General features: G+C 43.9%; 10 protein-coding genes across 24 annotated transcripts; 5 read left to right on the top strand and 5 right to left on the bottom strand.

The window, feature by feature from the left end:
- Positions 1-51,854: 51,854 nt before the first annotated feature.
- Positions 51,855-67,504, bottom strand: MREG (melanoregulin). The gene is made up of 5 exons (XM_062002689.1): positions 67,413-67,504; positions 62,989-63,148; positions 55,198-55,288; positions 53,459-53,622; positions 51,855-53,108 (listed from the first exon to the last, which is right to left on the bottom strand). Exons 1-5 carry the CDS (start codon positions 67,502-67,504, stop codon positions 52,974-52,976), a joined length of 642 nt encoding a protein of 213 aa, XP_061858673.1. The 3' UTR covers positions 51,855-52,973.
- A 7,843-nt stretch (positions 67,505-75,347) lies between these two features.
- On the top strand, positions 75,348-79,940 carry LOC104560724 (putative methyltransferase DDB_G0268948). Its single transcript, XM_062002538.1, has 7 exons — positions 75,348-75,406; positions 76,301-76,429; positions 76,707-76,867; positions 77,129-77,342; positions 78,015-78,115; positions 78,838-78,975; positions 79,512-79,940. Exons 2-7 carry the CDS (start codon positions 76,319-76,321, stop codon positions 79,600-79,602), a joined length of 816 nt encoding a protein of 271 aa, XP_061858522.1. The 5' UTR covers positions 75,348-75,406; positions 76,301-76,318; the 3' UTR covers positions 79,603-79,940.
- A 5,572-nt stretch (positions 79,941-85,512) lies between these two features.
- Positions 85,513-86,711, top strand: LOC104560717 (interferon lambda-3-like). Its single transcript, XM_010206140.2, has 5 exons — positions 85,513-85,674; positions 85,962-86,039; positions 86,185-86,328; positions 86,423-86,503; positions 86,616-86,711. Exons 1-5 carry the CDS (start codon positions 85,513-85,515, stop codon positions 86,709-86,711), a joined length of 561 nt encoding a protein of 186 aa, XP_010204442.2.
- Positions 86,712-93,915: 7,204 nt separating this feature from the next.
- Positions 93,916-178,719, top strand: UBE2F (ubiquitin conjugating enzyme E2 F (putative)). 5 transcript variants are annotated; one of them, XM_062002684.1, is made up of 10 exons: positions 93,917-94,051; positions 96,867-97,000; positions 106,917-106,946; positions 109,485-109,550; positions 116,888-116,955; positions 126,803-126,873; positions 132,658-132,715; positions 146,734-146,766; positions 148,592-148,654; positions 178,237-178,719. In XM_062002684.1, the coding sequence occupies exons 2-10, from the start codon at positions 96,883-96,885 to the stop codon at positions 178,285-178,287; spliced, it is 558 nt and encodes a 185-aa protein (XP_061858668.1). In that variant the 5' UTR covers positions 93,917-94,051; positions 96,867-96,882; the 3' UTR covers positions 178,288-178,719. The 5 variants fall into 5 exon arrangements, with proteins under 5 accessions (XP_061858671.1, XP_061858672.1, XP_061858668.1 ...); XM_062002686.1 differs by lacking the exon at positions 178,237-178,719 and adding an exon at positions 159,582-159,608; XM_062002685.1 differs by lacking the exon at positions 178,237-178,719 and adding an exon at positions 158,403-158,499.
- A 1,966-nt stretch (positions 178,720-180,685) lies between these two features.
- LOC104552611 (RNA-binding protein 44) lies at positions 180,686-229,816 on the bottom strand. Its single transcript, XM_062001954.1, is given in 18 exon segments — positions 180,686-181,576; positions 194,322-194,460; positions 213,043-213,303; positions 221,068-221,192; positions 221,309-221,454; positions 222,230-222,620; positions 222,913-222,986; positions 223,087-223,154; positions 223,798-223,929; positions 224,233-224,337; positions 224,630-224,700; positions 225,638-225,663; positions 225,757-225,931; positions 226,853-227,029; positions 228,147-228,205; positions 228,329-228,875; positions 228,877-228,938; positions 228,941-229,816. Coding segments are annotated over 18 exon segments (3,690 nt in total). The 3' UTR covers positions 180,686-181,320.
- Positions 229,817-233,185: 3,369 nt separating this feature from the next.
- On the bottom strand, positions 233,186-351,009 carry LRRFIP1 (LRR binding FLII interacting protein 1). 7 transcript variants are annotated; one of them, XM_062002253.1, is made up of 13 exons: positions 350,865-351,009; positions 298,998-299,084; positions 257,690-257,722; positions 256,762-256,887; positions 255,570-255,641; positions 253,304-253,474; positions 251,401-251,493; positions 248,960-249,101; positions 239,178-239,224; positions 238,479-238,596; positions 237,966-238,045; positions 237,375-237,479; positions 233,186-236,041 (listed from the first exon to the last, which is right to left on the bottom strand). In XM_062002253.1, the coding sequence occupies exons 1-13, from the start codon at positions 350,952-350,954 to the stop codon at positions 235,931-235,933; spliced, it is 1,275 nt and encodes a 424-aa protein (XP_061858237.1). In that variant the 5' UTR covers positions 350,955-351,009; the 3' UTR covers positions 233,186-235,930. The 7 variants fall into 7 exon arrangements, with proteins under 7 accessions (XP_061858237.1, XP_061858238.1, XP_061858232.1 ...); XM_062002254.1 differs by lacking the exons at positions 255,570-255,641; positions 350,865-351,009 and adding an exon at positions 307,015-307,335; XM_062002248.1 differs by lacking the exons at positions 233,186-236,041; positions 237,375-237,479; positions 237,966-238,045; positions 238,479-238,596; positions 239,178-239,224 and adding an exon at positions 243,789-247,277.
- Positions 351,010-367,391: 16,382 nt separating this feature from the next.
- Positions 367,392-377,177, top strand: RAB17 (RAB17, member RAS oncogene family). Of its 2 annotated transcripts, none has more exons than XM_010210372.2 (6): positions 367,392-367,536; positions 372,944-373,103; positions 374,452-374,603; positions 375,047-375,172; positions 375,372-375,465; positions 375,951-377,177. In XM_010210372.2, the coding sequence occupies exons 2-6, from the start codon at positions 372,947-372,949 to the stop codon at positions 376,061-376,063; spliced, it is 642 nt and encodes a 213-aa protein (XP_010208674.2). In that variant the 5' UTR covers positions 367,392-367,536; positions 372,944-372,946; the 3' UTR covers positions 376,064-377,177. The 2 variants fall into 2 exon arrangements, with proteins under 2 accessions (XP_010208674.2, XP_061858488.1); XM_062002504.1 differs by lacking the exon at positions 367,392-367,536 and adding an exon at positions 372,044-372,113.
- Positions 377,178-377,847: 670 nt separating this feature from the next.
- PRLH (prolactin releasing hormone) lies at positions 377,848-378,399 on the bottom strand. The gene is made up of 2 exons (XM_062001953.1): positions 378,300-378,399; positions 377,848-378,017 (listed from the first exon to the last, which is right to left on the bottom strand). Exons 1-2 carry the CDS (start codon positions 378,397-378,399, stop codon positions 377,848-377,850), a joined length of 270 nt encoding a protein of 89 aa, XP_061857937.1.
- Positions 378,400-380,912: 2,513 nt separating this feature from the next.
- On the bottom strand, positions 380,913-410,471 carry MLPH (melanophilin). Of its 3 annotated transcripts, none has more exons than XM_062002275.1 (16): positions 410,198-410,471; positions 406,107-406,328; positions 405,517-405,653; positions 403,990-404,028; positions 402,786-402,877; positions 401,691-401,819; positions 399,451-399,643; positions 398,355-398,515; positions 391,934-392,125; positions 388,862-389,056; positions 386,631-386,786; positions 386,434-386,526; positions 385,038-385,103; positions 384,824-384,881; positions 383,318-383,415; positions 380,913-382,926 (listed from the first exon to the last, which is right to left on the bottom strand). In XM_062002275.1, exons 1-16 carry the CDS (start codon positions 410,305-410,307, stop codon positions 382,900-382,902), a joined length of 1,968 nt encoding a protein of 655 aa, XP_061858259.1. In that variant the 5' UTR covers positions 410,308-410,471; the 3' UTR covers positions 380,913-382,899. The 3 variants fall into 3 exon arrangements, with proteins under 3 accessions (XP_061858259.1, XP_061858260.1, XP_061858261.1); XM_062002276.1 differs by having other exon boundaries at positions 405,544-405,653; XM_062002277.1 differs by lacking the exon at positions 388,862-389,056.
- A 32,834-nt stretch (positions 410,472-443,305) lies between these two features.
- On the top strand, positions 443,306-503,073 carry COL6A3 (collagen type VI alpha 3 chain). Of its 2 annotated transcripts, XM_062002667.1 has the most exons (46): positions 443,306-443,393; positions 444,299-444,916; positions 448,865-449,467; positions 453,422-454,024; positions 456,784-457,383; positions 458,639-459,222; positions 462,042-462,654; positions 463,457-463,459; positions 463,779-464,378; positions 466,074-466,676; positions 467,364-467,963; positions 469,622-469,968; positions 470,454-470,532; positions 470,862-471,007; positions 472,290-472,382; positions 472,619-472,672; positions 473,649-473,720; positions 474,611-474,637; positions 474,754-474,798; positions 474,894-474,947; positions 475,130-475,192; positions 475,557-475,622; positions 476,122-476,175; positions 476,794-476,829; positions 477,386-477,448; positions 477,752-477,814; positions 478,531-478,593; positions 479,201-479,263; positions 480,017-480,067; positions 480,659-480,694; positions 480,800-480,862; positions 480,996-481,058; positions 481,720-481,752; positions 481,861-481,897; positions 482,005-482,016; positions 482,178-482,671; positions 483,309-483,408; positions 483,908-484,606; positions 485,822-485,930; positions 486,653-487,416; positions 488,656-488,916; positions 490,734-490,808; positions 493,711-493,890; positions 494,001-494,054; positions 501,932-502,102; positions 502,312-503,073. In XM_062002667.1, the coding sequence occupies exons 1-46, from the start codon at positions 443,306-443,308 to the stop codon at positions 502,350-502,352; spliced, it is 10,146 nt and encodes a 3,381-aa protein (XP_061858651.1). In that variant the 3' UTR covers positions 502,353-503,073. The 2 variants fall into 2 exon arrangements, with proteins under 2 accessions (XP_061858651.1, XP_061858652.1); XM_062002668.1 differs by lacking the exons at positions 463,457-463,459; positions 493,711-493,890; positions 494,001-494,054 and having other exon boundaries at positions 458,639-459,205; positions 462,034-462,654; positions 467,361-467,963; positions 486,653-486,877; positions 487,358-487,416.
- The last annotated feature ends 73,643 nt before the right edge of the window (positions 503,074-576,716 follow it).

The following is a 576,716-nucleotide window of genomic DNA, read 5'->3' as shown; positions in this document are numbered from 1 at the left end:
CCCTCCATGAGAGAGGGTTGTATGCTGAGTTCAGATTCAGACAATCCATTACCAGACTCCTCTGGAACAAGCTTGAAGCAACAGAGCTGTAGGAGAGGGAAGACTGTTTCCAGCTAAAAATACGATTACAGAAATTGTGCTATGGTGAGAAACATCTCCAGCATATGCAGGTCCCTCCATGTTCTTTTCCCTTTGAAATGGAAGTTGTCTCCTTGCCTGAAGACGCAGGAGTTCTGTCTTCACCTACCTCACCCCGATCCTCAGCTTCAGAGATGTGGCCAACGCAGCTGGGCAATAGGCTTTGCAGACTGATGAGAGGCAACATCAGCCTCAGCCAGGAGGAATGGGAGGACTGGGTAACTCTCCTATCACCTGCTTTTTACTTCTCTGTGATAGGTAGGATATGAGAGGAGAAGCTGATGACAGTTCAGGCCTTTTACCTCACTATAGTTCACACTCTTTCCTGCAGGCCATGTGTAACCTTAGTTTCAATGTTTGTGTGCTCTTGGGACCCAGGAGATGCAGATTTCCTTATCAATCCTACACCTGGCCCACATTGTAAGAAGTAATTTCACAGCTGCCTGCCTTACTTTCCCCCACATAGTGGATTTTTCAGGATTAGTTGGCTCGTGCCTGTTTCTCCCTCTTTTCTAAGAGATGGGGAACATGTGGTCTATCCAGGGACTAAGTTACCTGTAAAGGAGATCAAAGAAAGGTCCTGGTAACAAAATCAGATTCCTGGTTAGTATCTCTGACCTGTCCCATTTCTGGGACTGCAGTTCATTTCTGTTTGTCATTCTGGGCAAGTGTCAACAATTTTGGCAGTTTTGGCCACAGGAGTCTCTGATTTAGAGCTGTTTGCAAGAAAAGAAGATCTGAGTGTATTTTTGCCTTTCCATGACTAAATGCTGCCGTAAGTCCCAGAAACACTTTTCCAATGTTAATAATATTCTGTGGCTTCTATCCTTAGGAGTATATGTAAAATCTTGGTTTTCATAAGGTGGGTAACAAACTTGAAAATTGTATCCTATTCTGATTTCTCGTTTAGCCCTCCTCCCAGTTAGCATCAGAACTGTTCCCCCTGCTCCTGAACATTAAATCCAACAGCTTAGACTTGTTAAAAACTCTAGCTTTAGCTTCCTGTTTAAACCTGTAATTCTAGATCCTCAGTGGGTATAAATAGAAACAAACACACAACACAGTTATGCTGACTGACATTAACTGGGAATAAGGCCCAAACATTTATTCCTTCTCTTCACCTCTGCTGTCTGTTTTTTGATGCACACACTAACACATACCCACAGGCATGCTTGTGCACATTCTTGTACTGGGAAGGTTTTTGGAACTTCATCTGCTGCAAAACCTATAGCTTTCTTTCTACTGTGTAAATTTTTCTGTTGGTTTATTTGTTAAATACATGAAATAAAATGGTCTAACAGGAACTTTGTGCAGACTGTTGATGGCACTTTTGCATGACAATCTGAAAGAATAGGAAAGTCTGCAAATTAATGTGGTGACCCACCAGAAGAACTGGGAGTTAATCATTCTTTCTCTATGATTTAATGTATACAGTGTTTGGAGGAGAAGACTTATCCTGATTTTGTTTTTCCATACTTTTGTTTAAAGAAGCATAATTACAACCCAGCAAACACTTCTGGAGTTAAAGGGGAAATCATCCCCCAGAGTCTGTCCAGAATGACTCAGCTCTGTGTTGGGGATCTGCAGTGCAGAAATTAGGATATGAGTGTGTTTCTCAGCCATTTCTTGAGGGATAGCTGCTTCCCACACAGCCCCGCGGGTCCTTGCTCAGAGCTGGCATATCTCCATCCTGGACAAGGGCCATGCTCAACCCTCGGGGATGGGTGGGAGAAACAGAAGTCTGCTGGAGCCCTGTACATGCTCACGTGTCAGTACACATCCATTCCAGCACAGGAAGATCTGTTTTTCTTGCATAGTGAGTGAGGGACATATGATCTGGCATCAGCCATCACAAGATCAGCAGGACATGTTGGCCCCATGTTCATAGGGTACCATCCCAAAGTCTCATTGTTGAACTCCTGAAACTGGAGCTGCTGGCCATGAGAAATCTGTCTGTAGGCAGTAGACGTTGCCTGTTATGTGCTCTCTTTGCCTTCTCCCTCTTGAGCTCTGTTCTTGGCAGCCCTCTGCAGCAGCTGGTCACTGCAGCTTATACATGCACAAAGGAGCTGGTCGAAAACGGTCAAGGTTTTTCTTTCCCCTCCCCCCTGAAAAAATAGATTTTAGACAAACTGCTTCTCCCAGAGAAATTTCCTTTTGCATGGACATTCCTGGAGGAGGAGGGGATGCTCAAAATGCTGAATTCCCTGTGGAGAATGCAAACATCTGATGATGCTTAAATAGAGATTAAAAAAAACCCCAAACTCTTCCATGTTCTCTGGACTTAATTGTTTGAATTAGTTTTCTCAGAGCAATAATGATTATTAACTTATGTAGTTTCCATGGCTGATCTGTCCTTTTCTAAGGGCCTGCTCTGCACTGGCTGCTCAGAGTATGAATTCCCCATGCTGTCATCCCTGCCCCTTTCCAAGACTTAAAACCTTCTTAGGGAAGAGCGTCTGAGAGGACTGTCCCCATCAGGCTGGATTTATAGGAAGCAGGCAAGCAAGGAGGGGAAATATTTTCACATTCTTTTGAAACACATTGGAAAATATCCCTAGGAAAGAAAAGTGCTTATGCAGCTTTAGTTACTGTACATGTGCTTTGGATTGTGTGAAATCCTATCTGCTTTTTCTCAGCAGAGTCCTGATCCCCACATGAGAGAGGCAGACAGACAGGCAGGCTGGCAGGCTCAGCAACGGTGACTTGCTGCAGAGACCCTTCAAGATTCCGCAGACAAGCCCTGAGAAATGCCCACATTTGTTGGTCCAGGTGGGTGGGAGGAGGAGGAGATATTCCTCCTTGGGCTCAGGCCCAAAGAACTTGTGAAAACAAAATACTCGGGGCATAGCGTCTTTGCGAAAAGATGGTAACGGTTTCAAAATGCCTCAGACTTTTCCTCAGCAGATGAGTTTTAAGAGTTAGAGGGTTTGTTCCCCTACTCCACATTTTGACACTGCTCATGCAACTGGATGCTCCCTGCCCATCACATTACATGTAGGGATTTCTACCTCAAGGCAGAGCCCTTAACAGCACACACGTGCAGGAAGGCACCAAAGGACTAATCAAATACTCAGAGTTCAGTCTCAGTAGTCTCAAGTCTCCAGTATTGCTCTGTTCTACATGTTGAAGGTCTCACCTCCTGTCCAGAAGTTTTTGAGACTAAGTGCTCAGACAGCTTTGTTTGCCTTTCCTGGAAATCAGGAGATTTCCTCCTCTTTTGTGCATACGTGTGCCTCAAAAAAGAGTCTGCAGAAAGAAGTGACTGTGGGCATTTGTGTATGCCCACACTACCAGTAGCCACACTAACACTCTAAGTGCCAGAAAAAATGACACCTTTTAGCTGCTCCTGGTAGGATCCAAGGGCAAAGACACCTGTGAGAAGACAGAAAACTCCCTTATGCTGTAATAGAAATGTGGTGCTGGCAAGAGCAGGGAGCATCTTTCAGGAGACGACTAGGCTAGTACTGTAGTTTCTCCATTGCTGCTGCCCATGGAAATGTATGTCCCTGCAGGGGCTCGGCACATATGTGAGGAGGAGGAGATTGCTCCCTGAGAGGGGGTAAGGCAGGAGAAGCATTGGGAATGGAAATACCACAAATCTGAATCTGTTTAGAGTTACAGCCCAGCAGTGCTGCTAGCAGCTGCTGCTTTTCAGACTGGATCCTCAGCCTAAACAGATATCTCGAGCACCTCTGGACTCATCTTGGCTGAAAGCTAGGCAGGGTCTGGTACAACAGCAACTTGGGGACAGCCTCCAGTCTCCTGAATCAGCATTTTGAAGGCTAGATATGCTGAGTTACCCGCCCTCCTTCCCCCAAGGCATGTGTGTTATATATACAGATATAAAATACACATATAGCTATGTGTTAGTACACACACTCCTGCCTCTGTGAAATGTCAGCCAAAAAAATAATTCAAAAGCTGCTCAGCCTGGTTCAAATGCTGCTAGGCTTCAGAAATTACACCCCCCTCCAGGAACGGGTAAGAACTGACACAAAGCAGCAATAACCAAAAATTTTCCAGCTGTTGTGTCTGGCCTTTTGAAAACAGGAATTCCTTGGTACAGAGCCTGAAACCTTACTCTTCCATTCGGCATCAGCTGAGGGCACTAGCATTAAAAGGATGTATGAGAAAGGATTTATTGTCAGCAAGGTGCTTGTAGCAACCACGTTCTATTTTTCAAAATCTGAGACAGATTTTAGGAGGATGGGGAGTAACCATTGCTAGGTCTGTTACTCCTCCCAAGACTGTCTGCACAGAGAGCCACTTGCAAGAAACACATTATACTCCAGAGTCCAATGGCTCTACAGTATTATCAGAGACAGCTCATAGCTCTTTGTGGTTTAGTCAAGTTGGCTGCAGTCAGAGCTAAAGAAACATGGAGCAGAACAGGATCATCTCAGAAGACCACCATGAGACAACAAGGTATGATGTCCTGCATGGCCTATTTTAACAGAGTTTTTTATAAGGATGTCGATTCTCAAGGGCTGGTGAAACAACAGCCACAGATGACAGCAGGAATTCAGGACTGGAATGGGAAGCAGGTTTCAACAAGACCTAGATCAAGAGTGGAAGCCGTTTTTCATTTTAACTTCCTGATCCACAAGACACAAGGCAGGTAGCATTCTCATGAAAGCATCCTGGCCAGGGCCATAGGAGATGTCTGGCTGGATGAAGGGGCTTTAAAATGCTCCAATGAGTCTCAGTCTGCCTTCCATAGGTTTTTGGTACATGACTTAATGAGCTGAAGCTTCAAGTAAAACACTCAAAAGCACAAGATACTATTGCAGGGGTTGATTAAATTGTGTATCTCACTCTAAGAACTTTGAAACCCACAGCCTTTAAAACAGCACGTTTCCTTCAGCTTAAACACTACTGCAGCTATTCCCAGGGTAGTCAAAACTTAGAGTTTTTTGACTTAGAACTTTTCCCTTCGTGGCTTGTGACATTGTCTCTAGCTCAAAAGGTCATTGGTAATGTGTCATCAGTTGCATGAAGGATGTGGCACAGATTTATACTAAACTGTAATCTCTCTCTGACAAAATCATGAGCTGTAGAGCTTTGTGCTTTCCTCCTTTCAGCTTCTCCCCAGGCCATCCACATCTTCGCTTCATCTGAAATACAAACATACAGCTTTTTCAGTGTAGACTCCTATTGTTCACAGAGTGCTTTGATGGTAGAAATCAAACTTTGTACTTGCAGTGCTTAACTGAGTACCAATGCAAACTCTGGTTCATAGCAGTATATATAGCTGTGTTCTGTGTGTTAATAATGCTGAGTGCGTAATCATACCACTAAAGTCAGATCCTTTCAGTCAGAATTACACATACAAGGCTGAATTTGGGGATCTGGGCATTGTGATAAAATTTTTAATAATGAGAATCTCAAACTGTTGGAAATCACACTGACATTTCTTCTACAAAGAGTTACTTTTAAAGGTTTCTTTCAATATATATACATATATATGAAGAAAAATCTGGTGCAAAGCACTTAGAGTTGATGAGCTTTTTAGTATTAGTGTAAAAAATGGCCTAGATGGAAATCTGAAAAAGACAAGTCACAATCTGTCTCGTAGCTTGAACAACAGTTAGTTTGGGTTTTTGGTAACAAATGTTGTAAATACAAAATCCTGGAAGAGAGACTTGAAAAGTACCTGATGCTTGTTTTAACTGTAAGAAACCTTTTTTTCTGAGGTGAAGAGTATTTGCAGCTCCTGTTGATTCCACGAGGACACTAACTCCAGGATTTGAACAACATACATGATGGAAACAGTCAAATGTGAATCACTCATGACAAAAGTCAGCACTAAGAAAATGATCTCATATTTGTTTATGTCCCTAGCCAAAATTGTGCTCATTTCCTCTATGAAAGGTAATAAATTGCCTCAGCTACAATCTTCAGCTTTTAAACAACAATCCCTATGGCATTGCTTATAATGTAAAGAGGTCACAAATTCTGGCAGCACAGTGGGCAGAAAGGGCTGCCACGATGGCTCCTACACTCCTCCTGTTCAGTGCCACCCAAGGTGGAGGCTCAGGATCACTAGTCTATGCCTTCTTACGTCTCAGGAGATAATGTTTTTCTGTGCCATGGTTCTCAAACTTCCAGACCTTGCAACTACCTCATTGGCCAGCCCTCCAGCCCTTCAGTTTTGCTCTTACAGTATGGGAGATGAAGACCTTAAGTCTTTGTTACATCAGTGACAAAGTTGACCTATAAGCAAAAAAAAAAAGAGCTAACTCATTATTAGCAGCAAAAATTTACTCTTTTAGCACAAGCTATTAGTAAGTCCATTGAATAAATTGAGTGACTTAAACAAAGCTTAAAATCATCTTCATAATTTATCATCATTTTGTTTCTGACCATTTGTAATTCATACCTATAGCATGTGTACAACGTCCAATACTCATTTCTTGCTCGGTCATCCAGGATTTCATCGTGGAGCTGGGAATAAAGATTCACTAGTATATTCAATTCCAAGAGTCACTGGGTTATATTTTGGAGTTTATCAGTATTTCCAGTAAGTGATAAGGCCATGTTAAGTGGAGACACAGCTGGTAATATGGTAATTTTAGTTATATTCCATGATGTCTTCTTTAAAGGAATTTTTTTCTTTTCCAGTCTAAGTAGTATTACTGTGTTATTTTTGTAATGTAGTCGTGTGGATTCTAAGCAAAGGCCCACAGACCCTATAGGCTGGGCCCCAAAGCTGATCCAGAGGTTGCAGATTCAAGAGCCCTCCCACCAGCTGATACAAGATTTCATGTTCCATTGTCACACAGCTTGACACGTTAAATGTGTACCCCATTATGTGATGGGCCCTGTTCCTGCTTAGTAGTTCTTCACACACAAAAATGAGAACAGATTTCGGAACTGCTTACTTGCTACGTTCTTGTTCTCAGAGGAGTATGACTTTGTCAAAATTTTACAAAGAATTAACCCTAAGGCATGGCCTTGGAGAAAAAATTGTTTAATTGGTTCAGAAAGACTTAAAACCTACTCCCGTAGCAATTGAAGGAGGTTTTGCAATTGTTTTACAAAGTTGGAAGAGATTCAGGACCCCCAGTGATGGCTGCCTTGGATGTGGGAGTTATGATTATAGTTTCTATTGCCATTCCTTGGGTCACAGCTTGCTCCAGGTGTATAAAATTCAAAAAAATCACGGTTTTAGTGTATGAAATAGAGACAGGATTGGGGACAGGATAGAGAGATTGGATGCGGATGCCAGGTTCAGTTTTGGCCAGTAGGGTGAAAGGGATACACGGTACCTTTCATTTTCCCCACTGTAGAGCTAATCTGTAATTCTGAAAAGATCTTCCCTCTACAAAATAACTTGTTTTTACTACAGAAAGACCTCTTCATGGTGGTACCAGTGACAGTTATGTTGGTGTCAACCCAACCGAGACAGACATTCTTTCCTCTCGAGCTGGTGGCGTGGCAGAAGAACATTTCCAGGGGAGTGTACAATATCAACAGTCACTTATAAACAAGGATTTGTCACAGAGAAGCAGAATCTGTCTCTGCATATCTCCAGAAAGCTAAGACACCCATCTGTACAATGTACTTTTGTACACCTGTTCATATGCGTGTTTCACTAGAAATATTCAGTAAACAGTGTCCAATGATGTGAGAGTTCAAAGGAAGTTTTAATAAACCACCGGGGCTGGAGCTGGCTGATTTGGAAAGCTGGCACTATGAAATTTGTAAGATTATTCCCACTCCCTATACAAATTAGAGTTCTTTGTGTGTAGAGTGAATATTTGTGTACAAAAAAAAGAGATGTTTGTAATTTAAGGAGTCCAAGGGAGAATTTTTTTTTATTAAGAATTCATGAAACAAAGGACAGCAATGAAAACCAGGAATTGTCCCTAAATCCCCGACTCCCTTAAAACCTGCTTTTTATGGGTGCACTCGGACAAGGCCAACCCCATGACAGAGAAGAGGTGTAAGGAGAGGCCATATCAGTGGCATGTGCACCTCCAATCAGGCAGAAAAGATTCCACAGTTCATTTGAAGGCCTGACCCGGGGCTGGGTTTCCTTCCTGATTTCAGAGTGGAAGTACTGGGCCATGAGACGGAGCACAAGGGCTGGGGAAGGGAGTTTAAGAGTGTTGTAAAGGTGTGTAGCTTCTCACTTTCAGAAGGTTTTAGGCATCAAAGCTTTTGTCCATTTCTGTCTTAAGAGGTGATTATCTCACTGCCCTTAACATAATCACCTTCTTCAAACACTGCATTTCAGTGTGGAAACCACAGTAGAAGTGGAAACCACCCTATCTTATCTGTGGATATATTGAGAACTTGCTGTAATGATTGAACCCAGGTCTCCCAAACTCCAGGCTCCAGCTCACACTACCAGACACCTCCTGCCCTCTTCCTCCACAGCTGCTGATCCGGAAAAAGCTGTGATCATAATCTGGTGCTAAATCTCTTTAAATCAAATAGCTTTGCTCTTAATAAAATAATCCTATAGAATGACTTGGCTCTCAGCTGAGAGCAGGAGGAAGATCTGGGCAGTGTATTACAGTCAGGGCACAGCACCAGGGAATTAAGTTTTATTATGTGTGCTGTGGCAAGGGAGTGCGCGCAGAAAAGCTCAGGGCAGAACATAAATGTTTTTGTGCATCAGCACTTCTGCCCAGCAGCACAGAGTAAGGGACAAAAAGAGTCCCTTTGAGACCCGCTTGTCTTCCACATGGCAGCATGTTAATAATACTGTGGATTAGCAATCTGAAATTCAAAAATATTATCTAATTTTTTTTTCCCAGCTCTAGAAATCTGGTAAAGGTAATGAAAGTCTGAAGCCATGGCTTTGATTCCCTTCTAATTTAAAGATTAGATATCAGACAATAAGATGTGGTTTCTGTTCTTTAGCTGTACTGTAAATATTTTTCCATTTCCTCTGGCCAAATCTGGAAAAAAAAATCCCTGGAGTTGTGACCCAAAGCAAAATCTCCAGCCACTGACAAGTTGCTGGCATACTTCTTTGCCTCAGGGAAACTCTGTTAGTTTGGTGAATTCCCATATTTTATTTTAGGATATCATAATCCAATAGCCAGAGGACCTGCCTCTGAGGATCTTTTGTGAATATTTGTGATTTTCAGAACAATACCTTCTCTGTTAACAACAGTGCTTACTGAACCTGCAGTTAGCTTGCATCCGTGTTTGTGAAGTACTTTGCTGCACATGGCCAAAAGAAGGTGGAGAAATAGCAGATTGGTAGTTGACAGTAAAAAATTTTTCCTGAGAGGCTTTTTGGGAAAAAATGAGGAGATGCATTCAATATGTGAAGGTCTCTGCCAGCTAGAGACATTCATATTTTAGACATAATGCAGATATCCAATAATGCAAAATACAACTCTCCTTCGCTCTACAGCTGCAACTGACACATTCATTATTTGAGCTCCAGGAACAAGGGGTTTGTGGTTCAGACCTACTCGTTTAACACTTCTCAGGCTCTATGTGAGCTTGAACTTTCAATTCATTCAACATATTGATGGTAAACATTGTTGAAGCCACCAGGTCTCTCTCTCTTCAATAGATTTCCTATCAAAACTATTTATTTTACAGAATCTCCCTGTTCCCAAACAAATTGTTATTTAAAATTGCTGGAAAACATTTGGCTAGGCTTGATCAAAACTGGACCTCAGCTCACCCACAAGGTTCATGAACCTTCACAGCTCTCTAGGTGAACTTGGCCTGACTTTCCCATGTATAACCAAATCCCGGTGCAAGTCAGCCTCAGTCGGTTTCATATTTCACTACAGACATTCTTTTACAGCTCAAGTTTTAAAGACCTGAGCGTGGGACACATATAGGGCCCCCATAAACACAGGCAATAGCCATGCTAATAGCTGTTCATCTCATTTGTCGTATCTCATGCTGAAATGTATTTCCCTGTAGCAAAATCCTGGAGTATCTGTGATGTGAATTAGTAGCACAGCAGAAATAGAAGAGGAAAGTTTACTGTTCATATGTTAAAATAATTCCACCAGTTTGATTTACTCCAAACCTCTGTTCGGTCTAAGGCATTGTAAGTTTGCAGAACTACCTAAAATGTTGAGGTAGGCAATGCAGTTTGTTCTGAAATGACCACAAAAGGGCAAAGACATTGACTGCAATTGTACTCTATAATACATAGTATATGAAGTCTGCCAAAAAGTCTGAATTAGACAATTCTCTCATGCTGTTTCCTTATATGAGCCCAAAGAGGCGGTGCTTCATGTCAAGAAGCATGAGTCAATCCTCAGAGGAGGATGCTCAAATGGAAAACAGATCGAAGGAGGGCTCTGTAGGCTGTGCTGCTGCAGGTCTTGTCCCTTGAAGTGAAAAGCAGAGAAAGGGAGGAAAAATGGGATCGGTAACAAATGATGTGATGGCAGAGTGTCAATCACAGTGGAATTTCATCCTGGCCTGGTATTAGAGCAGCACTGGGAGTACTGCTCCAGCAAAGGCTGCGTCAGCACTTTGTTTAGTTTAAACACCGATTTATTATCTGCCCTTTGGGCTGAGGCTGATTTTTCTAGGAGTTAACTTGGCAATAGTTCTCTTTATGTATTTTCAGCTAGTGTGTAGTTCAAGAGTTGTTTAATTTCTCACTCCTGCAACCTCAGTCCCCCCTTATCCTAGCACAGCACAATTTTCTTGGAGTGACTGGGGCGGTAAGCCTAAAGTCCAGGCTCTACAGCAAAGACAAGGGTTTGTGCTGAGTTTCCCCTTCCTCAGAAAACACTTGCACCCTGTGTCTGTCCTTGACCTCAAAGTCTTTTGGTAGTTGATAGAACTGGTGGATATTTTGGGGCAGTTTCCAGCTAGTTTGAATATGAACATTGTGTGTGCCAAAGGCAGTGATTTACCATTGCAAACAGTGGAATTGTCCTACCTAATTAGTTACTGCCTGTCAGAAAAGCTGGAATAAATATGTCTTCTTCATCCAATTTTGTTGAGAAGCAAAATCCAATAATTTTAAATCCTTCTCTTTGAAATGGGACATGAATGCAGTCAGCTTGCCTGGTGGGTGATGGCTTATTAACCCACTGTAACTTGATCAGACCAAGCCAAGAGAGTAAACAGCAATAAATTGCTAGAATGAGATGCTGTTCTCCCAGAAGCTCAAGTGTTGCCTAGATAGCAAACTGCGGCACCACTTGCTGTGGTGTGAAGCCTCTTGCTTAAATCAGTCTCTGTGCCTCAGTTTTGACGCATGATAAATATGTCACCAGTTCTTAAAATATCTCCCAGGACCTATATACCTGGAAGCTTGAATTCTATGTCAGACAAACTGGCAGAAATTTTAGAATTAGTAGGCACTTGGATAGAACTGATAGATCAAGGAGAAGTTAGTGCAGCATCTGTAGGGAGAAATCACACTTCACAAATCTATTCCAACTATTTGAAGTGTCAAACAACCCATTGCTATGGCTGAGCTGGCTGACAGCGTCAGAGGCTTTTAAAAAGGCCTCTCACTGGGAGGGAAAGAATTCATCATCTACAAACTTGTAAAAATAGCAAACAAAGGAGAGGACAAAATCTTCAGATTTTACAGTGAAGTGTTTTGCAAACATTCAGGAGTGTGTCGGGAAAAGTGATGATGTTTGCTAATAATATGTAATTATTTAGAGCTAAAGTTGACGGCAAAGAGATGCAGAAGGATCTCCTGACACTGAGGGGGTTTTCAGTAAAATAACAGATGAGATCTGATTTTGCCAAATGCAAGGTAAAGCACACAGCAGAAAGGGATCCCAGCCACAAGCAACCCAGTTATCACTGCTCCAGAAAATTTACTATGGATTGACCTTAACAAACATCAGCTTAGTGTTCACTGAAGACCAAAAGGTAAGACTTACTGCAGACAAATAGCAAACAACACAGAAAACACTCTGATTATAGAAATCCCTGGTGCTGGGATTCTGTGTGCAGTTCTATTCATCTTGTCTCATGGAGACAAGTCGAAAGACATGAAGGAAGAGAACAACTAAAGGAATCAGCGCCTTGAAGGGATATGAGACAGGGCTTTCAATCACACACGATGTGGAGAATATAACAGAGAAACTCCTGATAAGGGACTGAAAATGTAAGATTTGGCACAGAGTAAGTCAGATTCAGGGAGGAGGAGTCCATCCATGCAGCTGGCACCCCCTGCCCAACTGGTGGCTGTGAGGAGGAGGGCACATGAAGGGAAGAATCCCTGCAGGCTCCCCTCCTGCTGCCCTCTCTCTCTAGCTATGATCAGCATACTAGGTTGGATAGGCCTTTGATTTGACTGCAAAAAGAGCTGTTTCTATGCTGCTTTCTGCCCTATGCTGTATCTTTAGCTGCCATTAGGGTCTGTTCACAGTCTTTCTAGTTGAAGACCTTATGCAGCTGGCCTGCTGCAGAAGCTTGCCATGACCATCCCTAAAGAAAAGCCTCCATTTTCAAGCACAGATTTCTCTTGGTCCTTCTCAGTCAAAGGCATATGTGTTGGTGAAGTCTCTTTATTTAAAGTACTTAAGCTGAAGGGCTATGGTTGCACTGAAATGCTTTTGGGGATCAACAAACAACTTCTGCCTAAAGGAAGGTGGTTAGAAGTTGAGGACATTGGTGTGGTTTTATGAACAGCTAGAGGATGGAAAAGTCTTCCCAGGAGCAACCGAATGAACCTGCACTGGTTTATAAAACCTCTTCCATCTCTTGGCTGGAAGCTCCCATTCTGGTAAGGAAGTTTTGGGTTTATTAGAATCTGTGCCCAATCAGTCCTGATTTTGATTTACAACACAAAAATACATTCAAGTGGGGTAAGGTTTCTACTCTTGTTCTTAATCGCAACTGCTTAAACTCTAGTAGCAGATTCTGGTGGGAAACTTTTCTTGTGAAGTCCAAAAATCTGGTGGCAAATGAGCCCACGCTACGGACTGAGGGTGGTTGTTTTTAGAGCAATAAATGAAACATCTCTTGTGACCAATCTCACTGTGAAAGTCCATTACAGCAAACAGTAGATCTTCAAAGGAGATTTGGTCAGATAAAAGAATGTTTGATGATGAGGAAAAAATTTTGGGATGTAAGGGGAGTGGAAACACTAATGAAACACAGCACTAGAGGAGAGGGCTATCTTTCTGCTAGGATTTGAGCTATTTTTATACTGTGTCACCCACACCAATGTTCAGAGCAGCTCAGTTGTGTCCTTCCATACCTCCAAAGTCTGTCACATAGTATTTTACAGAAATTTTCTAGTTGTTTGTAACAGAGGAGTTCAGCTTTTCCAAATAAAAACATACAAAACTTAATCATAAATGCCAAGTTAATGAAATACCAAGTTAAATGGCCAGGAGTGAGGGGCCTAGTTTCCAGAAAGCAAGTACTTCAGGGCTGCAAAGGAAGGACACTCAAATCATGAGCTAAGCTGGAGCACTGAAGCCGCACACAGGAAGATATCCAGTGACTGTTGGCGAACAGCTTGTCTTGGTCACTGACCAGGATGATTACATGTTAAAGTTATTGCACTTCCCAGATATCCACCACGCACTTCGAGTCAGCGGCCAAAATCAATTAGGAGCAATCACATCACACCACAGAAGGCAAATACACTGTCAATCCTTCATTGAGCAACAGGACTGCTTATTAGCTTATTGAGAATGTGATAGGAACAGTAACGGGTGAATAGTTCCTGACAGATTATTTATGCGTCGGATTTCCTCCCATTCAGTCTGTCGGCAAACTGACCTTTACTTTTCCCAATACATTCATAACTCAGAACTACTTGGTAACTAATTTTGGTGGCACGGCTCATTTGAGAACATTCCATTTCAGCCTTCTGATAACTGAAAAGTGGGCTAGTTTTGGGCTGGTTTTTCAATGCCTTTATTCTTTCAATCCAAAGGTGTCAAAGGTGCCTGTACCATGCTGGAGATCTTTTACAGAGGCCTATGTCACCACAGAGATGTTTTATGGAAGAAATATGGTGAAATACAGAGGGATCCAGCAGCCAGGTGCTAGGAGCAGAACCTTTCCACTGCCTTCTTTAGAACTCAGTGCTTTTTTCCCTAAACCTAATATTCACAGCCACATGCAAAGCCTGATGACATCCCTGAGTGCCTTCCCACAGTTCCTTATAGGTTTTGGGTCAGCGCTGGATCTCCTTGCTCCTCTGTCTATGATATCACAGCCTGCTTTCATACAAATAAGTGGTGAGGTCACACATTCAAGTGCCTGGGTCTGAAAGCACTGAGGTCAAAAGTCATTTCAGTCAGGGGAAATAGAGCAGAAAAGTATTTGGCCCTCCTCAGACACAAACGAGAAGAGAGGATGAGCTGGGCAGGAGCCCACATGTGCTTGAACAGAAACAGTCTGATGTTTCACAGACACGGGGAAGAACGCTTCGGGAGATGCAAGGCGCAGCACAGCCTGCCTGAACTGTTACAGCTCTTGCTTCAGAATAAAAGCCCAACTCTCCCAAGAAAGCCATGTGTTCACACAGAAGGGACAGGGTAACAAATCACTTCTCCTAAAGCCTGCCGATGTTATCAAGCCTTGAGCATGAAACAGTCTTCCTCGGCCTGTGCAGCTGGGACCTGCAGCTCTGAGAAGTAACAAGCTGGTTGCTGACAGTTAGGAAAAGACAGCTCAGAGGTGTTCCCAGCACAGGCAATGCTGGCAGCTTCTGTTGGCGGTCTAGGGAAATTACTGACTAGACACAAACACTTCGGCATTTTCTAGAGTGTCACAGTTTGGGGTCATCTTGCTGAAAGTCCGATTGCATTTGAAGAGCTCTAATTATCCTATCCAGTGACATGAAGGACCAACAGACTGTCTGCAGCATGTAGAAAGTTCAAGGTCACTCTGACCCAAGCTCTAAATGAGACTGCCCAAAATATGTCTATTCATGTGGGCAACGTGTTTGTGATTGCCCCAGTCCATCCCTGAAGGCAAGTAGGGGCCTGAGAGGCAGATGGCACAAATGCAAGACCGCTGAGACATTTTCTCAGCTAGCTTGAGAAAAGTGCTTTTGCACTTTGGGCTGAAGAGCAGGAATCTGGCTGAGGATACCTACCCTGGCTGCTAAATGAGTAGTTTATTCAGCTACATTAGGTCCAATTCTCCTGAATATCTCTGCTCCACCACCCAATTAGGCAGCTCTTCTTGTACAGTGAGATCTGCACTCTGATCCTTGGATCCTGCCTGTTCCCAAGAGCAGAGGGAGGAAATAACTGTCCCCAGTGACACAGTCATTAACAATGGCACAGATATCACTGGGGCACTCTAGGAGCTAAAATTTGTAACAGTTATTTATCATTTCACGATATTGGTTTTCCTTCTGTTCTGCTGGGGCTCAGCAGGTGATACGCGGGTATTGCAGCTTGTTTTTTTCCCTGCCATCCTTCTTACAGGGCCTTTCCAGCCGAAGTCTTTAGTCTGGCAGTGAGTTGCTGGTGACCAAGTGACAAATGAGGCTGCTCACAAGGTCATGTGACAGAGAACTGGAAACTATAATGTTACTTGGAGCTAAAAAAATGCAATTTTGGTAGGCTACATGAGAGTTCCAGAATGTTTGGAGGACTAAGGGTCTTGGAGCACCTGGAACTGACCCCCGAGAAGGCTTCAGTGGCAAGTCTGAGGCACGCAGACACATATGACTGATTGTGGGGTTTGCTTGTGTCTCTTTCAGTCTCCATGATAAAATAAGTTGGTATGTGGCATTGTATGGGGCGGCTTTTACATGTCCTCCATGCAGAGGTGGCCAAACATGGACATAAAGGTGGCGTGTGAGTGGCAATGGAGTACCCACCCAAAATGGGCTGCTGTGGTAGATGTTAATAACAGCCAGCCATCAGGAGGTGGGAACATTTTCAGAAAGGGAAAGTTTTCAACAGGATTTAAGGGCAAATAAAAGGAGACCTTTAGAACTCCCAAATCCTACAAAGCTGTAACTTCAGTGAGAAAGAAAAGTGAGTTCACCTTTATTGCAGTGACAAATCAGATATAAGGAGATGCAAGAGGTTGCTCATACTGGCAAGCCTTTCAAGGGTGTGTAGATTGGCCAAGCTCTCTTTAAAAAATAAAAGGCATCACAGCTGTTTTTACAGGGAGTTTGTCAGGAAGTAATGAGACTTTACTGCTTGATTGATAAAACACACACAGGCTTGGAGTAAAGAAATTTCATCTGTTGTGGTCTTCAGGGCATCACTGTGCTCTGTAATATTAAAAAATAAAACCCAAAAATCACTCTCTGCTGACTCATACTCTGTTCTCTGGAAACTGTAGCCCTCTTGGCAATCCCCTTCCTTCCCACCCTCCACCCCTGGCATTTTTTACCTTGACAGTAGTTTTCCAATTTTTTTATTCTTCCCCTTTTTTAAAAACTCAAACTGCATCCAAAAGAGTATAGCTTGTTGAAGGCAGTGTTTTATCTCCCTTAATCTTATTGGGAACAGATGGAAGGTTATGGAAAAGCATGATAGTGTGGCTGGGAAAAAAATGCTACAGTATCTATAGCTGCCTACATACTGTTGTCTTGCACACATCTAGCCATGTGTGAGGCAGATCTGAATGTCTTTCCCCAAATTACTCCTTGAAAAGAGAGTGAGAATCGTGAACATTTCTAAACTACTTCTGTTTCAAAGCTTTCTGTAAAACAACAGAATTTAAAACGTTCATCACTGCTTTTCCTAAACAATACTATTTTGGAGTGTGTTTTCCTATTGAGCTGATATTTCCACTTGGGAAATGTTTATAAGATGAAGGCTAATCTGTTCTAACAGTTGACAAATCAAGACCTCTGATATTTTTCCCTTTTAAAAGATTTTTTTTCCAGAGTTCTTCTCAATGTGAGCTAACGGGGAAAGTGTTTTGAGCACCCTTGAAACATGGATTGCTCAGGGCAGAAAAGAGTTTCAGAACCAAGCTGTATTTACAGTATCCTCATATCCATCATCTCTTTTCAGCCTGGCCTTCAATATCTCTTCTAGTTGTTGCCAAAATAGCAAACCCCTCAGCAGCCAGGAATTCCCAGTCTGACTTGATAGCCTTGAGCATCCACGCTGAGAAGAAGCAGGGTGGGTAAGTGGAGGTGTGGAGGGCCTTAAACATGTAACATTATTAATGTTTGGGGGAACATTTAAAAAAACCCACAACTTTTGAAAAACCCTGAAACTGAGAAAACCAAAATAATGTTTAACTTACCCTTATAATTTTACTGTGATTACTTTACTCTTTCTGAGATTCCTCTTAGTCACTATCTAGCTGCTGCTTAGCATCTGATACTTATGACAGCTTAAAGTTGAACTCTCACCTTTAAAACCCCCTTTTCAGGTCATTGTTGTTGTCACTGTGATTAGTATTATAACAGCAATTATTATTTTCATAATCAGAATAACAGACCATCTGGATAATTTGGACTTCTGCAAATGCAGTGACTATTTCAGATAGCCAAGTTGAAAGCATAATGTGTACTGGGGTTTAGAAGAGGAGGATATAACCCTCTCAGGAATAGCAGGTTAAATGTGAATAGGTGTTGGCCATACAGTTACTAAGCTTTTCTCTTTCTCCTTTTCTTTGCTAGCTCAAAGGTGTGTAACTACTGGAGATTCTGAGGGGTTTTTGTTTTAAATGAAGAAAAGCTTTAACTTCAGTGTTCAGAGAAAGTAATGACAAATGCTAAAGTAAATTAGATATTTATATAAGCCTGGAGCTGCCAATGGAAGTCCTTCACGTATTTTCTTCTGATAATGGCTAGACTATGTTAATCCAGTAACAAGCCTGTTTAACTCAAACTTCTGCTTGTTCACTTGACTGTTGTGAGTTTCTTCTGTTAGAAGTCTGGTAAGTCCTTGAATTTAGCTGAAAGAAGGAAAGTGATGCTGTACATAGCATTCTGGGGAGTCAAATACTAGCACATCTACTGAGAAGCCCATTGCAAATATTCACACATGCTCTTTGGTGCTGTAATTTTCCCCTATTTCTTTCCTGAAATAATCCTTTCATTAGGACCTGGAAAGTATAGGATATATAGGGAGTAGTTGTATTTCTGGTGGGATGCTCGGTTGTGGCAAACTGGAATGAACCACCGGCATTAACACACTTTGCCCAAATGAGTTGGGATTTGGATTTTAGTGACAAACCTAAAGTTTGGCATAAGAATCCCAGCACTGGAGAGTGGCAAGGACCTGCAGATCTGTTAATGTGGGGAAGAGGCTATGCTTGTGTCATTACAGGTCAAGGTCCCCGGTGGATTCCGGCAAAATGGATCAAGCCACATCAACCGAAAGGACTTAATGACTGTAAGACCAATGGAAAAAACAATCTTGAGGAAAGAACCAAGTGATCCACCCTCAATCCATCACCCTATTAAAACGTAAATCCTGTCAACTGTGACACCATGTGTGCTGCTGTAAATTCCTCCAGCAATCTGTATCGCATTAAAAGAATTGAAGAACTTAACAAGATGGCCAATGGAAACGTGAAAGCAAAAATGGTGTGTTTGCTACGGCTGAAGAGATACTTCCATCTTACAGATAATGCTCACAGATAAGCATGCTAAAGAAGTTGAAGAAAAGTCCGAAACTACATTCAGGAAACAGAAATATCAGTGGAGTTACAGACAACTCATCCCTTCCTGCCAGTGTGCGTCCCTCCTAGCAACACTTATCAGATTATGTTTATTTTGAGTTTGGATATTTGGATATGGATATTTGTATTATATTGGTCAGCGATGTGGCTGTTATTGACCTTTTGTTGTAAACTCATGGCCATGGGTAAAAATATTTATGTTTTCGTACCTTTAATTTTGAAATGTGATGCTAAAGGCTGGCTGGTCCAAAAAAGAAAAAGGGGGGAATTGTAGGCACAAATGTGGCTTGGACCAGCCAGCTTGAATAAAGACGGTAGGGACAAGTTAATGCAGCTGGCAAGCTACTTCCAATTATCAGAAACAGGTGCTGCAAGTTAATCAATTGGGCCCTGGGTGAGCACATGGGCAGAAGCAGCATATAAGGAAGTGGCTAGCAAAGGGAGGGTGGTTTTGAGTCAACTGTGTTGCCTGTATGTGTCTGCATGTGCATTACCTATCTTCTCTACATCTTTGAATGAATATTGCTTGTACCACTACAACGCTCGGTATTGACTAATTTGCCTCAACTGAAGTAATGAGGGTGAGTGGGGTGAGTTTAGGGCTTTGGGGGTGATGCTGTTGGGAGAGTTTTTTAACTTTTTTTCTGCAGTGATTGAGATTTGTGATGCCGTGGGCCTATTTGGCTTCTGTTTCTGCTTAGCTTGGTGACTAAATTCACAGCCTAATAGAAAGAAAGAAAATCAGCAAGAAGCAATCAATTGAAGCTGTATTTTCTACCTTGTCTCAGGTTTCTGATAGAAATTTAAAAGGAAAACAAAGTGGGCTAGAATGGCAGCTTACAACCAATCATCCATAAACTAATCAGCAGAGTTTTTTCAGTTCATAGTGAGATTTAGATAGTTGAGATTCTGGCCCCAGATCTCTAATTTCTAGAGCAGCATTCATCTCTTGCAGCATTCATCTTGCCTTGGAAATGACACACTTGGTTAGTTTAAGATGTTACTGTGTTTTCAGCCAAGGAGCAGCCATATGAGCTTGGGCTGTCTCTGTACAAAACAGGTGGCTTCTTACAATCATTCTAAGGGAAGCCAGCTTTATGGGAGACTGAACCAGACTGACAGAGAGTAGAAATATCTCTAAATCTCTCTCCCCCCTTCAGAGACTGCCTTTTTAGGCTAGTCTCTACTGGATACAGAAGAGCGATAGGTCTGCGAGATCACCATCTGTTCCTCCAAAACTTGGGTGTACCAAGCCCAAGTGTGGGACTGCATGATGCACTGCTATCACAGCCTCTTTTCCATGACCTGAAGTATTTGCTGTTGTCTGTGTCTCCTCCCTTGTGCTGGGACATATTTGAGAGCAGTCACCATATTTTTTTGTGCTGTTTCATACAATACTTGGCAAAGAGCAAAGAAGGGTGCCTTGGCTCTCTATCAAGCCTCCTAAGTGCTACAATAATACTAACCCTATAATAAATCTAAAATTTTTACTATTGTCTGACAGTCCACAGCTTATTTTGGCTCTGGGAATTTGTGAATTTGGGCAAAAAATGTAAAATCTTCTCGATATGGAGCAAATGAGAGCACCCAGCTTCAGTCTGTTTAGCAAGACACAACTATGAATCATGGCTCCTTGGTGAGAAGAACACAGGATTTCCTGGAAACAAATCCAGGCCTTGACAGAGCTGTTTGATCTTCAACTGATGTTTTGTTTTTGTTTTCTAAGCAGCAATAACATCATTTTAAGCTATAAACAGACTGTTTTCCCTCATCCTTGAAGTGAGTCATTAATTAGTTAATAGCATGAATTCATTATTGCCTGTGCATAATTAAAGGGGCCGTATTTGTTTTATCTATTATGTTCTTTTTAGTAGTGCATTTGTATTAATAGTCTCTCCATATCCAGCTCTTGTCTCCCTCAGGCTCAGCTCTCCCTAAAGACTGGTACAACACCTGGCCCTAGGATGTAATGAAATGCAACCATCAAGCTTACCTAGGGATGAGATACACAAAATAATTACTCCTGTATGACAAAGAGCAGCCCAGAGGGATGGGTTCACAGAAGGGTGCCTTGTGTTTACTTGAAGGTTGGATCCCTGCCTGCCCTGCTCACCATGAGCCATGCCGTGATTTTGGGATGGGGATTTCAATGCTGTTTATGGCCTGAAACTTTTGACAATTACTTCATCTTATTCAGTGGCTAAAGAAATGATTTGTCCAATTAATTACCAAGAAGATCTTGTTGACGGGACTGTGAATAGTTTATTGTGAAAAGCTTATGTGCATATTTCAAGCCACTAAAAGAGGACATGACACTTCGTATGTCCTCAAATAAAATAGACCTCATTCTTTGATGGAGATACTTCTGGTAAACAGGGAAGAAACAAAAGCCAAGCCAGCCTGGGAGTGCCAGTCCTCTTTCTGGGAAGCCAATTTAGTGCTTAGCTTGGGTTCCTTATGTTTGACTCTTGCCTCTTCCTGTGATGACCTGTGTCCTGGTGACTCGTGCTCTGATTCAGGTGTCAATATTCATCCTAACCTTCAGCAACCTGGTAGTAGCAATAAATGAGACATGATGCAAAGACAGCTTCCAGAAGCTTCTCTGCCAAATTCCTTCACCAAAATTGTAATGATGATGACCTGTGCTAAAGTAGTTTATGTGAAAACCTATTCCAGGCTTTACAGCATCTCTTAGTAGCTTATACATCACACTTCTAGCACAGCACATTAAAAATACTTTATTCCCCCTCACTCAATCTGAATGGAAGCATAATAAATTCAAAAGTGAAAAAAAAAAAATCTGTTGCTTTCCTTTATTGAAGGAATTAAACTGCCCTGATTATTCCAGATTTCTCTGTATTTTGGGGACAAATGTTTGTCATTCTTGTGAAACTCTTGCCAGTCTGGGTCATTAATGGATGTAACACGTTCAGTCTGACCAGAAGAGCAGACCAGCCCAGGAAAGTTCAAACAGTTACTTTAAAATATGTGACTTTATGGATTTTCATCAAATCCCTGTTGTTCTTTCATTATGCTCTTACCCCTGCTATGTGAGACTGATTCAGTTCCCACCAAAGTCTTCCAAAGTTAGCTTTGGTAGGTAGGCAGGCAAATCCAGGTCAAGCATGGCCCTGTCCTGGCAGAAACATTAACCACTGCTCTGTCATGTGGCCATGAAACAAGGGGCTAATGCTGCCTTATGCTACATTTCCTAGGGAAACATGCATGTCCCATACCCTAACAGCAGGAGGAGCCAGAGATTTAGCACCATGTAGCCTGTACATCCAGTATTTTATCCTGTGACCACTCCGTGGGGATAGCAGCATCCCTGCTGGGTGACATTAAAACCCATAGTGCTACTAATCTTAGCTGCACATGAGTGACAGGCTTTGGCATATTTCTCTGCCTGTCTATGAGTAGCATTGTAAAATACACGTTATGAATTATAAGCTGACCACAGATGAGGCTACCTTGCAGCCCCTGAGCTTGGTTCATGCTCTGAAGTAAGAAATCCATAACCTCTTAAAATACTGTGTAGCAGTGCTGGGTGCCCTCACTTTTCACAGCAGCCCATAGTTGAAATCTCACAAGTGCTTGACCATAGGTGATACCCTGCAGCAATAGTTCCACTGGTAAGGAAAGCATTTCTGGTATTCAAGAGTGATGTGCTCTTTTTGTGTTTGTACTGGCTTTTTGTTTCAGCCCTTGCCAACTTGTTAATGTAACACAAGAAGAACCCTTTCCCTTAAGACCCTCCACAAGATGTTCCATAAGATGTTCAGGCTGAGAAATACTTAACAAATACTTTCTTGTTTCCTTTCTTTGGTTTAACCACTTATCTTCCTCTCTCCTGTTCTCCTTGATGTGGAACTATGTGGGGCTCTTTCCAGGCTTTAGCCTCTATTTTTCAGACCTACTTAATCCTGTGGTACTTGAAGATTCATCAGACCATAGAAACTTGTCAGAAAATCTTGCCCTTGCTCGGGGCTTGCATATTTTGGTGTCACATGTGTGCTTTGCTCTTCATCTTGCATCATGCAGTGCTCCTGTGGCCATGACAAGGTTTAGGTCTAGGGGTTCACATGCAGCTGTACTATGGCTAGCTGAATAGGGATTGGGGGATAGGTGCTACTTCTGGTAGTGTGGAGGGATGGTAGCTTGAGGGCAGTGAAGAAGAGAAAGTACAATGGTGAGGAAGGGTGGGATCCTGACTCACAACTGTAGTTTCTTTCAGAGTCCTGCTCCAAGCATCACTGGCTCCTCTTGTCTGTCCTGCACCTCTGTCACCCCTTATTTTGTTTTTGCTATACTGAAAAATGTGGTGGGTGTTTTGTTTTGTGACGAGTGTTTGTAGGAGTGTGTGTTATATTGTTTTTTTCCTCTCTACATGAGCAAGTGTGACCTGACTTTTGTGGTGTCAGAGATAGGCTAAACCAGAGCTCCCTTCTCCCTTGCTGTCAGTCCCTGAAGGATTTCTTATGCCCTAGTGTGCTGCATGTCAGACTCATCCCATGCAAACAGGAAAAAACTTTCCTTCCTTCCTGCCTCTAGCATGTCATCCTGTGGCCATTTATGACCACAGATCTTTTGATGGTTTGCTAAATGTTGTGTACACCCCACACTACTAGCCAGCCAAGACATACATCTGAAATTTGCCTGCACAGATGTCCACTGGATCTTTTTTATTGTAGGGTTTTTTAAATAGTTCTTTTATATACACTCCAAGAATTGATGAGCTGAAAGAAGTGAGACATGGCTGGTTGTCACCAGGTATGATTTGTGTGGTCCTTGCTGTGACTGCAGGGAGCTCGAGGAGTGAAGTCCTCCCTCCCCCATACCTCCCACTGAAAGTTCCAGCCATTGCACTGGGAATCAGCCCTACAGAGATGGATGAGATCAGCAGTAGGGCTGCCCTGGGACAGTGCCTGGTAAGGCTGTGGAGTGCTGAGAGGTGGCTGGGACCAGAGGAAGTTTGGGTTAGTGGGGAGTGAGCAGGGCAGAAGTTCAAGCAGATTTGAGACTCTGCCAAATACTAGCAATGGAGATCTTGCTGATAGGTGGCTATCAGCCCATCCTACACCAGGTCAGCTTCCCTGCAGGTGTGAGTCCTCCTTCCTGCTGGTGGCCCCAGGCACACTCTGCTCCCAAGAGATTTGACACAGCTTGGCCCTTTAGACAAGATTACACCAGCACCAGCTGATGTCATGATCTCATTCCCAAATGCTTTCCCACATGCTTGAGATGTGTTTAGCAGGTAAGGGAGAGCTGGCAACTGTCACAATTTGCAAAACAAAAAGACTCCTCTGTGTAGCTCCTTCTAGTTTGTTTGACTGGGAGCTCCCAGTGGGCTTAGCAAGCTGTATCAGCATCTCTGTGTCTTTGTCCTGGCTTTAAACTCACCCTGTCAAACCTCAATGCTGGCTTCCCTTACCTGACTGTGGGAATCATTCTAGCTAAAAGGATTGAAAAGCAATATGATGAGCTTCTACAGCCCTAGAGGTTCAAGAGCCGCTGACTCTCCTCTGTGAGTATGATGGAAGAGTATTTGGGGGAACTATGTGTCTGAGGGGATTTTCTTGCTGTTTTTTCACAGATGTCTTTAAAGATGTATGGAATCACTGGAGCAGAGGCTGTGACCTATCTGTTCTCTGAAACAGGTATGTGTATTGCCAGGAGTCAACATGGGCTCGACCTCCGATTATTAGCCCTTGAAAAAAAGACAATTCCTGGGAGCTGCACAGCAGATACTAATAACTTTTCTTAGCTGCAGCTTCTTCGTCCTACCCCTCACACCTTCTCTTTTCTCCGGAGAAACCAATCTGAAGCCAAGAACCAGCAGTGAATAATAATAAAACCATCCAAGCAGCATGATGTGTGTTCCCTGCTGTGCCAGAGGCCCTGATCATAGGAGTCTCTTGGTCCCGGCTGAAGGCTATGCAGTGGTCTCTGTGTGATCAACTAAAACAACAGTCATTGGAGCCACTGCTTGCTACTGTGTAGTTTGATCTGATGAGAGCAGATCCCATATTCCTCAGTCAAGAGGACATAGAATCATAGAATGGTAGGGTTGGAAGGGATCTTTAGAGATCATCTAGTCCAACCCCCCAGCTAAAGCAGGTCAACCAGGTTGCATAGGAACGTGTCCAGGCGGGTCTTGAAGACCTCCAAGGAAGGAGACTCCACACCCTCCCTGGGCAGCCTGTGCCAGGGTTCCCTCACCTGAACAGTGAAATAGTTTGGTTTTATATTTAAATGGAACTTTTTGTGTTCCAGCTTCATCCCATTACCCCTTGTCCTGTTGCTGGATACAACAGAAAAAAGGGATGTCCCAACCTCCTGACATCCACCCTTTAGATATTTATAAATGTTAATAAGATCTCCCCTCAGTCTCCTCTTCTCCAGACTAAACAGCCCCAGTTCCTGCAGCCTTTCCTCATGTGAAAGATGTTCCAGTCCCCTTCACTTCACTTCCCACATCACTTCAAATAACCAGACACAGGACAACACCACCCTCTGCAGCCACACAGTCCCAGCTAAACCTCTTGTGGAATAACTACTAGAAGTGACTTATTAACACTTACTGAAACTAAAGTTACATCCACATTTTAGAAGAAGATATAGTGTTACAGAAAGTTTCAGGGGGGAATCATAGAATCACATGACATACATATTCTCACCTACCCCCTTGTCTCCAATGCAAGCTTCCCAATAGCTTATGTGGGACATATGGAGTTTTATTGGGAGTCCCAGGCAATATTCAGGGCTTCATGCTGACCCAAGTATTGACTGATAGCACAGAGGAAATGGGCTCAAGTTGCACCAGGGGAGGTTTAGATTGGGAATTAGGGAGAACTTTTTCCCTCAGAGGGTTGTTAGACACTCGCATAGGCTGCCCAGGGAAATGGTGGAGTTTCCATTCCAGGAGCTACTGAAAAGCCATGTAGATGAGATGCTGAGGGATATGGTTTAGTGCTGGGCTTGGCAATGTTAAGTTAGTCATTGGACTTAATCATCTTAAAGGTCTTTTCCAACCAAAACCATTCTATGATTCTATCAATGCTGCTGTCCCTCATGGGCAGCACTAATCCAGTCAGCTGCAACCTGCTGCAGTCTTCTCCAGCAGTGGGTGAGGGGTGCATGCTAGTGGGACTTGGGCCTGTTCTCTCAGTTGGCTGAGAACCTCTCCTGTTCATCACCGTGGAAAAAAATGTGGCTTGCTTCCTGAAAGCAGTATTTCACTGTTCTCTAGGGAAAGCTGAGTGTGAAGGACTGTCGCCAAGTGTGAGTGCTGGTATTACCACCCTTTTCCTCCTATTGAGGAATGTGACTGTGAACGGGGCTTGAGTTTGGACAAAGATGTAAGGATGGGCCTTATTCTCATGTTCTGCTGAACTGGTCCAGTGTGTGGCTGGAGAGGGGATATGGATTTATCCATCTAGTTGTCAAAAGTAATTGCCTCAGTCCACCTTCAAAAGCAATGCTTTGCTTCCTTGAAGTTCACTGGTCTTAGCTGAGCATAGCTGAAGGCAAATGAGCAACTGCTGGGCCGATGTTGCATCTGTTTCTAATAATGTTGTCTCAGAGAACCCCCTTCTAAGTGACTCTGATCCACGCACACACACTAAGCTAAAGGAACAACCATTTAGGAGACACTGACCATGTTTGGTGCTGGCTCCCCTATAGACACTCATAATTTAAGAGGCACTGGAGACAAGAGTCATGCATTTCAGTCTATAGCCAATAGGTGAGACCTTATGTTTCCTCATGTGCTACTGCAGTACGTAAGAACAAATTAAGAAATAGCTTATTAAATCCGTCTTAAAAACTTCTTTTAATGTTAAATCCTTTGTAGGAACCTAGAAATATTCATGCAGTATTTCTAGGCCTGAGAGAAATTCACACGAGGAGATCATGCTGGATTTTTTTTCTTATCACAGACTTCCTGGGTAAACCTGCTCAATTTTGCTTCCTCTATGTCGTGGTTTAGGCCCATCTAGGAACAAAGGACCATGATCAGCCATAAGTATCAAGGGCTTTTGGAATCCCCTAAGGACAGAGAGGGCTGAGTTGCCACTTATGGTCCCAGGCAACACTGACAGAACTACTCAACTTGGGGAAGAAAATAGAAATTAATCCACCAACAACCAAAAACATAAAACCCCAAAACATAACAAGCAGAAAACAACACAGAGTGGCACAATGATGAAGAGCAAAACAAACACTTTAAGATCACCTTACCCTCTTCCCAGGCTCAGAGCCTTGATCCCAGTGACTTTACCTCCTCCTCCCCTGAGGAGCTCAGGTGTGCAGGGAAGTTTCAATCAGTCCTATTTCAATGGCTTCTGTCATATTTCACCTCAGAGCAGCCATGCTCCTTGCCAGTCCTCCCTGCTTCAGCTTGGAGTCACTCACAGGCTGGGCAGCCTGCATGAGCTGCAGCTCCTCTGTACCTCCTGTGTGGGTCTCCGTAGCCTGCAGACACTCTAGCACAGCCTGCACCCTGGCCACCTCCTCATACAGTCTCCTGCCCATCCGGGCACACTCACCCGCAGCTACTGGTGGCTCTCAGTCCTGCCATTGCCCTCCATGGGTTGCAGGGGTATAGCTGTGCTCTCACCATGGGTTGCAGAGGGGTCGCCGGTCTGGTGCTCCTCCTTCCTTCCCCCTTCTCTGACTTTGGGGTCTGAATGGTTGCCTTCATGTTGTACCACTCCTCCACCTCCTCCCAAGCACTTCAAATTCCTGTCCTTAAATAGTGATGGCAGAGGCACCAGATTGGCCCAGCCAGGCTGGAGGTGGGTACACCTCAGAGTCAGGGGATGTTTCGAGAACTTACAGGGACCACCACTGTAGCCCCCCCCCACCCCCCCCCCCACCCCCTGTTACCAAGCAAAAAGCAGCTCCACACAAACCCATGACACAATATAAAATATGAGGAATTATATAAGCTCTGTAGTCCTGTGGAGACTATTGTAATGCTACTGGTAATGTAGGGCTGTGGCGATAAGATGCTGCTTATGGTGACAGGTCTCTAGTCAAAGAAGATTGTTCCAGTCTGCCCCAAGTAGAACCAGAAGTGCATGGACCTAGGAAGCAGGGCATGACTGGCTGCCACACTTGTAGGGGCTTCAGATTCAGTGTGAGATTCATCTGACAAAATTCACACAAGGCATGTGCTCCACAGCTTCTAGGCAGCTCCTAGCAAGGAAGTAAAACAAGGATAAGGAGCCTTTCTGGATGAGGGAGGTTAGATTTAAAACCACCATTTATTTCTGCCACTGGTTCAGTGTGGATCTGACAGAGGGCTCTTCTTACATCCTCCAAAGCCTGGGTACTTTCTTCTTCCTCACCTTTGATCCTCAGTTCTGATGAAGGAGTCATCAGGTACTCTAATGTGAACCAATAAGCAGTTAGTATCTATTTGATACTGACTTTTCAGGCTTCAGTGAGACTGGACAAGCAAACAAAAATGTCATGAGAATCACAAGACCTGAGGCTGAAAATACTGTATCACAGAACAGTGTTTCTATTGTGAGTGCAACCACAAAACAAGAAGAAACGCATCTCATGACAATTAGCTATGTGGGTGTTCTTGTTTTTAAACACAGATTTCCATATGCAAGAGATGTGGGCAGCTCCCACTTCATTTATCTTTGCTAATAAGTTCGTGTACAAACAACGTAAATTCCAAATATATTATTTCAGAGTGAGAAAGTGAATGGGATAGCATAATACAGAGCTCCTTAAAGCTAGATTAAATAACCCTAAAGCTTTCAGAGGCACATTCTGCACTGAGGTAAATTAATGGGATTGCTCCTGGCTCTGGCTTTCTGTGTGTTGATTTAACCAGGGCGTTCTCAACAGAGCTGTGCCGGTTTCTATAGTATCTTGGTTTACCCTCTTTTTCTTTCAGATTCCTTAAAGAAAGTAAATCTCCTGTATATCTAGATGAGAACAATAAACAGCACCTCTGATTTGTGGAGAGATAATGTGTTATGGCATCCTTTAACATATTGGATGGGGGTGGAATATAGAACAAAAAGCAAAAAAATGGAAGACAGGCTCTGAATTATGCTTTCTGTGTCTAACAATCTCATTCAGTCTTGCAAGATGTTCAAGGGCATACCTAGGTAAGGGAAGTTGGAAGAACAGCTATGCTTCTGGAAGAAGAGGTGTAGCAACTTGTGTCTTGCCAGCACACCTAGGTACTTTTCGGGACAGTAGAAGCTGGCAATATTTGCTCTGTTTCTGTCTTTTTGGAAGACAGAAAACCAAGGTGCAAACAGTAAGTTCCCCTATGGAGGGTAGTGGAAGTCTTCTACAGGGCATATCTAGCTACAGCCAGGATTCCCAATTCTCTTTGCAAAACTAAGGGATTTTGTAGAAGGAAACAATATAAGGTCTCCTTTTCCGCCGTGCTTTTCTAACAATTGGGTAAGAGGTCCAAAGTGAGAAGTCTTATCACAAGTTACTGTTCTTGGCTGATTCCCATGTTCCGTTTCCAGCACGCAGCTCTTGCTTTGTGTTTTTTCTCCTGTATCTATGCTATGCAGATGACGTTATTTGTGATTAAATGAGAGAATACAAGGAAAAACTTAGTCAGCAGAGTAGGAAATCATCTGTCTCCTCCTCGATGCCAGGCAGGCCATAGCGAGATTTTGGATCACATTATTTCAAGGTTGAAACTGACTTCCAACAACACCCACTCTCAATATTAATCCAGTGCTGACTATTTCTAGGACCAGATGTAGTGGGGAAAATGGGCTGAAGAGCTGCTCAACACCACCTCAGACATTCATGTCATGGGTATAGGACTCATTGACATGGCACAAAACAAAAAGCGTCTCCCCAGTTGCATGTTCTCTTCCCCAGCATCTTTCTCTGAAACAAGAGAAACCTGAATTAGAACACTGGTTTAAAGAAGTCTTTTCCAAAGCATGATGGAAAGTCAGAGGGATATCCGGGGGAGGAAAGGAAGATCCTGGGTATGCTGGATCCTTCAGGGTGCCAAATTTAATATCACAATAGACTGCTGGCAAGAAGTCTGCTTTCTCTATAGGAGGTTCCCTGTCTGTCTATGAATATGGGGACTGTCTCTCTGCCTTCTGGCTTTTTCTACCTACTTCTCCAGCGTGCTCAACGTTATACCTCAGCCTTCTTCATGCTCCCTAGATTGTCTAGCCACAGCTCTGATTCCTGCTCATGGCACTCCTGGGAAGGATTGATTCTTATTGTTTCCCTTCCATTCACAATATCAGTGCCTGAGAGAGGACAATTTCAGGTTAAAGGGGAGAGAGAATGCCATTAGGCCTCCTTGAACTGAATGATTGTGATGTCCAGCTGCCCTGCTAGGTAGCTCAGCCAAAGAGTGAAGAGAGTTGTTATAAGGGCAGGAAGGAGACCTGTCAAGTAGTTTTCTGTCATTTTAAAGGCAGGCATAATACAGAGTTAAAGGACTGGCTCTTGAGTTCTTTGGAGTAATAAGGGAGACCTCTACTAATGGTGGATGCAGGTCTCCGTGTGTTCAGGCAACAACCACAATCATAGGCAGAAGTGAATGTAGTGAAGGTTTAAGGAAAGCAGAGTGCAAGAGTCAGAAACTTAAGGCTTTTCCCCTGCTTTCAAAGCTAAAATTAAGCCAAGTGATACATTTTTTCCACTTTTTTTTTTAACGTATCTTTTTCTCATAGCTTCATTTCCTGAAAAGATTCCATTTCTCAAGGTCATCCTAAGGCTGTGAATCCTTGTGATATTGCTTTTCCAATGGCATCCCTGGTCTGGTGGGCCTGCATCTGAAAATTGTTAGGGAAACTAAGAAACAGTGATAGCTTGTTCCAGCACCAAGACGTGCTTTTCTTATTATTGCCAATGTCTCCAGCTACCTCCTTCTGTATTTTAGGACTTGCAGACTAGCATGTTGCTTCTGATTCTCAACTGAAGATGGAGATTTGACTTCACATTTCAAGGTTCAGAAGTTAGTACTGAGACACCATGACCATACCTGATATCCCAGGGTCTGTAGAGCATCCAGCAGGATGGCATTCACTCTCTGATTGAGGACTACTTGGATAACTCGAGCCACTGGAAGCTGAGTGTGTAGTTTCTCTAACTCATTTAGGAGGCTGGAACTGCCTTTTGCACTCCCTCCAGAGTGTCAGAAATTGGTGTGCCTGCCTTAAAGGACCCTGAGCTAAATTAGTCCTTCACTGTGGAGAAGAGCTGAATGGTTTCTTTGTAGTCAGGTCACTGTTAAGCTCAATTTTAGGTTCTCTTTTGCTCCTTACTGACCCTCTTCTCCTTATTATTCTCCCTTGCTCTCTAAATCAAATGAGTTCAAACAAAGACTAAAGCCACAAACTGCAGCAGGGGTGAAAGCTGAGAGCCCGAGTCCAGCTGCCATGGAAGAAATCAATTGGCCTTTGTACTCTTGAGATAAATAGCACAGGAGGATAAGGGTTTGTGGCTGAAGTTTGTAAGTGCACAAATGTTATCTGCTTAGAGAAAAGTAAACATTTGATCAATCACACTGGATGGAAACTTTGGGGATGGGAAATATATACACAATCTTGAATTTGTGCTGTCATTGTCCAGATGTGGTCAGGTATGTCTCTTTGGCTTCAGCTGGTGTATGAAGCGTCTAGTCAGCAGGATGCCTCTTCGAGAGAAGGGGTAAGAAATGCAGCACTAAAAAAATAAAACAGTCACACTTTCTCCAAAGGAAAAGCCTCCAGCTTCTGCTTACATAGAGATCTGGCCATAAGTAGGCATCAGTATGTAAGTCTATGGGGAGAAGGTAGAAGGAAAGGGAAGTTTATAAGGTAAATCCTGCTTGCTGCAACGCTTCTATGGGCTGGAAGCACTCATGATCAACCCCAAAGATTGTTTGCAGTAGGAAGCACATTTTGAAAGATACACAGAATTGCAAAGCAAGAGAAATTTCTTGTTTGTTCTGTGTTTTGCTGCCAGAAAACAAGACAAGGTTGCTCCTTGCACTTAATTTCCTAAAGTCATTTCTGTAATGACTGCTTTATTAGAAAGGAAATGGACATTTATGGGAAGGGAATAAAAATTCAGCCTGATTGTCCTTGTTTACCAAATGTAGGGATATCTCCTGCGGCTCAGAGCAAAGGTTCATTTTTCCCATCACCCTTCCTCCAAAAATGACTACTATTGGGTGCAGAAGGGAAGAATGCAAGAATACAGAGCAAAGTGTCCAAGGACTTACCCACCAGTTTGGCCTGGGAACCTCTGAAGCCTGAAGCTATGACTACATTGTTGGTCCTGTTTAGTCTTTCACATATTCTGAGATGACTACCAGATACTAAATTTTAGTATGTTCCTTTTCTGCTTAACAGCATTTTACATATCAGAAATTCTTTCAATATCCCTCTTTTGCAAGGTTAAATATGTTTAGATATCAATAACACTGAAGTTAATTCATTGTCTATTTTCTCCACAACTTCCTAACAAGAAATATGGACTTTTATTGTTATAGTAGATCTTAGACGGCCAGATCACTCAGTGTTTTAAATTAGGGTGTTCCATTCAGAATTTTGAGTCATTCCTTGCTTTTATCAACAAACCATCTGAGAATCAGCTCATGCAACAAACTCATACATGTGGGTATAAACCCACACAGGATAAAAACAGCCTTTTGCACCTCTTGGTGTGTATGTCCCTGCCTTCCTTCAGCCTGGTGAAAACCAAAATTTAACCAAATGCTGTCTTGCCAATCACAAATAGAGACTGGGAACAGAGCTCTAATGTCAACAGATGCCTCCTGAGACCCAGTAACTCTTAAGCCTCCAAATATGTCAGTCGAACGGTGAGAAGAGCAAAGTTAGGATTGGGTTGGCTAGTGGCTCAGCTTGAGAAAGCATCACCAACATCCTCCATGGGTGTTAAATTCAAAGTATGTTCTGCAGAGGAGTGGAAGAAGTGTCGGGGAATTGCAGTCATCAGCCTCCTGCGTAGCTGAAGTAGGAGTCCAGGAAGTGTCTCTCAAGTGTGGAGATAAACCACATCCAGGGAATATTGCAAAACATGCCTGGGGAATATGCCTGTTGTACTTGTGACAGATGATAGAAACTTAAATCTCTCCATCTGTCTAATTCCTGCAATTTAGTGAAAATGGCTCCTGAGCTGATTCCAGATAGGCAAATAGATGCACTTTAGTCCCCATTGCTGCTTCAGGAGTTAACCTATACAGTCCTCAAGAAGTATCTATGTCTGAGGTGGTTTTCACCAAGTTTGTATTTCCTTGACATATTTTCCATGCCAGGTCTCCTCCGTGCCAGACTTTGTCCTGCACATCTCTCCTTCAACTGCGACAGCATCTCTTGCATCTCTCCCATTCCCATCTGCAAAGCCATGGACTCTCTAGTCTCCCGCTGGCTGGCTGACCTCTCCCGAGCAGCAGCTAGACATTTTTTCAGCCTCTGCTCCACTAGCATGTGAACTCCTGTCCCCAGATAAGCCTAGGGATACGTTTTGTTCCCATGAGCTTGATGTACCAGATATCTACTCATGAACAATTGCAGGCAATGCTCCTTCTCCAACATTTGTAATAAGCCTGATTTCAAGGATATTTTTCTGCTCTCTTCTACCAAAGCAGTACCAGATCAGACTTTCTCAGACTGAGGTCTAAGTAAATAAAGGTTATCTTTTAGCTCACACTTCAGACTGATGAGTAATATTTCATGGTGCTTGCTACAGGACCCCAAAGAGTTAAGCTGTTGCTTTGGCTAAAACTCATCCAGGAGAAGTGCAATAAATTTAATTCTGCTATATCTGGATTCTGTGATAAGTCTAAAGGCATGAGGTATTGTACTGTGCAGCCACTCAGTGCTCATCCAGACTGATGTCTGCCTTACAATTTGAATTGTTTGCAGTAAGTACAAACATATGCACTGCATTTTCTTACATCTTATTCCAATATTTATATGATTTTTAAAAAATAAACTTCCCCATTTTCTTCCCTCTTCTGCCATCCTGGGAGTCTGGTGCTCTTCTATTTTTGTAACAGCTGTGTTTTGGGGGATTGCAAAGCCCTTTTTATGCTTTATCAAGGTTCATTGCAGCCCATCAGGCCTGTTCTTGCAGAGCAGCTTTATCTCACACCCTGAAGCAGGCAGCGGCAAGACTCTCCCTGCAAAAGGAGCGGGGATTCAGACTGAAAGATGCTCTGTTCCTTTGAACACATGTCCCTTTGCAATTCTAAAAGAGGAGGCCAGCAGGATACAACATTTGCTCTCTGTCAGTGTCCCCAGCTCTTGCCAGTCATGTGCTTGAGGACCTTGAAATAAACTGAAGAGATGAAAAAAGTTAGTAAAACCCTAGCTATCATAATTGTCGATTCAAAGCCTGAAAATAAAACACTACTGCCTGACAAACTGAGGTCAAAAGAAGTCAAGTATTAGTACTTGGTAAACCACTTGCCTCATTTCTCAAAGTTTGCTTCAGGATTACTTGTATTGCTTTGAAGCTGGCAAAAAGGTGGGTAGTAAAATAGCAAGTCCTGGTTTGTGCTTCAGGTGCGCAATCATACTCTGAGACAGGCTGTCAGCCTTGGGGTGAGAGTGAGCTGTCCTGAAAATTGAAAGTATTCATATGAGCAGCAGAAGTGGTTGAGTGGCTGAGGAGAGATGTCCTCTTTTAAGTCCTAAATTGTGGATTTATGGGAACTGAACCACTGGGATTGCCAGTTAAGATGCCTGTTCACTTCCTTCCTGCTCTCTCATTCTCCCTCAAATGTTATGGTGGTGAATATAAGATGAAGGGACCGCTGCTGTGGGGAATGTTGATGCCTGTTCAGAACATAAAATTCACTTGAATAGCCATGCTCTGGAACCAAGGGACACTTTGAGAGGAGCAAGGTGGCAATCTGGGCAAGCATGTACCAGTGTCCACGTGTGCCTGTGCACGTGTGGCTGGGGACAAGGGCTGTTGTGGGGCTGCTGTTTGGTTTTGTCTTTTTTTTTTTCTTTAATAAGTCAAATAAACATTGTGGTTCTACTCTTTGATGGGCTGAAGAACAAGAGAGCCTATTTTTCCCAGACATTTTTTTCTGGGAATCTGTGCTCTCTCCCCAGAGCATAGAATAAACAAACTACAAATTTTGAGTTTAAAAATCAAAATAAATAACTATTATTCTGCCTTCCCCCCTGCCTCCTTCCCTTCCCACCATCCCCCCAGCTGCCTTCCCTCAACCAGAGCATCCCTTGGGAACTCTACCATCCCAGTTGTGCTTGCAGTCCTGACATAAAATATCTCACCATCTCCTCCTGCTGAGGCACAAGGGCATCACTTGCTATGTCTTTGCCTAGGGCTTGTCTAGGGCCCAGGGAATCAGTCTCAAATCAGCCAAATGCTGGTGTGTGGCTACAAGGGCCAATGCAGCCTATGGATAACCAACACAGTGGTCTGAGGTGGGACTGTAGCTTGGGTCAGACCTGCTGGCTTTAGCCTCCATCACAAGCAAGCCACAACTGTCTGTTTGGAAAACATGAGACTGATGCAGGTGGATGATTTTCCTCTTGATTCTCAGGAGATTTCCTGGACTTGTTAAATGTTACCAGTACTGCATTGAGGCAACTTGCAGAGGTTGCAAGGTAACTGGTAGAGTTGATGTCCATGTCTGACAGTTGCCAGTATCTGAGAAAGAGTGAGATGTCACTAATTTGGGGATTGTTTGCTGTCATGATAACAGATTTTAGCTGTTGATCTGTGGCACAGGGACAAGCAAACTCTCTGGGTGTCACTGGGGAAGAATGGGTTTTGAACTCCGGTTTATGCTTAAATATGATCCCATAAGTTCACCCTGTGAAAGCTTTATTTTGTCAGGGTTTCACATCAGTGGCTGTTTTTATATCATGCCTGAGGTCTTCTCAGGCCTCAGAAACTTGGATAGGACTGGTATTCATGTACTGTTGTGACCAGTGGTTAAAATGGAAGGAGCAGAAAATGAGGGTGTCTCTGGTGTGGCAGAGAGCGGGGAAACACATTTATCAAAAGAAAAAAACCTACCCCAAACTACCAAGACTTGCCTATTAGGAGAGAAGAAAAGGTAGCAGGATCTTCAGAGTCCCTGGCAGTGCTAGTATGGCATAGCAATGTCTAGATACAACAATCATAAATTGATATGAAAACTGGTGACAGCTTTTCACCAAATGCTGCAATTAGCAATAATTTTTTAAAAATGGAGTAGAGCACTTGACTGGGTGTAATCTGTCAAGGCAATTTGGGGTGGGAGCAAAGCTTTGCTAATTCACACGTTGTAGGGCAGCTCAGATCCTGTTGGTTATTGCTGGGTACTGGATACATCAATCAGACTTTGATGGCTGATTTAAACACATTGTCAAAGCTAAGACACGAGGTAGTAGCTGTAACAATTTGCTGAAAGTGTGTGCCAATGCCAAGCCTAATTACAATTAGAGCACTTTTACTGAGGCCCTCCTATGAATAAAACAGTCAATGGAGCATGTCCCAAAATGTGGGCCGTGGCTGCAGCAACTGCCAGAGATGAAACAGCAGCTAGGAAATAGGTGGTCGCCTTTAATTGCTGCAGCGTTACAGCTTCCCAAGGCTGTGGGCACAAGTGATGGTAAAAAAATCATGCATTTCTTCTGCACCTTCTGCTTCTCAGGTGTCTCCAAGCACAGCAAGTGGGTCCAGCAAGTCTGGCTCTGCAGCCCTGCATTGTTTGGGGTTTTACAGGGAAGGAGTATTTATTTGCAGTGAGAAAATCAGTCAGTGCTCCTTGCCTCATCCTGGAAAGAGTGAGCTGCTGCCAGAACTGTTGGTAGTTATGCTTCTCTTGAAAGTGTAAATAGCTACAAGAGGCTCTGAGGGCAAGGAGAGGAACTGAATGATGAAGGCAGATGATCCCAAAACAGGGAGAAAGTAGAGAAATGCTGGGAATGCTCAGATACAAGCACTACCCTGACCCCTGCTCTGCTCTGGCCAGAAGCTCTGCAGGAATCCTGGGAGAGGATCATGCTCCTGTCGTGCAGGAAATGGAGCTTGAGCCCTTATCACAGCTGCTACTTTGTAGCAGCTGCTACTTCACAGCTGCTCTATCTCTTTAGGAGAGGCACCATGGCATCTCCCCTGAGGTGTCTGGCAGTTCAGGGCTTTTTGTTATCTCATGAAGGACCCCATTTTGCTCCAAGATGATAATGGGCTCTGATTCCCAAACTCCTTTCCACATAGGGATTCCTTCCCCAAGAACAAGTAGTTTGGTAAGTAAAGATTGCACTGGTTCTATTTAAAAAGAAATCCTAAGAAGGAGAGACTAAGGCCCCTCACCCCTACTAGGTGCAAATCAATAACAACAAAAAAAGTAAACTTATTTTTAAAAATCCAGGAAGAAAGCTTCCATGGGCAATCTTGAAGAGCAAGAATAGGAAAGTATTGCTTAATGTGTAACCAAAATCATCCTTGATGCAACTTAAGCCTGTTACTACTTCTGTCCACCACAACTGCTGAGAAAGGATGAATCCATTCCTCCTTGTCCTGTATGTATTTGAAAGCCAGAACCATCTGTCTTCTAGACTAAACAACCCTCATTCTTTCACTCTTTCCTCATAAATTGTGTCTTCTGGACCTTCTTGCTGTTCCCTTTTGGACTTCTTCCAGTTAATTCACATCTCCGAGAGCTCAGTGCCTGGGACCAGTCAACATATTCCCAGCTTCCTCTTTGATGTGAGATCCCAGCCTGCATTTGTGAATCTGTTGGCAAAAAGTGAAGGCCTGGGGTTAACCAAGGTGAGTGTGGGGGCAGTGGTATGGAGACTTGTCTCTTGGAAAAGGAAAGTGTGAAGAAAGGGTGTGTGAGCAATTGCTCGTGTGTTATTCATAAGACAGCACCAGGTCTGGAGATGTTGATTGCTGATAGTGAGAGAAGTCCCAGGATGAGGGTGCTGCACACCCCATAGCAATGCAAACCAGCCACTTGATCAGTGTTGCATGTGTGCTGACATCCCTGTCTTACTAACACACAATTTCTGCTTTGTAACAGCCTGTGCCCAATGTGTGTCACCTTTCCAGGTCTATTTTATTGCTGATTCCAGGAGCATGACTGAAAATAAAATGTTGGCTATTCCTAGCCTTTAATTATGTTTTCCATGTATGAATACATACTTAACTGCACTCTTGAGAAGAGCCTGGCTTCAGTGAGATCAGCTTAACAAAGGATTGAAAATTTACAAAGTCAGGAATTGCAGGGGTTTTAGAGGCCACGCAGGTTTCATCTTCCCACAGGTATATTCTCCTCTCCACTACAGAGTGGTTAGGACAGGCCTGGAACTAAACACCAAAACAATGGGATAAATGATGTTTGTAGGAACCGCTGGACTTGTGCATGAGATAACAGTAGATATTATGAGATACAGAGATATTATGGGATACTGGGCCAAGATATTTGCCTGTTGCTGATTCACAGCTTGCAAAGATCTGAGTAGCGGGGGAACAGCCCAGCATGGCACAGCAAAGGCGTGGCCAGCTCTCCCACTGTCCTTGCTCTGGGGGCCTGTATCCCACACAGCAGCTCTCCAACAGCAATAGCTGTTGCCTCTTGCAGCACAAGGCTGGCTTGGTTAAGTGCTTTGAGGGGAAAAAAAACCCAAACCACCAACAAAAGAGTAAGCCTTTTCCTCATTGCTAACAATTTGGTTTAGTCCATAGCTTTACTCCTAGAAATCTTAATTTTAAAATGTTCTCTTGTTTATTTTAGGAGAATTATATTTACCGAAAGATAAGTATTAAAAAGCAGAGCAGGGGGGAGATGTCTGTGTTTGGTACTTTTTGTTTCCCTTTTGTGCAAAACACTAGTTCAGTGGAGATAGAAAAGGTACCATTTTGAATCCCTAGCATAGGATATAAGACACTTCTAGAGCTGGGTATGAGATAAGGTTCCTCAACCCTGTCAATCCCATTTAGAGATGAGACAGTTATGCTCAAACAGATACTTCTTACTCACAGCCTCGTTCATTTGCCCAGCCTCTTCAGGCAGGGCAGTGGCCAAGTAGCTGCACTGGGGAGCACTCAGGGTGAGTTAATAGCCCTACACCTCACCTCCATTAGCCCCAGACAGTGTTTTGGTTTGGCAGAACCATCAAATAGCACCCCCTGCCCATGAGATACACAGGGTTTTGTCCCATTTTGACTGGCGCTGGGCTTTTGTCACTGCAGCATCCTTCAGGTCTGGGCAAAGCCCTGGGTGTTTTTGCCTGGATTTGCCAGGCTCTCATTATTGACTCTTGTCAATAATCAAGGAAGACTGCAGATAGGACTTGTTTATGTGGATATACCTAGCTGTCTGTTATGCAAAGTCCCCAAAGGGCAAACAGAGGAGAACAGGGCTGTTTCAGAAAGCTCTGAAATAAAAGCAGGATGGCCACAAGGTGTGTTGAGCGAATGCTTTGCATAGTTGTGCTGTCAGCAAACACAGGGAGCCAGAGGGCAAGGGAACCAGCAGCTAGCACAGCTTCTTTCTTAGCTCCTATTTGCCTTTGGGTTTGTTATCTTGGACATAAAGAGGTCTGTAAGCCAGGGATTTGGGCAGTTAACCTCAAATAAACCCTAAAAGACCTGCTTCAGTGAAGTGTAACAGTGTCTGTTGAATTTAATGGAGCTGGGCTTGCTCTCACCAAGGGTGATTTGGACTCTGAAAGCTTGCTGTTTCCTGGAAGCTAATGGCATTTTTGGGGCATCTCTTTTGCTTCGTGTGCAACTTTGCTGCCTTTTTACCTTGGCTTTATGTCTGGGTCCTCTGCTCAACTCAGTATGTGTACATGTGTGTGAGAGAACAGCCAGCAGTGAAAGGATGCACTGCTGTAAAGACAGACACTTGGTTTTGCTGTGAAATATCCTTTATACTCAGACAGACAGCAAATATTTGACACTGAGCAAGAAAATCAGGTACGCTGTTTGACAAAGCGAATTGCTGCGGAAAGCGGTGTCATGACTCACCAGCAGATCATTTCACAGCCTCACCCGGCCCCCTCGTCTTAAAATACTATTCAGGATCAAAGTATCCTGCAGGCAGGCAGTTTTATTTCTTTAAACAAAACCAAATCATGCTTTATAAGGTCAGTAAGCTCCCAAAGAGTGACTTGGTGGAATACAGCTGCAGATGGATAGCTATGGCATGAAACAAAACTGTTTGGAGAGGCCATCAGCAGCTGACATCGTATGCAGGGAGAGCTGGGGGCAGGAGCTCCCCATTTTTACTTTTATAGGTTGATGATTGACTGATGGGGTAAAAGGAGACTCACGTCAATTAGAAGGGCTGGCCTTGGCACTTGGCAGGTTGGGTGGCATGGATCATTTCCAGCTCTACTTCTTGATTTCTTAGGGACTTTTTGGGTGTTCAGGTGCAGGCTGGAAAATCAGCCCTATCATGGACTGTTGGAAAGAGAGACAGGAATTGTAGTTAAATATAGGCTTTGAGCAAGCAAAAAGTTATCCAAATGTGTCTGTTCTCTTGCTCTATGTAATTACTAGCAATTGAAAGATCACTGAAATAAAATACAGATCCAGCAATTTGGAAGCCCTGGAAGATAAAAGCCTGACTGCATCTGTTGTATCTCCTAAAAACATCAAGCTGTTTGACATAGTTCCCAGGGCTTGGGACTTCTGATGCAACCCAACTGAACAGAGGAAATAAAGCATTCCCCCCATTCAGAGTGACTTCTGGACAAAGACCAAAGTGGCTCCATGTCCTATTGGAAAAGATTGGCCGAACGCAGGCAGGGGCAAAAAGAATTCAACTCCTATTGAAACACTGTTTTTAATAGGATCGGATCCGATCTGGGAATTCAAAAGGCTGTTTCCCAGTCTCTGCTTGTCCCTTATGTCAAGCGGGATTTCTTAGTCATTTATTAATTTACTTATAAAGATGAAGCACTCCATGTTTACGGCTCTCCCGGTGACTTCAGTAAGTCTGGGCTGACATTTCTGTATGATCACAGTGTAATTTAACATACCTCAGCCCTGGTCTCTGGTGTCACACTCATTTGCACTGCTTTACAGCAGTGTAACACAGTTTCGCTACACCACCCTGCCCCTAAAGGTCCTACGGAAATACACTGGGCCCCATGCCCCAGAACCCTCAACGGTGCCTGAAGACCAGGAGTGTGAAACAGATGTCCTTCCTTTGTGTCTCCTGGTAGCCCTTCACAAATCCAACAAAAAGCCTCTAGCTCCTTTTTCAAACCACGTATTAGCGTAGCATTTCTAAAGACAGGTGTGTAAGATCCCAAGCGGTTATTCCTTTTCAAGCAGAGTTTCTGCCTGTGGGTTTGAGTGGGTGAAGACAAGGCTTACACTGTTGCTGATGGGGATCTGTGCATGCAGGGTCTGATGGAGGGCACAGCAAAGCCCTCTGCAACACACACTATTTACTCTGAGCCTCTGCTGGCTTTCTGTTTGTTATTGCTGGGGAAAGCAAGAAGTGCTAATGGCTGTACTGATTGAGGAAGTCTGAGAGCTCTGATACATTTCAGACAGAGCACACAAGCCAGAGTGGTTTCTCTTTCCTGGCCTGCCAAGGAGAGGGCAGGATGTTTATGTGCTGCTCAGCTAAAGGTAGCCACAGCCTGAAAGCCTCTTACTCAATTTTGCCTGCTAATTGGGATTTCTTATTGGCATGTGCAGTATCAGGGGATCCAGCTGAAGCCTGATGTCCCTAAACAAACCCTGCCCTCAAAGCCCAGCTTGCAACATCCTCAGAGAGGTTTCTGGCTTGACGTCATCCTGCCCAGAGTTTCTTTCAAACAGTCCCTTGTTAACCCAGGAACAGGGTGCATTGCTTGGCCACACGTTCACAGCCCCTATCAATGCTCAGGGGCCAAACAGCAAGGGGATTTACAAGACACGGAGACCAGAGCCCAGAGGAAAATATTGGGTAATCGCAGAAGTGGCCTGAAGGAGCCAGTTGGGCTGTTTATCTCACTGCCAGCCTCCCCTGGGGAGGCAGCTGCACCGTGTCACCTCCGTCACACAAATCCCTGCCCAGCCTCATTCATAAAATCCCACAAAAGCCCCATATTTGTGAAAGGAGTCCTGCCCAGGCCAGGCAATCATGCTTATCAGTGTGGGGCTGTGCCCAGCGTGCAAGCACAGAGAGCTCCTTTATCACCCCCTGCTCAGATCCAGGCCAGCCTAGTGGGGAAGTGCCTTCCTCTCTCCCCACAGCGTGCATGTACAGTTTGGCAGCAGCAGGGTGAGGCCCGCCAGAAAGGCTATTTGCAGGAGGCAAACACCAGCCACTAGCCAGCAGGACCAAAATCCCCCACTACCAACACCTCAAGGAAGGAAGGAGTAAGGAAGTGTTGTTGAGGAGCTGGGAAGCTGAATCAGCTCTGTGGGTGATGGAGGAGGGAGGGCTAAATAGGTACTTTTTTGCGTGTGTTGCTTTTTTTAATCCCATAACATGGGGGGCTGGAGGTCATTGCTGCTGCAGGTCAGACCCCCAGGTGATGTAAATCAGTGTGCCCTGCCATGTTGGTTCTCAATTTGGATTAAAAGCATGGCTGCCACCTGCCTGCTTTGTTAACTGCATTAGTCATTACAAGTAGTTGCTCTTTTATGGCTTTGGTGTCTGGTTTTCCAACATAATTCTTCCTTTCCCTGTCTCAGACTCTGTTGAGTCTGGCCCCTCGCTCTCTGTAATTGAAATATGAGCGTTTCTGTGCATCAGACAGACTCAAGCTTTCTTTCTGGGTTTTTTTCTTTAAAAAAAAAAAAAACCTCTAATTTCTTTCATGGTGGCCCACGGGAGTATGGCTGTAACTTTAAATACCTTCCAGCACCACCAACTGAAATGAGGTTTGGGAACAGAGAGAATTAAAATATGCTTCAAAGGAGTACACAAGAGGAATACAAATAGGAACAGATAACCTGAATTTAATCTTTTATAGGGTCTTTAATAGAAAATAAAATCAGTGCAGGAGGGGCTAGTGCCTGTAAGGGTAGAGGGAGAGACCTGCCTGTTACCTCCTCCTCTTCCCAAACTCTTCTATGGAAAGACTGTTGTGCTCCAAGGTGGGCAAATGTAGGGTACTGGGCGATTTTTCAGCTCATCCATCCAACTGTGTTGCCTAAATGCTTACCTCTGCCTGATAAGGAAGCCTTCTTTCCTCTCAGAGCATACGTGTGATCCTAAAGAAGACTATAACTAAATAAAAAGATCAATTGAAATGGTAGAAACGGGTGGCATCCACTGATATTCTCCAGCCCCACATGCTCTGGTCAAGCAAAGCATCAACTTGCACAATGCAAAGCAAGCTAAAAGTACATGCATCCTGTGAAAACATCACATCTGCCTTTTCCTAGGGTGGAAAATCATTCCAAAAAATGTAACAAGTGCTGTAAATTCAAACTGAAAAGTGAATAGCCAGGAAAGCACGTATTTGCTTCTGTCTCCTTGTTTACTGAAAACTTCGATCCGAGAGTCAGAGCAAATGCCCTTCACTTCTCACTGTCACAAATCAGGAATCAGCACAGTCAACAGGTCATAAGCTCTCAGGGGGAACCATTGCCCTGTCTCAGGATGAAATCAGTTCTGCATCTTCCAAAAGACACAAATCATTCAAAGGTAGTCAGGGATGAAATAAATTGTATGAATACAGTGTTTGGGGCCAGGTCCTGAGACACCTGGAATAGGCAGAGCTGTGATTTATGTGAATGTACCTCCAGGACATGTACTCCTCCCCTTGTGCATGGGTTGGAGAGTTGATCTCACCCAGGAGATTTTGCCAAAGCCATCAAGAGAGGGCTGTGTCTTGAGCAACAACCATCCCCACTGCAGGATGGGAAGGAGTCTGATGGAGTGGCACCCTGGAACCCTGTTGCATGAAGGTTAGGGTATCCTCACACCCTGTTGCTGCTCTCCAAGCTTAGAAGCTACAGAAGCATTTTGAGAGTACTGCCTGCCATGAGTAATAGTGCTCTGTTGGCCCAGGGAATGCAGGCTGACATGCCACTGAACCCAGGAAGAGAATTGGTTGAGAAAGGAATCTAAGTGAAAAATAGTGTTTGGTGCACTTAAGCAAAAAGATCAACTGCTTCCATCAGGTGTGTTTACAACTTAGTCACAGATATCCGTGCTGACCTCTTCTTTACCCACAAATCGCTGTTGACTGCACGTAACACCCCAATTACAAGCAAGAATGTAAGATTAAATGGATGTATTCTGTCCTTTTGAGTGCTTGGAGGAGATTGCCTGGCACGAATAGTTCTCATAGTTGCACCTTAGGAAAGCCAAACCCAGAGTTGAACTGTTAATGACAGCAGGATCACTGCCGTCCCTCTCTGTCTCTCTCACCTTCATTTTTTGGCTCCTTGAAGACTTTCTTTTTATCCAGTGCTAGTTCATCCAATGCAAGCAGTCTTTAATGTAAAAGAAATTGAAAAAATGGAGAATAACATCTCCAAAAAAAGCAGCAAGCACAGGAATGCAAAGCTGGGTGATGTGCCTTCTCCTCTTCTGGATGATCCTTCTTTACTGTTGATGGATGTGTTTATTTTTACCTAGAAACTGCATGGTGACTACCAGCCCTCCCAGGTTTAAGCCTCGAGCTTTCTCCACTGAAGTCAACAGCTGTGTTTGTATGAACCATTAAAAGAGGAAAGAGTTTTATTATCTCTAGCAAGTCTTTCTGCTTAGTGCATTGGGTGGGAGACTCAGTCTCAGGCTGGCAGTTATGTCTGTACCACATATTTCACAGTATAGGTGTAGGTCTGCTGACTGTCAGTTCACATAGTTTCATGGTTATATCTTGCTCTAAATATAGGAAAAGCCTGCTAATAGCTGACATCAGGTGGTCCTGTTCCCAGTCATCCCCCTACCACCTCATTAGCTTCCAAAATGTGCAGGTTTACAATAATAAAAACTAGGAAATAGGGAGGTGGGAAGGGTAAGGCTTAAAGGTAGAAAACATGTAATGGCAAACCGAAGACAAAACCAGAATGACAAAATGAAGGGAAAGAATTTGAAAAAGGGCAATGGGTTTAAAAACAAGCCCTAGAATTTATAATTAGTAATGTAAATTGTCACTGTTAAGACAAATAAGGGCTGTGGAGGAAAGAAATGGCTGCTTTCATCCTGCAGATACTCTGCAGTAGTGTGCAGCATGTGCATTGCTGTTAAAATTCTTGAGACCTTCAATAACACACACACATAATTTAAAGAGAAATGAACATTAGCAATTGCTATTTATGAGTATGGGAGCAAAAGCTACACTGAGCTTACCTTTAAACACTCTGCCTGTCCATCGTTTGTCTGACAGGGTTTATATTGCCTTGCTTGTCCCATTGCCCATACAGCCTTGTGAAGCAGTTTCCAGTGTGCCTCTTCTGTACAAGGAGTAAGTCCTAGTGAGAGAATGTTGCATTTGTGACTGTGTTTGACCTCTGAAATGTGTCTGGGCTGAACTGAGCTTATAGGAGACATCAAGACTTCAGAGGAGTTGACTTGAGTCTTACTTTCTCCTGGTGTACAAGAGGTATGCATATACATTCATTTAATCAGAGCTGCCCTGATGGAGATCTGGCTTCAGCTTTATCCAGTATCCAATGTGCCCATCAGCAGGATGTCACTAAGGAACTCAGCATGGAAATGGTGTTCAGGTCTAGTATGACTCCTCAGATATTTAAGCAAGAGGTAGATTACCTGTTGTAACAGAAGTAACTGTTGAGCTTTTTTCACCATTCCCACTATGTTTGCCTGTACTTGGGGAAGCTCCTTCTCTGCAAAGCTAAATTAGAGCATAAGCCACTTGGATACTTTGTGCATCCTGTAATTCCCCTCTTTGATCATAGACTTCAGAGAAGTGACACAAACTACATGATTACCCAAAGTTGGGTAATTTCTGTGCTGCATCTTGTCCAACGAGGTAGAAATGAATACTGAAAATCCTCTTCATACAATTGGGCAAGCAACACTGTAAAAGTGTGTGTCTCATTAGTTCAGGATCAGTTGCTATATGTTAACTGTCTCCCTGTTCAGCAGATCTGCCAGTTCATAAACATTCATGGAAGCGAAAGGCTGCATCTGCCTTTAATTGGGACAGATACACTGCAGACAAGCCAAATTCCTAGGCATGCCTGCTCATGTCCTTTGCAGAGCTATAGACTCTATGGGTGATCTCACTTATTGTGGTGATCTCACTTAAACATAGTCAAAATGATTAAAAGATGCCCTTCCCGTATGTTTTGAAACATAATTTCCACTTGAAAAATAATCTACCAGTGACTGCCATGCAGCACACTGTGTTAGCAGATCTCAAAGCAGTTCACAACAAAGAGTTAAGTATTAGGCAGGGTTAGGATTTAAAACAAAACAAAACTAACCGATTTTCTGTCTGGAAATGCTGATGTGTCAGAATTGAAACTATTTGTGGGAATAGGTATTCCCCTGAATTAAAGCCTGTTTTAGCACTGCTTTAAAAGGCTCTGCTGTGATCTAAATTTTAAGTTTTATTTTCTGGATAGAAACAATGCTTTACTTGGCTTATACTAAAAAGCTGGAGAGCATTAAAAAAAAATCAAAATTGAAGCAAAACATCTTGAAATTATTACAGCAGAGTCTTCTGGATAAAGCTTTTTGAATAAGAGATACAAAGTTTTGCTTGAAGACAGATGCAGAAATATCCAGACCTTGATAATATCTCCAGCAGGAAGATCATTTTGCCATCAGATCTATTAGGTACGACCTCCCCACCCTGAACTTGGATGATCTGAAGGACAGACAGAGATGGGGCACGTCTGGGAATGGAAACTGAGCTCTCTATCACCCAGATAACACCCTTCCCTTCCCTCCCTTCCCCTTCATCCCCAAATGGCTGACTGGGAACCGCTGGCTCCGTGGATGCCGCTGGCTCCCTGATAGCCATATCGCCCTGCTGGGTATGTCCCAGGTGGGGTGAATCACCCTGCATGGCTCCAGGCTCCCCACAGTCCTCTATCTGTCTCCTTCACCTATGGAGAAATGGAAATGCACGTTTAAAGCTGACTCTGCTCACCTGAGTTAGAGGTATCAAAGGAGTATTTCAGAGTGATTAATTAACTCCAAATCTGCCCTCCAGATAAGTTTCACTAATCTTCTATTGCACTTTTTTAATTAAAAAAAGTTTAATTTATTTTCTTTGTACCAATCACTTCTACCTCTACAACTCCCAGAAAGGAGGCTGTGGTGAGGTGGTGGTCAGGCTCTTCTCCCAGGTTCCAAGCAACAGGACAAGAAGAAAAGGCCTTGAGATGCACCAGGGGAGGTTTAGGTTGGAATATTAGGAAAAATTCTTCCCCAAAAAGGGTTGTCAAGCCCTGGCATAGGCTGCCCAGGGAAGTGGTGGAGTCCTCATCCCTGAAGGGATTCAAAAGCCATGTAGCTATGATGCTGAGGGTCAAGGTTTAGTGGCAGGCATGGAAATGCTGAGTTAATGGTTTGACTCAATGATCTTAAAGGTCTTTTCCATCCTCAACAGTTCTGTGATTATTTAGCTAGGAGAAATATTGTGCATGCCAATAATTCCGTACAGATTGTTTGTGCCATTTTTAAAAAGGGGAGACATTATTCTGAGCAAGAAGAAGGCTGGCTGAGATGACTTCCTGAGATCTCCTGCAACCTGGATTTTCCCTGTGATACCTTGGGCATGAGAAATGATTTGGGCTTTATTTTCCTCCTTCAGGCAAGTACAGGCAGATCCTCTCATCACTTGTGGAAATCTTTTCAGAAACAATACTTATTTTTGAGTGATGCAGAAGAGGAATAGATGGGCAGCTGGCAGAAGTTTTGTTTTTTACTTCGTTGGTGTCTGGACTTGCCATGGTGTTTGTGTCTCCAGGGTCTGACTCAAACCCAGTTCAAGCCAATGGAAAGAATCCCAGCAGCCTGATATAAAGTTGCCAGTCTTGAAAGGACAAACTTTTGGTAACACATCATTTCATAAATATCTCTTCTTTCTAATCTGCCAGTGAGCTATCATCAAACTGGGTTTGTAACGATGATTCTTCAGGCATATACAAACACATTTCATCCTGCTGGTGCTACCCAGATGATGCACTCTGCAGCAACATCACAACATATTTTGGCACCGACACTGTACTCATTGCACACAACCTTCTTCATCTGCCAAATACTCTTTCTTTCCCTTGGGCAGTGGCTGGGTTGTGCCTTTTTGCCTTCATTTGCTGCCCTCTTGTCTTTGCTTTGATATGGCTCTACCTCTTGGGCTGCCTAAATCTGTTAATTTTACTGCTGCTGAGATCCTATGATGCCAAGGGTTCCCACAGTCACCATGGCATCTTCCTTTCCTAATCCAAGGAAGACAAAATAGTCACCCAGCTTGAAAAATGACTGTTCTCCTTAAAGGGTGAGGATAAGGTTTGTGGGGAGAGGTGCTACATTTCATTAGATCAACTGACAGAAAAACACAAGACAAGCTTTTGGCTATGCAAGTCTTTTCTTAGAGAGTTTAGGAGCAGTCAGTGAGCAGATTTCTCCGTGGTCTCCCTTGTGCCAGGGCAGCTCCCCTATGGATATGTCCGCAAGGTCTGCAATTTCTAAGCCAAAGAAATGTTTCTGATAATCTGTAACTTGCTTAACAAGGACTCCCCATGCAATAATTGTTGCTTGTCTTCAAATAAATGCTTTTTGAGAGCTATTTTGTGGTAAGTCACCCAACATTACTGAGCCTCATTAGATTAGAAAAGTATACACTTTCCCTCCAGGAAGAATATGTAAGTGTTGCAATTTCTAACATTAGAAATTATTGAAACTGAGTGGTTTGAAATTGTAAGTTTTCCTATAGCTGAAATTTAAAAGATGACAATTTTCTTTCCCTTGTCCATTCTCATTAGTTGCCAGATCTTACGATGTGTTTTGCATCCCTAGCATGCAAAATGGAAAGACAGGCTCCTTTAAGGCCGCTGCCTCCCACCCATCTCCTCCTCCTGCTGCTGCTCCAGCCTTTACCAAAACCCTGTACTGCCACCTTCTGCCCGTCTTGCAGTCCACAGCTGAACTTCCATCGTGATCTCTCCTCACGTCGCCAAGTTCATGATGTTACGTGCTAGGAAAGCTTGGAATACAAAGAGGAAGCCATGTGTGCACATGCACAGTCAAGATGGTCTGTAAATTGATTTTTGTTTCTAGCAGACATCTATTACAGATGGTAATTGCACTCTACCTAACTCGTTTCTTTAATTTAGAGGGAGAGAAACCTACAGTATTGCTCCCTGTGATGCAAAAAAAAAAGAAGCTAAAATACTTTGTTCAGCCACTGTTAAGCCAACATACTGGCCAACAGTTAGACACGAGTGTTCTTCCAGGTTTACTCCACAGCCTGACTGATCAACGTCTGGAATAACAAGACAGGTGCTGGTGGAAGATCACCAGTTGATATAAATCAGGATTTCTCCCTTTAGATTAGCTACCCTGGCTCATACCCAGTGGTTATCTCTTTCAAGTTATCACACAAGCTGTGCCAGTTGTGTCTGCTTCTACTGTGGTCTAACAAACGGAAAACTAAGCAGCACGGGTCTATAGCTTATGGATGGAAGAAAAAGGTCCCCCGTTTTTTTCTCCTTTCCAGTTGAAACTTTAGTTAAATAAGTCAAGTTGGCGGGGGGGGAGGTATCTGAAAGCCAAGCAAACATAGGTGTACTTTAAACCCTCCCACACTGCTCATTTTAAAGAATTCTTGGTGTTTTTCCTTTCCGGATGGAGGAAGGGGTGCCAAAGCCACCTTCTGTCCAGCCCGTGACAGAGAGGCGGGCTCGCCGCTGCCTCCTGCAACGCCCCGCACCCATCGTTCTATAGCTAACCCCCGACCTTTAGCGGAGAACCAGCTCCTGCACGCTTGAGAGGCTCGATGCGAGCAAGAAAAGGTCTGGAAAAAAACGGCTTGCGTTGTGAGGAGGCTTTGCCGGCGCTGGCTGCAGCGCGGCCGAGGGAACAGTGGCACCTGCTGTCGGCCGGGCTGTCTGACAGCCACAGCTCCCCCGGCGGCTGCTGGCAGCCTGCGCTGCTCCAGCGCGGGGTTTGCGCTGCAGCTTTTGGATGCAGCTGTCTACCGGAATCTGAGACCTGGAGGACGTCAAAAGCATCTCTGCGAGCATCCAGGCGTGATACAAGTCGTAGGGGAGACTCAAGCCCATCTGAATGGCAGCTAGAGGTGCAGATGATGCAGCAAACGAGAAACTCCAACTTGCCTCAGGTGAAGAAGATAATCATTCTGTTTGGGGGATGAAATAAGAGCACAAGTCTTATGAGGAGCAGCTGAGGGAATTGGGATGGTTTAGTCGGGAAAAGAGAAGGCTGAGAAGAGACATGGTCACTCTACAAGTACCAGAAAGGAGGTTGTAGTGAGGTGGGGGTCAGTCTCTTCTCCCAAGTAATGAGTGACAGGACAAGTGGAAATGGCCTCAAGATGGGTGAGGGGAGGTTTAGCTTTGACATTAGGAAGAACCTTTTCCCTGAGAGGGTTGTTAGACACTGGCACAGGCTGCCCAGCCAAGTGGGAAGTCCCCATCCCTGGAGATATTTAAAAGAGATATAGATAAGGCACTGAGGAGCATGGTTTAGCGATGGGCTTGGCAATGTGAGGTTAGTGGTTGGACATGATGATCTTAAAGGTCTTTTCCAATCAAAACGGTTCCATGATTCTATTAATTTCCCCCACTCAGGACAGCAGCAGCTGTGATGCAGCATCACTAGGGAGCCTCTGACTTTGGATGATGTTTGAGGATTATAGATTTTATTAAATCTTTATTCCATCTTTCTTGAGAGACAGGGATTTGCTGCCTAATGAGGTGCCCTGGTCCGTTTTGTGAGGCAGCTAGTCTGTTCAGAGGCCTAAGACACTGAGCTGCCACAGCTCCACGGTGGGATGTTCAACTGTGTGACTCTGACTTTGTTGTACCATCTGACTAAACCTCAGCTTAATCTTGCTGTATGCAAGTGCTGCCCTTGCCAGTTACAGTGATTTTAACTTTCCCAAAATCTAGAATGAGTTTCACTGGGAGATGTTTATTTGTACCTCTTTCCTCATCTTTATTCTCACAGTTTCATAGACCTGAGTAACTTTCTGCATTAGAGCCAAAAGAAATCTTTTAAACTGGGCAGTGTCTGAACCTTATGGTGAGTGTATGCCATCTCTGTATTCCAGGTGGAGAGTCCTCTACTGCTCGTCCCTCAGATGTAGTCAAAGACTTGCTCAGAGACAAACTAAGCTGTGCTTCCTTTTGGCAGGAGAGAAAGCCCAAATCTAAGCAAACCAAAAGTTTAAGATGTGTGTCTCCCTGATAATTACTATGCAAATTAGAAAAGGCAAATTGCTCTTTGCAGTTTGCTAAATGAAATATAGTTTATTGTTCTTCTACCTCAAGTGAGTGGTTCCTCACTTAACTCCAGCTCCTCCCTGTGGCTATGCTCAGAAACTCTGCACTTCCCCTGCACAGGGCCTTCCTCTGGTGTCTAAATTCACTCAGAGATCCTAATTATTGTCTCTTTTAGGCAGTTTCTATCCTATCAAGTTACAAGTGACAGCAAGAGATGGTTGTTCAAAGGTACTGCTTAACATTGACTTTCATTGCCAAAACAAGCAGCACCACAGCTAACAAAGAGATGTCTCCTCACCCATGAGATTTTGGAACTCAGCAGGTGGTTTTATGTTACACATATAAAGTGCAAACATCCCAAGGGCTGACTTTTGGGTGGTGTCACATACTTTGGCATAGTGCTCCTTGGTCTGACGGTTCTCTCTGTGCTGCAACAGTTTGTTCAAACCAAACCCTGGAGTTGCCATGCACTGAACTTTATTTTCTATAAAAATATGGGAGGTTTTCCAACGTGCAGCTGAACATCTGCTAAAAAAAAATAAAATCAACGGGAACTGGGCACCTAAGTGCAAATCCCACTGAGATTAAATTCAATCCTCATCATCACAGACTTTGGTCTTAGGCCGGTAAACAATCTTATTCTTGCAAGCCAACAGGCAACAGGTGAGTGTGTAAAGGACAAGTCACAGAGGTGTATGCTCTACAAATACCCCAGCCCTTTTTCTATCAGCAGTCAAACGTTGTCTGAAGAGGGTTAGAGAGAGTAAGAAACATTATTTTTGTAATGTGTTTTGTTTATTAAACTCAGTTTTCACTGATAGCCAGAATTGACAAAAATATTTCCCATGAAGACTGACAAACAACTCATAAATACAGATATTTCAAACACTGTAGGTATAAACAAATAAGAGCTCTGCTATTTTGGGAGGTCTTGTGTAACCAACATCTTCAATTGGTCAACTAGCAGCACATATTAATCAGCGAAGAACTTACACTTGTTTTCAAATGATCCAGTCCAGTGTTTTTAAATTATTGCTCATTATCAGACAAAACTACAGGATATAAAAGATGTTCATTAAAAGTCCTCATTAACAGCAGGGATGGTATATATCGACAGGATATGCAGCTTTACAGCAGTAGAGCTTATGCAATTAAGACTTTCAGAAATTAAGATGTTGGGCAACCGATCTGAGGATATGACAGGAGACTAATTCACAGCAGTTCTGAACTTGGCACTTTCCTAAAATCTACCTTTCTTTAAGATGTCAGGCTGAGTACTCCCCAACACAAACACCTCCAAACAACTAATGGCTGAGGACAGAGCACCCAACCACAACGCTGCTCAGAGGCTTTGCTGCCCGCCATTAACTCCTGTCCTGGTTATGTGCTGCTCCATCCTCTTTGCCAAATCCCCTGGAACCTGCTCAGCGGGGCTGACACGTGCTGGGGATGAAGAAGAGGACCAGTGCACAGAGAAACATCACAGAGTTGTAGATGACTGAGGTATTTTTCCTTCCTCGCTGGCTGCTCCAGCTAGCAGGGGTGAGGGAAGTTGGGGGGGTACCAGCGGAAGGTGGAAATGTGGATCTCCTCACAGCGCTTGTAACTAGATGCATCTCAACTTTTGCAGCTACTGGTAGCAACACCTTGCATGTGGGTTCCCCTGTGCCTATTGCATGTGCTACTGAGCTAGTGATCTCTCACCAGCACTACACTAGGGCAGTTCTCACTCCCTTCCTCTTGGGAGCACCTTAGGGTCAGCACCCGCCTCCTCGTGCCCTCCCAGCGGGGCATGGCTCGCTGACCTCCTCGCTCTGCCCTGGCCGGCCCACTCGCTTCTCTGCAGGAGAACAAGGAGCAGCACTACAGGTGCTAACCCCTTGGCAGAGGAGCCCGATGCCAGAGGGAAAAAGACCCGCTGTCCACTTTATACCAGTGAGGCACGTTCCTCAGGGCATCGCGACAGAGATGTGCTGTGCGGCCTTCTGGTTGTCATCCACCCGTTCCACACTGGGTCTCTTTGGATACACCACACTGGCCATCTTGAAGAACTCGTCCGCAGCATCCAGAGCTATGAGCCGATCCTGCCAAAGCAACAGAGTTCTGTTATCACTACAGGCTGCTTCAGGCAGCTCCCTGGTCAAGGCCCCCCCTCCACAGCCGCTTTCAGGTTAAACAAGGCATTAGGTCTAATCTTTTCTCACTTTATTAACAGGCTATTGCACTAGATTAAATGAACTTGGGGCAGGGGGGCATATTTACGGTGCTGCAGTAGTCATGTCAACCTACAAGTGTAACACCTGATGAGGACACCCTAAATGCCACTATGTATCTGAGCATCCTGCAGTACAGTTCACCTACCTGCCTCCTCTCATGTCAGTTCACTTGCAGAGGTGGGGGCAGCAGGCAGGAAGGCATGCTTGAAGTTACTCACCACCACAAAGAGGTAGCGCTCAGAAAGCTCCCAGCTTGTTGGGAAGATGTTTGTCTCTTCAGAGAGCTTTAACAAGATGTCCCGGGCTTTGCTCATGTTCTGAGAGTCACTGATGATGCTGAGTTTGGTCACTGACAAAAGGGAGTCCACTTCCTTCTGGAAACCTGGAAAGAGATATGTTACAAGTCAAACGTGTGAACAGGGTCATCCCTAAGCCTCCTAGGCTCTTGCAAGGTTCCTTATTCCTCCTCCACCTTGGGCTGCTGCATTTCCCCCAGGCAGGCTCCACGTCTGCACCTGAGGCAGGTATGAGCTTGCTGGTGCAGAATAAAAAACTGTAAATCCATTCAGAGCAAGCTTATTGCTGCTTTACCAGGGAAGGTGTATGAGCATCCACATCCAGGGTGCTGATTCAGCTCTTGCATGTTCCTGATAATGCCAGAGCTTTCAGAGCTGGTAGGGCTCCTGAGCACCTCAGTGACTACACCTATATGTTGTTGGGAGGTAACCAATAAAAACCTTGTGGCAGTAATGACTGCATGGGTAATTGTTCCTATAGCAATTAGCATCTCATATAGCAAGGGTATCAAGGGAATAAAAGAGAAAGGAGAATGAACATAGGGATCTTTACATGTTACAGCTCCCATGAACCTTTCCTTCCTGGTTGCTGGTGGTGATGCATCTTACCCAAAAACTCTTAGAGATGAAAGAGCGGTGGTCTTATGATTAAAGTAGAGGTCTAGATAACCAAAGATAGCAGGTTTCACATGTGGTCACACAACTAGCTTTGCAAAGGCCAAACAATCCCTGGCCTTCGGTTTACCCACCCTTCACAAAACAGCTCTGGAACTGTTGGGGACATGAGGGAGACGTGGGAAAGCCTTTGTCAGCATGCAATAACAGATGTAAGGATGGTAAGTGTTCCCTCCATGTTTGGTATGCACAGGCTGTGCAAGCACCTGGGTGAAGATGAAGGCTGATACCTAGGTATGAATTTACAATGTTCCTCCCACCCAGATGCCTGAACGGCAAGTAGGGCAGGAGTGGCTGAGATACCCATCTCCTTTGCTCCCAGTAATAACATCCTTGAAGAGCCCAACAAGTGCACTCAAATCACAGATCCTCCTCTCATCAGCTGCCAACCACCTCCAGAGCATGACACAAGGCACCGAGCTGGTGTGCCAACACAGCAGATCTCCTTGGCCCCTGTCACATGTTGTGTGCAGTACAACTGGGAAAACCAGGTCACACCTCCACTGCCTTCTCCAGAGGAGCAGTGGCTGAGAACACAGGGCTGATGGGTGCAGTTCAGCTTGCAGGCTAGGAAATAGCAGGTGTAGGAGGGCCACTGTGGAGCAACTTAGTACAGGGAAAGAATATTTCAAGTTCACTTTGCAGCAAACAAAATAGGTGGTTTAGCTCTGATCAGATGGCATGGGCTAAGGAAGGAAAACAGATATATGTGTTCAAATCTGATAGGAATACTCATTTCTCTCTGCTTCTCTTGTTTAGAAATACTCAGGGTGAACTCTGAGATATGCCTGCTAAGTCTCCACAAAGGAAGCTTGAAATGGATGACTCTGTATGCTGTTGTATGTGGGCTACCTGATGGCATTGTTCCACGACCTTGATTCATTTTTTTCCATTTCTTTTCTACCAGTCTGATTTTGAAGAGCTATTCTCACCCTGAACCATCATTTGAGACCACAGAAATTACATCCTTTCATCCTCTAGCTTACCTAAATCCTCCAGAATGTGTTTCCACCTGCTTCTTACTTCTTTTCGGGTTTGCCGTAGGGTATAAATATCATAGTTGAGCTTTTGCCATTCCTGCAAAACAAAAGGATAATAGAAACACAGTCATTTGCATACAGGGAGGTCTCTGCTGCTTTTTGAACTGTTGATGTTGGCACCGGTAGGAAGGTCAGTGACCAGGCTGCCATTGCCCCTGGAAGAAATTACACTGACCAGCATTGAATATTTTAGCTTTGCATTCGGTACAGCATCTCTGTATCTTCTTTGCACCTACAAAACAGGTTTCCAGCTACCTTGAAATGGGATTACAGAATTTAGTTTAGGTGTTGCTGATGAACAAAGCGGTCTCCTCAGTCAGACAGAGAGAATATGATTCCATCTCTGTGCCAGAAATGAACTTCCAAATGTAGATCATCTGAGAGACCTTGGTCTCTTTGGTCCAAAGCCTTTTACCCCAAATCTTGACAGCCCAGCTAATATCAAAAGCTGAGGTTGTGAACATGCCTCATTTGAGCTTTAGAAACCATGACCACATATTAATAATTAGCTTCTCTGAACTATTGCAACACCTCATTTTCACACTATTGCAGCTAAACTGGCATGGCACATTTCCTTACAGCTGCTGATAGGCCATGGGAAAGTAAAAGTTTGGAAAAAACGTCACTGGTCTCAGTACATTCACACATACAGTGGCTTCTCCAAACTGCTCAGCCCTCTCTGGCATTTAACAAGAGTGGGAAGAATTTCAAAGGCACTGGAAAACAAGAAAAAGAGATTTTTTTTTCTAAAGGCTGGTGAACCTTGTTTTAAATAGCAGAGAAGAGGTGTGCACATGGATAGTTGAGGGATGAGCTGGAGTAGTGGCTGCCCCTTGCTCCAGTTAATGCCTCACTCTACAGCTTAAATCCTTGCACTTGACCTCAAGCTCTATATCTGCATAATGGGATGCAGGTTTTGAGGTTATTTATTAAAGTTATACCAGCACAATTGTATGCATTCCCATTGGAATGCATGTACTCAGCAAGAAAACCAGGAGTACCTTTCCTAGCTGAGTTTAATCAATGAACACACTGCAAAGGATGCATTTACAGAAGCACCCACAGAGCGGTCAAAACATCACTCATACGGTTTCCCTGCACTAACAACCTTAATTAAGCACGTTTCTCAGCAACAGATTACAAGAGATGGACTCTTGTACAATAAACAAGTGATAATCTGTGCTATCTCCCTGGGACTTTCCTACATGACACTCTGGGTTTAGGGGGGTTAAACCATTCCCAGGAAGGTTGTCTGTGTGCTAGAAATCCCACTAGTTTTCTGATCCCTGGTGCATTAAAGAATTTACTCAATTCAATAAAGAGCTGGAGATTTCTTAGCAACACGCCACGACTGCAAAGGATGAAATGATATGACTGTTTTCTTCTTGTTCAGTGATAGCTGTAGGAAGCCCTCGGAGATTACGCTTTGGAAGAAGCCAGCAGCAGGGTGGCACTGGTAATTCAGGTCAGGAGGGCAGGGGAAGGTCTCCCAGAGAGCAAAATCCCCTTCATTTTTAGTTTTGTCCTGCTGCTTATGAGTTAGCTTTGCCCATCAGAGGCACATCTCTCTCTTGGATGGTACTTGAAAACAGCTTTACCGTTTGCACTGGAGGGCACCTGGCTGCCGGCACAAGGCTTCAAAACACACTTTGCAAGAGAAAGGAAGCAGGAACAAGACTCTCCTCTCTTGTGACACCGTCTGGTAGCTAGAAACTGAGCTTCTCTCAGAGGGTTGTATTGTATCAAAGCTTTATGGGAAATTTATTGCAAACTTGTTAGTTTTTAAAAAGAGACTAAAAGTCTGCATGATGCCTTGCTGCCTGCTGGCAGGGATCCCTCAGAAACATTTCAGCCCAACCCTGACCCCGTGATTTAAGCAGAAAGGAAAACAATCCAGTCTGGGCACTTGGTGGGGAAATAAATGGCTGCCCTCCTGCAGAGATAAACGAGTGCCTTGACAAAAGCAATTGATCAAGAGGCTGCTGTGATACCAGGTGTGCTTCACGCTGCTGAATTATCTAGCCAGGGGGGTGGGAATGATGCTCCTATCCTCAAAACGTGCCTTGCTGGCACTGAGCAGCAGCCTTCAGGGCTGCAGGGATTTACTCACATGGTAGCCAAGCCAGACCCCTAGGTAAGCTAAACAGGGAGCAGTGCTTAGTATGCAGGGAGGCTGCTCCTGATTTCCCTTGGATTAACAGCAGCGTGATTTTCCCTTGTCTATTTTTGTTCTAAAAGAATCTAGGTTATGGCTTTCTTGTATGTCATAGTTACTGAGTTGTGTTAAGGAAGAAAATATGGTCCATACTTAGCCCCAGAGGACCTCTAACACTGTCCTGTTGATGAATAATTTGAGGAGTGTGCAAAGGCGCAGCTTTGGTACAGAAAATGATGCTTAACAGTGATGCCTGGGGTGGACCTCTGGTTTCAGTGGGATTTATTTTTGCCTGAGCATGGAGCTGGGTGTGTTTTTTATATTTCTGTAGAGAAGGATGTTGCATATGGTGCCAGCCATTGTATAGCAACTAGAGACAACAGAGATTATCAGGGTGAGGATGGGCAGCTCTGGGCTGAGCTCTCAAAGGGACTTATGCCCTGTTCTCCATCAGCCTCAGAAGCTGTGGAGTTTTCCCAGGTGACTCCTTGTAGCAGAGACTTTGCAGATGCTGTGGGCAGGGGGCTGTCCTCTGTGTTGCTTTAATGAGGAAATAAAGAGCACCTTCCCATCCCCAAAATTATTCTAAAAAGCATCTCCCTTTAACTACACAACAGAGGAAGAGCAAAGCTTGTCCTGCCTGTGTCTCTGCATAGGAATGGGCAACATCAGAGACTTTGGGGAGGGTGTTCCCCATGTACATCCCATGAGTCACCAAGCCGTGACCTGTGGAGGAAGCTTTTGGCTGGGCCCAGGGGGCATCATGAGGTCGAGGTTGCTTTGGCTCAGTGCCAAATCCTGCTCTGCCCCAGCTTCAGGGGCCTCTGCATGGTCACATCTCAGGGCACTGCTGAGATGCAGGACAGGCCATGCGGGTCCCTGTCCCACATCCTGGGCTGGCTCCCCACCAGAGCCCCCTCCAGAGAGGTGTCTGAGCCTGTACACAGGCATAGGACAAGCAGCTCTCTCCCAAAACTTGGCTTTGTTTTGCATTTCGTATGCACCTCCTTCCCTGTCCTGCTTCTTGCAAACTTCTAGAACAGCGAGGAGGCTTCTTGCACACAGTAATGGGAAAGTACAGCAGGAGACTGGTCTTCACCAAACCCCTTAGTGTTTCTGTGGGTTTGGGACATCCCAGAAACACATTCAAACTCAATCCTTTAAGAAAAATACCCTTTTTGCCAAGATCTGAATTAACCACCGGAAACCAAAGCAGGTTGTAGTACCTGGCCCTAGTTTTTGCAACCAGTTTTGCCCTTTTTGACCTACATAGCAGGGTACAACTTGTACCAGTGGGGCCTGAGGAAATCATCTGTGCGTGAGTCAAGAATATCCTAGGAGCAGTAGTGAAATCCTGCCGCCTCTCCCTTCTGAGTGCTCATCCCTTCAAATATTTACCTGGAAAACTTCCCCAGACTCTCTAGTGTGATATATTAAACATGCAAATGCCAAACGGAAGTGAGGAAATGCTGGGCATGAAATATAAGCGAGGCTGGTACAGAACCGAGAGCTCTGGGAATAAATGTGCCAAGAGAACAGGCAAGCACTGTCCAACTTTTTATCCCTGCTCATGTAGAAATTCCCTAACTAGTAGGTAGCTTTCCTTACTTTGCCAAAGCAATCCTTTACCAAAATCCTCTCCTTTATTCCCTTGAAAGCAATTGGTGTCATGGTTCTGTTCAAGAGTTATTTTGGAAATGAGGTAAAAACAGAGTTATCAGAGAAAGACTGCAAAATACCAGTCCAGGCAGGTACCACGCAATGTCCAGGGCTGCTCCTGCGCTGGCTCTGTGTCTGGCCTCATCTGAAGAAGTTGAGCAAATACAAACTCTAGATCCATGCTCATACATTGAGCTACTGACTGACATCTCAGCTTAGAATAAGATGAAATTGGAATCCGTTTTAAAAAAGGCATGCAGCAGAGCAGAAAAAAACCCACATTTTCCCCTTATTTGATAGGGAATTTGACCCCTGCCTTCAAAAGCTTTGGTGAAAGCTTTGATCTCTAAAGGCCACACAGCTTTACCAGCCCCCTTAGGTCAGCCCTTCAGCTATGGCTTTTCTGGTTCTCTCTGCAGGCACCCTCCCTTGCCCACACTTCACTTCCGAAAGCACATCCAAGCACATCGTGCTCATCAGCCTCAAGCAGAGAGAAAAGTCAAGCTCAGCTTGCTCACTCCATATGATTCCAGCAAATCTTGTCTCATCTACCTCTTGAACAGTGGGTTTAGCAACTGCTGGGTGCTCAAGCAGGTTCCAGCACGCCAACAGTCCCAGGAGCCGTCATGGCATCTGATGGAGGCTCAAATGTGAGTGGTGAGATTGCTCACTCATTGTAGAAAATTCTGTGTTTGGGCAATCTCTATGCATGGCAGAAGGTAGATCTGTTCCAAATAGCTCTTTGATTTGGGCTACATATTGGGAAGACAGTTATTGTTCTTGGGTGGTAGGTGGGCAGAGATCTGTTAGGAACTAGGAAATGTATTGGGTTTTAAGAATAGTTATAATTTCTGTGCGCATCGAGTGGGATGAGCAAGTGGCTGTGAAACGGCTCACCCAGGACGTCATGGTGCTTGCTTTGAAGAGCTCACAGCCCTGGTTCTGTGAGAAGCCAGGGGGTGCGCCCCTGCCCTCCTCCCCAAAGAGGTCACACCAACTTGGAGCTGAAGCTGTCTGGAGGGTGCAGGGAGGAGAAGGGACTCCAAGTGGATTGGGTGTGTCCCATGGCAGAGGCAAGGAACTGACCCCGAGAGAGGACACCAATGCTGCGAGTTGCTGGCAGCCCCACCACCAGTGATCTAACTTGCAGATAACTGCCTGAGGACAGGGTGCACTCAGTGTCAGAGTGCCTGACCCTTTATACACAGTTCGGTTGATTTATTTATGGCAATCCACAACGCAGAGGTGCTCAGGCCAGGACAGAGGTATCTTGGACCACATCTGCTGCCCTCTAGCACCCTGCCCATGTCCCCACTGCACCCTGGCCCACTGCTTCTCCTGTCCTATCTCACAGCACCTTGTCACTGTGCCAACAACCATTTTTAAAAAAGGAAAATACTCTGTAAAGTAGAAGGGGGTTAAGCCTGATTAAGAAAAAAACTATACTGGTTTGAGGCTGATGTGGTGCCATGCAGACAAAGCACACGTGACATAGAATGATCTGATCTTTGGGATCCTTCCAAAATCCTGTGCTGGGAAATCGCTAAGATAAAGGTTGGGAATGGCAAAGCATACAGTAAGCCCACAGCATGCCAAAATTTCTTTGTTAATGAAGAAGTAGAAATACAGGGAGTAGTTCTCCTTGCAGCATGATTTTAAGAGAGAAAAAAAAGGACCAGTGGTTTTGTAACACTTGTGTAGTGCACAAACAAGAAACCATTCCTCTGTCCGCTATCCTGCAGCATCCACATGCTCTTGCTGGGGATTTGGGAGCAAAGCAGCTCCCAAAGCAGATTATGGCTTTTGCAGCCCAATGTTGTTTTGCAATTAGACTTCTTTTCTGTTTCTCAGGGCTAAAGTCTCATAAGGAGAGGAAGGTGATGCAGCCTGGCCTAGTTTTGAAACGGAGTACAGAGAGGCTTCAGCACCCAGGGCCAAGAGCAGGAATATTGGCTTTGCCAGCCAAGTCCTTCCCTGTTCTGGTACCCAGAAAAAGCTGCAGCTGGAAACTGCAGCAGCTTACTAGGCCTATATACCATGACTCAGTTTCCCTAGCTAGAAAAGTGACTGCAGAGTGGTCGGCAATCACTAGCTGCAAAGGGCACTGTGCCACAATCCAAATCAAGCCTGTTGTGTATTGGCTTCTTCAGTGTCAGATAATGTTGTACTCCTCAGGCTTTTTTATTAATTTCACTGCATAAAATAAATGGGGTGTGTGTTCTTACATTGGTTGTGGAAATGCTCTTTTTACTGTTCTTTTGTACTGGCAGGCACGGTAAGTGTTCAGACCTGCTGAAAACCCTGTGGATACGCAGAAGGCAGGAAAAAGCACTGGATTTAAGACAGGCACACTGGGGCTAGGACAGACAGGGATATTGAGTTTAGGACAGACAGCCACGCCAGGGTTAGGACAGGCAGGTGCAGGGGTACTCTCCCCGTCAACCAAAACTGATGTTCTCTGCAACCTGAGCAAAGTTGACACAAAACTCTCCTTTGCCCAGGGAGATGTCTTTTTAGCAGCTTGTCCACTTATGATCCCAGTTTATAAATAATAATAGCTTTATAAATAATAACAGCTTCTAGGCAGACTGCCTCATAATGAACCCTAAGTGAAGCTGAAATGCCACTTGAGTGGGTGTGGGCTGAAATCAGGAGATTCAGTGATGCCTTGAAGTACACTCAGCTCTGCAGAAACTCTGGAGGCACAGCCTTCAAAACAGAGTTGCCTTCATTTCCTTCGGCCAATTTGGGCTGGGTGAAGTTCCCCATCTTCTCAAAGACAAGCAATCACAAAGTAGAGAAAACAGCAGTGAGGAAGGAAGAAGATATCTGCAATTATAGCTGTAAAGGTTGTTTGCAGCCAAGAAAACATTGTTACAAAACCATCTATTGTAAACACCACCATTAATTCAATCCCCACCAAAAAAAAAAAAAAAGAAGAAAGAAAGAAGAAAAAAGTTAAAATGGGCATTCTGGTCAGCTGTATACAAGGATTGCATTACTCCATTTTAAGTTTTAAAAATTGCAGTTTTGATCTCAGCTCTACCTCTGGAGTTTAAGGTTTCTTGTAAAAGCTGAGATAGGTTTTGTTTTAAGGGAACTATCACAAGAGGAACAAGTCTTGGGGTCTCTTGGATGAAGTGAGATCACTTGGAAATTAAATGTGAAGCTTCCAGGCTTTCCTGCAAACATTTTGATGTCTAAAAAGCAATGAGAGAGGGGGAAATGTGTCACTATTTGCTACAGCCTGCTCCTAATCAGGCCACTGAAATCTACTTTGCGCTGAAGTGCTTCAGCAAAGGAAATCAGGGCTGCAAAACAGCCTTTATGTAACAGTGATGACTTTTCCCTTCTGCGCCAAGAGCTGTGCCAGTTCTCTGCTTCTCAATAATTTCCGTATAACCCATTAGAGGAGGATTTAACTTGACACATCACTGGAGCAGCAGCTCCAGCTCCAGGCACTGCCATTGCTGCGCAAACACCACTGCAAGCAGAGCTAATGCCAGCCTGGGAAGGCCAAGCTAGGGTAATATCAGACAGGAAAAGCAGGCAGTGAAGCTAGGAAATTGAGCTGGGGATCCCACTGCTACCAGTAAACATGTGGGAAGCAGTGTTGGTAGTAGAGATGCTTGCCAGCGGTTGTGCATCCCAGCTCAAGGTCTGTCTTGGCTCAGCCACCAAAGACATCCCTGAGCTTCCAGGGATGAGAAAGCTACAGATGCATCCACACCAGGTGTAGAACAAAGTCTGGAGGGTGATGGAGCAGATGAGAAGACCCAATGCCTATGAGTCACACTGGGGAACTTTGGCCTCTTTACGGTGGCTTAACAGGCGCTTAAACAAAGGTGCTGCCAAAGCACCCAATGAAAGCACGAAGCCTTGTTCAGCGGCCAAACCGTGTGCAAGGAACAGCACCATCTCACCTCTGAGTCCTTGTCCAGCTGGTTCCTGACCACTATCATGTTGTACAGCACCCGGTCATCATCCGCTTCCATGTGGGTCACGTCGTGAGGGGTACTCCAGAGGTTCTGCTCCTCGTCCCGTGCCAGTGTGGCTCCAAAGGAGGCGTAGGGGTTGTTGTTGCTGCAGAAAAGGGCAGAGGTGAGGCAGCGTCAGCCACTATGGCATCACACTGCCTCCTTCCACCTCCTCAGGGTAAAGGGCTTATTGCCGTGGCATCCCTGCTCACAGCCCACTGTGCTGCCTGAGACAGAGGAGGAAGAGGAGGAGAGGGGAATAGGAAGATAGAGTTTTTTGCCCCAGCCAACATCCTGACTATGGTTGAAACCAGGCAGGGCTGCCATGAAATTTTCTAAAAACACCAGATATTTTTGGAGCAGCTAGAAGGGAGGAACTGTGAGCATCCATCTCGGCAGGTAGAAGGCAGCACCTCCTCAGTGCTCCCACGGCCCCCTGTGGTGCTCCCTATGACATCTTCCCACCCTAAACCCTGCACAAGCACTCCTAGACTCTCTGAGCTTCATGTGGGAACAGTTCTAATTAACTAAGACTCAAAAATGCTGATGTGGAGGATATTTCCTCAGTACCCAGCTAACCCTGAAGCTGTGCCAAAGTCCCCAGGGCACAGCTGATTCCCAGAGAGATGTCTACACCTTGAGCTAACACCTCTCCCTTTCCTCTTGACCAAAGCAGCAGATTCTATCAACCTTCTCTGCAAAGCCAGTGCTGTTGGGAACAGGTTTATTTTGGACAAAACACACGCCACCTCTGCTGAGGGAGCTGGGACTGATTAGTCCGGGGAAGAGATGACTTGGGGGAATCTCATTCATGTATAAGTATCAGATGGGAGGCTGCAAAGGAGACGTTGCCAGATGGTTCTCAGTGGTGGCCCGTGATACGACACACATTAAAATAGAGGAAACTCTACTTTAATTGTGAGAAGGGTGGGTGAACACAAGAACAGGTTGCCCAGAGAGGCTGTGGAGCCTCCATCCTTGGAGACACAAAACCCAACTGGGTGAACACAAGAACAGGTTGCCCAGAGGCTGTGGAGCCTCCATCCTTGGAGACACAAAACCCAACTGGGCACAGTCCTGGGTTACCTGCTCCAGTCACCCTCACTTGAGCAGGGGTTGGACTGGATGCTCTCCACAGGGTTCAACATCCACGACCACACTTCTGTGTGATCCTGCATCTCTGTTTCTTCCCCAGGAGCCCAAATCCTACTGAATCGAGTAGGCAATCCCTGTGTCAAGGCAGTAATAGGACATTTAGCCCCATCTTTATTTGGGGATGGAAGTGTCCTCAGCTTGCTTGTGAACTCCAGGCTTTGCATCACAGTCATCAAAGTAGAGCATCATCTTCTGGGAAGGCCAGTCCCACCAAGGCAAGGAGCTTTTCTCTACACCAGTGGCAGTTCAGTGTTTTATGGCTTTACGATGCTACTGGGATGTGTATTTAATTCTGCCAGGTGAACTCTTAGAAGAGGGTTTCCATAATGTTTCTAATCAAGATGTCCAGATGCTTGAGCAGAACAACACAAATGAAGAGATATTTTTTACCTTACCCAATAGTCTTATCAGCTATCCTGTGGCAAATCCTGCTCATTCCCTGTTAGAACAACCCACTGTTTATTCTATTTGCTACCCAAACCCCATTCATTTCATAAGGAACCCATCCAGTGAAATCTCAGATAATGCTGCGGGTGCTTTCATGGTGATGCCAAGCCATAAAAAAAGATGCAAAGAGGAGCTCCAGCACATAGATAAAACAGACAAAACCAAAATCATTCTCATCAGCATCTCTGCAGGAAGTAACACTAATTAGACTTTCAACAAACCAAAAACCTGAGCAACAGGTAATAAGGGAAAATATAATCTCTTATAATCACTCATTAAAGACAAGCAAATGAATGTAACTGGAGGGGTGTGAATGGCATAACTCACAGCTTCCTACTCAGCTGTTCCTACTCTGGAGCCAGTATGGGTTTGCTCAAACCATTTTTCAAAAGTAAAGCAGACAGGATCCCTGTCTAGAAGGGATCACTCAGCAGCCAGTGATCTGAGTCCCGTCCTGCCTCCAACAGTGACTGACCATGACCGACTGACTTTAAAAACCAGTATTTGGCAATAACACTAACACGTCTTATCTTTTACGAACCGCTCCCTCTCGGCTTGCAACACATCTCTATTTCTAAATTGTGGCATCCAGCAGCCTGTAAGGGATGTGGGCAGTGCCCAGGAGTCAGCAAACCCATACAAGCATGGAGAGCTCTGCCAACAGTGAGCTCCCCCAGAGCACACTGGACTTAAAAGCAGCATTTTAAAAAAGGAGCACATGAATGGTAGTCCCACCGAGTCTCTGTGGAACCAGGGTGGACTCAGAGCATTTCACACTCTGGGCTTTATCCAGGAAATGGTGAGCAGTAATGCTTCATCAACAAATTTCTGCACTGAGGGGCTTTCAATCCAGATTAAACTCATTTTTTTGATCTGGAGCCCAAATTCTCAGTTTATTTTCATCCTGAGGACACCATTTGAGCTAGATCCCACCTTCATGCATCAAGAGGCAGCCAGGCAGTATAGATACTGTGCTGCAGCAGCACAGCTCGCTGTCTTTGCCTGGAGTTTCTTTCCCAGCCCCGCACTAGCACTGTGCCTACACCCATGCTCCATCCCAGCCTTACAGACAGGTAATATATGCACCTAATTATACATGTATCACACCCTCCTCACTACTTTGCTCTTTGACTTATCACATTTATTATTTATCTACAACCGCTCCACTTGGGGAAAATAAGGCGGAAAGTCATCAATTCAATACTTAAGCAGCAACCTTTAAACTAAACATCAGCTAAACGATCTGAAAACTCAAGCAAGCCATTCATTTCAAACACTGTTGTACAAAAATAAAAACACATCAAACGTGCCCTTGCAAGAGGCCCACTTTGAAATATAACCCCAAATCCTCCTGAACAGGGAGCAGCCAGCGATTAGGCTGCTAGCTTAATCACACTGGCACACTTCTGTGAGAGCAGGTGCCTGTCAAATACCAGCATTTATAGAGGCTTTCCTACTTACAGCTTGCATTAATTGGATCGCCAGCGGAAGGCATGTTACTAAAGAAAGGTGCCTGGTGAGGGACAGCCGCCCTGGGCAGAAAGGCAGCAGGAAAGAGCCTCTCTGCACATATGTTTGTCTCTCCTTACATTAATGCCAATTTCCTGGGCCCGAGGCCCCATGCTCCAGATTATCTGGTTATTATTTAGGTAACTGCTTTAGCAGCATGAAATTAGGACATTTCAAGCCCTGTTACCGGCTCTGCTATTACCCAACACTTATGTAGGCCATGCAGGGAGCATCCCACCTTTCTTGAAATGCCTCTGTCCCACTGATGACATAGGGAGGGCATGGTCCCTGCCCTATCCCAGGGCTGAGGCACCCACTGTGGGCTTTCGTAGCAGCCAAGACCCCAGCTGAAGGAGAGAGAGGTGCTGCAAAAACCCAAGCACGTATGTTTAGCAGCATGCAAAACCTCCTTCTATGCTTGCACAGTCCACAGCTCTTCACAACTCAGAAGGGCTTCATCTTTTCATAATCCCCTCCCCAACGTCACATCTCTGTGCACAAGACAGATGCAGCCAACAGCGGGAGACAAAAACCCGCGCTCCAGAAACCACCACACATGCTGCTTTCACACAAAGTGGCTCCGGCAGCGCATCGTCATCTCCTTTCCAGCATCCCCAGTGCGGGAACAGAGCTCTGCCCGACGCTGGGACCCGATCCCCTGCGCAGTGATGCTTAGACCCCGTTTTTTTTGGTGCCTCAGCCTCCTCTATTGAAATCTCACAAAAGCTGAACGCACCTTATGGCCAGGGACCCACGGGAAACACCGAAGAGAAGCCGCTCTCGGTTTGTTTGCTAAAATTAAACCATAAAAAAAACTCTGGCGGCCGCAGCAGCCCGGCGTGCATCGCGCCACGGGCTGTCAGACACGGCCGGTCCCCGAGACGAACCAGCCCAGCGCGAACAGAACTGAGAGCAGCTTGTGGCCGCCGCGAGAAAGTCTCTTTACAGCCTGCTCCGGCTCTCGCAAGGGATGGCCAACTCCCCGCGGGGAGCGGCGGCTGGTAAAATCACTGGAAATTGTTTTGGGGGGGAAACGGGGCTCGGCTTGACGGGCCAGGGCAGCCAGCCTGCGGGAAAGGGCTCTGAGGCCCGGCGGCTGCCGGCATCGAAGGGAAGAGGGGCTCGCGCGTGGCTGTGGACCAGCGGACCGAACCGCTTTCGGTGGGAGCATCCCTCCTCCGGCGCAAGCAGAGCCGGGGGCAGTTGAGGGCTGAGCCACGTCCCCCGGTGGGGACTGGAGCTGGGACCGGGGGTCTCACCTGAGCAAAGGCTCCTTCTCGGCCGGCGCCGCCTCCCCCCCGCAGCAGCCGCAGCAGCCGCCGAGCGAGCGCAGCCAGGCCCGCAGCCCCATCGGCGCCGCCGCACACCGGGACCGGCGGGGCGGCACCGGCACAGGACCGGCCCCACGGCCCCTTGCCCCGCCCCCGGCCCCGCCCCGCTCCGGGCGGCCTGGCGCAGGGCCGAGCTCCCTGCGCGCTCCTGCGACCTCCTGCGTCCTCCTTTACCCTCCTCCACTCTCCTCTGCATAGGAGGTACAGGTCCTGCATGCGGATCATCGTCCTCTGCCCTTCTGCTCCCCCCTGAGCCCTTCTGAGCCCTCCTGCATCATCGTATACCCTGCCGAGCCCCTTCTGCGCTCTCCTACCCCCTCCTGCATCCTCCCGAGCCCTTCTGCATCCTCCCCCATCTTCCCATACCCCCTTGCATCTCATGCACTCTCTTGCAATCCCTTGCATCCTCCTACACCTTCCCACATCCTCCTGTACTTTCTTGTGCCCTTCTGCACCCTCTTGCATATTTCCTGAGCCCTCCTGCCTCCTGCTCTAACCTACTAACACCTTCTTGCACCCTCCTGCACCCTCCTGAGAGCATCTGATGCTCTTAAAAAAGTATCCTCCGTTTCTCTCTCAGATCTTATTTCCTCCTAAGAGTCTAAAAAGAAACATTTCTGGTAAGGAAAAGGAAACACCACTGCCAAAATAGGGGTAGGCTGCTTCTCCTGCCCAAGTTCAGCTCTCTCTCCAAGGAGCTGCAGACAGCGGTGAATCTCAGCATAGAAGCCAACAGGACTGTCAGGAACCAATTGTGCCCACAAACACCAGAATCACCATCTGGCACTTTAGTGTGAGCCACCTTGGGGACCCACTGGGCCAACTGCAGTGCTGGGCTGAAGGGCCACCAAAGTGAGTGGGGACATTCAGGTCTGTTTAAGGCCACCAGGTAACAGGAAATCAATGGCTCTGCAGTTACAAATGGAGACAATGATAAGCTGATGGTGCCGCTGTTGTCAGCAAATAAAGACATAAGATCAGCCAGGAAGCAGGGAGGAGCCTGCAATTCCAGTGTGGGGAACGAGAGATTTTGGCATGCTCTGCCCCAGATTCTCACCTGATTTCTTAATTTAATTTTATTCATCAGCCCAACAATCAGTCTTCCCATCTTCCTTCATTAAAAGGTGAAATTATGGGAAAAGGGCATGTTTCCTATTGTTTCTGGAAGATCCCAATGCTGAGGCTTTCCTCTCTGCCAGGGCTTTCAGCTACTCCACGTGCTGCACATCCATCATTCCTGAGGAAGGATTTACGGCAGGATGAGCTAAGGAGCAGGCAGGATTTCAAAGTCAAGGGCACTGTCCTCTGCAGACTTCCTCCTCTGCCCTTGATCTTGCCCCCAACCACCTTTATTTCTTCACAAGCCTTTTGTGTGCTTAAGCACGAAAATAATCAGCTGCCATGCTGGCTGCTACTAAAAGGATCCAGCAATTAGCCATGATACTTACTTGCACATTCCCCAGAATAGTCCCTACTGCAGACTGAGTGAACGACAGAGCCAAGTCAAGTTGGAGGCCTGTAGCCACTGAGGTTCCACAGGGGTTGGTACTGGGGCCAGTCTTGTTCAGCGTCTTTATCAATGACTCAGATGAGGGGAGTGTACCCTCAGCAAGTTCCCTGATGACACCAAACTGGGAGGACTAGCTGATTCCCCAGAAGGCTGTGCTGCCATTCAGCGGGATCTTGACCAGCTTGAGAGTTGGTCAGAGAGGAACCTCATGAGGTTCAACAAGTGCAGAGTCCTGCACCTTGCGAGGAAAAACTCCATGCTGGGGTACAGGCAAGATTGACCTGCTGAAGAGCAGCTCTGCAGAGAGAGACCTGGGGGTCCTGGTTGGTAATAAACTAACCATGAGCCAGCAATGTGCCCTCGTGGCCAAGAAGGCCAGTGGCATCCTGGGATGCATCAAGAAGGGTGTAGCCAGCAGGTCAAGGGAGGTTCTGCTCCCCCTCTCCTCTGATCCTTGTGAGGCCTCATATGGAGTCCTGTGTCCAGTTCTGGGCTCCTCAGCTCAAGATGGTCTGAGAACTTCTAGAGAGAGTCCAATGGAGGGCTAACAAAAATGATCAGGGGACTGGAGCATCTCTGTTATGAGGAAAAGCTGTGAGAACTGGGGCTGTTCAGCCTGCAAAAGAGAATACTGTGGGGAGATCTTATCAACATTTATAAATACTTATATAAAAGGGCAGGTGTCGAGAGGGTGGGGCCAATCTTCTCTTTTCTGTAGCACCCAGTGACAGGACAAGGGGTAATGGGCACAAACCTGAACCAGGAAGTTCCACTTAAACATGAGGAGAAACTTCTTTGCTGTGAGGGTGAGGGAGTCCTCACACAGGTTGCTCAGGGAGGGTGTGGAATCCTCTTCTCTGGAGGTTTTCAAACCTGCCTGGACATGTTCCTGTGCAACCTGATCAAGATGAACCTGTTTTAGCAGGGGGTTGGACTGAATGATCTCTAGAGGTCCCTTCTAACCCCTACCATTCTGTGATTATCTTCTCTCTCCCCTTTCCCTTGCTGTGTACTTCTTTCATCTGGCCCCTCTTTTCACATGAGTACTTCTCTTCTCTGTGTCCAGATGCCAGGGAGTGGGCAGAGACAACCCTGATCTCAGATAAAACCTTGAGGCACAGCTGTAACACAGCCATGCAATTGGCTGAGACATCCTGCATTTGGGGCTAACTCCTTTCTCTGCAGGAAGTTTTAATCCTGTGCCCTGCTGTTTGTAAGCCAAGAAAATAATGCTTTCCATTAATTTAAAGTCTGAGTCCTCTAGGTTTAAAAAGACCCTTGTAGAAATACCGAGTATCTTCCAGTCCCTTTATTCCTAGTTCTAATAATAAATCTTGTTCCTTTTTTCATTGGAGAACAATTAAACAGGGTAAATTCTCCTGAGAGCCAAGGCCATACCAGGGTCTTAAAAGCAAATAAACTTCTTCAGAAGCTGAGAGAAATATCACTGGCTTCTTCACAGTGTAAATAATCCAGGCAGTAAAGCCAGAAATGGTGCTCCAGGGAGCAGCAATGCCCAGAGTGTTCTGCCCATTCCCCCTTGGGCACTGTGGTCCCATCACATATCCTTACCACTGCTACCTTCCCGGTAGGGAGTGACTCCAGCATCAAGACATTTGCAATGCATTTATTTGTTCCTAGTGAGCAAGAGCCTGCTGGTTACATTCTTTTGGCTCCTTGATGTAGTTATCACAGAGGATGGTGTCAGCCCCATCCTGGATCAGTATCTTGGTGATGGGGGAGGTTGGCTTTAACCTACCCAGCCCTCCCGCAGCAGCTGTTCACCCTTTCCAACCTCCTTCTACGTATTGTCTCTCCAGCACAGTTTGACAAAGAGCTGCCAAGTCAATTGAAGCTGAGATAAAGTTTAAAACAATTAAATTTGTAAGTTAAATGCAGCACTGCAACAGGGTGATTTGCTTCCTCTAACTTCATGTCACACGGAGTCCATTTGTGGGGTTGTGCGCTACAAGGCCAGCACTGCGCAGGATAGGGCTCAGCAGCTCAGCACCTTCCACAGCTTGTGCTGGGGAGTCAGAGCAACACCAGGTGAAATATGGCCCCAGCTATTGCCAGGGCTCCCATCAGAGTGGGCACAGTGCCTTCATACATGCACTGAACCTGGGTTTCTTTTCCTAGGAAAATGTCTTGGAGCTCACTACAAGCAGTAACGGTGGTGCCAGCATGTGCATTGGGGCCCTGCATGTCGCAATTGCCCTTGGAGAATTGCCTAGTGTTCAAAATTTCTGAAAACAAGGCCACTTACTTCATGCCACAGTGCTGCTCTTCCTAGTTCTGAAGATCAGTGTGTCTCCTCCTTTGTCTTCCTCCCACGGGTAGGGTCAGGACGCAGTGGTAGTGCCAAGTTACAAGGCAATTACAAGAATTGCTGCAATTTTAAGGTCTATTTTCAAAGACCTGGCCAAAGAGGCACCTCTGCTACCGCGGGAAGAGGTTTCAGGACTTACTGCATCTCCAAGAGGGTCCTGCAGCGTCACCTCTACACAGCTGCCAGCAGTAGCAGACAGAGACATTCAGCCCAAGGAAAGGTGTGGAATGAAAAGTATCTCAAATTCCTAGAAGTGCCACACATCTTGGCACCTCGAGTTTAGCTACATGGGGTTAAGCGATGTCCCTCTCCACACTGAGTAGCGACCACAACAGATTTCCCTCATGGGGATGCAGCTGTCAAGAACTGGGATTTTTCCTCAAATTCCTCTTGGTAAATGTGGAAAGGTAACCTGGAGCACTTTCCAGGTAGGGGATTATTCACAGAGGAGGTGCAGAACTGAACATTCTAAGCAAGGCACTTTGTAATTGTTTTAGTACTCTGAGCCTCTAAAATTGGAAAACCCTCTGAAAGCTGCAGCTCAGTGTATCTGGCAGCATTTGAGCTCCATGGGCAGGATCCCACAGGCAGAAGTTGGCATGTGAGTGGTGCAGCCTGGAGGGGGACATTGACTTCATTGCAGAGAAGGATGGTGAATGGCACGTCATTAGGGAAAAAGAAAACTCATGATTTTTAAAGCCGCCCAGGGCTGCAGTAGCTGGGCTTAAAATACAGTCACAGAGAAGAGAGATGAAAATTCATTTTCCATTTTAGAAATGGTTATAATTAATTAGAAAGTGCTTATGAGTTTTGTAATGTGTGTTTTGTAGCTGCAGGAAAAGAATGTGGTTAAGAGTTCTCCAAGTGAAATTAGGGAAAATTTTTCTGCCAGAAAGTTATTGCTGGGGATGGTGTGAGTGCAATTACAAAGCCAAGCTTGTGCTGATTGACATTTGTATTCTGGCAGAGCAGCTCTTCCCCACTGGCACCAAAATGAGGCAGGAGGGAAAGGAAATCTTCAGAAATATCAAAGCATCTGGCTAAGGTGATGTCAGGTGGCTTGTTTTCATGAGGCAGTGCGCTTTCCCTGGGATCTCAGGTCATTACACTGGGAAGAATTCCATACAGTATTTACTGATATGCAATGAAATGAACCGCAATAGCAGAAATGAAATGGCTTTTCTTCATATCAAGATGAGATATTTCAGCACTGTGGAAATGACCACTGTTGGTGAAAAATACCAACAAGCGATGCAGGAAGACTGACAGGCATCTCATTTGGATTTCTTCCCCAAAACAGAATTTTAAATTTTTTAAATACATTTCAGAGTGAGATATATTCCCAATGAAAAAATCCCCAAGCATCTCTCTGGAAACGGTCACAGAGGCTGCAGTGAAAGATCAGCAGCTGAGTGGGAAGGATGGCTGGGGGAAGGTAAGGACGCGGTGCAGACTGGGACTGCCGGTGGTGGAGGGGCATGGGAAGGTGTTAGAAGCACCCAAGCAGGTCCCCTCTCTATTTCCCAAGGACAGGAATTGATCTCCTGGCCACAGACGAGGCTAGGGCTCGGCTTGCTGATGCTGCTTGGAAAAGCAAAGCTCTGGGACCTAGGTTGCCACTGCATTCTGCACAGGCACAAAGGTAGGGAGGAGGCGGAGCCAACGGGCACAATCTTCAGGAGAGCAGGTGTGGAGGGATGCCGGTATCTTACATTCTCCTCTGCATTAAGATTTGGGTTTGGAGGTCTGCTTAGTCAGGAATGCACTGTATAATTTAAATCCATAGGGCCTGTAGGTTTGGGGAAAAAGTTGGTGAAGCCCCTGGGATGTTCTGGTATACTTTAAAGCCTATGATTTCATAGTGGGCTGGTAGGGATGATGGACAGTGTCTGATTCTCTGTGCCTATGGTATAACTCACATTTGGGCTACAGCTCAAAGGCTGAGGAGACCAATTTGCTGCTGCATGGTGTACGGCCAGCAGAGATGAGCTGTCACTTGGAGAAGATGACAGACTTGGGGTAGGGGGGAATCCAAGGCAGCTGGATCCCAAAGACGAAGAGAACTTAGAAAAGGACTGGTGCCATTTGCAGCCCGTGCTTGGCTCATTGTTTCTTCTAATGCAGGTGTTTGGTCTCAGCTGTAGCCAGACCCTCAGCAAGTTCACAGATGACACCAAATTAGGAAGACTGGCTGACTCCCCAGAAGGCTGTGCTGCCATCCAGTGGGATCTCGACCGGCTTGAGAGTTGGGCAGAGAGGAATCTCATAAGGTTCAACAAAGACAGGTGCAGAGTCCTGCACCTTGCGAGGAACAACCCCTTGCACCAGCACAGGCTGGGGGTTGAACTACTGAAGAGCAGCTCTGCAGAGAGAGACCTGGGAGTCCTGGTTGATAATAAACTAAACATGAGCCAGCAATGTGCCCTTGTGGCCAAGAAGGCCAATGGCATCCTGGGATGCATCAAGAAGAGTGTGGCCAGCAGGTCAAGGGAGGTTCTTCTCCCCCTCTCTACTCTGCCCTGGTGAGGCCTCATCTGGAGTCCTGTGTCCAGTTCTGGGCTCTTCAGCTCAAGAGGGTCAGATAACTTCTGGAGAGAGCCCAGTGCAAGGCCACCAAGATGATCAGGGGACTGGAACATCTTTCATATGAGGAAAGGCTGCAGAAACTGGGGCTGTTCAGCCTAGACAAGAGGAGATTGAGGGGAGATCTTATTAACATTTATCAATATCTAAAGGGTGAGTGTCAGGAGGTTGGGACATCCCTTTTTTCAATGGTATCTAGCAACAGGACAAGGGGTAATGGGATGAAGCTGGAACACAAAAAGTTCCACTTAAATATATGAAAAAAACTATTCTTCTGTTCAGGTGATGGAGCCCTGGCACAGGCTGCCCAGAGGGGTTGTGGAGGCTCCTTCCTTCGAAGTCTTCAAGACCCGCCTGGACATGTTCCTATGCGACATGATCTAGGTGGACCTGCTTTAGCTGGGGCGTTGGAGCAGATGATCTCTAAAGGTCCCTTCAAACCCCTACCATTCTATGAATCTATGATTATCTGTATATGGATCATGAGAGCAGCCCATGCTGTGAGGAGCTCAGACTTAGGGAGGGCTAGGTGACTGAAGCCTGGCACATCATCCCTCCCTGTCTGCAATCATGCTTTCTGCAAAGTACTGCCAAAATTAAAAGTATTAAGAGGCTGGACTCTTGCCATATGCTGCAGGACACTGTGGATTATGAAAACACAGAGGCCTTCGGTGCTTGTGTTTTATTTTCTCTTGGGGCAGAGCTGCACTCCAGTACAATGAAGCAGCAGGTGACACGAATGAAGCACTCAGAGCACAAGCCCAGTAAGTTCAACTCATGCTTTGATTCAGCAAGCTGCTTCAAGGTGGCCTCCAACTTCAGCCCCTGGTTAAGTTCCACTGATTTCTCCTAAAATTGGGAGGCACTTAAAGGTTATACTAATTAACACAGATTCACCAGTGCTGGGAAAGTAAAAAGTGAAGTGAACAAGCTTCAGGTGAAACATGGCTCTGCTGGTTTTAGGTGCATGCAATGAGCATCCCTCTGGTGTGAAATCCTGGCCTAGGCCTGAAATAATACTGCCTTGTGCCCTTAAAGCTGGTTCTGCGATTTCACAGGCTCTTTCTTTTTGCTGGACAACAGGAGGGGATTGCGTTATAGCCAGATCCATATGAGTACGGCTTCGAGTGCCTGGAGGGTTCGAATCCTGTTCTGCTATTACTAAGACAGACGAGACTGTCTCTTTTCCGGGTTAAGTAAAGGTGGCCCGTCCACCCGTGCAGCGCCTGCTGCCACTCACGTCCCCTGCCCGCGGTGCCTGGGGCTGCTGAGCATCCCGCTGGTCCGGGGCCATTTTTTAGTTGGCGGGTCGGCTCTCGGTTCACTGCACCCGGCGCGGATGCAGGCTCGGGAAGCTGCCTTCCAGCCCCCTCCTGTCGGGCTGCGGCCGAGCGGTCCCGGGGCGGTGCCTGCCCTCCCCGCGCCCTGCCCATGCCCCGGCCCGGGGCCCGCGGCGGGGCGTGCCGGTGCGGGAGCGACTGCAGACGGAGGCCGCAGGCGGTAAGCGGGGGCCAAGGTGCCCAGCGGCGAGCAGGGGGGTTGTCGCTGGGAGGAGGCTTCTCGGAGAACACGGCAAGCACCCGGCGCGCCCCTCGCCAAAAAAGGGCTTTGGCAGGGCTGATGCTCCGTGCTGCGAGGGTCCCGAGCTGAGCCCGGCATCTCGCACCACATGATACAATAACCCTTTGTTGCCTGGCTCTGGGTGTTCGCGTGTCACATCAGGCGCTGCTCCCGCTGCCTTCCGCCCGCCCCGCTCGCTGTGAGCACGCGGGAGGGTATAGTTACCCGTCAAAGGAGGCAGGGGACGTTTGTGGTCGGTCTCGGGGCCCGCCGTCAGGCCACGGAGCCGGCGCTGTCGCCCCGCGGTAAACAGGAACTGCCCCAGAGCCTTCTGGTGCCGCGCCGTGTGTCCGTGTGTCAGCGGCAGCCGCTGCGCCTCGGCCCCGACACCTGCGTCTACAAAGAGACTTCGAGCCTCTCCAGGCGGGAAGGGTGAAAAACCACCAGAAGGTTCAGAAGGTGCAGGGCGTAGTTGTGGTTGTATTGCTAACAGTGAAACAGGGATTTCCTTTAAAAATAAAACAGAGTTTTCTGCTGGTAGATCAATTTCAATTTTCCAAGCAGGTGGGGAAAGCAAAGGAGCAAGGAGAAGGGTTAAAAAACCTAGGAAGCTTTTCCTTGTTGGAGGCTGCTGGTTTGCTCCTGTGATTGGCTTATACTTCTGGGAGGGATGCCTGGAGAGCAAGTTTATGCTCCCTCGGTGGAGCCTCATGGGCAAAGTCCTCCTGGGGCACCTGCCAGGAACTGGGGATTCCAGTGCCTACACTTGCAAGCTAAGGAGGCAGGAGGAGTTTGATCCTGTGGCGACAAACCTGCCCTGCTGCCTCCTCCTAGGTGCCAGGTCACCCAAGCATGGCCACCCAGATGTTCGAGGGGAGAGGGCATGCAGCCGTCTACCGGAAATACAGGTTTGCGCCAGGCAAAGAGCTGCAGCAAACCATCCTCACCTACCTGCAGGAAAAGGTGAGTGGGGCCTGAGCAGGCTGCAGGACAAAAAAAAAACAAAGGGACAGGGTATTAATTATTTGTGGGTGGGGTATTTTTTTATCCTGCTGGGAGTGTTACCTAGGGAAGAACAAATCAGTAGTGCTCAGGGTGAGATGTGGACACAGAAAGAAGAGTCTTTCTGCTGCTTGTGTCATGATGAAGCTGCTCGTCTGCTGAATGCTTGGGGAAAGCGTGAGATACAAGCATGGAAATTGGGTGGTTGCTGCTGAGACACATCCCCTCCTCCCCATAGAGAGCGGATCCTGCTGAGCTGGTGGTGGATGTCGGCTGTGGATCAGGACAAGGCACTCGCTTCCTCGCAGAGCACTTCAAAAAGGTAGTGGGAACAGACATCAGCGAAGCTCAGATCCAGGAGGCCAGGGACACCACTTCCATGACCAACGTCTCCTACCTGTGAGTGTTCATTCAAGCAAGCTCAGCTGAATGAATCCTCATCCAGAGGTGGTGTTTTGTGACTGTGGTTGTAAGAGCCAGATGGCACCAAAGAAAATCTCATTTGATGTGATTCCTGGTGTGAATGGGCATTATCCTACAGTAGCTGTGGTTTTGTAGCCCAAATGGCCATTGTTGTCAGTGGGCATTTTTTTTGAGTCTTCCTGTTTTACTGTCTAATTCCTACATTACACACTGCCTTCTCTTCCTACCTGCTTCCAGCGTGTGCCCTGCAGAGGAGCTGCCATTTGAGGATGCCTCAGTGGACCTCCTGACTTCATTTACAGCTGTGCACTGGTTTGACCTTGAGAAGTTCATGAGAGAAGCAAACAGAGTGGTGAAGCCGGGTGGTTGTGTAGTCCTCAGCACCTACACCGTGGACATGAGTCTGCACTACGGAGACTGCTCCGAAAAGCTGACTAAAATCTTCAGAGAGGTAAGGTGATGAAGCCTAGATCTCGGGGCTTCCCCTCCTGGTCTTGGCATAGGGAGCCGCATAGTATTTAGATGCAGAGAGGAAAGCAATGGGCTGGGGTGGTACAACTAGAGAGGTCCTATTGCAGGATGGTGCAGAGAGGGACGGTTAAACAAAAGGAGACGGTTGAGGGTTAGGTTTAGTAGCTCCCACAGAGTGCAAGGCCTGGCTGGATGAGAAGAGGGATGTTAGGATTAATAGAGCAGACTGTGATGCAGTGAAAGGCTACGGAGCAGGTCTGGGCAGCTGGTATTGTCAAAGAGCCTTTTCCTGTTGCATTGATCATCATGAAAAGAATGAGAAATAGAAACTACTTGGGAAGAGTAAGTGTTTTTTCGGTGATGTTTTTTGACAAGGCATGTTTTAACAACTCAGTAAAAGGAGACTTTCCATTGTGAGAACAGTGTAGGGAGAAGGATAGGATCTTTATCGCCTATAACGAAACAAGATCCTTAAATTCTTGACACTAAGCAAGATTTTGGTGGATTTTAATGCAAGGAGTCTTTATAAAAAACCCAAACAAACTACATGTATGAATGCATCAGATTTAGGGCCAAGAAAACCTTAGTTAAGTGGAAACTGAGAGCTTCAAGTGTTTTTGTGGTTTTATTTATTAATATACTGTCTCTACAGTCCGGGGACCTGATTTTAAAATACTCACATAGTAGATTAAAACTCGTCTTGGAGAACTACAAGGAGATCTTTGAGGCCTTGCCTTTTCCAGACAAGAAGAGGTGAGCAGAAACCCCTCTGCACAGCACCAGAAGCAGATAGAGGTGGCATCTCTGCTGCTCCACAGGCTGCTCTGCTACCAGCCCAGTGAAGGTGTAAGGGAGATGGGTTTTGGCAAATGCCATTGCATCATGGCAGAGCCATGTGGCTGCATTTCCACTCCTCTTGGATTTAGTGTTGCTCAGTGCTGGGCCAGCATGTGTGGTCTGATGATCTGGGATCCTTCCTGCTCAAGGCGGTGTTGTGTTAGGATTGGATTTTTTTTTTGTGGTGGTTTATGATAATTTGAGGCTTCTGGGCTGATCCCTTAATGGATGAAGGGGGGAAATGGAGTAAGAGAAAGAAGCCCCAGACCTCCAGGAAGCTAGTGCCTGCCTCCTGACCCAGGCATGGCGCAGGAGCTGATTCCACAGGCAGAAAGGATGTGTCATTGCAGAGGTGTTGGTATCTTGGCTGCTGGAGGGGAACGGGCTCTACAGGTGAGCCTGTATCCAAAGGGCTGTTCAAGTCACAGACTGTTAGATGGTCCCTGTAACCATCTCTGCTTCTCAAGAGCTGTAACTGATGCACTACTGAGTCACCAAATGCCAAAATCAGATGATGTTTCCATCTGTTGGACCTTTGGTGTCAGGTGTTTTATTCACCACCACCTCAATCTGTTCTTGTTCCACTGCTTTTGAGATTGAACTTGCCAATGTTCCTTTCTTTCCCATCTCCCTTCTAGAATCACAGATATCTTTGACAAAATTCCTATGACTGTTGCTGGTTTGGTTGGTTACATGGAGTCTGCCTCCCCATATCAATCCTTTATGAAGAATGAACCTGAAGCTGCAAAATCCCTCCTCCAAGACACTGAAAAGAGGTGAGAAAACTGCTTGGGAAAGCAAGCAGGGCATGGAGGATGCCTTGTACAGTGCATGGTGAGGTTGTAAAGTTCTCTTCAAAGCTAGAAGTGAGATGTGCCAGTGGTGCACTCCCTCCTTTCCTTAGGTGTGATGGACACTTGTCAAATCCTCATCTGCTCACAGCAGGGTCAGCCTCACTTTGAGTCAATTGACTTAAACTTTAAATCCATGCAGCTGTGCAGTGTTCTTGCACTGATGTCAGGGGTATCTGTGTCTCCATCTTGATTAGCACAGGAAGAATATTGCCATTAGCATCTTAACCAGTCTATTTTGCTTCCCAACAAAGGCTCATTGCAGAGCTGGGAAAGGGAGGCATCCTTCAGCCTGCTCACTGTGTCACTGACCAGAACAGCCCTTCCATCTATGTTGGAAGCATCTGCGGTTAAGACCTCTGCTTTGGGTGGAAGAGACAGTCTCTGGTTGTGGACGTCACCTCATGTTAGGTGGGAACTGTCTGAGCAGAGCGAGACCATTCCTCTGTTTCTTGTTGCAGGATGCTGGAGATGATGGGAGTTTCTTCTCGTGAAACCCCCGTGGAGTTCTGGGTGAGGCATGTCTGTGTGCTGGGCTGCAAGGGGCAGTGAGAGGAACTTCTCCTGATCTGGTGCTAGAAGGGAAGGAAAAAGTGGATTATCTCCTAACACCCCACTTATGACCACTCTAACTCCTTGGGAAGACTAATGTTTATTTTTTTGGTGATTACAATTTTGACCTTCCGTGGAAAGCAGAGAGGAGTTTATGCCTGCCCACCTGTCCACCTCAGTCTTCCTCTCTGCCCAGTGGTGTGCCCTTGGTACCGGAAGGGCCCAGTTTGAGATGGGTGATGGCTGGATTGTGCTTGAGGATGAGAATCACAGGAACAGCTGAGACACTTGCTGCTTTTCTTACATGATTAATAACAATAAAAAAGCTGAGAAAGTTACTTGTGAGTTCCCCTTTCTGAGAAGCTGTAGATGACCTGCTGGGGTGGGAGTGAGAGTAACTGCACTTCATGGATGTTGCTTACTGAAGTCCTGAATGGTTTTGGAAGAAAGGGCCCTTTGCCCCTTTCCTTGCCCAGGTCTATGCTCCCCAGTCCCAGCTTACTATCACTCACCCATGCTGCAAAGGAAAGATTAGATGCTGTATTTAGAGGAGGGGCAGAGGGAGGCATTGGGCAACAAAGCTGAGCACAGCCTGGCACAGATCGCCTCCTTGTTTGCTTTCTATGTATTTTAAGTCCAGGCACAGCCTCTGTGGGGACCTTTCCCTTTCCAGTAATTCCCACCCTGGCTGCGAAGGCTGCCCTGATGCCAGGGGCAGGTTGTGGCCTCACTGTTACTCCTCAGGACATTATTAAGAAAGGCAGAAGTGCTGCCTCTGCTTTCTGCTCTGAGAGAGCACCTGGAGGGAGGCTCATAGGGGCTGGAGGTGCTTCAGCTATGGGCTTGGGTCTCCTGGGGTATAGCCCTGCCATGGGTACAGAGACTGATTTCTCCCCTTTAAACCCTAGGTATATCTACTGGAGTCACTGAGCTTTCTTCTCTGAGAGAGCACCTGGAGGGAGGCTCATAGGGGCTGGAAGTGCCTCAGCTATGGTCTTGAGTCCCCTGGGGTGTGGCCCTGCTGTGAGTGCAGAGACTGATTTCCCCTTTTAACCCTAGTTACATCTACTGGGGTCCCTGAGAACTGACTTAGCTTGCCCAGAGTGGGGAGGAAAGGCCACTGCTAATGTGAGGCAGGTCCATGTCTTGGAAAAGACCTTGTCATAGATTGAGCCTTGCTGTCTGTGTGGTGAAGAGGCTGAGGTGAGCAGCAGCCATAGAACCTCCCTTGCTGGGTCAGGATGGGGCTGGTGGGTTGTTGTCTCCTCAGACAGCACTAGAGGTCTCTCCCTAGGGACTGCAATGAGTGCCTTGGCTACCAGGGTGTCTCAGCTGGGCTGGTAGGATCTGTTTCTGGGCAGGGAGATGTCTCCTGGCATGGAACACCCCATGTCCCTGCAATATGGGCACAAAGACTCTGGGGAGGAAGTGCTTGTTTGGGTTTTTTTCCTCACATTAAAACAGTTTTTTTAAAATCTTCTTGCTAGTTAACTTGGTAATTGACAGCCCTTCCCTGGCAGGATGCTCAGCACATCCTCCAGGATGGTGCAGTGGGTCACAGACTGTGACATGCCACTCTGATTGCATCACTGGTGTGCTAAGCAGGGCATGGGCAGCACTTGGCACGGCGTGTGCACAAAGTAGCCCTACATGGCAGCAGCTGCTGCAGCTGGCCCCTGCCAAGGGGCAGTGAGGGGTGTCTGGGGTGCGTCAGGGCCAGCAGCCTTGCTGTGGCACTGACACCCTGGGCTGACTGGCTGAGTGGGGGCCACTCAATGTACCTGGCCATGGGCAGGCCTCCTGCACATCACCCAGGGTTTTGGTTTTTTAAAAAGCTGGCTTTTGGGGCACTTTTTTGGTTCTCTTTGTCTTCTTTTCCAAGACCAGCGAGTTTCCTACCTCCAAAGGGGGTCAGGAACCTGGTCAGCAACCTGGGCTCATCCTTTCCCCACTCTAGCACGTGGCTTGTGGCCAAGGCGTTTCCACGCTTACCACGTGGCAGCCGATGAGTCACAAGCAGTTACCTCACCCAGTGCTGGTCCCAGCCCTGTCCCTTTTCACTTTCCGTCTTGCAGCCGGGACCTGCCACACACGCACATGGGATTTCTTGCCCTGAGTGCTCCAGCTCTTGGGGCTCTGTGAATCCAAGGGAGGTTCTGTCATCGCTGTCTGTGCTGCTCTCCTGGCCTGAGGCCATTTGAAGTCAGGGCTGGGACATGGCAGGGCTGGAGTGGTGACTGCAGTGGGTCCTAATGCCCTGCAGACCCTGCCGGGCATGGCACAGTGTCTCCAGCTAACACTGGCTTTTGGGGACCCTCCACTGTCACGGCAGGAGCTCGCGCAGTACATTTTGGAGGAGCCATGCCCAATGCAGCCAGGCTTTGCTGGCCCGACTGGAGACTGGGGTATGGCAGAGTGTGATATCGCCGTGTGAGAGGTTTGCCAGCATGCTGATGCTCAGGACAGCAAGGTGTCTCATCAGGGAAAAGCCTTTGCTGCTGCTCAGCCAGGCACCTAGAGGCCTGGCTATGGCTGGTGGCAAAGTGCCCAAGAGATCTTCAGCACTTCATCACAGCTGCTCCCAGTGCTCATGGCCTCAACTAACCTCCTCAGCTTTCACTTTTCTCTTGGTGTCTCCAGATCCTCCTCTTGCATGACTATGTGAGGTTTTACTTTACTTCTCCAACCAGCCATGACACCTGTGAGAGAAAAGCCACAGTATTAGGGAGGAGGAGCCAAAGAAGCTGGGTCCTGCAGGCATGTGATGCTACTCTGAGACCTGCCAGGTGACCTGAGGATGTCCCCAAGTGCCCTTGATTGGGGCTTGTGGCATGGGCCACAGGTTCATGGTGGATCTCTGTGTGCCAACCCTTGCTCTGAGTCTGTGAGGCTGCAGACAAGGCCATCCCAGCATAGCAGACACTGGACATCGCTGTCTGGGTGCTTGTGACCCTGCTCCAGCCACACCAATAGCTGTTGGAGATCACAGCCCAGGTGGTGAAGCACCCCAGCCAGTCTTGTATCTTGGTATGGAGGAGGAAACTCCATGGTGCCTGTCCCAGAAGCTGGCTGGGCTCTACCATGTGGGACCTTGAGCCTCCATCACCCTTCAGCCACTCCACTGTGACCTGAAGCATTCCAGCCAGGGCTGGGACCCTTGCTCCCTCCCTCACTGAGGGCCAAGTTCATTTTTAGGTCCATTGGGCTTTTCTAAGGTGCTGCCTATTCTGTCTGAGCTGTGCCTCACTGGGGCATTGTACTTAGTTATGCTGCTTTGCCCTTTATCTTGCAGTGGTATTGAACATGAACATGTTGAATTCAATAAAAAATATTTTCTAAATCCGTGTGTTTCTTTAATGGAGAGAAAGGAATGACAGGGCTGTTGTCTTGCTCACTGAGAGTGCAGACAAAGGACCCAAGCCATGACTGGGGCTCAGGCTTTTAATTTCTGAACCTGTTGTGGCCAAGGAGGCTGACACAGCAGCCTGAGTGCCCAGTCCAGCAACAATGTCCATGACTTGCTGTGAAGAGAAACCCTATGGCTACCATGTTACTGGACTTTGGTGCCCTATTTTGCAGTTCTGGCTTTTCTCCAAGCTTTATCTCCACCTGGTTTTGTAAAAGCTGAGATAGCTGCTGCCTGAACCACCCCCCTCCCTGCTCTCCACCTCCACTCCCTGCCAATCTCTACCATGGTTTTCCAGGAAAGACTTGAGCTCTCTGAGATGCTGCTGGAGCAGGACAAGGGCTCAAGGAGGGCTGGATGGCTCCTGTAGGTCAATAACCAGTCCTGCACCATCAATGGTCTGGGGGATGAGTGGTGTACCAACTGCACTGTTAGCACCAAACTGGGAGGAGTGGGGACACATCAGAGGGTCGTGCTGCCATCCAGAGAGACCTCAACGAGTCAGGAAAAGGGGCTGAAAGGTAGCTCATGCAGTTCAACAAAAGGAAGCACAAAGTCCTGCCTCTGGGGAGGAAAGACCATGGGCATCAGGATGTGCTGGGGACATCCAGCTGGAAAGCAGCTCGGCAGAGAGGGTCCTGGGGTCCTGGTGGGTATCAGGCTGAACATGAGCCAGAAATGTGCCCTTACAGCAAAGAAGATAGATGGTATCTGGGCCTGCACTGGGAAGAGTGTTGCCAGCAGGTTGAGGGAGGTGATGCATCTCTGCTTAGCAGCAGTGAGGACACCCCTGGAGTGCTGGGTCCAGCTCTGGGCTACTCAGTGCAAGAGAGACAGGTGCTTACTGCAGAGAGTCCAGCGAATGACCATGACAGTAACAAAGGGACTGGGAAAGGCTGAGAGAATTAGGACTGTCCAGCCTGGAGGAGAGCAGGCTCGGAGGTTTTTGATAGTGTCTGCTAATGGGACCAGAGGCAATGGGCACAACCCTAAATATATGACAGTCCATCTGAACAGAAAACACATGAGGGTGGTCAAAAATGGGCATGGATTGTCCAGCGAGACTGTGGAGTCTCCACCCTTGGAGACAGTCAAAACTGGACAACATCCTGGGCAACCTGATGCAGTGGACTCAGCTAGTGCAGGGGTTGGGATGGCTAGTGCAGGGGCTGGGATGGCTGATCTCAGCCCATCTCCGCACCTTGGCACAGCACGTCCATGCTGGGCTGCCTGCCCACAGCTGTATCTTTCTACAGCCTTGCGTAAGGATTTTCCTCATTTGCCTGCACTCCTTGAAGTCCGCAGTTTTGAATGTTAAAAAATGGGTCCTTCAGGAGCAGCATTCCTCTACAGCTGCCGCATTTATGCCTGTTGCTGTTATTGTGTATTTGCTTTTTAGATACAGGTATTGCCCTAACTTTCTATATGTAATGCTTGATGAATGCATGAAGCTAAAAGCATGACCGTGATGGCTTCCCATTGCAGGAAGTTACCTGGAGGGAAGGACAGATTTTGCTGGATGACACCCTTCCAGCTGTCAGCAGAGAGGCGTCAATACCTGACATTTGTGTTTCCAGGCTAATCAGGGAGGAATCCCCAGCCAGCTTCAGTGGGGGTGGCAGCCCTGCTCACCTCCAGCAGCTTCCCTCTACAGCTCTATGTCCCATCCTACATCATGTCCCACCAACATCAGATAGCAGTGCTTCTGCTTTCACCCTTATTCCTGCTTTTCTAGCAAGCCTGGTCCCTGAGGACAATACTAACATAAAGGTCATGCCTGCAGCCTGCGTTGAACAGTGCCTGCTCCCAGCTGCTGCTTTTGCCTGCCTCCCACCTCCACCCACACGAGTTGTGCTGTGCTTCCTGCAGGGAAACTGAGCCATGAACCCTATTGTCTCTCAGGAGTCACCAGACTCCTCCTGGCTGCCTTTTGCCCACTGTCTCCGTGGGGCTGCCTGTCTGAGGGTCTCCTGCAGCTTGCAGTGTGGTGCTGGGCTGGGTAGTGCCCAGGCTTACCGCACCTGCCAGCACCTCTGTGCTGCTTGGCATGGCAGCAGCGGCCCCTAAGCTGACCTGCCCAGGATAGCAGAGGCTGAAGGCAGCCCGAGCATCACTCACATCGTCGGGTTGCTGGGTGTGCTCACCCCGTCGAGGCAGGCAGCACAGCAGGGGACGGACGAGGCACCTCCCTCATTGCCGCTTTCACTTTCCTCTTTCCAGAGCAGCCAGGCTGTGGATTTTCCTGTCAACTTGAAAGCGCAATCACACTGGGCAGGCAGCATAAAAAGCCGGGGAGATGGAGCAGCAAGGCAGCCACAGGGAAAGAGGCAAACCAGCTCTCCAGGATCCACTGTCAGCCACACAGCCTCGCCACCGAGCAAGTCACCTGCGGCCACACCATCAGATATCGCTACATCGGGGATTCAGCGGATCCGGTTTGACCTCTCTGGCTTCTTGCACCACAGCCCCCTCGCTCCATCATAACCCCATCTCTCGTCAGCAAAATGCCATGCCTTGGCTTCACCCTGCTGCTCGTGCTGGCGCTGGGGGCCAGCCTTGGGGCCACCTTCCCCTGGGGCACCCTGAAGAAGGGCTGCAGCTTGTCCAAGTACCAGTTCCTCGTGCCTCACGAGCTGAAGGCTGTGCAGAGGATGAAGGAGCAGTTTGTGAGTACTACTGGCAACAGGGGGCTGTTGGCTCGCAGAGGGCAAGGCAGGGGGGATGCCAAATTTGAGACCCTGAGTGACAAGGTGGATATTTTCTGCAGCAGTTTGGGGACAAAGAGGGTGTTCAGGGATAAGAAAGGTGTTTTCCAAGGGAATTTGGAGACAAGAGGGATGCTGGACCTAATTTTGTCCTGGTTTTAAACCTCTAAAGGCTTAACAGGGATGCTCAGCATCACTAAAACTTAGGATGACAGTTTTTCAGTCTCTATTTTGGCTTACTTTTGCAGGAGGACATCATGCTGCTGTCGGACCGCAAATGCCACACCAGGCTCTTCTATCGGAAATGGAACACAGCAGAGCTATCGGTAAGAGTGAGGTGATGCTGTAAAAAAGGGGTATACACCCTCCTCACCAGCTGGTCCCACCTCTATCTGCAGCCCTGGGCAGAGCTTTGAGCCTCCCGGCCCCCAGCTCACAGCCATCCTTTCACCGGAATGCTCCTACCTGTAGGTGCCCGACCGAGTGATGCTGGTAGAAGCTGAGCTGGACCTCACCACCACTGTGCTGGGGCTCCCTGCCCCACCCAGGTTCGCTGAGACACGTCATCAGCCCCTGGCCTTCCTCACCCAAGCTCGGGAGGACCTGCGAGACTGCGTGAGTTTCCCCTCAAACCCCTCTGGCCCTGCACTGCCCCAGTGCTGGCAAAGCTGGGGCATTGCCAGTCCTTACATGACCGCTTTCCTTGCAGATGGCCACGGAGGCTCCTTCACATCAGCCCTCTGGGAAACTGAGGCACTGGCTGCAGAAGCTGCAGACGGCCAAGAAAACAGTAAGTCAGGCCAGCAAGGCCTGGGAGTTTCGGGATGTCAGTGACTGCATGGCTGTGCAGGGCTTGCTGCACCCTGTTCCCGGCAATAATATCCCCCTTCTCCCTGCCACAGGAGAGCAACGGCTGCTTGGAAGCCTCTGCCATCCTCCATCTCTTCCAAATACTGAACGACCTGCGGTGTGCAGCCCTTCAAGATCAGTGCACTTAGCCCTCATCGCAGTGGAGCCATCACATTGCAGCACTCACCAGCCCCAAGGGATGCCCCCAGCACTGGGAAAAAAAGACTTCTATTGCATCACTGGATTATATTTCTTATTTAAGCATTTTTCTTATTTATGTGTGCTCCGGGAGCATTTTTTTTTTCACAGTCTTTTAAATTATTGTGTATTTATAAGTGTCTTGGGGAGAGGTAAAGGAATGCTATCCCCAAAGGATGCTGTTCGATGGGGACAAATGTATTTATTGGGTATCTTTGTTTTGCTGGTTTTCAAAACACTGTTTTTAAGGAGATCTATTTTTGTACTTGCTATTTATTACTGACTATATTACATATATTTGCCTGTATAAATTATTTTTACATGCTATTTAATATGAAAAATAAAATAGTTACCATAAACAGACACGCTGCCATCGTGTTCTCACTACACTTTCTACAATATCATCTCTTTGGAAAAGTGAGTTCTTGCAAGGCGAGGAAGGATATTGAGGGAAATTTTGAGCATTTGAAAATTAACAGAACTTTGGCACTCGTGCTCATTCCCAGCTGGCTGGGAGTGCAGCCTGACTGCCCCCCTGGTGTTTGCCTTTGGAGACAGATAGATGCTGCTGTGGCCAGAGCTGGGGACAGGAGCCTGCTGACCACCCCTTTCCAGGCCAGATGCCCATTTTTGCATGAAGCCTGGGGGAGCCCACAGCCTAACGCGATTCTTGCATCCTGGTCCAGGGGCCTCCACATCTGGCCTCAGGAGATCCCTGAATGATTTAACCACCAAAGGAGGAGTGAGGAGTTGGGGAAGGCAGGCACATAGTGGAAAGAAGAGGAAAATGACCCAGATGCAGACACAAACCCCATCAAATACCTATTTTCTCAGGTGAGGTGATTCTCTGGAGACAGGTCAGCTTAGGCACTTGAGGCAGGAGTACTTTTATGGTTGCTGCTTTTAGGTTGCAGTGCTGGGGGCTGAGATGCCAACAGCCATGGCTTCCTGCAGAGAAACAGCTGGGGCACAAGTCATGAATGCCTGTCACGAAGCTTGTCCCAGGCACCTCTCACTCGTCCTGCTCAGGCCTTGCAAGAACATTGTCCAAACAAAACCTGATTGCTGACTGGGAGGTGAAAAACGATTTCTCTTCTGTTTACAAATTGTGCCTTATGCTAAGGTAACTGGGCACTAAAGTGGGGAAATGCTGCTTTCCTTGTATTTTGCAGTATTCTCCTTCTTCAGGAGTGGTGGGCCCTGGCCCCTTGAGACACCCCCAGCATGTGCCTTCAAACAGACACCTGCATTGTCCCATATGACTTCAAGTGTGGAGGAAACCTGTCCTGCTGCAACACAAATGAACACACAACATTCTGAAATCAGAAACTCGGCAAGAGGAATTTTCATGTTACACGGAGCAGCTTTTGCCAGGACGGGGAGACGTCAGAGGTGGGATGCCAAGCTCTTTAGGGAGCTTTAATAGACTTTGCCACCCTGGGGCCGTGCCCCAGGTGTCACCCATCTGCTGCCACTTAATGTCAGGAGCAATGAAAAGCCACCAGGACGGGACAGGCAGGCAAAGCCCTGCAGCATACCTGGTATTGCACATCAGCTCCTGCATTTGGGTAGAACCAGGCACAGCTCATCTCTCAAACATTATCAATGAGAGGGAAAAATGAAGTTTGAATTTTATATACCTGATGATTGAGTTCTGTTGCATCAAGTGTGACGATAAAGAATATGGAATAGTTTACTACAAAAAGGTATGTGCCTTGCAGGCTTTATGATCGTCTTTAAAGAGCAATTCATGCACTGAAAATGGATAGGTTTTTCTGCTGAGATGAAATATTCTGCCACAGGAGAGTGGCTGACAGCTGTCAGAGGCAACTGCTTATGTATATACAAATCAAATGGCATAATGGCATAGATACAACAAGATTGCAAAAGTAAATCATTTGTGTAATGCAGTTCAAGATTACAGAATTTAATAAGTGAGTGATTAAAAACTTTTTGATTTATGGTTCCTTCAGTCATCTGGCAGTACTTTGAAAGTAACTGTTTGTAAAATTACATCTTAGATCAGGAAGAAATGTACCTGTATTGATTGGTAACTTCATAAAAGGTAAGTTATTAAAAATTTGCACAGGAACTCTGCTGGTGAATGTTTTCTGTAAAATGAACAAATACAGAGGTTTAGTCTTTCATGCTGAAAATACTTTGGAAGTCAATTAAGCAAAAGACTTCTAGATTGCAGTGTCTTCCATATTTTTGTCCTTTTTACAAAACAGATCTCCAAAGCAGTGACTTCAAAGTTTTTTATGAGTCTGGATTGAATGGAACAAAGGGTTAACAGTGAGCTTAACAGACATCACTGTGAGGGTGATGGAGCACAGGAACAGGCTGCCCAGGTGGGTTGTGGAGTCTCCTGCTCTGGAGACATTCAAAACCCACGTGGACTAGTTCCTTTGTGACCTGCTCTAGGTGGTCCTGCTCAGACAGGGAGGTTGGACTAGATGATCTTCTCAAGGTCCCTTCCAACCCTTAAGATTCTGTGATTCTGTCATTATGTTGCAGCAATCCTTTGTCTATCTGATCACATGCTCCCAGGCAAAGGCAGGGGCCAATTTGCTTTGGAAAGGGCTGCCCCAGAGTCCCCTACTCCTGCCCCGCTTGCAGTTTCACCTCTCGGTTTTGAATTCTTGCAAATTGTTGGAGGGTGAAATGCAAAGGCAACTGTGAGAAAACTGCTCAGTGACTGATGAGCACAAACTCCCTCATGGCAGCGGTGACTGTGGCTCCTGTCTGGTTACCAACAGGCAGAAAGTGTCAAGATCTCATCTGCATTAAATCTCAGCCCTCCTCACCTGTGCCAGCTTGGGAGACACCCCCCACCCACCCCCCCACCCCCCCCCCCCCCCCAGCTGGCTTCCTCCAGGTAGATTCAGGGAGTTTTATGCTGGGCAGTGGCTGGGAGTTTTATGCTGGGCAGTCCTGGCTTGGGCAGCAGCAGCCCTGTGCTCACTGCAGTACTTCCTTATATTCACAAATTTATACTTACTGAGCTTGGTTTTGAATAGGGAAGAGTTTCCTTTGTGAAAGGAAAATCCTGTGGGACTGTAGGATTTCAAATCCTAGATGTAAACAAGATATAAACAAAATTGGATAAAGGCCCTTGGGATTTGGCTGATGTCTGGCCAAAGTAAGGCAGTAACAAACTACCTCTTTGCTGATCTTTTCTGCTGAGGTGCAGAAGGCTGAGGTGCCACTTTCAGTATCATCTAAATATTCTGCCTTTCCTTCTGGTGTTTCTGTGTCTGAACTAAAACTGACACTTTTCAGTTCATCCTTCTTTACACTGGTCCCGAACAGCAAAACCTCTGCAGCTTTGCAGGGAGTGTTGCTGAAGACATTGCAGGTGTCATTTTGCAGGCAAACCAAGAAAGCCAACAGCCAAGTTTTATTGATCATTCATGTTATATCCTCCTGGGACAGAAACTTCTGCTTCAAACCCTCCAACTGGAATGCAGATTGATAATACTTGTGCCCTCACCTGTCAGCACAGGCATTTTTCGGGGATGCTTGGCATTCCAGCTGCTGCTGGTGTGAGACTTTCTAATACACTAGATACTGATGCAGAAGCAGTGCAGGGCTTTTGGCTTTGTTTTTTTTGTTTTCCTAGACCTGCAGGTGAAATCCAGTTTTCTAATCAGATTTTGAAGCTTGCTCTGGCGTTTTATTGTCTAGTTTTAGCAGTACCTAGGGGAAGTAGCAGCTAAATTCTAGGTCAATGCAGTCTCTGATAGGTATCAGCAGCCAAGCATGTACACTGATTTTAACCAGATAGTTGCATGACTGTTTGTTGTAAAGTTTATCTCAAATCTCAGCCACCCGGTAATCCTCACATATCATGGTAACCCTCACAGCCCATGGGGCTGCTTTGCTCTTCTCTTGGCATATTTCTCCTCCAGCGCTCTACTAACAATCTGCCCACAGGCGTGGGAAGCCAGTTGTTACTGCAAGAAATCTCGAGATCCCCTTTTCATATAACTTTAAAAAAGCAGTGAGTGCAAAAATGCTCTGGTATTGCTATCATGACCACAAGGAAATTACAGAGAGCTGCTCTTCTTTCAAATGGCTTGCAGTGGACAGGAGCTGAAGCGTGCAGAAGGCAAAGTATTCAATGTGGCAATGATCTCGCGTGCCTCACATCACTGATATTTATTCTTGGCTACATGGATATGATCTAGCAGCTGTAATAGTGTCATTGCCATAGCTAGTATCACACAACATCCTCTTCTTTCTGAGACTCTAAAGCCTGTTCCATGTCTGCTGTGACAGTTCAGTCTGTAAGGATTTCAGTCTAAAAGCAAACTGTGCTTGCTTAAGAAAAAGAGGGGAGAAGCCCACACAGGTTAAACACAAAGAAGCCAATGAGGTGGTGGAAAGCAAAGACTGTTAGCAAGCACATTTTCCACCACACTAGATTTGCCCTGCTTGCTTGTCGTCTTCCCAGTTTAAACACTGTAAGTTGTACAACACAATGTTGCTTTTGTCTTTGTACTCAAAATCAGATCCCTCCTCATCTAAAAAGAGTCTTAAAACCAAGCTATACCCTTCACCTGTCCCTATATTAAGGCCTAAAATAATCTAGACTTCTACTCTCTTGCCCTTCTGTAGGCAAAATGTGTGATCCCAGCTGTCTTGATGTGCTTGAGCACTTGGGTACAAATGCAGAACTAGCACCTCTTCAGAGACCACAAACTCTGGGACTTCCACTTTGGTTTTCAGTGAACAGAATGTGTCTGGATACAGAGATAGCTTTTAAAAGTAAGAGCATACTACTTTTAAAAGAGCATATAAAAGCTGTGTTTAGAAAAGCCATATGGGAGTTAGGATAATGCTGCTTCTATTTCTTCTCAATATTAGAACTTCCACAATTGCTCATTAAGGCAGGAGCTAATAAAAAAAAAAGTGACTTTCCTCTTCTCTGTCCTCAGCAGAGAGATGTATATGTCAAATAAAAGCATGAGAAAATTACCAAAAAGGATGCGAGATGACATAAATGACCTTTAAATTGTGGGGCAGTTTAAATACAAGATGCTTGTTTCACCTTCTCTAGCTTTGAAAACTAGATGTTGGGTAACTGAAAATGGCTGCAAGATTTCAGGCAATCTTGAGTTTGCTTGCCACACCAGATGATGTCTGCAACTGCTCAAATTCTTGCTGGGTGAAACATGAAATACTTGCCCAGTCACAGACACAACGACGGGAAAACAAAATAATCTATCAGAGATGCATCAACTTAAAGTACGTTTTAACTATTCACAATTTTCAACCTGTCATTAGTGTTTTTAAGTACTGATACAGAGGTACAGAGATAATGTTATGAAACTATAAATTATTAGAAACTATTCTCACTGTTTATTTCCTTAGGTGCTGAACCTTTGAGACTCTCACCTCTGCAGCAGCACCTCTGGAAGTGTCTTGATGCCTCAAACATGCAGGGCAGTGTTTAATTTGGGATATCTACCAGTGAAGTTTTTACTGGATCAGTATCATTCCATTGCGTGTTTAGAATATAGTATTTCAATAGCTGTCTGACAGACTTTTCTTGTGTCTGGTCACTAGCTTTGCTTTATCAAACCTTCTAAGCTGAATGCTGCTTGACCTGGACAGGCTGGATCAATGGGCCAAAGCCAATGGTATAAAGTTCAAAAAGGCCAAGTGCTGGGTCCTGCACCTCAGCCACAACAACCTCATGCAGTGCTAAAGGCTTGGGGTGGAGTGGCTGGAGAGCTGCCTGGAGGGAAAGGATCTGGGGGTGTTAATCAACAACAGGCTGAATATGAGCCAGCAGAGTGCCCAGGTGGCCAAGAAGGCCAATAGCATGCTGGCTTGTATCAGAAATAGTGTGACTCGCAGGACCAGTGCAGTGATTGTCCCCATGTACTCGGTGCTGGTGTGTACTGTTCAGTTCTGGGCCCCTCACTAGAAGAAGGACATTGAGGTGCTGGAGCATGTCCAAAAACAGGAAATGAAACTGGTGAAGGGTCTACAGAACAAGCCTTAGGAGGAATGGCTGAGGGAGCTGTGGGTGTTTAGCCTGGATGAGAGGAGATATGATCACTTTCTACAGCTACTTGAAAGGGAGTTGTAGTGATGTGGGGGTCAATCTCTTCTCTCCAAGAATGGATGACAGAACATGAGGAAATGGGCTACAATTGTGCCAGGGGAGGTTTAGGTTGGACATTAGGAAGGACTTTTTCACTGAGAGGCTTATTAAGCATTGGAACTGACTGCTCACAGGGGTGGTGGAGTCACTATCCCTGGAGATATTCAAAAGCTGTGTAGACAAGGTGTTCAGGGACACAGTTTAACTTAGTGATGGGCTTAGAAGTGTTAGGGTAGTGGTTGGTCTAAAAGGTCTTTTTCCAACCATAACGACTCTGTTTCTCATGGCTTATTTTTGGTTCCCTTACTTAATGGAAACTACTGAATGGCAGAATCTTTTAAGCTTAGTGGTCAGCAAGACCAGGGCACATTTAAGTTTTACAGGTTGAGTGTGATCGAACCTAATTGTTTCTGAAGTTTCTGAAGATTCAAATAGTCACATTAATTAATAAAATTACCCAGGTAATTTACTCTTTGTGACTAAATACACCTTATGACAAACTTTGTAACACTAGTTTCATCTGATTGGCTATCGCTTCCACTAATCTGTTGCTGGAGGGTAGGGAGTAAGTGAATACATGGTATCAAAGCTCCCCTCCTGAAATCACCCTGACGCTTGTGACGACCCCATTTACCACCTCTCCCTGGTAAGACAGCGTCATTAATATTGTAACTGCCCCAACCCGCGTTCCGACTGCCCTGCAAGCGAACGGGAGCAGCCGGCATGGTGCAGGAGAGAGGCTGTGCTCCGGACCAAAGCTCGGGCCTTCCTGCTGGCAAGGGAAAGATCTGTTTTCCCTCAGGGGCCGGTTCCCCACGGTGCGCCCGCCGCAAGCCGCCGCAACTCCCACTCCTCAACGTGGTACCGCCCTGGAAGTGGCGAACACCCTCTCCTCACCGCCGAATCTCGCGAGAACCCGGCAGACTCACTGCGCCCGCCCCCCCGCGCCGACCTCCAACCTCAACTCTCGCGAGATCTTCGCGCGCCGCCGGGAAGGCCGTGGCGGGCGGGCGCGCGCCCCGCGGCGGCTGCGGCCCCGCCTCTGGCGCTGCCCACTTCCGGCGCCGCCGCCGAGGGAGGGCGGTCGGAGGGAGGAGTTGCGCCGCCGCCTCCTGCCCCAGGCCAGCCCCGGCGATGGTGTTGGCCGCGGGAGCCGGGCCCTGACGCCGCGCTCAGGTACGTGTGGGCCACCCCGCTTCTCCTCGGGCCGAGGTTGTTAGCTTCTTCAGCTTGGGCCTGGCCCCTACTTCTTGGCCTGGGCCCTCCCGTCCTCTAACCGGGTATTCCCGCATCTACCGGGGCGGCCCGGGCCCTCCAGGTCTCGGAGCTCCAGTGACGCCGGCGAGGGGACGACTGCGACATCGCGGAACTACTTCCCTAGTCCAGCAGGGTCGTGCCCCAACCGCAGGGGCCGAGCTTTTTCTCCTGCGGAGGAGCTGCCCGGGGCAGGGCGGCCCCGTCTGCTGCCAGCCCCTCTGCCTCCGTTCACAAGGGAGCAGGAGGAATCCCGGGGTTCTCTTACTCTTTCCTATAAATAAACGGAGCACCCTTCCCTGTCTCGTCACCCAGGTGTCGTGTCGTAGTACAGCCTCATTTGCCCCGTGCGGTTAGCAAGTTTTGGGTGCTTCCTTTCTGTGCTCCGTTGATGAAATTTAAGGTGTACCTGGAGCAAATCATCTCTTTTCAACACCGCTGACAGTTCTCTTTGGTTTCCAAGTCTTCTAAGGCAAGCAGTGAGGAAACGGATCTGTAAAGGTATTTAGGCTGAACTTGATTTCATTTGGATTTGGCACCTAAACAGTTTTGTGATTTGGGGGGGATGCGTGTGTGTGTTTGCTTTTGTTTACAGCTTTTCTTTTACCCTGAATCATTACTTCCCAGCCTCTGTTGCTAACCTCCCTATTTTAAAATTTGTTTTTAAATCAGCTATTGCCTTTATCTATCCAACGAAAAAAAACCTTGTCTGATTATTATAATTGTTTTCCTTTCTCTTGGGTAGTGTGTGGAAAAAAACTGCTATAAATTTAATTTGAGCAAGTGAGATTTACATTTGCCCTAAATACATCTTGTCATCTTTAGAGAACTTGACCTAATTGTAGATATTACCAGAGTTTCATTCTGTTAGGTGCTATTGTGAAATCTGTTGTTTTCCTTTTTTTTAAACCTTGCTATTCACTTATCTGTTATATTCTTCTCAACATCCAAATGTCATGTCAGTTGCTTAATTTCTCCTTCTTACCTCTTCACCGATATTTTGGTATTGGCTTGATGCTTGATATGTCAGCTCTTTCACAACCTCAGGAAAGCAATAGGACTGTCTTTTACAGATGCAGTGAGGAGATTGACAGGCCAGAGGCTTTATCTCTTTTTTTAATCTGGGGCAAGAACAAACGAAACAGACAAGCAAAGTAACTGCTGTTGCAGTGGCCAGGTTAAACTTTGCTTCAGGACTTGCTTGCAAGAGGGGAAGAGACGCTGTCCTGTCATTTTGTGTGATTGTCTTCATCTTGGTGGTTTAGTGGACTTTATTATTTGCCTTATGAGTGTCTAAGTTGATTCTCCATTTTATGCTCCGAGATCCGATGTTACCTGAGCGCGTTTTCTGTCTTGGTGACAGCTGCATCATATCTGTCTGGTCTTCTATGCAAACTAGTTCATATAAAGACTATATGCTGATGTTTTACAAGTAGTTTCCCTTTATTTTCTTGAATTACCTCATATGACTAAAGGATAAATGTCTGTCCCACCATTTTTAGTGGTGATGGGGCCTGAAGAGTATGGATCCTGTCAGCATTACATTGGCTTTGACTAAACTATTAAGAAGAATCAGTGGCCTTCAACTAGGAATAGTGTCTGAATATATGAAGCCACGACAGACTAAGTGTTTTGATTTTACGACACTGGCATTCTGTCCACATTTTAGTGTAGTTTATTTATCAGTGCAACTGTCTTCTGTAGTGGAGCACTGACTCAGAAAAAAAAAATTAGTTATCAAATCTCCATATGTAACTTCCTTCACTGTTTTGCACTGCTAAGAGTTATTGTTGTGTAATAGCTGTGTAGATAATTGCACTTTCCTATGTCCTGGTACCTGACTCGAAGCTCGCTTCCTAGTGTTAGAGAATTATTCCAGTAACTCTTCCCTCCCCTTTCTCTTTTTTCTTTTGGCCAGCAAAAAATTATCTTTGAACAATGTCAGGTTGGGATGAGAGTGGTTGCAGGAGGCTATCTGGCTAGGCATCTGGCAGGGATATTTTCACAACAATTCTTCTGAAGGAGCAATGTCGAACAGTGGTATACTAGGGGAGGTGGTGCAGTGAAACTGGGTTGTAAACAGTGATGAAAGGCTGACCTTTCTCCAGCCAAATTGAACTTCCTCTTGGCCTAATGTGCTGTAACTATCTCAGTATTCACATCTGAAACAAATGCTCATTCTTTAGGCCGTCCTCCTCTTTAATTGCAGTCATACTGACTATATATATCATATACTTTGACTGCTAAGGATATGATGGTAGTATGCTAAATAAGGAATTGCAGAATCATAGAATTGTTTGATGGGAAAAGACCTTTTAACTCATTGAATCCAACCACTAACCTAACAATGCCAGGCCTACCACTAAATCATGTCCCTCGGCACCTCATCTGCGTGTCTTTTAAATATCTCCAGGGATGAGGACTTCACCACCTCCCTGGGCAGCCTGTGCCAGTGTCTAACAACTCTTATCAGTGAACAAGTTTTTCCTAATCTCTAGTCTAAACCTCCCATGATGCAACTTGAGGTTGTTTACTGTTGTCCTGTTGCTTGTTACTGGGGAGAAGAAACTGACCCCCACCTCACTTCAGTGTCCTTTTGGGTAGTTGTAGAGATTGATAAGGTCTCCTCCAGACTAAAGAGGAACTAACTGTAACTTGGTTTTTTAGTCCCCTCCATCATCCCTGCTCCAGTACTTCAATTTTGTTAATTGACTTTGTTCTAATATTTGTGTTCTAGGTTGAAGACAGCAGTAATGCTAACTCTTGCAAGCAAGTTGAAGCGGGATGATGGTGTCAGAGGGCCCCGTGCATCCAATCCAGCTTCTGATTCAACTCGGAGGGTGTCTGTTCGAGATAAATTACTTGTTAAAGGTAAAAGGAACTTATATTTAAACATTTATAGTTTGTGAGTGTGTTGCCAATTATACTCAATTGTATATAAAGTGATTTCCAGAAGTATTTTTAAAATTGCATATGACTTACCTCAGGGTTTATACTGTAGAGTATGTGTTGGAATACAGTGCATCCCCAACAGGTATTTGTCTGTAGGACACTTATTTCATTGAATAATGCAAAATGTAAAATACCTTCTCCTTTCTCTGCTGGAAAATCAATCTGTCATTGGGAATTGTGTCATCAGGTAAAACATTATGATAAAAATCTCTACATAAGTGTCACAGGAGGAGAATATCAGATTTGACTCAAGGAAGGTATTTTTTGAGCAAAACTGTAACTATCTGTGGCAGGAAAGAAAGTCCTAAAAGGAACGTCGGTGTTCCAGTCATCTTCAATGGTATAGGTCAGAGGCAGTTGACTTTAAAAACTTAGAAAAGTAATGTGAGGAGACACTTTTTGTAAGCTTGGAGACACTGGAAGTTGAGTATGAAGTATTGAATAAAAACCTAATGCTCATTTTGGATATTCTATTCACATTTGATCTATTCTAGAGAGGCTACTGTAAGTCTTTACTAGCTGGCATGCTCTCGGTGGGCAGAAAACCTCCAAACTTTTACTTTGTGGTAATTCTGAGTAAATGAGGTAGTTAGTGAAACAGTAAGCAAACTATTTTATGGTAAAATTGGGGACAGCTCTCTCATATTCTTCATTTTTTTTTGCAGCATAGCTAATCTTATATTTAAAAATATATAGATTCTGATACTGCAGTTACTGTGGGCTTAAACTCAGGTTTACTCCCTCTGGTAATAGTTAAGTGTTTTAATACTCAAGCTGTGCAGCATGATCTAGTAGCAAGGAATATGTCATTTAGGTTAATGTTTCTGCTAAAAACCATCAATAGTGACTGTCCTACGGCTGATGTGTAAGCTGTCCCTGTTAGGATTCGTGCAAGTCAAAGGAAACTAGGATTTCCTCGTCTTCATTCAGAAGGACTTGAGACTGATACTGGTATATTTGCCTGAAAGATTGTGCCTAACTATGGCTTTTCTGAATGAGAGTGGATCTGAAATATAACTGTGTACTGTAGCAAGGTTTCAGGCAAGTGCTGTTGCCTCAGTGCACTGGGAAGCGCCTCAACTAGATTTTAAGAACATTATATTCACAATTCTGGTGTTGTTGTAGGGACAGGGAGTTTTAATACACTTTAGACCCTGATGTGGTAACTAGCAAAGAGCTTGCTTTAGTCTTCCAGTTTGGAAATCCTTGGTTAACTCCAATTCTGAGGGGGAAAGATATGGGGCAGGAGGAGTAAGCTCTTTAACCTGGCTAAGCTACAAAGCCAAATTACTAAATATATATAATCTGAGATTTTCACTAACCTACAGGTGTAGACTTGAAGGCAAAATAGCAGTGTCACACAAATACACTTCAACTATAGTGCCTGGTATAGTGTGAGGTGCTGTAAGAAATGTTACTGTACTCTTAGAGCGGTCACTTTTTTCACTTTTGTGACTAAAACCTTACCTAAGACTGCTGGGAAAGAAAAGAATGGAAGCTATAGAAAATTAATATTTACATTGTAATTACTGTTCCTGCTATTAGCAAAACAGCACAGACCAAGTATTGAATGAATTGAGTTCCAAACTGTTAGAAGTTGAAAGAAGGTCACCACCAGCATCCTTCTGTCAAGTGTGAGTGCACAAGCACGATCTGATTGTGTGTGAAAGTTGTATCACATGTCTTCCGAAAGACTTGTAGGAGCAAGTATCAGTCTGGTTGGAATAGTTTATGGACTGAAATGGGAATTGACAGTAGAAGACTCCAGTACACACTGGATGTGAGAGGAAAATCTAATAGCTAGTCTGGAAAAGATGTGTTGGGGATATTCTCTTTTAAGCTGCTCTTTAAGCTGAATGTAGACCATTCAATTACAAAAGTTTCTAGAATTTTCTCCATCTCTTTAAGATAAATTAGCTGCAGCAGAATCTACAATATTGAGAGCCTGAGTGAAGGTGGACTTCAGATGTTGATAGTGGTTTTATGTCACATATAGAGCTGCAGGAATGAGTTTGATAGGGAGTGGAGAGCTGCCTGCTAAAGTTGTGCATACAGCAAGGGTGCTGTTGCCTCTGGACCAGGACCAGTGCATTTTACCACTTGGCTGTATGAAATTGTAATAGCCTGGTATATGCTGAACTTAAGGCTGTTGTATGAAATTTGAAACAGAGTTGGTGGGAGCCTGTAAGAGTAGTGTAAGTAGAAGTTGTTAGTAATGTTTACCTTGTTATCAAGCAGACAGAGGACAGTTGCAGAATGGGTGAAAGACTTAATCATGTCTATCTCCTGGCACCTGTGAATTAAAAAGTAATTTACTCTACAAAAAAGAAGACAAATACTGGCCAGCAGTAAGGAAAGAGGTGAGAAAAGTGGTTTTATTATACTTCTTAAAGTCTCCAAGTCAAAAGACCAAGGGACTGTGGTCTCCTACATTAGAAAGCTCAGTGACAGTTATGCGCCTCCCATGGCACCCATGGATCGTTTTTTGTCCTCAAATAAGTCATAGCTTCTAAGTCAACAGGAGAACAGTGGGCAACTGGTCTGGCAATGTTCTTGCCCGCAGCTTAGATGCGTAGGAGGCTGTCCTGGAAGCTTCGTTTTTCTTTCTTGCACAGTACCCTAAATCCTGCCTGGCGATAGTCTATGAACCAAGGTCAGATAGCTGTACACAGTAAATTGGTGATAGTCTAATAAATTCTACAGACAGATGTCTGCTGGTTTTACTAGAGGTATCACCCAGACAGAGGCAGTGTCTGTTTTTTATCTGGAGGTAAATGAAAGACAGCCTTGTTTGTGGAGGTAGTCCTGTTCAGGGAGGCATTACGAGATCTCTTTCAAGGATGTGTTGTCCCACTGATAACCCTACAGTCCTAAAAAATGTATTGTGTATGCTGATTGGTAAATAGATCGATACCATTTTGCTTATGGGGTAGGTGGCCATGACCCTAGCCACTGCTGAGTGTAGATGATGCTTACAAACTTTAAATAATTTGGCATAGACCAACTACATATGTCTCCTAACTGATGTTGCCTCAAAGTAGGGAAAAAAAATATAATTTAGGTATGTTGACTGTTTACACCATATGCACGGTAAAAAAAATGCACAGCTGGCATTTGAAATACTTTTACTAAAACCGGAAGTATGTGAGATATCGGTGGAGTGTCATCAGATGCTGTTCTTGACTTTAGTGACAGGTGCAAGTCAAACAAGCTTTTTTGCCACTTCTGTGAAAAAGCTACTCTTAAAATACTGGTGCCCTTTGTTAATTTTTCTAAGCTATTCCTTTGCTTACATATGCCATATTGTATTATGGTCAAATACTAGTCATGGCTCAGGATGCTTGTTTTGTTGGGTTATTTCATGGACATACCATGGTTAGGAAAAAGATTGTGTCCCTAAAGTTTTGTTTAGGGAATTGAGACAACTGGATATTGGATATTTAACAAAAGCACAACTTTTGTTGAAAGTTCAGTGTGACTTGTTCTTGCAGCTCTGTTTTTCCCTGGATTTTCACCATAGACTCGACTGGAGAATAAGGTCCTAATTCTAGGCCTGGCTCTAGCAGCTTTCAATTTGTTCTGTGCTGCAGAGGCATTTTTTGATCATTAATTAATCTCTAAGGGGGAATGTCATGAAATTAGGAACCGAGGCTGCATGACTGCTGCTGCAAGATTCTGTGTACCATGCAATGCTCAATTTGAAAGGCAGATCCTTTCTGGAAATTTGAAAGGGGCTGAGAACAAGTTCAAGTACTGTGATGTTTAATAATATGACTGCTAAATTGAATTACAGATAAAGAACATAACAGAATGTCAGTAGTAGTAGTGATGTGTATGCTTATTAATCACAAAAGTTGTCCCTTGAAATGCTTTTCTGTAGTGCATCTAAACATCATTCAGTTTTACATTACCAGTACTGCAACTTGATTTTCAGTAACAACTTGAAATAATATCTAAGAAAATGAGCTACCATGGTTTATTCCTTAGTTGTTTTCAACAGCTGAGTTGGCTTTCACAACTGGATTTATGTAACTGGCAAATGTTTCAGGTGTGTATCTGTGTAAGCCTGAGAGAATGTCAGTGGAAGATAATACAAGTGAGGTCTATGTGCATTGTAAATAGAAATGAGGAGAACCCATATATTTGCTTTCTTCAAGCCTTCGAGTACAGTAATATCCCTTCTCATGGCAACAGATGAGAAAAATTGAGATGGAAAAAATACTTTACTTTTGAGGAAATAATACAATTTTTCCTTCATTAACACTCTTGAGAATACTTGAGGCATTGTTTTAAAAATGATGCAATAACTTTTGCACATTGAACAACTTAAATCACAAAAGCATTTCCTTTTCAGTGGTGTTTCTTAGCACCCACAAACTGAAATCCTATGTTTTGTAAGGAGACTGTGGAAATCTGCATGATGAATGATTTATGTTTATTAAAGAATTTGTTTACACTAACATGCTTGCAGCCTGTGATAGATACTGTAAAGCCAAAAGGACACAAGAAGAATGTAAGCCAATTTGAAGAATTCTTACTGGGACTTTCAACCACAACGTCTTTTTCTAGTTTTTGATGTCAGGATAGTAAGTTTTTATGAAGTGTATAGAAGCTGAAGCATGTGATTTGGTAGCATCTTGTTTAAAATAACCATTTGGAAGGGGGAGCAAAATATACATATCTTACTCTTTTGAAAAACTGGCAGCTTGTTTGACTTCTGATACTGGTATATATGGCTGTACAGTTCAGAAGAGCCAAGGAAGGCAAGCTATGAAGACAGATGGGTGCAATTAGGAGGCAAATGGCATTACACTGCTAGAATTAATACTTAAAAAATGGAGTTTTTGTTAGAGTGTCTTAATCTCTAGAAATTTAAAAGATCTATGATTCTGTGCCTATGAAATGGGTGAACAAAACAGAAGAAAAGCTTTTTGGACAAAACTGAGAGAAGTAAGTATAGCTGTAGATGAACTGAGGAAATAGTGCTTTCGTTCTGTGTGCTTAAAACAAAGCTCCAGTGGGAAGCGTACAGCCTGACTCTTTGTGGCAAGGCCGGTAAACAGAGCACTTCTGTATTCTGATTTGTTGAGGTAGGGTGGGGGTGGGGGAAGGGGAGGGAGCCAGGCCATGTCATTATAATCAGTGCATTACTGTGTATCACGTTCATGTGGGTGTCTTGTAAACCATACACCTGTGCACCCATCAGGAGTGTGTTCCTATTTCAGTCCTGAGAATTGTCACAGACAGGGAGAGTTATTGTTTGTGAAATCATTTATAAATAGCTCTGATTACTTTCATTAGGCTTGGCTTTCCCTCACTTTATAAAGATCCTGAGCTGCTTCTGAGACATAATCACTTTGCATTCAACTCTTCCAAAGTCTGTGACAGGTTTAACTTCTGCCTTTTTACCTTTTTACAGTTTAAAATGTCATATGGAACTATACAAGCAAGTTCATAGTGGGTCAAGAGTGGGACTCTGTGAATCTACCTGCCACTGGGGTGTGTAGGAACAGCACATTGGCTGATGGGGAGCTAGTCTGGGTCTAGGTTTTCTTCCCTGCAGAAACTCTTGGTGTGCATCTGTGTTTACAGCCTTTTAGACCTACCCAGGATGGTTTAGCAGAGTGGGCACAGGGCCTTGCAGGGCTCTCAGGTTTGCCACTTCTTGACAGCACTCCCTCTTGCCTGAGAGGATTTCAGATATTCTGCAGTATTTCTGGACCTCCGTGGCATAATTACCTCAGTGGCCTGGAAATTAAAACTTTTTTTTTTTCACTAATTAAGGAAAAGTATAAAATCAAGAAGGCTTACAGGGTGGATACAGCTGCTGCTGCTAGGTAATTCACAACACAAGCAATTCCCTGCAAATACCATGGAGTGTGAAGCAAAGTGAAGGCTCTGCGGTCAGACTCTGTGATCATACACAGGAATGAGATGGCCTTCTAGAACTGATAAGCAGCACTTTTGGTACAGCCAGTGGTCTGTCAAATCTTGACAAAATGTTGTCCTTAGTGCGAACTTTGCTAATTATAATGTCATTTTAATACCAAAACACGCCTTTATCCCAAAGGCTACCTGCCTCTGAGGTGCGACCACTCCTTGAGTCTGTGCCCTGAATTTTTTGTAAGCTCTACCTTTAAATGTGACGCAAGAGAATTTCACACATCTTAATAAAGGTATTTATTACTAAAGTCACTCAAACTCCATCTTGAAGGTGAAAAAAAGGTATGAAATGGTTAAAGAAAGCAAGATGTTGGGAGGGAAGACACCATCATGAACATGTCAGGGAAGCTCCCTCACAGACTACCTCTGACTCCCGGGATCAGCTGATGGCTGAGTCTCTCTTCCTCCCCCACCTTGGGACACCTTGAGTGAGACGTAAACTGAGTAATTACTCTTTAACTTTTTATAGCCAGGCTGTACTTAGTAACTTCATGCACTGTATTGCTTAGATATCTATCTGTTGCATGTGCTTTCTTCTGCAGACAGTCACTATCACCTGCAATCCGTAAGAACCTGTATATCTGTTGCATGAATAAAACTGCACTGTTAAAGTAGCCAGTCGTCACATTTTCTCACTGAATGTGTCCAAATCCTGGAGTGTGGCTGTGCTAGTTCATGAGCTTGACTGGACTGAAGATGCAGTCCACTACCAGTGAATCCAGAGGCATGATAGTTCACAGACAGTGAACACGCTTGGACTGATTGTGGCAAGTTCGGCATCACTCAAAATTTATACTTAGCTGCATTTAACCTCCTACCTCACTGAGGAGAGTTAGAACGCAAGTGGGGTTGTTTTCTGCCAAACCATTCTGTCCCCTTTGAATGCGACAACCTCTGCTAAGCCAATGTTGAGCAGGCATTGGCGAACCTTGTTTGTCCATGGAAGCTCTGTAATATTTCTGGAGACTTGGATCATCAGGTAGTCTTGGCATCTTAAGAAGCGATGAGGTGCCTGAGTGTGACTTGAGCACAGATACTGATTAGCCATATTATGAAATGCAGTTAATTGGGATTTTCTTCACTGTTAGATCTAGTTACAGTCATTTTTTGAAAGAGGAAGTCAGAAAGATTGTGAGATTAAATGTTCTTTAGTGAGGCTTTTGGAGCTCTTGGAATTCAGTGCATTGGGGCTCTAATTGTTACTTCTCCACTTTCCTTATTTATAAATCTGTTAATATGTTGACAGACTGCACAAAGGATATTTTCTGGTGGAAAATATTCTTGTCAGTCGTATTACCTTAGGTAGAAAATACATAACTTGAAACATCAGTCTTAATGGAGGTTGAATAATGCAGTCAAAATGTTTGCTTTCTGAGCAGCACAATACAAAAATTGTTTCAAAGTCAAGACTACCAAAGAGCCATAGACTTTGTAAAACTCAAAAATACTGTAGTTTGTCCCATTAAATGTGCTAATTAGTGTTAATCACAGACATCTGTTTCCTTACTGAATGTTATTTTAAAAGTTTAGATTACTGAAGCAGCTATTTACCTGCTTTTTTAGTCTTGATGAAGTTGTTTCAATTTCAATGGTTGTTCTGGAAATGGTTAGAAACGTTAATTTTGGGGAACTTTCCTTTATCATCAATGCTTTTGTGTGGATTAGGTGTCACAGCCTTCATGTGCTCACCTTCAAAGAAAGGGCAGGTTGATCTGTACTCTGGGTGTGAGCACTTTCATTGTTGTGTGTTTTCACAAGAAAACTTTCTCTTCTTGTGCCAAGATAAAAGGAAACACAGAAGTGTGAATGCATTACAAGAAACTTTTCACACTTGAAAGGAACTATGGTGATCGGCAAACTCTCTACTGAACCTTGCAGGAAGCAGAAGTGAGGCCCCAGCTCTGCAGAGGTGCTGCAGTCGGGCAGTTGATGGGTTTGAACTTGCCCTGTCCTTTGCCATTTTCCTTTTCCTTGCTGCCCTCTTCTCAGAATTGAAGCAAGGGGTGGGCAGGATTCATAAGCCAAACACACAAACATAGAAAGCAGCAAGGATAGCAGTCAGCACCTTAAAATAAGAGTCAGGTCCTAAACTTCTAGTGAAGATTGATAGTGCCTCTAGTTAAGAAAAGCTGGTGAGTTTAACTCTTAACAATGGATTTGTATAGCTGCAGCCTTCAGTAGCTGATTGTGGTGGTTTTGTTTGGGGTTTTTTTTAACCAGAAAAATAAAAAAAAGAGTCCTTAATTATAGCTGAAGTTACACTTCTGATATATTATAAGGACAATACACTTTAGCAAAAGTATAGCCCTAGTCTTTCAGCACACACTTTGATTAAGGCAGCTGTGGCTGCTCCAGTGCTGCAGAGTGTGGGCTTTTAAAGAGTGCAATTGTGAAATGTTTAGGTAAGTGTGAAACACAGTGCTTCTGTTTTGCTGGGGGTTTCTATCATGGCATAGTAGGCTGCAGGGATGGTACCAGGGCTGTGCCAAGCAAGTGGGAGGTGGAAGTCAAATAAACACGCTCTCTGCAGAGACTATCGAGGTTTGGAAAGCTGTGGGTGCAAGAAAAGTTGTAGGAAACTAGTGAAGTCTTAGTTTCAATTCTATTCCAAGAATTGCTCCCCATATCTTAAACTGAATTACAGTTTTCTTTAGACATATGCTTTTGAGTTGGTGTTAAAATTTCTTACACGTTTTTGTTAGCCCAAATAAATGGGCTATGTCTATGCGGACCAGAACATGAAGTTAGAAATCAGGTGAAAAAAAAACTACAGAAAATGCAAAAATATGTTTGATTAGGTATCATGATGCATCTCATTCATGCTTTTGGGAAATACAGATACTTGAGAGTGAGACTTCAATAAAATACACAAAAGAGGAGAAAGCCAGGGGTCTTTCAGAGAAAGGAATGTGGCAGTGAAAGGGCTTAGTAATAAATTTCCCTTCCTATGCAACTGAATTGGGTTACTTCCTTTTTTGATGAATAATTTCTAAGGTTTATGCATGGGAAATGTAATAAATAAAAAGAAATTTTAATTAAACAGAATTGCATTATCTATAGCAAACTGTGCTCCCAGGAGAAATATCCAACAGGCACAGGAGCAAAGAAATCTTAATACTTTCAAGTTTGTTCAGCAGTGCAGAGGTTTGGGGAAAGTTGTGCAATAGACCTGATTTTTATCACCTACTACTACTGCATATGTCTGTGCCAGGTGCTTGAAATGAAGATTTGTCTGTATTGTTTCCTTGCTCTAGTGTTGGTTTCTGCAGGCAGGAGCACATCTAGTGTGTCAGTACCCTTGAGTTAGGGTTCTAGTAGCTATTTTTGAATGTGCAGTGCATGTGTGGAGCCTTCCCTACAAAAGCAGCACATTACCATAGAGAGACTGTAGCTGATGGTGGAAAAGTGTTAGCAGTTGGATGTTGGAGAATGATGATGCTCACACAGGCTCTGCACCTCCCATGCTTGTTGTCATTGTTGGACTGGCACCTTGATTCTCGAGGGTTTTCTGCTCTTGTGTTTTGCAGGCTGTGGAGTTCTGGCCTTCTGCATTTTATTGCCTTATGTTGACAAGTTGGAAAGTTTGCATAATGGCAGCTTTTGAATGCCAGAACTCTGTGTCTTAGGAGCCCTGGTGCTTTAGTCTTGGCAGACCTCAATCTCAGTCACATTATGATACATTTGCACTGTCTGTAGGGCAGGTGAGCGTTTTTAGTAATGAATTGTGTGGCTTCAAGGGACATTTTAAAGTAAACCTGCAGTGCAGCTTAATTATATTTTGAAATAAAATGTGATTTACACAATGGTTTAAATCCAGTCTGCCAGTTTGGACTTAAAGAATGGCTTTGTGCTTGTATAAATAACTTGTGTGTTTTTTTTTTTCTTTTAACAGAGGTTGCAGAACTTGAGGCTAATTTACCTTGTAAGTATAGCATTTAATGGCATGCATTTAAAAGGGGAAAAAGACCATTGAACTGAACGCTTTGACTGAAGTATGGATGCTCATAATATTGCTTACCTCTAGGGAAAGCTGTGCAAAAATCTGCCACGGGGCTTGAAAAGATTTAATTTGTTACTCTCTCCTAAGGGACTGTAAACAAGTGGACCCTTGTTAGTGTCCTTTGGAAGGAGTATCAATCATCTGGCTCCAGAGTTTGATTGCTGGGGGACTGGGAGCTTCCCTCTCATAAAACACCGCAAAGGTACCTGGGACTGAAGAGTGCATTTATAGCCTCACGCCTGGTTTTCCTCCGTTCTCTCATTTCCAAACTGGGAGATTCTGATTTAAGGGCAGAGTTCTCAGGAAACATTAAGTCATCATAGTGCTTTTTCACTTAATGTGCAAGCTATAACCTGATATATTTGTTAATACCGAAAGTAGTAATGAGAAAACTTTTTTTTTTTTTTAAAAATAACCCATATTTTTAAGAAGAAAACAGAGGGGGCAAAAAGCAAGGTCATGTCGTTTTATCCCTGGAATCTTACTTGTATGTTATGCTAAAAGCTGAAAGTATTGCTGACTACTTTAAGGCTATGAAGAGCACAGAGTAAATAGCTTCATGTTTGTAAAGCAAAGGACAGGTATTTAAAAATCAGATATGTTTTCTGCTTCTTAGTTTTAGAAAACCTAATTCTGTAGTGGACAGCAAAACACAAAGCCCTCTTATGAGGGGGAATAAAATTTCTGCTGCTCTGCATTTGTTGCTAAAGATGGATGTTGACAGTGAAGCTGAGTTGTTACTGAGCTTTTTCCTTCAAGTGTTGGCCAGAACGCTGTCATTCTGTCATGCGTTCTTGGAATACATGCAAGCATAAGAAGTCATTGCCCAGTAAGCTCAGAGGTACCTTCAGAGCCCATTGCTCACTCTCTGTAACTTCCTGTGGTGCAGGATCCCATTTCAGAGTTATCTCAGATGCTTTACTTGCAGGGGAAAAGACATGAGCTGCTTGCAGCAGGCTGAGAATGTATGTGCAGATTATTTACTGTGCTATGTGTTCACACCATCTTGTCCATACACTTATTTTGCAGAGAAAAGCAGTGAATGTTCACTCTTATGCTGGCAGGTAGCTCATGAAGCTTCTGGTCTTTCCTCAGCTAAGGGAAGCTTTGATCATATTTCTTTCTCTCCAGGTTAAAGTTCCTAGTGCTGCTTTTTATAAGCATCCTCTATTAACTAATTATTCTAAATCAGATTAATGCTCAGATCTTGAAAATCAGGCTTTTCAGAGTACAGACTGCCCAATGGGAGGAATTACAAGGGAAGGGGAGAAATATAGAACAGAAGCAGCAAAAAGGGAGGGCAGGAAGAGGCATTACTTAGCTCTTCCTTTCTGTATGTTCTCCTTAAAGGCAATTCTAGAGATTTTACCAAGTAATTTTGATTTCTGTTGAACATTTTGTGTAGACTCTTCCATAGAATAAGAAAAATCTGAGAAACATGTCAAGGTTTGTAGTTACTGCAGTGTGAAAGCATTGCTGGCATTTGTGTACAGTTCTAGTTATTTTTTCAGGCAAATAAGGTCTGTATCTCTAATACTATTTAGCTCCTTGACTACAGAACAAGAACAGCCAGCTTGATGGGTTAAGAGGATAAAGGCTGCATAATATGGATAATAATGTATCCATGGATATACGCATCTTCTAGTGCTAGCTTGACAGCTTGTGTCTGCCATAGTCAGGAAAGGCCAGTTTTATGCATGGGAAGGCAATTTATTGTGTCATCAAGTACGAACAAAAGGCTGTTATGCTGTTAACTTGCACCTGTTGAACTGAAACCACAGACTATGGTCATCAGATCAGGATTTTATCTTTTTTTTTTTTCCACACTTGTTCTTAATTTTCACTATTCTCTCTAAATTTTATCTAGTATCAGAATAAAATCATGGCATTTGGTTTGTAATGATGCTTCATAACATTTGCTGTTAATGAATGTAATTGGTTATGCAGAAGGAATCTGTTCATTATAACAGCTGAGCAGAGACTTCACTGGATTTTGGATGAGATTTTCAGTAAAGCTTGTATGTATATACCTTGCAGGTATAAATAATCCTTTGTTAGCATAGGACTGTGGGGGCATGACTTCTTGCAGACCGCAGTGTATGATCAAATGTTACAATATACACACTACTGATAAAGAACTTGAAAAGATGCTTATTCTGTATGCTGTCATGTTAACATGTAGCTGCTGTCTGTGCAGAAGACTAAATCATTTGGCAGTGGCAGCATGGTTTACTGAAAGGAAATAAGCTTCTTCCTCACAGCTTGAAGAAGTGAAATTCCATTACTGCAGGTAATCTGTAAGAAAGCAGGTGCTTCGAGAGAAAGTGTACGAGGAAATCACCTGACTCGAAAGTAAGGCTCAATCAGGGAGGGAATTTTGAGAGTGTGGAAGATTATATACTTGTTTTCCCAACAGTGGAAACCCAATTGTCTCACGTATATTATTCTTTTGCTTTACAGGTACATGTAAAGTGAATTTTCCTGACCCAAACAAGCTTCATTACTTTCAGCTATCTGTAATACCAGGTAATGTTTTTAAAGTGTTACTTTTGTTTCTGTCTGTGATGGTGTTCAGGAAAAAGAATTCTGAGTTTGCTTAAGAATCCAATAAACTTTATAGGCAAAGAAAGACTGGCTGCAATACAGTCATTACTAGATACAGGCAATGGAAAAATTGGGCTGGATTTTGAGAAATAGATTCAAATAAAAAGGCCATCAATTGAGCAGGTTTAGGAAATATTGAGGTGTTATTTGCTGACTTTGATTGAAAACATTTTTTTTCTCAGCTAGTTTCAAACCACCTTGTTCTATTTGCTGATAAAAATCTTGGACTTCATCTAGAGAAGTTACTATATTACAGCCCTGTTATGTTGCAAATTTATCCTTTTCAGCCAGTTTTCATGGGAGATTATTTAAGCTTGTTATTTTTACTGTGTATTACTTTTGAGACTCTACAACAGCTTAAATGCGAGCATCGACATGTGCAAGTACACAAAATTGTTTGAGTTAGATGGACTGGGATCCTCCTTGCCAGCTAATTCTTGTAGATGCTTATTGACAACAGAATTTGAATGCAATATTGTGGTTATCCTGATGTTTTACCTATAGAAATAACGGTTTACACTTCACAGGAGATTGGGAACGTTTTGGATAATCCAGAATCTTGAAATTAATCGGACGCTAGATGTCGCTGTTGCTGCTTTTTACCCCAAATCAAGGCGTACTTACTCGGCAGCAGCAATCTTGGGCGGTCTTTGTTACATGTCCGTTCGCGTGACTCCTGGTGTGGAAAAACACTCCTGGTGTTAGCAAAAGTAAATGCGGTGCTGCTGTAGAACTTTTAACTTCCCATTCAGTGCAGGAGATGCATTCACGATTACTCGGTCTCAGCCTGCTTGCATCTTTCAGTTTGCATGATGCTGCTTTGTTGTAAAGTCAACTGATTTCGAAAACACAAGACCATCACTGTGCGCATCAGCAGTGTCTTGAATTGGAAGCGATGGTAGCTTCTCTAGACTAATTCTAAAGTGTCTAAATATATTGTAATTTTTTTTGTGTTAACTGCTATGCAGCAAGATGTTGCAATTAGAATCATAGAATGGTAGGGGTTGGAAGGGACCTTTAGAGATCATCTGGTCCAACCCCACTGCAGAAGCAGGTTCACCTAGAAGACAGTTGTTGAATGCAGAACATGGTTTTTGTGCTAGCTTTGTTGCTGAAATTATCTTGGGAATGAAATGATCTTAATTAACATTTTGGTATTCTAAATATAGCTGCATAGCTGAAGACTCTGCAGTTGCAGTCTGAAGTAAACATCTATTTTCAGCTACTCATAATTCAGGTACAGAATCTTGTGATCAACTACAGCTTAGCACAGTTCTCTAAAGGCAGAATGTAACATATTAAAAAAAAAATTAGCGTTCTGATTCCATTCATTATTGAGATTTTTTTTAGAGTATGCTAAATCATAGTTTTTTTCTGAGAGGCAGCTTAGTTGTCACAGAATTTTTCTGTCTCAAATGGGCCAAAATTTTTCCCTGAGGCAACTATGTTTGTAGTGTCCAAATAATGTAGCATAAATCTTGACAATCCAGTGGAAGAGCCAGTTCCTCTCGCCTTGTCTGGAACTGTCTCTTGTGCCGGGGAGCTGAGTTGCTTCTAAAAATCCTGCTCATGTGTCTGGCTCTTAAGAGAGCACTTTGCAAGTATCTCTTTCTAATCTAAGCTTTCTAATTGAGGAACAAGAGCTGGACTCAGTGCTGCTGTGAGTGTCGGAATATCTAATGCTGCCTTGCAGCTCTTGGTGTTAGGGCTTACGCAGTAAGTGTGCATGAACCAGGGCTGGTCATCTGCAGAGCAAAGAGGTTCTTAACTGTCTCATTTCTTAAGGTTCTTGATTTGCTTGTGTGCAGTTACAGAGATTCCATCCTCTGTGACAGATCTGGTAAAGGGATACTAATTATTTTATAGTTAAACTATCTTATGTTTTGATTAATGTTATAACTTGAATTATGTAACCATGTTTTATACAGGATCTTACACCAAGACAGTTTCTGAAAGTAATTGGCTGTTGGGTTGCCATGAAGGTACTGATAGAACATGGTTTAACATTTGAAATGCCTTTTGTGTCAGTGTTCAGGCCTTGTTACTGACAAAACTGGTTCTTGGGTGCTGTATTTTACGTAGTCATTTCAAATGTGGCTGGTCTTGAAAGGACAGTGAAAGGAGCTTCATTAGGTTCTCTCAAAGATTGGTTTGGTAAAGAAAAAGAAACGTTACCGGCAAATGGAAATATTTTTGTCTCTTCTGCTCCCCACTTTTCACAATAACCTTTCTTAGTTTTGTGACATTAAATACTATCCTGGTGACAGTGAGTTTTAAATTAAAATTAATATGTAGAAAATGTTGATGAGGGTGACTGCTTTTTTCAGTGTAAAAAGCTACTTGTCCTCCAGAAATCCCAATTACCTTTGTTATAGCTTTCTACAGTGCACCATGATATATAGTAGTACACACTAGAAAATGGGTAAGACTTAGATTTTACAGCCACAGTGAACAAACTGTGTGTGTTCCCAAGGCAGATGGCTGCTGACATTCTCTGCTGTCTTGAGACATCTTTTTCCTTTTGTCATCTGAAACAATTGTTCTGTTGTTGAAAATGACTCGTATGCCACCACTTGCTTCTGTTGTTATTTTTGTGACAGTACCTTATTGGATCAAAAGTTAGGAAGAATAAGGATGCTTATAACGTGTCAGAATCTTGCCAGCTGCACTGATATTTGGAGCACAAAATCAGAAGCTGAGGGTAAAACATGGTAATGACCTGGAAAAAAAAGAGATGAGTTTAGGGAGCTTGTGCATGAAGAAAACGAGAAGAATGTGTAGAGTTAGTGGAATTTTCCTGCAGTTCTGAGACAGTTGGGGTTAGTGTGGTTATTTTAGAGTCCTGTTCTTCAGGGAAGTAATAAAGAGCCTGTTTTCTGATTTGCATGCCATAAAGTGACAAGTGTTGGTGAGCATGGCTGAGCATTTCAACGCTGCTGATTCAGGGAGCGTCTATCAAAACACATCCTTTGTGGCCTGTCCTAATTATCTTGCATTTTCTTTTTAAAATGATAAAATAGTTTGTTATTTTCACAGCACTTTTAGCCATCAAAACACCATAAAAATGCAAACTAAGATTCGTATCAGGTTGTTGGTAATGAAACTTGAGACTGGACTGAAGTTGGAGGAATGCTTACTCTGTTAATACAGCTTGAAGACATAAATTTAAGCACTAGGGGGAAAATCAGAGCCCAGATATGTTCCCTTTTTGCAAAAGTCTTGTCAGTGGCCAGCTTCCTAAGTTACATGCTAAATCTGTTTTATTTGACTGTTTTATTTATCTATACCACACTTCCTATTGTTAAATTTGCCACAACTTGAGTTTTTTCCACCATGTCTAAAAAATTGAGAGTCTTTGTCTCAGTCTGTATGGGATTGTGGGGTACAGGGAAGGAAACTATCATGTGGGAGAACTTGTTTACTTGCTTGAGATGCTGTAAGATGACTTCATTGTTAAGGCTTACCTTGTTAATTTATTGCAAGATTTCTGGCTGGGTACTGAGGCTCTCTAGAGATATGAATTTTTAATATGCATTTGAGTGATTGGTAATGAGTAATGTGTTTTGTTGTTGCTTTAGTGAGAAGATTTACAAACATATAGGCAGAATGGCAAAAAAGCGGGGAAGAGGGAGACTTTCATCTTCTCATTCCTTAAATATGTCCTTACTTATTTTATACCAGAACCTGCAGTGTACTCAGTGTGTTTTTTGGTTAGTGCTAGCATGGATGGATGCCAAGGTAAACCTGGAACATTAAAATGGGTTGTAATGCAAGGGAGTGATGACCTGAATGTATTCAGTTGTCTTTGAGGGGGACTTGATCATGTAAATCAGTATGTGGAAACTACTTGTGGTGTGCACAATGCGTATAGTGTTCTAAGTCTTCCATGGAAGATGGAAAAACTAATACAAGAAAATTAATTAATACATGAGATATATCTTACAGCCTGTGGTGTGAAGGTGTTCATATGCGGTTAGAAAGTGTGCTTGAGCTAATCTAAGACATGCTTTTTCTAGCAAAAGGAGGTGTTCTTTTACCGTCTGCACTTGCTACTTCTTTTTTGGTGATGTTGATGGTAATTTAACGCCTCTGCACAACAGTTCATCTTAGTAAGCCTCAAAAAAAAAGCAGGAAACTCTACACTCTTGTCATAATGGTTCTGTACACTGAGAAAGGACTTGTTCCTTTCAGCACAGCTTGCCGTGTTTGATTTCATCCTACATGTGGGCATGGAGTTTCTTCTGTGGCTGGATGGAAGTGAAGCTATCCTGAGCTAGGTCTACATGGTGGGGAAGAACAGAGAAAATGAAGAACAACTGTTCAACTTTCTTTTCCCCACCCCATACATCTCTTCAGCAATGTCAAAGTGATGTTGCTGTCTGTGCTTGGAGCCAAGGACCTAGACAGTGTTATAATGAGGATTCATTAAATCTGAGGTCTTTTCTTTGACACAAGGCACATGCAGATACATCCATAAAAAGGCATTTATTTCACATTGGCAGGGGTGGAGTGTGAAGAACTGCTGTGCACTTTGCTCCAAGTCTACAGAATCAAGAAACTAGTGAAATTATGCCAAGGAAAATAATTTTCAACTGCTGGACTTCCTGAACAACCTTAACAGCACTGATACTTCTCTTTTACCTTTCTGTACTGGTAGCAGGTTTTTCCCTGTGCAAATGCATGTGGGTGTCTCATGTGATTTGGTTATATTGTGAAGTGATAGCTTAAGTGCTTGTGGGCCAAAGGGCACTGAGGAGGCTTGTGCAAAGCTTTGAGATACATGGCTTGCACTGTAACAAGCATGGAATTCCTCTGTGCTTTTGCTTGTTTGTTTTAGTATGATCACTGATAGACCTGAGATTATTTTGACTATGACTTTTAAAAGGAATGGCATCATGCTTGAGAATAGTGAGGATTCCTCACACTTGGTTAAAAAGCTGTTACAATGTACTAGATGGTGGCACAGAGAACTTCTGGAGAGAGTCCAGCGCAGGGCCACCAAGATGATCAGGGGACTGGAACATCCTTCATATGAGGAAAGGCTGCGGGAACTGGGGCTGTTTAGTCTGGAGAAGAGGAGACTGATGGGGGATCTTATTAATATTTACAAATATCTAAAAGGTGAGTGTCAGGAGGTTGGGACATCCCTTTTTTCTGTAGTAGCTAGCAACAGGACAAGGGGTAATGGGATGAAACTGGAACACAAAAAGTTCCACTTAAACGTAAGAAAAAACTATTTCACTGTTCAGGTGATGGAGCCCTGGCACAGGCTGCCCAGAGGGGTTGTGGAGTCTCCTTCCTTGGAGGTCTTCAAGACCCGCCTGGACATGTTCCTCTGTGGACTGATCTAGGTGAACCTGCTTCTGCAAGGGAGTTGAACTAGATGATCTCTAAAGGTCCCTTCCAACCCCTACCATTCTATGACTCTATGATAAAATGTAGTTAGCTGTGTGTTGTATGGTAGCTTGGTGATGCATGAGTTGTTTAAACTCCTGGGGTATATCGGACCATTTCTCTAATCATTCTTTCCTGGAGCAGTCAGTATTTTGCACATTTAACAGTTCCATCAAAAGGATATTGGTATTACCTTTTTACCTCTTGTTTTGTAGAAATGATGTGCTGAACTGATTTTTATCTCACTAGGTACGAAAAACAGAAAAAAAATACTTTTATCTTGCTTTTTTCCCATAGAATTCAGTGCACATGCATTTACTTTCTGGTAAAATGTAGCATGCCTGAGAAGACTGGTTAATAAATCAAATGTCAAAATTGAATTGATCGAAAATGGATAATGCATTTGAGAAACATGTTCTGGATGGGTTATTGAAGCAAGATTTGTAATGGCTAAGGCTTGCAGCTTTGTGCTGTGCAATTCAGTGTGGAGACATCTGTAAACATTGCTATGTGGGGTGGGGAAGACCAGCGATGTTCTATTTTCGTGCTTCATGCTGCTGTTGCATTCCACAATTTCTGGTGTTTTTTGTGAGGCACGGGGATACTACAGGCTCGTGGTGAGACTGTAGCATGGAGTGAAACCTGAGCATGTGGTGCATTTTTTGGCAGGAGAAAATAGAAAGTTGTGCTAGATCTGTGCAGGGACCGTGAAGACAGCAGGTCCAGAAGACATCATCCTGAAAGAGAATTCTGACACGCAGTAGAGGAGCTAGAACTTTTCCATGATTCACAATGAGCTACATAATAAGAATACACTTCTGAATCTTTCTGTAAACTGTGTATTGCTTCACAGAACTTTCCTTTGCAATGTTGATTTAAAAAATATTTTTAAAAATGACTTTCAATGATAACCAGCCTTTCTGACCATCAAGCCTTCACCATGGCTGTGGTGTGTGGTACAGAGAGCTAGAGTACTCAAGATAGAGCATGAGGATTCCTTAGGAGCCCCAGACCCCCAGTGTGGGATGAGTACCTCTCTATTTTCCATTCTCAATGATAAAAATCGATAATCAATGTCAGTGCCAGACAGACACATTTCAGATCACTTGCAAGCATTTTAGCTTCCAAGCACAGCCATCTGAAGAGCTGCAGACTGACTATTATCCCATTATATCATCTCTGGTTATATGGAACTAGATATTTTCAGATTTCATACTTCAAAATTTAGCCATTTTAATAATTCAGTATTGAGACTGAGGTTGACAGAGAAGCAGGCAGATTTTCCTAACGGATGATTCATTCTAAGGTAATTACAGTAAGAGAGCTAGCTTGTTCTTGTATTGTGCTGCACTCTGAAGCATGCTCTTGCACACTGTTATTCACACTAACCATGATATGTGATTACTAGCACAAGTCTGGAATATGTGCCAAATCCTGGAGCAGGATTTGGCATGCATTAGCAAATGAAGGGTACATGCAGCTCGTACCAGGGGTCATTTGTGGTACTGCATGCCATACGGCCTGTATGGCAGGACTTTGACGTAGACCTCAGAAGTTCAATTGATGGGTTCTCTAGCTTGGTATTACCTAGTACTCTGATCAGGAAAGCAGTTTTGCTGGTGTCACTCTGCGACTGTTTTCTCTTCTGACTTAAGATCATTACAGCAGAAATTCATTTGGCAGTAAAGGAAGACACTCTGTTTACCCCCACTTTGGACTAGGTGGCAGCTGGTGTTATGGTATTGCTAGGTTAGGTATTTGATGACAAACCTGTGCCATTGTTTTAATCTTTGTAATGACATATTTTGTATTATATGGTGTCTGTTACCTTCTCTAAATATTTTTCTTGTGTTTTTCATTTTTAGATGAGGGCTATTACCAAGGTGGAAAGTTTCAGTTTGAAATTGAAGTTCTGGATGCCTACAATATGGTGGTGAGTATTCATCATTAGTCTAGTAGTTGTCACTTTACATTTTATTTCCGGGAACTTCAGAGGGAACTTCACATTGAGACAAAGAAAAAAATCTTCTGCATATTACTACAATATCATGGGCTGTAGAAAAGTGTTGCCTGCTTGGGGTTTATGGAGGTGATCTAAACTCCTGCGCAAAGCTAGGGTACTGTTAAAGTGGGTTTTGGTTTCTCTAGGCCAGTTAGCATTTCAAAATCTTTTAGGATGGAGACTCCACTGCCTCTAGGTCTCTGTTCCAACGTTTAATTTCCCCTGTTGTGAATTTTTCTCCTATATCAGGTCAGAATTTTCCATTTTGCAGCTTGTGTACAGCCTCTTGCTTTATCACTGTGCACCTCTAAGAGGAGCCTGACTCTGTCTCTTCTATACCTTCTTTTTAGGTAGTTGTAGGCAGCAATAGGGTCCTCGCCTTCAGCTTTCTCTTCCCCAGACTGGACCAAGTCTCTTAACGCTTTGTACTACCTGTGCTTCAGTCTCATCGCTATTTCATTGGCCATCTGCTGGGCTCACTGCAGTTTGTTGCTGTATCTGGTACTGGGGAGTTCAGAATGGGTCACCATCATTCTGAATGCATTGTCATGAGTCCCGGAGAGTGGGAATAATAATTTCCTGGTGTTAAGTTTGCAGTCCAGTAACTAAACAGCCCTAAGGCTTTTATTATCTCAATGGTCTTCTTCCTTAAAGAATAAATAAGCATTTACAATTGTCTGACAGAGGTTGCTTGGAAGAGCAAATGAGTCAGACCTGAGAGTCTCCCTTCTGGTTGAGGTTCCACTCTTATCTCTTCTCCCCTGTTAATTTTTCTTGAGACTGGTACTTTATGATTATTCTGACAAAAAAAATGATACACCTAAGAGAGACAGTGAGGTAGGTAGAAAGAAAAAATTTCTTTTGGACCTTCAAGCTGGTGTATAAAGTTCTGATGTTGGATGTGGATGCTTAATCTCTTTTGGGAGCATACAGTGGAGCATTTGGAAAGCACAGATGTGGTGACAAGTGGCCTCCTTCAGCACACTTTGCCAGTTCTAGTTGTCTCGCAGGCTGTTTAGTTAAGTGTCTTTAAAAAACAGCAATTTCAATGGTTATCAAGCAAACAGCTTTCCAAGGATCTGTCAATGATTGTGCTATCTTAATGTAGATACACGGAAAGCTCCAGACAACTTGGAATTTTCAAGCATAAGAAATGTTGGTATTTCATTATTGTACTTCACTAAAACTGCAGAACCTTGCAAGGGAGGAGAGGTGCTATTGCAATAAAAATAACTTCAGCCATTGTTTTCAGAGTTTGACTGTCAAAAGAAGAAGATTGACTCCAAAAATGGAAAACACTTGGGGCACGCTTCTGGTTCTCAGGAATTATGCCTGCCATTCTGTGTCCTGATAGTTTGATGTATAGGGAAACTAGACTAATTTGAGCAGTTGAGTTGTAATGTTTGCATTTATGTATGTGAATTGTAGGAAAAAGGAAGTCTCATTTTCTTATTAGAAACGAGAAATTATATTATTTCTTATTTTCTTATTAGTTTGAACTACTTTGACAATTCTGCTTACTTTTGTAACTTTTTTTTCCTATTCTCTGCTTTCTGGTTTCTTACTTTCAGTCTCTATAGTTCAGCGTTCTCTGGGAGGCAGAAATGTATAGGGGAAGTTACTAGACAAATGTTTCTTGGAAGACTTTTGGCTTGTGTTCAGATGCACAAAGCCTAAATTCAGCATTAAATATATATAATAGTTGCAGTCATAGAATTGTTTAATATACAAATATGAAGGACGATGTAATTAATAGCTTGAATTCCTAAGCTGAGCATGGAGAATGGCACGTGAACATTGCTAGTAGTGTAGAAAGACTGTTTCTGAAAGTAGAGGAGTTGTATTCTCATTCCATAAGATGCCTTCACAAATTTTCTAATACTCCTTTATAGTCTACAAATACGTGGGACGTGCACTGTATCTTATAAAAAGTTTGTGCTTTCAGAGGACTGTAGCATTTCTGAAACAGAAATCCTTTTTTTTGATAGCTGTGCTCTCTTTTCATAGTAATATTGGTCAAGGATTATCTATTCAAGCTGGTGGATTGTTTTTTTTTATACTAGCTTGTATGTGGTTACACAAACTCTATAAATAGAGGCTATTTAAAGTGGTTGTCTACATTCTTGTTCTAACTTTAAGAAAAGTGCCATCACATACTTTAGAAACATGACCTGCAGTAAAAAGAGGAAAACCTTGTTGTGTTCCCCACTGTCTTTTTTTTGTAGTTGCAGCAGTTTAACCACTTGTCATGGTTTAGGCTGCTCTAGGAACAAAGGCCGTAAGAACCAACGGCCTTTGGGATTCAAGGACAAGTACGGCTCAGTTGTAGCTTATTGGCCCAGGCAAAGCAGACGAGACTACTTGACTTGGGGAATAAAACAGACATGAATTTAATCCACCAACAACCAAAAACATAACAAACAGAAAACAACACAGAGTGGTACAATAATGAAGAGCACAACCAGCCCTTTAGGACTACCTTCTGCCTCACCCCTCTCCTCTTTCTGGGCTCAGAGCCCTGATCTGCATGGCTTTACTTCCTCCCCACCTTGAACAGCGGAGCAGGGCAAGGAATGGGGGGTTCAATCAGTCTTTTCCCAGTGGTTCCTCAGGACCATGTCTCAGGACCGTGTCTCAGGTCTGTGTCTCAGGACCGCATCTCAGGACTGCTCTGACGTGCGTTCATCCCAAAGGCTGCAGCTCCTCTCCGCCTCTTGTGGGGCTGCTCTGTGGCCTGGTGGCTCCAGCACAGCCTGCGCCATGGCCACCTCCTCACACAGTCTCTTGCCTATCCAGGTGCACTCACCTGGAGCTGCTGGTGGCTCTTGGTCCTGCCGTTGCCCTCCATGGGTTGCAGGGGCACAGCCTGTGTTCTCACTATGGACTGCAGCAATGTCTCCAGTCCAGTGCTCCGCCTTCCTTTCTCCTTCTCTGACTGTGGGGTCTGCATGGTTGCCTCCAACTTGTACCACTCCTCCGTCTCCTCTTCCAGCTCAGATTTTCCTTCTTAAATAGTGATGACAGATTGGCCCGGCAAGGCTGGAGGTGAGTGCACCTCAGAGCTGGGGGATGTTTTGACAACTGCATACTGGGACAGCACTGCAGCCTCCTTCCCCTGTTACCAAAGAAATGTGGCTCCACACAAACCCATGACACCACTATGACAGTGTTGGGCACAGGTGAACATACATGTAACGTTTTAATTTCTTGAATTTTTATGTTTAAGGTGTTCACCTAAACAGCATTGCTGTGTGGAAGTATTTGTTAACAGGAGAGCTGAATCTTAATTTTTAGCTGGGTTTTTGTTCTCAATTTAAAAAATCTTCTGGTTTGTTATGGTTCCTTGCTTAGAACTGGCAGAAAATCCACAGCAAATGTAAATGAAATATTTTTAAATTCTGGGCACCTGTCATGCAATACAAAAGTAAAAAGTTTGTCTTCATGCAGTTTAGACAAAAATGCAGTAGGTTAAATGTTGGCTTATGGTCAACCTATTAATGAAAATGTACATGTTCACAAATACTGAAATAATTGTGCTTGAGACCATGGATTGTTTTCTGCCAAGCAGAAGAAGACTGAAAACGAGTGATGGTGGTGTTTTTAATAAGAGTTCTTCAGACCTGCCAGTGCTCTTACAGCCCAGAAGCAAGGCTGGGATATTGCACATCTACATCAAGCTCCTTGTAGTGCTGAACACACTTGTGTTTGGAGTAAAAATACCGGACAAGACTGACAAGTTGTCATAGCTCTGCTTCAGAGCCTGTATCCATTTTCTAGCTCATCTTTTTAGCATGCAGAAAAAAAAAGTTCCTCTGTTTTTAAAGCTACAACGTGCATAATTTATACTCTAGTGTCTGCCACAGTATCTTTTAATTTCTGTAGCATGCTGTTGCCAAAAGCCTGCATGTTTGCTGTACCTCTGGAGATTTCTTGTCATGAGCCTCTGGGGATTCCTCATAAGCAAGCTTTCAGCTTCTGCACTGTGAAAAGAAGTGAGTGTGCAGAAAGCTGGCATGATTGAAGAGTATAAGAATATGTAATTGAAGAGGAAAAACTTGGAAGACTGTGTTGTGGACTGCAGCCTTGCCATTACTACTCTGTTCAGGGAGTAAAGCAGTGAAGGCCAATTGGGAAAGCACCTCATGCTTTCGATGTGACTGACTAGGATGTACACCAACATTTGAGACTTGGGCTACAGACTTCCTTAGTGCAGAGATTCAAGAACATAAAATATGGGAGGGATGCTTTGCAGCATGATGTTTTGGAGCAAGTGCTGCTGTGGAGTGCTGCCTGTTGCTTGTGAGCTGAGCACACAGCTGGTTGTGGCTTAATCAGACTTTTGTACCATTGAGCTGCTATACTAATGATTGGAGATTTTCATGATAATCTGTATGGCAAGAAAATTTTACAAGTGTTCCTCCACTATATCCATAATTAACTGAACCTATTTAAGCTTTTGGAGATATGGATAATTTCAGAAGCAATTGAGCTTGACAACTGGAAGGGGTTCCTATTTTTAATCAACTATTGGAAACATCAGAATGGTTCAGAGAGATTTGTGCTACAGTACTAGTTGTAGTTTGTCACCCTGTTCCTGCAGGCTGATGGACTGCCTTTTACTTGACAGAAGGGCTGAAGAGAGATCAAGACACCTCAACATAGGCTTTTCCTAAAGCAATGTGTTTCCCAAAGAGATGAACTCTTCCCTGTGCTGCAGTTGTGCTGTCATGTTGGCCAGTCCAATGATTATGTTTACATTGGTGCTGATTTAATACTGTAATTGAGCAAGTACTGGTATTAATTGGTGGTGAACCAAGTAGTCATCAGACAAAATAGACCTGATAGCTTTGAAGGCAACATCCAAGAAGTTGCATTGCCCTAGCATTCTTTTGAAGTTGGTTCAGTCAGTACACTAATTAGCATTTGACTACTGTTGGCATTATGTTTCCATATTTACTCTCTCTAGTGTTGTCAGTTACATTTCTTCCTGATTAAGGCAGATCTGGGATCTTTATATTTTCTTTTTCTTGGTGTTAGGGTGAAACTGCTAGAAAGAACTCTTTAACATTAGAAGTTACTGCTTGCCCTTTAAACTCCTGTACTGGAAATTGTGCCAGAATGAGGGATTTTGTTTATCCTTTCTCTGTGGCCTCTTAGTAAGCAGTCAGATGATGCTTCATGCAGCCCTAATGAAGCAGAGTAGTTGGTCATGCTTGGAAGGACACAAGCTTATAAACATGGTCCTTTACTGAAAGGCCACTGCTTTGTGAGGACAGATGGAGTGAAAAACATCCTGAAAGGAGGGCTTCATCTCATACATGCCCCAAAGGTGTCTTCCAAAAGGGAGTGGTGGACATTGGATCTGTTCTCCTGTGTCTGGTTAAGGCGGGCTGCTTTTTGGAGCCTTGGCAAAACATGGCATTGCCATCTGCAGAATCCTCTGTTCAGACCCAGTGTCTTTCACATCCAAGACTTGCTTGTTTGGTTGTTTGTTTTTGTTTTAGGTGTATGCCATAGATGGAACAGGTAACTTAGTCCAGATATTTTCAGGACTTGGTATAGTTCTAATAAGTACTGTCCATGTTCTGAGTACAAAAAGAAAAGAAAACCCAAGCATCCTGAGAGGCTTATTTATCTGCGTGGAAAGATACTACGGTGAGAAAAGAAAAGGAATTGATATTTAACTTTTAACTTATTTTAGGGCATTAAAAGTACTTGAAAAATCAACACAATTTATCTGTTACCTGCTTTTAAAAGTTTCAGGGTTTTCTTTCCTCAGTTCTTCTGTAAAGATAACTGCTAAAGGACCAAATGAAATGTCAGTCTTTACTAGTATGAGGGCTTCCTCCTGTCTCAGGCAGGGAGTGTGGGATGTATCTACTACATAGTTCATTTCATATTTAATCATATTGTGGAAGCAAACTAGCTGATCTCTGCTTGTACATCCACTTGTGTGTGCAACTATCCTTAATATGTTGTATGCTTTCCCCATGTACCGTTCTTTACTTTCTTAGCAGGTTTACAGTGAAGGAACAAATTCTTCAATGGTATAATATGTTCCTTACAGATAGCCTGTGGACTGTTTTCTTTGATAGTGATGGAGTATTGTGTCAGAAAAGAAAGCAATTGGTACTGATACAGAAGTTGCAGAGGGAGAAGAGAACTTGGAGCAGGGTTAGTTCATTCTGAACTGTCTCCTCAAACTGCTGTGCCATTAAAAATATATCTGTTGATAAATGGGTCACAATAGTTAAATCTGTTGATAATCGAGTCACTTGGCATTTTAAAGTATTAGGAGGCAGGCTAAAGGTTTGTGAGCTTTTGCATACAGCAAACAGAAGTTTATTTGTGCTTACAAAACTTGCTGAGAATGTTGCAGTCTATACAGACATCAGAGAAGGCAGTGCAACAGCAAGCAAAACGTTTAATGGTGTACACAGCAGATGCCTTCAGCACCAAATGCTGCTGCCTGAACTCTGTGTCCTTAGCATCTGTTCCCCAAGCACTGCTTCTTTTGTTGACCAGCTGACCAGAAACAGAGGTCAACAAGAGATGGGAGCAATTATTTTTAAAAATAAGAAAATCCAATAACTGAGGGATTAATTGATTTTAAAAAAAACCAAATAATCTTCTTTCTGCCTTGAGGTGCAGCCCGTGAAATAATGGGTGCTACATGACTAGAGACCTGGTGCTTTAAGGAATGGAATCTGATTAATAGTACTGATCTGGTTTAACATCACTTAAAACTAAACTGCTTTGCCACTGCAAGTCAGGCCTTGTTTGCAACTCCTGTAGTTCTGACATATGCTGTTGGAGTAAGTAGTCTTAGGGACTCTCCTGTTAACTTCTGTAACATGGGCTACCCTAGACTGTAGTCAAAGGCTGGAATTTAACAACAGAGCTGCTAATCATGACCCTGTTTCTGGCCAATATGTTAGTTGTGGAAGCAGTAAACAGTTGAGAAAGATTTGCTTCCTTGAAGCATTGCATGTCATGATGAAGGAGCTTGCATCTTCCTCTTTGGTGACCCTAATTGATACAGGACTTAGTTTGGAGCTGCTGGAAAAGAAACTGGGCTTCAAACTCCATCGTGCTTCTGTCTGGAAGTTTTGAGGTGTGGGGAAGGTCAGGGACCTGAAGTGCATGACTTGAGCAGTTCTTGTGTTGACACCATCTGCCGTAAGGCACCTCCTCTTCCACTGGTCGAGTTGGGTAATCCAGTCCATGACAAGCACAGTACAGTGTGGCTTCGTTTTCCTCAGCTCATTTCTGTGTATGACATTCTTAGCTGTGTTTGGTGTTCAGTTGCAGCCAATCTCAAGAACTTCTTCAGGTAGGGGAGAGTGGCAAGAAGTAACCTTAAGGCTAGCATGTAACCTGTATTCCTGTTAATGCTTCTTTTGGGGAACTATGTTTAGTAGAAACCTGGGAAGTTTCAAGAATGCTCTGGGACTATCTAGCATCTAGAGAAAACATTTTAAATAACGTTAATTTGAAACTTCTGTTAGGAGCCCCATCAGTTACAGGACACATAGATACCTATATTGTTACACCTGTCCCTGCCAAATTGAGCAAGATCTGAAAATCTTAATTGAGTTCATTTATTGATTAGCAATTTATATTGAGTCTCTCATTTGGTGAGAATAATGGAGGGGAGAGATTATTTATTAGCTGCATTTTTTAAAGAAATGAGACAAACTTGATCTGAAGCTTGTCCTGCAGAACCTCCACCAAAGCTGCATTCGGTGTATGCTTGCAGTGCTTTCTTGTGCCATCTATATGTATTCACCAGTATGTTGAAATTGACTGAGAGTGGCTGTGAAAGTCAGACGCTTTCCATTATCAAAACTAATCTGAGATCCTAAACATAAATGGCTGCTTAGAAATGGCAAATAAAACTGATCCATTCCCTCTTGTGACTACCAGTTGAGGTTGGATCTGCCATGTGCAGCTTTCAGTGTCTGAGGTGAAGAAAGACTCTGAGTGATGAAATAAACTTTTGTAAACTTTGTTATTAAAAGTGTCACATGTGTGACGTGGAGGTGGTTGGAAATCTTGCGTCGAACTGTTGGTCTAAAGAAGACTCAAAAATGACTTGGAATGATCTCAAAGTGTGTGAAGGTCAGTTTTATGATGGTGCTACGGTTGTCCTGTCTGCCTATCAGAGAGAAAAGGAGACAGAGAAAGTGCAAGTGTAAGTTTTTTACTGTCGGGAGTGAGTTCTTCTAAATTTTAGCAATGAAAAATAATAATGGAAATGATAAAAGAATTCTTTTGTTTCCACAATAGAAGAAATGTCACCAGTTAATTCATCCTGACTGTAAGGATTTATGGATTTTTTTGTTTGTTTGTTTGTTTTAAATATTTAGTTTGTAAAAGCTTACTTTTTTTCCTACTCATCAATACACTCCCTGTTTGAAGGTGCATATGGTAGTAATTTACATTTTTATCTTGATCTACTGACATGGAATAACTACTGCTGCTTTCCCTTTCTTGAGAACTAGACATAATCTTTCAAAACAATGTGAAGATGTTGCTAATGAAAAGCTGTGCTGTTAGAAAACTGCTTAAAAGACCATTTGTTTTGAAGGTTAAAAGCTTGAGACTGTTTTTGGCATGTCGTTAATTTTAAATAATTCCATGATCCCACACTGGAACACTCAGGGTCTCTTGAGCTGTTGGACAAGCCTGAAGTAAGAGTGGAGAAAAGGCGATGGCTACATAAGTTGCAGATTTGTTGTGGTGATTGATGTTTCTTCTTTTAGTGTCAGACAGACATGTTATTGGTAGCTCACTACCATCCATATTTTCTTATCTCTCTTCCTAGGAGTCTTAGTTAAAAAAATATTTTACTAGAAAGGTAATTGGGAAGTTGAGAAGAAAGTCACAAGGCAAAACACATTGTGCCGTTATGCAAATACAACTGTTTGAGCTATTTTGTCTCTTGACTGAAGACTTCATGGGAAGCAGTGCAGGAAAACACACCTATCTATAATATGTGGTTTAATTAAGTTATGAAAGGTACTGGTTCTAGCTGATGTATTCCAGTACACTTACCAGAAAAAATCACCTGCTTGTTTGAAAGTTGCAAATAGTAATTTGGAGAGCAACGTATTGTTGCTAAGCTACCAGAATTTTTATGACCTGCTCTTTGTTTACTTTGCAAAACTAGAGCAAATGAGCCTGTATTTGAAGAATCTGTGTAAGAATGTGTATTTCAGAAATCTAGTGATCTTGGTTGAAGTTTGGTGGCTTTTTACACTGCTGTCTTTAAATGCAGATGTGACGCATGTTTCTTATGGTACTTCTAAGTAGATTGTAACCAGAAAGGTCTGTGTTTAAAAGAAGCTGTTCTCTTGACATAGTTGTTATCACTGCATCCTCCTCTGGTTTTTAACAAAACTCTGACTTGGATAGGCCTTGGGGGAAAACCACTTAATAGTCTTCTGTTTTAAATTGTTGTCATAGTGGTTAAGTGTTGAGAAACTGAATGATTTGGAATGTTTTTTCTCTGCTGAAGTAGACAGGAAAAGCGAATTTTTTGTTTTTCGGCTTTCCTTAAAGTTATGTTGTTCTTAGAAGAAGCTTAATACTAGCCCAGCTTTTGTAAAGAGTTGAGAGGAGCTAAAAGGGCCGAACAAGCTGATGTAACTCCTCTAGGTTATGCTATTGGTATCTTTAGCTGACAAACCTAAGTAGTGAATGTCAAATATATTTGCCTTTTTCAATTTTCTTTATTTTAAGGCATAACGCAGTAATTTGTTTTCTCTCCTGGCAGCCTCCAAAGGTAAAATGCTTGACAAGAATCTGGCATCCGAACATTACAGAGACGGGAGAAATCTGCCTAAGGTAGCAACAATACTGTGTTGGTGGTTTTTTTAACCTTGGAGGCTTATCTCTGCGATAAAATTGTATGTCATTTTCATGCCAGTATTTTTTTTTAACAGATTCTGGCAATCAGTGGCATGAGACCATTAAAAACTTAATCTACTGAAAGCATTGTTCTTGATGTGGAGCCTGGCTTTTCAGGTTCAGACTTAACATTTTCTTCCATATAGGGTAAAAATATAAACTCCAACCTACTTGGTTTTGAGTTTTTTTCCTCCATAACTGAATAGTCCTCCCTCTGAGAGGACTTAAGTCCTGAGGGTGCTTAGGTCTTTACTTGTTTAGTGCCTGAATATGTTAAGTGCTTGAAAGACATATTTCAAAAAGGATTTAAAAAGTGTTCCTTAAACTTTAACAGGAATTAACCTTGTCTATTTTATCATTTAATATCCACCGTAAGACACATATGCCATTTATAACAAAACTGTATTGGGGAAGCCTGAAAGCTTTAGTTTACCAAAGTGAGAGGCTTATGTTGCTGAGTGGTTTTGCTTGAAAAGAAATGTTTCTTCTTCAAAATAAGTTTCTGAAATGTGTAGTTGCAATGTTTCATCATGAGTAGCTGATGATGAAATTGGCCAGAAACCAAACATAAACAGAAGTGAGAAGCATGACTATCATTTTTCAAGTTAATGGGACATAAAAGAAAAAAGTAGACGAAGCAGAAGTAATGAATGTAAGAGAGATTGAAAGCTGTTCTGAATATCCAAAGCACTTGCTACCATGTATAGCAAATTAGTGCTTTAAAAAAGCGTATTTTTCCCCTAGATTTAAAAATAATTTAGTTCAGAGTCCTGAGGAAAATGAAGTTTTCATAGGGCAATCTGTCACACTTCTTAAGAGAGATCAGACTCATCAGCTGATAGCAGCTAAAAAAATATTTTTGCTTTTAATCGTAGTGGTCTGCTCCATGCTTCTGAGAAGCTTGTATCATCACCATGAGACAGAAACCAGCCTAAGAAGGCAGTAGTACGTTCCTCATGCTCTACAGTGCCAGACAGCTGCAGGATTACTGGCAGCAAGGACTGGTGTCTGTTGACTTTGCATCACTTGAGTGAAGGATTAAAAAGCATTGGAAAAACATACAAAATTCTGCCTAAAAGTCTGCTTGCCCACGGTTATTTGGAGCTGTATGCTGGTGATACAGGAAGGTTTTTTTGACAAAAATGTATTGCTACTTTTAGGAAATTTGGCAGACCTGTAGTGTTTCTCAGTGCCTCCTGGGACTGTTGTGTTTTACACAGATGAACTTGTCACTTGACGCTAGACAGACTGATTTGAGGGTCTTGTTATTACTGTTTAAATTCCACCAGAATCCTTGTGGCTTAGTTGAGAAAGCGTAGACATTTTGAGTCAAATATTGCAAGGAAGGGAACCAGGGAACAAGGAACACTTGACACCAAATGATAGCTGGAAGTGTAAGCTCTGACTACAATGCAACTTCTTCTGAGGTTAAATAAAGCTGCACATACTTGAGTGTCATATTAAAGGGGAAAGAGTGGGCTAGGTTTAAATTCAAAGTGATGCCTAACCTGTCATAATCAGTCCAGGCATGTTCACCTTCTGTGAAATATCATGCTTCTGAATTCACCTTCAGTCCAGTCATGCCCATGAACTAGCACAGCCACACTCCAGGATTTGGACACATTCAGTGAGAAAATGTGACGACTGGCTACTTAATGCAGTTTTATTCATGCAACAGATATACAGGTTCTTATGGATTGCGGGTGGCAGTGACTGTCTGCACAACAAAGCATGTGCAAAAATAGATCTATAAGCAATAAAGCATACAAAGTACAGCCTGGCTATAAAAAGTTAAAGAGTAATTACTCAATTTAAGTCTCACCCAAGGTGTCCCAAGAGGGGAGGAAGAGAGACTCAGCCATCAGCTGATCCCGGGAGTCAGAGGTAGTCTGTGAGGGAGCTTCCCTGACATGTTCATGATGGTGTCTTCACCCAACACCCCTCTTTTCTTTAGCCATTTTTGTACCTTTTTTCACCTTCAAGATGGAGTTTGAGTGACTTTAGTCATAAATACCTTTATTAAGACTGTGTGAAATTTTCTTCCTTCACATTTAAAGGTAGAGCTTACAAAAAATTCAGGGCACAGACTCAAGGAGTGGTCGCACCTCAGAGGCAGGTAGCCTTTGGGATGGAGATGTGTTTGGGTATTAAAATGACATTATAATGAGCATTTTATCAAGATTTGACAGAACATTGGCTGAGGGTACCAAAAGTGCTGCTTATCAGTTCTAGAAGACTATCTCGTTCCCATATATCATCACAGAGTCTGACTGCAGAGCCTCCACTTTGCTCCACACTCCATGGTATTTGCAGGGATTTGCTATGTTGTGGATTCCTCACATAGCAGCAGCTGTATCCACCTTCTAAGCCTTCTTGATTTTATACCTTTCCTTAGTTGATGAACAATGCTGATTTTTAATATAAGTTTTAAAGTAAGTTAGGTAATTATGCCACTCTTGAGCATGTGTCATTGTTTCTTGTCTTTATATGGTTTTAATTATGAAAGATGAACATAGTGTTGTAACATCGTAATTCCAATGAAGTGAAGTCACTTTCTCAGTATCTGCACTAAAATGTCAGCTTTATTTGATTGTCAGTTACTTGAACATATCAAACCTCTGAAATTCAACCAGACCTGGACAGGCTGGAGAGTTGGGCAGGGAGAAATCTAATGAAGTTCAACAAGGGCAAGTGTAGAGTTTTGCGTCTGGGAAAGAAGAACTCCAGGTACCAGTACAGATTGGTGAATGGACTCTTGTAGAGGAAAGGGACCTGGGGGTCTTGAGGGACAGCAGAATGTGCATGACCCAGCAATGTGCCTTGTGGCCAAGAAGGCAAATGGCATCCTGGGATGTATTAGAAGGGCTGTGATTAGCTGGTTGAGAGAGGTTCTACTCCCCTTCCCGACTTGTGAGACTGCATCCAGTTCTGAGCTCCTCAGTTCGAGGAGGACAGGGAGCTGCTGGAGAGAGCTCAGCACAGGGCCACAAAGATGACTAAGGGAGTGGAGCATCTCCATTATGATGAAAGGCTGAGGGAGCTGGGGCTCTTTAGCTTGTAGGAGACTGAAGAATGATCTCATTAATGTTTACAAATATGTAAAGGGCGAGTGTCAGGAGGATGGAGCCAGGCTCTTCTCGGTGATGTCCAATGATAGGGCAAAGGGCAATTTGGAACATAGGAGGTTCCAAATAATTTCTCCACTGTGAGCGTGATATGGAACACTGCAGAAATTGTACAATTGGTTTACTTCTCTTTACTTTTGCAAATTAATTCTCAGCCATCACAAGGGAAGCTTCTAAATGTTTATTCAGTCTAAATAGTACTAGGTGGGCTTTCTGGCATGCCTGTATGAGACAGTGAAGTCCTGTCAGTTTTAAAAGTCACTTCAAGTAAACAGATTTTCTTGCCTATCAGGTGTCTTGAAATCCTGGTGCCTGAAACCCTGAGATGACTTTTGTGACATACCTGGCAGCTCATCACAGGAAGTCTCTTGAAGCACTGAGTGAGAAACTGTTGGTTGTGCCATTTGAGAGCTTCCTTAGTTACCCACTCCTCTATGGCCGCAGGACCAATAAATGACAGGTCTCTGAACAGAAGCTACATGCAGATGCCTGTTCATACACTAACCTAGTTCATGATGTATTTTGTGTATTTCTGCTCACATACAGCAGAATGAAAACCTAAGTATGATGCTCTGAGAGCAGATCACCATTCAGACTTCTGAAGTATGTCAGTTATATTGAAGTTGTAGAATGGTAGGGGTTAGAAGGAACCTTTAGAGATCATCTAGTCCAACCCCCCAAGTCATCCCCATGTAGAATGTGAGATGAGATTGCCCTAGACAACTTGTGCTGGGAAAAGTCCTGGCCACTGATTGTCACCAGCTGGAGATGTGCCAAGAGCACTCTGAGGCTTTGGGAAGCCGGAATGGTGTTAATGAGGCTTAGCTGATGTGCTCAGGTACTTTGAATTCTAGCAGTGGATATTTTTATGATTTTGTTGTGTATGTTAACTTGCTCCTCACTCCTAAGTTCAGAGTGAGGTATATGAACAGGCAGAGGGGAATGTTGTGGCATAATTTTATGAGAAACAGATAGGAAGCAAACTGAAAAGTCTGTTATTTGCTTGAAACCTGAAAATCCCAACCCTTGCCTCTTCAGCAGCATTTTCACTTTTACTTTTCGAATCTGAACAAAAATTTTGAGCTGCCCTGGTGGTAATGGCATATTGTATCTTTCAAAAGGCACAGAAATGAGATTAGCAGCACAGTTAAGGTGGAATGGTCTTGTCCAGTATGATCATCCTATTCTTCACATCTCTACATTGAACAAGTAATGCTAGTTGTAGTGTATTTCCTTGGGTTAAAAACTCATTACATTCAATCAAAAACTGTGTGGATAGCCTGGATGGTCCAGCCCTCTACTGTAATTTAAAAATAATATGTGCCATCTTGAAAGTTGATAAAACCCAATAGTTCAAGACTATTTCATTTTTACACTATTATTTTGGTAGCAGAAGCTAGTGGAGGTGATGAATTTTCTTGCTTTGCTACTTTGATGTTTAAGTTTTCAGTTTTAAATTACTTCATTACAGAGGAAGATGTGATTGTGAAATGCTCCAAGAAGTTTCCAGACTTTCTCATTCAGATTTTTTTGCATTCACAACTGTGAGCAAGACTCCAGCTCATTTCTCAATTACACTCTCATCTCCTATATTTTCATTTCTCATAACTGATGATGCTTTGCTTTGAGTGGAAGGGTCCTAACCAACTGAATACACCTCAATGATTTCAACTTGTGAATAGGCACAACAGCTTCACTGGACTTAACATGTAGCATAATGTACAGGTCAAAAAAAAATCTATGCAGTATGTGTGTGTGTATAGGAAAGTCTATATCTTAATTATTTATATTAAAATTCATACATATATAACAATTCAAGAACATGTATTTTAGTTTATAAGGACCTTTTTCCTCCTCTAAGCAATCTCTCTTGCCCGGGGTAGTCTTCACTGTGATTTCTACGTGGGAATATATGGTGCTGAGTTAGTATGTAAAGCCTTAACACATTCTGCATGCAACGTAGCCAACCTGCTGGAGAGGACTGTAAGACCCTGCCTGCCTTTAGACTTCCCTGCACTGCATCCCCAGAGACCCCAGATCCATCTGTTCATCTTATGGCTGTTGCAGAACCTTCCTAAGTAGACATGCCAAAGCTATTTTCACTTTACTATCCCTGCTTTTAAGAAGCTGAAGTCCTCTCACAGAAGAGAGAATGACAAATCCTCTTTCTTAATACCCTCTTTTGCACGGAAGTGTGTAGACTTGGTGAGAGGTCATTCTGTGTAAGCTGAAGATGGACATGTTCTAAACTGTAGCACATGTGTCAGTGTGCTCAGGAGAAAATAAAAGTTCAATATTAAGACTGTGTCACAAGGTTATTGGTGTCACAATTGTTTGCTTGATTAAAACAATCTTATCTTTTTAACAAAGGTTAAGATCAGATTTGAGAACTCTGTACTGATACTGTGTAGAATGTAATTTGAAGAAAGCATACCAATTTTTGTGCTTTAAAATCCCTGTACCAGATATATAGTGCAAGAGGTCTGTAATTCTTGTTTTACAGTTACTTCTGAAGTTCCCAATGCTTTTTGAGATTTCTGACAAAGGTTGTTTAACTAGAAGTTGCACTGTATAATACATATATCTTTTTTTCCAGTTTATTGAGAGAACATTCAATTGATGGCACTGGCTGGGCTCCAACTAGAACATTAAAGGTACTGTTTCCTTTTAGATACATACTAGATATATCTTTTGAAATACTTTTATGGATTTGGAGACAAAGGACAATTTGCTGTAGAAGTAACTGAATGTTTTGTCTCTCAACAAGTGTTGGTGGCTATACTGAAACGAGTGTTAACTGAGTCTAGAAATGTCTAGCTAGTTTTAGTATGGCTGCACAAATACTGCGAAGACTGATAAAAGGGTTTGTAGAATGGTGTGACTGTAGATGACCCTGAGAAACATCCATGTCAAGGATGCTCTGTTTTTTTTTACTTGCACAACAAATACATCAGCATGATGTGTGCATGATTAACAGTAATCCAGAACTCTTGTAATTTCCACTGTATTGATAATCCTGACATATCAGTAGTCTGTGTTTACCATTGCCTCTCCTCCCCAAGTTCCTCTAAGTAGAGGAACCTTTAAGTGAAATCTGGCCCCAGTAAAATTGCTGGTAGTTGTGCCACTCTGTATTGCAGAAGGACTTCAGAGATTGAGCTCACCACAGCTGGATAGCGTTAACAAATTGAGAGTCATGATTCTTGCATGTACATATGTTGTCACAATCTTCCTAAGAGTATTTCATACACTTCAGTGCAGTTACTGCTCCTGTCTTGCTACAGGAAGTGCTCAGTTGTCCATTTACTGTTAACTGACCTTGCTGCCAGAAGTCTCGCAGAGCACTGAGCAATAATTTCCTTTTGCTTTTACCAGGAACCCTGCCAGAATTGCTTCTTAAAGTTAGCTACATTAGGTAGTTAAAGGGAATGCATGTCAGGTGTTTGTTTCTTTTCAAAAGGCAAATTGAAAAGGATTTTCATCTCTTCATAAGCATATAACTTTCCAGAAAGTAAAATAGAATCAGTGTATGTATTTCATGGGTTTTCTTAAACACGCTTTCCCTATTTTTTTCATCAGTTGGCATGATTTTGTTTTGCCCCTTGTGCTTCTGTTTTCCTGTTAGGTTAAATCAAGACACCGAGTAATTAGGTTAACTGGTTCTGCTCCTGTCCCTGTATTTCATTCCCAGAGAAAGTGTCTGAGCTACAAGTTCTAAGCTTCATCCATGAAAAAATTAATACACCAGTATTGCACTGGGCAAGAGTGTATGTTTATTTTTCTCTACTCTCATAGCTTTGTTCATTGTATCTTTCTTACAGAGATTAAAATACTGCTGCATGTTAAGACTAGGGGTAGGAATGACTGTTGATATTATGAGTACTTAACTTCCTGTCTTCAGTGAAGGGAGAAGGTGCATATTAATCTTTTCCATTTTATCCTTGCATCAGTTTGGTAATTTCTTCTTGTTAATTGCATAGGTTAAACATCCTGGAATCTCACCTCCCAGAAGACTCAAATTACTGAATATTATGAAGCACTGTATGTTTTGCCTTCAATAAGTTAGAGGGGAAAAAACCTCCACAACCCTAAACAAAAAACCCCAGGAACTTTGTGGGTGTTGGGATGAAAGATTCAGCAACAGGAAAGGAGATAGTATCCTAACTTTAAAAAGAAAAAAAAACCCAACCAAACAAAAAAATCCAAGATTTCTCTTGGATTTTATTTTTCCTTACGGATATGGAAGCTCCAAATTTCAAGCTCATGTTTTATCGCTTTAAAAAAAAAACATCCCAAATTACAAAGTTTTCACTCCTGGCTTTGTGTCTTCAGAGTCTCCATTTTAAGTAAATGTGCAGTTTCAGTGAGTGAGCTCTCACTTGCCATGATGTCACTTCATGGGATCTGAAATGTCATCACAAAAAATAAACACGACATGTTGGTCCTGCCTCCCAAGTTGTGCCTCTGTAGAAACACTCTAGTTAGATTGTGCTTCTGGTACAAAAGTAACTTAATAAAAAGTAGAGCAGAAACAACCATTGGGGATGTTGGGAAGCTACAATCACTATTCCCAACACAGTGTTTTTGCTTTGGATACAAATTGTAATTAGACAGTAACTCACATCTGCAGTGAGTCTGTTCTTTGTCAAAGATATTCTTTGTTCATTCCAAGTAGACTTTTTGTAAGGGCTGATAAACATGGGAGAGGTGAGTCTTGGTCAGAGCACGGGTTCCTGACAGCTGCTCCATCAAGTGCTCTTTCAGATTGTCACCTGTGAAGCTTCATGCATGCCTTCCTAAGTGTTTTGAAACTTCATTAGTGTCTAAATGCTTAGATTCTAGGCTACACATGCCTCAAGTTGAAAATATTTAGTTGTGCTGATTTATCCACAGTATGGCCACATAGTCAAGTTATTTGTCAGTGTGCATTGTGGTAGGTATATGTTAACTATAGAATTACATACAATAATGGAACATCTCAAGCTGGAAGAGACCCATAGGGATCATTGAGTCCAACTCCCTGTTCCTCACAAGACTGCCTAAAACTAAACCACACAAAGCATTGTCCAAACACTCCTTGAACTCTGCAGTGAGTGACTGGTAGCAAACAAGAGCCATGAGTGTGACTCAGACTACTTTTATCTCGTAATACACCACCTACACCCACTAGTGTAGCATTCCCGAGTCCTTTGTTTCCAGCATTTGGATGTCATGGCGTAGAGAACCTGATCATCTTTACAAGGAGAATACTGTGTGAATTTGCACAGGAGGACTACAGATAGTATCTCCTTTTGACCAATGATTAATTTGAAAGTCAGTATTTCATATTCCATTCATCAATGATATGAAGGCAGCCTCATTTTCTGGAGGAATAACTCCTAAAATTGTCTAATAAAGCTCTCTAAACCACTGCTAAAATATTTGAGAATGAGGATGTACTGTATTTCTGTGACAACTGACATTACTAATGCAGCCATTCTAAGTGTCATAGAAAACCCATTCACACAGATAACACAAACCCTCAAAAGCTGCTCGCCCAAACCAGCTTTGCTGTACGCTACTGCATGCTTTTCATGTTATGCACTCAACCTTATAGAAGGCATAAGGTTTAAAAGTTGTAGATTGTCTCATCTTCTGTCTCCTTGTGGTGGCAGCAGAGCTCTTACGTGAAAAATCCTTCAGAATGAACTGCTGTGACCTTTTTAACACATTCTTTAGTATTGAATGGGTAGAAACTTGAAGAGGCATTTGAATTGTATCTTTGAACTTTATGAAATAAAAATTGAAATATTTTAAATACTCTATAAAAGTTACCTGATAAAATGCATTTTATCAATGTAGAGAATTTTTAAGGGAGAGATAAAACGCTAACTCTATATTTTTTTCTAGCATTTTGTTATACTTAGTGTCATCTCATCCATAACTGAATTCTCTAAGTTACTAAATGTTGAGTATTATCTTTTTTTTCCAGTTCTTCCTGATATGGAATATGTTTCCATGGACCACTCTTAACAGCAGTGTGTGCACTAAACAATGTATGATTTCTGAGTTACTGTATTAGATATTTAATTTACCTACACTTATAAATCACTATTTATGTGGCTGTAAGTGGTTTTTTTTAAGAAATACATCTGAATCCAAAATGCACAGATAATTTCTGGTAGCAGTTTAGTCTGCAGAGTAGTGGTTGTGTAAAAACTGGTGTAATGCTTTCAAACTGATTTTTGTGAAATCTTCTACTTCTTCATAGCTAGCCATGAATTGGCAACAGGAGCTTGCTTACCTTTCAGTCTCTATTCTGTTATGTTCTGCATAATTTTATTGCATACCTTTCCTCTCTAAACCAGAATATTTATAAAGCTGAGAACTGCTGAAGTTGTTCTGGGCCTCTGCTCAGACTGTCTGCACTTGCTGTTATCCTGCTTTTAGGTTTGATGGTCAAAATTTTTCTAGGCAGAAAGCAAATAGATGGCTTTCATTCCATTCTGTTCTCAGATTATGTCACTGGATGCACCAGATTTAAATACCTAGTATATAATAATACTGTTATTATTTCTCTGATACCAGGCTTCTTCCCTCTCAATAATTCCAATTTCAAACTCAGAAGAGCTTCAGCAGCTTGTGTTAGTCCTGACCATGCATTTCCTTGTCCCTTATTCACCATGACTATCATCTGCCTAGTTAAAATAGGTCTCCCTGTTATTTATCAGCTTTCTCTCAAATGCTTGGCTATAAAAATTATCTCAGGGATGGTTTTTAAAAAATAAAGGAAATGGATCTGCGTATTGTGATTGCCTAATTGGTTCTAAAAGTCAAGCTCTTCCTTCTGCAATTACATCTAATAAACTGCAACTGGAAATTGGTCAGTGACTGATTTATGAACCATAAAAATAATCAAAGCACACTTGTGGAACCCTGCTGGCTGACTCTGGAGGCCTGAGCATAATGATATTAAAACCAGTATCTTAAAAGGCATGGTAAATGTTTACAAGGAACACTTGGTCCTTTTTATTTTTTATTATAACTGTTTTGATAGAACTACAGTTGGTCTCAATGATTGGAGAACTATTTTTTTGTAGGATTTTCCTGTTTACTGATAAGGTATATATGGATTTTTAGTTCTCCATTAAGATATTTTGAAGAGCTGACTTTTGTCATTCTCATGTTTTTACTGTATGGAGACACAGGAGCAGGAATGGGAAACATTAAGATAGTCTTAAACTAGAGGTATGCAGGCAGCTTCTTCTACCTGCATGTAGGAAAACAATATTTTTCTTTTCAGGAATTCCTTTCCCATACCTTCAGATACCAGATTAAGAAATGTCTGTCTTTGCTATTAGATTATCCAATCTAAATGGAATTAACTCATTTACAATGAACTATTGTTATTTGGAGTTTACCATCAGGCTTGCTTATTTCATTACTGTTTAATACTAAATGGAAAAATGTCCTATTTGTTGCATTGGTTCTGCTGTCATCTTAAGGCAATAAAATGACTTTATTTGAAATGATGTAAATGTCAAACTGTAATCTTTTGGTATAGAGTCTTGACTTAATTTTTCCAGTTATGTTTACCTTGATGTTTAAGCATCGAGTTTTAAAAGCTTTGGTGTAAGCACAAAACTTTCATGCAATGTCTTAACAAAAATAGGTGGTCTGTCAAAATTATATGTAATTACTGTAGAAAAGTATTTTAAACAGGCAATAACTGTCACTGTCTTCAAGATGAATAGGAAAAGGTAAACCTGCGTGTTGTATGTTGCTCATTACTTCTTGATGTTGATTTTCTTCAGTTGGCTTCATGGTAACATTGTTCTGCTATTGATTTATTCAAGTCCTATTTTAGAATGAATCTTCGTACTATTTGTAGAAATGTTGAAGCATGTGCTTGTAAAAGCTGCCTTTTTGGATAGAATATGTTTGTCCTTCATACTCGTAAAGTAAGGAGAAGAAGGCTTTCTTCTCCATGAAAAGAAGAAAGCAGAAGGCTTCATGGCAGTGACAAAGAGTACAAATTACAGCTTTTACAGCACAGTAGGGGGAAATTGCTGCAAAGTCAAATAGAGTTTAGTGAGAAAATTCTTGATCTTCTATGAATTTTACATCTATCTCCTGGGATTTTCTTGATCGCAGTCACCAAGGTTACAAAAGTGAGCACCTGACAAATTGTACGTGTGGTCACAAGGGGGATATGAACTCTGGTGTCAAGGTGTCTGCCACCTCATGGTAGAGACCAGTATAGAGGCTGTGAGCACTGGGGAGAAACAAATTGCCCTCTGTGGTTACAGTAATTCACTACATTAAGCAGAGGAATACCTGTTGGTTTCCAAGTTGTGTGCCTTCAACTGTCTTCTCTGGTATCATACAAGGGTTGAGCCAGGAGGACATTTCAGACAGTGTTTTTGACTCCTGCAGTGTTGCCCATTTAAAACTTTTTACACCACCTTATTCCTCCTTCTACTATTTCCAAGAGGTGTGGTAGTGCCCACCACCTGAGCCTGCTTCCCCCCAAGAGCAGTGTTCAGCAGGGTGGGAGGGAAGGAAAGGAGTGAACCGAATTCTGTACCTGCAGCAGCTGTTCGAGAAGGACACTCTGCATGAGCCGACATGTAGATATGGGGGCTTGCATTTGTCTGAGGAACAGGCAGAATGACTTTCTGGGAGTCCTCAGCTCCTCAGCTGTGCTATACTTGGCTGACTGTGGGTTTTATGAGTGACTTTCTGACAGAAACACTGCTCAGAGGAGGACTGTGCCTGCTTATGTCTCAGTGCACCCTCTGGGATCACATCCCAGCTCATCTTCATTTGCAGAAGTGCTTTCCTCCCTTGCATGCAGAGAGCACTTAGAGGTCCAGTTCTGGTGATTCTCTGTGATATCACAAAGACTCCTAGGGCCACATAGTACATTGTCTCTTGCTGCCAGTATCTTTATTCTTTCCCCACTCAACAAAGTAAGTAACAAAAAAACCCATATTCTTGCAAGCATATAGAGGGAGGGAAAGACCACCACAGCAGCAGGGAGCTCTACCTATAACTTAACAGAAACAGGACAGTGCAAGTGTGTAGTCTTATCCTTTATTCCTTGAAGACTTACTCTTTATTTGCTGAAAGGGTGAGGTGAACAGTGTGGGCCTTAATCAAAGGAATCTGTAAAGGAGAGAAAAGCAAGCCTGTGGCCATTGCATGTCCCTGAAGGTCTGGACACTGATCTCCAAAGAGCTTCATCCAAGTAACATGAAGTCCTTCAAAGCTATATTCTGTTCTTGCAGGACTCACAGGGCTAGTACACAGTGTGCTGCTGCTGAAGATGGCAAGACCACTCTTTCTCTCTCAAAGATATCCATACCTGTGTGTGTGTGTATGTGTATGTATCTTTTTAACCTATTTCTACTGAAATTTTTACTCCCTGTCCACCCTAAAGATGTGTACAGAAAGTGGTATGCTTTTGAAATCACAAGTGGGCAAAGGGCAAGGGAGTTGCTGATGTGTGTTGGGATGAAGAGCAGGTTCACGGGGTATCCTTGAATGGGTTTTGAAGGGAATGTTTCGCAGAGCAGCAGGAGTATGCTTAAGATGTCCTCCAAATTCTCCTGTCTCCTGTATCTTAGAGCATGGATAGCTGATGAGCAAGAAGCTTTATCATGCACTCCCAAGTAACTTCTGTTTCAGATCCTCAGTCATGAGCTGGTTTGTGTCACCCTCCTTAAACCATAGTTGTCCTAAGACTTGAGAGCAGGGGCTTCTATGTCATCTACTGCAATTATGTCCTCTGATTCTCCTCTTGGCAACTGTGAGAACACTCACTGTCTGTTGCTGCCACTGGGTCTTTGTGTTGGAGAAGCTTTGAATTCTCTTACAATTCAGTCTCAGAGTCTGTGCTGCATGCCTCCTTGTATTTTCTGGGATACTGCAGTGGATATCAGCATTGCAGAAGACAGCTCAAGAGATGCAGTGAAACACAAGGGGCTAGATACAGAAGGAACAGTGATTTATTGAGAAGGCAGGGAATGACAGTAGAGGGTAGAGGCAGATACAGAAGAGACAGAGGTTTTGAAACAGGAAATGGCTAGATGAAGGACAAAAGAGTCACAACCGTTTGAGAACATTTGTGTTGGCAAACAGAGAAACATGCACATGGTTTGTCTTTTTCTTTAATGTAAGAAATGCTTCAGAGTGTATTAGGAGTTTCCAGTGCTTCAAAACCTTCTTTTTGGTGTAGTTTGGAGGGCGGTGGCCTCTGTGTTAGTCTAGACCTCTACATGCCTGCCTGGTGCTGGAGCCCATGTGACAGGTATCTACAGCAGGACATCTAGCCTGACTTTATCCGGAAGTTTTCTTTTCACACACCACAACTGCTCTGACCCCACATACAATGGGGACAGGTGGAGATCCCACTTCAAGATGGCACTGCCGCTCTGAACCGAACCTGGGCCTGCTCATTGGTGCCCTGCTCGCCATGCAAACCCCTGGCCCCACCATGGTTCTTCTGAGGGCGGGACCTGATCTCCTGATGGGCACCAAGGACTGCAGAGGGCCTGGAGCTGTTCAGCAAAAATTGAATTGTGAGAGAGATTTAGTTGTTGCAGTCAATGACATTTCTGAATGTTGTTGATCCTAGTTTAGGTAGGTATTTGTAGCTGTTGCAAAAGGCACACACAGCTTTGCCACAAGGCGCCTTTCAGCGGTTCAAGTCTCCCTCTGTAAAAGTAGTCATTTTAAAAATACAATGCAAAGGATTTGTTTTTTCAAACCTCTCTATGGTGCCTAAAATGTCCATTGTTACTGCTTTCATTTCTTTGCCATTCTTCTCCACCTCTAAAAATTGAATAAAAAGCAGACAAAAAAACTTTTCACCCAGTAAAAAGAATTTAAAAGCCACCGAATACAACCTTGTCTGTAGATCTGACATTGTTCTGTAGGGATGCGTTGTGTCGTATTTTGATTTTATAAATTGGCTTATTGGTTCTGTAAGAAGTGATTTCCCCTCCCCCTCATGTAGTAACCTTTCCTTTATAAAAGATTTGCAAAAATGTTCTTTGTGTTCAATATAGTAGCTGTTATTGCTAGCACATATTTAAAGAGTGCTTCAGTGGAACAGTGCAGTACGTTAGTAAGTCTAATTAAACCGTTCTTGTTTTCCTCAAATTTTTGATTTCTGAATGCACAATTGTGTCAACTTTAATCAGTTGAGTGGTCTCCAGAGGGTGGTTGCTTTAATGTTCATGATCGCTATAGTGGTATTCATTAAGAAGCTATCACAGATTTCTCCAGGGAACAATTTGTAAAAGATTATCTACTTGCTCTGAAGTAACCTTGGGGACAAATGTCAAAGAGTCAGTAACAAAAGTACAGGATTTGAGATGAGTGCTCCTACATTTTTGGCAATTCACAACTGTCTTCCTCTGGGAGAGGAACAGACTATAATTGTTCCTATTTTCTTCCCACTGGTATATCTGAACACAGAAGAAATCCTTTTCCAGCCCTCTTACTTCTTTTGTGTTTGCTAACTGGAGCGGTTCATGCCATTTAAATTACCCAAAGCCCTCTAAGTAAGCTACTGTTGTTGTGTTTGGGTGGGAAGCTTGGATTGGAGGCACATGATAATTGAGATGGCCTTTGTGGTTGACTAAAGAAACTGATGTTGTCTTCATCACCTTCATCCAGGTGGCTTACCTGCACAGGAATTTTGTAGAGTATTGTAGCAGTGTTATATGCAACATTAGAGAGGAGCAGGAAAGGGAGAGGAAATGTAAACCAGAACATTTTATTTGGGAGAGGGCTGCTTAGGAGAAAAGGAGTTTTTTCATAAGCTAAGATTCCACCCAGGTCTGGAATGAAAACATACCCTTTTTTTAACCTGTTGGACTAATCCTAAGTTTTCTGCAGTTGGTTTTATGATAGTGGTTGTAAAGGGATTGTTCATCCATGGGAGAAATCTGGGATGTTTGTAGAGGTGTGTCAAGGAGGCAGAAACAGAAGTCTGCGGTAGAGTCTGCGGAAGTTCGGGCTGGGTGGCATGAAGGATGCTGGATTTTCTAGGCTGTAGTGAAGAGATAAAGAAACTGGGCTTGTTTGTAAGAGATGTCAGATGACAGTGAATGGAAATAGAAGACTATCTTGAGCTCGAGAGCGTGCAGACAAACAGCAAAGAGCTGCCCCAGGAGACAGCCATGCAGTGACCTGACTTTCAGCATAATGAGTTTTTGGGTGTAATTTCAAGCTCAAGCCCTTTTCCCAACTGTGATGTACAAAGCTTGGCACTTGTTTTATTGGAGTTACTGCTTGAGTTTGGTTAAAAAAAAAAAAAAAATTGCTTCAGATATCTGCTTGAATAAGTGAGCGCTGCTCCTTTTGTTGATCTGAATGGCTTAAATTGTTTATATACAGAAAATGGTTTGGCACGGAGCTTTAATTTAATCAGTCTATTAAATCAGAAATGCTCCTTGGATCTCTAAAGAAATTTCTCTGATTGGAAGTTCATTAGCTGTTTTTGTCTGGCTTGTTGTCTGCTTAAATTAAGGTATTAAATGTACTTTCCCTATAAAAAGAAAATCTTCATTTACAATTTACATGTTTATGCTGTCTTTAAAAGAAATGCTGTGTGTGGCTTTCCAAACATCGGCAGGCGTAGCTAAACACTTGTCTGGGACATGATTTCAATGGCATTGCTTTTGTGAAGTGGTTGTGAGAACTGCCACTTGGGAAGATGTGACTAGCTGAATTAGGACCTCCTACAAACACAGTGCTTGGAGGCTCTCTAGCCTCAGGAGAGGCTCTTTCAGAAGCTGTGTGAACTGATTTTTTTTCTTTTCCTCATTTGGCATGCTGTATATAAATTTGTGGGCAAGGGTTTAATGTAACTTTCCACTCAATTGCAGCACAAAAAAACTCAAGAATGAAAGGGAGTGATTATAAAGGGTGATTTATAGCAGTCTGTTGATCTTCTGACTTGCTTGTGTTGACTTCCCCATCCTTGAGCTCAAAATGGTGACAGTGCCATGGAGCAGAGTGCATTTCTTTTATTATACCTTCTTGCCCGTTGTGGGTTTAACCAGGATCCGCTCTGTTTGGGAAACCTGGCTCTTTAGTTTAGAGAATTCAAGTACGATGCTTGAACTAACATAGTAGATGTTAATTGAAAACTCTTGCACAGTTGGCTCACAGAAGCACCCAGCCTCATGAGTGACAACAAGGGGGATGGACAGAGGGCCTGTTTGGACACAGCTGAAGCAAAAAACAGATAAAAGGGTTTGGGGAATTCAGCCTTTTCTACAGAGTCTATCCTGAGCAGATCATGCTGCTTCATTACAAAAAGCACAAGAGGTCCTGGGTACCCCTCAGTAGTGCGTATGCTCCTACTCTGTAACTTTGATGTGGAGTATGTAACAGAAAACAGACAAAAGGAAGCACTGTAGAGAAAACAGCCTTATCAGGTATTGGCCATGTGAACAGGCAGATGCCTATGTCTAATTCTTCTTTTGTAAGTAAATGCTGTTATTGACATGAAGCAGAATAAATATGTGCATTATTAACATTTTAAGGCATCATCTGCCCTGCGTGTGAAGAAAAGCTTTAAAAATTCTTGTACATAGGACTAACTTTCTGGTTTTGGAGTGTCTAAGCTGGAATTTCAGTAAGTGTTCGAAGTCAAGGATGATGGTTCATTACATTTTAAAAGAAAAACAAGTTTTTTAACTGTTAAATCTGACAGGATCTTTGAAGACTTGCAAATGCTTTTAGTTTGTTGGGAAAATGTGAGGCAAGCATTCAGGCAAATGCTTATCTGCATGCAGCAAGCAGCTCTGCTGAAGTCAATAATTATTTTTGCATGCAGCAGTGTCAATCCTAGAATTAAATCCAGACTAGCCTCAAACTCATTATAAGTGTTGCCCTCCGATAGTAATTTAGTATTATATTTTATGGAGCCATGCAAGGGTATAAAATGAATCCAGCAAATCATAAAAATGGAATAGATAGAAATGATATTACAAATTTTACACATAATTTATTCCATAATAATAATAATTTTATGCTTTTTGCTGTTTAGAATGGCTGTAAAAATGTACAGCACTCTGAAAACTCACAGCCTTACCTGTGGGTTTTTGCTGATTTTTTTGGTGTCTGGGTTTTTTGGACAAAACTGTGCGAAGCAAGCCTGAGACAAGTGTCCCAAAGCCTTAAAACCAGGGTTCAACAAATGAGAATTTGGTAGCTATTTAGGTAAACTTCAAAAGCCTTACCTTACTTGAGTAAGGTAGGGCTCATCCTTGTTTGAACTGGAGCAGAAGCTGTTTTGTCTGGAGAGATTATCTGCAAGTGTCCTCGATTGGGAAGCTCTGGGAGACTGGAGGCCCTGTTAAGTGTAAAGAGAGGGTGAGCTCTTTGGATTTCAGAATCAATGGGACTGAACTGCTCTTTCGTTTGTTTCCTTTTATCCTGTTGTAAGTGGCTGAACAGTTGTGAACAGATTTTCCCCGACTCTGTGAAATGGACAATGTGCTAAGGAACTCCTCATACCTCTTTAGAATGTTCTTTACATTCAGTATTGTAATTCTGCATCATGTTCTCCAGCTACAGTCTACTGTCACTTAATGTAGATGAAAGACAACACTTAAAAAGTTAATTTATTCTTACTTCTTCAAGTGGAAGAAAGCAAATTATCAAAGTTGCTGGAATTGCACAGTAGGTTAAAATTGGATGCAAGAAATTTGTAACAACCCCAAGGCAATGACTCTGCATCCCTGAAGGACAATAGAGTCTTTGAGGGCAGCAGTGGAAGAGACTCCTGAACATCAGGGCTTAGAGCTTCTGATGGGGTAGAGTGACTGGAAGCAGAAGCACTCTCAGCCATCACTGGTTACACACCCCGTGTCAGTCAGTCCTTGGTCTGCACCTACTTTCCAGACTTTCCACACCAATCTAATCTTCCTTTAACCAGTGACTTCAGCTTATTTTTTCTCTAGCACTACTGTACTGTACAAATAGTTTATCCTCAAGATTGCTTAATACAAGTTTCCTCAATATCACATTTTGCTAACCTCCACTTTGTCCTGGTTCAGTGACACTCATGGTTGAACAAGCACAGAAGCTAAGCAGAGGTTTAAAATGATGACTTTCATCTTTCATTTGAAGTAGTAGTCTGTTTTCTCATCCTGGCCAAGGAACTGACAGCATGATCGTTTAGGATTAGAGATTGACTGCTCAGCACTGTAGGCTTAAACTGTCTGGATAGCTGTAATTCTTCCTTTTCTCAGGCATGTCCTTTTTTGCAGTTCATGTATCTGTACTGCCAATAAAGGTGATGAGTACATTTGAAAGAGCTGCTATCTTTGCCACACTTGATGATTTCAGAAGCTCTATTAGGAGGAGATGCTGAAACTGAAGACTGTGTCTGACAATATCAGCTTTGCTGGGCATATTTGCGTTATTAAAAGCAGATAAATTGAGTAGGTTCTTTGTGCAAGATCAAAGGAAAATTGGATTGTGAGAGGCTGTTGTCCAGGTAATGCTGACATTGTGTCTTTTTCATTAGGATGTAATTGGATAGTATTATTAAGGGGTATGTATTTCTCTGGTCTCCCACTGTCAGCAGAGGGCCTGGAGGAGAAAACAAAAGTGAAATATACTTGTTTATTGAAATCCTTTACCACGGGCAGGAAGTTTTTACTTTGAGGCTTGATCTTCAGTGTCAAAGGTACACTTTGGCCATTAAATGATTAATGTGCAGTGTTTGTCCACTTGTGGAAATCAGACTGTGGTTTTCATGGGTAGGCAGTCAAGTGCTAGCAGGCTGTAAGGGCAGGAGGTGGATTGCTGTTCTTACTAAATTATCTGGTAGATGTGAGTTCCATCCCAGACTTCTGTGGGATGGTGCAGTACGGTAGGTTAGTTGTGCTGCTGCTAAGAAAGTAGTCCTTCTAGGTAGACAAGCTTAGTCTCAGAGTTTGTGCTAGGTGATGCTTTTAAGTCTCTTTCTGTAATATTTGGATCCTGTGTGTTTTCTTGAATGTTGTAACTGAGGATGTAGACTCTTCAGACAGTGTCAGTAGAACCTTTTTGGAGATGTCCACCCCAAAATACGCTGTGTTTGATCACAGCTTTGGGAGACAGATACCACTGAAGCTTTCTATTTGCAGGAATTGCAAACCTTCTCTATTCATCTGTGTTTGAATAGATACTTAAAGGCAGTAAAATGATTTGAGATGTATGCTCATATAAGAATGATATTTCTCCATACTCATGCTACACTTAAATCTCTCTTCTCTGAAATTTTGACAGTTGCAAATATTTGTCTGACACAATTTTAGGAATGGATTGCAGAATTAAGTTTTATACCCACCTTTTTCAACTAAGCAGTGTAGTCAGTTGGTGACTTATGCTAAGCTGTTATTCTTTTCCTTGAGCACAGAGGAGCAACAAGAGTAAGGCTCTTATACACACAGAATGATATTAACTTGTATCTGAATGTGAATTACCTGGGGTTTTGTGTCTTTTCAATGTAAAGCATCCACAAAATGGGAAACCTTTTTCAAAATTTGGATTTAGATTAGTAAAACATCACAATCTAGATTTGATTTTCAGGAATGTAATGGATTCATGGAAAAACAAATTATGTGACCATGTTCAAAATGCCTGAAATGCATGCCTAATTGACTGTGCTTTTCTTTTCCAGGATGTTGTCTGGGGGTTAAACTCTTTATTTACTGTAAGTAGATTAATATTTTGCACATCCACTTTCCTTTTTCCTGCCTGCTTTAGTTTCAGTATCACCAAATGTGAACCCCATCTATTGCTTCTTAAGCTTAAGGTCATAATTTCCTTTGGCCTCAATGGGTGTTGAACAAGTCTCAAATAATTTTGTGCTTTTGTTTGTATAACTGTAAGACCCTTACAGATGGCCTGAAATGGCAGCTTTTCTGTGTATTGTTTTTACTTTTGGTTACAAATCTATTATGGAATATTTTGGTAACAAATTACTTGGGATCTTCCACACAGTATGAAATCCCTTCCGTTGATTTGCAGGGAATAGAAATTCATGTTGTGCTGAAAAGGAATTATGATGGTCTAACGTGTTTTAAAATAGTGGTTTGGAATTAAGTTACTACCTTGCAGTCTCATTCTTGCTTTCAACACTTACATTCCAGTCCAAGGGCCACTTGTAGAAGCTGCATAAACCCCAGCTTGTCACAGAAATAAGATTTTTTTCAGGGATCCCATTTTCCTTTTTTTTTAGATTGACAGGAGCAAGAAACCTGTGCTTTGTGATTACAGGAGCAACTTGAAAATGGAGGAGAGGGCAGGAAGCTGCAAGAGGCAGGCAAGATGCAACAGCTGAGTTTGCCCTAAGAACAGAGAGGAGCTAAGTTTTTGCTGTACAAAAGCCACCTGTATTAGGGAGTCCAGAATTATGGTCCCCTTACACAGACATTGCTGCTGGATAGGAAGGTCAGGAGAAAGCAAAGCAAAGCACTAATTTGGTTGCCATGTTTGCCACTGACTCTGGTGAGAACTACCCCAGCCACTTCAGATTTTACAGAGGAGGCTGTGAAAAGCTTTGGATGTAGAGCATTTCTGTGGCCTTTGCTAGCCTCAGTCTGTTTTTGGAGAGAGGAATTCCTTCCAGTGCTACAAACAGCTATAAAGAGTGATGATCACGCATCAGGGACCACAAGGATTTGTCATGGCTGGTAAGCACCATGCTTCCCAGTTTGCCTCTAGTGTTTTCCTCACACCCAGCTTCCTTCCTATAAATATTTGGGCTTTGAAAAGCTGGCATTGGATTTTACTGGCCTCGCAGATTCTTTTGAGGTTTTCTTGAAGAAAGTGAGTGAAAATGAGTTGGATTGATGTCTTGATTTGAGTGAAATGGGATATTTGCTACTTGAAAACTAGCCGAGGAGTGACATGAGCCTTTCATGCTTGTGAAATGATGGGATTTCCCTGCTGTCTCAGGCCAGCCTTAAACTGGGGAAAGTTATCTGGGCTGCAGGCAGAATAAGGGGAATTTGCGATTCGGTGTTATTTTTAATGATGATTCATCTTCTCTCAACATCTTGGCCTCCATTGTTTTTAACCCTAGACCATTTCTCCTTCCAAAGTTAATACTAACAGAAATTAAACTGGCCGACCTGACAGGTATTTTGATTGTTTCTACTCCCTGGTGCCACGTGCCTTAGCTTTTGGAGTCTTTGCACTCCTTTACCTCTTGGCCCTGTTTTTGCCGTTGCACCAAAACTTTTCTGTCTGTCAGGCTCCAGGCTGTGCAGTTTCTTCACAGAGGGAATTAAATTGCTTTGCTATGGAGATGGTATTAAGGAAACTCGTCCTGCTTTATCACCAGACTGAAGACTTTTTTTTAAGAGTTTACCTTTGCATTTACCTTTGGCAGTGGTACCTATCCAGGCAGTGAGAAAATAGCGCTAAGCTGACTGGTCTCATTTTCTTTGTTTCATTATCTTGTTCTTTAGGGCTTTGGATTCCTTGTATGATGCAGTGAGTGGGAACTCTGATGTTCTCTGTTTCTTTTCCAGGATCTTTTGAATTTTGACGATCCTTTGAATATTGAGGCTGCAGAGCATCATTTGCGTGACAAGGTGAGTCAGTAGTTTATTTAAAGCACGTTGTTCCTAAACAAATACACATGCTGTACTGGACGATTCCCAATCAGTCCTTTTAAAGCGTTTGAGCTGGTACTTCAGGCAGTCAAGTGACTCATTCTTTCAGCAACCAGTCATTCAAACAAAATATCTGGGAAAGTAAACTTGACACAGTAGTGTTATTCACCATTTGCTAGAATTGTGGATCATAATATAGTCATATCCCCATAATAGGTGATCTTTTCCTTCATGTTTCTGAGATCTTCCCTGAATTTTTACATATTCTGTGCAGCAAATGATAGTGGATTGGTTTGGTGCAGTTATTGTGAGTAGCCTTTACCTTAAAAGGCCTGCAAAAAGATCTCATCCTTCTCTGTCTGTGAAGAAGAATACAACTTCACAACTCTTACATGTTGCATGATTTTATTAAGCAAGGAGAAGTCTGAGTGCATTTGAAAGATAGGAGTGGAAACTCTCTTTTTACTGATCCTATTAGTTCTGTGCGTATTACGGGCTGAGCAAAGAAAAAAATGGTATTGATCAATGGCCTAATGAACATCTGTGAGATGTACTTCTCAACTGAGATTGAGTATGGAGACAGATGTGAGGAAAGTGCTAACTTGTATGGATCTCTGAAGTTGTGTCATGTTAAATTGTATAGGTAGTATATAGAAGTTACACTTGATAAGTTAAAGGGAAAATAAATGGTTTTTTTTGACAGTCTTGTAAATGAAAAATGTTTCTGTAACAAACATTTTTTATTTAGTAAACTCTAGTCTCCTGACAGGCATCTGTAAAATTAATATCCTGCCGTGTTAACTTTTTTGGAGCTTACCTGGATTAAATTTAGGTATTTAATTGATAGTGTCAGCACCAAGTAGTGCTGGATTTTTCTGTAATATGTCTTATACCAACATCAAGACAAAACCAGTGATGCCTGTTAGGAGATAGCAATTTCTCTCCCTTGCATATTTTTTTGTTTTTCCAATTAACCTCAGAGGATGCAGTAGCAGTGTGAGTTAGTTTTTGTCTCTCTGGGGCCCATAAGCATTATTTTTTCGAATTCAAACTGCTATGGGCCTGTCCTCTTAAGAAAATACTTGCGATGCATGATACGATTAATGGGGGAACCATTAGAATTGTTATGGTTGGAAAAAACTTTTAAGATCATCAAGTCCAACCACTCACCTCACACTGCCAACCCCATGACTAAGCTAAACCAAATACCTCAGCACCTCATTTGTTTGCCTTTTGAATATCTCCAGGGATGGTGACTCCACCACTTCCCTGGGCAACCCCTTCCAATGCTTAATAACCCTCTTGGTGAAAAATTTCTTCCTAATGTCCAACATAAGCCTCTCCTGGTGCAACTTGAACCCATTTCCTCTTGTCCTGTTATTCATTCCTGGAGAGATCGACCCTCACTTCACTATGACTACCTTTGAGGTAGGTGTAGAGAGTGATCAAATCTCCTCACAGCCTGTTTTTCTCCAGACTAAACACGCCCAGCTCACTCAACCACTCCTCATCACACTTGTGCTCCAGATAGTTCACAAGTTTTGTTGCCTATCTCTGGACAAGGTCCAGCACCAGCATGTCCCTCTTGTAACGGGAGGTCCAAAACTGAACACACTATTCAAGGTGTGGCCTCGCCAGTGCTGAGTACATGGGGACAATCACAGCCCTGATCCTGCAGGTCACACTATTCGATACAAGCCAGGATACCATTGGCGTTCTTGGCCACCTGGGCACACTGCTGGCTCATGTTCAGACAGCTGTTGATTAACACCTCCAGTTCCTTTTCTGCCAGACAGTGCTCCAGTTGTTGTGGCCCAAGTGCAGGACCTGGCACTTGGCCTTGTTGAACCTCATCCAATTGGCCTTGGCCCATTGATTCACCCTGTCCAGGTCTCTCTGAAGAGCCTTCTTGCCCTCAAACAAATCTATGCACCTGCCCAGCTTGGTGTCATCAGCAAACTTACTGAGTGTGGACTCGATCCCCTCATCTAGATCATTGATAAAGATGTTAAAACAGAGCAGGCCTCAGGACTGAGCCCTGGGGAACTCCAGTGCTGACTGGATTTAACTCCATTCCCCACCACTCTCTGGGCCCGGCCATCCAGTCAGTTTGCCACCCATCTCAGTAGATCTATCCAAGCCATGGGCAGCGAGTTGTTCCAGGAGGATGCTGTGGGGGGCTGTGTTGAAGGCCTTACTAAAATCCAGAAAGACCACATCCACAGCCTTTCATCCACTAAGCAGTTCATCTTGTTGTAGAAGGAGATCAGATTGGTCAAACAGGACCTGCTTTTCATGAAGCCTGAATCCTTGGTTGTCCTGTATGTGCCTCACAATGGTGCTCAGGGTGATCTGTTCCATAACCTTCCCCAGCACCAAGGTCAGACTGACAGGTCTGTAGTTCCCAGGATCCTCTTTCTGGCCCTTCTTGTAGATGGGTGTTACATTTGCCAACCTCCAGTTCAGTGGGACCTTCCTGGTGAGCCAGGGCTGCTGGTAGATGGTGGAGAGTGACTTGGCAAGCACTTCCACCAGCTCCCTCAGCATCCTCGGGTGGATTCCATCCAGTGCCATGGACTTGTGTGAGTCAAGATGGAATAGCAAGTTACACACCTTTTCCCCTTGGACTAAGGGGGCTTTACACTACCCCTGCCTCTGTCTTCTTGCTCAAGGGGCTGGGTGCCCAGAGGACAGCTGGTTTTAGTATTGAAGACTGAGGCAAAGAAGGCATTAAGTACCTCAGCCTTTTTCTCATCCTTGTTTACTAAGCTTTTCCCTACCTCCATTAAAGGATGAAGATCCCCTTTATCCCTCCTTTTGTTGCTGATATATTTATAGAAACTTTTTGTCTTTTACAGCAGTGGACAGCTTAAGTTCTAGTTCACACAAATAGTGTGTAAGTAATGTATGTACTCACACGCACAATCTATATACAAACAGCTGTACAAAGATATCTGTATGCAAATAGTTTTCTGTACAAAGATGTGTCTAACATACTGTAAGAGAATGTTTTTGGTCATTTGATAGCATGGGAGTATATGGCTTCTAACAGCCAAACCAATTGTACCTTGAGCTGTCTTCTGTGGTTCTCCCAGAGGCGATGACTCAAATGTTTCACTGATGTAATTTCAGATTTGAAATCCTTGCATCCTTTTGCTGACATTTCAGGCTAAGTATGGCTTCCCAAGAGGTTAACATCTAATCTGAGGCCTGCTTCTGCTAATTGAAAATGCAAGACTGAAGTTTGTTCAGTTCTGTAGGATGGTATTAAGTCATCAAAAGTGACTGCTACCTTGCAGATGCTGGAAGAAGTCACATCATAGATATCTCTATTATTAATTCTTGGAAAACAGTTGTGCTCTGGACAAGCTGGAAAGGGCAGTTTTGATCTCTTCCTGAATAAAGGACCTCTTCATTAAGTCTGTATTATGCCTGAGAACTTAGTTGTAGCTTTTGAGAAAGCAGCCTTGTTCTAAGATACAAAAAAGTTGCAGAATTCAGAGCTCAAAGTTTTTAGATCAATTGTTTCAAAAACTGTGTCTTATCTGAGATCGAAATTAGTGCAGCTTCACCTTCCAGCCCTTGGTGATGGAGCTGTTAGTTACAGAACTCATTCCTTTCCAGCTTCCTTCAGCCAGTCGTCACAAAGTCACCTTTACATTATTTTTTTTAAGTACATATGATTGTTTATGCAGTTTTAGTAATTTTACAGTTCTTCACCACACACTTTGCAAGATGTAACTTTTGGAAGGATTTACAACAACTTTTGATAATCATCAACATCCATTTTCACAAATGCTAGACAAAGAGTTCTGAATATTCAGACTTACTAGCCCTCTAATTCTGTATCTACAAATCTCCTTCTTATCAGCTGCAGAAGTGATCTAGAGACCTGTGTTGTAATTGGTTATTTTCATTAAAAGACCCTTCCAGTGACAGAGGATGCTGTTTGCCACCTTGTGTGACTGTAATCAGTTTTGCAGAGATATTTGTCTGCATTAACTCTTACTGTTCAGATGTTTTCATTATCATTATCATCAATTTTGTAAGGCTTCAGTTGTGCCAGTTATGAGTTGTGCCTCTTGTGAGTTTGTCGTTTATGAAGATGTTGAACAAGACTGGCCCCAGAACCGATCCCTGTGGAACAATACTGGCCACAGACTTCCAAATTGATTCTGTGCCATTGGCCACCACCCTCTGGGCTCTGTCATTCAGCCAGCTCTCGATCCACCTCACTGTCCACTCATCCAAGCCACACTGCCTGAGCTTTCTGATGAGGATGTTATGGGAGACAGTGTCAAAGGCCTTGCTGAAGTCAAGGTAGATGACATCCACTGCCCTCCCCCCATCTACCCAGCTGGTTATGCACTCAGAGAAGGCTATCCGGTTGGTTAAACAGGATTTCCCCTTGGTGAAGCCATGTTGACTCCCCCTGATAACCATCTTTTCCTTCATATGTTCAGTGATGACATTCAGAATGAGTTGTTCCATTCCCTTTCCAGGGATGGAGGTGAGGCTGACTGGCCTGTAGTTTCCTGGGTCGTCCTTCCTGCCCTTTTTGAAGACTGGAGTGACATTGGCCTTTCTCCAGTCCTCAGGCACCTCACCTGTCCTCCATGATTGTTCAAAAATGATGGAGAGAGGCTTAGCAATCACATCAGCCAGCTCCCTCAGCACTCTTGGATGCATCCCATCAGGACCCATTGACTTATGAGCCTTAAGCTTGCCCAACGTGTCTTTAATCTCTTCCTCACCCACCCAGGGCAAGTCCTCTGCTGTCCAGGCCATCCTCTTATCCTGGCTGGACTGGGCTTCCCGAGGGCTGGCGTTGGCTTTAAAGACTGAAGCAAAGAAGGCATTCAGTAGTTCAGCCTCCTCTACATCCTCAGGCACCAGGGCACCCTCTGTGTTTAGCAGTGGGCCTGTATCCCCCTCATCTTCCTTCTGCTGCCGATGTACTTGAAAAATGCCTTATTACTGTCCTTAACATCCCTGGCTAAATTTAATTCTAGAAGGGCTTTAGCCTTCCTAGTTGCACCCCTGCATGCCCTGGCAATGTTCCTGTACTCTTCCCAAGAAGCCAGCCCCTGTTTCCACCTCTCATAGATGGCTGCTTTCTGCCTGAGTTGTCCAAGCAGATCTTTGCTCATCCATGGAAGCCTCCTGCCTCCTTTTCCTCCTTTCTTATGCGTTGGGACACACTGATCCTGGGTTTGGAGGAAGTGGTGCTTGAAGATTGACCAGCTCTCATGGGCACTTCTACCTTCTAGAATCATATCACGTCAGATCTGTCCAAGCAGGTCTTTGAAGAGGCCAAAGTTGGCTTGCCTGAAATCCAGGGTCACGGTCCTGCTTTGTGTGCTGCCTCTTCCACACAGGATCTTGAACTCTACCATCTCATGGTCAGTGCAGCTGAGGTTGCCTCCAACCTTCACATCCCCAACCAGACCCTCCTTATTTGTCAGTACCAGGTCCAGCAGCACACCTCTCCTTGTTGGTTCCTCAGTCACCTGTGACAGGAAGTTGTCAGCGATCTGCAGGAACCTCCTGGACTGCGTGTGCTTGGCTGTGTGGCTATCCCAGCAAATATCAGGGTGGTTGAAGTCCCCCATGAGAACCAGGGATTGTGATTGTGAGGTAGCTCTCATCTGTTTGTAGAAGGCCTCATCCACTTCCTCCTCCTGATCAGGTGGCCTGTAGCAAACTCCTACAACAATATCACCTGCCTTGCCCTGCCTATAAATTTTTACCCATAAGCACTCAACCCGCTCCTCATCCCCACCCAGGCACAGTTCAGTGCACATTAATTGCTCCCTCACATAGAGAGCAGCTCCACCTCCATGCCTTGTCAGATGTACATCCCATATGTACATCTGTCATTGTTGTTTTGAGATACTGCCCCAGCACATGGCAATTCTGTGGGTTCCTTAAAAGCCTTTATATTTCCCAGTAGTATTTGCCTTTGCCACAAAATGTTTCAAAGCCGTATGTGTAGTACACCATGGGAGAATTCATTACACTGTCGTATTTGGTGCAATTTAAAAGGATAAAGCAATTTTAGTCATCCTACAGATTAGCAAACACTCATCTTCTTGTTCATCTTTGCAATCTTGACTTGTTTTAATAGGAGAAGTTGAGTAATATCACCCACCCTGTGTTATTTTCCTGCATGATCTTTGCATCTTAGTGAAACTCATCTGTCAGTATTCAGTGTGCGGAAACACTTCCTGCTGTGTTGTTACGAAGAGTAAGATAGATAGCACCCTGGGAGGGATTTCCCCCCCACCTTGTGAAAATCTAGCATGTCTTCTTTTATAGAACTTTTACCAGCAGATCTTAAGTGCCAAAGCTGAGAAGTCTGATGGAAATAACTGTGCTTTTGCCAAGGATCCATCCTAAATACAAACTTTTTACTTAATTCAGTGAGCCTTGATTTTATTTGCGTCTTCCTTGGAAATCAGTGATAAGTATTTCCAATCACAGAGTGCAGGAATACACTGAATAGTGGGACTGTCTCCTCTCTTCACTGCCTCCAGTGATTGCATCCAAAGAAGGTTGTACCATTCTATGATTAATGGTAGGCTTTGCTTGTCCCAGCCAGAGGAACAAGAGCTGTAGTCAGACTCAATGTAATTATTGCTGTAAAAACCCACTTGCTCCTGGATGCAGAGGAGTCAGATGCTGTTTCCAACAGGCACCTCAGGTGTCGACCATCCCAATCTGTACCTGTGGTGTTGTATTCCCCAATTATCTGCCTGGTTTTAAGGAACATGCAGCGCAACAGCCCTATGTAAAGAGGTCTTGGTTTTGCCTTTTTTCCCTTAGCTGTCTTCTGCTGCTGGTCAGCAAAGGGACTTTTAATTTTTTCCCTGCCTTTTCCATGGTTAAATCAGTAGCGAAGCTTGTAGCTGTTGTTTTGATACTTTAATGATGAATTATTTTGCGTAGGTGTGTGGGAGTGAGTTTGGTTTTGGTCTGTTTTTGAAAGCATAGGTTTTAACTATAGCTGCCAAATTTTAGCAGTTCTGGTTGTCACTATGTTTCTAGTCCATCTGCTTTCAAGTAGCTTTATAAGCTGTTACTATTTGTAGATATGTTTTTATCTGCAGGGATGGGGAGCAGGCAATGGGGTGTCATACATTTGTAAGAAAAATGAAGGGAAAATTCAGGAGAGTTGAAATTTGTATATAACATACTACAGTTAAAAATGGCTCTGGACAATTCATGATGTGCTTATGGTGATAGTCATTGTAACTTGTCGGTCATCCATAGAGTTATGGTTTCTAGTCCTGCTCAAATCATGTCGTTCTGATTCTTTACCACAATAATACTAGCACATGAACAAAAATCCTCTAGAAAACACTAAGAACAGTATTCACAGCTTCATTTCACCTGGAATAATGCTAGATTTTCAAGAACTTCACCCTCAGATATATCACACAGTGCTGACACCAGTGATTTCTGAGGCTGGAAGCTATTGGGGAAGAGGATATTGGGGCACACTTTTCCTTGTATCACTTGCATACTGCTGTAACAGCTATTGAATCTTTTTTGTTTTACACAAGAAAAGATGTTAGTGCTTGGCTTTTGTGGTTTTTTCTTTTTTAATTAAAGACTTTTCTTGATAATAAAGAAAAGGTTTTTATTTCAGAATTACTTCAGTTTCTGTGGAGATGAATTTATAATGTTCATGGTGTTACAGAGTCTGAAGCTGCCTCTTACGATTTTAATTGCCTCACATAGTCTCAGTTCCTTATGAAACTGGGCTTAAAAAAAACTATCGCCTCTCAATTGCTTGCAGCCTTTGGTGGTTGTTCTAATGAGTCTTCTGGGATGAACATTTTCCTTTAATTACTTGAGGACTGTGGTCTTTGTTTACAAGTGAGAGTACTAATCTAATTCCTCTGTTAATTAGGAACAGTTGCTGACCACATTTAATGAAGAGTTTTTAGAACCTTTATTGTATGCAGGTCTTTTTACATCCTTAAATAGCAGTTTAGAATTTTTATAGAATAATCTTAATTTCTCAAATCCTTCCTTGGGAAACTGGGCAAAAACCAGCAGCACCTGATAAAATGCCAGTGTCTGAGCCAGATTCTGGAGCGGACATAAATGTGTCTTCTGAAAACAGGTAAGTGATTGAAAGAAAAGGTTGTCAGCAAGAGATCTGCCTGTAAGGAATGACCAAAAGTAAGAAATGTACATATGTCTATAGAAGAGCTTTAGGCATCCCTTTGGAAATACAGTAAGTTGAATTTCCCCCAAAATTTTCCACCTGCATCAAAAACTGCTGTTGCTCAGCATAGCCTCTTTAGTGCTGGAGCCATCAGGGTTCAGCAGCAGTTTGAAATTGTAAAACTTCTTTTTCAGCAAGAGTGATTTCATCCTTGCTGTGTTTTTAACATCAGAAATGACAAAGTCTGACTTGTGAAGTATGTTCTCAAAGTGGGAAGGAGTTATTGTTCATCTATCTCACCTTGGATTTTATCAAACACTATAAAGCAATCTGCTACCTAGACCGGGAGCCCTGTGCTTTCATTGCTGAGCTGCCCTGCAGGGTGCTAAATACAGAAGCTGGGAGATTTGTTATCTTTAATCTCTGCTGAAGTTTAGAGTAATTTTGTCCTCAGACAGATAATGCCTTCAGACAGTTAAAATGTCCCAGAGCTTCCTGCCTGTGCATCATTTCAGATTTGATCCTTCTAAAGACTCTTCCACAATAATGTCACGGCCATCTGTACTTTTCTCCTGGCTTTTTATTTCTGTGCTTATACATAATAAGAGCATAATTACATTTAGATGAAGTCTACCTTGACAGTCCAATTTTTCTGTGTAGCTGAAGAAATGCGTTTGAAACTAAATAGTGCCTTCAGATTTCTATTCTTCTTGATCTCTTGTCATCGATAACTTCAGAGTTAGTTTTCTATTAATGCAACTTCATATATCAGAAGATTAGTCTGTTTGAAACGTTCCTTGAGCATCTGGATGAAAAGCACTATATAAAAGCTAGCATGTCACAGGTTTGTTGGCTCTTCTAAGCAGACAAACAGGAACACAAAATTAAAAAATTGAAAGTATAGGGAAAAAAAAATCATCACCTGTGTGTCTTCTGTAGGTCTTCTGGTTTAAAAAAATCATTTAACTGAAGTTACTGTAGCTTCTCTGTTGCTGTCATATGTGCTCTTTTTTTTTTTTTTAAATGATCTCTATATCAAAGGCATTGGAGATACATATTTCAGTCCCTAGCCCCTGCAGTGATTCTTCCCGTTCAGAAGAGATCAAGTGTTTTCTCTTGCCACTTCTCCAGAACCATCCCAGCCTTCACAGAAAAGGAAAGAGTAGTGCCTGCCAGCCAGTGCGGGCTCCTTTGCAGACTGGTGACTTCATTGGGCGAAATGCATGTGGAGACCTTGCTGGTGACTGAGGACAGTGCTGCCAGCATGAGTATTGTATCTAGTGACAGGACAAGGGGTAATGGAAAGAAGCTGGATCACAAAAAGTTACATTTAAACATCTGAAAAAAACTATTTTACTGTGGGGGTGATGGAGCCCTGGCACAGGCTGCCCAGGGAGGGTGTGGAGTCTCCTTCTCTGGAGGTCTTCAAAACCCACCTGAATGCGTTCTGTGTGACCTGATCTAGGTGGACCTGCTTTAGCGGAGGGGTGGAGCAGATGATCTCTAAAAGTCCCTTCCAACCCCTACCATTCTATGATTCTATGATTGCAGATCAACACCTTTGCTTATTGAAACAACTGGATAAGGGGAACTGTTGCCTTTCACTGGAGACACTAGCTAACATCTGTGCTAAAGACAAATGAGGCTTCTGCAAGAGATTTCCAGTAAATAACTTTCTTTATTCCTTACCTCCAAACTGCTTGATCTCTGCTTTTTTGGTTGCTTTTGGGTTTTGGGTTTTTTTTTTTTGTCTTTAGCTCTGTGTAAAACTCAAGGACAGAGTGGCTTAGTTCTTTTAGACTTTGTCTGCAGAGACCAAGAGCAGAGGTAACGTGACCACTGTGGGGAAAGCATCATTTAGTGCATTAACTTTCCTTGCTTAAAACATTTGGGTTGCTTCACCTCTTAGTAATTGGAGACTGAATGACCTGCAAGAACATTTCTTCCAGCTTTGAGTTAATTGCATTTGTGTGGCTAGATGCAAAAGCTTTTCTGTGGATGTTCTTCACTGGATTTTCTGCTTGCTGGATTTAATTGTTAGCACTCAAACGTCTTGATGTAAATCTATCTGATAATTAGAAATATTATTGACTTGTATAGTGACTGTTGGCGAATTTGGGTGCAAAACAGTTTGTTTGGATAGCACCCACCAAAATTGTCTAAGATCTGTAAAAGATGTTTCAATATAAAACACCTGTAGTGTATAACATAAAATGAATAAAATGTCATAGTCCATGGGTTCTGTACCTTCGCTGACACCATCCAACTGTTAGAACTTCAACTGTGTTGAAGTTTTACCAAATTAGTTTTAAGGGGTTAAAAAAATGGACACATTTTATTGTTTTCAAAGTTTGTTCCCTAAATTTCGGTCAGTAATAGTATTTCAAACTGAAACCTGAAAGCATTTTAGTAATAAACCCCTGCTTTCAACTGTCAAGCCAACTGAATAGAGAATGTAGACGATTTGACAGTCTCTTCAGAAATTGGGAAAGCGTCTTTATCAATCATTGGCAGGACAGAGGATCAGATTGGAATTTGACACTTAGTGGCAACTTGGAAAACACAAGTCAGTCATACTGTGCATCTAGATGTGCAAAGTGCTGGATACCCTCAGGTTCTCCTTCAATTAAAAAAATAATTGAGACCATTTAGAGTTTTTTTAGTTTTGCATTGATTGTGCAGGAGCTGTTTCACAAATAGCATTAGCTAACTGTCCTTCCTCCATTTCAGCACGGCATTTGAAAATGTATTAACTATTCCTGCAAGACCCAAGGGTGTGATGAAGTGTGAATACAGATTATGTGCTGTTCATTGCTGTCTCCTGTGTGCAAGAACAAAGACTGATTGCAGCATGGAGAGTCATTGCAAGCTGTTACTGATGTGTGCTTGGTTAACATACTCTATCTTGCATAAATAAATGGAAATAAAACAAAAATGTAACTTTGCTGTTACTGGAAGAGTGTAATATAATATCTAGCTCCAATGTGATGTGGATAGCCTAGGATTTTGCTAGTTGTGCAGAAAGTTACAAGATCTGGCATGTCATGTGACTGGCCTGTTGTCTGTATGCTTGTCAGTAACCTCAAATTCAGGACTGACAGCTCCACACTGCTCACATGAATTTCAGCCTTCATGTGTTAATTTTGTAATCTATCGTGACAGAATAGCTTCCTGCTTTCAAATGACTTTAGACAGATGGGAGCACACCTGTCTTGCAGAAGCATCACAGGAGAATTTTGGTATGAACACATCAATAATTTGAGTGAAGAAACATTTTCCACCTCGTGTAGAGTACCTGGTGGTCCTGACTGTTTCTTGATTAAAGGCAGCAATTCTGTAGTCACACTCTTCTGCATCTGGAGCATGAGCCTCTGCCAAAGCTTTTGGGCATGGTGGCTGATTGCTTATTTGGACACAGCATGAAAGGATAACATCTGACAGCATCTGGCTTGTTTGTGTTCTTAGTTAGAAAACCAAGTTTGCATACATGCCAGTCAAGGGAGGACAGCACACTGAACATATGTCAAAATAGTCTGAAATTTCATCTGATGACCTCTTGAATGTGCAATAAGAAAGTGTCAGATCAGCAATAAATATTTTTTTCTGGAATAATTTTCCAGCACCATAACTTCAGATATTTGTTTAGCCATGCATTCATTTTCACAAAGTCAATGGAGAGAAGTGTCAAATGAAGGGTTGTCAGGGATTAGGTCTTTTTTTATGGATTCCAGCCCTGTGTTGGCAGACCTGGGAGAAAACCTCAGCTTATCATAGTGTGCTGACTACCTTGCATTCAGTAAGAAAATCTAAAACCAGAATATGTTGGGTTTTTTTCTTGGTGTCTTGAAAGAGCTTTATTTCAATAGTAAAACATTTACCACGTAACCTGCAAATTCCTTTCACAGAATCATACAGAATCCCCAAATGGTGGAGGTTGGAAGGGAATTTATCATACAGTCACATCTTCCTTCTAAGGCAGGTCCACATCCAGGTGGTTTTGAAAACCTGCAGAGAAGGAGACTCCACACTCTCCCTGAGCAGCCTGTGCCTCCCTGTTCCCTCATCTGAACAGCAAAGAAGTTTCTCCTCATGTTCAAGTGGAACTTCCTGTGTTCCAGCTTGTGCCCGTTACCCCTTGTCCTGTCACTGGGTGCTACAGAAAACAGACTGTCCCCTTCCTCTCTACACCTATCCTTTAGGTATTTATAGGCATCGATGAGGTCCTCCTTCAGTCTTCTCTGGGCTAAACAGCCCCAGGTCTTGCAGACTTTCCTTGTAAGAGAGATGTTCCAGTCCTCTTGTCATCTTGGTAGCTCTCCATTGGACTCTTTCCAGTCTCTCTTGCACTCTTTTCTGTCTCTCTTGCACTGGGGAGCCCAGAACTGGACACAGTACTCCAGATGAGGCCTAGCCGGGGCAGAGTAGAGAGTGACAACATCTCTTGACTTGCTGACCACACTCTTCTTAGTACCCCCTAGGATGCCATTGACCTTCTTGGCCATGAAGGCACATTGCTGGCTCACATTTAGTTTGGTGACCGCCAGAGCTCCCAGGTCTCTCTCCACAGAGCTGCTCTCCAGCAGGTCACCCTCAGCCTGTACTGGTGCAAGGCGTTGTTCCTCCACAGGTGCAATTTCTGTGTAATATTCTTTATGACTCAGCAGAAGCTATGAGTAAGTTACCCCTTTGGAACATGCCACCTTCTGGTGAGTGTACGGACTGGCCATAACCACTGTCCTATGTGTATTCAGCCCTGTGGCCAGTCCTGTCTGTCAGGGTCAACAATTGTGAACGCTGACATTAATTTCAGCAGACTTTGTATCGGTTTTCAGCACTGGAAAAAAAAATGAGGCTTTCTATGAGTTTTACAGGAACAATTTAATCACCATGTCTATTCAGAGCCCTTTAATCAAGCATCCCATTGGGTTTTCATCAGGATATTGTAAGGTTGCTGGTTATTACATGATTTCTTCTCAGATTCTTCTCAGGAGTACTGTCCTTCATGTTATCTTATGGTCAGAAACTCTAATTTTGTTCTTAGATTACAGATCTTTATCCTACAGGATTGAGCAATTGGTTTTACTGTTTTATTTGGCCATGACAGCAGAAGCATCTTAATGAAGCATCTTAATGATGCTTCTGGCCAAAATAACGTGATGGACTACAGACTCACCAGGAGTGAAGTCTGTAGGGACAAAGTACCTAACGGTTGTTGTAGGTAGCTTGGTTTCTTGCATTACTGTGGTGAAGCACTGACATAACCATGCTGGGATATTAGCACATCAGTCAACTAAAAGCAAGTAATTTGTAACCTCTAAAGTCCTTACAGAATCTTAAAGGGTTGGAAGGGACCTCAAAAGATCATCTAGTCCAACCTCCCTGCGAGAGCAGGACCATCTTTGTGATAAACAAATGGGAATGTCTGGCAAGGAAATCAGTGTAAGACCGAGTCCCTAGCAATAAGTAACTCTCATGCCCGAATTGGTTCAGATAGCATTTCTCCCTTGAGGAGCACCTCTTTGGCACAGCGTAATGCTAACAAAAAGAGGCTCCACCTGAGTTTTTGAAGTAATTCTTCTTGTGCTGCTGAGAGGAGAGTTGCTCTCAGTGGCTTGGCAGTGGCTTCACACTTTACAAGCAGTCCCAGCTATAATTCCTTATCTGAAAGGAAATTCTTTCCTGTTTGTGTTTAAAGTCTGTGGCCATCTTTTAAAAAAATAAAGGTTGCCATGAGAAGGATAATTTCCTGAACAAGGCACTACAGTATGGAGAGCTATTAAAATAGGTGAAAAGGAAAAGGAAAGTTTTGCTTTGATCATTAAAAGCAATCAATTTAACATGATTAGTGTAAATTATTTTAAATGGGAAGAGATACAGAACTGCAGGACACTTCAGGTTTAAAGTATTTTTTTAAATTAAAGTTACCTAGACTGTAAAACTGTAATTGGGTAGGGAGAGGAGAGGAATCAGTCTGTATATTATAAGCTAAACAGTCTGGTCTTAAATGTATTGGAATATGAGATAATAGTTATTAGGTGTAGAAAAAAAGTGTCTCTTTGGAGCTGAGAATAAAGGAATTACTGAGTTGACAAGCCCAATGCTTTTCCTCCTCTATTCCTGAGGACTGAAAATTATACTTTTAACAAAATGTTCCTATGTTTGATGCGTCACTGTGGTATGAATAGATGTGTCAACCTCAGTGCCACTGTCGTTTTTGAAGATTTCTGTTTTCAGTTCTTTCTCTTCTCTGATAAAAATTGGATATTGTTTTGGAGTCTGTCAGTCTAGTGTTCTTGTAACAGCAGCAGAATCATTTGAAGAAATATAAAATGATGGATAATGATGAAATTGAGTAAGGAGACACTGGAAAGCTTTGCTAGGCAGCTGACAGGTTACATGAAAATAAGCTTATGTTTTTAATGAACTGCAAGTTAAAGGTCCTGATAGAAAAATTTATTTGTTCTTTCTTGCTTATACCCAGCATAACCAAGTGATTCTAAATCACATTAGTAGAGCTGTTTATTCTTTAATTGTAGGTTTTCTAGCACTTCATCCTTGAGATATTTTCCAAAGGTATTTCACAGAATCACAGAGTCACTGAGGTTGGCAAGGACCTCTGGAGATACGTAGTCCAGCCCTTGTGCTCATGGTAGAGTCAGCTGGAGCAGGTTGCCTAAGACTGAAGTCAGATTTTTAATATTTCCAAGGATGGAGACCCCACAACCTCTCTGGGAAACCTGTTCCCATGTTCCACTACCCTTACAGTAAAAAAACCCCTCCTTTCTAATGTTTAAAACAAATTTTCTGTATTTTAGTTTATTCCCATTGCCTCTTATCCTGTCACTGTGCACCACTGAAAAGGGTCTGTCTCTGCCTTCTTTTCAGCCTCCCATCAGGTGTCTATATCCATTATGGTCTCCCCAAGCCTCGGAACTGATCACTTCCAGACAGTCTCTCCTCTTCTGATAGATATTCCACTTCATTAATTGTCTTTGTGGCCCTTTGCTAGGCTCACTCCAGCAAGTCCCTCTCTCTCTAATCCTGGGGAGCCTGGAACTGAGAACAGCACTCCCGATGTATCTCAGCAGGCCTGGATAGAGTGAAAGGATCACCTCCCTTGACTTGCTGCCACTGCTCTTTATAGCACAGCCAAGGATGCTAGGTGGGTCATGGTCAGCTCAGTGACTACCAGAACCCTAAGGTCCTCCTCTGCAAAGCTGCTTGCCAGCCTCCAGTATGTATCGGCTGGTGGATGGCGTTATTCATGGACTCTGCATTTCCCCTCGTTGAACTTCATGAAGTTCTGCTGTGTCCAGAGCTCCAGGTTGTCAAGGTCCATCTGAATGGCAGCATGCCTCTCAGATGTAACAGTCACTCCTCCCAGTTTTGTATTAGCAGCAAACACTGCCCCTACATGCAAGGTATAAAGAGCTGAAACACTGTGGGCCTCCTTGAGTCCTCCACTAGGACTTTTTGCCACTCATTGCAGCCCACGAGCCCAGCAGTTCAGCCGGTTCAGTCCATCCTACTGCCTGTTTAGCTAGTCCATACTTAACCATTTTCTTCCAGGAGCTTCACTGAAGTAAACCTTTAGCAATTGCTTTGTGATTTAGTCATCTTTTTAAAAGGAATAAGGCTTAGGCAGTGATGCCATCCATCTGTACCCTTCCTTCAATCCCCATAGCTTTTAAACATCAGCTTCCGTCAAATTTGACAGACCAGCAGACTCTTTAAATCCGTTTGCTCTAACAGTCACAAAAACTATCAGCAGCAGCAGCAGTAGCAAAGAGCAGCTGGTTTGTGTGTGAGCCATGAGGAAAAGCTGCAGTGGGAGCCCTGCTCGTCAAGGTGGGGCCTCTGCAGACCATGAGCTTTGCCTTTCCCTCAGCTGAGGGTGAGACTTGGGTGCAACCCTGGAGGGCTGCAGGAACATGAGGGAAGTGCAGTTCTTGCTTGGAGAGAGGAAGTAATAAAGAGTATGAAGGAAAAGCTCTAAAGATCATCTAGTCCAACTCCCCTGCTAAAGCAGGTTCACCTAGATCAGTTCCATTACCTCACACTGATCACGAGACTGCCATATTTTTACTTGCTTTTTGGTTTTTTCCTCTTCTGTGTTTCGCCACATTTGAAGTAATTAGTAATCAGACTACTGTATGCATTCATTTTTAGGGGATTTTTACACAACTCATCTTTTTCTGTACTGCTGGCCGTTACTCCAACAGTAGAAAGATACATGCTAGTAAGATTGCTCAAGAAGTAATTGAGGTCAAGGCTTAGAAGCTACCGCTTCTTCTTCTTGCATTATTAATTCTCAAGATTTACAGAAGGAGTGGCACTGTAGAACCATTGTAAAATTGTATGCTGTATCATACAAGCTGCCTTGTTTGCATGCATTCTGCTGTGCTTTCACAGAATCACAGAATCTTAAGGGTTGGAAGGGACTTCGAGAGATTGTCTAGTCCAGCCCCTCTACCAGAACAGGACCACCTAGAGTAGGTCACATAGGAACTTCTTCTGGTGTATTTTGAATGTCTCCAGATGAGGAGACTCAACAACCCATCTGGGCAGCCTGTTCCAGTGCCCCGTCACCCTCACTGTGGAGAAATTCTTCCTCATGTTTCTTTGGAACCTCTTATATTCCAGCTTGTACCCATTGCCCCTTGTCCTGTCATTGGCCATCATTGAGAAGAGCCTGGCTCCATCCTCCTGACACCCACCCTTTACATATTTATAAACATTAATGAGATCACCCCTCAGTCTCCTCCAGGCTGAAGAGCCCCAGCTCCCTCAGCCTTTCATCATAAGGGAGATGTTCCACTCCCTTAGTCATGTTTGTGGCCCTGCACTGAACTCTCTCCAGCAGCTCCCTGTCCTTCTTGAACTGAGGGGCCCAGAACTGGGCACAGTGTTCCAGGTGTGGTCTCACGAGGGCAGGGTGGAGTGGGAGGAGAACCTCTCTCAACCTACTGCCCACAGCCCTTCTAATACACCTCAGGATGCCATTGGCCTTCTTCACGAGGGCACATTGCCGTCTCAGGCTCATCCTGCCGTCCCCCAGCAACCCCAGGTCCCTTTCCCATACATCTCATTGCATTACCTCTTACCATTTTTAGTTGTTTTCAGTTTGTTTGTGAACTGGATTTCTCCTTCTTGACTTTCATGCTTGCACGTGATCTTGGAATTAGTGTGATGTGAAGTTTGTGAGGACACAGTATTTCTTGATAAGAAATTAGAGTGAAAATGAAAGTTCCCAAGAGATTGCTGTAGGATCCAGGGCTGTGGCAGAAAAGTTTGAGGTGATAGAACTACATCTGTATCCATAGGAAGACCAAGTGGTATGGTTTTAAATCTCATTAGCATAAGAAATATTTTGCCACATGTAGTGATTGCTACAGTACTGCAGGAATCCCTTGGTCATTGCTGGGTTTCCTGATGCTTCATCTTTGGTGTAGATAGATCAGGACGTTTCAGGACAGCTCTCCAGACAGTTCTTTCTCCTTCATGGTCCAATTAATCTTTGTAAAAGAAACATGTAAAGCCATAAGTAAGATATAACTTGACCTCTTCACAGCCTTTCTCTCTTCCTAACTGTTTTGTTGCTTCATGGTGTCTATTTTGAATCTCAGCTGACCGTCCCAGAGTTTGTACCGCTGATACATCATGCTTAGAAGTATGAGTAATTGCTTTGCAGGATTTTCATTACAAATGGTCTCTCTTCAATTCCAGACTGGAGTGCTGACTTTACCTTTCTTTTCAGTGCCACATGATGTTCTGCAGACATGCAGCAGATTTCTAAACCCAGGACAGCCATCTCCATTCTTTTGACCCCATTCTGCTTGTGCTTTCTCTCACTGCTTTTCCAGAGAAAGCTACCAGGATGGATCTGGACCTCCAGGAATGTCTCAGACTTTTGGTTTGTTATCTGAGTCCAAGAATTTAGGATGCCAATGAGTATGTTTTCATCTTCAACTTGGTCAGTGATGGACTTTGTCAACAACTCAGTTGTCTCTGCTTAAGAAACAGTAGACAATGTAAAGGCTGTTAGTACTTGTCAAGACAGGGATATTGTTAGAGCTGACAAGGGGAGGTGTGCTCAGATCTTGCTCTCATTATGTTTGTTTCAAGCTGACTTTGACAGGTTCTCATTTTTTACGTTGTTTACATTGTAGAATATTTGAGTCAACATGTTGCTTAAATTAGCATGGTCTTATCCTTGCTGTGCTGCTTTACTTACTCATGTTTGAGATTCTCTTAGACTGAAATCTGTCTTCATCCATTGTCTAGTATGAGGTTTTCCACTTAACCACATTCCTTTGTTTAAACTGATAGCCCTGCACCAGCCCTTGACATTCTGAAATCTCTCTGCCTAATAGGAAACTGCTGGTTTTGAACATTTTCAAGAACACTGCTTTTTATGTCCAAGAGTACAGAACTGTGACGTGATGAAAGCATGAGGATTTTTTTAACCTTCTTCAAGTAAAATAAGAAACTCACATTTATTCCTGGGTGCTGAATCGAGTATCTATTTCCCAGTTTCTTCTAAAAGGGGTTACGAAACACTGAAGTATTGTTCTAATTAAATGCACCCACAAAGCGGATCTGAGGGAACTGAAGTATATATTCACCTTTGGCTAGACAAGCCTGTCATCTCTTGTGTAAGCAAACTTTTCTCCCTGTATTAGTAACAAATCCCAGAGTACTAGTGACTGATCCAGAACTCGCAGCCTGGCTGTCCTGACGTACGCTGCCACTGCTCAGGCAGCAGTGGTTCCATGCACCCATTCCATGTTATGGCAGGGACGTGCACCTGTGGCTGTGACACCTGAAGATGTTAGTATGGCAATAACAACTGGTCACTGTGTTCATCAGAGCTACAGCCCAAACATCTTCATTGTCATTAAAGTCTCTTTGAGCTGTTGGTTTTAGACCACAGGTCTCCAGCCGGTACAAGTGCCTCTGGACACCACATTTACAGTTTATGAGTCAGTAAGCAGCAGAAAGAACTTCTCGAGGGAAGAACTTGATCCTTAGAGGCTAACCTTGGCTTTCAGGTTTTTACCACACTGAAAAAGAATGTAGCCCCAAAAGGCTTTCAGATTTGATGTGGGTTTTTTTTGGAAGCTGTTTAATTTTTGTTGTGGGGTTTTTATTACCCTTTGGTTACAGCGTATTAAGAACAACAGTACTATCCCAGTCCAAAACCATCTTTTTTTAAGAATTCTCTCTGTGAGTCATTGCATTTATTTATCTATGTATTTATTGCAGTAAATCCTTCACTTCCTCTGCACATCCAGCCACCCTGATTGGTGTTTGTTGTTCTCACTGAAATTGTGGCAGCCACAGTAGAATACGTATTGGTTTTCTGCAGTATTACTGCATTTAGAGAACTGCTTTGGGGTTTTTCTTGGACTGTCTGCTCTTTTTCTGTTCTGCATCTGTGTTACAGCCTTTGAAGCCTTCTCCCAGTGAGCATAAAGTTCATTAAATGGCATGTGCAAATGAGCGATGGCACAGCTGCTAATTGTGCTAACAGATGTAAATAGGAAAACCATTACTTTTCTAATGCTAAAGGTATTTATAGAAACTGTTATTCATCTTTCATAACACTTTGATTATGGATGGAGCCTCTTTCAGGTTCAGCAAAGTTGATTAAGCTTTTGCAGATGGTTTACTTGCTGAGGTAATGATAGAAAAGTGGAAGAAATGCAGATGTTTTAAAGCTTTTTGGTTTACATGCTTTAGGCAAATAAGTAGCTTAAAAGGAAAGCTTTTGCTTTGCATTCTTCAGAAAAATGCATGACTTTAAAATGGAAACCTACAGGAGGGTTGTTGAATGCAAACAAGGAGTTCGACCTATTTGAGCTGAATCCCCTGTATGCCTCACCTGCCCAGACAAATTTGCTGAATTTTGTTTGGATTGAGTAGACCATGACTTCCAAAAACCCTCTCACCAGACCCAGGCTGCTCCCATTTCCTCTACACTTATAATTTATCCATTGAGGTCTCTGATCCTGAGGACATATCCTCTCTTGGGGATGAGTGGCATCCTCATGAGTGGAAGTGTGTTTGAAGGTTAACCTGAGTGTAATTGGGATGATTCATGTAATTTTCTTGAAGGGCTCCTTCTATGACCCTTCCCAACAACTGTAATGCCAAGATGAGCAGTGTGCTTGTTGCCAGCCTTGGGCTGACCCCAGTAGCGTTGGAGGAGCAGAGACAAATGCCCGACCCCAGACACCAACCAGTTCCCATGCTCTCTGGTTGACTTCCCAGGAAGTTTTCTTTGTTTTCAGAAACCTCCGCAAAAATTGTAAATGGCAATAAGTGAATTGCTCAGGGCAAATCCCAGGTCATTTGGCACTGTGACTGTATGACCAGAGGGCTCACAGAGCCTCCACTGTGCCTCCAACCAAGCTGCTTCATAAGCCAAAGGGCAGATTTGGCAGGAGTGTCAGGACTTTTAAGAGAAGAGGAGGCTGAGGGGAGACCTCGCTCTCTACAACTACCTGACAGGAGGCTGTGGTGAGATGGGGGTTTGGTTTCTTCTCACAAGTGTAGGATAAAAGGAAATGGCTTCAAGTTGAGCCTGTGGAGGTTTAGATTGGAGATTAGGAAAAATTTATTCACTGAAAGGATTGTCAAGCCCTGGCACAGCCTGCCCAGGGTAGTGGTGGACTCACCAGACCTGTAGGGATTCAAAAGTTGTGTAGATGTGGAGCTGAGGGACATGGTTTAGCGGTGGCTGTGGCAGTGCTCGGTTAAGGTTTGAACTCAACGATCTTTTCCAACCTCAATGGTTCTGTGATTCCGTGACCCACGTCACATTTGATCCAGGGAACGATCCTTGGAAGCTGCTTTGACCTCTGGCTCGGTTCCTTCTTCTTTGATATCCCTGGCTACCCTGGCAGCTTTCACACCCTGCTTGCTAACCCATAGCCTTTTCCTCTCCCCGTAACTTCAGAGAATGTTTACTTTCCTTTATCTTTACTTCACTGGAAAACAACAGAAGCATGAGGGAAATGAGTCTTACTTAAAATCTGAGCATCTCAAACCAATGGATGTGCTGCTTCACATTCAGCATGCTAGTGCTTCACTTTGTCTTTGCAACTCATCTTCAACTCTCCAGAGCACTGCCCTGGCAGGCAGGTCACTACTTTTCACATCAGTCTTGTAACTTCCCTAGATACACAGAGTTTTGTTTTAAAAGGTCCAACATTTAGTGTTTCTCCTCTTCCCCATAATGCTGTTTTTTTCCCAAATAGTCTCAATAAAAAAAGCAACCGTGTCTTTTGGGCTTGGAGTTTTTTTAACCTTGGCAGTAAAAATTCCATCATTTTTTCCCATCAGGACTTAGCTAGCATGCCTAGAAATGGTGTTTGAACTCTGAAATAGAGAACACCAGGCTGTGGAAATCAATGCAGTTTTGACCTCACCAGCTAGGCACAGAAGCATGTGAGAGGCACCTTTGTATAGGTTTTTCACCCCCTACTCTTCTCTTTCTTCATAGAACTATAATTTAGTTACAGAGCTTGGAAAGTTCTTCAGGTTGTGTAGAAGCTGAGACAGATAAAACAGTGACAGGGAAATGATAGCATGGCAGGAGCATGAATTAGAAAAATACAACATGCTTGAGATTTTTGTATTACTCAAAGGTTTCATTTAGCTCCTTTTTAAATAGGAGTGGGTGTGTGGAGGTTGATGGGCGTGGATACTCATTATTTCTTGGAAAAAGGGAAAAGGTCACTTTAAATATAATTCATAGGGCTAATGGGGAAGTCTACCTGGTTATTATATCCTCCTCCTAAAGCTTTGGCCGAAGCTGAGTAATGTCATGTTCCCAGTGCTCAGAAGAGCCCTTTATTAAACTGCACTTTAAGTAAACCCTCAAGTAAGGTCCCAACAGAAATTGTGAGGAATTTAACCTTGCTGATAAACTTTGGATTAAAATAGTGTTTTGTTAAAATAATGCATTTTAAACATTATTTCAGTGTTTTCTTTAACAGAAAGAAGGGAAGGGCAGGACAAATTGAGTGCTTTAGTGGGGTTTTTTTTGGTCTATTTGAACTTTACGGAATTGTAAGTCTGAATGGTGTGAAGGTGGATCAGAGTTCGTGCCAGTCTCTGAGTTGTAGTCACAATAGCGAGACAGATGTGGTACACTGCATGATTCCTGCAGGGACTGGCCAGTATGGCTGTCAACCTTGTGAGTGCAGCCTCCAGAGAGAGGGGAATAGTCTCTGGTCTCCATTGTCCTTGAGTGCTGAAATTAAGGTCAGTTTTGTGAGGAGGAAAAAGAAAAATTTTGTCAAATTTTGCAATGTGTGAAATGGTACCAGCAGTGGGTGTATTCAGGATAATGACCTAAACCTGCTTTGGTTTAGGTTTTTTAACTGGGTGTTGTTATGCATACATTCATTTAAAATTTAAAAAAAAAGAAAAAGAAAAAGAAAAAATATTCCTGACATAATATTCAGTTACACCTTTTCCAAACTTCCCTGGTAGCTGTCACAGAGAAGTATTCTGTTGGTTTAAGTATCTGGGCAATCTTATTTGTTTTCAAAATAAAAGCACAATAACAGGCTAGCAGTTAATCAGTACAACTCAGTGCAGTATAAATGGTTGAAAAAATACCCCCAGTCTTCTATTTTAGAGGTGCCAAATCAGGTACAACCCCAGTTTTTTAAAAGGTATCTGGTTCTTGAGTGCATTCTTCCATATGCTGCTACAGATTTTAGACTGTGATTCCTTTCTTGGGGTTTTGGGTGGCTGTTTTCCTGTTGATTCCGTCATTGTCTGTGTATCTTCTCGCAAGTGCTCCTCAGAGATAACATAATTTGTGATAAATTACCACTCTGGCCAGGTGCTGGGGTTGTTTATGCCTTCAGTGTGACAAACTACTACTTCGTAGTAGCAAACTTTTTATAGTCTGCCACATTTTTTTAAACTTATTTCCGTGTGGCATGTTTTTAAGACATTTAAGCTCATGAGTTGAGATGGAAGTGAATTGGTTTAAAATACATCAGTCAGGAGTTTTTTAAAATCTAAAACTCATTAGATAAGAATTTACTTTTTAATATTTTCTTAATGCAAGTCATTCTATGTGTCATGCATCCTGGTAAGAACATACAGTACAAATGGAAATCATGAACTCAGCAAGTCATTTGAAATTGATGACTTTGACCATATATATTTATCTCTATAACATTATTTATTAAACTTCTTTGTATAAACAAAACTGTTTAAGTACAAAATACACCCAGGAGAAGCTTAAGGGGATGTATGTTTTAACTTTATGATCTGTGCTGTAACCTAGTTTTCAGCTAATGATATTGTGAAACATGTTGTGCCTTATATTCCATACTCTTCATGCACTGATGGATTTTGAATTTCCCTTTGATCGATTATCCCCATCTGATTCCCATCAAATGAAGCGGTGATTTGGCCAGCATTACTCATGCAGCAACTGCTTCCCACAGGGCTACTTATGCATTGCTCTTCTCTCCCTCTCACCTCCCCGCAGCTCAGAGCAAAGCTGCTTTGGGTCTGCTCCAAAACTGTGTAAACCTTCCAGTTGTAGATGATTTCTTCTCATGCGTGGATTTGAGAACTGAGCACCTTCAGAGCTGGACTTCCGCCAAAGTCTTGCTTATCGAGGATGACGACTGGGATAGGGGGGCCACAGAGTGCCTGGGGGCAGAGTGCAGCCTAGTGCCTGGGGACTACAGTGGCACAGCTCTCAGTCCCCAGAGAGCTGTGCCCGGGGGGCATATCTGTACCCCTTAGCATCCAGCTGCAGCTGGGAGGGGACTTGCTCTGCCCTTTGGAGCTTAGTTATGATGTCTCGATTTGTTCATGTTTTTATTAGCTTTGTATTCCCAGTTGAAAAGCATATACCATTTTCTCCCTTTCAAAGGTGTGTAGAAAGCATTTGTTGAATCACATAATCTGATACTTGTGCTGTCACCTCATTGCTGTGCTGTGTGATGGGACATGCTGAGGGGTTACTGGCATTGCCTGAGTTTCAATTTCCCATGGTGCCTATGAGGCCAGTGCCTAATTTAGGTCCCTTAATCATGTCACTCCATTTTGCACAGAAGAGGCCTGTCTCCTGGTTTAGCACCAGGCACAGACCTCCCCAGTCGGGTCTGCACTTCCTTTCAAACCACAGCAAGGTGGTCGGTGCTGCTCCCACATAGAAATCCAGCCCAAGCCTTGTTCTTCCTCACCACCCAGCATACCTCCAGGCAAGCCAAGGACAGTTTTGCCTGTCTCATACTCCATCTATCTTTTGTCTTTAAACTGGTGGAAAAAATAGTGTAAGAGGAGGCAAGGGCAAGTGTCAGTAGTATGAAGTTCCCCTTTGTGAAGCCCCTCTAGGAGATGTTTCCCTTCCAGGGTTTATTGGCTGGCTGAATCTTTTCTGATGAAGTTTTGTGCATTCTGGCATTGGTGCTTCTGTAGTAAAATATCATGGTAACAGTCAGCCCTCTTCTCCTTCATCAGTCTTTGACCTGGCGACTCTGATGATGTGGGGAAACTAGCGCAGTAGGAAAAAGGGAAAACTCTGATGACATAGGAAAACTACTTGTAGAGGCAGGCAGCTGTGCCTTTGGCCCAGCTAGCAGTGGGGCGTGATCCGAGTCCAGAGGGATGCGGCAGGGGCTCCATAAGGTGAAGCAACTACTGCCATCAGCTAGACGAGCATTCTGTCAGGAGCGTAAGTGGTCATGACATGATCTGCTTTGATGGTAAGGAATTTTCAGTAGCAAACCTCAACTCTTCTCCCTCTCAGCGTCAAGACCATGGGATGTGGAATGCTTTTTCTCCTCAGTGTCTGTGTTGGCGTCAAGGAATGATTTGGCTCAGTGCACTGTTGCAGACTTAGGGTTAGGTATGCTTCCTTGGAGTCTCCCACAAAAAGAATCAGAGAAAGAGGCTGCATTCATGTGGGTAGGCTTTGATGGTTTTTTCTTTTAAAGTAGGTGTTTCATGCAACCTGCCTCCTAGCCCATCTTTCTGGTATAGGTCCTGAGGCATAGCCTCTGTCCTTGATGACAGACTAAGAGAGGGTAAAATGCAGTGCTTTGCCTGGCAGGGAGTAGCAGGGCAGGTTCTTACTGTGTAGTAAGGGGAGCTTCCACACAGTATCCACGTGTGGGGAGCAATGTCTCCAGCCTCCAGCTCTGCTCCCCATCAGGCGAGCCCCTCTCCTCTCTCTGAGCATTCCTAACAGGACTGGGTATGCACCTCTTTATAATGCAGAATATGTGCTGCTCTAACTGATGAATTTTTTTGCTTCTGATTATTCAGTACTGCACATAAGGATGCGCATATAGAAAAGTGCCCCCTGATAATCAAGAGGTGTTAAGCCATATGGCATGTGAAGATGGAGTATTACGGCTCTGGGATGAGCCCCTCCTGTTCAGCAGCAAGGTTCACATGCAGCAAGTACTGCATTAATATATTCTTGCTAATGCTGTCAGTTCCTTCGTCTCGTGAATCAGCCCAAGTGACAGCATGGATTCCTGAAGCCTTCCTTTTTCACTGAGGTCCTGCTTCTCTTAAGTCACTGACAAGAGCCTGTCTTCCCATTTGAAAACCTCGTTAGGATGCAGGGACAAAGCAGAGGATGCTCTGAGCTGCCTTGACTGCCCTGCTCCTAGGTCTTGTAGTTACAGTGAGGATTCAGTTGACCGTTGCATGTCCAGTGGCATTTCTTAGCCTTGTGCCCAATCTCTTTTAGTGACCCATCTGTCAGAGAAACACAAGAGTAACAAATGACACACAATCGAGTCCTCAGTGAATTCCTTTGGTTTTCGCCACATTGGGGATTGTAACTAAGAGTGTTAGTGAACTTGGATGATTGTGAAACCAGCAGAAAACTGCTAGGAAGTGTCACTGTTTTGACTATTCTAAAATATGGATGGTATTGCCAAGGTGGGACTTTTTGCCTTCTTGTAGCAAGCAGCCTTTTATTTAGCTCTATACCTCAGGAAGATGATGAGTCCAAAAGGCTTCATTTATCAGGGACGGTGTTGTGACCAGCATGCTGTGATGTTTTCAGTACCCCAAACCAGGCTAACAGCAAGTGTTGTTGCTGTGAGTGATCCACAAACATCCACCATAACCAGTAAATAAGAGATTTGCAGCATCGTTTGCTGTGATGAGTTTTCATTCTAGTTTGTATCAGGTAGTTTACAACATATCAGAGCTAAAAACAAATTCAGAAGGTCACTTTTCTTTTATTTTTGTGATATTTTAACAGATCCAAGGTACTTAGAGGTTCTTCTCACCTGAGGCAGCCTGAGATCCAGGAACCACTCAACGGATGTGGGTCCCAGTAGCACTTTAATGCAATAGTCAGCTATCATAATGTTCATCTATGGACTGAAGTTGTCTGGTATCTGAAGTTCTATTTAAAATGACAATAGCATTAGCTCTGTGGTGTTAGGTTCTTAACACCTTAACATTCGGTTGTATGAGCATGGAAATGTGCTTGCAGCAGAGTTAAAATAGTCACTACACAGAATATTACCTCTAGTAGGTGCCATATTGTATCAAAACAGCTGCTCCCTTCTCCTGAGAAGTGCAGGCAGCCTCTCTCTGAGGAGGAAAGGGATTTCTGCAGTCTAAGGAGGAAAGAGATTTTTTTCAGCCCTAGGGAGTTGATTGCTGTTAGCAGTCAGTCCTTGCAGGGCTGTTCTCCGCACCTGGGCTCCTGCTGCCTGATGCCAAGGTGTCAGGCATCTTACAGTGCTTTCCTGGAATAGATGCTTGTAATTTATGCGCTCTGCTTCTATTTCCTCCAAAGCACAGATCTGTACGTCTCTTGAGAAGTGTCTTTAGCTGTGGGTGGCTTTTCCCTAAAGTGCCGTTATATTTTTGTTACCATGGCTATGATATTTTTGGCCTTACACTGTGTTTTAAACTTCTTTGAGATTCAGAGCACTTATGGGCATCTCTGTGGTGCAATTTATCAAATAGAAAACAAAATCACTTCTTTGATTTGGGACTTTATTAACCATGAGAGAACCTTTATCCTTTTGCCAGTAGAAGAACTCAGTGGCAGAAAACCAAACCAGGGTGAAGGGAGCAGATCAGGAAGTCCTTCAAGCATGGTGGTGAGGCCGAGGAAATATCCATGCACTCCAAGGCTAGTTAGAGCAAAAAGGTTTTTTTTAATGTGTGTGTGATGTGATGTCTAGCAAGAGTTGTAGTGACAGAGTATAGCTAAGTGCTGATCGAGACATGGGGGAAATCCAATTTTTCTTAAAAAGAGGAGGACAGAGCTGATGTAGACAGGGAGACGGACGCTTCAGCTTCAACCATTTCAATTTCCATTTTAAGGATCTTGCCGTGTATTTCAAATTTCAGAATGGTTACTGCATGCCTCTGCAAGGGAAGACAGTTCTCCCTCCAGTTTTAAAGCAAGCCTTGCAGTTAAAAGTGACTGCTCACTGCTCTTCAGAACTTCTTGACAGCATCAGTACAAAGCCACGGTGACTGTTGTGGTGCCCACCTTTCATCTACTGTTAACAGAAAAATTTAAAAAGACCCAATATTAAAGTCCTGGAACAATGAACAGTCATGATGTTCAGGGGGTTAGTCTAGATGATCTCTAAAGGTCCTTTCCAACCCCTACCATTCTATGATTCTATGATGTACAGGGCGCATTAAGCTCAACCAACTGCTGCTCTGCCTGTAAACTGGTTTCATTTAGCTGTTTGCTGAGTGAAGTGTACCAGAACACTTGCTGTGCGGATTGGCAAACCTGGAGCTGACAAGCTTCATTGTTTAAAATGAGTGTGTGCCTTGCTGCCATCCTTGCTGCCATCCCTCAGCTCATGGCCATGGAGCTTTGTAAAAGCATAGCATTGGCTTGGTGGACAGAGGATTTCAGTGCTTCCACGGCCCCTGCTCTCCAGGCAGCTCCCCCATGTCAGGATGCTGTGTTCAAAAGCTCTTCCTTCATTTGTTGTGTTTTTCTATTCCATCCAGCACCCAGAACTGGGAGCTGGAAATCACGCAAGAAGCCCTTTGCTGTGAACTCTCCACTTGAATGTGGAGCACAGGCCACTCAATGTGTTTGTGTTGAACATCTTTAACAACAAGCTGTAAGCACGTGAGGTGAGGTTCAGGCTCTGAGTAGCCTTACAGGGATGTAGCATATCTGGCATCTGGCTTGGACAAGGATCAAATGAGGAGAGTATGGAAGAATTCCTCTCTTGGCACCTCTATGCTTTATAAAACTACCAGAAATGTGTGCTTTTCTGTAGATGCAGAGGTTAATATAATCAGAGAATCACAGAATCTGAAGGATTGGAAGGGACCTCGAAAGATCATCTAGTCCAACCCCTCTGCCAGAGCAGGATCACCTAGAGTAGGTCACACAGGAACTCATCCAGGTGGGTTTTGAATGTTTCCAGTGAAGGAGACTCTACAACCCATCTGGGCAGCCTGTTCCAGTGCTCCGTCACCCTCACAGTGAAGAAATTCTTCCTTTTATTTCTTTGGAACCTCTTATGTTCTGGCTTGTACCCACTAGCCCTTTATCCTAACATTGGAAATCATTGAGAAGTGCCATCCTCCGGACACCCACCCTTTACATATTTGTAAAGATTAATGAGGTCACCCCTCAGTCTCCTCCAAGCTAAAGAGCCCCAGCTCCCTCAGCCTTTCATCTTAAAGAGTCCTGTAGGTTTTCTGTGGAGGGCTGTCGGTGTGTGTTCCTTCTGAACCACTTTGACAACTGGGTGACTCGGATGATGAATTTTTGATTCTTTAGGCTGTACCAAATGATCAAAAAACCAGCAGTGATTGATTACGTGCTGAATTACGTGCTAGCAGCTATATTGTGCTGTTACATAGGGAGTGTTTGGGACAGAGCTGCTTAGAGCATATGGCTTCTGTAACACTCTCTTACCCAGTTAAGGACAATTTCCCTTCCCTCTCCGAAATGTGAACACCTGGACACGTTCCTCTGCAGCCTGATGTAGGTGAACCTGCTTTAGCAGAGGATTGGGCTGGGTGATCTCTAGAGGTCCCTTCTAACCCCCTCCATCTTGTGATTCTGTGAAAGCCACAGCCCAAGCTCTGGGACTTGGCCTCCCGGGTCAGACAGTCTGTTTGTACCGATGTCAACAGCTGCTGAGGGCAGAGCCTCTGTTCAGCTCAGTGCCCGAGGAGATCCTGGCAGAGCACCAGCATCTCCCAAGGGCTCCAGTGGTCGCCTCGCTTCTTGTGCACTGCGTTGGCAACATGTGCTGGGCCTGGGGGAGAGCAGTGGGCCTGTTATTCCACAGAAATGTCACCCTCCCACCCCTGCAGTCCTACGGGAGTCCCTCTCCGAGAGGCTCGGAGTAACTCTGACTGTGCTTTCCTTTAGGAGGACTTTCGGAATAAAGTTGAAGATTACATTAAGCGCTATGCAAGATGATGAAGGGAGATGGATGGCAGGACCACAGCTTCCACACTAGAGTTGTCCTTAACTTCAACAGCAACAAAACCAGCCCGGATTGTACTAGTCCTGTGTCCATGTTGTACCGAAGAAGAAAACTAACTTCATAACTTTTCCATGTTAAAAGGAGAGTTCAGCATAAAAACAGCAAGAAATCGTGTATGTTGGTTGAAAAAGTTGTTTGCTTACTTTAAAAAATGTTTACTCTTCTGAACTGTACTGTATATCCTGTTGATGAGGTATGCTTGAGGAGCTAAAAGAAATCACTATTGAAATTGTAACTACACTTTTTTTTTTTAAAACTCTTGCCTAGTTTGGAGGGGGGAAGGAAAACAAAAGGAAACCCAAACAGAAAAGCTGGCGTTTTTCGAACACTTCAAGTTGGCAATAAAATGGTCTCCTGTGAACCTACTCACAATCCCGTTGCTTTCGATGCGCAGAAACAATACAGGCTTTTTCCAGGAGCCATTCAGCTGAGGCTCAGAGCTTGTCAGAATGCAAATGCTAAATGAAAGTCTACTTCTGGTATTGCAATTCCTGGTGCTGTTTAGTGTAAGTACGTTTTTGTCACACCTTTGCAATTTTTACATTGTTATTTTCAGCTCCCGTTTGGGCTGTGGTTTTTTTTTGTTTGCCTTTTTTGTGTGAAGTAGTATAAAGAAATACAGGCTAATCTATAACTTAAGTAAATGTGTAGTATTAGTAAAATTATATATATATTATATTTCTGTGAAAATTTAATGAAAGGGGTTTTTTTTTGGTAAGAAATCTGCCTTTGGCTTCCTGATCTGGATGTGGTAAGGGAGAATCAGACACTGTCTGATCTGATGAAGGTAATGTGAAGCATTACCCAGCACACACCTCACCTTCGGGGATTTGAGAGGATGTGATGCTGTAATTGTCTTTTCTGTAAGTAGCTTATATCAAACGTGTAGTGTCTGTGAGCAGAGATCCTTCAGCAGAGTAGCAGGTACCTCAGAAGTCACTGCAGAGCAAATGCTGCATGCTGGGGCTCCCGCTGCTCCCCTCTGCCCCTCGGCCCACCCCCAGAGACCAAACCACCTTCTGTGGGTGGGATCAGGCAGAGGAGGTGCCACAGAAGTGATGGAAGCTTTTATAAAGAGAGAAACCATATAAATAAATGTTTGTGTGGTTTCCTACAGAGCAAGTGCATGTGTCACGGAGCGCTGGCTGTTGTATTTTTATCCCCTGAATGATTCCGCTTCACTCTTTCCTCCTGCTCCTCTGCGGATGCTGAAGGAAATCTAGATCATCTCTGTTGTTAGCCTGGCACAGCAAGGTTGAAAGTTTTAAGCACAGTGCAGCCTTGCTTGTTAAATTTTCCCTGTGCCTTTTCCATGACAGCTTCACAGGCTCCTGTAGACATTACTGGAGAGCAGGGAAGTGGAACGCAGGGATCGGCATGCTGGAGGAGAGCCTGGTGGGGAGCTTCATCTCTGGACAGTTTTGCTGTTGTGTCTGTATATGTATTTATTTATTTATATGTATATATATATATATTTCTATGCACCCCCTGTGATCGTAGAAGGCAAATTATCCTCCTCTCTGTCCCCAAAGTGTCACCATCCCTGTAGCTGGTCAGTGGATGGAGGCCCATAAGCAAGTAGCCCTTGTGCTGGAACTGGCTTCTGTAACTCCCATGCAGCTTTTGGGACAACTTGCTGCTTTTTTTGTGTGTATGGGTTTTTTAAAATTATTATTAAATCTATCCTAGACAGGTAACCATCTTACAGAAAGCCTTTTCAGCTCTCCCTGTCTGTGGGGACCATAGTCTCTGGAGTCCTGGGCACTCTCCATAAAATAATGGTGATTTAAAAAACAAAAAAAATTTCTTAATTGTTCAACTGCCCCTGAAAAAAAAGATCAAATGGCAAAGAAAAAAAAAATGCTGCAGCATCCTAAAAGAGGAAGAGAGGTTGGGACAGGGCAAGCTGGGGCAGGCAGATGGATGACTGGACATCCCACTGCCCAGCATGTGTGATTTTAGAGGGGTTTGGGAAATGTGAGGACCAGGGGGAACAGAGCCAGGGGTGCTGGAGCCATGGAGGGTGGCAGAGGCTTCTGACGGTGTCTGGGGTCTGCCCCCATCCCCAGATGCTGCCCAATCTCCCATCAAGGGAGCTGACCCCACTCCTGGACCCTGCTGCAGGGGCAGAGGTCCCCGATCTGCCCACCCACAGCAGTGACTGACCCCCAGAGCCCTTACTGCCTCAGAGGGGCAGACTGTGCATGGTCAGCCCTCAGCTCACCCCTGGGACCTCCAGTGCCACCCCAAAGTCTGCCCGTGGGATGGAGGGGTCAGTACTATCAGGGAGGTTGTCGGATCCCTGAGGGGAGCATCCAGGGAGGCCCTTGATCCACTTGGATCCCAGTCCTGAGGATTGGCACCAGAGATGGGCACTGGGTTTGTTGATGTCTTTATTTAGGTAGAAAAAGCACCTTATTCCCATTGCCTGTTAGCCCCAGGCCCCTGCCAAGGCCTCTGCAGGTGCCACCAGCTCCCAGCCGCGCCCCTCGCCCGTTTCTCCCCACTCCCTGCAGGCGCCGGCCTTCTGCTGGGGGAGAAGGTGCTTTTCCTGGTGTGGAAAAACAAGGGCACAAAGAGGAAGCTGTGGTGGTCTTGTTGCGCCCAGACCTGCCGGCACTGAGGCTGGCAGCACTTAACCCCCACCGCCTCTTTTCTTTATTTTTTCCTTTAAAATTTTCCTCTTCTGGCATAGGATTGTGTGAGGGCTGCCGGGAGGGAGGCAGCCGGGAAAGGCTGTGTGGCAGGGCCGAAGCCTTAAGGGTGGGATTGATTTGGAAAGTGCCGGGCCACAATGCGTGTGCGGGGCAGAGGGCACCAGCGAGGGATGAGCGCTGGCATTCCATCTCTGCCTCTGGAGCTGGGCACCTGCCCTGTCATGCTCCTCTGCCACCATCTTCTCAAAAAATCAGGCACGTTCTGGAGAGGTTCCCCCAGTCCCTCCCAGCGCTGGTGGCCGGGCGGCCTTAGACGATGCCCTCGCTGCGTTTGCTCCTCCACACCACCAGCGCGGTCATCAGCAGGGTGACGAGGATGGGCAGCAGGATGAAGGGGCAGAGGACACCGTTGGGGGGGTCACGCAGCGCCCGGCCAGAGGGTGAGCAGTTCCTGAAGTACTGCTTGTGGACGGCCACGAAGAACTCATCCACCAGCCGGTTGGGCCAGTAGCAGTCGAGCCTCTCGGCAATCAGCGCCGTGCAGTTCGTCAGCTCCCCGTAGGTTCTGCAACAGATGGGGGCACCGGGGTAGCACCAGGGACCAGCACCCAGCCACCAGCACACCACCTCCCCCTGGATAATATAGGACAGTGTATATACTGTTTACACAGGTGTGTATTGTGCTTGTTTGAATTTTTGAGGGATTTTTTAGAGATTGTAGGTAGATGAGTATAAAATTAGACGGGTTTTTTTTTAACTCCCACTACTTGTACCAAGGTGGGTTTTTTTGCTTCCTTAGTGTTAATTTTTGCAGGATTTCACAGCCAGACCAATGCTATTAGAAAATACCTGTTGTACCCACAAAACACTGGCACCTTTAGGCAAAGACCTTCAGGAAACCCACGCTGAGTCCTGCAGCAGCTCGCCCGGCTGCCGGCCTTCATGTGGGTCCAGCCAAAAAGGGACAGAAATCAGTACATCAAAAATCGCCTTGTAATTGCCTAAAAATGAGGGAGTTGCACCTGAACCAGAGCATGCTTAGGCAGCTTGCCACCCTGCAGCACTCATCCCACCTGTCAAGGGCCTGAAAAGCCCATTCTTGAAGGTTTTCTTCTCAATATTTGGAAAACAAGGATCAGTCCTGAACAGGCCCACCTACCCCACCCCCACTCCCCGCCAAAGACAGGTATTACCATGGATTTCAAATCCTACCTGCTTTAAAATTGTCTATGTGTTACAAAATACATATCTATAATGTGGGTTTTTTTCCCCATCTCAATTACGTCTAAGCCTAGAGATGCAGAGCTAACCAAAACACAAGTATTCAATTAAAACCCTGCCTGGGGAAAGAAAGATTTTACAAGCAGCATCCCTGGTCTCCGTGCAGGCTCTGCAGCTCCCAGGCTGGGATGGTGGGCAGCCGTGGCCCAGCCCTGCCCTTGGCACATGGCAGTGCCCGAGGAGCCGCTGCGCAGACCTGTGGTTTAATTACGGGGTGCCCAGAGCTACTGAAAGCAGCTCCTGCTCAGCATCCTGATGTGCAAAATTACCACTTGACAGTTCAGCAGCATCCTGAACTCAGGAGCTAAGGCACCTTCAGGAACCAGAGGGAAAGGCTTAAGATGTGAGTAAAAGCTATTTTTCAAAAAAAATGAGGGGCTGTGCAGCAGCTGGCCTGGCCCATCCCTGGCTCAGGCTGTGCTTTCCTGCTGGTAAATAGCTGCTCCCATTGTTACCTGTGAACACGTGCAAGTAACCAAAGCAAAACGGTGTCAGCAAATTCTAGTGCTACTTTGCACTTCGGCAGCACCCACAGTCAGTGCTCAGGCAGCTCCATGGGCAGCAGCCAGAGACGTGATGGGCCTGAGGAGTGGGGTCAAGCAGCTACAGCCCCACGGGGCAAGGTGGTGGACGTGGGGCTATGACTGTGTCCAGGCATAGAAGGAGGTCCTTCCATCTTTACAGGGGGTCTGCAGCTGTGCCTTAAGGTACCCAAGTATCATGTCTCCTATCTCTGTTAAAGCCACCATCCTGGGTGGGATCACTTCCTCAGAACAGCATCACAGACCCCACACAGCCCCCAAAGCCCAGAGGGGAGCAAGCAGGAGGGGCCTGGAGGGAAAAGAAAACATTTTCAGCAACAGCTAGAGGCATAGAGGACGAGGGCTGCTGAGCTCTTGGCCAAGGGAAAGCAAGTCTGGATGCTCTTTAAAAGATCATTTTCTCTGCTTACACGAAGCACTACTTGACCATGATCACCGTACGAACAGCCAACTGAGAGACTCCTAACTGTAGGTGAGTGCTTTCATTTGTTCCACTGTGCCTGGGAGAGCCTTGGTCATCCACAGGCACAAGCTGCGTCCCTGCCAGCCAGGCCCACGCCGCCACATGTCGCCATGTTGGGAGCGCAGCTCCCGCCAGAGCCCTCCACTTGCTGTCCTTGCACGCAGAGCAGCGGCGCGAGCTGGGGAGGGCAGGCTGAAGGGCTCCCGCAGCTGGGAGCCGGGCCTTGGGCAGAGCTTGGGCTCCGCTTGCGCTGCCTCCTGAGTCGGGATCATGATCCCACGGTGCTGCTGCCTGGGGCTGCGTGTGCTCCTCCCTGCTGGAGCCACGGCCAGCCCTCAGCTCCGCGTGTCCCCAAAGCGGCACCTGCTTCTGTCTCTCCTCTCAAGCACAGCCACATTATTACGTTAGCACTGAGCCAATGTGGTCCCACCAAGGAATTCGGCCTGTGCTGCTGCTGAAACATCCCAAGCTCTTGTTTTCCTGCCCAAAACAGCAGTTTTGAACTCCTCTTGCACCCTGGGAAGGCAAAGTGGGCCCTGCCATGCTCAGTGGGTCAAAGCTGAACTGAGCTCTAGGAGCTGCCAGGATGATCACGCTATTTCTGGTGCACAGAAAGCAATGTAATCCTTAGATGGAGAGTTAAAACTCTTGGGAGGGAAGGTAGAGTCAAGCTTTTGGCTTTGAGACAATCCTACAGCTCATTTGCAAGCCTCTGTCTCACAAAACACTGTCTCCCAAAACACTGTCTCCCCCAGCTGAGCAAAGGCACAGATCTCCCAGAACATAGCTTCAGAGATGACACCTCTGCAAACAGGAGAAAGATATCATCAAATCTCAGGCCCATGTTCCCACACAACGGCAAAACACTTGAATGATTGTCTGGGTAAGACCTAAAATACCTGAATGCCACTGACCTCAAATCAGACCTGAGGTGGGGGTGTGCAGAGCGATGCTTGTACCCTGTGTCCTCTGCTGCCTGAAACCTGTCCTCTGTCCTCTGAAACCAGCTGAGTGGGGCCTTATAGCTGTTACTGAAGGGGCAAGGAGCAGTTAATCATAGGATAGGCTGCGCTTCCAACAAGCTCCATGACAGCTCCATTCAGTCAGTATAAATAAGGAGGCAGAGTAGCCACCAACCTGCACCATGGCACATCCCCGTGGCTTTGCAGAGCAGCCTAAGGCTCTAATGATCCCACATCTAAGGATCATAGAATCATGGAATGGTAAGAGTTGGAAGGGACCTTTAGAGATCATCTAGTCCAACCCCCCTGCAGAAGCAGGTCAAGCAAGATCAGGTCGCACAGGAATGTGTCCAGGTGAGTCTTGAAGACCTCCAAGGAGGGAGACTCCACAACTCCTCTGGGCAGCCTGTGCCAGGGCTCCCTCACCTGAACAGTGAAATAGTTTTTTCTTACGTTTACGTGGAACTTTGTGTGTTCCAGCTTCATCCCATTACCCCTTGTCCTGTTGCTAGATACTATAGAAAAAAGAGATGCCCCAACCTCCTGACACCCACCCTTTAGATATTTGTAAATATTAATGAGATCCCTCCTCAGTCTCCTCCAGACTAAACAATGCCAGTTTCCGCAGCCTTTCCTCATAAGGAAGATGCTCCAGTCCCCTGATCATCTTGGTGGCCCTGTGCTGGACTCTCTCCAGAAGTTCTCTGTCCCTCCTGAGTTGGGGAGCCTGGAACAGGACTCCAGATGAGGCCTCACCAGGGCAGAGCAGAGAGAGGGAAGAACCTCTCTCAACCTGCTGGCTACACTCTTCTAAGGATGGTTGTCCCTGACTTTACCTGGAAGCCTGCCTGGAAGCAAGAGGGAATTGAAGGAGCAAGTGTCTTTAATGCTCTTTGCCAGGGGTTATGAATAGCCAACACAGCCCAAAGCTACATGATGTGTACCATCTGTAACTGTCAAAAGCCAGGCTGCAAAACCCGGCTGGCAACGGGACAGCTGGTTAAGATGATGTTTGAAATTAGAGGATGAGACAAAAGCCATTCCATCAGGTGCCTCTGCCCCCGTGGGAAGGTGTTTGAAATCTCTCCTTGTCACATGCAAGGACTGTCCAGTTGTATCTGCAGGAAAAAAAATCCTGGTGAGAGCACTCAGGCTGGTCCTGCTTCCATCATCCCTGAGGAGAGCTCGGTGGCCTTGAAGAGGAGTCCCCAAGTCAAATGTTCCCTTTTTCCCAGCTGGGCTTGGGCTTCCCTGGGAACTTTCCCAGTGCTGAAAATCCCTGGAGCCCAGCAAGGGCTCCCCTGGGAATGGCAGCTTTGAGACAGAGGGATGGAGAAAGGCCCATGGCTGGAGGAATGCTGAGCCATGACAGTCCACGTGTCCTCAAAGACGCGGAAAAAAGGGAAAAGAGAAGCAGTCTGTGCCCACACTGCCCTCTTCTTTCCCTGCTCCTCTCCCTTACTTTTGCCTTAAATACCAGCATCTTAATTTAAAATCCTGAAAAATGCCTTAAAAGACCAACTTTAATTACTAAAACCAATACAAACCTCTGTGGTTATTGAGTGGATGTGGGAGAGCAGCAGGAACAGGGCAGACCTTCCCACCGCTGCAGGCCGTGGGCAGGGAGAGGGGCAGCCTGCCCTCCAAAGCACAGCATGCCTTAGGTTGGGATATTTTTTTTTCCTACCCAACGTGAACTGCAATTGAAACTGTTTTCCCATCTCCATGGAAACAGTTTGGGTTTAAAGGATGCTGCGTCAGGAGGGTGTGGGGCTGGCAGGACAGGCTGGGCTGCTGGTGGGAAGCAATCAAGTCCTGATTTATGGCTTGGAGGGAACCGAATGCTTAAGCTGCTTTAATTCCTAAGCAATGCTTCTGGTTTTTTACCACTGTAAGTGAGAAGGGAATCTGCTGCTTATTTGTCAACAGAGCCTGAGGGCTGATGGTGTTACACTAGGGATGCTGGCTGAGGTTCACAGGATTGCCAGCTCCCCCTTTTCACACCTTCACAGAATGGTGCAGGTTGGAAAAAACCTCTAGAGATCATCCAGTCCCAACCTCCCTGCTGAAACAGATTCAACTCCATCAGGCTGCACGGGAACGTATCCAAGTGGCTTTGGAAACCTCCAGAGGAGACTCCACACCCTCCCTGAGCAGCCTGTGCCAGGGCTCCCTCACCTGAACAGCAAAGAAGTTTCTCCTCATGTTCAAGTGGAACTTCCTGTGTTCCAGCTTGTGCCCAGTACCCCTTGTCCTGACACTGAGTGCTACAGAAAACAGACTGTCCCTCTCCTCTCGACACTCATCCTTTAGGTATATATAAGCATTGATGAGGTCCTCCTTCAGTCTTCTCCCAGCTAAACAGCCCCAGGTCTTTCAGCTTTTCCTCATGTGAGAGATACTCCAGCCTCGTGAGCATCTTGTTAGCCCTCCACTGGACTCTCTCCAGAAGTTCTCTGTCCCTCTTGAGCTGGGGAGTCCAGAACTGGACATGATACTCCAGATGTGGCCTCACCCAGGCAGAGGAGAGGGGGAGGAGAACCTGCCTTGACCTGCTGGGCACACTCTTCTTGATGCACCCCAGGATGCCATTGGCCTTCTTGGCCATGAGGGCACACTGCTGGCTCATGTTTAGTTTATTATCAATCAGCACTCCCAGGTCTCTGTGCAGAGCTGCTCTTCAGCAGGTCGATCCCCAACCTGTACTGGTGTGTGGGGCTGTTCCTTCCCAGGTGAGGGACATTTTTTTTCCTTTCTTCTTCAGATTCCTTGCTTCAGAAAGAGAAAAAAACAAGCCAACACAAGGCTGATTTCTTCCTTTGCAAGGTGGTGCGGAGACATGCTAAAGGGAGTATCCAGAAGGGACCTGGCAACCTGAAGATAAATAAGTAGATAATGAGCTAAAAAGATAATGAATCAAACTGTTCCCTGTAAGATAATGGATAAATAACCTGAAGACAGACTGCCGTTGTGCTGAGGTCTGAGAGTTGGGCCAGGTATCAGGTGTGCCAGGAGCAGGAAGCAGCATCTTTGATTCCTGGACCTCTAAACCAAAGCACGCAGCATGGGGAATAAACAGGAGTTGGAAGTCTGTGTACATGCAAGGGGTTATGATCTGGGGGCAATTACAGAGACATGGTGGGACGGCTCACATGACTGGAATGTGGTCATGGATGGCTATGTCCTTTTTAGGAAAGATAGACCAGCAAGGCAAGGTGGTGGAGTTGCTCTTTGTGTGAAAGAGCAGCTGGAATGTACTGAATCCTGTACAGGTGAGGATGAGGGGCAAGTTGAGAGTTTGTGGGCTAGAATTAAGGGGCAGGCTAGCATGTGTGACACTGTTGTGGGTGTCTACTACAGGCCACCTGATCAGGATGGGGAAGTTGATGAGGCCTTCTACAGGCAGCTGGGAGCAGCCTCAAAATGACAGCCCCTGCTTCTCATGGGGGATTTCTGCTACTCAGACATCTGCTGGAAGTCCTACAGGGCTAGTCACTTACAGTCCAGGAGGTTTCTTCAGTGCATTGATGGTAAATTTTTGATGCAAATAGTGGATGTGCCAACTAGGAGAGGAGCACTACTGGATCTTGTACTCACGAACAAGCAGGGTCTGGTTGAAGCAATGAAGATTGAGGGCAGCCTTGGCTGCAACGACCACGAGATGGTGGAGTTCAGGATTTTGTGTGGTAGGAACAGAATACCAAGCAGGATCACAACCCTGGATTTCAGCAGAGCCACCTTTGGCCTTTTCAAACAGTTTCTAGGGTATTAGAATTGTGGGGCAGGGTATTAGAGGATAGAGGAGCCCAAGATAGTTGTCTCTAGTCAAGGATCACTTTTTCCAGGCTCAGGATCAGAACAACCCAGTAGGTAAGAAATCAAGAAAGGGAGCTAGAAGACCAGCCTGGTTACTGTTGGGCAAACTCAAGTCGGAAGAAGAGAGTCAATAGATCATGGAAGGAAGGGATGGCCACTTGGGATGAATATAAGACTGTCGTCAGAGCATGTAGGGAGTCAACTAGGAAAGCTAAAGCCTTACTGGAATTGTACCTTGCAAGGGAGGTCAAGGACAAGAAGAAAGGCTTCTTCAAATACATTGCAGATAAAACTAATGCTAGAGGCAATGTAGGCCCACTGCTGAATGAGGTGGGTGCCCTGGTGACAGAGGATACAGAGAAGGCAGAGTTACTGAATGCCTTCTTTGCCTCTGTCTATAGTGCTGGAGACTGTCCTCAGGAGCCCCAGACGTTCAAAACCCACCTGAACAAGTTCCTGTGTGACCTACTCTAGGTGGTCCTGCTCTGGCAGAGGCATTGGACTAGATGATCTTTCAAGGTCCCTTCCAACCCTTGAGAATGTGTGATTCTGTGATTGTTTGACCTGGTTGCAGCTGTTGGACCAGCTCCTGCCCACAGGATGTCGTGGCGGGGGGATAGCATTCCCCAGAGATTTTTCAGGCATGTCACAGGGCAGATATGTTTGGGGGAAGGTGTGTGGCTGGGCTAGAGTGACAGGCACAGCTGTGGCCCCGCTCGGCGCAGTGAGCACCCTCCCACCCTGCTCACTGCCGCCCGCTGCACCAACATCGTGCAGAAACTGCCATGCAAAGGCGTGCCCTGGCCATGGCCCGCTGGCAGGCAAACCCTGCCAGAAAAACACCCACAATTCAGCAGAGGCATTTGTGGGTGAGCAGTTAGCACCCAGCCCTCCACAGCAGCCCCAGCTCTGTCACCAGTGCTCCATGTCTCCAAAATAGCTGCCCTGAAGGAGGCCATAGCTAATCACTCAGCTCACTTGCCACACCAACCAATCTGGAGCTGGAATCAAAATAGCCAAGTTGATCTCTGGGATCATCAGTCCTGCACAGCTGAGCTCCTGCCAAAGCATCTCGGCCACCACCATCAATTACAGGAGACCACAAGGCAGCTCGAGCTTTAAATAACAGGGTGGCTGCAAGCCCTGGGAAACAAAACACCAGAGTGCTTGGGCTAAATTGCTCCCAGGCCAGAGACCAGGGAAATGGGAGCAGCAGGTTGGAGCAGACCCAGCAGGCACTGACACACATGACAGGAGCATCCAAGGCCAGGCCAGATCACGTTTCCTGAGGGGAGGAAGAGAAGGAAGTGCTGCACCTGGGGAGGAACAACCCCAAGCACCAGTACATGCTGGGGGTGACCTGCTGTTCTCTGGAGAGAGACCTGGGAGTCCTGGTTGATAATAAACTAAACATGAGCTAGCAATGTGCCCTCGTGGCCAAGAAGGCAAATGGCATCTGGAGCACCTTCCTTATGAGGAAAGGCTGCTGGAACTGGGGCTGTTTAGCCTGGAGAAGATAAGACTCATCAATGCTTATAAAGGGTGGATGTCAAGAGGAGGGGGACATTCTGTTTTCTGTAGCACTCAGTGTCAGGACAAGGGGTAATGGGCACAAGCTGGAACACAGGAAGTTCTACTTGAACATGAGGAGAAACTTCTTTGCTGTTCAGGGGAGGGAGCCCTGGCACAAGCTGCTCAGGGAGGGTGTGGAGTCTCCTCTGGAGGTTTCCAAACCTGTCTGGACACGTTCCTGTCTGACCTGATCTAGGTGAACCTGCTTTAGCAGGAGGTCACACTGGGTGATCTCTAGAGGCCCTCTTACGACCCCCACCGTTCTGCGATTCTGTGTGATTCTGTGAAACCAGATAACCCAAGGGAAAACACCTCAGAGCAGTCCTGCTCTCTTCTCAGAAGACGGTGTTCATGTCCAGCTTCTGGAATTAGCTATTAAAAACTGCCTGGCATCCCATTACCTGAAGCATGTAACAGCTTACACATGTTCCCCTGGTACACAATAAGGGCTTGCATGTTAAAAATCATCAACTTTCTCCAATGAAGCAGAGCTAAGAAAACCAGTGGAGCTCAATGATGCTGGACAAACCTCAGAGAGCTGGTGCTTGTCCACACAGTCCAAGCCCAACCTCAGCAAATGCCCCTGTTCAGAGAGACCTCTCTGTCCTATCTGAATGCAGTGGGACCAGCAATGCAAGAACTTGGTTAATACCTCAGAGAGTAAGATGCGAGGAGAATCTGCAGCCTATAAAAAGAACCAATAAATCACAATCACAAACTCTGCTGAGCCAGTTCATTTATCCAGATCTTCCTATCATGTCATCCTCAATTGAGCAGTGAGTGATGGGCCTAAGGGGCATTTCCCCACTGAATGCTGCATCTCCTAACAGCTGTTTTTCTCCTAAAAGGGGATGATAGGTCCTATGCACATCCTATGCACATGTGTTGAACAAGGTAGCCACCCAAAGCCCATATCCTTATTTACAGCAGTAGCTGAGCTATTTCTACCTGATTTTCCCAGTATCCTGAGAGCATAGGAAGATCAGAAGAATGTAATCTCTTTAACCCCAAGTTTTGTGGTTGCACAGAGCAAATGGACTTATGCAATCAAATTAAACACTGCAAGTTTAGCAACATTTCCCCCAAGTGCCTCAAGGAAAACTAGTTTAGTAGAAGCTATTTAGAGGAAAAATAGGATGTCAGAGGTAAAGAACAAGCTCCTTAATACACCTCTGCTTCCTGTGTAGTGGCTTCAATGGAGGGCTGGAGGAGGAGACAGATTGCATCTCATCAAGCTTGCAGGTCACACCAAACCAGGACCAAAAGTAACGTCCTGCCCCAGGACAGACTCAGCCCCAGCACAAGGACAGCCCAGAGTCAGCATGGCTCTGCTGGGATGTCCCAAGGGCTGGGAGCTCAGCCCCAGCACAGCCAGGAAGCACTAGGGAGATGGCTATCCCCTTCTCCTGCCACTCACCACCTCTGGACCACAGCTGGATGCTACCTCCAAAGGTGTCAATGGAGGAGGACATGTCCCACAGAGATCCCCAAGGTGGGCAGAAGCTGGAGCAATGGCAGCAGCCCTGGACAGTTTTGAGGCCCAGATGAGGTTTCTCAATGTCAGTCTTGCCACTCGCTTTTCTTCCCCTCTATTTCATCACTGATAATGGGGAAGCAAAGACTCAAGCTCTCCTGTGCAAAAGCTACTTATAGATGTGTTTTACATACATACGTATATCTAGGTTTGAATTTAGCACAGAAGAAATGGATATGAGTAGGAAATCAACCAAAACTCCTCACTTTTGTGCAAAACATGCACGGCATAGAGCAGCCTCTGCTTGCCATTTCCAACTGACCTCACCCCCACTTAATAGAATCATAGAATGGTAGGGGTTGAAAGGGACCTTTAGAGATCATCTAGTCCAACCCCCTGCAGAAGCAGGTTCACCTAGATCAGGTCGCACAGGAATGTGTCCAGCGGGTCTTGAAGACCTCCAAGGAAGGAGACTCCACAACCCCTCTGGGCAGCCTGTGCCAGGGCTCCCTCACCTGAACAGGGAAATAGTTTTTTCTTGTGTTCAAGTGGAACTTTTTGTGTTCCAGCTTCATCCCATTACCCCTTGTGCTGTTGCTAGATACCATTGAAAAAAGAGATGCCTCAACCTCCTGACATCCACTATTTAGATATTTGTAAGTATTAATGAGATCCCCCCTCAGTCTCCTCTTTTCCAAGCTGAACAGCCCAAGTTCCCGCAGTCTTTCCTCGTATGAATGATGTTCCAGTCCCCTGATCATCTTGGTGGCCTTGCCCTGGGCTCTCTCCAGAAGTTCTCTGTCCCTCTTGAGCTGAGGAGCCCAGAACTGGACACAGGACTCCAGATGAGGCCTCACCAGGGCAGAGTAGAGAGGGAGAAGAACCTCCCTGGACCTGCTGGCCACATTCTTCTTGATTCATCCCAAAAAGCCATGCTGTTTTGTTTTCCCAGAGAAAGACCATGGCACAACAATTCTGTATGATGCAGAAAGTCAGCCCAGAGTGGAAAACAGGGGTTTATTTTCTCTTTTTGGGCCCTGATGCCAACAGACACCCTTGACTGGTCTTTGCAACTTCAATCAAAACCACCTAACCAGGAGAATGATTAATGCCCTGATGGTACTAAAAAATTCAGCTCAGCTGATTATGAATAGCAAAGAGCTAATTCAGCTGGCTTGCAACAAAAAAAAAAAACCCACAACAAAAAGAAATGCCAAAAAAGTCCCATATGCAACATCCCTCCTCTACCTGATGCTCCTGCATGAAGTAGGGTTCCCTTATCACCCTCATTATCCCTGCAAGGATGCCATCGAGCACTCCACCAGGAAAGCAGACTTCATCTCTGCTTCTAAGGCATAAATCACAGCTCGTTCCCTGACACAGATTACCAACAGGAGGCTTAGCAGGAGACTGCCATGACATACTGTGACAGCCTCTCCCTCTAGTTGCTAAGAAAAATCAACACGTAACTTTTGGAAGCAGCTGGAGAGCCAGAAGATCCAGTGGGACATGCTGGGGTTGTCTGATAGTCTGGGAGGATCTCACTGGGCTGTGAGGTTTTAAAGCATTGTGAACTGGCTGGAGAACCTGAGTGCTGAGAAAAATCTCACAAAAAATATGCCCATCAAGCAGAGAGTCACTAGAAGAGGTCACAGAGCTGTTACAGGGATCTCAATTATTGACACATTGGCACACAGCATGGAGCAGACAGCTGTGGTCATCTCCAAGGGAAGCTCCATCACTGGGGCAGGCAGGTTCTTCACACCTACACAGCTGTATTGGGCAAGACTGTCATCCTGACTTCAAACACTGCTGAGACTTGCCTCTTTGAAAGCCCATTGAATCACAGGATGGTTGAGGCTGGAGCTCCACCTTGTCTTTTCAAACCCCTCAAGCAGAGCCACCCAGAACTGGTTGCTCATGACCATGTCCACGTGACTTTTGAATATCTACAAGGACAGAGACTCCACAACCACCCTGGGGGACCTGTGCCAGGGCTTGGTCACCCTCACAGTGAAAAAAGTGTTTCCTGATGTTCAAAGGGACTCTTCTGTGCTTCAGTATGTGCCCATTGCCTCTGGTTCTGTCCCTGGGCACCACTGAAAATAGCCATCCTTTTTCCTACATCCTTTCTGCGCCCTCCCTTCATATATTTAGACACCTTAATAAGACCTCCCAGAGCCTGCTCTGCTCCAGGCTGGACAGCCCCAGCTCCCTCATAGGAAACATGCCTCAGTCTTCGTGGTCATTCGCTGGACTCTCTGCAGTAAGCACCTGTCTCTCTTGCACTGAGTAGCCCAGATTTGGACCCAGCACTCCAGGGGCATCCTCACTGCTGCTGAGCAGAGGAGATGAATCACCTCCCTCGACCTGCTGGCAACACTCTTCCCAATGCAGGCCCAGATACCATCCATCTTCTTTGCTGTAAGGGCACATTTCTGGCTCATGTTCAGCCTGATACCCACCAGGACCCCAGGACCCTCTCTGCCGAGCTGCTTTCCAGCTGGATGTCCCCAGCACATCCTGGTGCCCGGGGTCTTTCCTCCCCAGAGGCAGGACTTTGCACGTCCTCTTGTTGAACTGCATGAGCTACCTTTCAGCCCCTTTTCCTGACTCGTTGAGGTCTCTCTGGATGGCAGCATGACCCTCTGGTGTGTCCCCACTCCTCCCAGTTTGATGTCATCTGCAAACTTGCAGAGGGTACACTCTGCCCCACCAACCAGACTGTTAGTGAAGAGGTTAAGCAGGGCTGGACCCAGCACTCACTCCTGCGGTGCACCACTAGTTGCTGACCTCGGATTAGTCATTGTCCCATGCTGACTACTCTCTGGGCCCAGACTTTCCTACAGCTTTCAACCCACCTGACACTCTGCTCATCCAGTCCACACTTTACTGTGAGGATCTTCCAGGGGACAGTGTGAAAAGTCTCCCTGAAGCCTAGGCAGACAACAGCCACCACTCCCCTCTCTAAGCCTTTCTCATGGCCCCTCCACAAGCAACCAGGATAGGGAAGCTCCTTCAGCTGGACCCAGCAGGAAGGGAGCCAGGGCAGAAGCAGCAGCAGCAGAAATGACACATTTATTCCTCCCCTGCATGACATAAAGCCCACCACCGATCTCCTTACACCTCAAAATCAAAGACAGATGCAAGGGGGCCCAAGGTGCCCAGCAGCGAGGAGCGAGCAGAGGGACCTCACTCACCCCACAGTCTCATCCCAGTCGCACCAGAGCCGCTGCCCGATGCCCTCCATGCTGAGCTGGAACTGCTTCAGGCAGTAGTGCCGGATCATCCAGCCGTAGTCGGCCTCCTGGCATGCCGTCACCGTGATGAAGTGATGGGCTGGAAGACAGCGAGGGGCGAGGGGGTCAGGCCCTGCCTGCGGGCCCCAGCACAACCACAGCCCCACCACAGCCCCTGCCCCCGCGTAGCCCCTCCGCAGCGCTTCATGCAGAGGGCATCCTCCAAAGCAAAGCTGGACAGCAGGGCAACCCAACTCTCAGCCAGCTCCTTCAGAACCTCCTTCTCAAGGTTTTACTTCCCTCTTCACATCCCTCTAACCCTGCAGTGTCAGCCTCCATTACCATCCCAAGTGCCTGACACTTGATAAATCAATTATTCAAAATGTACCAGCTAAGGGTGCAGATTTAGTCTCTGCTGATCACCTGACACACATATTTAGGCTTTAAATTGCCATTTTTTTTGTTTACAAAATGAGTAAGGGTGTGGGGGAAGTTGGGGAATAAACCCCATGGCTCCCAGACAGATCTTGTCTGCTGCTGAGCAAAGGGCCCCTTAAAAATTATCTTCACAGTGCCACACTTCACAGAATTCCAGAAACCCAGAATGGTGGGGGTTAGAAATGGCCTTCAGAGACCACCCAGCCCAACCTGCTAAACCAGTCTCAACTCCATCAGGTCCAACGGGAACGCATCCAGGTGGGTTCCTGAGAAGGAGACTCCACAACCTCCCTGGGCAGCCTGTGCCAGGGCTCCCTCACCTGAACAGCACAGCAGTTTCTCCTTTCTCTTCACTTGGAAACAAATACCCGTCTCTGATGGGGCACAGAGGCACACGTGGTGGAATTCATCTTTGGCTGCCCGCCTCTGATTTCATTTCCTTGCGGGCTGTGTCCCTGCTACACAGGGCCTTCTGGTTTGGGAGCAGAGCAGGAAGAGACGCTGCTTACTCCCCTACAAATTTGTGCACAATTAGTGCCATGCTAGTAGCAAGCAGAAAGGGAAAGGACAGAAATGGGAAAGAGGGAGCAGGTTGGAAGTAAGAAAAATGCTTCAGAGGAATGATGTACTGAACCTGGCTATAAATAATATCTTGCCCTTGGTTCCAACGTGCCAGCCTTTGCAGCTCCTGGAGTACACTGCAGGCAGGCATCACGTTCCAGCTCTATTTTTTGCTACTTGTGCATAACTGTGCAGAAGAGTGGGGCTTTATTTTTATCTTATTTTTTTAACAAAACATAATTTTGCTATTTATTTGGCAGTCTGCATATGAAAACCATAGCACATCCCTAGCAGCTCCTGCCCAGGGGTGCCCTCCTTGAGTCGCCCCTCTGCAGCCCCCAAATACTTGGAGTGCTTAGGCCACTGTCCACAGCAAAGGGTGGGAACTTGGGACCTGCTGGGGGATTTGGGTGGAGAGGAGTCCCTCGGACCCTTGGGTGTGGTTTTGGATGGCTGCAGGACTCCCACTCTGCCTCACCCTGCGGCAGCTGCTTTGGTCTGGCTCCAGATGAGACAGCATGAGTTATCACGACACAGAAAAGTAGCTGAGGAGTGTTAAACCTTCACCATTGCAATAATAAACCAAATTTATCAAAATTTAAAGCTATCCCCCGTTGATACCACACTACAGCAGCTGCACACCACCACTTCAGCCAGACACAAGCCTGGCTCTGAAATCAGAAGGTTATGGATGCTGAGGCAAAGTACTGAGTGAGGAAGAGGAGGGCAGCAGATCGGCTGGCAATGGACAAGCGTCATGTAGCTAAATCCCAGCACCAGAAAGGCTCAGGGCTCAAAGCACAAACATCTCACAATCTTCTTCCAGGCTTCTCCCAAATGCTGTGGCACCCCTGTGAAATTATTAGCTTTCTCAACAAGCCCAAGATTAAAGCAGATTAAGTCTCTTTTCCCTTTCCCCCCCACCACCTCCGTATTATAGACGATAAGCCTTGTGGTGTAGACCCAGTTGCAAAATAAAACCCACGAAGAGCTGGAAATCTGGAGCTCATTTGCTGAGTGTGCTCCAAGCCCTGCCTTGGCCCTGTCCCCATCCGGCAGGATGAACCCTGGAACCTGAGACTAAACCACGTAAAGCCCAGACAGACAGACGTGCTGCCAAAGCAGGTGGTCAGCAGCTGGGAACCAATGCTGGGGAGGAGATGGTTGCTTCTGGCTAATCCTAAACCTGATTTTATGCCAGTTCTGCATGGCCAACATCCCTCAGTCACCTCATCTCTGCCAGGCCACTTGCCCTGGTGACAAAACTTTGGTTGGGGACGACAGTCAGACGTATTTCATGGTTCTAGGAGAGCCGGGCCAGCATCCTCACTTTCACCTCAGTAGAGCTGCCACATGCTCTGCAAACTAGTAACTCTATTTATAGAATTACAGAATGGTAGGGTTAGAAGGGTCCTTTAGAGATCACCTAGTCCAACCCTCCTGCAGAAGCAGGTCCACCTAGATCAAGTCACACAGGAACGCATCCAGGCAGGTCTTGAAGACCCCAAGGAAGACTTCACATCCTCCCTGGGCAGCCTGTGCCAGGGCTCCCTCACCTGAACAGTAAAATAGTTTTTTTCTTATATTTAAATGGAATCTTTTGTGTTCCAGCTTCATCCCGTTACCCCTTGTCCTGTTGCTAGACACAAGAGAAAAAAAGGATGTCCCAACCTCCTGACATCCACCATCTATATACTTTATATATATATATATAAATGAGATTCCCCCCTCAGTCTTCTGCAGACTAAACAGCCCCAGTGCCCGCAGCCTTTCATAGAATCATAGAACAGTAAGGGTTGGAAGGGATGCTCCAGTCCCCGATCACCTTGGTGGCCCTGCACTGGACTCTCTCCAGAAGTTCTGTCCCTCTTGAGCTGAGGAGCCCAGAACTGGGCACAGGCCTCCAGATGAGGCCTCACAAGGGGAGAAGAACCTCCCTCGACCTGCTGGCCACACTCTTCTTGATGAATCCCAGGATGTCACTGGCCTTCTTGGCCATGAGGGCATGTTGCTGGCTCATGGTTAGTTTATTGTCAATCAGGACTCCCACCTCTCTTTCTGCAGAGCTGTTCTCCAGGTCAGTCTCCAGCCTGTACTGGTGCAGGGGGTTGTTCCTCCCCAGATGCAGGACTCTGTACTTGTCACATGAGGTTCCTCTCTGCCCAACTCTCAAGCCGGTCAAGATCCCGCTGAATGGCAGCACAGCCTTCTGGGGAATCAGCCAGTCCTCCCAGTTTGGTGTCATCAGCCAACTTGCTGAGGGTACACTCTGTCCCCTCATCCAGGTCGTTGATGAAGATGTTGAACAAGACTGGCCCCAGAACCCATCCCTGTGGAACTCCACTGGCCACAGGCCTCCAACTCGATTCTGTGCCATTGGTCACCACCCTCTGGGCTCTGTCATTCAGCCAGCTCTCGATCCACCTCACTGTCCACTCATCCAAGCCACACTGCCTGAGCTTTCTGATGAGGATGTTATGGGAGACAGTGTCAAAAGCCTTGCTGAAGTCAAGGTAGATGACATCCACTAGACAGTTGGTTATGCAACCACAGAAGGATATCAGGTTGGTTAAACAGGATTTCCCCTTGGTGAAGCCATGTTGACTCCCCAGATAACCATCTTTTCCTTCATATGTTTAGTGACTACATTCGGGATGAGTTGTTCCATTCCCTTTCCAGGGATGGAGGTGAGGCTGACCAGCTTGTAGTTTCCTGGGTCATTCTTCTTGCCCTTTTTGAAGACTGGAGTGACATTGGCCTTTCTCCAGTCCTCAGGCACCTCACCTGTCCTCCATGATTGTTCAAAAATGATGGAGAGAGGCTTAGCAATCACATCAGCCAGCTCCCTCAGCACTCTAGGATGCATCCCATCAGGACCCATTGACTTATGATCCTTAAGCTTGCCCAACGTGTCTTTAATCTCTTCCTCACCCACCCAGGACAAGTCCTCTACTGTCCAGGCCATCCTCCTATCCTTGTTGGACTGGGCTTCCCGAGGGCTGGCCTTGGCTGTAAAGACTGAAGCAAAGAAGGCATCCAGTACTTTGGCCTTTTCTGCATCCTCGGTCACCAGGACACCCTCTGTGTTTAGCAGTGGGCCCACATCCCCCCTCATCTTCTTTTTCCTACTGATGTACCTGAAAAACCCCTTCTTGTTTGCCTTTGCTTTCCTGGCCGCATTTAATTCTGGAAGGGCTTTGGCCTTCTTGGTTTTACCCCTGCATGCTCTGGCAATGTTCCTGTACTCTTCCCAAGAAGCCAGCCCCTGTTTCCACCTCTCATAGATGGCTGCTTTCTGCCTGAAGTGGCCCAGCAGATCCTTGCTCATCCATGGAAGCCTCTTGACTCTTTTTCCTGCTTTCCTACACGCGGGGACACACTGATCCTGGGCTTGGAGAAAGTGGCACTTGAAGACTGACCAGCTCTCTTGGGCATTTCCACCATCTAGGATCCTATCCCATGAGATCCCTCCAAGCAGGTCTTTGAAGTCCAGGTCACGGTCCTGCTTTGTGTTCTGCCTCTTCCACACAGGATCTTGAACTCTACCATCTCATGGTTGCTGCAGCTGAGGTTCCCTCCAACCTTCACATCCCCAACCAGACCCTCCTTATTTGTCAGTACCAGGTCCAGCAGCACACCTCTCCTTGTTGGTTCCTCAGTCACCTGTGACAGGAAGTTGTCGTCAACGATCTGTAGGAACCTCCTGTACTGCGTGTGCTTGGCTGGGTGGCTGTCCCAGCAAATACCAGGGATATTTTTAATATCCTCCCCATGAGGACCAGGGATTGTGACTGTGAGGCAGCTCTCAACTGTTCATAGAAGGCCTCATCCACTTCCTCCTCCTGATCAGGTGGCCTGTAGCAAACTCCTACAACAATATCACCTGCCCTACCCTGCCCCTTAATTTTCACCCATATCCCCACCAAGGCAGAGCTTGATGCACTTTAATTGCTCCCTCACATAGAGAGCAACTCCACCTCCTCACCTCATTGGCCTGTCTTTCCTGAACAACACACAGCCCTCCATGGCTGTGCTCCAGTCATGGCAGCTGTCCCACCACGTGTCTGTGACTGCAATGAGGTCGTAGCCCCACATCCACACCCACACCTCCAGTTCCTCCTGCTTATTCCCCAGGCTGCGTGCGTTGGTGTAGAGGCAGCGCAGGGGCTTACTCAAACACACAGGTTTCCCTGGATGGAGGCAAGAGCATCCTCCCTGTTTTGGCTCTCCCTGAGGGTGGTCAGCCTGCTGCATCTCAACACGGTGTGTGGCTGAGGGCACTTATCAGCGTTCACTACCCTGACTTGTTTCCCTGCTAGAGAGGACAGCCCCTAAGTCCCTCAGTTTAAAACCCTCTTGATCAAGTTGGCTAGCCTATTCCCAAATATTCCAGTGCTCTTATGAGAGATGAATTCCATCCTGTCCTATCAAGTTACAGTCACCAAAGAAGGATCCATTGTCATAAAATCTGAAACCTTCCTGCCGGCACCAACCTCTCAGCCAGGAGTTTACTTGGCTAATTTTTGCATTGGTGACTTCCCCTTTACCTCTCATAGGCAGGATGAAAGAGAAAATAACCCGAGCCCACCTACCCTTTACCTGCTCCACCAAGGTTTTAAAATGCCTTTTGATTCTGGAGATATTGTGTCTCATTACATCATTCATCCCCACATGGAACAGGAGTAGTGGGTAGTAGCCTGTGTCCCTGATGAGCCGTGGCACTCCCTCAGCCACATCACAGACCTTGGCTCCTGGCAGGCAGCACCTCTCACGACTCCTTATCTGCTCCACAGATGGGTCTCTCAGTGCCTCTTAGCAATGAGTCACCCACACCAAGCACCCGTCGCTTCTTTCTATGGTGCCCATTACCCGTTGCTGATGGAGCAGCTGGTGGTGAATTGTTGGCTGGGATTCCCCCTTCTGGAGCTTCCTTGTCTATGTCATCAGTGCCTCATACTTATTTGTAGTTGGCACTCTGGAAGGAGGGTTATGAAGGTGACCTCTGCTATTTTTGTTACCAGGGTCCAAGGCATTTCAGTTTCACTGGAGGACTGAACCTTATTGTGGAACCATATGTCAATCTCCACCTCTGCTCCTCTAATACTACAGAGTCTACTAAGGGTTTCCTGCAGCTCTTTCACCTGACACTGCTGCTCTTGAACTAGAGGGTACCTATGACACATCCTTACCTCAGCAGCAGATGTGCCTAAAAATCCTAAACACCCCCTGCAATCCACTGGCTGACCGGCTCTGTCTGGGTGGACACATCAGTCCTCACTAGGGTGTTGTCCATCTGAGCCTTGGCTTTAGCCCTCAGGCAAGTGCCCACTATCTTGCTAGCTTGAGGCAGGAGCACTTCTCCTACTTGTGTGAGCTGCCTGCCCTCCCTGCATGAAATGCTGCACACACTGACACTCTACGCCAGGCTGACACACGAGACTCTGTTTGCCAGCCCTGGTCACCATGCTACCGGTCACTCATGCTCCCTGGGGAATGTTTAAATCTCCCAGATCATCAATTAATTAATTAATTAATTAAACTCCAGTTTTCATTTTCAGCTTGGTGAGTATCTTGCACCATCCCCACCAGAGCTTGGGCACCCTCCGGAGTATCCCCAGGTCATGCTGGAGTGAGTCTTCTCCCAGCACCCCAGTGCTCTGCCTGGACTGAAGCACAAAGCCTAAGGAAGGATCAGGCCCAACCCAAAACTTCTCATTCAAAACACTCACAGGAGGACAAAGAGAGGACATGGGGGCAGGAGGCAGAAGCTGCGTGTGAAAAACATCGCAGTTTGCAGTCAAAATGTGGAAAACTTGGGGGTGGGTGTATGTGTGTGCGAGTGTTGTTGATTTAAAGCCAACAAACCAGCCCACTGGAGGCAGCAGATGGTTTTGTGGGGGACAGAGCAAGTGCTGGCAGGACTAAAAATAAACGTAACAATCCACCCCCCCCAGCAGCGCTCGCACATAACAGCCTGGGCTGGGCTCTGGCTGGCGCCTGCAAACCGCAACTGTCGGCCTCCTGCAAACCTGCCTGACCCTGGCCTCGACCCGTACACACCTTCTCCTGAGCCTCATTTTGTGCTCCCCAGAAACAGCCAGATTTGATACTGGAGGCATTTCCAGCCTGGTGCTTTGCACAAAGCCTCCGTCTCCCATGGTGGTATTGGAAATTCAGACGTTTTTTTCCAAAAAGCAGGCCTGAGGGGGTGCTGAGCTCAGCGCTGGGGACCAGTCTCCCCTGCAGTTCACCCTCCGAGGAGCATCTTCTGCACCAGGCCTAAAGGTCCCCATGGGGTACAGCTCTGGATTGGGCTTAAAACACAGATCACAGTATAACCTAGCAGGAAGCTTGGGTCTTGCACAAGAAGCACCATGCTAAGAACCACGAGAGAGAGGGGAAGTCGCCCATGGCAGCTGAGGAGAAGCAGCAACAGGGGCAGAGCTGGCCCATCAGCATCCGCAGCCCCATAATATCTAGGAAGGGTTCAGCACCCTCTGCTTAAAAATACACCTCTCACAGTGACTGCCTTGGGCAGCTGTCAGCTCAGTCACCACTTCAGAGCTTGCAAATGCGCCCTTGCTTCACCCAAGGGACAAGAAAATGCAGATGCTGGTTCTGAGGAATGACAAGGTGGCTGGCTTGACACTATTTAGTTCTCTGTCAGAGGGAGCCATCTGCCACCACCTCTGCTTGCCGACAGCCTGGGATGCACCCCCGCAGTCAAACAAAACCTCTGAGCCCTGGCAGGGCTATTTCTGTTCCGGTTTTGGATGGAGACTGTATTTTTAAGCCTGGCTGGGTAAAGCTGGGGGTATTGGTCCCCACCCTGCGCTGTCAGGATGCAGCAGAAGCTCAGGAATGGTGAGGGGGATGGAGGGGTCCAAAGCCTGCAGGCAACTGTGGGTGAAACAGAGACCTGGCCCCTTCTCAGGCAGCCTGCCCAAGGCTCACCACCAGCACAGGACAGTATTCTTGCATCCCGAAAGCAGGCAGCCTCTACTTCCCCTGCCCGCTGCATGCTTGTTCATGCCTGTCCCTTCATCCACAGCTTTTCTCTTCCCAATGTAGCCATTCAGGGAAGTAATGAGATTCAAAGGTTTTCACGTGCTGAAAGGGGGCAGGAATTTTTCAGCATGCAGGTGAGTCACTGCGCAACTAGGACTTGGAAGGCAGAGCAGGTGCGGGGAGGCGAAGGGAACATCTGCCCATTTCCCAGCACACAGGAAGGCTGGGAGATGTATTGACCATGCTGCCACGCTCTCTTTGGATAAGAGAAGGAGTATCCTCCCCTCCTGCCTCCCCTCCACCCCAGGGGGGTGCAGATGAAGTAACAGAAGGGAACTACCCAGCTCCGACATGAACAGAGAAGTCTGTAAGCATGGTAAGAAGCACAGCTGGAGCTGTCCAGCGAGGTCCACAGAAGCCACAAAAGCTTCCAAAGGAATCAAGGAGTTGGGAACTTGGATGAGAGAGAAATCACTCATGCCAAGGGGGTAACAAACTGCCTCATGCTAGGGAAAAATGTTAAATGAAAAGAATTTGAGGAAACCTAATATTCCTCTGAAAAATATGCATGTGGCTTTGCTTGTGCTGCTTTGGGGCTCCTCAAGTCTGTGTGCTGCAATCCCTTTCCATCTGGGCTTGGCACAAACCAGTCTTCCCCAACCCTGCTTGGCCAGGCTGGGAAGTGTCCCCTGTTAGACACCTACACACAAAACTCAAGTGGCAGGAGGCCAAAGGCTTCTACAACACAGCAGAGCACACTGGTCCTGCCAGGGCCAACCCACCGCTACCTCCAGCAGTGGCTCCAGAAGCCCTGTTCGGGGAGGCCGGGGCCTGGAGGAGAGCGGGGGTGGAGGCAGGACAAGGGCTGTGCTGGGCAAAGGCAGGCTGGAGGCAGCACAACGGTGGGGATAAACAGCCCTGGGCAAGAAGACTTATTTATGGTAAAAGGCAGTAACAGGAGAAGGTCAAGTGGAAATGAGCAGATGACAAGGTAGCAGCCCCACACCAGCACGCTGTGCCTCCCAGGCCCCTCGGTGTACCCACAAACCTGGAGCACAGTACCCAAGCATCACTCTTGACTACCTCCTGGCCTACGTTTTTCATCAGCCTGATGATCCCTTGGTAAACACACTGACTATGACTCGGTCTGAAGCAACACCAGGCACCATGTTTCTCTAAAGCATATTGTATGTGGGCACTGCAATTGCTCTCCCCCAGTGAGAGGTGAGCGAAGCAGCCCCGCTCTTGCCTCACTCACACTCACGGTGGCAGTTCTGCAGGGAGGAAAATGATTTGGGAAACTGAAATGAAACCCACTATGGCCTTCAGCCTACCCAGGTGGGATTTCACCTGCCCACACCCTGCCCAGCTCCCGCCTTGCTATCTCCCTGCCACATGTGTGACCCGTGTCACCCTAGCCCTGCTGCCCCTAAATTACACACTGACCTGAGCGGGAACGCCAACCACCAATTAACAAAAATACCACCCAATCCAATGCTTGGAGGTGTCCTGCCTCACCAAGCTTAATATGGCACTTGATTAAAACAATAATAAAAAAAAGACAAAAGCTCCCACCTAGGCATTGCTTTCAGGCAACTGGCTCCTACCTCAGCTTCAACAAACAGTTTCCTGGCAGTGATTTTTAGGCAGTTTATTTTGTGCCCTCTTGTAATGATCAGGATAAGTATAAAATGATAGCAATAATTTAAATGCCCCATACTAGCAAAATCTAAATGACTACAAATCATCAAACTATCAGCTCTATAGATAAATCACCACTCTCCTTTGCAGGCACAACAGGATGCCAAAATTCAAGCCTTAGAAATCCTTTTGGGTTTCATGACTATGTCCAGCTGTATGCAAAATATCTCATTAGTGCTGTCTGGGGAAAAAAAAAGCCATTTTTTATTTTGCTTTGTGGAATATAATGAAGTGTGGAATAACTATTCCAGGAGAAGGGTCCCATTGGATGAACTCTCTCTTTTCTACACTCAGTTAACAGATTAAAGGCATTTAGGTTCTGTATGGAAAGGACAACTACCATTCTAAATATGAAAGGCATTAAGTTTCCTGATGACTTGAGGGATTTAAGAAACATGGAAATGCTATGTATGGGATGGCGTGAGGCTTCCAAAGCACTAAATTCCTTCAAGACACAGGGACTCATCGAAGTATCAAGTGATTGCTTCAACAAGGCCAAAGAAAAGTTTCCCCAGGCCCTCTGGCTGGATCCCTGCCAAGCTGAGGAGCTCTCAGGTAGCAGAGATAATGCTGCACCATGTTGCTTCTCCAATATTCTGTGGAGCACCTCAGAAAGCAGTTTTCCTTCACCTATGATATAGCAGCTGAGCCCTCCCTAAACGGAGGAAATTTAACATCATCCTGATACAGGCTCCCACGTAACTGCTCCTGTGAGATGCAGAATATGAGATTAAAATAAAAATGCAAAATAAATGCTGGCACTTTGCAACACGTCGCCTAGTGCATGACAGTCTCACTTAGCTGGGTCACAAGGGATTCACTTTGTGCCATATAGCATTGCTGGTAAATATTATTAACTGCTAAATACATTGAAACAGGCTGTTCCAAGAGTAGGACCCTGGTCGAGTTTCTCTCCTCACCTCAGTCTCCTGTCTGTATCAGCACAAGTTAACAGCATGTCCTCGTTACCCAGGACACGTGCAAAGTACATTTCCAGGAACAGGGCTTATCTTACACATCCCTAGGCTTGATTCTGCTTAGGGCAGAATGACAAATACATCTCTTTTCCCCCCAGAAATAATGTATTAAGTAAAATAAAATCAGTACTAACTGGAATGTACCAAATTCTGTCCAGGTGAGGATGAGGGGCAAGCTGAGAGTTTGTGGGCTAGAATTAAGGGGCAGGCTAGCACATGTGACACTGTTGTGTCTATTACAGACCACCTGATCAGGATGGAAAAGTTGATGACACTTTCTGGAGGCAGCTGGGAGAAGCCTCAAAATCACAGGCTCTGGTTCTCATGGGGCATTTCAACTACCCAGACATCTGCTGGAAATCCTACAGGGTTAGTCACTTACAGTCCAGGAGGTTCCTTCAGTGCACAGATGGTAACTTCTTGGTGCAAATGGTGGATGTGCCAACTAGGAGAGGAGCACTACTGGATCTTGTACTCAGGGTCTGGTTGAAGCAATGAAGATGGAGGGCAGCCTTGGCTGCAGCAACCACGAGATGGTGGAGTTCAGGATCTTGTGTGGTAGGAACAGAATACCAAGCAGGATCATAACCCTGGATTTCAGCAGGGCCTTTTCAAGCAGTTACTAGGGGACATCTCGTGGGAGAGGGTATTAGAGGATAGAGGAGCCCAAGACAGTCAGTCTCTAGTCAAGGATCACTTTTTCAATATCAGAACATCCCATTGGGTAAGAAATCAAGAAAGGGAGCCAGGAGACTCACATGGTTAAACAGGGAACTGTTGGGCAAACTCAAGTGGAAGAAGAGAGTCTATAGATCATGGAAGGAAGGGATGGCCACTTGGGATGAATATAAGACTGTTGTCAGAGCATGTAGGGAAGTAACTAGGAAAGCTAAAGCCTTGTTGGAGTTGTACCTTGCAAAGGAGGTCAAGGACAACAAAAAGAGCTTTTTCAAATGCATTGCAGATAAAACTCAAGGATCAGTTGAGCAATCTGGATGTCCATAAATCCATGGGCCCCGATGGGATGCACCTGCGGGTGCTGAGGGAGCTGGAGGATATCATTGTTGGACCACTCTCCATCTCATCTTTAGTAGGTCGTGGAGAACAGGAGAGGTGCCTGAGGACTGGAGAAAAGCAAATGTCACTCCAGTCTTCAAAAAGGGTAAGAAGGAGAAGCCAGGTAACTACAGACCGGTCAGCCTCACCTCCAGCCCTGGAAAGGTGATGGAACAACTTATCCTGGGTGCTGTTTCCAGGCATATAAAGGACAAGAGAGTCATTGGGAGCAGTCAACATGGCGCTACCAAAGGGGAGTCATGTTTGACCAACCTGATAGCCTTTTATGAAGACATAACCAGGTAGATAGATGGTGGTAGTGCAGTGGATGTGGTTTATCTTGATTTCAGTAAAGCATTTTACACCATCTCCCACAGCATCCTCACAGAAAAACTGAGAAAGTGTTGGCTGGATACTCAGGTAGTGAGGTGGACTGTTAACTGGTTGAAGAGAAGAAGGCAGAGACTTGTGATCAATGGGGCAGGGTCTATTTGGAGGCCTGTATCTAGTGGAGTCCCTCAGGGGTCAGTGCTGGAACCTGTACTGCTCAATATATCCATTAATGACCCTGATGAAGGAACAGAGGGCACTGTCAGCAAGTTTGCTGATGATAATAACTGGGGGGAGTGGCTGACACACCAGAAGGCTGTGCTGCCATTCATCGAGAACTGGACAGTGACAGAGCACTGGCACAGGCTGCCCAGATGGGTTGCAGAGTCTCCTTCTCTGGAAACACTCAAACCCACCTGGACAAGTTCCTGTGTGACCTGCTCTAGAAGGTTCTCTCTGGCACAGGGGTTGGACTAGATGATCCCTTCCAGCGCCCTTAGATTCTGTGAGAATGGAAGGAAAAAATGAATCAAAATGCAGGCACGTTGAAAACTAACTGCTGGCTGACTGCAAATCAGGAGAGGGGAAAATCTGCCACATGCAGTCACTTAGAAAGGTAATTATATCCTTAATGAGTAGCAGGGTATTTTTAAAAATAATGCACCTTGATTAAATTAATAGTGGAAAATTGCAGGTTTTAGACATGCACTGGAGATTGGGGATGGTACAGCCCAGACTCCACTGGTTTCACTCCTAGCTCAAATCAGGTCTGACCATGACCACTAACTCCTGCTCACTGACCTAGATGAGCCGAACCAGGGATCTCCATTTAATTCCATGCACCCATCAAACAGCCTGAGGGGGTTATCAGCAGCTTCCGGGGCACCAGTCACCTCTCCTGCCTACCAGGGGAGGACAGTGGTTTCCAGCATCATCATCCAGACATCTTAACCCAGCCTTAGGTTCAGGCTTTAAAGTTATTTTTAAAATATCAGCAAAGTACAGGACACCAGGAGACCAGATGCTGGCTTGGTCTGAATGCTGGGCTGGTCTTGTTGCAGAAAGCCATGGAGAAGTGAGTGGCTAGCATGCTCCATAGCTAAAGAATGTGCTCAGGGCAAATACTCTCTCCTTCCACTGCCTCCAGACTATTCTTTCCTTCAGCTATTTCAGTTGATTGAGGCTATAATAAGAACAAGGAAACTAACACCAAGGTTAAAAGTGCCTGGCAGCAGTTTGGAGACAACACACTTCCATCCCATTGGTTCAGGTTTCAACGGCTCTGTGTGTGTTCAATGAGGATTACTCCAGTAATCCTCATTACGTGTGACTATGGGCCATTTTATTGAACTACATACAAGATTAAAAAAATTGGTTCCCAGGCAAATGTTATTCACTCATATTGCCTCCGAAGAAGCACATACTAAATCGTTTTTAAAAATCATAAGCAGCCACACTATCTTGTTGACTGCAAAGAACAGCTGTTTGATTAAATACTTTCAATACAGTTTCCAGGCTAAAATCTGTTGCATGAGCAGACCAGGAACAATTTATTTTCCTTTTTAACAGGGGTTTCTCAGTGGGTTTCTGTTTCTTTCCAGCTGAAAAACATGCAGAGATGGCATGTCTCTACAACCTGCCACCTAGAGTGCTGGTGTTGTCCCAACATGCGATACCTAAAGGTGAAGGAGAAGCTTTCGTCTGAGAACCAGCACTGCCACAGGTTTCACCCAGCCTGTTGCCTGTTTCCCAACGCAGAGCCCCACTGGGATGCTTTCCTGGGCTGTCAGGTTGTGCTTTTCAGTCCTCAAAAGCTCAAGCAGTAGAAGTGCAGAGATAAGGGACTGAAACCATTTAGCAGGTTCATTGCTGGATTTGCTGATTAAATGGCAAGAAGCTCGTAAGCAGCACACACAACAGTGCAACAGCAGAGTGACAGTGTCCCAGGCTCAGGATTCCCTGGTCCATCCCTGTCCACTGCAGGAATATGCTCTGCAAACTCTAGCCATGATTATCTTTTAGATGAGAAAAAGATATTTAGTTATTGACAAGCCAAAACATGCTGCATATCCCTGTAAGTGGTTTTGAAGGCTCCTGCCCCCAAACCCAGTGCTGCCCTGCGGTGTTTTCAGTCCTTGCTTTGTGCAGAGTCTGTGCTGGCAGGGTCTGTGTCCACAACCTCCACTTCAGGGCCAAAACCTCCACCACACATGCCTGCTAACAGAGCCAGGCTTTAGAGCTGGTTAGGGAGGCAGGAAGAACATATAAGTGCAGAGCAATCCCTCTGGATTTCTACCCGCAGCTTTCCAAGACCTCTCTCAACTCTGCGATGACCCAATATTGATTTCCAGCCTTTTGAAATCATGAAGGATGTCAACCCCACTTTTAGAGATTATGAGGTCTGTAATTTCATTCTGGGTCGTGGCATTTATATTTTCATCACTTGCAACCTCCAGGGCCGTTACAAATCGGAGATTACAGTGTCAGTGCTTAACAGGCTGTTTAATTCAACAGCATTTCAGAGTTAAGAAACGCAATTCAATTTCTCAAAGCCAAGTGGCTTCCTGACCAGACAGTGCAGCCTGCATCCAGCCTACCAAACCTGAACGCCATGGGTTTCTGCAGGAACAGAGCTGGCATGTGAGGGAGCTGTACAGGAAATTACACAGTGCAATCACTTATTTTTCACTAGTCACATGTTTTTATTTTAATGTGCAGGAAGCCTCGAGCCCTCTCCATTTCAGAGAAGCTCTAAAAGGGAGAAGGAATGTTTTACTTTATTGTCAGGGATGTATAATATGACATGCTCTAAATATTTACGAGGATTTTCCCAGAGATGCAGGAGCCTTCAATTAGTCTTTAAAGCAAGACTAAGTGTTTTCCTAAAGGGTGCTTGAGCAGGCATTAGAGTGTGCTCTGGGGTGAGGGAAGACACAAATAATCCTAAGACACCACAAAATTTTGCAGAAGTGGTGCAGCCATCTGACAGGCAAAAGCTTCCCTTTCTTGTTACTTTTAGTGTTAATCTTTTCTTATTACTATTATTTTTGAGTTCAGGAAATTCAAGAGATGAGCTGACTACAGCCTGTAAAGCAGTGATTGACGGTATCAAGGTGTAAGGTGTGATGGTTTAAGGATAGTTAACAGGGCAAAGGGAATATACAGGTACATACGGAAAACTCAAAGCACCTCCTCTTGAAGCTGCCTCCTTTCCTGGAAGTATCTAGGATCAAAGTCGTGCTGTTTAAACATACACTTAAATTTAAAGCACTCTGAAGAATTCCAGAGGTTTTAAGTTGCTACCTTTTCTACTGACTCCAGCAGTCCCAGCAGCTGAAGAGAGGATACAAAGGCACTTGTAAATCCATTTTTTCCACAAGAGATCACAAATACTGCTAATAACCACCTTGTCTCTTAAGAAAGCATTCTACTTTCTGTAGAACATGCAAACACAGTGTTGTACAACATAGACAGAGATGCAAGGAATCAATATGATACTAATGTTTTACTGGCCTTATTTGCAGTTTCCTCTTACCTCTTTAAATAATGCAGCTACGTAAACCCAAAAGAAGCAGCACAGCCCAGTGCTGCATGCAACCAGAAACAGGCACAGGAAGCGGCAGCAAAGACTGGCACGGGGAACGTCCATCCCACGGGATCTCCAGCCACCTGCCAGTATGTTTGAGAGGCACCACTACTCCAAAAGTAACAACACCGAGTGTCCCCCAGCCCTTCTCACGCCAGCCAGCACCCCAGGCACAGACATAGAGGCTACTGGCACATCCCAGCACCAGCTTCAGCAAGTGGCGCACAAGTGCCATCGGTGCAGACCCATCTCTACAAACTGTGTGACTTTTGGCAGCAATAACAAGGCTTGTCTGGTAACCCTCAGCTGAGCAACCTTGACTTGGCTCCGAAGCCATAATCCTGCTTCATCCATCATCACAGCAATAAAAAGTCTCCTTGTGAAACCCAGCCCTCAGTAACCCTTTAAATATTGAAACGAAGCCGCAGAGCAGAGCATGGTGCAAACCATCACTACTGCCAATGCCAATGCCTGACAGTGTGGCTCCTTCGCTCCTCTGCAGGGCACCTTAGCCAAAAAAACAGAAAAAGTCTAATTTTATGTCCAATGAAGTGGTTACTTTGCAATACAGCTGGATCTCAGGCCTGCTGAATGAGAATGCATTATTTTTAGGCAGCTGATATCCTGACCACTACTGCTTTTTAAGAAGTCTGCAGACAGTTGCAAAGTGACCTAAGCTTGAGCTTTAGGAGAAAGGCTTTTCTTGCATAGGAAAGCTCATCTGATCCTGCCAGGATCTGGACCCTGGTTTCGGTAGTACCAGAGGATTATGGTGGCAGGGAAGGGGTCAGTGCCATCCTCTCATGGCCTGGGCTGTACACCAGTTGGAAAGTAAAAAGGTTTGAGCTGGCAGGGAAAGCTCCCATCAGGCAGTACAGCTCACAGGCCAAGGGCTCGGTCCCCACCACTAAGAAGACAAGCAGAAGCTGCGGTCACAAGGCAGGGAGGATGTTCCCAACCAGCAGCAGAAGCTGTGGCACTCTGGATTGAAGCCGAAGTGACCAACACAATGAAGGCATAAACGAAATAAGATCAGCCTTAACCTTGCTCTCCATGTTCTATTCTGGATTCTCAGACAGTACCTGTTTCTTCCTATTTCCTCAGACCATTTCTGCACCCTGCTGTGGGCTGCAGTGTCAGCCCACAGCTGAACATAGCCAGAAAGAATTAGGGCAGGACCAGGCTTGGTGAAGGCCCCTGAGTTTGGAATGAGCTGCCTACAGAGGCAGTCACATCTCCAGAAAAACAGATCTGGGGAGGAGAGCATCATCAGCCACCACCCACCACTCAGCATTCATAAAGCTCTCAGCAATTTGCAAAGGAAGGTGCTCTAGGGGCCAAGGCAGCTGTCCAAGAGTGTGTCCCAAGAAGCAGAGGGCTCATGAGCTGGCAGTAAAAGCGCCAGCACACAGCCATAAAGGTTGTCCTCTTTACCTGCTGCCTGTCCAAGGAGGTTGCAGCTGTGTGTGGCAGGATTTGCAGGAGCAGAGAAGATGCTCTCCATGTCAGCGTTAAGAGCTGGTGTCCAGCAGAGGCACTGGATTTGCCTGCTCTCTCGGCACTCATGTCAGCAAGGCCCTGGCACATCTATTAGTTGAACAATTTTTCCTCCCTTTTATCTTTCCCATTAAAAAAAAATGTAAAAAATAATTTCAAAACACTTGCTTCCTCAGAACTGTCAGCAACCTCACAATTCACAACTCTGCCATGACTTCTGGACTCAGCTGTCACCTGCAATTTCAGCACAGACCAGGCTGTGTGTGAGGCTGTAAAGTAAAAAGACACAAAAAGGGGTTTTTTTACAGAATCATGGAATTTTTATTTGGATTTTGTGGTTTTTTTTTTTTTTTAGTGCAGAAAATGCTCTGAAAAACAAAAGAAATTGCAGGAGGATGCAGCAAGAGACAAATACATCCACCACTCATTGCCACAATTAGCTACCATCTATTACAATTGGGTGGCCTGCAGAGAGGCACACGCTTTGCTGCGACTCAGCATGCTGGAGCTGAGGAACAACAGCTTGGAGTATCACCCACTTCTGCTCTCCTCACTTTCTAAAGTTATAGTGCCCAAAAACCAGGAGAAGGGCAGGAAAAGGACTGGGAAAACAGAGGAGAGAGACCTGGAGCCTTTGCCTGCAACCAAGCATAGAGAATGCGCTCATCTAACGGCACATCTTTCTCCTCCCCGTGAATAACTGTCCATCCAAGAGTAGTAAATAGTTAATTACGTGGTACAGATAAGACCATTACATGCAGCACGGCTCAATGCATTATTCACCAGGGCTTCGAAGGGAAAAATAGCAGAGGAGATGTAAAGGGAAGAAGGAGCAATTTACTGTTCCTCACAGAGCACTTAGGTTTCAAAGGAGATCAGCATTAGGACAAAAGGACATAGTTTCCTGTTTAACCTTAAACATTCTTCTTACATAGAGCACCAATATATGATCCTTCTGAGCATTCTACTGCAGATATGCCAGTTACAAACACTATACAAATCTCTACCTGTTGCATCCAAAATGCCAGGGACACGGTGCACCCCGTGAAAATAATGAAGCAATGCAGGATTTTCCAGCTCGATTTTAACTCGACCATCTGCAACACCCCAAACACGCAAACTGAGCTTAGGAATGCTTGAAGGACGGTGGCTACGTCCTCTCCCTATGCCTCAGAAATAGCACAACACAGACTCTCAAAGCAGTCTCTGTGATCAGTTTCTACTTCTGAAACAAACAGCAGAAGACTCCCGGTGCGAGCACGCTTCAGTAAATCTCACCTACCAACACGGGAGGCTGCTGCCGACAGCATCGTCCCCGGACACACTCAGAAGCCAAGGTAGACGCTAGCACTCCAGAATGATTTCTTCCTTTAGTCGCCACCTGCTCTCTGAGCGGCCAGCAAAGCCCAGCCGAAGGGACGGCAGGTCTCGGGAGCACGAGCTCGGCGGGCGCTGGCCGGTGCCGCCTGCCGCTCTCATCGCCCGCCGCCCCCCCGGACCGCCCGAGCCCCTCCGCAGCCTCACTTACCCAGGACGAAGCAGAGGAAGCGCCGCGGGAGCCGGACCATCGCCGCCGCGCCGCGCAGCCCGCCGGAGGGGCGGCAGCGGGACCCTCCCCCGCGGCGGCTCCGCTCCGCGGGTGGGGCGGGCCCAGGCCGCCGCCCCGCCCCGCCGCCGGGGCCCGCACAGAGCCGGGGCGAAGGCCGGGCGGGCGCCGCGCTGCTGTCCGGGCGGCAGCCGTGCCCGGGTCCCGCGGTGGCCCCGCAGCGCTGCGCGGGCGGCAGGGGCACTGGGAAACCATCAGACACAGCTCACGAAGCTTTTGGGTTTTTTTTCCCCCCTCACGCATTCCTTCAGCCTTCCTCCCGTCTCCATCGAAGGTATTTTGCTCCTGCCTAAGGCCAAACCCCTTACCTTCCCTTTTTTTAGTGTTGTATATGAACACAGAGGATGGAACGCAGTCTTCCGAGGGACATGTGTTTTGTGGCGTTTTTTTTTACCCAGTGGAAAAAAAAAATCATTGCTCAGGACGCAGAGCTCCACCTACAGATGAGAACGGAAGTTTTGCTTTCCCTGAACATGCAAGTGCCTTGCTTGGGCTCTTCAGGAACTCATCTGGGATCAGGTCATCCGAGAACCATAGGATCGCAGAGGTTGGAAAAGACCGTTAAGCTCAATGCATCCAACTGTTAACCCAGAACTGCCACGGCCATCAGTAAACCATGTCACTCAGCCCCATGGCTACAGAGCTTTGGAATCCCTCCAGGGATGGGGACTCCACCACCTCCCTGGGGAGCCTGTGCCAGGGCTTCACAATCCTTTTGGTGAAGAAATTTTTCCTGATGCTGTGAGGAGCATACCATCCCAGTGGACAAGGTCCCAGCTGCCTCACTAACCAGTTCTCTCTCAAAGGGAGAACAAGAAAGTTCTGATGATGTACTAGCTTTGGTGTTTCACATAGTACCCACTTTTGCTTTCCCAACAGAGACAAAACAGCTCGCATAACAGAAAGCCAGTTCTATCCTAAACTACTAATGACACTACTAATTACAGAATCCAGTCTGAGAACACCAAGGGCAGCACTTGCTGTTACTGATGAGGTAGAGCAAAGCCTATGGCTATTCTTGATACAAACAGAAAGAAACCAAAGTTGAGGCCTCATATGTAGCATCAGCCTCAAGTTCACAGTAGTGGCTGTCAAAGGCTGGGGCTCTGTAACTGTTACCTATAGGGGTTCTGACAAGATGAGAGGGATAGATGAGATCTGAAAACAACAAAATACCCACACAACTTTTTGAAGAAGGAATTCAAATGTTTATTCAAAGGTAAGTGAATTTTCAACATCAAATGCAGATGAGATGTAAACCAAAGTACAACAAAGAGACTAAAATGGACAACAGCAATGGTCTGTCTTCTAGTGCTTGGTAAGCAGAAGCCTGTCATGTCAATCAAGGACAAGTCTCCTTGCCTCCTGACCAGACATGTACACCTAAGCTGCCCTTCCCTCATTTACCAGAAAAGGATTTAAAATGTAGATGTCTTCTGTACAGTACCAACACATGCAAACAAGAAAGACTGGATACTCCCAGCTTTCCTCCTCTCTGTATCAATCCAAACCAAAAGTCTCAGGGAGCGTGTGCTTCCCACTATAACAGGCCACAGGACACACACACACAAAAAACATTTAGAAGTTGCTTGCAACAACAGGGGTGGAATATGAGACAACAAAATGTCATGTTCTGGTAAAAAAAAAATCTAAACATTAAAATCTCAGCTTTATCCTGAATGAACTGTTTGACTACATCAGTGCTCTGCAGTCTGCAACAGAGACTGAGCCACATTCTCAGCCACAATGCACAGGAGATGACTAAGGCAGCATGGGGCCAGGCAACTGCCACCACCAGTGCTGCCAGCTTTGAAGCCTGGTTTTCTAAGCCCTTGCTGCCTCTCTGGTATTCAAAGGATACACTTCTACAGACTATACAGAATCAGATTATCTGGAAAGCGTAAGCATGCTGGCTATTTATCTTAGCAGCTGCCACCATGCCTGAAATGAAGTGGCATGCAAGAACTGGGGGTTGTGTACTTCAGCCTGGAAAAGCCCTGCCAATATTAGAGAAGTCTTGCTTCACCAAAAAGTGATTATCCTACCTTAGACAAACCTGCTGAAACACTTAAAGCAACTACAGGGAAAAACAAAACCAAGAAGGATCATTTAATATCTGTGTAAACAGAAAAACACCTCAAACTGACCTTGAAATTATATTCTATTGGATAAGACTGCATATCACACAGCGATGCTCTGAGTTTTCCTTGAGATCTGATGAAATAAACCAAACCAGAAACATGGTATGATCCTGGAATGAGCTGGAGTACAGAATCTGCAAAAACCTTCCAAAGGCAGATGATCCAATTCTTCATAATCTGAAAACCATCAACTTAAAAAAGAAAAAAACCACAACCAAATAAAAAAGCAGCAGGTAAATTTTTCATGTATACACTCAAGTCAAAATCAGCACTTTTAATAATACCCCAGAAAACTACTAGAAGCTGTAATAATTTCATCATGTACCCCAGAAATGCATCTAGGAGTGAGGTTTCCTAGCTTCAAGAACCACATCCAAGAAATTACAATACAATAAAATACATAATCGTTGGTCAACAGATATCTGGTGGTTATGCTTTTAATTCATTCAAATAATTAAAAGTGAGGTTATCATCATTTCATAGAATGGTAGGGGTTGGAAGAGACCTTTAGAGATCATCTAGTCCAACCCCCCTGCAGAACCAGGTCCACCTAGATCAGGTCGCATAGGAACATGTCCAGGCAGGTCTTGAAGACCTCCAAGGACGGAGCCTCCACAACCCCTCTGGGCAGCCTGTGCCAGGGCTCCATCACCCTCACACTATTATAGTTTTTTCTTATATTAAACTGGAATTTTTTGTGTTCCAGCTTCATCCCATTACCCCTTGCCTGTTGCTAGGTGCAACAGAAAAAAGGGATGCCCCAACCTCCTGATATCCATCATTTATATACTTACAAATATTAGTAAGATCCTCCTTCAATTTCCTCTTCTTTAGACTAAACAGCCCTAGTTCCTGCAGCCTTTCCTCATAAGGAAGATGCTCCAGTCCCCTGATCATCTTGGTGGCCCTGTACTGGACTCTCTCCAGAAGTTCTCTGTCCCTCTTGAGCTGGGGAGCCCAGAACTAGACTGAAGTATGTTAACTCTATGCATTTCTTTATGTTTGTCAAAGCACTGTTTTAGTTATGTTATTATCAGAACCCTCTCCATTGGTCTGTGTTTTTACTCTGTAGATTATTTAACAGAAAGCTTCCAGGTGTGGACATCAGATACTGATAAAATTTCAGGATACAGACATTTTTAATGCTGCACTGAGTAATCTTTATAGCAGTGATTCCTGTTAACTGCTGCCTAATGTTAGGTTTAGAAAACCTAACAAAAAAAAAGGTTAAGCTCACTGTTCAGTTGACAGCTGCTCACTAATGAGAATAAAGGACTTTCCAGTCCACCTAATTTCCCATTTCTAATGAATTAACTCCTTCAAAATTAACAAATATACAAGATCCAGATGTCAACTCTTTGGTTGTTGGCCAAACAAAAAAGCAATATTATACTGTGCTTTACTTTAAAGCTGAATTTAAGTTGTTGTACACTAAATACTATGTGATCCAGCTTGACATAAAAGTATTATCTGTCCAACTCTGCATGTTTCATCAGCTTGCATCCACTCAAAGTGCTATTTTTCAGTGGACACCCTGCAGGAAAGTCTGAAGCTATACACATACCAAAATTAGTATAGATGAGCTTTGAGAAGAAGAACCATTCTTTAAAATATATTTGCTTCTTACTATGGCAAGATGAGAATCTTTTTTCTCCATTACCCACTAATGACTTGGCTATTTCACAGCTTCCTCATGATGAAAGGAAAAACGGTGACAGGTTTTCACCTCTTTAGCAAAGAGGCAGAAAGGTATACTCTTATTGGAGCAATTGTGACTGTTAAGCTCACACACCGTTTGAAAGAAATAAAACGGACACTCAAGAAGGAAAGCACAACACATTTGAGGCTGTTGAAACCTTATGTCATGGTTTGACATGACAGGCTTTTCTGGTAAGGGGGAAGGGGCTGTGAAGATGGCTCCTGTATGAAGTTGCTTGAAACTCTCTCCTGCTCTGAGCCAGACCCACTTCTGGGGCTGAGCCAGTTAGAAGCTTCCATGATCACTTTTTAAGAAGCTGGAATAGGAGGGTTCTTCATCCTTCTTTTTCCTGTTTCTTCCTTCTTTCGTCCCTTCTTCTTCTGGCTGGTGGTGGTGCAAGGAGTAGGAAGAGAGAGAAACAACCATGTGGACTCCAAAGTCAGTGAGGAAAGAGAGGAGGAGGTGTGCTGTAGCAGAGACACCCTTGCACTCTACGGAGAGGACTGGTGAAGCTGAGATTTATTTTCATTTCTTTAAAGACTCCGCATCAGCAGCAGAGACTCATTTTGATAATGACCCTGGACAAGGGGCAGAGACTCATGTGGCTAAAGCTGACCCTGGACCAGGGGCAGCAATTCACTTCATTGCCAGGGACAGTGACTGTGGCCAGAGGAAGCCGTGTCCTCTGGGAGGTACCCAATCATTTCACTACAGACCCCGAGCCAGGGGCAGTGATTCCCTTCTTTAAAACTATGGCCGGAAGAGGCCGTGTCCCAAGAGAGGGACCCTGTATCACTATGGCCAGAGAAGGCAATGTCCCACGGAAGGGATCCAGTAGTCACAGAAGCTGTAACTGTGAGGAGGAACTCACGACAAAGCAGCTTATTAAACTTATGCCCAGAAGGGGCCAAGCCCGAGAGAGAGACCCTGTATCTGCAGAAGCTGCAACTGTGGGGAAGAACCCACGCCAGAGCTATTCACCAAGGACTGCGTCCCATGTCAGGGACCCTGTATCGGCAGAAGCCGCAGCTGTTGGGAAGAATCCACACCAGAGAAGCTCATTAAGGACTGTGTCCCATGGGAGGGATCCAGTATCAGAGCAGGGGAAGAATGCCAGGAGTCATCCTCCTCTGAGAAGAGAGAGGCGGCAGAGCCCATTTGTGAGAGACTGACCACATCCCCCATTCCCTGCCCCCCTGAGCAGTTGAGGGGAGAGGAGGTAGAGATACTGGGAGCAGTGAGTTGGACCCGGGAAGAAAGGAGGGATGGGGAAGGGAGACCTTAAAGTGCTGGCTGTAATTTTCTCATCATCCTACTCCCTTTTTGCTTTTTGTTCAGTTCTGTTTCTTGTAGATAGTAGAATAAACGTTCTTACTGTCCTCTATAAGTCGAGTACTGGAGTCTGTTTTGCCTGGAACCAAAATTGGCATCGAGCCCTGTCTGCCCTTGTCTCAATCCACAACAATCTTGGTTATCTTCTTCCTCCCATTTTGCTGGGGCCTCTGCCATCCTAACGAGGGTGGGGGTGAAAGAGGGCACTGAGCGAGAAACTGTCGTGGTGCTGCTGTGCTGGCTGGGCCAAACCATGAGATCTTACTAATTTAAAGTACTTTCAAGTGGTTTTTTTTTTTAGTGCTGAACTCCAGCAGCTCCCTGCATGTCCATGCATGCAGCAATGTGAAAGTCAGTCAGTAAATTAACACACTTTAAAAAATGTTGATTCCTAAAGGCATCTGTAAAAGGTCGCAGGGCAGTCAAACGCCAAATTAACAAACTTATGTTACATCAATTCTTTCAAAAGAACTCAGCTAAACTCATGTACTGGTTGAGATTCTTTTGTGCTCTCCATCACCACGGGAGGTATAACCCTACACTGTAAAATCCTATCTTTGTGCATTTACACAATCTAGTCAGTCTTCCTGAAGGATAGTTTAGGTCACTGATACTCCCAGGACCGATACAAATGACCTATAGGCACCTATTAATATATTTAATGCATCTATGGAAGCTTCTCTCGCCCAGGCTTCTGTATCCTCTTAGTGGGCAGAACTACTCTACTTCTATCACAGTTCTAGTATGCCATACCACAGTAATTCTGTTCACATTACAGCTGTGCTATGATTCACTTCTGCACAGGCATCTGACCAGGAGAATTTAGTCTGACAAGCAGCATTCCAAGGGTAGGAAAGATATTTGGATATGTAAATCTACCAGCTAAAACACTGCTCATTTTGGAAGAGGTGGTATCAATTAAAACCAACCCAAACTATTTGACATCCTGGAAACAGGAGCCTATTTTGCTTACTAGAGGCATCTGTAAAAGCTTGAAGGGCACTCAAATTCCAAGCTAACAAACTTATGTTACGCTAATCCTTTCAATTAAGCATTACTTGAAAGACAGCATTGAGAACTGGTGCATTTTTGGGAAAAAAATGACTGCAGAAGAATAAATATTGTACAGGTTGAGTTTGTGGGAAAAAGTGAAGCTGGCGCATTGCTAAGAACCTCCAGGACAGTGCAGGAACCCTAGCAGCAACAGTGCCAGCAGTCCCAGAGCGAGCAGAACACCAGGGTTAGGGAGAAACCAAAACAAACGCCAACCCCAGGATGTCTCTGACAGGAGAATATATACACATATCCCTGGAATTCTGGGCTGGAGGTTTAGCATGTTGAGCTTGCTGTGGCTTCCTGCAGCACCCAGTGCTGTGTCATCATGCATAATGTCCTTTAATGTGAAAAATCCTCACAGTCAGACAATCCTACTTCTGGACTAGAAATCAAATAGTGTACATTTCATATATCAGAGAGAGAGAATGGATTTTTACACCAAAACTCAAGTCTCTGCTGGGATTTCTTTATGAAATGCTACACAAGGACTTGCCAATAGGTGTCACATTTGTACACAATATGTATGACAATGTTTTCCACCAAGTTCAGCAATAGAACAGTTTGCATAATAAAATCCCCAGCACACCAAGTTTTATGGGGTGCACTGACCCAGCAAGCCAATCTCATTACAGATCTTCTGGAAAACAGCTGACAATATCTTTAGAAACCATTGTTTCTGTGGTGCTTTTTGCAGAGATTTCACAGAATCTTAAGAATTGGAAGGGATCTTCAGAGATCATCTAGTCCAACCCCTTGCCAGAGCAGGGCCACCTAGAGTAGGTCACGCAGGAACTCATCCAGGTGGGTTTTGAATGTCTCCAGAGAAGGAAATTCAATAATCCATCTGGGCAGCCTGTTTCAGTGTTCCCTCACAGTGAAGAAATTCTATCTTGTATTTCTGTGGAACCTCTTGTGTTCCAGTTTATACCCATTGATCCTTGTCCTATCATTGGACATCATTGAGAAGAGCCTGGCTCCATCCTCCTGACATCCCACCCTTTACATATTTGTAAACATTAATGAGGTCACCCCTTAGTCTTCTCCAAGCTAAAGAGCCCCAGCTCCCTCAGCCTTTCATCATACAGATGTTCCACTCCCCTAATCATCTTTGTGGCCCTGTGCTGAACTCTCTCCAGCAGCTCCCTGTCCTTCTTGAACTGAGGGGCCCAGAATTGGACACAATATTCCAGAAGCAGAGTCACAAGGGCAGAATAGAGGGGGAAGAGAACCTCTCAACTTGCTAGCCACAGCCCTTCTAATACACCCCAGGATGCCATTGGCCTTCTTGGCCCCGAGGGCACATTGCTGGCTCATGGGCATCCTGCTGACCCCCAGGTCCCTTTCCCCTACACTGCTCTCTGAGAGTTCATTCTCCAACCTGTACTGGTACATGGAGTTATTCTTTCCCAGATGCAAGACTCTACACTTGGCCCTGTGGAATTTCATTAGATTTCTCCCTGCCCAACTCTCCAGCCTTTCCAGGTCTTGCTGAATGGCAGCACAGTCTTCTGGTCTGTCAGCCACTCCCTCTAGTTCAGTATAATCAGTAAAGTTGCTGACAGTGCCCTCTGAATTTATACTAAGTTTACTTACTAATATGGATTAGTAAGTAAGCTATAGTATGCCATACTAATCTGTACATATACAAATTCAGGTTGTTTTATTTCAATATATTTCTGTGGGCTAGAATACTCACTTAATTATGCTGCTTTTCCAAACCACAACTTGGTGCTGACTTCCTTAGAATGTTGGAGGTCTTCTCCACAATAGTACTGATGGACAAGCCACTTAGGATACCTTTGTTGTTTTTCCTCACTTGCAGTACAGCATCCACAATTTTGTCTCTGTTAACAAAATGAACTATTTACATCACATTTTGTGCAAAACATTTAGCACTTAGTTATCATGGGTATTGGATCCATTACAAATCAGGGGAGAAGTGAAACTCAGATACTCTCACCTGCTAGCCTCTGGATGAATTTCTTGAAGTTTCTTCATTAATTTGGCAAAGCTGCTCAAGTTCAATGTATTAGAAGATACAAAGGCATCAAATGAATTAGTGGAGAAAGGAACAGATGTTTTCTGCACGAAGTTTTCTCCAGTACTCTGGAATTGCATCAAAATAAGCAAAAAGTGAACAAGTTAAGCTCTGTACAAGTAATACAACATATCTTTACTCCTAATACGTATTCCCGTTACAGGAAAACAAAAAAATGGCAGATAGAGATCCAGATCAGTAAGTTATTCTAACATAACCAATCATTCAATCTAAAAATTAGTAATAAAACTACTGCATGCATTTATGTGTAACTGACATTCCTGCTACTTCAAATGCAATTGGATTTTTATTTCCCAGAGGATCAGCATGTTTAAAGTTAAACCCCCAAAGGTAGCATAGATATATGGCTTATAAGAGCAACACCAGCAATTGCTAACTTTGTCTTATCCTCTAAGGATCAACCTGACCAAATATGAAATACTGTATACATACAAAGATGTTTCTTAGATTTATATTAAAACTCCCACACTGGAGTTTTCCCTCCAGTATCCCAAAATTTTCCTGTATAAAATCACAAGATGTTCACATAAAATAAGTGTTACAAGCAGAAGCTAAAAGAAGGAGCAAAGCAGGATGGAAAACTAGTAAAAATAGCTAGGATCCCAACTGTCTCAGGATTAAAAAAAGACAGATGGAGTATCACAGCTTGATGCAGGGGAAAATGAACGGTGCTCTTGCTCTCCTGCAGCATGCCAGAAATGCATTACTAACACATGACATGTTTTCTTATTCCAACATCATTGTATACATATATTAAATGTAACAAGAAGTTTTAAGGCTCTTCCTCTGCCATATAAAAGAGCTTTAGTAATAATTATTTACCTTTTGATTATCCTGAAGCACAAAATGCTCCGAATCTTCAATAGATGATTTCAGATCAGAACACTTCTTTGTTTCTGAAGGTACTTGCGTAGAGCAAGAAATTTTGGAAGCAGTTATGGGAAGAAGATCTGTTTTCTTAGAAGCATCAGGTGCTTTCACAGAATTGGAGGCTGAAGCAAGTACTTTATCTTGATTATTTCTTTGACTCTTATCAACAGGTTCATTTCCAGGGCCAAGCTTATTTGTAAGTACTTGGGAAACCAAAGATTTGTTCTCTGATGAATTATTTACAACTTCAACAATTACTGGTATTCCTTTCACTTTTTTCTGGTTCATCTCCTCTACAGCTAATTTTGCTTTATTAGTGTCTTCAAAGCACAGAAGTGCACAGCTAAAACATAAAATTAAAAAAGGAAAAGTAAAACGTGTAGGAAGTTATCAGTAAGAACATATGATGGTTCTCATCTTTTGTATATTAACTATACAAAAATGGTGTATATTTCACCATTCAACTCAGACTCCTTCTCATAAATTGAGAAGCTGTCATGAATGACAAGTTTTTGTCAACGCATCTGTTATCTACATTAATTACTGAAATAAATTAATGAACAACTCCCTCCGTTCTCCTGTGATTGACGGGACGGGAAAAAAATCTGAAACAAGTCAAACTTATATTAATGTACCTGTAGTTACCAGAATCCAGAGAGGTAAGAGTGTCGGAAATCTGATGCTTCTGGAAATGTGATCTTAAATCACCCTTTAAAATAAAAGCATATTTGTTTGCAAATGCATAGTGGGAAAGACTTCAGAAAAGAGGCAAGATAGTATTAGTACCTTGTCAGTAAGAACAGGCATACCTCTGACATCGAGGAACTTAGGTCACCAACACGAACCAAAGAACACTCACTCTCCATTACGTTCGCTTCTAATATTAAATGTAAGAAAGCAAAGTGTTACTAACTAGTCTTGTTTCAGTTCAAGCTGACATCTTCTCTAAAGATTCTGGAAAGCACTGACAGAAAACCTATGGATTTAGAGTTAAAAAAGAAGACAACAAACAAGAAAAGAATGAAGAGTATCTTCTAACAAAACAAAAGTGTCTTGAGAAGTGGAATAGTTCAGTTTGTGAAATCTTTTTTCCCCTTTGAGTATCTCCTAAGGTTTGATAAGGCAAAAGAGATACAATAACTGATCTGAATTAAAGGTTCCAGTGCCTATCACTGGGATCCAAGTCTCCAGACACAGACCATTCCCAGCCAACTCTTAAGCTGCCAGCACAGGGAAGGAAATAGAAAGAGGAACAGAAAAAAAAGAGATTTCCAGCAACATGACTGGCTGGACATTTACTAAATTGAGTTTAACTACAGTACATAATGTTTTCAGGGAGAAAAAAAAAAGGATGAAAAGAGTTTAACAATGATCCACTGGAAGTAAATTTAAAAAAAAAGTCTGAAAACCCAGATAGCATTTTTTTCCAAGTGTTATCTATGCTTGCAGAAGGAACAAGATACTCAAATAATACACAAACACCATTATTAAGTATGGCAGTTTGAAGCACGCAACCTCACCTCTTAAATCAACCATGTTTCGTTTTTCTTGTTGCTTCTTTATTTCTTCTGCTATTACTGAAAAATCTGCTACTGTCACGTCCTCTTTAGCATCATACCAATATTCATTCCCTTCTTCCTTTTTCACACAACCTTGACAGTTGAAATAAATTTCAGTGTGTTAAAATTCAGACTGATGTATGTCACACGAATCAATACCAAATTGCTGGGCTTAAGAGCTACCTGGGTGACTCAATACTACCTTATGAACAGGTGACACATACTAGTGTAACTAAGTAGCAAATTTTTTTCAAGATGTAAAGTATAATATAGAAGTGATACAACATGAAGCATTCCAGCTCAGAAAGGACAGTTGAGTAGCTACATCTATGTTTTACAGAGGATTTGTGGTTTTTTCTAATAACATAGGTTTTGTCTTAGAAGCAGACAACTTACCACATTCTACCTTCTGATCTTCACGTTGCTCTTCAAATGTCTTGGAGGAAGGAGAGTCAGTTGGCTGACCACAGTCAGTTAAACATATGGGCTGCGGATTATCCAACAAACATGTTTCAGCTCTGCCATTTGCACCTCATTACATTTTTCTGAGCTTCAGAATATTAAATGATAAAACAGGTCAATTTTAAAAAATTAACCTACTGACACCTTTGAGAACGCCTGTGTTATTTGAAAGAATGATGAAAATTGCTGGTAATATCAGCTGCATTTGCAATTACTGGCAGAGAATCCCAGTTGAACCCTGAAGAACTGTGACTAGATTTGTATACAGCTAAGAGAAGACTATGCTTCACAACACAATGTCTGGGAAACAGTAATGAAGAAGTCCCTACCATATTGACAGACATTTTCCTTTCTTGCAGTTGTGGTGCCTCAAAGTCAGCTTTTCTTGGGCCTGAAACTGAACTAAAACAAATCCAAGAATGAAATACAAAATACGGCACAACAATTTTAAATTCTACAATGACACCCAGTAGTCTAAAATATTAAGTATTTCCAAAATCTCATGGTAAAACTAATAAAATGTGCTTAATAAATCTTAGTTTAAAATGAGAATCAAAGTTTTTTGATACTTATATTTGATAAAAGCATTGGTTGCAACCTGAAACATAAAGCTACATTCTAGGTTTTTGTTAGGCTGTTTTTCCTTCATACCTACAGGGCTTTCTGTGTGATGTTTCAATGTATTTTGAAATCTGTGTAGTTTTTGATTCATTTTATTAATACTTAACACAAAATTTGAAAAAGATCTCTAGTTATTTACCCGATGCAGTAAAAACTTATTGCCAAATTCATTTTAATCTTCACTTACAGAAAGTGAAGAACATACATGGTCCTTGAACATGCAGTATCATATGTGTGCCTGAAATATTGTTTTCCTATCATTCTTCATGACTGAATGATAATCTTAGCAAAACAGCTGCTTATATTCTTAACAATATCTTTTGTTGGCAGTAAAGTCTTTTTGTCTGGGTGTTTTTCTGCATGGTTTTGGCTTTCCAGGTTTTGTGGGTTTGTCTTTGCTTTTATTTTTTTTATGTGCCATATCCTTAACCTTAGAGACGAAGACTTCAGTAGTGAAAGTAGGGAACCAGGAAAGCTACTGGTATATTGAAAGCTTTTGCTATAAAGACAGTAAAAACACAACTCCATAATTTGATATTTAAGCACTACAGGGTACAAATTTCCTTAAAATAAAATCACTATATCCAAAATTCTGTGCTTAACAGTTTGGAGCAACAAGGTACATCCTGAAATAAAGAAATTCTAAGTTTAAAAGATACTAAACATACTTTTAATTTATTTTGAACTTTAATAAATACCACAAACATGGACTACTTACTTGTAGCAAAGATCCTCTCTGAACAACTGTCAAGGAAGAAAACTTTGTTTTAGTTTTCTGAACAAATTCTCATTTAATTTCTCATTTATATTAAAAATAAAAAAAAAATAGGAAGTTACCTTGCAGGGGACATAAGAAGAGGAGACTGAGAAAAACTTAATCTCAGTTGATAGCGGTGGAAGTACATTTAAAGGTATGCCCATTTTAATTTTCATTTTCATACTGTTATAATCCTTTTTCAGCTTTTCTAAAACCAACATGAGAGATGAATCTAATTCAGTTTTCACGTTACATCTGTTAAAATACAAGAAAGTAGGGTCAACTTTAACAGATACTTCTTTTATTTTACTGCTTCCAGAATTGCCCAAGCATTTTCCAGCGTTTAAAATTTCTCTGCATCCTGCAAGAACATAAAGAGAGAAACTTCAGGAAGTTTTGCAAAAATCAGTCAGTACATTTCCAGAACAACTGTTTTTTGCATAGTGTATGCACTCTGTTACAGCAGGATTCCCCATTTCAGACTCAAAGTAAAACGTTCATTTCTATTTGGACCCAATCCAAGCTCCCTCCTTGCAGAATAATCCTGGGAACGTGTCACTGCAGTCATCACAAACGCTGCTTGCCTTTTCTCTTTACATGTGCTGTCTCTTCGCACCATTGTACCCACGCTGTAGCTCTCTGAAGGCTTCCTGTGTGTTGTAGCCAGCTCTCCTGAACCCTCTTCTAAGAAATGAAGTTTTATGGCTATCCATGGCACAGTAAAGCTTTCACAAGTAGGGCTTGGCAGAATTCCAGGTTCACTGCAGGACATATGCTTTGTCAGCTACAAACTCTGCAATCACTATCCTCTTCTGGCCTCTGCTCTTCCCAATTCTGCATCTACTCTCTTTCTCCTTTACCATTTCCTTTTAGCTTCCCCCTCTACATCCCGGGTATACTCATGACTGGATTTTCTGTCCTATTCCTTCTGTACTTTTCCTCCTGTACATAAAATCACTCCTGGAAATAAACGGTATTTTGCCAGGTCTGTAAATGCTACAGAAAATTTTAGACTGAAAGTAAGACTTGGTAGTTACAAAAAGCCCATATTTTGGACAGTAACATTAATGATAAATAGTATTACAAGCTATGGATAGAATATATCAGTAACAGTTAGGAATTAATACCTTTTAACCAAGGGATCAGTTTCATTTAAAAGGATATTAAAGCACATGCCTGCTAAAACACGAGTTTTCCTCCAAAGCCAGCTTGTAAATCTTCAAGCAATGCTGATAGCACATCTGATAATGAGTGTTCACAATCTGCAATTCTGCTTCAATAGCTCTTTGCAGTACTTTTTGACAGCAGCTCGATGCAGAATTCTTCACAGCTTGTTTGCCAAGGTGTACCAGCCTTTAAAATATTAATAAACAAAATCTTGAAGCCCAGAAATAAATATTATACATTCCTTGTGTTTTATTTTGAAACAAGTAACTTTCCAGAAGCTAGTTCTGATATGACTTAAAGAAAAATTAGATCAGTTCCTCTATTTACTACATGGAAAAAGATGATGTCTTATAGTAGCTTTTGCATTACAGTCAACCTTAACTGAGAGGTGGGAACTGTACAAGCATCATAATTGTTCCTACCCAAAAAGTGCAGTCATAAGAACAAGAAGAAACTTAACAGCTCTCTTTACCTACAGACACATTTACTTTGATTCTAGTCACAAAATCATTTAGGTTGGAAAGGACCTCTGGAGGTCTGCAGCACAAATCTCCGTTCAAAGCAAGGCTAACTTCAAAATTAGCTTGAGGCCTTAGCCAGTCCAGCTTTAGTGTCAGGTTTGGGTTTAAATCTCCAGGAATGGAGACAATACCGATACTACTCACTTTGTGAGAAACTTTTTCTTACAACCACTTCAACCCTGCTGAAACCACTGGCTCCATCTCTGCAAAGCATTTGACTCCATCTTCTCCGCAACTCACCACCAGATTGCCAAGAACTGCAGGGAGGTTCCCCACAGTCCCAGTCTTCCCCTCCAGCCTGACCAAATCCAGGCCCCTCCACTCTCCTCACACTGGTGGTCCACCAGTTCCCCTCACCATCTCTGTAGCCTTCTGTTGGGCTCTACCCAGTCTGCCCATCTCTTTGTTGCACTACAAGGCCCACAGCTGCAGACACCTTTCCAGATGCACCAAACTGAGAAGAAACTCCACTTTCCTCCATCCGCTGGCTGCACTCTCACTAAAGCGGGTCTGGTTTTCCTTCTCTGCCAAATGGGAGCACTGCTGACTTAAAGTCAATGTGTTTGTGGCCAGTTTGCAACTGCAGACCAAGGCTGCTTTTGTCTTTACTCAACTTCAGGAGGTCTTACGCTCATTCCTCACCCCTCCAGGTCCCATCCTGGAACCACCATCCAGTACACTTTTAATACCATCAGTTTTGCTGAGTCACAGACAACTTTTGTCATGAAAAAGCATCTTACCCAGTATCTAGAATTCTCAACCAAGAACAATTCAGGACCCACCTGCCAGTGCTTATCTTCAAATCACTGCTACACAGCTCATTTTTTGATTCCCACTGCTCCTAAACAAACAATCAATTTAAAAATTACAGATTAACATTTGTATGGACAAGTTCTGAGCAACTTCAAGTTAAAAAAAAAAGTTTATCAAAACTGCTTGGTTGTGGTTTTTTGTTTTTAATTACCTGTATTTGTGAATCTCTTTCAGCTATTGCAGTATTGCTCCTTGAGTGTTTTTGCAGTGTGTCAGTAAGCTGTGACTGAATTTCCTCTGCACTACTGGCTCCACACGACCAGTCTGTACTACAAGCAACGTCCACACAGGTTTCCCGGCACCATCCCGCCAGGCGCGATTTGTTTGTCGTTGTTATCTCTGTGTTAACAGCCCTGGATGAGAGCCCAATCAGAGTGCTGGTGCTTCTGCTTGTTGTAAAGCAAGCTCGGAAATCAGAACTTGCATCCACAGCCTGGTTAATCATAGATTTGCTGGCGACGTTGTTCAAGGTCTCATGATGCTCAGAGTTCAGACCACTGGTACTTCCACAGGAGGATTTATCTGCAACTTCTACCCCAAAAAAGGGAATTTTGCTCTTGACAATTTCCAAGGGTGGAAACTGGGTATCAGCATCCTTTGAAGTGCAGTCAGAGCAGCTGGTATCCTGTGCACACATACCAGATTCTTCATGACTGCAGAAATCAAAGACCCCTCCACCTCTGCAAGACTGCGTGGCTACTGCAAGGGTCCTCTCCCTTGGTGACAGTAAAGAACTGTCTAGAGCCACTGAGATGCTGTGAACATGTCTGTTGCTCCTTACAGACACTTCTTCACTTGCAGCCATTTGGGGTGGCAGTATGCTGTCGATCAGTGGTACATACTTCACCTCTCCATTTTCTAAACCATCACATATAAGTAGGTTTGGACAGATCCTTTCTTTACTCCCACAAGAATGACTTTCAAGTGTGCTTCCACAAACACTATGATATTCTGTTTGCTCTTCCTGATGATGACAAGTCATGCCACTGCAATCTGACAGAGACACTTGAAGCAGGTGGGGAAGTTCTGGCATAGCTGATTCGTGGCAGGTCTGGTCATCTACACCATGCTCAGCGGCAGAAGGACAATCTTCTGACACGTCCAAGAGATTTTGTTTCTGTGTGACTTCCCTCCCCAGAACTTCATGAACCAGATCTATCAGCTTTAAGGTTTCAATTCCTATAGTTTCCTTTTGCTCAGAAAACTCACGTGAGCTATTCCTGTCATCAAAATCTTGCTCACCAGCACTGAAATACTCCATCTGTGAATATTCACCTAAATGGCTTTGTCTGCAGTCATCACACATCCCACAATTGAAGTGCATGTTGTCACATGTCCTTCCTGACACGTCATCCTCTTCCTTGCTTTCATCTACCTGTGCACAGAAAATTCTCATTCTCTTTTTGTGATACATTTCAATATCTGCATCTAAAGATGAACTTAAATAGGGTAAGCTTTCCTCCGACTTTAACTTTGAAACATTTGCAGAAGGTTCCTGGCCAAAACCAGAGGAGTCTGCTCCTGCTGCAGCGTCTCCAACAGGCACCTGCTCAGCTTCCTCAGAATGTGAAAAAGGATGGGAATTCTGCCTGAAGCGTCTCCTTCTGCTTTTAACTTCACTGTTCTTTTCCAATTCCATGGTACAAACATTTAAGCCTTTCTCTGCATATGTAATCCACACAATTTATTTCCACCGCAATCTCTCAAAGTCATTCATCCACTTGTCACTTCCTATCAGTTTCTCACCTTAATAAAAATTAAGAGAAGTTTTATAGACACTCTATGGTATACAAGAGGACATGACTGTTTAAAAAATCTTAAATTAACCATCTTCTACCTACTGCAAGCTACCACAGAAGCTATGAATTATACATTCCCAAAGAAACATTAAGAGCTCAAGGAAGGCTGTTAAAATAATTTGCAGTTCTTGCTAGTGTGATTTCAACCAAGTAAAAGCACTCTGAGAGATCAGTCAGTCCTATAGTTTTCCACTCTAGGGCAGTTTCTCCACACTGAAGCATTTCTTATCTGAATCTTTGGAACCCCTGTTAATATACAGCGAGTGATTCACATCGTATGTTAACTTCATGACAGGACAAAAGGTGAGTGAATGCATGTACTGACTCTGAAAATAAAGATGCCAATGGCCATGGATTCAGTGACCAAAAACCGACTTCATGTTACTCTTGGCTGTATATTGGCCTGTAAGGACTCCATACCACAGAAAGCTTACCGCCTCTTGATCCGTGACCAGTGTATTTACTGCAGGGAACATGCTGCAGTCCTGGAGACACAAAAATTCTAAAAGCTACTTGAGTGGGTGAAGAGGCAAGTTTAGAGCCCTCTATCTCCCGAGAACTAAAAACCCTTCAGGTGTTGTACAGAGTGAACATGGAAGCATATTCCTTTTAACTCTGAGGAAACAAGATAAAATGGTTATCAAGCACAGAACTGTAAGAAAACCTCAGAATTTTCACAACCAGGAAGCGTACGTTATAAATGAAAACAGGAACATGGTTTCTTGGATCAGTGTAGTTCTTTTAGCAACAGAAGAAAACTGGAAAACACACCAAAGCAAAGTGAACACACCTGCTCTGGTCTTGCAATAAACCTAATTTTATAGCAAACAGGAACATAAAGCAGCAAAAAAGCATGTAGGGATGGAAGATGCTTGTTGTGATTCTTGTTTTTTGTAGTTACCAGTTCTTCTCTGACTTACCCTAGAAGCTTAAAATGAAGTGAGAGATGTGTATAAGCATTAGATGTATTTCTCAGGTATGCCTTCTAAACTGCTGAAATGCAGGTCTAACCTGACTATAACCTGACATAAAGAACAGCAAGTTAAGAGTCCTGTGTGCAGATCTTCCCCCTGCAAGGGCATGCAGACCAACAGACCCACAGGCTCATAAGCTGGGTTTCACATGCTTCTAAAAACACAAGTCATTGGTTCATTGTCGAGAAGAGGTTTCCAGCATGGTGAAACACAGTTCATGCAGAACTGAGTGATGACACAGGCTGCTGGTGAAGCACAAGGGCAGACTGGAAACTCAGGCCTGTTTCTTGGCAGCTGCTCAGGGATTATGCGAGTTCTGCTCACTCCATATATAAACAGTGTGACTCCAGCCTTGGATTTGCACACAAAGCTTAACAGAGGGGAACCCCAAAAGTTAACTTCACAACAGCTTTTCCTTGCAGGAAAGAATGGCTTGCCTCTCGAATCAGCATCCAGCCATCCTGCTGAGGCTCGTCATTAAAACGACACCATTTAAAATCACTTCATAACAATAATTTAAAGCTTTTAACAGAACTCATCAGTCGAGGTCAGCTGCTCTCCAAAAAACTCTTACTGTGATTTCATTATACACTTCTATAGTTATTTTGTTTAAAAAATATTAGCTTTCTTATTACACTAACGTCCATCTCCTAATGGAAGTTTTCAGCAACTAGACCTGGGAAATGGAAAACGTTGCTGTCTCACCACCAAGGCACACTTCAGATGCCTGTACATAAACAGCAATGTATCGTCACAGAGAAGCGACATCCCTCCACCTCTTTTTCCTTAAGGACAAGTTAAGAACCAAGAATCACAATACCTCTACCAATATCCTAGATAATTAACAATCACCTCGTTGCTACTAATTATGACATAGCTAGCCGCTTACCGCCAGCGCGGTGGGTCAGAAACCGGCCCCGATACTTAAGTAAAGCTTCCGTGCCACAGCCCGGCCTCGGGGAGAAAACGGGGTGTCCTCAGAGCAGCCCCCGGGCCCGGCTCGCCCCAGGGACATCCCCAGCAGGAAGCAGTGGCCCGTGGCTGCGGCCCTGGCCCTGTCCGCACGAGCACCAGGCAGCTGCCCGAGCCCAGGCCCGGCCGTTGCGCGCCCGCGCTAACGGCGCCGCGCGGCGACCGGCACGCGCCCAACGGCTGCCCGCCGCGGCTCCCCGCGCGCGCCTCCAGCCCATTGGCTGAGATGGAAGCGCTGCAGCGCGATTGGCCAGCGCGGCGCCTGCGTGCTGCCGGCCGCCCCTCGCCGCGTGCGTCGGGCCCGTGCGGATCGGGCCGCGGGGCTGCCACGGCACGGCCGCGCGGCTTCTGGCGCTGTCACACTCACACAGGCTTTCCAGGCAGCGAGCTGGGAACGGCAGCCTCTAAAAGCGTGTTGCTTCTGGGCCCTGCTCCTTCCTTTAAACACACTGAGTTCTCAGTAAGTGCAAAGCATCAATTAGGTGCCCAAAACTAACTCCCAAACCCACATAAATCACTTGTTTAGAGCATTTAAAGCACACAAGCACCAACCTCCTCCATGGGCTATTCCACCTAAGCGATCTCCTATGGCAATATCCATGATCATACCAAAAGTAATATTAAAACTGACACATTTTGGAGGAACCCAGTTGCCTCATCTTGTGAAGGATTCTTCCAGGGAGATTTATGATGTGGGTTACCTATATGTTCACCATAACTTAAGTGAACAATGAATCAGAATGGTTTTGGCTTGAAAAGAGCTTTTAGATGATCAGGTCCAACCACTAACCTCACTCTGCCAAACCCACCACTAACCCATGTCCCACAGCACTTCATCTATTGGCCTTTAAATATCTGCAGGGATGGGGACTCCACCACCTCCCTGAGAAGCCCGTGCCAGTGACTAACACCTCCCCCCGTCAGGGAAAAATTTCTTCTCTCCAATCCACACCTCCCCTGGGAGAATGTGAGGTCATTTCCTCTTGTGCAATCACTCCTTACTCGGGAGAGGAGACCCAATACCATTCAAATTTATCTTCACAGATACTGTCTCTGTCCTCTCCCCATCCCAAGTGCACCCTGCCAGTAAAGATGTTAGTGTTTAGAGGTCTCACACCAGTGCCTTTAGTCATGCAAGCCCCTGCCTTTGTACATTTTACAACCAGTGTTGCTCACATTTGTCAATCTGCAGTAATCTATTAAAAAGGAAAATGAGGTGTTACACCAGTATCATCCAAAAAATCTGTATTTTCCAAGAGAACTTTTACCAGTAACATCATGATGACAGATCACTCCATAAAAACTACCCAAACAAGTGTCATTTTTATTGGCGAGTTCTGCTCATGATTTTCCTTTTCCACACTTGTATCTCCTAACACTTTGATTGAAAACAACAAAACAGAACATTTTCATTAACATTCCATTTGCAAACAATAAAATTATTTAACAATTAAAAATAAACTAAAGGATAACAATTTAAAATACAAATTCTAGGAAAACCTATCCTGGCTCCTCCAGCAGCCATTCCTCGCCAGGCTGTCACCAACTTGGCTTCACCACAGGCTGGGTACCGAGGCTTTGTTGTTTGGAGCTTTAGTAAAAAGGACTGGGGCATGTGCTATTATTACCATTCATATCCCTGTTCTGTACATTCTTCACAGGAAAACAGAAAACAATTGCAGTAAACCAACCAGTACTTTTTCTTCCCTTATTCTAAAGCTAAGCCATACTGAAAATTAAGGGAGAAAAAGTGGCTGCAACATTCAGCTACTTTACCACACACAAAGATTTCTGCTAAGAGCATATCCAGGTTGAAATACACATCTGATTCCATCATGAGATTAATGCTTATGGGGTGTGAGATCTACTTCAAAATGATAAAAATGTATCTCTTAGATGAATAAAGTATTATTTTCAGCCTTTTGGACCAAAACTTAGTTGCTAGGTTGTTTCTTCTGAACCCTGCCAAGAGACAGTTTTCGCCACTACCACATATAAAAAGATGACTGGTGACAATCAGGCACCTTATAATCAGTTAGTAAGGTTTCTTTAACACACTTGTTTGCATTCTGAAAAACCTTTAGTTCATTTTTTAGGTCCCAGAGGCTTTGTACACCAGAAATTACACAAGTCAAGCACAGAAAATCATAAATTGGTATCCACAGTGATTTTGAGGTATTCCACAAGAAAGCTGGCTTTGCACGTGAATGTTCCTCTCAAAAAACAAACAAAAAAGGAAGAACGAACCCAAAGCCCTAGCTGGAGTGGAAATTTCATTTAAAAGATTCCTTTCATACCCACGTTCCACCATATTTGATCAACAAGGACATAATTATTTCCCCGGGGACACAAAAAAAAAGAAAGAAAAGTCTTCTCCTTTTCTGGGAATATTAATTTCGGTACTTAATTTCTGGGTGAACTCAGGTGTTATTTTCTAGCCAAACCAGAGAAACACATTCAGACACTGTTTTTGGTTTATTTATAATTTGTGAAGGTGCTCTAAGAGGATAGCAGCCGTCCCCTTGCGTTTAAAATAGCAGCAGTTTATATTCTAACCTCCAGTCTGCAAGGAAGAGGCTAGGGAAAGATCTGGACCGGAGAGTCTGAAGACCAAGTTAAGAAGAAATGGTCTCCCAAGTCTGGATTTGGCTTGACAGAATCATATCTATTGAGGCAGTCAGCATCAACAGGACGTTGTTCCCGTGGAACGGGAGATGGTACTTTATACCTAACGGACAGGTCACCTGCCTTACTTGCAAGCTTTTCTGTTAGGGCTGAAGGAGGAAGAACAGCTTTATTCTTCAGGTAACTGCTGTTGTCCTTTGAGTAGTACATTCAGAATAATTTATAATAAACCACAGCTGTAGTGCTAGTTGTGTGTAATAAATTGCCCGCAACATCTTAACTGGCTATTTTATTTTTCATGAAAAGTGTAAAACCTTTATAATGACCTTAGGAGGAAGTAGTTTGCTACTTATGTAGTTGTACAAAAACCATAGGCAGTAACATTTTCTAAAGTGCTTCTTATCAGTTATTTTCTTAAAAGTTACACTTGCAGTTTGTAGTGGCATAGTTTCCTAGTAGTTCATAGACCAGTAAATAGTTTCTGATGTAAAAAACCCATTAACAATTTTGTTTAAGCAAATGACACTTGCTTTGACAAATGCACCCAAGCGAGTGATCTAAGTGCAAAACCCACCATTTTCTTAAAATACGGCCTTATGCTGGTTTATTAATGCAATTTTACATCCTTAGAAGTAGTTTACTTCAACTCCAAGAGCAGGGATTAAATAATACAAATAAAAGTTGAAAATTCAATGAAGCTATTGCCTATTTACCCTGAAATAAAAAGGAGTCTTGTGATTCCACTGGTGCAAAAATCCCTCCAAACACCTTTGTTTTATTGGCAAAGTCATTTAAGGTCACTTTTGCTTCCAAGACCATCTTCTTCCATGGTTTCCACTGAAGGAGTTTTGCTTTGTAATGGCTTGTGGTTCCACAGTGATTTGTAAATGAAAAACCTACTATGAATAACTCTACTGTAGTCACTAAATTAATGATACTGTCATGAGAAAGTCCAAAACTTAGTGTTTTGGGGGTTTTTCAATTTTCAGCAAGACACAAAATTCCAGACCAGTTAAAGTGTTTTCTTTGACTGCCATTTTAAATGGCAATAAATGGCTGCTATGTCTTCTGGATGGAGAACTTAGCGAGATGCCCGATGTGCTTCTTAAGTAGTAGACAGCTGTTGTACTCCTAATGCACCCAGAGGATGGTGTAAAAAGGTTCCGCAGGCACAGCCGTTTGGATCAGCTACTCCTAGGTATATAGTGCAGTAGGTTTGAATCTGCATTAAGAAAACCACAGTTGGGTGGCCTGTAGCAAATGTCAGGGTTGTCTGTTCTCAGAAGGCATGACACAAAGCATCCTGGACAGCAAAAGACAGAAGCATCTGCAGTGTTGTTCTAGTTCTGTCAAGTAGCAGTAGTTTCCATCGGAAGGGGGTGGTTATTGCTGAGACAGTAAAGCACTCCGATTGGCTTTCATCTTCTCCAAGCGTTTTACCAGATGACCATTGCTGACTTCAAGCTCTTCAGTTTTATCCAACGCTGAACGAAGCTGAAGGAAGGAAGCATAAAAAACCCTTAACTTTTGCAGTGTTTTCCCTTTCCAAAGAAAAAACAAGGTTTGTAGTTACCAACACTAACTGACATATTGCTGGAATTTCCTTACAAGATAAAGCAGTTGAAAATTCCCATTAGCTGAGTTAGAAGTAAATGTGTAATTGTTTTGAAGGCCACACACAGAGGTCTTTTCTAAGGACAATGCCAAGAATCCAAGGTATTTACAGAATGTTGAACAAATGGCTCAGAGGTTGACTCAACTTCTGAAGCACCAATGCTCAGAAGTATCTGCTGGCTGACATATGCCAGTTTCTGTGTCTGTCTTTTTATGTTTCTAAACTACAGTCACAGACAAGACTTTGGTGCCTTCATTTTCTCTAAAACCCACCACGGGCTGAGGGCAGGGAGAGAGGGGTGGATTGCACAGAGCAGTATTTATAGGTAGCAGAGCAGAGGAGTATTTAGAAAAAGCAAAGAGGCACGCTGAAAAAAAAACAAAAAACCCTCAGGTGTGAAAGAAGATGAAAAACATATTTAAGATGGTTGTAGCAAATACCTGGAGAGTACATTAAGTCTGGTAAGACAAATAAAGTAAAAGTTACAGACAGCTTGAAAATGCAATGTTTTAAGAGACAGAAACATGGGCAGTCTGTGGAAGGACACACTACAGCGAAGAGGCGTGAAGAGATTGACAGGGCAAGCAAAACAGGCTCAATAAGAACAATTCACATCCATTTCTCACTTGAGTTTAGACTCTGAAGCTCTAAAGTTTGGCCTGTCATTCCTGGTAAGGTGTGGCAACCAAGTTCAAGTAATGAAGCACACAACTTCACAGCAGGATTTCCAGTCTTCCAGTGCTGTTATTTCTTAATCAGAGTTTATAACACCAGAAGTAATGAGCCTTCAGGTACAAGAAAGGCCAAGCACAGAAAAGTAGAAACAGATCTTCAGCTTGATGAATGTTGAACCATGGGAACATTCACAGTTGCAAAGCAGCATGCAAACCTGAGAACGTGAAGACTGCTTCTAGATTCAAGTTGTACAAGTAGAACTTGACTTCACTGCAGAGAACCAGCTTTGGTACAAAGCAGGGCAATGCAAGTCGGTTTAGGAAGGAACGGTGAAATAGTAGGAGGAATTCAGACCGTTACTCCACTTTTAGTGCTGAAAATTTGATTACACATTTTGAACAAATAACTAAACTAATAAAAAAGGTAGACGTTTATTCTTTGCTCTACCAGGAAGGGTAGTTCCTTATCTAGAATGTATCAGATAAACAGGTCTGCCCGCATGACTGTTGGCCTATGACAGGCTGCGTTTAGAGTTACCTCTCTCTGTAGTTTGCGTTTCTCTGCTTTCAGTTCATCTTCTACTCTTTCAGCATTTTCAGCAGCAGTTTTGTATCGGGCTACTTGACCTTCCAATCGTATTACCTGAGGAGATGGCAATTTTTTTTTTAAGGTAAAAGCTGTACCAAGAAGCTACTTAAGTTTTACTGTTCCACTAGCTGTTAAGCAATAACCAGAGAGATGCTAACTTTTCTTTAACAAAGGTATATTTTGAGGAAAAAACAAGGAAGCCTGGCCATGGTAACTTACTCTAGACCTTTTATACATATCCATATGCTTCCAGCAACCAAGAATACAGTCTATTGACAAAATTTATCATGGCAAGGATATCACTGACATACTCTGGACAAGAACAAACAGTCAAAATTGAAGTGTCTTGTATAAAATCTACATTATTACATCATACGCCAGCAGCCATTTAGAAATTGGCAACAGCTGGGCATAAGAGTATTCTCAAGAGTTCACTAAGGGAAAAATCACAGTAATCATTATTTCAATTTATATAAGAAAATGCATTTTTTCTTTGCATTCTCACCATGCCTAAACAAATAGAAAAAACCAGAAACTTACATTCTGCTCCAGTGCTGTTATCTCTTGCTCAGACTTTGCTAATTTAAATTTGAGATCACTGATCTGTCTGTTGGCATCTCCTAAAAGAATTGGGAAATTTATCAGAGATGTCAGAATAAGCATTGACAGTGTCTAACAAGTCTGTTGTAAATTTTCCATGCTACAGGGATCTACTTATGGCAGCGGTGGAATAGCAAGTAGTCTCTGTCGAAGAAATGTCCAGCTGACAAGTACTATTTACAGTCTCACCTGGTTCCCTTCTGAACCCTCTGAAAGCAGAATTAACCAGGAACTCACCCCAGCTCTCCTGGGGACAGTAAGGGAGATTTCCAATTGCAGTCTTGCTCAAAGGATAATTGCTCCCTCACCTCTAGCAGAGGCTGACTCCCAGTTTGAAGCTCCCTTAGAACTCACAGCTCCTTTTTACTTGGAGCCATGTGGTTATTATACAGATATATTTTCTCTTTCACATGCAGGATAGAAAAGTTTCCTTAAAATCAAAATGCAGCTCACTTTGGAGGTCAATCATGTGCATATCTGTCCCATTTTCCAGAACTTCATGTTCTGACTGCATATTTTCCATCTTGCCATTCTTTTGCTTTTCTTCCAGTTGTCCCTTTAATTTTTTAACCTGAAGGACACAAAATAATTAATTAGTTATTAAAATCAGAAAATGGTCTTAGTACTCAAATTCACTGAACTATTATAAAGCAAATAATATTTTTTAACATGTAAATTACAAAAAATTTTTCACAACAGTGATTTCCTTTATTCTTTTGAAATCCTAAATTCTTTTGAAAATTTTAAGTATCAGTGCTTACTTGTACATTCAAGATCAAAAATAACAAGTGAAAGAAGACCGTTTTATTAAAAAAGCCATAAACATTCTGTAGTACAACATTCACTTACAACATTCTTAAAACCCCAAACTGTGACTAAAAGACACTGAATGGGACTGGTTAGCAACAGGATTGGGGGTCCCGTCTTTCTTCCACTGTATCCTGAGTTAACATGCAGGAGAAACGATTCAGAGGAAAAATAAAGTGGCAAGCAAGCCAGTATGTCCTCAGCAAGAGCAACTTGGCACACATTCTGAAAGGCAATGGCACTGCTGTTCTATATCTTACATTAGGGCCATTTTGATTTTCTTCATCTCTATTATTCTTATCATCGATTAAGTAAATACATGGCATTTGGTCTTCCTGTGATTACCTGGTCCAGCAAGGATTCTCGTTCATCAATGAGTTTTTTCAGCCTGTCTGAAAGAGAAAATGGAAAGTTCAGTGCTGATTTGGTCAAATTGCACATTTCAGAGCTCATCTGATACAAAACTGAACCGTTAAGGTTAGTGAAACTAATGATGAAGGTAGTTATGCACGTACCACAGGGCATGAGGCCAGAGAGAGGGCTGGGAAGGGGCTGCAGCCAGGGGAGGTTATGTCATTCTCACAGAACATGCTTGTCACGGCAGTAGCAGCACCCAGCTGCATGCAAAGAGGCTAATCTTCTACGTTAGGTTAGCATGCAAGAACTCTAGGGTCAAACACAACTGCAACACAAAATCTCACAAATCTTTACAGTTTAACATCATGAAAATACGATAAACACCCATCACCACAGTTAAGCACATTGTCAGCGCTTCAAATCTTCACTTTTATTGAACAGTATGGCAATACTATTTGGTGTTATCTCCAGTATTATGACCAGAAAAACATTTTCCCATTAGATTATTTTAATTTCAAATGCAGCAATCTGGTAAAACATTCTTTTCTTTTTGATCATAGCCAGCTCTCCTGGTCAAACATCAGGTGGACAATGGGCAATCTGGACCAACTATTGTGCTACATTTGAACTTGGAAGTGTCACAGCCCCTGGGCATGTGTGGCTTTGATAAATGAAGTGCACAATACAGAATGACACAACTGAAAAAAATAACTATAAAGTAAGTAACCAAAGCACTTGGGGTTTTTTTCTGCCCTATTAAGAGGTGCAAAAGGTGAAAGCCTTTTAGCAGATACTCCCAAAATTTATATCACAAAAATTACCTCATAAACAACCTGAGCTTGTTCCAGTGTACCTCAGCAGAAGCACACTGGAACATAAGTATTCAAATATACTTAGAAGAGGATGTATTGGCCTTGGACAGGTCTCATTCCAGAAGTTTGACCTGACTGTTTATTGCAGGTTTATTGAGCTTGCCTTCCTTGCCAGCAAGCAGTCACCTGTTCAGAACCCAGGGTGTTTGGGGCTCAACTCCACATCTATGGTCTGGCCTGTTAATTTAAATGGTTAAAATCCAACATCACTCAAGAGAAACATAATTTTATAAACTTAAGGAAAGCAACTGACAAATTACAGCTAGAAGTCTGGTGGGCTTTTCCTAGGTAAATCTGTTGATAGACAAATATTTTTTAAAAGATTTAAAAATACCAGTCCTCATTTATTGTTAAATCCTGAACAAACCCAAGTCTTGTGGTTCCCCTTTTTCCTTGTTAACACATGCAGTAAAGGGACTAAAGAATCCGCACTGAATCAAATCATAGGAAAAACTTCAAATGAAAGTCCCTCTATGTGGCAGACATATACAGTCCATTAGCTTGTAATAATGTGGTATGTCATTCTCCTCCTTGGTATAAAAGTTCCCATATAGCAGCAGTCATTCTAGATCAGGGAATAAAAAGTTTACCTTGGCTTCTGATGCAGTATCTAAACACAGATCTTAAAGTGACATCCCAGTTCAGTGCACACTTTGAACCTCCTCAAGTCTTACCTTTCTTCTTTTTTTAAGCAAACATTGTTACACGTGAGCATTGATATGAAAAAACAAAAGTAAACAAAAAAACAACAAAAAACCCCCCCATTTTGGTAAACTATCAAGAGTAATAAATTTTTTTAAGTATAAACTCCTTCACAACGATAAAACAATTTCACATAGCTGCATGAGAAGGGAAGAAAAAGAAGGTTAAGACAGAAATTCTGTAAAAGATGAAAGACAGGGAAGAAAAAGAAAGGTCCATGAGGAAAGCAAGGACAGCAAACAGTAAAAGAAAGCTGAAGAGATACTCAGATGGGGAGATAGGACTGGAGTCACAGGTCAGCACAGATCAAGAAACAAAGTTCTGAAGACTGTAAAGAGAACAAGGAAGGATGCAGAAGGAAACTCTAGGCCACTACAAAATTTGCCCAAACATTCACTGCAATGGGGACAAATAATCTACCTTGATCCTGATAAATAATGTAATCCTGACCCAGAACAGTCATGCACACTGCTAAGTAACTTTCCTTAACACAGTCACTGCTGTAGGGTGAAATACATCTGCCTGAAGAAAGGACATCTACTCCAGTTTCCAGTAAGGAAACACATCAGCTTCCCCCAACTCCTTTCCCAGCAAAATAGATATTTGCATTTTGGGATGAACCTCCAAATCCTATCTCACCATCAATTCTCTCTTTCCTTATTACACCTGTACACCCCACTGTGACAGATGATGTGTCAGCAGTAGCATTTACAAGATCACAGAAAAAATTAGTTTGCTAAAATTGTCATTCATGTAGAAAAGTTCTCTGCATGTATAAGTGAAGGTCCTCTAAAGTTTGACTCTTAAAATTCCACACTAACATGGAAAACTTTAGCTTTAATGCATATCTCTGCAGAGTCACCTTAATATTGCATTTAGGAGAGATCTGAGGACCTTGAGAACAGGTATGCAGAAAAGAGCAGCTAATTAAAATTCTCATCTGTGAAAGTCATTATCCTTATTTCAGATACAAAGATGGTACAATGAATAATTATGATTGTGACATGCATCTCACTTAAAAATTTAACTTTGGTAACATGATTCACTGCACCAATTCATGGCTTTCTACACAAACGAGCTTAACACAGGGCTGATGGAGGAGCTGTGCCCCTGGAAGGCCTGGGGGAGAGGAGGACACAGAGAAGGGCTTTTGGCACAATTTGCGATGCAAATGAAAGGGGTAAACTGTTCTTGGAAGGTGGAAAGATGTCCCATGAAACACATAGTACAAGCAGCCGAAGAAGTGTCTGCAAGAATCCAACCATCAGATCAGTAGCAGGTTGGGTAATCCACCTTCTCTAGACATATCAATTTACTTTGGAATGTGGGAAAATGCAACAAAAAACATTGAGAAATGCCTTCCTTTCTCAGAAGAGAGACACTGCTGGGGACAGGCTTGTGGTACAGTAAATAAGCACAGGATTTAGAAGACATCAGTTTGCAATACTGATTTTGTGGGGGACAGGAGAACAAAGGAGACATTGAGCAAGGCCTTTCACTATTACTTGCTGAACAAGAGGAAAAAAAGAAGTTTTTCTTCAGCTACTGCTTTTGAAAGCATTTTGAGTTAGCTCTGAATTCACAGCAACCAACACACAAACCTGGGATACAGGCTACATGTGCCACTAGGTGTTGAACTGAAAAAACAGTGAGCATTTGGAGTGACAGAGCCATTCTGGAAGACAAATGTCCTAGACACCGAGCCTGGTGCTCACTGCAGCACACGTCAGCAGGCTGTTCCTACTTAAAACAAAACAGGTAACAAAACAGCAGCAGATTTGAATCTTTATTTTAGTTCATCTCATGATTTCTTGGTTTCGTGTTAGACCATGAAAAGATGGACGTCAATATTTTTCTGTCTTTGAAAGTCGAAGACAATGAAGAAAGAAATAAGCTACATCTTTTCTTGTGTCTGTTGGATACTGCAGGGGAAAGGATGAAGACCTTTCCATTGTGTGACTTGACAAAAGATGCTGGGTAATTCTTCCTGAATTATTAAATTTTGAATATGACATCTAGAAGTTCCCTTTATCTTCTGGATGATCTGAGACCTCTGCCTCTTCCTCAGTGTGCATATACTGAAACAAAACCCCAAAGAGGTAAAGAATACCATGATCACCTTTTCTCCATGGTACTTGCCCAATTCCAGAAGTCAGTGACTAGCTGCCAACAGAGGTACCAAGCAGCTAACATTCCACGATGGATTTCTATCAGCTATTCTGTGTTGCCTGTTCACATTCTTGCTCCTACTCTAGTTTCATTGAGTTGGCCAGTTACTGTGGGATAAGAGCTGGTACATGGACAGTTAAAACTGGAGTTGTTTCTGCTTCTGTAACTTGGCTTTAAAAAAGACCTCTCTTACAGATGCTTTGTTTTCTGAAGTAGAAAAACTAGAGTTCAGATCACCTCACCATTAATTCCTTTGAATATCCATAAGCTTTTCTATGAGAAGGAAACTCGTGAGAAGTATAGGAAATACTGGCATATGCCTAATTTAACTCAGAGTTGCTTATAAATCTATTTACAAGTATAGGTGAAGCTGGTAAGCATGTTCAATTATACATTCAAGGGTATTTAACATTTAAATATAAATACATTTAAAATCTTTTCAACATTAAACCATATATTACTGTTGCAAGTATAGCAGAGACAAATCTAAGTAAAACACCATGACATAGTAACAAAAGATGCTTTTAAGGTGTGTGACTTTTAGATCAGCATTTAGTATAAACCCTTAAGAAGAACAACTACTAATACTTACAGAAGCTGTGCTGGAACTGTTGTAAGTTGGAGAGAAGCCATATGAACAGAGTTAAAAGTTTATGGTCCTGTTACAGGTTTACAGTATGGGTGCCATCATAAATTAAAGGTCCTCAAAACATCAAGGCTTACCATTCCTAGTAAGATAGATCTTCTAGCTATGTAGCACAACACAATAAATTCAAGAAAGCGGCAGAAAAATGTTTTGGAAATTACATCATTTAAATAAATATACAGGTTTATAAACAGTGCTCTGGACAGGCAATTTTAAGAATAAAATATGTTTATTTCAATTATATACAGCTCAGTACATTTTGATATACATCTTGAAATTTTGCAGTCTATTTTGTACTCCCATCAACTTTGTAACAACAATCCAAATACAGCCTTTCATATCCCACCCCAATTTCTCAGTTTGCATTCCCTTAGGATGTTCATTCCTTAAAAATTCATTTAAAGTTGTTTTGTATGAAAAACATGCTCTTCTTCCCAAGCACTAGCAAAGATGCAAGAAGAACTATACCAGCAGAATCAGAGTGTCTAACTTATGCCAGCAGCTCAAAGCAATCCAGCCTTTCAAAAAGGCACAAGGGCCAGTACACAGAATAGCACTTATCTTTGGTCTGATATCCAACATGAATTAAAACATGCAAAGTTATCTTCTTTCCAGAAAGGAGAGGTAAGAGAGATAAAAACATATTTTCAGAATCATAGCTTACCAAAAAAAAAAAGTGCAGTAAGGAAACGTAACTTTAAACAAATATCTTCTTGGAAAAATATATATTTTATATATTCATAGTTAGACAATACTTGATAGCAAACACACATTACTGTGTGTATTGACAATGTCTTCAGAAAAAATAAAAACTCATGGCAGACATGGTGTATAAGGCTTACTGTGGTGCAAAGTGCGTAGATGAAGTAAACATTTATATGTATTTATTCCTTTCAGCAAACTAAGACCTGTATGTTCCACTATCCTCAAACTGTACATTTTCTTCGAAGTGTTTTAACTAAACAGATTTGCAGTGATCTAACTATATTTTGGAATATGACCATATTAGAAATGCACACAAAGTGGAATGACAGTATTATTTTTCCCACAGAAAAAAAATTTAATTGGTTCTTAAGACTTCAATTATTCAGAAAGAAGTTTCAATATCAGATCAGTTTTGCTGATCTAATGTGTTCCTTCATGAAGTGTTAATGTACTTGCTGTGGATCTCATGTGTATAAGTCCACATAAGTATGCACAAAAGTTCACAAAGGTCCAAAGCACATAAGTACATTCAAAACATCTATTATCTAGACTTGGAAAAAAATAATTTCCTATGGAAATTCTTCAGTAGTAGTTATCCACATTGAAAATACTTTAATCACAGGAGAGTTTGAATAGTTGCTTTGTGAAGCTTGCTCTTTTGGTGATAAGCTTTTAACCTGAGACACAGCAAAACCAAACCTGCACGTGATTTTTTTTGTGGCTAGGCACATCAGTGAACAACTTAATACTTACATCATTACCACTTACATAACATTGTATTATGGTAGTTACCAATAAGGAAAAAAACTTTAATAGTATTACTAAGGTCTGATGTATTGTGCAAAGTGCATGTTTCTGTACTAGGACTGATCAGATGGCATGTAACTCCTGTAATCTTCAGAATCTGAACTTAGGATATTGCACAGTCATCTCTGGATTTACCCTTACCCCTTCTACTACCCTGCAAATCCTCCTTGCTTTGATCCCTGTTATTGCCAGCACTTTCCAAATCCTGTTCCGAAACATTTTCATCCGTTATTTTTTTCTCTTCATTAGGATCTGATGCTTTGAGTTCATCTTCCATCACATCAGTCTTCTCATCAGTTTTCCATGATGCTTCCCCTTGCAAGCACCCTGTTTCTTCAGGCTTATCTCCCGTTTTACGCTGCCAGCTGTCATCTTCAATGAAGGCATCTTTGGTTTCTATTTTGTCTGTTCTTTCTCCAGCCTCATCTGTTTGGGCAGTTTTTCCAACAGCATCATTGGCTCTATCACACTCTTCCTTCTGTGTATCATCTTTCTCTTCATCACATTTTGCATCACTTACTAGTATCTGGTTTGATTCTTCATCAAAATCAAATGAATCACCATCATCTTCTGGGCTTTCCTCTGCTGGACCCTCCAATTTAACTTGTTCACTAACATTTTCACCTTGTTCCACTTCCTGTGCCAGAGAATTATTTGCATCTTCTACAGAAGCAAATCCAACACCATGGCAGTCTGCAAGCTCTAACTCTTGCAGGTTTCCTTTCAGGGTTTCATCAACTTTATTTTCAGTAGTTACACTAACATCCACATTTGACTTCTTTTCAGGTTCACCTTCTTGTTTAACTACATTCTGCATTTCAGTTTCTAAACCAGTACTTTTCTCTCCCACTGTATCACCTGCTGTTTCTTCACTACACTGAATTGTTTGATCTTCTACCCATTCTATCCCACTGTCCTCTCCTTTCCCAGACTTATCCCCTGCTTCCAATTCTGAGTCATTAATTTTGTCATCTGGAAGACTTGGGTCTGAACTGGCTTCCCGAGTTATCACCTCTTTCACAACACCCATGTCTGACTCTGCCTGCTGCAGCACACTTCCTTTTAGCTCAGTAATACAGCCTACAGCCTCCACAGATGCCTCATCTTGCTCGCCTGTTTCTGCAGAATCCAAACACATCTCCAACTCTTCTGTTAATTCTTTCTTCTTCCTGTCCTTCTCAGATTTAGCATTTTCAAGTTCAGTTTTATCTTGCTTATTTTGTTCCTCTGTTGACGCTGAAGGACTGTCCTCTGAAGAAACTGGTTGGATGTGTGCCTGATCTCCTCCACTTTCCTTTTCAATTGTTCCTGCTGGGTCACCACTTTCACATGGCTCTGTCCCCTCCAAATGCACAGACTCCGTTTCCCTCATCTGACCCTGAACTGTGTTCCCAACTTCATTTTCTTCTTCAGCTCTATCACCTCCTGTTTTATCAATTCTTCCATCAGTGCAGTCTTTGCTTTCAACAACCTTTTCCTCCAAGACCCTTGTAACCTTGTTTTCAGCATTTTCTTCACTGTCCTGGAGGCCCTCACCAAGACTCTTCACATTTACCACATCGCTAGGCAAGTCTGCTTCTGTAACCTCTGATAGCCCTCCCTGGTTAGAAACCAACTCACAGCTCTCACTTCTAATGTCAGCTTCTTGATCTGTTTCATCATTATCACTCGGGACATGGCTAGTTTTGAAATCCTTTTGTTCTTCCTGTTCGGGTGCAGGTTTTTCCAGTTCATGCCCTGTACCTAAGTCACTAGGCATTTCCTGAGGAGTCTCAAAAATCTGATGGCCTTGCAGAGAGTCCACCTCTGAGCTCTGATTTGTCTTTGCATTTAAGTCATGGTCTTCAGCCTCTGTACTAACAGGCTGTTGGACTGCTGTGCCTGCGGACTTGGTCTCCGTTCTCAAATCATCTGTGTCATTACTATCATTTGCAGAAGTGCTCCCTGACAAAGGTTCTGTAAGACTTTTAATTTGTTCTGCAAACTTATCAGGTAACATCGCTGTTGGCAGGGCATCACATTCTTCAACCATTTTTTCTGCCTTTGCATTTTCATCAGCATGCAATGCCTGTACTTCCTGCTCCTCAGTCTCCTCTTTGCATTCCTCATGCTCAGTATTCTGCAAGATTTCTCTTTTCCCCATATCCTCCAAAATCTCATTTTTCACGTCCACTTCATCTGCTTTGCCTAAAAGACCATTGAGAAAGTTGAAGGGACCACACCATAGCACTTACCTCCCCACTTAAAACCCAAAAGACAATGAATCAAAGAAAAGGTTAATAAAAGATCAGCTTTTGCCAATTATGTGAGGCAAAGCAGCAGTTGAATTAGTAAGGGTTTGGGAGTTTTGATGAGTGAAATTCACCACCACCCTCTCAAAGCAAGAGTCCCTGGCACTGGCTTGTGTTTTTGTAAAGTGAAAGATTTATGCTCTTGGCTGTGTGAATTACAGCTTTTGTAGGTAAGAACAACTGTTTCAAGCAGTGCAATTTAACAGTCATACTTGCAGATGTAACATTAAAGATTATTTTTCCTCAGCAATATTCTCTGCACTGTAACACCACTCTATGCATACAAGAGTGCGTCTGATGACATTATAATGAAGTAATCAGGAGTGAAATATAACTGAATAATCCTCAAGTACCATTAACAGGCATCATCAGTGTGTACGACGAGCATCAAATGCAAAATCTGATTGGCAAGCAGATAGTTCAGCTTTTTGATGTTACCGGGACAGATCAAAGCTCAGATACGTGGTGCCCCTTACAGCCACTTCATCCACCCAAAGAGATGGAGGACTTCTGTGATTTTGAGATTTTTTTGGTAACAGTTTTTTTCTTCAAGTTGTATTTAAAGGCAAGAGATATTAGAACAATAGTGGTTGTGGTTTTAGCAGTTTGGTTTTGGGTCTGTGTTGTACCCAATTCCAAAAGAAATCCAAACCCAAACCAAACCCCAAACAAGCTCAAAAACCCAGAATAGGGGAGAGATGGAAAAAAATACTACATTTACAAATACACCCTTACCTTGGTTTTGGTGTTCCAGATTGTTTCCACACAAAAACTCAGTGGGGGAAAAGCAGCCAATAGCTAAAGTAAGATAACTTGCACTTGCACCCATTGACTGCCTGTTGCTATTTATTAGTATGTTTATTTAGAATAAAACAGGAGGACAAAAAAAAATTTCAATTATTCCCTTTCCTTCCACTAGTATAAAGGTTCTCTGAATGGTCATTCAGCACAAGGGCATTAGAACAATGCTTTTGCCAACCAGATTTCTCTTTTCTAACACTATCCACCTCAGAGTTGTGTTCTTTGGACAGTGTTAATCCTGTTAGAACAAGTGAAAATGTGGAGTGTTTATATTAACTGCTCAATCGGACTGGATATCAAGAAGAAAAAAATTGTTAGCGTGTTTTAACAGTGCCCAGCACTATTGTTCAGCAGATACAGTTTGGGGTATATAAATGAGCCAACATGCAAGTTCTTTATAGGAAGCTAAAATGCTTATTTTCTGATTCTTTAGGATACATGCTGAAAAATATTGAACAACAGTAGGATTACTCTGGGACAATTTTCAAACTCAGGGTTTAATAGTAATCTGAATGACTGCTACTTATCTGTAATGTAATATTTGTATTCTCGTCCTTTGTCACCTTCAACAGGAAATGAAGTCTGCCTTTGCAGGAAACTGCGCAACATACTTGAAGTGATAATAAATATTAAGCAGAAAAATGCATAGGAAGTGATTTGACAAGTAGCATGCTGTGTGATGTGTTAATCATCCCACTAACGAATGCCCAAACTTCAAGCAAAGATGAGTGAATGGACAGACAGACAGAAAGATACAAAAGGATATAGAGCACTTACCTAGCATCCCATCCCCTCCTGTCTTTAATGTCTGAGCTGTGCCTGGAACAGTTTTGGAAGAATCCAAGCGTCCTTCATTATCAATAATGTCTGATGTCTCCCCATTGGTGGCTACTTCAGAGTCTGGGATTATTCCATGTTTCTGTGGAGATGCAAAAGCAATGCTTTAGAACCTGCTGCTCAGAAAGAGCAGGATTTTTTTTTTTTCAGATGTTCTTGTCCTTGATATTCTGAATAAACAATTGCTTCAATTGTTCCATTAAACATGCTGGAAGTCAGAAAAGAGCACATAATATTCTCAGTCTGGGGGTGGGTTTTTTTGTTTTATTTTGTTTTTGGTTTATTTGGTTTGTTTTTTTTTCCAAACATAAATCTGCTGTGCAAAATGTTCCTCAGACAAGCATTTCCTGCAAAAGCAACTACTTAATACTACAGTCTTTGCTAAGGGGTCAGTCAATATTAGGGGGAAGGACTTTACATAGAAAATTTTCGAAACCACAACTTAAAGGCAACATGAAAATAGAGTTCTTGCTGCTGAGTCAGATTCAAATTTTATGAAAAAAAATGTACAGGAGTAAAAGATCAGCAATTGAATACAAGTTTCTGTTATTCCTCTTGCATACCTTCAGTTGCTCCTTCAGCACAACCACTTCATCTCTAAGGTCATCCCGCTCACTCCTTATGGAATCAAAGAAATCTTTCTGCCTCTCTAATGCCTGAGTTCCCAACACAGACAGAGGGCGAGAAGACATGAAGACAGGAAGGGAGAGAAGTAAAGACCATGAAAGGCATGTGTAAATTAGAAGGATCAGATTTAAGATATTTTGAGATTTGTGGAAGTGGCATGTATTAAAAAGAGGAAAGGACCAAGTTTCCATACACACAGATAAACTTCAAATCTAAGAAATATGCAGCTTATTCAATAACCAGGAATTCTTACTAAAGACATTCAGAGTCCAATCCTTCACCAGAGGATCCACTTTTCCTTGTTATCTGACAGAAAAGTTAATTCATATCCCTATTAATTCAACATGCACACTGAAGACATAGTACAGTTCTCATGTGTTAACAGAAGGGATTGAAAGTAGGCCCAGCAGATTTTAAGTCTTTTTTTATCTCAGGTACCATCATGGGTGCAGCACATTTCAGTTAATTTGAAAGCTGCAAATAAGTCATCTTTAGACTGGGATGTACCATATGCAAATGCATACTTTGCAATTCAATCTCCACAGTATTTCTATATAAATGCACAAATAGAACAGTAATAAAAAGCAGAAAATGTTGCATTTCAAATTGCTGCAAGTTATTGAACATGGCAAGTAAAGGACAAGTGCCAGATTTCTTTCTCGTCCTATATTCAGAAAATCTTTCAGTGCTCATCATTAAAAACCAAAGCCATGCTTTTATTTCCATTTGGCTTTGACAGAGGATGATGGAAAGGGATTAGAAGCAAGGGAGAGTTGGGGACTTTCATCCCAACAGCCCATAAATAGCTCTACTGCTTCTGTATCACACTTCACTTTATGTCCAGAATGAAGATTAAATCTGAATAAGCAAACATTCAATGCTGATGGAATTGCATTATAAATAGCACTTCCCTTCTCAATATGGCTAAAGCAAATGGTGCCCCTCAGCAGTAAATTACCCTAGGTTTTGAAATCAGACCAGCTGCTAAGTTTTCCTTGGATTTTTATGATACCAGACAAAGACAAAATCTGCTATTTGCTAGTTCACTGGTAATAAAGTAAGCCAGCCACACCAAGCAAAGTCACTACAGAGGATTTTATTCACAAGGCTTTGCAAAGCAGGATCAGCTGCAGAACAACAGTGCCACTCTGAACATTTGGGGAGTTGACAGTCCTACCCCTATTTTTTTGTCTTTCCACTCTATTGTCTCCTGAAGATCAGAAATTTCCCTGACATAGCTTTGTTGTTTCTGTTGCAGCTGTTGGATTTCCTGAGAGACCAGAGCAAAACAAGAAGACAGAAAGCAGGTAACAGGTTAAACAAAGAAGATTAAGGTTGCAATAGTGACAAAGAATGAAGAAAATCAGGTGCTAAAGGAGTACCTACATGCACAGTTTGATAGTTTCTGACTTCTTAATTAAATCTACACTCCTGAAGATAATCTTACTATCCAGAAGATGACTTAGAACAAGTTGGACAGTTCCATCAGTTTCCTCTGCATCTCCACAAACAGCTGTCTGAAACTCAGCTTATCTTATGTCATGGGCAAGGTGAAAAAGAAGTCCAACTTCATCTAATACTTACGAAAGTACCATTTCTATTAGTCAGCTCTGGCCTAAAACACTAGTATTTTTCTTCAAGTGAAAAACTTAAATAGGGAATAAAATTCTCCATGCCTCACCTTCTACACTCCTAATGATAACTGGGAAGATACCAATAACAAAAATCAATAAAAAAAGAATTACATTACTTACTGCAAGCATTTCTTCTCTTTGCTTCAAAGCCTCCTTGATTTCCATGAACTGAAACTGTAATATGCTATGAGCATGCTTCTCCCTCTCAAATTCCTATAGATAATGAAATGCTAATGAGATTTTTATTGATCAAAAATAGCATCCCATTAAACAAGGAGAAAATAAGCCCAAATACAAAGAAAATGCTTACAAAGAAAATACTTACTGCAATGCAATACTTGAATATTCTTCCAATTACAGTCCCACAAGAGTAAAATTTTTATCTGATTTGTTCTTTTTCCAAGAAGCTATTGTACCATCCAAAAAAAAAGTGACAGGCACCTTTTAGCCATTTTCTTAAATTGGGTGGCAGGCTGGCAGTGAATAGCTTCCACAGTCAAGTCCTACAGACTTCACAGATGAATGGGTAGGAATTTAACCCACTTTTTCCCCATAGCCGTATACTAAGGATTATCTAGACATTACAGATTTTTAAAAAGCCCATATAGTTCCAGGAACTATGTGTTTTAAAGTGCACCACAGTAAAATGTAATAAGTTAAAGAGCTAGTTCTGAAAAGCTAACACAAGCTACAGCTCTATTATTTAACACCACTAGCTGCCAAATTATTTAACACCAATAGCTGAATTCACGTAAGACTTAATTCAGCTCTCAACCAGGTAGCTGCCTGAACTATATAAACCACACCAACTCTCACAGGCCTTCTGAAGAGAGCTTGGTAAAAATGCTCCAGAAGTCACTATGAACAAGCTCTCTCTGAATTCACTTTAAAGACAGAATATAAAAGGACTTGTATAATATCAAAATAGCCTTATCATACAAAAAAGATCTTCATTTCTTTAGAAGACAGAAACTTAGGGAAGATTTCCATTTGTATGATCATGAGCACATAATATGCTGCTATTCCACTTGCTTTAGCAGGAAATAAAACAATAACATATAAAATAGAATCAGAATCATTTCAGCTGGAAGAGACCTTTAGAATCATTGAGACCAGACTTTGTCCCAGCCCTATCAACCACTGGACCATTTCCCTAATTAATATCTCCAGGAATAGTGACTCCAGCATCTCCCTGGGCAGCTTGTTCCAATGCCTGACAACCCTTTCAGTAAAGAAATTCCTCCTAATATCCAGCCTGAACTTCCCCTGGCACAACTTGAGGCCATTTCCTCTTGTTCAATTGCTTTTCACTAGGGAGAACAGACCCACCCCCTAAAACTTCTTTTCAGGTAGTTGTAGAGAACAATAAGGTTTCCTCTGGGCCTTCTTTTCTCCAGGCTAAACAGCCCCAGATCCCTCAGCTGTTCCTCATATGAGATGTGCTCCAAATCCTTTACGAGCTTGGTAGCCCATCTCTGGATCCTCTCCAGCACCTCAATGTCCTTGTAGAGAGGGGCCCAGAACTGGGCACAGTATTCAAGGTGAGGCCTCACCAAAACTGGGTACAGGCGAATGATCATCTCCCTGCTTCTGCTGACAACACTGTTCCTGATACAGGCCAGGATGCCATTGGCCTTCTTGGCCACCTGGGCACACTGCTGGTTCATGTTCAGCTGCTGTCAATCAACACTCCTGGGTCCCTCTCAGCCTGGCAGATTTTCAGCCACTCCTCCCCAAGCCTGTAGTGCTGCTGGAGGTTGTTGTAGCCCAAGTGCAGGACCCAGCACTTGGCCTTATTGGAACTCATCACATTGGCCTTAGCATAGTCATCCAGTCTATCTAGATGTAGTCTATCTAGATGTCTCTGTAAAGCTTACCTACCCTCAAGCTACTCTTCCCTACCCTCAACACTTCCACCCAGCCTGGTGTAATTTGGTTGTTTCCTCCTAAAGGTTTCTGCCCTCTCCCACATCCCCCTCAAAATCATTCAGTGTTAAATAACATGCCATAAATACACACATACCTTATTTTTTTCTTCATATTGCCGTCTGGATTCTGCCAGCTGTTCTTCTAACTCTAAAAGTGCATCCTTCAGGGTATCTACTTGGTACATGAAATTTGTTTTTTCATTGTCTAGTTGAGCATTTGACACCATAGCCTTTTTATATTTCTCTTCAACTTCAGCTAGAGAGTCCTGCAAAGAATAAGCAACCACAGCCAAAGTCAGTTACAAAAGACATTTTGCCAACCATACAAACATGAAAATGAAAAACTAAACCACAAGCATGCCTAGTAGTCCTACAGAAACCAGTGCTAAATATGTACTAGAGAGGCTTACCAACTGTCCCGAGGTGAGGACAACCTCCTGTGTTCCCACTAGACTTCTGTTTACAAGCAAGGAACCTTACCTGAGGATGGATAAAATGTCTCCTGTTCTCTGCTGCTTCAGCTGTGCCTTTTCAGAGTTTTCTTCCTTCTCTCTCCTCCCCCTGCCCTTGCATATTGGCAGCTCAACACAGCTGCTGCTGACAAGTTGGAATTTTTTTTTTAAAGGTAAACTGGCCTTGATTTAAGATCATTTTAGATGTTCTTGGGCCTTAAATTAAGGCAGTTTGACTGCCCCTTTACACACGTCAAGTATCTGTGCAGTATCAGAACTGCTAAAAATATGACTTAGGAACTAGAATTCACTGTGCAGCTTGTGTGACCTGCTGCATCATTTTTCATTAGGTCTCCTATATCACATCCCTTCATTACAAATTTACTCTGTAAGATACGACTCTCTGTCTTGAACCCCTAACCCCATCAACTTGATGTGAATATAAGATACTGAGATATTTATAATAACAAATGATGACAAAATGAAAGTCAGGATAATTTTCAGTGTTGTGCAAACTTTGTACTAGATTTTAAAGCAGAAATAAAAGTTACATAAACAAAACAGTACACGTGTTAACAAGGAGGACACACATGGCAACATTTTAGTTTACAGGTCAAGCAATTTCTCTTGAATCCTCAGTAATTCTAATACTAAAATCTAAGGCTTGAGTTTCATATACTTTCTCATTCACTACTACTCTTTCAATGGAACTAGGAATGATAGTGGTGAAATGATGACAAAATTAAGTTCAAATTAGTTTAGTTCACATTTCTATTGATAAATAAGATAATTTGTCTTTAAAGACATGAATATGTACAGTTCCAAACACAAACTGTGCTTTGGTTCACTTTTATGCCCAAGGATAAGAACTACCAATCACAGGAACGCAGACAGTATTTGGAAACAAATTAGCTGGAAAAGAAGTATGTGCAAAGTAAGAACTTGGTAGTTGCTGAGCCACTCCTTCAGCATGCTACCATTTCTCAGCATCAAGTGGTGTGGATTGGGTACAAATCACCACAAAAGGCAGACTAAAGTACACATATTGAAATGCATGGTTTTTTAAATGCAGTGTAATTATTTTGCTACACAGTGATCAGGTTTTACAGAAAAAGGGACAAGTTGCTCTTTTTTGATAGCTCACTTAAGATGTCAGAATCTTCACCTGTCACAGCACTGGGCTGACAACAGTATCAGCAATTAATGCTAATAAATATTGCATTACATGCTTCGATGTCTACATATACAAGTCTACAAGACTGACTTTTCAAAAACAATGCACCTCACATTGCTGCTCACTTGGTGACACACAGGTGCACAAGTTAGTTGCTGCACCAAAATGTGTTTATGGCTTCATGGATGTGATGAGCAATTCTTTAGTGCCTAGCTTTGTTACACAGGGTTTTCTTAAAATAATTGATTAAGGGTATCTGCTGTGATCTAAATATGAAACCAAAACAGTAGTCACAACCTCACATGCACAACTTTCCAAAGGCATGTTGGACTTTATCAAAACAAAAACAATCAAACTTTTAAACTCTGATTTTTCACAGCACTGTATGACACGAGTTCTACTTCATCTTCCAATACTGGGAAGGTTCCTGAATTAGGAAGCTATAAAAAGATGCTAATAATTTTGATTTGGTAGCAAAATAATTATCTTCTCAAAACAGCAAAGACTACATGCAATAGTCATCAGCGGCCTTTCAGTTAATATGTGAAAACATTTCGCACGACAATCAATTAAGGTCAGGAGAGAAGCTTTTCCAGTTAATGAAACTCTTTTTCATAGTTTACAACCTCTCCCAGAAGAGAAGCATGCAAGGTCAGTTCTAGGTCTCACACTGACTCTCTGAATGTTTAGCTAGTGTTAATGATCACACACTCCAACTCTGCAATATGCCTGTACCTTCAGTTCTTTCAGTCCCTGCATGTATTTGCCTTCTACATCCTGAATCTGGTCCTTTAACTCATAGATGTCCTGAGAGAAACAGTGAGAAGTGTGAATAACACCACTGAAACTAACAGGCAGAAGTACAGCTGATAGGGAAAAGTGAGTGTTCAAAATCCCCATTTAAATATTTTTACCACACAGGTTAAGGGGTCTGATCCCAACCTGAAGCCTTGCTCGACAATGAGTTGTCTTGGTTAGAAGTTTATGCTAGTTCTTCTCGACTAGAATAAATGAAATCTTCAATGTTATGGACAAGATGCAGACCCAGCATCAAAGGCTCCAACAATCATATACCCCAGGCACACAGTCATTCTCTACCTTTTTCACTGGTTATCATTCCCTCTGAGGGATTCTGGTATTAAGGATGATGGCTGCCAAAACAAGCCTAACTAGAAGCTGTACTAGAGATTTAAGAAAGACTAGATGAAAACCATTCATCACGCTAAATTTAATGACAAGTCCTACTTCACAGTTTGTCTCCTCTTTTGTCCTTGGTCACCAGTAAATGGCTATCTTCTGTCTGTTTTACAGTGCTGAAACTAGGGCAGAACTGCCTGTATCTGAGGTCTTAGTATAAATTCAGATGTTTTAACTGGCTGTAATTTCAGAAGAGTTGTAAGCCATACGCATGAAAGTTAACAGAATTCAGATTTTGAAATAGTCTTCAGAATGGGGCATTAAAACACAGATTAGAATAGCTATGGACTGCCCAGACCAGTACTCACGGATACAAACACTGGACTGCATAGCTATTTGCTATTCCAATGTGTCTGACTTTGTGGAATCACAATTTAGATACAGCCTCCTCCCCAAATTAGCATCCAGAAAGTGCAGTGCTTCTGCATTATTTCAGCCCTCCTATCTGGGTGCTATATTGAGTCCATTTCCAATTTCATTAGGTTAGGATGAGATGTGGCTTTTATGATCAGTCTGTTCTGATATCAAATACCATAGAACTTTACCCAATTATTCCTGCAATACACACTAGCCCCCAGCAGAAGCTCTCTAATAAAGCTGCTCACTTCTCATTTACAGAACACAGTTCATTTTGTCACAACTGCCAGGAGTGGGAGACAAGTCAGTTTCTTTTTTTGGAAAGAAGTTCAAAGCATATTTATTAATTTTTCCTGGTTTAAGTATTTCTTACCTTTATTTCTCTAATAGACGCCTCTGTGTCAGCTGAGATGGATGTATCCCCACTGCCTCTTCGTGAAGAAGTCCCACCCAGAGAAGCTAAAGTAGCTGCTGATAAACTTGAGACTGTACGTGCTCCCTGCAAACACGGAGTTAAAAACAGTTCTAACTTTTTCCCTAACTCTAGATATTTTGTGTGTTTGTGGTTTGTTGGCTGATTGCTTTGTTCAGGTTTTTTTTAAATACACATGATACACCAACCCTTGGCTCTTCTAACTTATGCAGATTTTATTACAATATAACTCTCTAGGAAGACAAATCAAGGTTTAACAAGGGAAACTAATGAGAAAAGGCAGATTGGATCTATTTAAACACTGCTGTAACAGGAGTTTGCATGACTTAACTTCTAGCTATCAATTCTTAATTAGTAGAGTCTTTAGGGGCTAGTATCATCTTGCCACATATTTCCAAAACTTGTGGTAATATATTTTGTGGATGTCTCTGACTACTCCTTAAGCTCCTCTTCTTTCAGGGTTCTTTACCTACTCTGCAACAGTAGTCACATCAAGTGTTTCACCGTGCTGGGAGTTCTGCATTCAGCCAATGTCTCACTACTGCAGTATCCTCCTCTCATGATTATTTATTTTTACATAATACCATGATTAAAATCTAATAAACAAATGCAGTATTCAGGTGGCTTAGCCTAAAGCAATTTCAGCCAACTACTGCTCAAGGTCAGCTATTTAACATCTAAATGACAATAAGTTGAAAAGTTCATCTTAAAAAATGTAGTTGTAGAGAGCTCCAACAATTCCAGTTCCACCCCCCCCCCCCCCCATAATAGATGTTACAGATTTCTGTACAGTCACTGTGGGTTCTACCTACCAAAACAAATGTGAAGAAAGCACTATTGTCAGAATAATTAATAAGATCCTTCTTACCTTCTCAAAGTCTTTTTCTGGTCTTTCCTCAATCTGTAAAGCAAAGATTTAGAAGGAATCATAATCAATAAAGGGCAAGAGAAGGCAGTGAAGTATCAGAAGGATAATTCTTAAACCTGCAAAAGACTTAGCAAAAATTAGCAATTTCTATCCACTCAGAAAGCAACCAGCTCACTCAGAACAGCAGTGTCCTCGCTGGTATCTCAGGGCACATGGCTGAACTTTGCACCTCAAATGTCTGAGCAGGATATAATGAGGTGGAATATATTTATTAATAAAAAATATTTGGTCTACCAAATAAGACAGAGGAATACTTTCCCCCCACCCCAGCTCCTGCCCCAAATATTGGGCATCACAATGCTTTGAAACATGAAGGTGTCAGGCAAGCTACAAGTTAACAAGGCAAGAATACAAAGACCTACACAGGCACCTAGTGTGTTTATCAGGGCATAAAACTAGCTGTATGCAACTGCTACGCTGACATATTCAGCCACTCCTATTTACTTTAGAACAGTTTAAAAATATTCCTCAAATAAACCCCAAATAATTTACTTAAGCTGAGAGGTTAAGCTTTTTAATCAACAGACCAATAGATTTCCAGATCAAGATAGCTTCTTGAAGTTACATGTTTATGGACCTTAAGTGAAAAAAAGGCTACCTCAGAAGCCAGCCAGCACACCCTCCCCAATTCCCAAAAGCGAGATATGAAGTTACACTCGAAGGACTGTACCGTTCCGAAAGAAGAACAAGGGGGAAAAAAAAAAACCAAAACTAACTAAAGCTTAAAACCTCTCTTAAGTATTTTGCACTCAAGACAAAATTTGATTGTGACTTCAAGCAAAGATCCAAGTAAGGCTGAGACTACAAAAACTGACCCTCAAGTCAAATATCAGGGACCAGTTCAAAGTCTAAATAAACAGCTCTCTTATAGTTTCAGGACTTCACTGGAATTTGGTAATTCAGAAGAGAGATCCTGCACCAAAACTAATGTAGAAGAAATAAAACAGAGCCAAAGTGGCATTTAGAAGTACAGAAAATTACCATAGACACAGACAGCTTAAATGCTTAAAAAAACCAAACCAACTTATAGAGCAAAACCCACATACAACCTGAGCAATTTGGGGCTTTTTTTTTCCTTGATGGGAACCACTCTATCAACTTTTTCCCTCTCTAAAGGTAAACAAATATATCCAAGAGTAGAAATTTAAACACAAGTGTTTTGTCATTATTTATTTTGCTATTGGGTGAGGCGGGGGCGGGCTGGGGGAAGAGTGCATTTCACAACAGAATCCATCTATAAGTAATCGTTTTCTAAGTTCCACCTAAAATGCAACCAAATGTAAAAAGGACTGAATGAAATTAAAAGCTCACTGGAAGTCACAAAGTCTAGAACATGCTGAGAATCTCCTCTGGGAATATTCAACACCACAGCCAAGATGGTTTTCCAAAAGACTTCTAGAAAATGAAAGGCTTCCCCAGATCAAGAATCTAAGAGCCAAAGGGAATAGTGTTTTTGAAATAAGAAAAAAAAAAATAAAGTCAGAAGAGGTTTGATTCAGGGAAGGCAGAGGACAGTTGAGCTTAATGTAAGTTGGTAAGTTTAACTGGAAGCACACTTTAAAACTATACCTCTTTCCAATCAGTTCATATTTGGCACTGTGGTTTTTTATTTGAATTATACATACGTGGATGATCCCACACATTATTTTTCATACTAACCATGGTACCCTATTTTTAAAAAAATATTTCCCAGAACTGAAGTACCTGCTACAAATCATCTTTTTACACCGACAACACATATCATAATTTCCCCATGATTAGCATTAATAAATTTTGACTTCAGCTTTGAAGTAAAATAAGCCAGACTTAAAGCACTAGATACAAACCTTGCAAAGACACTGAATACACAAAGTTCTTAGGGTGGGAAAAAATAAAAGCTATGAATTTGGATGCAGTAAGAGAAGGTTACTAATGAAGGCAGATATTTCAGTTCAGACTATATAAACAAGATGGACTGACTTTTGCAAACAGCCTATTATTCTCATGCCAGACAATTCCAAGTGATGGACTTGGCAGCCTTCTACTCTGGCCAAACACTATGTTGTTGTTTATCAAGACAATTGTGGGAGTGTAAATATTGGCATATTACCAAAGATAAGCATATGTACACACACACACATGGAGGCACAAGTCTATGTCCAGAAATTGATGTACAGCCTTTTCTAAGTCTACCTCATGGGCGTACACAACTAAAATTATTACATTTGTCCAATGTTCTCTATTTTCTAAAAAAGAAAAAAAAAAGTGTAATCTCAGTTTTTAGTAAGATAAAGGAGAGAGAAAACATTGATACTGCTTTAGTGATACATCACGAGTCAAAACAAAACCTTCCATTTCCAAAGGGGAAAACGTTGACAGCACTGTTGTGAGAGGTATGCATACGGTGGACATTTCTACTTCAGCACTCAGAACCACACCTGTGAAGATTGCTACATATTTATTGCAAAACAATCTGTAATAGTTGTCTAAGGTGGCCTCATCTTTAATACTTAAAGCTATTAAGTAATTTCTAACTCTGAATACTCTGTTCAGCATTTTCTCCTCAAAAACAGTAATTATCACTATCAATTTATTTCAATATTAATATTTTTTAATGTAATCTCTTTTGAGAAAAGCCAGTTCCTCATTTTAACATAGCATCCTTTCATTACAAAGATGCCTCCTGCTACAGAACACTTTTCTAAAGCAAAAGTCACCTGAAACAAGCAACATTTGATTTTATGGTTGCATGGCACTGAGGTAACAAAAGATGCAAATAGTGTCTTGTAGAAAGAGAGAAATCTACTTTATATTTTATGCAGTTTTCATTCTGCTCATTGTTAATGTAATCATAGCATCACTCCTTGAAAAACCTAAATGATGGTTTCCAACAGCAGTTAGCCACCAGAGGGAACTCCAGGTTTTCAGCCTTTGCCCAGTCCTTGAAAAGCCCTCCAGCATTTGATCCAGTAAGAAATCAGAGAAAAGTCAGGAAAGAACATTTATTTCCATTTGAAGTTGCACAAAATTCTTGCCCAAAACACTTCTGTACCGTCATTCAACAAAGAATTCTGTAATAATCAAAGAGGCTGAAAACAACTTCTCCATCTTCACAATACTATACTCAGTGTAGCTTTTCATACATTTTGGGACTTTTCCACATAAAAAAATAAAGAACTAACAGAATACTTGCTATAATGAGATCTAAAGAGAAATTCTCCTAATGATACCAGACCTATAATTTCTAGAACATTGTACCATTTTTTATTTCTACAATGGCATGGGTCTGTCTCTAATCATGGGTTACCTTCCTCTTACCCGACAATTTGGGCAATTTGTACTTAGTACACAGAAAAGCAGGAAAAGGAAGTAATTTTCCAAGGAGCTTCAGCACACACATCTTTGTTTTGGCAAAGGGAATAGGTTGCTTTCTGCAAAATAAGTACAATGGAATGAGAGTTCAGCCTCTTCTGACAGCTATTTTGGAATAAATCCAGAGCAACGTTACAAAAATGTCAGCAATATCAGAGGCTTACCGCAGCTGGAAACAAGAGCAAAATCATTCCACAAGTCTATATATGGATATATTGTCTATTTTTCATAGATAATAAAAACATTTTAGTATAATGTTTGAAAAAGTATTTCTCTCTACTCTGCAGTCTGCTAGTAGTTTAACCCTTGAAGCCCGTTGCCGCTCCTGAGTGTCCAGAGCACTCACTATCAGAGCACATCTAACTGGCTGTGGGACAGTTTAGCATTATCCCCCATCTGCAAGTTAGAATCAGGACTAAGGCACAATTTTCAGCTTCCAGTCTTCTAGACAAAGATAGAAGAGAAGGGAAATGTGAAACACCTGTTGTTAGGTAGCAAGTGCCACTTAATGTGATCAGGTATGATAACAACTTCAGTGTGTTCAGCATGTGGATGTCACTGCTCAGCTCATCTAAGATCTTGCACTTAAATCAACTTCCTCATAAAAGCAAGTGGTGTTTTTTGGTGACAAATCATATTATGATCACTTCCTGTTCTTAAAGTAGTACAGCAGAGTTTGAAATGGAAATATGGTTCCCACAGACAAAAAAATCTCACAATAGAGAATGCTGAACATAGCATGTTATGTACAAAAACTGCAAACAAACAAAATAAGTACTGCAATCTATATAACCTCTCCTACAATTCCCACCTTACCAGTTTGATCGGCTGGCAGTAACACAGAATGTTCCCGAGTGTTTTTCCAGTGAGAGCCACCTTAAGACCAGCAATTAGCAATAAGCCTTTAGAAGTCAGCAGGGAAAACCACTGCTGAACTTTGTCAGGTCTAAAGTGGATTTGTCAGAAGTGTCCTCTATCAGGAATGAGTGTTATGCAAAATGTCACTGCTTAAACAAACTTATCACTCTCTGAAATGCAAGTTAGCACTGCAGCAAATCCTCAGTCCTGAGGGGCTGAAAGCATAGACTGTCAGTGGCTGGACTAAGATACACGCCTAAATCTTTAAGTGTAGAGGAGAAAAAGCACAGCTTGAGCATGCTGATAACTGCTTCCATGAAAATTAAGTTTGTTAGTGTCTAAATCTTATTTCTGGCGAGAAGATGATAAGCTGCTGCTTCAGAAAAAAAAAAAAAAAAGCTCTTCACAACCATACATTACAGTAAGATCTCAGTAAAGTAACACACTCGCTACACAGCACTTGCATTTTCAGTCCTGCACTTTGTGGGATCACACTGCTGTTGGTACCAGCCCACTTTGGCCAGGCTGCATGCTAACGAATTGTGACCACAGTCTGAGACTCCACAAGAAGAGAGAGGGTTAATAGGAAAGATCATCTTTTCAGGGAAGCAAAAACATGCCCTCTCCTATTATTTTGCCTTCTTTTGCTTAGAAAGCCTTCAGAGAAATTGTATTGCATTCTGAATCTGTTTCAAATGTATAAATAATTGTTTTTCACTAGTATGATTCTATGAATTGTTTTTCACTGGTACTTTCTTACTTTAAATAAAAAATTCTAGGAATTCATATTAAAAAGCCTGTCTCAGCCAAAACATTACATTAGCTCAGGCAGAAGATCTACCTCTGTCTGCACAGACGGGCCTGATGTTTGCTCTCAGTAGTCTTAAGACTTGTACTTTATATGGCATTTAATGCTTTAAAAATAAATGCCACATTTGCTTATCTGCAGATAACTGCAAGGACAGCAGGCAGTAATTACTAGTGGAGATCATGGAAAAAATACTAAAGAAAAATAAACAAACAGCAAACTTCATGCAGACATAGTGAATTAAAAAATACACACAAAGACAATTATTTACATGTTTAATTAATCTAGTTTTTAAGTATCTTCCTGGCTTTTACTGTATTATAAACAGGGTAGCACAAATGAGAAGACAAGCTGGCAAAGCTGTGCACAGCAGGAAAACATCTGTCACTTTTTGCTTACTGTTTAATGAATACTGATAGAAGGGGGAAACAAAGTTCCGAGAAAAAAAATTAAGGGCTGTAGTGACATGCTATTGTATGCTTTAAATCAGAACTGAATCATTCTCAATATAAAATTTCTCATTATAGTTATGCTTGGAAACAGTTCAGTTTTGGTTTTCTGCCTAATAATGCCCATAATCATAAGAAAATAACATTTGACTTCAGCATTAAGCACACATAATTACAGTACATGGATTTTGTAAACTATCACACTTTCAAGTGACATAAGCAAGTGGGAAACTCAACCAACCCAACAGATACTCCTCTTTTCTCTCTCCTCTGACAGCCATTTAAGAAGTAAACTTGGAATAAAATCTTGACGTGTGTAAATGCCAGAATATATATAAAGCAGAATCAGGAAAGCATATGGCTTGATAGATTAAGGCAGGGAACAACTCATTTTTTGGGGGGTTAGCAGTATTAAAATAGTTCTAATGTAGATGACTCAGATAAAAACAACCACTTTTTTCCCGTCTCGTAAGTTATCACCATCCTCCAAGCAGATCTGTATTCTTCCTTTAGGAAGTCCAAGCAGATGCCATTTCAGGATTGTACAAGTGGAAACAATACACTGCCAAGCCTGCTGAAAAGACGGGACCCTGTTTTGTCATCTTTACTAACAAGATCAAATACCAAGATCAAATAGAAATGTTATCAAAACACCTTGAAACCTTTGTTAGTAAAAGGCAAGTGATTCCTTATGCTGAGTTATAGGGAAAAGCATTGTCTATTTAACAAAGAAAACAGAAGGGGGGGGAATCAAAGTGCTGCTGCATTGACCTTCTGTAGTAATTAGAACTATTAAGAGTTACCTTGTTAACAAGCCTTGCATTACCTAGCATTAGGAGAAGCAAACTCCCTACACTGGTACCTTTTAGACCCAATACAGTGTTAAATCAGCTCTTTAAGGCCACGGAAATAACAGATGCTCTTAACACCTGCAATAAACCACTAATTAAGAAAAAAAGTGGCTGTTTTCCCCTTGCAGAGCAGATTCAGCTTGGCTCCTCTTCAGTGTCAGTGATGACACAGCTAACTGTCTCTAGCCACTTGCATACAAACAGCCCAAAGTGTGAGCAGAGAATTTAAAAGGCAAAAATCCCCTGTAGCTCCCAGGAGGTGCAAGCTGCCTTTCGTGATTACCATAAGCAATTTGTACAAGTGGCCTGGTCTGCATAAAAAAACCCTCACATAATGGAAATAAACTAACCATGAGCCAGCAATGTGTCCTTGTGGCCAAGAAGGCCAATGGCATCCTGGGATGCATCAAGAAGAGTGTGGCCAGCAGGTCAAGGGAGGTTCTGCTCCCCCTCTACTCTGTCCTGGTGAGGCCTCATCTGGAGTATTGGGTCCAGTTGTGAGCTTCTCAGCTCAAGAGGGACAGGGAACTTCTGGAGAGAGTCCAGTACAGAGCCATCAAGATGATCAGGGGACTGGAACAGATTTCATACGAGGAAAGGCTGTGGGAACTGGCATTGTTTAGTCCAGAAAAGAGGAGACTGAGGTGGGATCTCATTAATATTTACAAATATCTAAAGGGTGAGTGTCAGGAGGTTGGGACATCCCTTTTTTCTATAGTAGCTAGCAACAGGACAAGGGGCAATGGGATGAAGCTGAAACACAAAAAGTTCCATTTAAATGTAAGAACAAACTATTTCACTGTTGAGGTGAGGGAGCCCTGGCACAGGCTGCCCAGGGAGGGTGTGGAGTCTCCTTCCTTGGAGGTCTTCACGACCTGCCTGGATATGTTCCTATGTGACCTGATCTAGGTGAATCTGCTTCTGCAGGGGGTTGGACTAGATGATCTCTAAAGGTCCCTTCCAACCCTACCATTCTATGATTCTATGATTCTTACTGCAGTCTATGTGTGTTTACTGAAGAGTTACACTCTAAAAATTCATGTTACAGCTTACTGTGTTGCATGTCCTCGTAGTTTCTTTGACTACCTAGATAATCCTTTTTAATTAGTCCTTAAGGCAACATTTACAGAATTTATATTTCAGGTTCTCAGCAAAGGCAATAGGATGTTATGACTACAGAAACATGTTGTGTCTGTTGATTTACAGTATGACTCTCCTCATCACTTTGTATCTTGGAGATGTGGTAGGTGATACATTACAGGTCCCTGGAGAACAAGCATATAAAAAACTTGACTAAGAGGAAGGCTTCTATGAAGCAGAACCAGTTTACTCATATTCAGTACAATGCTTCAAAATTCTCTCTCAATGAAATATTATTTTTTTATAGACTAGTCTACTGTAAGCTACATATTTCCTCTAAGAGATGTGCTACTCCACTCTATTACTGCCATCACACTATCAGGTCTTGCTCTGAAATTAATTGGGAAATATATTCAAAGTTGTAAACAGCAAAAAACACAAAGCAAAAGCAGTGATATGCCATTGAAAAACAGAGGACAATTACTTTGTATCTGTAAAAATCAGGGGAAAATGAATGTTGCAGAAAGATGTAGGGTTTCCTAATTTTAATAACCAAAGGAGATGTGACATTAGCAACAACAACCTAGTCTTTTCCACAATACCTTTTCTTATGTCCTTTATGCTCAACTTAGTAAAAATTTAGCATTGTCATATGAGTCCAAAGTGTACTTTCAACTGTAAAAACACGTGCATCTGCACAGAAATCACTTTGGTTTTGTATTTGCTCAGCTGGTTCACCTCTTCTTTGCCTTAGGCATTGCCCAGGAGGTCCAATCAATACCATAAGGAACTGTCTAAGGAGGAACAGTAATCTCTTTGTACAAAAAAAAAAAAAAAAAAAAAGGCGTCAAAGAATAGAGAAATACAGTTTAGGGACAAAGAAAGAGAGCAGAGCTTACCACTGGACTGGCCCGAGCAGAGCTGGCTCTTGAGGATGCCCGAGATCCTGACCCAAGGTAGCAGCTGTACTCAGAAGGCTGCGGCAGGTAAACCAAGAACAGCAGGCAGAGAAAAGAGAAAAGCGTTAGAATTGGAAGGGAAGCAGGAGAGGATTTAGAGCATTATATCAGAAGACAGTTATAAAAATGCTTCCATGCAGCTGGACAAAGGAATAACAGTAAAAGTCAGAGAGCAGACATCTCAACTGTTAATTTTAAAGACCAAGGCAAGCAGCAATTCCAGTTAATGGATCAAGTAGAGTTTTGATTCAGTTCTTAGAATGACAGAATACTAAGGATTTATTTATATGTCTTAAAATACCAGTCACAAACTCTCAGTCTCTATACAGAAAGTTCAGTCCTACTGCTCTTCCAAGAGTTCTGAGGTTCTCTGGTGAGCTTTCTTTCCATGTTTCCAACATTGTGCACATACAAAATCAATCTGTGCTCCATGGGCCAAAGCAATAAAAATCCATCTATGTGGTGATTAAAGTAAAAATCGAGACCATTTCAGAGACCCAGTTATCTCTGTCGCTTTTCCAGCACCTGCAGTCCTCATCTCCTGCCAAAGAAAGTACTTTAGTCCTTAAAAGCAAGCATCTAAGCAGTGATGCAGAACAAATAGCGCTGACTTGTTGCTGAGAAGGACAAAGAATGTGTCTATACTGTTTAATTCACAAAGGGTATAATGCAGTGAAAGTAGGGAAGAGAAATGAAACTTGAAAGTGTCACAGAAACATAACTAAAACTTACTCTGGAAATGCACTTCATAATTATTTCCTCTATTTTCACAGAAGCAGCTTCACACTCAATCTTATATTTAGATGCACTTTATGGAAAGATACATAAGCATGTATAAAAGGGAGATTTCGATACATTCAGAACAGAGAGGAATTATAGAAGTTTGAGGTTTACTGGACATGACATTTTTCCTATTGCTGCCACCTCAAAGCAATTTGGAACGTAGCTTTTGTGAAAAGGCATGTCCATCCATGAGACTTGCTGTGCAAAAGGCTGTACTGACACAAGGGCAAAAGCAGTTCAGGGACAGAACAAGCATGAACAAGCTCTTCTCAGCAGTTCAGACTATGCTGCCAATGACCTCTATGAATTTATTTCACAGGCACTTCAGACCATTTCTCAGCTACAAAAAACATTGAAATCTGAAGAATTATCCTACTTTTGAGATGTACATACTCTGTCTTTCTTTAAGGTTTATGCCATTAAGTTACCTAACTGCTACAGATTCCCCTGGCCCTCTCAGCTACAGAGACAGCCATATCTTCAGCAAGGGTACAGGAGGGCTCTTTCAGCATCATCAGTCTCGTGAACAAAGCACCATTGTATTAAATGAAAATTAAGCTTGCAGTACTAATAAAGGATAAGAGTGTAAGCTGGAAATAACCCCAGCTACAGTCCAATCATAAGCTTAGTTACTAATCACAAAACATTACATTCTAAGGTACACAACCCTTAGAAAGCCCCAGAAGTAGTGCAGAACGTGGCTTCATGCACCTGAACAACCGAGTCTCACTTCAGAGATAAGAACATGAAAAATGCAGAGCTGTGTGCCACACAGTTTATAACCATTTGCAATCACAGCCACTTCAATTCCTAAATTAAAAACAAAGGCATCAAAGCAAATATTAATATTTTGTTTTCTCATTAAGTAATTCTAGCACAGGGGCCTTACATTATCAATGGTGTCTTACATTTAATGTAACAAGGATGTAGAATAAACTTGAAAGATGTGACAGGAAAAAAGTATAAACTACTTATGAGTTCCACATTCCTGCTTTAAGGGACATATTTCTTCCAGAGTTGCTCCCTCTGCAGAATATGGAAGCAAGTGCCACTTGTTCACGAGACTGGTTTTAGCTTTACCGCCTGCATTCACCTGTCATCATCTAAAAGCATTCTCTGGGGACAGCTACCCAAAGGGTGTACTCTTTATGTAATGAAATAGCTACAAGGTTCACAGATAACCTGGTGATAGTGACAAAGCCCTTCCCATTGAAGTAAAACTCTCATACTTCATTGCTCTCACTACAGAGGACCATGGAACAGTAGTTGGAGAGGCTGGGTTATGACACAGGCTTCCAAAGGCCTGTGGCATAGGGTGGGATAGGGATGGAGGAAAGGGAACAATCACTGGTGTTTTACTCAGAGTTGTTCCCTGCTCAAGCCATTAAGAGTGGCTGACAGACTTGTAAACAGCATTTAGGCTTGGAGCCCACTGTAAAATATTTCTCCCAAGAGTAGAAGCATGTCATTTGGGCCTTTGAGAGACGTTAACAAAAAGAAAGTATCCCATACAAACAAAGGTCTACATCCAGCTCAGTGCAGCTTCAGCAGCAAGTACAAAATTGAATTGCAGGCTGCTGCAACAGCCCAAACAGGTAAATATATAAATGAATTTTCCAAGGCAGCCAAATGAAAACAAGGTACAACTATGAAACAAAAAGTAATCTGAAGCTTAACATCAGGAACAGCAAAATGCATAGCCCAGCTAGTGAATCAGTGTGATTGCAAGGGGATGGAATAGCCCTTTAAAGACTAACAAGCACTTCACAAGCATTCCTGAAAGTTTGTTCCCTTCTGCAAGCTTATAAAATAACTTTTACAGTTAAACTAACTTCAATGCTTTTTTGTGTTACAGTCTTAGGTGGTGTTTGTACATTTGTGAAGGCTTTTTTGATTGGCTGGGTTTTTTTTTGATAATTAGTGAAGGAAATCAGAGACAGAACAAGCAGTGAGTCTATAGAGCATGATTCAAAAATAAAAAGACTGGCTTCCCCCCACCGAATCAGCAGATACAACAGCAGCAGATGTAATGCTTGGCCCAAATATCCACTGTAACACGCAGGCCCCATCTGCAAGGAGGTGAAGGCATTCTCTACATTCTAATCTGTAAACCCAGTCCTGCAGCCTCTCTTTTTTTCAAAGGAAATATTTTATATTTATATTTTATATAAATATTTATATATTTATATTTATATTTATATTGTCGTTCCTCATATTGTCTCTTCCCATAAATGACAGAGCCCTCCACTCACAGGAGCATGTATTTTGAAAACAAGTTGTCTGTGACATCGCTACAGAATACAAATCTAAGAAACAAAACCAAGCAAGCCATACATTCACTAAAATCCTTTGTTTCATGCTAGCAGGTAAGTCCTGATGACCTGACACCAGGGAAGTGAGTTTTTTGCTGTTTTAGGGGTTTTTTTTAAAGACGTATTATTCTCAGTTTTTGAAAGAAGGATTAGTTCTCAGTGAGGGAAGGGACTTAAAAGCACCTTGGAAGAATGGTGCATAATCTGCAAGACAAGTGCAAGGCAGAGCTGAAACTCCCCTTGTGGCAGAGGGAGTGTGCACCTAGTGTTGGGCTCTGTTGGTGTGAGCCAGAGCTGGTTTGCATGAGGCCAGGCGTTAGAACAGCAGATAAGTCATTACTGAGTACTTCACGGAATCTCATGGAAACAGTGCTTGTACTTCTGCTTACAGCAGCAGGCTGTCAATGTCACACAGTCCATCTTAAATGTTCCTTAGCCCAGAAAATGCTGTGTTCTGGTACACACAGGTTACTGGAGGACAGAGACAGACAACAGGGAAATGAAGAAAACATCTTACAGCACGAGAACTAGAGGCACTATATCGACGACTCCCACTGTAAATGCTCTCGTCATACACAGACGCCTACAATTAAAAGACAGAGTGAGAACAGGACTGGTAGACCTAGTTTCTGGTTTCAATCTGGCACATCACAAATTCACAAGGTGCAGTGCGAAGAACAGAGGGGAATGAGCACTATGTGCAAGGACAGGGATGTCTCCTGTACACATCCACAAGCAACATGCAAGTGAAGATCTAACACAATCTGAAGTTAGTGAGCTGGGAAGTGTCCTGAGGCACATGCAAACTCTGACACACCTACCTGTGGTCCATCACAGAGTCATGCATTTCTAATCGTTCTCCCAATCATCAATTCAACAGTTGATATTGCCTACCGACAAAATGGCTACATCAATTCTTAAATTGTTCAAATCTCTTCAACCTTCGTTTCTGGTGCCGACAATAAGGGGAAAAGCTCACACTCATGAAACTTCACTTACTAGCCAGTTTACTAAACTAATACAACAGGAAGAAGATGCACATTTTAAGACTGGCTCATGTTTAGTATATAATTGCATGGCTCAGGAAACACAGGGGTAGTAGGAAATCCTAAGCTTTGAGAAAAAAATCGTCAGAGATGCTCATTTTAAAAGTTTAAAAAAGAACAGTAGAATTTGGCTATAAAGACTTTTAAACTGATTTTTCTGTTAGTGTTACACAAACAGAAAGAATTGATGTTGCCTTCCTCTGGCCTGTTCCTGCACATTGTAGCTAATACACCAAAATGAAGACAACTGTCTTCATCCAGAGACAAATCTGCATGAGCATCACAACCCCACAAGCAGTGGGTGCAGAGTTCCAACAGGAATAAAAAGAAGGACTGGCAAACCCAGGTCTGTACAAACAGCATTGCACACGTGCATTCAGATGGGTCAGACACCGGAGTGCAAAATAAATGGATTCAACAAGAACTACAGAGGTAAGACACAACATGTGCATGGCTGACAGTGAGTGGCTTCAGTGTTTGTTCTTTAAAGCATTAGTACAACAAACCCTGTAACTTCTGGCTGGCAAGGCATCGCTGTACAGCAAGGAGGGCTAAGGAAGACAAGCACAGAACTTTTTTTGCATAGAAAATGAAACAAGAAAAGGCATCTACAGCAGAATTAATCATCTTGATAAGAGATTATGGTTATCAAACTACATCACAAGGAAACCCATTGTAGAGAATATTAGTCATCTGCACCATAAGAGCATTAGTTCTCAACTCCAAAAGACTAAGAATACCAAGCAGATACACGCATTTCCTACAGGAAGGGAATACATGACATTATGGAAAAGCAAATCAACATAATTTAATTTTAGGTTGTTAAGTTGTTATTGTCTCTCATACACAGTTGTATATAGCCAGAAAGGGCGTTTCTCCTCACTTCAACCAGAGTCAGAAAAAGACCTACATACAAAGGACAGGAGTGTTTTGAGATACACTTTTAAGTGTTTCACAAAGCTATAAAGATAATCTCTTATGTATTTTAGTATTAAACAAAAATGCAAAGAAAACCCAAATCAGTCAGGACACAAGTACTTTAGTCAGAGCACCATAAAACAAATGACTCTGCTGTTAGTAACCAACACTCACAAGATGCAGCAATGAAGTCCAGTGAGCACATGCTGTATCTGGCGTAACTAGGTGCAAGTTACTCCAGCAGTGGTCCCTAACCCACAGCAAGCTGCCAATGTCCTGCAGCAAATCATCTCCCATCTCCACACCTGCAGCGCCCCATCGTCGCGGCCGCCCCACAGCACTGGCAATGTCCCTGCAGTGCTCCCAGCAGCAGCACAGGCTGCACACCGCTGCTCAAGCTCTGCTTTGTGAGCACTGGCCTGGCTGAGCTCAGTCTACATACAGAGGACAATCCAACCTCTCACATGATTTTGAAGTTGCAGCGATTTTCTTCTAGCAGTCTGCAAATCATTTGCTTGTAATTTTATTTTACGCAGACTGGGTTGTTTTAAGCTTGCTAGACTGATATGGGAAGCAGAGAAATTGCCTCAAACAGAATAGTGAACTTCAGTTAACTAAGATTTCCCTTAGTTTTCGAGACCAATTGAGGCCAAAAACAAGCAAAATAACTGTAGGAAAGGGAGGAGCAGCAAAGGAAAGCTAATTGTGCTCATTTTAAAACAGCTTTCCATTACTCACTCCAATCTTAAAAAGTCTGTTATGGATTTGCTTTATTTTTACTAAAGGTTTTACTAAAATGAGCTACAGAGGCTCTTGACAATTGGTCCAAATTCATTTCTGAGTACAAGAAGTTAGATTGTCCAAATGAAGTCAGAACAAGTCCAGGCCAGGTAAAGTCTGGCAACAAACCCAGTTTCCATTCTGGGAAGGAGGTTGAGATGTGGAACCATAGCCACTGTTGTGGAGACTCAGATCAGAGTAGTACGAAGCCTGCATTAATAACAAACAAACAACAAACAACTTCTTCAATCTTCGTAACAGGATAGACTTCCTAAATTCCTTTAAATGGGAAGCAAGAAGTAAATTAGGTGCTTACAAACTGCAAGGAGTCAAAGTAATCACAGATACAACAAGAGGAGATAACTGCATTAGGGAAATTACATTTAAGATATAAGAATGTGTGAAAATTGTGTCCCCTTCCATTTGTAAGGCAGGCACTTTCCTCTATTTATACAGCATCTTACATAGAAAATACCCTCTTTAGTTTACTTTCCCCTGAAAAGGCTTTAAATCCTCACATTCTCTTCAGTCTTCTCATTGCTATGACCCAATATGACAGTATGCTGCAAGGACACTGCTTGTACAGCACTTGGAAGAAAAGCATGTAAGCAGTTCATGCACCTAAATTTCATCCTAACTCTAGTTAAGTGAAGTTGTATTTATCAGCATAGTTTCAGCTTCTGTAAAACAGAACAGACAATATCTGTTTTACAAGATGCTGGAAATCTTAGCTTCCAGGCTGAAATTCAGAAGCCACATCACAGCAATATATACCTAAAAACCAGGGCTCCTGCTTTAGAGGATTTATTTATTTGTATGTGTAGTCCCACTGCTGCAGGCAGTACAGTGAATTGCCATTGCCCATAGAATCATAGAATGGTAGGGGTTGGAAGGGACCTTTAGAGATCATCTAGTCCAATCCCCCTGCAGAAGCAAGTCAACCTAGGTCAGGTCGCATAGGAACATGTCCAGATGGGTCTTGAAGACCTCCAAGGAAGGAGACTCCACAACCCCTCTGGGCAGCCTGTGCCAGGGCTCCCTCACCCTCACAGTGAAACAGTTTTTTCTTATGTTTAAATGGAATTTTTTGTGTTTCAGCTTCATCCCATTACCCTTCTCATAGATGGCTGCTTTCTGTCTGAGTTGTCCCAGCAGATCCTTGCTCATCAACCACTGGAAAAAGCACTGGGAAAAGCACCATGAAGCACTGGAAAAACGTACTGGTCAGGGAGTGGGTCGGCTTCCTTCTGAATTCTTGAGGAGTTTATGCCCTATAAGTTAAACCCACAAGATATGCATGTGGTGTCAGGACAACTCTGCTGGGAGACAGACAGCAAAGCCAGGGACCAAAAGTTTTGGGTGTGCCTAGCAGGCAAGTGAGCAGCTTACGGTCACATACAGCAAGACTGCAAAGAAAGCTTCTCTGTAAGAAGTGAGTGTCTAAATTTAACATCTTTTGTGCAGCTTCCTACCTAGCCTCTAGCCAGTCCTGCACTTTTGGTCGATCTACTTGGTCTGCCAAGAATTAACACCAAGTTAAATACCCAAAACAACAATTCCTGTGTACTCACCTCCCAAAATACTACCTGATTTATCTAGTGTGATATGCATACATCTCCATTCATTCCCATTGGCACCTGTACTGGAGTGCAGGATACCAGTTCAGCTTTTTCTGCTGTCGTGTATTATCTGTGAGAATTTCTACTGCATAAATACTTTGACACAAAGCTGGCACGTAGGGCTTACTAGGGTGCAGGAAGGCTGACAGCAGTAGGATATTTATAATATGGAGTAGAACTCAGTATTTTGGCTTCCAAAAAGCTTTAGAAGCACACAACAATATATAATGAACAGCTTAAGTTTTTACAGCTGGTTTTAACATGGAGAGGTTTTTAAATTTGCAAACCATATACTGGAAATCCATATATAACACACTATGTATCTCCCAGAGCCAAAGGAATCAAGAAAAATATGGGCATACCAGGAAGACTTCGTATTTTCCATATTTTCAGAAAACAGTAGCCTAAAAGCACATCTAAAATGGGACAGTTACTCTGCCATAGCAGAGACAGATGCAGCCCTGAGCCAAGAGGGCAGGGTATAAAGTCACATTGGGAAAGTTTGCTTCGGAGCGAGCACAGGGTGCCACAGGCAGCGTGCAGGCTGAGGGAGGAAACACCACCTCCCTGCATCCCCACCCTTCTGAAATGACTTCTATGCTCCAGTAACTAGCCCTGCAACAATACACAAGCTGCAAAGATAGTTTCAAAGCTTCCTAGGCACTGTTTAGATTGTTTTCCCATGGGTGGGAATGGTTGCTCTGAAAATTTTCCACATCTCTACCTTCTTTTCCTCCTGAGCTCTACTTTTACAGCTGTCCTCTAACACCCTGCTTCTCCAGTCATTTCGTACAGGGATTTAGACAACCAAGATACTCTGCTTTTAGTAGTCAGCAACTACTCAGCTTTCTTACAAGCCCTAACCAATCCTTGCATCATTGCTATAAATTATGTAGGTGTCAACTCCATTTACAAATGAGGGAGATCAGGGGCAAATTAAAGAAACTTGCTTGTTCTTGATACGGGACTTCTGTCATTGTGGGCAAACATCTGTGAATAAGACAACATCCACAGGTATATACTGAGGATAAAACATTATCCAGCCTCAAAAATTTAGATCCCTTTCTATGTCATTTGTCCTGAATACCTGTAAAATCATACTATCACTGAAAAGAAATCTGAATAAATTGAACTGAAGTTAAAGAAATTACTTTAATTCCTACCTAGGGAGCTAGTAACCTGCATGTGGACTACCCAGACATGTGGCATGACTAATTTTTCAGGAATTAACCTGTGATATCGCATGTGCAAGGCTGATAAGCACAGGGATATTTTTCCATTTTTCAACTTATGATTGGATACCTATTTTGGAAATAACTGTTTTATCAGATGACTCCTCATTTCTTTGCTGACCTGAAAAACTGCCTCTTCTCTATTTTTCCTTGTCACATTGGCAATATTTACCATTAGGTTTGAGGTTTTTGGAAAGAGTATTCCTAAAGGTAAATGCCAGCCAGACTGGCATAGAATGCTTTTGGAGTTTCAGCTAGACAAGTCACCCTTTAACTCTCATCCCCTTTCTCAATAATCATTAATCCGAATTATACTTAGCAATGAAAACAGCAAGGGACTAATAATGCTCTACGTATACCAAACCTCCATGCTACAAACCCTTACACCAAGAGGATTTAAAATTATTTAAATGGAAACCAAACAACTTCTTCTTCCTAGATTTCTTACAGATATTTTGCTCTCCCACAGTACTCGGAGCTCTGGAGTATGTTATTGAAGACTAAGAACATCATTTGTCAGAAGCACTACATAATAAAGCTCCTTGAACTCGTCAGCAGTTCAGCAAGTGTCAATAGCAGGACATACAGTTTTCTTAACAGTTTAAGCAACAATATTTCATTTTCTCTTATCCACACATACAAGGTAAATGCATAAAATGATATGGAAGCAACAATTTAAAATGGACATGAAATATAAGGTCTCATTTCACTATTTATACAAGCGTCTGCTTAACTTCATGCTTACAAAGTCACCCACTGAAGTCTATGTGATGTTTAGCATGTATTGCTCAAACACTTAGCTAAATGGAGTCTTAAAAGTAGTTTATTTTTCCCGTAAACATAGAGCTTTAATCTGCATACCACTAAATTTCTTTAGAAGTCTTGATAGTATCAAAGTCAAGAGGCTCTGAACTTTTATCTGCTTTTGTTAAAATAAAGGCAAGGAAAAAACCCCAACAATTCCCTTCCCCCCAGAGGCTCTGCTTGATATACTTTGGTGACACTTGGCATGGAATAATTTGCACAAATCCTGGTATTTAACAAAGAGGGCAATGAATTCCTATAATTGACACAAGACAATTGTGCTTGAACAGAAGGGAACATTGTGACCCACATATACACAATGCACTTAATAATTAACTTTTTTGACAAGAATATTTCTAGAAATAAAAGTATATCTATGTTAAGCAGCTAAGTAGTAACACTTGCATTGGCTATTCACCTCTGTGGGAGTTTTGAGAAATCATAGGATAAGAAAAAAACTCATTCAGTTAATAAAAGTTTTAAAAATAAACAACATACATTTGGGGAAAATTTAAAATCCAAAATCCATTTTACATATACAAATTTCAAGACACGGACTAAACTCTGGGTGATGCTTGGGAGTTTCAGCGTTAGAGCACGACATGCACAGGTTGGAAAACAATCCTTCTGTTGTCCAGAAAATGGAAATCTTTCATGCCAAGTGCGACCAAAGTATTTCTTGTCACAATTTAACTTTTACCCAATTTTGTTTACAACTTAAGTAGTTCTGGGTTCCAAGTTCTACTTGTACCAAATTTGGAGACTTTCCCTCCCACTTATAGCCTAATTTTTCTTTTTTTTTTTTTAAACAGCTCATTGCTGTACCTCCACACCTGACAAACTGCAAACCTCACAACATGCAAGACAAGAAAAACCTGCTCTACCACAGAAAAGAATTTGCTAATTATCTTTAACCTCATTAAACAGAGCAATAAATATTATAGCAATATAAATCATCTACTAACCCTGCTAGATTTTCTACTCTGGGATGATCCATACACATCTTCCTCATAACCATTGGTCTGTTATGGAAGGAAAGAAAAAACCAAACCAAACAAAACAAACAAACAAACAAACAAAAACAAAAAAAAAGAGAGAAAAAAAATTGATGCGGAGTCAAAAGGGAGTCATCACTTAGGAACAGCAAAGAGCAGAGAATGAACTTTTCAAAGATACATCAGGAACATGGGAAGTGCAGGATCAGGTCATGCTTTCAAATGTGAGGACGTGAACATTTGTGCAGCTGTCAGTACTTCTATACCAGCCAAAAATGTCAAGGATACCGCTGCTTGCCTTTTCTGACCCCCTTTTTTCTTGTTAAGAAACACTTTTACTTCCCTTATTGTTACTGCACTATAGCATCTGTCTCTTCAAAAGTTCTGTGAAGGACAAAAAGGGGACACCAGCAATAAAAGACTACAAGAAAAAAAATTATCACTGCAGTTCCTTATACCTCTGGCAGCTAAGCAATTAAAAAGCAGTAAATTGTAGCACAAGAGTTAATGTTAAGTTTATATTTGAGGAATTCAGTTTAGTAAACATGCAATGCCGTATGAAATCTCTTTAGCTTTTCCCAATCACATCAAAATTATACCCAGACAGTGACCATCTGCCATGTCCTGGTATTTTGTGTGGCAGCCCAAAGACTAATAAGAGATTTCAGTCAGCTCAGCTGTCCTCCATCATGCTCCATAAGCCTGCCTTGTCACTGAGATGTTTTCTCTCAAAGAAGAAAAGACAAACAGGCTCAGAAGAAGCGTTTCTCAGGCAGGGTGAGATGCTTCAAGTCTCTATAGTAGAAAGGTCAGGAACAAAATAAAAACATGGCCTCAATGCAGTTTTTACCCTTAAAACATGATGTTGAAGAAAAAAAGGATAGAGCCAAAATTCACCTAAATCAATACCATTAAAAGCTCAGATTTCACAAGCCATTCACTATTCTGGCATCACTTCACGAGGCCTGGTTTAACATAAAAAATGAGGAAGCACTCTGTGCATTTGGGGAGGGGTTCTTAGTGTAAATTTAATTAGAATTTCTATTAAAATTAATTTTTTCATTAATTCAGAATCTGAACAAATGTCTAAGCAAAATACTTCTCATGTACTTACTGACTTCCATGAAAAATTCTACAAATTAACTTAGAAACCAGTTTAGACCCAAGCTGGTAAAACTGCTTCTAGGAAAAGCTTAGATTCTCCACAGAAATAAAATATTATCACCACAAATGGAGGGCCAGCATCCAGTCTCTTTTCTCAGGAAGAACTGATTTCAAATACTGCTATAACCTTCCTACACAGCTTGGCTTCTTTTCAGTTTTTACTAGATTTTTTTCAGGCTCCTTGAATTTCTCTAACAGTTTTCTGAAGAATTGTTAAAATTAATCTTCAGCAACTGAAGCCAACATTCCAGCTGCAGTCTCTACAGCACCATGCAGGCTCACCACCTCCACTGTCCCTTTGTTACTACAAGGAATTAAATTTGCCTTTTTCCAGCAAAGTAATATTGACTAAATGTAACCTCAAATCACTATCTGAGCCATTCTTATGCAGAATTCCTTACTTTATAACAGCGTATTTGCATTTTTCCCAAATGCGATATTCTTCATTTATTTTTACTATTATTCAGTTTTGAAGTTTAGTCCTATTCATCATCATTATTTTCACTCTAACCTCCAATGAAACCACCTTCACTTCCTGTATTTAATCAGCTACACAATACAGACTCCTATAGGAATGTAGTCCCCTTTAAAAACAGATGATGATGATGTCGTCGATGGGAAGAGACCAGATGAGATCCTTTCTAGCTGTCTTGTTTTCTACCAGTTATTTTCCAATTAACTATGAATTTCTTTTACAAGATCTAGATTTTGCCCAAGGTTTCAATGTCATGTAGAGACATGCCAAGAGCCTTATAGTCAAGTTAACTGCACATCTCATGTTTATCCTTTATGCCCTTAAATAATTATCCTGGCTCATAGAAATAAAGTTGAGTTGACACACTTGATTTTCCACAAATCCAGGCTGTTTATCATGTTTTATTTCAGGCACTTATAAACATATTTGTTTAGTTTGCCATGTCTCTTTCAGATTCCAAGCTGAAGCCCTATAGCTCAGACCATTTCCCCTGTCACTATACCCATCCTCTCCAGTACATATTTTTGAAGGCAAATGCTCCAGACAACTCTTGAAGAGCAGGGTAATTTCTATCAGAACTTGCTGACCTTTGTTCTGTGCTATGTTTACATACTAAGCATCTGATCATAAACTTCATGAAAACTAGAACAAATAAAACTGCATACTGAAACATTCAGATTTTACTTTTCTCCCTTTGTACACAATTGGTCCTAATTTTTTCTGTTTTCCTCTTGCTTTTAACAGATGCAGAAAACTTTCTCATTGCCATTATGTCCATTTATACTTGTTAACATTTTTTACCTTGAACAGTGGTTAATGCTACTCTTTCAGGCTTTTCTTCCTCAATCCTGTGCCCAACTTCTACTTCTCTACTTTTACCACTGAAGAATCCCCACAGACTGGCAACCTCCTTCTGTGGCGAGTAGCCTTCCCTAAGCAGTAGCAGTACACGACTTTGCCCTCTCTTGTGTACCCTTTCCCTCCCTGGAACTGCTCTGGATGAGATTCCCCTGAAATCCTGATGGTATGAAAGCATATTCTGGTTAACCCTCCAGGTAGGTCTAGCTTTGTGTTGCTCTAAGTACCTATTTGTACAGGTGCTAAGTCAGTCATAGATACTATGCAGAAATATCTTCATGAAAAGATGCAGCCTTTACTACATATATATTCTACCATTTCCTTATTTCTGGGTAATGTTAAAGCTCAAGTTAGGTTTTGAGTTCAAGATATTTTTTATCTACAACACTGACATAAGTTTTTGCATTATAGAATCATAGAATGATTTAGGCTGGAAAAGACCCATAAGATCAAGTTACACCCTTAACCCAGCATTGCCACATCCATCCCTAAACTGTGTCCCTCAGCGCCACAGTTATATGGCTTTGGAATCTTTCCAGGGATATGGACTCCACCACCTCCCTGGGCAGTCTATTCTAATGCTGGACCACTGTTCCAGTGAAGAAACTTCTCCTAGTGTTCAATCTAAATCTCTTCTGATGCAACTTGAGTGTGTTTCGTCTTGTCCTATCATTCATTACTTGGGAGAAGAGACCAACCCTTATCTTTCTGCAATCTCCTTTCAGGTAGTTGTAGACAGTGACCATGTCTCCCCTCAGCCTCCTCTTCTCCACACTAAACAACCCCAGCTCTCTGCTGCTCCTCATAAGAACTGTGTTACTGACCCTTTACCAGCTCCTTTGCCTGCCTCTGGACATGCTCCAGCACCCCAGTGTCTTTCTTGTAGTGAGGGGCTCAACACTGAATACAGCACTTGCTATGTGGCCAAATTTTGCTGATGAAGTGATGCTTAGTATTCTTGCAAATGCAGCAAGTCCTAATAGTTACACTATATCCTTGACATTAGGCTGATGTGGTCTTACAGCCAACACACTTGCACATATTCTTTGTCCTATCACAGTTGTTTTGTATGTAAAAACCTCTCTGAGACAGTCAATATACATACTGCTTTGGAGTAGTTCTTCTTTTTGGTCCTCTCATTCTCTAATCCAGTCTGCAGTGAGATTAAGAATGCAGGTGAAAAGATCAATTAGTCTATACGCACTCATACCTAGCCAGGCGTGCATATCAACATGCAAAAACATCTGTTGAATTTTCTTCCAGCTCTACACAACACGGTTCACATACACCAAAAAAAAATCAAATCCCAAAGTAAAATGACCAGTTATTAAAGAATATTGTTAAAAGTGATGACAGCACTGTTAAATTTAGTAGTCACAATTAAAATAATTCACGCTTGGTGGGTTAGGTCAATTAAAAGAGCTACCAGCTGTCTATACTTACTACATCAGTATGGTCATGCAAAATTCAAATAGGTTTGAACTATTTCTGTATATAGGTCATTCCCAAACAGATACATTGAATTATCAATTTGAAATAATGCAGGGACTGAAGGAGAATGAAAAAGCAGAGAGTCTATAAAACTGCTCTCCACAGTTTACTTTGTGCAGGAGACAAGCCACCTCTGTTGCAGCACAGCATTGCTTCAAGACAGCACTGCTAACAGCATGAGGACATTTTTAAAACTGAGGTTCAAGTCCCATTTCTCATTCTCCCTTCCACGCCCTTTCTGTTCTTCCATGAGTCAGCTGTATCTCAATTTGTTCAATGCAAATACTTGCTCTCATCTTACTACCTATGGAATTTTATTTTCATCTCCAAAGCAAAGAGAACAGCTTTATACACAAGCAGCAGCTTTGGTAGGCAGTGTCTTTGTCCTGTCACCTTTGCTAGATCTAGTTGGGGTGAGTTTGTGAGAGTTTTATTTCTTTCCAGATTTATGCTGAAATAAATCCAGACATAGCTGGTCAAATGAGAGACAGATTGTAACGGATAAAGTCTGTTAGGGCAAATAAAAACTATTCTGCTCTGTCCTGTGGTAACTACTAAACTAGACTTGGCTTAGATCTCTCTAATCATTCTGTGCTTTTCCTCTTTATATCAGAGACCGTGAACTGTCTCAGGATCACTTCCCTTATCTCAGATCTATAACAATTTATATTAGTTTCTTCTTCATTATTAGTTTTTAGCACACACTGCAACTTATAGGCTGTGCTCACCACTGGATAGGTGCTGGCATATTCCAAATGAGACTGTAAAGACATGGGAGGAAAGGAAAAAAATCAGAATACAAAGCAAAACACTGAAGCAAGTAATGGCAATCAAAAGAATTCCACAAAACAAACAAAAACATAGGCAGAGAGATGTAAATCTCAACTATCGAAATTTGATAACATAAGACAGCTTGCACAAAGCCAGAAATTGGGAACTTTGAAGTAAACAAAACAAGAAAAAACCACAAACTCTACCACAAGTGATTAATAAGACAACGGTACTTCATGTTGGATGGTCTTGCATTAGAGGGAGCCAGATGAGATCACAGAATCATAGAATGGTAGGGGTTGGAAGGGAAAACAAAGACACTTGCAGTAGAAAGGAGACTGAAGAAAGGCTCAAGTGTCTCAACAAGCACAGAACGATGTTATTGAGCTTCCCTAGGAAAAACTGTGTGATAAAGAACTGAGTTTGCAGTACTGCTGAATCCAGAGAGGCACGATACTTTTCATGGGTTCTGGATAAGCCACAGGAAAACTAAAGATGCCTCTTCCTCCCACCAGAAGGTCTGCCTGCAGAAGGCAGAGATATACTCTAGCTAGCATTATATCAAAGCACTAAGTCACTATCCACAGTATAGTCATATCTCTGGAACTTAAATAAGTTTGCTAGGCTGGTCTAACCAGGTTTTGCAATCCACACTGATGGTTATTCTGCCAGAAGCAGAGCCAGCTCCCTGAAAGGTGGCCCAGCAGATCTCTGCTGCCTGCAACCTTTTAGAAAACATTCCAGGAGGAAATCCAGAGGAAAAAATCACACAGACTAATAGGGTGGTACAAGGAGAAATACATTTCTGATATTGTCTCATTTCACTGAAAACTTCCTGTACAAAAAAGCAGCATAGCTTCAAAAAAGAAACCCCCCAAAAACCATCAGCCTCACTGTGCAATGAACCAAAGTGATAAAGAGGCAAGATAAATATCCAGAAAATTTAATTCTTGTAGACCAATTACAATGGTGTCTTGTAAGTATTAAAGGGGCCTTCCAATGCACAAAGCTGGAAAAGCATTCAGAATTCTCCAAGTAGTTTTATAAACCCTTGGGAACACAAGGCAATAGTTTTTGGTGCTTTCTTCAAGCTAAAATAGCTCAGAAGCCAAACTGAACTCTGGTCCTCAGATATAATTATTTTAGGTTGGTCATTGTTTTGGGGTTCTTTTACTTTCTTGTTTTGAAGACATGCAGAGCAAGAGTCAAACCTTCACAAACAGTCAGAGAAAGATGTGGTCAAACTATTAAAAACATGTACTATAAACCCACACTAGGAAAATGATCAATGTATGTTCTATCAATTCATTGTGATTAAAGCAATTAAATATGTGGATAAAAGTAAATTTCAGTTCAGACTAGCAAATGTGTACTTTCTTCTACAATTCCAGTGATCTGGATCAGGGAAGGAAGCTCAGTCAAAACATTTCTTGTGCATGTCCAAGTGTCAGATTGTGTAAGAACATTCACCAAATGCTACCTTACTAAGACAAGGAGTGGGGGGTGGATCTGTGCAACATCACTAGAAAAGCCAGCATGAAAAGTTTCAGCCAGACCCTTCTGTCAGGAAGGACATTCTTTGTCAAACTATTAGGTGTTTATGGGCTGTCCTGTGAAGCAGTTGGAGTCTGCTGTTCACGAGAGCAGAGGTGGTTATTGCAGCCTGAAAGCACGCTGGCAGCCCAGAGACTGGCTGCTCCAGGAAAAAAGGTCAGGAAAGCTTCTTCTCAAGGATGGTGGGGAAGCAGAACACAAGGTTTCTGCTGTTTAAATATATAACAATAAAATGCAGGACTGTATTACAAAAACACATCAAAAGGAATCAGTGCATTTCCATGAACAAAAGCTGTTTCTGATGAACAGGGCTCCTGCTGTAAATGCAGTAGTAGTGTGCTTGCATCTTGCCACATCAGGAGACACATATTTCAGCCATGCTTAAACAACCCATTTGTACTGTAATCACCATCTAAATAGAAATAATTGAAATTTCAATTGATATAGATTCCCCCCCCCCCCAAAAAAAAAACCCATTTCATAAACATGTGCCCATTTAAGTCACTTTTCACATTCAGCTTTTCTTCATTGAATCTTTGGAGCTTTAACACATCTTCTGGCTTTGAAAAGCACTCAAATAAGTTTGCAGTTTTTATTCTCTAACAGCATTTCCTAAGTAGCAATAAGGATTCCACTAAAAAGGAAGAAGGTAACGCTTCACATTTCTAAGTACACCTTGTGCTATGTAATAGTGAACTCCACTGGGATCACTGACAGGGCTCTGCAGTAGTGATTTTTAAATAAAAAATTTCCCATCTTCCAGACCCTTTTAGAGGCATAATGAGGTGTTACAGTCAATCCCGTTCTTTTAGGGATACTTTTTCACTTAGTTCTAGCCTATATAACTATTAGCATCTTTTTAAAGGAGAAAAAGATATAATTTTATGGCATGAAATCTCCAGAGAAGCCAGAAATCAAGGATTACAAATAACCACCCTACTATGAATAATACAGGTCTTGAAAGCAGTGAGATCTCACCATCAGCCTCACTGTGCAATGAGCCAAAGTGCCAAAGAGGCGAGACAAATTTTCAGAAAATTTAATTCTTGTAGTCTTCTGAAGACTATCATCACATGCTGAGACAATAGCATTAGCCATTTACGTCTACTAAATGACTCAGATCATCTTCACAATTACAAGGGCTGATTATGTCTGTGCTAGAGTGGAGATTTGTACATGTACATTATGCAAAAAAATACTGTATGGATATTTTGAGGAAAGATTGGTTTGAACTTTTCCTACACGTGAGTACTGGCGCACTACAGGAACACTACTACTCCCTCTCGCCACAAAACTCCAGTCCACACATGAATTTCAAATATCTCTAAAGCAGTTTTGAGGAGAACGTTCATTTGCAATTCCAAAGCATTTAAGACTTATTTCCACTGATATTTGTCTTTGGTTAGCTGAGCTATTAAACATTGATCATGCAGTATGCTAGTACTTCCTCTTCCCAAATTCTTGGTATCAGTAATGAAAGAAGAGTTACAAGGTGCATAGAAGAAATAGTTGCATATGCCACTTTTTGGCTAAGTACTTATTTGGAACAGCAATAGTGAGCAGGATTTACTAGAAAGGTTTCTATACAAGAGTTGCATGCTCTGCTGGTGTTCCTGCACAGTGCATACAAATCTGACAATCCCCCTAGTTGAAAGAATTCTTTAATTATCCATACTCAAAAAAAGACAACTCCATATGCCTTGAACACAGAACATCTCAAGACCTTGGAAGGATGATACTATCAGAGTACTCCAACCAGTCTGGTGGTACAGGGGGACAGCAACATCACATGTATACACATGTACACAGAAATGGTTTAATTTACCAACCCTCAGGCTTCCACGGCTACCCACTGACATGCGCTCATCTTCATCTGAAGCCTATCAAAAGAAAGTATAAAGACAAGAAAACAATGAAAAGAACACAACAGGCAACAAGGTAAATGCTGATGGCTTTGATGGAACAGAAGGAAAGAAAAAAGACATACAAAATAAATGTCTTTAAAAAAGAATCTAATTAAAACTATAAGCAGAAAGTAAACTAAATCATACAGTGCCCAAATAACACTGTCAAGCAGTTTACTACAAGACAAGCTTGCTTGGGTGTTCCCTGTTCAATGTTCTTGAATTCAAGGTCTGAATAAATGAACACTAAACACTCCAGGCATTTCCCCACCTTCTACCCCCCACTCCCCTTTATTATAGCTCATTTGCAAAAAGCTCCCCAGCATAACTGGTGAGAGGGCAAAGAAGTCAATAAGTGTCTTTGAGGTTTGAACCTGTCTGGGGTGAATGGTAGCTTGTTTTGTCTTTTCTTTTTAGAAGAAACTGCCTTATACATGCCTGTTTTCTTAATTTGAAATGTCTAGCTAAAAGCAAGAAGCAAAAAGCAAAAGTAAGATACTAACCGAGGCATTTCTTCGGGCTCTACGGGAATAACGCTCACTGTCTTCCTACCAACGCAGCAGAGAAAAAACAGAGAGTGAAGGGTTGAAAGGACAGATACATCGAGTGTTTTCAGAAAGATACAGTGAACTTCAGCAATATTTAGAAGTTGGTAATGTTAAATCAGATAATGAAATATGACACCTTGTCAAGTCAGAAAAACCTTTTTAATCCTCATTTGTGACTCCAACTTTCTTCTCTTCTGTTTTATTCTGCTACATACTAACACTTTTGCAAAACACAAGGACATCTTAATTTTTATCTCAATAAATGTTTCAAGTGCATCTCTCTATCTGGGAATTAGTATACTTACAGGGTCTTTGCAATTAGGTTTTCCAGTTTGCAATTCCTCAAAATAAATCTCAAAAATCTTCTGTTTCAAATTAAGAGGGGCACAGCCTGGCCTGTTCTTCCAGCTCAAAAGCACCTGTGCTCTGCTTAGAGTCTCTGCAGGCCAAAGGCTGTGTTAATGCTGGAAATGCTATAGGACATTTTACTTTTCAAACTGATTTTAACACATTTATTTTACATGGAATCTATAAATAGTGATAGGAAACAGGAAAAAAAACTTCAATGTTGTAGTTATTGGTTCTCACAGGTGAACCATTTTCTAAACAAGTAGTACGGTGGTGCTAAGCTCACCAAGCAAGGATTTGAAGAGACTTAATGACTTTATGATATTGGAGCATCTTGGGTGGGTGGTTGGTCCACATGGCAGCAGGCTTTCAAGAACAGAGGCATAGAGCAAACCAGCACTTATGCTGATTAATTATCATGGGTCAAGGAAGTCAGGGAGTTTGAAAAGTTATCTTCTACGTGGTAAGTCAGCTGTTCGGATTTGCCTTTTTCAGTGTGCACTACTCAGCTTGTAGGGAAAGGCCACAAACAACAGTTTTCATTCAGCATCACTGTTAAGTGATTCCACAAACTTAAGTTTGAAAGACATTTGAAGCCAATGTCTTCCAGCACCTTAGCAACTTCTTCATCTCATGTTGTGGGTGTTAAAACAGTCAGATGTCACTAATGGCCAAGTCCATCTGCCGTATCACTTAATTGCTTAACAAATAGTAAAATCCAGGACACTGTATTATTGCAAAAAGCAAGCATTGCCATTGCATTAGTAATAATGCATCTGAAGAGTAGCACTGGACCAGTAAATACCAACGTAACTGAGGAAGCGAGCATAAAATTTGCCCCAAATTTACCTGAAAGTACATTTGAGAAGATTCAAATCATAACAAAATCCACAAGAAGTGAAATGAGTACATATATTCCCTGTATCACAAGTGACTTTAGCGGGTCTATATGCTAATCTAATCTTCAAGTGATAGGGGTGGAGACAGGTTTGTAAGAGAGGAGTGTAACCAAACCTTTGCCAGTTTTAAGCAGATCATAACCCACATTTCAAGCATTGACATGGACAGCAAAAACGCTTGCGATAAGATTGAAATTCACATTTCCAATACATGAAAATACCTACTTTGTGGTATTTCAAACTCTATGGCCTATACAAAAGTTCCGTATGTAAAAATTGTTTAGCTACGTTGATCAAGTCCTACCATCCATTGCTCGATGTCTCCCCATTTAGTATCCAGACCATAATATTTCTACAGACAGAAAAGGGAGAAAACAGAATTTAGATGAGAAAGACAAACACAGAACATTTCAACATGCGTTGCCAAGTTTTGGCTGAGCCACACAACTCTACACACACAGACATGCTGGGGAAAAGCCACCTCAAGTGCCTCTGAATCACATGTCCAGGAAAAGCTGCCTGGCAAGGCTAAAGGGGTGTCTGAGGTCCAGCTGGGGCACTTGACCACTTTTTCTTTATCATCAGGGCAAAAAACCTCCAGTGCTGCAGGGACAGGAGCAAGAAGCGTAATGAGTCTTGAATTCCTGACCCATATAAGTCAAGTCTCATTACAAGGGATTCAAACACAGAACACTTTCAGGATGAAAAATGCTGTCAAATCATGTTGGCTGTATAGATTTGTCAAACCAGGAAGACAAGTTGAATACAACACAACTAATCTCTGTGCATTCTTGTTCACTGTATTTGGAACTCCACAGAGCTCCTTTTCAGAGAGCAAGGCTGTTTGCCCACATTTCAATTGTCTTTACAGTGTTGGTATCACGAACAAGGATAGAAGAGGATGTGCTTCACCAATGCAGGCAAGATTGGAAAGCTCTCTGCATTCCAATACCAAATGCCAGGCAGTGTCTTAGTAGCCTGTCTCTTCTGTACTGTTTCTCAGTTTCTTAACTTCTTTGTACAATGTTGAGAACTTGCATATCCACCAGTGAGAAAATTGTTTAAAGATCCACAGGTTTAGCAGGACTTGTCTTCCTCCTCAAACTCATGCTTCAAATCCAATCTTGGAAAGTTTGCATTTATAAGGGTGATCATAACATTCCTGTACGAAGAAAAATCACTATCCTAAAGCAGAGTAATTGGCAAATGGAAATTCTCCTTAAGGAAGCATGATTTTATAAAAATTCAGATTATGTGCTTTAACGTTTATGTATTTGTGGAAAAAAACCCCAAACTGTACTTGCCAGCTTTCCCAAAGGCTTAAGGAGGCAGGAGTATCAACAGTCAAAAGCTTAGGTAATTAACAAAAAATTAGAAACCTGTTCAGTATTATACTCTGCATTTAGCACTTGCTCAATGGTATTAATGTCACATTACTTTCACCCTTAAAAACCTCATTCACTATTTATTAATAAACTAGAACAGCTGTGTGTTCTTCAATACCATTTCAGTTTATTCCCACTTCAGAGTACTTCCTTATTAAACAAGAAAATTATTTTAATGTTAAGGTCATCTTGATTTTCATCTTAACAACTCTGGAGAGAAGAAAGTCTGTTATAAAGTGGAACAGGCAGCAGGGTGCTCAATTACACATCTTGGAAAGCCCAAACTGTACAAGGACTTTTAAATACTGTCAGTTTAAGAGTCGAATTGGGAAAAGGAAAGGGCTCACAAGCCTATTTAATATCAAAAATACAAGAAAATTGGGTTTTAGGCCAGTAATTTGAAACCAGGAAATAAATTCACTGCATTGCAGGTTTCAATAGTATGCAAACATCTCTCTGGAACAATTGAAAGAGGCAACGGTTTCTAACCACATCCCTATAAGAAGAGGGAAGTACTTGGCTCTGCTTTTCCTGCAAAGAATCTCAGTGTGTGCTCACATACACCTGATGCCCCTATGCAATGCCTCGCCAAATTGCACACAGTGAAATCTCTCCCTTGAACTACAAGAAATTAAGAGCGCATGACATGAACTGTTGTTTCTTCAGGCATGACACTTTATCACAATTGCTGTCTAGTTACTTCCAGGCAGACACATAACACGTATCTGTCATATCGGTTATGAAATTAAGTTTTTTGTATATCACATCCTGAAAACAACCCCTGAAATTATACAAACTCCAGCTGGTCAGAATTGTGTGCAAGATCAGAACCTAGAGATTATATGCTTTGTAGTAAGTCAGGTCAGGTGAAGCCTTATTAGCATCTTTCCCCCACAACCAAGAGACGTATAATATTTTGTAAGAACAGGAATCAGTTTTTTATAAAACACTATGAAAATAGAGAATCCTCTATCCCACATACGAAGTATCCACAAATATGCTAATATTTTTTGTACGGTTTGCTGCTTCCTTTTCCTGACTTCTGTTCTCCCTACTTTGCAACACAGGCTTCTGAATTCAGTTGTGCAGAAGGGAAATAAATATCTCTTTAAAAGATTTGTTAGATCACAAGTTACATTCCACTTGCAGTCTTTTCCTGCACCATTTAAAATTATAGCTACCTGCTTAACATTCCCAAAATAGAAATGTTAATGAATGTGGTTGCCCTGGGACTATTTTTAGTTTATCATCTTTTAAATGGTACACCTCACACTGGACTAGCAGTGTTTGAAGTCTAGGTATTTTGCCCCTTCAGCCATTTCCCATTTCTTTCTCTATGTTGACTCCTCTGTTCAAGCCCAAAGGGCCTGGTTTGAATGGCTGCATGGGCTAAAGGAAGAAATGGTGCTTATCCATTCATTTTTTAGTTAGAGGCCTTTGCTAGACTCAAGTCTCCTTCTACCCTGAAAAGCAATATTACAATTCAATAATTAATGACATTAATACCATTGAGAGAGAATTCCAGATCAGATTTGCTCACTAAGTGACAGTGAAACTGCTACGCTTGCAAACTCGCTTCAGGAATTTGAGGCTAACCTACTTATCTTCTCATCCATGTCAGGACACCAACAGTCAACACCTTTTTTTCTACCATGGGGCTGCGTTTGGACCAGAAGATGAAATTAGTTCCTATAAGGGAGATTGATAAACAACCTGTTGATTCATGAGCAGATGTTAATTTGAGTCACTCAGTACATAGTCAACCCCACAAATAAAAACAAGAGTAAGATGTATCTGTAGCCAAATTGATGGAGTCAGGATTAAATACTACAGCACATGATTTGAGTAGCTATCTTCATATACATAGGCACTTAAAAAGGAGAATGGCATTTCCGAGAAGCATACGCACTGCTAGGTCAAGCGAGTGAAACATGCAGTTAAGGCAGCTGGAGTGCCAGAACAAAAACAAACAGGCTGTGGGTTTAGGAGACACTTATTCAGCAAGCAGTGAAAAACGTCTTAGGAAAATAAATATTCAATAAGGTAGAAAATGGCAGGCTTGAAGACATATATGTTTCTCCCTCCCTGAAAAATCTCTTTGGAGTTAATTCTCTCTAGGTACTACAGAGTTCACACGCTAGAAGTATAGAAGAGCCAAACATCATAACACAAGCCCTAAAACTCTCTACATAGCAAGCGACCTTGGTTATAGCTGCTATTATTATTATTATCAATCATTCTCCTTTGGAGCTATGAAAAAAAAAACTGGGAGGAGGGAAGAGATCATTACTTTAAACTGAGGTGAGAGAGGATTAAACAACATAAAAGCATTTCTAATGCTTAGATCTCATTGGAAGAAAGGCCATACAGTTTATTTACCAAAAATATTATAAATTCAAACACAACATCCCTGATTAACTCAGTGACTTCCTGCAAACAAAAAGGTCCTTCTTCCTGCTGGTACCTGTTAAAAGCTTGCTCAGACTTAATCATTTTCAGTGATACCTTTGGACTTCCACACACGAATGTCATTAATGTTCTTGGGAATACAAAGGCCATCGTATCATCCTACAGTGGCTAGTTTGCCAAATTACTCTTTAGCTTATTGCTTCTTCTTTGCCAAACACTCTATAGAAAAAATGATATTAAGTACTTGACCAGACTCATTTTAAATGGGTCATCTTCCTCCACTACCCTTTATTATACACCTCACAAGGCTATGGGAGGGAAGGGGGGAATTGCAGGGAAATACAAAGACTGCTGTGCATCTTCCATTCTTCAGATGTTTTTTTCTGAAATGCTAGCAAGACTTATAATGTGGGAATACATGCAAACAGGAATGAAAGAGAGTAAGCCCTACCTTCTGAACTTGATAGATCTAGGGAAAAATGGAAAGGAAAGAAACAAGGAAACAAAAGGCAGCATGAATAAATAAATAGCAATGTAATGTTCCATAGCACATTCTAAAGGGGAGAAAAAAATATTTTTTATAGAATATATAGCAAAACACGAATACAAAACCACACACATTGAAGTCCTGTAGAGTGAAGCAGATGAAAGCAACATTTACATTCTAGGACTCCTCCACGTGAATAGCTAACACACAGCACCGTCTTCACACCCACTAGGCTCCCGGAGACAACATTTGCTCCCCAGACTTTGCACCACACCAGAGCCTAATCCAGCTGTGAGCTCAGATCTCTTGCTTGTCCAACCTTCCTCCTTCAAATAAATATTCACTTGGGACAACAGTTGTGCATCTTCCATCACAATAAAAGTAAACAGCATTAACTACAGAAAATCTGTTCTCCTTTTAAGGACAAATTTTGTCCTTAACTGATAAAGCATAGAGACAGAAGAATCAATGCTATACATCTTTCATCTGTGTACAGCACAGTATCAGCTTGTTAAAAGGCTCCAAAAATTTCTTGCAAGTACATGGTCAGCATTAGAGGATCTATTAGAGAATCTCTGCAAGTTGTTTTTTCAATTTTTAATGTTTCCATGGAGACTCACACCATGCTGCACTGCTGACTCTACAAAGTTGTTCTGTAGCCTAGAACCATTTTAATACAAAAAGCATTACAGCCACTATAATCCATATGAATTTTGCTTAAGTGGTGAATTGTCCTTGACTGATCACCTTTCAAATCCACGTGAAAACAGAACACACCTTTTTTTCTTGTATCCTTCCTAGCACTGGCTACACAAATCCAAGAGGAAATTGTGGACTCATTCTCCCTGCTTCTCTGCTGAACATTTGCTTTGTATCTGTAGAAAATGTAGCACAGCTCTGGTCAGAAAGCCTGTGGCTGCCTTATAGCAGATCTTCCTAGATGAGCACTGATGCTGAGTAACCAACCAACACCAGCACCCTGCTCTATCAGTACAACCCAGAGGAAATGCTACTCTTGAGTCTAATCCTTCAGCTGGTTGACAGACGCAGAGTAGCAACTCTCCTGCATTTTGGAATATCCATGCTACCCTGCTACCCACTGCCCTTCTGGGCCACCTCAGGTTAACACAGGTCCCAGTACTGGGAAGCAGAATGTGCTTCTTTCAATCCCTGCTCTCTTGATTAGGTACCCTTTCATGATCGTGAAGCACAGAACTCAGCTTAATACTTCAGAAACATTAATTCCTGTTCCTACAAGTGCAGGGAGGATAATTAGGACCCACACTTATAACTAGCATTCCCACACAACTAATCACCTTGCTTACCTTTTACTAACAAAACCCTGAAGAAGAAAATGAACTGAACACTCCCCACAGCTTCCAAGGTTGTATACCAACTGCCAACTTTTGCCTCTCCATTGCACATTCCTTCCACACAGAAACCAAAGAACATGTTTTTAGATGTGACGACTACCACATAGTGGTTTAACCTTGAAGCTTTAACTTTTCAATGCTGTTGTTTCATCCATGCTTTGAAACAAAACAATAAACATCATACTTTTCAAACCTCAATGTTTCAGGCTTGGCATAGCAGGTATTCCCATTGAGTATGACACAAGAGACACACGAAGTCTTGTGTCCAGGACCCAGATTGCCAACGGACAGGATAACAATGAGGCCCTTTTTCAAGGCCAAACACTGTGGAGGATGGTGGAGAGGGGCACAGGGACAAAGCTAAGTGTGTCGTCATAACCACCCAGTTTATAAACTCTGGATTTTTTTTTGTTATCCACTAGCTAAAAGGCATTGTAACAGCTTTACTCCAAAGTGCGTGATCTCTCAGCGCAGTTAGTATGAAACATGAGAAAATAAACACTTTTAAACAATAATCTCTATTGCAGATATGTCCTCACAAAGAGCTTAATAGAATCAATATACCTCTAAGCAATCAAATGCCTTCAGTAGCACTTTCCTGTATTATGGTATGACAAAACCCAAGTTTTATCCATAGTATTAGTGGCAGATTGCTTTCCTGGTTTCCTCTTCACATGAGGTTTCCCCCAAAAATAAAGTTTTTCATTGAAATAACTTCAGATGGGGACAGAACAAGCCAGGCTAGCATGGCTATACGGCAGCAGAAGGCAAAAATCCAGTCTGCTGAAAACAGCTGCAATACTGTCCCTCTCCAAATTCTCCTATACATCTTCACATTGGCTGTATAAGAAAGATAGATTCACCATCACAAACCTCCTTTTTCCCCTGCATATGTAAGCACCAAGCTTCACAGTCTCCTCCCTTTCATTCAAGCCTTTCATTCAATTCCACTTTCTCTATTTTTTCTGCACTGCCTGAGATTCTAAATGACTTGAAACAATCCCAAATTCCCCGTCCACAGGACTTGATGACTCAGATCAGACTAGCAAGCACCAAATCCTAGCAAGGACAGAAGGGACCTAAGTCACACTCAAAAGATAACAGAGTTTGCAAGTCTTCTGCCCACTTCAACTTGGCTTTAGCATGTTTACTAGATTTACCACATGCTCAAGGAACTATCATAGGAAAAAAAAGAGAAACCCACAACAGAAAGTACTCATAACATTTTATTGCAAATAAATGTTAATCCAAAGGAGGAAAAGTATATGCAAATGAGTATGCTTGTAAATACTGAATTTACAAAATAGAAAAGGCAAATTTGGCACTGGGCCATCGAAATGAGAGCTGAAAACAAAGCTAGGAGACAAGCACAGTGCACTTGCTTTGAACTAGAAGTACAGGCTCATCTGCTATGTGAACTGGCAAGGAAAGTCTTATCCTACAGATTAAGGAGTGGGAGGAAAAAATTCTCTTTTCACTTTAGGCACTAATGTCAGCTTAAACTCTGGTCTCCAAGTGTCAGTCCTCAAAGAGATATTTAAAGTCTTGCCAGAAGAACACACAGAAGGTACTCCCACATAAAACGATCTCTACAAATAGCCCTAATGCTGCAGCTTTTATGCATCTTGAAACATTAGTGTTGTTTTTTTTTAAAAAAAAGGCTTTGATATAACTTATGCTAATCTTCTAAGAACAAAAAAAATACAGAGAAAAAAATTATTCTCTCAATTTTATCTAGTAGCTCCATGAGAATTAACAATTTGATACCCAGAAAAACTGAGTTGTCAACTTCTGACTTTCATTTCTACATGAATTAAAAATAAATATCTGTGTGTACATAAGCATTTGGTTCAGCACCAAACACAACTCTACAGCATAAGTCAAAATGGATCAGCCTTAAGACTTTGCAACTGTGATATCACATAATCATTTCAGTTGGAAAAGACTTTTAAGATCATCAAGTCAAACTCCTAACCTTACAGTGCTAAGCCCACCACTAAACCATACCCCTCAAGACCTCATCTACATGGCTTTTAAATATCTCTAGTGATGGGGACTCCGCCACCATCCTGGGCAGCCTGTGCCAGTGTCTAACAACTCTCTCAGGGAAAAAGTTCTTCCTAATCTCCAATCTAAACCTCCCCTGGCACAACTTGAGGCCATTTCGTCTTGTCCTACCATCCATTACTTGGGAGAAAAGATCAACTCCAGCCTTGCTACAACCTCCTTTCAGCTAGTTATAGAGTGATCAGGGGACTGGAACATCTTTTGTATGAGGAAAGGCTGTGGGAACTGGGGCTGTTTAGTCTAGAAAAGAGGAGACCAAGGGGGGATCTTATTAATATTTACAAATATCTAAATGGTGGGTGCCAGGAGGTTGGGGCATCCTTTTTTTCTATAGTAGCTAGCAACAGGACAAGGGGTAATGGGATGAAGCTGGAACACAAAAAGTTCCACTTAAATATAAGAAAAAAATATTTTACTGTTCAGGTGAGGGAGTCCTGGCACAGGCTGCCAAGGGAGGGTGTGGAGTCTCCTTCCTTGGAGGTCTTCAAGAGCCCCCTGGACATGTTCCTACACAACCTGATCTAGGTGAACCTGCTTCTGCAGGGGGGTTAGACTAGATGATCACTAAAGGTCCCTTCTAACCCTACCATTCTATGATTCTAAGATCATGTTTCCCCTCAGCTTCCTTTCTTCCAGACTAAACACCCTCAGTTCCCTGAGCCACTCCTCATAAAACTTGTGCTCCAGCCCCTTCACCAGCTCCAGTGCCCCAGTGGTCCAGCACCTCAGTATCCCTCTTGTAGTGAGAGGTCCAAAACTCAACACAATACTCAAGGTGTGGACTCGCCAATAAACGCTTAAAGACCAAGCAGTACAGTATGGTAAAAAGCATAAGAGCCATGACTGCTCTGACTGCCATCAGCTGGTTGGGTACCCATGGTACAGAAGCAGGCAGGGGAGCAAGTACCATCTATTTCTATCACCCTTTCAGCTTAGAACATGCATTGGCACTGCCTCACATGAGAGTACTGTACTGATTTATTGTGCATAGAAGCAGACCAGAAAACCTACCATGATCTTCAGATTAATTACTTACAACTTTGGTGGGTAACAAGAACAAAGCAGCATAAAATAAGAAGTCAGAAACATTCCAGCAGTTGATGATTAGATCTGTGCCTTTCTCGGGGCCTCACAAGCAGAAGTCCGTTATTTACTAAATATATACACATGTATGTGATTCAAGAGTGATCACTACTCTTATTTTCATAAATGACTACACATCAGATAATGATTCTTGTGCTCATTTTCTTTGTTCAGCTTCAGAAAACTTTTCATTTACCTAGTTTATACTTTCCTGTTAAACTCATGCTCTCCTCCTTACCACCTTCTCCCTGGGAGGGAAAAAAAACCAAACCAAAAACACAAGAACCCAACCTCAGAACACTGGCACACTTATTCTTCTTTCTGCTGCCTGGCATAAGATGATGTCAAGTGATGAGACAATATCATCTCTGGAACACACATGCAATTCTGCCGTACCACAGCAAATGGCAGCCACCTTCCACAGGAACCTTCCCACATGTCTCACTGCAATTCAGAATGTTTTCTGCCAAAAGCCATCTATGTCTGCTAGATAATTTTTGCTACTCCTGTTCTACTACAGCAGTATCTCACATTAAGTCTCCAGAGCAATTCTGAAGAGTCACATTGTATTTCAAACTAGGTTTACTAAAGCTATCCGTCTGAGCATGCGAACCACAAGATGAACAGCAGCGAGTGCTGCTAAGAGGTATGGAAACCTGAGCAAGGGCTGAACTCACACCCACAGAAAGTGTGTCACCATCATCTACAGCCAAGCTGTCTGCCACTAGCTTCTGATTGCACGCTCCTATTGAAAGGAAAGGAGCTTATCAGTAGTGTGGCTGATGATGAATACAATCTTAAATTTCCAAAATATAGAATATGCAGCAATTTCTGCTGTCAGTTATGTTTGATGTGAAATAATTTCTGACAAAAGAAGAGGCTGGTATGAGACCGTGCAGTCTTTACCATTTACCTAAGAGCTTTACTACACAGTTGTGACTAACCTTTGGGCACTCTTCATGTATGGCTTGCCAACAGAACCAGCATAGAGCACTTCAATAGCTTTCTAATGACGTTGCTGCTCATTCTACCTATAGAATCTTTCCTCTGAGTACAAAAATCTCAGATACTTGGTGCTTTTGCATTGATATTTATTTTGCAGAGACAAGCAGAACGTTAGCTAAATCACTTACCTAGAATCAGGCTGCAAATGTCACTCATTTTAGAATGAGGAAAACGAAGCACAAGATTAACAAATTTCATTAATACTAGATGGTGGGCAGGTGAGGAGCCAATTTCCAGTCCAAATCCAAATTATTAAAACACTGTACTTCACTGACATTGAAAGCTATACCACCATGGTTATAGCTCGTAATTGTAGCATCTGGAAGCTTCTAACCCAGATCAACAGTGTAAATACGTTCTCATGTAATTTATGCTCCACAAGAAGCCTGTCAGGGCATGTACACTGCCTTAAGCATGAACTATTTCATACGCATGCAACAAATTTATTTATTGCTTTTCAACCTCCATAACTAGCTTCTGAAGTACAGCTTTCAGAAAAGCCTTCTGAAGCAGTAAAGCTTTAAGTTCAGGTTAGTCAATATGGCAGGAGTGTGAATGCACTATTTATCTGAAAAGTTTGTGAAGGAAAATGAAGACAGCTGACAACATGCCATACACACACTATCACATTATGTCCTCCAAGGAAGGGGTAGGTTCCAAATATCGTGTTGATTATTGCTTGGGATTTTCCATATTTATACCTGCCAAGATACTTCTGGCAATGAAAAACTTCCTGCCAACATCCTGACTAGCTCTACCTTGCACCTGGGGGCTGAAATTAAGGCATTTGACAAAGTTACAGAATATCCAAGCTCGCCAAGTATTAAATAAATGTGTAATTGCATTATGTTATTTATGCCAGTAAAGTACAAAACAGATTGTAGTGGATATCTGGCTTAGTTTTCACTGAATTTGGTATTTCAGAGTGACATTTTGTACGATTCAGTTTCTATCTATATAAAGTTTTCACAGATTTTCAGATCACTATCTCTTCAGTTATTAACTTCAGAAGTATGCACACAAGCTTTAGTTTTCATATTAAAATTTCAATTTACTAGAACATCCTTTGCAGCGTCACCTTTTAATCTTCAAAGGGGTCATCAACTCAAACTTATCTGCAAATTAGATGGTACCATCACTGTCAGCTGCTACAACACCAGTATTTACTGCCCAAACAAAACACCTAGTGTTGGTTGTTTACCACAGATCTTTCAAAGGCTGCTCAGCAAGTCCCATCATTCAGGCTGTAGATACACCAGGCAGTTTGGCAGTACCAACACTTATCTGCAGTTAAGGACTTCTGACTCTGGTCCAGGTTGCAAGGAACATCCCTCAAAAAGCAGCAACTGTAGCAGAAAAAAGCTCCTTTCTTCCACAAGTACTGGGCTTGCAGCAACATTCCTTTGCAGCTCTTAATCCTGGTGTGTTTTTAGGTACATCTAAGCCTGCTGTGGCTACAGGGTGCCAGGACACATTCAGACGTGCCTCAACTAGAGGAGACGCTCCAGCACAAAGCTGGGCATGGGCAAACTGCCCAAGCGTTGCTTTTGCAGGCTCATTACTACAGTCTGCACTGACACTGCTCTGTTATCACATCCCAATTCCCTTAAACAGGGGAAGCTAACTTGAATCCTTTCTCTGCACTCTAAAGATGTACATTTATTCTTACTATGTATTTCCATATCCTGTTCAAAACTCCTGACTTATTCCCTTCCCTTTCCTTCAAAATCTATTTGAAAAAACAAATTATGATTGCTGTTGGCCCTGTTACATCTACTCTGCTGTTTCACCAAATGTACATGAACAAACACAAGTTTTAATCGCTCCTGGTTCAGTCCACCTGAGCCAACCCATGCCTTCAGCCTCAATCTCATTAGCACTAGTTTAGCTTCTAGAGCTTCAAAACAAACACTGCTCACAGTTTCTTGGAGCAGAGTGACGTTTAGTACAGCTCTTACTTGTCAAACACAGCGGGAGCAGAACAAGCCTTTTTCGTCTTTAAGATGATTCCTACCCTAGAAGTCCACAATCTCCCACAAGCTGATGTGCAGAGGCACAGTAACTTTGCTCTTCAAGATTTTGAGCAAGACCATACCAAGCATTTAATTCAAACACTCTGAAAAAGGTAACATTTTGCCAAGTTCAGTTTTCTATCACTATTTCTGCCAACAGCAGACCATCATTTTTACAAAATGAGGGAGATCACAATGCCAGCTTCAAAGCAACAAAGCAAAATAACTTAGAATCTTCTATATTCATCAGATTTCTAACGAGGTAATAAGAATCCACTCATACCCAATATACACACAAACAAGCTGCATACTTCGAAATTTAACATTAAACAATGATTACTAACTAACCACCAGTCTTTACTGTGAATAATTATACTGGCTTCACAAAGATAAAATTCTTGCCACAATCTATATTTTTTGCTAGGCTACTCTATTTTCTGTTCTATGATCAACATAAGCTCCACAGATTATTAATGCTTCAACAAAATATAGATTAGTCCATTGTTCCAAGATTTCAGATTATATTAAGGAAAGAGAATGACCAAAAAACCCCCAAAATCTTGCTCATACCTCTTTCTGTTGCCTCTCCAGTTCCTTCATTCGGATTTCCCGTGCCTCTGCCCTCGCTGCTCGCTTTGCTGCGAGTCTTGCTTCAGCCTACAAACAGGAACACAGCAATGGAATAAAAGCTGGACAATACGTGAAACACACTTGTTAAGCAGGGCATGAAATAAAGAGACTTGACTTGGCAAGACTGTAAACACATATGTAGGAGTTAATTCCCTATTACAAGTAATGGCCCTGCCTTCCATAAGTTGTTATGCTTCACAGGCGGGTAATACACCCCCGTGTAGGCACTACCCTCAGTTAGCAATTGTGTTTAAAAGTGCTCTGCCTTTCTTTAATTACTGTTTGTGGGGATAGAGAGGGAACAGCAAAATTTATTTATGAAAGGTGGGGTTTGTTCTTCCTTTTTTCTCCCATGGTGAAGCCTATTTTTTATTGATGAATTAATTTGACGACTAGGGAACACATCATGTGCTGACACTGTGCACATAATACATGGGCACGCAGTTAGGTAAACACGGCTGTTCAGCATGACTATGCACAACTAAGGCTGAAATGATGGAGGCTGAGGAGTAGAGAACATGAGAAAATGCAGTAACTCAAAGTCTCCTGATATTTGCATTCACGTCCAACCCCTCTTGAGTGGAAATCTGCCAGGAATGGGCCTCTCAGGAGATCTACAGTACTTCCTCATTTCAGCCCAGCTGGAAGAGCTGGAACATGCTATACAGTAACACTTAAAATGTTATAACTTTACTCCTAGACAAAGTTGTTGAGTCTTATAGAGAAAAACGTAAAATCTGCTCAGCCTTGGTACAGCACAACTGCAAGTAGTTCACTGGGTGTAATTCGGAACAGCTCAGCAAAGAGTGAAAGGCATCACTCAAGTCAGTCACCCTGGTGTTACACCCAACTCGATCTGTGCCTGAAACCTCTACTCTAAGTACAGCACCAAATTTAACAGGAAAAATCACAACAATGTCAAGGTCAAGCCAGTCACTGGTCACACCAGTGCTTTCACTTGGCACTTCTAAACATAAGGAAAAACAGAAAAAAGGAAAGGTGTAATTTTTTTTCCACTTCTGTAAGTATAGTCATCATTCAGTCATATGGGAAAAGGCCACAATCTTCATAACACAAAACAAAAACATGGAAAAAAAGCCAAAAAATGAGGAATTTGGCTGAAACTTTTAGCTAACAGAACAGGCCTAATGACAACCAAGCACAAGCTGGTGTATAGGAGGACTAGGAGTCTTGCAGAGCTGTATATCTTAAAACCTCACCAATAATAAAATCCAAAATACACTGTCACTAGGCCAAAATTTAAGTTCACATCACCCATCTTCTACAAAACATCACCACAAATACGCCCAATTCCCACATACTGCTGTTGCCTGGTTATCAACATTCTGCCCTGTTTTCCTGTGCTGCCCCTAGATTCCAACAGGGTGGCAGGCAGGCAGATGCCTTTTGACAACTATTGCAGCTCTCTGTGGTACAAATATGATCTATTTCCATGAACCAAGTTTTTAATTCTTGAAATACAGACAACTTTAGCTTGAAAAGTTACTTCTAATAACAGAAAAACCTTCACATAGGGCTAAAAATGCCCATGGCAGGAATTAAAGAGTTGGTTCTGTGCAGAGCATTGCTCTCTTTAGTTCACTGCTTCATTTTCGAGGTAGCTGTCTCTGCCTTGGACAGAAACTGCAAAACACACCCACAGTCTCATACCTAGAGCAGACTTCCATGCTTGAGCCCAAAACCTGTCCCATCTCATCACTGCAGGGTGCTGTTACTTGTGGAGCCAAATGATGGCAGGCTCCAGGGTGTAGGCATGTTAGCAGAAGTGTTTTCAAGGGACCATGGCTTCAAGGGTACTTGCCAACCTGAAGCAGTATCTCAAAGAAACCACTCCACAGTCCTGCTGCTCCTGTGCAAATACTAGGCAGAATCCCTGCCAGGTAGCATTATGATACTACTTGAAATGTTTGAAATGGTTTATGACATCCAATATATCAACATGCTACAAGATGTATACTAAAGGCAAGAAATCACAGTACGATACTCACTTGACGTGACCCATTTCTTTTTATCTGTAAAAAAATTTCAACACCTCAAGAAAGCACTATGCTGAGTATCTCACAATTGGTACTTCTGTAAATACAAGCCAGGGTCAGAGATACAGACCGGTCCAGGCTATTCATCACAAGAGGCTGCCAGGCAATTAATATGATACCAGGTAACAACCACCGTCTTTTGTCAGTAGCCATTCAAAGGTAAGATGCACATATTCCAACGAAGAGGAATCTTGCTCTGAGGACTCCAGTTCATTAACAATTTTTCAGTGAGAGTGGAACAGATACTATATCTTTTACTCCTTACATTTTAGAGAGATTTTCCCTCATCCCGAGATGTAAACTGCAAGTAATCTTAAGAAACAGTACAAAAGTAAAAAGCTTGAGTCCATACATATGTTTGTAAATTGCACTTGATTTAGGCAAAGAATAACATCAGTGCAAACAATTAACTGTATTTTTCTTTAAGGAAAACAAAGGGTCCCAATTGCTCCATAAGCAAAACACACTAAAGAGTAGATAACTGTGTATCTGTAGCCAGAGAATGACAGAAACAAGTTTACTTTGGTATTAACAATATTGCAGATGTCATCCTTACCAATTTCATTAATCAGCTGAGCTTTCACATTAGAAAAAACAGCTGTCTGTATGTAAAATTCAGACCTTGTACTTCACACACATGTATCTTATTTCCCTTCTGTTGTCCTTATACGATTCGGGTCAAAAGATTTACATGCTTGCTAGCTGTGTTCCAGAATGATATATTCTCCAGAAGTAAGAACAACATACAGTGAAATTAAGCCACTTGAAAAATGTAAGGGAGGAAAAAAAAAAAAAAAAGATTAGCAAGTTATTCTCAGGTCTCACAGAGAACAAGGCTCATCGCTTCCTTAGATACCAATATCAACTGCAGCAAGTTACATTAATTTTACTTTGTGCAGTATCACACATATAAACTGTTGTTTATTAGGACACATTCCAGTTTCAAGTTCAATTTATTCTATTTCAGCTTGACAGTCCTCTATCTCTTCAGGCAAAGCCAATTTTCAAACCTTCAAAACATGCAAGAGTAAAACCACATTCTCCTGTGGGGTCTTTGACTAACAGTGGCTAACATCTTGGAAGAAGCATATTTTTTATTTATGAACTTTTTCTTTCTATGATCACATGTCCCTTCAGCAATAAGTGGTTTTCAATACAAAGAAGAGAAACAACATATTCTGGTTTCTTATAAGTAACTTTTGACATTCTTGTTTAAGGCATCAAATTCTGCGATTAGCACATACCCTGCTGGTACCTTTGCAAGAAGTTGACACGCTGTTATTCCATCCAGAACATCAGTATTTTAAAGCAACTAATTTTTATCACATCGAAACAAAGAATTAGAGAATGATTTGGGCTGGAAACGGTCTCGGGTGGTGTCCAGTCTACCCTCCTGCCCAAAGCAGAGTCAGCATCAAATCAAACGTTGCTCAGGGCTTTGTCCAGTTGAAAACCAAGACTGGTGACTCCACGGCCTGTCTAAGCTCCTGCTTCAATGTCTGACCATCCTTACATCATGCCCCTGAACCACATCAGAAACTGCTCTCTTTCCATTTAAAACCCACGATTTCATTTAAAACCCACGATTTCTGCCATGCAGAATAATGCGTAACAGCCTGGCCCTTGGCTTCTTACTAACATCAGCTTGTCTGTCAGAAGGCTATGTTCCTACCATAAAGGTCTGTTATTCTGCATCAAATTGTGGAAGTAAACTAGCTGATACATTTTTAAACACTGTCCTCAAAGGTGTCTGGGTACTATTTAGATGATTACACAGTTTACACAGTTATAGTTGTGGTTCCTGACAAAAACAACACCTCATTTGTGCTGGACAAAGGCGATTTGTAAGAAACAAGCCATCTTCCCTAAAGGGATTTTGAACCCACAGCAAAATAAGACACAGGTGACAAGAAATACACAAAGACAAAAATATTCTAAGTGCAATGATATGCTCAATACAATAAGCAACAGTCTCTGATGGTATCAGCAACACCAATAGCTTTGAGATAATGATTAAGTGTGAACCAAACAGTTGTATCAAATAAAATTCAGTTTGTTTCCTCACATAAAGTTGGTTAAAGACTTAATATGCTCTTACTCATTATCTAACTCCCTTTGCCACTTTCAGAAAACAGGACCACTAGATAACCTTCTGCTGTAAGTCAGAGCTTGCGAATACTCACAGGTCCCTAGGAAACGCCTCATTTGAAAAAGAGTAAAACCACCCTAGTTGCACAATTCCAATATCTCATGTCACTGTTCCCAAACTCTACTTCTCTGAGGCTGTGCACTAGCCATTGGAGGGTGTTCATCAACTCAACAGAGCTGTATTATGCTATAATCAGGCCACTTATTAAATGGTGAAACTATGCCCTTCATACTCCCATTTCTCCCACACTTCAGCTGACAGAATTACTTGATCAGAATAATTTTGGTTTTTTTCCCCATTCATGGGTAACAAATGTGGCATCACTCATGAGCTCAGAGGAAAGAAATGAATCAGGGCAGGGATGATTCCACACCTAATACTTACTCTGGACAATTTTATCAAAGTCAAATTAGAAGTCTGGTAGTAACTCTAATGCCCAGCAAATTCTGCAGCAAGTCTAGCAGACAAACAGGAACTGTAACATAGAAATTTTCCTGGACAGAATCGTAGCTCAGCTACTGAGATGAGTAGCTACCCTCAATAGGCACAACCATTCATAACACAATCTCTGCTGGCATTACAGACTTTTAGACTAACACATGGGAGTGTGAGATTTATTATGGATCTCTTCCTCAAAAGCTGGGGCGTGACTAAATTTGCCCAGGTTTGTCAAATCACACCCTTTAAAAGTCTTGGACTGTGTTTCTGCACTACTAGTTCTGTGCTATAAATAGTTTGATTTCTTGCACACCCTGCAAATAGCAACTTGAACTCCACGTTTCTCTCGCTCTGCTGACAAAACCAAACCAGGCTTTGCCTAGGTGACTTTGACCTTCATCCAGCCAAAACACTTGCCAGAATCAAGACACAAGTCACCTCTAAGGGCAGCAGCAGAGACAGACACTGTAGCATGCAAGAGACAGCTGACAACTCTGAAATCACCAATAAATTCACATAGACTTATGAAATTCAGACTAAAAAGGTTAAAACTAAAGTCTCAAGGTTGACAGCATAAATAACTACTCCATGGATTCAAGATTAAAAAGAAAATACTGCAAAGACTGAAGGAAGTAATCTTAAAATCATTTAAAATTTGCTAGTGACTCAGTGAGCAATAAAGGTCTCACTCAAAAGTGACAGATCACTGGCAAAACCAGAATAAAAATATGAAGACTAATTGCACTCATGAAGCTTTTGTAACTTCCCTTTTAAGAAGTATTGCTCATCTGAGAAGGAGAGCTGGCAGCTTCAGCTGTACTGTGCACATCATACAAAAAACCAACCTCCTAAGGGGCTTTTGTCCCTGTATGCAAAACAAGAGGAGATAGCAACTACGGTGCCAAGATGAACATGGAAATGCACACAAGCTGAAAATTCATCACCTTGACTTACGTAATGCACTCAAATACTACAATTATACATCCTGCATTTTTGTCTTTTTATTGCAGTTGTTCAGAATGATTTATAGGCAACAAGACCCTGAAACAAGTATTACTGTTGCATTGCAAAATGCCTATGGCTTTTGTTGGTCCACTTGCTCAGCTCCTTACAACCCTGATTAAGAGTTAGTTTTAAAATAAAAATCCTGTCCTGTGCAGCAGCAGACCTCTACCCAGCCTTAAGGAGTTCAGTATGTTTAGCTCTAAATAGGGCAAAACTAAGCAGGTTGTACCCTGGTCCACTACCAAAGTACAACCGCATCTGAAAAAAACCCAAACCAGATATCTAATATCAGCAGGAAAGGGCTAGAAGTATCTTCTGCTGTTGGCATCATGTGGCAGTGGTGAGAAGTCGGTATACAAGATCTGCAACTGCTAAGAAATTACCTCCACATCCCTCCTTTTTCAATACCACTTGGCAAGAGGAGGCAAGGTCTGGTTGCACTCACAGTCAGTGCTGCTGGGGACAGCGAATAACACACAGTGGTTACGGAAGTGACAGCTTCCGGACCCTGAGCACAGCACTGGGGAAGCTGCACACTCAATTTCATTTTGATGAGAGAATTACTTAGGTGACTTTGTTAGGCAGGGCTAATGACATATATCCTGAAGGTGTGCATTCTCAGGGCTTTTCCCTTATAAAATGCCCAAGAGTTCATTGTTTGACTGGAAGCCCCAAGAAACAGCCAACAAAGTCAGGAAATTATGCTGCTTTTTTGAGCAGCGAAAAATGACTGTTGACTTGCCACACAGCTACATACATAAGAGTTTTCAATCTATACAAAGCATCCCTTAATTCCAACGTAGTCAAAATTATCTGCTTCTAAGACTAGCAATCAAAGTCAGTATCATATTTTTTTTTGTGGAGGACTGAAGTGTTAGTTTGCCAGCACCAAACCATACTCAGAAAGCTCTCTGACCTCACTGTCAGAAAAGCTTCAGAACACAAGTCTGCCCAACTAAATTATACCTGCTCACTATATGCAACTACTATTATGTATTTCTGCAATAACTATTCTCAGGCTGACTTAAACTCCTTGCCAATATGCTTAAGATGTAGCCAGACAGTTGCTTTTGGAAAGGCAAGTATAATTTTTCATGACTGATCATGTCCCATTCCAATATTCTGCATATAAAGGCTTCCCTAAAATGTTAGACAACCGTTCACTCAATTTATGCAAGTCATGCACTTCATCAGACAAAAGAAATTTGATAAAGTTTGTTGTACTTATATGGAATTTAAAAACTGTTTAGACAAGCATCTGATTTGAAATATTCTTGTACCACAGCTGACCAACTCATCTCTCCAATAAAACAACTGCTAACTTATGGCAATGTTTCCCATCTCCACTTGAGTAACAAGTGACCTAAACCAGCAAGCTCCAGGAACTCACCATGTGCATCATGTGCTTCTTAGCATCAAAACAAGAGCCTCTTTAAATGGCTTCTATGTTTAGAGGTCAAACCAGCATATTTACCTGACATTTTTTGCATCTGAACCACTTAATCAGGAGCCTATGAATCATGTAGGGCTCAGCCAGTCCACATCCTGTGTAACTCTTCACCTTTCTCTTAAATGCAAATCAGTATTAAAAGGCAGTATGTTCATGGACTTTAGCCTCCACGTAGACATAAGGATTCCCTTCCCAGGTACTGGAGTCACTGGTTAGATAGACAGGCCCACTATGGGTTTGTCTAACATCTCTCCAGTTCCTACATGCAGTGAAGAACCAGGGAGTGACAGCTGATGTCAACAGATGACTCGTTAACATTTTATGGTCACACGGGGCTCTTTTAAAACTTCCATTAGAAAACATCTAACAGGTTCAGTTAGCATATCTGCTGCTGTACCAAAATGAGCACTAAGTACCTTACGTTTTAGTCTCAAAGAAAGCCTTTGAAAATTCCCTGTACTTTAAAGAATTAGCTGCTTTATGCATCAGTCAGTATTAAGTACCTCACCCACGTCCACAGAGCAGCTGTGAATGACACACTGTGCCCAGGAGACCGGATCCCAAGAGGTACAAAGTCCACAGCCGCACTCCGGGTGCCCCGACCGCTAGGTCTGAGCCGGGACAGCGTGGGCGGCGGAGCAGCTCCGCGGGAGCAGCCTGTCCGAAGTAGCCTCGGAACCCGGCTCGGCGGGCTGGGCCACCACGTGGAGCGCCAGGTGTGCGGACAGCTGTCCCTGCTGAGGCGAAAGCACCGCTGCTCCTCTCCCACGGCTGCCCGTGAGCACGGCGCGGCTACAATATCCCTTACGAAGCGGCTCTGGTTGGTGCAAGCGTTTTCTCCCCGCCACCCCGCCGTACCTGCTCCCGGGCGGCCGGGCTGAGGCAGTCGGCTGCCGCCTCCATGGTTCTGGCCCCGCTTCCAACCGCCGCCGACCCTCTGCCGCCGCCGCTCCGCGCTAGAGGAAGCCGCCCGGCACGGCACCGCACGGCACCGCACGGCCCGGCCCGCCGCGGCAGCGGGAGCGGAGCGGGGCGGCGGCGGGACCGGCCCCGAGGCAAGCTGCGCGACCCACTCCGAGCGGGGAGCCCAGCGGCCAGAGGCAGGGCGCTTAGCACTCCTCTTCGGTTACTGGCACGCTTCCGCCGCTCCCTGCCGGTTATTACACCAGAAATCCCCACCAGGCCCGTGTAACAGGCTTCCGGTAAGCACTTCGTATCGGAGAAAGCAATTCTGAGAAAGGTTTCAGAGCTCACGGCCTCCTCCAGGCGGGAGGAAGATAACCCAAGCAACAACCAAACCCTGCCCTGCTCAGTGTACATTGGCTCTCCAGCTGTGCATCCAAGCTGCTTCTCCCACCATGCTGGAAAATAACTTTAAAAGCACTTGAACAGATGCTTATAAACAGATAATTACAGCAACCAGGGTTTGCTTTACAGAAACACACCACGTAACTTGTTGATTAACGGTAGGGTGTGTTTATGTGGAACTGAAACAGGTTATCAATGCTGGATATGCTGGTGTTTGGTTTACTCTTTTAAGAAACAGCACTACACACTCAGCAATAAAAATAACGAAGAAAAGAAAAGGCTGGAGGGGGGAGGGTACCTAATGAGGTCAAAGTACTGCCGAAGAGCAATCGGGAGCAGTGGCTGGACCAAAAAACCCCAAACTCATCATCCACAAAAAATAAAAAGAGCATTCTATATTTCAAAAGGTCTCTTGTGATGAGTTGGCTGAGCCTAAAACACATTAAGGGAAAATTCAGATGGATTAGAAGGCAAAATGGTTTTTAAATGGCACTAAATGGGACAAAACCCCAACAACTCAAGGCATGAATCTTCGCTCCAGGAAAATTAGTGACATTTCTTGGTTCCACCCCCTCCTCCCCGATTTCACTAAAACTACCTCCACTCCTCCCCAGCTGACCCTAGCAGAGCCATCAGGGCAGGGAGAGTCTCCAAAACTTCAACAGCTCACGTTAACCACTGCAATTTTGCAGCAGCAACAATAGAATACACAGAGAGTCATCTCTTCCTGGCACCGGATTTTCTCACTTCGCAGAGACAAGCAGAACAGGTTGCTCGTAGCAACTCAGCCCTGTGCTCACTCTGCTTCCTGGTCGGTCGGCATAGGTTGGGAAGCCCTGTGAAGACTCCACCCAGCAACTAAGCTCAGCTGCCAGTCCCATGCGGAAAAGCTGGGCTTTTTCACGCTGGCAGAGCGTGCATTGCCATGCCGATGGTATTTTAGCTGATTTGGAAGCACTGGCACTATTTAACATTTGGGTGAAATACTTCAACTGGATTCACTGACAGCCCTGGGACTCCAGCCACATCCCACTGTCTCTGCAAAGGCTAGGCATGCTTGCTTTAAGGCATCAGGGATGCCTCACTTGCACTCTGGCCCCGGGAGAAATCCTGCTTAACTGAGGAGAAGCTTTGCATTTGTAAAACAGACTGTGGTTTTACCTAAGTCACAGAACGGTGAATTCAATGTGTGTATGAAATACAAAGAAAATAGATACAGAAATAGTAGGATGTTCCATGAAGCAGAAATATAACACCACGTCTCAAAGGTTTTTGGCTTTTAATTAGAAAAAGTTATGCTTAAGCTACTGTGAAAGTTGGTAATTGGAGATTCAATGATACACTATAGCCTGGTGTTAAATTCCACCTAGCAGTCCTGCTAGCTGGAGGGTATGACAGGTATGCCTGCATAGCAAAACACATGAAATAAAAAGGGAAAGGGAAGCCAGTCTATATATTCTGCCTAGCACACTTTATAGGTGGTCAACAGCCAGTATAGAGACACATCTGTAAATCTGCAATATGTTTAACATATACCCATTTCATCCCCTGGTATGGCTTCTACAGAAATCAGGAACCAAGCCAATGTAACAGGATCAGGAAACGCCTTCCTATTCAGGTGGTATAGCATACGGCCCTAAACCTATTATTTGAGGCCAATAGTCTGCTACATTTCCTTTATCCTCCATCAGTAAAAGCAAAAAACAGAAATCTGCAATAACTGAAGCAAGCCCCTGGCCTGCCCTGCAGCAGTTTCTGCCCCAGATGTCTGTTTTGCCAGGAGACCCCCAGCACTGGCAATCTCTCTGCTCTGCCCTGCAATGCTGAGCAAGCCTGTCTTTTCTGAATAGCCTCAAGTCCAAGCGAAGTTATGTCCTAATTCCCAGAGACTGCTCACCATTTAATTTTGGTGCAACAAACAGTATCAAGCATTGCAGAAATCCTCAAATTGTAACAGCTGTGAGGGCACCACTTCTAGGCTATGACAGCCTAGGTAGCTGGGGGCCAAGCACTGGAGTTAATTCTTCAGGAAAAATATGTCTTGCCTTACAAGTAGAAATTTCAATAGAGAAGAGAAGGAGAGTGATGTTAACCTAGTAAGACTGAAGCATCATAACAACTCAGTACGACAAAGTATGCATATTTTCATATTAGCTTAAAATAAACAATTTGCTCTGCTTTTCTTGCTTAATGAGAATTAACCTCCTCTCCTCTTAAGGTCACTGGCAACACTTCTCTCTATCTTGCCCATCAGAGGAAAGGGGTCAGACAAAATAGAGACAAATTATGCAAGTAAACTCCTGGCTATGAGGTTGGTGCTGTTGAGAAGGTTTTGGTTTTTATGACAACAGGATCTTCTTCGACAACTGCAATTTGATAGGGCAGGATGGAATACACTTGTCTCCCAGGGGCAGTGGAATCTTTGGGAGTAGTTTGGCCAACTTGGTAAAGCAGGCTCTAAACTGAAGGACTCAGGGTAGGGGTGCGAAACTGCAAAGTATGTGCCATTCCATTCAACAGAGAAACAGGTCAGAGCAGGAAATGCAATGATGAGTGCTCCTCAGCTGCACGTGATGATGAGGTGCAAAAGGCTCACCACCCTGAGAGAGTAACTGTGGAGATTCCTCTTGCACTCACCCAGGGAAACCTGTGTGCTCAAGTAAGCTCCTGCCTGTACATCAACAGGAACAGCCTGGGGAATAAGCAGGAGGAGCTGGAGATATGGGTGTGGATGCAGGGCCATGATCTCATCGCAGTTACAGACACATGGTGGGACATTTCCAATGACTGGAGCACAGCCATGAATGGCTATGTGCTATTTAGGAAAGACAGGTCAGTGAGGGGAGGGAGTGGAGTTGCTCTCTATGTGAGAGAGCAATTAGAGTGCATTGAGCTCTGCCTGGGAGGAGATGAGGGGTAAGTTGAATGTTCAGTGGTAAGAATTAAGGAGCAGGGTAGTGTGGGTGATACTATTGTGGGAGTTTACTACAGGCCACCTGATCAGAAAGAGGAAATGAATGAGGCCTTCTACAAACAGCCTCACCATCATAGTCCCTGGTCCTCATGGGGGACTTCAAACACCTTGATATTTCCTGGCAAAGCCACTCAGCCAAGCACATGCAGTCCAGGAGGTTCCTACAGAATTATAAAATCACAGAATGGTAGAGGTTGGAAGGGATATATACAGATCATCTCTTCCAACCACGCTGCTCAAGCAGGTCCACTTGGATCAGGTCACTCAGGAATGTGTCCAGGCAGAGGTGTGCTGTTGGACCTTGTACTGATGAATAAAGAAAGGTCTGGTTGAAGATCTGAAGGTTGGAGGCAACCTTGGCTGCACTGTCCATGAGCTGCTATAGTTCAGGATCCTGCATGGAAGAAACAGGACACCAAGCAGGATTGCGACCCTGAACTTCACAGGAGCAGTGATTCATTTCACTAAAGACCCCGTGCCAGGGGCAGTGACTATGGCCAGAGGAGGCTGTGTCCCATGGGAGGGGCCCAATATTCACAGAAGCTGTAACTGTGGGGATGAAGTCACGCCAAAGAAGTTTATTAAAATTATGGCCAGAAGACGCCATGTCCCAAGAGAGAGACTCAGTATCTGCAGAAGCTGAAGCTGCTGGGAACAACCCACACCAGAGAAGTTCATTAAGGACTGTGTCCCCTGGGAGGGACCCTGTATTAGAGTAGGGGGAGAATGGAAGGAGTCATCCTTCCCTGAGGAGAGAGAAGCAGCAGAGCCCATCTGTGAAAGACTGACCACATTCCCCATTCCCTGCCCCCCCTGAGCCATTGAGGGAGGAGGAGGTAGAGATACTGGGAGCAGTGAGCTGGGCCTGGAAAGAAAGGAGGGATGGGGGAGGGAGATCTTAAGGTGCTGGTTGTAATTTTTTTCAATGATCCTATTCTCTTTTTGCCTTTTGTTCATTTCTGTTTCTTGTAGGTAGTAGAATAAACTTCCCTACTTTCCTCTCTAAGTCGAGTACTGGAGTCTGTTTTGCCCGGAACTGTAATTGGCAGCGAGCCCTCCCTGCCCTTGTCTCAATCCACAACAACCTTGCTTATCTTTTTACTCCTATTTTGCTGGGGCCTCTGCCATCCTAACAAGGGTGGGTGTGCAAGAAGGGCACCAAGTGAGAGACTTGTGGTGCTTCTTTGCTGGCTGGTCCAAACCGTGACAAGGTGCCACTTCCTCCAAGCTCAAAATCAGTGTAACCTTACAAGTAAACAAAATCAGGTAAAATAGGTAAGAGGCTTGTGTGGATGAACAAGAAGCTACTGGAAAAACTCAAGGGCAAGAAATAAGTCTATGGAAGGTGGAAAAAGGAGCTGATTGCTTTGAAAAAGTGTAGAAATGTTGCCAGAATGCATAGGGATGAAACTAGGAAGGAATTAAATCTGGAAAGGGAAGTAAAGGAAAACCAGAAGGACTTCTTCAAGAACATCAGTAGCAAAAGGAAGACCAAGTAGAATGTGAGCCTACTGCTGAACAGGGAGGGCATCCTGGTGACAGAGGGTGCAAAGAAGACAGAGCTACTGAATGCCTTCTTTCCTTCAGTCTTTAAGGCTGGCTCTCAGGAAGCTGAGTCCCTGGAGGATTGTGTGATAGTCTGGAGAATTGAAGACCTTCCCTTGGTGGACAAGGATGGGGTTAGAGACCCATTAGGCAAGTTGGACACCCACAAATCAATGGGTCCTGATGGGATACAGCCATGAGTGCTGAGGGAGCTGGCTGATGTGGTTGCTAAGCCACTCTTCATCATTTTTGAACAGTCATGGAGACAGCCGAGATGCCTGAGGACTGGAGAAAGGCCAATGTCACTCCAGTCTTCAAAAAGTGCAAGAAGGAGGACCTGGGAAACTACAGCCCAGTCAGCCTCACACCTCCATAGACTCAACCCCCTGCTAAAACAGGTCCATCTAGATCAGCTCACTCAGAAATGTGTCCAGGCAAGTTTTGAGAACCTCCAGAGAAGGAGACTCCACACCCTCCCTGGGCAACCTGTGCTTCCTCACCCTTACAGTACTTTTCCTTTATGTTTAAGTGTTCCAGCTTATGTCCTTTTCCCCCTGTTTTGTCATTCGAGAAAACAGAAAACAAGTGCTGCCCATCCTCTTGACAAACACCTTTTAAATACTTATAAGTGTTAATGAGATCCCTCCTCAGTCTTCTCTAGGCTGAACAGTCCCAGGTCCCATAGCCCTTCCTCATATGAAAGACATTCCAGTCCCCCAGATCTTGGCAGCCCTATTTCCATCCCTGGAAAGGTGATGGAGCAGCTCATCCTGGGTGTCATCTCTAAACACACAAAGGAAAACATGGCTATCGGGGGAGTCAACATAGATTCACCTGTTTGACTAACCTAATAGCCTTCTATGATGACATAACTGGCTGGCTAGATGAGGGGAGAGCAGCGGATGTCATCTACCTTGATTTCAGCAAGCCTTTTGACACTGTCTCCCATAACATCCTCATCAGAAAGCTCAGGCAGATGCTGAAGGGAATGGAACATCTTTCTTAGGAGAAAAGGCTGTGGGACCTGAGGATATTTAGCCTAGAAAAGACTGAGGGGGCAACCTCATAAATACTTACAAGTACTTAAAGGGTGTATGTCAGGAGGATGGAGTGAATTTTTTTTCTGTTGTCTCCAGTGACAGGACTTGGGGTAATGGACATTAGCTAGAACACAAAATGTTCCATTCAGACAGAAGGAAAAACTTTTTCCTGTGTGACCTGATGGAGGTGAACCTGCTTTAGCAGGTTCCATCCAGGACTGGATGATCTCTAGAGGTTCCTTCCAACCCCTACCATTCTATGACTCTATGAAATCTGTACAGTATTTGTAGTATCTGTCACTTGGAAGATAAAGTAGAAATATGAGTATTTCCTATACAAGGTATAAATTACTGAATACTTCAACACACACCTTTTTCTGCTTCTTTACCAATTTAGAAGTCAAGGTGTTGGTTTTTATTTGGTTTACTTGAGGATGCACTTCATACCTACATCAGAATAAATTCAAACACACAAGTGTGCTTTGGACCTGCTGGGTAAGAACAGAAGGATTGGGAGCTATTTTTAATACTAGTAAACTTCTATTTTTCAGTAACACGAAGCTGATAGAAATCAAAACACACAGTTCAGCATGTCTGAATTTATTTTTAACAGAGGCCCAGTTTGCTTAGATTTCCAAGCAGGTCCTGACAGATTTCCCAAGAACAGGAAAGAATACCCACATACACACTCTCTTCCTCATCCTTTCTGGCACTTGACAGTTCATTGGGTTCTTCCCACACCACTAAATAAACAGCAAGTGCATACAGCTCTGTAACTATAGGACCTAAGCCACAATCTAGGAAACCAGTGATGCATCTTGTACTTGATTTTTCGCCAAAGCTACTTAACACTGTTAAACTAAGAACACTTACCTGAGTCTCTGTCCTTTTTGCTATTGCTGTATAAGTTGGGAGAGCAGGAAGGTAGCACCTAGAGAACATTGTCTGAAAGAGAGTGTTGGCCTATTTTATCTTTTTTTACCCCCTCACTCACAAACATGCAGTGTCCTACCTCCTTGTACTCAAAAACAGCAGAAGTATCTGGACCTCTGCTAAATACAATGAATTAATTCTAAGTAGGAAGAATGTTTATGATGGAAATATGCATAACATGTAGTACAATGCTAACTGAGCATAAGAAAACAGGTAACAGGAGAGCCTGAAAAGGGGGAAATGTCAGCTGACATTTTCATCAACCTGGAGAGTTAACTGTGACTTCACTCTATGTTCTTGCAAGAAGAAAAAAAAATATGACAGGACAGCAGCTCATATTCTGATGACAGACTCCTTATCTCTCCATAGCAAACACACCTCACCTTTCCATACATGCATACACAGAAATGCATTCCTCCACAAACTCAGGCCAAAACCATAACAATCAGTTTAACAGAACTGCAGTCCTTTACACCCCTAACTACCAAGGTGTTGCATCAAAAGGAAAAGATCATACAGTCATCACTGAAGTATGTCACAGTCATTGATAATGTAAGCATATTACCAGGAAGCCTGGCCTCTAACAGCTCACACCCAACTGATAATTTTTGTTTTCAGGGTGTGTTGGGCCAGAGGTAGTTTAAGAGGCATGGAAGTGGAGATTCAAGTAGCAATAAGACCAACAAGTCTTTACAGACAGAGCACACTGGTTCCAGCTTGGCCCAATCCAGTATTAATTCTCAAACAATATCAGCAGCCCCCTCCCAAACACTATCTGGCACCTACCTATGTAACTCTGCTGACTTCATTTATATCTATGAAAAATAAATTGTATTGTGGATTTACTTTATTCTCTTCACTTAGTATCTCTTAGAATTTCAGTTATGTGATACATTTACTACAGGCCTTTTAAACAGCGGGAACCCAGCAAGTCTCTTTTTTGTGGAGAAAAAGATGGAAAACTGCATCATATTAGAATAAAATATTGGTTACTCTAGCCTTTTATTCTTTAATAATAATTTTTCATACTCTTATTCTTCTAATGTCCATGAAAGTCTACAAAAGTCATTGGAGTTACACCCATCCAAAGTCACAATGGCAGAAAAACTACACATGAATCTTACTTCACCATCCCTGTCTGCTGTGAGCATCCTGGCACTCTTGCAACTCAGCTGGCAAAGTTAACAAAACCTCCTTGTAAACCGTAACCAAGGCAATGAACTTCAAGTCTATACAACAAAGTACTTAGGAAAACAGTGTCCGGTTTTCATCAGCAAAATGTACTGCCAGTATCAACAAATTATTTTCTGTTGAGGCTAGAATGCGACGCAGCAAGGAGGAGGAAGGAAACTGCTGAATCTGGAGCAAGTGCTTCTCACCACACTGAAGTCAGACAAACTGAATCACGCTAGTGGGGAAGCTGGAAGACCCTCAGGTAGCCTATCCGTAGTAAGTTTATTATTCAGCTCAGGGAATCCATTCACCCTCAAAACTTAAAAGTAATGCCACTGTCAGCATTTGGATGTCATATCTATTAATGCCTTGCTACTATTAGAAAGCTTCAGAAATGTGAAATACAAATATATGAAAAGTTATGAGATCTTTCTGTTTTAGAATAAACAGATTTAAGGATAGTTCCCACAGCCAACAAATTCCTGACTTCATCTTTAACTTTTTTGTTTCTTCACTTAAAAATGGAAAAAAAACCCCACCCATGGAACTTTAAAAGATCAGACAAAAAAAATGAGGTTTGGTTAGGAGCATCTCACAGAACCTGTATATACACACATCTGTGTAAAAAGTGATCCAGTAAGAGACTTCTACTTGTAGAAAAGTGCTTCTCTGCTGGTGTATTCATGTATTAGGCTTTGCAATCTCCCAGATTCTACCTCAAATCTGATCAGCTTTAAAGAGTTAGCAGCTGCATTAACCATTTCCATGATGACTACAAATTTTGTGAACTGGAAAACCTACAGTACTTTCAAAGAATACCCTGAAGAAGCGCAGAAGTTTTGTACTTCAGTCCTACCCTACCATTAGGGACATTAGGTGGAGAACCACAAGCAGCATTGGAAAACTCTGGGAATGCCATAGTTACCGCATCAAGCTCTCCAACAAGCAAGCAAAAGGCAACCAACATCCAATTCCCAGCAAAAGCCAACTCAACAAATTCAGACTTATAGCTAAGTATAATTATGGTTTTAATTTAATTATTTGTCTATATTCGTTAGAGAGAACAAATTGGTACAGCAATTTAAATATATGATGATCAGGTATTTACGTTAAGATCCTTTGTAAACACTGAAGAATGTTGTTATTGAGCACCTTAGGAAAAAGTCAATAGTTTGCTTTGAGAAGTGTCCAATTTTCCCACACAAAGGGGATAATAAGGACATCTACACAGGAGAACTGACCAAAAGAACTGGTATACTGTTTCCCATTATCACTCTAACTGTAACCTAAATTTATTTTTCTGAATTAGACTCATTCACACGCTGCAATCCTACAAGATTGAAGTTTGGTGGGAGTTCAAATGGTAAGCTTTTTCATTTGAAAGTTTTTCTTGCAAGGGTATTCCAAGACTGATTTCTTAATTTTGTTTTTCAAGCTTCTTAGAATGCCACAGCTTTGTTTTTCTGTTTTCATGAATTCCCAAGAGCTGGAGTAGGAAGTAAGAACAGAGGCTTCCCTCTGACATGCCGATGGTGCTGTTGTGAGCCATATTTAAAGTCAGCATTCTTAGTCTTCTTGCTTAACATTAGGAGGCAAACACTGGAAAGAGGAGGATAGGAAGAGACTCATGACTAATGAGAAATTTGCACATGAACATTGTCCACTTCAGAGATACATTTGCTTATGTGTTTGCCAGGAAACCCATCTCAGAGATATAATTTAAGCATGTGACCAGAGGCCGGAAAGTCTTGTTGACACAGATTTTTTTCTGCCCCTAAAGAAAGAGAATATTTATTCTGCCAAATGCTGCAGTGAACAGCATGTACAGCTCTACAATGTAAGAGACAATCAGGGAGCTATGTCTTCATAAATTATATTGCTATGCAGTCATAAGAGGCTGCTGCTAAAAATACAGTCTAAACAATAGCTGAACTCCATCATATGCTTGCATGGATTACCAAAGTAAATCCTGCCACAAGAAATTGATCTTAAAACACTTGTTAAAAGAAGTATCCTGTAACTATTTCCAGTGATCACAGCAGTTGTTTAGAGGCATTTACTACAGTAGTTAATGGGTTTTATTTGTTTCCTCCCCCTTTCCTCTTGGCGTTTAAACATTACATTGTTGTAAAATTTACTAGTTCCCATAGCCAACAGGTCTTCTACCTTGTCATGTACCTTCACCTTCACATTAGTAATAAAGAGATTCAGTGGCTTGTGCCTGGTGTGGTCTCAGTGGCAGTGTGTGGTTCCCCTTGTGTACTAAGCAGACAGGTCAGCTACAAACTGGATTCCACTTGAACATGCATCAGACTTGTGGTAAAAGGGAAAGGAAAAGTGCTCAAAGCATATCCTTCAGTTCAAACAAATCCTCTTTGTGAGGAAACGTTGGACAGTTTCAAGGTGCTTGAGAGAGAAGATTCAGAAGAAAAATTACAGCATTCTACAAAAAAAATCAGTTCTGTAGAATCCTGTAAAAATAGAGATTTTGATAAGCACTGTAGCTCCAGAGCATACCACTTTGACTGCTATTTAGCAATAAATAACTTGTCCTGTTTCCATACTCTAAAAAAGCAAAACAACAGGGATGAAAGAACAATTCCAGTATAGGATGTTGTCAGACAGCTCTGCAGAAGCATGTGGCAGCTTTAAACCCTAACTAATTTTCTATGGTACTGTATGTCAGAGGACCAGTGCAACATCAACTAAGCACATTGACATCACTCCTTCAATTAGCATTATCTCTCCAAATAGCTCTAGTCAGTAAGTGGTTGCTGCTTTCAGAGAAGAATTTGGGTATCACTCTGCAGCTATTAGCTCACAGAACAAAACCACGTTTTATATATCCTGAATAATACTACACTTGTATACTTTAGATCTGGATTATTACTCATGTAAAATCATTTTGAGGGAGTCGACAGTGACCCTAATTAGAAATGGCTGGATCACATATTCAAGTAAATTAATCAGAATTATTGAGGCTACATTAATACCTTAAAGGGAAAAAATAAACAAAACACACTGATGGTATTAGCAAATATGAATTGAAATTTCACAAGAAAAGCATACAAAACTTCCCTGTGCTGTGTCCTGAAATACTTATTTACATGAAGCTGAAACTCAGTGGTTTCTCCCACTTACTTCACCCAAATTCTTTGTAACAAGAGAAATTTCTCTTTCACAGGGACCACACTGATCCTTTTGGTTCTCCCTCAGTTAGATCATCAATGTTTTACAACAACTGTGTTCCTTGTTCAAAATTTAGATCTCTCAAAATATACAAGTAGAATGGTTGTATTCCAGAGCAGTTTTTAAATACTGTATTTCTGTTTGATTGTAGAACAGTCCTTGTAACTGAAGTCAGACAGAGTTCACTGCAGAGCAGTGAAGCACTACATGAACAGGGAGTACCTAAACGAGGTAAGAGTCTGTAAAACCCATCCCACACTAAGTATGTGCACCTCAAAAGGCTTTAAATCTTTATTACAAAATATGTATGTTTGGCATTCAGGATTTTTCTTTGGAGAGTAAAAACAGCATACAGGCACCATAGTTATCCAGGTAGTACAAAAGAATTAGTAACGACAGACCTGAATAATTTTTGCTTAAACCAAATATAAAAGCGAAAGATGAAACACAAGTTACCACTTTAATGACTCTGCATTCTTGTTAGTTTGATACATTTGAAAAGTAATTAAACTGTTTGGGGTTTTTTTGTGGTATCACTGAGACTGTTGGTGCTTGAGTGCCATTTCTTTCCAGAGACAGAGCAAAGCTCCATCCTGGGCTTCTGCAGGTACCAGTATATGTGGAGGTCAGCACAAAGACTCTCAGTAAAGAAGTACACACACAAAAGATTAATTTAGCCACTTCCACATATTACTGGAATACAAACACATTTGTCTTGACCACGCTCACAGAGAAAGTAAGCACAATAACCAAATTTGGAGCCTGTAATAAACAACAATATTTCATCCAGCTTCTTTACAGCTGGATGCTAAACCTAAACACAGGCTGGGGAGGGTGCTCCAGGTCTGGGTGACTGCCAACAGCTTTTTGAATACAGACATAAACAGAAATTCTGTTTCTGACTGGTAAAAATATTTGAAATATAAATAAGAATTGAAATTCAGGAACTCCTACAAGCAATGTAATTTGTGGGGACTGCATTCTGGCATCCACTGAACTGAAAATCTAATCTGACTAGAAGTAAGCAGTTCTTGAACACAGTTCTGTACTTATAGCACATTAAAAGGTAGATTCAAACCTCAGCAACTGTTTAAAACAATGCTCAAACTACCAATCAAGAGAAAAGAAACCACAAATTTTGAAATAAAGGTTATTGATACTATTTTAGGGCATTACCCAGTCTGTGACAACTGATAAAGTCTTAAGAAAGGGCATAAATACAAGATTAAGTTCTGTTTTGTTTCTCAAGTCAAGCACACCTGTTTTCAGGTTTAATAACCTTTAAAAAAGAAAGGCAACCAAAAGCCTGCCTTTACTTGCATCGCAGCATGAACAAATACGTTTACAGGGAAGCAGGCACACATCAACACCAACAGGTCTCCATAGAAGCATGGTCTCTGCAACCAGGCAAGTTTCAGACTTATTCATGCTTTTCAGGCCAAGTAAAGTGAATATCAGAAGTTTTAAGTAATTCACTGAACACTCCCCTGTATTACAAGCTCTTGAAAAGGTACAGAGGCAGTAGAAGATTTCAAATATTATTAGATACTCCATAGCTGGAGCTGCTTGGTCAGACACTAATGAAACATTCAGTTCTTGGCCATGCAAGTCGTATGGTATTGAGAAATTAGGCAAACAGGTAGCGTGAAGTAAAGAAGGTGAGAGATAGCAAAAGACTGCTGAAAATACTGCACAGCAAACAAAGCTCACAGTGCAATATGGAGAACACATCAGAGATTAAATAGATGATGTGTATAGAACAAGAGAGCACAAGAGGAAAAGGAAATAAGATACTAGTAAAATTTAAGAATCAGAAAGAGCGGGGACGAAAGAAAAAGCCTTCACAAAGGCATAAGAGACAAGGCAACAAAACCTAAGAGATACAAGATTTAATAGCCATATTCCAGTTTCTGTACACAAACAGTTCCACATCAGTCAAGTGATGAAATTGAACAGCTTCTAATGCTGAGACAAATTGTATCATCCTTTTGAAATGGTGTAAGATTGGAACTGCTGTTATTTTGGTGTCACGTTAATGTGGGACCTTTCCATTTTGCAATAGGTCAGAACAATTTGTCTCAAAGTTTCAGTGGGATATTTTTTAAGAGCTTCATGCCAAGAACTAGTCAGTGAAGTTGCACAGGTCTTTGCCATCCAATTAGAAGGAACTCAGAATTCCAACCGTGCTTCATTTTCTTGTCCAGAGAATAGCAATTATATGTCCCTCTGAAGGAAAACAAATAAACAAATAGAAGCAGTATTATGAAATCTTCAGACAAAACACATTAGAGATTTTATGCCAGCAAAGCAATTGAGAAACTACAAGATAAAAACCCAAAACTTTCATACAGCTACTGCAATTGTGTTTACTGGGTATACAGGAGAGCACGCAGGAAGCAGCAACTTGAATAACAAAGCAGCTCTCTGCAGACAAGACCAACAGCCCATGAAGTGCCTGCAACTCAGAAGCACTGACTGCAGAAGAGAGATCTTAATATTGTAAGTATAGCAAGCACTTGCTAAGTCTGGTATAGTTATGATACAGACTTCTCTCTACTTTTACAAGAAAGTAAACAATATTATTTACTAATAACACAGCAGTAAGAGTTCTTGAAAAAATTAAATAAATATAAAAATTGAATGAAATGCTTTTACAGAATTAGTCCTCTTAACAGAATGTTCTAATTTGTAGAAGTATGAAGTGAAGCAATATCTCACTCAGTACATCCGAGGAGTACTGTTGATTAATTATTACATCTAAAAAGACCAAGAATGAACTTCAGGCTTGCTTAAACTGGCCTGAAACCCACCAGAGGGAGCAGCAATCAAGCAAAACATTTGTGTGTGTGTTTCTAAATAGACAGTATTTCCATCACACAAAGATGAATCCCTGAATTTTCAGTATAAATGTTTAATTACCTGACCAGTCACTAAAGATGTGGATTAAAATTATTAGCACCTTTTAATCTGACCTTGGGATAACAAAAGGCTAAGAGGATAAGGAGAAGGTACATTCCTCCGTATTCCATCGAGGACACAGTAATTCAGCCTTAAATTATTACCCTTAGACCACAAATGCATTACAAGCATCCATGCAAAGAAGCAAACCGACAAAGGTGACATGAGGTGGGGATATTTTGAATTTCTGTTAAGTTTACAGATCGTCCAGATCCAAGAAAAATACATCTCCTAATTTTATGTTGACAGTAGTTCCTGTTTTGTATCCTCACCCACTACTTCATCAATGGTTTTGAAGTACTCCCACCAAAACTCACATTTTTTTCTTTCACTACCGCTTTTCAAAAGGCAACAACTTCTGCATTCAGCATCACTTCAACACAGCAGAAAAAAACCCATATTGAGTGGTTTGAAAAGGTTCACAATATTGTGTCTTGCAGGCTTCCATAACTGTACGACAGCCTTGTTTTTAACTGAAAGAACAGAAACAAAGACACCAGCAATGTGCTCCATTGACAGTTAAATGTTTTTTTTTTAAATAGGAGCACCTCAGAGCTCAAAGCAGAAGCTGAGGACACAACTAAATGCTTGTTTCGAGGCAGAACTTCCCATACCACTTTGTCTCATACCTTCCAGCCCAGTGTGTCAAGACTTACTAATACTTTATTACCTTTTATTAGTGAAGAACAGGAGCTGTAAAGAGAGTGTTCAACTACAAATTGCAATAAAGAAGACAGACTGCCAGAGGACTTTTGACAGAAGAATATTTTCACAGAATCATTTTGGTTAGAAAAGACCTTTAAGATAATCAAGTCCAACCCTTAACCCAGCACTGCCATGTCTACCACTAAACCATGTCCCTCAGAACATCTACACAGCTTTTGAATCTATCCAGGGATGAGGACTCCACCACTTCCCTGGGCAGTCTGTCCCAGGGCTGGGCAGTCTGTCCCAGGGCTGGGCAGTCTGTCCCAGGGCTGGGCAGTCCTTTTGGTGAAGAAATTTTTCCCTCAATATCTAAATCTCCTATGTCGCAACTTGAGGCTGTTTCCTTATCTCGTTGATTGTTGCTTGGGAGAAGAGACTGACACCCACCTCACCCCAATCCCCTTTCAGGTAGTTTTAGAACAATGTAAGGTCCCCTCTGAGCCTCCTCTTCTGCAGGCTAAACAATCCCAGGTCCCTCAGCTGTTCCTCATGAGGCTTGTGCTCTAGAACGGCTTGGTTGCCATTCTTTGGACACACTTTCAGATAGGCTTCATTCTTTTCACACTTCAGAGTGATCATCCCATGTGGACCAACGAAGTGCAGCTGAGCAAGTCACCCTTGCAGAAGCCACTCCATCAGCCAGCTACAACTCACTCCCTGCCAGGGAGCCAGGCCCCACACAGCCTCTGCTTTGATAACGGCTCCCTCAGCCTTATTGCACAGGCTGACCAGACACTGCACTGTCAGGTTCAGAGCCTAAGGCATGAGGCTGCCAAGAGTCCCACCATTTGTTCTTCTAGCAGCTCCTGGATGTTCCATTTAGATTTCTTCTCACTCTCTCCCCTATTTTTGGTTACTGCTCTCTGTTCCCAGGTTTCTCCCTCTGGGATGATTCACAGCAACCTCAACAGATATTTCATTATATACACACACATCTGAAAAAAAGGGGCAAAAAAGTAAAATCTGAATTTAATTGAAACTATGCTTTAAATAACAAAAGAAGGAAATGATGATTTTACATTTATCAGCAGTGTCTAGCAAGCCAATACCACAGACAAAAAAAAACCAACTCCAAACCAACCCATTTTTACGTGTTCTGAGTTTTTTTGGAAATAGACCTTGCACACATCAGTTGCTTCAACACACTTTAATAAAAGCTCTCACCGCCCCTTGTGCTTCCAAGACTTTTTAAAGCTGTCTCTTTTGTATGCAGAATTACCTGGAACCACAGCCATACAAACCAGAATTGGTTTTAGAGGCTTGTGTGCCAGACAATACAAGATTGCTGGTAACCACTCAAGAATGTTAATGTTAGATATTATTAGTAACCATAATACAGTTTACTACTAAAGCTACAATAAGTTTTTAGGTTGTATGAAAGAAAGCAATACATAAGGAAGTTATACATAAGGAAGTTATACACCAGAATAATTTCTATTTATTTTCTTAGCTCTGACAGTTCACATTTCACGGAGTGTAACATTTCAGAAGAAATTCACAACAACTCCTCCAAAGCTTTTATGCTGCTTACAGACGTGTCACTTTGCATGGTTTAAACCCTTGTACTATCTGGCCAACTAAAATTTGGCGAGAAGGCCCCAAAGCTTTCCATGTTGTCAGATGCAATGATGCTTTAACAGGCAGCAAATCTCTCTGGCTCAACAGAAGCAATTAACCAGGAAAGCAGGGCTCCTCCTTGAAACCCAAGATGCTGTCTGAAAGGAAAAACATCTCCTGGAGGTCACTGAGGATTCCTTGTGACCTTTTGCAGATACAGATAAATCCATTAGTTTGTCCAAACGTCCACCTGCTCTCCTTGGCAGTTCATGAGGATAGTGTGCCAGTGTACAGTTGTGCAGTACTCATGCCTCCTGCACTACAAGCCGTGTGCTGATAGAAATGTGAGCTTGCCAAGCCACTTCCAAAAAAACCCAAAAAAATCAATCAGTTGAGACTCAAGGGCAGGAATAGCAAACTTATTCAGCTCCTCACTGCAAACACCAGTGAAGCACATAGCACTACCTGGCTGTTTTAAATGACTCCTCAAAAGATCTCAGAATTGCTGATCAAACTATTACCTAAAACACTGGGTGAATAAGCTAGAGCTGCCACCAGTACAAACTGAATCATGGAAATACTTATTTGTCTTTAACTCCAGCATAAATCTTTTGTTGGGAGTGTATTTTAAATACACTGTACCTAATCTGCAGATATTGCATGTGTCTTCCAGAGTAAAACTTGTCAGAGAATGAAGGTGTGTAAATACTGCATATGGCTTGGATACACTCCAAGTAACCGAGAAAGCCTACTTTCACCTCGCAAAAGCATTTATCACTACTGTAGGTCTAGCCAGTTCTGAGGAACAGAGTCATAAGCTATTTATACACAGAGATAAAGGTGCCAAAAAAGGATTTAAAAAACCCCAACCACTCCCCTGCGGTCATCAAGCCTCAGTCTGTCTAGGAGATGTAGTGTTCTTGCTACACAGACAGTTCCTCATATAGCTAGCAGAGAATAAGCTGAGTAAAGGAAATCCAGGGAGAGATACATTGTTTCTCTGAAAAAAAACATTTAAATAAGTGAAGAGAGAAGTGAGAAGTGCTCAGTATTTGGCCAGCATATGAACGCATTCAGCTCAGTACACTATGCATTAGTTAATGGCCAGTTTAAGATTTCATCTAAATAAAACACATGAAGCTGTAAGATTTTACACAATTGCACTATTAATGAAACAGTCACTTCACAGCGGACTGCAATCTCACAAAATCACATCACCGCTCCATTCATACAGGGGAAAAATTGGCTGCAGAATTATATCATGAACTTGACAGAGTTTTTGAAATTTTGTCAATTTCAAGGCTATCTGGAAACAGCCCTTAATGTTCAGAGGACACTCCCCAGCTAAGGGCTGAATGAGAACCACAGTCAGTAGAGCCTGCTTCACTGAGAGCTTTAGAAAACAGAATGGAAAAGCCATTAAGAGTATGTAACTACACCTTACGCAAATCCAGTATAGCATCCTTTGCAAGTGTGAGAAAAGCAAGAATAAAACTCTTCAAATGGGAGAAGCTCTGCCATAAATCCAGCTATATACTAGGAATAAACATGATAAACTATCCAGGTCTTGTAAAAAATTTCATTATAACCATTCTGTAGCAACAAACTGCTTGGAGATGCTCACATGCTAGAAGTGGATCTACCAGATCACCATAATTTGACATACGACACATGCAGACACCACAGCTGGTACCCTGGCAGTTACCTGGACACAAGGAAATGTTATACACAAGAACAGAGCAGTCAGTATCAGTTCCCAAAGCACATTTCAGTGCTAGAAATTAAGAATATCCAGTAATATCTGAAGCCTGTCAAAATGTTTCTGAGGTTATTTTTTAATCTGAACAATGTAGCAATAGGAGTAAAATCTATCCATGGATTATTTAATAAACAAGTAAGTGCACAATAACATCCTAAAGGAACTCTACATACAAAGACATGCCTATGGAGATAGCTTTTTATCTATCCAAGAAACACCTAATTGTCTGCTTCTTGAAGAACTTAGACAATGTCTTATTCAGAAGGAGGAACAAGTCATATCATATTAAGCATATATCAGAATTTGCCTTATGGCAGGCTAAATGCTAAGTACTGATACCAAACACCAGGTAAGCAGCAGCCAGGACAGCCAGAGGTCACAGAGGTCCTCAGTCCAGGTCTATTCCTCACTGGCCAGTCTTTCCTCTCCAACCTAGGAATAACGAAAGCTCCCTCACCCCAAATACTACTTTGAGGAATGAGAAGGAGGGATGTCCCTGCTCTCCACCATTTCCAAACAGTAGCCAAGATGCACAATGGTTTCAGTGGTGAACATGCACAAAACATGGATCTTTAAGAGATGTCTCAGGGCTGCGCCCTTTCCCACTGACAACATTGCAGCTTCTCTCTGGGGCCCTTGGCAGCAGCCCAGTAGCACTTCCCAGTAGAGACTGAAGCTAGAATCACACATGAAATACAAGGCAGGGACCACACTTGGACATGTGCACCAAATCCAACAAGCCCTGTGTCTCCTCATATACACTGATGGCATTTTACTTTTTTTCATCAGATACAGGATCCTAGTGAGCTTATCCCAGACAGCAAAGCAAACGCTTGCTTTGCAGAATCGTGTCCAGGCTTGAATCTGGAGGTGCCACTTAAGTACGAGTTTAAAGGAAAGCTGAGCCACCCAAATGCCCACTGTAAAAGAAGCAACGCACACACTACTGGCATACCACATTGATGCTTACAAGCCTGTCTCTCCAGTGATCACTTCTGAAATTGTCATGATCTGACCTCCTCTGACAGAAGATTTTCCCATTAAAAACACAAACAGGTTAACTAATTTTAAAAGAGGGATACAAAATTGCCCTCAGTTTTGTTCACCAGGCTCAGGTTTAACATCTTTGGAGATAAATCATCCAGATTATGTGTAATGGAATAACATTACAGCTTCATTGCAATATTTACTGTTCCCAAACAAACATCTATTTCTGCTCTCTCATTTATAAAATAACCTTTTAATTGCTTGTGTTTTGGTGGTATCCAGAAACCAACTAAGGTCACAACTCACCTGTGTAAATACACACACTATATAACCAATCTACTGTAGTTGTGATGGACAATGCAGATGAAGTGTAACACTGATACTATTACTGGGGCAATAGTACCCAAGTGCTCTGGAACTTACCATCACCTGCACCAAAACAAATTACTTAGTTGATCGGGATTAAACATGATGTTTGCTCCATACTAATATAGACCAAACTTTGTGCTGTTTAGGTTTTGTTTTTCAAATGGCTTGTAATATGCTACTGCTAGCTAGAACACATTCCTTACTTTCACGCAGACTCATGTGACTTAAAAGGAAGGCCCTCTGCCACAGTCACTGTGAAGTCACATACTCCCATCTCCTTACAAAAATTGACCACAAGGCTTTCATTCCAGCTATCTCTTCTATGAGGAAATTCAAGTATATACTAACTATTTCTTGTCTTTCCCTCCTTGTGTAGTTTTCATTAGTCCAGTAAAACACATTAAGAATACTTTTGGGAGTATTGATCATTCACCCCATATGAGAAACGTCATCTATTTGACCTTTTAAATTTTGCTATGATATTGCATCAGTTGAAATAATAGCCATCCCTTACCACCACCAAGCCTGATGAAGGGTTTACTTCCCCTTAATGACATTCAGGATTGAGCTTCTGCCATGTTCTTACATCAATTTCACTGCAGCAGAAAGAACTTTAAGTAGTCCGATTATCATCAATCCCCATAAAAACCTCTGTCCAGAGGATCAGTGAGAAACCCACAGAGCAGCCCACAGAGTCAGCTGCAGAATCTAAATATTCACGTGATTAAAGCTCCCATGTTTACAAGGGGAATTCATACATTTTTCCTGTGCTGGATCTGCACATCCTGCACTATTCCCGTCACAGCTCACAGGCAAGCATTGCTTGATCTGATCTCCTTAGGGCATTAACACACACTGCTAGGACGGCAGCTGCCACCCACCCCACTTTGTCCTCTGGAGCAACGATGGCTCTGGTCTTAACTAGATGGATATGAGCAATAAGAGACAGATGGCAAAAGCAAAATCACCATGTGCTTCTTTCTGCGGGAGTTACACTGCTTCACAAATCTGTTGCACAAAGGAAAAAAGCCTTGGACTGTTGATGGATGCCAAGGGGTACTCCTATATGACAACAGATTACAGCCCCATTTTCCTTTGTTCACCTTTCAAATCCAATAGCAGTGGCACAGCTGAATCAAGACTTCCCATCACTCCTTGTCTATCCACAGACTGCTCTGTAGGGCAGTAAGGAAACCATTTCTCTGCTCATTCCCCTGCGGTATCTCTGTAAGAATGATGAAAATGGCCAGTTTTCATCACATTCATGCTGTGAAGTTTTCCCATGACAAAAGAGCTGATTTGTGCAACAGGATTTCTGACACTAACAAAAGACAGATTAAGAACAAAAGGAAAATTGAGTAAGAAAGGGAAAACTATCCACCCTAGTGCTGGAACTATGATTTAAGTGTTAAAAAATGGTGTCAGACTTATAAATACAGGCTACAAAACCAGTAAAAATTATGTTCTCTCGCTTGTCTGACAGTATCTGTTAGAGGGGGAAAAAATGAGGCTTTGAAGTTCTGTTTATTGTAAAAAAAAAATCTATTACCTGATCTAGTTGTAAGACTAATAAGGAAAAAACAAATTTAAGTGATGAGCTATAGTTCTAAAATTAGTTTTGTTAAATGCATTTACTACTAGCAAATGCCATTCTGATGATATGAAAGCCAAAACAGGACTCTAGAAAGCTGTCTTCCACAAAACATACATCACTCTCCAAAACTGTATTTCTTCACATCTAGTAGGTATCAATGCTCTTCATAATTATTAGCATTTTTTAATGGATTCTTCTTTGTTGCTATAGCATAAACAGTACCACTGTTCTGCACACAACAGAATTACCCATAGTCTTGACAAGAAAAACAAATGCTCAAGTGTCCATACATGGACAGAGTTCTGTTAAATATAAGTAGAATACTATATTCCTGATCTTACAGAAGCATCACCATTGACAGTGTGCAACCACGTTTTTTTCTAGTACACAAGCTATGTGTAAAAATAGTCTTTTCTCCTTGAATCAGTCTTCCATTCTTCACAGTGACATCTAAGCCATTTATGCCATGAGGGCATTTCATCCTGAATTCAGCAGAGCTACTGTGCTTTTTATTCTTCAAATGTGTTCACTAAAACATTTAACAACTCTCCAGTGGGTTCACACTGCACTACTCTCAGGCATTCTCAGTGTCAGCTCCCCAAACAGTAGGCCACGTACACATTACTGGGCTTTCTAGGAAAGTTTCAAGAGGAACTGAAATGGTTGTACACACACATAAATGTTGAGAAGTTCTTATTTTTATTATTTTAAAATATAAATGATATTTTTTTTTCTTGTCACCACTGTCACCAACAATTGTTCAGACTAGAAATGATGAGAAGCAACCTTTAAAATATTAATCTTTTTCCTTGGAGTTAGATACTTCTAAACAGGTTTTCGGTCTCATGGACATAAACTTGGAAGAGTCATTTACTGAAAGTGTTCAGAGAACACACCATCAGGATCTATGCCATGTTCTCGCCATTAAAAGGAAAAGACAGGGTGTCAGATTACTGAGCTTAAGCAAGCCTGGATGAGATGAAGCTGCACTGGAAAGAGGTGATCTGCCTAAGAATTGTGCTCCAAGGTCTCCAAGATGAACATTAACTGCATAACCATGGGGTTAAAAAAAAAATATATTAAAAATGCAGACAACTACAGAGATGGGGGCAAGTGTAACGTGGTGTTAAAGTCACTGAAACCTAGATAGTCAATAAAACATTTTCACAAATCTGAGACTTAAGCTTTTGAAACCAATCCACTACCAGCAACCTGGAAATCAAAGAGTTCATGCTGCTTCGGAAGACCTTATGGACAAAGTGGTCTTAAGTAAAACATTATTAAGCTCTATTAATGCAGAGGTATTTGCAGATAATTGTATTTAAAAATGAGCGGTGTCTTGATTTTTCCAAATCTAAATTTAAATCAACATCAATGAGAGCCTATATAAAAATCTGAAATGTCATCAGCTACATCGTTAGTAAAGCAGTGTCCAAAAGTGCTCTAGTTTTGCAATAACTTATAAAAATGGACCATTTCAGCAAAGTCAACATGACAGGAACCTTGGCACACAAGGGAGTGCATTTCTAACTTGCCTCTCTGGCAAAATCCTGGTTAATCCAGTCAAAATCCCTTTATTCTCCTCTCGTGTTTAGCATTAGTTTTTATATTTGTCAACAGACATTGCCAGTTTGTTCACATACCTGAGTGGAATATTTGTCTATTATGGACAAAAAAAGAGAGAGGCTTACAAGAACAACCAATATGCTTAAGTCAGTTTCATACTCAATCTCTCTGAGCAGAAGGTAAGATCTGTAGCTCAGAGTGCAGTGGAAGTTCAGTCCTACAAAGTACAGGCTAAATTCTTCACAAACACTTGATTTCACCTGAAAGAGTGGTTTTTAGTCTCATCTTCAGGGTTGGAAGCAATGAAAGCACGTATTCTGCAAAAAGCTACCAGAGACACAGTAGTGAAGTCTTACTTCCACTAGGAAGAACAACAGCACCAGCCTAAACTTCATTTCCTTCAAACAGCAGTAAGGCTCAACTACACTAGACACAAACAGCTCAGCTGAACATAAGCATCTGAAAGCAGTTTCAACTTGCTTCCCTGATCTCTTACAGAAGTGTATTACAGGCTTGCCAATACCACAGGCCTTACCATATTCTGCCTAATTCCCAATGCTTAGGTGGGAATAGATTCAAGACTTGTGCAAACCCATGAGAAGATTCTGTTAACTCCAAGAATTACTTACTCTAAGTCCTTCCTCCTTAATACCCACATGAAACTACCTACTTTTCCAGGGTTGACTGCAACATGCTCCGAGTCAGAGGTGAAATGGGAAGCTCAGAAACAAGATGACAATTTATCTTGACTTATTGACTTAGCAAATTACATTAATTCCATCTTGAAATCCAAGAGTGCAATATTGAAAATGTAAAATGTAGGCAAAAACTTGAAGCTACAATTTTACTGATGGAAAAAGGGATCATGAAAATACTGGATTTTATGAGTCAAAAAAATTTGAATGATTGACTGTTTCCTGGTCTCTCATGCAACCAAGACAGAAATATAGGCAGAGTGACTTTAGGAACAATGACACTTAAGCACTAAGGTCAACCATAGGGGTTTTTGTGGTTAAAAATCTAGGAATGAACATCCTGTATTTAGTAAGACATCAAATACATGTTTAACCTTTAACTAAACTGAATATATAAGGAACAAGACTAAGACAGCTTTACTATCTATAATTTCAGCACTTTCTTAATTATGTTAATCATAAAAGGTTGTAAAATACTTTCCCTTCCTTCCTTCCACAGGCTCTGTAGTGAGTATGTGATGATTAACTTTTCAGTAACAGGAAAAGCACTAGCAAATAGCCTACTCACAAATATACCTGGAAAACTGAGATTATTCTAATGTAAGCAAGAGTACTGCCAACAGGTCATGATCCTGAAGTCAGGAGATAATTCCAGAGTGTTAATTCTTCTTACAAAGAAATCTTCATCAGCAAACTATCCTAAGATTAACAGATGAGTTTCTTCTCTGTATCTCTCCCATCCTAACTGTTTTCACAGGCATCCAACTGCAATAGTATCTTCTGCAGTATCAATACAGACCTGATAGCTAGAAATGAAAGTTTACAGATCCCACTGATGACAGTCTAAGGCATGAATTCCCTTCCATAGTATAATTTTAAGTTTATTACAAGTTCTTAGGTGACTAATTTATGCATTCAGACAGTCACAGGTTAAGTTAAGCAGTCTCTGTATCAAAGCTGCAATCTAAGAAACAGCAAGTGGAATACAAAGAGAAAAAAAGCAACATAAAGTTACCTAATCTCGCATACACTTTCATTTGAAAAATGTCATCTGTTGGATGTACAAGCTGTCAGACAAAACTTCTTCTGAAATACTTAGTAACAGTCGGTCATCTCAGTGCATGTGCCAGCACCACCTTGCTTATTTTCAGAAATCTGCCTAAAATCTTGATGTTTGGGTTCACAGAATTGTTACTAATTTAACATATCCCTACTGAGTGCCTAAAATTTAATAATTCTTCTCATTTCTAATGAGGTAGTAATAGGAGAAGTATTTTTCCATGTGCTCAGATATTTATACAGCTTTATTTTTGGTGTGGTAAGCCATTTGAGTATTTATATTCGACCTGTGGCAAAGGAAAAAGGAAAATATGCTACACCATACATTCCCAGTGAGCCAACTATGGCTATGGATGCCATACTTCATATATTTAGACTCAGGAAGAAGCAACTTTACCTGGAAAAGCTGCAGCAAAAAAATAGTGTCATTCAAGTCTTATTAAAAAAGCTTAATTTAAAAGCTATTTTTCTTATTTATTTTTTTGATTAAGGAAAGTGTTTGACTTGGTTGGAATTTACCTTGAAATGAACCCATTCTGCATTTCCTCTGGCACATTTATCTTTGCAAGGGCTTAAAGAACAAGACATCATGTTTCTACACTAAAATACTATCTGACTAAAACTAGAGAGTCCAGAAAGAGTCCAGAAAGAAAATCAGTTTCAATAGCAGGAAAATCCCAAATGGTAAGCCTTTTCAGACTTTTGGAGAGGAAAACCAAACAAAATCAATCAACCAAAAAACATTCAGGGACTTAACTACAAAATAAGTTTCAGAGATTATGAGCTGCCTCTTTCAGAAAAATATCACCTCCTTTGTAAACAATTTGTCTGCCTCTCTCCACCTGATTTCTTTCCTTTTCAGACGTTTAAACATTTTAGAAACTGCTCTTGTGCTAAACAAAAATCTGCATCATTTTCACATCCAATCTTCGTCTGCAACCCAGCAGAGAGAACAACTCACAGCATCTATACTGCACCACAGACACCACCAGTCCAACAATCTGCTTTCTATTATAGACTACACTATGTGGAGTTCATTAAAATAGTGCGTCAAAAAGCAAACCATTCAACAATAGCAGAGGGCTGCAGCTGCTGACCAACTCAGCTATCTCAAATAACTCTCATAACTACAGCATGTAACATAACCCTTCCTTATTTGTTCGCCTCCCTCCAAGGGAATGCTTGCAGGAAACCTACTCTCCCCCTTCCCATGCAACAAGGGAAAGGGTAAAGACAGTAGGTCAAGTTCAAGATGACACAAGTAACTTATCCTTCAAGACTTCAAAAATCCAAGGAGAGATGGGAGATGTTAGTGTTGACTAGTCCTGGGATGAAAACTCTTTATAGAGGGGCTCTGCTTGTCCGGACTATGCAACACATTCGCAGCGGGGGAAAGAGTGAAAATAAGTTGTATGAAAGCCTAGTTTAAATTTAGAAACAGACTTTCACTCCCCACCTCGTGAACCACAAGAAGCTTTGCAAAGATGTAGGATCTTAAAGCTCCTTTCTTTTGTCAAGCACACAAAGACTTCATTTTCAGGAAAGGTAAAGCCACTTTCAACCCAGTGCCATTAAAAGTTCAATGCTGAGAAGCCAGTTCTGTTAGTGCCTATTAGTCCTCACCAATGCAGCAACTTATATGCTAGAGAAGTAAAGATAATTTCCTTTAATGATACTTGGAGAATATTTATAAGGATATAAACATTAATTATAAGAGTCAGAGAAGTCTTCAGCAGTAATTACCAGCAAAAATCAAAGCTCCAAGTAATTTTTTTATGTTTGGGGGGATTTTGGGGAGGGGGTTGGTTTTTGCTTGTTTAGGTTTTTTTCTTTAAATAATTGATTTGATAATCTATAATACTGAATTGCTCAGGATAACGGCACTACTTCACTCAATACAATGAGAAGCTGAAACGGGTAAACATGAACATCTCTCTGTAGCCAAGCTTTAGCATCCAAATGCAAGCCTGTATTTCTGTTTCTGTTCCAGCAAATCCCAAAATTCACTTGGATAAACAACGGAATTCTGAGAAAGCATCGGAAATAACTGACATTACTCTTAAGCTGTTAAATAAATCATGTTACTTCAACATGTGTTTGGATACCAACTGGTAGTTTATAGCAATTAGGAAATCCAGTTTTTAGCTAAAGAGTGAGCCTCAGTCTGAATGACTGCAAGCATCAGGTGTCTACAGGGGGCCTGTTGTAACAGGAAAAGTAGACCCTGCCACCTCTGAAGAGGAGTAGAAATAGGAGAATTTGCAGCTGCAAAGGAGGGAAGCCAAAGGGAGATCTCAACCTGGTAGTACAGACACTGGTTCTATTGTAGTTCTTATGCACAGACTTCCTGTCATGCAGACTCCACTCTCACAGACCAAACTTGTAAAGCTACTACCTGGTTTCATAATTATTATTGATATTATCAAATCTGTAATGTGGAGAGGTGTATTCAACGAATCCTGCATAAGCCCTTAAAAGCATCCAAAGAGCACTAAGCGTAACAAATCCCTCCTCTTTTAGGCGTGTGATATTTTTCAGCTCTCAGTTGTCATTTGCAATGTCTTTTTTGACAAAGCACTAGCTTCAGATAGCAAGTGGTTGCAACATAATCTTATAAATTAAGCTTTCAGTGTTCCTACACGGGGGAAAAACCCAACTGCAATCACAGTGAAAAGCCCCAATCCAATTTTTCACTGTTATTCACTCTTTTTTCTAGAAGGAAATGTAAATGAATTTACAACCCATACTGTTGGTTGCCAGCAACTGAGTTATACTTGACCCCTTTGCTTGCGCACATTTCCCACATCCGGTTTTGTCACTCTGAGAGCGGGAGGAACAGATGAAGCTGATCGTTCTGCTTTTCCACCTTTTGTTTTCAAAAAGCTCTTGTAGACTAGTGCTAAGGCAATCATGGTATAAAGTCCGTAAAACTAGATCAAGAGAAATGACAACATGCCAAAGATCTTGGACGTGAGGAAACCACTCTGGCCAAATACAGTGATAAAAGCCACACTACATACAAGAGAAGCCAGAACTATTAAGTCTCTTGGCCCAGCCTGTGTACTCTTTCACCTCATTCATTAACTCTTAAGTCCTGCTAATTTTATTCTCCGAGATAAATATTTAAAATTACATAGCTTGAATTTCCCAAACTTGGTGGGGAGGTGGGACACATGGACTCACAACTTCTCATATGGGTACTGGAAAAAAGTATGTATTAGAGGAGAAAAGATGCCAGGTATAAAAAGTCATTTTCTCTAGATTTTATTCATAAGTTAGAGATGCTTCTAAATATCCCCAACTTCTACAAGTATCATAATACAACACCCTTCATACTGGGGAGCTTATACTCACAATAAGAAGGTGCAGGGCAACTTTTGCTGAATTCAGGCTGTGGTTTACAAAACACAATTCCATCTCATGTAATCACTTTGTAATAGATTTCAGATGCTAAACATCAACAATAGATTAAAAGTATTCTGACAAGAAGATACCTGAAGGACTGGCTACATCAAGATTATCCTCTCAGTCAATTAATCGCAATAATAATCCCTTAGTTTCGGTTTCCTACCTTGTCAAAACCAGGCATGAAAAGACAGGTCTTCTACAAAGAAAAAGGCCTTTTTCTGTAATGCTTTCACTAATGTCCAAAGTGCTTGACATGCTTTAGGCCCATCCAGGGACAAAAGACCATGATCAGACTCAAGTACCACAGACTTAAGAAACTCCCAAAGGGCAGGAAGGGCTTAATTGCTGCTTATAGTCCCAGACGGAAACAGACCAGGCTAATCAGCTTGGGAAAGAAAACAGAAAATAATTTAATTCAACACCAACTAAAACATAACCATAAAATGCCAAAACATAACAAACAGAAAATAACACAGAGTGGTACAATGATGAAAAGCACAATCAGCCATCTCAGAGCATCTTCTTCCCAACTCTCCCCTCTTCCTGGTGTCTTTATCTCCTCCTCCCATGAGCGGCTGAGGGAATGGGGGTTTCAGTCAGTCTTTTCCTGATGGCTCCTGCCCTTTGTCTCTCCCCAGGGCAGGTGGCCTTCTCACTGGTCCTCCCTGCTCCTCTGTGGGCTACCTCACACACCCAGTAACCCTGCATGGGCTGCTCTAACGTGTTCATCCCAAGGGCTGCAGCTCCTCTCTGCCTCTCATGTGGGTCTGCTCTATAGCCCACAGGCTCTCCAGCATGGCCTGCACCATGGCTGCCTTCTCGCACAGTCTCTTGCCTGTCCAGGCACAGTCACCCGGAGCTGCTGGTGGCTCTCAGTCCTGCCATTGCCCTCCATGGGTTGCAGGGGCACAGCCCATGTTCTCGCCACAGGTTGCAGAGGGGTGTCCAGTCTGATGCTCCTCTTTCCTTTCTCTTTCTCTGGCTGTGGGGTTTACATGGTCGCCTCCATCTTGTACCACTCCTACACCTCTTCCCAAGCACTTCAAATTCCTGTCCTTAAATAGTGATGGCAGAGGCACCAGATTGGCCCAGCCAGACCAGAGGTGGGTCTGAACCTCAGAGCAGGGGAAAAGTCTGAGAACTCCTTAGTGGGCCTGCACTGCAGTCCCCCCTCCCCCTGTTACCAAGCAAAAGCGGCTCCTTGCTAAACCATGAAAAGACTGAACCTAAGAAAGCTACTGCAGTTCTCTAATCCATTTCAGAATAGAACTGCAAATTAACCAGCACCATCCACATGCAGAAAACCTCTGCTGCCTGCCTGTACACTGGAATCAGAGACTGAGCCAGTTCCCGCTTTGACCTCCTTCATAACTGATTAGTACATTTCCAGTACTGAGGCATGATACAAACTCCAAAGGAAAAAAGAAAGGAGACCAATTTTCCTGTGTTCTGTACTCACAGATAAATTACTATTTTCTTCTCTTTAAAGTGTTAACTGTCATTTGATTGCAAGCTCGAGTTAGTGACAGGGAGGGAAGGAGACAAAAGTGTTAGGGCAGGAAGTTTATTCCTATGACACCCTACTTGGCTAAACCACTGGCATGGCCTGGTAGAGTCGAAAGGCCTGACAGAGCTGGCATTGTCTCTCAAAATATGTGATATAGTGAAGCAAGGGAGGTGACTGCTTGGGAGCTAAGAAATGGGGGATAAAGATGCACCATTACTGGCTTCTGCTCTCACATCTACATTAGTCAGGCAACACTTAAGCATCATTTCTCCCCATCTCTTACAAAAAGGTAACGGCTTTAGTGGCACACTGGATGGACCTAGACTATCATGCCCTCTCCAACAATAGCACAACTTTCAATGAACTGTTAAAATCAACACCAGCACTTCGCTTTCAAAGATGTTTTAAGGCATAAGATGCCTCCCTCCCTTTTTTCCTCCACTTTTTGCATGATGAACTTATTTTTTCCTTTTTTCCCCTTCTGAATAAGTGATGCAGTCATATAATGTGGCATTTGAACGCTCCAGAAGCATAGATTTTCCCATGGCACTCTGCCAGGATCATTTTGTTCTTGGTTTGAGTCTATTTCCAAGTGAGGCGAGTTCACTCTCCATTTCCATTCCAGCCATAACCCTTTCCCTTGGAATTACGAACAACGCTGTGGCATAAAACACCAGCACACAACAGAATATAACAGGCTCTTGTAGTTTTCTGCACTTAAGTGTAACTGAAAAAAAGGCTAAAACTTTCTGATTTGATGACCTTTTAATATTCCTTAATGAAGACAGCTGATGTGGGCATGAGAGGCATGAAAATGAGAAAGCAGTTACTTAGAATATTGATTATCTTCTAAAAGCAGTAACATTAAAAAGCATTCAAGCAAAACAAATGCTGAGTACTTTGACATCTGACTACTGAAGCATTTCATGGCATTGCCATGATTTTCTCTCATGTCCCTGCCCTAGCCTATTTCTAAAATAAGCACTGCTTGACAAACCAGAAAGGCTTCTAGAAAACTCTTAGGACTTTTTTTTTGTCTTAGGGTTTCATTTTTATGTAGCATAATCTCACAGCAGGAGCAACCAAGCAGAATGAGATAAACCACCAGAGCAACACTTCATTGCTGTGCTCAGACTCATTCTTCGGTTTGGAGGTCTTTAATTTCAGAGACAGTTCTATGCTGAAAGCTTGATTTCTTTTATGGAAAAAAAGAAGAGTTTTGTACTCAGCCAGTTGTACAATCTTCCAAGGGTCTCTGTCTCTAACAAAATTTAAGAAAGAAACAAGGAAAACTTGAAGTCAACGTCTGTACTGATTGATTTGGTGAGTGTCAAACACATCAGTGGCAAAGCCAGGCTCCTGAATGAATTGTCTTTGAGAACCAAGGAGTTTCAGCATAGAATCATACATAAATAACTATTTCTGATCTTTAAAGATAAAAAGGTTGAATTCAGCAGAATTAAGACCAACAGCTAATGAGTGAGAGCACAGAAGCTGGCCAAGAGCCATCACTTTAGGGAATAAAAATATTTATTGCAGACTCCCACCCATCCTAAGTATTTTCACGTGCTATAAAAATAGGCCTGGTTTAAAAGCTATTGTGCAAGAAAAGTTTCAAATTAATAATTATGAGAACAGAAGACTTTCAGCAAGACCCATTATGTTACATAAAAACTTATAATTTTTGTACTTCCCTGTACAGTTGGGTCACATTTCAGACATAACTCACTGCAATGCTAGAGAATGAGAAATAAAATCTATTTATACAGTTGTCCCAGTTTGGCAGCATTAGGATGACTATTACATCTCATTGCATTCAGTTTGCCTATATTCCTATTGTACAACTGAAGCAAAGGCAAATTGAAGACAGTCTGACAATAAACAAACAAATCACGTAACTATTGTATCAGTGATTTCTAGAGCAAGTATAATATTTTGAAGTCTATTATATTAAATATCTGGATGGCCCATATTTGCCATACCATGCTTCTCTTTTCCACAATGTTCATCAACAAGCAAATCCTGCTGGAGTAAGCACTCATTGCATCTCAAACAGAATTCTGTGAAGCTTAGCACATTAAAGAGAGTACTAGAAGTGTGTTGTTTCTATATATAAACTAGTTATCTAGTGCACAGTTTGTATGAATAATACAGTCTGCTTGACACTGAATGCAAGGTCTCTGGGGTGGGGAAAAAGCAGCCTTATTGTCCTGTGACTGAAGCACAGCATAATGTTCTCAAGGAAAAGTGCATGTAGGAGAGCAAAAAAATATGATCCAGTCTTCCAAAAGACTCATCACAACTACCACTTCCTTAGATTTTTAAGTCAGTAAAAGCCTTTCACAAAGCTTGACGCTAAAGGGAAGAAATAAACATTCGAGGATATAAGTACTTCCGGAGTTAAAAAGTTATTCTACACAAAGGGTGTCCTGCATACAGTCCTGGGCTGCAGTAGCAGACCACGTCAACTTCTCATTTGCTCTTCACCAGACCTTTCCCTTGGGTGGTCTTTGCTTCCTCTCCCTCCATCTCCCCACACCTCTTCCTATTAAAAACAACATACCTGAAGACATATTCAAGAAATCTTAATGTATTTACTAATAGACAAGTGTGGGGTTTATCCTACATGGAAATGAATCTACTCAAAGCTTACACCCACCACCATCTAGGCATAACACAGTTACCGTTGATAGAGTTTATAAAGTCTGACAGCCTTCCCAAGATGACTCTTGGCAGGAAATCATGTCTTGCAAATCCATGTCCATAGTTTTAAGTTCTTCAAAACTGGAGATGACCTTCAGTGCACCTTTCCATGGAATGTTCTCATCCACAATCAGATTTAATTAAATTTAGCTCTTTAGACTGATTAGAGTTCATAAAGCAATCTGGTAATAGACCATTTTATGGTATTTACAGGATGATGTTTTGTGGGATTACAGTGTAACTGTTACAGGTTACAAGGCACTGGTTTTCATTACAATTTCAATTAGATTTACTTTACATCATATTTTTAAAAATAATCTAGAGGCATCATAAATACTGGAGAAAATCAGAAGCCCAGTACACAGGCCATATGAAGGACCCTACAAGAGACACCATCAGAAGAGACTGACAATTTTTACAGTAGTTTTCTTGTACACAGGAAAGGTGTAGATATGTTTTATTTATAAAATAAAACCATTTTCATGTCTTCCTATAAATTATACTTGTGTTAAGTACTGAAGCATGTTACCCATGTGTAAAAAGTGTTTGGGGATAGTTAAGTGGGAGAGTTGCATGCAATTTTTCAACTTCTACCACCTTCCTGCAGAGAAACTGTGCTTTTGATTAACTTACATATTCTTCTTTAAGCACAAATATCAAACTTCAAACACTTAGTAACAGCATTCTAACCATGTCTCTCCAGGACAGGAGCCAAGTACTACATTCAGTTTGCTGAAAAATCACAGAGGAAACTGAGTAAACATTTTAAAAATTCATGCTTCAAGGCATTTTAAGAGATCTGGCAAAAATAAATTACAAGTAAAAATAATAATAATTTAAAATAATCACACGATCCTCCACATCTCACCATTACAACCAACTAAAAACATTTGATTTACAAACTACTCTTACCTGGCCAGGAGACAGGTGTTACTCTTTCATGATTTCTATTGTTTCACAGCCCATTCCCTGTTGGGAAAGGGAATTCACAGAGAGACCAGGACATGTCAAGACAACTTGCCCCAAGGGAGATGGTGCTGAACAACCCATCAGCTTGGATTAAGGCTAAAAAACAAGCATCGTTTAAGATTGGACAGCTTTTGTGTGGGGGTGGGACAGGATTACTGTATCCAAAGTGGGTCTGAGCTATAATGGATTACCTGGAAAAGCTGTGTCCTAACCCTTACTAACAAATGAGTTCAGTTTGAAATATGCTACCAGGCTACACATACCTTGTCTAGTTTCATGACAAAAATGACCTTCACAGCTATTTACTGGAGTTCTTGAAATCAAGAAATGTTCTGGGGAATACATGAACCACATAAGACATTTAACAGCAGCCCTCCCCTGGTCAGGTCCTTCCTTTGCTTGCTCCTCTTTTTTTTCTTTCTCTTTTTTTTTTTTTTTTTTTTTTTTTCAGCTTAACAGCAATTCCCATGCAGCAGATACAATTATAACTTTATCCTCAGATCGTAGTCTATGTAACACTCAAATTGTGTTGATCAGTTAGTTTAATGTCAGGAACAGCCTTGTTTGAAAAGTGGCATGTAAGAAGCGGTGAGAAAATGGGATAACTAGTAACAAAACTTCAGCTCTTTGAGATTCACAACATTTTAAAGAAAATTACAAGGAAAACCCAATTCCCTTAAGGTTTGCTACCAGCTCCCAAGGTGCACCAAGTAATCTTAGAGGTCTTATACATAAGGTTTTTATAATCGATTGTTGTATTCACAGACTTCATAGCCAAGATATTTAGACTTTGGGTTTTTTTAGCACACAGTATTGATTTTATAGTGGGAAGACTGAAAGAGCAGACTTGTTACGCCAGAAGCACAGGTAGATGACCTCAGAGAAGAAACTCCAAGTAATGCAGATCTCTACAAGAAGCTAGCTTCCATATTAGCAGATTGAGCCCACCCCCCAAAAAAATAGGGTAGATTGCTGTAAGAGCATAGCTCACTACAAACCTACTGATCTTTATTTTCTAATGCTAAATTTGTAGATTACTTTGTTTGGCAACAAGTTCTGGGTGACCTAGTTTCTGTTAACCTCAAAATTGTTGTTAAGCCTAATGGTATATATTTATTCCACTAGTAATACAAAAACCATTTCACCAGCATACATACAGAACCTTTCTATGCTTACTCTAGTTTATCAAACTGGGGTTTTTTTTCCAGAGTAATTACACAAGAATGTGCAAATATTACTAAAAACAGTGTAACCTTCTATAAACAAAACATTGACATTCTCTACATATGCCAACATTATCCTTGTATCCACACACAAGCACACTATTTCCCAGAGCCCCTAGATTCCTCCACAGTTCATGTAAAGGTTAGGTCATATCACTGTTTCGATGTACTCATTTCACATCAGGACAGATTTACATTTCATATTTAAAGGACAACAGAATAGCAGGACCTTTAGGGATCACCAAAAAAAAAAAAAAAAAAAAAAAAAAAATCACCAAAAGCCCACTTCAATTTTCAGCAGATGTTGATGCAACGTATTTGTCAAGGTAAATCCTCTTAGAGCTAGTAACACCTTCAGCAAAGCAAGAAAATCAAGACCAGCACACACACATTTCATATGGGAGAACAGATATTTTCAAGAAAACAGATTGTGGGAAATGCACAGACCATTCAAATTTAAACTGACTTATTTCTAAAAGCACACAAAGTTACATTTAGGATTTTTCTAGCAAGAAAATCTAAAGAACTTCAGGTTTGCAATTGCAGAGAAAGAAGTAGCAATTGCAGAGAAAGAAGCAGCAATTTCACAGATTTAAAACACCAAACAGTAGACTGTTATCTTGTGCTGTTCATAGTCAGCAAAATCAAAGACTATTTCATGTTTTAATGTGAAAACTGTAGTACATTGTTATAAACAGTCATATCTGAAATACCTGAATCTAAAGTGGTATGTGTGTTAAAAGTGAAGGGAAAAAATATGAAGCTACAAGAGTTCAATAGGAGACTGGAGCCCAAGGATTTTTTTCTGCATGTGAAGTACACCAAGAGCCTTTCCTTGCTCTCTTGTCACCCCAGTACATTAGCTGATAAATGCTCCATAATTAGAAAACCCAAGCAAGGATGCCTGAAATCCTTCTGACCAGAGGGAACAAGTTCCAAAACCTGACCCAGCTTTTAGTGTGCCAGGTACTCCTGTATTCCATTTTTGTCTACTGGAAAAGGTTGGCAAAAGCAGAAAGAAGAGACAGACTCAACTAAATTTGGAATTCAAATGTGGGATTAGAGAAAGGATATTTTGGGATGTAGGAAGTACTCAAGAGGAAAGCAAAGAGAAAACCAATATTAAATTTAAATCAGATACCTGCCAAGGGAAAGGTCACAAGATATGCAAGAGCAGAGACCAAGAGGAAAGAAACATTTTTCCTTTACAGTCCCTGTGTTTGCAGAGCCCTGCACTCCAGGTATCTGTGGGACTGCAAGGACAGTCTTCCAGGAATCACCAGCGGGACTGCTGATTCTATGATTCAGGACAGAGGCATAACAACTTCACTGCAGGCAATATTAAAACACAAGTCACTGACCAACCAGCTAAACCAGTAAACATGCAAATAAATTGCTTTTGTGGAACTTGCTTCCACTAAGTTTTCCACTCTGGGACAGATAATCAACCTGACACTAATTACATCTAAAAACTGCAAATAATGACGTTATGGTAGGAGAAACGCAATTCTGAGAATCTATTTTTGAGGAAGCCAGAGCAGTTGGAGATACCATCTTGCTTAATTCTTTGGTAGAAGTTCAAATGCAAATTAAATAGTCCACTCGCATTCACATAAACCTTTCAACAGCTAAGAGGAAAGAAAATTGTTGCTCTGAAAGTTAACTATTGTTTTTTCACGTGCCAGTGATAATAAGCACTACTCCACCTAATTGCTAGGTATTAAAAATAGGAACACAGCAGGAGTGATGCACCTGGCAATTTTGGTTTACCAAAGGCTCTGATTTCTTGTACAGTAACACAGAACATAAAAATAAAATCTAAGTATTTTCTCAGCGTACAGGAGCTCACAAAACATTGAAGAACTAGAAGGCATCTGATATTTTTTCAAGTATAGCATCAGAATTAATCTATATCACAAAAGAAACTCATCTTGCACACAAAAGCAGCATGCAAGGAAGGAGCCAAGAGCAGCGAAAAAAAGCAATGGCAACCAACAAGGACCTGGAAAGCAGTAGCAGAAAAAGGTTCTCTCACACATCTGAGACGGGTACACTGCTCAGATTTAGCACTATCAGATCACTTTCCCTGTTTACTATTTTCAACTTAACTCTTACATGCTACAATAGTACTTAGGTGGATAAAACCACTGTCCATGCCAAGCTGCTGGCTCACAGGCTGCAGGAACACAGATGGGCAAAGCAGATGCGACTCAACAAATCTGTCTCTCAAGATCACACCCAGGATATGTCACTGAAAGTACATCACAAAGCAATCGGCTTTCCAGTTCTAGGTCAGAAATATTTAATAAGCAATTAGCTCAGATGTTTTTGTTGGCATCAAACACCACCTTAAGTCCCTAAATTAACAAGTTATTTCAATCAATTTGGTGGTGCTCCCAAGTCAGAATTAGTCAGTCAAAATTTTAGACTAGAGTTGTGTTCTTTATGTACAAATTATGCTCAATAGCCAAGACATCCATCCTTCTTTAACCCAGCAACAACTAGCTTTGTTAAAACTTTCAAATTTTAATGTCTGACAATAAAATCAAACATTTTTAAAGGATTTTAAGACAATCACCACCCTTCAGAATGACACTCTAAAGCAGTACACTCTGTATTAGAAATTCATTTACAGGAAAACATGCAGAGGATGAAGGAACAGAGAACAGGACTGCAGGCTAGATGTTGAAGTGTGAGTCAAGTCTGTCTTGTGGAGATGTTGTGTCATTTAACCAGGGATACACCCCTTTCTGGCCAGTTTCCAGTTTAGGCATACATCCACCACCCAAAAGCAGCAACTCCTGGTTTTGGAAACAATGTTAGTCAGAGCTAGCTTGCATCTTCTCTCTCAACTCCCAGAGTCTCAGCTGGTTAGGCCATAAAACTGCTTCTAGGTCTGCCCACCAGAAGATACTTACTAAGCTTTGCCCTTCACACTGTCCTCCACACTTCATGTTGCTTAGTTAAGTTTGTTTAAAGATAGAATTAGAAATCCATCCAAATACTCATAGGAAACATCATTGACACTGAGGCCTAACCAGAGGGTTCTCTGGGCAACGACAGCTGTCAAACTAGCACAGTGGTTACAGTTATGGCACATTCCTGCTAACATGTTAGGTATTATATTAGGTGCTTTTTCCCAGTCTCTGAATATGTGACTGCTCTCTGTGTGGCCTCCAAAAAGCCTTAGTTTTTAACAGTCTGACCAGAACTTCCACATTTTCCTAACAGAAAATTGTCACATTCATCTAACTAAAGTCATGTACACACTGCAAGCACTGCATGGCAACTAGATCATTTTCTCCTAGGTAATTAAAACCTTCCAATTACCACCAGTGAAGGATTGCCTTTTTTAGTATTTATTATGCAACACCAAGCTTTAATTTCAACAGCTAAAGCTTCTACAACCAGGCCTTTGAGAGTTGTCTGCCAGCAACACTGGTGGTTCTCCATTCCCAATATACCTAAGAGTACTTGCAAATGCGCTCCAGCACATCAGACTACTTTTAAGAGATTACTGTCTCCAGTTGTTGGTCTCATTGTTCTCTAAGAGGCTACACTACTTGCAGGGCGGAGGGTGATGAAGCATACAGGAGCTTTTCACCAGCAGCAATTTTCCCTACAGCACCTTACTTTTAAGTGTTTAAAAAACAAAACTACAGACAAAGATGCTTGGCTAACAGCCACAGTAACCTTGAATCACAGTGATCTGCACCAGAACAACTCAGCTATCTATAGCATGAAAAAATGCATTCACCAGGAATCGGCCAATGCTACTGTACAAGACTGAAGACCAAGCCTACCCTTACGAAGACTTTTAAAATGTATTTTTGCCTGCTGTGGCAGTCTCATTTCAATGCACATAACAGTTATTTTTACAGCTTTAGCTGGGAAAGTTCTACAGCCTATATCTTGTTTCCTAACTGACATAAGGTGAAAGAAAAAGAGAGTGTTTTAGGAACTAGAAGCCCTTAAGCACTTTCCTCATCTTTATCATGTAAGGAAAGCCTGAACATCAGTTATTTCCCTACCATATGCAAGGCCAGCTATCCATCTCTAATAGATTTAGGATGACAAGCAAGAGCACCAGATAACACCAGAAGCAGAGATGATGAGATCCCTTCTCAGATGTATCTCTGGTATTTAAATAAAAACAAAACAACACAAAACCAAAAAAACCAAATTCCAACAACAATAAAAAAAAAACAACTCCACAAAACTACATTCTCAAAGTCACCTTACAACTACCTAAAAGTAAATTTGGCAGCTCCCTTCCCTCTCCCATTCCATCAGGCAACTTCTCTCCCCAAAAGGATTTCAACACAAGTGAAACAACAGCTGATATTTCAGAGCTGCTATTTTAAGGTTTGCCTACAAATGCTTCTGTCTAGCTAGACAGATTCACTGCTCCTGGCAACCTGCTGACTTGAGAGGAGGGACAAATACCTTGTATCACAAGCCCAAAATTCTATATGGATTACACTCCTTGCAACCAAAAGAGGAAAAAAAACCCACAGTGTTAAAAGCCTTGGAAATACACTTGAGCTCCAACTTTATTCAGCAACAGGCCTGGAAAAACATCCCTTCTAGAAGAGGTAATGATCACTACTGCATCCTGCACACAAGCTCAGCATTTGGACTCTCAGATAAAAAGGCTGGGCTTCCCATGTTGTTAAACCTAACAGTAGCCTCTTCCTTGACTGAAATAGGAATCATAGTTCCTAATCAGCTGTGTCCTCAGACAGCAAGAGAACAGCTGAAGAAGATTCAAGCCAGGCATGCACATAAAACCAGGCAAGTAACTGTTAAAAGTTGCAATAAGCATACTGTGAGGCAGACTGTGCATTGGGAGACAGGCTACAATCACTCATTTAACTTGTTTAAAATGAGATGGGTCTTAAGACTTTTTTTTTTTTGTCTCACTTCTTCAACCACCCAAAGCTGCTCCTTCAAACACTTCCTTTGGGAATGACTGTAAGTGATGCCGGTGACATGTGTTGGATATATAGATGTAAAATATTAGGAAAAAGGAGTGTTCAATGAATAGGAGTGCATTTGCTTCATAAAATCATCTCTATTTTGGAACAATTCTTCACGCCCTACTGGCAAGCTTTGCCTACAAAGTCCTCCTTCCTCTCTATATTTAGGTCAATTGGACAGAGTCAACCACTCCACGAACATCCCTTGCTGTCCCAACTTCCTATTCCAGAAGGCAGAACTACAGCCAGGCATGTTTTTCCAGATCCTTTTTTCTCCTGGGCTGGTACAGGGAGAAAGTAATGAATTTAAACCAGACTGTTTCTAAGGGCTTCTCTTGGAATATTTATCTAGTTTACAAAACTCTTCACGCATTTTTAAAGCCAAATATCGCTCAAAAAAGTTCCACCCCTATACTACCGAGTCACACAACTCTTACACAGTAGCACCTAGTATATCCTTAAGGATGCCTCAAATGCTCTGGTTTGCCTATCAGTTCAGTAAAGTTTGCGTGGCTTGCATTCCCCTACATAAATATTCATCCTGCTTCCTTTAGCTCCAACTTTCATCAATTTGCTTCCAGCTCTATTCAGGCAACTCATCCAAATTTTTGTATAAACCACAAAATTCTCCCTCAAATTATGTCTTCAATTCAAAATCCAGGCCTTTAGATTCCACATACAATGATCAATAGTCCTGAAACTCCAATTTAGGCTTTTGAAGTCATTTAATCCCTTCTCACCATAGCTAGTAAAGCCGGCTGGCTAGTTTTAGCTGTCTTCCTTCACAGAAGTGTAGCATCCCAATTTTTTAAACACTCAGAATGCAAGTCAATGCCCAAACTAAAATTATCAGTCCATAAACTGAACATGCCAGTTATTTTAAAAAAAATATTATGTATGTGTAACTATGTAGGTAACAGTTCTTGAAACTTTCAAAGAGATATACAGTGTGCAAACCATGAAGAAGCACTCCTCACAAGATTGCTTTCTTTAATAATAGTTATATTCCTTGAATTACCATCAAAGTAATTACTAGCTAAAGGGTTCTATCCTGTAGATTGGATGAAAGAGATTTTTAGTACAGAGGTAACATAAGGCTGTTCTGAGAATCTGTTTGCAAAACAAGGTGTAAATGACTTTTCTAATAAACCCAAGAAATTTACCTTGACTTTATTCTTCCTCATTCAAATACAAGGAAAAATGTTGTCTGCCTATAAGAGGAATACCTCACCTACACAGACAGCAGCTCCTCATTGGATTTGCAGAATTCTTTCTACTCATGTAACACACAGCTCTTACTGTAGCTAGCAATAAACATATTGCAACTTCGGAAAAGACATTCCCCTAGAAAAAAAGTTCTCAAGTTATTATATCAAACCCATCTAAACCCAGAAAGAAAAAAGCAGGAGGCCAGTCCCTGCAAGTCTGAGCAGCCCAGAACTCTGTCTTTTAGAACCAGGCATGCATCAGCCCAAGAGAATGGACAGACGACCACAGAGTATGCAGATGTGATTACAGCTGGCTGTGCCTGCAAAGACCTTGAGGAGTATCAAACTACTTGGTTTTGCAAACACTGCTGCCATGTATTCACACGGAGGAATAAAATAGCCCAAAAGTTTCTGTTGACTTAAATACAGAATAATCCACTGGTGTCAATGTGAGTTCGAAAGCAGAGAAGCCTATCATTGATCAGCTTTGCTCTCATCTGTAAGTGCTGACAGCCAGAAAAAAATAATCTCGGCAATACAAGCTAGGTGTGCACGGCAAATCCTGAGCAGCACTCATCTGTGTCTGTTAGAAACTCAGAATGTCATGTTCTTAGTTTAATTATATTTACATATTTGCCACCCATTTAATTACCATGCAAGTCAGAAACTCAACAGACAGATTTAGTGGTATGGTACTACTCTTCCCTAATGGGCAACAGTTAACTGCACCTTCTACCCCCACTCTAAACAGATCCAGACAAGGTGACAAACTATTTGTAGCAGAGCTAGTTCAGAAATTGCCTCAAACATTAAAACTTACTATGACTGTTTAACATGACCCCTACTGCTACTAAAATACTGTCACTACAAAATGCTTCACTTTTACCATATCCTTCCATTTGCTTAGTTACTTCCTCTTAGGACAGTTCTCACATCCCGCAGGGGCGAGAGGACTGCCTCCTTCACTGTGCCAGGCTCTCTTGCTCTAGCAAAAGATCCTGGTTGCAAATTCAAAAAAAATTACTCTTCAAAGGGTAGGAGTTTAAGAGTTTTTTTACAAGTCTTAACATGTCCTTATGGAAACATGTAGCGTAGCAACAACCGTTAATTTTTTAAAGATATTGTGATAATTACAAAATAAAACTGCAAAGTGTCAAAGCAGCACAATCCTTTCAGAAGAAAATCAAAAGGAGAGAAGAGGCACACATCTCAGGTGACTCCCAGAGGTCTCTATGAATAAGTCTGGTTTGATACTCTCTTAGGCTCTCATCTGAATATGGCAAAATGAGATCCTAGAATCTGCTATTAACTTGCAAGCACCTATGGCTTCTAGATAACAAAGAAAGACCAAAGGAAAAGCAAGAATGAAAACCTAGGCACAAATGCGACATGTCTATGTCTCAAGTAAGGAAGGCTGGAAGAGACATGTCAACAACACTTCTACCCTTCTTAGCATGAAGACTCTCAGTTTTACGTGAATCGTAACATGAAGATTCATCTTTATTAGGAGGAGACAAAAGGTTTATTTTAATTAAGACTTCTTAAGATCATTAAGGATTCAAGCAGTACCTTTTTGTGTGGAGAATGGGAAGTTAAACAGCAAAACTACTCTAAGTGCATAAAACCCAACACAGAGTAATAAAAAGAGTTAAAATAATATGGGAAAATGCTGAACCTTGAACTTGGCAGTTCAGTTTTAGCACTCAAGGGAAAAGATAAAAGATATGCTTGTGTTGGGCTTTTTGACCAAATGAAGCTGTCCTTTAAACAGTCCCCAAAAAGAAAGCCCAACACAAATCAACACAGTATTTGTGGCCTCAATAGAGTGAAAAGCAGTATATACCTAAAGAAAAACAAAATCAGAACTGAAACCTGTAGAGAAAGAACACCTAAGTACCCTACTACACTGATGTTTTCCTTGATCAAATGACAGCACAGTCAGGACACAGTTGGGGAATTTAAACCCTCATCCCAAAGCAATTCCTAGGATGTTATCATGACTCAAACTGTCATAGACAGCACAATCACTCTTACTTGCTATCTATGTCTAGGGCACAAGACATTCTTGTCCTCCTACCTCAAACTCCATCCCTAGGAACTTTCTAATCTTTTCATCATAGTGCCACAAAAACCCAACTTCTGTAAACATGCTATCTGAATCACTCGCACAGAAATCAGTCTACTGCATGTATTGCAAAGATGCTACAAACCACTTCAAAATGATACACAAGAATAACAAAGGCTTCCCAGGTCAGGGTTGCCATTAGTGATAATACACCACTATATATTATCAGGTGCACGATGTTACAGCTAACTCTAATAGACAGTTGCCACCAGAAATAAGCTGTACATTAGCATTCATCTGATCCTGTTTTAAATGCAATTCAGGAAAAGAAATCGAGAGACACATAAATCTCTTCCAAAAAAGTAATTTATCTTGTAACTCATCTTAGCGTCAGATCAGCATGAGGCGAGGAGAAACATATAATCCATGCTAGGGGAAGAGAATGGGCACCTTCAGCAGCTGACAGCATTGGATCTGCTTAGGCACCGGGAACAACCCCACAGTTGCTTACCCCAATCTCAGGTTGGGGTTGTCAATCTCCCTCATTGGAAAACAGTGGGAGGAAAGATGCAGAGCAACCTGTGTCAGCTTCAGCAAATATAAAAACCAAATTCATGTTGCCATGTTCACCACTGAACCCATGCAACTGCACGTAAGTAACAGTAAGGAGGCAGAAAGAAAACATCTGGTGGTTTTTACTGCTTAAGGTCAGATGAAGCACAATGCAGTGCCTAGTGAGCAGTGAGCCTAAATCACTAAATATGAGACAGTATCCAAGTTGGATTGTGTGCTTATGCCTAGATCTAAGCACCACCTCGCAGTGTGACGGTTTATATTTTTTCATTTACATGTAAAGACCCCAAGTGGCCTGTTTTCTGGTTCTCGGTCATTAACACCAACCTCAGGAGGAGAAGTCAATTAATTTCCTCTCACGGGGGGGCTGGAGCAGGGAGGGATTTCTGCATGGGCTGGAGGCACTGAATGCCGTTTTCCTCACAGATAAAACACTTTAAGCGCTTTACACTGAAGTGGTGCCCTAAGATCATAAAACAGGCCGACACCGTTGAGGCGAATGTGATTTTTATTTCGCGTTTCATCAACCCGCCCTTGAATCGCCTTCGTGCCCGTGGCCCGGGGGCGCGTGCGCGGCGGTTCGGGGGAGCCCTGGGCTGCGGGGTTGGGGGGAGGGGTGGTGGAGGGAGAAGGGGAAGATGCCGCAGCCCGCCGCTCACCTCGCGGGCGATCTGGTTGAGTGCATCGTCCTCCGCCGTCAGGCGCTCCCGATTCGGCAGCCGCTTTCGTCCGGTCCCCTGCGTGCCCATGGCGGAACCGCTCCACCGCCGCTACCCACCGGGTCCGCACGCCGCTGCCGCCACCGCCTCAGCCGCGAAGAGCCCGGTCGTCACCGCCCCCCGCCGCGCGCATGCGCCGCCGCCCCCCGCCCGGAGGGGCCGGGCCACACGCCGCCGCAGGCCCTCAGCCGCCCCCGAGAGCGGGGTGCAGGCTGGGCCGGTGGTTTTCTGTTGCAGCCGATCCGCGGGCCCACAGGCTTTCCGAAGCCCCTCAATGACTTACTCTCTCGAGGCTTTTTGTCCACAAAGCCGAAGTCAGGGAAACCTCACCAGCTGTGAACGAGGGGGGTGTGTGTGAGGATGTGTTTGTGTTCTGCCACAAATAAGGGGAATGGGATACAAACTTACCTTTGCATGTGCTGAACCTTCACCCGGCCTTGTAGTCTCCTGGGATCACTTCAACCGTTAATTTTCATGTTAAGCGCAAGTTCTAATCAATTCTAGTTTCAAATATATCAGTCCTTAATTCATTCACATTGACAGGAAGATACATTCTTCAGGATTCCTGTCACAGCCCTTACACTTCAATTGTCCCAATAATTCCTTAAATGTGAGTTATAAAACTCTAAATCTCAGGCCATCAAACGTGTTAAGCAAACATGTAACAGAAAAGAAAATGCTGCAAAACCCACCCACTCCCTTACTGACAAAACCCAGCAACCTATATTTAACTTTTATTACTTAATTTTGCCATCAATTCAAACTTGATAAAGTGCAACACCTGCCAGTGCTGGACAGACCAATATTATCTGGCAGTTTTCATGTTTAACAACCAAGATTTGGGTCATCATCAAATTCAGAACTGGGTCAAGCAGTTTAATATATCATCCCTTCCCATGAGAGGATGTATCAGAGCATAAAGCAGCAGGTGTCTGTATTAGGATAAGAAAAAAGCCCACCCTAGTTTGAGCAGAATCACTTTCCCCAGGAGGACAGGGATGCCTTCCATCAGTCCTGGGCTGGTACTTATTCTTCAGAAACTTGTTGCTTTACACCAGTGACATCCAGGTTCCTATTAACAGCCAGTGCCTGTACTGAAACCATTGTCTCTGTGTGATCTCCCTCAGCAGTGCAGTGCCAACCAGTACCTGGCCGCCCACATGCAAATGCTTTGATCCCAACTCAGCAAGAGGTTTCACAGTCCTTTGTGGTGCAGCCATTGACTTCAGAGTAGATGAGTAATTGAGAGCCCCTTCCTAATTAAGTTTTCCTGATCAGTCACCCCACCAGGCAGGTCCCCTCCTCTCAGCCCTGAACATGACTTGCTCCATTTTTTATAGTTTCCTCCTGTTTATCATTGCTTTCAAGAAGGAACTCGAAGCCTGCCCTCTCCGTCAACCTGTCGTTACTCCAGCTCTCATTCAATGAGCAGCCAAACACTATCTTTTTTTTCAGACAGCACTCACCACTCAGAGTTGTTTTGGGAACCATGGCTCTTCTGATGACTGGGAATTGCATTAATACTGCTTCTTACACTTAGGCCTATTTATCTTTACAAGTAACAAATTACTGTTTTGTTAGCAGAAACAGACAGATGAGTTCCAAATCTTACTTGAGCACTAAAAACAAATATGTCACACCCTGAGATTTGACATCAAGCTTACTGTGGCTCTACACAAGCAGAAAAAAGCATACTGGCTCTGCGAGGCAGCACAGGGGCCTTACAAGTGAGCTCTGTCTCTGCTACAGAGAGTGTCTGGCTTTCCTAGATATCCCACAGGCTTCCTTTCTTTAGTCACCTCAGCTCTACCGTCGCCTTCCAAAGAACTGACTTAGCACTTAGCCCTTCCAGACTCTGCAAAATTTTTTCCCAAGTCCTTATCCTTGCATTTGCTCCTGCCCTTTGAAGAACTCTGTCTAAAGAGGTGAGACAGTTCCTTATTTTTAGGTCCATGTTGCCCAGAGATTTCAGCCACCTGTGCAGCTGTATCACTGAATTCATGCAAGGAATTTCCAGTTCAGTGATGCAGTAAGATTGGCATCAGTGCTGTTTGCCTTATTGGCTGAAAGCCTTACAGAGGCTTGACCTTACAGCCAACCAAGACTTGTGCTAAAGAGCATTATGTCTGAAAATCTACTATTGAGAGTAAACTTACTATTGTTTTTTTTAAAAAGAAATAATAATTAAAAAAGAAATTAAAACAATAAAGCAGAGCAATTAGAAGAAGCCATTGAATGGCTGCAATCAGATATCAAATCACGTTGAATGCACACTGCAGTGTAAAAAATCCTTCCTTTTTCTTGCATTCCAGACACATATAGTAATTTTTTTTTCATACAGCCAAATAAGACATCTTGTTATAAAAACATGGTGCATACAGAATTTGTGCAAAGAAATAATGATTCAAACATATTATTTTTGACTACGCTATAAAGTACAGTGAGTGCAGCTGAAAATGAAATACTGAAACATATATTTCTTATTTTAACACTCAACATGAAGCCAAGGTCCATTTTGTCTGAGAGTCATAACTGTGATTAATGATACTCAGACATGACTGAGTGTGCCATGCCAGTTTTAAAGAGCTCTATTTTAAGTGTGTAATCTGTACCTCATTCTCCAATATCCTGTGTGCAAGGAGGTTGTTTGATGCCGAGCAAACCTCAAAGACACACTTTTCCTTCTATGCCCCTCTTAAAACCATAATGTAAAACCTCTTTCCTAGGACTAGCAGAAACAATCAGTTATTAAAGCTGCTATTGATGTAATCAACAGACCACTTCAATATGATAGAATAGATGTTTTTATATTCTATGTAGCAAAATATGATTATTTCTCTATTAGCAGCAACTCCTGGGATTGGGGAATCCAGTGGCTAACTGACGGTGTCAAAACACAGGGGTACCATAAGATGGTGGTATCTGCCAAATCAAAAATGAAGTCTGACAGCTTTAACAAGATGTACATTAGTTCATTGAGAGTGGAACGCTTAAATACCATGGAAAGTTTACACTTAGGAGGCCAATATTTCATATTGCCGATATACTTGAAATGAGCAAAATCCCAATAACATCATAACGTTTTGCAAACATAACAGCAGTGGTATCCAGCAGGGTCTGTGGATTTATTAATGGAAAAAAATTACATCACAGACAAGTATGTGCTGGCACTGAAACACTGCAGGAAAAAACACTGGTGTAACTAAAGGGCTTGTACTTTACTAAACCTCCTATGGAGCCCAAGATGATCCTCTTCAGCAAATCAGACTTCCTGGGAAAAGCTTTCAGATGTTGCCACATTTGAGCAGTGTCAAAGCAGGGCTTAAGCAACTGGTAAGGTCCATGCAGATTTTGGCTGGATGAGATTCGTTACTGTTGCTTCATCACTTCAAGTCAGCAGAGTTGCTGTTTGCATCAAAGGAGCTCTGGCACACTGGGAACCTTGCTTAGCTTAAGTCATGTCTAGTCTGGGGCTAGTCTGGTTAGACAGAAAAGCTGTAATGGATAACTGACTTCCCAAGCGGTTCATAAAAGAGACCCATGAGGAGAATATAGTCCATGTGGTGGGCTTCCATGTCAAGTTTTAGGATGACTGGAAAGAAAACCAAACAAACCTACAAAAGCAGCAAATTATCTTGTTCACTTTTTATCAACAGCAATTTACTTGCAATACCAGTGATGTGGGTTTGGCTTTGGTTGTTTTTTTATTTTTTTCCTGAATAGGGCTTATTTGTTGTCTTTGTCTTGCTAAAACCCCTCAATGGCTAACTGGCCTCCTTCAGTCACCCTGGCACATCATAAGAGATAGTTTTACATCTGTACATTTTTCACAGGTTGCTGAAGATGCCATATTGGAGATCTTGAGGTTTCAGAATTGGATCCCTTTCAAGGTTGAAGAGGAATCTTTCTTTGGAGGGAGTTTTCAAAGGCTAACCTTGGGGCTGATTTCATTTAATACTTTCATTAGTGCCTTGATGCAAGTCGGACAGCACTAATGAAATATGCTGATGACAGTGTTATGAAGCATCATCCATAAAGGAGAATAAAGTCATACAGGAATGGGAAGAGATACAGGAGTTTAGAAACAAGTGAAATGAAATCCAACAGAGAGCAAATATCATGTCAAGGACTAAATTCATGATCTCATCTGCTGTAGATGAGGGAAGAGAAGGATGTTCTGTGGTTACAAACTGTTCAGAGGTTGGTTGTATGCCACCATCACAACACAAACTCCAAAGAGTTACATCTAATATTAGATTATGTCGTTACCTGACAGAGTAATGACGCAAAAATTTATACTGTTTATATCATTGCCTAACCATCCACAAGACCTTAGCTAAAATGGTGCCTGCAAGTCTGTTTTTCCATGTTAAGAACTCAAACTTACATATCTGCAGAGATTAAAGCTCCTACAAAAAGCAGTAGGAGGACCTTCCCGAGTTGAGAAGAGGTTGTCTTGTCTAGCCAAAGCCAGAAGGAAAATACATGTCTTTTCTATAAACAATTTGGGAGGAAAGGAGTGGGGATGGTGCTACGTATGGCTTAGAGCCAAGTTAGCAGAAAAAGATACAGCTAAACACGCTATATATAATTATATTCTGGAAATCAGAGGTTTCTGGACAAAGTTCTAGACATGCATCCAAAAGCAGTTTTTGGGTAGCTGGAGTGAATTATGTTAAGTCTGTGGTAAATACTGTACTGAGAGTCTGCCTTAATGAGCACTAGCCCAAACACCACGGGCTCTCCATCCTGCCACTAAATTTGGGACATGAATATCCACCACGGCTGACATAGAAACAGCCCCAGAGAGATTGTCTTGGCTCTACTGATGCTCCTATTGGAAGGACATCAGCCAGCCTTCACCCCAACACTGTCACATGCGAGCTCTCTGTTACTGCGCCAAACAGGAAACTTACCTGCAATTTGCAAACCGATACCAAGCTCGATGAAAATTTCCCCTTTTGGACTAAAAATGGAAACTCGCTCAACACAGTCTCTGTCGACCTAATCTAATTATCAGCAGACATGCCATGGCTCAGAGTGTTTCAACAAAATGCAAAGCGAAGCCAGGTCCACAGCAGCTGTAGTTGCAGGGAGCCAAACCTATCATAGGCTGCTGATTGTCATGCCTGGCTCACAGAGACAGACTGCTATGGTCTGCCTTTGCTATCTGCACCCCTATCTGCTATTCCCAGACTGCCACGGCACTACAGTAAGTTGCAAAATCTGTCTCTTTCTCCTTTGGCTTCCCCTATTGCCATGTAATAAAAACTAAATTTTAAGAGCGCCACAGGTTATTTTCAGAAGAAAATGCATCATGCACTTCTTCCACCTAGCCTAAAAGCACTCCCTGTTTCCTACCTTAAGTGCTATGGAGATAAAACCCATTCCAGACTGCAGGATGCTTGGGTATTACAGTGGCAAGACCTGAGTACCTCCTGTCTTTTCTTCCCAGAGCCTAGGTGGAAGGCAAGCAAGAGGTCAATAGACATATTTAATTTGGGAATACAGCCTCTACATCTGTAAAAAAAAAAAAAAAAGTCTGAACTAGTTAGACCTTCAACCAGATGAAATCAGGGTGGCTTTGGTGAAAACAATGCATTACATCAGATGAAGCAGCTGAGGAACTAGCTCTGGCGTCACTTTAGGATTAATATATTAAAGCATTCCTCCTGCCATTGTGGTGGGGTCCTCGTGCTACTGACAGTGCATAGACATGAGAGGAGGGAATCACATGGCCCTGCTACAAGGACTCCACGCTGCCTGCTTATTTGATTTTCCCCATGTTTTCTCTGCTTCATGCTGTGTGGCGTTATCCACTCCCATCCAAAATGTTGCAGAATTAAGCTGAGACACATTTTCCAATCAGGGCCTCCAGGTTTTCTTAAACTCCAGTTGTTTTGGAGTGTAGTGAAACATAGCCACAACATATAGTCTAAAAACAGCCAATTGTTTGTAGCAGATGAAGTGCTTGAACTAATTATTCATACTGTTCCATAAAATGGCATGTGAACATCATTTTGGAAAAGCTTATGTGAAACCACATCAGAGTTTAATTTTCTCAGCTGGAGAGGAAGACAGAGAAGGAGGTGCCAGTTGCTGTCCCTGTGGAAATCCATCCAGATTCATCCAAAGCACAAATCTGAGCCGTAACATCCCTTTTCTCAAGTGCAGCAGGATTTACTGTGCTCTGCTTCTAACCATCTTTCACACTTGTTGGGGAAGAGGTATTTTCCACTCACCTATTTTAGAGCAAAGTGAAAAATTGCTGCATCTCAGGAAATGGTTCCAATCACTTCACATCAGACAGAAGAACCACTGTGTCTGATGTCTCATGGTTCTGCATCATGAACTGAAGCTGTGCATCACTATCCCATCTCCTGTCTCATCTCCAGTCATCCACCTACATGAAACAGCAATAAAACAGTAGTGTCAGCTAATTATTCCTGGTTTAACTAAAATAAACCATGCTGGTGCTAAAGGATTCCAGGTTCTAGCTGTGATAATCACTAGTAGGGCAGGAAGGCAGGTCATTACAGTTTCCTGAAGTGAAGAAGTTTGCCTAAACTGGGAAGTGAAAGAAGATACTGTTAACAAAACATGAGAAGAAATGGAGACGAAAGACTTCAGATGTTACAGTGTGTTAGAGTCAATGCATCTGATTTTAAGTCATAACATGTTTTTCTGGCATCCCTAGCATTCCTGTTTTTCCATGTACTGTGACTGGTGAATGGCATGGAGGACTGTCTCATCTACTTAGTGCACTTTCTCTGCCCTCTGTTTCTCCCTGCACCCCAAAGCCAATTCATCCATTCTTTACTGCACCCCATCCCAGTCCTGCACCAGTTGCTATGTTCTGCAATTTTCCTGTAGCTTTTCTGCGGCGTTAATTATTATGGCGCTAAACCCCTTCTGATCCTTCCACGTAGGAACATGAAGTCATTTCCAGCCTTAAGCCATGTAGGACTGGGCACTGTTAGAAGGAGCTCCCCAGGGATTGACGGACACCACATTTGTTGCCCAACCTCAGTTTCTACATAAGTATTCATCCTCCCTGACCTTGTAGCTGTGGTGAGAGAGGGGAAAGGCAGGAAAGAGACTTCTCTGTGGTGGCCTCTTTTGGGGCAGTTACTAGTTTAAGTTTCTGAAACATTCTGAGTGTATTAGTGGCTCATTTCAACTAATTACAAATTCTCAAAATAATTTTCAGTTATAAAAAGAGTTTCTCTAGTTAATAGCAGATAGTGGCTCCCCCCAAGATGACTTTGTTCCTTCCTAGTTTATTGACAACTAATGACTCATTTCATCTCTGTGTAATGCTGACTGCTTTACTACTTTTCCAGCAGGGGCTGGCATTAAACGAGGTTGCTCAGACTCATACTGATGAAATAATTTCTATTCTTGTGCCTTTACAGACCATGCCTGTAACAACTAGTTCATGAGACTAAGAACCCACTGAAAAGCAGCCAAACATTTAGATATGACCTGAAAAACCAAGACAGCAAAGTGGCCGCTGGCTCACTGCAAAAGCATGAAGAGGCAGGACTCATGATGAAATGTCCTATAAACATGTCTGTACTATATATCCAAACGCTGGACGGGCACTCCGGGTTGGAGGAGATGAAAAAAAATAATATATTCACACCCACATGAGCTTTTCAAGTCTGTTCTAGACAGCATTACTTAAATATTTCTCTTTCCAAGCACCAGCAAAATGTTTTAAGTTGCATACATTACAACTGTCTCACAAACGCAGACAGATGAAACACTTCTGGAGGAGATTACTGAGCTGGAAGCAACTTTTGGCTGTCAGTGAGCTCCTCTATAGCCCTTTGTGTGGAAAGGTACTGCCTACAGCCATTTTTAGCCTAGTTTCCTAAGGGAACATGTGTGATCATTCTGTAGGCATGTGCCAGTCCCAGACTAATAGTTTAAGCCAACTGGCCAGTAGCCATTAAGTTTATCAGAGAGGTCAAAGTGCATCCCAAACCAATATCCTCACTGGCAAAAAGAGGCAGCACAGACCTCACCATACCATAAACATAGAAGAGAGCACTTAAATGCTTTAATCATGTAAGTGCTGCAAAACCTACAGTTTGTTAGATAATAAGTGTCTTATTTCACAGAATGTTTTCCTTCATTTTGATACCTTTCAGGAGCTGGCTCTCCCTTTGAAGACTGGTACCCAAGCTAGAGCCAAAGGTCTCTGCATCGCAGCTCTCACAGCAAGGCAGGCTGACCTCATAGAGGTGGGTCCTCCTGGCCAAGCTCTGTGGACTAAAAGAGAATGTGAAGTTTGGGATAGGCAAAATGTCCAATGCATAGGTTTTTACTAGAGAAAGCCATATGGACCTTTCACAAAAGCTGTCATTTACTTATTAGACATGTGGCAAGAACCGCACCATGCACTAAAAGGCAACGCTGACCACTTTTTATATCTTTTTTCCACTCCAGCACCCTCAGCAAGGACTGATCATAGCAACTCTTAAACAAGTTTTGAGAAATTTCCTGTAAATCACAAGGGACTGTGGCTAGCAGGTAACCAGCATGGGCTGGCAGCTGCCTGCAACAGCCTCTAGCCAAAGCACACCTGCGGAGGTGTGTAGCAGACATTTCCCACCTCAACACATCCCTGTGCTTCAACAGTATTTATTACGTGCACCAAGTGCAATTTCAAAGTTGTAAAAAATAATACCTATCTCTTCAAATCAGTAGCAGGCAATGCTATAGGAAAGCCTTTCTTGTGATTAACACTTGTATTCTTTCTGTATTTTCATCCCACTGAATTTAAAATGTTTATTGTAGTCAGTAGTTATTTCCCCTCCTAGGTCTTCAACATACGCTGATGTTCACCATCACTTATCATCTGGGAGCCATTAATATTAAGCTTGTTTAATGTTTCCAAACCAATCTCTGGAGTGTTTTAGCAATGTTAATAATTCATATAAGAAGACTAGCATTTTAGAAGCCTGAAGCAGTTCATGGCAGGCTCAGTTCTGAGCCTCAGTATAAATGATCTGCTCATCACAACTCCACCAATTCTCAAGTATTTCTTAACTCTCTATCAGAGCAACATCTTTTTTTGATGAACAAAGGTGCAGCCCTTCCTCCTCTCAAAACTGACAAAATTATCTTTTAATGTTTGATTGCAGCAGTGACAAACCTTGTTTGTATGATTACTAATGGGCTTCCCTGTGACTTCATGCTACCCTGAGTCTCCGGAGTTCAGGAGTTGAACTCCAGTTCATCTTATTGCATTAGTTCATCACATTACTGCAGGCACAGAAAAAGGAAAAAACCAAAAGATGAGAAAAAGCACTTCCATTACAAGTCAGGCCTCTGTTATTAACTTCTTACCTATATTTTCTGTGAGAACCATAACATACACAAGGAATTGCATATTTAATAGCATAGGTGTGGTGAAAAATTTGGAGAAAGTGTTGTGACCTCTGGATGGACCAGTTCAAGTTTTGAATCCTTTTTGCTTACCGTGGTTTCAAATGTTTCTTATTGAAACATAAGATTTTAAAAATAGAAGAGCCCCAGCTTATTTCTGATTCTTTGTATCTGCTGGCTGCTGACAAGGGCCAGGCTGACTTGCTCAGTGAGAGACAGCATGCTCATCTCTCTCAAAGCTGGCTATGGCTCGCCAGGTCACCACTCAGCATTTGGACTCCTGCTCCAAGGAACACTGTGAAGAGAGCTCTTCTCAATGATGTCCAATGATGGGACAAGAGGCAATGAGTATAGTCTAGAACATAAGAGGTTCAAAAGAAATACAAGGAAGAATTTCTTCACTGTGAGGGTGACAGAGCAGTGGAACAGGCTGCCCCAGATGGGCTGCTGAGTTTCCTTTTCTGGGGACATTCAAAACCCACCTGGATGAGTTCCCATGTGGTGGTCCTGCTCTGGCAGGGGAATTGGACTAGATGATCTCTTTAAGTCCCTTCCAACCCATAAGATTCTGTGATTCTGTGAGAGCTGTTCTGCAAGAGCAGGGTCAGGATGACAGTGGACTCTGAGTAGTGAGCTCATTTATAACAATACCAGCTAAACCAAAACAGGTACATCCCAAAAGCAAGGAATGTATATATACTTGCGCACAAGAGACTGGTTCCTTTGAAGCCAGTAGTGCAGAGAGACAAATTGTCCTACAGCTGGTCCAGGACCAAAATCACTTAGGCAAGGTCATAATGAAAGCCACATTTCTATGACCAGTAATTCCAGGCTCTGCATGTCCATTGCCAGTTGTCTAAATTTGTTCATAACCTTACTTCTGTCCAGCTAGCCAGAGCTCACAATAGACACAGTGTTGGCTTTGTAACAGTGTCAAAATGATGGGCGACGCTCTCGGAAAGCCTGGTGACACAGAGGCAGCCCATCAGACCCTATATATAGAGCTATTTGCAGTAGCAGAGGCTTTACACCAGGTCAGCAGTAGGCCTGTGGCAACTATGGGCTTTCAGTGGAGCCCAGAGCCCTAAAGCCACCAAACCACAGCACAGGAAAACAGCAGGATTGAGACTCTATCAAATATGTACTCCATACTTTCTAAAATGACATATGCACATGCATTATAGATAAGTAGCTTTCTGAAAAAGCAAACAAGGATTTCCAGGCCACCATAACTAGTGAGCTCATACTGCTCTGTCCTTGTTGTATCAGCTTCAGTCTGTGCAGGTGTAACTTTTAAGCAGCTCTAACAAACCTCATGTTTGTGGTTTAGGCCAAAAAAGTTTCACAAACCCCTTCTGGTATAAGTAACACTTTTTTTCCCTGCTTTTCCACATACCCCAGCAGTAGGAGAAAAAACCTCAAACTAAAAGCCAATTGTGCTTTCAGACATTTTCTTCAGAACAAGAGGCAAGGTGGACAGCAGTGCTCATGATATAATCCAGGCAGCTGAAACATGCTCGGGTGTCTGTGGCTGTTCTTTGTCAGATCAGCCAAATTCAGGAGTGAGGTCACAGCCACCTCTTTCCATAAGAAGTGATGCAATGTGAGCAGAAAACAAGGGGCTGGAGGTGAACAAACAAGGGTCACAAACAGTGCTCAATGGAGCAGTGCTGCAGAGATCACAGTCATAATCTAGAAACATGCTAAGTAAGAAGAAATGGGAGTATTTTAAATGAAAACTGACCCATCAGGAACAACATCATGGTACTCAGGGATCTCATGAGTACCAAAAGTACCATGAGTACTTAGCTGAGGCTAAGTAGATAATAATTTCCGAGCAATACAAGGTCTTAGTGTTGGTTCAGCAGTGTGAGCTTTGGAAAAGACCTTTAAGATCATTGAGTTCAACCACTAACTGTCAAGCCCATCACTAAACCATGCCCCTTAGCGCCTCATCTCCATGGCTTTTAAATGTCTCCAATGATGGCAACTCCAGTACCTCCCTGGGCAGCCTGTGCCAGTGTCCAACAACCCTCTCAGTGAAAAAGTTCTTCCTAATCTCCAATTTAAACCTCCCCTGATGTAACCTGAGGCCATTTCCTCTCGTCACGCCACTCTTTACTTGGGAGAAGAGATTGACCTCCTCTCCACTAGAGCCTCCTTTCAGGTAGTTGTAGAGAGTGATCATGTCTCCTCTCAGCCTCCTTTTCTCCAGACTAAACATCCCCAGCTCCCCCACCCACTCCTTATCAGACTTGTGCTCCAGACCCTTCACCAGCTTTGTTACCATCTCTGGACATGCTCCAGCACCTCAGTGTCCCTCTTGTAGTGAAGGGCCCAACATCAAACACAGTACTCAAGATGTGACCTCACCAGAAATGAGTACAGGGATATAATCACTTTCTTGGTCTTGCAGACCACACAGTTTTTGATACAAGCTAGGATACCATTAGCCTTCTTGGCTACCTGGGCACACTTCTGGCTCATATTCAGCTGGCTGTCAACTAAAACCCTTGGTGGTCTAGCCCTGGCTGGGTGTCATGTGCCCACCAATTTGTAATATCACTTCCCCTCCTAAACTGGACAAGGGGGAGAGAAATATAACGAGTGGTTTGTGAGTGAAGATAAGGACAGGGAGATCACTCAGCAATTAGCATCATGGGCAAAACAGACTCAACTTGGGGAGAAAAAGGTTTCACTTATTAATGAACCATCAGAACAGGGACATGAGAAATAAACCCAAATCTTAAAACACCTCCCCCCACCCCTCCCTCCTCCAGAACTCTCCTTCCTTCCCCCTCAGCAGCCCAGGTCCTGCCAGGAACTTGCTCCAGTGTGGGCTTCCCACAGAGTCACAGCCTCCTTCAGGCATCCACCCGCCCCAGCGTGGGGTCCTCCACGGGCTGCAAGTGGGTCTCTGCTCCCCGGTGACTGCAGGGGCACAGCTGCCTCACCATGGTCTTCACCACAGGTCACAGGGGAGTCTTTCTTTCAGGGCCCAAGCACCCTCCTCCCCTTTCTTCTCCACTGACCTTGGTGTCTGCAGAGATGTTTTCACATTCTCACTCCCTGTTGCTGCTGCAGTTTAGCAACTGCACAGCAACTTCTTCCCCTTCTCCAATATGTTATTCACAGAGGTGTTACCTCAGTGACTAATTGGCCAGGCCTTAGTCAGCTGTGGATCCATCTTAGAATTTACTGGCATTAGTCCTGTCAGCTACAGGGGAAGCTTCTGGCAGAGACTTGTTTAAAGAAGGCACCCCTGAAGCTCCTCCTGCTACAAACAAAACTGGCCCAGGCAAAACCACTATACATCCCCAGGTCCTTTTTCCCCAGGCAGCTTTTCAGCCACTCTGCCCCAAGCCTGTAGCACTGCATGGTATTGTTGTGGCCCAGGTGCAGGAACCGGCGCTTGGCCTTGCTGAACCTCATACAATTGGATTCAGCCCATCGATCCAGCCTGTCCATATTCCTCTGAAAAGGCTTCCTGCACTCAAGTAGGTCTATGCACCTGCCCAGCTTGGTGTCATCTGTGAATTTACTGAGTGTGCACTTGGTCACCTCATCTAGATCATTGATAAATATGTTAAGCAGAACAGGCACCAGCACTGAGCTCTGGGGAACACTACTGGCCGCTAACTGGATTTAACTCCATTCACTATGACTCTCTGGGCCTGGCCATCTAATCGGTTTTCACTCAACACAGAATAAGTCCATCCAAGACATAGGCAACCAGTTTCTCCAGGAGAATGCTGTGAGAGGTAATGTCAAAGACTTTACTAAAATTCAGGTAGATCACATCCACAATCTTTCCCTCATCCACTTAGTGGGTCACTTGGTCATAGAAGGAGACCAGGTTAGTCAAACAGACCTCCTGCACTGGGCTGCCTGGATAGAGCACAGATAAACTAAGCAGACAAGGCAAGAGGAACAAGAGAAAACAAGTCAGGGGAGACAAAATAACTCTTCCTATGAGTAGACAGCAGATAAGCATCAAAGATGAGGCTTTAGCCTTTGGTTTCAGCTTAGGGTAATGACCTTATATTACCAGACTCTGCTTCTTTTACAGTGCTCAAATAGATGAGCTAATGCCTCTTCACAGTGGTCAGAGCCAGAAGGAACTAAGTGTTATAGAACCTCTGAGAAAAGAGCCCTCCAGGAGCTCCCAAACTGCTTCAGAAAGATCTGTGTTCTTATGCCTCTCTTTACTCAGAGAAAAAGGGAAGGAGAGGCAATCAGCAGGCAGAGCCAGAAATACAGGATGATTGGAACTGTTTTTGTATGTTTGTTCTAGGAGTTTTATTTTGACCTGTTATGGCATTCCTGTGCACTATTGAAATGTCACAATTTCCTTCACAGTTAAAAATAAAAGAAAAAAGCTAAGGTTTAGAGGTGGGAGAAGGTCTACAAGGGGATGCAAAGTGTTCAGATCATGCATTGCTAGGCTGGAGTATTTGATCCATACCACCCTACAGCCAGACCTGTAATCATAAACCTAAATGCAATCACAATCCTAAACAATCAATGCCCAGTTTTCACCAGCAAAATTTATTTGGGATAAGGAACTCAACACTGCATGAGCACAGCTGTGCAAGGTTCATCCCTGGCTTTGTGCTGGTCACTCCAGGTATTCTATTGATCCAGTCTCTATTTGCAAACCACTCACTGCGGAAGATCTGATCCTGAGCATCTGAGACAGCAAGATACTCATATGCTTAAAAGCAGGCAAGCAGATCAAGATCTTGTGTGAAAAAGATCAGGCTTCGTGACACCGCAACAGAGTTTATCACAGAGGTGTAACGTCCCGGCCGTTTGGAGAACAGAGAGCACCCAAAAAAGCCTGTCTGTCCAGATGCAGTTTTAGCAGGAGAGCTCAGCCCATCTCTCTAGCCATCCTCGGTGTCCAGTGGCCCACTTCAGCAGCGGACTCGGGAGCGGGCAGCTCCGTGACCCCGTCTGTGGGTGAGCTGTGCCCCCTAGTGGGCTTTTGGCTCAGCAGGAACCGGAGACACAGCCCACGCAAGAGGAGCGCTGCTCTGAGCTCTGAAGGCTGGAGGATAGCCTTTACACCACATTCTTGATAAAAGCCCTTAGCAAAGGCACCTGAGACATACCAACTACTCGGACACGGGAGACTGATGTCAAAATAACAGAGCACGAAATGGGTGCTTATTGCAGCAGCACAAACCAGAAATGAAGTTTCTCTTCACAGCTACAAAGCAATCCTTTCATAAGGCTTCAAAGCCTTCCAGTCGAGCCTGAGAGCCTCCTTTTCTACTAACAGTTAGGTGCTTAGTTTAGGTGCATGATGTTACCAGAGTTGGCAGATTCAAAGCAGTGGGTGAATGGGAGCAGACTGCCTTTCAGCATTGCTCACTGCTGTGATCAGACGCTAAAGTAGCATTATAAGCACAAGATCCTAGTAGATGAGGTATATATCTTCAAAAATTAAAATTAATTTTGGTGGTCATCTGCATTCCCTAGGTCAATAAAGCACTGTAATTGTACTGGCACAAGCAGGCTTTGTCAGAGCTACCAGGCTAATGTTCTTGCTGGAAAGTGTCCTGCAGCAATCCCAGCCTAAGATATTAATGCCCCCAGCCCTCCTCAAATCCAGAAACACTTTTCTACCCCTCCATTGTGCCAGCACAGCTGTTCACAGGGTCACACTGAGACTCCCATTTAAGAACTGATCTATCCAAAACCCTGGAAAATAATAAGGCTTTGAGTCAGTTCATTTCAGGGCACAGCCTTGTGAAACAACTTACGGGAGAGGGATGGGATCACATAAACAGCTTCAATGTTGGAAAAAATTATACCTGCCTCAGATGGTCTGGGTTTCCTTATATTTGTTGGGAATCATCTTCAAAGGGTCTCCAAATCCTTTTCTAGCCTCTGCAGAGCTGATGGGGAGGAATCTGGGAAGGTAAACATTCAGAGTAAGAGGTGCTTTCAGGCTGGAGGTGCACATGGGTTTACTCAAGCCAGTTTTGTTGCAACGGTGCAAATCCATGCATGGACATGTTCCAAAACAAAGGGAAACACTCTCATTTTTCTTGCAGACAAAATCTTGAAGGGGTTGCCACTCCTGTGTGACATCTGTGCAACTCTCAGGTGTCTTTAATATGGCATTTTATCTTAGAAATGTGAAGTAACTGAGCTGCAGCCGTCAGGCTCAAAGTCAAGGCCTTGGAAGTCACGAGACATACTCTAGATTACAAAACTGGGATAAGAGTTTTATAAGCTTGCTCACAGGGCTCCTGCTTTTCAGCATGATCCCGTGACCATTAAGGCCATATTCTGTAAAGTCTGTTTTACTTCCAGAAAATTTTAGAAGCTGGTACTTGAAGGAAAGACATTGACTATGACAAGATGAGTGGCAGAAATACAAAAGCTATCTCCATTTAGATTTTTAACTATCAGATCTTCTTGTTCTTACTCCAGACCTGTTATCCAAATGCAATAAGAACAGCTTTCTCCAAAGCACCAAGCCCCTAGCTGCCTGTTGGAACTAGCTATTACTTTAATTGAAAGGTGTTAAAAGCCCAAACATTCAGTTTTTGCTCTCTTTGCACCTCCCCAGCTCTTCTGCTGAAGCGCTTTGCAAGACAAGTGGGTATGCTGTCTCCTGCCAGCTGCTAAACCAGTCATGTTTGTGAAATCCCAGGCCAAAGTCATCTGAGTCCTTACCTTGGCACTCCACCAAAACTAGGTTTAATATACGTCAGAAGAAGTTGTCATATTATAAAAACCCAGCAAAGGGCAGATCCCTGGCACACCATGGCTACGGCTGGCCCCACACCCAGCCCACCCCATCCTCAAACCCCTGTGGTGAAGTGCGGTCTGCTTTTGCTCCCTGTGCCCTCGGTAGCCAGGCTAGCCTCAGACCCCAGGGCTTGGGGAAAAACCTACCTACCCATTCCTCCACTCTTCTTTTCATTACCAAACCCCAGCATGGGAAGCAGGGATGGAGGCGGCAGGAGAGGCACTGCCCTGCTTGGAGTGACGGCAGCCCTTTGGGCCCGCCTTGCCAAGCTCGCTGGTGGGTCTAAGGTTCACTGATCTCAGGTCGCCTCTCTCCTTTTGACGCCACTCCCCAGGAACTGCCAGGTGGTTTTGCTTTCATCCAGTGCGGAGAAGCTCAGGCAGCCCGACGGGGCCGTTGCCTCCAGCACCAAGCACCAGAGCGCCTGAAGAAGAGCAAGGCCTCAGGAAGGTAAAGACAACTTCCTCAGCGGGATTCCCTGCAGGGCAGACCCCAGCCCCGACCCACCACCTCCAAAGTGCCTCTCCCAGATGAGCTCTGGGACAATCATCCTCCCACAGCTGCAAAAGGGCATCCACCCATGAGGCAGCACCGTCCTCAGTAGCTCCCTGCCTAGGAGAAGAGATTTTAGGAAACTTAGGAAGCCCTCTGTTCTACCCCCGTCCTCTTGGGCAGTGGAAGAGCTCTTAGCAGAGAACCCAGGACAGTCTCTGTTTATTGCTGCCTTATTTCCCCAACCCTCTCTGGCTGTACAGTTAATGACCCTTATTCTATTTCCCTTAGCTTTGAGGAGGGTTGATTGCATTGAGAAATCAGCACTATGTAAATCTAACCCTGTTTACGCATGAAGTCTTTGCAGCTGGGATTTTTGTTTCCCCTGGTAACCTTGGCTTCAGTGAACTTTTCAAGCAGCCGCACTTCTACACTAGCACTGCCAGAGCTTTAGCAGGGAGGAGGCTCCAAAAGCAGAGGAGTGCTTTGAGGTGAACATTAGAATTTAACTGGGGAGGTAGGATGCATGCCCACTATAGGGGAGTTAAGAAAAAAAAATCTAGAAGCTAGAATTGTCATGTCCAAAACTTGCATGGCTAGATATGACAGGCTTACATGGGTAGCACTGAAGCATTGATTTTCCCAAGCAGCTGGTTAACAGTGGATCTTGCTTGTTGCCACATTCCTGCAGAAACTCAGCAAATGTCTTCAATGGTTTTAGGATCTTCTTAGAGTTTGTTGTTCAGAAATGTTTAGACATCAGTTAGGTATCGTTAGACATCATTGATTTCTCAGGAACTTAAATAGAGTATTAAAAAACTCAGTAGCTTTACCCCCAAAGGTGTGCATTTCTTTTCTTTTTTTTTCCCACTGTTTTCCTTTGGAAATAAAACCCTTATCCCCTGGCAATAAACATATTAGAAACCTCCCTGTATGGCAAAAAATTGATTGTGTGGCAAAAGCCAAGCCCTTGCTGGTGCATACCAACACAAATGTCTACTCTGCCATCTCATGTTTCTGTTTTTTTTTTTTTTAATTACTAGTGCTTATGCTCATAAAACATGAGTTTGAAAGGATGCTCCTCAGATAAAGTCCACTTTCCTGCTAATTATAAACAACTGAGTCACCCTCATAAACAGATTTGTCAGGTTCCTTCTTGGAAACAGTGAAGGCAGGAGGTTCAAGTGCAGTGTCAGTGCTCTGGCCTTTCTGCTGTACCTGGCAAACACATTATCTTTAAGTTGATTTATATTGAACCAGTGGGCACCATAAGGTCCATAAGCTCCATAAGCCAGCTCCATAAGCTGGGTAATGCTGTCTGGAGCTGCCTCGACACAACCACCCAATGCCCCTGGGAAGGAGAGAGGAAACATCAGGATGGGGGAATGAGGGTGTCTGGCTTAGAACACAATTTCCTGGGTGCAGTGATGCTTAATCCTTCATTAGGAAGTGAAAAATCATCTGTGTTGTAGCCGTTTTGATACTGACCTTCTAGTTAAGCATGAGATCAGGCAACCGCCCCAAATACCTGCTGCTAGATACAGCTGTATCTGGACACTAAATCTGACAACTGGATTTTTATGTTCAATTGAAGAGAAATGCTTGTCTCAGCTGATCTCTGTCTTTTTGTATCAAATCTGATCAGGTCAGCTTCCCCTGCCCCTCAGTGTGGCCTCTAGGCACAAGGACAAGACTTCTAACACCTCAGCTGTCCCCCAGGATGCTTCCTAAATAGCAGTTATTCTTCACCAGGATTGAACTAAAAAGCCCCAAAATGTAGCACCTAAGCAGTCCCAAGTTCAGGTAACACCTCAGCCTTTCAAAGACTGTAAGGGAAAATTTGCTGAAGCCATTTTTGCACAGAGGGATCAGTGACTTCTTCAGAGTTTTGAGTTTGCAGTGGGATAAATCAAGCATCCTAGTTATGCCAGCAGAAGCTTTCTGGCATGCAGGTGTGCTCTGCTGGGGCTTAATTATACAAACCAGCTGTGAAAAGTGGCTTTAAATATTTCTCCTGGCTATACTCTGTTGGTCTCAGCTTGGAGAAGTCAGGAAGGTTTCCAGATGAAGAACGAGCTTCCTCTACTCCATTGGCAGCACAGGCTGAAAGAACAGGGCTGCAGTTTGCTGTGAGGAAGCAACACCATTACTCTCACCCAGAAGAGGAACTAGTGACCCTGCCCTAGCAGCACTCTGGTTTTGCATAGCTGCCTGTGTCCTTAGGCCAAAGGGCTTTTCCCCAGGCAGGCAGCAGCTGCAGAGGGTGATGACCAGCCACATGAGATGTGTGGAGATCCCTTAGTCAGTGAGCACAGGGTTTTAGTCTCTACACTTCTTTTTCATCAGAAAAAAAAAAAACCCCAGACCAAAGAAAACAGTTTTCCCTAAATCCCGTTTTCCACTTGTTTTGCTTCTTTGTCATACTCCTTGGGTGGAAAGGGAGACTCTTCCTCTGCCTCTTAACATGGAAAAGAAATTGTTTCAGAAAAGCTCTGGCAAAACTCCCTATCTCTAATACGTGTTTACCAACATGAAAAGTTTGAGAGGAAATTTCTGTCATTGTAGTAATTGTCACTTGAGTTTTGTTCCAGCATCAGTACAGCCTTCTAGTGTTAAATAGCAGAGTGAAAGAATGAGAAATTGAGTTTCATACAGATAATCTTATTTTTTCATGCAGCTTTTTGCTTACATAGAGTTTTATGGCACACTACCTAGTGTAGCTAACATAACTGTCCAGAAAGGATAGCAGTCTTTTTTCCAGGCCTACAAATAGGCAAATGCATGTAATTAATACCATAAGGAGCACTCTTATGCTTTGCCACAAGGTTTCTCTTTTTCCTGCTTAAATAATAATAACCCACCCCTAACAAGTTGTTCTACACAAACTGTCATCTCTCTCTATTACTGAACTGTATGAGCTGAGGGAGAAGATTTTTACCCCTGGTTTTTAAGGGAGTGAAAGTCCATCTCAGCAGAAAAAAACACCTCCACCTGAAGATACAGGTCTGGGTTTAGCTGACACTGAGGAACGCTCTTAATGACAGCCTGCTTTGATAATGGCTCAGGGAAGAGAAAAGAATTAAAGGTCTAGAGCCTGATAAATTGTAGGGAGAGTAGAGGCAAAATAAAGGAGATGTGGGATAAGCAGTGTGCGGGAACAAGAGGCTTTTGTCAGACTAAAGGGGTACAGAGACCTTCCTAGCCTACAAACCTGGGCTCCTAGCACCACTGTGAGGTGTCTCTGTCAAGATACTTCTCTTGGCTCACCTGCAAGCTCTACAACATTAAACTCCTGTGAACTTCAGGTAGAAATTACAGTAATTGCACTAAGTCTTCACTGTAGGTCTTAAAAGTCCCTGCTCTCTGGCTGAGCATGGCTTTCTTCAAAAGCATGTTAAGTACCCTATGCCTACAGTGTTCACCCCAGCATGGGAGGCTCTTCATCTGATATGCAATAGCAATGACAGGGTCAGGGCACAGTCAGAAACCAGCAACAATACACTAACATTTCAGCATCCTTCACAAAGCTCTTCTTTCTGCCTTTGGGGGGTAAAAGATCTACTTAGGAAGCACATCTCATTGCTGCACAGAGTGGTTGTGAGCTTGCTGGTGACATATTTCCCCTTTATTGTACCATGAGGTGGAATAAGTGCATGCAAGGTCATGTCATAGAATCATAGAACTATCTTGGTTGGAAAAGACCTTTAAGATCATCAGGTCCAACCACTGACCTCTCACTGCCAAGCCCACCACTATACCATATCCCTCAGCACCTCATCTGCACAGCTTTGCAATATCTCCAGGGATGCTGAGTCTACCACCTCCCTGGGTAACCTGTGCCAGTGTCTAACAACCCTCTAAGGGAAAAAGTTCTTCCTAATGTCCAACCTAAACCTCCCCTGGCACAACTTCAGCCCATTTTCTCTTGTTCTATCATCCATTCCTGAAGAGATTGACCCCCATCTCACTATAACATCCTTTCAGGTAGTTGCAGAGAGTGATAAGATCTCCCCCGGGCCTTCTTTTCTCCAGATGAAACAACCCCAGTTCCCTTTGCTACTCCTCATCAGACTTGTTCTCCAGATCCTTCACCAGCTTTATTGCCTGTATCTGGACACAGTCCAGGACCCCCATGTCCTTCTTGTAGTGAGGGGCCCAGAACTGGACACAGTACTCAAGATGTGGCCTCACGAGCACCAAGTACAGGGGGACAATCACTTCTCTGGTCCTGCTAGTCACACTATCTCTGATACAAGCCAGGATGCCACTGGCCTTCTTGGCCACCTTATGCCCTTCTTGGCCATCCTATGCCCTTCTACTGCTTGGTTCAGCACCTCATGAGCCTTCATCTTAAAGGACGAACCTCTCTCTTTCCTGCATAGCACTCCATTTGAGCTTAGTGTTTTTAGAGGAGGAGCTCAGCAAGGAGGAGCCAAGGCAAAGCTGATAGTTACTCTCACTTCCTTGACCTTGAGCCTGAGAGAAAGGGAAACGTGCCACCCAGGAGGGCTTACACTGACTACCATATTCCCAGGGTATGGCCAACACTCTGCAGCAGCTCTCCAAGTAAGGTTTGAGGTGACCACCATTATTTTGGGCAGTGCTTCACTGCTGTTCTGTATCACCGTGCAGTGTAGCTCCACCCTGAGTGACACAGGATCACTCTCTGTGGTACAACAGTTGTGAAGGCAGAAGACTTCTTAGACTTGGCCTCACTGGGGTTTCTTAATCCATGGTGAAGGAGCATGTGCTGTCTGCTTTGTGTGCTGCTGTTCTTAAGGATGCTTGGGTCAAGTGTTCTTGCTCCTGCTTTTTCATCCTGGTGAGCAAGATGTTGGCTCAAAGGGATACTACCACAAAGCCCATCAACTCTGTCTTTAACAAGCTGGTAGCAGCTTCACCTCAATGTCTGAGCTCACCTCCAACCTGAGTTGAGCTTTCCTGGTATGACTTCTAAGCAAGATCCACAATAAGTGGGGAACAGCAGCCTAAGCTCTTCACCAAGACTCTGGGGAAGGAGGCATGCTCATGAATAAGGCACACCCTGGAGTGATGTCCGACATTAACTTTCTCCAGCATGTCCTCTCTTTAAAGGAGTTAGTACAATCTCCTTTTCTGTATCCGGGAAGGTCTCTTGCATCAAATTTCTTCCTGAAGATCTCCACCTTCTGGTCAAAACTGACAGTGGCAGATGGTTTGTTATATTAAATATGATTCAGGATATTAATGGTTTTGTTCTAGTCTATTTTGAGGTTAAACTCCACCCACTCCGCTGCCATCATTCAGGAGTTGATGCAAGAGGCTCAGTTGGTGAATCTGTGGGATCACTGCAGACATGTTTTGAACAGAACTGTTTTTCTTGCAGGGCATGGCACAGAAAGCAACGCTGGGCACCTCCCTGGAGGGAGTTCACCCCACTTACATCTACAAAGTGGTTCTGCTGGGGAACACATCAGTGGGAAAGTCAAGCCTGGCCTACCGATATGTGAAAAATGACTTCAAGGAGTCACTGCCAACTGTGGGATGTGAGTGACTGGCTTAGATAGGTTGATGGCCTTGGACAAGAGACGACACCTTGTAGCAGGGTGAGATGCAGGAGAACTGGTTGGTATATCCTGCAGTAGCACAGACCAACTTTTGAACATGCTACAGACTTGCCCCAGAGCCAGACCTCCTCCTTTGCTGTCATCTTCAGATCTCTGTAGCCCTTTAGCCTCAGCACCAGTCTGCAAGTAAAGGCACTTCCAAACTGCACAGGTTTAGTGTAGTGCTGCTTTTTAGAGGCAGATGAGCAACAAAATGTGTGGAACCTGGGGTCCAAACTGTGTGGCCTCCTCTGCCCTATGCATGCTTGTTCCTGTGCTGCCCTCACAGCTATTTGTTCACCCCAGGAGAGTCTCCCCTGTATATGAGCTGCCCCTGCCCCAGTGACATGTTGGAGCAGGAAGGTTTGGGTCAGGGTGCAAGCAGGCATGACTCCCCTCAGGACTGCTTGATAGAGCAATGCCTCATTCTTCCATCCTGCCTGCAGAGTTAAGAGCACAGACCTTCTCACATCCTATCCAGACTGCAAACCCCATGGTCTGCCCCACTGGCAAAGGGGAAAATATCTGCCTCTGTGCGTCCTGTCCTGCCAAACCATGCCATGCTTCAGTATTGCCTCATCTGAAGGCAGTCAATGTGTGTACTCATGCTTTGATGAAAACCATTTGGAGAGCTGCAAGAACTCTGCACCCTCCATAACATTCCTCAGGCCAACACACCTTCTTGGATCAAGCTACCTTCCCTGTATGTTAACAGTGTCACAGCTTCTTACAGCACCGAGACATTGTAGATGTTTGTTTTACATTATACACCTGGGTTTTGCCCTAAGAAGGCACAGCAAGCACAGAGGTTGAGGTCCCACCTGGAGCCTGAAGAGCTAGTTGGTGGAGGAGAGTGAGGTGCTGCAGAGCTTCTCCCCTTGTCCCTCTGCCTTGTCTTTGTCTGGTTCACAGGCAGACATCCGCTCCCTGGGAGGAGAGATGGAGGCTCCTCTCCAGTGGAAGCCCTTTTCAGTGGATATTCCTATTCACAGCTTTCCCAGGTCTGACCCACTAGCAAGGGTTTCTGTGTGGCTATTCTGCAAAGGTCAGAGCTATCAAAACTGGTGTGCATTTACCCAAATCTGCTGTCATCAAGGGCTCCCAGTCTCCCACAGGCTGCCTTGCCTTGTGGCATGCCATCCCATCAATGGTGCCAGTGCTTTTGAGAAACCTGTCCCAATTTTATGTGTTAGAACATCGTTACTGGCTGTCGGGATGGGTTTGGTCCTACAGTAGCACAGCTGAGCTCTTTGCTCTTGCTGAAAGCAAACATGCATCTTACTTGCAGGCTCCTTCTTCACACAGACTCTCAACCTGGAGGTAGCCACTGTCAAGTTGGAGATCTGGGACACAGCAGGTCAGGAGAAGTACCACAGTGTTTGCCACCTCTACTACCGGGGCGCCCATGCTGCTCTCCTTGTTTATGACATCTCTAACAAGGTAAGGCAGGGAATGCTGATTCTGTCTGTGCTAAAACTCTCCATACTGCAGCAGCACTGGTGAGGCAGAGGTGTGCAGATCATGGACTTTGTCTTTGGTGAAGCAGAAAGTAGCACAAAAACACCACCTGAGAAGATGGACATCCCATTTGCCACCTGAGACATGCCAGGGGCTGTGCCTGAGCATGCAAGACGACACTATCAGCCCAGGGACGATTTCTGCTGCCCTGTAGAAAGGGTGCATCCCATCCAAAGATGATTTATCCCTAAAGGTGTTTGAGCATACCAGTGCCCCATTTCCCTGAGAGAGATGGAAATCAAAGCCTCCCCACCACACAACTTCCACCTGCATTGGTTTGGTGCCATCCATCCAGCTTTGTTATGCTCAAGACAAGGATTAAATTTAAGACAGACCATAGAAAGATTTTGCCTCCATCTCTCCAGGAAACACTCAACAGAGCAAAGCTGTGGTTGAGGGACCTGGAGAAGGAATTCCTTCCAGATGAAATTGTCATCGCTTTGGTGGGCAACAAGATGGACCTTGTTGCTGAGCGAGAAGTTACCACCAAGGTGAGTGTTTGCAGTGACCTCCTCATCACCTACTCACCAGAAGGTAATGGGATTTGTCCTAGCAAAGCTGAGGATTTAAGAGGCTTTCAGACACCTCCAAAGTCCCCATACAATTACGGACCTGCCATTAAGTGCCACTGTAACTGAATAAGCAGCCCCACAAGGGTTTGTGGAAATAATTCTACTTATCTCCACCTAGGAGGGGGAAGAGTTTGCAAGGACCAAAAGCCTCCTGTTCATGGAGACATCTGCAAAATCCAACCATCAAGTAAATGATATCTTTATGGCCATAGGTGAGTTGTGTGATGGCTGTAGGTGAGAGCAGAGGCCAGTGAACCACAGGCCTCAAACCTCTGCTTCAAGGTTGTGAACACCTTCTCCCCTGCAAAGCCAACCCCATTCATTGCTCATGTTTGCAACTGAGGTCTTCATGATGGTCCAGCGTGTACTGCACCTGGCAGCTGCAAGGGTCACAGCCACAGACACCCATGTTTCTGTGGAACATGCCATACCTCTTAGGGCAGAAGGATGGGCAGATCCATCTCAGAATGCACCAGCATCAGAGCTGGATTTCAAGCCCTCTCCCAAAGCCACAATTTTCGTTTGCTTTAGTATCCAATCTCAGTGTAGTGGTGTCTCAGTGTTCAGTAAAGGTCTAACACTGTTACTGTTGGATAGTATTGGTGGCCATCAGTTGCTCTCCTGGGTGGGATAGAAGAGCCATTGCATCCCACCAGCAGGAGAAATGAACCCTTTCTCATTATGTGTTTCTTCCCAGCCCAAGAACTCCTGCAGCGGGAACAAAAGAAGGCATCTGCTCAGTCACCACATGGGAGGTCAACAGTGAGCCTAGGGGAGAGTGTGGCAAGGAGGGGGTGCTGCCAGCCCTGAGGATGAGGTGTTCCAGACCTCAGTGAAGGCTGGATGAGGTCTCCAAGAAAAACAATGGCAAAGCAGGGGACACACAGAAGCACAAGGGTAGCTCAGCCCAACCACCTTCCGCCTTGGGGTGAGATCAGGACCCATCCTGGGGACACAAGGCCTCTTCAATCCTCCAGTGCTGCCTGCATCCAACAGGTAAAGCACAGGAGTTTCTTCCACCAACTTTCCTCTGCCAGAAAGTAGCATGAACCATCAGCACCACTGCTACCAGCCCTGACTGGTGACATCCCCTTTCCCCAGCTGCACATCTCTTTCCCATCTGAAAAGGGAGGACTTAGCTTTCTGGAGCAAAGCAGGTACATCCTGGTCGATTTACACTCAGACTGCAAATAAAGGGAACATTGCCCTAAAGATGCTATTTTTTTTACCCTGACCTAGATGTCAGCTGGCAAGTGAGAACCACAGGAAGCCTGGAGGTAGCAGGGATCAGAGCTGGTGCTCTCCTCACCCTGCCAGCCCCCACCTGGCCCATTTCAGGGGTCACAGCCCATCCTCTGGAGAAACCACTCATTTCTTGCTGATACAAGATCCAGGTCTAGGGGCAGAGCAGGGCTAAAGCAAATGCTGGGCATTGCAGTAGATTGTGCCTTTCAGAGTCTCACCTTTATGCTTTAAGAACAATGCTGTGGGAATGCACCTGGGCTAGAAGAGGCAATTAAGAAAAAGCACCTGAGCTGTCTCCAAAAGCATACTGCTACTCAGCAAACTTGGAGGCTGTCAGGCTCAGGGAATGTGTTGCACTTTCTGGGCAATGCTGGCACAGCCAAAGGCAAAGGACAGCACCACTTACCCTGTCTGCAGGGACATGTAACCGTTGTGTTTAGGGCATGGCCTGATGGTGATGGACTCAGCTCAGCCATAAGGCAGCAGGCACCCTTGAAGGTGTTCCCCACAGAGGCTAAAGGACCACAGCACCCTTTTCCCAGGTTTACCAGCTCAGGTTCCCACCTCACAAGAACATCTCACTAGCCAAAGACAACCATCTGTGATGTTTACCCAGGGCTGAGCCATCTTGGAGTGTGACAGAGGCTTCTTCTCAATAAAAAGACAGATTGGCTGCCTCCTCTTGCCTAAATCTCCTTCCTTAGGGCAGCTGGGAGATACTGTTAACTGCCACTCATCTCCCCATCTACCCCATTCCCAAGATCAACCCTTCCCTCCCTAAACATCTCTAGAATCTCAGTGCGGGACCAAGAGCTACAAACAGAGATGCTGAGGGTCACCCTTCAGTGGTCCTTCTTGCGCCCAAACTGGAGAGGGGGTAAAATGGTCTGGCTTGGGGACACAGCTCATGAGGGGACTTTTGGAGACATGCAGCATGATGGACAGTGCCCCGTGTGCTCCCTCAGCATTTCTGACCTGGGCCATGGAAATGAAGTGGCTGTTTCTGCCACTGACACCATGGAAATGACTTTGTGGGGGCACCCATGGGTGCTGACATGCTGTAGAAACCCCAGGGGATGCACCTGGGAAAGGGAGGCCCTCTGGTGCTTATCTTTAGGATGTTTTTGAGGGGTGAGAAGATCAACACGCCGCGTTGTGCAGAGGGGGAAGCACTGCTGCATGGCATGCACAGCCAGGGCGTGCTGCAAAACCATGGCGAGATTTTTTTGGGTCATGAGGGAAGCAATTTTTGGGGTCACAGTACCCATCCTGCACACCGCCCATGCTGTACTTTGAAGCAGAGAGGTTGGGACCCAGGGATGAGAGGAGAAAGGCTTTTATTGTTGGCTTCAGCTGAGGGTCTGCACTCTTCCCGGTGGTGCGGGCGGCGCAGGGGCACAGGCTTGCCACCAGCCGGCCCTCCCAGGATGGGTGCCGTCGCCCACGGCTCGCCGCCGCCCGAACCGTCCCACTGGACGGATCCCGCGCCCTGTGTACCAGGAGGGGTCGATGTCTGGGTCTGCAAGGCAAAAGCCAAGGAGTCATCAGGGGGTGAGGGGAGGAGATCAAGGAGGGAGGCACGGCATTGCATCCATGGCTCAGCAGACAATGAACAACAGGGGAGCAGGAAAGGGGGTTGAAGGGTACAAAAGCTGTTGCAAAGGCTATTTCAGAGCAAATCTTTGCTTCTCCATACTGATCCCCTCTCCTCACCCCCCAAATGCAGCTGAGTCAGGAGATACAGAGGGGGTTGGAGGCAGGGGGTTGCTGGGGGGACGACCCTTACTCCTGCTCTCCTTACTCCTGATTTCCATGGAGCGCTCACGGATGTGGCCGTGTGCGATGGGCAGGGTCAGGAAGGCAAGCAGCAGGCACAGGAGGCAGATGGACCTCATCTTCATCGCTGGCACTCTCTGGCACGTGGGCTTGGCCACGAAGCCTCCCAGCACCCGGCTCTTCCTGCTGGTGCCACGAAGTTGGCGGCCTCTGAGGTGGCTGCAGGAGTGAAGGGGTTTGGCTGTTGCAGAGACACCCTGCTTGGGTTAAACGCTTGCAGGGTGAGCCTCTCATCAAGAGGGGAAGGCTGTGACAGGAGGAATGGGGCAACTGTATTGCTGCTGCTGTCCCCATCACAGCATTCCTGGGCCAACAGTGAATCAAAGGGCTTGAGGCAGCTTAATCAAACCCCAGGGGTTTTGCTAGGGCTGATACCTCTGGGGAAAATATCCCTGGCAGACATCAGTTGCACAAACCTCATGTTCATTAAAATAGGTTTTTGTCATAGCCTTGTGCCTTAGGTCAGGCCTGGCATCACTCTTTTTCTGCAGGACCCTTGATGCATCTGTTGGACCCTGCAGCCCAGGAGATGGGGAGAGGGGCCACCACCAAAATGTAAGGCTGGCAGCAGCAAGCAAAATGCATGAATTAGTGTTGCTGTCAGATGCTGGGTGACAGATGGACCACAACAACCTCCGCACCCTTAGCACCGAACCCCAGACCCGGCTGCTGAAATGATAACCCAGGAGTCCACTGTAACATGCTTTGTGGCACCAAAAGAATGAGTGGGACCGTGCAGGGCAGGCTGGGTAACAGGCTTGATTTCTGCAGCCACTTGCAATGAGGGAGCAGGGCAAGAGATGGAAGTGGGATAACTGGGTTAAGCAGGACACAGTGGAATTTCTTTATTGCCAGAAACTTCTGCAAAGCAGAAGTTTGCAGCCTGTTGGACAAGAGCCAGTTTGGGCTCCTGAAAGTTCATGTTTTCTGCAGGCACCAAGTTTTTACAATCCCATTTTGGAACCCCCCAGCCAGCTGGACAGACATGAGGAAACACATACAGAGGCAAAGCAGCATGCATGAAATTATCCAGCAACAAAAGCATCACGAGAGGGACATAAAAGTGACACTCCCCCTCTCCGGGGCTGCACTTACCGCAGCGTGGCGTGGCGAGGTGCCTGGCTACCCACCCGCTGAGCCGAGCGGCTGCTCTCTGAGCCAGAGGCCCCTCTGGTTGCCGTTTTTATGGCTGATTTAGTGCTGATGTCAGAGGCAAGCCCCGGCAGGGACTGAGCAGGGACATCTTCCCTCCCTGCCATCCTCTCTCATCAAATCAGCACAGGGATTTTCATGACTCACAAGAGTGCAGCATTTTATCTCCCACTGGCCAAGGCAGATAGCTTGAGGATATGTTAATCTTTGTCCTAGTCCCACAGTTATTTTGGACAAGAGGAAGTTTTCTGCTCCATCACCCCACCTGCAGGGAGCCCCTCACCCAGTGCATGCTGTAAGGCTCAGTGGGTGACGCTGCCCTGAATGCTGGGGTTCTGCTGCCACAAATCCACTCCACCACAGGATTTATGCTGGGTGCCACCACTCTTTCTCCTTCAATGTCCCACAAAGCTGTTTTAAGGAAACTAGAAAATTAAATACATAGAAGAGGGGAAGATGAGTTGCTGGGGCACATGATCTGGCAGGAGCAGCCTTGTCCCCATGGTATGAGGGCTTCAAACCTCCCCTTTCAAAAGGGTGGACTGGCCCCAGATAAGAATTTCTGATGATGTTTGTTGTGCTGGATGTGATGCTAGAGGATGTATCTCAGGTCCCCAGCAGAGAGTAACAATCAGTGTCTGAACACAGGTCCATCCCGAGGCAAAACTAGAATTACTGGGACTACAGACATCCCAAAAGAGGGATATCTCTGTGTTGACAGGATGCTGAAGACACTGCCACTGGTGGGACATGGGTAAGGGGGAGGGTCTCTGTCTGCTACCCCCATACAGGACTGTCTTGGCCTTGGGCAGCCTTCTGTCTCCTGCCGTGGTTGCCCAATCACAGACAGTGTGGAGGATGATAACAGGAGCAGTGCAAGACATAGGGTGACTGCTACAGAGGGGCATCAATGGCAGGGAAAGGGATGAAGAGAGAAAAATAACCCTACCAGCCAGGGAAACCCAAACTCTGGGTTTAGCAGGGCTCTTTCCACCCCAGGGCTGTTGCTATTTTTTAATACAGATGTAAAGCAACTCCTCAGTGTTGTGGGTTTGTGTTTAAGGTGGCTTCAGCTGCCAGATTTGATCCTGGGTTCCATGCACATCAGAGCAGTGTGTTTCAGGGTCAACCCCTCTTTGCCCCACCATTGTGCACCCCCTTTGCCTGCCTGGCCTTGTTGCCGGGTACCAGTGTTCCTCGCTCATCATGCTCTCTGTGATCAGCATCTGACAAGTCATGTCGACATTCTGTTCATCTCCCTCTATTCACTTTGGTGCTGCTGATTCATCTGCCTGGTTTTAAAGCAAGAGGTGCACCAGGTGGATAAAAGAGAGGATGGGAAGAGAAAGGAGCCTTGGCTTGAGTCAGCCAAAAGAACAGACACCTCAAAGTAGGTCCTAGGTTTGGGACATAAAGTTGGCTTTATTGCACAATTTAGTGTACATACATATATATAATCTCCACACAAGCAGATGGGGCAGGAAATCTGGAAATAACAATGTGAGTGACTGCAGCCTGAATGGCACCTTAGTTTGCACTGCTGAGGCTCACTGCAAAGGCTTCTTTGCAGGGCCAAGCATCTGAGCTGTTGCATGGGAGGACTGGAGTTACAGCTGAAACCAGATACAGCAAGAGACGTGTCTGGGGTGAGGGCTGAACCCTGACACCAGAAGGGTGGGTGCAAACCAATAGCCTTGACTAAATCTTGGTGGAGCTCCTTTCTGCCAGCCAAGGAGCTACCATCCTGACACTAAAGCCAGCTGAGTAGCAAGAGATGCACCTAGCAATGTTGCAGTGTCCAGGAGAGTTCCTACAACAGCAGAGGTTTGCACTTACCCTTTTGGAAATCAGACCAGAAGGATTTGATTTTAAAATAAGAAACTGGTTTTGTTTCCAGCTGGGAAAGCCTAGACTATGGACTTAGAAGACTGTTCTGGGATGGCTGCAGGACCAATTTCTAGGCAGTTAGCACTCTACTACTACCAAAGCCAAACATATATGTTACATGAGAATTTATGGTTTTAGTTCAGATGTACAGGAAGGGCCTAAAATGATCCAGCTTAAGGGGCCATCAATGGGAAACTGCCAGCATTGATCTGACGTCCCCACTCTGGCTGTGAGAGATCCTCCCCACATTGCCTGCTGCAGAGGGAGGGAGGTGGGGGTTATAAAGGACAAGGATTAGCAGGTACCAAGCAAAAATTTTTTAACATGAATCTCCTCCAAAGTGATCTGCAAGAGAAAGCAACAGGCTCCCCATCCCAGTGTCCTGGGCGCAGGACACTCATGCCAGGCACTGATCCACTGGAGTTAGCAGATGTGAAGAATTAAATGTTGGAAGAAAACCAACAATTTTTGGTATATAGAGGAGGGAATTACCGATGCTGCTGTTACCTGGCAGGAGCCTAGGGCCACCATAGCTCTCAAAGGCCATCACAGCCCCTCCAAAGCATTGGATGATCTGACCAGGTTCTAAAATCCCATCATCAGGAACACAGGACATACTCATCCACAAAGTGCCCCTTGGCACAGCCTGACCCCTCTACAGAGTGGGGAAAGCCTCCAGAGAAGCACTGATGCTCTGCTTGCTGAAGTCCTTCTAAGCTTGCTGATACTGCCTCACATGGAGAGAGGATATCTTGGAAAGTTGGAAAAACAAACTGATCTCCAACAAGACCTCCAACCACTTTTCTTGTCACTGCTGCCTGCAAGCCTTGCCTCATGTCCCTAGATGGTCACAACTGCTTCAGGCATAGTGGCAAGAAGCCTCAGCAGGTGTTTGAATGGCTTTGTGAAAAGATCTGTTGGCTAAGTGAGAGAGACAAGCACTGTTCTCACCCTGCTTTGCTGCTTGGGGAAATGAAGCAATGCTCCAAGGGACATCACAGGGAGTCAGGACTAGTTCTGAGATGTGAATCTCACACTGGGATGCCTGGGTCCCTGCTCTACTTGGGGCAGCCTAATGGCACCTTGGCAGGTCCTGTCCCTGCTCAGCACCAGGCTGGGAGTGAGCAGGGAAAGGCATTGACAGCTTTTGCCCAGTGAGGGCTGTGTCACTGTCCCTGGTCCCCATACTGGAAAGCCACACTGACATCCAGCTCCCTCCAAGGAGGTTGCTACTGGTCTGCACCTCTCTGGCCCCCTTGGTTGACCTGGTACCAAAGAGCTACCCAAAGCCAAGGTCTCATGCCTGCATCCTCCTATGAGTGTCCCTGGCCATGTATCTGGATTCCAATGCCTTGCTCCTCTTCCCAGTAGCTCCCAGCAAGATCTCCTGCCCATGGCCTCCAGCTTCCCTCCTTTCCAGGGTTTCAGGGAGACATGGGCATGGGAGAAGGAAGAGCAAGCATTAGGGAAAGGCAGCGAGGCTTATATTGTCAGTGAAATGTGGTGACAGGAGGATCCCTCTCTCCTCAGGATAGGTGGGTCATCACAGGCTTCTGCAAGGCATAGAGGGGAGACACTTCAGTTCAACATCATGCCCTTGCCATCCCAAATCACCCCAGGTGACAAGGACAGGGCACTCTTTGTCCTTTCCAACTGCCACTGTATGAAGCAAGAACCCTCCCCATTCCCACAGGCCAGGAATTTGAAGATGTATGTTCTTATTTGGTCCCCCCATCCTGGGGCTTATGACATCCCAGACCTCAGGGGGTGATGCCCAGATGTGCCTGCCCTCACCAGCCAGCATGGTGAGACCAGTGCTGAGAGCTGGGGGCTCCACTACCTCAATGAGAGCATGGGGAGGTTGAGTCCCTCTGCACAAGCCTAGAGAGGCAGGTCCAGTGTGGGGCCCAGGCCAGCAACCCCCCTGGGTGGTTTGGTTCATACCGCGAAGAGCCTCTCCACCCTCCTGTTCTTCCCATTGGGGTTTCTCTGTGTCAGGGAGCCACGGTAAACAGAGTTGCGGTCAAAGGAGTCATCAGGACCTGTAGTGAAAGAAGAGAGATAGGCAGTAGTTCCTCATCCACCTCATTAGAGGTTTAGTTATCCACCAAGTCACTTGGTCTTATGATTTTGCACAGCTGCGGGTTTGGATGCATCACTGCACATACCTCTTGAGGAGAGTGGTGGGAAGCTCTTTGACAACAGAGAGGTGAAAGCTGCTGCTACTCACGTTTCCAAGGTGCTGCGTGAGCTTGGTCAGCCTGACAATGGTCAACTGCCAAGACCTCTGCTCGGGAAACCTTCATGGCATGCAAAAGTCCAGTCTATGAGGAGCTGTCATTGCCCAAGCCTATGACACTCTCTTGACCTACAAAGTCATCTCTTCTCTGCCACCAACTTCTAGCAGTTGCACCTTTGCAGGCCCAACCTTGCAAGTCATTGACCTGCAGGGAGGGTGCTCAGGAGACAGAGTGGCCCCATTGCCCGGCCCAGACAGAGGGAATTAGGCTCGCCTGGTGATGTCCATCCTGATCTCACATTCCTCCATCTCCTTGCAGGGCTGATGTGTCCCTCGGGCTGCCTTTATCTGCCTGTGCTTTGCAGGAAGGAGAGCAGATGACTCCTCCTTAGCACAAGGAGAAGGGACCTTTCCACCTACCATCCTCAGTTTGGGAAATGGCACTGTTAATTGTCTGTGTGCACAGAGAAATGCAATTCCTTCTCTGCATTAAATGATCTTCCCCTTTCCCTCCCTTCATCTTTCATTATCTAGAAGGAGAGCATTCTTTCTGCCTTTAAGCTTATGAGGTGAGATAAGAAAGAAATAGAAAAGTCATTTCCTAACTAGTCTCGCTGATATCAACCAGGATGAAAAATTTCCAGTTATTGCCCCCTGCCACACAAGCAGTTGTGCCAAGTTTCAGGTCACTATCTACTTTGAAGCACTTCTAAGCTGCTGTTTGTCGTATCTGGGCTGTGGTGGGCTTCTTGCCCCTCACCAGAGACCAGTGGCTGAGGCAAGTGGGCAACAGGGTCAAGGATACTTTCATAAGATGGTCAAACAAGGAAGAAACTGCTATTAGAAGAGATGATGGGGTTAGAGGTCTAATAGCCAACAGGATGCCACAAATGAAGTAATACATATGTTTACCTGGACTCTGGGGTGGCAGGAGCCCAAACTGCAGAGCAAGTCCTGGATCTTGGAGGACTGAGCTAGCTCAGCCTGACCTCCTTCACTCTACTATCACTGTCCATGATCTTTCCAGCTGCCTCCTCCCTTTTAAGTTACCCATCACAGGTTTGCTCTGTGTCTGTCCTAAAAGGAGATCCCTAATTGTACCTTCAACGGACACACAACTGGATGTGGACAGAGAGGACTGAGTGTCCCTCAAAGCCCAGCCCACCAACCCATAGGTCCCCACCTCCTGGGTACAGAGCCACAGTACATACTGGTGATCTCCAGGGGACTGTTGAACTTCCTCCTGAAGGCCTGCAGCCTGGGCATTGCCTGCAAGAGAAGTGGAGCCTGCTGTGGGCAAGGGGATGGGAGGATAGAGGTCACCTCCAAGGCTGCCCACTAAGCAGCTCCCTGGAGATCTTAGTTGTCCTCAGGCTTAAGATCATGCCACATGCATGGGCCAGCACAGATTAAACATATACTCACTTTAATGTCATCTGAAGTCTCCCCTGGACTGCTGTTGGTGGGATCGGGAGAGGAGAGACAGGCAGCCTGTGGGCAGAGAAAGGATAGTGGTTTCTCTGGGAATGCAGAGGAGGCAAACAACTTGGTCTGCCTTTCTCTGCATTTTCACCTCTTTTGTTTAGCTGGGGTGAGCAAAACAGATAGTGCACTGCAACAGCAGCAACTCTGTGTGATGAAGAGACAGAGAAAGTTGGCTGATGACACCAAACTGGGAGGACTGGCTGATTCCCCAGAAGGCTGTGCTGCCATTCAGTGGGATCTCGATCAGCTTGAGAGTTGGGCAGAGAGAAAACTCATGAGGTTCAACAACAACAAGTGCAGAGTCCTGCACCTGGGGAGGAACAACTCCATGCACCAGTACAGGCTGGGGATCGAACAGCTCTGCAGAGAGAGACCTCATGGCCAAGAAAGCCAATGGCATCCTGAGATGCATCAAGAAGAGTGTGGCCAGCAGGTCAAAGGAGGTTCTTCTCCCCCTCTACTCTGCCCTGGTGAGGCCTCATCTGGAGTCCTGTGTCCACTTCTGGGCTCCTCAGCTCAAGAGGGACAGGGAAGTGCTGGAGAGAGTCCAGCACAGGGCCACCAAGATGATCAGGGGACTGGAGCATCTCTCTTACGAGGAAAAGCTGTGGGAACTGGGATTGTTTAGCCTGAAGAAGACTGAGGAGGGATCTTATTAATGCTTATAAATACCTAAAGGGTGAGTGTCAACAGGATGTGGCTGGTCTTTTTTTTCAGTAGTGCCTAGTGACAGGACAAGGTGTTATAGGCATAAGCTTGAACACAGGAAGTTCCACTTGAACATGAAGAGAAACTTCTTTGATATTTGGGTGAGGAAGCCCTGGCACAGGCTGCCCAGGGAGGTTCTGGAGTCAAGGAGACTGGAGGTTTCAAAACCCACCTGGAAGTGTTTATGTGCAATCTGATCAAGTTTTTAGCAGGGTATCGGACTGGATGTTCTCTAGAGGTTCCTTCCAATCTCCACCATTTTGTAATTCTGTGATTTTGTGACTGTGATCACAAAAAACAGGCTGGAAATGCTGGGATTGGGTCCAGGCTGTGGTGCATGCAGCAGCCTTCCATGCCCTATCCCCACAGCCCCTGGAAAAGCCATGCTTCCTAGATACAAAATCCTGCCTTGATGCATGTAAGAAATCAGCATTGCACCCCATCCTCAATGGCATGTCCACTCTGGGAGCCTTGTGACTTGAGGCACAATACCAGACAGCAGGAGGGAGATAGGCACAGTTCAGCAAGCCAAGCAGGCCTCCACACTGCCCAGGATGGCAGCAACACCCCAGAAAGCACATACGTCTCAGGTCTGGGACCTTTCATACCCACTGTCCTCCTTGCTCACCTGCCCACTTGACTTCTTCCTCGCCTTTTCCACTGGCTTTACTGTCAGCCCCGCAGCGGAGAGTGCTGCAATTCGAGATTCAATGTCTGATATCTTTAGAGAGAGGAAAAAAACATACAGATGGTGGCTGGAGTATCCATCACCAGCTTCATTTGCCATTGCTGGCCAGGCAAAGCAGCTCTGAGCCAAGCCCTCACCTCGGTCTCTGCCTGCTGCACCTGAGCAGCTGCTGAGGCCACTTTGTCCTCCAGCTCTGACAGCTCCGAGTCAGTAGTGCCACTGTGCAGAGCCCCTTCCTCAAGATCCTTCAGGGTCTTCTCAAGCCAGTAGGTCTTCCCAGCAGTCAGGTACACCTGAAATACAGGAACCGTGGCCCACCCACCCCATTTCAGAATTAACCTTCCTGGAGTCCTCTCCTGCTGTGATCACAGTCCCACACACAACAGCTCCTGCCACTATTTTTTATGCCTGCCTTCTTGCCTTGCAGCACAAACAGTGTCAGGCAGCTCTGGCTTTTCATCTCATTTCCTCCCTTCCCTCGGCTTTTCAAGAGCAATTACCAACAAGGTGAAGTGATAAAAGGCTCAATGGGAACACAGGAAGGACCAAAACTCGGTGACCTGCCCAAGAAGTATCAGCATCTTTATGAGGGAGGGCAGTTATCTGCAAATAAGGACAGGCTACCACGTCTTGTGGTGGCAGCAAGCTACGAAGGAAATACACTGACTTTGTGAATCTCCTCAGCCCATTGTAAGTGTATCTGTGCTGCTGGGCTGCCTGTGAGTACGGTCAAGGTTTGGGAGTTTGGCTCTGAGCAGTTAAGTAACCCTGCAAAAAGGCATCTTTGCCCAGGAGCTGCTCTGAATAGTCAAGAATGATCCTGGCAGAAGCCCACAGCATGCCTGCATGTGACAAAACCCAGAGCAGCAGTGGAGTGAAGGTGAGAGCTCTGGCTGGGGATGTGTGGTGGCCTTGGGAAGCAAAGTGATACCTTTGCCGTCTAGATAAAGAAGGTAAAAGGACCTATCTCAAGAAATGCACTGTTTTTACTGTTACTTGACTCCTTTTGGGCTGCTACAAGGATGCAACTCCAAGCAAGGTAATTTAGGAAACATTAGTATGTTAGTATGCAATCACAAAAGATGTTCAGATGGGTTGTGACCGATGCTCAGATGGGTTATGACCACTGTTTTACCGACCGATCCAGAAACCTTGGTACTGTTGATGCAATTCCTGCCCTCTTGATTTTTCCTGGGCTAGGTATTGCACACAGCTGCCTGGCACAAGCCCCTTGAATACACTTAAATATCAAGCATCCACCCAAATCACAGCAATGTGCCCCACAGCCTATAGGTCCCACCTGTCCCAGTGTAAACCCCAAGGCTGTAACAGTTGTAAATGTTTGCGGGTGCTATTTGTGAAGTTGCTCAGCCTATGAGTCACAGGGACACAATTCATTGTTGGGTCATCAGACTCTCCCTAGCCCTCTGAAGTGTGTGGCATCCATTGGAGAGCAGAAACATGAGCCAGTCATGACACAGCTGGGCCCCCAGGGAAAGTCAGGATGAGCCTGAAACTCCGTTGTCAGCCCATCACTTCACCCCTGCCTTGCCACTGACTGCAGCAGCACTACGCCCAAAATTCACAGCCCTACCTCCTCAAAACCTTCAGTCACCCCTTTTCCACGGGGATGCTGGGCACCAGCCAGGCAATGTGGCTGCCAAGCATGAGTGGTCCCAGCAGCTCCCTGCTTTGTAATGTCCCCACCTCAGGAAACCTGACCACCCAGTTGGAGATGTGACTCTTCAGCCCATTTTTGTTTCTTTGGAGCTTGGTAAATGACTCTGTGGATGCAATCCATTTCCGATGGGGAATTGATTCATATGGCTTTAGAGTAGCTAAAAAAAGTATCTGTGTTACACAGTGTCACACAAACCTAGCAGGGGATGATGCTCAAGATGTAAACTTATCACCTGTATGAACCCATCAGCCCCAGGCACGTCAGCCTTGGCAAACAGACAGGTTATGCCATCCTCCTTTGCAAAAGCCTTGTTACAACATAATGCTGGGGAGGAACCAAAGTGAAGCAGGAAAGAAGCTTTTGCTGCAGCTGGAGCACAGGACTGCCAAAGTCCAACACAGCTACAGCAAGCTGGGGACTGTGCTCCTCCTCTCTCCCTGGCACTCACCTGAGGGAGCCAGGAGCTGAGACGAAGCCATAAGGTGATGCACCTGCACTTGTTGCTGTGCCACTTCCCTCGCAAGACAGCCCTGGCCACCACTGCACGAGATCAGACTCCCTCATCCTCTGTAGTGCCCAGCCTTTTAATGATGATCTACCCACTAACGAGAAATTTTGGGGGGATTCTTCTGTACTCCCACCCCCCTGAAGCCCTCCCTGCTGAAAGAAAGCTCTCATGAACCTTACGTTTTCTTCAAGCTCACGGTACTCTTCGGCCACCTCTTTCCTGTCTCCTGGGCTGGGAAGCTGCCCTGTGGGGAGGGCACAGCCTCCATTGCACTGACTTTCTCCATGCAACGACTCCCATACTGCTTTCTCCGTGGCATTTACAGCTCTCAGGACTTTGGTTGTGATTTCACTCAAAGCCTGAGCTGATGACCTCTGTGAAAGCCCGGCACAGCCAAAGTGGAGAGTGGGAAGGAGGAAAAAATAAGGACATAATTTTAATGTGGTGTACAAAACAGCACAAGTCAGGGGTGAAAGAGGCATCAGATCTTCAGGAGCTGTAGAAAGCTGGCGAAGCAATAATTAAAGGGCTTACACTGTTCCTGAAGGGCTCTCCACTGGAGACAAATGCACAGCTAAAACAGAGCTTTGATCTCAGCTTGTGCTTTCTGGAGAATGGCTATGACAAAAGAAACCATCTCAAAAGGCTTGGAAAACAGATTATGAAGGGATGTGGTGTTTGCTGGAAGCGATGGTACCAGAGCTGTCTGGCAGAAGCAGCACCTGGGTACCTGAAGGCCACTCTGTTACTCGGCATTTAAGATCTAATTACAGTGTATTGCTTTACACTTCAGCAGGCCTGAGCATGGATGCAAATAATTCCTTAAGTTTGTGGCAAAAGTAAAAAAACCCAACCAAACCCATAAAATTGTTGTATTGCTGCAATGCCAGAACCTGGGGCTAATGTCCTCTCTTCCCACCCCAAGGAGCACTGATGGTAATAAGGCACGTAAATGCTGCCTTGTGCTTGATAAGGCACTTAGCATCTGTAAAAATAAACTGAAGAAACTCATAATCTCTCTCTCAACTGATAATTCCCTAGAAACCAAGGAGATGGGGCTGATACATGCACTGGTGACAAAGGTAAACATTTGTGTTTACAGCTGCATGTATTTCCAGGTGAGCCATCCTGCAGAGAACCAGCTAACTCAGTCCAACTGAGATCTTTATCATTTTATGGTGCCTTCATGGTACAGCAGAGTATTTTCACATTTTCCATTAGAAATGCCTACTTTCATTGCAGTATTCTCCAGTTAGAAGACTTCCTCCTGCATAGACTTGCATAAAACCAAACTCAGAATCATTCAAAATCCAAGCCTGGATCCGGTGGAAATTTAAGAGTTGCTGTTAAAAACTCCTCACTGCCATAGCCTTTAACCGAGGCTGGTCCACCTGTATCACCATGGTCATTGCTAACTCAATACTGCATGGATACTGATTACCACAAAGAAAAAAAATCTGGCTTTTGTTTCACTTCTTAGATGTGGTTCTGCATGAGCTGTTGCAACACAGCTGGGGGTCTCTTTGCTTTGAAGTTGTCATATGGCTCCTGTGTTACCTGCCTGCATGACTGTGCTGAGAGACAACAGCTGTGCCTGCATCCTCCCCACTTCATAGCTGAGTTTAGATCAAATAAAGTGGCAAACCTGGAGAATTTGGGCTTTGTTTTATGGGAATGAAGAAGCTTACACTGATACTTCACTAACACCTTCCTCTTGCTGAGCACACGTCAAGGGTTGAGCCTCTGCTGCAGATCACCAGCTCACACAGGAATTAAGTTATCTTGGCTTGGTGAGTTACCACTAATCTGATCATTAACTGGAAATGATTACTAAGATCTTTCATTGATGGATAGTAGTGAAGTTTATCTGCAGCAATCATGTAAAAACAGCTTTTAGGAATAAGAAGACTTTTGGTAAGGATGCAGCACACCTCCAGTGTCGGTGAGAGCACAGTAAATAGTACCGAAGCCTGAGAAGGAAGCTGTTCCTCACTCTAGTCCTGAGATTCCATGTAGAGCTGCACAGAGACTCATGACTGGGACAGACTCACTGCTCGCACCGCCTCTGTACATGCGGCCACTCTCTTCAAGTCTGGCAGGTTTTGCCTTGTGAAGCTGAGGAACAAAAGCACATTAACAAGAGGCCTTGTGGCACCACGAAGTCTCTGCAACCTCAGATGAAAGGAGCTTTGCAGGAAAAGAGAGGGGTAGCATGGCTCCTGCTCGCTTTCTTTGCCAGTGACAGATGTGTCAGATAAACAGGCATGTACCCCATCCATGGCCAAGGCAGAAGGGAGGGGATGAACAAAAGGCCATTAGAGACCCAACGAGGAAGTCTAACCTCTCCATTTTGTGCTAATGGACCATCTCAGTGACCTCTGCATAACTGGAAACACACAAGATCTCCCATTCTTTCTGTAAGTCATAGAATCATAGACTGGTAGGGGTTGCAAGGGACCTTTAGATGTCATCTAGTCCAACGCCCCTGCTGAAGCAGGTCCACCTAGATCAGGTCACATAGGAACGTGTCCAGGTGGGTCTTGAAGGTGGGTCTTCTCCAAGGAAGGAGACTCCACAAGTCAAGGTAGATGACATCTGCTGCTCTCCTCTCATCTAGCCAGCCAGTTATGCACTCATAGAAGTCTATCAGGTTGGTCAAACAGGATTTCCCCTTGGTGAATCCACGTTGACTCCCCTGATAATCACCTTTTTCTTCAAGTCCTGTAAGTACAGGAGATGCTGACCTAGCAGAATGGAAGCAGGACCAGGGATTTTGGGGCTTAGGAGCACTTACAGGTCTGGAAGAGATATTTCAGGCTGTAGCAGGTGCCTGACATAGGCTGCTGGTACTAAATCATCATCAAGTTCTTCTCCCATCCCAGGACTCCTTTCTCCATAATAATACCCAGATCCTGAGACAACCCTTCTAAATGGATGTGGAGGTTATGTACCTCTCCATGAAAAGGCAGTAGCCTGCAAGACCTCAAAGAGACTTGACTTTTGGCTCTCGGATGAGACTGAGAGAATCTACAAAGAGAAAGGTCCAGATCCAACACCTTGGCACTTCCCTATCCCTTGATGCTCTGTTAAAGCACACAGCTAGGTTAGACACAACACAGCGCTGGAAGGCATCAAGGTGGAGATGTGGGACAAAAAGAGTTTCATTATCACAGTGCGAGCCATAAACCACCCAGAGCAGAAGGAACTGCAGATGGAGCCTGGAAAGATATGAGTGGGAGGACATGGATTACCTTTTGAGCATCTCTGGCTATGTCATCTCTTGAGTAATGTGTCTCTGGTTTCTTTTCTCTTTTCTCTTCTTCACGCTCCTCTTCCTCAGAAGTGACTTCTTTGTCACTGATGTTGCTGGCTAACTCCTCCAGCTTCCTCTTCAGCTTCTCCTCCTCAGCATTGGGATCAAACTGGGACTCTGGGGCAGGAGACTGAAGGAGCAGAAGAAGGGAGATGTGTTAAGAGTCTCCTGTGGTAAACAGTGGGGTTTGCCTAGGTCCAGAGGCACTCACCATGACTGCCCATGAGGAGCTTGAGGGATTGCAACCACAGATGGATGTGGCAAAGGGGATTTCAAGCCTTCCCTCCACATCTATTTTCACAAGGGGCGGTCAGACAGCCCAGGGGAGCACCAGAGCCCAGTGAGCTGTGCTCCAGCACCACACTGAGGAATACAAACCCTTGATCTAAAGAACTTCTGTTCATATTCCCCACCTGTCCTCTCCCAAAACTTGCTTTGTTTTGTTGCTTCCCCTCCAGCCTGCTCTGTCTCTTAAAAGATGTGCATGGAGTGTTTGGGATCAAAAAATGTCATGTTTTTGTTAGGAACCATAGTATGGCTGATGGCTCTGAGGGCAGAGCCCACAGCAAGTCGAAGACATATCCACCAGAATGAGGCAGCCATGTGAACTGCTGCTCCTTAAGGCAGCTTTTGGAGCCTCTAGGTAATCTTATTTGAGATGAGAAAACACACAGCAAATTTCCCTTCAGGATAGATGGTGTGTTTCCACCCAGCTCTGTTATTAGGTACAATTCATGGTATCTGGAGAAGAATCCTATTAAACTCTTAGGTGCTGGAAGGAATCTCCAGAAATTACTGAACTCACTGTCCCTTGTTCTAACACAGGAATACAATTATCTGTCTCATACCTGGTGGGTTTTTGTCTAAGCTGTTCTTAATGACCTTAAATAATGGCATCCGCAGCAGGCAATTTTTCTCCCAGACAACCTCTTCCCAGGCTCTGCTATCCTTTCTGCTAGAAAGCTTTGCTTAATAGTTAACTTTAACCTATCCTGCAGCAGTTTAGACCTGTTGTCTCTACTCTGACATGGGAATAAAGCATGGGAACCTGCACACTTGCACATCTCCTACTCCCTTGGTCAGATTTACTGACAGAATTTCAGAATTGTTACAAACATGCTCATCTCCATTATGAATTTCAGACCAAAAAAAAGAAAAAGAAGTCTAAATTGCATGGTTTCATCGACACCTAGGGGACTTCTGTATAATTATCACTGTCCATTCTGTCAAGCCATCAGCTGATTGAGCAGCTCATGGTCATGGGTTCACATAAAGGAAAAAAAGAGTACGTAGCCTAAAATTAAAATTCCAAATCCAATGTTAAGTGACCTAAATACTTACAGATTCTACTTTGCTGACCAGCTTTAATGTAATTTAGCTGTTTCCTTCCAAGCTTGATGGCACGGTAAGACAAAAGCAGCTCAGAAGAGATACAGAAATCCTCTTGACTCAGATCTCCAATTCACAATAACCAGGTGACTTCCTCATATGTACTAATTGAGCCTCCCATGATTTCAGACGAGCTGTCACAGCTCTGTGGATGTACCGACACCCACTTAACAATGCTGAAATTAGTATTTCGTAGAGTAGCAACCTGAAACCCAATTTTCTTTGTGGGGAACAGTCAAGGAAGGCACTACCTTGCACGAGAGCCTAAATGAGTTAAATTTATGTCTATTTCTTTTCTGCCATGCAAAGTTTTCTGAGGCATTCCATCACCTGAACAAGAGAAGAATCTCCAAGGCTTAATCAGAGGATTAAAATCAAACACACTGAGTCGTTTTGTCTATCTGACTTTCTCCTTGCAATGCTGGCTGTTTCAGAGAAGCCTGTCCAAGGATGAGGGGACAGGACCAGGACAGCCCATGCTCTCTCCCTCTAGAGAATCCCCTGGTTTTGCCCAGTTACCTCATCAGAGCACACCAGGATTTTTTCTTCCAAGCGATTCAGCATGCGTTCAATTGCAGACATGCGTTTGTTGAGCTCATGAATCTAGAGGAAATGAAAGAGAGGGAGAAAAGAAGTACAGAATAGACCAGCCACCACTGCCAGGGCCGTGAGAAAACAGTGTGATCAGCAGAAGAAAGCAAGCAGCAAGGCACTGCCACTGTGGGCTGAGTTAAAAGACATTACAAAAGGCCTGTTAAAAATGGCCCTGGATACTTTAACAAGCTCCAGGAGGTGCACAGTCTCTCCTCAGCTCTGGAAAATTCAAAGCAATGCTGAGCACACAGCACATCACAATTCCCACCAAAGCATGTCAACATAGAACCGTGTCCAGACAAAAGTCATCTATCTTACTATCATTTGCATGCTGCCCCAGAATCAAGTCAAACATCAATTTTCACGTCCTACTAAAGTGTTTTTCAAGCAGCTGCTACCCCATCACCCCTTTGCCAACATAGTGCTGGAAAGGAAGAGGGAAGGAGATAAGAATTTCCCATGAAAAATCCCTGATAGAAAAAGTAGACCTGAAATTTTCCCCAATACACATAAAATTTTATGACCTCTCCATGATCAATTTACCAAGATGCTTATCCCTCTTTTCTCCCTTACTCTTCCAACTAAAAAAGGGACATATAGACAAGAGAAAGACAAAATCCAGAAAATTGGAGAGAAGTTGCTTTCTATACTTAAGAGCCAAGACAAACTTTTGTAGTTAAATCACTGAAAACATTATAGGAACCTTTTTTTTCTCTTTTAAAAATGGAAGTTTTGCTTTCTTAAAAAAAAAAAAAAAATTAGAGAGAGAAGTCTTTCTCCTTTGATCCAAACAAACAAAACAAAAATGGTGAGAAATCACCTGGTTTATAAGACTGCCTCCCACATCACTGCTGTTCTGAGTGGCTGCCTCCCATTCAAAGCGGAATGAACAGCAAATACAGTAAGTAAATGCAGGAACAAAGGGATGTGAGGGCTCAGCTTCATTTTTATAACATTTCTATCCTTTCACTTAGTTTTTGTGTCTGTTAGCGTTCAATTAATTAGATCCTCACAACAGCTCGGAGAGATTGCATCTGCTTAAGGGAAGATGAATATAAAAACCTGACACTCCAGAGAGCAGAGCACGATAATTACCACCCTAAATTGAATGTAGCTTTAAGCAGCATTGAGCCCACAGGTAGGAAGCAATCCAACCCATCTCTAAGTGTTTTCTCAGTGCTGTTTAAGACCTGACTCTCACATCTCTCTAAGTGTCAATGAGAAGTTTGAGATGGGCCACCAGCTTTGGAGGTAGAGATGGTGAGCACCAGCTCTACCTTGTCTCCATAATTCAGAGGCTGGGAGAGGTCAGAGCATAACGCATGGTCTGCTCTTCGTGTGCTACCAGGACAGGAGGTGAAGAGCTTGTTTTTGTTCTGCTTCCCAAGCTGGTTTTAATGCCTAGTGGTCACCTCATTAGGGTGCATCCCTGTCAGGGGCTGGGCAGCCCTGCACTTCTCTCTGTGGGACAAGGGCTGGCAAATGGTGCTCTGCATTAAAACATTTCAAGTGGAGAAACTTAAAACACAACTTATAAGGAGGACATTGGTTGGGAGAAACCATCACTTGCTGCTGGGAGGGCTACTCTAGCAGAGGTGCTGCCTCCAGTCTCTCAAATATCCAAGTATTCTTTTTTTAAGAGGACCCAGAAGCACCAAAGCTTTGGGAATCCAGAACCACTGAGCTCCCTTGAGGCACAGCAGAATGGCTTTTGGGGAGAAACTTGGTGAATTGGCCCTATTCTTTGCAGCTTGGTCCCGTTCCTACCTGGCTTCTAAAAACCTAAAGGCAAAGATCTGCACAGGCACCAGTTCAGGATTTCTTTTCATGTTTCATGAGGTTTAAGAGATTTTTTTATTAGTGTGGGGTTTTTTTCTTTTTAAAAAAATGTTCTAGAACCTTCAGCTCTGGAGTCACAGGGCTAAGGAACAGAGTCTGCTTTTCTTACTGGAAATGTTGCATTTCTTGTGTTTGGGACTGAACACTGTATCCTCTCCACAAGTGAAGCAAAAGCAATTTTGGGATCAAAGATATTTTGACAAGTTTGCACCTAAGGCAGTTTTAGGAAAGAGAGCAATGTAGGATAAAGAGCAGAGCTTTCCACCTCTTGAAAACTTCAGATGCCAGCAAGGTGTCTACCAGAAGAACAATGCCTCTGAAGCCTGACTATAGGATTCGATAAAGAGTTAACAGGGGCCAGCAAATATGCTTCTGGACCCTACACCTCACAGGCTAACATCCTAAATCACCAAAGTGCACAGCCTCTGAGAAGTCCAATGCCAGGGTAACCAGCCATCCTCAGCCATCCTCACTGGCCCTTGGGATGTCCCATTGGAGTCTGGGATGCCCCAGAAGCTATGCGACATACCCTGGAAGTGCCTGTAAGAAACTCAAGAGCCACCGCTTCAGTGCTCAGGAGAATGCAGTCTGTTGCTCACTGTTCCAAATCCCTCCTAGACTATCTCTGCCTTCCTGCCAGCCTCAGCCCCTCCATCTCCTCACTCTCAGGACAAGGGGATGGACACCAACCTCTTCTGAACCTTTTCCAGCTCTGCCAATTCAACAGAGCTGACTAGTACTGAAGCTGGAATGTTCTTGCTGCCTTCTGTGGACTTGTACCTGGCCTCCCCTAGGCCAATGGCAACAGCAATGCATGTGTGCATTGTTCTGAAGTTAATGGTCCAACACAGAACCAGGTGTCTTTCTGCTTGGCAAGGAGACCTCCTCTGTGGGAGGATGGTTGCTAGCTGTAAACACATCAGCAGCACAAAGGGCAGGAAGGATGAAGAGCTATTTAAGCTAATGAAGAAATAGGGTTAAATTGGGAGTGAGAAGATGTCTTGTAACCATTAGAGTGACAAGGTTCCACAGCAGCCTTCATGCTGGTATGAGGGAGCACATAACACCCTGGACCACCCTGAAGCAAGAACTTGCCCAGCTGATGAAGTTATCGGAAATATTGGTAGGATTTTGGCCCCATTTCCCCGCTGCAAAAGACAGTACACATTTCATGCCTAATGTACTGTGGCCTCATTAGGGACATCCAGTCCAGGGTTCTTCCTGAAAAAGGAGTGGCATTTGCTAATAAAAACATGTGCAGAGAGAAATAAAAGGCAAAGGAAAACTTTCCCTACACAGGCACATGAAGTGGATCCAAAGGATGGTTGTGGTCACAGATCTCCCCAGCGATTACCTAAATGTGGGGTCCAGGACACACAAAATTACCGGCTGTGAGAAAAGACTGGCAGCTGGATCTCCCCATGTATCTGTAGCCAAACACCACCCTGCATTTTGCTGCTCAAGACGTCTGAGTGATGCTTTACCATTCTCATCACCCACCATTCACAAAGGTGGCATCAGGAACTGTAGGTCCTTGCTTGACAATTAAAACACAAGTTCACAGCCTTTTTGACATCCTTCTCTAGGCTGTTCCCCCTATTATTAACATTCAGGAGAGATATGTGACAGGTCGTCCTGATCCAGTCCTGCTGGGGCAGGAACACTACACGCTGCAAAGGAAGAAAAATATCTTGATGCTTATTAACTGTCTGTCTCCAAACCTCCATCTGACCATAAAGCACTGACACATTCAGTTGAAGAAAGCCTTTTTGGTGACACAGAAAACTGTAGGTAACTCACAGATTAATTATGGATAATCTGGAAAATTAACAGCAATGAAGGGCAGCCTGTGACAGTAGCATGGGCAGGGTGTAGCACCAACCAGTGCTCGTTTTTCTCTTTGTCATGACAGCAAAATTGGAAAGGCTGGAAGGAGGACCCAGACAAGGAAGCACGGAGCTCCAGCACACTTCTGCAGCATTCTAAAAGGGCAGAGAAATGTCTGTTCTCCTTCAACTTAATAAACGAAGGAGCCTTAAACACATCTTCCCAGATCTCAGTCCTGCTCCATCTCACAACCACCTTGGCAGACATTCATCCCACTGGTACCACACAGCTGCAATATGACACCTATTTGAGTCAGCTCCTAGGTCATCCCACAGGCCCACTATATTTTTCTGGCAATGCAAATTGCCTACACCTTCAGCTTCTTAAGTTCTTGAGCTGAAGAGGAGGAGGGATCTTGAGTCTACAGAGATCTGGAACCCACTCTGCTTCCTCTTGGATCCACACATGGGTAGCACAGGCATCAAACTACTCCTGTGCCTAAGTGGCAGCAGTTGCGCGGCAAACCAGCTTTTCTGGTCATGCTCCACACCCATCTCGGCTGGGAGATTGCCAGGGTTGCACCCCAGCTTGCCATCACTGCTTCTCTTCTCTGAACCATCCTGCACCTCATGGATAACAAGCACTGTTTATAGCAAGAGATGTTTGGCCACAGACTTGGTCTCACCAGAGTTTCAACAGTTGTTTGTTACCTGATTCCCAGACTGGCTGATATTCTCCTGGAAGGAGGCTCTGTTCCCACATTTTGTGTGATGGGGAGGGTAGGCCAAGAACTGGACTCCCTTCACGTCCTCATCGGAGGTGTCCATATCTGCAGAGTACCGTGACTGCGGCTGCTCATTCCAGGGACTGCCTTTAAGAGAGGGAAGGCTTCAGCACAAAGGTACAAGAGATTCACACCCTTGAGTCTCTTCCTGGATGTTGGCCCCATCCTTAAGAAAAGCAAATAATGAGGCACTTCTCCAGATCGTGCTTTCTGTCCTTGGGCTTCTGCAAGACAGACTACAGTTAAGGATGGCTGTGTTGGACCAGGCTGCTGATCTACATGCTGTTGCCACATAGTACCTAGCTCAGCAGAGTCCCACACAGTTCTGCTAAGATAGTGGTGGGCACAAGGAACATTATCCTTTCTCTCTCATGCCCCAAACAGTCAGGCCCTTAACCAAAACCTGCTGTTGTCTTCCCAATGTTTTGGAAGCTCAGGTGAAGGTTTGGACACAGCCTTTTATGCCTTATCCAGGTGCTGGTCTGTGTTTAGCTCAGGCTGCAGAGGTACTAGTCTCCCCTAGATGCTGTGGCCTGCCAGCACACCCTGCCCAGCTACAAGGATGCTACTTCACAACCCCCATCACTTGCCTTCAGCTCTTGTTGAGTCTTACTGAAGTTCAAATTCTACACATTCTGCACCAACAACATCCTTTGGCAAGGAGCTGAGCTCACCTGTCTCTGCCTGTAGGAGCAAATGCATCCTGTTGTTTCTAGTAGTGTCCGTTTGATTGTACCTAGTTTCTACACTTGATGAGACCAGTAGGTGTGAAAGGGATGAACACTGTGAGAACCACCCCTCTGTTTGGTGGGAACAAGAACAGCCCATTACAATTAAATAACTTCAGTCGATTCTTTCATGAGAAAAATCACTTCTGCAGATGGATATTTTGTCTTGACCCTCAAGTCTTTTAGTAGCTTTGAGGTCATTTGAAAAAATCAAAGACATTTTCATTTTGGTGTAATTCTTGCAGCCACTTTTACTCAAAAGGATACAAGAGAAGCCTGGCCAGAGACACCTACCAGGTTTTGCATTTCTCTCCAGGCTCCTTCTCTGTGAATTGACGGTGAGCCGAACCTCTGTGCTGAAGTGCTGCTCCGGAGGGCTCACACTTGGCCCCTGTTCCTGCAAGATGTGGTGGAAGACCAGATCTGTGTCTGCCATCCTGCACTCCTCAGAGGCATCTTCGGCTGAGTTGGGGAAATCTGGGAAGGACTGAGAGATAAGGGTTGCTGCTGAACATCTGCTTGCAAGGACTCCTTGCCCCTCCTGACCTTCTCTAACATCTTCCAGCTTCATCCTTCAGTACATGTATGGATCAACGTTTTATAATGCCACTTTGTAATAACTCAGTTTAAAGACTTCCTTACCTTGCCGATGAACCCTGAGCAATACTTCTCAGCACTGCTAGGGGGCAATGTTAATTTTCAGAACCAGGCAGAGTCCCTTCAGCTAAGCTGCAAAAAGCTCCAGTCTTTTAAAACACCATGTCCTTTCACTTCTTCTACAATAGTAATTTTCTGCCCCTCAATTAATCTGCAACCTGGTTCAAACGATCTTGACAGAGGCTGGCCCTCCCTAGTTTCATGTTGAATTCTGCTGCATAAAGACAGGCTCAATCTAGGAAAGAACAAATCTACTTGTTTGCCCCCAAATTTGCAGATTTTTTTTTTAAACCTTCGTTACACATCTCTGCACACACCCCCTGCTTCTGCCCAGGAGTAAAGTTTAAAATATCACAGCATCAGTAGAAAGAAGAAGGGGATGTTTAATGTTTTAAAAGTGAAATTTTGACAGGAAAGGCAAACAGGAGCAGCCTTTAAAGCTTAATCTGAAGCACCTCAGGTTGGAAGACCTTTTGCCACATCTAGGGAAGCCCTGATTGTCTTCCTCCCCAGAGCCGGAAGGTGGGGATGGCTGAACCCCAGCCCTTCATGGGATCAAGGGTTGTAGATCACAGAATCACGGAATCGCAGAATCTTAAGGGCTGGAAGGAACCTCAAAAGATCATCCAGTTCAACCCCCCTGCCAGAGCAAGACCACCTAGAGTAGGTCCCACAGGAACTTGTCCAGGTGGGTTTTGAATGTCCCCAGAGAAGGAGACGCCACAACTCATCTGGGCAGCCTGTGCCAGTGCTCCCTCACCCTCACAGTGAAGAAATTATTGTATTTCTTTGGAACCTCTTATGTTCCAGCTTCTACCCATTTCCCCTTGTCCTGTCATTGGACATGACTGAGAAGAGCCCGGCTCCATCCTCCTGACACCCGCCATTTACATATTTGTAAACATTAATGAGATCACCCCTCAGTCTCCTCCAAGGTAAAGAGATCCCCAGCTCCCTCAGCCTTTCATTATAAGGGAGAATGCTCTACTCCTTAATAATCTTTATGGCCCTGCTCTGAACTCTTTCCAGATGCTCCCTGTCCTTCTTGAACTGAGGGGCCCAAAACTGGACACAGTGTTCCAGATGTGGTCTCACGAGGGGCAGGAGAACCTCTCTCGACCTACTGCCCACACTCCTTCTAATACATCCCAGGATGCCATTGGCCTTCTTGGCCATGAGGGTACTGAAGCTGTTCATGCTGGAGCAGTCTGTGGGTCCTGCTCCTGATTAGGGGCTCTTGACACTAAGATGCAGATAGTCTCCTATACAGAAATAATCAGTGTTCATGTAGTTTTTGTCATCCCCACGTTCTCCTCTCTGACTGATGAGGACTTCTGTCCTGCAGGTGCCATCATCGCAATCACACTGGCTCAGTGGGATTAGCCTTCTCAGTCTAACAAAGGTTTTGTGCTTCACAAAGCTGCTGGCCAGCTGCCTCCCGAATGCCATCACATGGCAAAACCAGCCCTGAACTGTATGGGATGATGGGAGAAGAGTCTGGTTTCATTTCAGCCCTTCAGTATTGAACCTCCAAAAACTCAGTGGAAACTAAGGTGTCCCATAGTCTTGGGATAACACAAGAAAAACCTTGTCTGCAGGGAGCAAATAAATCTGCAGGAAAAAAGCCAGAGAACCTCTTGCTATCTTATCTTACCACTCATCCTTGCTTCAGTCACATGTCTTACTCCTGACTCAGCCAGAGGCAAAGGACTTCAAATGGCAGAAGAGACATCAAGCAGGGGTGTAAGGAGCAAGGACTGGCACCATTGCCTCAACACCAGCTGAAGGAGGTTTTGATAGCCGAAGGAGGAGGTAGCAGATGTAGCAGAGAGTAGGAGGAAGAGAGGAAAGGAACCCCTCCAGCCCTCTCCCAGTACCTGGAAAGCATCCGGGCTGCTGGCTGCTGGAGAGAGCTGCACAGACTGGCGTCGAGACTGAGCAGAGTACTCCGAGTCCAGTTCAAAATCAAAGGGATGGACAGACAGCAGGCGCTTTGTCTTGCGCATCTTAGTCAGCATAGGAAGTGCAAGAAAGGGAATTTCAGCATAAACCAGAGGTGACCTTGATGAAAGGGGAAGGCCCTTATCTGCTTAGTTTGCCTGAGTTTGCACAGCCCAAAGCAAGGCTCTTGCTTTTTGCAGAGAAATTTTGGGTGTGATGTCCTGCAGCAGGGAGTCAGATACATAGGACAACACATGCTTATGCTGGAGTCAAGGAAGAGTGGGTTCCTGATTCCCAAAGTCTCTGGCTCAGGGCTGTGGCTATTGGCAGACAGTGAGAAGTTCTCTCATGGTTTGTAAAGGCACTATGGGTAAGTTGAGCCAGGTTACAGCTCAGAGAGAGATCCAGGAGATGCTTTTGAATCCTGAAGCTTCTCCCCATCTTCAGAGAAAGTATGCTGTGGGCATATCTCACTGGATATTTGGGATACCTCCCCTCTCCCTGGGGCAGCTTGAAAAAGCCTTAAAGACTTCAAAGCAGATCAAAATGAAGTCTCAAGTGTGTGAAATGCAGTGCATACCCATAGCTGCAGGCAGAGATGGCATGTATGTAACAACGGTATGTAATTGTACCAGCATTTCAAACACACTGGCAGATTTCATTCCTGCTGCATGGTAGACAGAGTCTCAGAAAAACTCAGGAGATAACTTGATATATTAATGAACCCATCTATACTTTGCTACTCTACCAGGTACCTCTTCTTCAGTGAAAAAAACAGGTGTTTTTTCATTACATGGTTAGGAGTAGGGACTTCTACAATAATTGGGGACATTCTTAGTGTCAGGGGTGGGTCTTCTACTGACTTAGTTGTTTCTAGCCAAACTGGGAGAGAGGCTTATCTCAGAGAAGGAAGACAGAGAAAGGCCCAGTTTCAACCATGGCACAGAATTCCAGCACCACTGCCACCACCTGAGGCAGGCTAGTAGCAGCCTAGGGAACAGAGTCTGGCAGAGGGGCCCCAGAATGCTTACTCTGCTGTAGCACTCTGCTTCAGCTCCATGAAGGATGTCGTCATCATCACTGTTGTCCCTAATGTCAGCACTGGTAAGCAGCTGGCACTCACCTGGAGGGGAGACAATGGCACATCGTTTATGGGCACCTCCTGTAACCCATTCCTGGAGGAGGTAAGTCCCAATTGTGGTGGTCACACCAATGCACCAGGGAGGCCATGCTTCTTATATGGAGTGAAAAGATTCAGATCAGAACTACCTCCTACCTTCTTTTTTTTTTCCTTTTTTTTTTTTTGCATACTACACCATGGCCAGCAGGTTGCACAAGTAATAGGAAGGGGAACAAAGGATGAGAAATGGACAGCATAACCTCAAGGTAGCCCCAGTGCTGCAGCTGCCACACAATGACCACAGTCTAAGGTCTGTAGAGTAGAAACTCTTTAGAGTGCAATTCCCAGGCAGCACTGCAGATACCCACACTTAGCACTTGACCTTGGGAAAGCTTGTCTGGCCTCTCATTGCTTCCCCTTCCAGCTGTGCACCATGACAAGCATGGAAGTAACCAATACAGAAAGATGATGGGCATCTTTACCACAAAGAGCACCCTGAGGTCCATCTCGGTGACTCCAGTGTTTGAAGGCATAACAGCTCAGCCCATCAGGGCTCTGCTTCTGCTATTCCTGCTTCCCACAAGCCAGCTCTGCTGTCTATCAGTGACTCATTCCTTCCTGGGCCCCGATCTCTGTACCCAGATCACTGCCAAGCCCAGCAGTATATCAGGAATGTCAGAAATGCCAGACCAAGTCCAAAGTCAAGGTAGGCAAAATACTCCTTCCTATGTCAAATGGCAAGGTGATGTGAATCTTTCCTCCAAGAGCTCTTAAAGAATGCAACCTGAAGTCCCAAATTCTGTGGATTCCCTAGGAATATGGCCAACTTTAATGGTTTAATGTAGATGATGAGTACTTACAAGCTTCAAGTTTGGCATGTAACTGAAAGCCCTGTTGTATCTGACTCTACCCTTGGAGACCCAGGTGTCCTGAAGTGCAAGAGATAAGCAGTACAGCCCACCTCCACTGCTATGGAGAGATGTCCTCCTTCTCCAGCCATATCGAATCACAACAAAACACCATGCTGGAACACCCATAGCCAGAGGGTGTGAAGAGGAAAAGACATTGGAAATCCCTCTTGAACTGCAAAGTCCATGCTGCAATTCTCTACTTACTGTTAATGTCTGGCAGGCTGTAAACTCTGTCATGAAGACCTACACGAAAAGAAAAATGGTAGGAGAAATAAATAAGCGTGTTTTCTCCAGGCACTTCACAGAGCTATGATTTACCGGCATTCTCATTCTCTAGTTATCACAAGAAACAATCATCAAAAAGGCTCTTTAGAGAGAACAAAACAAGCACTTGGAGTCAGGACTTGACTTTTAAAAGTCAAAGAGCTTATAGCCATCATTTCCATGTGCTGATGCAACACTCCTGGGAGCACAGCAGTGGAGGAAGGCACAGACAGCAACAGATGGCCAGGCAAAATGCAATGGTCTCACATCACTCTGCTGCACTTCCTGCAACTAGAGATATGTTTCAGGAGGATATTCTTGCTTGCTCAAGGGTCAAGTAAATTCACTGGTGTTAATAAAGTGATAACAAAAATAATCTCTTTTTGAACAAGACATCCAAATCTCAATTTAAAGAAGCCCAAAGCACTGTTATCCTGATGCTTGTCTTGTTTTTGTCTCAAATTCTCTTTTCTGTGTGTTCTGATGCATTTTCAGACTGAACACTGAATAAATTGTCTCTCAGTTCATTAATTTTATATTCAATGCCACTACCCTCCATGCTCTTACTGATACTTCTGCCCTGAGTGGATAAAAGAATGACTGGACCAGCTGAATCAGCTCATGTCTATGGCATTTGCACAAACTTTTCTGTGGATCCTCAAGATGGGAATAAAAGTCACATTAGTTTTCAAATGCAAAGCAGTTGCAGGAGCTGTATGAGTGGCGGCTATCAGCTAACCAGTAAATCAGAGTGTATTAACAACAGCTTTCAGCATAAATTTCCAGGTTTCAGGTTTCGGCCTGATCAAGGTGAACCTGCTTTAGCATAGGGTCAGACTAGATGATCTCTACAGGTTCCTTCCAATCCCCACCATTCTGTGACAAATCACCGTTCTGTGATTTATGTGCTATCGGACCAATGTAAGAAGTAATAGAGATACACAAAGCTCTGAAGGGAATAGCTGTGGTGCTAGGTAACTCACTAATTCTGGCACAGTTTTGTCAGTGTCACAGCATTGTCAGATTGGCTGTAAAAATTGTTAGATCATGGGAAAAAAATGAGTGCTAGCTTTATCCAGCCAGCTGGGTGTTTTGGACCTGCGGATTAAACATGAGCCAATTTCACAAGTTCTCCTCTGTGACAAAAAGAGCTAAAAGAAAGAAAAACAAGAGCTGCAGTACTATTATGTACTTACAAACTGCATGACATGAGACTTTTAAAACTAAGCAAGAGATATTCTCAAGTCTGTGATAAAAAAACCTTAACAGAGGAAAAGAAAATCCACCAAGAACATCTGCTCTGCCACTCTTAGTGTGAATGCACATATCTGAACCTCTGTTTCCTCCCCAAGATGTTTTGAATGGACCTTAGAACTGCATCAATGCTGATGGTCCTCCCTTGAGGCATCCCATACACAAACGCCCCATGCATGGCAGGGCAGGAGGAATGTGGGCACCCCTCCTCACCTAGAAATGCAGAGCTCACCCCCTGACCTGGCTGCAGTCTGCCGTAGAGGGACTGCAGCACTTTGGCACTTCCAAACCTCTTGAATCGGGATCGCACATGCTCGTAGTACCACTCCAGGGAACCAATCTTCACAATCCTGCCCAAAGAGAGGATGCATACACAGGTGAGCCAATCCAGCCACGCTCCTGGTGACCAGACCCTCACACAGAGAGTGCCTCTTAACAAAATCACAGCCTGTTTGCTAACCAACATAGAATCACACAGTCAATCACTTGGGTTGGAATAGACCTTTAAGATCGTCAAATCCACTTGTTAACATAGCACTGCCATGGCCACTACTAAATCACGTCTGTCAGCCCCACAGCTACATGGCTTTGGAATCCCTACAGGGATGGGGACTCTGCCATGTCCCGGGCAGTCTGTTCCAGGGCTTGACAACCATTTTGGTGAAGAGATTTTTTCCTAATATCCAACCTAAACCTCCTCTGGCTTCTAAACAGCATAAAGGGATGCTGAGTTTAGGTGACTTTTCTTGAGCTTCAGCCCCAAGGTTTGCCTTGCCCCTTTCTCCCCACTGCAGAAGCAGTACCTGGAGAGGCGGCAGGGATCACAGACCCAGCCTTGCTCCTTCTTGTTGTAGCGGCTGCAGTTCTTGCAGGTGTAGAACTGGCAGTCCAGGCACTGCCGCTTGCTGTTCAGCAGGAACTTAAAGGGCTGGAGGCAGTGGACACAGTGCGTTTCATTGAGATGGGACTGATTGGTCAGGAACTCTCTCTTGCTGCTCTCCTGGTCGATTTTGCATTTCAGGTCCCTGCAGAAAACATTCCAAAACAGACGAGCATGTTTTTATTAGCATGTCACTGTGAACTTTCACGTGGCAAACACTGTCATGCTTCAGTTACTTCAGGAAGGATTTTCCAGAAAACATCCCGAGTCTCGCTGCCTGTGGAAAATGCTGTAGGGCAAATCTAATAAAGAAATAATATATCACGAGTTAAATAAGCTGAACAAAGAAGTGCACTCCAGACTCAGGGCAGGTTATATATGTTAGAATTTGCCACTATTAAATTTAACGTTAAAGATGATTTCGCCAAAACTGTTCCTGTTTGCTTCATGTCATAAATCCCAAGAATTTCAGCTCTTCTTGAAGTCTCTGGCTGCATCCCAGCTCAAAACAATAAGTCCAGCTGGGGATTTAAAGGTTTCTGGAATTCTCAGTTTAAAGAAAAAAGCAATCTTGAGATTAAAAAGGATTTTAAAGGCTTTCGATCAAGTCTTTTGGTGCTAAATTCAGTGGAGAAGTGACAGTGCAGTGCAGAAGTGACATGCAACAAGGTCCTAGCTGTTTGGAGGAGAACAGCAAGAGATGCTCATGATGGCCCCATGAAAGCCTGGCCAACATGAGCATTTTCCAAGAACACCTTCTCCTTGCAGTTAATCACTGCAAGTTTCCTTCACTATCCAGACCCATCTGCTCAAGCAAGTCCCCATGCAAGAAGGTGCCTGTGTGAGGCCAAAACCGCAGCAACAGACAGGGCCAGCTAAAGTGCCTGCTGAGCTGATGGGGGCCCAGTGTGACACCTGAAGGTTTTCTGTTTGTTCACTGCACCACACACTGCTTCAGGCATGTTTGCCTTTGGGGCTATGGCTGAGAGGCAGTGTTTGACTTGTAGGGAAGGTCCTAGATGGTTGTTTTCTGTCTAGGCAGGGTTAGGAAGCTGCATTTTCCAGAGCAGAAGTCAGCCTGGGACAAAAAAGTCAAGCAGTCAGGTCTGGAGGCTGGTTCAGGAGCACAGTGTGGACCGCAACGCTTCTGGTAATGCTCCTGGTGCCCCCCAGCCATCTGGAAGATGGGCTGATGCTGGGGTGATTGTGGTAGCAGCTGTGTCAGCATGGCAGCACACTGCAGGGAGGTCCACAGGAGCAGTTGTGTGACTGGTGGTGGGAACGACATGAATGTAAACCGAACTAATCTCTGGTTAACCAAATCAGTTTGCACAATAGAGATCAGCTCTTTTGTCTTTTCCGGGGGGAGGGTTTTCTCGACAGCTTGCTGTCAGCATGCCAGGCTGTGATTGCTGCTACAGGGGAGCAATACCAGCTTGCATTAGCCAAGGAGCTGAGACCTGTCAAAACCAGTGCAAAGCCTGAGCCGGGCACCTAGTTTTTATATTCAGTTACGCTAGTGCTGTTTCAAACAACTTGTACAAATGTTCAGCAGTAAATTTTTACGTGGCTACCGAAAACATGCCCCCTCCCCTCCTCACCCAAATAGGAAACCCTTGGGTTGGGCTCAGCACTCCTTTTCCACTCAGGTGTTAAGGCTGTTTTCAGCGGGATCCCATCTTTCACTGGACTGCTTTTTCTGGTTCTCAGAGACCGGTTGGATCCCTTTGCCTCCCCTCCCTTGCCCATGAGACCTGCCAAAGTAAGGACGCGTCTCAGCCAAACCAGTTTAAAACCCGCATGAACTGCATATCTCCCGTCTCCTCTTGCGAGCAGGAGCTTTAACCAGCCCTCTCTCCACTCTGTTCACGGCCATGAGTGCTCAGCAATGGTGGGATGCCAAATGGCAGGCGGGCCAGTCCAGCTGAGATGCAGGGAGCCATCTCCCCAAAAAAGGGATTGCTGGAGGGGATGTACGTGGAAGGAAGCAGGGAGAGTCCTGGCCATTATTTAATTTCTTGAGCCAAGCTTTACTCTCACATGGTTGTGCAGTTTCTGTCCAGCTGAAGTCTTTTGTCCATTGTTGGTGAATAGCTTCTGCCAAAAACAAAATGCAGAGAAGCAGCAGAAAGGGAAGAAAAATACTAAGTTGGGGAGGTTGGGGAATTTCTTCAAGTTTTGCAGGTTAAGACAAGCCCGGTGAATAGAAAGGCAAGTGGGGATGGTCAGAGTACAGGGAGCAGGGTGAATGGCTGCAGAGTCTCTCATAATGACACATCATGTCCCAGCTTGTACCAGGCAGAAAATGTTCCAGCAGCTCTTTGCATGCAGGAGAGTGGCACTTTTCAGACTCGTCGTCTGTTCTATGCCAGGTATTATAGAAATATCTCAGCCTTAGCTGAGCCTCTGGAGAGAGGCAGCTCAGGCACCATTGGGTCAATGCCAGCCCTCTGCAGAGCAGGATTAAACCACAACATGAAAGAGCAAGCCATATACTGCTGGGACAGAAGGAATGCTGCTTAGGACAGGACACAGCAGACAGGTAGATGCATCCTGAGACCTTCCCCCTGTCCTATACCTCCCATTTGGGAGCCTCTTGGATGCTGATAAGCCAGTCTGGCGCCAAGGTCAGATAAATAAGAAATTCATCTCACCTACTGCTGCAGGGTACAGCAATGTTGATTCCCAGCTCCTTCCCTCAGGCAGAGCTCAGATCTGTCACAAGGAAGACATGCACCCTTTCCAGAGTGATAATTTTTTAAATACACTTGTCTGCTCTCTATCCTGCACTTCAGAGCTACCAGCAGTGGAAGATGGTAGACGATGATACTGAATTACCCCTGCCTCCTACACAGGTTGGGTTTTCCTACACAAAAAATTAATCAGGAGGTTTAAAAATCTGTGACTGAGCACTTCTCATGGCTAATGGTGTAAACGGAGAGGCTCCCACACAACCTTGCATGGAAAGCCATGACAACAAGCTTTTGGGGGATGCTTTGTCAGCTCAGATGCAGCTATCCCAAATGAAGAAGGATCACTCTCACCCTTCACCTTGCTCTCTGAATCTGACAGAGGAACCAATGAGCTCCTGGTCCCTAGGCATTGCTGTGTCATTGGCACCATCCCTGGCTCACAGAATTCAGAGCTGAGAGGGTATGAGGGCTCAACAGGAGTGCAGCACAGCCCAAACCTGGATGGAAAGCACAGGTCATTCTGCTGGGGTAATAACGAGAGCTTGGCCAGATCCTGAAAGCTGCAGCTTCTTGAAATAAAGTTAAGAAATTATCAAGTTCAATGCCTGATGCAGTTAACAAACAATCCCTAAACACCCATGATCTATCATGTTCAAAATGTAATTTAATCTGACTGAACATTTTTTAAACAGCACTTTTGTCAAATGCCCTGCTTATGAGAATTTGTATGTCTCTTTGATGCTCCAGTGATTTTCAACCTTTTCCCAATCTGTGTCCCTCTAAAACTTTCCCAGGACAGCACAGTCCCTTGCACAGCATATTTAAGGCTACTACAGTAGGTTTACTACTCCTCTCAGGTATTTTTACAGAATCCTTCAGGAGTCTGTGGACTCCTGTGACTCACTAAATCACTGAAAACCTCTCCTCTCCTAAAAACACGAGAACCGTCACATGAAACAAAAGCAAGGGAGCCAAATCCCTTCCTTTGCTCCAAGGTAAGGTCTCCCTGTGAGAGCCACGCCAGCATGTCTGGCTCAGAAAGGCATTTCCTGAGAGGGGGCCAGATATTTATCGCCATAAACCATGGCAGTAACACTGATCTGCATTACCGTCAATGGCACAGCGCCAGCTTGCACCTTTGCAGCTTGAATGCGTCACCTTGCCGCTGAGAACGTAATCTATTAACCACCCTGTTTAATTTTAACACTCAAGTCCTGGCTGTTCCTCCTCACCTGCAGTCTCAATGCTTTGCTTTAATCCTGCAACAGGACATACAGGGACCTGTGCACCCAGCTGCACAGACCACCCAACAGATACTCACTCCAGACGTTCCTCCTCTTTCTTCCGCAGATCAAAGTCCCGTTGAACGACTTCCCAAACATGCTTGGCCTCTTCATCGGTTAGCTTGGAGAGATCCAGCTTCCTCCCCATCTTATCCCAGTGAGGGCTGAAGCTGGTCCCGTTACTCACTACCTCTAGCACTCGCTCTCCCGTATCCTGGAATGCTGACTGAGGGGGAAGAGCTCAGCCCCACCTCCGTGGCTGCCCAAATAAACAGGCAGAGGCAGAGCTGTGGGCAGCCCAGCCGGCTCCTGGCAGCTCCACAGCTGGTCTGCTGGGTGAGCCTGCCTGAGGAGATGGGTGGTGAGCAGGGCTGGCGCGATGCCTATCGGCTGCGGGGCCTCCCAGTCACCCGGACGGGCAGCCCTGCCTTTCCCCGGGGTCCTGCCCAGGGCTGCAGGCAGCGCCAGACCTGGTCTGCCTGGCTGGAGCTAAGGGAGATGTTTACCCTCCCGCTTTGTGTGGGCTGTGCGAATCAAAGAAAACCTTCACACGCTTCCCTGGGGAAGGCAGGCCTTGGGATTTGGGAGGGGGTCTGAGCATCCCTGGGGGAAGCTGTGCCTGCACACCTGGAGGGAACCAGCTCTGTCACCGTGGGTCCTGCCCCACCGCCTCCTTCTGCTCCCCGGCAGCTTGCTCCCCAGCTCTTTCTTCTATGTCTGATCTCATTAAATCAATTTCCCCTCTGCCAAGAGCTTTGCAAGGGAAAAACTCAGGAGCATCTGACTTTCCCCCACCAGTACAGCCACACTGGAGACTGGCCTCCTGCATTTGCTCTCTGCTTCCACAGCTATTTGGGAGGCTGAGCTTTGCTTGTAGCAAACAGCTTAATTAAGACACAGTGTTCCCCTCATTTACAGTTTGCAGGAAAAGATGGTTTGACAGGATTTTAAGAACAATGGTAAAACACGTCACATACCCAAAGGATTATATATTGTAATAATCCAACTACCAAAGCTGTTCTCTTGCTCAGGAGAACACTCCCTGTGTGTATAAGCAGGAATCCCCTGGACCTTGGATATTAAAATAAACCTGTTTCTCATCTTCAACAGAGCAAATATCAATACTAAGCATACTTTCCCCCCCTCAACAGGTATTGAAACAGGGAGGAATATGTCAAGACTCAAAAGAAAAATTATTCTGCCTGGCAGGAGTTGCCTGCTGGCTGCTAAGACACTGTGCTTGCCCACGGGTGCAGGGAATTATCCACTCTGGTAACTGACTTGAAACAAAGATTAGACTGAACTCTATCAGCAGAGCCAGAAAAGAATTTTAAATCCAAACTTGGATGAATCTTTTTGTGGAAAAGGTGACAATTACAGCTGCAATGTTGAGCTTGGATATCAAGAATGCCAGAAATGGTTTTTTATCTCCTTTTCACAGCAGAGTGGCTGTCCCAGCAGAAGCAATTAGTTTATTGGCAGGAGCCAGACGTCGGTTGGATTGCTCCTTATGTAAGCATATTTGAGAGCCCCTGGGTACTCCGCTGTTCAGAGCAGTCAATAGACACTAATTAACATCACAATGAGCCCCTGTTCCAAGGCCTGTCCTACAGTCACACCAGGAGCTCCAACACTGGGGTTTACACTGCCCAGATCTGAATGTTTTCTTCTTCAAAAGGATAAGGACGCTGTATAAAATCATTAAGATGTGGTCTCCTATGCAATTAAGTTGTGAAAAACGCAAGTTCTCAGCAGCATCAATACCCCTGAACAGTGCTGGTTTAGCCACAAAAACACCATGCAGGAACAATCTCAGGTTCGTATCCACAGAATAAATGTTGGTCTGCAAACTGTGTCTCTTTAGGGAAACTCTCCTCCCCCAGCTCACTAGTGTATATGCCATCAAAGAAAGACTATTTTTTTTTTACCTCTTGCAAAGCACTTTGCTGAAGTTAGTAGCAATTCTCATCTCACAACTACCAGCTGCAGCAATCCTCTGCCTTGAAAAGGACAATTAAAACCACTTGCCCATAGCTCTTTCCCCATCATCCAATTATGAATAAAGGCTCCCATATCTGATCAACTCACACAAAAGAAAAAAAATCCAAATCCAGAGCCACCAGCACAGATACCATTGGTGTTGTACAAAACTCATGAGAGCCTGAAGTGACCACATATGCATTGAGTGGAAGCTAAAAACAGGGATTCAAAGGACAAGTTACATGTTTCTTACAAGCTGGAGGCTTCTCCTGGGCAGAAAAATAGGAGAGAGACATGTTACAAGCAAAGTTTCTTCTGGGAAACTGGGTAGGGATGGAGCTTGGGCTTGATTTCTGATTTTCAATCTTGTCAGATGATAAAAGAACAGGATTTCTGGGATAGGTTCTTTAACAGAAACATGACTTTTAGATGCAGGGCTACTCTTTTAAGAATGATATTCACATGATCTGTTATCTTTGCTGTTCTTGGTAATCTTTTTTAAGAGCTGTGAACTGATACATAGGACAAGTGGCCTGGACATTCTCCAGATGTATTTTTTCAGTGGTTATTTTTTTTTGATAACTGAAAGCAAACCCATAATCAGAGCTCAACAAAACTGATGGAAGATATTCAGTCACTTTTAAAGACAGCGAAAGTCACTCCTGTGAAACCAGTCAACACTCTCACTCCCCCCTCCTCATTTTCATTCTGGCATCTTCACATGCAGTAGGGCCCTGCTTGGCCAAAACAAAGTGAAAAAACTAACAATTTCTCTGAATATAGCAATACCTAATTTGCCAAACAGCTGCCTCAAGTGCTGCAGAGGAAAGATGTACCTACACAAGGCTCTTACCACCCTGCAGGTAGGTACAGGCAGGCAGCTGACCAAAACAGATGGTTAAATGGCTCTGGTGGATGCAGAAGGAGGACACATCACACTACTTCCATCTCTCACAAGCAGTATTCTGCAGTGGATCGCCATGTCAGGTCAACTGCAGCATGGCACGGTGCACTCACAGCCTCAGAGAAGGGGAGACAGAGTCTTTCAGGCAACATCTCTCAGGCTGATTGGGATAAGCTGCTGCAATCATGCTTAGGGAGTGGCATCACCTCCAGCTTTGCTCCTCACTCCATGGATGTCTCCGATAGGTATTTTGGCTCCCATTGAGCTAAAATCAATATCAATAGGATCATCCCAAGCACCCGGCCAAGATGGAGGAGATTCCAAAAGCCAGGTGCAGTCAGACTGGGAGTATCCACCAGCAGCTCCAGCCCATCTCCAAGCTGCAGGCAAAAAGGGCACGGCAACCCTATTTACAGGAACATAGCTAAAGCAGGGCAGCTCCAACAAACAAAACAACTGCAAATGTATTGCTGCTGACCCAAAGGAAGCCTTTGCTGCTGGCAGAGGCAATTTCACGGGTGCCTCTGCCTCTCCCACCATCCCCCTGCGATCATCTACAAGTCATGAGATCTCTTAGGGCTGGGATGGCATTCCTTCTTCCTTCAGCTTCTTGGCAGATTTACAAAGACCTCTTATCCCCATCATGCTAGAGCAGAATAAGCAGGACAGGGAAGGAATGTACAATGCCACTGCTATTTCTGTATGTGATGCGAGAGGGATAGCTGTGAGTTTTATCTATTAATACAACTGTTTAATTATGTTACGGCATGACCACATCTCATTTGGAATGGCCCCAATGGCCTTGCTTAAAGAAAATAACCATTCCAAATTAATTATCACAAACAATGATGCTCTGACATCTGTTGCAATTAGAAAATCACCGTCACGGAAGACTTGAGAACAAAGTTTGTGGAGTCACATTTATTAGGTGGAATGATATTTTCCCTAACGTTCTAACATTCATGTGACTGTTACGGAGCTTTAGTCTGGATGATGGTGTAGATGACTGGATCACAACAGTCAGCTTTCTACCCCTTCACTCTGGAGACTGTTCCCTAACCTATCTCAGAAGGCTGGGCTGGAACTCACATGTTCAAATACCCTCTGTTGCAATATCTTAAAGACTCCTCAGTCATGACTGGTGGAGGCGGAAGCCTTTGCAAAGTGCTTAAACACAGCATAGGCCATAGTCATCTTGTCTTGAGGCAGGGGGTGGACCAGCTGCCCTATTCTAGGATTGTCCCATCTAGTTCTCAGTAAAACATTGAGTTTTTTCCACACCGTTTTCACAACGATGAAATGGAAGTCTTGCTGCTAACATCAGACTCAAGCAATCCCAGCAAAGGCCCAAAAGTTATCCTGACATTTTTTTTCCCTTTTAATCTTAAATGTAATTATGCTGTGCCTGAGATTTCAGCCTGCAGCAAGGACTTGGATTAACACTGCCAACATGGAAAGCAATGCTGTGGATGTAGCTGGAGGTTTCACCAGTTACACTGGAAACAGCCTGAGCATCTATAAAGATGTGAAGAAGATCCAAGTTATCGGGTGAGGGCACAAACTGGATGTTCCTGTTCAGATATTAGCAGGGTCAAAAATGAAACAAAGTTTTAGAGTGCTAACCACCGGGGAAATGAAACAGCTTGTGCATGTCTACAGTGCTTGCTCCGGGCTGTCTGAAGGCACAGGCTGTCATTGCTCAACTCATTCCTGCTTTGCTAAAGCCCAGAGGGGTCTCTAGCATGATAACAGGCTGACACAATGCAGAGAAGAAACAGACCCCAAACACCTGTCCTCTGCCACTGCCTGTCTGCTCTGAGATGATGTTGGGGAGACAGTGTAATGAAACAGCTGATAATGAGGGACTCAACTTGTCTAAGGGGCAACAGGGGCAAGTCCCTGGAGACCAGTAGAGATCTACAAGTGTCAAAAAATAGTTAAAAACAACCCTAAAAATGGCTTCGAGAGATGTTCATAGCAAGGAACAGGAAAAACAGAATATTCCCATCAGAGGGAAACCCCAAACCAGAGGGAAATCCACCTGGAGGTGTTATTTCCTGCCCTTCCAAGTAACTACATCTGGCTTTTGCTTTTTAACTCACCCAAGATGGTGATCAGGGTAAAAGACCAAGAAGGGGCTCAACATTTTCTGCAATGAAAGCCCCAAGACCCTGGAAAGATAGAGGATTTCTACAGAGTCCATGGAGTAAACTACAGCCTTTCCAAGGCCACACATGATGGTTTCCACTCTGGAAATGCCTGAGTACCCTGTGTACTCCTATCTCACCAAACAGGGGTTTTGGGATGCACAGGAACCAGAACTGAGCTGGCATGGGTTCTGTTTCTCAAGGGCTGCTCAGAGGCATCAGCTTGCCAACTAAGTCCATCCCCTTTGGTTTCAATATTTAAACACTGGAAACAGCAATCATCAGTTTTAAGTCTAGAGAATGAGCTTTCTCACATGAAAATTCTAAAAATCTAAATCCTTTTTATCCTTGGATGGGCATACACATACCTGGGTGAAAAACTGTTTATCTGTCTGGGTCCAAGGAGTTATGGTCAATAGAGTTAAATTCAGTGGGTGGCTGATCACCAGTGGTGTCTCCCAGGGCTCAGTACTGGGGCCACTCCTGTTTAACATCTTTATTAATGATCTGGGTGAGGGTACAGAGTGCACCCTTAGTAAGTTTGCAGATGACACCAAGCTGGGTGGATCTGCTTGAGGGTAGGGAAGCTTTACAGAGAGATCTAGATAGGCCACAGCCACCCCCAGCAGCGCTACAGGCTTGGGGAGGAGTGGCTGGAAAGCTGCCAGGCAGAAAGGGACTCAGGAGTGTTGATTGACAGCGGCTGAACATGAGCCAGCAGAGTGCTCAGGTGGCCAAGAAGGCCAATGGCATCCTGGCCTGTATCAGGAACAATGTTGTCAGCAGGAGGAGTGAGTTGATCATTCCCCTGTACTTGGCTTTGGTGAGGCTGCACCTCAACTACTGTGCCCAGTTCTGGGCCCCTCTCTACAAGAAGGACATTGAGGTGCTGGAGAGGATACAGAGGCAAGCTACCAAGCTAGTAAAGGATTTGGAGCATGTCTCCCATGAGGAATGGCTGAGGGATCTGGGACTGTTTAGCCTGAAGGAAAGAAGGCTCAGGGGAGAACTCATCTCTCTCTACAACTACCTGAAAGGAAGTTTTAGCGAGGAGGGGGTGGGTCTGTTCTCCCTGGTTACAAGGAATAAAACAAGAAGAAATGGCCTCAAGTTGTGCCAGGGGAGGTTTGGACTGGATATTAGCAGGAATTTCTTTACTGAAAGGGTTGTCAGGCACTAGAACAGGCTGCCCAGGGAGATGCTGGAGTCACCGTCCTTGAAGGTGTTTAAGAGACAGTTGGATGTTGCACTCAGGGAAATGGTCCAGTGGTTGATAGGGCTTGGACAAAGGCTGGACTTGATCTTAAAGGTCTCTTCCAGCCAAAATGATTCTATGATTCTATAAAACCTTGCATATGATGCATTTCTCAGCCCCCTGACAAACATGTGGCAGAAGGGTAGAGATAAACTATGCTTGGCACCTGACCAGGAGGAAGACATGACTTTCTGAACAAAAGCAGAAAATGAATGTATTTGATCTCTAGAGCCAGTGCTGTGGAGTAGGCCGGAACTTGTCTACCTGTGGCCCCTCCAGAAGAGGCAGAGGGCAAGTGCCCAAGTGAGTCACTGCTCCTGAAGCACAGCTGGATACACCTCTGCCCACCTCACCAAGAGGCCCTAACAGCAAAACTCTCCTCCCCTCACACTGCCCATGCTGTGGGATGTTTTCTGACTATTGCTCTATTTTCAATAAATGTAAAAATAAATACTTGTCTTTTCTTCTGTTACCTCCCAGTAACCTGCTGCAATGTGAAACAGTTCTTCAGCACTCCCAGATCAGCCCAGCTGCATCCTGCTCAGAGATGTCTCTGCCTTTACTCCAAGTAAGGGTGTGATGCAGGAAGACATGTGTTGGGCTGGAGAAATTTTGGGCAGGTGTACAATGGTGCAGATGCAGGCATGGATGTGAAGGTGCAGAGCCCAGGAGATAGGCCTTGAGGCTAGGGACAAGCATACAGGCAGTGACTTTGGCTTAGCCTTGTGGCGCACCGCTCCATGGATGTCCAGCCAAAACATCCCCTCCATAACCATGTAGTTTTTTTGGCATTGTCAGTGCTACCTGCTAGGGTGCCTTGGAATAAGACTGATCAGCAGAGAGCCTAAAGAATCTCCCTGTGATGGCTTGCCCTCAAAGGAGACCTGCTCCATTCTTGCCACCCACCCCTGGGCACTTCCTGAGCTGTTCCAGTCTTCCTGCACTCATTGGTAGCACCTTTATTTGCTTTCAAGATGGGTGGCTTGAGCACAGGCCATGGGATTTGTTTTGAGCTGAAGCTTGTTTCCAGCTCACTAACCTGTCCTAGGCTCTATTTTGAAGCTGCAGCTTCCAAGAGGCTCCTTAGTCCCTCCTGAATTTGTCCCAGTGCTTCATTGCCCTCCTTATTCAAGATGCGAGACACTTTAGAGAAAATACAGACTATGTTGCTTTTCTCCCCACCAGACGTGAGCCTGGAGCGATGGGAAGGCCTGGTGGGAGGCAGCCAGCAGCCTCAGTGCTGTGCAATCACTGCTGGCAAGGTCGCCTAAGGAGAGCCTCACTCGTCGATCCACTCTCTAATGAGTTTCCATGCGCTCATCTCTGCCCTGTACTGCCAGTGAGCACCATTATTCCTGTCCTCTTTTGAATGTACTGCTAGCTGATGGCTCCCATCGTCTTGCTGGGACAAGGTGGCCACTTGCCAGGGCTTGGACCAGGCAGGGGGAGGGAAGGCAGAGTTGTTCTTCTAAATACGAAGAGGCTGAAGAGGAGGAAAGGCAAAGAAAGAATCCTTGCAATTATCTTCTCTCTGAATCCAGAAAGCTCCTTGCATTATTTTGGCTCAGCACTGCTCCTTGGGGCAATGGGGGGAAGGCAGGGCACATCCCAGGGCCCAGGCACCCCATCCCTGGGGATGCAACAGCCCAGACGGATGCTCCCTGCTGATCTAAAAAGTGTCTGATAAGCAGGTTCAAGCTAGGATACATCTCCTAAGCTTCTTGCCTCCGTTCCTGCTTGTCTGCCGCTCCAGGCCACAGGGGCAACATCAGCCTTTGTCCTTTTTCCATTGCTCACAGCCTTCCCCTGTGGGCAACCATGCTGGGGTGTCACTTGCCAAGGTAGAGCCAGAGCCTCTTGCATCACTGCAAGATGCACACATTATATAACATTACAAATACAATAGGTGTATGATGCAATGGAAGTGCACCCTACCACCCTTGGAGACCTACCAGCCCTGAGGCCCTGTGCTGCAGGGCAGGGCTGGCTATGCCAGGGCAGGGCTGGCTCTGCCGGAGCAGACCTGGCTGGGGCACAGTGGGGCTGCAGGAGATGCTGGGGACAAAGCTGGGCTCTGTCTGGCCCTCCTGTTTCTGTGAGCTTGTGCTTGAAATCGCCAGCCTGCTGCAGCACAGTCTTGGTACTGGAAATATTGAAGGATGAGGTCTTTCATCAGAGCATTGCTCATGAAGCTCCCAGTGGCACCTCGGCAGCAGCTTTGTACTGAGGTGTCTTGGCTCAGGTCCAAGAGGTCTTTTCCTGGTTTTAGGTACCTACTAGTCTGTGAAATGACAGCCACCTTTCCAATGTCTCTGCAAGTCTGTCACCTCCCCATACCTTAAAAAGCCCCCAGGTCTTTGCTCTGCTGAGATAAACACAGATCTGGTGGCTTGCACAGCACCAAGCAGGTGATGGAAGCAAGCTGGCATGAAGCAGAGCCCCAGCAAAGCTCTCTAAACCATGCAAACTACTCGTGACATTCTGACTCTGTGGCATATAATTCATCTGCCTCTGCTGCTGGAGATCCTCGGATAAGTCATCTGCTTATCAACACCCTCCTTTTACAGCTGGGCATAAATGAACACAAACTGCTTCTCTTCCCTCAGCCACTGAGGCAGGCTGAGTGAACAAGCTGGAGGGGGAACCAGAAGCCTTGCTGTTTTTGTGTGGTTTTGGGTGAGACACGTGTGTCTTGTCCTCCCCATCTGAGATGCCAAGCTCGCTTCACCTTGGGAATAACAGCAATGATGAGGGTGGAGTGGCTCAGGAGATGCATCTGCAGCACGGCTGGAAGTGGCAGCTTGGGGTTTTTCTTTCAATGGGAGATGCAAAATAGAAGCGTCTGACTTCTGGTGGCTTGAAGCAGACATATCTTGCTCTGTCTGGAGAAGGGAGCTGCCACCCCAAAATACTCTGGCTAGAGGAGTAAAAAATGGTCTGTGGGACACAATGGATTTGGCAGGCTACAATATGGATAACTCCAGACTTGAGAAGAAGCACCAAGGCCATGAGCAGTGGGAGAGGCAGAGCTATCTTGCCAGTATCCTTGGATTGGTAGGAAAAGGGAAATTTTTTAGCCCATCCCAGCCAGAAAGCATGTTCCCCTTCATAAAAGGAAATCAACCTTCTGTGTGTCTGTAGCTGTGTTTTTTCCCTTTTCTGGCTCTTCTGATGAAACTCCAGCCAGAGCCAGGCTGGCTTACTTGCAACTTCTACTGGGGTAATTCAGATTTCATCCTGAGATGAACAGAGGGCCAGGAGTGTGGTGGGTACCCCATGTCAGAAAGTCCCTGATGATCAGCTATGAGTTAGGGGAGATATCCCCATATAGGTGCAGCAGGCAAAATACAACCATCCCCCTGTCCTTGCTTGTTTTGCAAGCTCCCAACAACAGCGTCATGCTGCACATCACCTTCCTCATCACGTCCATTCTGAGCCCCCAGCAGAACATTGCTTGAGCTAAGAAAGAATAATCAACGTGTAGTTTTTTTCCAGTTCTGCTGGAGGCTGGAGCCAAAGCTCCTCAAGCAGCTGTAGTGCTGGAAGTGCAGTTTGGGGAGCCCAAGCGGCCTGAGGACGTTCCTCTGAAGAGAGCAGTTTCCTTCTGCCACCTCGTGGAATCCTGCAAAAAATACAGGCAGCAAGTGTGGTAAGCCAGCACATGAAAATGGACCTTTTCTGTCAAGAATGGCTGTTGCTTTACAAAAGTAGCTCTCTTTTTACTGCTCTCAATCTGAGTGCTCCGATTTTTGAACTGTATATTAAGCCTGAGAGAAATCTCCATGCTTCATGCACATCTTGATGCCTCCTCATTTACTCTCTCCTGGGTGCCAGCTCATTAGTGAGAACAGCTACCTGTCAACTCTATTACATCATATCATACACCCCCACCCTTATCCCCGATCAAATGGTATCTGAAGGCTCTGGATGCGGAAGCTACTCTCCTTACTTTCTGCAGAGAAAACAAATCTGGGCTATGGCCCATGAGTGGAAGCATCCAAAGCATCATCAGACAAGCTCTGGTCCAGGAGAAGTGTTACCACATCTTCTCCTTGTTCCTTCTCGTGGTAGAGAAGGAAAGTCCCAACTCCTATCCGACGACCAGAGAAGTCTGGCCAGGGTTGGCCTCTTACAGGGGGGAAAAAAATAATCTCGTCTCTCTCTGGTATTCTTCATCCTGGTTGAAAACAGGCCAAATTTGTGTTTCTGTTCAGTCTCTCTTGCTGTTAAATAACAAAGACGTGACCCTTGTTTGATGCACATTTAGGCTCCCTGTAGCATCTTCCTTTAAATACCTGCCCTCTCCAGGTCAAAAAAATCTCATAGCCAATTCTGACTTCATTGTGACATCTGTGGTCCATCAGTTTGTGATATGGAAGTACTCAGGAGGGGGGTGGGGGGGAAGGAACGTTTTCCCTCTCTCTTTGTGCCATCTGCCTCTGTTTTTTTCCTTCAGACCGAGAGGCTCTGAAAACCAAGATCATTTTTCACCCCATGTTTGTACAGCACCTTGCACAGCCTTGACCCAAAGCAGTGCTCCCAGGCTCCACCAAAGCACAGCTGGAGAAAACCACTGCCTCTGAGGCACTCCTTGATACAGGACCTAAGGTCTCTGCAGCCATATAGGTCTGCTTAAAGCCACATAATGCACCACAAGCCCCCAAAACATCACAAGAGTCAGCAACTTCTGGAAGATGTTTGACACAGAAGTGGTCCCTGAACACCCTCTGAGCTTGTTCCTCTGAGCTGTGAGGGATTTATCCAGCTGCCAGATGATGCTGTGGGTGCAGGCAGAGCATCTATCACCTCCAGCACCCGCCCCCTCATCTTTCCCAATAGGTTTCTGGTTACTGCATCATCCCACCCAAAACATTCTTCCTGCTGTTAAGGCATTGGCAAGATCAGCTCTTCCAGAGAAAGGATGCATGAGCACACCACAGACATCCCTGCTGCCTGCTGAGACTGAATTTCAGCTGGGGATTAGCTCTCAACTCTTCCTTCAGCCCATGAGCATCTAATTTGCAGAGACTTGCAGAGCAGAGAGCTGCTGAATGACCAGATGTTTTCTGAGGAGGCTCATGCTCCTCTGTAGCACAGTGAGAAGGATGTTCAGTAACAGCCTTGCTCAAGGACATAGATCAGTGGAGAAACCAGTGAGAACATGCTGCTGTCAGCACGAGCAATGTACATGCTGTACTCTGTACATCACTGCACGTTCCTGCTCCACCAAAGCCTCCCTGCTGCAGAGCAAGGGAGGAGGTCAAATTACTGAACTGAGGCTTCAGATACACCAAAATTCTTCAGTGTTAGCTCTGCAGTGGGTTGCCCCCTGCTCCAGCATTCTCCCTTGAACTGTGGGACTGGCTGGTATTTTTATGCCCATTAGGTGCCAGGATTGGGAGGTGAAGAGAGAGTGGGATGCTCTGCAAGGCTGTCGTGTCACCCTGGTTTACCACTGACTAAAAATTGGACCATGAGCTGCCACACAGCAGGATCCCTTCCTTGGTCTGAGCATCACATAAATGCCCTGCCATAGGTCACCTTCTGGTGCGTGCATCCAAAGTCACTGGGCAGGGGTAGCAGTTTGGAACAGCTGATGAACTGCCTCACAACCTGATGCTGCAATTTGGACTGTGCCTTTGCAGGGTATGGCCTTTTCCATCATACTTGTACACTAAAAGTGTGCTCTGCACTGGAGGGGGTCTTCAACGGGAGACAAGTTTCTGGGCTGCAGTCTAATATCTGCTCCTGGGAGGGTGGTGGCATGGCCAGCCATCACTATAGGTCAATCGTTACATCCTTAGCTCCCAAAATGCTGCTGTCACCAGAGAAGATGCCCTCACTGAGGTAGAAGGTGCAGTGGAGGTCATACTGAGATTAGCATAAGAAGCTGGAGCAGATGGGGCATTCAGAGGAACTCAGTCGCCTGCTTTGTCAGCCCATCAGCACAGTGCTTGTCTCATCTCCTCCCAGAGCTTGCTGCAAGTAGCTTTCATCTTCTCTATGTTTGTGCTCAATAGGATTTTGGGTTAGAAAGAGCTACATATTAAGGCTCAAGCCCCAGCCTGTCAGCAGCATTTTGTTCACATGGGAAAATGCTTCCCTTACAGGCAAAAAAAGAGAAAGACCATGGTCACCCAATATACAGCAAGATTTTTTTGTGGCCTGTGATAACTTCACCTTGAATCAGTACAGCAAGAAAGATTTGGGATAAGCACCCAAAATAAGCATCTCAAGTGAGTAGCAAAGGTGGCCTTGCCATAAGGCTTTCTCAAAGCTGGGCATCAGACAAGCTTTGCTCATTTCCAAAGGCATTTCTGGGGTAAAAGGTTGGGATGAAGTTATCATCAGGACTGGGTCGCAGCTGATGGTGCTGCAGGTGTGCTGCTGGTTTTCAGCAGGACAAGAAATAGGTGCGCTTCAGGGAGCTCAGGGCAAGGATGTGCTGCATTTCTGTTGCTAATTCTGTGTTTCCATCCTAGGTAGGGTAACAAGTCTCTGGAGCCTTGCGCTTGCAGGCAATAAACTCACTGAGATTTTATCTCACTCATATTAGGAGTGATTTTGGGACAGCTGGAAACCTGCCGACATTTCACTTTCCTGGGAGGACTGACTGCAACAGTAACTCACCAAACACCTGTCCTCATTGATGTTACCTCTTTGCTAACAAAGCAAAAGTTGGGGAGGTTCGTCTCCCCACTGTGCCTGCCATTGCCACCATGCCAAAGCCGCTCTTGTGCTGACGGCAGGCAGCAAGAGGAAACCCATCCTCCCTGCGAGACACTGCTGGCACAGGATCTTGCAAAGCAAAACCACATGTCAATGGCGGCCAGGCTGGATGTGAGTCTTTCTAATTCAAGAACAAAAAGTTTGATAGATTAGGAAATCAAAGCTGCCAATGACAGAGGACAAAAAAAATTCCTCAAAATTATTACTCCAAAGGCAGGGAGGAAGCCTAATGCAGACTGCTACTTGGGAGAGGAAACCAATGAAAGAAATTCTGGTGTTGGCTACTTGGCATCCCTTGTGTCCCTGGAGGACCAAAGACCTCTGAGTATTAGATGAAGTAGGAAAAAACACAGATAGAGTAAAGGAAGAAGATCCAAGCTTTGGGATGCATCCCCAAAGAAGAGCTCATTGGTAGACAGTCTCCAGTCTCATAAGAGCTAATGCACACTGGTGCAACCCATGGAGGTAAAGCTGGGTTTTGAGCTGGAGCACTTTTCAAATGCATGACCTTGTCCTGGCAGGCAGCTGCCTGGTTGGGCAGCAGCACTCTGTTAAAGCTGCAGCTCTGCAGGTTTTCACATCTTTACAAAGCCCAGAAATGATCTCACACAGTGGCTTTTTGTGCCCAGCAAGCCCCTGCTGATCCAGCATTTACCAGAGGGTTTGATGGATGGCATTTAAGACAGAGAATGTTTGCTGACCCACCTAATTTTTCATTTTGGAAAAGCAGAGTTTTTACTGGTCCATCTTTTTTTTTGAAACAACCCATTACCTGGAAAAAGGCAGACAGCCCACAGCTTATTTCTCTCCAATTCAGCTCCAAATCAGCCTGACTTTGAAAATTCACACTAAAACCATCTCAGCCTGCAGATAGCCTGGGATTGGGATGGGATGGTGGAGGTCACATCTTTTTGGAGGGGGTTGTAATTCATTATTTGCTCACAAGAGAATAAAACAACCCTTGTGAAAGCTGATCAGGATCCATATACTAAAAAGCTCCAGTGTCTGAGCTTTGGAGAGCAGGTTCAGATGAAGGGAGTAGTCTGGACTGTGCCATTGCCAGTGGAAACCTTGCCTTTGTGGGCAAGCTCTTGGGGTGATAGCACAAAATGCCCATTCATAGCTGGTTTGGGAGCAAGAAATTAGAACCACGCATCATACATTGTGGACTCACCACCTCTGCCTGCCTCCTCCCTAGGAGCAGCGATGTGCCATTCTGGAGGGAAGGGGACAGCATGCCTGGCCACGTTCTTTATGGAGAGAGAGCAAACTCCTCAGGCATTGATGGCAGCCAGGTTCACCCCTCCTGAATTTTGCTTGTATAGACACTGAGGTGCTGGACTGTGTCCAAAGATGGGCAATGGAAATGGTGAAGGGTCTGGAGAACAAGTCTGATGAGGAGCTACTGAGGGAGATGGAGGAGCTGGGGGTGTTTATTCTGAAGAAAAGGAGGCTGAACAGAAACATGATCGCTCTCGATAACTTGCTGAAAGGAGGTTGTAGTGAGGTGGGGGTCAGTCCCTTCTCCCAAGTAATGAGCGATAGACAAGCGGAAATGGCCTCAATTTGCATCAGGGGAGGTTTAGATTGGAGATTAGGAAGAATTTTTTCTCTGAGAGGGTTGTTAAACACTGGCACAGGATGCCCAGGAAGATGGTGGAGTCACCATCCCTGGAGACATTGAAAAGACCTGTAGGTGAGGTGCTGAAGGATGTAGTTTAGTGGTGGGCCTGGCAGTGTGACCTTAGTGGTTGGATCCGATGATCTTTTCCAATCAAAACAATTCTATGGTGCTCAGTCTCATATAGATCAATCTTGTTAGAGCTTGCTAGTAGTTGATAGATGACTTGCTGCTAGGCAGCATGGGGATTTTTTAGGGACAAGTGTGCTGTTGTTCTGCCTTGGGGAAATGACGTGTGTTTCATGTGTCTCTGTTGCAGAATGAATGAATGAGACATTTGATGGAGCACACGTTTGTGAGACTGGCAAGCCTGCTGGCTCCAGGTTTTATAAGGAGAGCTGAAGGCTTTTTTTCCACTCATTTCTGCCATGAGCAGTCAGGAAGGGTGATAAACAGCAACAGTAACCATGCAAAGCTGTCCCCACCTCTTACTGTCCTGAGACAGGTTGATCTTTCACATCCAGGGACATCCCCAGCATAGCTCTACCACTTCGGGACCTGCAAGTGCCAGCAGTGGGAGAAGGCATGCCCAAAGGGATGCCTAAATGTGAAGAGGGAGTTCCCAGTAATCAGGAGAGTTTCCTTAAACTTCTGAGTCTGTGCAGTCAATGTTTGCTCCTGAGCTGCAGGACGAAAAGGCTCAAGTTCTGCTTTGGCTCTGCAAAACCAGTCTGACTTCCTCACTAAAAAGAAAAAACAACAAACAAATCCACTTGCCAAACTTACAAATTTCAGCAAACCAGCATTCTTCATATTTGTTAAACTTGTTAAAGCTGTTTTTAACCCATTGTACCAAGATTTTAAATGGGAGCTTATATTTTGTGATTTGGTTTTTTACCATCCATTTCAAACCTTAATTTAGTATTGAAGTTAATTCTACTTACTGGTTTGCATTTGATTGTGTGTGAATAATCTGGCCGAGGAAATGACATTTGGTTAAAGAAAGCTATCTGATTTAAGATTAAGGTTGTGTCTGCATCTCTGATGCAGGTCACACAGAAGAATACATTGCTCTGAAAGCTGGCTAGGCCATCCAGAAATGCACCCATGCTTCAGCCGAGTTTCTAGACAGATTTGGGCAAAGGCTTTTTAGCTTCCAAAGAAACTCCAGCCATTTACAAGGGAAAAATCATCTCCGAAACGATACCTCATGAGCTCTACCCAAAGCAGTGAAATGCATAGTGGAAACAATGTGGTTTTACTTCCTTGTTAACACTCAGTGACTCCAGATGCCTCAAACATAAACATCTCAAGCTACACCTCTAATAATGTGTTCAGTTTTGGGCCCCTCCCTACAAGAGGGGTATTGAGGTGCTGGAGCATATCTAGAGGTGGGCAATGAATCTGGTGAAGGGTCTGGAGCACAATTCTTACAAGGAGGGGCTGGGGTATCTGGGGTTGTTCAGTCTGGAGAAAAGGAGGCTGAGGGGAGACATGATCACTCTGTAAACGTACCTGACAGGGCGTTGTAGTGAGGTGGTAGTCAGTCTCTTCTCCCAACTCACAAGTGATAGACAAGAGGAAATGAACTCAGATTAAGAAGCATTTTTTTCTCTGAGAGGGTTGTTGGACACTGGCACAGGCTGCCCAGGAAGGTGGTGGAGTCCCCATCCCTGGAGATATTGAAACACCATGTAGCTGAGCTGCTGAAGGACATGGTTTTGTGGTGAGCTTGGCAGTGTGAACTTAGTGGTTGGACTTGATGATCTTAAAGGTCTTTTTCCAACCAAAATGATTCTATGATTCCAAAATGAACAAGCTGTTCCATATGCTCAGTGCAAATCATAGACAAGCCCCTGAGGAATAAATGCATACCAACCACATACATCCTACTTCCTGGGGTTTCTTTTTAATTCTAACTCCAAACAAAAAAACCCCAAAACATCTACAGTGTGGAGATGCTGTTTATATCAGGTCCCCATCTAGTGATGGGATGTTTATAAATGAGAGAGAGCAAGATTACACAGACTGGACCCCTGTGAGAAGCCCTGTGCTATTCAGCTGGGGACAGCATTTCACTCTGGGCTGCCTTTAGCAACAGCAATGCCATGATGCCTGGCAAAGTGAGGATGCTCAGTAGCTAATCTAGTATTTGTCATCTGCATGTCACCCTCTGTGATGCAGTGCATCTATGAGCAGTACGGCCCTCCCCAGGCTTTGCTGCTAGCACCCTGTCAGCTCCTTCAGACTCTTACACTCTCAGGAAAGAAAATACCAGTCCTATATTGAGACTCGAGAGACCAGAGAGGGTCTGTCAGATGTGGGATGAAGCTAAAGTAATTTTCTAGGGAGGAAATCAAGAAGCTGCATGGTGTGAGAGATGGTGTGAGGATTCAACTCTGCTCAAATCCATGTGATCACCTCAAGCAAGAAGTGGTTTTTTTCTCCCCTTCACATCTCTCTTCAATTCATCAGTGGCCCAATTTTCACAGCTGAAATAAGTCTGTTCAACTTTCCTCCTGCTCTACTCTGCCCTGGTGAGGCTACATCTGGAGTAGTGTGTCTAGTTCTGGGCTTCCCAGTTCAAGAGACAGGGAACTGCTGGAGAGTCCAGTGGAGGGCTACCAAGATGATGAGGGTACTGGAGTATCTCGCTGATGAGGAAAGGCTACGGAAACTGGGGCTGTTTACCGTAGAGAAGGCTGAAGGGGGACCTTATAAATGCTTATAAATACCTAAAGGGCAAGTGACAAGATGATAGGACCAATCTTTTTTTTCTGTGGCACCCAGTGGCAGGACAGAGGGTAATGGGCGCAAGCTGGAACACAGGAACTTGAGCATGGGGAAAAACTTCTTTGCTGTGAGGGTGAGGGAGCCCTGGCACAGGCTGCCCAGGGAGGGTGTGGAGTCTCCTTCTCTGGAAGTTTTCAAACCTGCCTGGACATGTTCCTGTGTGACCTGATCTAGGTGGACCTGCTTTAGCAGGGAGGTTGGACTAGATGATCTCTAGAGGTCCCTTCCAACCTCTACTATTCTGTGATTCTAAGAACTTAGCATCGACTCCAAAGATTAACTAGAAGCAGTTTTTCTGGCAGATCACCTCACATGAAAGCATGGTGAGGGCAGATTAAGGACCTGGGATTAAGGACCTGGTGTCCCAGGGGAGGAGCAGCAGCCCTGGTGAGGCTGGGTTGTGCGTCATGATCCCCATGAGATGTTTCATACTCCAGCATTGCTGTTCCCATGGCTTTGTTCTCACTCTACCCACATGCAAGAGCTGACTGTAGAAAATTCTTCTTATTGTGGAAAAACCCATATGGGCAAGATAAAAATACATAATTTTATTCCTTTATTAGGGAGCTCTAACAAGAACGTTCCTCCTGGGAACTGAGAAGTATGGTACATCCATAGAGCTTTAGATTTCCAGTGCGAGGCACGCCCTCTTAGCATAACGCATGATTTTTTCTCTTTACCAGTGGTGTGTAATGACTACAGGTTTCCAATGAACTGGCTACAGCAAACCCTCAGGTCTTTTTTTCCCCCTGTATCTTCCCAACTAACATAACACTCATTCATGGGTATGAATAATTCCCTATAACTCCTCTTCGGCTCCTCTGCCGTTACATCACTCTGCCTTGCGTGGGCAGCGAGTATTTCTGGCTTCTTTCAGGCTCCAGCTCTTTTTCAAGCCACTTCACTTCTCTCCCTGGTAATTAGTAACAGTCGTTTCCATCACAAAATGGGAAGTTGCCTTGAACCGTTGAAATTCAGCCCATTTCAAACAGCTTTTTATGTAGCACAGGACTTTGAAGTTATCATGGGACATGGAGGCCAAGGCTTTTAAAGATCTTTTTGATTCCCCGGTGCAAGGTATCACCTGGAAGTATCTAATGCAAGAAAACCCAAAGCAATGTCTAGCAAGGTCTGCGTTGGCCAAAACGTATCACACACATGCTTCCTGAGCTATCTTTTATTCTGAAAAAGGGTTCAGCTAGCATATTTCCTAGAAGCTGAACATTGTGGTTCACATGAAAATTTACTGACCTCCAAGCTGTGCACTGTTAGAAGGGAAAATATTCACATTGTTTACATATTTGAGAGTAGCTTGTTCCTTGTCATCACAGACACTGAAGAGCACTTCCAGTGCAGGAAGGCTTTTGCAGGATGCAGATGGCTGAGGCTCCAAGTTAGTTTGAATTATGATCCCTCCTATAGGCCACAGATTAAGAGTACATACACACTCAGATAATACCCGCAGCCCCAGTGTAGGTTTGCTTTTATTGCTTCTTCTGGGCTTAGCCTGTTTCCATGATTTATTAGCAGAATTAGCCTTAGAAATGTTAAAACAGGCATTCTTTTAAGAAATCATTGATCTCTCAAAACAAAAACCGTTTTCTAGCATATGCAGAGATTGTTAAGTGCTTCAATTTAGGGGGAAAAAAAAAGTAGAAATTAATATCAAATGACTCCAACCTGTGCTCAACTCTGTAAGACAACTCTTTCTCCTGCAACACTCACACTGATCCTCATTTTTTGCCCTTCACATGAGCTAGGGAGGCAAAGCCCCCTATCTTAGAGAGAAGGAGGTGAGACAGAGCAGAGAAGTGCCATGTAATCATACAGCCAGTGGCAGAGAGATCACAGCACTGCCAGCTTTCCTGGCACTAGCCCAAGGAACCCTGGGAACACCCCACCGTCCCATGCTGGGGCACAAACCCCCCTCCTCTGGTTCCAGGTAGGGGATGTGCACTTGGTTGCAATTAAACCTAGTTTGCACCCAGGTTGCTGGGATTCTCACAGCATCCTCAAGGCTCTACCCCACCTCCCTCCTAGTGCAGCCTGCTTTGGACCTGCTATCACAACTTCTTCAAAGACAAGAGAGAGATTTTGCAATGATATTTTAATTTCTTTGCCAGAGTTGCAGGATTGGAAGGGGAGAGCTGGGTGGCTCTTCTCTTGCTTTAATTCGCACTCTGACCTTCCCAGCTCACTTTCTCCCCATCCTCTCTGCATGCTCTAGAGATGCTCCTGCCTGTTCCCCCTTGTATGTTTCAAAGTTGAGTATGCTATCAAATGCAGCACAAATACGTCAAGATATATTTTAACAGAGGCAGGCAGACAAACAGATAGGAGAAAAGCAGAACCAAGAAAAGCTTCAGAAAATATTTCCTGGACCACCTCCTAACCAGGGTGCTGGTGGCAGGGGAAGTATTTGGATGAAAGAAATGACAAGTCCTTTGAAACTAATGAAAACCATCTATTGCAAGAAAAATTCAAATGCTATCTGCAATCCTGCCCTTGGCCTAGCAGAGCAGCTTTTTACCTTGCTTTGTAAGCAGGAGAAAGAGCTTGTTCTTTGAAAGGAGGGTGTGAGGGCCACAGCTGGACCCCACACCTCCAGTTCACCGTGCAGGTGGCCAGACTGGTGACGTAAAAATAATGGAGCGACCTGTAGTTTTGGCAGTGTCTACTAATTTTTGAGTGAGGAGCCTCTCTGTCTTTAGGAGCAGTTTTTATTCAAGGGAAGAGGATGTCCGAAGAGTCTCTGGAGGAAAAGCCAGCAGATGGTGCTCAAGGATGGATCCAAGGCGGGATGCTCCTGGGTGTCCCCAAGCACACTAGCAGAGCCATCCATGTGCTTGTATGAATCACAAGGGAGAAACCCACAGAGAATTTCTTAAACTGGGGATAGAAATGACCCAGATGAAGCGCATCCACACACAGAAGAAAACTGCAAAATGTCACCACTCTGCCTGCTTCACGGAACTTTTAAGGGTCCCAGTCTGAGACCCTTACTCTGGGGATGGGAAGATGTCCAGGTCCCCTTTACATAAGGTCCCCTTTGCATTCGGGCAAGGATGTAGCACACAGAGCTTTTTTGTTGTGGGTGGAAAGAGAATTCCTCAAAACCCTCTTCCTGACTCACAGCATTAATCACGTCTAGTTATTAATACACCAGGGAGGAAATCTTGCTAAACTTAGTACCAGCCGTCTCTAGAAATTACCAAGGCGATGTGATTCAGTCTTTTACTAATTATCGGAGAGGATTTGTTTGGTGTCTGGGAATGGAAAGAAGCCTGTCCCTGACAATGTCACCCCTTCCCCAGGGATTTCACTCCCCCCTGGGACATCACAGCAGCCATGGCAGGGACCTGCCTGGGTTCCCCATCACTGCCACAGTGGATGAAGACCAACTTGCCAGGGACTCACCAATGCAAACACAGAGGGAACTGTTAAAGGAAGAATTGGAAAAGGAGGGGAAAAAAAAGCATAATCCCACCCCAAAACATCCTCAGCATCCTGTCTGGCTGTCCCCCTCCTCTGTGCCAGCTACAAAGCCCCATTTTGGAAAGAAAAACCTTTCCTCTTGGTTTACAGTCATAAAGGCAGTCGGATGGGAATTTAAGGTTTTTCATAGTCTCATTTAATTACTGGAACACTTGGTAAAAGTCACTTCAATATTAAAACAATATTAAGACAGATTCTGCATCACAAAAAGATTAAATACAGATTTTCAAGTGAAATATGTTCTCAGTCAAGCTGTGATAGGCACAAAAGGGAGGTCATATGCATTTTGCCAATACTGCTACATTACTTACCTCCAATCCTCTCTCCTGGCTGTTTTTCACTCCTGTTCTGGGGTGGCTAGAGCTTTCCTGTGTTTCATCATTTTACTTTTGCCAGTTACTTAAAATTGTTTTCCTATGTTTTCTCACTGTCGCACAGAAAACTCTAGTTTTTAAAGGTTATCTGAACTAATGGCAATACAGATCCTAGTTTCCGCTGAGCTCGTATTACCGAGCCATACTGGATTTCGCTGGAATTGCTGGACCCCACTTAGCGGATGTAACTCTTGCTGGATGCCTTGTGCAGGTACCAGGAGGGCTGAGGTGGACAGGAGAGATGACAGCTTGAAGGCCCAAAGGCTGGAGAAGAAGCGAGGCAGCACGTCATCTGGCTATTCTGTAGAGGGTAGCAACAGGGTGAGAGCATCTGTGACCACGAGCTGCTGCTTTACTGGGACACTGGTGCCATGACAGCATTTTAGTTGGGCTCTAATCCAACAGCTGAATTCAGAAGGAAAATTCTTTAGTTGAGTTGCTTCTGCTAGTGCAGTGCACCTCAATCATATGTATTTTATCCTTGAGCATATGTCTCACACATGCTGTGCCATGTTTGCCACTACTTTCTAGCAGACCTCATTCCCTCTGTCCCCATTCAGCTGCCCACTGGCACCCAGTGACGAGCTGCAGCTCCACTTGGCCAGGCACATTTGTTGTTTGGGAACGTCTGCCTTGGAGGGCAGCTTGCCAGATTTGGGGGGATAGGACCCCCTGCTTACTTTCAGGTGCATGGCTGAGGGTGCTTGTGCTGGATTCGCCTGTGAGGCTGACGTTTAGTCTGTGCCAAGCCAAGCACCATTTCTAAAATGAGCTGTTGCATTAGTTCAAGGGCTCAGCACTTTCCTGAAGCATTCCAGCTATTTTTTTTATGTGGCTAGCCTTTGAAACAGCACAAATCCTACAGCAAACATAATAAATCCCTGTTTGAAGTGGAGAGAATTTGACTATTTGATTCCAGGGACGCCATCTCAGTTCCAGCCTTATATGGAACCAGACAGGGGCAAGAGATAAGAATTAATGTTTCCATACCACCACCTCTTGCAACACTCAACCTAGTTCAGGCTGAAATGTTTACCTCTGAGCAGTGACGTGCTGTCATTTGAGGCAGAGGGATAAAACTAGTCCACAAACCTGCCTGATAGGCTCTGCATAATAAAAGGTTAAAGATACTTTGTCCATAGCATGTAGGTTTTAAAAAGTCACCGATCAGGAACTTACTGACTTAATTTGTTGCCTTCCAAACTTTTACTTTAAGCTTTTCAGTAGGCTATATGTATTTTAAAATATTTACCCTTATGCTAAGGGGCTAGATTTTACTTACAAGTCCTGCTATAACATAAACCACCGGGACAGGTAAAAAACCATCTTCTCCATTTGGATAGGTAAAAAACCATTTTCACACCTAAATAGGAAACTGCATTAAAAGGAGGCTCTTTCTCCCTGTGGCAATGGTCCTAACTAAGCATTCAGGGGGAGAGGTTGAGCTTTCTGCAGCCTCGAGCATCTCCAAACAGCACTTCGTTGGAACCCTGCAGAACTTGGTATGGTCCTTGACACATCCTGGCTCCTGCAGACATCCAAGTCCAGCGCTTCGCGACCGAAAGGCATAGATAAATCATCTCCTGCGACCCTGCAGGGCTTCTTCTTAAAATATCTTTCTTCTCGCCGGTAAGAGGGAGACCCATTTTGGGGCTGCCAGGGCCGGAGTGGGACAGGGAAGCCACAGAGCGCGGAGGCGTCGGCCGCGGGGGGGCGGGGAGGGCCGCGTGTGATGAGCGGCGCTGACCTCAGCCCCAGCAACGCCAGCCCCAACCATCTGGATCCCATTTGCGCGGCCGGCTCGCCCGGCCCCTGGCCCCCCGCTCCCCCGCCCCAGCCGCCGCCTCCAGCCTCTCTCAGAGCCACGGCAGCCGCCGGTGTGTCCCAGCGCACCCCCTGAGCCCGCGCCTCGTCGCTGCTTGCACCCCACTGAGCAAGGCGAGGGGCACCAGGCTGAGCGGCGCCCGCCCGCCATGAAGCAAGGCTGAGGCACTTTAGAGTGGAAAATCCTGGAATAAGCCGCTTTTTTGGAGATTCACTCAGGGGTAAGTGTTGCTTTCCACACTGGAGACCGTAGCCGGGGCTCACTGTGCTGCATGTCTCCTCCTCAGCGGGGTGTTAGTCTTTGGGAAGCTTTCAAGGAATTATAGGCAGAACCCATCCCATGCACAGAGCTGTGTTCTGAGGCAAGGGCTACCCCCAGGCTTAGGCAGCAGAGCCGTGCAGTGGCTTGCTCACACCAGAAGCCTCCTGACAGAGCCAACGCACTGCAGGTGCACAGGGATTCTCCTGCCCCACCAGTGAAGAGGAACTATTATTTATATAAAACTACTGAGTGAAGTATTTCTGCTGTGGGACCGTGTTTGCCTTTGGTGTATTGAAATTGCTGCAGCAGCTGCAGCTTGGTGGAATGGGAGCAAGATGCATGAGGAGCAGGGGGCTGGGTATCCCAAGGAGAGCATATGGTGGTTTGAGGAGATGCTCGGGCACACGGTGGGTGCATGAATGGGGCCCTGCAAGGAGTCTGGCTAAAAGGGCACCTCATGCCCCTTTCATGTTGCCAAGGCATGCCCTTAGGGCTGAAGGCTGTTGGATAGCAGCTCTCACCCCTCATGCCACAAGGCAAGGTAGGATGAACTGCCTCAGAGATGCTTGTCAGCCTGTCCATTGACACTCAGGACCTCCTGCCAGGAATGTCCCTGATGATCCAGGGACAATCCTCATCCTTCTGTGGTCATCATGGAGAGGAAAATCAGCCAAATGTCAGGTATTTTCCCTCAGGAGCTCTCCATCCTCTCCACAGCCCCACTCCCTGCTCCTTTCTGCCTTTCCCAGCCCTTCCCTCCATAGCCCCAGTTGCCCTCAGGTCCCTGGGGCTTTGCATACAGTGAAACTCTTGCAGAAGGGGGTGGCTATGACTAATCATGGAGACACCCCAACTCTGTCCCTCTTGGCTCAGCAAAGCCTTCCCTTCCCAACCAGAGCCTGGGGTGAGAAATGGTTGGGGCCAAATTTATTTCCTGACCAGGCACAGGGGCCAAAACCAGATGGAGTGGAGGTGGCCAAAGCCACGCGTTCCACTGGGTGCAATGGGAAACTTTTGGCTCATCTCAGATTGCTGTGGTGATTCATATGTGTTCTCAGGGGAGGAATACTGCATTTTTCAAACTTCTGGCTTTACCCCATTACTTACTGCTTAAAAAAAAAATAAATGTGTTTGTGGTTAGAGGATTGCTGGGCTTATGTAGTGCTGTTTCTGGGGCACAACCATTTCGTTTAGGAGCTTTGTGAAGACCAGAGGGATGTCTCCAGCTGGAGACTGTTGCAGGGAGCTGGGGAATATCTCCAAGGCAGAATAGGAATGCGTTGGCAGAGCAGAGCACTATGCATGTCCCTGGTGCCATCCCTTGACTTAACAGTATTACAGCTACCAGCTCAGCTCCCAACTCAGCTCCCAGAGCTCAAGAGAAAAAGCTTTCTGTCCCTAGCATTATTCTTTGCAGACAGACTACCATGGCCAGGGGTGCAATGGCATTTCTAAGATGGAAAAGGACTGCACATTTCCTGCTGCCACCCCTTGTCTGTCATTCATTCATTCCTTTTCCTTTTTCAGCAGCCTACCCTGTTTTCTTTCTGTTTTTTCAAACAGCTTGGCAATTTCCCATTGAGATGCATTAACTTTCCCCAGTTTCAGGGTGAGCTAAACCAGCCCCTGCTATATTCCCAAATGTCAGGGAGGGAAAAAAAAAAAGAAAAAGTTGTTCCTCTAACTTTTGCTACGTGCTTGTCTGGGAAGAGGAGGGAAGGGAACATCTTATTCCTTCCATTAGTGCAAACTTGGGTAACTGCAGAGTCTTGCCAGCCTTGGACTCTATTTCTCCTGGATGCGTCTGACTTGCAGCAAGGGGCTGAATGTGCCCTGTGCTGGGTGTGTAAGAGTGGCATGGGTGGCATGGCATCATGGCATGCCTCCTTTCCCTGTGAATCACAGCCAGCTTACCGCTTCACATGCCCATCACTTTTTCCACCTTTTTTAAGTGACCTGCGTTCCACATTAAGAAGTTGATTTGTTTGGGTGGAGAGGTTGGGGTTACTATGCATAAAGAGTCATTGATCTTTGAGGGAGTTTCCTCTGGTTTTTGAGGTTTTTTTTTAGCAAATACTCCTTTTCCTCGTATTAGCTACTTTTAGTCTCAGTCTTCAGGTGAAGAAAACAACCAGATTTTAAGCCAACAGCATGCTTATAAAACCGGGAGTGAATATATGATTCATATTTTTTCTATATGATTCTGTTTTCTCTGTGGTATCTAGCAACAGGACAGGGGGTAATGGGATGAAGCTGGAACACAAAAAGTTCCATCTAAACATAAGAAAAAACTATTTCACTGTGAGGGTGAGGGAGCCCTGGCACAGGCTGCCCAGGGAGGGTGTGGAGTCTCCTTCCTTGGAGGTCTTCAAGACCTGCCTGGACACATTCCTGTGTGACCTGATCTAGCTGGACCTGCCTCTGCAGTGGGGCTGGACTAGATGATCTCTAAAGATCCCTTCCAAACCCTACCATTCTATGATTCTGTGTTAAATGCTAGCACCCAGAGAACTTTTCCAGGTAGGCTATGAATGTGACACAACTCTAACGCTCTGCTGAATGATAATTTTCAAAAGTTGGAGTCCAAGTGGTTTGCAAAAGCAGGAAGACTTCCCACTCTTTTGGGCTTGTTTGCTTTTAATGATCAGTGGAGCTTAATGCTTAATTGCTTTCAGGAGCAGCCCTCAACATAACCACCAGCACCTTCCCAGTAGCATCAATGACAGATGTCAGCAACATTAATGAAGAGTCTTCGAAAGAGCTGGTGCAAGTTGAAATGGCTCCGCTTGAAGCCATGAAAAAAAAATCAGAATCTGTCCTATGCAACTTATCCCAAGTGTCTAGAAATAGTCTTTCTTCTCCTGGAGGCTGTGGAGCCAGGAGAGATTTAGCAGTCTATGAGGAAGAAGTGGCCAGCTTAGAGGCTTCAGACACTTACATCCCTTTCCAAAGGTGGCTAAGCTATTTCATATAGAAAAGTCATTGCTTTTAACTTCATAGGTGCCCAAAGCACTGTCAGAGGTGGCTTTTGGTTAATGTTTTCCCAGCTCGGAACTCTTAACAGTAGTTTAAGAGGAGATTCATCCAGCCAAGAGGAGCATGCACCAGATGGCATTCCACATCAGGATTTCAGCTATTTCTCCTCCTTGCTTGCTTTACAGTCACAACTGGTTGTATATCCCACTGCTGGGCTTGCAAATAGCTGGGCTAGGTGACTGATGTCCATTTTCAAGTTACTGGCAAGGCTTACTGCAGCCTCGTGGCTTCACTACTGCCTCCCAGGGACATGCATGTAACAGCCAAGTCAAGGGAATTTCAGGCTGAGCAGTTTGGTTGGAAAACAGGACAATGATGAGGCATATGGAGATCCACAAAGGAAATGCAGATGAAGGCAGAGGCCACCTAGTTTTGACCTTGACATCCCCATGGGGCAGACTTTTAAAGGGGTCTGGAGAATGCTCATAGAATCTCCAGCACCGGCTGTGGGATGATGCTTTACCCTCCCTGATCCCCTTTCAGAAAACCTGTTGATACCCAGGTTCAAATCCACCTATTTCTCCCCTTCTCCTCGTACAAGATGACCTACCCCATGTGCACAAAAGATTTTAAGAGCTGCAATTGCTTTTTACTTGAGAGGTTTTTGGGGGATGCCCCAGGGCTGGGCAGGAAAATTGGACCACGTGCTGTGGTATGGGGCAGTGAGGCATCCCAAACATCCCTGGCTGTGCTAGCTAGCAAAGCTTCAGAGTGTGCTCAAGGCTAAGCCCGGCCCAGGCCTATTACACTCACTTTGGGTCCTCTGTCTTTTCCCAGAGGCTACTCACCTCCCACAGCAGAAGTGTGTCAAGGGGAGGAAGAACTGATGGGAACAGATTTCACAAATCACTAATCTTGGATTTCCTGGTGATCACACCCCAAGAGTTAGTTCTGCCCTGCTCAGTCCTTTAGCCTTGAAGAATCAAACAACTACAAAACACTAGTACAGAAAATCCCTCCAACAGCTTGAACTGTGCTGATTGCTTTCTCTTACAGTCCAACACAAAAGATAGAATCAATGCCCTGAAGCATTGAATAGACATGAGTTCAGATTTAAGAGATATTTTGCAACAACATTAATGAATCCCTCTACCTGCCATTGCTCCTTATCCACATCTACATGTGACACATCACATTTCTATTCGTACTAAAGCCATAAGTATTTTCCCTCCCTCTCAAAGCCAGCCAGCCCAGTAGAGGCATATATAATGAATCAAAGTTATATGTAACAGCTGTATTAGTTTTTCCTGCCTTTTGTGTTTTGCTTTTTTAAGTCTACTCGTCTGCTTTGCACTTCTACAGATTTCATTTTAACTACACTCTAGTGAAAAAACACACAAGCAAATGATTCCTTAGAAAGTGAATTTGAAAGATCCACTCAAAAACCTATGTAAAATGTTAAAATTTGTGCACAGAGAAATATGTAATAAGCAAAAAAACTAGCTGCTGGGGAAAAGATTTAAGGAAATCACTTCATTGCATTAATGGTAGAAATGAATGCCTTTTGAAAGTATTATTAGTAACAGATGTGTATCTTCTGATGAAATGGAGGACATAACTGAAATTAAGAAGTCATAACACCCTATATAAACTCTAGAGTGACATAAAAATGCAGACTATTGAAGATGACATGAGTTAATGTTTTAGAACTTGAATTAAGAGGCTGGCAACCTAGGTTTCGCTGCTAATTCTTAACAATTCAGCAACATACTTGACTTCACTAAAGACACTCTGCGGTCAGGTTTTTCAGCTTTTTTTTTCCAGCTTGCAGGGGTTGTAGCAAAAGCTCCACCAGAGTTTTCACTCCCCAGAGTCTCAAGGAAATTTCATGAAAAAGAAATCCAGTAAAGATTGTCCTATTGAAAATACAGTTATTAAAAAAACCCCCAATAACTCAGGAGAATAAAACCATAACACAAGTGCCTCCTGTAATTAAAATTAATGAACGAAAGTTCACATCTTCATTTTTAATTCTCTACTCCCTACAAGCTGGTGCTATCTCCAGCTTGTAACCACTGGTAGTTGGGACATAAAGCAAGTACATATTGAGCAAAGCAAATTATTTGTTGTGCTTCACCAAGCCAAGCAAGATCTACTACCAAACACTTACAGAATAATAACTTTTTTTAAAAAAAAAAAGAATAAATCACACTATTTACTGTATTAAACTAATTTTTCCTCCTGAGCCAGAGACTTGCTGTTGGCTTAGTCAAACACCCCACTCTCCAGAAAGTAATCTCCTCACCCACCCCTTCTCACGAGCACCTAGCTCCTCCTTTTCTGCTAACAAGTGTGCCTTGGAAGTGGGGATAAAAGAGAAAACTCTACTTAGAAACACGTATGCTTAAATGTTCCTCTTTTCCATAACTTATCCATCAGCCTCTAAGAGATTTTAACCATTTCTTCCTGCAAGACTTTACTGCCTCCTTCTAAGAGCTAATTTAAGTCCTTGTGGTTTGAGAATGGCCTTCAAGAAGTGTGATACTATAACTCATCTCTTGTTGATGAACAGGTCCCTCATCTTTCATATAACAAAAAATGCAAGGGAAGTTTCCATAGAGCAAATTAGAAATAGATCTGGAGGCCTCCAAAAGGCTAAAATGGAAAAGAAGATGACTAAAAAGTGCTGTCAACTTATTGCTTGAAATGTGTGTTGTATTTCCCAGCTGGCCAGGGCAAATAAACCAAACCCATGACTGAGTATTGTTTTAGTATACTGTGATATCCAGGTTTATCTCACGGTGCCTTGCAGGCTGACTGATGACTTTCAGACGTTTGGGTTTGCCAGAGTAGAAGTACCTAAAATATAGCTGGTTTCTCTGCCATAAGGGTCTGGGGCTGAACTGTGACCCAAAGGAATTTAAGGGAGAGGGGATTAGTCCCACCTCTTCCCCCAGGCTTCTTGTTTGAGCATAGTTAAGGCAGTTCATTGAGGGATTTCCAGCCAAAGCATCCCTAAACATGTAGATCTACCACTGAGTTTGGAAATCTTGTTCAACATTTCAACTTTCTTTTGCCCACTGCTGAAGGAGGATTGCAGGAGTTGTTGTGGGGAGAATTTTGTAGCATTAGGGAGGTTTGCTTTTTCCTTCTGCTGTGTTTCATGGCTGTAAACAACCCTGTAGGGCTATCTGCAGCTCCTCCATGTTCAAACCAAAAAACTATAAATGTTTGCTTTGCCTGTGTCATTTATTAGCTAGCCACATGTTAATTTTCACTGGTTTATCTTGATGTTCTGTTCACTCCCAGCTATTGCGGCTGCGGAGGGATAGGGTGCCAGCAGATAACAAACAGGATGATAATACAACTTCCTGCCTTCTGGAAAAGAAATACTAGCACTTTTATGGCTTGCACTCTTTTAACAGACCATTTTTCTATAGTGCACATTTTATTTCATGTTTTTCATTCATTGCTAGTAGCATTTTTGCTCCCAATGGATGCTGCAAGTCTCAAAAACTTGCAGCTCTTCCATAAACCTCTTCTGCCCAGAGTGGAGATGCTTTGGTGGGTTTGGATGGCTGTCACAAGTAAACCTCAGACCTAGGAACCATAGACCTTTCTGTATTTGTGTGCTCAGGAGAGGAACTCTGTCCATGGCTAATCCTGCACCCCTGAGGACACAGAGCTGATATTTCTCCTCACCAAGTGTCCTTTGTGTGTACCTAGGTTTTTTGGGAGCAAGCTGTAAGTCATGGGTGTACATAAATCCATGGGCCCGATGGGATGCACCTGTAGGTGCTGAGGTAGCTGGCGAATGTCATTGCTAAACCACTCTCCGTCACGGTTAATAAGTCGTGGAGAACAGGAGAGGTGCCTGAGGACTGGAGAAAAGCAAATGTCACTCCAGTCTTCAAAAAGGGCAAGAAGGAGGAGTGAGGTAGTTACAGATCGGTCAGCCTCACCTCCAGCCCTGGAAAGGTGATGGAACAACTCATCCTGGGTGCTGTCTCCAGGCATTTAAAGGACAAGAGGATCATTGTGGGGCAGTCAACATGGCTTTACCAAGGGGAAGTCATGTTTAACCAACCTGGTAGCATTTTATGAAGATGTAACCAGGTGGATAGATGGTGGTAGTGCAGTGGATGTGGTTTATCTTGATTTCAGTAAAGCATTTGACATGGTCTCCCACAGCATTCTTGTGGCAAAACTGAGAAAGTGTGGACTGGGTGATCAGGTAGTGAGATGGATTGTTAACAGGTTGAAGGCAAGAAGGCAGAGAGTGATGACCAGTGGCGCAGTGACTAGTTGAAGGCCTGTATCTAGTGGAGTCCCTCAGGGGTCAGTGCTGGGACTGGTAGTATTCAATATATTAATTAATGACCTTGATGAGGGAACAGAGGGCACTGTCAGCAAGTTTGTTGATGATACTAAACTGTGGGGAGTGACTGACACACCAGAAGGCTGTGCTGCCATTCAATGAGACCTGGACAGACTGGAGAGTTGGACGGGAAGAAATCTAATGAAATTCAACAATGGCAAATGTAGAGTCTTGCATCTGGGAAAGAATAACTCCAGTACCAGTACAGGTTGGGGAATGAACTGTTAGAGACTAGTACAGGGGAAAGGGACCTGAGGGTGCTGGAGGACAGCAGGATGCCCATGACCCAGCAATGTGCCCTCATGGCCAAGAAGGCCAATGGCATCCTGGGGTGTATTAGAAGCATTGTGGGCAGTAGATGGAGAGAGGTTCTCCTCCCCTTCTCCTCTGCCCTTATGAGACCACATTGTGTCCAGTTCTGGACCCCTCAGTTCCAGAAGGACAAGGAGCTGCTGGAGAGAGTTCAGCACAGGGCCACAAAAGTCATTAAGGGAGTGGAGCACCAGCTTTATGCTGAAACGCTGAGGCTCTTTAGCTTGGAGGAGACTGGGGGGTGACCTCATTGATGTTTACAAATACATAAAGGGCAGATGTCAGGAGGATAGAACCAGGCTCCTCTCAATAGTATCCAATGATAGGACTAGGGGCAACAGGTACAAGCTACAACACAGGAGGTTCCCAAGAAACACAAGGGAAAACTTCTTCACTGTGAGGATGATGGAGCACTGGAACAGGCTATCCAGGTGGATTGTCAAGTCTTCTTGTCTGGAGACATTCAAAATCCACCTGGATGAGTTCCTGTGTGAATTACTCTAGGTGGTTGTGCTCTGACATGAGGGGTGGACTAGATGATCTTTCGAGGTCCCTTCCAACCCTTTACATTGTATGAATCTGTGATTCTGTGACATGGTCCAATAGGACAGGTTTGCTCTCCAAGGAGATACTGTGAGATTTGGATTGGACTGAAACAGACTGTGGGATGGATGGATGCCAGCCAACAGGGGTGATTTCTGGGTCTTTTGATGAATGAAAGCAATGCCTCTGGGCTTCAGCAGCTGCCTTTATAAATTGAGCAATGACCAATAACAGTGCAGACTTGACTTAATGCTACATACTAGCTGCTGGTACCTATTATATGTATCTTCATCTGACATTATTATTGTTAGTTTTAAATGTGAGGAGAAAGGTAGAGGTTAGCTTTTGCCTGACTCATGCCTTATGGCATTCATAAATGCTATCTGGAGCACATGGAGAAGGAAACACTTCAAACTCTTCTGAGAAGGGCCAGACCCCAACTCCGTTTTGACATGTGGGGAGTCAGTGGAAGTGTCAAGATCACATCAGGTTTCGGGAAATAAGGTGGAGTTTGTCCCCTCTTTTCCACTGAAAGAGAAAACTTATATTTTATTTATTTTTATGATGACTTGGTTAATAGATCGATGTATTTGAATCACTTTTGGCTCATTTGAGCATTTGAGTTCCTTTTGGGGAATGAAAAGTATTGAATCACTCTATTCCCTTTTGGGAGGATATTTTCTTGGTTAAGCAAGCCTCACTGGTTTCTGCTCTGTAGCCTTGGAAATGAAGATTAAATAATAAATTTGCCATCTCTATGAGAACAGATACACAGCTTTCCTCAAGGAGACATTTTTTCAGAAGGCTTGCCAGGTGGATCACAGATAAGAAACTTCCATAAATTATATTTTTGGCTCCCCCATGTAAAATATTATTCTTGGTGCCTTTCCAAACTGTGATCAGCTGGTGCAGTTTATTCCACTGCTGTCGCTGTAGCCCTGGGAGGGGGATCCAAGGGCTTTTGGCTGTACAGCTAGATCATGTGGCTCACTTGATTCTTGAGTAATTGGATATCCATTTGTATGTTTGGGACAGATAAAAAGGTGGACTGAGGCAGATGTTCACAAAGCGATGTTCGGGGCAATTCTTATCATGGTGTTTGTAAAAAAATGAAATAAGGAAGGGCAACAGCTCATTATCCATGGGGGAGGAGGACAGGTGAGACACCATCTTATATTTTAAAGGCCAGTGGTAGAAACCTGGACTATAATTTTCCTATATATTAGATATTAATTACCTGGGACAGCACAGGCAAAAAGAAAGCCTCTAAATCCTTAGGGATGATTAAATGCCAATTATGTGCGTGATGATTCCTCTTCTAAAGAAATGATTGCTATGAGGCAGGCTCTGGCAAGAAAAAAATATTTTAATGCTGGACAAAGTGCCACAAAAGCATTGCGAAACCCCATGGTTTAGCTTTTCTGTGTCATGTCTCATTTGTGCCTGGCCACCACTGCTACTGTTTCTCACTCTCCCTGGTTTCCTCCCTTAGGTCTCATACTGGGTGTTTGGAAACAAGAAGAATAAAAGGAAAACTCAGATAAAAGGCCAAAATGAGGAAACACCGACATTTGCCCTTTGTGGCAATGTTTTGCCTCCTACTCTCAGGCTTTTGCTTGGTTTGTGCCCAGCAGCAAGCAGGTAAGACCAGACTGCTTCACCTGACTTCACTCCCATATAAAAGTGCTGCTAGTTCACACCATTTGGTTGTAAATATGCATGTTGGTGGTATGTTGTAGTTTACCTTCTGCGCCTCAGGTCCCACTTGACTGAGGGTCCTTTTGGATGCAGGCTGTAGCCAACTCGTATCATGCCTCCTCAAGCATGTGGCTGGCCAGTGGTGTGCCTTTGAGGATGTGCTGGGGCAGATGTGCACCCAGGGTGGCCCCGAGTGGATTTCCTCCTGGGCAGAGCTGTTTTGCCATCCTTGCATGTATAGGAGCGCTTTTTGCAGTGAGAAGAGCACTGCCACCAACAGAAAGGCTGACTCTTTCTTTTAGGAGGAGGCACTCGTGCCTTTCAAGCTGGAGCCGGTGTTGCGAGGGGAGGTATTAGCATCAGGAAAATCATGGAAAACTCATGCTGGCACCCAAGCTGCTTAAACTGAGCACCCCCTCCTTCCTTGAGCAGTGTCATGGAGCCAGCAAAGCCCTGACCCAGCAAAAAGTGTGCAGGAGACCGTGGGCAGCTAGAAGCTGAGCAAGCCTAAATTCACACGTGAAGCAGCAGGTGTCTTTGTCTGCCTCAGGGCTGGTGTCCAAACCCATGCGATGAGGGCCTGGGAGGGGAGAAGCATCTCACCTTCCCCTCCCTGGGAAGGAAACGTCACATTACTGTCCCCTCCTGTCCCCCAACAGCTGTGGTGTCAGGGTGCTGATGGCTGCCTGGTCTTTCTCTAGTGCTTTTAGTTTTGCTGCGGGCAATAAGGGGAAGCTATGCTTCACTTTCACCGTGGGAAAGAGGCTGTAGGTCATTTGGGTGAGGTGAAGGAGGCATGTTTGTGCTGACCGATAGAAAATCCTAAACCCCCATCTGTTTTTTTAAAGCTGTCAAAACCGTTGCTGTGGCTGATATAATATTTCTAGTGGATTCCTCTTGGAGCATTGGGAAGGAACATTTCCAACTCATTCGAAAGTTTCTGTATGATGTTGTAAAAGCTTTAGATGTGGGAGGAAATGATTTTCGCTTTGCCCTGGTGCAGTTCAGCGGAAACCCTCACACAGAGTTCCAGTTAAATACCTACCCCTCTACCCGAGACGTCTTGTCCCATATTGCCAACATGCCTTACATGGGGGGAGGCACCAAGACTGGAAAAGGATTAGAGTACCTAATCGAGAACCATCTCACTGAAGCTGCTGGAAGCAGAGCCAGTGAAGGCATCCCCCAGATTATTGTAGTGTTAACGGATGGACAGTCCCAGGGTGATGTGGCTCTGCCACCATCTGTCCTTAAATCGGCCCATGTAAACATGTTTGCGATCGGCGTGCAGGATGCAGTGGAAGGGGAGTTAAAGGAAACAGCCCGAGAACCCTTCGATATGCACCTTTTCAACCTAGAGAATTTTACCACTCTCCATGGCATAGTTGGAGACTTAGTGGCAAGTGTTCATTCATCCATGACTCCAGAAAAGGCTGGGGCCAAAGGACTGGTTAAAGACATCACAGGTAATGACTGACTGCTGATGGCTTTCATCAGCATGGTGTCTGCGGGCGTTGCACTGTTTAAAGCCTTTGTAGGGGGAGGACTGAGATGGACGTTCAGAGGTTTAAAAACAAAGGTTTGAAGTGTGTGGCCTGGTGTTTGTAGCTATAGAGCATGCCTTTGTTCGCAGGCCAAGCTGGCATCCCTGCCAGGAGGTAGCACAGGAGACCTTGGATGGGCAGTGGCCCATTGTGGCCATCCGGTTGTGCCCAGAACATGGAAATGCAAACGTAGGGAGCTCTGCAGATTTATTAAATTGCCTCATCCTATCTGCTCCCCAAGGCAGAGAAATAAGGAATGAACACACCAGCCATGATGGTGACTTTTTGAGGCTGTGACTGAAAATTCTCTAGAGACTGGGAAGATCACTGCTGGAAAACCATGCAGGATGTCCTCTTGCAACTAATGGGGGACACAGGCCATGTCCTGCTACAGAAAGTCACATTCTTATCTGAAGACAGCAAAAACAGTTTAGTGGAGAACTTCTCCACTGAACCCCCATTCCTGAGCTGATTCTTAACCTCTCTCCTCATCCACCTGGAGAAGGTGTGTGGTCAGAGTGTCATTTGTGATGCCACTCGAATGCCTTCTTTACAATCTGATGCCTTCCACTTTTGGGAGTGCTGGACCTCCTGTAACTGAAACCTTTCTGCGAACTGTGTTGGCTTCACTGGATCTGCGCTGCCTACGAGCTGGGGGCCCAATTTGCCTGGAAAACAAATAAAACAGTCTTCCTTCATCCCTTCTCTGTTTATGAAATTTCATCGTGAAAAGGGCCTTCTGAGCAGCTTTGTTGTGTTTCAAAACAGAAGTTCCAGAGATCAAACCTTTCTTTTTATTCCTGAGACTCCATCTGAAGGTCAATAGCTTATGGGGTGATGTAAGACAACGACAGTGTGATGAGGCAGTGTAACATTAATCCTTCTGTGTTGTCTTGCCTGATTAACCCTCACGCCAGCCCCACTGGGTGCTCTCCATCACTGCATGACACTGAGCAACACCAAAAGGCTATGCTCACGTGTGTTTCCGCTGTGCAGAGTGTTTGACAGGGCAAATATCCAGGTCACGTGAAAGCCAGAGGGAAGAAAAGCAACTGTCCCAAAAAGATGACATAATGTTTGCAGATTCTAAGAAAATAATGTCAATATATGTGGAAAACAACTGTTCTACCCAACTGGCTGACAGTACTGCAGTGTCTTTTTGGCATCTTTGCCATGAAGGACCCCAGTGCTTTGCTATTGAAATAAGTAGGGTAATTGGTCTTTGCTGGCTGACTGTCCTCCTCAGGGACACGCCAGCAGGTAAACCTGTAGTAAATAAACATCTGGAGTCGCAGACATTTATTTAAAAGTGTTAAAGGTAAATTCCTATATCATGTATATTATACATTTCCAAGTTCATTTCTACTCAAAGATACTTTTTGTGAGTATTTCCTTTCCCCTTCGTTACACTGGAACAGGCTGCCCAGATGGGCTGTTGAGTCTACTTCTCTGGAGACATTCAAAACCTCAATGAATTCCTGTGTGACCTACTCTAGGTGGTCCTGCTCTGACAAGGGAGTTGGACTGGATGATCTTTTGAGGTCCCTGACAACCCTTAAAATTCTGTGATTCTATAATCCCACTATTGTAGGTTTGCCTCTATGTTTGCATGGGCAATCTACAGAGTATCGCTAAACATGGGAGAAGATGTTATGGGTCCTAAACATCGGATAACAGTGGTGTGCAAAGCATGGTACAAATAATTGTTTGTATAAGGGTTGAAGAAGTCATGTGTTGAGCTGATAGCTCCATGTAGCATAAAAATGTATGAAAATGCCATGGATGTTTCGCTAGAAATGAGCCCTAATATGAAGCAGAAATGGAAATTACCCCTAGTCCTACAGTACTTTCAGTACAGAGTACCAAAGCTGTTGGTCTGTGGCAGTCCCCAGAGTTGAATGTCAGCCCCAAGTTTGCCCTGATGTATTCATTAAGTCTTAGCTGTCTGTCTCACCTGAATCTCCTTGCTTAGTTGTATAACAAGCATGCTTTTATTTGTTCTCCAGCACCAGCTTGTTCCATAAATGTGCACTGAAGTACCAGTTTTTTTTTACAGTGATGACAAATTATCCAACGCATCTGTTTCAATAAATGTTTTACCTCCTGTGGGAGCGACCTGTGCTGCCGTGAAGACATCCATTGGTGTCTGAAATCTCGTTCTTGCAAAAGATGTCCAGGGTATCTAGAGCAGCGCTGGGTACAACTGCTTTGAGATTGCCCTTTTATTGACATGATGAAGTAGCATCTGTACATCAACTGAAAATAGCACAGTAAAGACAACCTTAACCACCCATCAAATTTGACTTAATGATAGAAAAAATAAACCTTTATAATTCTGAACCAGGTTAATGCTCTCCAAGCCAACACTGGCTATAGAGTTGGCCCAGGGAAGCAGTGATGCCCTGGAGACCTTCTCGTTTGTCGCTGGAATTGCAGCATTATTTGAATCCCTTGGTGGCATTGTGATGTGTCAAAACATTTAATAGACAAGAAAAAAAGTAAACAGGCAAAAAAAAAAAAGATTGGCAGTGCTAATTAATAGCAAGGATTGCAGGTTTGTTCCTGGCCTTGCTAAACCACATGCCAGTTTTGCTGCTGGTTTTGCTTTCAACTTTCAAAATTTGAGAGCTGAGTGGGATTTCCAAATGTTGCTTGTTGTTCGTTTGCAATTAGTCTGAAATTTGGTTTCATAACAGGATTGGAGAGTACTAGCATGAAAACATTTAGGCATGCTTTGGGGTTTTCTTCCCCCTCTTTTTGCATGCATGGAGCTCTTGGTGATATTGATGGTAAAATTAGTTGAGCAAAAGGAGTAAGAGCAGACACCAGGACATCTTAGGTCTGCTTTAGTAAGTCTCACAGCAAAAATGCTTCCCTATCTACAACCATGTTCATGCCATATAAAAGTGGGTTTTGATGTGTGTATATTCTTGGCAGATGCTTGTGATCATCTGGGTATGGTCACAACTACAGTTGGATAATTGTGTCATGACTGATTTCACCATCCTTTTTTAACCTGATTCTGCATTCCTTGATTGAATATCCAGAGTCCGTATGAAAAAATACAGACCAAACCACTCTATGCATAATCAGTGCACCTTTGCACAGAATAATTAAAACAAGAAAATTTTTGCATGGCATGAGTTGACAATTGTGTGGATCAACTTGCTGGACAAATAACCAGCATGTGAATTCTGGTGGCTGGTAAAAGTGCAAGAGTAATAAACAAAAACTTTTCAATTGTTTCTAACAAACATATTTCAAATAATGATCTTTCATGATGGAAGAAGCCAATATATTCAGCTACTCTTTTTAACCAGCACAGAGTTGTAACAGAGAAGCTGAAATTTTCTATGTATCCAGTAAATGGTGGCTTTTCCCTTTTTTTTTTTCAAAGAAGAAAAAGAATGACTGCAATGGGGAAAATTTCTTTCAAATAGTACCATCCTCACCCCATTATCTTCAGGCAATTGCCACCGAAATCCATGTTTTTCCTTTGCCTCTGTCTAAATGCTTGGACAGTATTGGCCACAGGTGGAATGGATGTAGATTTAAAAAAAAAAGGTATTTTCAAAGTTTCCTCCCCACATGCTAATAATGTCAACTCCCATGTAACTGCAGCCACCAGCACAGGTTGTGTTGCTTGGGCTGCGTCTTGATGGGTAGCAGATGTGACTGGGATGGGTCTGGGAGCTCATTCAATCAGAATGCAGAAGTAAGAGGCAAACATCACTTCCTCAGTGAACATGTGTTTTGTTTTCTCATTTTCGTGTTTCTTACTGGATTTCCAAGAAACATGTCAGAACTCTGTACAACTGCATGTAATCACTCATTTTAATGCTTTCACCTTTTGCATTTCTTTTTTTAAAGCTCAAGAGTCTGCTGACCTTATTTTCCTTATTGACGGATCAAACAACATCGGAAGTGTCAATTTTCAAGCCATTCGTGATTTCCTTGTAAATTTGATTGAAAGCCTCAGAGTTGGAGCTCAGCAAATACAGATTGGGGTGGTGCAGTATAGTGATCAACCCAGCACTGAGTTCGCTTTGAACAGCTACTCCACAAAAGCGGATGTTTTGGATGCCGTGAAGGCACTCAGTTTCCGCGGTGGCGAGGAAGCGAACACCGGTGCGGCACTGGAGTTTGTGGTGGAGAACCTCTTCACCCAGGCGGGAGGCAGCAGGATAGAGGAAGCAGTGCCTCAGATTTTAGTGCTGATAAGTGGTGGAGAGTCTAGTGATGATATCCGAGAGGGCTTGTTAGCGGTGAAGCAAGCTAGTATATTTTCGTTTAGCATTGGGGTCCTGAATGCTGACAGTGCAGAGCTGCAGCAGATTGCTACTGATGGAAGCTTCGCATTTACTGCCCTGGATATCCGTAACCTTGATGCTCTTCGAGAATTATTACTGCCCAACATTGTTGGAGTGGCCCAAAGACTCATATTGTTAGAGGCCCCAACCATTGTGACTGAAGGTATGTATGGCTTTCTAGACTGTTGCATTTCAAATCAATGAATGATTGAGCTTTTGCACGATTTAAGAACATACTTATTTTTTGTAACTTCATGTTTTTATTTTTCCGATGCATCTCTCTAGTCTGGTTATGGAGCAAGACAGTGGGAGAGACAATGGAGAAAGACAATGGGAAAGATAAATAGTCCTGCAGCTAACATGCAGAAACTCATTTGCTCTGCTGGTTTTTCTTTGAAAACCATGAGGTTTTGTGTCAATAGCTGCCATGACATGGAGTTTTAAAGGACATAAGCAGTGTTTATAAAAGCTCATATAATCCATACTGAGGTATTTAAGAACCTGGGGGGTAAATACTGCAGCACTGACAGTTCTGAAAATATTTCTGTCGCATAATCTTGCATATATGTCAGCTGAAAGTGTCATGACAATGAAACTTCACCGAGGAAGCTAACAGATTTTAAACTTTACAGAGCTGAAGTTATCAGCTTGTTGAAACAGTAAAATTCCATACCACATCAAAACAATGCACTATCCTTGGGAAAAGGGTGAAATTCCTGTGCTGTAGAACCAGTCCTTAGTTCTTTTGAAGTGAAATCCCTACCTTGTTAATATGTCTTTCCCATCTATCCGTAAGCTGAGAAAGTTCACATCTTTCCATGAGGCTATGGGAAATAAAAATGTCAGTGTCAATATTCTACTCAGGTCACTTTGTCACTCTGAAGTCCTCATTAACAATATTTCTGGATTAGCTTGGGTGCAGTAGAATAATGAATATCTGGATTTATGGAGCATGTAGGTGATCAAGAGTTTCTCACCCTATGGTTTTATGACTAAGTTACATTTACTGATAGAGAGGCTTTATGAAAGACATGATATGTCATATTTCAGAGGCTACTGGAAAGGACCGGGTTGGAAATGCTCCTTTAGTTACCAGGACATTTAATGCTAACAACTTTTGGGATTGAAGTGCGAGTCCAGAGTTCTGTACATACTGTTCAACTTGTGATGTATGTTGATACATAAAACTGCATTCCAGGTGTTTTCACTGATGTATGTCTAAACATTATTGCTATCTTGTGGTTCAAATCAGAGGGATGAATTTGCCTAACAGATCATTTTATGATCTTGTCCTGATTATTCCGGGACAGAACATAGAGAATTTTTTCTCATAGCACCCTACGAGAACCTTGTTTAGCTAAATAGGCTGAAGTCTTTCATGTCTAGCTAAAATGTACATGTCAGGACCCAAGCAGGTCAAGATTTTAGCTGCACTTGCATATTTTTCACTTGAAATGGCAGCACATTTGTAGAAGGTACTACAATGGATCAGCCTTTGCAATTACATATAGATGGATATACTAAATGGAGAAGTGGGTATTTTCGAAGGAACTTCAGCGAATTTCCTTTTCCCTGATGCCCATGGACATTAATTTTGGCTGGTCTGCTTGATTCACATCAGCACCTTGGAAGTCTGCGCATAAGCAAGTGGTTTGGGCCACACAGTGCAGCCTGAAAGGAATGACCACTGAGGTGCCAAGTGTTCCTGTCAAGTATTGAAGTCATCTCACTTCACTTTAGCTTTCTGGCTCTATGTTAATTCTCCTGGGGTGAATGGATGTGCTTTTCTGCCTCTCTTTTCCTCTCTTCTTTAGCTACCAGGGAAGCTTGGATGCCTAAATTAGATGAAATGATTCATCAAAGATAGTTGAGATGGCAATGAGGAGGGAACAATGCAGGACTGGGTTCAATGCTGACACCCTCCAACATTGCCAACTTTTAGAGTCAAAGATATAATGCTTTGATCATAAATCCTTTGAAACTCCTGTGAGACTTGCCATCAGCTTTACTGAGCCCTGGATCAGACCCTATGAGATGAGTACAGCCTTGCTTAAATGCTTTTGCTTCAATTGTGTCCATTGAAATTATCACTGTGGGGTGTTTCTTCCTGTGGGTTTTGATTTTGGTTCTTGCATTCTTCTTCTCTAAGGAAAAATGCTGCAGGATTTGAGAGCTGCAGGAAGACTGGGTAGCGGAAAGAGCTGTTCCTTCCCAGACTCTCTTATGTTTGCAAAGCCACTTTGATGATTCCTGCAAACTTCTATATAAAGTCAAAAGTTTCCAGGGTCTCCATTTTTTAGTATCTAGCTGCTGAAAAGCTAAGGAAACACTTTGGACATCTCTCCTGAGTGATACAAAGCAGAGATTTCAGCCTTCTTTATTCATTTGGAAAGTTTCTTGGTTTCGGCCCTCTCCTCTTTGGAGTAGCTGATGAGGGAAAAAATCCTGGCAATGGGGATGGAAGCTGGAAACCACATCTCTGGGAACGGCATCATTTAAACCAATCCTTGTTGCTTTGTGAGTAGCTCTGTTTTGACAGCCTGGGTAGTCAACTGCAAGCCACTGGTAGCTCATGTGAGGCGGCAGCTTGGGGAAGGCACCACCACATTTCTTTCATGCAGGTTCTCATAATTTTGTGTCCAACAGCATCACAACAGGTTATTTTAAGCTTCAAATTTTGACAATTGTTCCTTAATCAAACGATTTCCATCAAGACTGTATGAGAGGTTTCTCAAAGACTCACAATCTCTGGCAGAGGCAGATCTCTTGGGATCCAAGGATAGAGAAGGCAGCTGAGTTGCAAATGTTATCTCCAGCTCTGAATCACTCCTTGGGGTCACCTAGTTTCATGGCACACACCTGCAGTGAGAAAACTGACAGAGAAGGGCCTTTGGGAGCACTGCTTTCCATGGCCAGCTGATGTCCTGCCAAGGAGAACAGCAGCCAAAGCTTTGTTCTTCCTTCAAATCCAAAATAAATAACCTCCACACAGAAGAGCCCTGGTGGGCCAAGAGGCTGCCCTTTTCCATCCAGGCAGGATAAGAGAGTGTTTGCTGCTACTTGCTCTGTGGGGTGTGAGATCCTGACGATGGTGTGTCTCCACTTCCCCCAAGGCTGTGCACTGGGTGAGTCCAGGAGGTGGTGGATCCTGTCTTGGGAGCTCTTAGGAGGGTAGGCTATTTAAGAGCACCTCAAGTCCAGCATAACACAATGATCCATAGTGCTCCGGCATAACTTAGAAGTAATACAAGTTTTCTTTTTTCACTTAAATGGCGTGAAATGAGGAGGTGGTGATATGAGTGGAGTTGTCTAAATGGTGGTGTTATCTCCTGTGATGACCACGTATAACGCTTTTATCATAATAATATTGGTCTTGTTAATATTTACTATTTTTTCTTGTACATTTGTAATACTAAATATGATGATTCTTTGGTTCCAATGCAGCCCTCTAACTGGCTTCCTTCAAACTTAGCTAGAGAACTGGAAAGCTAATTGTGCTCTGTGCTATACCATCATCAATAACAAAGTTTCAGAGATTGCAACCTAGGAGACCCATTTTGTTAAAGACATAGCAACTACAATATAATTCAGATCTTCCATGACCATAACTTGTTTTTGTTAGATAAGGAGAAAAATGTAGATGTGAAGACCTGAAGTCCAGGTATGTTAAGGGGAGACTGTTTTACTGATGTCATTGCTTTTGGGAACTGAACCCTCTGAGACTGAACCACGCTCTGGTGTGATTCAGATGGCTCCATTGCAGGAGCATCACCTGCTTATTTTATCTCATGTGCCAGCTGAGTGCCAAGATTTTTCCTGACTATTTGCCTTTCTTTCTTGTTTTGACATGTATATGTATTTTAATATTAAGTTTTATAAGCAATACAGTTCTTGAAACTCTTTAATGCTTCGGTGTTTGAGAAAGGGGAAATATTTAATCAAATTTGTTATTAGCCTTCTGCTAGAACCTGAGAAAGAAAGCAAGACTCTTTTAAAAGTGTTGAGAGTAGCAGAGCTTCAAGCAAAGTCCTAAATATTGCTGAACTGTTGATGTAGAATTGATGTGCAGAATGCAGTGATGTTTTCTGTTAACTTTATGTTCACCTGTTACTTACAGTTATTGAAGTGAACAAGAAGGATATAGTCTTCCTGATAGATGGCTCAACCGCTTTGGGTACTGGCCCCTTTAACTCAATTCGTGATTTTGTTGCCAAAATTGTCCAAAGGCTGGAGGTTGGACCCGACCTGATCCAAGTTGCAGTGGCCCAGTATGCAGACACTGTAAAGCCAGAGTTTTATTTTAACACTCACCAGAGCAGAAAGGATGTGATGGCTAACGTGAAGAGAATGAAGCTCATGGGCGGCACAGCACTCAACACTGGCTCAGCACTGGACTTTGTGAGGACCAGGTTCTTCACTAGTGCTGCTGGGTGCAGGATAGAGGAAGGGGTACTCCCCATGCTGGTGCTCATCACTGGTGGTAAGTCCATGGATGCTGTTGACCAAGCCGCAGCGGAAATGAAAAGGAACCGGATAGTGATCCTTGCCATTGGGTCAAGAAATGCCGACCTGGCAGAACTTCAAGAAATTGCACATGAGAGAGATTTTGTGTTCAACCCAAATGACTTCCGTGTTCAGTTCATGCAAGCCATTCTTCCTGAAGTGCTGTCACCTATTCGGACACTGTCTGGAGGACTGATTGTCCAAGAACCACCATCAGGTAATTAATTTCCTTTTTCTAATAAAAAAAGATACTGTGTATATGTGTGTCAGCTCTTGTTCTATGACACGGAGATATGAGGGGTGAAAAAAAGCCTTAAGCATGTGTTTCAGCATAGCTAAATGTTGTCTCTGATTTATAAAATGTGCATGGATAGGTTGGTGAATTTGGTAGCATGATTGTTGTTCCAGCTTTGACATACCTTCCTGGAGATTCTTGTCCCATTTAATATTTGTCACCAACATTTAAAGGGCTGGACATGGAAGATAGACTTCGTTAGTTAGCTGCTAAAATTGCTCAGTGGAAGCTTTTTTCCTCACTTGGAGTTTGAGTAATCGATGAACAGGACACACTGTGAACGTTATAATCTCTTCACCAGTTTGAAAATCATCCATAGTGAATATTTGCTCAAGAAAGTGAAAAAAAATTCCTTTGAGTGTCAAGTAAATAAGTAAATTTGTTCATGAAGATATTCAGAGAAAGACAGCACTGGACTGAAGCTCACCCTTGAAGAATATATTTACAGTTTTCTTATAATTTGCTCAGCTTAAGCCCTAAGAGACGTACAAGACTATTGCAGTGTTGATTTTAATTTAATCTGTTTAGAAGATGATCCAAAGCCCAGTGAAGCCAGTGGATAATTTTTACTTGGTCTTGCCATTGACATCAGTAGACTGGAAGCAATCCAATTGCTAGGGTCATGTCTTGAGGCAGTTTCTGCTTTTTAAGAGATGTTCTAGCTGCACAGAGATTTCATATCAAAACTCTCAGGCTTTCTTCCTGATATAGATGCTTGAAGTTGAATTAATGTTGTACTAGATTGTATTTGAACCTTACATTTCTGTCTCATGGCATATAAATATTAGAAAAACAGGATTTCTTCCAGCTCCCAGTAAGGTCAGTACTGAGGTTCCCATTGGCTTAAGTGGGTCTTGAACTATGCCCATATTTTTTTTTCATTTTCTCCAAGTAACTTAACGTTATAAACTGCAGTATAAAAGACACTGAGTTTTTCAGAAGGATCCTTAAAGAATTAAAGCCTATGACTGATGTACATGAAGAGCAGACGTTTTAAAATCAGTTTGCCAATACTTGTCTTTAATTAAGATGAATATCATGGAACTTATCATTTAATAAGCTTTTTTTTTTTAAACAGAATGTGTTTCCTGCTAATACAGTTTTGCATGGCTGTACACCAAATCAGATCTTTATTTTTTAACGTAAATTAAAAATGTTCTTACGCTTCCTTGTTCTTTCAAGCTCATTCATGCAGCTTCTCTTTTTTTCTCAGTCTTTCTGCTCTACTATATTCACAGCTATTCGCATAAACAATAAGGAGGTAATCATACTCCTACTCCACAAAATTACCTTTATTAGTAATATATCTGATTTTGACACTGGGCCATCTGTTACATTTCAACTAGATATTGTCTCACCTTGAGCCTTGAATGGCACTTTTCTGGGAAAAATTAAAAATAAAGAAAGATAATTCAGTCTGCAGAATCTGAGAGTGATGCCTGTGCTCAAAAAAGCCCTTTTCTCCCTTTTGGTTTTAATATCTCCATATTTATATACTTTATGGATAGGATGGCAAGCTAAAGAGATGAATACAGCCAGATTCCCATAGGTAAATTCTTTAAACAGAAAGATAGTGAGTAGAAGTAGCAGTGGGCATAAATATATTCTTGACTGACTTATTTGGAGGAAAGTATTCAGTGTTGATGCACTGGATGAGCCCACTCATCTGTTCACTGAGATCTTTTGGCATTTTGGTCTGTCATCTGGACACGATACGTTTAGAGCAAAAAGCACAGGGGGATGATCACCTTTTGGGTGATGTTACAGATCTGTGTCTTGGGCATCACATGCTGGGAGACAGCTCAAGAAGGATTTAACATTAAAAAAGGAACTGACAACTGGCTGGTTACTCCCCAAAGTGGAAAATCTCTGCCCCTCCAACAGCCCACAAAATGGATGTCTGTTAACTGCAGACATCAAAATGCAGTTTTCCATGTCAAAAGCAAATGTCAAAAAGGTAGATGACTCAGTCATTGGAGCCTCATCTGGACCAGCTTCTATTAGTAAAAGTTATTTTAATACTCATTCAAAATACCAACTGAATTGGTTACTTGGCAGAAGTGCCTTCCCATGAAAGTGGAGCTGTACCCTGTGCTGTGGGCCAGTGCTGTTGGCTGCCCTGCACAACCATGCAGGGCAGGACATGGTTTTCTACATCTAGGGATTCAGGAAGCATCCCCATGGAATGAGGAATTGCTTAATAAAGAGGTGATAACACTAGATGTCAAAGCATGCTCTAGGTGCCATAAAGCAGGCACCGAAGTAAATGAGTGGTGACTTGAGGCTAAGCAAGATGTCTGTAGGCATAACTCAGTATTGCTCCACCAAAATAAATTTTGCTGCCTTTTGCCAGCTGAGGCTGTCCCACAGCATTACATGCCAGCTGTCACTGGCAGCCATTGAAAACATCTGACATGACAGAGGCCAGACTCCATTGAAAAACCTGACATTTGAAAGACTTTTCGGTACAAGTCAGAAACCTCCTTTGCCCAATTTAGTAATTTCCAGTAAGATCCTTGTTACTTCTGTGCTGGTCACACTGTTTCCCTTCTCTTTTTCTCCCTTCTTCATCCTAACAAAGTTTACATGTGTGTACAGCGTATGCTGTATGCACACATGAAAAAAAAAATCCATTTTTGTTTTCTGTTATGCCTCATGTTATTTTCTGTGCTCTACTGCAGTTCAAGTAACCAAAAGGGATATCATCTTTCTTTTGGATGGATCACTCAACGTTGGAAATGCCAACTTCCCCTTTGTCCGTGACTTTGTTGCCACCCTAGTTAACTACCTTGATGTCGGCAGTGACAAAATCCGAGTTGGCTTAGTGCAATTTAGTGACACTCCTAAAACCGAGTTCTCTCTACACTCGTACCAAACCAAATCAGATGTAATCCAACATATGGGGCAGCTCAGGCCCAAGGGAGGGTCAGTACTGAACACTGGCTCTGCACTGAACTTTGTGCTTTCGAATCACTTCACGGAAGCTGGTGGGAGCAGAATAAATGAACAAGTGCCACAGGTCCTAGTCCTGGTGATGGCAGGGAGATCTGCTGATCCCTTCTTGCAAGTTGCCAATGAATTAGCTCGGGCTGGAGTGCTGACTTTTGCTGTTGGAGTTAGGAGTGCGGATAAGGCAGAACTTGAACAGATTGCCTTTAATCCAAGAATGGTATATTATATGGATGATTTCAGTGCTCTGGCAGTTTTGCCCCAGGAATTAAATAAGCCTATAACAACATATGTTAGTGGAGGTGTGGAAGAGGTTCCACTCGCCCCAACAGGTAATACCTATCTTCCTTCATGTTGACTACATTAAGTTAATTTTGTTTCTCTTGTTTGTTCACAATGTACATCTTCACATCTGTCTAAGCCCCTGAGGCATCAAAGTGGTTAGGGCTGTGCTTAACCATCTACACATGGCTTAACACTGGCAGCTCTCAATTTTGTTTCAGTCATTCCTAGCACAGATTAAAGAGCACAATTTTAATTCTTTTGGTGCGTCAGGACGGAAGGAGGATCCAAGTGAGTCTATGCACACCAGTCACTTATTTAGGTATTCCCTTTCTGTTGCCATAATACTGTCACAACCCTTAAATACATTGTCTGCACTAGCTTAGGCAATGGGAGCATGCACTTTTGGTGTCGAAAGGTTAGGATTGTGCTGAAGAGCATAGAAGAGCAAAGGTCTAGCCAGATGCAGGTGGTCAAATCCTTTCCCACAGCCACTTTGTCAAAGTGCTGCCATCAGACTGTCATAGTCACCGTATTTAACTCCAGATATTCAAAGTTATCCTCTAACATTAAACCCAGAAGCTGTTGGCAAGTTTAACCCTTTTAAAACAAGTATTTGCTCACTAATTCCTTTATTGTGACTATATGCATATGAAGAAATAGGAACAACCAGGATTGTTAAGTGTGGAAAGCACACCATTAGGATTAATGTGAAAGATATGAGATGCTTGGTTTTGCCTTGGATATTCAATGAGGTTAAAAGGCCATCAAATGGGAACAGGTAAAAGGCTTCCCCCAGAGTCAGAATTCACCTATGGATTTAGATGTTCCTTGTGATGCAACTGGGAGAGTACTTTAAGAAAATATAGAAAATGCTTTATGTGTGTTTGTGTGAATTGGTGTCTATTTGTTACCTACCGAGTCTTTAAAGAGGAAAAACCTCAGCCATCCACAGCTGTTGTACTTCATGCCTGTATTATTGGTATTTTTCTAGACCATAAACATCACTAGCCCAATCTGAAACAGATAATTTATGATACAGCTGACATGATACAATTAACCATCTGATGTCTGAATTTATTGAGTCTTAGGATAGAGATGTCTTTCCTTCCGAGTCTTCCTCAGATACATTATCAAAGATGCCATTTAGTCCTGTAGCCTTTGAACACTTTGGTAAATGAAAATTACTTGCTTTGCATATTGAAACCCAACTAATTTGCCAAGAAGATTCTAGGATGACATTTAAGAAGAAAAATGCCCTCATATCTTTTTTTCCTCCTCTTTTCATTTGTGAATTTATTCTAGAAAGCAAGAAAGATATTTTATTCCTGATTGATGGCTCAGCCAACCTCTTGGGTAGTTTTCCTGCTGTCCGGGACTTTGTACATAAAGTCATTTCTGACCTGAACGTGGGTCCTGATGCCACACGAGTAGCTGTAGCTCAATTCAGTGACACTATCCAAGTCGAATTTGATTTTGCCGAGCTCCCATCTAAGCAAGACATGCTTCTCAAAGTGAAAAGGATGAAGATAAAAACCGGGAAGCAACTGAACATTGGAGCTGCACTAGATGAAGCTATAAGGAGGCTGTTTGTGACAGAAGCTGGAAGCAGGATTGAAGAAGGAGTTCCTCAGTTTTTGATCCTCCTTGCTGCTGGGAGATCAACTGATGATGTGGAGCAACCGTCAGATGCTCTGAAGCAAACCGGAGTTGTGACCTTTGCTATCAAAGCCAAAAATGCCGACCCTGTAGAACTGGAAAGGATCGTCTATGCCCCGCAATTCATTCTGAACGTTGACTCTCTCCCTCGGATTTCGGAGCTTCAGCCAAATATAGTCAACCTCTTGAAAACTATCCAGCTTCAGCCAACAGGTACAAGGACCCCCGCAGTTTCTGAGAGGCTGAAAGACACCACACACACGCCCCCTAAGTTTTGAAACTGGGGCAACTGGGTCTGGTGATATTTAAAATGATTATGTAGAAACTCCCATTGCACTTGGATTTTACTCAGGTCAGAACCTGATCCAGCAAAGCATTGAATTCCAAACTGATTTTTAAATATGAGTAAGGAAAAAGTCTTTTATTTGACTCAAACAGAGTAGGAGATGTTGTTACCAATATTTAAGACATGGCACAAACCTGAACTAACAGAGTTCCATTGTCCCAGAGATGTTGCAAACATTGATGTGCAATGCTGGACAAGGGCTAGAAGAAGCAAATAAAGGCTTGTCTCAATTGTCTTTCCATCCTCCATTTTCTGGAGGAGTTGTAGGGAGTAAGGAGCACTGCAGCATCCTGGATTCACTCTTGCTCCGTTATTTCTTACATGATATGACAGTAGTTTCTACATTTTGCACCTACAAATTAGGTGTACCAATAAATTTGATGTTCTTGACTCAGTTACTATTACAAGCTGAGTATATGAGTAAGGATTAATGACAAATAAAAAAAGTCATAAAAGTAATCACATGGTCACATGTAAAAATTCACACCATGGTGCTGGAAATCATGCATGTCCAGCTGTGTGATCTCCTGAGGCAGCCCTAATTTGAGAATTAACCTGTCTCCCAACAGCAGATGGGGAAAGGGAAAATGTAGTAACGTCCACATCATCTCTCCATAAAAGTCCTGTACAGATGGACTTAGAATCATAGAAACATAAAAAAGAAATAGAGCTGAAAGAGATCTCAGAGTGCCATCTGCTACATATCCTTATCCCCAACAAGATCTTCATGTCCAGAACCAGGTGACATTGGTCTAATCTATCCTGACAACCCTTCAGTGGAGCAGATTTCCCAGACTCCATAATCAATCTGTTCAATTGCTTTTTTTTTTTTTTAATTAGTAGACACTTTTCCTTAATGTCAAACTTCTACTTTCCTAGTCCTAGTTTAAGACTTTTTCTTCTGCTTCAACTCAAGAAGGATACAGATGTCAGCTTATATTTATGTTTTGTGTTACAACCTTTCATTTACTTTAAGCTTGCCATGTATGTCTTGTCTTGGTCCTCATGTCACCATCTGTGTACTCAGATCATTCACAGAATCACAAAATCTTAAGCATTGGGAGGGACCTCAAAAGATCATCCAGTCTAACTCCCTTGCCAGAGCAGGACCTCCTAGAGTAGGTCACACAGACACTCGTCCAGGTGGGTTTTGAATGTCTTCAGAGGAGGAGACTTAATCTTTCCTTGCAGGTCTCGAAGGTATTCTACCTTTTCACCTTTGTCTCTTCAATGTCAGCCTGCTCCCAATGACCAGAGAGTAACAATGGTGTCCCTCGGTCACCTCTTATCTCATTCTTTCCATGCAGAGTCATTGCCCTTCCCATATTTTGCAGCTTCTGCCTCAACATAGACTAGTACAACTAGTGCTCTTGAATTGCATCTTCTCTTTTCAAACCATTTCTGTCTTGTCGAGATAACTTTTGAGTAGCTTTGACCACCAAGTACTGTGAATAATTGTGCTAATATATATTTTTTTTCAAATATCTGCATCCACCTATTTTTCCTTAGTATTCTTGGCTAAAAGACAGCCACCACATAAGAGCACCCATATTTTTTTCTTCTTTATCTGCAACCCAGAGACCTTTGATAGGATTCTGTCTTCCTCTACTCCTGAGCTTTAGCAGAAGTGTCTGAAACTGGGATACACCCATCAGTGTCTGCTCCTTCTACAACAAAAGCTATATTAATATTCCAGTTCCATGCATTAACCCACCAAGTTTCTAACAGTCTTCTTAAGTAATAAACTTGAAGCTGCACTTTTAAACTCATTTTCTAGCATATATAAGCAAAGATTTAAGATTTTCTTCAGAGCAACAGACCATGCTCCTGCTTATCCCACTTGACTCTGCTATAAACAAGCCAATGGCACTTTTGGAGATGCCATCCATCAGTTGCTGTCTGGGAGGCAGTGATATTTTCTGCTTGACTGAGACAAAACTTTGCAGTTCTGTTAGTCAATAGCAGGATGCATCAACAGTTCTCTGATCTTTGACATTTCACAGTCTTGGTTTGTTTTCTTTTCTTTTTTTTTTTTTTTTTTAAGAATGTTTGGTCACAAGTAGGATGTTTTTGTGCTTGAAGTCAGTGGGAAAAAAATCAGTGTCTAGCATTTTAGAAAAGCATTTCAGCATCTTCAGTTGGATGCCATTTCCAGTAAATTCTTATTTTGTCTGAGCATGTGCAGGATTGATTATTTCTAAGTTCCTTAATGCCTTAGAAAAACTTTTCTCACCTTTTCTTAACCACCTCCCTGTAAGCATCTTCTCTGCAGTAAGCCATTTCATCTGTTTTTCTCTGGGAGAAAAATATCCCTGATGTCCCATACTCCTGTTGCATATTGCAAGGCCATTTGCCAGCTTAACAGCCACCTTGAGGACCAGACGGCTTCTCTCAGCCTTGTGCAGGGGATGGCACCTGGAGTCTCTTGGCACTCTATTTCTTATGAGTCTATGATTCTATGACTTGGTGGATAAGGCATGGCACATGTTGCACTGTGGTTTCCACCAGCTTCCACCCATCTGCTTCTTCACTATGTACTGCGTCCAATGGCAAAGGATCCAAACCACCCATCTTGACACCTCGCTTTCCCCTCCCCAAGCTTTTGTGCTCCTTCGGTACAATGTATGCAGAGAATAATAATCACTGCAAAAGAGAATCTCACTTATTCCCCCCTTCCCTTGCTTGTCTCAAACAGTAGTTGAGCGAGGTGAGAAGAAGGATGTGGTGTTTCTAATCGATGGCTCAGATGGTGTCAGAAGAGGTTTCCCTCTACTGAAGACTTTTGTCCAAAGAGTTGTTGAAAGCCTAGATATTGGTCGTGACAAGGTCCGTGTTGCTGTCGCACAGTACAGCAACAGCATACAACCTGAGTTCTTACTCGACACTCATGAAGACAAAGCAGATCTCATCAATGCCATCCAGGAGCTGAAGGTTATGGGAGGATCTCCTCTGAACACTGGAGCAGCCCTCGACTATCTCATCAAGAATGTCTTCACAGTGTCAAGTGGCAGCAGGATAGCAGAGGGTGTCCCTCAGTTCCTGATTCTGCTGACTGCTGACCGGTCCCAAGACGATGTGAGGAGGCCCTCGGTGGTCCTGAAGACAAGTGGCACGGTGCCCTTCGGCATCGGAATTGGAAATGCCGACCTCACAGAGCTGCAGACAATTTCCTTCCTCCCAGATTTTGCTATTGCTGTGCCGGACTTCAGCCAGTTGGATACGGTGCAGCAGGTCGTCTCGAACAGGGTCATCCAGCTGACCAAGAAAGAAATAGAATCCCTTGCCCCTGATTTGGTATTTACATCACCCAGCCCAGGTGAGAAGATGTTTGTGTCTGCACCAAGAGCCAGTGGCAAAATATGATGTTTAGTAACATCATGGTTGCAACACAAACTGAGAAAAGAAAAGATGGTCACGGCTAAGACTCCAAGTTCATCTTGGTTTCACTGTTGATGTACTTAGGGTTGGTAGGAGCTGTATAATTAAGCTAAGCCAGTTCCTCAAAGTAGTCCATGTTGTATCCACATGGTGGACTCATAAAGTGAACACTATGACCTTAATCTTATTTTAAGTGGATGGATTATATATTCATGCCATTCCCTCCGGAATGGAAAATATGTTATTTACATGTTACACCTTCACACTACGATAAATCAGTCAGCTTTCGGCTAAATGTAAGACCTGCTGATGTGTCTTATATTTGCATGCACAGTCACTGGGGGAGGGAAAACTGGAAGTGGCAGTCAGGAAAAGGATCAGATTTTCCACTTCTGGTCTCACTTGGAATGAAATCCAGCCCTGTATACCTGAGAGGAAGGGTACCCACCCCATATCAGTTACTTTGAAGTCCACCACCCTACTCTATCTGTTCCTTCCCTTCAAAATGAGACTACTTTCCTCTATTTCCATTAATCAGTGTGATATTCGGCAATAATTCAGACTCTGACCTGAATTACCAATACAGAAGACATTTTATTAGGACGTACAAAGTCATCCTGGAAAGACAGAGCTGAGAAAATAATAGGATAAAAACTTTCCTAGAGAACAAAGCAGAAGGAAGAGGGGTGGTATTGAGTATAAATGAACCTCAGGCTGCTTGGCAACCTGCCCTGAGTAAGGGAGTATCACCAGACTACATTTCCTTGTGTGGAGATTCCATACAGAATGATTGCTACAGGTTTCCCCTGCTCCCTCTTGCTTCCTTTGCTCAGGAAGCTGCTATTCTTGTACTACCTGGGGATGTGTCTAGCAGACCAGTTCTGTCTTTGGGTTGAACCCAGTGCTTGTTTTCTGGGGCTCCCTGGAGATAACGCAGGCAACAAAACAATGAACATCCTCCCTATGGCCAAAGGCATGGGCCAGTGATTTAGATGATGAGCTTAACTGCTCTCCATAAGCAATGCCTGATGCATCTTCTGACAGCTGTCTTCTTTCCTACAGCGGGTGTGAAAAGGGATGTCGTGTTCATGGTTGATGGCTCCCGCTATGCTGCCCAGGAGTTCTACCTTGTCCGTGATCTCATTGAGAGGATAGTAAATAACCTGGATGTGGGCTTTGACACCACCAGGATTTCAGTGGTCCAATTCAGTGAGCATCCCCATGTGGAGTTCCTGCTCAATGCTCACTCCACCAAGGATGAGGTGCGGAGTGCTGTGAGACAGCTGCGACCACGGGGTGGCCAGCAAGTGAACGTGGGGGAAGCCCTTGATTTTGTGGCAAAGAGCATTTTCACCCGGCCCTCTGGTAGCCGCATAGAGGAGGGTGTCCCTCAGTTTTTGATCATCCTCTCCTCCCGCAAGTCCGATGATGACTTAGAATACCCATCACTCCAAGTCAAACAAGTGGGAGTGGCACCTATGGTGGTAGCGAAGAATGTGGATCCTGAGGAGATGGTACAGATTTCCCTTAGTCCTGATTATGTATTCCAAGTTTCCAGCTTCCAGGAACTGCCTAGTCTTGAGCAAAAGCTGCTGACTCCTATTGAAACTCTGACTGGGGATCAAATCAGACGGCTTCTGGGAGACGTACAACCTTCTGTAGGTAAGTTTCTGTCAAAACTGGCAGCCTCTGAGTTGCTGTTCAAGTCAATGTTGCCCAAATGTGTAAATAACTTTCCATTCCTTCTCTGTAAACCAAGGATTTCCTTAGTTAAAAGGAAAGATGTAGCACATAAACAGTTTAAGGAGGAAAATTTTAGATAGTGGAAATTCTACCCAAATATCTAAATATGTTATAACTTAGGATTTTCAAGTCATGTACCTAAATATGTTACCTATTTTGATTTTCGAGTCAAATATCACAATGTGTACAAGTGCCTATTCTCATTTAGCCACTCTGTAGGAAAGAGACACATGGGGCAACATGAAGCTGGAAACATTGACAAATGCAGAGAACAGTGTTAATGAACAAAACAGACACAGCTCTGAATAATGCATGTGTGGTGGTTTAGCCCTGGCTGGGTGCCAGGTGCCCACCAAGTTGTAATATCACTGCCCCCTCCCAAACTGATCAGGGGATAGAGGAATATAATGAGCAGTTTGTGAGTTGGGATAAGGACGGGGAGATCACTCAGCAGTTAGTGTCATGGGAAAAACAGGCTCCACTTGAAATGAAGTGGTTTGATTTATTAATGAACCATCAGAACAGGGAGATGAGAAATAAAACCAAATCTTAAAAGACTTCCTCCCACCCCTCCCTCTTTCCAGGATTCTCCTTCCTTCTCCCCCAGCAGCACAGGCAATGGGGGATGGGGGTTGCGGTCAGTTCATTACAGATGGACTTTGCTGCTGCTTCTTCTCAGGGGGAGGCCTCCTCACACTTCCCACTGCTACAGTGTGGGGTCCCTCCCCTGGGAGACAGTCTCTCACGACCTTCTCCATCATGGATCCTTCCCATGGGCTGCAGTTCTTCATGAACTGTTCCGGCATGAGGCCTCCCACAGGGGCAGCTCCTTACACCCTGCCCCAACATGGGTCACCCACTGGGAGAACAGTCCTCTCTCCCCACAGGCTCCCAGGTCCGGCCAGGAACTTGCTCCAGTGTGGGCTTTCCACGGAGTCACAGCCTCCTTCAGGCATCCACCTGCTCCAGGGTGGGGTCCTCCACGGGCTGCAAGTGGGTCTCTGCTCCCCGGTGGCCTCCATGGACTGCAGGGGCACAGCTGCCTCACCATGGTCTTCACCACAGGTCACAGGGGAGTCTTTCTTTCAGGGAATAAGCACCCTCCTCTCCCTCCTTTCTCCATTGACCTTAGTATCTGCAGAGATGTTTTCACATTCTTATTCCCTGTTGCTGCTGCAGTTTAGCGACTGCACAGCAACTTCTTCCTCTTCTCAAACACATTATTCACAGAGGCATTACCTTAGTCACCAATTGGCGAGGCCTTGGTCAGCTGTAGGTCCATCTAAGAATTGATTTGCATTAGACCTGTCAGCTACAGGGGAGCTTCTGGCAGATCTTTGTTTAAAGAAGCCACCTCTGTAGCCCTCCTGCTACCAAAAACCCGGTCCAGGTAAAACCACTACAGCATGCTTAAAATATTAGGCAGACTGTTAACACACATACATACACTTGCACACAAGACCTTTTCAAGAAGCTTCCTGAAGCACTATGCCTAAAGCTGTCTAAAATATGCCGTAGTTTTATATCTCATGAGAGCAGATAGTACAAACAGCACAAAGCTAAAGTGAAGACTTGGCACACAAAATCATTTTCTCTCTTCTTTCTTCCCTGCAGATATTTCTGGTGATGAAAAGGACATAGTCTTTCTCATTGACAGCTCTGACAGTGTTAGGCCTGACGGTCTTGCTCACATTCGGGATTTCGTCAGCAGAATTGTTCAGCAGCTGGACATTGGGCCAAACAAGGTGCGAATTGGTGTGCTGCAGTTCAGCAACAATGTCTTCCCTGAGTTTTACCTGAAGACTCACAAGTCCAAAAGTGCCATCCTGCAAGCCATCCGCCGCTTGAGGCTTAGAGGTGGGTCCCCTGTGAATGCTGGCAAAGCCCTAGACTACGTGATAAAGAGCTACTTCATCAAGTCTGCAGGGAGCAGGATAGAAGATGGAGTGCCCCAGCATCTAGTCGTCATCCTCGGAGACCGATCCCAGGATGACGTGAACAGGCCTGCTAAAGTGATCACTTCAACGAGCATTAAACCTCTGGGTGTTGGAGCCAGGAATGTGGACAGGAACCAGCTGCAGGTCATTACCAATGATCCTGAGCGTGTATTTGTGGTACAGGACTTCACAGGACTCCCAACTTTAGAAAACAAGGTGCAGAATATTCTTGAAGAACTTCCCATACCTACAACAGAAAGCCCTGGAAGTGGACTGCCTGGTAAGATTGCTATTTATCCTGTGGAGTTTTCTGGACAAAGCACAGACAGAATCTGTATAATGTAAAAATGACTCCAGAGTAATAGGCTTTGACTTCCAACTCTCATATTGATTTAAAAACCACTGATGATCATTTTGTTGAGCATGGAAAAAAATAGAATGAATATGAAATGAGATGAGGATGTCTATCACAAAAACAAGGAATGTTGTATGAAGTGTAATAAGCATTGTATAAACCCTCGCTTGTTTGGATGTAAAATCATGCCAAAGATCAATGAAACTGAAAGGGTAGAAAGGAGAGAGCAACACAACACCACTTCACAAAGCACTAAGCATCTTGGGAGCCCTGCACTGGCCTCTCTCCAGCAGTTCCCTGTCTCTCTGGAGCTGGGGAGCCCAGAACTGGACACAGCACTCCAGATGTGGCCTCCCCAGATGTGGCAGAGCAGAGGGGTAGCAGAACCTCCCTCACCCTGCTGCCCACACTCTCTTCATGCCTCCCAGGATGCTATTGGCCTTCTTACCCACGAGGGCACATTTCTGCTTATGGTTAGTTGCTGCCCACTAATTCGCACTCCAGAACTACTCCACCAAACCTCAGATCTTAGATGCCATCAAGCATCTTCAATATTATAGATGCCACAAACAATTATTAATAACTTTGTTTTCTTTGTAACCTTTCCAGTAGGTAAAAAGCAGGCTGACATTGTGTTTTTACTGGATGGCTCCATCAATCTGGGTAGAGACAACTTCCAAGAAGTTCTCCAGTTTGTCTACTCTGTAGTGGATGCCATTTATAGGGATGGTGACTCTATCCAGGTGGGACTGGCCCAGTACAACTCAGATGTGACTGATGAGTTTTTCCTCAAGGACTACTCCACCAAACCTCAGATCTTAGATGCCATCAACAAAGTGATCTACAAAGGTGGCCGAGTGGCAAACACTGGTGCAGCCATCAAGCATATCCAGGCAAAACACTTTGTGAAGGAGGCTGGCAGCCGAATCGAACAGAGAGTGCCCCAGATTGCCTTCATCGTCACAGGAGGGAAGTCGTCAGATGATGGGCCAAGTGCCTCCTCGGAAATTGCACAGAAAGGTGTCAAGGTATTTGCAGTTGGTGTGAGAAACATTGACCTAAAGGAAGTCAGCAGGCTGGCCAGTGAAAGTGCCACAAGTTTCAGAGCATCCACAGCCCAGGAGCTGTCTGAACTGAATGAACAGGTCCTGGTTACACTGGAAGCGGCTATGGAAGAGAAATTGTGCCCAGGAGCAACAGATGTTACAAGAGGTAAGCATGATCTTTTCATGAGGTGCTCAGGTCATTCCTGAGGAAACGTTTTGATATCCAATGTGTTTTGATGAACTTGTCTAGTCTGCTTTGTGCCTATTAGCCCGAGGTTCAGCATCACCTCAGATTTCCTCCATGAGCATGGTGGAAGGCTGCAAACTTTTGGTAGAAGAGCTGCTTTTTTTGTGGGCTTCAGCACATGAATGAGTGGTATACTGTTACCACATAGGTGCCAGCATGGTGGGATAATTTCAGATATGATAATCAAGCGTTGGCCTCCTACCACTGCATCTTGAAGGGCTTCTTTATTTAGTTGCCTTTAGATTAAGTCTCACTACATTCCTCCCCAGATATGTAGGAACTTGAGTCCAGTATCATGTTGGGAGATGAACTTGTTTAGTGCCAAAATGAAAAGTGATCGTTCTTGTTTTGCCACCGTGTTTAAAACAAGCCAATTGGATTTCTTGGCCATTCAGTCCCTGGCATACATGGTGTGCCAGAAATTAGAATTTCTTTTGGCAGATCATCCAGGGTGCCCACTTGATATCATGACAGGTATACGAGAAAAAGTTAGGGCAAGAATGGTTGGAGTTTAAAGTAAAATTGCCTTAAGAAGGAATCCCATGACATGGCTACTTCAGAAGCCAAGCAAGGGGAACTGAAGTAAGTGAACTGGTATTGCTGTTGGACCAGATTCCCAGCAGCTGGTTTAACTTAGATAAACTATAACTTAGTTTAACTGTAGTACAGCTAGTTCTACCCACAGCACAACAGACCATGGCTCAGTCCTCTCACTTTTGAGTGGAGTCATCTCCTAAACCACTGGGGAAGCTGAAGGAGAGCCACAGCAGCACTGAGCTGAGCACCAGCTCCAGCCAAGATGAAAAACTGAGTGCAAGGAAAATCAAACTGCTGTGGGTGTTAACTGTGAGTGCTTCTTGACCTCAGCACCAGTATGATTAATATCAGAGAAAATTCAAACACCTCCCTGGTTCAAAGCCTGTGTAGGTGCAAGAGATGTTAAAAAAAGGCATCCAGCAGCCTGATTTCCCCATGCTCTAGACCAACAGGCGGTTTGATGGCTGCAAGGTGGCTCCAAGCCCATGCTAAATATGCAGGCAGAAAGGCAGACTGTGTATTGCCTCATCAGCTCAAGCTGAGCAGCTTCAATATCTCTGCCCTTATTCACAGCTATGCCATGTAGATCCTGCTTCTCTTTTCAGGGACTTGGGAACAGTCACCTGGTTCTGCATCCCTGTTATGGGAGGATGGTCACTTCAAAAACAAGCAGAAGGTGCATGCACACCGTGCAAGTACTGACAGATTTTCATGAAGTGGAGAGAAAGCAGCAGTCTTGGCTGCCCGAGGAAAATGCAAATTTCTGCATTTGGTTTAGTCAGCTCCTCTCCATGCTAAGCAACATCTGCACAGGAAAGAAAAAAAATAAAGTGAAATGGATAGAATGCAGATTTTCCCAGGTTATCATCACTATGATGAAGGAAAGCAGAAAGCACTTGGGTATCCAACAGTGGCGGTTCTTCATGCAGAGATTGTCCTCTCTAATGACTAACAGAACAATTAGTAAAGTTGTTACTTAAGAATTAGTTGTTGTATTGTTCAATGGTGACACTCTCCTCTTTTCTGCTTTTCCCTTTCAGATTGTGACTTAGATGTGATACTTGGCTTTGATGTCACAGATGTTGGGCCCGGACAAAATATATTTAATTCTCAGAGAGGTCTGGAGTCCAGAGTTGAGTCTGTGTTGAACAGAATAACGCAGATGCAGAAGATCAGCTGCACTGGCAATCAGGCCCCCAATGTCAGGGTAGCCATCATGGCCCAGGCTCAGGGCGGACCCGTGGAGGGACTGGACTTCTCTGAGTACCAGCCTGAGCTCTTTGAGAAGTTTCAGGGCATGCGCACCCGTGGGCCCTATTTCCTCACAGCAGATACACTGAGGTCCTACCTGAACAAATTCAGATCTGCACCCTCCAGCAGCTCCAAGGTAAGTCAAAACCAAGGCCGCTGGGATGATGTTGGCCAGGAAAGCTGACTTCTGTTGTGTGTTAGTTGGTAATCGTAAATTCATGATAAATTTTTTGAGGTATTTATGCAATAAATACATTTACTCATAATGAATTTGGTCACTTAAGCCCTACATGTTTCCTGCACTCTCCTTGCATTGTCAAAGCCCTGTCCTGACAAATGCTGGACATCACTGCAGCCAGAACCCATGAGCACTTCTTGGCTGCAAACTATTGCTTTCCAGATATTTCGCTGTTTGTGCTTTAACAACAAAAACCTGCATGGTATGTTATGCAGAAACCTGGCACAGGAATGCAAAGCTTCACTGCCTGGAAAAGGCATAGCAATTCCCCCATCTGCTCTCAAATGAAGCATCCCTTGGAAGAAGTTCCATCAGGTTGCATGATGATCGTGTGTCATACCTGAGTCATTCTGGGTGCTGACATAAATTCGTTTCTCTCACAGGTCATCATCCATTTTACTGATGGTGCAGATGACTCGATAGAAGAGCTGGAGGCTGCTTCATCTACCTTGCATACAGAAGGTAACTTTTATACTCTTCAGTGATTATAGTCCATGTTAACATATGGCCCATTTTACCACCATTTCTCATTAATCCACGAGGTTTTGATAGTAATGAATAAGAACTTAATAATTTCTACATGCACTTCCTTGCCTTCCTGTGATATTTTACTGCCTGCTGACACTTAAGCACATGGGTAACTGCACTGAATGTGCTTGAAGATGCTTGGTTTTGATGGAGTAAACACCATTTGCAACCAAGGACATAGATAATGACCTATCCTTACAGGGAGAGTGTGTAGGCTCTGTGAAGCACTGTGCCCCAGCCTTTTCTGCTTCCCACCCTCTCAGGTGTCAGCGCTCTCATCTTCGTTGGGCTGGACCGAGTAAGCAATTTTGACAAAGTGATGCAGCTGGAGTTTGGTCGTGGGTTCACCTACAACAGACCACTCAGAGTTAATCTGCTGGACTTGGATTTTGAGCTGGCAGAACAGCTCGTAAGTAACTTGGCACAGTTATCTCTGCCTTGTAATGCTAGAGGAGAGCTGATGGCTGGATCCCTTGTGAGGCTGAACCATGGCTGAATTACACCCTCTTGGCTCTGGTCCTCTCCCCTTCCGACCTCATATTACCTCTTTTTACAGATGTCTCAGCAAATAAAGTGGAGCTAAGCTTAGCTACTCCAGCTAAGGCTACAGCACGTGGCATTAGGTTGAATGGGATGGGATGGGATGAGGTGCTATCAAAAGCTACCGTTCCAAAAAGCCCACCCTTTCCCTATATTTATACTGTTGGGTTTTTTAACCTCATGGACAATGCACTGTCATGCCTTGCCAGTGCGAAATCTCTTGTAGAAGCACTGCTTTCTAGGTTTCCTTTCCCATCATTTTAACAGATGAAGGAGTTATCCTTTCTTTTTCATAGTTTTAGTTCGCTCCCATGTAGTCCCTCCTGAGTCTATTGAGTTACATTGCTATCAACCTTGATATGTCCAGTTCCTCCCAACTTCACATCTGCTACCAGCATTGTTAAGCTCCTTTTCCAGTAGATTTAATAAGATCAGGCTTAACTACCGATCTCTGTGGTAACTTTGTGAGCCTTTCTCTGCAAATTAAAGTGCAGCCACTTGGGAGTGAACCTTGGTTTTTGGAATAAGAGCTAGTCTTCAGCCCATCCCCAAGTAATTCATTTGCCTAGGAAAATCCTTTCAAAATGTAAATGTGCAAACCTGGTAGGAAACATTTGCAGCCAGCAATGTACTTGGCAAAGAAAATATATTTTTTTTCTTTAAATTGAGTGATGCAAAACAAAGCTGTGATTTTTCTGAATCTGTACCTTTCTTTTTTTCTTTTTCCTCTTTTCCTGTATGCTCACAAATTGTTCTTAGCCTGTGGGTTGCTGGTGAGCTAGTCACTGCAATGACTTTCTCGTGGCCTATTCTACAGCCTGGATTTGTTTCTTTGGAGATGAGATTGCTCTCCTCAGTGACAGGCAACGCTCTGGAGACAGGTCTCCTACTAAAAGCTGTCTATGACTTCTGCCGTATGCAGCTACTATTTAAACCATTGCCCCTGACATGCAAAACACAATGTTGACTGCTGCTTTCTAACCAGTCTCTGAACATCTCCTTCTCCTGCTATCAAGGGTATTTCAAGGCAGAGAGACCCTAAAATGCTGCCAGAGCAGTTGCATAGACTTGAGAGCTTGCAGGAGTTATGATGTTGGGGACCTTTCAGGTTTCCAGCCTGTTCCCATTGTGTCATGTGCGTTTTGCTGCAGGACAACATTGCAGAGAGGATGTGCTGCAAGGTCCCATGCAAGTGCTCGGGGCAGAGAGGGGACAGAGGTGTGCCAGGCCCCATAGGACCAAAGGTAGGTCACTTCGTCTGGAGATAAAGGGTCCTTGTGCAAGGTCAGTGTCCACTACGGTGATGGGTGAGTGACATGCAAACTGTATATCAGAATGGGTAATGCTAACAAGCAGGTCATCTCCACTTACCTCCCACTTTATACCTGGCTCTAGGCCATGCACAGCAGTCAAGAGCTTCTCTTCTTCCCTTTCCTCACAGAACTATGAAAGAAATGCAGAATCCTTTCTTATCTTCTAGGGTGTCACAGGTGATCTTGGCTATGGAGGCTATCCTGGTGATGAAGGAGGACCGGTGAGTGAATGCCCTTGCTCTGTACGGTGCTGCTCAGATTAGGTACCTCACTGTAGTGAAACTTTTCACTAAATATTTTCTGCTGAGGATGTGGGCCTGGATTAGATGAGAAAGCAAAGAGAACTTTTGTATTTCTTCCACCTGATGGCCTGTGTTGCTGGTCCCAGCTGCTCCTGGGAGAAGGCGTGACAGGGGAAATAACTCCCATTGTTTGATGTGACCTAACTCTGTTGTGTTCCTCCAAGGCATGGGGGAATGTTTGCAGCTGGTCCAAAAAGCCTATGAGCAGGGCAGGGTGGTTATGAACACAATAAAATTCCCAGATTCATTAAATCTGCTGCCTATACCAAAGTTATCCACACCAGATGCAGCTGAAAGTTTTGAGCTAGTCCAAGAATGGAACCAAGAAGGGATGTTTCTGTCAATTACAGTGGCAGACAACATGAGTCCCATGACTTCTTATTAGCACTATTTCATCCAAACTCGGTTTCATGAATCCCATGTCACCCCTGGAATAAACAACTCCCCATCACACACAGGAGGTAAAGCCAAGGCCAAGGGGTTGATGCTGCTCATTGCTTTTCCAATAACACAAGGCCAAATGCTGCTGTCAGATGTTGCCTGTGATGCAATGTTTTCCTGGGGCTTTAAGGTCAGGATGAGATTAGATATCTATGCAGAGCTCTGAGGGTTTTGTCATTTTATTTTTGAAGAAGTATAAAACCAGATCACTTTCATAGTTGAGAGATGTGGAAGGATGTTTCCCTCTCAGTGATAAAGACTTGCAGTTGGTCTCTCCATGAGGAAGGCTGTGGGCAGGAGATGATGCAGCTGTCAGGAGATGACTTTTTAAAACCTGATGCTCTATTTGCTCCCGTGCTTCCATATCACCTTCTGCACTTGCTGGTGTACAGAGATGAAGAGACGCACTTAACAGGCAAACCTTGACCATTGCATTTTCCCTTCCATGCTACAGGGAGAGCGTGGACCACCGGGTGTGAATGGGACTCAGGGTTTCCAGGGATGCCCTGGGCACAGAGGAACAAAGGTACGTGTGAAAGCAGCCTGCATGGAGCAGACCCAGAGTCTAGCTGATGGGAGTCCACTGAGGGCAACTTTTGCTGCTTTAGGATGTCACAGCAAGTCCACTTGAGCGATTGTGTCCCCGTGGCCGAGCATCAAGGCTTTCAGCAAGTGTTATGGCTTTAGCCTTGCTATGAAGAGCAAAAGAGCAACCCAGTGACCCCACTCAATCTGCGGACAAGGCTGATTTATTTTCCGCAGTCTGGCCCTAGGGGAAAGATGTGAGAGAGATGGGTTTGTTCTTTACACAGAGAAGTGATGAGTGTGTGTCTTGGATGGAAATCTGCTGGGGAGGAAGGAGAAAAGTGATCAATGGCTGCTGCTTTTGAGAGGAGCCTTGAGCAAATGGTCGAGGACAGTAGCCACACCACAAGCCAGAAAAGGTAGTGAAATGTATAACATTTATGAGAAATATTAAGCAATATTAAGGGAATATTTCCTACCATTTGCTCTGACCACAGGATCCTCTGGGAGGGAGCAGAGGAGTACTTGCAGCTGAGATAGTCTCTTTACAAAGCTGTCCAGCTGGATTTGAATTCATATAAAAATTGGTGCAGGGCAAAAAGAAAGCCAGTGGACAAAGTGTTGTGGATAAGGAATAAGATATTTTATTGTCTAAACCCCATGATGCACATATTTTGTCTTGGCACGAGCATTGAGGAGGCAGCTGAAGAAGAACATTGGCATAAGAGATAAGAGAAATAAAAGACAATCAAACCCTGGTGCAGCAAGCGCTGGTTGTCCTGTCCCGGTCCTGGCTCTGGGTCTGCAGCCAAGGACAGCCCCCTTCCCCACCTCTTCCCACAGTGGTGAATGGTGCAAAAGCAGAATAACTGCCTTTTTTGATCTCTTTAGGGTTCTCGAGGATTTCCAGGAGAGAAGGTATGGTGCAATTTCCTCATGCCACAGTGGTGAGCATGACCATATGGATACACAGTATCCCCCTGCCCATTTCCTTTTCCCTCAGTGAGCATTTGCCCCTCACCTCTCTTCTACAGGGTGAACTGGGAGAACTGGGTCTGGATGGCATTGATGGAGAAGAGGTCAGCCATTTTAATTGCTTTTGTCTTTATAACAAGATGCTCTGGTGAAGCATCTAGAAAGCAGCAAATACGCTAAAATCTTTCTCTTTTTTTAGGGAGACAAGGGTTTGCCCGGCTCCTCTGGAGAGAAGGGATACTCCGGCAGGAGGGTAGGCTTTTATCATTCTTACAATGGAGCTAAATGATGGTGAAAAGGTGGATTTGAGCCAGGGCAAAGTGGAAAGCCATTACTTTCCCCTCAGGGCAGAACACCCAGACAGAGGTGTGCAGCTGCAGAGGTGCTTTCAGCAGGCAAGAGCTGCTCTCCCTAACTCTCCATCTCTTCCTATAGGGTGATAAGGGAGTTAAAGGTGAACGAGGAGAACGAGGTGACCGTGGGCTCCGTGGAGATCCGGTAAATGTTGCTAAAGCATCTTCTTGCTTTTCCACCCGCTTTCCATAAGTCCTGGGGATCTGCAAGCATGCACTCACGCAGGTCCAGCGACAGAGCAAGGACTTGGAGATGACATGTGGGTAACACATGCCTCCTAATACCAGCCTGGCAATCACTGTTTCATTATATGAAAATTCTCCTTCCTCCTCTTCATCAATATTACTTCTCTGTTGAAAAGCTGTATCTGAAAACACCAATAATACTGCATCTAATTCAGTCAAAGAAGGAAAAAAAAAAAAGAAAGAAATGTTGGTTCTGAGCTAGAGCAAAGCAGTTTATCACATCCCACTTACACAGATGTTTCTCATTGCTCTATTTATTTCAGGGAGATTCAGGAGCTGATAACACTCAACGGGGATCCAGAGGGCAAAAGGGTGAAATTGGACCAATGGTAAAGTCTCTGTTGTCTTTTGTTGGTTTTTTGGTTTTTACAATGGGATGGAGACAGTAAGAAAAAAGGTGCAAGTTTCTTAAACTTGTTGTGCCTTGTCAGATGGAATATTTTTCCACTATAAATGCTGTTGGTTTGCAAGCAAAACTTTCTCTGGGAAGATATCAGTTTAGAAGATGTTTTGTGAAAAAAAGTGCTTTAAAAAAAAATGATTAGTTATAAACTTTTGGGATATTGTCACGGAAAAAAAACTTTGTGCTTGGAAATTAACTTCATGTGCTCCTGGGGGTCATATACAAAAGCAGAGAACTGTTTAGATGATACCAGCTCAGTAACTTGATGGAAAGTCTCTGTGAGTTGTTGGAAGACTTTCCATCAATGCGGGAATATTGAGTAACTTGTGTGAGAGAGCCGAAGGACCCATTTTTTGAGAATTGAACCTATTTTTCCAGTGCTGTCTCATCTCAGGGCTCTCATTTGAGTTTTGCTTTTCCCTCAGGGAGAGCCAGGACCGGCGGGCCTGGATGGCCAAGATGGTGGAGTTGGGAGAAAGGTGAGCTGTGAGACATACAGTCAGCATTACTGAGCTTAGACTAGGAATAACTTTTCCCTCCGGTCTTCCCATGTATTTTGTTTCACAGACATCCTGAGTTCAACCTTAAAAAAAAACCCAAACCAAGCTCAAAAGGAAAATGTTGGCTTGTGTAAACTTTAAAGGTCTGATCCTGAATTTATTCTCATGCAAGTAACTCAGTGCTCAGATCAATGGAGCTGCACTTGATTTAGTCTGGCATATGCATCTGCATGGCTGTTTTGAAAGGCAAAACCCAAATTGATGCTGGTGTAGCTGGGACATCTGGGAATGCATTCCTTGCTGCTGCCTGTCCCTTGGGACATGTGGCCCAGGGACTGTGGCATGCTGTTGCACAAGTAAGGGAACAACTCACTTATGTGGTAGAGGATTCGGGGATGCAGGGAAGGAGAAAACACGCCCAACTTTGATTTAAGAGAGCTGGCCGTGTGGATTTCTTTCTCCCTCTCTCCCCAGTAGTTTAAACTGTTCAAATGTACTTTTGGACTAAGAGAAGCAGTGATACATGTATCTAAAAGCAATAAAGAAATGTGTGCTTATATACTTGTATAACAAGGTGCATTTTTTCTATGTTCACAGGGTATGACAGGACGAAGGGGACCAATAGGAGTTAAGGTAAGTGGTGATGGGGACAACACGAGCCAGGTAGCCACAGCACCCAGAGGGAAGTGCCAAGAGAAGAGACATGCAGGTTTTGCTTCTTCCTCTCTGCTTCCCCTCTCCTACAAATTTCCCTCCTCGTCCTCAGGTTCATCTCCTTGCATGCCCCTCAGTGCAAAAGCCACATGCCAGGGGCTGCCCATCATTTACAGCATTCCCCAGCCAGATGTCTCATCTCCACATGCTGCTGAAGCAGCATAACAGGACCAAAGCATAAAGGAGATTGATGCCTGTTGATTACAGGAGGCAAATTACCTTGCCAGATATATGCTCAGTTTTTGCTGTAACTTTATTTTGCAAAAAAAGAACCAACCCACAAACAGCTATTCTTCTGTGCTCATTATGCTATAAATGCCCTGAGATCTCCTTTCCCTTCCTATGGTGCTGACCACATAATAGAATCACAGAATCATAGAATCATAGAATGGCAGGTGTTGGAAGGGACCTTTAGAGATCATCTAGTCCACCCTCCCCACCCTGTGCTAACCCACATTCTGTTTTGCACTTCAAGGGCACCAAGGGCTCACTTGGTCAAGCAGGGCCAGCTGGAGAACAAGGCATGAGAGGTCCACAGGTCAGTGAGCTTGCAGAAAAGTATATGTCTTACCTTATAATGTGTTATTTCATCACACCAACTTCCTCAGAGTCTTGCCAGTGTGAACTGTTGGGATTTGGGTATTTTTGGGTGCGCTGTGGCCTGGCTGTCCTGCCACAGGATATCAAGCCCACTGTTGCATTTACACACACCCAAAGTGTGACACCTTTGAAAACCATCTCTCAGCTGCTATAGTGTTTGCTTTCCCTTGCAATCTTGCATGGTAGGGATGTGTTTCTGCCCATGTATTTTGACATAAGTCTCTCTTTTCTCCCCACCCAGGGACCACCAGGCCAGCTTGGCACACCAGGCATAAGAGGAGAGCAGGGCATTCCTGGACCCAGGGTAAACTTTTTTTGCTGTTTCTCAGCCATTGACCTGATATACTTAGCAAGAACATCTTGCTGAGTTGTTAAGATGTAGTCGATGTGTCTTTCCATTCCTCCTCTCTAGGGCTCCAACTCTGCTTCACTCTTATAATGCACTATTCCAGTGTGATTCTCTTCTCAACTTATGCTATGGATTTCTTAATCAAGAATTACAGATGAGAGTTAAAAGCAAACACAAAGAGGTTGGGACTTCAGCATTTGGCCCGTTATGGTTTGCAATCTTAGTTAAAGAATATCCCTGAGTCACTAACAGAGCATCCTTCATGATGTTTCAGCCTCTGAAGCCAGAGGATGACCGTCTCATATGCACACTGGGGACCTCCCATGCATTTATTTCTCCCACCTGCTGCATATGCCATCAAGACTTGTGGCCATAAAGCCAGACACATCTTGCATTTCCGCATTCTGAGCAGGACTTTTGCCCCTCCTGCTTACACTTTTCCAAGGGGGGTCTCTAGAGACAACACGATTTGCTGCTGACATTGCATTGAACTAACTTTGTCCTTCAGCTCTTCCTGACTACCAATTAGACTTCTGAATTTCTTAAGGTGCTTTGAGAGACACCAGCTCTATTAGTTAATACATAATTTCTGTGGTGACCCAATCCCTTAGTTTTTAGCACCGAGATTTCTTGACGCATTGTGAACATTCCTCTCCCTGTTTTGGTTCCAGGCTGGTGGTGGACCACCAGGAACTCCAGGAGAGCGGGGCAGGATTGGTCCCCTGGGAAGAAAGGTATGTCTTCACTACCACTGGGTATCAGCAACTAAAACAGCAATGAAAAGCTTCTGGATAGCTTCAAATAATATTTGAGATTAACCTCTTGGAGTGAAATTAGTTCATTTTCACTGGCTTGTGCAGTTTGGAGCAGAGCAAAGTCTGTGCTCTGGTTGTTTCACTGAACAGAGAGGGAAAAATAACTGAGCAACTGAGATTACCAAGTAATTTTCTAGGGCAGATTCTCAGCCGATGCCCACATGGGAAGATGGTTGTGCTGGATCTCTCCAGATCTCTTGGTGTTATCTCTTCAGATTCACACACACTGGTTCATTTCCACAACTGTCCATTTGCACTGGCGAAATCCTCAGAGCTTGGAAGCTGTAATTTTTGCAGTGTTTATAAAATGTAAACATAATCCAGGATTTCTCCTAAAATCACTAAAGGTCCCACTCAAGAGCAGGCATTTTGTAGCATTGCTGGCCGTGTAGGTCCTGTCATGACCTTCTGCTGCAAGGACCACTGCAGACTGGTCTATGTAAAGAGACTGTTGCTAATGGGGCGGGAAAAGCTCAGAGTTGCCTGGAGTTTCCACACGTACTTTAACAGATTCTTCTTTATTCAGGGTGAGCCTGGAAACCCTGGACCCAAAGGGCCAAATGGACAGCAGGGCCCACGAGGAGAGATGGTAAGTGTGGCCATGTACTCATACCTCTAAGGATGCTGGGTTGAACCCCCTCCTTTGGCAAATGAGCCACAGCCCTTTGCAGCAGAGGGTTTAGCTCCCCTATGGACTTTGCACTCTCCGTAGTACAGTATGAGAGAGTGAAATCAGACTTGTCTTCAGCTGACATGAGCACAGTTGTTAACAGTAGCTCCTTCAAGGAGGTGAATTATTAACTTGTGACTTTTTACATCTCACAGATCAGTCTGTGGGGCAGAGGCTCTCCAGGGTTGCTTGACCTTGCCTTATCTCATTGCATGAGGCATGGGTAGATACCCTGAGCTGACTCCCATGTGCTAGTCCAAAGCAAGCTATTATAAGTATGTGAAAGTTGAGTCCTTTCACAGGGCCTGGTTCTCATTACTCGGTGTCATGAGGAGACAACTGAGGAAAAAATGGTTTGTGCAAAGCAAGAGAAGACAAGCTTGGTCACATAGAGCTATGAGTACACCCCTAGCATTGACTTACCTCCTGACCTGCTCCCCATCACAGACTTACACATTCTATGTGTATACTAAGCAGGTTTTAATTCAGATTTGTAGCTTTGGTATCACCTCTTTGTGCTCTTCTTTTTTTCCTGCAATAATTTAATCTATAGAAGGACTTCTCAAATGCCTGTGGCATGAGTAGATTCTTCCTATTGATGTCTCTGGATCTGTGAGGTTGAAGCTATTTACATATGACTGCGTGTTAATGACATTGTCTCTCCAATTTTAGGGTGATGATGGACGAGATGGAATTGGTGGCCCAGGTCCTAAAGGCAGAAAGGTAGGTGTATGCTCAGCATGCTCATCTACCAACATGTTACAAAGGAAGTAGCCAAAGTCTCCAGGAAGGATGGGCAAGGATGGAGTCCAGGCAAAGTCAGACACATATGGGGTAAAAAAATCATCCCTATGTGTAGCGTGGTGAGAAAATCAGGCAAGACTCTTCAAACTCTTGCCTTCTGCCTTTGTCTTGGTTTTGCATATGTAAATCAATGTTTCCAAGGAGGAAGCATAATTGTTTTGTACCTTTTAGCCAGAGAGCCCCATGAATGTCTGTGGGACTTTGGAAACAATGTGCCAAGCATCGCTGACAGCTCATTTACAGTTGAAATTAGTGTTAGAGGAGCAACCAGACCTTAAAAGGAATGGCTATTTGCTTTTTTTTAATCATACAAGGAACAAAATTGCAAAATTAATCTGCAATTTCCCTCTAATTTCCCTCCATCATTTAATTCCTCCAATTGTTATAGGTCTGCCTGTGGAATTAGATTAGTTTTGAGGGGTTGGACTAGATGATCTTTCAAGGTCCCTTCCAACCCTTTAGATTCTGTGATTCTAAAACATATACAAATAAACTTTTATGTTGTTTCAGGGAGAACGCGGCTTCATAGGCTACGCAGGGCCCAAGGTATGGTCCAGCCCATGAGCTATGAATTCATTTTCCAAGCAGTGTAGCCATTTCCTATGGTCCTGTACAGATTCAGAGCTATTGTTTATGTTTTTCCCCAACCAGGGTGGACCTGGTGACCGTGGTAGTGCTGGAGGCCCTGGCCCTAAAGGAAACAGAGGCCGAAGAGTAAGTTGAACCTTGACATGATTTTTTTCCTTTTGCATGAACTGCTTGAAAGATGTACACATCTTTTCCTCCAAGTGTTGGAAGAAGTCCTGTACAGTTGTTCATGGGGAGAACTTCTCTGCTTTCTTTCTAGGGAAATGCGGGAGATCCTGGGACACTTGGTCAGAAAGGAGAGATTGGATACCCTGGACCTTCTGTAAGTATTTACCAGATTGGTGATGAAGCCTCTGGCTTCCTTCCTGGAGAGACTCTGATTATTTCTCTGAGAAACATGGTGGTCCCTAATGCTGCCAGAGGTTGAAAAATATGCACATCACCATCTCCTACTGATTTCAAGTTGGATTAATTCCTTTTTATTTGTCTTGGATATGCCTCTAGAAGTTCCTACCTAGCTGTTTATAATTGAAAAATATTCACCCATCCTCAAATCACAATGCACAGCAGAAGGAAAAAGTCAAGAGACAGATTCTTATCAAGCACTAGGATTTACCCATGGCAATATGCCACTTAAAGCTCCTTCTAGAAACTTCCCAGCTCTTTATAATTTATCACCCCACACAGGATGCGGTCCATGACAAATTTTGACTAGTACAGAGCACTCCAGAAAGGCCAAGGTGACGTGTCTTGTTTTGCACATCAACCTGTAGCATTGTAAATGCCATTTTTGGTTTTAATCTCAGCAAGGTTTACTCCTCACATGGGAAAACATTTCCCCCTGTTGCTGGAAGCAAAACTGAAAACAGGCAAGATTTCCCTTAGCTTCTACATGAGCCATGGCTAAATATTTATTCCAACTGGGTTCTTGGGGCACCCTGGAAATACACATTGTTCTCAACATTTCTTTATTTTTTAAACAGGGACTCAAAGGCGATAAAGGAGAATCCAGAGATGTAAGTGTGGCATCATTTCTCTCTTGTTTTGAAGTACTATTTTTTTGGCTATGTCACAGATCTCTTTTTTTTCCCCCTTTCTCCCTCTCTTTCTTGTGTTTTCTGAAGCAATGTGCGCTTGTGCGGAACATCAAAGACAAATGCCGTGAGTATATCAGTGCTTTGCTAAATCCCTGTCTCTACCCTTATATGCCCATCATGTTACACGAACGGCACTCACCAAACTGTATTTTCTCCCCATCTTTTCCGCAGCTTGCTGCTATGGTAAGTCACCTCACTCCTTTAACCCTCAGTATGACTGCGTGTCAGAATTGTTGCTCTCCCCACACATGTGGTACGAATGATTTACACCTGCTGAGAATGTGATCTTTGCACTTTGACAACTATTTTGGTTACTGTTTGTTTCCAACGTGTATCTTTGGCAGGTCCCAAGGAGTGCCCTGTCTTCCCAACTGAGCTGGCCTTCGCTATCGACACCTCCTCAGGTGTCGTGAGGGATGTTTTCAACAGGATGAAACAAACTGTGCTCAGAGTGGTCAACAACTTAACCATTGCTGAAAGCAACTGTCCTCGGGGTGCTCGGGTGGCTTTAATCACCTACAACAACGAGGTCACGACAGAGATCCGCTTTGCTGATGCTAGAAAGAAGTCGAGCCTTCTCCAGCAGATCCAAAACTTCCAGGCGACCCTGACCACGAAGCCACGCAGCCTGGAGACTGCCATGTCCTTTGTGGCCAGGAATACCTTCAAGCGTGCCCGAAGTGGCTTCCTGATGAGGAAAGTGGCTGTCTTTTTCAGCAACGGGGACACGAGAGCCTCCCCTCAGCTCAACGATGCCGTGTTGAAACTCTACGATGCTGGGGTCATGCCCGTGTTCCTCACGAGCAGGCAGGACCCAGTTCTCACCAGAGCTTTGGAGGTTGGGGTCATTTTCCCTTTCTTTCATTTTCTGCTTATGACCTTAGTCTGATTTGCTGGGGAGATGGATGGTGCTTGCTCCTACAGGCGGTGTTGGCTCCCACAGGCCTTTCAAGTGTTTAGTGCTGAGAAAGCATTGATGGCCAAACTTATCCAACGTGTCTATTAGGAGCAAAATTCTAAACGCGTGCCTTGAAACACTAAGTGAGGTTATGATGAATTGTTTGTTTCCCAGACCATGGCTCCAAGGTGGCAGGTATGGTATGAAACAGAATAAAAAACAGTCTCCATAGCAAGAAAGATCTGACAGAAAGGTGAAGGGTGGGAAGGTGGAAGTACAGCAGCTTTGTAGGCAGAGGAATAGCAGATGTACAGAGGTTTAAAGCAACAAAAAGGCCTCAAATGAGCACACTGAGCTCTGGTTCAAGTGCTCGACCTTTTGATTGGAGCTTATATCTCTAAACGAGTTCCAGTAACTGATATTAGAGGCATTAGAGTCCTCCAAATGGGATCCACTAAAAACAGCGTGCTGAGTAGAGAATCTCTTAGAGTTGTGGATTGCCCTCCCCTACTTTGAGCTGAAAATAACAGAACACAGCATTACTAACACTGTGTTTTCTCTGTTTACTTCTAACCAGATCAACAACACAGCGGTTGGACATGCGATTGTTCTTCCAACCAGCGGCAGTCAGCTGAATGAAACTATCCGGAGGCTCTTGACTTGTCACATTTGTCTGGGTAAAGCATCCAATTTCTTATCTAGACAGTGCCAAATCCTTCTGGTTGCACAGCAGTCAGTTGTCAGTGGTGCAAAAGAAAGCCCAGTTGGGAGTCAGCCCTTTTGCTGCTGAAGACAAAGAATTCATATTCTTATGTTGAGCAGAAAACATCAGCGTTGTGATGAGGCTCACTGGGCATTCTCCACTTTGTAAAGAGAAGCTCCTTTTTTGGCTGGTTCCTACTTTCACAGCCCAAATACTGATAGCTAAATGTTCTAAAATGTGGCCTTCTGCCATTTATGACAGCACTTCAGGGATCTCATTGGACAAAGGAACATGTAAAAATCCTAAATGCGTAACTAAATGTGTTTTGGGATGAAATGACTTTGGTGTCAAGTAATGGACCAATGACTGTCCATGACTTGACAGTATTTAATATGATATTAGAGATTTTTACAATGGCAAGAGAGGGTCATCTTGAGTTCTTCCAGGTAAAACCTTTTGTATTTCTTCCCTAGATGTGTGTGACCCTGATCCCAACTGTGGTTTTGGTAGTCAGAGACCTGTATTCAGAGACAGAAGGGCAGCTCCGACAGATGTAGACACTGACATTGCCTTCATCATGGATAGCTCAGAGTCTACCACACCCCTGCAGTTCAATGAGATGAAGAAGTATATTTCCCACCTTGTAAGTAACCTGGAAATCAGCTCTGAGCCAAAAGTATCTCAGCACCATGCAAGAGTGGCAGTTCTCCAGCAAGCTCCTTATGAATATGAAACGAACTCAAGCTTTCCACCAGTAAAAACTGAGTTTTCACTATCTGATTATGGATCCAAACAGAAGATTATTAATTACCTTCACAACCAAATGACCCAGCTCCATGGCACGAGAGCTATAGGACGTGCAATTGAACACACAATGGCTCATATTTTTGAAAGTGCACCAAACCCTCGGGATCTGAAAGTCATAGTTCTGATGATGACCGGAAAAGTGAATAAACAAGAACTTGAGTACCTGAAGAAGGTTGTTGTTAATGCAAAATGCAAAGGCTACTTCTTTGTTATCTTGGGCATTGGCAGGAAGGTGAATGCCAAGAATATCTATAGTCTGGCTAGTGAGCCAAATGATGTGTTCTTCAAATTGGTTGATAAACCAGGAGAGCTTCATGAAGAGCCCTTACTACGCTTTGGGAGGCTGCTGCCATCTTTTATCAGAAGTGAGTATAACATCCTTCAGCCAAAGTAGTATAGAAGAGGCAGCATGTGACCTGAGAGGGGGCAATATGCCATGTTTGGTCTACATGTCTGTTGGCTGGGGGTACTCTAGCCTGATCACCTCTTTGGGCAGTGGGACCCACTGAAGTTAGTCTCTTTTCATACATTCTATTCTGTTTGGTCTGTTTGTTGCTGCTCATCGATCTACCTAGCTGAATATATCTGGATTTTTGTCACTTTTGCCTCCCCAGCTCAACCTGTGCAATCTGTTAGTAGTAATTGCAAGTAGTTTGCAATTCTGTCTGGTTGATCTGGGTCTCCTCGGGCTCATGTGTGGGATCTGACCTAATCCTGCCTGGCTTGTCAGTTACATCTGCAACATGACCCATAGGGTCTGGTCTTGCTGGAGCTGTTGCCCTCTGCAGTCCAGCAGCGTGCAAGCATTCCTCCTGAGCACCCAGCAAATCTTTCTTCCTGACTTCAGCAAACACATCACATCTAGCAGATATTTGAATGGCTCAGGCTGAAATCTGGAGTTGCTGTATACAGGTTTAAAGAGCACTTATACTTTGCTCAGGGAGAAATAATACCGCAGTGCTGAGGATGTGCAGACAGTGCCTTGAAAATTTACATTTCAGGTTATCTAGAGACCCCAGGTTGGATCTACAGATAGAGTGAGATCCTAAACAGACCTGGTCAGTAAGGAAGAGAAATGGACCTTTTCTAGGAAAGACGGTTTTATAGAAAAAAGTCCTGAAAACCAGTCTACCAGGCTTGTAAACTGCTGTTTCGAGGATGTCTTGAATTAAATAGGAAAGAAACATGAGCATTATCTTTCTCTGAAAATAAATATTTAGGTTTTCTCAGTTTGCTTTTTCCATGTACTGCTTACAGGGGTCCTGGAAACTTCTAACTGTTGAAAAAAGTATTAACTGTGTCATTAGAAGTGCCTTGTGATAAGAAAGCTGTTTACATGTGACATAGCTTGTAGTCACTTCTCTCATGTTTGTAAACTGGGATAACAAATCGCTCAGCCCAGGATGCTGTAGTAACCACACCAAATGTCACGAGATACTCCATAGCTTTTATCAGAGCAGGCAAGAAGAGAAGAGATTTTTTTTTTAAAAAAAACAAGATGAACTATCTGTAATGTGTTGTTTGTAGATGACCACCATCTTTAACACCAGTTTTTAATGCCAGACTCTCTCTGTCTCTAGGCGATTTTGCTTTCTACCTGTCTCCGGAGATAAGGAAACAGTGTGAGTGGTTCCAGAGTGATCAGCAAGCCAAGAGCCAGAGCCCCCAGGATGCTGGGCACAAAGCAGTGTAAGTAGCAGTTTGTCTGTGCGAGAGTGCACTTTGCTGGAGGAGAAGCCAAGTTGCTGCTTGGAAAGAGAACACAACTTCAGCTGTAACAATCAGGATTATCAGCATTTTAATAGTTTGTTTAGTGCTGTGACAAAAGTGCAACAAGATGTTATTTACTAAAACAGGGTAGACGAGTAGACATATAATCTTAAATTTTGGTTAAATTTCAGATTTATATATGTGTAAAGGATATGAAGGAGATATATGCTACTGTGATTGTGCAGGTCAAAGATTCCAGAAATTACTGTTAATTTTGGGTTTTCTACTCAATGGACCATTTTCAGAGTCTGGGCTGTCCTGGACAGTCTGATATTCAGGATCCATCATAAAATACATCCTACTATCTTCTGAACAGAAGTGAAAGCTTGTTTCACCAAGACTAACTCATCTCTGGCACAGAACCATCCTGGTTTTAGAAGATTGAGCTCCTTGAAATCAAGCATAGTATAGATTTCCTTACTGAATCCACTCTTATGTGTGCAGAGTTGCTGTATAGAGAGACTTGTATCTCAGGCCATAGGTTTACTTGCTTGGCTGTGGGCATACTTAAAGCTAACGAAGACTATTGACCTCGGGGGCGTTCTTGCCAATGGTTTCTATGTCAACTCCTCTTCACTTCCAAAATTCTACTTATACAGGGGGAAAATAGAAGCCAGAGTAATCTGCTTTTGCTTTGACAGGTTCATGGCACCCAATGCGACCATAAGCCGGACCCTGGATGCCAGTACCACAGTCAGTGTGAGCATCAAGCCTGTTGTGAGCACCAGCACCCATGCCAGAACCACCACTGCCAGCACCACGGCCCAGACCAGAGCCATCGACCAGACCACAGCCAGCACTGTGGTCCAAGTGAACACAACCGTGCAGAGCGCAGCAAGTACTGCTGCCCACACCAAAGTCACTGTGCAGAGGGCAGCCAGCACCACTGCTCACTCCAAAGACACCATGAAAGACACAGCAAGCACTGCTGCCCACACCAAAAACGCTGCACAGGGTGCAGTAAGCACCCATGCCAAAAACAGCATGCAGGGAGTGGCAAGCACCCACGCCAAAAATATCACCCAGAGCGCACCAAGCACTACTGCCCACACCGAAGACACCTCACAGAGTGCAGCGAGCACCACTGCCCACACCAAAGACACTTCACAGAGTGCAGCAAGCACCACTGCCCATGCCAAAGACACCCCACAACGTGCAGCGAGCACCACTGCCCATACCAAAGACACTTCACAGAGTGCAGCAAGCACCACTGCCCATGCCAAAGACACCCCACAACGTGCAGCAAGCACCACGACCCACGCCAAAGACACCCCACAACGTGCAGCAAGCACCACTGCCCACACCAAAGACACCTTGCAGAGTGCTGCCCACACCAAAGCTGCCAGCCGCACCATCACAAGCACCATAGCTGCTGCATCAGGAGGCAGGAGAAGAGGACATGGCAGTATGTGAAAGGCTCTCCCTACACATGCAGGGACTCTTGCTTGTCTGTACTAGAGTGGGCTGTGGCTTTTCTTTCTCCCCAGGAGGATTATTCCTATGAGAAATGTCACTAGGAGGCCAAATTTCATGCTTACAGAAACAAGTTTTTAGGTGCCAAACCAGAAATCTGCAAGGAAGGGGTTGAGGATTTGACAGCCTGAGATTTTTGTGCAAAACTGGATGAGGGACAGACTGTCTCTAGGCAAAATGCAAGCAGGACGTCTAAAACATGGGATGATCTATCATATGCTGCCTAACTCTGTAGTACAACAGAGGACTTCTTCTAGAGTGGCTCATTTGCTTTCTACATTGTCCTTGTAGCATTACCCCTTGGCTTAGTTTTGCTGCTTATGATGATTTATGCACTGAAAGTGTTTGAATTCTCTGTCAGCTAATCTAAATAGTTCAATTAGTTCACTGCTGAATCAGTGTGGAGATCTAACTGGGAACACTAAGGTTCTTTCATGTGAGCTCGGCTCACGCAAAGGGTTTTGCCATGTGTTTTTGTGAGGAGGTGCAGGCACCTTTGCAGTAGCTGACCAAGTGACAAAGAACACATATCAAAGCACAGGGATCTTTAACCAGTCAAGGAATGCATATCCCCACGTAGTAATAAATAATAATAAAAAATAAATGAAAGCAATCAGCTTTTGCAAGGTTAATGCCTTCATCATCTCATGGGGAGCAAAAATTTCTGGGTGTTTCTAGCTCCACTGTTGCTTACAAGCAGCACTCATAAAGGTCTCATCCAAGATTGCCATAGCAGGAAAACCTTTCCCTAATAACTCTGGTATGTCTAAGGTTAGGTTCAAACTGAAGCAAGGCTTTGCCTGAAGATCTTCAGCAGTTCAGTGAATCCATTGCACCTGAGGGAAGGATCTGACAAATTGTGCTAAGCTCATTTCAGGCTGTATAAATCTTGTTAAAAATTTGCTTTGATTTGCTAGATTGCGGAAAATTATTAACAGATAAATAAACCACTTGGTAAATCATCTAGGCCATAAAAAACCACCTCCCTGTAGTGTTCTGGGTTGTATGTCTGAGCTGGCAATGTCATAGACTGGTTTGCACATGCCACAACTGGCTGCAGATAATTCTATGTGGACTGGGAAGGAAATCCTGTAGCACCAAGACACTTCTTCCCTGAGACATTTCCTCTTCAAATCCTTGCTTAGTGTTTCTTCTGATTTTTCCATTGCAGCAAAGACCCATGACATCCAGATCACAGATGTCACCGAGAACAGTGCCAGGCTGCGCTGGATCAGCCCTGAGCCCCACAACTCCTACACTTTTGATATCACCGTCACCTTAGCAAATGACCACTCTCTCGTACAGAAGCAAAACCTGACTGGCACCGAGCATGTCATCCAAGGGCTCAGAGGTGGACAGAAATACCTTGTCATCATCGCAGGCTACCAGAAATCCCAACCTAAAGTGACCTACACAGGGACATTCAGCACAAGTAAGTACCTCTTGGGGAAAACAAACTTTTATTTTTCCATAAAAGTGACACAAAAAATGCCACCCCCCCGCCCCCCTATGTAAGGAATGGGAAGTCAGATGGTATCAACAGTCCCTGTCAGTGCTCTATCAGGCATCTTCCGTGCCTGTCAGGCATCCTCCAGACCAGCAGCAGGACCTAGTTATGAAATGCTGCAAATGTGCTTCTTTGATAAATGTGTTTCTTTGGCAAATGCAAGTCGACTCTTCAGTGGTGTTAAGTAGACACAGATTGTGACAGAATTAAAGCCAGTCCTAGAGCAGGGTCTGTCTCACTGCACATGAAACAGGCTTTGCACAATGAGTCTTGGTGGGGTTCAGCCAGCATTGCTTTTATTAATAATGAGTCAAATTTTGTTAACACAAAGTAAATTCAGTCCAGCCTGATTGCAAAATAAGCAAGAAAATCTTCTCCCATCACCATTTCCACATCCACCTATCTTTGCATACTATATTATCAAAAGAAAAATACACAAAGAAGAAATTAAATGAAGGATTTAGTCCTTTGGAAATCCAAGCTCCATCTGTACAGATCACATGTAGACTCACCAAACCCTTTGGCATGACCAAAAGTCGCCATGCAAGACACAGCCAAATTTTTTTTTCATATGTAGTTTGGAGTAGAGGTGACTTGGCTTGGTAGTGTGGAGAAGTTTGCACTGCTCCTGCCAGTCCTGCTTCTGACTTCTGGCACTTGAGAGCCGATTTCAGTGTGCATGGAAAGCGTTTCTACTGGCTTCAATGGGTTTGGATCAGATCTGAAGTATCTTACCTTCACAAGTAATAAATGTACCCACAAAAATGTTGAGAAAAGACATTAGTGTGTAAAAGTAACATTTGCACCTGCTGAGTTGGAGCCCTCAATGCCCAGAGAAGCTACATTTCCTGTAGAGTAAATCTCAAATGGAAACAAAGTGGATAGGCAGCAGTGATGCCACATTTACCCACAATCTGTGACCTGGATACAGGGTAAGGCTGTCCTGCATACCCACACCCACACTCTTTATCAGAGAAAAGGAAATTCAAGCTTTCCTGTGGCTATATCCTTCTCCTGTCCTCCAGCCCCACAGAAAATGAGCTACATGTTGCCTTGGGAAGGGGCATGATGCAATGGAGTGCAGTCATGCAGAGCATGATGAAATATGGACCAAGTTCTGCTTTCCATCGCTGGGGATTTCTTGCCCCAGTGACAGTGCTCAACAATGTCATTCCTTAGGGGGAAGTAAGGCTGCGGTGGGAAAGGTGTAGTCAAAGAGAGTCATGCAATTCATGGACAGTCCTTGAGGTCTGCAGGGGATTGAGAGAAAATCCAGCAAAGACTGTTGGCTCCCTTGGACAATGCTATTTTTTTCTGTCATCTCTGAGACAGCAAAGCTAAAGTGGTTTTCAGAGAGGCCATGTCCAGCTCCTTCAGAGCCCCTGCCCAGTCACATGCTATGGGGTGAGTAGGGGCCATCCAAAGCAGTTACATAGGGCCCTGAAGATGCTCCTTTTCAGTCACCCCTGAGAATGAGCTGGACTGTGCAGTTGATCCACCAGCTGGGGAGAGTAAGACAAACCCTTCCCAGCACGGCTGCATGGCTGTGGATTACTCATCCTATCAGCTGCCTCTAATAAACATTTCTGAAATGTATTTGGTAGGGTAAACAGATCCAAACCTGCAACTTGTGTGCATCTCCCATGCTGGAGCTGGGGCCAGTAAGTTTGTTTATGCCAGTGCTGAGGGCTCTGCTGCAGATCCCCTTCCCCTTAGCTGACCCCTCTTCTTCCTCCCTGCAGAGACCCCAGCACAGCCCAAGGTGTCCCTGGCCAACATGATGCTCAATGCTGAGCCACTGGAAGGGCCTGAGAGTGGTGAGTATGGGTGATGGTGGGAGTGCTGGGCTGAGGGCTCTGCCAGGACACCCACAGAGAGCCTGGCTGTTGCACCATTCTGCCCCTTGCCTGCTCCTAAACCCAGCGTTTCTCAGAGCCCAGCCAGGACCAATAGATCCGTGAGCCCTCTGCTTTGCAGAGCCAACAGATTGTGACCTAGATGACATCTTTGGCTATGTGGGTATGAGACCTGTATTGGGGTCTCTGCCTCGTGCTGGATTCACAGCCCCCTGAAGTTGCTGTGATCTTCATGGGGGACTCAAACTGGATTCTGTTTCCATTGCAAGGATGGGACACGAGCCAGGGCCTAAGTGCTGGGTATTCTCCAGGAACAAGCTGTGCCCTGTGACCTCCCCAGCATGTGCAGATGCAGGCATGGATGTAGAACATTGCTTGATGCTTGCTTACTCCTTCTATCCCCATTTGGAGCAAAGAATAGATCTTGGCTTCTTGAGCTCTTGAGGGCTTGACAAACAGTGAGGGATTGCAGGGGAGTGTCAAACATTCGCATAAATTTGGTTAATTGGCAGCCTCCCTCCAGTTTCACCCATCTGCCCATCCCTCTTTCTCTGCCACCAGTGGTGTATGCAGGAAGCTGGTAAATGAGCAAGGTGGCAGCTTATACTCTGTTATTCATCCTATGAAGCTGTGCTAATAACTCATAGTCACTGTAGTTGTTGATACATCATCTCATGGCTTTTGTTGACATCAAGCTCATTATATTGGTGCTATTACACTCAGTTGTACCCTAAGTGCCAAGTTGCAAACCTTCTTCCAAGAGCCTGGAAGGGTTCTCAGCACAGCTCTGTCATGGGCACCAACGATGGATCTGTCATCCAGAACTCATCTCTGAATCATCACTCTCATGTTTTTCTTCAAGTATTTTGCTTGCACTTCGCTCATTTTCTTTTTGAGGTGGTATGAGAGCATGGGGAGATGCTGCTGCTCAGTGCATTCAGCCAGCAAGAGTTGCAAAGCTGCTGTTGAGTTCTGGCTTTAGGGATAAGCATGGATCTTCTGCCTTGCTGGTGACAATACTAGAGCTTGCTGCAGTGGGGAGGCCCAGAGCTTGTGCCAGGGGGAAATCATCTCATGTTTGCCTTGCTGAATGTCATAGAATCATAGAATAGTAGAATCATAGAATTGTTTTGGTTGGAAAAGACCTTTAAGATCATCAAGTCCAACCACTAAAATAACACTGCCATGCCCACCACTAAAACTCATCTACACAGCTTTTAAATATCTCCAGGCATGGGGACTCCATCACCTTCCTGGGCAGCCTGTGACGGTGCCTAACAACTCTCTCAGGGGAAAAATTACTCCTAATCTCCAATCTAAACCTCCCCTGGAACAACTTGATCCTGTTTCCTTTTGTCCTGTCACTTATTCCTTGGGAGAAGACTGACCCCAACCTTACTACAGCCTCCTTTCAGGTGGTTGCAGAGTGATCATATCTTCCCTCTGCCTTTTTTTTTCTCCAGATTAAACACTCCCAGCTACCTCAGCTGCTCCTCATTAGACTTGTTCTCCAGACTCTTCACTAGCTTTGCTGCCCATCTCTGGACACTCTCCAGCACCTCAGTGTCTTTCTTGTAGTGAGGGGCCCAGAACTGAACACAGTATTCAAGGTGTGGCATCACCAGCACCGAGTACGGGGGACAATCACTTCCCTCTCCCTGCTGGTCACACTATTTCTGATACAGGCCAGGATGTTATTGGCCTTCTTGGCCCCCTGGGCACACAGCTGGCTCATGTTCAGCTGCTGTCAACCAACACTCCCAGGTCCCTCGCTGCCTGGCAGCTTTCCAGCCACTCCTCCCCAAGCTTGTAGCACTGCTGGAGATTGTTGTGGCACAAGTGCAGGACCTGGCACTTGGCCTTGTTAAACCTAAACCTCATATAATTGGCCTCATCAATCCATTGATCCATGTCCCATCATCCCACTCTTCCCAACCATTCCCTCTTTTTTGGTCCCTCTACCTGGCCCTGACATCTCCTGCAAAGCCATCATTTGGCTTATCCCTGCCACACCCTCTCCCATGGCTTTGTTTAACCCCTGGTGTGGCAGCTCTTTGGAAACAAGGCATGTAGGGTTGGGTCTGCCCAAGGGAAAAAGGATGAGCTGTGCGCTCACTACAGTTCAACACAGATCTCTCACAACCTCTCTGCCCAAGGATTTATGGAAGCTGGCAATTTGGAGGAAACAGTCCCCAAGGATCTTAATCTGTAGTTTTTCAACAGGCTAAAGGAATGAAACAGGGCAGGGGATCTGGGATAGGTTGTTTACCTGAGTCTTCTCTAGTTCTCTGTGCAAAGGGAGAAACCCATGCATAAATCTTCCAACAGACCTTGGAGGAAACCGCAAATTCTGCCCTCCTTCTAGAGACAAAGCAACTGCTAGCACCGATGGCCTGTCTTTGCTAATAGATTTAGACCTAAATTATCATTTCAGGGGGGAAAAGGAACGCGTTTAAGCACATATTTAAGTCCTCATCAAGCCTTAAAGTCTACCAGATGTGGCTTGCCTTTAGAGATAAAATAAACACACTTAAAGGTTAAAAGTTACTGCCAAGATAAATAGCTTTGAAAATAGATGGGGGAAGTTGTGTGAGGGCCCAGTCCTGTGTGTATCAGCAGGGACTAAGAGGATCCTACCACCTTGGTCCAGAGACCCGGGTCTTGGATGCTCAATGAACTCTAGAGTAGGGAGAGTCCAGCTGGAGGCTGGGGAAGGTTTGCATTCAGTAAAAGAAGTCACATGACAGGAGAATGCTATCAGTCCTTTACTGGGTGGGGTTTTTTTTTTCTCTTTTGAATCTCTTTGCTTTTTCAGCTTTTAACCCTTTAGAGTCACTTAACCTTTGCACCTTTTGACATGCAGATTGGCCAGACCCTTGCTTGCTGGACTTTGACATGGGCATGCAGTGCAAGGACTATCAGATTGTGTGGTTCTTTGACTACAAACACAAGATCTGCAGCCAGGGTTGGTATGGTGGCTGTGATGGTAATGCCAATAGATTTGAGGCTGAAGCTGAGTGCGTTAGCAAATGCTTAAAAACATGTAAGTACCACATGGGGATGAATACTTTTGTATTCTGTCACTCTATCAAACGTTTGGACCGAAGACAAAACATCATTTAAAATCCAAACCCACACACTTTTTTCCTCCAGCAGCAGCTGAGAAAGCCATGCAACAGCCATCCCTTGAGAAAAGATTATTGTCAGGTAACACCCCCAAAAAAACCACAAACTAAAGCAAATCCATTATTTCACCATGCATTCTATAGCATGCATCTGAGCTTGTGCAACACAAGATCATCCCAGTAGTATAGTCTTAGTTTTCATTTTCTCCTTGCCATGACCATGCTCTACCATCTGCTTTGCATGAGGAAGTCACCTTGTATGCCTGTGGTCACACCAGGAGATGTTGCATTTGCATGACCTGGGTGCAAACCATGGCTATATGTCCAAATTCCCCTCTGGACTTTGTGAGAAGCATGGAGTTGCTGAATTGAAGTGTGACACAGCAATTTCTGTTATCACTGCATGACTAACCACTGCCACCACTCAGCAGTGTGCCTCTGCTGAGGTGCAAAGAGTTGCAAATGTTTCACTGCCTGTAACTAAAGCACTTGATGGAAAATGACTCTGTGGTGCTTGAGTCTTGGGTGCAGATGTTCTCCTTTTGCACCAGAAGATAAAAATTAAAGTTGAAGGAGGTGCCTACAGGAAAATGGCAATGACCTCCTCTCCTCAAGGAGTTTCAGTGATTAAAGGGTTATGTTTGCAAACCTCTTGAAGACCTGGGATGGGAGTAGAGACTTGCAATCACCTGTGTTGATTCAGAAAGAGGGTGGGATGGGAACCTAACCCAGGCAATTCCTTGCTGTTGTAGCAGCCTTCCCCTTCTAGAAGTGGTTAGGGTCCTTTGCAGAGGTGGAAGGGAAACCTAGGAGTGAAGCAAGCTCTGGTACTTAATGGCAGGGCTTTAATCCTTGCAGGGGCATGACAGGGTCTGAACAAGTAACTTAAGGACCCATCCCATCTATTTGGTTTTCTTAGGTGTCTTTTATTTAAATCAGGCTTGTCAACTTCTGTGACTGTCAGCAGTGCAGCCTGAGTTCAGCTGTAGGTGTCCCTGCAGAAAGATTCAGGCAAGCAATGAGGAGGCCAACAGCAGCCATGGCAATGCCTGAGAGATCTCAAGGTGCTTCTGAGCTGCAAATAGGCATCATGGACTAAGAGCTGCTACTTGCACTTTGAAGGCCTTTCAGACAGAGGAAGCAGCATGGGGCTTGTGCAGAAACCAGCATGGGGCTTGTGCAGAAACCTTTAACTTTCCTCTGGAGCAGGATTTCATCCTCACAGAGAAGGGAAACCTTCCTGCTGTATTTTTTGCTCCAGAGGCACCATGCTTCTGCTAGCCCCATCCCATAGACCAGTCCCTTCTGATCATTGTCACATGCCTCAATAATATTTCCAGCAACCGTTGCTCAGGCTAAAGTGATATTTCATGAACTTGGCACAGTTCTACCCTGGGCAGATAGTCAAGAAAAGTAACCGAGGGGCCCTGCAGGGATGCTAGCGTCTCTGCCTGCCCTGCTCTATTCACCACTTCATTTCTTTTTGTTTTCTGCACACCCAGAGCTTGAATTCACCACAGAAAAAAAGAGACTTGGGAGCTCATGTGCAGGTCAGCATTTACAGTGCCAGGTGTTGGGTCAAGCTCTCTATTGAGCCAATACCCAGGACTGGAACCAGGTGCAACACTGAGAAATGAGTTAGTGTCCCAAAATTCAGGCCTCTTTGGGTGCAAAAATGTGCACTAGACTCACTTCTCATTTGAAACCTTTTAAATGCTCTGATAACTTTTAAATATATATTAATATTCTTTGCATATTTATCTTTAGGTATTTATTATATATTTAATACATTTCTATATGTTCATTAATATTTATATATATACACACATTTATTAGTATTTTGTTTTTAAATAGAAGTTTTGGGTTGGATTTTTTTTTTGTTTTCCACAAAAACATTAACTGTAAGTGCCACTGAGAAGCCCAGGTACATTTTCTCTATGGGATGAATTATAACTCTGGCTGTCCATATCTTTTGAACCTGCCAGAGACAGCCACAGCTCAAAACATTGCTTAAAAAAATGTTCTCCAACAATTCTTTGAAATTTTTGGACAAGCTTTTGTTTCATTTACTGTGTTTTGGGCTTGGGGTTTTCGGTAGGGGAGGAGGTTTTGGTTAAAATGCCATCCAGTGGTTTGGCTGAAGGAGTTGCTAGGTGTTGTTTGATGATGCTTTGAAACCTGAGAGTGGCACAAGCCCACATGGCGTGAGTATTAGGGCAGGCAAATTGAAGATTACAATTCAAGTGAGTTTTCTGCAGTTTTCTTGAAGCCAGATCTTAAGCCTCTAAAGCAGTGGTTTTTGCTTCTGCATTTGCTGATCTGAGGGCTCCTTCCACTCCCAAAGCGTGTGAAAGGGGTAGGCAGCGAAGCTAGCCTGCCTGGACCCCATGCTGCAGGGAAAAATTGTGTTATATCCCCCCATCACATGAATGTTTTGATTGTTGGTTGGATTTCTGAAAGGATGAATGGGGTTTGGGGTAGAGTCATTCTTCTGTTCATATCTGCTGGCTTTCATTGTTTTGAAAGGCAGGGAAAGAAGGGGCGATGGACTCTGAAAAACCAATAAAGCTGCATATAAAAAGGCAAAGAGCCTGCCAAAGGCATGGGGAAGCTTTTGGCTGTAGGAGCCCAAAAGCAAAGCTGAATTATAAGGTCAATATTGATTTCAAATTCCAAGAGAAAATGGAGATTAGAAAAGAAATCCTGCTTCAAAAAGTTGCATTTAGAACAGGATGACAGGCAGGAGTGTATCTTCAGACATGTCTTTGAACTTTTTACAAGGGCAGGTAGTGACAGGACACAGGGCAATGGCTTCAAGCTGATAAAGGATAACTTTAGATGAGATATTAGTAAGACGTTCTTCCCTGTGAGGGTTGTGAGGTACTGGCACAGGTTGCTCAGAGGCTGTGGCTGCCCCATCGCTGGCAGTGTTCAAGAGCAGGTTGGATGGGGCTTGGAGTAACCCAGTCTAATGGAAGGTGTTCCTGCCCATGGTCAAGGGGTTGGAACAATATGGTCTTTAGAGCTTCTTTCAGCCCAAACTGTTCTATGACTCTATGTCTCCTCTCTCAGAAAAGATGTGTTCCCAGTTCATCTTATCTAAACAGTAAACCCATAGCTCAAAGAAACCACCCGGTCTCCATCGTGACCACAGCGATGACCACTTGAATCTGACTGCTTTGACCACAATGTTGTTCTGGCAGTGATCTCTTTGGTCACTAACAGCATGGAGGGACTCCTTCTTGCAGAAGATGAGAGAACAAAGCAATTAAAATGAACTGGCAAGGTCTACCCGGAAGCATGCCCATGGCTAGAGTGCAAGGTTTGTGACATTAGTCTGGTCATTTCCACATCCATCCCATTTGTCTCAAGCTGAAAAGATGGTAAGAACTCACCTGGGAGCTAAAGCCAGGGCTCAGACAAAGAATGCCCTGTAAAAGATCGATGCATCCACCCAGACAGAGCTGGGTAGCAAGGATGCTTCCGTGCAGGTGGATTGCAGGAGGTGTTTAGGTACATCTCCTGCTAAGGTGTATGTGATAGATGCCATCAAGTTCAAGAGCTGCAGTATCAGGTAAAAATGCTGCAAGAAACTATTAGTAGATGCCAAAGTATTAGAGGAGCAGAGCTAGAGATTGACAGGTGGTTTCAAAACAGGCACCAGCCTCCATTGAAAATGGGTTGAATGTTTATGGGTGAAAATTAAGGGACAGGGTAGTGTGGGTGATAGTACTGTGGGAATTTGCTACAGGTCACCTTATCAGGAAGGGGAAGTGGATGGGGCCTTCTACAGACAGCTGAGAGGTGTCTCACAGTCACAATCCCTGGTCCTCATGGAGGGCTTCAGATATTTGGCAAAGCCACTCAGCCAAGCGCAAACAGTCCAGGAGTTTCCTATGGAAGGCTGGTGACAACTTCCTGTCATAAGTGGTTGAGGAGCCAACAAGGAGAGTGTGCTGCTGGACCTTGTGCTGACAAATAAAGAGGATCTGGTAGGGGGTGTGAAGGTTGGTGGCAACCTTGACTGCAGTGACCATGAGATACTGGAGTTCAGGATCCTGTGTGGAAGAAGGGGGAAACCAAGACAGGTTGTGACCCTGTACTTCAGGTGAGCTGACTTTGACCTTTTCAAAGACGTGCGTGGAGGAGTCTCATGGGACAGGCTTCTAGATGGTAAGAGTGCTCAAGAAAGCTGATCAGTCTTCAAGTGCCACTTCCTCCAAGCCCAAGATCAGTGTGTCCCCACAAGTAGAAAATCAGGAAAAGGAGGCAAGAGGCCTGTGTGGATGAACAAGGAGCTACTGGATCTACTCAAGGAGAAGAAAGAAATCTATTTAAGGTGAAAAAAGGACCTGGTTGTTTGAAAGAGTATAGGAGTATCACTAGAGTATGCTGGGACAAAACCAGGAAGGCCAAAGCCCTTTTTGGAATTAATCCTGGCAAACAAAGTAAAGGAGAACAAGAATGGTTTTTTCAAATACATCTGCAGCAAAAGGAAAATTAGGGAGAATGTGAACCCACTGATGAACAAGGAGAGTGTCCTGGCGACAGAGGTTGCAGAGAAGGTGAAACTACTGCATGTCTTCTTTGCCTCAGTCTTCTCTGCCAAGGCTGGCCTTCAGAAGCCCAGACGCTGGAGGATAGTGAGATAGTCTGGAGAATGAAAGACTTTCCCTTTCTGGATGAGGATGTGGTTAGAGACCTATTGGCCAAGATTAACACACCTAAATCTGTGGGACCTGTCGGGATACACCCGCGAGTGCTGAGGCAGCTGGCTGATGTTATTGCTAAGCCACTTTCCATCATTTTTCCATCATGAGGTGCCTGAGAACTGGAGAAAGGCCAATGTGACTCCAGTCTTCAAAAAGGAAAAGAAGGATGACCCGGGAAACTACAGGCTGGTCAGCCTCACCTCCATCCCTGCAAAGGGGATGGAACAACTCATTCTGAATGTTACCACCGAACATATGAAGGAAAAGGTGGTTATCAGGGGGAGTCAACATGGATTCACCAAGGGGAAATCCTGTTTAACCAACCTGATAGCCTTCTATGATAGCTACATGAGGGAAGAGCAGCAGATTCATCTACCTTGACTTCAGCAAGGCTTTTGACACTGTCTCCCATTACATCCTCATAGAAAAGCTCAGACAGTGTGGATGGGATAAGTGGACGGTGAGGTGGATCGAGAGCTGGCTGAATGACAGAGCCAGACAGAGGGTGGTGATCAATGGCACAGAATCGAGTTGGAGGCCTGTGGCCAGTGGAGTTCCACAGGGATGGGTTCTGGGGCCAGTCTTGTTCAATATCTTCATCAATGACCTGGATGAGGGAACAGAGTGTACCCTCAGCAAGTTGGCTGATGACACCACACTGGGAGGACTGGCTGATTCCCCAGAAGGCTGTGCTGCCATTCAGCAGCATCTCGACCACCTTGAGAGTTGGGTAGAGAGGAACTTCATGAGGTTCATCAAGGACAAGTGCAGAGTCCTGCATCTGGGGAGGAACAACCCCCTGCACCAGTACAGGCTGGGAGTCGAACTGTTGGAGAGCAGCTCTGCAGAGAGAGACCTGGGAGTCCTGGTTGACAATAAACTAACCATGAGCCAGCAATGTGCCCTAGTGGCCAAGAAGGCCAATGGCATCTTGGGATGCATCAAGAAAAGTGTGGCCAGCAGTTCAAGGGAGATTCTCCTCCCTCTCTGCTCTGCCCTGGTGAGACCTCACCTGGAGTCCTGTGTCCAGTTTTGGGCTCCTCAGCTCAAGAGGGACAGAGAACGTCTGGAGAGAGTCCAGTGCAGGGTTATCAAGATGATCAGGGGACTGAAGCATCTTCCTTATGAGGAAAGGCTGCAGGAGCTGGGGCTGTTTAGTCTGGAGGAGACTGAGAGGTGATCTAATTAATACTTTAAAGTATTTAAAAGGTGGATTTCAAGAGGATTGGGCGACACTTTTTTTCTGTAATGTCCAGTGATAGGACAAGGGTTAAGGGACAAATGCTGGGAAACAAGTTCCACTTCAGGAATAACTGCTTTATTCGGAGGGTGATGGAGCACTGGCCCAGGGAGGGTGTGGAGTCTCCTTCTCTGGAGGTTTTCAAAACCAACCTGAATGTGTTCCTGTGCGACCTCTTTGAGGTGGACCTACTTGAGCAGGTGTTTAGACTAGATGTCCTTTAGAGATTCCTTCCAATGCCTACCATTCTATGATTCTGGGATTCTCTGATCCCAGCAGCATCCCAGGCTCACAGCAACATTTCTGGGGTCAGGGCAGCTGCCAGCACTAGCTGCAATTTCCTTTAAAGTAAACCCACTACGGGTCTTTCTTATTGCCTCGGGTCAGTTGCCAGACCTACTTTCTACTTGGGATTTCAGGGATAATCTTCTGGGCTCTTCTTGCTGTGAAAACTTTAGAAGGATTTAGTATGTCTTTGCTTTCATGAGGTCCCAAAGAAACTTACTGCCAAATGCACTTTTTATATATTCACCCTGTGTCTATATATTCTTTCCTATGTTTCTTTGGGGATATGTTGGGGCTCTGGTTGTGGTAGGACAGAGACCTACCAAGATCTCTCATCTCCTTGCTATTAGTGACTAATTGCTTTTTCTTAATGCTTAGGACTGGCAGAATAATAGAAAAGTAAATATAAAACTATTTTTACCAGCATTGAGCTCTTGATCTCACAAAATCCTGCCTTCAAATGAGTGGTCTGGGGATTACTGGTAGTTCAGGCTCTTTGCTGCTACCAAAGAGCTATTTCTGGGGGCCCTGTGTGATTGCAAGGATTCTGTAGAAAGCTTAGGGCTGTTTACCATTTCAGATGAGTCAGTTAAGTAGCTTGATTTCTGTCACCCAGTTTACAAAAGGTGTGATCCTAAGACAAGATTGTCAGAAGACAACTCCAAGATCTGAATTTCCCCAGCAGACATTGCTGGTGTACTCTGTGCACATGGGTTTTGTGATTCTGTGATTTAGCTCTGCTTTTGAAAAAAAATGGAGGTAAAGGGCTTTCTTTTTGTTTTTTTTTTTTCCCCCTTTGAAAGGGCTCCTGGTTGCAAATATCTCTCTAGCAAGAATTCTGCCTTTGCCTATCTGACTCCCCCTTGCTCCCATTCATTTTTCAGTGCTGGCTATTTTATTGATACTTGTCTGACTAATGACGTGATTGTTATGCGTAGCCAAAGCTGGACACCAGCACCTTGAAGCTGTACCACTGAGAAGTGGCAGCAATGAGAGTGCTTTTCCTGACTCAGCTCTATGGTAAGAAGGCTTTTCCAGGACAAACTGTGACAGTCAATGGTTATGCTGTGCTGAGCTCAAACCCCTGTGTGCAAGGGATGCTTTGTTTGTGATGATTGTAAAGTAGGGTCTAATATCAGATTTTTTTTAACCTTTGTTTTTATAATGTATTTGGCAATTTCATTTTAATGCATCTGAGTGCTTTGTTATTTTGTCCCGCACTCGCCCACCAAAGGATGCAGGGTGCCAGGGCACAGTGTGTGTTAGGTCCGGGAGCATATTTACTCAGATTTCTCTTTTCGGATAAAGTCAGTATTTTTTAATGGGAAAATACTAGTGCCAGTGCTTTTTCCCTTGTAGCCCAGCCAGTCCTCTCCCATTTCTGAGACCTGCCATCTCATTTCCTGCAAATCCAGGAGATTTGCAAATAATCACTGCCATGCAGCACTCTCATCTCAGCATTGCTGCGTGGATGCATGACAGCAACACAGATGAGGGTTGCGGATCCAGGCTGGTGACCTCCAAAGAAAGACTTCCTCTTTTCAAACTAAGAGATGGGATTTAGTCACAGATGATGTGCCGTCTATGCTGTGATTGCCTTTCTGAGCTTGCATACCAGCCCTGCTCATAGGCACTCCTCTGCCATGCACATATATTCAGAGTGTTTGTGTTTCACCAAGAAGTGCTACTGCTGACCCTTCTTGCCCCTTCTTTTACCTGCAGTCACAGATATCTGCTGGCTGCAAAAAGATGAGGGGCCCTGCAGGAACTTTGTGCTGAAATGGTACTATGACCCCAAGACCAAGAGCTGCGCCCGATTCTGGTACGGTGGCTGCGGAGGCAATGAGAACCGATTCAACACGCAGAAACACTGTGAGAGCGTCTGTGTCCCTGGTAAGCGGCAGATATGTGGCTGGAGGGGCCCAGCCAGGTCCCTGGCAATTATAGTCCATGCATGGCTGTAGTGACCTTGCTTGTGGTCCTCTGGATTCCACAACAAGTCCTGGCAATGAACTCCATTTATCCTCCCTCTGTATTCTGCATGGCTTCCCATGAATGGAATAGCCTTGTTTATTTTCTTTTTCTCCATCAAACCTTTTCAGGTAACATCAGCCCCGGTGTGGTGACGATGATAGGAACATAGAGCCAGCAACCTGCCAACACATACCTCTGAGACAGCCAGGAGCATCAGCCATTGCCACCTTACCCCTTTAGAAGCTAAGGGTATAGACTACCTTGCACTGTACTATTTCATGCTTTTGACTTTCAAACAAACCTTGAAGAAAGCGTTTTGCTGCATGACTTATCAATATGGTGCTAAACTATTTGTGGACTGAGTGCTACATGTGTCCAGGTTATATTGTATAGCTTCAACATTACAAAATATTTACCTAATTGCAGACTGTTGGTGTCTCTCAACACACCTCTAAATAACCCTTTCTTTCAAATTCCTGCAGTCTGCCTACCTAAGGCACCATAGAAATGAGACAAAAACCCAATCATAATAATTTTGCTGCAACTGTTACATGCTTGCTTTTATTTTCATAACTGAGCATAACTTTACAGGGGAAGCCTTTGTGTAAGAGAGTAGCTAATTCTGATAAACAAGCAGTTCAATTTTTCATTCTTCCTTTTTTGTTTTTATTTCTGTCCTCTTGCTGGATTAGATTTCAAACTAGATCTTTTGTATGCATTTGTAACATATGTGGCCAACTGAACTAGCAAAGAAAAGGAAGCGAGGTTTCCAAATGCAAATGCACTGCTGGGACCAAGGCCTCAGTTAATAAATTTTTAAATTGTGGTGTGGGATGCCTCTGGCATTCTTCTGATGTTATATGTTTTATAAAATACAAAGCAAAACAATCTGGGGAAGGAGGGGCAGTGGGTGGGAGGGGGATTTTATTTTTATTGTGGATTCTGTGTCAGGAAGTCTATACAAAGAACTTTTAAATAAAGTTTAATGGAGGTTTTGAGAAATTTCTGGGTTTGTCTTTGTAAAAACCATGGTGGGCATCAGTGGAGTAATTTTCCCAGGATTTGGAAAGCATTTCTTTGGAGGGAAATCCCAGTGGTCCTTAAAAAGAGGCTGGGTAGTAGCATGAATATTCAGGGAGACGACACTGAGGTGCTGCTGCTAACCTGGAATTTTCCAGCTTTGAAAAAGGTGGAAACAGAGATGTCTCAGTTGTGAATTCTCCATCTAGGAGAAATTTAAATTCACCTGCTCATGGCTCTTAGCAGCCTAGCCCTACTTTGAGCAGGATGTTAGACCAAGGACATCTGGAGGTCCCTTCCAACCTTCATGGCCCAATGACCCCCTGGGCAATTTTGTGTGTCTCCTTCATGGTCTATAGACAAGACGATTTTTACCCCAGGATATGTCTCCCCTTATTTGAGCTCAATCAAGGAAGCCAAACCTCACAGAAACAATGCATGTTTCGCTGCCCGTCCATAAATCCCAGCTAAAAGCACAAAGCTGATGAACTTGACCCCTCCAGGACATGAGCCAGCTCTGGGCTGGGAGGCTGGGGTCCTAAATTTCCCCGAGCTTCACCTGTGGTCTGTAGTTGAGGTTTGCTAACACTTCCTATGGCCCAGTGCAGACACGAGCTTTGTAGGCACATGCCACAGAAGGGGCAGCAGAATGCCAAAACCAGAGCAAGTCCACAGGGAAGAGTGCATTTACACACTTCTCGAGCTAGAACAGACTTGCAGTGGTGAAATCTTGGAAAGGATTGTCCAGTGTCTTTTTTTTTCTATGGGTCAGAGTGGGCCTGGAATGAGGAGAAGGTAACATGGTGCCCAGCTGCCCCATGCGTTGGAGTCCTACTTTCTGAAGCACTACAGACGGGTCTTCATAGACCATGATTTACGTTTTTAAGTGTCCAAGCTTTCATGCAGTTCCTGGCACACGTAGCAACCCAGATCCCAAGACTTCCTATAAGTATCCAGCCAGCTGTGCAGGCTTAGGGGATGGCAGGGATGCTGCTCAACCAGGGAGGAGCCAAGCCCTAGCAGCAGCACTTGGGAAGCTGTGCAACCTCTCTGAGCTCATGACAAAAAAAAAAGGGAATGGATAACTCTCTTTTATTTTATGATTCCAATTGTTGGCTGCAGCCACTCCAGAGCCCTGCATTTTACTGTGTGGAGGGGTACGTTGAAGACCCTCTCTTTTGCTCTCATGGGGTATAAAAATTGTAGCTAGGTTAACGTGACCCACAAATCACTGTTCACTCCAGCCTCCCATCCCTCTGCAGCATGGGAGGGATTTTCCCAGTGCTGCTGCTGCCTGTTTCCCAGGAAAGCTGCTTTCAATGGATCGTGCAGCATTCTGGAGTGTGAAGGCCCAGCCTGAGCTTTCAGTGTGTTGAAGGGAACATGAAGCTTGGAAAGCCTCCCCCCCACCCATCCCCTCCCATCCCCAGAGCCGTGGGGCATTGCAGTCGCCTCTCCCGAGCCTTTTAAGGAAGCACGTTACACCCTGGGCTTCCAGCCAGTGGCCGTGCTGGGTTACACATGGAAGTCGTCTGCAGCTGGGAGCGTATCTGCCAGCGTGGCTGCAGGACCAGACCAGGAATAAAAATAGCTCAGCCCAGACTGCAGAGCGCCGAGCAGTGTGCTCTGCTCCCAGTTGCCAATGGTTAGCCCTGAGATCCACATCCTGCTGCTTTTTAGGGTGGCCTTCACCATTTATTAGCACCCCTGTGTTCCAGATCCAGCTGGCATCCCTCCAGTTGACACGTTCCACCAATTTTTGTGAAGACGCTGGTCCCTCAAGTTGTTTTTCCTGCAGATAAATTAGCTGTGGCAAAACAGTTCTCATCCCCTTGTGAAACCATTCTTTAGCATCATCCTAAAAGAAATATAGACACTGTGTTGGTGAACTCAGGACAGACATCTGTGCTGTAATCCAAAGGACAGAGCCCTTTAAGTAGGACTTCTTAGGCAGAGATTCCATCTAAATGGAACAAATGCAGAGTCCTACATCTGGGAAGGAACAACCCTATGCACCAGTACAGGCTGGGGGTTGACCTGCTGAAGAGCAGCTCTGCAGAGATAGACCTGGGAGTCCTGGTTGACAATAAACTAACCATGAGCCAGCAATGTGCCTTCGTGGCAAGAAGGCCAATGGCATCCTGGGGTGCATCAAGAAGAGTGTGGCCAGCAGGTCAAGGCAGGTTCTCTTCCCCCTCTGCCCTGGTGAGGCCTCATCTGGAGTCCTGTGTCCAGTTCTGGGCTCCTCAGCTCAACAGGGACAGAGAACTTCTGGAGAGAGTCCAGCACAGGGCCACCAAGATGATCAGGGGACTGAAGCATCTTCCTTACGAGGAAAGGCTGCAGGAACTGGGGCTGTTTAGTCTGGAGAAGAGGAGACTGAGGGGGGATCTTACTAACATTTACAAGTTTCTAAAGGGTGGGTGTCAGGAGGTTGGGACATCCCTTTTTTCTATTGTATCTAGCAACAGGACAAGGGGTAATGGGATGAAGCTGGAACACAAAAAGTTCCATTTAAACATAAGAAAAAACTATTTCACTGTTCAGGTGAGGGAGCCCTGGCACAGGCTGCCCAAGGAAGGTGCGGAGTCTCCTTCCTTGGAGGTCTTCAAGACCCGCCTGGACATGTTCCTATGCGACCTGATATAGGTTGATCTACTTCAGCCTGGGGGTTGGACTAGATGATCTCTAAAGGTCCCTTCCAACCCCTACCATTCTATGATTCTGTGATTCTAAATCTCTTGCCTCAAAAATGACCACAGCTGTTTTGAAAGGTCCTGCATCAGTCTTCCACCTCTGCTTGAGAATAAGATAGAAGAGACAAATGCTGGGCTGAAGTTCGGCATTTCTCCATAAGCTGACAGCACATTACGAAATAGCCATCTCCACTGGAAGCAATCTGCCAGTGAAGACCTGCTTTATGGTCCAATAGAATTTAGAAAGTCTCTACCTTTCAGCATGAGCCCTGAGTGAGCTACTGGAGGACAGGTCCCATGGTTGGGCTGATGCTCTCAAACTCTTGGGCTATGGGTCCTTTTGGACTTACATGCCTGACAGCCTGCTTCCTTGAGACACAACAGCCTCATAAAAGATACTATCACTCCATATAAACTGGATCTCTCATTGCCAGACAAAATGGCCAAGACATCTTGTAAAAAAATATCAGTGTCAGTGCAGAGGGTAACGTGGCACTGTCCTCCTACTCTGACCTGCTTACATCTCCTTTCAGATAGGCTTGACCACGTTTTGGCATAACTCACTCACTTGTGGGACTCAAAATGATGCTGGAATCTTCTGACATCAATGCAGACAGTACCTTAGGTGTGATGTGTCATTTCAGAAACCCTTGGGCACCACTTATATGGTCCGTGTGGGAGCCCCTTAACTTTTACCACGTCTTGTAACCCCATGCAGATATTGTCAACCACCACTGAATATCTTGACTTGTGGTATGGCTTCGGATTTAGGCAAGCAGGACCCATCCCTAAACAAAAGTGTGGATGCAGGAGGGGATATGGGACTGGACTGTGGCTTCCTCTCAGCAACCTTATGTGAAACAATCCATGAGGAGGGTCACTGGAAAAATAAGAGCTGTTGGCTCTTCTGACTGGGATAGAATTAGCATTAGGATTTGCAGATAAAGCATTAAATCCAAGACTCACTTGGACTTAATTTGGGTCCCCAAGGTGGGGGCAACCTGATCTATATGAGCCCTGCAAAGGTTTGTCTGAACTGCTCCCAGAAACCCCAGTTATCTAAAGCAACTCCATAATAATTGCCTTAAATGGTGACAGTGGACAGTCCCTGGGACAAACTATTACAGAGCCAGTCTCAAATCTCACTTGTGCTAATTGAAATCCAGAGGGTTTTGGATGAACATGCAGCCCTTGGATGTGAGCAAGCTGAGTCCACTAGTGAAAACTACACGATTCAACACCAGTGCAGAGGCATAAGCTTTTATGATACCAATGGTACTGTAAAAATGAAGAGTAGGACATGTAGGAAGAGTTACATATTGCAGCCAGACCCTTAAATTTAGAATAGCACTGGCATTTAATGTTTGGTTAGGTTCTCTTAATGCTGTAGCTTTGCATTTAATCATAGCTTTCTTGGGAAACTTTTACAAGGAGAAGCAAAGTGGCTCTGACACATTTTATTAGCCAGTATTAAATTTATTACATCAGTGAAAGAAGGCAGTCTAAAAGTACAGAGACCTACACATGTACCTGCCTAGTTCTGTTCAGCGAAAGCAAGTTTTCCAGCAACATCAGGCCAGAGTAATGCCCTACATCATGAGTGTTGACATTGCGAGGTCAAGAGTTTAATGAAAAGGTTGTCTTCCACGCTGAGTGTTCCTGGAAATTAGGACACTAACTCCATGCTTCAGCATAGATATAAATAAACGGGAAGCAACTGAGCCTGGAAAAAAGAGTCTTCAGATAATTGAGACATAAATATGGGTGTTTCCTCAGCAACAAGTCTTCTGTGTGGCCATCACCCTACATCATCCTACATCATCCCTACATTCTTCAGTCTCCTGCCTGTGAGATGTAAATCACAGAATCTCAGAATGGTGGGTGTTGGAAAGGACCTCTAGAGATCAACCAGTCCAACTGCATGATAAAGCAGGGTCACCTATATCAGGTCACACAGGAACACATCTAGATGAGTTTTGAAGCCTCCAGAGAAGGAGACTCCACAACCGCCTTGGGCAGCCAGTGCTAGGGCTCCCTCACACTCAGAATAAAGTAGTTTTTCCTGAAATTTAGATGAAACTTCTTGTGTTCCAGCTTTTGTCCATTACCCCTTGTCCTATCACTGAACACTACAGAAAAAAAAGTGTTGTCCCATGCTCTTGACATACACCTTTTAAATACTTGTAAGTATTAATGAGGTCCTCCCTCAAGTCTTCTCTTCTCCAGGCTGAACAGTCCCAGGGCACATTGCTGGCTCATGGTTTGTTTATTATCAGCCAGGATTCCCAGGTCTCTCTCTGCAGAGCTGCTCTCCAGCAGGCCACTCCCAGCCTGTACTGGTGCATGGGGTTGTTCCTCCCCAGGTGTACTTGTCCTTGTTGAACCTCATGAGGTTCCTCTCTGCCCAACTCTCAAGCTGGTCGAGATCCCGCTGAATGGCAGCACAGCCTTCTGGGGAATCAGCCAGTCCTCCCACTTTGGGGTCATTGAAAATAATGCATGTCCAAGTCATAAAGTCATTAAAACTTGGAGTACTAAGGAGAGGATAAGCTGAGATAAGGGGATTTGGAAGACTCTGGATTTCTGCCTTTGAGTTACAGCCCCTGAGTGCCCATAAGCAATTTAGGCCAGGATGGTGGCTCCCAGGCTGCAGCATCATGCAGAAAGCTCACCACAAGCAAGCACCATTTCCATGAGCTCAGGTAGCCACACATCTCCCACAAAGAAGCTTTAAATCCCCAGATAATTTTAAACTCATAATAATTTCTCAACCCAGAGCCCCTGCCCAACAGATGGGGACTGCTAACAAAACGGCAGCAAGCAGCTAGCTTGAAGCATAGCCTTTCCAAAAGCAAACCCATGGCTAAATTGAATGTGTCGGGGTAAATAGCCCCAGAAAATAGTTGGGGCTGTGGTCCAGCTGTGGTGTGATTTAAGAGACAGCAGGAGCGGGCCTTTTCTTTGGTTAAACAGAGCAGATCTGAACCAGATGTCTAACCTTTATCTTGATTGCTGCAGAGATGGGGGAGCAGGCAAGGAAGAGAGAAAGACGTTCAAGTTTCCATTAGCTGCCACTCTGCTGTCTTCCAAAGCCAGCTCATAAAGAAAATGAGCACCATCTAGCCAGGAAACTTTGCTTTGGTGAACTATATGTTTTGTTTTAACCTTTGCTGCTATAGTGACCACATTGAAATAAAAATGTAGGCTGCTGTGATGACTTCACTGTATTACTCTATGAAATTCTGGTATTACAAATATATAAGCTGGGCAGATGATTGAAAATTTGCACGTAGGCATGGCCACGGTCTCCAGGAAACTGAGGCTGGGAGAGGGGGAATGAGAGCAGGAGGCCAAGGCACCCCACTTTTGGGATTTTTCACATCCAGGGAGTGAAACACACAGGAGAGAGACATGGGAGAGAGATGCGTGCTGTCACCCAGGGAAGGAGTGACTTTTGACCACCCGTGATGAAAATCTTTTGGGAATGCTGTGCCGAGGGGTGGCTACACTGTGTGGTTTCACAGCCCAGTGCAAGCAATGGGGATTTCCAAACCGAGGGCCTGAAGCATGCAGTCTGCTAGCCCAGTGCCTAGACAGGCAGGGAAACACCCTGGGAATTACATTCATCTCTCAAACCCATAAAAAATATTTTCCCAGCCTGGCATGAAAGCACCCCAGTGTGCTGCAGGGAATCTCATTTGAGACATGAGTGTCTCAATTTAAGGAGAGCCTAGTGGGCAAAGGCCACTCTTGAAAAAAGGTTGAAGTTATTTAAGCATATATGCAAATGAATATATAAAGCTTTTAAGTGGGATCTGCAAGATTGTGAGTATGATCAGTGAACTGAAAGGCCTGAAAAAAATGTTGTTAGGGATGAAAGCAGTAGTTTATAATTTCTATAGTACTTGTCTAGCTTTCCAGCACTGATTAATTCTGCAGACAGGGTGGTTGCGTTGGAGGTTAATGAAAAATAAATGGGCATTGCATTAGGTTGACTGGAATATTGCAGAATCCTTGACACGGCCTCCTTTGGAATTCCCTCTTGTATTTGGAAATACTCTCTTATATGGCATGTGTCTCAGTCTCCCCTGCCCAACTCATTGCTACTTAAGCACTCCAGCCCTCAAAGCGTCCTTGTAGTTACTGATGGTGTAACGGCAGCACACGTAAGTCTTGGTTGACAGCATTACCACCTAAACAACTAAAAGTTTAAACAAATGCCATTTGGAAAGGAAGGCTAAATCTGCTCACTCACTGCTCACACTTTTTTTCCCTGGAAATCAGGCAATTTTTGTGTCAAGAAAGATTTTCTAAGATGATCAATGGTTTAAAAGTGGTGTTTTGCAGCAGGAGGATTAAATACTGTGAGCCTGACCTTTCGCATTAACTCGCAGCTCCAATGCTCCAAGACATTACATTTTGCCTCAGTTCATTTTTTTCAGGGCTGCTTAAAAAGAGAAATGATTTTGGAAAAGCCAGTGAGGTCAACCCTCTTCTCCTGCCCGGGACACTGGTGAAACCTCCAGCTCATGGACTTCCTGAGCTGGTAGCACTCAGAGTGATGCAAGGACGGATTTTGGATGGACCGATTGATTGTTTAACACACAGCAGAAAGTTATCAGATTCTGAATCTGTCTCCAAAATAATTACTCAAAATCTCCACCAATCCTGGCTGCATCACAAGACTCCTTCATTTTCTCTGTGCTTTCTCTACTCCTCCAGTTCCCTTCCTTGGGATGCAGACCGTGGCCTTCAGTGCCACCTCAGTAGTGGATGCAGGTAGTCCCAAACTGGCTCTTCCTGAGATTAGTGATTTTATTTAATACTATTTCTCCCCCAAGATGGAAAAAGCCATGGGAGAAGGGCAGGGGAGCACCTCCAGAAGCAGCCTGGAGGCTTTGCTCCTTCACACTTAAAAGCCTGCCAATGCAGAAAAGGGTGTAGGTGTAAATCTGGGACTAAAAGCAGCCACCTGTCCAACGAAGAACCTCAAAATGCAAATGTTACCCTAAAAAACTTCAGTGGACAAGCCCACAAGGTCTCTGAGAACAGTCAGAGCTCGTTACACAGTAGTATAACACAGACTAAGTGCAGCTTGGAGCCTCAGGGCTCCTAACAGCTGCATTAGGCAATCTCTGCTTATTGCCTATGATCTTAGTAATTATACTTATTCTTCCAGCAAGAATTATCATTTTCCTCCCAAGGGCAATTGTTTCTTGAAACACACCAAGACAGAGCATCCTCACAATGCAGCCTGAAGAGCCCTTTTCCCTCACTTCCCGGCAGGATAGGGTGGATTAGCCAGGCTCAGCAGCAAAGTGCAAAAACGTTGTTAGTTCCAGAAAAGTATCTGCTGTTTGGAAAAACTTAAGGAGCTCTGAAGTGCTTGGTATTAAAGCCAGCTTAATCCTGACAGTGGGATGCAAGAAAGGATGCCAGGTGTCATGCCAGCATGGGCTCAGTGATAGGGTTAACCCCAGACTAAAGAGGGTTACCTCTCATTTTTAGCACTTTTCCCCCAGTCTGATCAAAGCTCTACCTGCTGCATTTTCCTGCTTCTTGCTCAGGCCAGCCCCAGAGGTCTTGGGAAGGGGTGTAAGTGTAGGCAAATGGATACTGACCCTTCCCACCTTGGGCTTGCAGCACATCACACCTTCAGGAACCAGTGACTATCACCTGCAAATCTCCCTTTAACACTCCAAAAGGTGCCTTTCCCCTTCAATTGCCTTTTTCTTCCCTCTAAAGCGTCCCATTTGATCCCCCTCCATTCAAAGTTCCAGTTTGAGACCTCAGTTTTGGCCATCAGCATTTGAGCATCTCTTGATTAGGAAGCAGCACACTGAAAATGGCCTCTCTTTTCCACCCCTCTTCTACTGCTGCTGCAACAGGCAGCTGCTGGACTGCTGCCTCCTTTTTTTCTTTCCTTTACTTAATTTTTGTTTGGGGGAATAAAAAGACAATTTTGTTTGTAGTCTGAAGCCAAATTCATTGCAAAAGAGCAGGCTGGACTCTGGTCAGCCCTCTGCACTGTCCCTACAGCTGTGTTCCATCACACGGATGTCTAATGCTGGTGGTCACGTAAAGATGAAGAGGAGAACATCCCCTCATGTGATTTTCCTTAACAGTCTGTGACTGTAAGTGGTAAGCTCAGCTCTCTTCCAGAAGCACTCAAGGATTTACCGAAGCAGTGTTGCTCTGATGCCCAGGTGCCTGTGATCCCAGCTTCCCTCCTTGCAGACTTGGACTCAAACCTCCCAGACAGGTTGCCCTGTGCAGGGGCATCTCCTCATTTGGGGCCTAATCCTGACTGGATTTCTAAATCCTCCCTCACTACCCTGGAGTGCTGCAATGCCTTGCATCCCACCAGTGCCTCCAGATCTATACACATTTCTAGTTTACAATGGGGTGAATAAACCTTTTGCAGATGCAAGCTAAAGAGAATGAGCAGAAAGGATTTGTTTCTGCAGAAAAGGCATCTCCTAGACTGTTGTCTCCTATTCCCCAGCCCCAGCTCCATATGCATCTGTCGGCACCAGAAATCTCAGGAATTTCCACTCACTGCTCTCAGGAAATCTCTGCATTTTTCACAGACATGTCTACAAAGGGTCAGCAATTGCACAAGCACTGGGGGAGCGTCCAGAAAAAGAGAAAAAAGGCAAAAATCCTGAGCAACAACTCTGTTTGGAAAAAGCAGCCTGAAGTTTGAAGCACATCCAGACCACTGCTCTATAAATCAAGATGAGAAATCATGTGACATCAGGCTCTCTCAGGAGATCACTGCTATTGCCCAGCTGTAAAGACCTGGAAATATCACTAGCAGTCCATAGTGGTCTTTGGAAGATGGCATGGTGCCCAAGGGGCATCTTGCAGTGAGCTTCCCACTGAATGCCATTACAGGACTCTGCCAGCACAGTCTTCGATCACAGGAGACAAATAATTCTCCATTGGTCATTATTTTTCTCTGAGGTCCATCTCCTGGAAGTTGAATATGTGCAGGCTGAACAGGAGAGAGCATCTTCCAGGCCTCCTGCTCATACTTTTCTTTGCTTCAAAGAGCTCCCAGCGCTTGGGGACAACAGGGAATTCCATTTCTTAGGGTATTTTGAAGTAAAACCTGCGCCAGTTTGTATTGCACAGAGGCAAGGGTAGCAGATAGGACATGCAGATGTGGAGCAAGAGATGCAAGAGAGACACAGTCAAGTGGAAGAGGGGCTGGGGAGGTGTTTTCCTTCCTTTACATACACATTTCTGTGCATCACTACATCTGTGCCTGAGGTGATCTCCCTCTCACTCAAGTGCAATTTTTATTATTTCAAACAAGCGAACGCTTATTCCAAGAACTTTTGTGAAAGTTTACGGATATGTTAGGAAGCTACCTGCACATAGATTGAGGTGGTTATCCTAAAGGAGACGGTGCAATTAAAATTTGTCTCTGATGTCATCCCCTAGGAATAACATCCAGTTGCCTTATTTTCGGAGTTGTCAACAGGCAAATACATAATCAAACATTAAAATGTACAACAGAGGTTTGTTCATGCTGCTCAGCAGCTGGAGGATACACCACAGACATGAGCAATAGGATGGGAACAGAGGAGAACACAATCAGCCAAGAAAGCAATAAGCCTGGACCCCAAAGGGCATCTGGCTTTTACAGTGCACATCACATCTCCCTACAAGCCACTATGCAGCTGCCCAGTTGTCCCATTCCTGTGAGATGCTCTGTGCCCACTACAAGCCATTGAGACCCCTCATTGCCCACTGCTCTTCCTGAGAGGTAGCTTGGTGGCTTAGCCACCTCAGACCTTGGTAGCCAGAAGGTCCTCCTTTAAATGTATGAAGCTGCCCAAATGCTCCCTTGATTTCTTTAAAAAGATTTTGTTGAGGAGTCTGAAGAGATGTGTATTTGCAAAGTTAAAGGGCAGCTTATAGAGGAGTGAGTGCTATTGCAAGCAGCAAGGCACTACCAGCACACCAGAGCCATTTACTTCTCCATGGCCCCCTTACTCTGTTGCCAGCTCACCCATCCGTCCCTCTGGCAGCTACCAACACTTCCCTGTGCTGGTGATTTCATGCCATCCTGTTGCCATCAGCCTAGCAGGACTTGCAAGGTTTACACTTTGCTCAACCCCTTCCCACAGGTTTTAACTCCTCACAATGGGGTGGGCTTGAGCCAGACCCCAGGACCCATCACCTTGGCCTTGTGGCAGCCAGATCCCTCCATCCTCCATCCAGGACCAATCCTAGACACAGTCTATCTAATTTTTGGAATTCTTTCTTCCACCAGCACCAGGAAAGTGAGCACTTGTTTGTCTGGATCTACCCCTCTCCTGTCCTGGCACTGGCAGCACATGGTAGCCCCACACTTGTGGGGCTGAGGCTGGACCCCAGCTGTGGCCAGCGCTAAGCTGAGCCACAGCTGAGCATTGTCTCACTGTCTCCCACGCATATCCGGGACCCAGCAGCAAGCTGCATTACCTCATGGCTGGGGTGCTGCCAGCCTGACTGAAGAGGGAAGGGGAGAAAAGGCAGCACAAGAAAAGTGAGAACTAAAAACAAAAAAGGAAGAAAAATAAAATAAAAAAGAGAAAAGGAAAAAGAAAAAAAAAGAACTAATAGGTACGTGTATGAAAGAATAAATAAAAGGAAGAAAAATAATTTTTAAAAAGGAAAAAGAAATAAGAAAAAAAATCAGAACCAAAATCCCAAAAACTTTAGGCCAAGTCAACAGGGGTCTACAACAATTTATGGGAGGGTCAAAGGAGCGCGATGAGGGCCAGGGCAGGCCAATGAGTCCTTTCTCTGCTGAAAAACTAGAAAAATCATATTAACTTCAATGCTTTTTGAGTGCTTTGAGCCCTGCAATTATTTAATATATGTACAAACAGGTAACTGCCTGTCTGCCCAGAAGAGTGGCAAAGAGGCCAACAGTTACCTCTGGGATTTCAAGGACTTCTTTGCTAGCCATGGGCCTGCTGAGGGGGAACAGCAGCAGCACCACACACTCAGACAACAAGAGTTGCAAGTAAATAATCTGCCAGTTGGAAACATAAGTGTTTTTAAAGGCTAGTCTCCCGAACTAGATAAGTCAGGAGGTTGATTTGCAGCCATGAATCTCTGCATGAGACTTGGAAGAGGTTTCTCAGCTACAGAAGAGCTCTGTTACCAGAACCCCACATACACCTTGTTGCTCTGTTTGTGCAAAACAGCTATTCCTCTCATCGTCATGGGCCAAGTTTTGTGCTTCCATTCCTGACCTGCTTCCCCAGGTCAGCTACAATATGGCCTGATGGAGGAAGCATCATTTATTTCAGTACATCATCTCTACCTTGGCTACCCAGTATGCCACACCTCACCTTGCAACCCACCACTGATAAAGCCTTTTGACTATCCTCTGGGAATTATAAAAGCATCTACAAGACAGGATTTCATTTGTACTGTCTGTGTGGGAGCCAGCTGTGATGGCACCCATGTTCTGGCTTGTCCTCAGTCAGTGCTGGGCAGAGCACTGTGGTGCAATAGGGTTGTATGCCTAGACTCAGCAAAACATGCAAACAAAATCTATTATGTCAACACAGGGGGACTGAGAAAAATCCAGCACTTGTGTAGCTATGACTGTCCCACCTGCCCTGTGGTTTTCTGGTAGTGATTTTATTAGCGAGGCAAGGCAGGTAGGAAACCTTTGCTACTGACAGCAAACCCAGCTCTGCTAATCTCCTCAAAATGTGAGAAAAGTGAGCAAAGTTCAAGCGTACTTTGAGCTGTTGCTCATTAGCGTGGCAATGGGAGGTGTGCTGGGGGGAGCATGGGGTGGAGCAGGGGGACTGCTTCTCTGTGCATCACCCTCAGGGATGCTATCCTGCCCCAGTCCTGGAGGGATGCGGCTTTCCTTCTGCAGTGATGACCCTTCTCATTGCAGCTATCTCTCCATGCTCACTGGAAGGAGTAGAGAGAGGATGACTTGGTCTGGGAGGTACACTCTGACCTCAGAGCGCATCACCTGGGGCTGGAGGTGTAAAACAGGATTCCCAGGCAGCTCGTCATCACTGCCTGAAGTCTTTCCAATGCGCCAAGAGCAGGAAGAGCCAAAATCCATGTGCAGCAAAGGGTCAGGGCAGGACATCCACGAGAAGAGATGGGAGTGTGGGGATACGAAGGGGGTGGAGCAAAAAGGAGGAATGAGAAACATGATGTGAGCATCGGCCAGCTACCAAGGAAAGGAAATGCAAGGCCAAGTGCACTGTTGTGTTTGCAGTCACCTCTGAGGTGGGAGGGAACATGCAGCAGGTTGGAAATCTGCTAGCAAAGAGCTGCAGGAAAAGTCTTATGCTGATGTAGAAAAGGACATGATGACCTTGTGCATCCCCTTCCAGGCCAAAGTTTTATGGTTCCAGCACATGTTTGCTATTGAAAACATGAATCTTTACAGATACATAAAGGGTGGATGTTAGAAGGATGGAGCCAGACTCTTCTCGATGTTCAATGATAAAACAAGAGGCAATGGATATAAAATGGAACATAAAAGGTTCCAAAGAAATACAAAGAAGAATTTCTTCACTGTGAGGGTAATGGAGCACTGGAACAGGCTGCCCAGATGAGTTGTTGAGTCTCCTTACCTAGAGACATTCAAAATCCATCTGGATGAGTTCCTGTGTGACCTACTCTAGCTGCCCTACTCTGGCAGAGGGCGGGTGGACTAGATGATCTTTCAAGATCCCTTCCAGCCCTTGAGATTCTTTGATTCTGTGATTCCTTGAATCTTAATTCTCCTGACAATGAGCACTAGGTATCTTAGCCCTGGAAAGCATCATGTTCACTCCTGTACTCACCCCATGCATGTGGGTTTTAAAAAACATCTCTTCTGCCTTGAAATCAAGAACAAATCACAAAGAAGAGCTTCTGTGTGTTCTCAGTCCACATGTAAAACCAGTAAATTGATTTCTGTACAGGAGCAGAGATTAATTAGACTGCAACTAAGTCACAGTGGGGGAATTTTAGGTTAGGTATGAGCAGAGGCAGCTGCTGTGCTGCCACGCCCGTGTTCCCATATTATGGGCTCCACGGATACGGCCCTTGCCTCCTTGATACACACATGGCACATATAGATATATATGAGAAATGCAGGACTTGTCTGTCTGCAGAGCTGCCTTCATAGCCCAGGACCAGGCTTTTTACCAACTGGCTGGAAACAAGAAGCGAGTCAATACTCAGGTCTGGGAGATACAGAAGGCTGCATTAGCATCTCCTAAAACTTTTGCAGCCTGGGGCAGGATGAAATGTGAGGGCAGGCACAACCTTCAGGCTCCATCTGTAGTGAAGAGTGTGTGAGCCAGCCACAGTTTCATGCATTAAGCTTTAAGGTCCAACAGAATGAAACCTGTCAGTGAGCCTAAAATAACTTGCTTCAGTGGGAGAAGAGCAACCTCTTGCACAGCCCATGGGGCAGTGTCAGACAGGGAACCTCCTTTTCTTGGTGAAGAGCCACCGTACGAACCAGACACAGTGCAATGCAACCAGCCATAATTAGCGGGCTGTGAGCCAGTGGCAGGACATTTGCCCTGCAAGTTGCCATGTCAGCTGCACCGCTTTGCTGATAGGGCTGGCTGCCCTTTCTCAACTCCCTTCCACTGCCAGTTTATTTTTGTGCTCAGATATCCTGAGGCTGGAAGAGCTCTGAAAAATAATTACTTCATTGTCTAGGATTATAAATTGGTGTTGAAAAGTTGGATAGCATAACTCATTTACTCTTACTGACACTATCCTAGACCCAGAGTAAATTTATTTTTTTTTTTATCTCCTTTTAACAACCTTGCTAGGAATCAGAAGGCAGAAGGAGTTGAACAGTTCAAGTTCCAGTGAGTGCAGCAGCTTCAGAGATAGAGATCATCTCATCCCAAGATGCCTGCCCTGCTCTGGGGCCAGAGATCCTGCAGATTTCAGCTCCCATCAGCCGTAGGGGTGCAGAGATGAAGTAATAGCAATGTCACCTGCTGACACTAGAGATTATATGGCGTTGGCTACTCCCTCCTCTGCTGAGGTCACCTTGACTATCTCCAAGGCAGAGTTGTCTACCCTGCCAGGCAACACTTGCCTTAGGGAAACACTGATGGTGGTGGTGGTCCTCTCCTCCCTGGCAGGACAGGACAAGATCAGCAGCTCTGATTTCAGACCCATCCACAAGGCAAAGGGAGGAAAAATTGTAAAGTGGGGTGGGATTTTTTTGGTAGGGAATCCCCATGCTGCAAGCATCTCTTGTCAATATGCCTGGTTGATGGTAGAGCATTTTCAGGGCCTTTTATTTGTAGCTGGTAGCTTTGTAATTTATATTTTTTTTTTCTATAGAGGGGCTGAATGACTCTCTGGAAAGGCTTGAGGGCTCACAAGGCAGCACTGAAACCTTGTCAGCATCTCCCCACAGAGCAGGGAGCGCAAAGTCTTGGTGAGGTGGGAGCAAGAGTAGGAACTCTCTGTTTAAAATGGAAAATATCTTACAACTCCTTCTTTAAGGCCAACTCTTTCTGGAGGCTCACAACGCAAACTCCTACTGCGTCCTTACACATTGTACAGAGTGATTTTTGGAGACAATGGGCAGCTGCAAAGCCCCAGCCCATTTCAACTCCAACCGTGGTCTGGTCCTTCAAGGGCTCTTGGTATCCATGGAAGCTTTTGGATGTCCAAAAGCTGGGAAAGGGACAAGTGCTTATGAAGGAAGAAACCTCCTTGAAGCCCAGGTGTGCCCAACACATTCTCAGATAGATTCTGACCCCCATCCACTGTGACCAGTGAGACCCACCATCTCACAGACACCCAAGAGATGCACCTTTTCCATGCTGCTTCACTTGGAAAAGTAAGAACACAGTAGATTGGACTCTGAGTGATTCAGATGGCTAGCACTTATTTTATCCAGTGTCATGGTTTGACATGACAGCCTTTTCTGGTAAGGAGGAAGTGGCTGTAAAGATGGCTTCTCTAAGAAGTTGCTCGAAACTCTCCCCAGCTCTGAGCCAGATCCACTTCTGGGGCTGAGCCAGTTAGATGCCTCCACGATCACTTTTTAAGAAGCCAGAAGAGAAGGGTTCTTCCTGTTTCTTCCTTCTTCTGTCCTTTCCTTCTTTTCTGGCTGGTGGTGGTGCAAGGAGTGGGAAGAGAGAGAGAAACAACATTGTGGACCCCAAGGTCAGCAAGGGAAGAGAGGTATGCTGGAGCAGAGACTCTCCTGCATCCTGGGGAGAGGACTGGTGTAGCTGAGATTTGTTTGCAATTCATTAAAGACCGCGTATCAGGGGCAGAGACTCATTTTACTAAAGCAGACCCCGAGTCAGGGGCAGTGATTCACTTCATTAATGACCATGTGCCAGAGGTGGTGACTATAGCTAAAGGTGGTGACTGTGGCTGGAGGAGGCCGTGTCCCATGTGAGGGACCCAATACTCACAGAAGCTGTAACTGTGGGGAGGAAGCCACAACAAAGAAGCTCGTTAAAATTATGCCCAGAAGAGATCATGTCCCGAGAGAGCAACCCTGTATCTGCAGAAGCTGCAACCGTGGTGAAGAACCCACGCCAGAGCTATTCACCAAGGACTGCGTCCCGTGTGAGGGACCCTGTAACGGCAGAAGCCGCAGCTGCTGGGAACAACCAACACCAGACAAGTTCGTTAAGGACTGTGTCCTGTGAGAGGGACCCCGTGTTGGAGTAGGGGAAAGAATGCCACGAGTCATCCTCATCTGAGAAGATCAGAAGTGGCAGAGCCCATCTGTGAGAGACTGACCACATCCCCCATTCCCTGCCCTCCCTGAGCTGTTGAGGTAGAAGGAGGTAGAGATATCGGGAGCAGTGAGCTGGGCCCAGGAAGAAAGGAGGGATGGGGGAGGGAGATCATGGAATCACAGAATCATAAAATGATAGAATGGTAGGGGTTGGAAGGGACCTTTAGACATCATCTAATCCAACCTCCAGGCAGAAGCAGGTTCACCTAGATCAGGTCACATAGGAACATGTCCAGGTGGGTCCTGAAGATCTGCAAGGAAGGAGCCTCTACAACCCCTCTGGGCAGCCTGTGCCAGGGCTCCATCACCCTCACAGTAAAATATTTTTTTCTTATATTTAAGTGGAACTTTTTGTGTTCCAGCTTTATCCCATTACCACTTGTCCTGTTGCTAGCTACTATAGAAAAAGGGATAAAAGTGATCTTAAAGTGCTAGTTGTAATTTTCTCAATCTTCCCACTCCCTTTTTGCCTTTTGTTCTGTTCTGTTTCTTGTAGGCAGTAGAATAAACTTTCCTACTTTCCTCTCTAAGTCGAATACTGGAGTCTGTTTTGCCCGGGACTGTAATTGGCTGTGAGCCCTCCCTGCCCTTGTCTTAATCCACAACAACCTTGGTTATCTTTTTCCTCCTATTTTGTTGGGTCTCTGTCATCCTAAAAAGGGTGGGGGTGAATGGGGGACACCAAGTGAGAGACTGTTGCGGTGCTTCTTTGCTTGCTGGGCCAAACCACGATATCTGGTAGTCTTGCTTTCCTGGGCCCAAGCTGCTTTTGGGAAACTATCTGCAAAAAGGACATAGTCTGTTTTTTTAACTCACAAGTGTGCTCATACCACCCCAGTCATTAACCAAGTGGCTGAATGAGCTTTGATACAGTCCCACAGAGGATGCCCACTGCAGAACTACCAACATGGCTAGTCTTCAGGAAACAGTAAAAAGAAGCCAATAACCCATCCAGCACTCAGAGCCTTTGGCTTTGCCATTTTTCAGAAACTCAGGGGTTGCTAACAACTGATCTGATAGAATTTCTAGTAATTTCCTCCAATTAGTATCTTTTTCCTTTACTACACTGACATAATTTTCTGCAGAAAGCTTTACTGCACCACGTGGTTTCTCATGCTTCACAGGCATGGCCAAACACTTTCTTGTAACAGCAACCGACTGCCCAAGCTGGGCTTAAAGAAACTCAGCACCTTATAGAAGCATTTTAGCAATACCTTAATATGGGAAAAACTGTGAGTTTTACTATAATTTTGTCCCCTTTGATTTGCTGGGGACTTTCTGGATGAAGAGACGTGGCACAGACCTTTGCTTGTCAAAAATGCCTCCTCCACCTCCTAGTAACATGAGGTTGACTGCTGGGCTGAGAACGTGTCCTCAAAAGCTTTGCTGTTTGGCTGTTTTCCCTGTCATTTTTCAGAAGAAACGTCTGGGCAGTATTTCACAGGAAATAAAAGCCAGGCATGAGAGCCCAAGTTTCCTGGCAGGCACTCAGGGCGTGACGCTGGCAGGTAACCACACGCTCATGGATGTGATGAAAAAATGTCCCTGTCCCACTTTTGAACTGATTCAAAGCTGAAAACCTTAATCCTTCCTCCCCTAATCCAGTACACATGAGAAGATAAGTTTGTCTACAAAAAAAGCTTACAAGCAAGAAAATCAGTGAAAGCATAAACACTGTGTTTACTTCATACAGGGGCAGGAAAAAGCCCAAACCCCAAGGAGAGGGGTGTGATGCTGAGTTGGCTGGTAGCAAGGTTTCTGAGCTCCTTCTCCACTTGCAGCTACAGACAAGAAGCAGGTAAAGCCCTGCACCCAACACACAAGGATGCATTACCAAGGCCAGGTTGATGGGTGAAGGTCAATGCACTGAAGGTTCATCTGTACTGTGCATGTTTAGCTGCATGACTTTGCCAGTAAATATCAGGGTGGTTGAAGTTTCCCATGAGAACCAATGTCTGTGACCATGAGGCAGCTCTCAGCTGTTTGTAGAAAACCTCATCCACTTCTTCCTGATCAGGTGGCCTGCGGTAAACTCCCATAACAGTAATACCCACATTACCTTGCCCCTTAATCTTTACCATAAACTTTCAATCAAATCTTTGTCCCCTCCTAGACAGAGCTTTCTCACATAAAGTGCAATTCCACCACCTCGCCTCGCTATCCTTCCTAAATAGAACATACCCATTCATAGCCGTGCTCCAGTCATGTGTGCTCTCCCACCACGTGTCTTTAACTGCAATAAGACCATGGCCCTGCATTCACATCCACATTTCCAGTTTTTCCTACTTATTCCCCAGGCTGTGTGCACTGGTGTACACACAATGCAGGAGCTTACTCAAATATGTAAGTTTCTCTGGATGAGTGCAAGAGGAACCTCCACAGTTATGTACTCTCTTGGGGTGGTCAGCCTTCTGCCTCTCATCTTGGCTTGAAGCTGAGGAGCATTCATATAATCATAGAACTATAGAATCGTTTCAGCTGGAAAAAACCTTTAAGATCATGGAGTCTAGCCTGTGTCCCAGCCCTATCAACCACTATTTCCCCAACTGCAACATTCAACCGTCTCTTAAACACCTCCAGGGACGGTGACTCCAGCACCTCCCTGGGCAGCCCGTTCCAATGCCTGACAGCCCTTTCAGTAAAGAAATTCCTCCTAATATCCAACCTGAACCTTGCAACTTGAGGCTGTTTCCTCTTGTTCCATTGCTTGTCACTAGGGAGAACAGAACGACCCCCTCCTCGCTACAACTTCCCTTCAGATTGTTGCAGAGAGCAATAAGGTATCCCCTGAGCCGCCTTTTCTCCAGGATAAACAGTCCCAGATCCCTCAGTCATTCCTCATGTGAGACATGCTCCAAATCCTTTACTAGCTTGGTAGCCCACTTCTGTATCCTCTCCAGCACCTCAATGTCCTTCTTGTAGAGAGGGGCCCAAAACTGGGCACAGTATTCGAGGTGCGGCCTCACCAAGGCCAAGTACAGGGGAATGATCACCTCCCTGCTCCTTCTGACAACACTGTTCCTGATACAGGCCAGGATGCCATTGGCCTTCTTGGCCTCCTGGGCACACTGCTGGCTCATGTTCAGCCGCTGCCAGTCAACACTCCCAGGTCCCTTTCTGCCTGGCAACTTTCCAGCCACTCCTCCCCAAGCCTGTAGGGGCTTGTGACCCAAGTGCAGAACCCTGCACTTGGCCTTATTGAAACTCATGGGCCTGGCCTTGGCCCAGCCATCCAGCCTATTGAGATCTCTCTGTAAAGCTTTCCTACCCTCAAGCAGATCGACACTTCCACCCAGCTCGATTTCATCTGCAAACTTACTAAGGGTGCACTCTTATCTCCTCACCCAAATCATTAATAAAGATGTTAAACAGGAGTGGCCCCAGCACTGAGCCCTGGGGAACACCACTTGTGACTGTTTGCCAACTGCATTCAACTCCATTGACCACAACTCTTTGGATTAAACCATGTAACCAGTTTTCACCCAGGAGAGTGTATGCCCATCCAAGCCAAGAATAGCCAATTTCTCTAAGAGAATACTGTGGGAAACAGTGTCAAATGTCACACTAAAGTCAAGGTAGACAACATCCACAGCCTTTCCTTCATCCAACAAACAGGTCACCCTGTTGTAGAGAGAGATCAGATTTGTTAAACAGGATCTGCCCTTCATAAACCCTGCTGACTGGGACTAATCATCTGGTTGTCCTGCATATGCTGCATAATGGACCTTAGGATGATCTGCTCCATCAGCTTCCTGGGCATGGAAGCCAGACTGGCAGGCCTGTAATTTCCCAGATCATCCTTCTGTCTCTTCTTATAAGTGGATGTTATATTGGCTGTCTTCCAATCAGATGGAATCTCCTTGGTCAGCCAGGGCTGCTGATAAATGATGGACCCCTGCCAGTTCTCTCAGCAATTCGTGACTGCTTTTGTTGCTCTGACGTGTTTCCCTGTTGGATAGGACAGCATAAGCATTGCCATTTATCATCCTGCCCCTAAGTTCTTCAGTTTAAAGCCTGCTTTACCAACTTGGCCAGCCTATTCCCAAAGATCCCCTTGCCGCTTCTAGACAGGTGTCACCTTATCAGATTCCAGTCATGAAAGGAGGTCCCATTAACATAAAAGCCAAAATCTTCTCTTTGGTACCAGCCACGTAGGCAGCAGTTGACATTCATTATTTGTCTATTTCTGGCTGCCTCTTTCCTCTAACTGGTTAACTGGACAAGAAAACAACCTGAGGCCCACTTTTTTCACTTGTTCCTCCAGGGCTTTCTAGTCCTTCTTGGTTTTTCCCAAACTGTGGCTCATCACACAGGCCAACATGGAAGAGCAGCAGTGCATAGGAGACTGCATTCTTGACAAGTCGTGGCACTCTCTCAGCCATGTCTCAGATTGTCTTTCCCAGCAGGCAGCACACCTCATGTGACTCCTTGTCCAGCTGACAAATTGATCTCTCAGTACCTTTTAACAGGGAATCACCCACTACGAGAATGTCTCTTCTTTTTTGCAGTGATTGCTGCCTGTTGCCTGATGAAGTTGTTGATGAAGTTTTCTAGTCCTTGCTCATATATGTCAGTAGATGTTAGTGCATCATATTTGGCTTTGGTAGGGGCACTGGAGGGTGTGATATGAAGTGGTGCTGTGCTTTTTTGCGTTCAAGGTGTTTCATTTTTGGTGTGTCTGCTACAGGTGAATGATTTTGAAACCACCTATAAATCTCTATCTCAGCTAATCTCTAATACTGTGGAGCCTTTGGACTGTTTCTTGTACCTCATCCACTTGATGCTGCAGCTCCTGAACCTGTGTGAACCTTTACATGTGGAGATGCTTTGGGACACCCAGTGCATCAAACTTCTCTGGGAGTTTCTCCTCGTTGACCTTGGCTTTAGCTCTCAGGGCATTAATGTTTTGAGAGTCAAGGCTTAATTACACAGAATCACAGAATCTTAAGGGTTGGAAGGGACCTTGAAAAATCATCTAGTCCAACCTCGCTGCCTGAGCAGGACCACCTAGAGTAGGTCACACAGGAACTCGTCCAAATGGGTTTTGAATGTTCCCAGACAAGGGGACTCCACAACCCGTCTGGGCAGCCTGTGCCAGTGCTCCCTCATCCTCACAGTGAAGAAATTCTTCCTTGTGTTTCCTTGGAATCTCTTATGTTCCATCTTGTACTCGCTGCCCCTTGTCCTATCATTGGACATCATTGAGAAGAATTAAGTAGTCTATTTGCATGGTAGAATCATAGAATTGTTAAGGTTGAAAAAGACCTTCAAAATTATTCAAATAAACAAACAGGAAAACAATTCTTGCAGTTATATGTTTATTTTTTGGCCAGATACTTCCAGTCTTGCTGAAAAACAGTTTCAGACAACTTGGGTGAAGTCTATTTGCTTTGTACATCCCCCAGCACAGGCACATCCTGCTCAGCAGCTGGCAAGGCCACAGGATCAACATAAATCACACCTCTGTCTGTGATGTAGAAGAGACAAAAAGGCCAAAACCAGCCTTATTAACAGAAGCACAAATTAATAATCATCTTCACTAAACAGATTGGAGAAACACTTTTGCTAATTACTTGTAAGAGAGAGTCACTACTGCCAGTACCTCTAGTAGACACTCTGGCTTCTGAAAAGAGGATGTATAGTGCTGTATTTTAAATATATATATACACACATACACATGTACATATATATACATATATATACATATATATATATATATGTATATATATATCATGTCTTGGTCAGCTATCTCTAGAGTCATTAAGTAATGCAGAATCGAGAAGACACCAACCCCTACCTTGCCACAACCTCCTGTCACGTAGTTGTAGAGAGTTATCATGTCTTCCCTCAGTTCCCTAAGGCACTCCTTGTCAGACTTGAGCTCCAGACCCTTTACTCCTGTTGTTACTTTTGACCAGTATTGGATGGTTTTTGGCCTGACAAAGACAAACAGCTTTCACCTGAATTTTGCTCAAGGTTGCTCATTTTCATCTGCAGCCTGATACGCAAAAGCTCTCATAGAATCATAGAATGGTAGAGGTTGGAAGGGACCTTTAGAGATCATCTAGTCCAACCCCCCTGCTAAAGCAGGTCCACCTAGATCAGGTCACACAGGAACGTGTCCAGGCGGGTCTTGAAGACCTCCAGAGAAGGAGACTCCACACCCTCCCTGGGCAGCCTTTGCCAGGGCTCCCTCACCCTCACAGTAATGGGGTTTTTTTTCTCCTATTTCAGATGTGATTTTTCACCATTTCCTCAGCCCCTGAACCTCTCACACGATTGCACTGGCACCAAAGCCAGAAAAGATTAGTCACAGCCTATGTCCCTCCCATGCCAAGGAGGACAGAAATGAAAACACCACATTTGAAGCCAGTCGATGGACTGAATCCCAGCCCAGAACTAACAAGCTGGAGAGACATTTACACAAGGAATTTACCCTAGGCGAGAGAGTGTTAGTCCCATGGCTATCCTCTCACTTAAATAAACTTCCAACTCCAAAAAACTTAAGCTTACAGGCCAAAGAGTAAATCGGAAAACCCCACAAAGTGAGGACTTTGAAAAAAGTTTTTGTTATCAAGTATTTCCCAAGCTGAGCTCTGCCTCAAGGAAATGGAAAAGATCCTCCCTCACCACAGAAGCATATCCTGGAAGCCTCATGTCCCTCTGCTCTCCTGCCCATCTCTGCTTGCCTATATCTGGCTGCAGCCTTTAAAAAAAAAAGAGTCAAGCCACAGGAAAATCCTGATGTTGCCTTAAAACCCAGGATTTTTTAAGAAAAATTAGTGTTATCTTTATTTCACTTATCCCCATGGTTTTTAGAACCCAGACCTGCGAGCTGTATATTAAAAGAGGGTAGCTCCACACTCCTAGTGATTGCTATAGTATTTTTTTCCTATTTCTCAAAGAAAAAAACACAGCAAAAGAAAGCCCTATTAACTGCTCTCCTTGTCTTTAAAGCAGAAATTGCTGGTTTGCATACTGAATGAGTCTCTGCTGTTAGCACTCAGAGGGTGCCAAAGTAAAGGCTGCCATGGAGCAAGGGCAGGCCTCTCAACACTAAATGTCCAGATTGGCCAGATCATTGTGCTGGAGGACACAGCTAAAAATGTCCATTATCCAATGGACAAATATCCAATCCAAATATCCAAATATCCAATCAGGATAAGATTTTGCCTCTTTTTCTGTTGAAGAACCACACTGACTTTATATACCATGTGTATGTATCTACACCTAGAGAGACACATTAATTCATAGACTAACTTCAGTAATCAGGGTCAGAAAGACATGAATGACTCCATTTATTTTTTTCTGGAACAAACATCCCTGTTCCTGATCCCTGATCTTAAAATAAGTGGAACAGTAACATGAAAGCATCCATGTGCTCCCTATTGATCCTGACATCCCTGCTGCTGCTGTGGCTGCTTGCCTGCACTTTGCTAGCAACAGCCTGACCTGGATTAGGTCTGTGCCTCTTCTAATTTGCTTGTATTTGCTCACATGTTCAGGATAGGAATAATTGAGGACTGTGAATGAGAATGATGAAGCTCAGTGATTTGCTAACTAGCCCTGTTTTAGCTGTGCTGCCATGCTTTCCACTGCAGTGGAAACATCTGTGCTGGAGCCAGATTTGAAATTAAACCTCAGAAGGAAGTTGTGGACTGGATGAAATTTTCATTGATTCTGTACAAAAAGTTGATTTTTGCAGACCTTCTTTGAAAGTCTTGAAGATCTCCATGTAGCCATGTGGATGGTCAGACCCCAGGAGATGCAAGAGGTGGGTGATAAAAAGCAGGCCACAGCAGGGCTGAGAGCTGGAGTGACCTGTGAAACGCCAAGCTGAGCTGGCTGCAGAGACAATCAATGAAACTCCACATGATACATCACAAAAGTGATGAATATTGCCAAAGGACTCCAGAAAGCTGAGACAACAGTTCTGCAAATACCATTAAGGAGCTTTTGCGCAGAAAATGTGTGGGAAGGAATATTCTGGAGAGCTGAGAGGCTGGGAAAAGTTGTAATGAGAGAACAAATGTTGAGAGAAGTACAAAATAAGAGCTTGCATTGGTCAAATGGCTAAATTATGGGGAACTTCATATGGAAGGACAAGCGATTCAAGTCCCTAGTCCCTAAAAGGATAAAAATGCTCAGCTACATTGGAAGTAACATCAGGACAAACAACGTCCACAAGCCCTAGGGAGGCAGAGACTGCACAATTAATACATAGCCATAGGCAAGACACTCTGCCAACTTCAAGGACACTTGAAAGGAACTAGTGTCCGAAACTACTGCTAAACAAATAAGCTATCTGGTTAAATACCTTATTTGTAACTACCTTCATGATACAATCCTGTTGCAGCCAGCTAAAAACTGTGATGGCAGAACATGACCAGTACCTCAGTCTTCAGGTGGTCCAGGTTGCCCAAAGCCTCAGGGCAGGGCTAAAAAAGGAGAGTAGTTAAAACTAAAATCGTAAATGACTTACAGTCTTAGGATCCCGGGCAGAGAGAGAGGCTAGCTGCTCCCCTGACCTTGATGTATCACTCCCAGGGTGAGGATTCCCGTGACACATTTGGGTTTCCTCTAATGTCACCTACCAGTTATTTACTCTACATTGCACGGATGGACTCCTTACAAGGAGTAATGGGATGAAGCTGGAACACAAAAAGTTCCATTTAAACATAAGAAAAAACTATTTTACTGTTCAGGTGAGGGAGCCCTGGCACAGGCTGCCCAGGGAGGTTGTGGAGTCTCCTTCCTTGGAGGCCTTCAAGATCCACCTGGACATGTTCCTATGCAACCTGATGTAGGTGAACCTGCTTCTGCAAGGGGGTTGGACTATATAATCTCTACAAGTCCCTTCCAACCCTACCATTCTATGATTCTAAGCCCTAGGGAGTATCAGTGACATGGGCAGTAACAGACTAACAGCAAGGTTGGATCCCAGAGACAAGTAGCTTCTTTCCAAGAAAGATATGCTATTTAGGTTAAACTCAATTTATTGGCAGTTACAGTTAAATCAAGAGGATTTTATATGGCACAAAGTCCTCATCTACTTGTCAGATCTATGGCAAACAATGCTGCTCTCCCTCCCTTGAGCATCATGTGGCCAGAAGCAGCAAGGACATGCTGTGGTCACCACCATCCGCTTGCTGATCTCACCCCTGAGAGAAGTCCTTGGTCAGGAAACATATGGGGATATTTCCATTTTAGGAAGTAAAATGTTATTTCACTTATTCTGGCCAACACTGATTTATGCAATTTGACACTGATGAGGGAGGGAGCCCTTGCATAATACACTCTACTGCCTACAGTATTTCCAGTTTTCAGCAGATCACAGGGAGACAGGGTCTCCTTTGCACTCACTAACGGCTGCTTAGAGCGGTCACAAAGAGAAAGACTGATTGCAGAACAATCTTCTTCACAGTTAGAGCTAACAATTATTGTAAAGGTGTGAAACACTGTTTTGAATCATTTAGTAGCTTGTGATAGACATGGTTTTGATCTGAGCTTTACAACATATCACCTAAGCAAGCAATCACAAGACTCGGTGTGCAAATCATCCCTCACTGAGGACACAAAAACCCACCCAGCCCACTGAAGGCTGAGGCCCAAGTGCAGGGGTATGTGTTTGGATGACAGCATTAGGAGCTCCGAACTCAACAATATATGAATCAGATAAACTACATGCATGACCAGTCTAGGTCAGACCAGTTCCCTGTATCTTTACTATCAAGGAGGCAACCAGAGAATTTTGCCAGATATTCAGTTGATTGCAGTTCTGTTTTGCTTTACAATGCTTCTGCTGTGGTGCAACATGGGGCTGGGCAGAACTTGCCACCTTGCAGAGTCCTCAGACAGCTTTCTTAACTGCAGCTTTGCGTTACTACATGTTCACGACCCCACACACAGTTTCATAAGGAACATGAGGAAAGGAGGACTGTGACAAGGGTTTCTGCTAGCAGATATGACTCATCAAAACTTGACTTCGTGCTAATGGTTGGGCCCAGTTAACATTAGACCAATAAACCAGCCCCATGGGACATTGTATCTGTCAGTTCCATCCTACCACACTGGAGTCATTGCCAGCCAGGTCTCCCCCAGCACCACCAGTGCTTGGCCACACACCAGTACATATCTTCAAAGGAAGCATCTCAGTGAAGAATGCTAGTAACAGGATGTGATGCAGTGCTTCTCTGATGGTATCATCACTCTTCTTCCTCTCAACAGGAAAGGAGAGACTGATACATCTCCAGAAATGGGCTGGCAGTGGATGTGGCTTCCAGGCCATTAGGAACATCTGAAGATGACATGAAACTCAGAAGACTGGCTGATTCACCAAAGGCTGTGCTTTCATTTAGAGAGACTGGGACAGGCCTGAGAGGAACCTGCTGAAGTTCAACAAGGAAAAGTGCACTTGAGGAGGAACAACTCCATGCACCAGAACAGGCTGAGGGTGACCTGCTGGAGAGCAGCTCTGGAGAGAGAGACTTGGAGTTGATAATAAACTAACCATGAGCTAGCAATGTGCCCTCGTGGCCAAGAAGGCCAATGGCATCCTGGGATGCATCAAGAAGAGTGTGACCAGTAGGTCAAGGGAGGTTCTGCTCCCCCTCTAATCTGCTCTGGTAAAGTCACATTTGGAGTACTGTGTCCAGTTCTGGGCTCCCCAGTTCAAGAGAGACAGGGAACTTCTGGAGAGAGTCCAGCAGAGAGTTACCAAGATGCTGAGGGGACTTGAGCATCTCTCTCACAAGGACTGGAGCCGTTTAGCCAGGAAAAGACAGGGGGGACTTTTTCAATACTTATAAATACCTAAATGGGCAAGCAGTCATGAGTTCCAAACCTATAAGGAGTGAAGAATAAAGGGTTGTAACCTTTGAGATTAAGGCTGTTTTGAGGTAGGACATACACATTTGGCCCAAAGCACAATGAAGACAGCTGCTTTGATTTCTCCTTGAATGCATTAATGTGCAGAGTGGAAATATCCGGTGTTCAGCTGAGACAACATTCAGCACAGCTGGGGACCCTAGAGGAATCTGAGGTTTTCTGAACTTCTTAAAATACTTCCTCTTTTTTTCCCTTTTGGTTTTTTTTTTCCTAAAAAGTGTTCCTTTTCCTAGGGAGAGATACTCAGTTCATGATGTAATGTAAGTGGTGAAGGGCTGTACTTTCTGTAAATAGAGATGTGCAGTGATAAAATCATGAAAAATTATGAGAAAAATGTCTTTTTAATAAATTATCCTTCTCTCACTCAGCATTGTAGAGAATCAGTCTACAAATCCTCCTTCAGATACACACAGCATGAACAAAAATTTGCAAGCATTAGTCATATGTGCCCAGATAATTGTGCTTGGCTTAAACCAATACATTTTACACATTTTACTCTCTTCTCGCATTGCATTAAAGCATGAGCCAGATGTCCAGCAGCTAGGCTGGCTACTACCAACCACAGGGCTATCAGGGAAGTAGGGTCATTTTGTCACAGAATCATAGGGGTCAGAAGGGACCTTTAGAGATCATCCTGTCCAACCCCTCTGCTAAAGCAGGTTCACCTAGCTCAGGTCACACAGGAATGTGTCCAGGCGGGTTTTGAAAACCTAGAGAGAAGTAGACTCCACACCCTCCCTGGGCAGTCTGTGCCAGGGCTCCCTCACTCTCAGAGTGAAATAGTTTTTCCTTATGTTTAAACTGAACTTTTTGTATTCCAACTTCTTTCCACAAAGAAGCTGCTTCTTCACTGTCCTGCCTCAACAGTGAAGAAACCCATAAGAGGTAAATATATTTGCACTTCTGGACTTCTCACAGATATAGCAGAGTTCTTGGAGTGTAACTGAAGACTTCTCAGTCTGGATTTTCACAAAGCAGGGAAATCTCAACCTGTGTTTCTCCCAGAGTATTACCAGGGCTGTCCAGTGTCTGTCAATTATTGCTCATTTCCTGTGTATCTGCCCCAGTAGTGGCTATTTCCTTTCTATCCTCACTCAGAAAGATCATGAGTCTAAGACAGTCCAGCTACTAATGTTCTTCACTTCTCTGTGCACTGTGCTAGATTGAGCTGAGGCTATGATTCAGTATTTCTAAACATTCATTTAACATGCTATCTAGTGATTTGCTAAATGAGTATGCCAAGTTCTTTTGACAAGAGAAATTAAGGTAACAGAGAACCCTGCAAAGATCACAGAATCTCAGAATGGTAGGGGTTGGAAGAGGCCTCGAGAGACCATCTAGTCTAACCCCCTGCTAAAACAGGTTCACCTCAATCAGGGGGCACAGGAACGTGTCCAGTTTGGATTGGAAACCTCCAGAGAAGAATACTCCACACCCTGGGCAGCCTGTGCCAGGGCTCCGTCACCCTCACAGCAAAGAAATTTCTCCTCATGTTTGAGTGGAACTTCCGTGTTCCAGCTTGTGCCTGTTACCCCTTGTCCTATCACTGGACACTACTAAAAAAAAGACTGGCCCCATCTCCTTGACACCCACATTTTAGGTATTTATAAGTGTTAATAAGGTCCCCCCTCAGTCTTCTCTAGACTAAACAGCTCCAGGTCTTGCAGCCCTTCCTTCTAAGAGAGATGTTCCAGTCCCTTCATCATGTTCGTAGCCCTGTGCTGGACTCTCTCCAGAATTCCCTGTCTGTCTGGAACTGGGGAGCCCAGAACTGGCTCAGTTAGTTCAGTTCAGTTAAGTTAAACATCTACCTAAGCTAGGTGGATGCAGGACTTTGCAGCCAATAGAAAGATGCCACTACACAGGGCGAGTCAGTCTATCCACAGATAGGTGGGATGGATGTATATTTGAGCCAGTCTGCTGTCCCCCTGAAAGGCAATCCCCACTTAGCAATTTTTTTACATTTTATCCCAACAGTACAGTAATTTCCAAATGACATTTTCCGTTTTTTGGAATAAATCCAATGTCTTTGTGAGCCTTCTGGAAGAAAGGGCTTCTATCCACATATACCGTGAGTCATTTGGAGAAAAGGGAAGCCCCTTGGAAATGGGCACATGATTGGCTTACATTGCTTCTCCTAAGTCTGAAAGAGGCATAAGCATCCGTGGGCAGAAATCCACAGAGGAGCTGTGGGAGGGCTGGGAACAATGACCAGTTAGGTCCTGAGCCAAACCAGGGCAAGGTTTTTGCTCAGTCAGTCTGATGACCATGTCTCTTAGCCAAAGGAAGAATTTCTTGAGAATGTCACCAGGATGATAGCCACAGAAATTGCTAGTAAATGCACAGAGCCAAAGGAGTGGAAAGAAGGGAGAGAGTCCCCACAGAGCAAATCCTACATGCACTCCCAGCAGCACTTCCCACTTCCCACTGTCTTCCCACTGGACATTCAACAGGCTGGGGCCAGCTCAGGTTTTCCAATATGCTGCTTTTCATCCCTGAAGAATATCACAAGCTTCTCTTAATTCAAGAAATTGTAAGTTGGGGTGACATGGAAACTGTGGGACCAAGGTTTTAGGGCACCCAGAAGCTTGCACATAATCTGTGTTTTGCCAGTCTAACAGCCCAGAAGGTTGACATGGTGCCCATGCACAGGCAATTCGGTTAGATACAAGACTTGGAGACAGCTAAATTTTGTGAAGTGTGTTTTTGCTAAAGTTCTCTCATTTCTGGATAACTTTGCTGAAGTCCTGAAAAACCCGCAAGTGGCCTCTACAAGGTCATTTCTGGATATTGGGAGCAGTAAGCATGACAGGAGTGCTCTGGGTTGGTGGCTCTATGAAAAACATCGTTGCCAAGAGATGAGCACGTCTCTCCATCACTGCTGGTGAACTCTGCACCAACATGCAGCTCAAGGCTATTGAATGACGGGCAGCAGAGAGACAAACCACAAGGCTGGGTGGGCTGTGAGAAATTAAATTTTTAGCCACAATCATCTTCTTTACCTCTGGTTTTCCATCCTGGTGAAAAACAGGGGTGCAATCAGTAAACTGCTTCCCACAATGTGTTGCATAAGAGGGAGTGGGATAGGTCATCGCTATTGGGTACGGACAAGTATCTGTCCATGCAGCTCTCCTAATCAGCTAAGACACATGTGCATCTTGGTGGCATTGATCTGAAACTGGGACAGAGATACAGCTCATGAAAACCTCACAGAAGACGGAAAGCCAGCCAAGGGGGTCAAGTCCTACCTGCTATCAAATATACAGGACAGACATCCCAAAGGCACACAGCAGCTCTTCCAGATAAGAACCTCACATGTGTGAGTCCCTTATAAAATATCTAGGGCATAAGTTTTCTGAAAGACATGGTATTTTATTTGCTGGCATTATCACAGTCATGGGGAGAGTGGAAAGTCAGCTAAATGCACTGGGCCATGTGTAAAAAAAAAAGTGATATCATGGATTTCTCTCTGGGGGAAAAAGAAACCAACAGAAAACCCAACAGATCTTAGAAACAGAGGTTCCTTAAGTAAAGATAGCCCTGGCCAGCTGCAATCCCATGTAAATCCTTGTATATCACCAGCATCTCTTCCTCAGATTAAATAACTCAGACTCTATTAATAAATTATATAAAACCAAGAAACAATAAAAAATAGGTCTAGGACTTATGTACTGACCAACATTCACCTCTGCATGAAGCCACAGGTGCCACATACCTGCATACTTTCACAAAAGGCTGCCAGGTGAAACTGGGAAGACTTCAGGAAGAATAATTTTTTACCATCTGAAGTTATTTTAAATTCACTAAGTCTTCCTAATGCCCAAATGAGAGAGCTTGTATTGCCACATGAAGTGTCTGATGTGATAAATGTAATCATTGACAATTCATCTTATGTTACAAATGATTCTGCTACTGACATGCTAAAATGTTGTCATGAGTCTAGAGGACAAAGAGTTAAATATACTGTTTTGGACCTTAATTATTTTGAAGTAAAGGTATATTAAAAAATAGTTGTCCCTGGATACATTTAGAAGCACCAGAAAGATGTGGCTAAGTGTCTCTATGCAATCTGCTAGTATGAAGTCATTATTTTCAGTTCAAAGAGCAATCTCCAAAGTTAAAACTAGTGGTTTTGTCCAGATAAATTCCTCTTGGCTTTGAATAGGAACTCTGAAGAGGCTGAAATGTCTATGTACTCATGTCACTTGACCTCTTGTTTCTCCCGAGTTTTACTAACAGTATCCTGCTTTGATGGATTTGCTTTGAACAGCACATCAAAAGTGTTGTTAGTGTAGGAGTTAGAACTATATTTGGTTGCAGGACCCTGTAACAGGATTTATTTTTTTTTTCCTAGAAAGCTCACAGAATGCTAAAAAAAAATACCTAGAGAATGGAGCTGGCCTGGTCCAAACATTTGGTAGGTGAGGTTTGAAAGAACCAGACCCTTGGCAAGCTGCACGCTATCGTGCTATATTAACAGACCATTTATTCTAAGCCTGGGTAACTGCAACATGATGAAAGGCTGGAGGCTGGACTATTTTCTCATCTTGTAAACAAAATTAAAGGCAAACCCTTTCCTATGATGTTTTACTTGAGCTTTTGCTTTACATGTAGCATCTTAACGCTTTTGAACAAATGCAAGATATCACAAAGCAGAAACATCAGCCTAAATGTCCTAGACTCCTAGATTTCCACGGGAATCTGGAAATTAAGCTGGGAAACTTGAGGCAGGTTCACTTGAGTAAAGGAATAACAGTTTAACAAGCAACTGGAACACTTTGATATCTGTAAACCCCCAAAAATCATGATATACACTAGGCTGTCTCAAAGCATCCTATGTGTAAATCTGTCCTAAAGCACTAGCAGTGCTGTGCATCTACTGAGTAACATGCCCTCTAATTCCTTGCATGGGACTGTAGGCAAGTCTCTAGAGCAGGCAGGAGCTGCAGTTTCTGCTTTAAGCCAGACTGCTGCACCAAATTTCAACTTTGACATACCACAAATATTGCAACCCCTACCTTATGTGACAATCTGTCTAGCCAGTCCTCACTGTTTCATCCTGTTTCGCCCAGATGGAGTAAAAAAGTTTGCGGGCAGTGAAATCAGGCTGTCCTTTGACTGAACTGGAGGCCATACATATGGTGCAGAGACGTATTTATCTACCTGAGAAGGGCCATCAAATCACAATCTCTTCAAACCCTTGAAAAAGTGCTTGAATATTAAGCTGAAATTTGTTTTTTAGGTTTGGAACAATCCTAGTAAGTCACTAACTCTGAGGATAACCTTCAGAAATTAAGAATTTTTGATGGAATGGAGCCACTGAGAAAAAAATTTTATGTAGGGTCATATCAGTTGCTTTCTTGAAAAGTTACAGATGAAGGTATCACAGGTTTCAAGAGAGGGAGGAAAACGTCTGTTTCCTCAAGAAGACAGCAAAGTTTTAAACAATAGGACAGAGTGGTTGCTCCTGAAAGAGCTTTACAAGATGTCTCACTTAGGAAGGGTGAGACTGGGAGATTCTATCAGTTACACAAAATGGGAAACACAGGTACCACTTGATGAAGCTGCGGGGGTCTTTTGCTGTGTGGGAGTCCTGGGACCAGTGTTCATGATTTCACCACCCTCTGATTCCCCACACAACCTTTGGAAAATAATTTGTCTCTCCATTCCCATGAGAGGACTGGCTGACTCACTGGAAGATTGCGCTCCCATTTAGACAGATCTGGACAGGCTTGAAAGTTGGGCAGACAGGAATATCATGAGGTTCAACAAGAGCAAGTTCAGAGTCCTGTACATGGGGAGGAACAATCCCATACACCATTACAGGCTGGGGGAGAGCAGCTCTGCAGAGAGAGACCTGAGAGTTCTGGTGAGCACCAAACTAAACATGAGCCCAGCAATGTGCCCTTGTGGCCAAGAAGACCAATGGCATCCTGGGGTGTATCAAGAAAAGAGTTGCCAGCAGGTTAATGGAGGTTCTCCTCCCCCTTAAGTCTGCCCTGGTGAGGCCTTATCTGCAGTACTGTGTTCAGTTCTGGGGTCCGTAGCTCAAGAGTGATAGAGAAGTGCTGGAGAGAGTGCAGTGGAGAGCCATCAAGATTCTGGGGGGACTGGAACATCTCTCTTACAAGGAAAAGGCTGCAAGATCTGGAGCTGTTTAGTCTGAAGAAGTGAGGGGAGATCTTAGTGCTTCTCAATACCTAAAGGATGGGTGTCAAGAGGAGGAGGCAACACTTTTTTCTGTAGCACCCAGTGACAGGATAAGAGGTAATGAGCACAAGCTGGAACACAGGAAGTTCCACTTGAATGAGAGGAGAAACTTCTTTGCTGTGAGGGTGAGGGAGCCCTGGCACAAGCTGCTCAGGAAGGGTGTGGAGTCTTCTCCTCTGGAGGTTTTCAAAACCCACCTGGACATGTTCCTGTGCCCCCTGATGTAGGTGGACCTGCTTTAGGAGGCAGTTGATACTGGGTGATCTCTAGCGGCCCCTTCCCACTCTCACCATTCTGTGATTCTGTGTCATGGTTTAGTGAGGAGCTGCAGTTGCTTGGAGGAGGCTGCAGTTCAGACCTGATAAAGAGTTCTCAGACTTTCCCCCAGTCCCCTCAGACTTTCTTGGGTTCAGACTGTCGTGGTTTGGCCCAGCAAGCAAAGCAGCACTATGACAGTCTCTCACTTGGTGCCCCCAATTCACCCCCACCCTCGTTAGGATGGCAGAGGCCCCAGCGAAATGGAAGAAAAAAGATAACCAAGGTTTTTGTGGATTAAGACAAGGGCAGGGAGGGCTCACTGCCAATTACAGTTCTGGGCAAAATAGACTCTAGTACTCTGAGAGGAAAGTAGGAAAGTTTATTCTACTACCTACAAGAAACAGAAATGAACAAAAGGCAAAAACGAAGTAGGATGATGAGAAAATTACAACCAGCAGACAAGATCTCGCTCCCCCATCCCTCCTTTCTTCCCAGGCCCAGCTCACTGCTCCCGATATCTCTACCTCCTCCTCCCTCAAGGGCTCAGGGGGGTAGGGAATGGGGGATGTGGTCAGTCTCTCACAGATGGGCTCTGCCACTTCTGATCTTCTAAGATGAGGATGTCTCGTGGCATCCTTCCCCTGCTCCGATACAGGGTCCCTCTCACGGGACACAGTCCTTAACGAACATCTCTGCTGTGGGTTGTTCCCAGCAGCTGCAGCTTTTGCTGATACAGGGTCCCTCCCATGGGACATAGGAATATCCTTAGTGAATATCTCTGGCGTGGGTTCCCCCATGGTTGCAGCTTCGGCATATACAGGATCCCTCCCTTGGGACATGGCTTCTTCTGGGCATAATTTTAACGAGCTTCTTTGTCGTGGCTTCCTCCTCACACTTACAGCTTCTGTGAATATTGAGTCCCTCACATGGGACATGGCCTCCTCTGGCCATAGTTACTGCCCCTGGCATGGGGTCTTTAGCAAAAATGAGTCTCTTTCCCTGATCCATGGTCTTTAATGAATTGCAAATGAATCTCAGCTTCACCAGTCCTTTCTGTAGAATGCAGGGGAGTCTCTGCTCCAGCACACCTCCTCCTCTCTTCCCTCACTTGGAGTCCACATAGTTGTTTCTCTCTCTTTCTCGCCTCACTCCTTGCAACTACTACCAGCCAGAAAAGAAGTAAGGGACAGAAGAAGGAAGAAACAGGAAGAACCCTCCTCTTCTGGCTTCTTCTTAAAAAGTGATCGTGGAGGCATCTGACTGGCTCAGCCCCAGAATTGGGTCTGGCTCAGAGCTGGGGAGAGTTTCGAGCAACTTCTTAGAGAAGCCATCTTTACAGCCACTTCCTCCTTACCAGAAAAGGCTGTCATGTCAAACCATGACACAGACTCAACTCCGGCCTGGCTGGGCCAATCTGGCGCCTCTGCCATCACTATTTAAGGACAGGAATTTGAAGTGCTTGGGAGGAAGTGTAAGAGTGGTACAAGATGGAGGTGACCATGTGGACCCACAGAGAAGGAGGAAGGAAGGAGGAGCACCACACCAGAGACCCTCTGCAATCCGTGGTGAGAACGCAGCTGTACCCCTGCAACCCATGGAGGGCAATGGCAGGACTGAGAGCCACCAGTAGCTCCAGGTGAGTGCACCCGGACGGGTGAGAGACTGTGTGGGGAGGCGGCCATGGCGCAGGCCGTGCTGGAGCCTGCGGGCCGCAGAGCAGACCCACACGAGAGGCAGAGAGGAGCTGCAGCCTTTGGGATGAACGCATGTCAGAGTGGCCTATGCAGGGCTGCTGAGTGTGTGAGTTACCTGCGGAGGTGCAGGGAGGATTGAGAATAGACTGACCAAAAGCCCCACTCCCTGCTCCCCTGAGCCGTTCAGTGGGGAAGGAGAAAAACACCAGGATCAGGGCTCTGAGCCTGGGAAGAGGGGAGGGGTGGGGAGAAGGTGTTCTTAAAGGGCTGGTTGTACTCTTCATCATTGTACCACTCTGTGTTGTTTTGTGTTGGTTATGTTTTGGGGGTTTATGTTTACACTTTGGCTGGTGGTGGATTAAAATATTTTCTGTTTTCTTCCCCAACCTGAGTAGCCTGGTCTGTTTTGTCTGGGACTATAAGCAGCAATTAAGCTCTCCCTGCCCTTTGGCAATTCTCAAGTCTGTGGTACTTGAGTCTAATCGTGATCTTTTGTCCCTGGATGGGCCTAAACCATGACATTTAGCCAACTGTTGAGACTGGATGATCTCTAGAGGCCCCTTCCTACACCCACCATTCTGTGATTCAGGGATTCTCCAGACATAAAATAAAAGGTTTTACAATACCTCTCTTGCCTATTTTATGCTATTCTGTTAGAATAGCATACTCTGGCTGTAAAGCCCCTGGGTGCTGCTGTAATTCAAGTACATTTAATGACCGGTACAAAAGCAGTAACAATAAATTCCTGGGGGTTCTTCTTGACAGATCACATGGATCATGAAAAAAGGTTGAGAAAGAGACATTAATGTGCCATAAAAATAACATGGTTGATAGCACAGAATCATAGAATGGTAGGGTTGGAAGGGACCAATAGAGATCATCTAGTCCAATCGCCCTGCAGAAACAGATCAACTTACATCAGGTCGCATAGGAACATGTCCAGGCAGGTCTTGAAGGCCTCCAAGGAAGGAGACTCCACATCCTCCCTCTGGACAGCCTGTGCCAGGGCTCCCTCACCCGAACAGAAAAATAGTTTTTTCTTATGTTTAAATGGAACTTTTTGTGTTCCAGCTTCATCCCATTACCCCTTGTCCTGTTGCTAGCTACTATAGAAAAAAGGGATGTCCCAACCTCCTGACACCCACCCTTTAGATATTTATAAATGTTAATAAGATCTCCCCTGTCTCCTCTTCTCCAGACTAAACAGCCCTAGTTCCCGCAGCCTTTCCTCATATGAAAGATGTTCTAGTCCCCTGATCATCTTGGTGGCCCTGCACTGGACTCTCTCCAGAAGTTCTCTGTCCCTCTTGAGCTGGGAAGCCCAGAACTGGACACAGGACTCCAGATGAGGCCTCACCAGAGCAGAGTAGAGGGGGAGAAGAACCTGCCTTGACCTGCTGCCCACACTCTTCTTGATGCATCCCAGGATGCCATTGGCCTTCTTGGCCACGAGGGCACATTGCTGGCTCACGTTTAGTTTATTTAAGTTTAGCATATTTAAATCCTTTACCTAATAAAAGGATCTCCATAAAAAACTCAAAAGTAGCACCTAAAACCGAAATGTTTTGATAGTGTCAAAATAAAAATTGTTCTGTCGATGTACAGCAAACCTATGCCAGCCTGTGAAAACCAAGCTCCTTTTCTTGGCCACAGATGAAACATCAGGCATTTTCATCACAAGCCTTTTTGCCTCCAACTTAAGTAAGATTCCTGGTAACTAAATTGTTACAATGGCTTCCCTGAGATAGATGTTGACAGCCAGTTGCAAAACACACAGCTGCCTGGCAGCAGCACCAAGGGCCTTGCCTGCTCCTGGAGCTTCATGAAGGCTTCAGGGGTGATGAGGTCCATGGGGCCCCACATGTTCATGATTAGGGCTCTGTTTCCTGTCTTGAGGTGAGCTCTTCCTACCCTCCAAAACACTCCTCTAAGGGACAGCATGAGAATCCCAAAGTAGAGTCATTCTGCTGGCTTTGGGTCAGATTTTCAGAAAGCAAATGCAAACCCTTGAGCATTTAATGGAAAAATTCCTGCTGGCTTCAGCTGGCTTTCATTTGAATTTTTTGGCTCCAGCCCAAAACACAAAGTTTTCCAGGTAAGAGGTGGATTTGAGTGACCAGATAATGACTCAGAGATCCTTAGCTGCAGGCAAAGGCAATCCTGTCCCCTATCTGAGGAAGGAGCTGGAAGGCACCCCTATGAGCTACATCAAGAAAGAGGTAATACACACAACCATGTTGGTTTTGTCTTTGTCATGCAAATACAGATCAACTCCTCAAGTGGTCAACAGCTTGAAACAACTGTGCAGCTTCCTAAGGCAAAACTGCTGGAAGTCACTCCAATATTTCATAAAATACTACACCCTGGTCTGTTTCCTTGCATATGTATGTATATTGTTTGCTCTACACATTATATGCCGCAAAAGTATTTTGGATTTCCTGGCAATCCTGGAAATCATTAATGACCTCAGAGCATAACAAATGATCTTGTCCTGCTTGTAAAAAAATAAAAAGGAGCAAAATTTGCAACACCTGTTATGAGTCCTACGGCCAGCTCTGCTAGTGGGAGCCCAGCGGTCCAGAGGGACCCAGCTGCTCAGAGCATGCACAGCCTGTCCCAGGGCATGCTGGGGGCTGAGGGACAACCTTTAGGGACCCACCTTCTCCCAGAAGACACTGTCCCATGGCTTTTGCAAATGTGCCTGGGTAGTTTGTGCTATGTAGACACAGATTGGAAAGCTGCTGTGCTCCTCCCTGGCTGAGGCAACGGATTTGTGTGAGGTTCAGGGACGCTTCATACAGTGGCTGGTGCAACACACGCTGTGCTTTCACACTTGGACGATTTAGAATTGAATCACAGAATCTCAGAATGCTGGAGATTGGAAGGGACCTATACAAATCATCCAGTACAATCCCCTGGTGAAGCAGGTTCACCTTAATCAGGCTGCACAGGAATGTGTCCAGGCAGGTCTGGAAACCTCCAGAGAAGGAGACTCCACCACCTCCCTGGGCAGCCTGTTCCAATGACTAACAGCCTTCTCAGTGAAAAGAGAGGACTTGTGGAAGATATGCTCCAGTCCCCTGATCATCTTGATAACCCTGCACTGGACTCTCTCCAGAAGTTCTCTGTCCCTCTTGAGCTGGGGAGCCCAGAACTGGACACAGGACTCCAGATGAGGCCTCACCAGGGCAGAGGAGAGGGGGAGCAGAACCTGCCTTGACCTGCTGCTCACATTCTTCTTGATGCATCCCAGAATGTCATTGGCCTTCTTGGCCATGAGGGCACATTGCTGGCTCATGCTTAGTTTTGTGCTAGGTCCCTCTCCACAGAGCTGCTGTCTAGCAGGTCACTCCCAGCATATTTTGGTGTGGTCCTATCTTTTTGACCCTGGTGCAGCTGCTGTGATAGGAAATCTAAAGGGGAAAGTCTGGCTGGTGCTGAGCAGAGAGCTAGGAGGGCACATGCTCATTCTCTCTTATTAAAAGAGATAAAAGGAAGCAGCTACTGCAGGACCAGGCACACTGGGGATTATACGCAAGCATAAGAATGAACAGCTACTGCTGGAGAGAGCTTACAATCCAAACAGCTAGTGAAAAAAGCACTATCCCATTTCATTGCTGGATAATTGAGGTAGAGAGGGGTTTAAAAGGCAGGCTTAAGGTCACATGGAAAAACCTCTAGCAGAACAAGGATTTGAACTCATTGTCCTGAAAGAAACTCAGCATCCTAGCTCTTCACGCTATCACTCTGCCTGACCCCCCAGCACAACTGCTGCACCAGATCTGTCCTGCAAAGGGTGCCAGCACTGCCGGGGAAACATTTTCCTACTGGAGAAGAAAATAAAGGGTGGGGTGAGATGAGACTGACTACAAGGGAATTGGGGATTATTATTATCATTGTAGGGTTTCAGACTTTTTTTTGGTCCCTCTCCACTTCCAGTTTTGCAGATGGAGGAGAAACTACAGCTATCACCACTGAAAGTTTTCCCTGGCACTTTGACTATTGCCCTGACTCTGACCCCTCTTAGAAGCAGAGCTGAGGAGAGGAGCCAGCAGCTGTGAGCAGCATAGCCACGCAGCTTCCTCAGCTGCAGCCTGACAGCAAGCAGAGGCTAAGTGCCTGGCTTTATGACTGACAGAGAATGTAGCTGATGATGCAGTCATCCTCAGTCCTAAATTCCAGAGGGGATGAGCTCCTTTTCACCTCAATTAAAACTCTTCTTAGTGAGCCAGCTCCTTTGAGGAGGCACCTAAAAACAACTAGAGGAGCCTGCATTTGACCAGCTCTCCTTGTTTCTTTTAGCATTTCAAATTTGCAATAGACCCTTTATTTCTATTTTACTTTGATAGTGGTAATTTACTTGATGGCAACAGACCATTCCTTTGACCTTGCTCACTAACACTGAAGGTGATGGGTGCTATCACTGCACAAATGACAAGGGAATTCAGAGCAGAAACTATGTCTGCTCTCCCAGACACAGTCCTGCAAGACTGCAGTGCCTGTCAAAGTTGCTGGTTGTTAGGATTATTGTTACATTTTGAGGCCTCACCACAGAGCTCTTTTACCTCAGGGATGTCACATGTATTCAATTATCTCCTGGTAGCCACCCCCAGTTCTCCCAACAGCTGCACAGAGAGGAAAAATACCCACAGCAATGAGTCAAACAGCAATAACATTTCAAAGATCCCCAAAGTCTAATTTTCTCTGCCATGTGGGGCTTCTTCCCAAGGCTAATAGCTGCCTGGGACTCTTCCCACTGACTCAAAGGGATTGGGCAAATACAACTAGGCAGGGACTGTATCCCCTTGGAAAAGCCTCTGTCTGCAAGGTGAATATCTTGGGGCAGGTGGGACTGGACTAGCTCCTCTGAAAGCGTGCAATTTCAATTAGACCCCTCACTCTGCTTATTCTGCCTGCTTGCTTGCATAGGGTGCAGACCTTCACCTATTTCGCTGCCAGGCACCTGAGCACACCCTGCTATGCACACAGCTGAATGGGCAGAAAGGGAGCTTGTTCAGGCACAGCAACCCCACAGTCTCCACTGCTGCTCAGGACACTTCAGGTGTCTGCTGCTGATCTGCTCCTCACCACCAACACAGCGGTATTGGCTCAATCTGCTCACTCACCTCTTTTAGTCCAGGGAGCTCTGCTTCTGGTGCAGGGCTTCCAGGAGGCAGGTGGGCTGTCCTACAACTCCTAGGGCCACCACTGTTTCTGTAAAAACAGCTCATTTATTCGAGATAGCATTTCCTAAAAGGGAGGAGCAGAGGAGTAAAGAGGTGAAGTTCTGTTTTCTGTTAACTCCATCCCTCCTGCCTGCAGTCAGGGCTGAGCTTTCATCTGCTTCCCCAGGTTTTGCAGAGGTTTTGGTCCTGGCAGTCCCTGCCCTGTGCTGAGGTCTCTACTCACTATGTAGAATGGGGTTAACCCCTGTTCTCCCTCTCCTCCCCACCCTTTGGAATACACTGCACAACCTAGTCTTCCACCGTGGCGTGGTGGACGTTTACACGAAGTTTGGGTTAAAAAGAACATCAGTGAAGGTTTATTGTGGAGAGGTTTTTTTTGTTTTGTTTTTTTTCCAATAGGAAAAGCCCTCATAGCCTTTCACTGGTGATGCTTCATCTAGCATGATCCATTGAGGTGATCGAGGTAGATGAGCAAAAATACAAAAGAAAAGCTGGTTCCAAGTGGCAGATTCTGTGGAGCACAGGGATCACACACAGGGAGCCACAGGGAGGTCAGCTCTTGATTAGAGGGGAGCCTGTTTTCAGTAATGACATCAAAGACCGTTCTCAAGAGGGGTGATTTCAGTGCCTGGCTCTGACATGAGCCTCTTGCCTGACTTGGCTAATGCACTTAATCTTTCCTCCTTTCTCCAAAGGCAGCAATATTTCTTTTGCTCTGTCTTGTCTATATATATCACAAGTTCTTTGGAGGAAGGGTAGGTTTCGGCATGTGCTTTCTGGTCCTTGAGGAACCATGGCTGTGGTTTCCCAGATCCACTAGGTATGATCCTAATGTCTGTCTTGCTGGCAAACCATAAATGCCCTTTCAGTTCAAAGAGGATCCTGCCTCTGCTTACTTTTTTTTTAAAACCACTTAGTTCTTACAAACATGTCTCAGCTATTAGCACATCATTATTCAATGTATCACGAATACAGCAGCTTTTTTGATATTTCAAGCCTTTCTCCAACAGACTATTCTAATTGTTGATCACTACTTCATCTATATTCTCGTGATGTGATTTCTCACTATGTGTGTTTGGATGCAGTTTTCGCTCACTCACCTCATGAAAGATCTTGTTTTGTCAGAAAAGGAAAATGCATTTTTATTAGAAAGGAATTAATCTATATCAGAGGAGGGTTTTTTTCACATCTAGGGTAAGTTTCCTAGTTAGATAGAAAGAGCACAGCCCAGCATATGCAGTGTTAACCTTAGAAGCCACACTAAATTTTTATTAATGCATCTAATGAGACAGAGTAGCACCTTAAAGAAGTCTTTCCAGACCCCACAAAGTGTTGGAATCAACCAGGGTGGTGATTCTTGTGAGTGCCATTCTCTCTGCTTCTATCCTCATTTGGAAGAAAAACAAACCCTTCCAGGAATATTTCTGAGATGGCTCTCATTATGATGATATAAAAACTGTTCTGGAGGCAAAACACAATTTGGTGTTGATTAGCCTTGATTATAACAGTGTGATCAAATTATTACTGCCAGTACTCCCAGCCAAAGGGTGCATACTCCCTGCGGAGCAGCTATTGGTATCCCTTTAATGGGAGATGATAGCCATCTTGCTTGGGCTTGGATAACAAAGGGGATTAAAGCAGCTGTGGGGAGTAGCTCAGCTCTATCTTCTCATTCTCATATCTATGGCTGTTGCTGTGGTTTCACAGAGCAAACTGGGCCTGGAGCAGCCACGGTGTAAGGTATTCATGGAAGGCACTATTTCACGGTCAGTTGCCCCCACTTGCCCATTGCATCTCCCCTTTGTGTTACATTTCAAGCAGGATGTCTGGAGCCTTGGTCTCTGTTTATTCAGCCCAACACAGGAAAGGGTGAAGGTCTTGTTCATAAGCCCAACCTTGAGCAGAACAAATCCTGCATCTTTCTCTTTGGAAATGGACATTTGGCTCCCCAGTTTTCAAGCAGTTACTCTCTTAGTTTTCCAACTTTCTCCTCCACTTTAGTATTAAATATCTCATGGTTAATTTCATCTGTGACCTAAAAAAGAAAATGTACTACATTCATGGTGTATTTTGTTCCCTGCTTCTGAGCCAGCAGGCAAAGCTTTATGAGCTGATATTTTTCCCTCCCACCTCCCTCATGCCCTGAAGTTTGCAATAAGTATTTGCCTCGGGATTTCATGCACTCAGCCCACAAGAAGTGTTTGGTCTCTTATGCTATGCACACAATGTTGTCCAGGTCTGCACACTGTGATTCCCAAAAAGAGTGAAGCCAAGAAATGCATCTCAGCTGGTGATAGGCAATCAGTTCCCATCAGCTTTCCAGCGTGTATCCCCAGAGAGTGATTCAGGGATTGAAAACTGACGCCAAAAGCCAATGGCTCAAGACAGACAGGAAACAGAACAGTTTCTATTTAACAAAAAGAATACTCCTGAGACAGGCTGGGTTGAGCAGGAGGAGGGAAGGGCCTTTCCAAGATTCTACTGTGGAAAGGAGGAGCCCTTGGTGTTAACAGGTCTGCTTTGTCCTGTTCCCTCTTGATTTCTGCAAGTTCTTTCAATAGAGAGGAACATAAGCTACAGACAGCAGAGCTGAAGGCTCTCTGCCAGTTTTACTGCCCTCATCTTTCTATTTCCATCACCCTAAGCCCAGGGAAATGCAGATTAGCACCTTTTCAGCTGGGGCCTTGAGAGACATTACTTCTCCTGCCATAAAAGCAAATGTTAGCTTAAGAACAGTTAATTCTATTGACTAGAAGGGAGTAACAGCATTTACTTTTGTTCACTGCCAATATCTGACCCTTTAAATGATAACAGATGGGCATGAGTCAACAACCTAGCCTTGAATAATGTACTGCTCAGACTGCCTATAAATAGATTTTACTTCTAAAACAGCAATGCACAGCCAAAGGGTCTGCTGGGGACACACATACGCCTGGAACAAGGTGGTATTGAAGGAGTTACATTCCCTCTAATCTCTTCCTGCCAGAGAGACCACTAAAAATACAGTAGCCATCCAGTTGCCTTAGCTCTCATTATGGCTGGGTGGTGCAGGAGCACAGAAGAGCAGCCAAATTCTTCATATCTCCTTAGTCTTGTCTGAAAGAAAGCTCTAAAGCAGATGATAATTAAACCCTTAATATTTCCAATAGGTTCAAAATATGGCTATTTTTACCACAGAGACATGCAGAGCCAGGAACATATGCTGCACGCTGACAGAAAGCAGCAGCTCTATTCTGCCTGCTTAGCTGGAGTTCCTACAGTGGTACACCTGGGATATGGAGAACTTAAGCAAGAGCTGGCTTTAATTCAAACTGTACTGTTTTGCCAAGCCAGGTGATACAGAGGATACTGAATTATTCAGATAGAAGATAAAGTTATATCACCTCTTTTCAAGGGGACACAACATTTTCTACTTGGGATTTGAGGAACAGGCCCCTGGAACAGTGAAACTGAAATTCAGTCTTTCTCCAAGAACTAGGCCTAGTCAAATGTGTAATGGCCCTCTGGGCTAGCTAGCAGCAAGAAAGTGATATAACATCAAACCATGCTCGATGTCGTCTCTCAAGCCAATGGAGAACATAACCATAGGGCTCAAGCAACTTAGAGATATAAAGATGATTAGGAGACTGGAGTATCTCTCTGACAAGAAAAGTCTGTGAGACCTGGGGCTGCTTAGCCTGGTGAAGAGTGAGGGGGGAGCTTATCAATGCTGATAAATATCTAAAGGTCAGGTGTCAAGAGGATGGGGGTCAGTCTTTTTTCTGTAGCACCCAGTGACAGGACAAGGGGTAACGAGCACAAGCTGGAACACAGGAAGTTCCTCTTGAAGGTGAGAAGAAACTTCTTTGCTGTGAGAGTGAGGGAGCCCTGGCACAGGCTGCCCAGGGAAAATTATTCATTGTCAGCCCTAAGAACAGAGCTGAAATGAATGAGCATGGTCCACTCAAACAATAACATAATATAACACCATCCATGAAATAACAGTGCTCTGCAACTCTGGCTGACAATTGTGCTCCCTCCTGGACCAGATTATCCCACCCTGCTACAGGATAGTCTCTTTCTTGCAACTCAGTGCTACATTCTTGTCCTCTGCATTTCACCACTTTCCACTACAGCCTTGACACTAGGCACTGCATGCTCTTCAGTTATAAATTTGGAGACTAAGGCTAGATGGAAGCATTACATTACAGCAACCACTGATGTTAATCCTGATCCTTCATCATGACTATCTTTTGATCTTATTCTGAAGTCCACATGTGGTGAAGAATCTACCATGTGGTCAAAAAAAAGCTATACACAGTCCAAAGAGTTAAATACAAAAGAAAAGTCAGTAGAAATGTTGTCTTGTTTTACTCCAGAGCTAAAGCTCCATTCTTCTAGAATATTATAAACACACAATTACTTCGGAAGCTGGCAACAACTACCTTTGAGATCCACAGATAATCACAGACCTAAAAAAAGGCAAGACAACGTGTCTTTTAAAGTACCTAAGCAAAGGAGAAAGCCTAAAAGAAGGAGCAGGAAGCACAGAGCCTATATAAGTAAGAAGACAGAGACTGCTTTTGGGGCATAGGGCCTACTGAAGAGAGATGGAGGTTTCCAACAAGGAAACTGTTTGTTTCTTTTGAGATCATAGCAACAAGACATAACGTACGTGGGGTGTAAGTAAATAAGGACTTTTTTCCAAGGAATACCTCTCTCCAAAGAATATAATCAATTTCTCCTCTGGATGGAAAAAACAAAACCTATACAAACCTGCCAGGAGGACAACAGTATCCCCATCCAGCACATCTTCTGTTTTTCCAAAAGCATTTCCCAGCTTTAATTCCAAGGTGGTGAGTCTTCTCCTCCAAATAGTGGAGGAACTTATTCATGAGATACATAAATCACAGATAAGGAGGTGACCTAGCCATCTTAGAAAAAATACAAACCCAAAGTTTGTTTGCTTTCAGCTGCGTCCTCCAGGCCATCTGCATGGCTGCTGCTGGGCACCGATCCACCAGTTTCTGACCTGTTTTTAGCTCAGATACAAACCCTTCTTCCACAGCAACTTTGCAGGCAGCAGTTACTTTTGCTCTGGTTGCCCTTACCTGTTCCAATCTAGCAGCCTCCCGTGCCTAGATTTAAGATGAGGGATTAAATTCAAGAACATCAGTTTGATTCTTACCTCATCTTCCATATAAATCAAATAAAAACATTACTTAGTGGGTTAAACCTGGATCATTATATTAAAAAGAGAGTTGACCTAAAAAAGATTTTGGTTGAGGGCTTCCATACTGTACCATAGAATCATAGAATCATAGGATCACAGAATGGTAGGGGTTGGAAGGGACCTTTAGAGATCATCTAGTCCAATCTCCCTGCAGAAGCAGGATCACCTAGATCAGGTTTCATAGGAACATGTCCAGATGGGTCGTGAAGATGTCCAGAGAAGGAGACTCCACAACTCCTCTGGGCAGCCTGTGCCAGGGCTCCCTCACCCTCACGGTGAAATAGTTTTTTCTCATGTTTAAATGGAACTTTTTGTGTTCCAGCTTCATCCCATTACCCCTTGTCCTGTTGCTAGCTACTAGAGAAAAAAGGGATGTCCCAACCTCCTGACACCCGCCCTTTAGATATTTGTAAATGTTAGTAAGATCCCCCCTCAATCTCCTCTTCTCCAGACTAAACAGCCCCAGTTCCCACAGCCTTTCCTCATGTGAAAGATGTTCCAGTCCCCTGATGGCATTGGTGGCCCTGCACTGGACTCTCTCCAGAAGTTTTCTGTCCCTGTTGAGCTGAGGAGCTCAGAACTGGACACAGGACTTCAGATGAGGCCTCACCAGGGCAGAGTAGAGGGGGAGAAGAACCTGCCTTGACCTGCTGCCCACACTCTTCTTGATGCATCCCAGGATGCCATTGGCCTTCTTGGCCATGAGGGCACATTGCTGGCTCACGTTTACTTTATTATCAATCAGGACTCCCAGGTCTCTCTCTGCAGAGATGCTCTTCAGCAGTTCAACCACCAGCTTGTACTGGTGCATGGGGTTGTTCCTTCCCAGATGCAGGACTCTGCACTTGTCCTTGTTGAACCTCATGAGGTTCCTCTCTGCCCAACTCTCAATCCAGTCAGGATCCCACAGAATGGCAGCACAGCCTTCTGGGGAATCAGCCAGTCCTCCCAGTTTGGTGTCATCAGCCAACTTGCTGAGGGTACACTCTGTCCCCTCATCCAGGTCGTTGATGAAGATGTTGAACAAGACTGACCCCAGAACTGATCCCTGAGGAACTCCACTGGCCACAGGCCTCCAACTCGATTCTGTGCCATTGATCACCACCCTCTGGGCTCTGTCATTCAGCCAGCTCTTGATCCACCTCACTGTCACTCATCCAAGTCACACTGCTTGAGCTTTCTGATGAGGATGTTATGGGAGACAGTGTCAAAAGCCTTGCTGAAGTCAAGGTAGATGACATCCGCTGCTCTCCCCTCATCTAGCCAGCTGGTTATGCCCTCATAGAAGGCTATCTGGTTGATCAAACAGGATTTCCATCTTTTCCTTCATATGTTTAGTGATGACATTCAGGATGAGTTGTTCCATTCCCTTTCCAGGGATGGAGGTGAGGCTGACTGGCCTGTAGTTTCCTGGGTCGTCCTTCCTGCCCTTTTTGAAGACTGGAGTGACATTGGCCTTTCTCCAGTCCTCAGGCACCTCGCCTGTCCTTCATGATTGTTCAGAAATGATGGAGAGAGGCTTAGCAATCACATCAGCCAGCTCCCTCAGCACTCTAGGATGCATCCCATCAGGACCCATTGACTTATGAGCCTTAAGTTTGGTCAACAAGTCTTTAACCTCTTTCTCTTCCACCCAGGGCAAGTCCTCTGCTGTCCTGGCCATCCTTGCTGGACTGGGCTTCCAAAGGGCCGGCCTTGGCCATAAAGACTGAAGCATTCAGTACTTCAGCCTTCTCTGCATTCTCAGACACCAGGGCACCCTCAGTGTTTAGCAGTGGGCTCCCATCCCCCCTCGTCATCCTTCTGCTGCTGTATCCAGACATTTTTATTACTTCATAAACATGACAAAACTATGTGTGCAGCTTCTTCTCTGAATGCTCTCCTCTTAAAATAAAAACTTCAAGGAAAGCATCTTCTTAAATAATTTCTGCATTGTTCTTGGAATATAAATGCAAATTTCAAATTTCAGTTCTTGGAATATAAATACAGATTTCAAGTTTCAAAACTTAAGATACTGAAAAAAACAGAATAGACATGTCTCAGTAGAAAAAAGGATTTTTTTTCTAACTAAACATACTGGTAAGAATATGTTTGGAAAAAACAGAAGCTTTTAGAAGGACTTTTTAATGGCTGAATTTGATCTGGGAAGCCAATTTTCATAACTCCATTTGTTCACAAATATAGCAACTTACCACAAACTGATTTTCATTCTTGCATTCAAATGACTTTGAAAAAAATGTGTGTTATATACTTCAATGTGTCATTTACCTAAATGATGCAGAGAGAAAAAATCAAATGCTTTTAAGTATACAAAAATAACTTCAGCAACTGCAAATGTCACAGGAGCAGACTGAAATGACATTTATTCAAGGTAAGTTATTTTAAAAGGAGAAGAAATAGTTTGGTTATAAAGAACTTAAGAAGTCTATGGTGAAAACTGTTTCTTTGTGTGGGAAAGAACTCTAATCAGGAACTCATCCTTTAACTCTCATCCACAACATTACTCTAGTAGGATGCTCAAATTCATGCCTAACCTTAAACACAGACCTTGCCATTGGGCTCAAGAGGTCCTCAATGCCCTGAAGTACATGCTTAAATGGCTTCTTACACTCAAGAGAAAGCTTCAGGATTGGAACTTCTCCTATCACCTTGCTAGCCAGCTAACTCTGTCCTACACCTTTACAACATCCATGTTTAGCCCCTTCACTGTGCTTCAGTTGTGGCCACGTGAAAGCTCAGCAGTAACATTGGATAATACCTAATGATTGCAGGCAGAGAATCATAGAATCTCAAGGGCTGGAAGAGACCTCAAAACATCATTTAGGCAACCCCTCTGCCAGAGCAGGGCCACCTAGAGTAGGTCACACAGGAAGTCATCCGGGTACGTTTTGAAAGTCTCCAGAGAAGGAGACTCAACAACCCATCTGGGCAGCCTGTGCCAGTGCTCCCTCACCCTCACAGTGAAGAAATTTTTCCTTGTGTTTCTTTGGAACCTCTTATGTTCGAGCTTGTACCATTTGCCTCTTGGCCTGTCATTGGTCATCCTCCTGACACTTACCTGTTACGTATTTGTAAACATTAATGAGATCACCCCTCAGTCTCCTCCAAGCTGAAGAACCCCAGTTCCCTCAGCCTTTGATCATAAGGAAGATGCTCCACCTCCTGAATCATTTTTATGGCCCTGTGCTGAACTCTCTCCAGCAGCTCCCTGTCCTTGAACTGAGGGGCTCAGAACTGAACACAATATTCCAGATGCAGTCTCACAAGGGCAAAGTAGAAGGGGAGGAGAACCTCTCTCTACCTACTGCCCACAGCCCTTCTAATACACCCCAGGATGTCATTGGCCTTCTTGGCCATGAGGGCACATTGCTGGGTCATGGGCAACCTGCTGCCCACCAGGACCACCTAGGTCCCTTTCCCCTCTACTACTCTCTAACAGTTCATTTCCCAACCTGTACTGGTACCTAGGGTTATTCTTTCCCAGACACAAGACTCTACACTTGCCCTTGTTGAATTTCATTAGACCTGTCCAGGTCTTGTTGAGAGGCAGTACAGCCTTCTGGAGTGTCAGCCACTCCCCCCGGTTTAGTATCATCAGCAAACTTGCTGACAGTGCCCTCTGTTCCCTCATCAAGATCATTAATGGATATATTGAACAGTACCGGTCCCAGCACTGACCCCTGAGGGACTCCAGTAGATACAAGCTTCCAACTAGTCCCTGCGCCATTGATCACAACTCTCTGCCTTCTTGCCTTCAAGCAGTTAACAATCCATCCCACTATCTGATCATCCAGACCATACTTTCTCAGTTTTGCCACGAGAATGCTGTGGGAGATGGTGTCAAATGCTTTACTAAAATCAAGATAAACCTCATCCACTGCACTACCACCATCTATCCACCTGGTTACATCTTCATAAAAGGCTATCAGGTTGGTCAAATATGACTTCCCCTTGGTAGCGCCATGTTGACTGCTCCTAATTATCCTCTTGTCCTTTAAATGCCTGCAGAGACAGCACCCAGGATAAATTGTTCTATCACCTTTCCAGGGATGGAGGTGAGGCTGACTGGTCTGTAGTTATCCAGCTCCTCCTTCTTGCCCTTTTTGAAGGCTGGAGAGGCATTTGCTTTCCTCCAGTCCTCAGGCACCTCTCCTGTTCTGCATGACTTACTGAAGATGATGGAAAGTGTTCTAGCAATGACATCCACCAGCTCCCTCAGTACCTGTGGGTGCATCCCATCGGGGTCCATGGATTTATGTGCATCCAGATTGCTCAACTGATCCTTAACCCAGTCCTCATCAACCAAACAAAAGTCTTTCTTTAACCTGACTTCCTCTGGAGTCTGGGGCTCCTCAGGACAGTCTCTAGCAGTATAGATAGAGGCAAAGAAGGCATTCAGTAACTCTGCCTTGTCTGTATCCTCTGTCACCAGGGCACCCACCTCATTCAGCAGTGGGCCTACATTGCCTCTAGCATTAGTTTTATCTGCAATGTATTTGAAGAAGCCCTTTTTGTTGTCCTTGACCTCCCTTGCAAGGTACAACTCCAATGACACTTCAGCTTTCCTAGTTGCCTCCCTACATCCTCTGATGACAGTCTTATATTCATCCCAAGTGGCCATCCCTTCCTTCCATGATCTATAGACTTTCTTCTTCCACTCAGTTTGCCCAGCAGTTCCCTGTTTAATCATATGGGTCTTCTGGCTCCGTTTCTTGATTTCTTACCCACTGGCATGTTCTGATCCTGAGCCAGGAAAAAGTGATCCTTGACTAGAGACAACTATCTTGGGTTCCTCTATCCTCTAATACCCTGTCCCACAAGATGTCCCCTAGCAATTGTTTGGAAAGGCCAAAGTTGGGTCTGCTAAAGTCCAGGGTTGTGATCCTGATTTTTCTTACTGTACAAGATCCTGAACTCCACCATCTCGTGGTCATTGCAGCCAAGGCTGCCCTCAACCTTTCAACCAGACTCTGCTTGTTTGTGAGTACAAGATCCAGTAGTGCTCCTCTCCTAGTTGGCACATATACCATTTGCACCAAGAAGTTGCCATCTATGCACTGAAGGAAACTCCTGGACTATAAGTGGTTAGCTGTGTAGGTCTTCCAGCAGATGTCTGGGTAGTTGAAATCTCCCATGGTAACCAGGGCCTATGTTTTTGAGGCTTCTCCCAGCTGTCTGTAGAAGGCCTCATCAATTTCCCCATCCCGATAAAATCAGGTGGCCTGTAATAAAATCAGGTGGCCACAACAGTGTCACATGTTAGCCTGCCCCTTAATTCTAACCCACAATTTGCCCCTCATCCTTACCTGGACAGAATTTGGTACATTCTATTTACTCTCTCACATAAAGAGCAATGCTACCACCTGGTCTGTCTTTCCTAAAAAGGACATAGCCATCCATGACCACATTCCAATTAAGGGAGCTGTCACACCATGTCTCTTCAATTGCCCGCAGATCATAACCCCTTGCCTGTACAGAGACTTCCAGCTCCTCCTGTTTATTCCCCATGCTGCGTGCATTGTTGTACAGGCATCTCAAGAGGAAGTAGGTCATGTAGGATTCACCCCTGACACTTGCCACTCTTAGGCTCAACTCTTAATGGGCCTGGTTTTATCTCTTTCCCCCTTCAAAATTAGTTTAAAGCCCTTTCTATGAGCCCCACTAACTCGTTTGCAAGGATTCTTCTCCCCTTTTGAGACAGATGAACACTCCAGCTGTGACCAGACCTGGCATCATGGAAATTTCCCTATGGTCAAAAAACCCAGAGTTGTGTTGGTGGCACCAGTATCTGAGCCACCTGTTAATCAGATGGGTTTTCCTTCTTTGTTCACTATTCCTGCCTGCCATGAGAGGGATGGAGAAGAACACTATTTGTGCTCCTGATCCATCAAGCATTCTCCCCAGTGCCCTGAAGTCCTTTTTAATAGCTTTTCAACTTCCCTCCATAGCCTTATCAGTACCAATCTGTGTTACCAACAGCAGGTAGTATTGGCCATATCAAACCAGAAAAGCTCCTGGCAACATCTCTAACCCAGGACCCAGAAAAGCAGCAGATCTCTCTGTGGGTTGAATCTGTCAACATATGGGGCCTTCAGTACCATTCAGAAGGGAATCACCTGCTACTATAACCTTCCTTTTCTTTTTAATTGAGACAGTTCTAAGGCATGATGGTGACTGACTCACCCTGGGCGACTCCTCAAATGGACCTACATCTTCATATTCCCTTGCCTTGTCCTCAACTTCCAAAGCCCCATACCTGTTGTAGCACCCTTTTTTTGGCTCAAGAATCAGCCTTGCTATTTGGTTTTCTGTTATTCAGCATTCCCATTGTCTCTGTAAGGACAGGGTAGGAGTGTGTTTAGCTCTGCCCTCAGCAATACTCAGGATCATTGGTGTCTGAGTCATGGCTGGTTTGTGACTATGGTCTGTGTGTGATTAGTCACTGGAATTTGGTGGGAGGCTCTATTTAATAGCACCCTTCACTCCAGAGAAATAGTGAGCCAGAGAAGCTTTAAGGACCACAGATGCATTATAAACTCTTTCCACAACCACAGAAATGTAGCCAGCAAGGAGACAGCCAAGTTAGCAAAAGAGCATATAAGTAGGTGGGAGATGTAGTACCTTCATTTTGTAACATGAGCAGAGCTTCAGCCAAGCATCACATCTCCCAACCAGAATCTACAGTGGCACTGTCGCCCTCTCATCACTTAAAAGAGCCCATGCAAGCACTGGATATCCTCACTGTCTTTGGTATCAGACGTATCAGTATGAGACATGATCAGATCAGCACCTGAATGGATGTAGAACACCTGCTATTTAACTAAAGGTCTTGCTGCTCACTGCTTTGTCTCCAAAACACAACATAAACATACAGACTTCTACCTCAGTGTTTTGGATAATTAAATAAAAAGGCAAAGAAACAAGAAATGAAGAGCATACTGTCAGGATAATGTCAGGACTAAACAACAAAACAGAAAAAAGCCTAAAACAATCATAACCATGAAACCGTGTATCAGTAGGAAGGGGTAGAAGTCACACACTTACATGGACTCCACTTGCTCTTACAGCTTAGCTGAGATCTGGAGCATCTTTGCTTCCCTTTCTCCCTAACTACCAGCAAACATTTTTGCTAAAAAAGTAGAGATCTTGTGAATTCAAATAGTGCCAAAACTCTGCTTTCCTCTTGTGCTGTCACCAGCTTCCCTTGAGTTATTCCAAGCTAAATAAATGAGGATTATTGTCTGTTCATGATCCAGTTTTCTCATCTGAAAGAGGATAACTGTTACAATATTTTTTTTGCTCCACAGGGACCATTGAAGACGTAGCTATGAATACTTAGAGGAGCTCAGACGTAAGACAGAGATTGGCCCTCAGCCATGAGTTACCACAGTCAAAGGAGGATTTCAATGGAGTTCAGTGGACTTGGTGCTTTTAGACTTAAACCTGAGAAAAAGAGATTGGCATCAAGCAGTGACACATCAATGTAGCTTTATGTCATGGAAGAGGCATCTCTCAGTGATGAAGCTTGTTCAATATTTTAAACAAATTTAAAATGTGTTTAGTCTGGAAGTGATTACTTTGTTTCTTTGGATATTTTTGATGTTTGGACATACACTCCAAATATAGAGAGCTGGCCCGGTTCCAACCAAGGAAAAGAAATCAGAGCACCATAACCAAAAGTGCATTACATAGGACTGAATAATATATCCACACCATAATTAAAATCCCACAATTTAAACTGTGGAGCCAAAGTTTTACAGTGGCTAGGACAGGCATGATACATGTTCTCCAGTTTCAGATACTGCAGTGTTTCAGCATGCAGGAGAAAGCAGATGATTCCAATACTCAGAATCCTTCTATATACTTATTCTTCCAAACTAAGCAGTCTCCAGGCATTTAAAGTACAAGAAGGTTATTAGGAATAGTCAACATGGCTTTACCAAGGGGAAGTCATGTTTAACCAACCTGGTAGCCTTTTATGAAGATGTAACCAAGTGTATAGATGGTGGTAGTGCAGTGGATGTGGTTTATCTTGATTTCAGTAAAACATTTGACATGGTCTCTCACAGCATTCTTGTGGCAAAACTGAGAAAGTATGGCCTGGATGATCAGATAGTGGGATGGATTGTTAACTGCTTGAAGGCAAGAAGGCAGAGAGTTGTGATCAATGGGGCAGGGTCTAGCAGGATGGAGCCAGGCTGTTCTCAGTGATGCCCAGTGAGAGGAAAAGGGGCAACTTGTATAAGCCGGAACATAAGAGGTTCCAAAGAAACATAAGGAAAGATTTCTTCACTGCGAGGATCACAGAGCACTGGCACAGGCTGCCCAGATTGGTTGTTGAGTCTCCTTCTCTGGAGACATTCAAAACCCACCTGGATGAGTTCCTGTGTGACCTACTCTAGGTGGTCCTGCTTTGGCAGAGGAGTTGGACTGGATGATCTTTTGAAGTCCCTTCCAACCCTTAAGATTCTGCAGTATGTGCAATCAGGAGAGAGACTGCTGCAGGAATGAGTCAAAAGTACAGACTTGGTATGAAGTCCATTTGCTGGAGCAGGAGCTGATACTGAGCTCTCCCCTCACACCATAGGCAGGCATTCTAGGTGCCTACAGGAAATGTTGGGCTGGAAGAACTGGAGCTGCTCTGCAGTCTGTCTGGGCACCCTCCCAGCAAGGGAAGGGTTTGAGCAGCAAAGGCAAAAGGTCTGAACACTCTAACCACCTAATAATGGGAAGATGCTTCCTTCTCTTATGTAGATTTGCTGGGAGACCTCATCCATGAGGTAAATCCTGTGCTATGAGCCTGCCTGATTTGGTCCAGCAAGGGATGGAGCGAGGTTGTGGAGGTTTGAGATCTCTTCTGTTGCTGAACACTGGCCTAGCAGCAGCCAGCTCCTTTCCTAGCAGTGGCCTTGCTGGGCACATGCCACAACAGATGCAAGATTTATAATGGTACAATATGGAAAGTGTTGCAATTGATGCATGCTTCAGATATAAGGCAGCTCCTGAACAGGAGGACTTGATGAGGATCACAGTTTTGTACTCAGTCACTGAAGACCGTGGTCTAAATATTGCAAGGTGCTTACTAGCGAGTACAATGCTCCTATGAATACCAACTCAGCCGTGCTCAGGAGATGCATTTTCCAGACATTTGTAGGAGCTGCATATCTTCAATGTTGCAGGACATACATACTCTGAGGTGCTGGGAGGCCTATGCATTGAATTGGGCCTCATGGGTGCTATACCAGGTTACAGGGATGGCAGCAAGAGAGCAGTGAACACTATCAGAGAGCAAATCCTATTTATTCCCTTTCGCAGGTTCCCACTAAGCTGTCCAGCACCACACATGAGATAGGTGCTTCATTCATCAGAGCAGCAGTTCAGCTCCTTCATTTCCTTAGACCAGAGGTTTTTATCTGGAGCTAACTATTGCCTGATTACATAGGCAGACAGCAAGCAGTGTATGGCCCTCAGGGGCAATCCACATCAGATGCAAGTAGGACAGATATCAGTAAGGTTTCTGCCTCCCAAACCTGAAGAAAGATGCAATTGCATCATTTGAAATCCCTCTAAACACATTCTCTTACTTTCCTTCGCAGTGACAGCAAGGAGGGAGCAACTGGCAGGGCCCCTGCTCGCAGCTGTATACTCCTAATCCAGCTGAATTATTTTTCCGACTTTATTCCCAGAAACATTTGCTGTGCAAGAAGCCAGACTTTTTACTGCTTCCAACTCCAAAGATGCTTTTTGTGCATCATCCATTTTATACCAGCTGTTTGAGCTCATGACCAGAGTCAGACCAGAAGCTGCATGACCCTGACTCCCTTTGCTGCACAAGCAAGCCAGGTCCCTTGATGAAGTACAGATTGCTTCCTCTATCCCAGGTCCTTTGGCCTTTTCCTTCTTCTCCACACTGAACAACTCCTGCCTTTCTTTTAGGTGTACCTCTTCCAGGCCCCATGCATCTACCACTGCTCCAAGTTTCCCAGCAAAGTCATGGCTTCCCTGAAAAGTCCTAGTCAGTCTCCAAATCAGAAATATACTTCCTTCACCCTGTTTATATCATACCAGCATGGGGTAGCATCACTTCACCCTTGGACAGCCAGAATTGCATAGTAAGACCCATCCTTTTCCTCAGAAACAACATATACCATGTATTGTAGGTAAAATGGGTGCTACCACAAGCAAAAATGTATTAGAATTTGGTCCACCATCCCAAAACAGATGGTACACACCAGGAATAGAATACTGTAAGACAGACAAGAGGTGTAGAGTCACCTCATGACTCAGACTTTGAGCAACTGGCTGAGCACATGTAAAGGTAGATAGACCCTCAGGAGATGTGGGCTCCCTTCTACACATTGCCAGTTTCTCAATGAAAGGGCTTACAGAGAAATCACCTCCTTTCTCAGGGCTTACCTCCTCTCTTTTGTTGTCATTTCTCATATGATTAGCTATCTTAGAGCCAGATCCTGATTCTAACAGGAAGCAAGCTCTGTGATTTGAGACAGCTAATCTCCTACCTCTTTCCACAGCAAAGGTGACACAAAAGAGATAACATCTGCTCCTCAGGCACTGATATATCTGCACCAGCATATGAAGAGCTCTCTCTGACACACAGACCAGGTGTATCCAACCTGCTGATGGATTCAGTAAGAAATAGAACTGATTATTTCAGATAGGGACCTAGAGCTGCTGAGGAAGGACACGCTGCTGCTCTGCCAGGAAGCAGTGACTTCCCTGCAGCAAAACAAAGCAATCAACCAACCACTGTTCTCACCTTGTCAGTTCGGTGCTCAGTACAGCAAGGCCTTAATATCTAGCAAGGCAAGCAAAAATGACTTTCCTACATGATCTGAAAACTAGAAAGACAGACTAGTTCCCCTGTCTCCCAGCTGTTCACCTCCATTTGCTAAATTAAACCCTAAGCACCAAGTCATATTTTCCAGCCCTGGGAATATTTTCCCTAGCTAACCAAAATCAAATAATAAGGATATGAATTATTTTTCTCCATTCCCCCACTCCTGAATTCCCACTACACAGCTCCTCATCAAGGTCTGGTGCTAATTAGAGCAATCCATGAAGCTCACTACCCCTGTGCTAAATGGCAGTGGTGGACAGACATGATATGAGCTGTTGTGAAACCTCCAGGTCCCAAAGAACTGGCCCATATGATGCTGACTGCTTCTTCAGTCACTTCTTTTGGAGGAACTGGTAAGTATTTACCTTCCCATGAAGCTTATGAAAAAGGAAAAGAAAAAAAAAAAACCAAAAAGACCCAACCACAATCTTAGAAAAAGATAACCTCATTTTGAGGGGCAGAGGGTTTTGTTTAAAAGCCTTTCATGAATAATCCCCTTAATAACAGGTTTTATTTGTTTGCAAACGCTCCCTTTCACTCAGTCATTTGATGACAATCTTGGCAGCAACAGCCCTTAAGTTTTCATAGCATGTGTGTGTGTCTGCTGTTTGAAGCAGACCTAATTGAAGCAAGGCTTGTGGTTGAGGCTCCAGCATTTAGCTCAGTGCACAAAAAGGAAAGGAAAGCATCAATCTTTAAAGAAACAGTATTCCTATTAACATGGACACATCAGTAAGACACAGAAAAAACCTTTAAGATTAAGTCACCCATTTTGTAAAGTACTTACTCTTCCTAGAACAGCCCTGGAAAATATATGTCACCCTCCAGAGTACTGGATTCAAACTCACTTTATGCATTCAGATCTGCATCCTCATCCGCTCTTCCACTGAAGAATCTTAAGCACTGAAACAGCTGTAAATTCATGCTGGAAAGTAAATATTACAGTAGCTCTTTTAGAAGCAGATAAGCAGAGCTGACTTCACAGTGACTACACCAGAAAAAAAGAAGTATGTGGTGCTTCTGGAAGTCATACCTGAAACACCTTGTGTCATATCACAGTTTGGATTGAGAGGAAAAGTGTGCCTTTTTACCTGGATCCCACCAGCCTCACTGTGATGCACTGTGTTCACAGTTAGTGAACTGCATTTGAAGCACTTATCAGTTTGGCGTTTGGGCTCTCAGTGGAAATGTCATAGTACAAAGAAGGTAGGAACTTTGTAGGACTTTAGACCTGCTTCTGAAGTCCCTCCTGTTCTCTTGGCTGGACCACCTAGGAGGCTTCTGGAGAACAGCATCAGGACCCTTGATTAATGTCCTCAGGAAAAAAAAAATGAGTAGGAGGCCTTGGCATGAAAGTTTTCTCTCTCCCTATATTTCACGAGGAAGCCAGACAAGGAATGTCTCCATCAGCAGACAAATGGGATGGTCTTAGTGGCATCTTTAAGGGTGACATATTTCTTTACTGACTGCCAGTTAGGTGTAGCCTCAAGACGGAACAGGATTGACTTCTAGTGCAGTCCAGGAATATGGCAAGGATTTTTGCTTGGCATTTTCTCTATATGTTTTTTAATTTAGCCTGCGCTGTCTTATACAAATTAGATGGTCTGGACTGCAAAACGCATGTAAAAGTGCTGGGCACACTGCTGTTCTGGTGAAAGCTAAAGACTAGTGATGTTCCATCTCATGGACAGAGAAAGCCAGGACATCCAAGGCAACTTCATAAAGAGGCAGCACACACATGACTCCTTGTGGCAGCAGGAAACTGGATATTTTAACTTGAGAGCTAATTTGGCCTCTGAAGAAAGCACCTTTCAATTATGATGATAGGTAGATTTGGGTGACAGCACTGACACAAGCTGCCCAGGGAGGGTGTGGAGTTTCCTTCTCTGGAGATCTTCAAACCATGCCTGGACGCATTCCTGTGTGACCTGATCTAGGTGGATCTGCTTTAGCAGAAAGGGTGGACTAGATGATCTCTAGAGGTCTTTTCCAACCCCTGCCATTCTGTGTGGGTTTCCTTACTTCCCAGTTTAAGAGGTGAGAATGCTTACCTCTCCCTGTCTGATATTCCTGAATGGGACTGAAGTATTTCTTCTTTACCCACATCACTGACCTTTCAGACCTGCACTGGCATCTCTGCAGGGACTGAAGGCAGCCTGGCACCTCCTGTGCCCTGTGATGGCAAGATGTCCTCACAGTCAGGCTGCCAGGCAAACAGCCCCACAGGAAGGAAAAGCACCCAGACCAAGCTGATCTGTCACATTTTCCAGCCCAAGAGATCGTGTTGCATTCAGGCAGGCTAGTTACACCGCTGCTTTCAGAATCCAGGACCCTCTGGGATTGCTGGAGGAGAGCGTAAATAATTTCTGAAATAAAAATGAGAACTAATAAACACAAAGAAACAATATCCAGCTCAAAAAGCCTTCCAGTCACAATTGATAGAGATTTCAAGAGTATCTGGGGGAAGTATTGGTATATAAACATTCTGGTTTTATGCTTCCTCCAGACCTCTACCTCCCAACCATGGTAGGAGCAAGATACCAAGCCAAGCAGATCCGTGATCGATACTTTAATCTAGCCTTACCCAACCTTCCATTGATATCCCACCACTGGTACTTAGACAAGAGCATGTTACCATCATATTGTCAGAAAGCCACAGGACATCAAGCATCCCTGGATGCATGGAGCACTGCTCCCTCTCTGGCAGCTAGGACATGCACAGACCTTTCTGTGGCAAAGGATGCAACTCATCAGGGACTTTTAGTGCCACTTCAACTGTGTGACCAGATTGGTCTCATAGCATATGTCAAGTGTTACACAGGGCCTGAGGTCCTACCTCTGGGTGAACTTACAGATGATGGCAGCCTGATTGATCTAGAAACTTTAAGAACCATAGTCTCATGGTCCTCAGCACCACCTTTCAGAGTCCCACTCTCTTTGCCTGTGTGCTTACAGTCTTACATTGTCTTCAACTAATGGCAAGTAAAAACAACCCTCCAGTAAAGTGTTTATATAAAACAGTAGACAGAGAGGAACAGAAGAAGATAAAATTGGAAAATCAGAGAAAAAGAAAGCATAAAGTGGTTAATACAGTTCCCACTTAGTGTTGCCTTCATGCAGCTGTGATGTTAGCTGAAAACTGTTGGCAAGAGGAAAGCAGCTCAGAACAGCATATATTCATTGGGAAACAGAACGCATAAGTTGACCATAATTGTGTGTGGCTGTCTCATTTGTACAAGACCTTTCCCATGCACGTAACAGCCTTTTAAGAATGGCAGTCCATGATGTCACTCAGGAGGCACAGTGCCAAACATCTTCCTTGTGGCTCTGCTTTTAACAAAGAACCCCCAAACCAATTGGATGGAATGAAAATGCTAAATCTGGACAGATGTCAACTTCATTTCTGCAAGCCAAGATTACACAGGGAGATTGTCACATCATGCTCATCTAGGGATGTAATGCAACCAGACAGAATCTTCAAGCACTTCACAGAGAAAGACACCATTCCAGAGGGCAAGGCACAGGAGAATCCCACCCAAGATGATCCAAACTGTACCTTCCAGGTAGCTTTCCCCACACTAGCCTGAAACACCATGACTCCCTGAGGATGAGTGACAGGAAAGTTTGAGCAAGTTCTGACACCCAAGAGTGTTCAAAGCATGACAGTAATTTCTGTGATGTTTGTGGCCAGAAATTTAAAAACAGAAGGAAGAGCCCAAGGCACTGACCTTCAGCATGCTGGTGTCTGCAGTCTCAAGCAGCTGATCACAGAATCACAGAATTTTAAGGGTTGGAAGGACCTGAAAAGGTCATCTAGTCCAACTTCCCTGTCAGAGCAGGACCACCTAGAGTAGGTCACACAGGAAATTTTCCAGGTGGGTTTTGAATGTCTCCAGAGGAGGAGACTCCACAATCCATCTGGGCAGCCTGTGCCAGTGCTCCCTCACCCTCACAGTGAAGAACTTTTTCCTTATGCTTCTTTGGAACCTCTTATGTTCCAATTTGTACAAGTTGCCCCATGTCCTATCATTGGACGTCATTGAGAAGAGCCAGGCTCCATCCTCCTGACACCCACCCTTTACACATTTGTAAATATTAATGAGATCACCCCTCAGTCTCCTATTCTCCAAGCTATCTTGATATCTCCTTCCTTCATCTTAGCCTTCATGTTAGTCTTTGACTAACAGTTAGTTGGTTTGAATGCAAGGAAGAGAGGCTTTTTTTAGGAGTGTAAAAATAACTTAGGAATATTTCACTAAAATGTTGGAGCATATAGAGACCTCATTAAAAATCAAAATATTCCTAGGAAAGAGTTATTCCAGATGACTATTGTTTCAAATTTCTCAAGGTGTTTCACTATGACACTGAAAAGTTCCAAGTTTAGAGCCTGAAATGGCTTCATTTAAAACAATGTCTCGTTCTTTGACACATTTTTCTTTGAGCTCCACTGCTGAAGCTGAACTGAAGTGTAAGAAATTTGTCATGTCCTCAACAGGTCCAATAACATGTTTTTCTCCTTTATTAGAGGTGTGAGTTCTACCTCTTCGCATTCCAAAAGGAAAATTAATTACAGTTAATAATTTTCATTCTTATTTAAAAACCTTTTCCTTACTCAGACATGGTGAAGAGAAAAAAAAAACCAAACCAGTTCATATCCCTGTCTCCCAGATAAAAAACACTGTGCCTTCTGCTTTCTAATTTAGGTGCCTAAGCTGTAGGATTCCCCTGGAGAAGTGGGCACATTTGCTTGGGGAGCAGAGCAGGTTTAGAGATTTAAGATGATGGCTAACAAGTGGCTGGTTTGGTTTGAAGAAATCCCGCAGTATGGCCTTGTTGAATTCTCTGCTCCTAGGAGGCCTCCAGCAATTTACACAGATTCAAAGCCTTTACTGCAATGGCAGTAAGCAATGGCATTACATCTCACATGAACCTTTTTCACTGTGAGGGTGACAGAACACTGGCACAGGCTGCCCAGGAGTCTCCTTCCTTGGACCCACCTGGACACATTCTTGTGCGACCTGATCTAGGTGGATCTGCTTTGGCAGGGGCGTTGGACTATATGATCTCTAAAGGTCCCTTCCAATCCCTACCATTCTATAATTCTAGGTACTTGCTGTGTGTTCCAGGCTGCTGCCAAGACCATAACTCTGTTTTTCCTGTATCTTTAGTTCTTGGGCAAAGTCAAATTTTTAATCTGTACATAATGTTCAGCCTAAAGTCCATTAATATTCAGCTTAAAGTCCATAAACTGTGGGAGATTAACACAAAGGCAATCCTCATCACCACTGGAACGAATGAATCTCCCCTTGCTCCTTGCAAAAGGAAAAACTCTGTCAGTGCAGACACTCTAGCTTTCTTTTTGTAAAAAATAGGGAAAACAAAGCACCTTGAGCACTGCCTTACAGTGATGACAGCCAAAAGTCTCTGGAGATGTGGAGTTTATTTCTACCTTTGTTGCACATATCCACTGTGATTCAGGAATCTGCAGGTTCTTGAAGTCCTGAAGTCTTGAAGTTGGCTGAACCAACTCTTTAAAGCCTGAGTACTCTATCACATTAAACAAAGCTGTGAGTAAAATAAAATGCTCTTCTGTGGTAGGAAAAAAACTCAGAATCATGTCCTGAAATTCTCTGTATCTTAGTCCTGAACAAAAAAAAGCATCTTGTCTCTTTCTGTTTACTAATGCCAAATTTCTTTTGAAAACAAAGGTTCCTAATTCTCAGTGCCAGTCAAACTTGTCAATGTTTTATAATTGAGTTGGGGAGATGTAGTGGACGTAGCAGTGCTGGGTTAATGGTTGGACTCTATGATTTTTAATTTCTTTTCCAACCTAAACAATCCTGCGATTCAACGATTCTAAGAAGCTATCTCTCACCATGGCCAAGACTCAGTCCAGCTGACTGCAGGCATTGAGCTCCACTTGCTGAACCTCTTTACATGGTTAAGAAAGAGACAGATAATACTGTAAGACAGTTCAGGTGTTGATATAGCTGAGTCATTCGCTTTCTGTAATGTGAACACCCTGGAGAATGTTAGACTTGATCTAAAACAACCACTATCTTGGGGGTTAAGGCCAATTTTTTATCCATCAATCACTAGAAGGCTACACTAACCAGCAAGCTCACAGTGGCTGGCTCACTGCCGTAATTTACTCAAGACCTGAAGGAAAGCAGGAGTGCAAGGATGTTTCTAAGTCTGAAGTTTCAGCCAGAGCCAATGCAGCTAAAATTTCCATGGAAAGCTTTGGGTTGAGGGAGGGGAGCAGGGTGGAGGGAATAATATCAGCCACTTAGTGACAAACTCCTGCCTGGCATTGCTTCCTCAAAGCAAGAGCCAGCTGCAGTCACTTCTACCAGCCTTCAACATCATCAGCCCAACTGAAGTGGCTTTATTCATATTTGAGCAATACTTATTTTAGCTAGAAGATTCGGCCTTCTGAGTACAAGATATGCCTAGTGGGATTTGGCCAATTAATGCCTATCCATTTCACTGGGTATCCAAATATACCTTAATTATTAATGTTGCAACAGGAAGGATATTTTTCCCACCACTTCACACTAGAAAAAAAAACCCTCAACCTTTTCCTTTCCAGGCTCTGATAATGTTATAAGATCACAAGAGCTTTAGGTGTGCTTGACAGTCACACCCAGGTCTTTCAAGCGCTCTGTGATAGTAACACCACAATTGCTTGCCTTTTTTCTACACAGTGAGCTCACATTGATATGGAGAGAAGACAATACTTGACTTGACGCTCCCTGTTTTCTGAGGCTGAGCTTCCATCCCATGAAATACCCCAGGTTCAAACTGATGTCATGTTCTCAACGTTGACCCTATGCCAGAAGATACATTGTGTCTGGCCCAGCAGAGGGGTTCAGATCCACTTTTGTAGCTTCAGGCTTGGTGGCTCCAGACTGTGGGTGTCCAGACGTGTTGCTTCCACTCTGGTTCTTATACTGCTGCCTCAAATCTCAGTGGTACAAACAGCACCAACCTCACCCCCTTCACCGCCCAAAGGGTCACAGAAGAAGCTGACTTCCTTACTGCACACAATGTAGTTTCACTTTCAATAGTTAGCTCTACACAAACCCAGGAAGCACTTCCCTCTCATATCTGTCCTATCTTTAAAGAACTCAGATTTTAACCACCCATATCAGCAGCAGAAACACAATATGATCCGTTTCACTGAGTACAAGTTTTCTAGTATCTCAGATTTCAGACAAATGATCAAATGGGTCTTGTCTGACATCAACACACATGAATCTTAAAATCAATCCATTTTAAAGTGTCTTACACTAATCAGCATGTGCTTTAAGACACTTAAAATAGGCTATATTGCAACAAATCCCTGTCACTACACCGCTAAAGGCCCAGAGAAAATGTTCTTTTTGACTTACTTCGAATATACATCCAATGAAGGCTTAGCACAGTCCCACTGAAAGCTAACAAAGCTGAGAAAAGCTTCCCAAATCACCTCCTTAAAAAATTGATACTGCTTCCTATTAAGTTGCAACATATTCCTATGGGAAACTCAGTCCTCTTTCTGTTGTTACCCCTGCGTTGGTGATGACAGCTGACAGCTGGAGAAGAAGTCACTAAGGTAACTCAAATGTCTGATGCAGGCACACGTGTATTTCTTGCTTCAGGTCAGTCATCTGCCTTCAGAGAAGTCATCTCCTTCATGCATGACAGCTATCAAGATGGATGGAAGAGATTCTGGAGTAAAGGTGGTATCTGGTGTGAGCAAGGGTGAAAGTATTTTGGCTGGAAATTAGTAAGTATGCAAAGGCGTGGGCATTGTGAATCACTAAATGCTTCCCTTCCCCAGCAGTTCTCCACATTGCAAAGAGCAAACAGTTGGCGCTCAGGAGTAGTAACTCAGTGGTGAGGCATTTGGCAGAAACAATTCTGGAGCAAATGCCAAGGCCTGAGCTGTGTGTCAGCCAGAACGTCTCCTTGGAGCAACTCTGAGGGAGCATCACCAGGAACAAAACAACATTTCCTGAAACTACTGCAAAGGAGGATAGAAAATTCATCCAGTGTTTCTTCCAAGAGAGTGTGAAATGCAGAAGGATCCTGCTTTCTCTCCAGTTTCAAATAAAATCCCTAATATAAACCTGAATGGTCCCGAGGAACAAATTCAGCAGTAGCTGGGCTTGAGAGATCACAGCCTTTAGAAAACTGGAGTGCAAACTGAGCTGCAGGAGCATAGGATTTCTTTCTCTCTGACACTATGGGCTACTGGAGCTGTACATGCTCTCAGCATAAGACTGGAAATGATGTTTCTCAAGAGCACTGGTACTTGTCCCAATCTCCATTCCCCTGCTGGGGCATGCATATGCAAGGGACACGTTCAATGCCCTCAATGTAGAGCTTAGATTTTAAGCACTGGAAAGCTCACAGCAGGGCCATCCCATCTGCATGAACTTCAGCTCAGGTACTTTCCTCTTGTGGAGACAGCTGGAGGATGAGGACATCAATATTTTAATCAGACTCTAAGCAATATTCAACATTACTGAAAGTTTAGAATTGGCACGGGGAACAATACACCAACAACACCCTGCACAACCAACATTGACAACTTTTGCAATGTCTGATATTTTATTCAAGATGATGCTCTGGCAGTCATCTTCTTTTGTGAGAAGAAACAATTTAGCAGTCAAAGTTCAGGAAGGGCATGGGAATGGGAACAAACAAGCCCTAAAAGAGTTGGAAACAGAAGATGTAGAAAAGAGGATTTTTAATTTTTCACTCTTTGAGGTTCTGCCTTATCGTTTTTAAACCACTAGGGATCAACAATAATTACTTAGAATCTTGTCTGATTGGAAAAGTATCAAAGGCCATGCCAAAGTTAAAGTATCAAGAGTCAGCTTTAGTTGCTCCTAAGGGGAAATTTCAAGACTAGGAAGATAAAAGTTAGTTCCTTATTAACTGAGGGAATTATTCCATTAAGCATCAATAACTGCAGATCATGAGAGAGTGAAACCAAGCAGTTGGAGTTGGTATTCATACATGGTATGCACTACTTTGCACAATCTGAAATGTAGGCAGTTCTCAAGTTCTAGTCAAATATAGACAAACTCAAAAACTGTTCTCAAACTCAAACTGAAACAAAAGTGCAAGTTCTCTTGCTTGGCTTTGGAAGGAAATATGTATCCACTGCTCTATAAAGAAACAAGATTTCTGAGAAACAAGAGCTTACATCCATGAACAAATACTAAGTTCCATTCTTCTCAGCCACCAGCAAAAGGACTAACGTTCCATGCCCAAATTACCATTTCCCCTACTGTGCACTTTTACAGTCCAAATGGGAAAGCCACAGACTCACGGTCAAAACCAGAACCCACAATTTCTTTCTGTGGAAACTACAGCTCCCATAACTGTGAAATTACCTGGAAACTAGTTAATGTTTGGCATTCTTTCCTCCTGCAAGGCACTCTGCTGTACAGAGTGAAGGAAGTCTGCACAGCTTTTGCTGCATAAGAGGAAAGGGAATGGTACTGCTCTCTCCTGAGCCATGAAGGAGGAGCTACTAAGCGATCTTCCATCCTAGCATTTGGCAAAGTAAGTTCAAGAACAAGATGTGCCCGGAGTACAGGTCACTCCTGTGACTGGCACTGCTCTTAGCCAAAACATAATTAATGCAAGTGTGCTGAGCAACCACAAGGTTTTGTTGATATTAATTCATCAGTGGGCAGATGCTGGAGGAAACATTTGTCTACATCTATACAGGATGGATAGAGAAACAGAAGTGTCATAAGGGCAGGGAAGATCAAACAGGAATAAAAGTACTTAGGTTATTCATTTATTCTATTTTTTTTGCCTCCATTTGTAGTTAAGCTGCTAAAGCCAGAAGAAAGATCTCATACAAAAAGAATCTATAGATTTCAGCATCTTTCCTTCTCTTTACTCCCAAACACTAACAAAAGGTTTTGCTGAATAATAAAGGAGTTATGTATAAAATGAAGTTAAAATGCCATTAGGGACATTGTTGGAAAAAAATACAGCAGATAGATCTAAAGTGTCCTAGAAATTTGAGGCTGTTTGAGAAACCAGAGAAGGAATGGAGATGTGTCATGGTTTAGTGAGGAGCCACTTTTGCTTGGTAACAAGGGAAAGGGGTTGCAGTGAAGACTCGGCAAAGAGTTCTTGGACTCTCCCTCAGCACTTGGGTTCAGACCCACCTCCAGCCTGGCTGGGCCAATCTGACACCTATGCCATCACTGTTTAAGGATGGGAATTTGAAGTGCTTGGGAGTAGATGTAAGAGTGGTACAAGATGGAGGTGACCATGTTGACACCACAGTCAGAGGAGGAAGGAAGTAGAAGCACCAGACCAGAGACCCCTCTGCAAGTCATGGTGAGAACGCAGCTGTACTCCTGCAACCCATGGAGGGCAATGGCAGGACTGAGAGCCACCAGCAGCTCTGGGTGAGTGTGCCCGGATGGGCGAGAGACTGTGTGAGGAGGCGGCCATGGCGCAGGCCGTGCTGGAGCCTGCGGGCCGCAGAGCAGCCCCACACGAGAGGCAGAGAGGAGCTGCAGCCCTTGGGATGAACGCACGTTGGAACTGAGGTACCCTGCGGAGGAGCAGGGAGGACTGGTGTGGAGCCCATCTGCCCTGGGGAGAGACAAAGAGCAGGAGCCATCAGGAATAGACTGACTGAAACCCCCATTCACTGCCCCTCTGAGGTGTTCAGTGGGGGAGGAGATAAAGACACCAGGATCAGGGCTCTGAGCCTGGGAAGAGGGGAGGGGTGGGGAGAAGGTGGTCTTAAAGGGCTGGTTGTGCTCTTCACCATTGTACCACTCTGTGTTGTTTTGTGTTGGTTATGTTTTGGGGTTTTATGTTTACACTTTGGCTGATGGTGGATTAAAATATTTTGTGTTTTCTTCCCCAACCTGAGTAGTCTGGTCTGTTTTGTCAGGGACTATAAGCAGCAATTAAGCTCTCCCTGCCCTTTGGCAATTATCAAGTCCTTGGTACTTGAGTCTAATTATGGTCTTTTGTTCCCTGATGGGCCTAAACCAGGACAAGATGGAACCCTCCCTTCTTCTCTTGTGGTTGGGAAGTTCATGTGACATGGGAGATCTTTGAGATGCAAACTCCTCAACCTGATACATAACTAAACTTCAAGTTGGATCCTGTGAGTCCCAGAAGGGCTGCTTGCACATCTGATTCTGGGTTGGTACTCTTTCTACAATATAAAAATACACAAATAGCTATCAAAATATTTGGAAGCTCCGATACTCCAGGACTGTATTTAACTAGTCAGTTAAAAAGAGCAGTGGCACCTTCTTTTGTGAATTATGGGCTTTGTTTTTACCTGCAAAATGACTAAGTGATCCACTTTAGCTCTTATAGGAAGAATTTATTTCAGTTCAGGCACCACACAAGACCTCTCCACCAGTCATTCCCACTGCTTGTTCCTCATTACCCACAGCTTTGCCCATTGTGACAAGCCAGTCGATAGTTTATTGGTCCCCAATAGGAACACAAATGGTGATACTAAAATAAATTCCTTTACCCTATCTTGTTTCCTCTGCTGTTCTTACCACACAGAAAGGGTTACAAAAAGCAAGCTTGTCAGTGAATTCATCCTAGTATTAGTGAAATTGCTAGGAAATGGGGCTAATAAGACTGCCATAGTCATTGTCAAACAAGATTAGGGGTAGAAGGTATCATCCTCTCTTCTGAAACCACTGGATAGATGCCTCACAACAAACTGGTGTTGCAAAGTTATCAGTTTGTCTTCAAACTGAGGGGTAAAGCTTCCCACTGCTCTAGAAGCAAAGCAGATTGTGCACCTAGAGCCAAACACCACACACTAATGCATTTTTCCACATACTGAAACCTAAGAGTTTGAAGGAGCTGTTAGGCCTCCTAGAAATAGAAAGCTTCATTACCTGCCATGGAAAACTTTGCTCTGTGCTCTACAGTACGGTCCTGCCCATGTTTGTGAGGACATTTAAGGTCATGAATGAAAAACGTCAGTGCACATTTCTGTTTAGTTCTGCAAGGAAGGAAACAGCAATGTTTATAGGCAAACTTGTCATAAGAGTATCATGTGATCTCTGTGGCAACCCTGTCAGGCAGAGTACTTCCCATGGGGTAAGGTGTACAGAATATATTCAGCATATGAACAGCCTGACCGAAGGATTGCCACAACTCAGGGAATACAAAACTACTCCTCCCTGTGTGTCTCTAACTTAGAGTGCTTCATGTTGTACGTGCATTGAAGTTTTAAGTGGTAGCAGATGTTGGCAGTATGCTCCAGACCTTTGTTTCATGGATTCCCAGATAACTGTTGCTTTTGTGCTAGTCCTTCTTAGTAATAACAATAATTAAGTGCCATTTATATAAAGTCTTTAATTCAACAGTCCCAAAGTGCTCAATAAATTTAACAAACCATTAATAGTCAACAGATGTATCATTTTACATTTTTAGAGGCTGCATACCTCTCAAGTAATCCTCCACACTCCCACAAATGGTAGGTACCCTAATTACCTTCAGTTTGCAGCTAGAAAAGAAGAATTAGGGAAAGCCAAAGGCCACAGTGCACTCTGCTAATAACAAAGGCATTTCAGCAGAGTTCCTGGCTCTTAACTCTGTTCCCATTGTGAGCAGGAAACCACCCTGCCCCCAGAAATTCACACGCACCAATGACTTCAGCGCTTCATCCAGAACACTGAACTGAAAAGCAAAGATGCGTTCCCAGAGCATATAAAAAACCCCACTGGTTAAAGTGGGTCAAGTCCAGTCAATGCAACAAGAAATTTTTTACTAGCTAGGGCTAGAGTTGAATTTAGTGATCCAAGCAGGATGTTAGAGAAATTCAAATCTCCAAGTAACAGTAATCTCGCTCATACATCCCACTGGAGGGCAGAGAGCAGAATTGCCCCTATGCATGCACTTCAGAGGAGACATTGCTTGGAACAATCAGTCTTACCAAAGTGCAACGCCATTTTACATCCCCTAGATTGCATTCCCATTAGGTCAAAATGTATCCCAAATGGCATGCATGCAGTCGTTCCTGATGATGAGAACCAACGGCATGAAATGAAGCAAGTACTCATTGCTTCACCCATTGCTACTTTGGAATCAGACAAGGAAGGGCTGCCATACCTCCCCTCCATTTCATGTGGCTAACACAAACAGAGCACAAATGCATGAGGGTAATATCTATCCATAAGCCAGTAGCCAGGGTATAGCACTACACCCAAGATGCCCAGATTATCTCCTCACCTATGCAGCTGGCTCTTTGACTATCTGCATGGGTACAGGGTTGTGAAGTGAGCATTCTTGCTCACCCCAAGCTTCCTCAGAACTGGCTTAAGCAAAACCAGTGTCCTCTGAAGCATGAAAGCCTTCTTTGCAAGTCTGCATCCATGAAGTTATTCCTGACATAAAATCTTCTGACAGACAAAAGGTGCACTTCAAGTATTCTAGCTAGTTAGCTACTGTATAACTAGGTCATGCTTCCACTTCATCAAAGTGGCATCACTCAGGATGTCCTGCTATTCAGTGGCCAAGCAATCCAGCTAAACTCAACAACTTCCCCACCAGCAAAACCACAGTATCTGAGCCCAAACTGCCCAATACACACGTAACAGGTTTTAGCTAAGGCACAGGACAACTCACACAATTATCATGTTAGTGTGTACAGGAACAGTAGCAATTCCTTTAGTAGTGCCTGAGCCCTAACAAAACAAAACATTCCTTATTCCTTCTTGTCAGATTATTTTCACTTTTTACTCCAACTATGTGTCTTCTACCAAAGGCAGTTTGAGCTCTCTGTCACACAATTTGAATTATACTGATTTTTTTCATGATTTAAGCAACATAAAGAGGCATTTTCAGGAATTTCAGATCATTTGAGACCATGGTTCATCAACAGTCACAGTAATATAAACTGCAACTGTGTATCTCAGCTCATAACTTCAATAATTAGACTAGATGATCTTTCAAGGTCCCTTCCAACCATTAAGATTCTGTGATTCTGTGATTCTCTTTGTATGAAGAAAACTGCTCAGACCTAACACCACATCACAATCACATTGTTACTGGTCATGCTATAAAACCTAGTATTTAACTATTGCACCTTATGCCAGATAAAGTGAGAATACTCACATCTTCTCCTAAGCTTCCTTGCCTCTAACTGCTCAGCTTCTCCAGTTGATACCTTACACTCTTATTCTGCACTTGAAATAGAAATTAGCAGTGGGAACCATGGCTGTTAGAAGCGCTTCCTTCCCTAGTTTCTACCAAGCATACCTTGGACAACCGATCAGCAATGCAACCAGCTGACAGCACAACCAAATGGAGTCACTGCCAAGCAGTTCTCAGCAGAATTAAAATAACAGCAAGCAAGTAAAGTGGATTGTAGAAAGTCACAAGACTAAGGCTTGGCCCTGACTAGGGGTGAGAGAGGAGACCCATCCAAGGTGACACCCAATTCTTTTCAGATTAAATAAACTCAGTTTCTACCAAGGGGAGCCAGGTTCCATAACCTATAACAGGGAAAGCATTCACTGGACAGAGACTGTGTGAGTGCATGAGAGACGCTAGACTGGGGCCCGTTTTTTTCATCATGTAGAAATGTAACAGCTTTCTGGTTTGTTTTATGACTCAGTGTTCCCAATGGAAAGAGCACACACATCATGGGGTTTGGCACTGCACACCACTCAATTTCCTACCAGCCTCATCCTGCGATGAATCCAATACAGTCATTTTGTTAACCTCTTCAAGGAGGGGAATGTGCTAGTGGCGGTCTTCAGGAGCAGGAGGGGTGCAAGGCAGAGATGTGTCAGAGGAAGATTGCTCTTTGCTTGCAGTCCATGCAGCATAAACCACCACTCCAAGGTAAACAAATGAGTCCAGGAAGCAGTCTGGGGAAACTAGAGAGGAAGGTCTCCTCCTGGCATTAGTCAACATAGCTCTGAAGCAGTTGACAGAGTTATTCTGTTTTGCATTGAGTAAAAAGTGTCCACCATAACCCATTACAGCTTTTCTCCCTACAGATTCATTCCTCAGCATGCTACTGGGCTACACCGATGTCAGGATGCCATAGGTCATCAAACTCAGCATGTAGGGAACAGCCATCCTTCTCTCTCCACCTTAAGATCCAGAGTTTTAAACAGAAGGTTGCCTTTTGTGTTTCTTAATGTATTGTAAACATGGCAAAGTATCCCTAGGCTGCTAAACTGTGAGGGCTTCTATTTTGTCCACACTCCACATCTGGGAGGGTTCCAAAACAGCAAAGATGCTCATATTCTAATTTTGAAAAATTAAAACAAAGGAACCAGCTCTAAACCAAATTTCAAGCCAAAGGCAAGCTTTTGCTAAGTTAATAAACTTGCCAAGAGATTTGGGGGTCCATATTTGTCTCTCTTCTTTCCAATTCTAAGCTCCTTTCCCAGGATCTTTCTGCTAAATCCACCTCAAGTCCGCCCTTCCATAGGGTACAGAGCAATTAGGCATAGAAAGATGTTCCATATCACATTTAGAAAAGCAGAGATGGGAGGAATTGTGAGGGAAGTGCTTCAAGCTATGGAATTTCTTAACATTTCCCTAGGTTGTGACTATACTACTATAGATCATAGCTCACAGAATCATAGAATGGTAGGGGTTGGAAGGGAGCTTTAGAGATCATCTAGTTCAACCCCCCTCTGCAGAAGAAGGTTCACCTAGATCAAGTCACACAGAAACGTGTCATCCTCAAAGTCCCATTCTCTTTGCCTTTGTCTGCAAGTGTTATTACATTTTATGAACTTGAGTTCATTTGGGCTACCTGAATAAGCAATTTGCCATCCCAAAATACAAAAATTGAAATTGCTTTAAATGTGATGTTTTGAATTTCCCGTTATTCCTCCTACTGACTGATTTTGTTACTATAGAGTTGACCACTCCACACAACACAAACGCTTCAGTGGCAAGGGCTGATATCAGCTCCACCAACAAACATAGAATAGTAAAGCAGCACCACCTTCTCCCTCATACTAAAGATACTGAAAAATAGAGAAACACATTTGAATCAAAGGTTAAACGTGTCCATATCTGTTTATTTTCCCTCCGCCCTCTCCGCTGTTTTCTGTGCTCTAGGCAGTCATCTTAGTAGCTTCCAAGCAGAGCATGCAAAGCTCCTTATCACAGTTCTCCTCTTGCCCTCTGGCCAGGTGCATTCTCTGGATGTTATGCTAGTATTGAGGTGGGATCCACATCCTCTTTGAAGTAAGTGGAGGACCTCCCGTGGGCTCCAGTGGGAGCAGGGCTCCATCTTTGTCTCATACACTCTCAAAGACATATTGTCTAGTTGAGTACCAAAATAGAAACAGAGAAGACATTTCCCAATTCCAATTCTCTTCCCAAAGAGAGGCACAATAAAGCACATCTATTACAAATATCATAGCGTACAGAAATATTGTATCATTTTTTTGAAGTGGTAAAGCAAGATATGTATCCTTAATTCCTGCCTAGGAAGAACAGGATGTTAAATGTATCCATGAATAAGTCAGAACACTGCTCCTTACATTTACCTTGGCTGTGGGAATGCATTACGTTGTTTAATAAGTGCTTTGTGCTGAGGTTTATTGACTGTTGTTTATAGTAGCCTAGATCACTTTAAAAGAGGCTGGAGAAGATCCATACTTCTAACAGGACACATCTTACAAAAGTCTGGGAACTCTTAACCACAGGAAAAATGACAAGGCTTCAGAATGACTCATTGTCAATGTTTGAAAAGATGTTGGAAGAA

Source organism: Colius striatus, chromosome 9 (assembly GCF_028858725.1).
Source record: "Colius striatus isolate bColStr4 chromosome 9, bColStr4.1.hap1, whole genome shotgun sequence".
Taxonomy (NCBI): Eukaryota; Metazoa; Chordata; class Aves; order Coliiformes; family Coliidae; genus Colius; species Colius striatus.
Note: the sequence above shows the minus strand (reverse complement) of the source record. Positions and strands in the feature narration are given on the sequence as shown.

Coding starts and splice junctions, on each gene's coding strand:
- MREG (XM_062002689.1), bottom strand. CDS start 67,504: ATGGGGCTGCGGGCCTGGCTGCGCTCGCTCGGCGGCTGCTGCGGCTGC. Junction 53,623..55,197: donor ACACATTCTGGAGGATTTAG/GTAAGCTAGAGG, acceptor ATCTCTTTCCAG/GTTTCCAGAAGGAAGTGGAC. Junction 53,109..53,458: donor AGCGCTACCTCTTTGTGGTG/GTGAGTAACTTC, acceptor TTGCTTTGGCAG/GATCGGCTCATAGCTCTGGA.
- LOC104560724 (XM_062002538.1), top strand. CDS start 76,319: ATGGCCACCCAGATGTTCGAGGGGAGAGGGCATGCAGCCGTCTACCGG. Junction 76,868..77,128: donor ATGACCAACGTCTCCTACCT/GTGAGTGTTCAT, acceptor ACCTGCTTCCAG/CGTGTGCCCTGCAGAGGAGC. Junction 77,343..78,014: donor TGACTAAAATCTTCAGAGAG/GTAAGGTGATGA, acceptor CTGTCTCTACAG/TCCGGGGACCTGATTTTAAA.
- LOC104560717 (XM_010206140.2), top strand. CDS start 85,513: ATGCCATGCCTTGGCTTCACCCTGCTGCTCGTGCTGGCGCTGGGGGCC. Junction 86,040..86,184: donor GGAACACAGCAGAGCTATCG/GTAAGAGTGAGG, acceptor TCCTACCTGTAG/GTGCCCGACCGAGTGATGCT. Junction 86,504..86,615: donor TGCAGACGGCCAAGAAAACA/GTAAGTCAGGCC, acceptor TCCCTGCCACAG/GAGAGCAACGGCTGCTTGGA.
- UBE2F (XM_062002684.1), top strand. CDS start 96,883: ATGCTAACTCTTGCAAGCAAGTTGAAGCGGGATGATGGTGTCAGAGGG. Junction 109,551..116,887: donor TCAGCTATCTGTAATACCAG/GTAATGTTTTTA, acceptor TTTCATTTTTAG/ATGAGGGCTATTACCAAGGT. Junction 132,716..146,733: donor CTCCAACTAGAACATTAAAG/GTACTGTTTCCT, acceptor TTTCTTTTCCAG/GATGTTGTCTGGGGGTTAAA.
- LRRFIP1 (XM_062002248.1), bottom strand. CDS start 350,954: ATGGGCACGCAGGGGACCGGACGAAAGCGGCTGCCGAATCGGGAGCGC. Junction 255,642..256,761: donor CGTCTATTAGAGAAATAAAG/GTAAGAAATACT, acceptor TGTTTCTCTCAG/GACATCTATGAGTTAAAGGA. Junction 251,494..253,303: donor AATATGAAGAAAAAAATAAG/GTATGTGTGTAT, acceptor CATTATCTATAG/GAATTTGAGAGGGAGAAGCA.
- RAB17 (XM_010210372.2), top strand. CDS start 372,947: ATGGCACAGAAAGCAACGCTGGGCACCTCCCTGGAGGGAGTTCACCCC. Junction 373,104..374,451: donor GTCACTGCCAACTGTGGGAT/GTGAGTGACTGG, acceptor TCTTACTTGCAG/GCTCCTTCTTCACACAGACT. Junction 374,604..375,046: donor TTTATGACATCTCTAACAAG/GTAAGGCAGGGA, acceptor CCATCTCTCCAG/GAAACACTCAACAGAGCAAA.
- PRLH (XM_062001953.1), bottom strand. CDS start 378,399: ATGAAGATGAGGTCCATCTGCCTCCTGTGCCTGCTGCTTGCCTTCCTG. Junction 378,018..378,299: donor GCGCTCCATGGAAATCAGGA/GTAAGGAGAGCA, acceptor TTTGCCTTGCAG/ACCCAGACATCGACCCCTCC.
- MLPH (XM_062002275.1), bottom strand. CDS start 410,307: ATGGGGAGGAAGCTGGATCTCTCCAAGCTAACCGATGAAGAGGCCAAG. Junction 405,654..406,106: donor GATCCCTGCCGCCTCTCCAG/GTACTGCTTCTG, acceptor CTCTTTGGGCAG/GATTGTGAAGATTGGTTCCC. Junction 385,104..386,433: donor GGAAGAAGTCAAGTGGGCAG/GTGAGCAAGGAG, acceptor CTCTGCCCACAG/GCTGCCTGTCTCTCCTCTCC.
- COL6A3 (XM_062002667.1), top strand. CDS start 443,306: ATGAGGAAACACCGACATTTGCCCTTTGTGGCAATGTTTTGCCTCCTA. Junction 477,449..477,751: donor AAGGCATGAGAGGTCCACAG/GTCAGTGAGCTT, acceptor CTCCCCACCCAG/GGACCACCAGGCCAGCTTGG. Junction 487,417..488,655: donor CAGGAGAAGAGGACATGGCA/GTATGTGAAAGG, acceptor TTTCCATTGCAG/CAAAGACCCATGACATCCAG.